Below are 569079 nucleotides of genomic sequence, written 5' to 3'. Positions count from 1 at the left end.
ACCTTGCAAGTTGTTGTGCAATTCTTTGGTAAGCAGGGTAAGGAGGAGGAAGCCAGCTTACTTCATAGCTGGACTTGCTCAAAAGGAGGCTTTGCAGCCTACTGGTAATTCCTATGCTTTTGTGCTACCAAAGATGGGATCCTAAAACTCTGTTTAACCCCCACAGGCAAATGCAACCACATCTGCAGACTGCAAACAGCAGTGGTTAGCAGACTGTGAGGCTGCTTAAGATCCCTACCAACCCCAGCATTTTACCTTCTCTCCAATCCTGATCTTAACCTCATTTTGAGCAATTCCTACATAGCCGTTGATATTTATAGCAAACCTATAAATAAGGAGAAAAGAATTATGTGTTTTATTTTGCTACATTTATATATTGCTTTTTCTTAAAAGCTGTCAATTCCATTCAAAACAAATTTTAAACTTCCCTCCAGTAGCACCTTAGAGACCAACTAAGTTTGTTCTTGGTATGAGCTTTCGTGTGCATGCACACTTCTGCCGTCAAAGAGACTTGATACAAAAGATGGGGGGGGGAATAGGGAGGGGAGGGGAAAACTAGCGAGTTCAATTACCAACGCATTGATGTAATCATTACATAATGGCCAAATGGAACTGTCAGTGAAGGAAACAGTTCTGGGAGGGGAGGAGCCACATGGCAGTTGGCTCCACCCAGGAGGATGGAACAGGCCTCGCTGTGTCCCCTTGGAAGATGGTTCTAGTTCTGCTGAGCTGATCAAGAGAGCTTTGCTGCCAGTTCTCTTTCTGTAATAGATTGATGGTTTCGGGTTTTGTTTTGTTTTAGGTTTCATTCAAAATATGGCACAAGCAAGATACTGGCACGCGTGAAAATGTTCTTGCTGGGTCTACAAACTAGAAACGTATCCCTCACCTGCTGCTTTGCACAGGGAGACCAATGCCGTTGCTCTCCACCAACACATCCAACACAACAGTGCCATTATAGAAGGGCATCGGTGTGAACCAGCACATTTGGCAAACTTCCTCGCTGTCGCAATTTGCTGGAGGCAGAGAAGGCATGGAAAAGTAAAAAGGTAAAGGACCCCTGGATGATTAAGTCCAGTCAAAAGCGACTATGGGGTGTGGTGCTCATCTCACTTCAGGCCAAGGGAGCCAGCATTTGTCCACAGACAGCTTTCTGGGTCATGTGGCCAGCATGACTAAACTACTGGTGCACGGAGGAACATGACGGAAGCCAGAGCACACGGAAACACCGTTTTCCTTCCTGCCACAGCAGCACCTATTTCTCTACTTGCACTGGTATACACTGGTAGGTTGGCAGAAGCTGGGACAGAGCAACAGGAGCTCACCCCGTTGTGTGGATTTGAACTGCCGACCTTCTGATCAGCAAGCCCAAGAGGCTCAGTGGCAGAGCAGGAATCCCCTCCAAAAGCCTAAACAGAGGGAGGACTAGAAGTGGGGAGAGGCTACATCCCAGTAAATGCCTGCTCCACCCAGTGCTAGAGGCAGGATCATACTCATGTTGGCGGAAGAGTGAGACAAAATATTATCCGCTATTTAAATTAGGTGTTTGATGGAGATTCTTGTTCTGACTTCTGCCGACACACACACACACACACACACACACACACACACACTTGGAGGCAGCGGGGAAATGAGCTATTATCATCCAAGGCAGAAAATCCAAATGCTGCCTTCCCTTCTGCCAAATAACCTACAACGCAATCTATGAAGAGGTTCTCCAATGCCAGCTTAGAGAATTTACAAGTGAATTGGGCCAAACTGGGTCCAATCTGTCTGTCTGCTTATTTGTGGCCATTAGTGGCATCCAAAATTTGCTTTCTGAAACCGAAAAATTCCAAAGGGAGCAAAGCTCCTCAAAAGGAAGCTACTCTTTAATGAGGTACTTCCTTAAGTTTTTAATCTGTGATATTTTAATGTATTTTAATATTTGTTGGAAGCCGCCCAGATTGGCTGGGGAGACCCAGCCAGATGGGCGGGGTACAAATAAATTTATTATTATTATTATTATCAGCATCATGTGCTTCCTGCTTCCGCACTTTCTCTTAGGGATGACATACTGAAATACCTTTATCCCTATACGGAGCAGACCTCATTTTGATCTGCAGCTGCTCCTGTTTCTGACGCACAGGGTGGACGGGTTCTGTAAAAGTGACAGTCACAATCGGCCTCAGTCCAGTGTAGTGACCTGTCCGAATTGCCCATTCTGAGTTCTGGAAGGAGGAAGGCAGTTTGTTGACCCAGAGCCCTTATCACAAAATTACTCTAGTGTCACTTTCCTGTGCTGACTCAATCCAAGCAGAGGTCTGTCAACTATTACATTAGTATGGCGACTTACAGGGGAGAGAAGATGGCAGATTTTGTCGGTGTTTGATGATAGGAAATAAAGTAGAAAGGTTGCAAGGACTCAGGCCAGGACGAAATAAACAATTATTTTCTCTATTTGTGTTGTTGAAAGTATAAAACAAATTCCAGTTACAACGATTGTTAACTCCAGTTAACTCCAGGACAAGGCCCTGTTTCGTTTATTCTTCATCAGCTATTGTTTCTTAGTTTTATGGTCAAAGTGTACCGAGTGTTACAATAGCTGATGAAGAATATATTGAAACTGGCAGAGTTAAGGCAGGAAGGGAACCGAGACAGTGAATTTGAGGAGAAAGATGGTCTGCTATACCACAAGGGATCGCTATATGTGCTGGGGGAGGAGTTGTGAGCCAAGATTCTCCAACAACACCATGACAACCCCACCGCAGGGCACTTCGTAAAGAATAAGACCTTGTGTCTAGTGACCAAAGAGTTTTGGTGGTCCAAAATCAAGGAAGATGTGGTGGAATACGTGAGAGGCTGTGGAGTATGCCAGAGGGCGAAAGGGGATAGGGCAGCCCCTGTGGGACTGCTGGAGCCCTTACCTACACCCAGCGGGCCATGGGAAGCAATTTCTGTGGACTTCATCACGGACCTGCCCACATCAAGGGGAGGGACTGTGGTCCTGGTCATTGTGGATATGCTTACTAAGATGGGACTGGGACATTTTGTGGCTTGCCCCAGAGTACCCTCTGCAGAAGAAGCTGCCCAGCTGTTTATCAACATTTTCAAGCTGCATGAGATGCCTTCGAGGGTAGTAAGCGTTCGTGGTAGTCAGCTCACCTCACATTTTTGGAGAAAGCTGATGGAGTTGCTGCAGGTAGAAGTCAACTTCACCTCTGCCAGACACCCGCAGACGAACGGTCAGACCGAGAGAGTGAATGCCATTTTGCAACAGTATCTGAGGTGCTATGTAAGCCACCAACAGAATGACTGGGCCTCAAAGCTGAGTCTAGCAGAATTTGCATACAATAATTCAGTGTACGCCTCCACAGGAATTTCTCTGTTCATGGCAAATTACGGGAGGAACCCGAGAGCTTTCCCAGGAAGGGAGGAAGCACTGTTGGTGCCAGCGGCTGAGGAGTTCGTGGAGGAGATGGAATTTCTGCACCAGATGTTGAAGGAAAACTTGGAGAGAGCCAAAGAAGCATATAAGCAGGCGGCGGACCAGCATTGGCGAGAAGGAGAAAGAATAGGTGTTGGGGATTGAGTGTGGTTGTCCTCGAAAGGTCTGCCCCTCAGGGGGAGGAGCAAAAAGCTGGAGCAACGCAAGTTGGGTCCCTTTAAATTGGTAGGACAAATCAACCCAGTTTCTTTCAAACTCAAACTGCCAGAGAGTATGAGAATACACCCGGTGTTCCATAGGTCCCTGCTGTCACCTCACCGCCCAGCTCACAGGTACCAAGAGGAACACGAGGAAGTTCCTGCACCACCCTTGGTAGCGGAAAGGGAGCAACAAGATGAAATAGAGGAGATCCTAGACTCCAGGTGGTGCAGAAACAAACTACAGTACTTAGTAGCCTGGGAGAACACCCCAGCAGTGGAGAATGCCTGGGTGCCGGCGGAGAGCGTGCGAGAACTGTATTTGACGGAAGAGTTCCATGCATTATTCCCCCATAAGCCCAAACCTTTGCATTGGGATTTCAGAGAGGTGTTTGAGTCCACTGATGAAGAAGAGGACTTCCTGGGGTTTCCATCGTCTCAGGACGGTAGAGACACTCCGAGGGAGGTGTTTGAGTCCACTGATGAAGAAGAGGGCTTCCTGGGTTTCTCACCATTGCGGGACAGTAAGGGCGAACCCACAGGGGAGGGAAAGGTCCTAGAGAGGAGGGTGGATGGACTTCCAGCGGCGACGCCATTGCGGAGCGGTCGTGGGTTGCCTCGGCTACGAGGCGACCCACTCCGTCCCGGGGGTTGGAGCCCCGCTACCGCAAAGCGGGGCTCCGGTGGGGTGCGGGAAGAGCGTCCCGCACCCTGGGCTCCCCGGCTATGCCCACTGTGGCTCCGAACCCTTCCCTCGCTCCCCCTGTAAAGGGGGAGTGGGGGTGAAGGGACAACGGAGCCGGGCTCTAGGGGATATGCCCCAACCGGGATGTGGAGCGGCGGTTGCCCCCGCGATGAGTGTCAATGTTCTACCTGTCAAAATCTGAAGTTTTAGAAACCCGGTGGCCGTGAGTATTGGAATGGACTTGTTTTCGTATCTTTTTAAACGACCCGGGTGAAACTCGGAAAGGAAGCCTGCCTCCCTCCCTTCGGGGGATAGAAAATAACTTGCTTAAGAGACTGCTGTTACAGTGATGGTTACAAAGTATCGGAAGTTTGATAAGTGAGACTTTTTGGATTTCCCTCTGGGGAACAATCTGTGGACAATATCTCTTTTTAAAATTTGTGGATCTTGCACCCTGGATTCAGGGAAAATGGCTGCGAAGGATTGTGACTCAATGGAAAATTACTGGTATTAAGATGGAGAAGTTTGAAAATCGAAACTGTAATCTGACACCTATGCCTGCTTCTGCCATGCTTGGCTTTGTTTTTGATTTGGTTACGAACTGTGAGATGAGTGACGAAGAAAGGATTATTATATTGAGACTGGAATGGCTCAACCGAAAATTGGAGATATTGAATTGTGACATGTCAAAAAAGATTTATCCCACAGAGGAGACTTTACAGGAGATGGCTGCAGTGGAAGAGAACCTTGGCATGGAACTGAAGGGGATGATCGAACAACAGGTTGGAATGATATGGCGACTCCGGAAAAATGAATCGTCCTTTGGGGGTGACAGACCCAGGACGGAGAAAACTGTTATATCTAACTCTCGAGGTGAGAGCTCGGGAGCGAAGGTGAAAAATTTATGTTTATGCTTACAAACAAAAGAAGAATGGGATGATGAACCGGAGAGGCTGGAAGAAGAGGTGCGTACCCTGATGTTCTATGCAAGGACTGTTTTGGACTTAGTCTGGATCTGTGGACTAGTAAAGAAAAAAGACATTTCGAGGAGTGGTGTTGGAGCAAGACGACCAGAGAAAATGGACAGAAGGGGGATAGGGTGAACTGTATTAAGGATAAAAAGGAAAAAAAGACATATTATGGTAACCTGAAACCGGTGTGTTAAGATTTTAAGTTTTTGATAAAGAAAAGAGGTATTCTGACTTTTGTTATTAACAGCAGTTACAGTGAATGAGGATATTTGTTATGATTTATATTTTAACTCTTAGATTTTCGAGTTGTTAAGATTAAGATGGTATATGATGTTATTAAAGTAATATTTGGTTTTAGAACCGAAGGTGAAAAGGTAGGGGAAGTCTGTACCAAGATTCGAACAAGATTTTTTTTTTTTGTATAATATAAGAAGAATTATTATTGGTGTTTATGTATTTGTCTATTTTTGTTAGGTGTTGGGTTAATGTGGGTGTTATATCTGTTTGTTGTTTGTTGTAAAACCAATAAATTCTTATTAAAAAAAAAAAAGAGAGGGGGGGGTGGATGTCATGGGACAGTCAGAAAGGGGTTTGGAGCAGAGGGAGGGGGAGAGAGAGGAGCGACCAAGAGGCTGTGGAAAGCAGTAGGCAGGAACGAGGAGAGGGAAGAAAAAGGATTAAACGGAAACAGTCGGGTGGAGGAGGGAGTCCCTGATGTTGCAGAGGGTCAGCACCGCCAGCTGACCAGCGGCTGAGGAACAGATGGAGAGCCATTCCCTCGGCAGAGGAGCAAAGGGAGAGGAAACGACGTGAGCAGCGTAGGTGTGTCACTTTGCCCCAGACTATTATGTTGGGGGCGGTCCCATAAGCTGGCACTGCTGGCAACTGAGAGTGATGGGTCGGATGCATGAGAAATGAGCTCCGGCTTGTAAATATGTACTTAATAAATATTACCCTAAAGTAGCTAGCCTAGTAAGTGCATTTTCTCGTGGGAGGCTTCCACACGACCCTGACATTAGGTGAGTCAGTTACTTTCTGGGTTTAAAAAGAAAAGACGTGTAAAGTGCTGAATTCAAAACAAAAGCTTGATTTATGATTTGAGATAAGAAAGATTTTAAAGGACAAGAGAGTTTTATGTATTAAGAATTAGTAGATTAATTTTTCTCTCTTTTTGATGAAGGTGCTCCCAAGAAATTGAAAGTAACATTACCAACTGAAATTTCCTCCATAGGAAAAGTTGTCCTTTAAGTAAAGGAACCAAATATTTTGGTGCTCTTGTCATACATAATAAGATATCTAGCTGTGGCAATAGTCTGTTTTGTACATTTTAAGTACACCATTTACTGTTGGCATACTTCAGCAGTTATTTGCTGGACAAATAAAATCTTTCAGATCAAAGATGAATGAAGTGAGGAAAGAAATTACCGGTAAGCCAGAGATGAATGAAATGGAACAAGGGACTGGGAAAATGAAGAAAGAATAGTGGGTTGTTAGTATGGAGGGAATGTTTGAATAATTCTTTTTATGTAACTGACAGACACAGAATAAGAAGCCCCCTTTCTTTTCCTATTTCTTTTTTTTTCCTTCCCTCCCTTCCATATATGCTTGTCTCTCTCACTCTTTTCTTTTTCTGTTTTTGTTTTTATACAGATTAGGTTTTTTTTATCGTTATATCAAAGGAAAGCTTTAATAAAATTTATGCAACCAAAAAAGAAAGAAATTAATGTGGCATGTCTCCAAGTGGTGAGACTCCAGGGGTTCCAGTCACTTACCCAGGGTTTGGTTTCCTTGGAATAAGGGACAGCAGAAACCAGGCATAGGCAAACTCTGGCCCTCCAGATGTTTGGGACTACAATTCCTACCATCCCTCACCACCGGTGCTGTTAGCTAGGGGCGGTGGGAATTGTAGTCCCAAACATCTGGAGGGCCGGAGTTTGCCTATGCCTGGCAGAGACTGTAGTTTCTTTATGACATGTGGTTTATTTACACACACATGCAACCTAAGCCTACAGTGGAGGGGCTCACAGCATTAACACCCCAAGTGGTCTTGTTTCTCCCATAGACACAGCCTTGGATTCCAGCAGAAATCAAGCATGGCTCTGACTCCCTGGCTTATGCCAGCAGCCTGCTTCTAGCCCAGCTCTCTCTCTCACACAACTATCCTGGCTTTTGTCTGCCTTACTGGCAGCCAAATAAGAGAGGGGTGCCCATCCATTTGTCCTCTGGCACAGAGCAGCTTCCTTTGTTATACAAAGGACCATTCTGAGCTGGCAACTATGAGCCTTGCCTGGCTAATTCTAGCAATGGAATCCTCCATTAGATTTTAATCCTTGGTGGAACCAGGACCCCAGGAATGACAAAAGGCTAGGCCATCAGGCAGGCTGACCTCCCCCCCCAAACAACAACAACAACAACAACAACAACAACACACTCATAACATTACCATGCATCTTTCACCAACAGACGAAACAGCAATGCCAGCTTATAGCAGTGGCTTAAAACAAGCTTATGTCCATATTGCAGATCTGTCCATTGCTGAAGCAACAGGGGAGCAAGGGAAAGTGCCTCTTCAATTACAATGTGTGAGTATCCCTTGCCCTCGCAAAGCATGTAGCTCTTCCCTTACCTGAACTACGCAGCTCAGATTAATTTTCAGGTAGTATGGAAATCCCAGGTATTTCTGTAAAAAGAGAGAGTTATTTCAATAGCTCTTTTTACTTGGATAAATTGTTGGCTTCACCTCTGCAGAGCAATAAGCTGAAAGTCCTGGTTGGCTGATATACCAGTACAGCCAACAGCATTGAATAAAACAGTTGATTTAATAAAATAAATCAAAGTAGCTGAGACCGTAAGGGATTCAAGCACTTGTGCCTGTTAGGAATCACCAAGGTTGAAAGTAGAAGCTCCAGATTTATACACTGATGTGGTGAGCTGGTCAGGTCTGCAGTTTGAGAAGGTCTCCCCCTAAGCTCTAGGTTGATGCTACCCACAAAGGCAGCCCATTCATTCCCTCCATGATAAAAGCTTCCAAGTCAGGCTTGGCCTTTGCCTGGGATACAATCAGCCCTGGCCTCTTCTGTTAAGCCTAGGCTTTTGAGGATGTGTGTGACTGCTGTTTGTCTGATTTCCCTTCAGCCCTTGGTTCTAGGGGCTCTCTAAGTGGCCTCTTGCCCACCCTCCTAACAGCTCCAGCTCAAGAGCCATGGAACCCAAGCAGCCCTATGGAAGGAAAGGAAGATCTTCTCTCCCATACCCAGGCATGTTATACTCACTGCATTTCTGTCGTCAGGGTCTATAGCTGAGTCTGTGAGTTCCTTGAAGATCTCAGCCACCCTTCTAATTTCCCGCTGGGCAAAGAAAATCTTTCGGTCGCCCCCAAGGTCATCAAAATTGTTGACTACGGCTACCCATCGGCAATCTGTTGCAAATAGATGTTTCATGCACAGGAAAATGAGGGACAGGGTAGCTGTGAAAAGTTGCCACATCACAGATGCTCCTTGCAAAGGACCTGCCAAAAAAACAACAACAACAATTCCCTACCTTTTTAATTAACCCTTTTATGCAGGTGTTATAAATAAGCAAGCCTCTTCCCAATATTCTATCTAACCTAAGAGGGAGCTTTGCACAGAGGGACTGGCTTGATATTTCATGGTAAGCTTCAAAGGAGTAAAAAAAAAGCATATTAATGTCCTACATGAATCCTGTCCTTTGAATACACACCTTTACTTTCTCCTGTGTTAGTGAATAGCTGCTATTCACCTCAGAGGGAAAAGTAACATACTGGCAAGTGCTGCACAGAAGGCAAAACCAGTCAGTGCTAGGCTGTTGGCCTTCTTCTGTTGTTCAACTCTTCGTAACCCCATGGACCAGAGCACGCCTTCTTCTAGGATTCCACAAAGAAAGAAACTTGGCAGGGGGTTGGACTGGATGCTTGGCAGGGGGTTGAACTGGATGGCCCTTGTGGTCTCTTCCAACTCTATGATTCTATGTCATGTGGCCCTTTTCGCTTGGCTGGTTTTTGCCATAACCTCTTGTGTGTGGTAACAGGCACACTCCTTTGTCTCCTGAGATAGATGGATGCCAAAATTTCCACTCTAGAAACTGTGCTCAGGGCAGCTTCCAAAGACTTAAAAATTGCCAAGTAAATAGAAACAATAAACACCACAACTGGTCTTCTCCTTTTGTGGATAAGGAGCTGATTAACAGGAATCTGAGTATGAATTAATGGACAGTTCTGGCATTGGAAGGATGTAGAATGGAGTCCCCCAAGGATTGGTAGTGGGATCTGTGCTTTTTAACTTGTTCATAAATGATTGAGAATTCAGGTGAACAGTTGGGGGCCAAGTTTGCTGATAATAATAAATTGTTCAGGGCAGTTAAAACAAAAAGTGAAGAGCTCCAAAAGAACCTATATGAACTGTAGGAATGGGTGGCAAAATGGCAAATGCAATTCAGTGTAAACAAGTCTGAAGTGATGCACATTGGAACAAAAAAAAATCTTAATTTCACTTATACATTCACAGGGTCTAAGCTGGCAGTGTCTGACCAAGGGTTGTAGCTGATAGGTTGATAAAGATGGTGACCCTGTGTGCAACAGCTGTGAAAAGGGCAAATTCTAATCTTGGGACCATTAGGAAATAAATTAAAAATGAAACTGACTTTCTAATAATGTTGTTATACAAATCTATGGTGCAATGACATTTGGAATTATTATTATTATTATTATTATTACCCCACCCCAGCCACTCTGGGTGGCTTCCAACAAAGATTAAAAATACATTAAAACACCAGTCATAAAAACTTCCCTAAAGACGGCTGCCTTCAGATGTCTTCTAAAGGTCATGTTCCAAGTTGCCTCACTTCAAAAAGGTTATGGCAGAGTTTGAAAAAAGTTAAGAAAAGAACAACCAAGATGATCAAGGTGGTGGAGGCGGAGCAACTCTACCATGACAGGTTTCAGCATTGGGGGGGGGGGGTGGAGGAATCAAGTAAGAGGCGACGTGATAGAACTGCTTAAAATTATGCACAGTACTATGGAGAAAGTGGGTAGAGAAAAGGGCTCAGGAGCGGCAGACTAAGACGCATGAGGAGAAAAGGATGGTGGGAGATGGAGGCCTGAGACCAGGGAGCAAAGGCGAGGGTAGGCACTTTCCTCTCCCAGAGCTTCTCTGGACAGGGGAAGCAGGACTTTCACCTCCATTCTTCCCTGCTGGGTGGAGAAGTGGAGAAATAGAATCTGGCGAGGGCATCAGCCAACTACTAAGAGTGGAGGAACCAGAGTCAGAAAGGAAAGGCACCGCCGGGTCAGCCAGGTTCCAGAAACACTCAGCACTGGGAGCTGATGCATCCATTCAGATATGGTGAACATCTGCACACTCAGCTTTCACAAGGCATGAGTTTCACGAGACTGGGCAGATTGGGCTTGACTTGCCCAGTCTTTAGAAGCTTGGCAGGTGGGCATGCCACCCCATGAAATTGACACCATTGGTTCCATGTAGTTGTGAACTCATTGCAGATGCTGGACTTCTTAAACTTGAACCGCTGCTTCTAGGTTGGCTAGCCATGCCTTAAGTGTCACCTTAAGAGTCCATTTGTAAGATAGTTTGTATTTTCAGTTAAAAGCTAAAGGCTGCATTTCAGCCGGCTGATCTTTTGCTAAAGCCAAATGTGTTTTTCAAGTTGAAGCTATTCAATCAAAAGTTAGCACTATTTGATTCTTCCAGGAAACTTTGCATAGGACTGTGGCTATGCCATTGTTAATAAATTTGAGTATTCCACTGCTCTTCAGTGTCTATGAATGTATATAAAATAATACACAACACAATCTCTGGATTCTTCATGGGGGTCTGGCAGTGGGGGCTTTAACAATCAGGTCCTGTACTTTGCAATTTACTCTCCTTGGTGCCTTGCTGTAATATCTTGAAAACGAACGTTTGCAGGTAACCCCATGGTTGTCATGGAGCCCTGGAAGTCCTCCCAACAGGGTGACCTTGGCCAGGATATGAAACCGCTCATTACAACCAGTTTGGCAGACCCCCACTACCACATTCTCAATGCCTGTTTCAATTTGTTACATCTGGCATAAACTCTGTTGTGTGTTTAACAACAAATAAAACCTGTATGCTTTCAAATAAACTTCTGCAGCAACTGAGCTAGGTTGCCTGCCCTGTGTCATTGGCCTGCGTTTCCCACGCCTGGCGTCACACGCCTAGTCCCTGGGCTGGTGACGTCACGGGGCTTCACGTAGACGACTCCTCCCTGCTAGTTACGTCACCCTGGTGACGTTGAAAGCCAACAGCTATTTCAAGGCGCTACGCTTCCCAAACGTTCTCCTCAGCCCTCATACCTTCTCCCCCTCACCGCCGCCTCCCCCAAAAAACCGCCTACATCGAGCTCCCCAAATTAGCGCCTCAGCGCCCCCACTTCAAACACCTCCGCTCGCTTGGCTCGTAGCCGTTACTCCGCTTCGCGCATGCGCTCCAAAAACCTTCCAGCCAATCGGGAACGGAGCCGTTGGTGCGTCGCCGAGGCGCGCCGGCCTCGAGGCCAGTTGCCATGGAGACCGCGCGGGCGGCCGCAAAGCGAGGACGGTCGCGCTCGGCTTTTGTGACAGCTGCTACTGCCGCTCCTTCTCCTCCTCGGCCGGGTGCCGATTCATGGCAGCGGGGGTGACTGTGATGGCGGCGGCCGGAGGGCCGGTGCTGAACGGAGCGGACGCGGGCGCCGCGGGACTGAAGGAGGCGGCGGGCATGTACGAGCAGCTGAGGGCCGAGTGGAACCGCAAGAACCTCAGCCTGAGCAAGTGCGGAGACTTGCTGGGCCGGCTCAAGGCAAGGGGGCCGGGGGGGCTTGAAACGGGCAGGGAAACCGACGGGGGGGGAGCCTGGAAACAGCTCCGCTGCGGGCGGCGCGGTGGAAAAGGGGCGATATGGGAGATGCGGGAGGCAAGGAGGGGAAGAGGGACCCTGGGTAGGGGTGGCTGGGGTGCCATCTCGAGGGCTGCAGGGAAAGCGTGGCCGGGGACGGGTGGAGACTGCCATTTACAATGAGATTTTTTTTGAGGGGAGGGGGATTGTTAGTGGAAGCAGGCGCTGGGGAGAGGGGCGAGGAAGGGGGAAGCCTTTGTTCCGCGAGAAGGTAAGGCAGAGAGGGCACAGAATCGTAGAGTTGGAAGGGACCCCGAGGGTCATCCAGTCCAACCCCCTGCAATGCAGGAATCTCCGCTAAAGCGCCCGTGACTGCTGAAAATCCTCCAGGGAAGGAGAGCCCACCAGCTCTGTGGTACAGTTCCTATTGTCAGTTCAGTTCTTCCCGGATCTCCTTGGGCCCCGCATGTCTCCAGGCGGGAGTGGGAAAGACTCTGTGCCTGACCGCTGCCGGTCAGTGTGGGCTGTACTGAGCTAGATGGAGCAGACGACCTCATCCCTGTGCCCCTGTTGGAGGTGGCCCTGTCCCGGCAAGCCGCTGGGTGCCGGGCTCCTTTGCTGCCGGAAGAGGAGGCCAGTGACTCAGCGGAGATGTTTTTGCCCGAGCTGAAAACCTGTTTACCAGCCTGCCTCTCTCTCTCTCTCTTTCCGCTGAGTCAGGTCGCTGAGACTTGCCTTGATTGAGACAGTCCTTAACACCATCCTGTCTCCAGCTGCAGCCAGCCAGCTGCCTCAATGGAGATTTCAAACAAAACAATTTGGCACAACATTCATGCACTACCCCAAAAGCATCATATAACAAAGGGTACACAGCAGGGTTGGGAAAGGCGAGAGCCTGCAGTTGTTGGTGGTGGACTTCAACTCCCATCATATTATTATTATTATTATTATTATTATTATTATTTATTGAATTTGTTAGTCACTTTATTTTGCCCAAGATAACTCTAAAGTAACTTACAGACAGACAAGCAAACATACCATAAAAACCCACATAGTTACATTAAAACCGAGAGAGAGAGAAATACACTAAAAATATCCCACCCACTTCTAGAAAGGCCACAGATAGTTAAATGCCAAAAGGCCTGATTTTAAAGCTTTTTCCTGGTGCCTAATCCTTGCCCATCAGCCCTTGTTTCTGGGGCTGATGAGAACTGGAGTCTAACAACTTTTGAAGGGTTGCAGCTTCTCTGGTACTAGAGTGACTGGGGAAACTCAGCCAGATGGGCAGGGTATAATAATAATAATAATAATAATAATAATAATAATAATTCTAAGGTTGGAATGCGCCCATCCTTCCTTAGCTGATAGCCATTGACAGCTCCCGGCTCCCCGAATTTGTCCAATTCTTCATTTTTTCAAGCCACCAACCATCAATAGTAAGATGTTAAGTCAGACTGCAGTAGCTGTAAACCAGGCTTTGCCAATACTGTGCCCTCCAAGTGTTAGAGCTCTCATCAGCCCCAGCAGTAACCTATCTCTCCCTCTCTGCTCTGTTCCAGTTAGCTCTGCTTGAACTCAACTTTCTGCCCACAACAGGCACAAAACTGACTAAACAGCAGCTTATCTTGGCAAGTGAGTATATTCCGACCAATGCACAAGGTTGATAGGGATCTCCTAACAGAGACAGAAATCTGTGAGGCAAATTCATCCCTCAAAAGTTTGCCGTTTGGCCGCCGACACGGTCTCTGTTCTCAAGAACAACCACTGTCCTTGTTGCTGATGATAATTTAAAGAATGCATCTTCACCTGTCCCTCAGGCTTCAGAGGAAGTGACAAAATCACACTGGGCAAAGGAAAAAAGCAAGAAAGGCCTCTTGATGAGACTTTCCCCTTCTCCTGTACCAATATTTGTTGGTTTGTTGTGTTTTAAGCTCTGCCTCATATTATTTGTTTATTTGGGAGGTTTCTGTACCTCACCCACTAAGTGAAGTTTACAATATGTTTTAAACATGACAAAACAGACAATGATACAGGAGTCACTACAGCAGGGGGGCAAAGGTGTACATTAGTTTTCTCCCCTTGTCGCCTGATGTTCCCACAAATGCCATTCTGTAGCTGAGCCTCCTGCCTTGGAACCAACAACTGAAGCAGCAAAATATTAGTCCCATACAGGCCAGAACTTCCTCACTGCATGGCTGCTGCTGCTGTTTCTCACAGCCCCTGGTCCTGGTGGCCGATGCAGGAGGTGCTGGTGGAGTAGAGATGTTGTAGGCCTCCCTTCCAGTTCTTAGATGAGCCACCTAGAATCATAAGAGTTGGAAGGGACCCAAAGCATCATCCAGTCCAGCTCCCTGCAATGCAGGAATCTCAGCTAAAGCATCAATATCAGATGGCCATCCAACATCTGCTTTAAAACCTCCCAAGGAAGAAGAGTCCACGGCCTCTCGAGGGAATCTGTTGCACTGTCGAACAGATCTTACTGTTAGAAATCTGTTAGTAATCTTCGCCAGGCTTGGAGGCAAGATAGCAGCTTGATCAGCTTGCTCTGCTCTTAACATTGCAACTCCTCTGCTTGTTGTTGCTAATGCTCTGACCCTCATTTCCCTTCTTGCCCCCCAAGGAGATATTCTAGAAATCGGAGCACAGTGGAGTATCCTGAAGAAGGACATCCCGTCTTTCGAGAGGTACATGGCCCAGCTGAAGTGCTACTATTTTGATTACAAGTGAGTATTCCTGCCTTGAACCCTTTCGGATAATTGTTTTACTCATCAGGGTTTTTTGTATTTTTTAAAATAAAAGTATTCAAACCATACATTCAGAAATTAAAATCAATTCACACATACAATAAAAACTGACTTCATATTGCTCTTACATTGACTATCTTGAAATATACAACAATTCTATGCTCCGTCCCTTCTTTCCACATTGTACTCAAATATTCCCTTTCACCCTGAGTGGTCAATTAAAGCAGCTCACCAATTCTGTTAATATTCTTTCTTTTTTAAAATATATCTCCATATACCTCCATTCTTCCTTCAACTTTTGCTTAGATGTATTCCTAATTGCTCCCGTCATTTTCGCATGATTCATAAACTCTACCAATTTAATATGCCAATCCTTAATTTGGGGTGCCTTTTCTCCCTTCCAATTTTGCGCTATGAGTATCCTTGCAGTTGCACAGGCATATAAAAAAATACAGTGGTCCCTCGACTTACGAAATACTCAACATTCTAATTTTTCGACTTGCAAACGAAAAAAGTGGCCGCACGCCAACAAATTTTTCGACACCCGAATGGAAATCCGTTGGCATTTTAGATGCGGTTTCCTCGACTCACACATTTTTCTTTTTAAAACTGCTTCAATGCATTCCTATGGGGAAATCGCTTTTTCGACTTACGAACATTTCAACCTACGAATGTGCTTTCGGAACGGATTAAATTCGTAAGTCGAGGGACCACTGTATTCCTCCTAAAGTGCTACTATTTTGATTACAAGTAAGTGTTCCTGCCTTGAACCCTTTCAGATAATTTGTTTTACTCATCAGGGTTTTTAATCCCCAACCCCAACTTTGATGTTTTTCAGGAATTATTTTTTTTTATAGTTTTTCCTCAACGAAACAAAAACTGCATAATTCCTCTGATGTGCAGAGGGTGGGAGCACCATGGGGTGGGGGCAGCAGAAGAGGCAAAATAATTCCTTTGGCTCAAATGATCTATTTCTTCTGTGGCTTTTTGGGTGTCTCTGGCTAAAGCACTCCGTACCGCAAATCCAGCATCTCTCTCTTCCCCCTTCCCGCCTCAGAGACGAGTTACCGGAGTCAGCCTACAAGCATCAGCTGCTGGGCTTGAACCTCCTCTTCCTGCTGTCTCAGAACCGTGTCGCAGAGTTCCACACTGAGCTTGAAAGGCTGCCAGCCAAGGATATTCAGACCAACGTCTACATCAAGCACCCTGTTTCTTTGGAGCAGGTGACGCCTCTCCTTCTCCTTGCTTTTCTCCTTCCCAGGCCCTGTGAATAAGTGCTTTAACTAGCAAACTGCCCTTAATTGGGTAGAGAGGAGGTATATTTAGTTATTTTCCCTGTTCTGTGCCCCCTACCTCCCCCAGGTAAGCAATGAAATGTAGCAATTTTCTAATGCAGCTATAAAACAATACAAAAGCGCCTTCCAGTTGCATTTGAAAACTCTGCTTGTTTCTGGGAAGGACTTTAACTTAGTAGGAGGAGCACTTTCTTTTCATGCAAAGGGTCCCAAGTTTAATCAACTCGTTATTGGAAGCCCTGTAGACCACTGCCAGTCAGTGTTGGCTGTACTGAGCAAGATGGGGCAATGCTCCAACTTGGAATGAGGCACCTTCCTATATTCCTCTGCTCTGTGAAACAAGGCTAAACTGCAGTCCTCGCAAGAGTCTTATATCTGAGAAGGCTGTGCTGCTTGTGGAAACTAATCTTGGCTTTGCAAAATAGCAAGCTTTGTCCGTGGACCTTAAAAACCCGCTGTGGGAAGCCTTGTATGGGAGGAGAAAGCTTTCCTGAGATAGCGGGGGGCGGGCTAGGTCACCCATTCTAAAGCGGTGTGTATAACTGAAATAATGACATATTCTCCCTAAGCGGTGTGCCAAAGGGTTAATAGAAAAGGTGGGTTGGGTCCTGGAAAGGGAAGAGTTGAAGGTGAGGAGAGGGTTGCTGCTTTGGAGGAGTTCTGCGAGGGAGTTCCAGACATAACACAACAAAAACTAATGCAATACATTAATAATTGGATAAAACCAGCATTGGAAATTCGCCAGGCACATTTTACACCTGGCTATTGGGCCTTTGCGACCAGGTGAAGATGCCCAGGTGCTAGACATCTCCATCATCTGGAGATCCATGCCTGGGGATCCTTGGACTGTGGCTCTTTTCACACACTAACAAGACATCCTGTAGAATTCTATCCATGATATTTTATCTGCACAATCAGAACAAATTTCAGGAACAAAAAAAAAGTCATATTTAAAAATATGACTTTTCAGCCGTCTGGCCCCAAAATGGCAACAAGACAACCTGTTTTGGTGACTGTAACCCTGGTTTAAGGAGCCATTTGGTGGCTATCTGATATATATATATATATATCTGAGTTTACAACATGCTGTTCCAGAATTTTTAGTGACCACACCCTGTTGATTGCTACATTATCAGTCGTACATGGCCTTGGTCAGCTACCTTGAAAAGGTGACTAATAAATTGTATCTCTGTGATACTCTTCCTCTTTCTTCCTGCCTTAGTATCTGATGGAAGGCAGTTACAATAAAGTCTTCCTGGCAAAAGGCAACATCCCAGCAGAGAGTTACGCTTTCTTCATCGACATCCTGTTGGACACTGTCAGGTGGGTCGTGCTCTCTTAGACTCTTTTTATAAACATGGGGTAAGGTCTTCTGCAAGGGCAGGTGATATTTCCTCTTGTGCACACCAGGAGTGAGAGTTGAGAATGAAGTATATCTGCCATTGGTATTCCTCAAAAAAGCAGCCCCTATCAAAATCCTGAGAAACTTGCCTAGTTCCCACCTAGTTGCCTCTGTGACACCATCCCATCCCTTTGTGGAATATGGTAGTTAATACAGACCAACACAGCAGTTGTGAGGATTACTGAGCATATGTGATGTGCTTTAAACCCTATAGACCCTGTAACCTCACAGCCATGAAGAAGTGCCATGGTCAGATCACTTCCTGGTGCAACTGGACTTCTCCGCAAACCTTCCCCTCTGCAGGGAGGTGGGACCAATTCGGATGGTCCGCCCCCGCCACTTAATGGATCCAAATGGTTTCCAGAGAGTGGTAGGGGATGTTTTATCTCATGTTGATGGCCTTTTAGCTGATTCCCTGGTGGCCCACTGGAATGTGGAGTTAACCAGGGCTATTGACTGTTTGGCTCCGAAGCGCCCTCCGATTACATGGAACCCGGACAAGCCCCGTGGTTTTCCATGGATCTGAGGGCAATGAAACAATCGCTGAGACGGCTAGAGCGCCAGTGGCTGATAACTCATTCTGAATCTGACCGGACACGGGTTAGAGCTCAATGTCAAGCCTACCAAGTGGCAATAGCGACAGGGAAGAAGACGTTCTTCACCGCCTCTATTGCATCTGCAGAAAACAGCAGCAGGAGACTTCCAGGTGGTTCGCAATTTAGCAGAACCACCTGCTCCATCGGGGGCCAGTACTGGCCACATGATCTCCTGCAATGATTTTGCAAAGTTTTTTTGCAGATAAAGTCGCTCAGATTCGGGAACAGGTAGACTCCACCGTGGGAGCAGGGCCGGGGCGGGAGAGTGCTAGAGTCCTGTCTAGTCAAGTTGTGTGGGACCAATTCCAGGTTGTTACCTCCGAGGATGTGGACAGGCTGCTTGGATAAGTGATACCAACCACCTGTCTCCTTGATCCTTGCCCATCCTGGCTTATAAAAGCTAGCCGGGAAGGGCTGGGCGATGGGCTCCGCGGGGTGGTGAATGCTTCTCTCTGCGAGGGAGCCTTCCCAGACCCGCTGAAAGAGGCAGTTATCAAACCGCTTCTTAAAAAAAAATCTTTAGATGCGGCCAATATGGCCAACTATCGCCCAGTCTCAAATCTCAAATAAGAAGCGGACCATTTGGATCCCTTCCAGTTGGGATTCAGGCCTCATTATGGGACTGAAACTGCCTTGGTCGCACTGGTCGATGATCTCCGGCGGGCTAGAGACAAAGGTGAGAGCTGTTTCCTAGTTCTGCTGGATTTCTCAGCGGCTTTTGACACCATTGACCATAACATCCTTCTGGACCGTCTAGAGGGATTGGGAGCTGGGGGCACTGTTATACAGTGGTTCCACTCCTTCCTCTTAGGCCGTGTTCAGAATGTGGTGGTGGGGGATGAGTGTTCAGACCCCTGGGCTCTCACTTGTGGGGTGCCTCAGGGTTCTGTCCTCTCCCCCATGCTTTTCAACATCTACATGCAGCCGCTGGGAGAGATCATTGGGGTTTGAGCTGGGTGTTCATCAGTATGCGGATGATACCCAGCTCTACCTCTCTCTCAAATCAGAACCAGTGAAGGTCCTGTGTGAGTGTCTGGAGGCGGTTGGAGGATGTATGGCGGCTAACAGATTGAGGTTGAATCCTGACAAGACCAGAAGTACTGTTTTGGGGGGACAAGAGGTGGGCACGAGTGGAAGACTCCCTGGTCCTGAATGGGGTAACTGTGCCCCTGAAGGACCAGGTGTGCAACCTGGGAGTCATTTTGGACTCGCAGCTGTCCATGGAGGTACAGGTTAATTCTGTGTCCAGGGCAGCTGTTTATCAGCTCCATCTGGTACGCAGGCTGAGACCCTACCTGCCCGTGGACTGTCTCGCCAGAGTGGTGCATGCTCTGGTTATCTCTCGTTTGGATTACTGCAACGCGCTCTATGTGGGGCTACCTTTGAAGGTGACCCGGAAACTACCAACTAATCCAGAATGTGGCAGCTAGACTGGTGACTGGGAGTGGCTGCCAAGACCACACAACACCGGTCTTGAAAGACCTACATTGGCTCCCAGTATGTTTCCGAGCACAATTCAAAGTGTTGGTGCTGACCTTTAAAGCCTTAAATGGCCTCAAAGGCCCAGTGTATCTGAAGGAGCGTCTCCCACCCCCATCATTCAGCCCGGACACTGAGATCCAGCGCCGAGGGCCTTCTGGCAGTTCCCTCACTGCAAGAAGCCAAGTTACAGGGAACCAGGCAGAGGGCCTTCTCGGTAGTGGCACCTGCCCTGTGGAATGCCCTCCCACCAGATGTCAAAGAGAACAACAACCACCAGACTTTTAGAAGACATCTGAAGGCAGCCCCTGTTTAGGGAAGCTTTTAATGTTTGATGAATTATTGTATGTTAATATTTTGTTGGAAGCCGCCCAGAGTGGCTGGGGAAGCCCAGCCAGATGGGTGAGGTATAAAGAATTTATTTATTTATTTATTTATTTATTTATTTATTATTATTATTATTATTATTATTATTTCCTAGCCATATCTTAAGCACCTTGAAATCCCCTATCAGTCTCAGTGGGAGAGAATTCAGTACCTCCTTACGTCTCTTGACATCAGTGGGGCTTAACTCTGCTTAATAGCAGCTGAGTTGTGTGCCAACAATTCTGTCTGGGTGACCTGCTTGTGTTCCGTTTTTTCCCTCCCACCCCAGGGATGAAATTGCCAGCTGCATTGAGAAGGCCTATGAGAAGATCCTGTTCAATGAGGCCACTCGCATGCTCTTCTTCACCCCCAAGAAGATGACAGACTATGCCAAGAAGGTGAGAATTTGAGTACAGACTTACAGAGTTAATGTTAAATACATTACTTCTGGTAAATGAGCCACTGTAGCCGCTGGAGGGCCATGGAAATTTGTGTACCGGGCTTTTTATACTCCTCTACCCATGTACTAGGGACCCAGGTGGCGCTGTGGGTTAAACCACAGTGCCTAGGGCTTGCTGATCAGAAGATTGGTGGTTCGAATCCCTGCAACGGGGTGAGCTCCTGTTGTTCGGTCCCTACTCCTGCCAACCTAGCAGTTCGAAAGCACGTCAAAAGTGCAAGTAGATAAATAGGTACCGGTCCGGCAGGAAGGTAAACGGCGTTTCCGTGTGCTGCTCTGGTTCGCCAGAAGCTGCTTGTCATGCTGGCCACATGACCCGGAAGCTGTACGCCGGCTCCCTCGGCCAGTAAAGCGAGATGAGCGCCACAACCCCAGAGTCGGACACAACTGGACCTAATGGTCAGGGGTCCCTTTACCTTTATACCCATGTACTATCTGAAACCCATGGGTTGGTTGCCAGATGTGAAATATATTGGCACTGTTTTCAGCTCTCCTACAAGGCCAGGATGGGGGAGGGACCTTTGCTGGAGAAACAAGCCTCGGTGTTCATGGGGTGGGTTTTGTAGCATTGTTGTTAAAAAAAAACAAAGAATCTCATATAACACCCTCTTGCCCTTTTACAGCGAGGCTGGGTTCTAGGCCCAAACAGCCACTACTGTTTCACGGGCCAGCAGCAGAAGCCGGAAGATGCCACCATCCCTTCGACAGAGCTAGCCAAACAAGTTATTGAATATGCCCGGCAGCTGGAGATGATCGTCTAGCGGGCCCCCACCATGGGCTGGGACTGTGGGTTACTTCCCCCCCCTTTTAGTATTTGTAATCCAGTTCCCATACAGTGGGCAGTCAATTTGCTTATATAGGAAGGATGGGGGCTCTTTCGTCCCATCTTTTTTTTTCCTGGGATGCCAGAGTAAAAATTGTGCCTATCCCTGTGTCATTAACAGTTACATGGTTCCTTGGTCCTAGGTGGAGATACGTTCTGGATATGAAAGGGAGGGGGGCTGGTGAATCATGGGCTTTTCTGACCTCAGAGGGGTGGAAATAGCCTATATTATTGCCTCCCCCCCCCCCTTTTGCATCATAGACCAGCCTGTCACTTGCTCATTATTCAAAATTAATGCCAGGAACTGGTTGCACTGGAAACAGATACTTTTCTCTGCTTTCTGGTCAGCGCAGGGTTAAACTGGCCTCCCAGAATTACGATCTGACTTTTGGTTTTTATTTGGTAACTTGCTGTCGCCTTTTGGTACAAGCCACTTATAAGGATTGACTGTAGGTTAAATAAACACAGTTTCTTCTACAAATGCAGTTTCCCAACTGTCGTAAGTGCATTTGAAAGCTATTAATTGCGGGAAGCAAAACCATAGTTTAGTAGTGTTTCAGGTACAAGTTTCCACGACCACACAGCCACTTCCGTTTTAAGCTAAGCAGGGGTTTGTCATTTTGTCTGAACAAAATGTTCCAGATTTCCCTGCAGACATTCTGGAGAAGGGAAGAGCAGGCTTCTTGTTTAGCATTACAGTAGAATGATCCCTGTGACTTTTGATACCAACTGCCAGGAAGTTTTAACAGTGAGGCACACATGCACACTTAGGAATCAAGTTACTGAGGTGAGCCTTAACTTGCCCTTATACCTGCTGCTGTCCTGGCTGGTGTGTGGGTGCAGGTTCTCAGTAATCACACATTTCCACAGGCTCTGTAGAGGCAAGAGAGTCTGGATAACACAAAAAAATAGCGAAAGAGAACACCTGTAGGGTTATTCTCACTTTATAACAGTGTTTCCCCAAAGTTGGGTCTCCAGCTGCTTTTGGACTACAACTCCCATCATCCCTAACGAGCAGGACCAGTGGTCAGGAATGATGGGAATTGTAGCCCAAAAGCAGCTGGAGACCCAAGTTTGGGAAACACTGCCTTAGCACGTGTGGCCTGCCTGGACCATCAGAAAAGCTTGTGCTTTCGACCTGCCCTGGGTGCAACCTTACATGTACCAATGAATCCCTGAGCACCCAGCCACCCACACTGTTATCAAAAAGTTAGGACAGCCCACCTTGGGACATCCACAATGACCAGATTGTTGGCATATATGAGGAGTGGGAGACCCTCCAAATTTTGCTGACCTCCGGCTCCTAAAAGCCCCAGCCACCAGGACCAATGGGCAGGGAAGATGGGAGCCGGGAGTCACAACAACACCTGGAAGGCCACCTCTGGTACTTATCATAGTTGGCCCAGAACTCCCTGCAGCTGGTAACAGTTCCAGGAGAACCAATAGAATCCATGGAGTTCCGTATTCTAAAGTGCCCGTTTCCAAACCCATCTGCAGAACTGGAAACCCATATGATTCCAATTTCAGTTCTCAAGGAGAAGTCCCGGCAGACTGCCGGGACCCCCGCCGCACGAAACGAAGCCACAGGCCAAGCTGGTGTGATGTACAGGGTTTATTTTTTTGCAGAAGCCTGGGGAAGGGGGTTCAGTCCTCATTGGCAATGTGCTGCTGTTCGTAAGAGTCCAGGCAGAACTTGGTCCCGGCAACAAGCGAGACAGCCAGCATGGCAGTGGAGACCCAGGGTGGTTCCGTCAGATGGTTGGTGGAAGGATTGAGCCTGTAAAACAGGGCGGGGGGGGGGGGAGAGAGTGCAGAAGTGTAGGTGAGCAGGGGTGGAGCTTTGCAGAGTTAGGCCTTTTACAATGGCTTCATTGAAATGCAACTGCAAAAGGGCAGCTGGTTAAATAATACCCAGGATGAGCCCCAATGGATTAGAGTCGGACATGACTAAACACCAAGAAATTTACATAGGAGAGTAAAAATCCTTAGTACTTGGGATGTTCGGTTCCCATCAGGTGCAGCCAGCACAGCTAGTCTGCCTTTGAGAAACAGTTCTGCAGCCCCTCCTGGCCTGGGTGTGGCATGCTAGTTAGGACCGCACCGGATAATCTGGGTCAGGAGGCAACTGGTCTTTTTAGCACACAGCTTATCGCTCTCGACTCTTGCCATTCCCTAAATGGCTGTTCCCTAAACGGCTTCAGCCCAGTATACCTCAAGGGAGTGTCTCCACCCCCATCATTCAGCCTGGTCCAGCGCTAAGGGCCTTCTGACAGTTCCCCCGCTGTGAGAAGCCAAGTTACAGGGAACCAGGCAGAGGGCCTTCTCAGTAGTGGTACCCACCATGTGGAACGCCCTCCTACCAGATGTCAAAGAGAAAAACAACTACCAGACTTTTAGAAGACATCTGAAGGCAGCCCTGTTTAGGGAAGCTTTTGGTGTTTAATATATTATTGCATTTTAATATTCTGCTGGAAACTGCCCAGAGTGGCTGGGGAAACCCAGCCAGATGAGCGGTGTATAACTAATAAATTATTATTTTATTTTTATTATTATGCTCCAAGCATAGCTACACCACACACTAAAAAGCTGGTTTGGGTCATTCTGACTTCCCAGGGAATCATGGGAACTGTAGTCTTTGGAGGGGCGGGGGAACACCTGTGAGGGAATCTTAACAGTTCTTAGCACCCTCCTCAAACTACAGTTCCCAATATACTTCAGGAGCAGCCATGACAGCTAAGAGCATTTGCAGCATGCATGTGCCTCTTTAAGAATTGGTGCCTGAGTTGGATTTCCACCCACTCTTCTCTCCCTGTCCCTTTCTCCTTGTTTTGTTTATTGTAAGCCTGTGGGGCAGGGACTGTCTTGTTTTAATTGGCTGTATGGAAGCCACTCTGGGAGCCTTTGGGGATAAAGACGTAGGGTGCTAATGCTAATAACAACAACAACAACCTCCCGCCCCGCCCCCAAAGTTCGTTTTGTGACCCAGCTGCTCAGGATTTGCACCCGAGGCTTCAGCCTGCTCACCAAGTTACGACGTTCTGGGGCAGTTTCCTCTGCTCCTGGTGCTTGCAGTAGCACTTCCTGGAACAAGATTCTGCCACCTGGAAAGCTGGCCAGTGGTGGTGTGGGGGGGATCCGTTCGCCTCTCCGCCAGGGTCTGAACCAGTCGGGGCGGAGGCTGCATCCTCATCAGTGCTGGGGGGTTTCTCCAGAGGAGGGGGCGTTTCCTGGACATACAGCGATTTTATTCGCTTAAAACGTTTCCACATCATATTTCCTATGCTCAAAACGGCTTAATGGAAAATCCAGTTTGGATTATTATTTATTATTATTTACATTTGTATGCCACTCTTCATCTGAAGATCACAGGGTGGTTTACAACATAAAAAATACAACATGAAAACAAAAATGCACAAAAAGCAAGCAAACAAATCAATGAACCTCCGCTCCAACAGGCACAGTTAAAAGGCCATAGGGTGTCAATCAGCTCAAGGCCTGGCTGAAAAAGGACGTTTCCGCCTGGCATCTAAAGGTATGTAGCGAAGGTGCCAGGGAGAGCATTCCACACAAGTGGGGAGCCACCACAGAAAAGGCCCTTTCTCATGTTGTCACTCTCCAGACCCCTCATGGAGAAGGGGCTCATGGTGATCTCAGGGTCCAGGTAGTTTCACATAGGGAGAGGTGGTCCTTGAGGTCTTGTGGCCCTGAACTGTTTAAGGCTTTAGAGGTCAAAAACAGCACTTTGAATTGGGAACGGAAACTGATCGGCAGCCAGTGCAGTCGGACCAGGATCGGAGCCTCGGCCTTATCTGGATTGAGCTTCAGTTTGTTGGCTCTCATCCAGGCCATTATCAAGGCAAAACAACAGTCCAGTACATCTATAGTGATACCTCTGGTTACGTACTTAATTCATTCCAGAGGTCCGTTCTTAACCTGAAACTGTTCTTAACCTGAAGCACCACTTTAGCTAATGGGGCCTCCAGCTGCCGCTGCGCCACCAGAGCACGATTTCTGTTCTTATCCTGAAGCAAAGCTCTTAACCTGAAGCATTATTTCTGGGTTAGCGGAGTATGTAACCTGAAGCGTATGTAACCCGAGGTACCACTGTACTGCCAAACCTGCGGATGTAAAGGAAAACTAAAGCTGTGTGCAGGGGCGTTCCTAGCCCCTTGGCTGCCCGGGGCGGGAAGCCAAGAGGCACCCCTGGGGGGCGGGGCATCGCGGCGCGTGCGTGCGTCATGACGCACGCACGCGCGGCGACGGCCCGGCATCCCCGGGGGCGGGGCATCGCTGCGTGTGCGTCATGACACACACACAAGAGGCGACGGCCCGCCCCCGGGGATGCCGGGCCGCCGCTTCGGGAGCCTCGTCCGTGCAGCGCTGCTGCTCCCGGGGTGACGGAGGGAGCGGCAGCGCATGGGAGTGGTGGAAGGGGCCGCCGCTTGTCACCCCACGCGCCGCCGCTCCCTCCGTCACCCCGGGAGCAGCAGCGCCGCACACACCCGCCTAGGGGCGGCACGAGGGGCGGCCCGCCCCCACCCTACGACGCCCCTGGCTGTGTGTTTGGACAACGGACTCCTAACCTCTAGATAACCCCACTCAGTGGTTTCATGTAGGTGTTAAAACAGCATAGGGGATAAAATGGGACCCCGGGGAACCCCACTTTGAAGGCACCATGGGGCCAAAGAGCACTCCCCAAGAAGTATCCTCTGGAAACGACCGTCCAAGCAGGACAAGATCCACCGCAAAGTGGTGCCACCCACCCCCAACTCAGACAGCCACTCCAGGAGACCATGGTCGATGGCATTGAAAGTGCAGGTCAGGAGCATTCCAGACCCCGAGATTTCACAGCCCAAATCTGAGACCTGGTGATGTCATGGGAAAGGCCCCTGGTGATGTCAGGCAGGCCAGCCCTGGAGATGGAGGTTAATTGGGAGAGTGGAGGAGGTCAGACCCCACCACAGAGTGTCTACGCTATAATTTGAAGCTGGGCTGAAGCTTGCAAGCTCCATGCACACAGCCTTCTTAATAATAATTCTTCTTTATTATTAAAGAAACTCTCACCCACGTGGAGATTCAAGCCCTCTGCCTGCCTCCTCCCCGGAGGTGGCCAGGAAAACCTGGAGACTTCAGGTCACACCCGGAGGGCTGGCAACCCTACCTGACATCATTATGAGGTCAGGTGATATCTTCAACAAGGCTCTTCTTAGTGCCCATCAGCTGATCGGTACCAAGAACCAGCTCCTTTGAACATGCACTGGCAGCAGCAATGAACACATTGCTTTCAAAGCAGCTCCTCAGCCCACCGATCAGCGGACTGGCGCTGTGAGGGACCCCCCCCCCGAAGCCTGTCAGGGACTTTGAAGCTGCTCCCTCCCAGTGCCCAACAACAGATCAGCACCTAGAGCCAGCCCCATTCTGCTAAGGGGTTACCGACCTCACCCATCCCTTTACCTGCCCCACACACAATGTCACATGATGTTCAGTGTGGGGCAGGTGAGTGTGGTTTGAGAAAGGACGCCCCACAGACCTAACAAGGAACCCTGCCGGGCCCAGTATACCTGAAGGAACGTCTCCACCCACACTGTTCAGCCCGGACACTGAGGTCCAGCTCCGAAGGCCTTCTGGTGGTTCCCTTGCTGCGAGAAGTGAGGTTACAGGGAGCCAAGCAGAGGGCCTTCTCGGTGGTGGCACCTGCCCTGTGGAACACCCTCCCGTCAGATGTCTAGGATATAAAGAACTACACAACTTTTAGAAGACATCGGAAGGCTTTTAGGGAAGCTTTTAATGTTTGATGTCTTGTTGTGTTTTTATTTTGCGGGGGGGGGGAGCCGCCTAGAGTGGCTGGGGCAACCCAGATATATCACACTCCTGGGCAGGTATCCACAACCTTTTCACACCCAGGACCCATTTCCAACCCAAACATGCCTCTGGAGACACATTTCTTAACCTTTTTACCTTATATATGCATGGCGGTCGTGCTCCCATTGTGACCCGCCTTGGACTAGACCCACCAGTTGAAGACCAATGCCTCAGGATAACCAAGGCCTTGCTTGTTCCACAACCAGGTTGGAAAGGATGTAAACAACCATAACAGATCATTAACAACAAGAAGAAATGAAGAGCGTGGGTAGCAGCCGTCAATGAATCAAACAAAGAGCAGCCAAATCCACAAGACTCACCAAAGGCTCGCCAAAATAAAACGGCCTGGCGACGTTTTCGAAAGGAGGGAAGAGGGGGACACCCTCTAACCTCATGGAGCTCATCCCGTAGCCTCGGGGCCACTGCTTCTGCCCCTTCCCCTTGGGTGCTTTCACTTTCGGCTGCCCTGAAGTTTTGAGTTTCTCTTTGGACTTTGCAGCGGAGGGGCCTTGCTTCCGGATCTTGGGCCTTGCCTGGGCGGCAGCCGGCACCTTCTGGTCAGGGATCAGTCTCACGGGGGCGCACCGGGCAGAGGCGGCTGGACTGGGCGTCTCCAGCACCTCCCCGGGAGAACACGGCCTCGGGCCTAGCAGGGACACCGGGGGCTGGTCTTCCTTTTGGGGGAACGGAGGAACGGCCAGCGGAGAATGGCCGCCCCGGACAGCATTACACGCCGGTGGCTTCGCTGAGCCCGTTTCCTTGGCGACCCCTTCCAGGCCCTGCGGCCTTCTCCGCGACCTCTGGGAAGCCTCGTCATCCTCCCCGGCTGCTTCGTGCTCCGCCAAGAGAGCCACAACGGGCTGGGGGGAGCCCATCACTTCGGCCCCTTTCTCGCCAGGGCTGGGTGGGTCAGCGCAGTCCTTGCCCCCGTCTTCAGCCCCCGCGGCGGCCTCATCCAGAGACACCTGGCCGTCGTCGTGCACAAACCAATCGCACTTGGGGTCGCTCCCCAGGAAGGCAACGACCTGGGACACGGCCGTCCCAAACTTGGGCAGCTTCCGGCCCTGCCCTTTGCGGCGCTGTGGGTACGGAGTGGGCGGCCGGGGCCTTTGCCACTCGGGCCGCTTGGTGTTGCCGGTGGACAGCTCCTCAAAGAAGGTGACCACTTGCTGGCTGGGGGCGTGGGGGGCAGTGGGCTCTTTCGGGGTGACCTTCTTGAAGTGCTCCAGGAATAGCTGGCTGAGCGAGGAGAAGTCCTCAGGGTTGCTCCTCTCCAGCCCTTTGAAGGACGGCAGTTTCTTGCCCGCCGCGGTGAGATGGTGCAGGGCTTTCGGCAGTGCCGGGGCAGCGCCGGCGGGCGCCTTCTTCTGAGGGCACTGCTTGAGGACGTCGGCGTAGGAGATGCCGGAGGAAATCACGCCCGCTTTCTGCTTGACCGCCTTGATGCTGGGCGGCCACTGCCCCGGCTGGATGGTCACTTTGTACAGGAAGTTGAGGCCTTTCTCCAGCAGTTCCTGCATGGTCTCCGAGTTGACCCCTTCCGCTCCCAGGGCCTCGCCCTTTGCCCCGGCCTTGGCGTCGCTCCCTGAGCCTTGGGGCTTCTCCCCGGGGCTGCCCGGTGTCTCTGAACAATCCGCAGGCAACTGGGAGGCCAGGGCCAGGCCCCGGGAGTCTCCGTCGCTCCCAGGGGCGCTGTCCCGCTGTCCGGGACTCTCTTTCTCCTTCTGACCAGACCCCCACGACAGAAGAGCCTTCTTCCCTCCAGGTGGAGCCACACAGCCAGACACAGCTGAACAGCTGGCACTTTTCTCATTCAGAGGCCAAGGCCCTGCCGTGGCCGCCGCCACATCCTCGGCCCCCCTCAGAGGTTCGGCGCCTTGTGACGGGCCCGCTGGCTGCTTCTTGGCCGAGGGCAGCGACTCCAGCACCCGCCCCTGGGTATCAAAATGCTCCTTGGCCCTAGCTTTGATGTGCTGGGTCCAGCAGAACTCCATTTCCGCCTCGGATGCTGGGCCCAGCTCCACCAGCTTCTCGGGCTGCAGCAAGAGGCCTCCCATGCCCCTGGCCTGGGGAACGTTCTCCGGCTTGCCCTTCCCCTTTGCCGGTGCTCGTTTGGCGCCCAAGTCCCTGGGGTCAGAGGGCAGCGCCGGGGGAGGCCTCAGAGGCGCTTTCAGCCCCTTGGGGTCCTCTGGCGGGGCGGGCGCAGAGCTCGGCCTGCTCTGGAGGTCAGCCCTGCTCAGGCAAGCCAGCCCCCGCTTCTCCGCCCCTGGGTCCTTGTCGCAGAGGCTGGCCTCCTTTATCCCGCCACTGGCTGTGTTCTGCGCCCACATGGAGGAGAGCTTTAGCTTGGATTTCTTGGAATGATTCTTCCCCATCTCCGCAGCAGCCCCCGCCGGCCTGTCCCCTCCCCCTGGCTCGGTGCTCAGCAGCTGACTGGTAGCTTTCTGCTCAGGGGCCTGGAGACCCGGGGGGCAGCTCCCCAATTCATGCTTAGCGCCGCTCGGACCCCGGTCTGGCTTGCTCCTGTCCGGGTTGGCTTTCTCCTCCACGTCTTTGGCAGTCTCTGATTCTTGTGTGGCTTCTGATTGGACATTGCCCATTATATACAGTCATCCTAGGAACAGAAGAAAGAAAAGTCCGGTGTGAGGAGGAGGAAGAGGAGGAGGCAGTGGCTAGGGGAGGTGGTGCGAGGAGCGTGATGGGCACAGAGACACATGGGCAGGTTCGCGGAGGGTGCCCCAATTCTCCCTGAGCGCAGAACATGCGGAAAGCCCAGCACCCTGCTCCCGCAGCCGACAATCCGCTGCCACGGACCAGTTTGCCATTGCCACCAACTGGTATTCAGAGGCCTAATACCCCTGACAGTTGGAGGTAGAACGCGGCCATGTGACTAGAAGCCAATGGTAGCATCCTCCTCTGTGCATTGGTCATTTCCTACTTTAAAGCAGCTATGATTACCCAAACTACCTGGGATGAGGTGAACCACTCTCTGGGGGCGGTGGGGGACTCACAGCGACATGTGGCACCCTTAACAAACTGCAGCCGCTAGGGCGATTTGAGGGGCGATTTAAAGTGGCTCAGCGCCGCTCTGGATGCATAGCGCAGGTTCCTGTGCTTTTAACGGGATCTTGCCATGCACTTTTCTCCCTGGAGAAGCTCCCCTTCCTAAGTGTCTGCGCTTCAGACAGATGCTTAAAAGCAGAGGATCGGGGCCAGTTAAAAGGGGCAGCCGTCAGCCTGCCATCTCAGAAGATGAGAATGGCCTCCAGGCAGTTGGCTGAGAACTGCATCTCTTCCTAGAAGGGGGAAGGAACTGAGCTCTCCCAGAGCTACAAGAAAGTTCCAGATTCAGGTCTCAGAAGCATCTCCAGGTGGGGCTGAGAGAGACCCCTTCCCCAAAATGCTGCTGCCTGCCAGTGTTGGCAGTAATAAGCTAGGCAGACCCAATGGCCTGACTTTGACATAAGGCAGCTTCCTAAGTTCCTCTGCAGGGGGAACAGAATAAGACTTAATACTTACAAAGGAGGAAGGGGTGGTTTTTTGGGGGGGGGTTGGGAGCACCTAGAAGCCAAGATACCTGAGTTTTCTGCCTAGAGTGGCAGAGTCTTGGGGGAACTGTTCATATTCAAGCCGCCTCCCGGTTAATTTGTAGTCTTCTCAGGTACCCGCACTGAGCCATCCCGAATAAATCCTCTTCTCAATGAGTTTGTTAAAATGGCCTACTTAAGCGCTGATCCTTCCTACACTAGATCCCATCCTTAGAAGTGGGGAGAAACAGCAGCACAAGTCTTGACTGGACCCTTCCCAACTGGATCCCATTCGCTGAGTAAGAAGACGGCTAACCTTCAAGCTCTGGGTGCTACTCCCTGGGTTAAAAAAACAAAACCATGCACTCTTTTCCATCCGTCCTCCCTAGAACTTGCTTACCGAGTTGTTGTTGTTGTTTTTTTAAATGCCTGTCCCGTTTGGATCACTTCTTAATGGATTTAAAAATTATAAATGCCTCTCCTCCTTGGATTTACGCTCAGTGGATCTGAGATGTTTGTTTGTTTGAAAGCCTCCCCTCTTAGAATCTCTTTCCGTACTGGAACTTGCTCTGTTTTCACTTTGAACCCTCCTCCGTGGGTTTTGCTCAGGCGAATGACCCCTCCAGAAACCCTTCTCACTGTATCCAACAAAAAGGGCACGTTTTGCTCCCCCCCCCCCCGCGGGATGGCTACTCAGTGAGTAAAAACAACAAACAGAAACACATATCGCCCTTCGCTCTGCCCTCAGCTGTGCTCCACGTGCTCGTCTCTCTCCACGCAAACCCTGTTTCCAAGTTTGCCCCACCCGCTCAGGGCTGGCCCCTCCCCCTGCCCCTCAGGCCCCTCCTCCAAATTGCGGCCCCTCCCACTCACCGCCTGGCTTTGTGGCTGCTCCCGGACGGAGCTGGGGAAATGGAACGAGTGGGCGGAGCCGCAACGGATATAACGGACGCTCCGCCCCTTTTTTCCCCCCTGAAAGTGGGAGGGGTTGACAAGAATGCTGCCACGAAGCCCCACCCACCGATCCTACGCGTAGTCGCGCGCGGGTGTTGCAAGCCCGGCTTTGCAAAATGGTACTTTACTCCGTAGCCACGATTGCAAATATAATCGACTCCTTCCTCTGATTAGCTGATTTCAAGAAAGCACCGCACTCCAGCGGCTGGGAACTACAGTTCCCAAAAAACCCCGATCAATACTGATGCTGGACTGGGGATCTGCATAGAATCAGAGAATATAGTAGAGTTGCTGCATGCATGCGATTGTTGCACTCTTGAGTCACAAGGTTAATCCCCAACACGCCCCCCCCCCCAAAAAAAGCATGCTTAAACATCAGGGATTTAAACAAATCGTCGATTAAAATCACCTTAACAAATAACTTAAGGTAAGCTTTGGGTAAGTTGGCTACATTGCAATGCATTTTCCAGGTGACCAAAAGCCGGCTGAGACAGGGAACCCGTGGCACCCCAAATACTCCAGCTCCCATCAGCCCCAGCCCAGCATCAGTATTGATGGGGGGGGGGGGTTGGGAACTGTATTTCACAGCCGCTGGAGTGCAGTGCTTTCTTGAAATCAGCTAACCAGAGGAAGGAGTCGATTATATTTTCAATCGTGGCTAAGGAGTAAAGTACCATTTTTGTTCTGGAAAATAATTCCAAAGCCCCTTGAGTCACCAAAATAAGAGCAGGCGGGATTTTGAGTCCTCCAGAGTCCTCTCTCTTCACTGAGCGAGACGTTAAGCCAAAGAAAAAGCTGGCTTGGCACTGAAGCCATAACGTCTGCATAGAATCAGAGAATATTGTACAGTTGGTCATCTAGTCCAACCCCCTGCAATGCGGGAATCTCGTCTAAAGTTGGTGGCCGTATCACTACCTCCTGCAGCCAAGATGGTCAAGGGGCTGGAGCTACTCCCCTATGAGGAAAATCTCCAGGGTTTGGGACTCTTCAAATCATCGGCGAGGAAGAGGTTGCATGAAGTGCATACAATTCTGCAGGAGCTTAGGCTAGCCAGACCAAAGGAACATTCTTCTTTGTCTAGACCAGGCCATGTTCTGATGAGATGCTCATTTTAACAATTCCCACAACAGTGCAATGTGGCTGGGGAAAGCCACGAGCCATTTTTTAAAAAATGAGATACGTATTCTGACCAACCACATGCTGCTTTATTTCTCCTACCACACTGCAGGGCTGGTTTTCATTCATTAGCCGTGCTCGAATTAACCCTATGTATGATTGCACCTAGCAGTACGAAAGCACGAAGTGCAAATAGATAAATAGGTACCACTCTGGCGGGAAGGTAAAACGGCGTTTCCGTGCGCTGCTCTGGTTCGCCACAAGCGGCTTAGTCATGCTGGCCACATGACCCGGAAGCTGTACGCAGGCTCCCTCGGCCAGTAAAGCAAGATGAGCACCGCAACCCCAGAGTAGGACACAACCGGACCTAATGGTCAGGGGTCCCTTTACCTTTCATGACTGCACTGTGAATCATCATTTTAGGATCAATTGCCTGCATTGATACAATCACGGAGCGGAAATCAAAAGTGGAAATGTGAAAGGGGTGTGTGTGTCCTGTGGTGCAGCTTGGGAGCCAGAGAGGTGGATCTCGGGTCTGGACCACTGGTCTGACTCTGTGTAAGGCAACTTACCTGTGTCCCACCTGCCTTTGGATTTTGCAGGTAACACTCGCTGCTTCTTGGGAGTAAAGCAATGACAAACCTAGACAGCATCTTAAAAAGCAGAGACATCACCTTGCTGACAAAGATCTGTATAGTTAAAGCTATGGTTTTCCCACAAGGAGAAGGGGACGACAGAGGATGAGATGGTTGGACAGTGTTCTCGAAGCTACTAACATGAGTTTGGCCAAACTGCAAGAGGCAGTGAAGGATAGGCGTGCCTGGCGTGCTCTGGTCCATGGGGTCACGAAGAGTCAGACACGACTGAACGACTGAACAACAACAACAACAACAATGGTTTTCCCAGTAGTAATGTATGGAAGTGAGAGCTGGACCATAAAGAAGGCTGATCGCTGAAAAACTGATGCTTTTGAATTATGGTGCTGGAGGAGACTCTTGAGAGTCCCATGGACTGCAAGAAGATCAAACCTATCCATTCTGAAGGAAATCAGCCCTGAGTGCTCACTGGAAGGACAGATCCTGAAGCTGAGGCTCCAATACTTTGGCCACCTCATGAGAAGAGAAGACCCCCTGGAAAAGACCCTGATGTTGTGAAAGATGGAGGGCACAAGGAGAAGGGGATGACAGAGGACAAGATGGTTGGACAGGGTTCTTGAAGCTACCAACATGAGTCTGACCAAACTGCGGGAGGCAGTGGAAGACAGGAGTGCCTGGCGTGCTCTGGTCCAGGGGGTCACGAAGAGTCGGACACGACTAAACGACTAAACAACAACAACGTTCACTGGACCTGAACACACCTGCTCCCAGCTCTGCAGCCCATCCCCTCTCAATGCTGCCTGCCTTATTTTGTGCCTTTGAACCAAATGCCCCAGTCACTTGAAGGGAGAGGCAGAACGGGTCGGGGACAGCAAGGAAATGAAGGAGGAGGAGCAGGGAATTTCAGGATCTGACAGCAGCAGGGACTCGTTTTTTTTTTAGAAGTGGCCCCTGGCAGATGTCCAGTGATAGCAGCCGTTATGCTGTCCCTGAGCTTTGTGGCAAAGATCAGGGCCTCTGACCACTATTTGGAGAGCTGAGTAGAAGGCCCCCCCCATCAATACTGAAGCAGGGTCGCCCACCACCCACAGTTAGAAAGGCACACTGTGTCCTCAGAAGTCACTGCCTGCGGATTAGTTGGTGTGTCTTAAAACACCTGTTTGTACCAAAAAAAAACCAGGTAGGCACTGGTAATGCTATAAGTTGCAAATATCCGATGGAGCCAAATGTTTGAAGATTTGGCGCAGCAGGGGCGCCAACTAATAAAAGATTGAGGGGGGAGGGAGGTACGCCCTGCCCCGCATAATCTATCGCAAGACACACCGTTTGAATGGCAATGCCCATCAATTTTAGGGCCCTGCTGGCTCAAATATGGGGTGAGGAGTGTCTTGGCCCCTAAGAAGAAGAAGAGGAGTTTGGATTTGATATCCCACTTTATCACTACCCGGAGGAGTCTCAAAGCGGCTAACATTCTCCTTTCCCTTCCTTCCCCCACAACAAACCCTCTGTGAGGTGAGTGGGGCTGAGAGACTTCAAAGAAGTGTGACTACATCCGGTACAGGTAAACCTAAAAATGATTTCCAAGGACTCTTTTAGGTGGAGAATGGATGATGCATTGATGAGAGATACCAAGCTAGTAGAAAGAGCGGCGAAAAAGATGAAAGAATATTTTCAAATCAATTGGAACTCAGATGTGGAGAAAAGGACTGCCTGGGATGCAAGTAAGGCGGTAATGAGAGGATTCCTCATTAGTGAAAAGGCAAAAAAGAAGAAACAACAAAGTGCAGAGATGGAGAGATTGTTGAAATTAATCAAAGAAAAGGAAAAAGAACTAAGAGGACATCCTAGATGTGTTAAAATTCAAAAAGAAATCAAATATCTGCAATCCCAATATGCCAATATTATGAATCAAGATATCGAATGGAAAGTGAAAATGATGAAACAAAGAACATTTGAATCTGCAAATAAATGCGGAAAACTACTAGCTTGGCAATTAAAGAAAGACAAAAGGCAAATGTCATCAGCAAATTGGTAGTAAATGGAAAAAATGTAGAGAAACCGGAGGAAATCAGATGGTGTTTTCAGAGATTCTATAAACAACTGTACAAGGAGGAGAAGACAGATGACGCAGAGATAGACCGATTCCTGGAGAAGAATGGATTGCAAAAGGTCCCAGAGGAAAAACTAACAACTCTCAACCACCCAATAACGACACAAGAAATAGAAGATGCAATAAACAACATGCAACTGGGGAAGGCTCCAGGACCGGACGGATTAACAGCAAAATATTACAAGACATTGAAAGATTGGCTATCACAGCCGTTAAGAGAAACTTGCAATAGAATACTAGAAGGAGATAGGGCACCAGAGACGTGGAAAGAAGCCTTTATCACACTGATCTTAAAACCAGATACTGATAAGACTTTAATGAAAAACTATCGTCCCAATATCCCTTTGAATGTGGATTATAAAATCTTTGCAAATGTTTTGGCTACAAGGTTGAAAGAGTGTTGAAAGATTATATACATAGAGACCAAGCAGGTTCTTGCCAGGAAGGCAAATAAGTAATAATACGAGGATTATTGTGGACATTCTAGAAAAACTGGAGAGAGACATAAACACAGATGCAGCACTATTGTTTGTTGATGCAGAGAAAGCTTTTGATAAAGTATCTTGGACATTCATGAAAAGAATTTGGAAAAGATGGGAGTTGGAGAAAAATTTTTAAATGGCATAAAGGCCATTTATACAGAACAAAGAGCTAAAGTTATTGTAAACAGTGTGATATCGGAGGAGATTGAAGTAGAGAAAGGAACAAGACAAGGGTGCCCTATCTCCCCTTTACTTTTTATCACGGTCCTGGAAGTCCTTCTGAATATGATTCGGAAAGATAAACAGACAAAAGGAATTAAAGTGGGAGAGAAGGAATACAAATTACGTGCCTTCGCGGATGATTTGATGCTATCCCTGCAAGAACCAGAAGGCAGTGTCCCCAGAGCCTTGGAATTAATTGAACAATTCGGACTTGTAGCTGGCTTCAAATTAAATAAGCAGAAAACCAAAGTTTTAGGTAAAAATATGAGTGCAGAACAGATCCAAAGAATTCAAGAAGCCACCGGCCTCAATTTTGTTAAATCCGTAAAATATCTAGGTATCAATCTCACAAGTAAGAACTTGAACCTGTATAAGGACAATTATGAAAAACTGTGGATGGAGATAAAAAAGACATGGAGATTTGGACAAGACTCAAACTGTCGTTAATGGGAAGAATAGCAGTGGTTAAAATGAATGTCCTACCAAGGATGCTGTTTTTATTCCAAGCCATACCAATTTTGGATAAATTAGACTGTTTCAAAAAATGGCAAAAGGACCTATCGAAATTTATATGGCAGGGCAAAAAGCCTAGAATAAAATTTAAGATTTTAACAGACTCTAAAGACAGAGGAGGCTTTGCCCTGCCGGACTTAAGGCTTTACTTTGAAGCTGCGGCCTTTTGCTGGTTAAAGGATTGGTTTAAACTAGACAACGTGGATGTGTTGGACTTGGAGGGACACGATAATATGTTTGGATGGCATGCATACCTTTGGTATGACAAGGCTAAAATCCACAGAACTTTTAAGTCTCATATTGTGAGAAAATCCCTATATCAGTATGGACTAGATACAAAGACTTGTTTGAGAGAAAGACCCCTAGATGGATCTCCCCAGTGGAGGCCAAGGCATATAAGAGACCGAATATGTCTGCAAACTGGTTAAGATATATGGACATACTGCAGCAGGAAGGGGACTCTTTAAAGCTAAAAGCTATGATCAAGTAAAAAGTCAGGTCCCCGACTGGCTGCACTATTATCAGGTTTATGAAACATTTAAAATGGATAAAAAAAATCGGTTTTCAAGTAGAAAAATCAAAACTGGAAACAGAACTGATAGAATCGAACTTTAAAAACCTTTCCAAAATGTATAATCTTTTGCTAGAGTGGCATACAAAAGATGAATTGGTTAAATCTTCAATGATAGATTGGGCAAAAGATGTCGGACATAATATCATGATGGATGACTGGGAGAGATTGTGGCAAAAAGGTATTAAATTTACTGCTTGTCATGGTTTAAGAGAAAATATAATGAAAATGGTTTATAGATGGTACTTGACACCAGTTAAGATCGCTAAGATGAATACCAAATGTCAGATGTATGTTGGAAATGTAAACATGCGAAAGGTACCTTTTTCATATGTGGTGGTTGTGCCCAGTGGTAAGTGCCTTCTGGGACAAGATTATAATGAGCTTAAGAAGGTAATGAAAGTTACCTTTGTAAGAAACCAGAGGCATTTCTCCTGAGCATAACCAATGAAGAGATACCCAGTCAGGACAGAGTGTTTTTTATGTATGCCACAACAGCAGCTAGAATTTTATTGGCAAGAACATGGAAAGGTGAAGAGATACCAACGGTGGAGGAATGGCAGATGAAGATGATGGGAATATATGGAACTCGCTGAACTGCCGTCAGAATCCGAGACCAGAGGGAGGGAAGGCGTCGCAGGAGTGGAAAAAATTCAAAGACTATTTGGTTAAATCAGTTAAACTGAATATTGAGCAGAATTAAACAGAATGTCGGCTTTGGTAGATATGTATTAGATATGAATGGTAAGAGGAATTGTTGTTATGTGAAAGATGTATGTGTCAAAATATGCTAAGATAGGTCGTTAAGATAAGATACATAGTTATTGAGATATTTGACCAAAAGAAAGCTAAGTATATTAAAATTTGGGTAAAAGTGAATTGAACAATATATAAAGCTACCTTGAAGAAGTATATGTTTTTGAAGACAGTGGAGGGAACGGGGGAAGTCCCCAAACAGAGAAGTTAGAAACAAGAAATATATAAAGAAAGATAATGGTTAAGGTCTGTATATGTTATTTTTATGTTTTTATTGTTGTTATTGTTCTGAATGTTGATTATGTTTATTGTTGATTATGTTTACTGTTTATTGTGTTTTTATTGATGTTTATGCTAGGTGTTGTTCTTGTATTTGTTCTCCTTTTTTTATTGGAAAATAATAAAATCTTATAAAAAAAAAAACAAAGAAGTGTGACTACTAGCCCAAGGTCACCCAGCAGCTGCATGTGGAAGAGCAGAGACACGAACCCGGTTCACCAGATTACGAGTCTACCGCTGTTAACCACTACACCACACTGGCTCTCTAGGAGTTGGCTCCTATGCAGGGAAGATAATTGAGAGGACTTCTCCATACAGCACAGAGTTAAACTATGGAACTCCCTCCCACAGGAGGCAATGATGGCCAGTTTCATGGAGGAGAGGGCTATTTATGGCTACTGGCCAAGGTGACTGAATCCCAGTTGCTGGAAACCGCAGGAGGAGAGAGAGCTCTTGGGCTCGAAACCTACTTGCAGGTTTCCTGCAGGCATCTGGTTGGCCACTGTGAGAACGGCCTCATCCAACAGGGCTTGTCTTTTCTCTTTCTATCTCTATCTATCTATCATCTATCTATCTATCTATCATCTATCTATCTATCATCTATCTGTCTATCTATCTATCTATCTATCTATCTATCTATCTATCTATCTATCTATACCAGCATTTTCCAACTCCCACACTGTGCTGGCTGAGGCTGGTGGAAGTTGTAGCCTCAAACATCTGGAGGGCACCAGGTTGGTGAATGCCACACACACACACACACACACACACACACACACCCCACTCATTCATGCAGCTCTAGAAACCTACACACAACATTGCATGTCTAAAGCTGTAGCAAGGCTTCTGTCCTGTGTCACCCCAGAAGCAGATGCGCTGTGTTTGCTTTCAGCGTTCTAGACCAGGGGTAGGCAACCTAAGGCCCAGGGGCTGGATGTGGCCCAATCGCCTTCTCAATCCGGTCCGCGGACGGTCCGGGAATCTGCGTGTTTTTACATGAGTAGAATGTGTGCTTTTATTTAAAATGCATCTGGGTTATTTGTGGGGCCTGCCTGGTGTTTTACATGAGTAGAATGTGTGCTTTTATTTAAAATGCATCTCTAGGTTATTTGTGGGGCCTGCCTAGTGTTTTTACATGAGTAGAAGGTGTGCTTTTAATGCATCTCTGGGTTATTTGTGGGGCCTGCCTGGTGTTTTTACATGAGTAGAATGTGTCCTTTTATTTAAAATGCAGCTCTGGGTTATTGTGGGCCTGCTGGTGTTTTTACATGAGTAGAATGTGTGCTTTTATTTAAAATGCAGCTCTGGGTTATTTGGGGGCATAGGAATTCGTTCATATATTTTTTTCAAAATATAGTCCGCCGTCCGCCCCCACAAGTCTGAGGGACAGTGGACTGGCCCCCTGCTGAAAAAGTTTGCTGACCCCTGTTCTAGATTAATATATCAGAAACCAACAACAACCAAGTTTTCTTTTTGCACATAGGTGTGCTTTGACATCCAGCCACCCACAAACCTTTCTCTTACCTCGCCAAAGCACATCTCCCAGAGAGGGCAAAGCGAAGCCCTGCCTTGCCCCCAGGGACAGATGTTTGGGTGAATAACATTTCTTTCACATTTTCCCTTCTCTCTCTCTCTCTCTCTCTCTCTCCTGCCTTTTGATCTCTTCTCAGATTATTCCAGGGCATTAGGACCAGGTGGAAACCGCTGTCTACTTCTTCCTTTCTCATCTTTGGATTCTGTCCCCCCCCTTCCCGCCCCCACCCCCAGCTCCTGGCCTTCACCATCGGTGTAAGAGACACAGTCCTTGCGCCCAGTTTTTGGTTAGTATCAACCTTGGACAGGGAGGAAGGAGGCAAGATGGATTGGGGAGGAGGGTGCGGTGTGTGTGTGGGGGGGCAGTAGGCAGAGGTGGGTCGGGGGAAATGGAGGGGGGCGAAATTGTTAGAAGCGATGCTAATTTGTCTTAGCTGAGGGGGGGGGGAATGGCTGCTAATGTGTCATCCTCTTTATGATGATGAATTGCAACCTGTTCATATATGTGCATATATCTGGGCATGCATATGAAATTCTAATTGATGGGGGAGGGCGTGGGGGGGGAGGAGGAGAAGGAAAAGAGTCAGTCCCATCAACGTGAATATGCGAAGCTAACGTGCTGTAACGGCCATCGATTCACAGTGAGTCATTATTCTGCTATCTATCTATCTATCTATCTTCTATCTATCTCTCCCCCTTTAAATATTTCGCTTTCTTCAAATATATGATTATATGAATATGTGTATTTAGAAATCACAAGGGGGGCATGTCGTGTGTTGCTTTAACAGCCCCCCATCTTTGGAAGAGGTACATAGAAAGGATAAGAAAACATCACCCCCATTCATAAAAAAATCTGCATGTTCTTAAAACCTTTTTGCCAGGGTAGCGGGGGATGATTTTATTAATCTTTTTTATCTCTGCTTTTTTTAAAAAATTAAAACAGCAACAACGGGTGCTTGGTAGCTATAGCTGTATCCCCCCCCCCTTTAAAAAGATGTTCCTCCTCCATCCATACGTGGTGGGTTGGTTGGTGGTGGGTTTTTTTTTCAATGAGTCTTTCGTTTTCTTCAGACGACGAAGGTGGGTCTTTTTTATGAATGGGATTCAATCCCACCGGAAAAAAAGAGGTGGGGGGTCTATTTGTTTGTGAATCGAAGCCATTTGCATCTGGATTCATTCATAAAAAGGCATCTAGAAGATTCATGGCAGGGGGCTTTCTTTTCATCTCTTGCCTGTCAGTTTTGGATGCATGGGGAGGGGGTACAAGGGAGGGGGGGCTGTTTAGCCGGCTGTGTCATAGTGGAAGGATCTGGGATTGCTTCTGGATGTTGTTGGTGGGTTTTTGTTTTTTTTACAGCCCTGGAGGTGTTGTTAGGAGTGGCGTGGGGGGGGGGGGAAGTGAGATCTTCCTTGTCTCTCTGTTATTTGTCCTCCTTACACCCTGAGTTTGATACAAAAAATATATATGCCTGTTATACATGCATTAATTTCCCCCTGTTCACCTGTTGTTTATTCAAGAAACAGGGACAAAGAACCTAGTCTAGGTCATGTGACCCTCCATTCACAAAAATCCAGCCCAGGGTTTCCATTGAGATGGGCTGAAGGAATAGGCGGCTGGGCCATAGAGAGGCGTACCTTCCCCAAGCCCTCCTGTTCCTAGCGCTGGCAGAGGAGGGAGATAGGGGTAGGGGGCTGAGAAACAGGAGAGGTGGTCGGGTTTTCGGGTCTGCAGCTCTCAAGAAAAAAAATTGTTGACAGCCTAGAACATACATCTGGCTTGGGAGGGTTGGGGGTGGGGAGGGCACATTTTTTATTTTATTTTATTTCATTTATTTATTTATTCCTTCAATATATGCACCAACAACAGACTGCAGTTCTGCAATAAGGTTTGAAACTGGAAGTATGTATTTGAAATGTGAACCTTCCTTGCCTGGTGGAGGGAGGGGGTGGTGGTGGTGGAAATCTCTGTATATTTGTCCTAAAAGGAAATTAGCTGTATGCATAATTTTCCTTCAAATATATGATTATAAATGGGGGGGGGATTTGATTCATACAGAGGGGGCTGCAGGATGTTCGTGTTAATTCGTGGCTGCAGGGGAGGGGAGAATAGATTAGGATTTATTTTATACCGCCCCCCCCCACTAGAATAAATGTTTTGCTTACCAAGGCCAGAGAGGTATGTGTTTGCATCAAATTTATTTCATGGCATGCTGTGTGTATTTGTGTTGGGGCGAGAGGGAGCATATAATTTTTTATTCTCCCCCCCCCCCTTTCATAATAATGGTGTCGTTTTTATGTGAATTTGTCCTTATGCCAACTGGACGTGTTTAGGATTTGTTAAAAAACAACAACAACCCCACAAAACTTTGTATGGAATATATCACATTTCCCCCCACCTTCCTTTTGGAAAACAAAAAGGGGGGGCTATTAGAACATTGTGGGAAAGAAGGGGGCATGTGTTGTGCTGGAAAATGGGGAATTGCACTGGTTTTGTGCATTTTTCGTGAAAGGGGGATTGTGTATGTTTCAGTTTTTTTTTTTAAAAGTCAATTAAGAAAAACACACAAATAAATAGACAATTCCTCTGTTTTTCTTCACTTCTTCCCCTTGCCACATAAAAAAAACCGAGGAATACATCTCTCCACTTTGCCTCAACATCTTTGATCTTGTAATACTTAATGTCGTTTTCCATGGCAACGCATTGTGATGTCACCTGTATGTTGAAAACACACTGTGTGTGTGTGTGTGTGTGTGTTTGAGAGAGAGAGAGAGAGAGATGTATATACATTATATTATATGCATGAGGGTCTGATACTCCTGTCTTTGACTGTTGTTGCAATGACACCCCCCCCCCAAAAATTTTTTGATAGAAAATAAATCTTTTCCCTTATCCTGGACAGCTGGGCTGTGCTACAGATTCTTAGTGATAGAAGTGGGGGGGGGGTTTCCTATATGGCACAGTGTTGATCCTGGGTTATTTATTCTCTTCACCTTTCTTATCTCCCCCCCCCAAAAAAAACTTACAATGCAAACCCCTCTTTGTGCCATTAAAGGCGGAAACACAATACGGAGTGTGGAAAGGAAGACTCAAGGTGATGCTTTCTAATTGTCTCTTTTTCTGTGCCCAAATTTCCAGCATTTTTATCCCCCGCAATAAAAAGTTGGTGGGTTTTGCTCCGGCAAAGGATGAAAGAGGCTTTCTCTTGCAGTGTAGCATTTTGCAAAAGCAAAAAAAAAAGGTTTTGTGTTTCTTTTCCCCTGCAAGAAATGTTAAGAGCAGGGTTACCAGGATGGAAGATTTCTCGGAGTCGGTTTTGAACGCAGGGGTGGAATACGGCTTAATGTTCGGAGTCAGGTCGGGAACTGTAGGCGAATTCGGTCTTGAGTGCTGGTGTGTCATTGTCTAGTTTTGGGAAGAGCTTGTGTTGGTGCCTCGGGATTCTTGGAAGAAATCTACACAACTGATTTTAAACTGGATTCCGAGTCGATCCTTTGCCGCGAGGGACATTCTGCCATTCTGTCTGATCGGGCCTAGGGGTGTCTTAGAATTCCCAGAACCTATGCCGACTGATCATTCCCAGATTCCCAAGATTCTTTGCAGGGGAGCCATGATGGTATACAGAACTGGCTCTGTGTTTGCAATGTAGACATGACCTTACCTTTTTGCAATGCTGACTCATTGCGTAACCTTGGCCGGTCCTTCCATCGCCTTTCCTTGGTGCTGTGCAACATTTGGTCGATCCATTGGTTGGAGGGGGAAAAAAACATTATTTGATTCATTTTAAAAAAATGTTCCTGATTTAATTGGGCCTCATAATAGTTTTATTTTTTTTTTAAAAAAAAAAACTGAATACATGCAGCTCGATACAACATGGATGGCACAGGGAAAAACATGGAGGGAACATAAATCCCGTTTTCTCTGACTCACGCAAGAGGGAATGCCTGTTCTAAGATGGTGCCTGCAAAGACATGGAAAGAACATGGCTTATCTAAAAGCAGCACATGCATTACAAACAAACAAACAAACCGATCGTTTTATTTGCCTGCAGGTTCACGCAGCTTCCATTCATCGATTGCACGCATGAGTTTTAATCCATTAATTAGCAAAGGTTTGTTTCTGTCAGGCAGCAATCCCTGCCTTTTCCCCACCTGTGAAATGGGTACGATCGCAGCCCCAGTGACGCAGGATAAAATGAGTTCTAATTTGCAGGGCACGCAAACCCTCCTTTTAAAAGCCTCTCCTCTGTGGGGAGAAAGGTGATTTGAAACCCGGCATTGTCTTTGCTAAAACGCTGCCCTCCTCTCCCCAACCCCTTTCCTTTTAACAAGAGGTGCAGTTCGAGATTTGCACCCGTGGACTTCCTTGCGGGCCTGGTTCTTTGACGACTGAAGCCCACTGGGGACTCGTCTTGTATGTGGTCAAGAAAACACCTCGTAAGCCTGCGAATGTTGTAGTAGGGAGCTATGGGATAAGCTAGAGACTGGAGCATGGGCAGGGAGCCTCCCAATGTGGCTCGGCTTTTAAATTTCCATCGCCTCTGACAATGGAGCTTGCTGCCTGGGGCCGGTGGCAGCTGAAATCCAGCCCCTTCATTGAATCATAGACTTGTAGTAGTCCGACCCCCTGCAATGCAGCCTCAACGTGGGGCTCGAACCCATGACCTATGATTCAGAGTCTCATGCTCTACCAGCTGAGCTGGAGGGCAGCAGGTTCGGGCCCTTGGATTAAAGCAAGAAGCCTGGATGGCCTTAAAAGAGGATTAGGCTACTTGCCACGATCTCTGTGTCCTCCTTCCACCGCCTCTGAATCCCACTTGCTGGAATCATCGAATTACGGGGTTGGAAGGGACCCAAGGGTCATCTAGTCCAACCCCCTGCAATGTAGGAATCTCAGCTAAGGCATCCATGACAGACGGCCATCCAACCTCTTCTTAAAAGGAAGGAGAGTCCACAACCTCTCGTGGGAGTCCGTTCCACCGTCTTAACAGCTCTTACTGTCAGAAAATTGTTCCTGGTGTTTAGTCGGAATCTCCTTTCTTGCAAGTTGAAGCCGTTGTTTTCGGTTCCTACCCTCCAGAGCAGGAGAATACAAGCTTGCTCCATCTTCCGTGTGACAGATTTGAAGATGGGTATCCTATCTCCTCTCAGACTTCTCCTTTCCAGGCTCAACATAACCCAGCTCCTTCAACCGTTCCTCATCAGGCTTGGCTTCTAGACCCTTGATCATCTTGGTCGCCCTCCTCTGCACACGATCGCAAATACTCTCGCACTCTTCCTTTCATGCTTCCTGTTAGGGCATCTGGTTGGCAGGACGCTGGGCTATAAGGGCCACTGGCCTCATCCAGCCAGGCCTCATCCAGCCATCTTAGGTTCTTAAGAGTCTAATCCAGGGGTCAGCAAACTTTTTCAGCAGGGGGCCGGTCCACTGTCCCTCAGATCTTGTGGGGGGCCAGACTATATTGGGGGGGGGAATGAACGAATTCCTATGCCCCACAAATAACCCAGAGATGCATTTTAAATAAAAGCACACATTCTACTCATGTAAAAACACGCTGATTCCCGGACAGTCCGCAGGCCGGATTTAGAGGGCGATTGGGCCAGATCCGGCCCCCGGGCCTTAGTTTGCGTACCCATGGCTCTAATCCAATGGTAGCCAACCTGGTGCCTTTCAGATGTTGGGGGACTACAACTTCCACCACCCCTCTCCGCTGACTACACTGCCTGGGGCCGATGGGAATTGTTGCTGGACAGTATCCAGAGGCTGGTTACCCCTGGCCTGGGAGCTGAGGAAACTGTACTCTGGAGCAGGCCCTTAAAAAGAGACCCTGTGGATCCAGACCACAGGTCTGTCTGCTGCAGTCTTCCATCCTGGTCCCATGAGCTCAGTGCCAGATTTATGTATAAGCTAAACAAGCTACAGTGGTACCTAAGGTTAAGAACATAATTCGTTCTGGAGGTCCGTTCTTAACCTGAAACTGTTCTTAATCTGAGGTACAACTTTAGCTAATGGGGCCTCCTGCTGCAGCACACACGATTTCTGTTCTCGTCCTGAAGCAAAGTTCTTAACCCGAGGTACTATTTCTGGGTTAGCGGAGTCTGTAACCTGAAGCGTCTGTAACTTGAAGCGTCTGTAACCCGAGGTACCATTGTATACCATTTTGGGCCCCCCCAAAAAATTAAAGGGAAAAAAGACCTGGAGGTACGTTTCCAAAATATAAGATAAAAAACAAATAAAATAAAACCTACATACAGCAACAGTGTTTTGTGTTGTGTAGCCTTCTATGATGTAAGTAATGGGCCCCGCCTGCTAGCCTGCTCCTTAAAATATCACTGGTTTTAGATACCTATTAGGTCCATAAATTACCATATATTATACCGTACAGTGGTACCCGGGTTACGTACTTCATCCGTTCCGGGTTACAGTATGTAACCCGAAAAGGACGTAACCCGAACAATTCGTTCTGCGCATGCAAAAACCTCAAAAAACGCTCTGCGCATGTGCATATCATGCGTGTATCGGGTTGCGCTTCCGGGTTAGCGTAGCTCATAACCCGAAAAGTACGCAACCCGGAGCGTACGTAACCCGAGGTACGACTGTATATTCAACACAAAAAACAGCAGCAATTTGTTGTTGACAAAGGACAGCTGGACATATAAAGGGCCCCATTACCTTCAGTAATTTAGGGCCTCATCAAACCTAAATCCAGCCCTGGCCATGAGGTGGACATGATGATGCAGGCCCTGCAATCTGTCTCCAGCATCAGGTCTTAAGAGCTTTGTTGTTGTTCAGGTCGTGTCCGACTCTTTGTGACAACATGGACCAGAGCACGCCAGGCACTCCTGTCTTCCACTGCCTCCCGCAGTTTGGTCAGACTCATTTTGGTAGCTTCGAGAACACCGTCCAACCACCTCGTCCTCTGTCGTCCCCTTCTCCTTGTGCCCTCCATCTTTCCCAGCATCAGGGTCTTTTCCAGGGAGTCTTCTCTTCTCATGAGGTGGCCAAAGTATTGGAGCCTCAGCTTCAGGATCCGTCCTTCCAGTGAGCACTCAGGGCTGATTTCTTTCAGAATGGATAGGTTTGATCTCCTTGCAGTCCATGGGACTCTCGAGTCTCCTCCAGCACCATAATTCTTAAGAGCTACACTGGCTCAAAGCACAAGGAGTCCCACGTGGGCACTTCCGGTATCATCAAAAATATGTGGACCCAGAGCCAATGGCAGGGCAGCGGGGTAGCTCAGTCGGCAAGAGACTCTTAATCTCAGGGTTATGGGTTTGAGCCCCACGGTGGGCAAAGGATTCCTGTACGACGTTTCTGAATGCCCCCAAAATGCAACATGAGACTAGAACCCTGCGGAAGCCATTGCGGCAAGGACATCCCACCCCTTCTCAGCTCTGAGGTCGGGAGAACCTAAGAACGTAGGAGGAGCCCAGCAGGATCAGGCCAGTGGCCTCACCATCCGGGCATCCTGTTCTCACAGTGGCCAACCTATTGCCTGTGGGGAAACCCACAAGTGGGTTTAGAGCGCAAAAACACTCTCCCCTCGCCGCCTGAGGTTTCCAGCCACTGGTATTCGGAAGCCTCGCTGCCTCCGACTCAGTCGGTGGAACTCGGGGTCGTGGGTTTGAGCCCCCACGTTGGGCAAAAGATTCCCGCATTGCAGGGGGTTGGACTAGATGACCCTTGTGCACCCTTCCAACTCTTACAATTTCTGCCGTTCTTAAGCCATTGTGGCTAGTGGCCATCGATAGCCCTGTCTTCCCCAAAATTTGCCTAATTCTCTTTTAGAGGACGGTTGAGCCGAGATGTAATCTCCAGAGGGGGTGTGGGTGAGGCAACAATTTGTGGACTCCCCGAGAAAGGGGCAGTTGACGGCGGCCTGTCACGGAGTCTGCCGGTCCGCAGTTCAACCGGGTAAGCGTTGTACACACACCAACGGAAACAATGGCTTATGAATCCTGGGTTTGCAGCTCAGTGAGGTGTGTGTGTATACACACCCACACCCCTTGCAGGTTTCCTAGTCAAAGGCAGCCATGATGCTCAAAGGCATCTTCTTCAAAGGCAGCCATGATGCTCAAAACTGTGCGGCGTTGCATAGCTAACAACCCAGCCTCTGCACATCGAGGCGGCTAAATCAGAAGGCTGTTGGGTATTGGTTTTTACATCTCAAAACTTTCTCTGGTGTCCAGTTCCTGGAGCGTCCTGTGACCCTTCAGAAATATATAAAGGTTTGAGAAGGAACTATGGATCTGGTCGAAATCGCCTGCCCCCCCCCCAAAAAAAACCAAAACACAACTGCCTTGGCTGCTCAGGTTTCAGGAAAGTTCGGGTTTGGATTCCCTGAACCACAGACCATGGAGCCAATCCCAAAAAAACCTCCGCATAAAATATATTGGGAGTCAGTGTGCAGTGACATCTCTAATCTTGCAGCTGGTTATATTATTATCTGGAACTAGAAGGTCGACGGATTTTTTTGCGGGGGGGGGGGAATTGTGGAGAAATGACAAATATCTGTTGCGGTGGGTCAAATGCGACGAGTGGTTTAGGTTGTGTGTTTGTGGATGGTGCATCCTCCCCCCCTCCCAAAAAAAGTTCTCAAAAGCCTCAGTACTCCTCCCTGTTTACCCTGTGCCGGTAAAAAATATGCAAACCATATGCCTTTCTTGCATTTTGTGCCATTCTTTGACAGAAACTAGCCTCTCGCTTCCTTTCCTTTCCTTTTAGTCTTTGTCAAGAGCTCATGAGGACTAGCGCCTTGTTTCTTGATTTAAACAACAACAACAACAACCCCAACCTCTGAGAACTAGGATGCTCGGCACCCAGCAGTAGCTGCTACGCTTTTTGCTATAGAGGCCTCATCCTGTTCTTCCCAGGGAGAACTTGCGAGCCGGGCAGTTCAGCCTGCTACACCCTCAAGCCTTCCTCCCAGGCCTCCTGCCTCGTCCCTCCTTTGCGTTCTGCTTCTTAATGCATTGTTCCCTGGTATCGCTGCATGCAGCAGGCTTCATGATCTGCGCAAGGGTGTATTTTAAATCTGTTTACCATACATGCAAGCTCCCTCTTCCAGTAAGCTGGGCTGTTCTTTTCATTACAGAGAGAGAGAGAGAAGAGAGAGAGAGAGAGAGAGAGAGAGAGATAGAATGAATATGTGGCACCCCTTTTAAAATGTGGCTATATATACTTTAGCGCACAGAAATTTGTGAGCGGGTGGGGTGGGGTGGAGAGGGAGAATTTCAAATCTGTGCAAGAAAATTGTTTCACTGGTTGTGACGAGCGGTGTGTGTGTGTGTGTGTGCAAAGATGCCAGAAAGAGGAAAGTGCGAGGGGAGACAACTGGGTGTGCCCAGGGGCACCTCACCTTTAAAAAAAATAAAAAATAAAATAAGAGAAATCAAAAATTAATTTAAAAACCTCTAGCGAAAAGAGGAGGGCTTGGGGATGGAGAAGCCCCTGCATGGCACCGGACCAGACGGCCTTTGCTAGAGCGAAGCAGCCCACACTGCAAGATTTGGTAACTACTTTGTGTAGCGAACATGGAGTGTGTGTTTGTGTTAGAAAGGGGCAGCGCCGGCTGATTATTTGAGGGAAGGGATCTGTAAATTGAAAGCCACACATATGTGGCTGTATGTGCATTTGAAAGCATTGCTGTAATGGAAAATGCCGCCGCCGCCGTCCCGCCCCGGCCGCCTTAAGCTGGCCTTTCCTTCTAGCGGCAAGCAGTATTCTTCTGTTTATCAAACTGCACATTTTCTCTCTCTCCCGTTTCCTTCAGCATTTCGAAAAGGGCATTTCTGTCGAGGTTTGGGTGGTACGTGACTGTCTTTGACCGACTAAGATTTGGGTGATTCATCCACGGGCGGCTCTAGGTTTTGATTCGCGTGATGGTGGCAGGTTCGGGCTTTTTAGGGGTGGGTGGTGGAACCTGCCAGCCCCGCTTTGGAACCAATTCGTTGGCTGGTGCAGAATCACTCCAAAACTGCTCTCGAGTAAGGTGCACGGCAATAACACCAGGAATTTGCCATGCTTGCTGTCTGCAGAGGCTGCACAGTCAACCTGCATCGGATCCTTGGGTTCGCAGATGATGCTTTTAAGAGAAATATTTATTCTCGGCCTCCCAAACAGGCGAGGGCCACTTCTGCACAGCGGATGACTTTTCCGACGTGGAATAAATCCGAATGCAGCTGTTTCCTGACTGCGTGCTTTGCTGTCTGCAAGTGGCACGTGTTTTAAGCCCAGGATGGAGGCCGGTTTAGGAACAATGCTGTGCGGTGCCACCCCGCCACATTCCTGAGGACTAGCCTCTTAGGACTGGATCTCGGCTGAATAAAAAAAAAAACCTTCTCGGTGTTGCTTTTTGATCCACGAACATCCCGTTGCAGAAGCCGTACACCAGGCTTAAATCGGTTGAAAGGTTGTTAGAAATGGCCTCGCGGAATCAGACCAAAAAGCCATCAAACCCAGTGTTCTGCTCCCGGCAGTGGTCCGCCAGACGTTCCTGGGTATGCGAGCCATAGATGTTTCACCCCAGTGTGTTGTCTCCAGTGTTTCGTTGTCATCATCCGTGGGCCGAGGAGGATGTCAAAATGGCCCTGGCTTGGTTGCATATCTAATTGGGAAGCAGTTTTTCTCTAGGCTCTGATCCTCATCACTAGCATTCGCATGTGGGCAAGAGACTCAGGTTGTGTTGTGCAGAAGGTGGCCCAAGGGGGGGTGTTAACAAGCAGAGGACCAGGCATTTGGGCTGACAGAGACCCACTTTAATCCTCTTGCTAAGGGACCAGGCCAGAGGCAGCAGCTTTTTAAAGGAAGAAGGAGTTTGGATTTGATATCCCGCTTTATCACTACCCGAAGGAATCTCAAAGCGGCTAACATTCTCCTTTCCCTTCCTCCCCGACAACAAACCCTCTGTGAGGTGTGTGGGGCTGAGAGACTTCAGAGAAGTGTGACTAGCCCAAGGTCACCCAGCAGCTGCATGTGGAGGAGCGGAGACGCGAAGCCGGTTCACCAGATTATGAGTCCACCGCTCTTAACCACTACACCACACTGGCAAGCTGGTGGCTCCTTGTGTCACCCGTTCACTGCAGGCCTGGAAGCTGCAGCGTCCCTGTTCGGCCACCTGCAGGTGTGGCGCTGCAGGGCAGCCGAGATGAAGCCATCACCCCACGGTCCCCGAGGGGCTTGCAGGGTGCCGCAGAGAAAGCAAGTACCAGGCAAGTAGATGCTTTGCAAAACGCCGCCTGCTTCGCCAGCCCTAGATACAAACCAAGCAACATCCTGATCTAGGGCCTGATCCACCACCAGGAAGCCCTTCCGAGCAGGATCCTTTGAGACGAGTGGGAGGTGCATGAGAGCACCGCCACGCCTGAAGTTGGCAACCTGTGCTCCGGCTGGGTTGGACGGGCCTTGGCGTGTGTGCATGTTTGTGTATCTATTTCTAGGGCACACACTTTGGAACTCCCTGCCGATTGACACCAGGCAGGCGTCTTCACTGCAGTCTTTCTTCCTGCCTGCTAAAAACATTTCTGTCTACGCAAGCCTACCCAGACTTGTGGGACGCGGGTGGCGCTGTGGGTTAAACCACAGAGCCTAGGGCTTGCTGATCAGAAGGTCGGTGGTTCGAATCCCCACGACAGGGTGAGCTCCCGTTGCTCAGTCCCTGCTCCTGCCAACCTAGCAGTTCGAAAGCACGTCAAAGTGCAAGTAGATAAATAGGTACCTCTCCAGCGGGAAGGTAAACGGCGTTTCCATGAGCTGCTCTGGTTCACCAGAAGCGGCTTAGTCATGCTGGCCACATGACCCGGAAGCTGTACGCTGGCTCCCTCGGCCAGTAAAGCGAGATGAGCGCCGCAACCCCAGAGTCGTCCATGACTGTACCTAATGGTCAGGGGTCCCTTTACCTTTACCTTTACCCAGACTTGTAGGACTTTTCACCTGGTCTTTAGCTCGCTGCTGATTTTAATTGTTTTCTGGGATATTTTTATTAATAATGTTTTAACTGTTTCAATGGATAATGTGGATGTTCTTCATGCCTGGAATTTGGGGCTGCTGCCTGGGGCTCCCTGGGAGTTGGGATTCCAGCAAGAACTGGAGGTCCACATGTCTCCTTCCCTTGGTTTGCAGAATAAAGGCACAATTTTGGGGGGGGGGCTCTCTCCTTTTTTTGGTAGTGTGACTGTAGGGAGCAGCGCACGTTGAATTTTTCAGTTTTCAAATTCCCAAAGTGGGGGGAAGGGCAGGGCGCTAAAAAGTTGTAACGTGACTTGGGAATTGAAAAGATCGTTTGGTGAAATGAATACAATTTAATTTTGCCTGGTACGTCAAAATGTGTGCAAAGTTGCACAGAGATCGTTAAAACGTGTTTGCCAAGTACTTGCAATTCTGTTATATATGATCATTATTTAGCATTTTTCAGAAGGTAAAGTTAAAATGCTTTGCTTTTCCGAAAGCAGCTTATATGCCTCTTCACCAGATGCAGACTTTCCGACCGAAATGTTGTCCAGTCACAAAAAAGAACGGCGGATTTGAATTCCTCAAATCCCCCCAAAGCATATTTTTAAGACCCTTAAAAATGTTAAGACCCCTCCCCCAAAGGACACACCCTACTGTAGGGAGGCCAAAACCTCAACACTGACTAGATGGTGCTTTTACAAAACTCTGTAATGTTCTCCACATAAGCTGAGGATAGGCAAACAAGATATGAACGGCACTCACGGTTGGATTACTGCAACGCGCTCTCTGTGGGGCTACCCTTGGGGTCTGTCCGGAGGTTTCAGCTGGTGCAGAATGCAATGTTTAGGTTAATTGCGGGGGGTGGGGCAGACTGCCTCTGGCACATAATATCTTGCACATGTTGTTACTAACATGTAGTCTCTGTGCAGCTTGGGACCAAATTACCCTGTATCAACAAGCAGGTATCTGTGGTCTGCAGCATAGTCTCTGCAGCAAGTCCAAAAGAACTCGGAAAATCAGAGCAGGGCCTTTAGTGTGGCAGCCCCTGCCCTGTGGAATACCATCCCTGTTGAGGAGAAACGGCAGACGTCCGTTGCCTGCTCTTCCCGGAAGCAGCCGAAGACATTGGATAAACAGTTCTTGACCCCAAGTATCCGCTTCTTAGGTCTTCAGTCCTGTTGTCAATGTTATTTGTTTGTTTCTGTGTTTCGAACTGTTTTTTAATTATTTTGCCGTGAGAGACGGTGGTTCAGAAAGCGATCAATAAGTCAGCGTTAAAAATAATAATTACCTATCTTTAGGTGCCGGGGGAAAGCGTTTTTTCTTTTTTCCATCAGGACTTTTGCTTTCAATTATCTATGGCCTTTTGCTGCAAGTGGGATGTTTTAATCTGCTTTTTAATAAAGAGAATTCTCTTTTATTATTAAAAATAATAATCCGGGTTTAACGTATGTACCGGTATGTGTTCCTTTAAAACATGGTAAGTCGCTTTGAGTTGCCGTGGCAAAAAAGCGACAATTAAATTTAATAAATCATAATAATGCCACATTTTTAAATACACACACACACACACACACACACCCTTCACCTGTGTTCAAAATGTTGAATGCTGGGCATGAACAGGCATACATTTCAACCGCTGTGCAAGCGTTGTGCAAGCAGATGAGGACGATGCTGAATAAACAGTCGTCTGAAGGTTTGCCTGCCTGCCTACACGAACTCTGCATCTGCCTGCCTCATTTGTTTATGCTCCTGCAAACGTTCAACTGGTTTTCCACCCTCGTATCTCTCCCTTTTTCTATTCTTCTGCTTACTCTCTCATATCAAGGACGCCTCTGGATGTGCCGGCGCGGCGGCAGCAGCAGCTGCACCCAGAGGCCCTTTGCACCAGATCCGAAACCAACACCCTCCGCCTCCTTCCTTCCAGTCAAGGCGAGATCTCCCCCCCCCACACACACCCCTACCTGCCCCACCCACAAGCAATTAATGATTAACTTTGCGAACAAGGTACCGAAAAACATCTGCTTGCTATAAGAATCAGATTAGATCGGAGTTTTGCATAATGCTTGGCAGCGGAGGCTGCTGTTCCAGGGACTGGGGGCAAGGGGCTATCTGCCTTTTGCCAACGTTCGGCCGGGGCACAAGTGCGACACCTGCTTGGCATGCAGAACGTCCCAGGTTCAACCCCTGCCTTCTCCAGATACATTTTTAAAAAATTAAAAAGAGATGATGGTTTAGACCAGTGGTCAGCAAACTTTTTTCAGCAGGGGGCCGGTGCGCCGTCCCTCAGAACTTGTTAGGGGCCGGACTATATTTTTTTTTGGGGGGCGGAAATGAACGAATTCCTATGCCCCACAAATAACCCAGAGATGCATTTTAAACAAAAGGGCACATTCTACTCATGTACAGGTGAAACTCGAAAAATTAGAAGTCCTTTTATGTAAGCAGTTGTTTTCATTCGCTACTGGAGTTTAATATATGAGAGAGACTCACGACATGCAAAGCGAGATATGTCAAGCCTTTGCTTGTTATAATTGTGATGATTATGGCGCACAGCTGATGAAAACCCCCAAAGCTGAAATTGTCAATTTGGGGTTCTCATCAGCTGTACGCCATAATCATCACAATTATAACAAATAAAGGCTTGACATATCTCGCTTTGCATGTCATGAGTCTGTCTCATATATTATTTTCACCATTTAAGTTGAATTACTGAAAGAAATGAACCTTTCCACGATATTCTAATTTTTCAAGTTTCACCTGTAAAAACAAGCTGATTCCCAGACTGTCTGCGGGCCGGATTTAGAAGGCGATTGGGCCGGATCTGGCCCCTGGGCCTTAGTTTGCCTACCCATGGCTTAGACATCTACAGGAGACCCCGGGGAGTTATTAGGCCAGCCTTTGCCAACCTGGCGCCCTCTGAATGTTTTGAACGCCAACTCCCATCAGCCCACAGCAGATGTTTTGTAGTGCAAGCCTGATGAGGAATGGTTGAAGGAGCTGGGTATGTTTAGCCTGGAAAAGAGGAGGCTGAGAGGAAATGCGAGAGCCATCTTCAAATATCTGAAGGGGTGTGGCATGGAAGAGGGAGCAAGCTTGTTTTCTCCCCTCGCTGGGAGGGTAGGACTCGAACCCATGGCTTCAAGTTACAAGAAAGGAGATTCCGACTCAACATCAGGAAGAACTTTCTGACAGTAAGAGTCTCCCTCAGGAGGTTGTGGACTCTCCTTCCTTGGAGGCTTTTAAGCAGACGTTGGGTGGCCACCCATCGTGGATGCTTTAGCTGAGATTCCAGCACTGCAGGGGGTTGGACTAGATGACCCTCGGGGGTCCTTCCAACTCCACAATCCTATGATTCTCCGATCAGGCCGGTACATCCACTGCACTCTTTTCGGTGCCAGCTCAAAAACATTTTCGCCTATCCAGACAAGGTAGAAAGTTGACGTGTGTTTTCATCGGGGTCGCAGCTTATCGCCAGTTTTAATTATTATTTTTAAACGTTTGAAATGGTTGTTTTTACTGGGAATGCCGTTGTTTTGCTCCTTTCGGTAAACCGCTTTGTTTGTTGTTGTGGTTAGAGACCCACGATACAGGTGAAAAGAGTAGCGGAAAGCCTGAAAGGATGCGCAAGAATATATACCTGGGTTGAGGATTTGAGCCGGGCCGTAGAATTTCCCCATCCCTGGTCAGCCAGAGCGGATGACCTGAGAGGTGACACAATGGCTGAGCAGAAGCTGAGCTACGAAGTGACTAGTGCGAATTCTGCCTTTGCCTTCAGCCCACTTGGTGGCCTCATGCAAGCCAAACTCTCAACCTCAGGGCTCCTCCTTACGAAATGGAGCTCGGAGGGGAGATGACTCTGACCTGCCTTACAGGGCCGTTCTCACGGTTGCAACCGTTTACTTCAGGCATTTTGGATCATCTAAAACGGGTCAGCAAACTTTTTCAGCAGGGGGGCCGGGCATTTCTATGCCTCACAAATAACCCAGATGCGTTTTAAATATAAGGACACATTCTACTCCTGTAAAAACACGCTGACCGTCCGCGGGCCGGATTTAGAAGGCGATTGGGCTGGATCTGGGCCCTGGGCCTTAGTTTGCCTACCCATGATCTGAAAAGACGACTCTCTTGAGGCAGGGAAGGGAAGATATTTCAGGGTGAGAGACTGGAAGAAAGGAAATCTACCTGGGGAGTGGAGGGAGGGTCCACCTCTTTCAGTTCGGGAAAAGCCACGTTTGAAAGAGGACTCTCCATTCCCCTTTCTCTTCCTGTTTTTGTCTTATCTAGATTAGTTTCTTTCATTATGCTTAGTGCATTGCATTGTTATGAAAAAGCTTTCATACAATCTTATGAAATCATCTTCATCATCACACCTCTTTCCCCTGGATTTTGGCACTTGGAAGTATATATTTTTCAGACTCAGGTGCTGCAACCTTCTAACATTTTGACTTCACCCCCCCCCCAAAGGTGAAGTCTCCCTCCCGAGACAGATGGATGCCAACAAACCAGCCAACCTTATAGGGTGGATTTGATTTAAATCAAATTGATTGTAATCACGATTTAAATCACTAGTCGGTAAGACTTTATTTAAATCTCTTTTTTTTACAGAAAGACTCATTCTTGCTGGTATAATCTTAATATCTACAATCAGATGAAGGTTTCATTTTCGGGATAATAATTTTTCAGAGTGGTTTTTACAATTATATCAGAAATTACTGATTTGGTTATACGATTATAAATACATAGACAGAGAATTATGAAATTATTGTGAGGTTTAACAAGTTAACTGTTTATACTTGGAATTTTTTCTGCTGCTGTCCTTTATTGGAAGGAGAAAAATGATCATTTCCTTAATAAACAATTTATTTAACTAAAACAATAACATTATAGCATATGTATCCATGTTTGTTAACTGATGTGGTTAATTTTTTTTAATTTTTTTTAAAACCTGGACTGAGTTTTAGCACACATAAAAACTAAATCCTTATTTCCCGATGAATAGCCTTTGGACTATAATGTAACTTAAATAGAAAACTATCTTTAGAAATATTTTTTCCTCCAAAAGCATTTTATTTTTAAAATCCAATTTAAATTTAAAAATCCTATTTAAAAATAATAAGAATCTGATTTTTTATTTTTATTTTTAAAAAATAGGATTTTTTTTTATCCACCCTGCCTTATTTCTGTAATTGCACGTTTTTAAATATTGCATTGCAATGTTGTGTTGCATGCAGTGTTGTGTTGCAGGTAATAGAAGACACCCATCTTTCTCGGGAGACAATGGAGGTGTGCACATTTGGGGGTGAAGTCAAACCGTTGGGAGAGTTACGGCGCCTGCTGTAGTTCTAGAGACAGATGCAGGAGAGACATGTTTTGTTGCAGCAGGCAGAGGAAGGCGTCCGGTTGTGCTGTTGCAGATGCAGCTTGGCGTTCCTTCTCTCTGCACTCCTCCTAGGAGTCCTTAAACAACAACAACAAATAGTAATAAATTGGTTTGTTTGTGTTTGTGAGAGAGAGAGAGAGAGAGAGCAGAGGACTGTTTTCTCTCACGGCACATGATGCTTCTGGGGCTCAGGAGGGTTTCAAGGCAGCTCCTCCCTGATTGCTCCTCCCCTTTGCCCTCTTCCTCCCCCCCTTTTATCTTTTAAAAAATGCTTTATTAATTTACCAATAAAAGATCATCAGTAAACTAAGAAAACCGTTGTAGAAGCAATATGAAGTCATATTTTAAATTTGATGTATAATTTGAAAGAGACTATTGTAAATTTATGTTTATTATTTGTGCGATGTAAGATTTAACGTTGTGTTTTATGTTTGAAATCCTTTTTTAAAAAGAAATATAAATTTAATAAAGACTTATTTTAATAATAATTTAAAAAATCATCAGCAACAATCCATAATCAAAAGAAGTAAAAAAGGAAAAATAAAAACACAGCAAAAAAGACGAATAATAATAATAATAATATAATAATAATAATAATAATAATATATAATAGTATTTTATTTCTACCCCCCCCTTCCCAATCCAAAGACCGGGCTCAGGGCGGAGAAAAAAACAAGTATTTTCTCAACATACAAACTCATTTCAGGACTACAAACCGCATTTTAAACAATCTGTGCGTAAGATTCCTGGGAAGAATTTGCCTTCGTATTTATACTTTTCTACTTTTCACATTCTTTCTGTTCCTCGTTCCTCCGTATCGGTTTGAATCCCTTACTCGTTTTCTTTTGACTTCCCTCTACCTCTTCACAGTTCTCTTACCATTCCGTAATCTGTATTGAGTTATTGAACTGAATGAGCTTCCCCCTTATATCTGCGAATGTAATCAAGTGTGTTGTTGGAGCCATGTTTTGCCAGGTAGTTTTCAAAACAGCCCCGTTCCTTCTATCTTTTTCCCCCCAACCTGGTCAGTGCAGAGTGGTTTCTTCCTAATTCTGCCATCTCTTTGCCCTCGTCCTTCCCCAGTTACATGGTTCGGGTGCGGGCTGTGGTGATGACCCGAGACGACTCAAGCGGGGGTTGGGTGCCCATGGGCGGCGGCGGCCTGAGCCATGTCATGATCTCCAAAGTCCGGCACCCGGAAGAAGGACGGCATCGCCAGTACCTGATCAGCGGGAGCGCCTCCGGACCAGACGGTGAGAGGCGGGCGGGGAATTTATTCGGGCACCGGGGAGAGGGGGGGGGTTGGCGACGTGCAGCTGGCCGGTGGAGAAAGAGAGGTTACAAACAATCGAAATAAACTCAGCCTGAAATCCTTGAGAGACACCGGACGACACTGAGCTAGATGCAGGAACCGCCCTGACACCCGAACCGTGCGTTTAAAGCGCCATGAGGCCGCTTCAGATAGTATCGGTATCAAAACGTTTATTGGCATCACTTGCAAACATTCAAAATAAATAGGCCAGTACGATCTCATCGCCATATCCTCAGCACAGTCGCTTGCCAAAGGGAAGAGGAGGCCAGCAATCCATTTCACCCTCTGGGTCTCCAACAAGGGCAGGGTCCTGTAATGTACTTCGGCGGCAAAAGATCAAATAGAGGAATCCACCATAAGACGCACCGAAATAAGACGCACCTAGTTTTTAGAGGAGGAAAGGGGGGGAAAGCCCTAGTTTTTTGAGGATCAGCTCAAATTTGTGCAGCTTTTTTTGCAAAGGGAAAAGCCCTGGTTTTTTTGAGGATCAGCTCAGATTTGTGCAGCTTTTTTTTTGCAAAGGGAAAAGCCCTGTTTTTTTGAGGATCAGCTCAAATTTGTGCAGCTTTTTTTGCAAAGGGAAAAGCCCTGTTTTTTTGAGGATCAGCTCAGATTTGTGCAGCTTTTTTGCAAAGGGGAAAAGCAAAGCTTTTTTTGCAAAGGGGGGGGGGAAGCAAAGTTTTTGCAAAGGGGGAAAAGCAAGAGGAAAAGCCCATTTTTATGGGGTTCAACACACATTTCTGCAGATTCTTAAGGAGCCCTTTCTACAGTTTGCAGAAAGATAATCTAATCAGCCAGTTACATGTGGCTGGGAAACAAACAGCCTCCCTCTGCAGGCCCATTCAACAATGGAGGCCTGGGCAAGGGGGCGGGGCCCAGAGGGAGCTGGGGAGTCTTATCTCCCGATCTCTTGCTGATCAGCTGCTGAGCGGGGTCCTTTCAACACCCCCTTCTCTCTTTCTTTTTAAAAAAGCAGGATCTGCTTTTGGCCCCTGGGCAATTCGGCTCCAGGGACCACCACTCACTCCATAAGAGGCACAGACATTTCCTTCAAGGGGCGGGGCGGATGCAGACTGGGGGGCGGAGCCAGCCCTTTCTCCCCTCTCTCCCAGCCTTTGACCCCAGGTGGCGGCTGTTTCCCCTCAACCCCCTTCTTTCCCTTACGGCAGACCATCTTAGAGTGTGCTCTCAAGAGGGACCTCCGTCTACAACAAGGTGAACCCCATTTTCCACCACTGGAAAGTCGGAGACAACAAGTTTGGCCTCACTTTCCAGAGCCCTGCAGACGCCGTGGCCTTCGAGAGGGGGTGCAAGCTGCCCTGGAGGAGATTGCTGAAGGTGAGGGGCAGCGCGGTGGTGTTGGGCATGGTGACTTGCAAAGTCAGGGCTGCATGCCAGGTTTTTCGCACTCTGCACTCACCCCATGCTTTTTCAACATCGACATGAAGCTGCTGGGAGAGATCATCAGGGGGTTTGGGCTGGGTGTTCATCAGTATGCGGATGATACCCAGCTCTGCCTCTCTTTCAAATCAGAACCAGGAAGTTCCTGTGTGAGTGCCTGGAGGCGGTTGGAGGATGGATGGCGGCTAACAGATTGAGGTTGAATCCTGACAAGACAGAAGTACTGTTTTGTGGACAGGGGAGGGCAGGTGTGGAGGACTCCCTGGTCCTGAATGGGGTAACTGTGCCCCTGAAGGACCAGTGCGCAGCCTGGGAGTCATTTTGGACTCACAGCTGTCCATAGAGGCGGTCAATTCTGTGTCCAGGGCAGCTGTCTTACCAGCTCCTATCTGGTACGGCAGGCTGAGACCCTACCTGCCCACGGACTGTCTCACCTGAGTGGCGCATGCTCTAGTTATCTCCTGCTTGGACTACTGCCATGCGCTCTACATGGGTCTACCTTTGAAGGTGACCTGGAAACTACAACAGATCCCGAATGCGGCATCTAGACTGGTGACTGAGAGTGGCCTCCAGGACCATATAACACCAGTCCTGAAAGACCTACAGATGGGCTGGGTATAAATAAATTTTATTATTATTATTATTATATTATTATTATTATTATATTACTACCCAAAGTGGTGTGACCCTGTGTGCTGGCAGAGCATTGTAGTTAAGAGAGCAAAGGCTGTGATGAGAAGCCCCCCACCCGACCGTCCCAGATCACCTCTCGCCAGGCAGCCTTAGAGAAGGAGCACCCTCTCGTCAGATGTCAAGGAAATAAAAGACTACCCGACTTTTAGAAGACGTCTCAAGGCAGCCCTGTTGGGCGGGGTATAAATAATAAATCACTACCATTCACCTCTGCTTCCTCCCTGCATCCATACAACACGGGGGTAATGGTGGCTGACCTTACAAGGTGGTTGTAAGGATCACTGTGAGTGTCAATGTATGTAAACAACAATATATAAATGCTAAGTTACGTTATTAGTGTTTCCGGCCCGGCCCGTGCCTGACATATACAGTGGTACCTCGGGTTACGTACTTAATTGGTTCCGGGTCGCCGTTCGTGACCCAAAAAGTACGTAACCCAAAAAATCGCACTTTGCGCATGCACAGACTGCGCAGGACGCTTCTGCGCATGCGCGCCGGAAAACACTTCCGGGTTACCGGAGTACGTAACCCGAAGCGGACGTAACCCAAGGTACGGCTGTATTGTATGCATGCCTAGAACTTAACCCAGAAGCCTTTGCACTCTGGCTTGGAGAATTCAGTGCCACATTTTACTCTCTCTGTCTCTTTATTTAGATTGCAAGGTTTCTGCGCTCAAGAGCAGGGTGGGTTTGATTTAAATCATTTTACGTTTGAGGAGGGACTCTGCATTCTCCTTTTTCTTTCTTTTCCTGTTTTTGTTTGTATTTAGATTTGTTTCTTTCATTATGCTTAGTGGATTGCATTGCATCATGAAAAAGCTTTAATACAATCTTACGAAATCATCATCAGAACTCTATGCCCAGGCTTTTGGCACTTGGAAGTGTATATTTTTCAGACTCAGGTGCTGCAGCCTTCCAACATTTTGACTTCAATCCCCCCCCCCCCAAAAGGTGAAGTCTCCCTCCCGAGACAGATGGACGCCAACCAACCAACCTTATAGGGTGGATTTGTTTTAAATCAAATCGATTTTAATCACGATTTAAATCACTAGTCGGTAAGACTTGATTTAAATCTCTCTCTTTTTTTTACGGAAAGACTCGTTCTTGCTGGTATAATCTTAATATTTACAACCAGATGAAGGTTTCATTTTTGGAATAACAAATTTTCAAGAGTAGTTTTTGCAGTTAAATAAAAAACTGATTTGGTTATACTATTAGAATTACATAGACCAGAGAATTATGAAATTATGGTGAGGTTTAATAAGTTAACTGTTTATATTTGGATTTTTTTCCCTGCTGCTGTCCTTTATTGGAAGGAGAAAAACGATCGTTTCCTTTATAACAATTTAAAAAAATTATTTAACTAAAACAATAACATTATAGCATATGTATCCATGTTTGTTAACTGATCTGGTTAAACAATTTAAAAAACAAACTTAGCACACATAAAAAAAACTTAAAACAAATGATTATTTCTTGATGAATAGCCTTTGGACTATAATGTAACTTAAATAGAAAACTATCTTTCAAAAGATTTTTTTTCCTCCAAAAGCATTTTATTTTAAAAAAAAATTTAAATTATTTTATTTTATTTTATTTTTTAAAAATCATTGATTTTTATCCACCCTGCTCAAGAGTGCATGGTACTATTTCCAGCCTAGCTGAAGCTTTGCTGTTTAAAATGGGGTGGTTTTTTTTTTTTGTATGTTTGATTTGGTGGCGTAACTTTTACTTCTCCGTTTTCATTCTCTCAGGTTCCCTCTCGCCTTCCTCTACCTCCTCTTCTCAGGAGGATGCCGACGGGACAGATGAAGCTCTTGCCGTAAGCAGTTTCCTGACATTTCAGGCGCGGCACTTACTCCCTCGGCAGGAATCATACAATCACAGAATTGTAGAGTTGGAAGGGTCCCTGAGGGTCATCTAGCCCAACCCCGGGCAGTGCAGGGATCTTTCGCCCAACGTGGGCTCGAACCCACGACCCTGAGATTAAGAGTCTCATGCTCTACCAACCGGACTACCCCAGCAGCTCTTCCACCAAAAACACCAAAGGGTTGCGTCCCGACATTCGTCAGGCCCTTTGGAATAAACGGGCAGGACTAGCTTAGCTCCATTAGTTTCACTGGGTCTACTCTGAATCTAATTTAGTTGGGTGCAACCCAAAATCTGCACAGGGGAGTGCTTGCTGCACAAGATGGACCTGATCCTGCACAGCTCTTATAATCTCATGAACATCCCAGAAAATCCCAGAATGCATGTTTCCTGCTTGGCAGGGGGTTGGACTGGATGGCCCTTGTGGTCTCTTCCAACTCTATGATTCTATGTTTTGGTTTGGCTTTCCAAAATCAAGATTCTTTCCCTCATGATTACCAACAAAGGGTTTGCAGGGGCAAGTGGGCTGACTCTTAATGCCAGGTAGGCCAGATGGACAGAAAGCCAGGAAACACATTGGGTGAGCTTGGACCGCTTCTCTCCTTCTCTCTCTCTCTCTCCTCTCTCTCTCTCTCTCTCAGCCATAGCTGTCAAGTTTCGAGATTTGAAAATAAGGGACCAGCAGTCTCACCTATCCTGGGGACAGTCACATGTCAGTGGTGGGCGGAGCCAGAAGCAAAAGTGGGCGGAGCAGCAATGTAAACTCCAAGCGGGCTCGGAGCGGAGCAAAGAGGAGGGCAGCCATGTGCTCTGCGCGATGGAGCCCCATCTTCTTCTTGTCTGATCCCATCAAAACAGGACAGGAAGCAGCAGCTGCTCAAAGGCAGCCAGGCTCCGCCCGCCAGCTAACCCTATTGGCCGGCTGAGGGGCTCGGGGGCAACGGATAGGGGCTGATTCAGGGGGAGGAATACACCCCCCTGTAAGCACGGGAAACGGCTCCCACTTGCTTTGAGGGCTGAGGCTTTTCTCTCCAAGTAGGCGAGGTCTTCCCACCCAGTCCCTGGCCAGCAGGGGAGGAGCTGCTTCCTTTAAAAACGGGAAATTTAAGGGAAATAAAAAATAAGGGAGAGCAGCGGGAAACTGCTTGAAATAAGGGAGAATCCTGGGGAAAACGGGATACTTGACAGCACTGCTCTCAGCCCAGCCCTACCTCACAGGGTTGTCGTGACGATAAAATGGGGAGGAAGAGAACCCACGTACCCCACTTTGAGCGTCACAAACTTGCAGTGTAATGCAACGGATTAAAATAAATAAACACCCTGCGTGCCTCTCGGTGGGGACTGAGCTTTTGGACTTCAGAAACGGGCATCTAACCTGAGTCGCAGTTTGGCTTCAAGCCACCTCCATGCCAGTAGGGGCACTGTGGGCCAGGCAACTGAGAGGAGAAAGCATGCCTGGACCAGGGGTCAGCAAACTTTTACAGCAGGGGGCCGGTCCACCGTCCCTCAGACCTTGTGGGGGGGACGGACTATATTTTGGAAAAAAATAATAATGAACGAATTCCTATGCCCCACAAATAACCCAGAGATGCATTTTAAATAAAAAGGGCACATTCTACTCATGTAAAAACACGCTGATTCCCAGACTAAAATACTTAATAAAAAAAGACACCCCACAAGCATTGCAGCAGCTGCACAGTTAGGAGATGAAATTAATGAAATCCGAGACTATGTGTATGATGGACCCAGATATGGGGGGAGGAATTGGGAGAACAATAAAAATAAAACTGAACAAAATCAAGGAAAATTTACCTCAGACTCCACTAAGGGAAATTACTCCTCAGAGAAGGGGGCCAATGAAAAGACATCCCTACCATCAGGGAGTGCTGAGGGAAAAGTTAATAAACCCAACAAGACAGATCCTCCTGAAATCTTTTGCTGGAAATAAATGCAACAGGACCATCCGTGGACCGGATTTAGAAGGTGATTGGGTCGGATCCGGACCCCGGGCCTTATTTTGCCTACCCATGACCTGGACCAAGAGTTAGTGTGGGACGCCGCCAACTCTTTTCTCTCTCTTTCTAGGTCCACACAGACAGCGAGTCCTCGTCGAACAGCCGCAAGGAAATGCTTCCCAAACCCATCACCATCGTAACCAGTGAGTCCTCCGCCAGCTGCTACTTGCAGCCCCCAGTCTCCGAAGAGTTCTCCTTCGGCACAGTGCAAGGAGCAACGTCAAGCAGGCTGGTACGTGTCCGGGGCTGGGGTTGTCTCCGGGGCTTCTGGGTTATCGGAAGTGGTTGTTTCGAGTAGCCCTCGCGGTTTATTTATGTAATAATTCATTCATTATTATACCCTGCCCATCTAACTGGGCTGGCGTCTTCCGACAAAATTACAGGGAAAACACCATCATTGAAAACTTTCTGATTCAGGGACAATCAAAAGAAACATTTAGACAATATAGAACAGTATCGAAACGATTTTTTAAATTGCAGAATAGGCATAGATAGTCCCAGAGCGTTCCACAGTTCTGCACAGCATATTGCTGTGAGCAGGGCTTTTCAACTCTTGACAGATGTGAAAGATCAGAGAAGAGAAAGGCTTCTTTGTGTTGTCAAGGAGATGGGTCTGTTTACCTCAAGTTAAAGGTAAATGGACCCCTGACCGTTAGGTCCAGTCGCGGACGACTCTGGGGTTGCGGCGCTCATCTCGCTTTACTGGCCGAGGGAGCCAGCGTACAGCTTCCGGGTCCTGTGGCCAGCATGACTAAGCCGCTTCTGGCGAACCAGAGCAGCACACGGAAACGCCGTTTACCTTCCCGCCAGATCGGTACCTATTTATCTACTTGCACTTTGACGTGCTTTCGAACTGCTAGGTTGGCAGGAGCTGGGACCAAGCAACGGCAGCTCACTCTGTCGCGGGGATTCGAACCGCCGACCTGATCGGCAAGCCCTAGGCTCAGTGGTTTAACCCACAGCGTAGAACTAAAATAAATGAGATTGCAAGGAAGCTCACACTTCTCATTGAGTTTGTATACATACTTAAGGTACGTATGCAAGAGGCTTGTTTATAATTATGTTTGGGTATGATTCCTGTTCTGTTTTATACTTTCCGTATGTCCCGTGACCATATTATAGTTTCCTCCGATATTACCTTATGTTACAAAACTCACTCAATATCTGCCCTAAAGCTTTTGTTATCACAGTAACCTCTGAGATATTCTTTGATTACTATCCACTCTTTATTAACATCTTGTATCGAGTTTCTCTCACTAACCCGGTTATCCTTGCTAACTCTAGGTATTCTACCAATTTGGTCTGCCGTTCGATTTTTGAGGGGATGGTTTCGCTTTTCCAATTTTTCGCAATTAGAATCCTGGCAGCAGTTGTGGCATACCTGAATAGTGGTCTAACCTCTTCTTGATTTCTGTTTTCATGATTCCTAATAAGAGAGGCTTATTACAGTTTTTCGCTCCATAAGACATAAGAGGCACCTAGTTTTTAGAGGAGGAAAGGGAGAAAGCCCTGCTTTTTTGAGGATCAGCTGAAAGTGGTGCAGCTTTTTTTGCAAAGGGAAAAGCCCTGCTTTTTTGAGGACCAGCTGAAAGTGGTGCAGCTTTTTTTGCAAAGGGAAAAGTCCTGCTTTTTTGAGGATCAGCTGAAAGTGGTGCAGCTTCTTTTTCAAAAGGAAAAGCCCTGTTTTTATGGGGTTCAACTCACGGTTCTGCAGCTTCTAGTCCTACAGCCATTTCTACAGTTTCCAGACAGATAATCTAATCAGCCAGTCACATGTCACTCGGGAAACAAACAGCCTCCCTCTGTATTCAACAATGGAGGCCTGGGCAAGGGGGCGGGGCTGGAAAGGGAGACTTATCTCTCTCCCATCACTTGCTGCTCAGCTGCTCAGCGGCTTCCTTTCAACACCCCCTTCTCTCTTTGTAAAAAAGAGCACGATCTGCTTTTGGCCCCTAGGCAATTCGGCTCCAGGGACCATGCATTCGCTCCATAAGACGCACAGACATTCCCCCTTACTTTTTAGGAGGAAAAAAGTGTGTCTTATGGAGCAAAAAATATGGGGTGTGTGTGTGTGTGTGTGTGTGTGATGCCCCAGAATTCTTTAATCTTTTTGCATTCCCACCACATATGCAAGTATGTTCCAATTCCTTTTTCTTTTTTCTTTTGGCTTATTTTGTGTTTCCCAATGTAATTCTTAAAAAAAAAATTGGTGTGGCGCTCGCAAATTTTGATCCTGAAAGTGTGGCCTGGAGGATCAAAACTGAGAGCCATATGCTTTTAGGGATTTTGCATTTTAAGTGCTCGTGGTGGTAGCGCTTGCCTGGGTTTCTCCGCCTTGCTTCGGCTGTGTGATGACCACACCTGTCTCCTTTCTGCCCCCTTCCCCGCGGCAGGTGCAGCCCCAGACCTTGCAGCAGCTGATGCTCCCCGACGAAGAGGAGCTCGAGAGCATCACCCCTTGCAAAGACCTCTGGGTAACCAAAGGCTACGAGGACTACCGCCGGGCGGTGGTTCAGAAGCGGCAGATGGACCCGGACAAAATCGACATGTGCGTCCACTTCGAGAAGGGAGGCGGCGGAGGCGGCAAGTCTCCGCGGGAGAAAGAGTACTGCTTGCCCCCCGGGGCCGAAGGGCGCTCAAGGACCCCAAGGCCTCGCCGTCCTGCCACATCCACGGCGCCCCCTCACCCCCACGGCACAAGCCCCTGAAGGAGCAGCAACAGCAGCAGGCGCCCCCCGGGGCGCGGGGGTGGAGGAGGACACGGTGCCCCCGCTGCGTCTACTGCCGGGACGTCTTTAACCACGAGGAGAACGGGCGCGGGCAGTGCCAGGACGCCCCCGACCCCATCGGCCGCTGCGTCTACCAGTTCACCTGCATGTGGTGTGCGGAGAGCATGCTCTACCACTGCATGTCGGACTCCGAAGGAGAGTACTCGGACCCGTGCTCCTGCGACACCGGGCACCCGCACTTCTGCATCCGCTGGATGGCCCTCGTCACCCTCTCCCTCGTCGTCCCCTGCATGTGCTGCTACCTGCCCCTCCACGCCTGCCACACGTGCGGCGAGCACTGCGGCTGCTGCGGCGGCAAGCACAAGGCGGTGCGGTGAGGAAGCCCCGGGAGGGGTTCGACGCGGGGCGCAAGGGTTTTTGGCCGCCGAGGCGGCAGGCGGCAGGGGCCAGGCAGCTTGCCGAGAAATCTGGAGTTTTGCTTTCAAGGGCCTGCTCCTCCCCGCTCCCCGATTCCCTCTCCTTTCCCCTGCCTTCTTACGACACTTTAGGGGGGGGAAGGGTGTGTGTGCATTGTGTCCCGAGGCTGGCTGGCGGAATCCCGTTTCGATTCGTTTGTGCCCTCTCTCTTTTTGGAAACCGGGGGGCCTTTTTTCCGCAGCGTGTGGCGTGGCAAGGAGGGAACGGCTGTGGGGAAATGGATGGCGACATCTCGCCCGCCCGGTGGTTGGGTGCTGTTCTGTGGAAGGTAGCTGGTTGGTGGGACCTCCCTCTGGTGTTCAAAAAACAAACAAACTCATGGGGACTTAAGAAAAGAAAAGGAACTGCTTTAATATGGAAGAGAGAAGTGAATGAAGACACTGTAAGAAATAGGACTGGTGTCTGCCTGCTGACTACCCCGCATTTTCGTAGGTGAGTGGTACCTGTAGCGTCCTTGAAATTGGCCCCGTGTTTGCAGAACTGCTACGGATTTTGAGTTGGGGAGAGGCAGGCCTAGCCAGTTTTGATTCCACCAAGTCAGAGGCAGCCCACCCCTTGCGTATTTGGAGTGGGGGGGGCACTCCCAGCTGCTCAGCAACAACACCCCCTTTACCCATTTTCATGTAGGCTTCCATAAAACTGCAGGTGAGGCTGCATTCACCTTGGAGAGGGACGTGTTCTGAGGGCAGCTTAACTTCCGTCTACTTCTTCACCACTGTCACCCCCAAAGCCCACTCCCAATCACTTAGTATGAGGTAAACACACACACAAACACACACTATGTCCTTATAGGTTGTTCTGACCTATGATGGTTGAGCTGGTTGGGGCTGATGGAAGCTGTCGTCGAAAACATCTGAAAGGCAACAGGTTAGCAAAGGCTGGCCTATGGCATCTATATTCATGATAACCACAATTTATTATTTACAGTATATGCTGCCCATCTGATTGGGTTGCCCCAGCCACTCTGGGCGGCTTCCAACAAAATATTAAAAACGTAATAGACATTAAAAACTTCCCGTTACAGGGCTGCCTTCAGACGTCTTCTAAAAGCCAGGTGTTTATTTCCTTGACATCTGGTGGGAGGGCGTTCCACAGGGAGGGTGCCGCTACCAAGAAGGCCCTCTGCCTGGTTCCCTGTAACACCGCTTCTCGCAGGGAGGGAAATGCCAGAAAACCCTCAGAGCTGGACTTTGTTGTCCGGGCTGAGTGATGGGGTGGAGACGCTCCTTCAGGTATACAGGGTCGAGGCCGTTTAGGGCTTTAAAGGTCAGCACCAACACTTTGAATTGTGCTCGGAAATGTCCTGGGAGATTTCTCTCCTGTGGGAGAGGTTTGCTTTGCTGGGCCCCAGCTTGCAGTGAAACTCTTCTTTCCAGGCAGCAGATTCCAGAGGCAGCCCCAATTTCCTGCCTCAGATCTCTTGTTTCTAAAGGAGCAGATGGAAAACCAGGACCCCATTTCCCATCAGGCTCAGCCAGTGTGGCCAGGAATGATGGGAGTTGTTGTCCAGCAACACCTGGAGCGCTCCGGCCTTTGCCCTTGCCCTAGGCAGCATTTGTCAAACTTCCTGCCGTTTGACCACAACTCCCATCATCCATGACCACTGGTCCTTCTAGCTAGGGATGATGGGAGTTGTAGTCCAACAACAACTGGGGAGCCCACATTTGAGGAAACACGGCTAGTGCGATTCTTCAAAACAACAGCGCGCAACTGAGCCCCAGCCCGGAGCTGGTGAGTTTGGTCTTGACACCCTGGCTTCCTGCTTCAGGCTGTGTTTGATGCCGTTCCCAAAACCCTGGGGAGCCACTGGCAGTCAGTGTAAGTGCTAGAGAGATTGATGGTCTGGTGATAATAAGACAGCTTCCATGGAGCCTGTGGAAACTGGTAGGGCAGAAAGCAGGGAGTTCAACAGTAGGGGGCGCCAGAGCCAAAGACAGGCAGAGCCAGCTAACTCTATAGTTTTTACCTCCCTGTTATGTTCTACAAGGGCAACCCTGAGTCTGAGGGAATGGTTTTAAGTGACAATTGTGGGCAGGTGGAGGGCAGGCCGAAGTTGGGGCAGTGCCCCCATTTGCCCTAATTGACCAACCTCCAACAGGCAGCTAGGGTCCCCCCAAGCTGGACCACTCAAGCCAGGGGGACAATTGAGCTATAGGCAAAACCCCAAGGAGGCGCAGCAGCCATTTGCTGAAAGAGTGGCTGGGGCAACCCGGACAGATGGGCGAAGTATAAAATTAAATTATGGTTATCCTAAGCATGGGCGGAGGTGGTAGCCCTGCCTTATGTTTATCCTTGGCTGCCGTGGTTGCTGAGTGTTGACCCGGCCGAGCGGCCCTGGTGCAACCCAAGGAGCTGCCAGCCTCAATGTACGTAGTCTGGTTGGCACTTCCGGTATCCATACCAGATGGTAGCTATTGCCTAGCGGAGGGCTGGCACAGTTTGAAGGCAGGAGGAAAGAAAGAAAGAAAGAAAGAGGACTCCCGTACCTACATCGCTCCCTTTGTTCTGAAACAAAATAAAAAAATTAACAAAAAATTCCTTCCAGTAGCACCTTAGAGACCAACTGAGTTTGTTCTTCATATGAGCTTTCGTGTGCATGAACACTTCTTCAGATACACTGAAACAGAAGTCACCAGACCCTTTGTTGTTGTTGTTCAGTCGTTCAGTCGTGTCCGACTCTTCGTGACCCCATGGACCAGAGCACGCCAGGCACGCCTATCCTTCACTGCCTCTCGCAGTTTGGCCAAACTCATGTTAGTCGCTTCGAGAACACTGTCCAACCATCTCATCCTCTGTCATCCCCTTCTCCTTGTGCCTTCCATCTTTCCCAACATCAGGGTCTTTTCTAGGGAGTCTTCTCTTCTCATGAGGTGGCCAAAGTACTGGAGCCTCAACTTCAGGATCTGTCCCAGACCCTTATACAGGTGAAACTCGAAAAATTTTAATATGGTGGAAAGGTTCATTTCTTTCAGTAATTCAACTTAAAAGGTGAAACTAATATATGAGATAGACTCATGACATGCAAAGCGAGATAGGTCAAGCCTTTATTTGTTATAATTGTGATGGTTATGGCATACAGCTGATGAGAACCCCAAATTCACAATTTCAGCTTTGGGGTTTTTCATCAGCTGCACGCCATAATCATCACAATTATAACAAGCAAAGGCTTGACATATCTCGCTTTGCATGTCATGAGTCCATCTCATATGTTAAACTCCAGTAGCTAATGAAAACAACTGCTTACATAAATGGACTTTTCCACGATATTCTAATTTTTCGAGTTTCACCTGTGTATAGTGAGAGAGTGGGGAGGGGTCTTGTGACTTCTCTTTCAGTGTGTCTGAAGAAGTGTGCATGCACACGAAAGCTCATACCAAGAACAAGCTTAGTTGGTCTCTAAGGTGCTACTGGAAGGAATTATTATTATTATTATTATTATTATTATTATTATTATTATTATTATTATGTCTATGGCAGACCAACATGGCTACCTACCTGTAATTGGTTCTGAAAATTAGGGATGTTTATCCATTCTCTGCCTGCCCCCTATTCCCCCAAACTCACCAATTTTTCACTGTGCTCTCTGGGCCTTCAGTTCCAGTTTTACAAAGATACGGGGGGTGGGGGGGGGGGACACATGGAGTCATGTGGACCAGATGCATGGCATGCCAGCTGCCAGGATAGAGCTGATCAGGGCTTTTCAGATGTCCAAAGATACCTCTGTGGCATCTCTCAATCTTTCTCCCTCTGTCGCTAGGCTTTTCAGTGTCTCTGCCCAGCCATGCCAGTGCCACCTCCTTGCAAAAATAAAAATTGATTGACCCAAATTTCAAAACGGTAGGGATTATGCCAAATTACCCAGGATATGCAAATGTCAACCATTTGCGTCATTTCTTTTTCAAGGGCAAAATGCGGGTTTCCTTTGTGCAAAACCTGAGTGTGGGTGGTTCCTTCGAGATGTCGGCTCAGAAACTACATTGCCGTGTTAGAAGCCCAGGCAAAACAAGGATCTGCACTCAGATCTTTTCTAGCTTCTCAACAATCAGATCTAGACCTGGTTTGTTTGTTTTTTTAAAGAAAATATTTGGGAAGATCCATGCACACGAAAGCTCCATGCACACGAAAGCTCATACCAAGAACAAACTTGGTTGGTCTCTAAGGTGCTACTGGAAGGAATTTTATTATTTTTAATTTTGTTTTGACTATGGCAGACCAACACGGCAACCTACCTGTAACTAGAATAAAAAACCAGTCGCCGGTTTAGAGATCCCTTAGGACGCAGAGGTGTCTCTGTAACCTGTTAGAAGCTTTAAGGAATGTAAAAAGGAAATGCGAATTTATGTACTTGCTGGTTTGCTTTTGGGTGGTAAATGTCGGGAGCGTTATGGGATGTGCCGTCCATCTTAGGAGTGAATGGAACCGGAACTACACTTCCCAGTATGCACTCGTTTTGGCAAACCACACTACCCTTGACATATAAAGAGTGGCAAAGCTCTCGTTTTTCTCAATGCCGGAAAAGTAATGTCGGATTACTATGGTTTGGTGCAAGATATAGTAATGCTCTTTGAATAGGGATGCTTATGCAGACAGGGTTCGGTTTACAGGGTATGCGGCTGCCTTGCTCCCCATATTTTAACTTATTTTCCTTTAGTCTGTATGTGTGAGAGTTTGTGTGTGCAAACTTTTTCTAAGGCTTTAATTCTGAGACTGAGCTGGAGAAAAGGGGGTGACAGCTTACACAGAAAATAAAATAAAATGGGTGCTATGCCAAACTGGGAGGGGGGAAAAAACAGGCATCAGGATTCTCCCATTTAATTGATTTTATAGATCCTTCCCTAGGTGTAATGGTGGATAAGTGTATGAGGTTTCTAGATGAGAGATATCCCACTTCTGGCACCAATTATGAGAGGTCGGCATGGTTTCATTTCCACTGCATTTTAAAAGCTACTGCAATTATCTTGGGGAAATAATGAATTTTGACAGATGCCAAACAAGCTTTATTAAACAAACTATCCTGACGATAACATCAATATTTATTTCTGGACAGGAAATTTATTGCTACTGTCCCATATTTTCATCTCGGTCATTCTGCTATAGATTACTGCCGTTCCCATTTTACTGACCGAGAAACTGAGGCCGAGCCACAGAGCAGAAAATTAAAAGTGTTGATAAGAAAACAGGTACTGTGTAATATTAAATAGATACAGATGGGAGGGGGGCGGTTAAATCACTTGGCAGGCCACTTTAGCAGAGGTTTCCTATTAAAAATAAGAAATGAAAACCCTCTTTGAGCCTCTCAACCAACCGCCAAGGAAGGAAATGCCACCGTCACACCCCAAAAGACACCGTCACTCAAAGAGGATCCTTAAACCAGAAATCTTGCCGAGGATCTGTTTTGAGAGACCCGTGTGAATGGAAAGCTGCCGAATTTCTTCAAAATGCATGAATTGCAATGCATTTGAGAACTTATCAAATCCATGAATGTTGATGCCACACGTTTGAGTTACAGAAGGTAGAAATCCAAAAGGGTGCTTTGAGTTGTGTGAAAAACACCCTAAAAAGCACGTAATGTGGGCATATAACCTACAAAGGCAATGGGTATTGCCATAGGGTCAGTTTCACTCCCTGTCAAATACAGATTTCTAAGCATTTTAATGCTATTTTATTTTTTAAAAAATGGCTGCTTCTTCCTGTGTGCTCATAAAAGTGTTGCTAAGCAGTTGCACATGAGCAACCCTCACTAAGACAATAGGGTAGGGGGGCCACCAAAGTTTTTGTGCTTTGGGATGGTCCGCGCGGAGGAAGCGTACGCAGCTTCCCATTGGCTGCAGGAGCTTCCTGCAGCCAATGGGAAGCCAGCCAGCATCACAGAAGGCGGTCCCCGCTCTGCTCCGCGCCAGTTTAGCGCGGCGCATGGGAGCCGACCGAGCAGGCGACGGGAGTCCCCTAGCGGGTGGCGGGGGTCCATGGGCCGCTTGTGGCCCATGGGCCTTAGGTTGCCGACCCCTGCAATAGGGTGTCATTTAAGGCTTGTTGCAGATGAGGAATCCTAAACAGCTGCCTCTGGCCCTGGAGGGTGGAAATATTTGCTGGGGCCCAAGTCGCCAGAGCGCTACCAACCTCCGCTTGCACAAAAAACACCCAGAGGCACCTGGAGAGAATTCTTTGCTCTCACTCTCTGTAGCGGGTGCTCCTTTGCAGAGAAACCACAAAGGCCCCCTGCCCCAAAGAGCTTACAGTCCAAACCAGCAACCTTTTTCAGCCGTGGGGCCGGTCCACCGTCTCTCAGACCTTGGGGGGCCGGACTATATTTTGAAAAAATATATATGAACGAATTCCTATGCCCCACAAAATAACCCAGAGCTGCACTTTAAAGAAAAGGACACATTCTACTCATGTAAAAATACGCCGGTTCCCGGACCGTCCACGGGCCAGATTGAGGAGGCCCATGGGCCGCATCCAGCCCATGGGCCTTAGGTTGCCTACCCCTGGTCCAAACTTTAGGACAGGTTTAAGGGGCCCTCACAGGAAAGGACCCGTGTTTGTGGTCTTCCCAAATCCCAGAATTGGTTCTCTCAGTCCCTCCCATTGATGAACCGGCTCCTGGTCATTTGGACGATGTTTGCATGGGATGAATTGTGCCCCGTGGGTTAGATCTCTCTTTTCTCCCGCTCCAGCAAATGAAATCTGCCACTCCAGGGAACAGCCTCTCCTGAATTTCTTGTCCAGGCCGCCTCTTGTTAAGGGTGTCAAGAGCGACTCTTCCCATCCCATTTTTCAAATTTCGCACCCGCGTCCAGGGCCAAATGGGTTAGTGGCTGGAGTCCTTGCATGTGTGCGCCTGGGTTTTGAAAGTTTGCACATGGGATCGGGCTTCACAGCTGGGAACGCAAGACCATGGGCAAAGAGAGAAGTTGCATCAAGGAGTATTATATCGTGTTGCCTGAGGTTGTTTTCATGCTGTTTTATATACTTATTAAAAGGAGGGGGTTAATGGAAACCAAAACAGATGAACGTGGGCTGGGGGTGGGGATTAATATTACAACCATAATCCTATTACAAGCAATTTCTTGTGGTTGCCAATCTGATTCCCCACCCCCACCCCACCGTTTTAAGTATTTTATCACATTTGTATATTCAATATTGTAATTTCTGTGTATTAAAAAAAAAAGATTTTTAAAAGAGCGGTACTGAGGACACTGGAAGAGAGAATGCTCTATTATTAAAAATATGTACGTTGTAAATTAAAAAAACACACACAGAGAGAGACAGAGAAACAGAGACAGAAAACAGCCTTGTGTTCAGTTATTTTCTTGTTCTCGTAGGGTAAGGAGGGTCTGGTTGGTTTTTCTAATTCCTTTTAAAAAAATAAATAAATTGGTGGTCGTTGTGGGGTATTTACAACGCAGTGAAACAAGCAATGCATGTTTGCTAGACACGTGATCGGAGCTGAAGCTCAGAGTTTACCTGTACAGGTGAAACTCGAAAAATTAGAATATCGTGGAAAAGTCCATTTATGTAAGCAATTGTTTTCATCAGCTACCGGAGTTTAATATATGAGATAGACTCGTGACATGCAAAGCGAGATAGGTCAAGCCTTTGTTTGTTATAATTGTGATGATTATGGCGCACAGCTGATGGAAACCCCAAAGTTGAGATTGTTAATTTGGGGTTCTCATCAACTGTACGCCATAACCATCACAATTATAACAAATAAAGGCTTGACCTATCTCGCTCTGCGTGTCATGAGTCGGTCTCATATATTAGTTTCACCTTTTAAGTTGAATTGCTGAAAGAAACGAACCTTTCCACGATATTCTAATTTTTCGAGTTTCACCTGTACGTTTGCCAGAGAGAATACTGAGGTAGGCTCCCACTGTGTACAGTATATCCAACAAATATATCCTCTCATAGCATCTATAAACATCCCTATAATAGAGTGCAGAAGGAAGAGGAAATATAATTTCATCCACTGTGTCGTATGTATCGGGTTGCAGCTTCCTATCCATCTAAGCCGTACTCAAAGAGTAGACCCACTGGAATTAATAGCCCTAAGTCATGTCCATTAATATCAACGAGAATACAGTGGGACCTGGGTTCTCGAACTTAATCCGTTCCGGGAGTCCGTTTGACTCAGTTTGAAAACCGAGGTTCCGCTTCCGATTGGCTGCAGGAGCTTCCTGCACTCAACTCGGAGGCCACATTGGACATTCGGCTTCCAAAAAACGTCGGCAAACCGGAACACTTCTGGGTCATAGCTGTCAAGTTTCGGATTTGAAAATAAGGGATCAGCAGTCTCACCTATCCCGGGGACAGTCACATGTCAGTGGTGGGTGGAGCCAGAAGCAAAAGTGGGCGGAGCAGCAATGTAAACTCCAAGCGGGCTCGGGGTCGGAGCGGAGCAAAGAGGAGGGCAGCCATGTGCTCCGCGCAATGGAGCCCCATCGTCTTCTTGTCTGATCCCATCAAAACAGGACAGGAAGCAGCAGCTGCTCAAAGGCAGCCAGGCCCCAACCACCAGCTAACCCTATTGGCCGGCTGAGGGGCTCGGGGGCAACGGATAGGGGCTGATGCAGGGGGAGGAATACACCCCCTGTAAGCACGGGAAACGGCTCCCACTTGCTTTGAGGGCTGAAGCTTTTCTCTCCAAGTAGGCGAGGTCTTCCCACCCAGTCCCTGGCCAGCAGGGGAGGAGCTGCTTCCATTAAAAACGGGAAATTTAAGGGAAATAAAAAATAAGGGAGAGCAGTGGGAAACTGCTTGAAATAAGGGAGAATCCCAGGGAAAACGGGATACTTGACAGCACTGTTCCAGGTTTGTGGCGTTCAGGAGCCGATTTGTTCAGGAGCCAAGCCTTTCGAGTACCAAGGTACCACTGCACTCTGTGATTAACGTTGGATACAACCCAGTTTCACATATTTGGCACTCTAGAGAGTGAGGCTCCACCCAGACATTTAACCCTGGAAACGGTACTTGACGCCTCACATGGCTACAGTTCCCAGCGCCCTTAACAAACTCCAGTTCCCAGGTTTCTGTTGGGGGTGGAGCAATGTGCTTTAAAAAATATGGTATGTGCACAGCCTATGGCTGCAGTCCTAACTCCACTCACCTGGGATTCAGACCTATGGAATCCGCTAAGTCAGGGGTCAGCAACCTTTTTCAGCCGTGGGCCGGTCCACCATCCCTCAGACCATTTGGTGGGCCAGACTATATTTGGGGTGGGGGGTGGGGAGAACGAATTCCTATGCCCCACAAATAACCCAGAGATGCATTTTAAATAAAAGGACACATTCTACTCATGTAAAAACACGCTGATTCCCGGACCGTCCGCGGGCCAGATTGAGAAGGCGATTGGGCTGGATCCGGCCCATGGGCCATAGGTTGCCTACCCCTGGGCTAAGTCTTTGCCTCAGAAAGAAGGCAAAGACTCGCTTGTCCTTTCTTTATCTTGTAACATTTAAAACTCTTAAACCTTCCTCCTTCGCCACCCCCAAAACCTGGGCAGATGGAGTACAGCTGACATTCCCTTGGTGCGGAGTAGCATAGTGCCACGAAAGACTGCTTAGTGTCATCAGCCAGCCTTGCAAACAAATCCGCACATGTTACTAGTCCACAAGAAAATGGTATTTACAGCACTTAGAAGACTAACAATGTTTACGGTGGCATAAGCTTCCTCTGCATTGGATTCATGGCACACATAATAGTAGGTGGGTTGTAAGCATTGCCGTCAGAGAGAAATGAAATGCAAAGGTACAACAACTGACCGCTCAATTACAGCAGCCTTCTGTCAGTTTTTTGGGGGTGGTGGTGGTGGAGGAGGGTACTACAACTCCCATCAGCCCCAGGTAGCATGGGATCTGTAGTCCCATACAAAAGCTGGAGAGAACACTCTGTTGGTCAAGGTTGAATTGCTTATTATTAAATTAGTATAGTGCCCTTCATCCAAAGAGCACAACATAAAATATAGCAAGAATGAATGCAGCGACAACAGCCAATTTGGTAATTCTCAGCTAATTAACCTCCATAGTGTGTCAGGGAACACTTGCTAGTCCTCCCCGGAGCAGACCCACTGAATGGACATTATTACCGGTAACTTAGGGCAGTGGTTCTCAAATGTTTTTCTCTGGGCCACACATTCAGAATAAAAATTTGCTTGCACCGATTTGAAACACTGATTTTTTTTTTTATAACATCAAACACAATTACTTTATAATATGATCATGGGATACCCAGAAACCATAAAACATTGCAGCTACGTTAAGAACAGGAAGCATTCCCAAAACAATTAAAATCAGCAGCGAGCTAAAGACCAGGTGAAAAGCCCTACAAGTCTGGGTAAAGGTAAAGGTAAAGGGACCCCTGACCGTTAGGTCCAGTCGCGGACGACTCTGGGGTTGCGGCGCTCATCTCGCATTAATGGCCGAGGGAGCCGGCATACAGCTTCCGGGTCATGTGGCCAGCATGACTAAGCCGCTTCTGGTGAACCAGAGCAGCGCACAGAAACGCCGTTTACCTTCCCTCAGGAGCGGCACCTATTTATCTACTTGCACTTTGACGTGCTTTTGAACTGCTAGGTGGGCAGGAGTTGGGACCGAACAATGGGAGCTCACCCCGTTGTGGGGATTCGAACCGCCGACCTTCTGATCAGCAAGCCCTAGGCTCAGTGGTTTAACCCACAGCGCCACCCGCGTCCCATAAGGTCTAATTTGAGATAAACAAACTCTCCTCTCCTCATCAACACAAATAAGCCTTTCTCTTCTGTGATCTTTCATATTTGTCAAGAGTTGAAAAAGCCCTGCTCGCAACAGTATGCCGTGGAGAACTGTGGAAGAATAGCCAATGATCTTGAAGAGGTTTCTGGTTGTATATATAAAAATAAAAATTATTTTGATACTATGCTATACTAGGTAAAGCACTGGAATGTTTAAATGTAACCTTGATTGTCTTTGGGCCTCCCTACCACACCCTTTGAGAACCACTGACTGAGGCCCATGAATTTCAGTGGATCTACTTGTGAGTAGTACCTAGTTAGGTACAGCCCATTGTCTCCATGCAGACCCAGATGAATAGAACTTCTCAATGCTCATCCAGCAGTTTCAGCTTGGGAAGAAAGCCCATTGTCCTAGAAATCCCCCCTTTCCTCATGTGTAACCGCCTGCATACCCTCCAACATTTCTCTGACGGAAATAGGGACGTCCCATTCCATAAGGATAATTTTACTGTTTATACCCCCACGCATCTCATTGGGTTGCCTCAGCTAATCTGGGCAGCTTCCAACATATAAAAACGTAATAAAACATGGAACGTTAAAAAAAAAAAAAACTTCCCTATAAAAGATTGCCTTCAGACAGGTCGGATTACTCCACACCCTCCAACATTTCTCCAATGAAAATAGGGACATCCTAAGGAAAAGCGGGACATTCCAGGATCAAATCAGAAACCGTGACGGCTTCTCTAAATCAGGGATGTCCCTGGAAAATAGGGACACTTGAAGGGCCTGCACTTTCAGAGGAGAGGAGCATTCTGGTACAAAACGGGATACAACGGGGTTTTCCTGCTGCTGCTGCTGTGTGAAATTATACCCACTAAGCCACAGAATCCAACCTAAGCACACTTACATCATAAAGCAAAAGCAAAACTGTTAAAGTAGTGGGTGGACCACAGCAGCGACACAGTGATTCTCCAAGCAGCTCTTGTTTATTCTCAGGCTGGAACAGAAAGTGGATGAGGGCTCAGCAGTCCTGCTTATATAGACTCAGCTACAAGCAACAGTAACAACCTTCTGTAGTTACCCAATCCCTGAACGTACTTTTCAATCCCTCATTTGCATGTGTGGACCTGAGTGAAAACTGCAGCAGAATGAACTATATACACACACACCCTAGTGGCCTAGGGTGAGAACTTCAATACATAACAAAAACTAAGCAGCAATACCGCCCCTCCTCCCCCACACACTAAATCCTATGGAATTCAGCAGCAAGGCCTTATAACCGAGGCAAATCCATCTGCACATGCTCAGGGGCATTTTGACCTTGGCGTGGTTTTTTTTGTGTGTGGAAAACGGGGGTGCGAGATCTCTGCACGTGGTCAGAGGCAACCAGCCCAACAGGGCTGCTGGCTGGATTGCATTAAAAAGAACCCGCACAGAGAGAGCCGGTGGGAAGCCCTCGGATGCAAATCTCAGCGGCGCCCGCGAAGCTCTCCTTGCGAGGACAGGTGGCGGCGGGAGGGAATTCTATTCGCAGGCCACGCCCCCTGCTCCTTCGAAGGCAAATAAGATCGGGCGGCGGAGATGCGCCAGGCTCTGATTGGTCGGCGAGTTAGACTTTGATCTCCACGTGCGTCTGGCGAGTTGCCATAGAGACGGAATGTAACGAGGAGCTTTAACAGGCTGGATACAGAGGCGGCCTCCTGATTGGCCGAGGACCGGGCGTGCGGGGGAAGGCGGGGTGGAGGAGGAAGGGAATGGGTGGGCGCTCGGTTGCTATGAGAGCTGTCAGCAATGTGGTGAGGCGAGCCTTCGACATGGTGGGCGGGGACATGTCCGTGCGTGGCCGAGTGACAACGGAGGTGGGGGCGGTGATAAAAGTCTCCCGCTCCAATGGCGGAACTCACCGGCTGGGCGGCCTAGCCAATGGACGCGAAGCGGAACAGCTTGCCGGGCTTCGGATCTGCGCGTGCGCGAGGTGACAGATTGGTTCCACCGGAGGCATGGAAGGAGACGCGGCCCGGGGGTAAGAGGTTCGGGGCGGAAAGAGGTTCGGGGGCACATGAGGAGGGAATTGGGGAAGGAAAGAAGTTCAGGGGTTTTTTTTTGGGGGGGGAAGGGGTTGGGGGGAGGGGGGAAAACAGGTTCGGGGCACAACCGGAGGGAGCAGAGGCGGCTGGGGTAGGAAAGGGTTTGGGGGCCCCAAACGATGGGGGGGGGGAAAGAGGGACAGTTCCGTCTGTAGATTCTTAATTTTCAGGGTCATTGGTTCGAGCCCCAAGTTGGGCAAAAGACTCCTGCATTGCAGGGTTCTAGATTCAGGTAGGTAGCCGTGTTGATCTGACGCAGTCGAAATATAAATAAAAATAAATAAAAATTGTCCAGTAGCACCTTAGAGGACCAACTAAGTTTGTTTTTGGTATATCTGAAGAAGTGTGCATGCACATGAAAGCTTATATACCAAGAACAAACTTGGTTGGTCTATATGGTGCTATTGGACAATTTTTTAAATATATGTTTTGCATTGCAGGGGGTTGGACTAGATGACACCCGGGGTCCCTCTCTCAACCCTACAATTCTATGTTTCTAGGTTTGAGGGTACACCCAGAGAGAGGGGGGGGTCTCCAGCTCTCTTTATTGGCGCCCCCTGGGGCTCTCCCCTCCTCGGCCACACCCCCTCCCCAGCTTTGCCCCACATCCCGCCTCTGATATTTGCATGGCTGGGGTGGAGCCTGTGGTGTGAAGGAAAGAGTCCCAACTTTTTGCCTCCAGGCCCACCAGTCATTGGCCAGGCCGTTGCTTGGGGTGGCAGCTGAGGGAAGGGGGCGAGGGAGGGGTGAACAGTGACTGCTTTACAGCAAAAGAAGAAAGTTCCCTGCTGCGAGGAGCTTGCAGCCAGAATTTGGCACTGGGAAAGAGCAGAGAGAGGGGAAAGGTAATGCTCTCTGCGTGTCAGCCAGTGAAGCTCAGTATAGTTGGTGAGCCAGGTCTGCAGGGGGTGTGTGTGTCAGAATTGGGTTTGAAGAGGAAGGAGGCAGCATGTTTGTGAGCCTGTTTTCTATGTGATCCGCTGCTGAAGCCTTCCAGAAATGCAAGGAGCAAGGCTCCCTGTGAGCCTGTTTTCCAGAACCTGAAGCTGGTTTTAGTGTCTAGGCATCAAATGTAAGAAGCCAAAACCGTGTCATCTTCCTTCCTTCCTTTTCTCCACCTCTCTCCCCCGCCCAAACCTATTTCCGTTATCGGTTAAGGACAGCAGTTGTGTAAGGGGGTGTGTGACCTGAGGCCTGCCTTCTTTGACGGGCAGCTTTCCACAGACTGTGTGTCAGTCTTGGGCGGGGCAGGAGGCAAAAGCTGTGCAGGTGCATGGGTGCGGCTCTCACCTTTACCCAGGTGGCTACATTCCAGACACACCCAAGCATACCTGTCTTGTCTTCTATGCAGGCAAGTTATCGTAATTCAGAGACCCATTCCAACCAGGAAAAAGCAGTCAAGGAGGATATGGAGCAGGTCTTGTGGGGGGGGGGCAGCCTGAGGGCCGGTTAGAGAGCCCTGGAGGGCCACATTCCACCTGCAAACCAGTGGGTCCCTATCCCAGCACTAAGGAGTTGCAACATTAGCATATTGCCATGCTCAAATACTGCTCAAATCGGCAGTAGAAGCACAGAAGGAGATCATAGAATAATAGAAATGTGGAGTTGGAAAGGGACCCCGAAACTCATCTAGTCCAACCTCCTGCAATGTAGGAATCCTGCCTACAGCCATCCCTGGGTGGGCTCAAACTAGCAAACGCCTGGTTAGCAGCCAGACACACTGACGTTTACTCCAACACAATCACCCCCCCCCCCCACAAACATATGTGTCCAATCTTGCCAAGCCCTGCCCCCTGGCAGCACCCTCAAGCCCCGCCACCATATCCTCCCAGCTCCTCTGTGTCCTTCCATCCCTGCTTTATTCAACTCTATGCTGTGCCTCTTTTCCCCGCCCCCTCCATGACTCCATGCAAATCCAGGGCTGTGACCCGGCGCTACCTATTCTCCAATGGGAAACTGCGTGATGACAGCCTTACATTTATGTATACGGTATAGGAAGATGGGGAAAACAACCAGTCGTGTAAATGAAATCTCCTTTCTCTCATGCACCCAGGTGCCTGTCGATGGATGGCTTTGCTCGGGTAGCTGAAGCCGGCGTCTCCAGCCCCGAGTTCACATCTCTTTGCTCTTGGCTAGTTTCCGAGCTCCGCAGCCTTTGCCCGCTCGAAGAGGACGTGAATCCCACTCGTGGTAGGTAACCTGACTTTGTGGGGAGAGATGAATGCAGCAAATATTTTCTTTCTTGGGCAAGACCTAAAGGAAGCAAGGGGGGTGAGGGGTGTGTGAGTCAGCCTAGGGCCCCACAAGGAACCCCCCACCCCACCGGGCTGATAACACCTGAGAAGCAAATGTAACGTAGCCCAGCATCTGCAGGGTTTCATTAGCTGGCTTCTGGGTGGTTAACCCATGGAACTGCTTGCCGCAAGTTCCTGTTGCTCCAGCCCATCACTTGGATGAAAAGTGCCTAGGTCATCAAGGGAGTTTCTAGCATACTGGAACTGGAGAGGAGGTTGTGTGTGTGTGTGTGTAGAGAATATCTGTGGTGGTGGTCGTATTGGCTAGTACCAAGGACAACCCTTTCATCCACTCTTCGTTGAGCTGATGTTTTAGATTTCTATCCCCAAGTGGCATTGTCTCCTTTCAGGTCCTGAGGATGCCGAGACCTTCCAGATCGAAGTGAGCGGCCTCCTTGGAGAGCTGCATTGTCCCTACTCCTCATTGACTGCGGGGGACGTAACAGCCAGGCTTAGCACGCCGGATAGGTGCCTTCAGCTCCTGTGTAAGTCCAGGCAGGAAGGGGCTTATTTCTTGGCTCATTCTGTGCACGTGGGCTCAGAAAAGTTGTGGCTAAGAACTTCTGCTCCCATCCCTAGAAAGGGTCTGGGAATCAGTGAGTCATGTGGTTGTGTATTAGCTCATTCTTATTTTTTTAAAAAAAACCCAATGGGAGGTCTTGTTGGAACACAAGAATGAGCCTTTTCAGTGGTGGCTTCCAAGGCGCTTCTGGCACCGTTGTTACACATCTTCAGGCGTCAGACAAAAACGTTCATTTGACAGCCACGGACGGGAAGTCCCTACAGAGGGTGGTGAAGACAGCACACGACATCATGGGCTGTCCCCTGAGTCCGCTAGACGTCATCGCAGGAGACCGTTGCCTCAGAAGAGCGAGGAACGTTCTCAGGGATGACTCGCACCCTGGCCAGCACCTTTTTAATCTCCTGCCCTCGGGCAGGAGATATTAGAAGCATGATAAGCCGCACCAACAGGTTAAAGAACAGTTTCTACCCGTGGGCCGTGAGGCTGCTGAATGGAAAACAGCAACATTGCAGCTGACGTTCAGGGTTGGTGGTCCTACGACAGCACATAGAGTGTAACAAGGACTGAGAGATTGTGGGGGGGGGGCTCATTTAATCTCACTGTAAACATGTGGTACAGTGACAATAAAGTATTTCTATTTACACAGGCATTTGGCTTTTAACAATGGCCTTTTAGGGTGGGTGGGGGTGTTTCCGTGTGGGGTTTTGTTGTAAGTTGTTTTTGAGTTGCCATGGCAAAAAAGCGACTAACAATTTTAATAAATAGCAATAATATTTCACTGAATTAACTCCCCCCCCCATTATTATTATTTAAATCACCCTAGAAGCACTTAGGTCCCCAAGGTTTATGAGATGTAAATTTAGGACGGGAACTGAGTCCAGCTCTTTCCTCCTTCCCCGGCAAGATTTTTTGAGCTCGGAGCTCCTTGCCGCCCGGCTGCAGGCTCGGAAGACGCCCCGTTCGCCACCGGAAAAAGAAGACCGAGCCGGCGAAGCGGTGAACGAGCTCCAACTCATCTGCCAAGCCCTGGGAATGACGGACCTCGATCCAGGCTGCCCAGTCCATCAGGCCATGGCTGACATAGAAGCCAAGGTGGGGAGGCTGTTTGACTTGTGCATGCGCCAAAAATGTGGGAGGGCAGTTCAGAGGAATGGAAGCTTCCCCCCACCGCCGCCCCCCCACTTTGTGCTGCTTTGGCTGCACCCCAATATGCAATGGGGCCATTCCATTGTCACGGGTGGGACACTTTGACCATGTTTTTTGGTATTCACACATGTGTAACAATGTAAATTATACATAAAAATTAACAACCAAATTTAAACTATGTTCTTAATAAGATACTGAACATTTTACTAATTTATTATTATTTTTATGGATATTTTTGACAATTTTATTAAATGTTAAAAGTGTTGTCATGGGTGGGACAAAAAAAAAGGACATGGAGCTTGAGATAGGTTTGATTTCTGGAAAAACTCTGTGAGTTGGGAGGTGAATCGATGATAAACTCAGCATATCTGTTTAAATCAATGTTTACTGGTTACAACTATGCAATCAGGAATTAAGTTTAAGAAATTTAACGATACAAAATTAAGGAAAAAATGCTGTCACGGGTGGGACAACCATCAGAAAACGTTTAACTTGAACACTTCTGTGAAGACTACATGGGTGGACTTTTGAAAAGAAGGTCCATAAAATAAACTTCTTTTGTCTTCAGCTTTAAAAAAAAAATGGTTAGACTGCACGTTTGGAATCTTCCTCACCAAAGTCCAGTGCTCATCTAGCATTCTTATCAGGCTCATTTTTCATGGAATGGCCCAATGGTCTGTTTCTTTCTCTCAAGCAACAGCTAAACTTGTGGTCTCCTCCTTAGATTTCGGAGGCGCTTTCTTCACTACCCCCTGAGCACCAGCAGATGGCGCCGCTCCTAAAGGCCACGCTGACCTCCAAGGAATGGGTAGGGGCCGGCCAGTGGCATTGGCAACGAACTCCCCACTGCCCCTTCGGTCGGGACGGGTTGTCCTTCCCCAGACACGTCCCTGGCCAATGCGGGGTTGTCGAGGGTGGGTCTGTGGTGGGTGGATGCATAGCAAACGGCTTATGTCTCCCGCTTCCTCTTGCCCCTCTCCCAAATGACGAAAACACTAGGGGGCGCTGGAGGGCATCCGGGACGTTCTGTGCACAGAGTATCGGTGCCGCCGACGCATGATGGCTACTCGTCTCGACGTCACCGTCGCGTCCTTCCATTGGTCCGAGAGGGCAAAGGTGAGTGAGTGGGGCAAGAGTGGGGCACGTGCTTTTAAAGGGTGTGTGGTTGCTTTTAAGAATAGGGTAGACTTGCTGGTGTTACGATGAGTGCATAAAATCCTAGAATGGTAAGAGTTGGGAGGGACAACCAAGGGTCTTCTAGTCTGACCCCCTGCAATGCAGGAATCTCTTTTTTTAATATCTCTCTTTATTATTTAAAAAAATACAAATACACATATACACAAACACAAGCACACAAAATAAACATATACATTTACATACTACTATCCTTTTCTTTTCTTTTTTACAGACAAATTCTCGTACCTCCAATTATCCTCATTGCATTCAGTGCTATTATATTTGTATCGCGTACAGTTAAATGATTTCATTTACAAATCATATTTTTTCCATCCTTGAATCTCTATTTATTACGTTAAAGGTTCAGTCTACATCTGCCATTAGGATTCCACTTATACCACTATTCCTTAAGTATTCTTTAAATATCCTCCACTCTTTCCATACTTCTTGAGTCATCTGTTTCCTAACTTTACCCATTGTTTTAGCTAGTTGCAGATATTCTATCATTAGGTTTTGCCAGTCCATTATAGTTGGTGCGACTGATAATAATAATAATAATAATAAACTTTATTACGGTCATAGACCAGCAAAAGAGAAAATAAAACGATAGTACATAAAATAAATATTTCTTAAATATTGTCTTTTAACAATACTATTTCAATACTATTTGGTGCGACTGTATTTTCCCAATTCCTGGCCACTAGCATTCTTGCTGCTGTTATACCGTACATACATAGTACTCTTGAGATGCAGGAATCTCAACTCGGACACCTGTGATATATGGCCCTCCAATCCCGAGGGAGTCCGTTCCGCTGCCGGACAGCTTTTGCCGTCAGATAGTCCTTCCCAATGTTTGGTCGGAGTCTTCTTTCTTGTGACTTGCAAGCGCATTATTTCGAGAGCAGGAGGGGGGCGGGGAAGCTCGCTCCATCTTCCGGCCTAACAACTTGGGACCAGTTTATCTGAGAGATTTCCTTACTCCATGTATGCCCACTTGACGGCTTCAACTGACGGAACTGGCCCTGATACAGAAGCCACATAATACCTCTTAATATTTTAGCATGACAGCACGTGGCCTTTGGAACTCTCTGCCGATTGACACCAGGCAGGAGCTTTCACTGTACTCTCCCCCCCCCCCCCGGCGCCTGCTAACAGCCTTTTTGTTCGGATGAGCCTACCCAGACATTTAGAAAGCTGATGCGAGTTGTAATCAGTGTTTAGTCTGGTTATTTCGAATTTTTGAAAGCCTTAAATGATGCTGATGTTTCCTATTGACAATTCTACAGTTTCATCTTTTTGCAAACTGCTTTGAGCTGGTTGTTTCTTTGCAACCAAGCGGTGTGTAAATTTTAATAAATGATATTATTATTATTATTATTTAAATTTATTTTGTGCTTTTTTAGTTGTATTTGTTTTAATTTATGCTGTGGGCCAGGGGTAGGCAACCTAAGGCCTGTGGGCCAGATGCGGCCCAATCGCCTTCTAAATCCGGCCCACGGATGGTCCAGGAATTAGTGCGTTTTTACATGAGTAGAATGTGCCCTTTTATTTAAAATGCATCTCTGGGTTATTTGTGGGGCCTGCCTGGTGTTTTTACACGAGTAGAATGTGTGCTTTAATTTAAAACGCATCTCTGGGTTATTTGTGGGGCCTGCCTGGTGTTTTTACATGAGTAGAATGTGTGCTTTAATTTAAAACGCATCTCTGGGTTATTTGTGGGGCATAGGAATTCATTCATATTCCCCCCCCCCAATATACTCCAGCCCCCCCCCCCCACAAGGTCTGAGGGACAGTGGACCAGCCCACAGCTGAAAAAGGTTGCTGAACCCTGCTGTGGGCCAACCTAGGTCCTGCATGGTGCAGAAAGGCAGGATATAAATAAAAGGGGGGGGGGAACAAATAAATAATAGTTTTAATAATAGTTCAGCAGCATTGACCTGCCCTGAATAGACTTGGGGGGGTGTGTGGCTTGAATGAAAAATTGGCTTCTTCCCTCAAATTTTGCCCCCCACAACTTAGGACCGCAGCGGAGCTATGTCAGAGGCCTTCAAACCCTTGCGGCAGTCTTTGCTGGAGGAGTCTCAGGTCACCTTTCCCCACCTGCTGGCAGCGCGGGAGGACTTCTCCCGCATTGTGAAGACCAGCAGCGGGGCTTCACGGGACAAGACAAGCTGTGCCGTCAACAAGGTACAGGGCTGGAGAGGGGGGCTCTTCCCCAGATGTTGGGATGGGGGTACAGGAAAGCCCTATAGCAGGCCTGTGCAGTGGTGCTCAGCAAGGCTGATTCCAGATGACTTGAATAAATGAACCAAACTACCCATTTCTCCCATCCAGGGGCTCTGGGCAATGGGACCTGAGTTGTGTCTGTGCCGCCTCCCCATTTTTTATCCCTTAAGTGTGCTTGTTGTTGTTGTCTAGTCATTTAGTCATGTCCAACTCTTCGTGACCCCATGGACCAGAGCACACCAGGCACTCCTGTCCTCCACTGCCTCCCGCAGTTTGGTCAGACTCATGTTGGTAGCTTCAAGAACCCTGTCCAACCATCTCGTCCTCTGTCGTCCCCTTCTCCTTGTGCCCTCCATCTTTCCCAACATCAGGGTCTTTTCCAGGGAGTCTTCTTTTGTCGTGAGGTGGCCAAAGTACTGGAGCCTCAGCTTCAGGATCTGTCCTTCCAGTGAGCACTCAGGGCTGCTTTCCTTAGGAATGGATAGGTTTGATCTTCTTGCAGTCCATGGGACTCTCAAGAGTCTCCTCCAGCACCAGAATTAAGTGTGCTGGTTGCCAATTTCTCCACCCCAGAAATAAAATCCCTGAGCACCAGTCATTGATAGAGGACGGAGGGAGCGAACAGGAAGTTCTATGTCCCTTCCTATCGAGATACAACAGGTGCCCACCCTCCTCAGTTGCTGGAAACAATTGAAGGCATTTTTGTTCCGACAGCTTTTTGATAAATGGGTCTTTACCACAAGCATCAGCCAGTGTGGTGTAGTGGTTAAGAGCGGTGGACTCGTAATCTGGTGAACCAGGTTCGCGTCTCCGCTCTTGCACATGCAGCTGCTGGGAGACCTTGGGCTAGTCACACTTCTTTGAAGTCTCTCAGCCCCACACACCTCACAGAGTGTGGGGGAGGAAGGAAAAGGAGAATGTGAGCCGCTTTGAGACTCCTTTGGGTAGTGATAAAGTGGGATATCAAATCCAAACTACTACTACTGCTTCTCCTCCTCCACCTGTTTAGAATGTGCTTCTAGCCTGTGTACTTTTGACTGTGTTTATCTTATGCAGGGGGTCCCCAAACTAAGGCTCGGGGGCCGGATGCGGCCCAATCGCCTTCTAAATCTGGCCCGCGGACGGTCCCAGAATCAGCGTGTTTTTACATGAGTAGAATGTGTCCTTTTATTTAAAATGCATTTTTGGTTTATTTGTGGGGCATAGTTATTTCGTTCATATATTTTTTTTCAAAATATAGTCTGGACCCCCACAAGGTCTGAGGGACAGTGGACCCGCCCCCTGCTAAAAAAGTTTGCTGACCCCTGATTTTATGCGTAAATTGCCTTGTGCCGGTAATTTAGAAGGCAATGAATAAACTGAAGATGGCGATCATTAGTAACAGCACTTCCTGTTCACTCTCGCGTCCATTTCTTCCTGCTTCACAGCAGCCACATCTGAAATGACTCCTCCCTCCCTCCCTCCCTTTCAGGTGCTGATGGCTGGGGACGTCCCGGACCGCGGTGGGCGGCCGAATGAGATTGAACCCCCTATGCCCGCGTGGGAGAAGAGGCGAGAAGGAGGAAGAGGGGGCGGCCAACAGCGATGGGGCAAGCGGAGCAAGAAGAAGAAGAAATAGCAAGGGGGATGGATCCTGACCTCCTCCTCCGGCGTGGGGTATGGTCAAAACTACCCTTAACTTTAGGGCGGGGAAGAGGCTTCAGGAAGTTTGCTGCAGCAAGGATGAGCGGTGGATACAGACCCCAAAGCCCAGCCTTCACCAAAGGTGGTTTCAGTTTTGCTTTTCCCCAGGATGCGGGGAAATGCAGTTTACAAGAAAGGTGCTGATTACGTTGAACTTGAGACAGTGGGCAGGGGCATGTGCGTTAACATCAGACGTCTCGCCCCTGCCTTCACTTGCTTTAAAGTTGTTGAACACAGATGTTTTGTGTTGCCCCCATTATAGCTTGGTACCAGATGAATGACATCTCCCAGCATCCCCAGTTAGTTGGGGGCCAGTGATCAGGTGTGAAGGGAGTTGGGGGCCAATGTCCTGAGGGCCACATGTTCCCCTTCCCCGATCTAGTTAATACACAACTTACAAGGATGAAGGAACAAGAGGCGCTGGCAAAAGTCTGGATTTCTCAAGGTTTCTTTTTTGGGCTTTAGATGCCAGATGTGGGTAGGAAGCAACCTTCCCTTTTGGGCTGGATGGGCAGCACTTATGAGAAATCCAGCTTTAGAAATGTCCCATTAGATTTAATCAGACAATGTAGGAAGAGGGAAGGTACTGTTTTGGGATTTTTAAGCACAAACCCAAACTTCTTTGTATCTTTTCCTGCTGGATTATCCACAGGGTGGCTCAGTTGTAACAGCCAATGAGTATGGGGTTTTGTTTGAATGGTGCCAGTTAATTTTTGTCCTTGTTTTGAAGGGACAGGATTGAAAATTGCCAGGCTGGGTTCAGTATAACACTAAGAGATTAAACATTTTCCTTGTAATTGAAACTCATTGTGCGAGGGAGTATGTGTGTGTTTTTAAAACTCTAATTGTCGTCTTCTACTTCTCTCTCTCCCTCTTTTATTGTGCCAGGAGGGTTAAGAGAGCTGAATACTTTAAAAAATGTCCTTCAAATGGCAAACTGTCCCTGACCTTTAATCTTTTTCTGTTAAGGGGAAATCACATTCCTTCCCCCTACCCAAAAAGGGGGAGTGGTTACACAAAGCTTGTGGGGTGGGGTATAGCTGAAAGTGAATCTTCATGGGGAGAAAGTTAGATTTAAACAATATAATTCCTGTATTCAGTGTGACGCATTGCATCTACAGTCATACCTCGAGTTGCGTACGCTCCATGTTGCGTACGTTCGACTTACAGACCTCCGCGACCCGCGATGCGCAGGTGTGCAGAAGCACAAAAACGCGCAAACCTCCGGGTTTTTTGTTTTTTTGGGGGGGGGTCGTTCGTGTTAAGCTCACCCGTGTTATGTAGCGCGATCTGGAACGGATCGCGTGTGTAACATGGGGTACCACTGTATTCCCAGCAATGAATATATTCCACCCCGCATCGCCCCGAATGAACAGAGGGTTGGGGAAGTGAAGAAAAGATGCAGTGTTTTTTCTTTAAAGCAAGGCCGAAGGGGGTCAGTGGAAGAGGTCGCAGTCACTGGCGCTTCTTCCTCGCCTCTCATCCCCCTTTATCTGCCGCCGAACCCCCAGCTTCCACCTTCTAAGGATTCCTTTCTCCCAGTCTCTACTCTTGACATTGGAAGCCAAACCAGAATCATAGAATCATAGAGTTGGAAGAGACCACAAGGGCCATCTAGTCCAACCCCCTGCCAAGCAGGAAACACCATCAAAGCATTCCTGACAGATGGCTGTGAAGCCTCCGCTTAAAGACCTCCAAAGAAGGAGACTCCACCACACTCCTTGGCAGCAAATTCCACTGTCCAACAGCTGTTACTGTCAGGAAGTTCTTCCTAATGTTTAGGTGGAATCTTCTTTCTTGTAGTTTGAATCCACTGCCCCGTGTCCGCTTCTCTGGAGCAGCAGAAAACAACCTTTCTCCCTCCTCTATATGACATTCTTTTATATATTTGAACATGGCTATCATATCACCCCTCAACCTTCTCTTCTCCAGGCTAAACATACCCAGCTCCCTAAGCCATTCCTCATAAGGCATCGTTTCCAGGCCTTTAACCATTTTTGTTGCCCTCCTCTGGACACGTTCCAGCTTAACGTATCCTTCTTGAACTGTGGTGACCAGAATTGGACACAGTATTCCAGGTGAGGTCTGACCAGAGCGGAATACAGTGGTACTATTACTTCCCTTGATCTAGATGCTATACTTCGCCCACTTCGCCCCAGCTAGCATGGCAGGGTCTCTGTTTACACACTCGCTCACTGGTTAAATATAGCTTGTTGCAGAGAGCTACTTGGCAAACCCACCACATGTACACAAGCCAGGGGGCTTCCTAGGTTCTTGAGCCATCCGGGACTGTTCAGCTAAGAAGAGCTCTGCTGGAGCAGTCCAGTGGCCCTCCTCGTCCAGCACCCTGCTCTCACGGAGGCCAACCATGGGCACCAATGGGAAGCCCCCCGCAGGACCTGAGCGCAACAGCACTCTGCCCATTTCCAATGCCCAAGCAGCTGGCCTTCCGCGGTCTGCTGCTTCTGACAGCGGAGTTTGAACAGGGCCATTGCGGCTAATAGCAGCAGAACCCACAACGTGCACCAAAAAAAAGAAGCTAGCTAGCTGGTGGAGCCTCTGTTCAAGAAATAGTCCTTTTATTAGGAACAAAGGAAGCCCCTTAGCTTGATTCCGGCTGCTTGTCCATCCAGCTCCGTATTATTGGCAAGGAATGGCAGTGGCTTCAGGGCAGCAGCATCCATTTCCAGCCACGGACCAAACCCAAGGCCTTCTGTATGCAGAGCATCCATATTCTCCACCGTTGAGCGCCATGTCCCTTCTCTCTGTTCGTTTCCTTGAGAGGTTCCACGTTTGTGCCTGTAGCCCACCGTTCCCGTGCCCTTGGCTCAGTTGGGCTTGGGAGGCAGGTGCGAGTTGTAGGCGGCCAAGGCCTTCCAGCAGGAGAAGGGTGGCAGGCTCGATGAATCTGCCTTCAGCAGCCAGCTGTTCTCAGCCTCCAGCTGCGAGTTGCAGCTCTGAAGGCTCTGGTTGACCAGCAGCAGCCTGTCCCGTTCCTGCAAAGGAGAGCGAGGAGATGCCAGCTTAAAGTGGGGGTTGCCTGTTCCCCCAGCAACTTTGGTCCTGTCCAGACCAAAGTCATAAGTAGCTTCCCATTATTCTTCCACAGAAGTCCCAGATGTGGAATGCTGCCCTCCTGAAATTACTCACCTTTTCCACCTCCTTCAGCTCTTCCAAAAGTTGCTTTAGGCTCTTGCTGTGTCCCCGTGGCTCCTGTGGACTGTCCGCGTCTGTCTGGGTGCTGGCGTGCTTCATCTGCCGCCTGCCCGCTGGGCTCGACAGCGCCAGGTTGGGGCTTTTGCTGTGCTCTCGTCTCGGTGGAAAGAGGAAAGCTTCCTCCTCCGAGCCTGCCGCGTGGAATAAGGGAAGTGTGGTTAGAAACGTGGCCATCGTATCTAGAGATTTGTTCCTGCAATCAGTGTGGTGGTGTAGTTCTTAGAAATGAAAAGCGTAATGCTGGCGGTCAACAAAAGAGGTTTAAAGACTCTCTGAAGGCAAATCTTTAAAAATGTAGTATAAACACCGACAACTGGGAAGCACTAGACTGCGAGCGCTCCAATTGGAGAACAGCCTTTACCAAAGGCGTCGTGGGCTTTGAAGACACTCGAACTCAGGACACAAGGGAGAAATGTGCTAAGAGGAAGGCATGCTTGGCAAATCCACACCGTGATCAACTCCCGCCTGGAAACCAATGTCCCCACTGTGGAAGGACGTGTGGCTGCAGAATTGGCCGCCACAGTCACTTACAGACTCACTGTTAAGACCGTGTTTATGGAAGACAATCTTACTCGGCTACAAGGGGTCGCCAAAGAAGAAAGAAGGTGTATTTCTAGTGTGCTGGGCTAGCACCTGAGAGACCTGGGTTCAAATCCCCACGCAGCCGTGAAATGCACAGGATGACATTCATGACTTTCTCATGCTAGTTTTGAACTGTTGCCCCAAACCACAGTTTACGGTGTTGAGTGGAATTTGCTCTGCGTTCCTACTCTTCTGTAGAAGCCGTACCACGGGTCGCAAGGCTGGGAAGTGAATAGCCGCCTTGCCGCTGTGCGCCGCTGGAGCGGGTCCCGTTGGCCAGCCCGCACCAGGACCCCCAGTCTGTGCACCCCCTTACCAGAGCTACGGTGATAGGTGATGGCCGGCGTGGCAGTCCGAGACAGGGTGCTCTCAGAGTTGCAGGAATGGAAGCGCCGCTGGCACTCCACCTCCACTTGGTCCTTGCACTGCTTGTGACAGATCATCCCACAGTCTGCAAGGGAAGAGAGAGAGACCACCATCAGCGATGGGAATGTTAATAGGATCCCCTCCTCTCCTTTAGTGCCCACCAGGGGGCGTGCTTACCCCGACATCTGTATCCTTGCTTGGAGACTCCCCAGAGCTAGAACAGGAAACGAAACAAAACAACAACAACAACAGAGGTGTTATGTTGAACTAGACACCACTTCTTTGCAAAGACTGACTGATCCCCTGCCCTAAATTTCAAAGGCAACATAGGTGGATGAGAGGTGGGGGACTTGCTTCTAGCCTGTGCCAGGGGCCGCAGCTTTATTGCCCGCTTCAAAAGTGGTGGCAGAGTTCCAGGATTTTCAATTTTTGGGTTTTGAAACGTAGCGAGCTTCTAGACCTCATGGCTGCAGGAGAGAGGCTGCAAAGCAAGCTGGTTCTTCTGCAGCAGCCTTCTCCGACTTGGCATAGTCAAGAGCTAGTGTTGGGTAGCATTTCGGACTGAGCCTGGGGTTCAAATCCACACTTGGCCATGAAGCTCCCTGAGTGACCTTGGAGGCCAGTCACTGCCTCTCAGGCTAACCTACCTCGCAGGGTTGTTGTGGGGATTAAACGAGGAGGAGGGGGAGAACCATGCATGGCGCTTTGAGCTCCTTGGAGAGGAAGGTGAGATAAATGAATAAAAATAGTCCAAAATATCTGGAAGGCTGTTCTGAAGGGAGCTTATCAACAATCTCCTACTTTTCTAGCCCTTTCATCTTCCATCCCATCGTTTGCAGATTCTCCAGTTTGGCAGCTCAGCTCAGCAGCTACTATTTCTGGCAGTAATAGGGACTGTTGGGGTGGCTGGTGGGTTTTCTTTTTTTGAGGTGACGTGTATCGGTGCTGCCACCACCAGGGGCACATACCTGGGGCAGGGCCTTTTCAGTGGTGCCCCCCCCCAAAGTTGTGGAACGCCTTCCCTAGCGAGTTATGCCTGCTTCCACCATTATTAACTTGCAGGAGAAATTTGATTACATGGCATTTGGCGGCCGAAGGATACTGAATCCCGAGATCCTTGGGTGGAGGAATGTTCTCAGCCGTTGACTGCTTTTAGACTGTTTTCGGTGGCAGCTGCTGTTAGATGTTTTTAATTGCAATTGGCTTTAGAAAACCTTGACCGAAGGTTTTTGGATTTTTTTGCTTTTAGCGTGTCTGCTGCCCTGGGCTAGGTGGGGGAAGGAAGGGTGGGGGTATAAATCCATTTTAAATAAATTAAGCTCACAAAGCCATTGCAGCTGTCACAAAAATGTGGCTTCTTAAAGGTGGCCTCTTGGAAGTTGTGCAGGAACCCGAGGCCCAGTTTGGAGAAGATGGCACAGGCCCTCATTAAATACTCGGACAGCTCTTCCCTGCTCCAGGCGCCTTCCCTGCAGTTGAGAGGAGAGAAAAACAGACGTACAGTGTGAGGTTTCGGCCTTCCTCATTTGGGTCATCAGCGCCTAGTGAATTCCTGCCCCACCTGACACTTAAATCTTAAATTGGGGGTATATATTCTGATGGGGCACTTTTGGTCAGTTCACACACCCCTGAGCCTCAGCTGCCCTTTACCAGGGACTGAGCCTTTAATGTGGCAGCCCTTGCCCTGTGGAACTCCTTGCCAATTGAAGTCACCCTTTCTCACTTTCAGATGCCTCCTGGAAATTCTATTGTTCAGACCAGGCCTTTTGAACCCGAGTTTCTCTGTCAACCAGAGAGGATGGGCCTGGCGTTCCTACTGCTTCTATTACAGTGGTTGCGTTTCTAAGTCGCCAACCACCTTGTGATATTTTCTACAAGCGTGTGGTTTACAAATGTTTTTTTTTTTTTTTAAATCATTTTTATTTGGTTTTACAAGTACAAATTTGTAACAATCCAAATATATATCCATATATAAAGATTTCTCTGAATCTCGAGACTTCCCCCCACACCCCTCCGTGGGTCCTATTGTGAACATTTACAACTGCATATTATTTCATGATATGAGAGCCAGTGTGGTGTAGTGGTTAGGAGCGGTAGACTCGTAATCTGGGGAACTGGGTTTGCTTCCCCGCTCCTCCACATGCAGCTGCTGGGTGACCTTGGGATAGTCACACTTCTTTGAAGTCTCTCAGCTCCACTCACCTCACAGAGTGTTTGTTGTGGGGGAGGAAGGGAAAGGAGAATGTTAGCCGCATTGAGACTCCTTCGGGTAGTGAAAAGCGGGATATCAAATCCAAACTCTTCTTCTTCTTCTAATCTGTATTTTATATCCATCCATATTTTCCATAGTCTTTGTTACAAGTGAAATTAGAATCCTGCTAATGCTTGCAGTGCTCTCTTAAATAATAAATAATTAAATAATGCACTGCTTGCAGTGGTCTCTTAAATAAATTATTGTTTTTTCTCATTCTTGTTTACAGTTTCAAATGTTTAAAATGGGACTCCATAGAGGGGTTGGGGGGGGGAAGTCATGAGATTCAGAGAAATCTCTCCATATGGATATATATTTGGTTTTTTTATAACTTTGTATTGGTAAAATCAAATAAAAATGATTTCAAAAAAATAAAGCTTTTGTCTTCTTGGTTCCTGAGCTTTCCAGTCAGCATAGTCCATCAATTTAGCTTGCCATTCCTCTCTGGTAGTGACTCCCTCTTCTTTCCAGTGTGGTGTAGTGGTTAAGAGCAATGGACTTGTAATCTGGTGAACCGGGTTCGCATCTCCGCTCCTCCACATGCAGCTGCTGGGTGACCTTGGGCTAGTCACATTTCTCTGAAGTCTCTCAGCCCCACTCACCTCACAGAGTGTTTGTTGTGGGGGAGGAAGGGAAAGGAGAATGTTAGCCGCTTTGAGACTCCTTCAGGTAGTGATAAAGCGGGATATCAAATCCAAACTCTTCTTCTTCCATCTCTGGGCTAACAGCATTTGGGCAGCTGTTGTCACATACAGGTGAAACTCGAAAAATTAGAATATTGTGGAAATGTTGGTTTCTTTCAGTAATTCAACTTAAAAGGCGAAACTAATATATGAGATAGACTCATGACATGCAAAGCGAGATATGTCAAGCCTTTATTTGTTATAATTGTGATGAATATGGCGTACAGCTGATGAGAACCCCAAATTAACAATCTCAACTTTGGGGTTTTCATCAACTGTACGCCATAATCATCACAATTATAACAAACAAAGGCTTGACATATCTCGCTTTGCATGTCACGAGTCTATCTCATATATTAAACTCCGGTAGCTGATGAAAACAATTGCTTACATAAATGGACTTTTCCACGATATTCTAATTTTTCGAGTTTCACACTTTGCATGTCATGAGTCTATCTCATATATTAGTTTCGCCTTTTAAGCTGAATTACTGAAAGAAACCAACATTTCCACGATATTCTAATTTTTCAAGTTTCACCTGTACATAAAGAGTCTTCTCCTCCTGAAACCCTGTTCACTTACCGCTCTCTTTCCAGCCCATAGAAGGAGAAGGGGAAACTCGTGGAGATGATCTCGAAATCCTCCTCAGAGATGTAACCCCGTTGCTCAGGATCGTAATTCTTGAACACAGTCTGTTGGGGGAAGGAGTCGTGTCAGAACTCATTGGAAGATGAGAAGGCAGTGAACGTGGGCAATGACCTCCAAACATACACCTACTGTATATTTAACCCCAAAGGACGAGATGACAGGTCCCTGTCCCGAGGGGGTTGAAATCCAGATACCGACACAAGGGAGACAAGGCAGCAAGTGGAGGTGGGGGGGAGGCTGGGGTAAGCAAGAAGAAAGAGTGATTGTAGAAGTCGAACATACTTTGCTCCCAGCTGCACTATGCATTCAGTGCGCTATCATGCCACTTTAAATAGTCATGGCGTCCTCCAGAGGATCCTGGGAACTGTAGTTTGTTCAGGCTGTTGGGAGCCGTTAGGGAACCCCTGTTCTCCCCTCAGAAAAACAATAATTCCCAGAGTTTCTCGGGAACAGGGAGTTGTTAGACCTCTCTAGGAATCATCGCTCTCCTGTCATTGCTATTGGCATCCGTCTGTCTCGGGGAGACCATGGAGGAATGCACCTTTGGGGGTGGAGTCAAACTGTTGGAAAGTTGCAGCACCTGCTGCGGCTGCAGAGACTGATGCAGGAGAAACAAAATAAAAAATAAAATTCCTTCCAGTAGCACCTTAGAGACCAACTAAGTTTGTTCTTGGTATGAGCTTTCATGTGCATGCACACTTCTTCAGATATACTGAAACGGAAGTCACCAGACCCTTAATATATAGTGAGAGAGTGGGGAGGGGTGTTACTCAGAAGGCTGGTGGGAATGGGTGATGGGCTGATGGGTGTGGAAAACCTGTTGACGACTGTTAACGACTGCAATTGGTCTTACAGGGAAAAGCAAGGGGTGAGATGGCTAAAGATAGCTTTGTCATGTACAATGAGATAAGAATCCAATGTCTTTGATCAGACCAGGTCTCTCCATGGTTTTAAGTTTGGTAATTAGTTGCAATTCATCAACTTCTCTTTCCAGTCTATTTCTGAAATATGCAGGAGAGACATGTTTTGTTGCAGCCGAGGCAGAGGAAGGCGTCTGGTTGTGCTGCTGCTTATGCACCATGGCGTTTCTTCTCTCTACCCTACTCCCAGCGGTCCTTCCTCCTCCGGTCACCGCTACGGATGTACAACCTGTCTGTCTCCAGGCACGGTAGTTGTTACAGTCATGGTGGCCACCTTTGTTGTTGTACAGCAGGGATGTCCCAACTCCCAATAGACTGCAATCTACTCATAGTATTAAAAAAAACTGGCCGTGATCTACCCATTGTCGTTGGATGGATCAAAGTTGTTGAGCTCTTTTTTAGGAAGGAAATGAATGAAGGAAACCGAATATATGAATGAATGGAATGGAATGAGCATTGCGAGATACACAGAACCTAATAAAAAACTCAATTATATAAAACACAGTTGAGGGTCCTGAATCCGCAGTCTGATAGTGGAACTTAATCTGATGGTCCACTTTTTTGGCCAGGAAGCAAAAGTTGCTGAACTTTTCTGGGAAAGGCAAACCTGTTGAGCTTTTCTTAGGAAACCAAAGTTGTTGAGCTTTTTTTGGGGGGGAGGGGGTCCCTGAGGGACCAAAGATCTACCAGGAAAACCCCGTGATCTACCAGTAGATTGTGATCTACCTGTTGAAGAAGAGTTTTGATTTGATATCCCGCTTTATCACTACCCGAAGGAGTCTCAAAGCGGCTAACATTCTCCTTTCCCTTCCTCCCCCACAACAAACACTCTGTGAGGTGAGTGGGGCTGAGAGACTTCAAAGAAGTGTGACTAGCCCAAGGTCACCCAGCAGCTGCATGTGGAGGAGCGGAGACGCAAACCCAGTTCACCAGATTACGAGTCTACCGCTCTTAACCACTACACCACACTGTTGGACGTGCCTGCTGTAGAGGGTCACAACGCTGGAGTCGCACATGTCCTGTTTCCTGCACCAAACTACACTTTGCTAATGTGAACGTCACCCTCATTCTAGTTTTTCATCCTGTCTTCTTCCTGCCAGTGTGGTGTAGTGGTTAAGAGCGGTAGACTCGTAATCTGGTGAACCGGGTTCACTCCTCCACCTGCAGCTGCTGGGTGACCTTGGGCTAGTCACACTTCTCTCTGAAGTCTCTCAGCCCCACTCACCTCACAGTGTGTTTGTTGTGGGGGAGGAAGGGAAAGGAGAATGTTAGCCGCTTTGAGACTCCTTTGGGTTGTGATAAAGCGGGATATCAAATCCATTCTCTGCTGCTGCTGCTGCTGAGTTCTGCAAGGGCAGCACTGAAACTTAAGGAAGCTGGGAGGCTGTGCTTTACAACCTGGACTGGTTGTAAGGAAGAGGTCAGGTGTGCCAGGGGGGTGGGGTGGTGAGAGGGCAGCAGAGCTGGCTATGAAAGCAGAATGAGGTTGGTGGTGCAACCTATCAACCAGCCTCTCCACTGCCTGGCACAGGGCAGCGTTGAGCAGTCCACAATTATGTAATAGTGGAAAAGGGGCTTTGGACAGAAATCTTAAGACATTATCAGCCTCTTGACGCGTTCATCTGTCAAATGGGGGAGCGCAGAGTGTCTCTTCCCCCTCCTCCTCCCCACCAAGGCATGCACAGCCTGTTTCAGCAGCAAACTTTTATTTGCAGAAAAGGAAGTGGTTGGAGTGGCCGGATTTGAGCCTCTTCCTTTACCCTGCGTGGAAGGGGGTGGAGTAAAGCGGGAACAGGCACCCTTGAGGGGGCCCTCCTGCACCCGTTGGGGTCGCACAGCAGCAAAACACGACTCCAGATCACAACAGCAGCCACCCAATGTGTCACAAAGGACAAAACAGACAGAGGTGGTAGGCAGGCAGCTTAATTTCAACCCAAAACTGGCCGACAACACGGCACAGAAGAAATCGACAATCGTGGGGCAGGAACTGAAAATGTTGAGAAAATGTCAGTGCTCGGCACAAAGACACGCAATGCAATCTCGGAATTGTTTGGTGACAAATGCGCCCATGAAATGCATGTAGATAACTCTGCAATACCCTCTCTCTCTAATTAGGTCACCCAAAACGTTCCTGCTGTAATCAAGGTAAGCAACCCAAGAAGTCAACAAACTTGACCCAGTACTGCAGAGCTAGAGCAGATAGCTGTGGCAATGTCACACACACACACACACCCAGCCTGGAACTCCCGTAGAAATATAATGTGCAGGTCAAACTGCAGCGTCTCAGAGTACAACAGAGCCTGTAAAATGCAACATGCCCCTTTAAAAAGCACACACCATTTGCAATTTCGATTTGCTATTTATGGCCAGTCGACATCCTTCTAAGCAAATTTTGATCCACACTTATGGGCAGAACGGGTTGAGTCTGTGGCCGCATCCACACGGTACATTTATTGCACTTCTGAGGCACGTTAACAGCACATGGCTTTCTCCAAGGAATTCTGGGAACTGTAGTTTGTTACAAGTTATAGCAGGGATAGGCAAACTCGGCCCTCCAGATGTTTTTGGCCTACAACTCCCATGATCCTTAGCTAACAGGACCAGTGATCAGGGATGATGGAAATTGTAGTCCCAAAACATCTGGAGGGCCGAGTTTGCCTATGCCTGGGTTACAGGAACTATAGCTCTGTGAGGGGGGGAACTAAAGTTCCCAGGATTTTTTGAGGTAGGGGAATCATATGTTTTAAATATGCATTGGATGTGGTTTTTAAATTCATGGGGCAGAGCTGTCCTTAGAAAGGACACTGTGGCTGAAAGGAAAGCGTTCAGGTCCATTTGGTTACATGAGTTTTACTGCCATCCCCCCAAAAATATTTTTATTAGTTTTCACACATAAAAAACCAGTCTTTTAACAGAAAAAAACTTAACATATTAAATGTATACTGAATCACCAAAAATTCCAAAAAATGGGATAGCTTAGATCCCGAAGACTTCACTCTATTCCCACTCCTGGTTCCTTTACAATATTTTATTTATGTATGTCCATGTTAACTCTTTTAACTTCCCATTTTATACTTTCTTCATAAAATTACAAGTGCTCCCTGAAATCCTGCCAACGTATAGACTTATGTACACTGCTTTTATAAATATGCAATAAACACACCTAATTTCTTTTTAAATTTGTTACCTTCTTAATTTCTAAGGTTTCCAATTCGTTTGTCATTTTGGCATAGTCCGTTAGCTCGTACAGCGGTACCTCGGTTTAAGAACAGTCCTGTTTACAAACGATTCGGTTTACGAACTCCGCAAAACCGGAAGTAGTGTTTGCGAACTTTACCTTGGTCTACAAATGGAAACCGAACGGTGGAAGGGCACCAGCAGCGGGAGACCTCATTAGGGAAAGCGCGCCTCGGTTTAAGAACGGATTTAGCTTAAGAACCAACTTCCGGAACGGATTAAGTTCGTAAACCGAGGCACCACTGTATTTCCAATCTTCTTTGGCGGGAGCATTGGAAAAAGAAGCAGCTCCCGCAGTTTTACTGCCATTTAAAGCCAGAAGCAGAAACGGGCGCCTGTTTTGGCCCTGCAATTGGATTATTTTTACCTCAATCATTTGCTGGACGTGCCTCTTGACGGTGATCCGGTCAGGCTTGGGAGTCACCCCCGGTGCCCACTCCACGACCACGGGGGGCTTGAACTGTGTAGGAGGCTGTGAAGAGAGAGAGGGGCAAACAAAGTGTGAGAGATGGGACTCCCCAAAAGTCGCTTGGCTCCCTGCTCCATCTCTGCCCTCTTACCAGTGATTTGGGGCCTCTTGGCTCACGGGCGTACGAGAGAGCGTAGATCTCCTCATCCGTGTAGTAGAGGTCCAGGGAGAGCTGGGAGAGGAGAGGAAAGTTATACAAGGGAATGGCCCCATTAAGTCACACACTTTCGTGGCAGGGAACGGCTGCCCACCAGAAACGGCTGCAACCAAGATTCCCAGGTCAAGAAGTGTTGAATAGGAAGCACATTCAGTCTGTAGGGCTCATCCTCGCTGTGTCGCTTCTTGTGGATAGCCAGCTTCCTGTACCCTCCACTCATTCTCCGGTGTCTGTACGAGGTTGTCCGAAGAATCGCCACACCACCCGTTCTGGCACAACTCTCCATTACGTCCACATGCACAACTGCTTAAGGGTCGCCACGTTTCAAAACGTGAAAATCCGGACACAAAAGTTGTTGAGCTTTTTCTTTGGCCGAGTCGCTGAGCTTCTTTAAGGAAATTTGCAAGCGAAACAACACTTCCGATATGGGCATTTTAAAGCGACAAATGTGCCCGGATGCCGTTTTTGACAGACGGATCTCGGCTATGCCTGGGAAATTCCAGACGTATGACAGCCCTACAACTGCTCCTTGTAGGGCAGTTCCCAAATAAACTATTATCTCGTCTGGGCCCAGGCAACTGGCTAGTTCATCCCTGTTGTCTTTCCAGCGCCGATTGAAATGTCATTTTGTATATTGTCATTTGTAATGTCATTTGTAATTTTACGCTGTGACCTGCCCTGAGATCTATGGTTGAAGGGCGGTATAACAACAACAACAAAACAACAACAACAACAACAACAATTAGTAATACTTAAGCCCTCCCTCTTCCAGCAAGCCTTTTAAAATAGGTATCTTTCCCGGTCTGCATCCATTTTGGATGCTTTCACTGATCCATCGCTTGCTGGCCAGGTCTCCCTCGGAAGGAAGGGCAGGACATAAAATTTAAACAATTTAAGGTGCCAACCCCCCTCCCCCGCCCTGCTCCCTGGTCCGGTTGCTAAGCAGCACAGAAGTTGGTGGTTGCTAGGCGACGCATTGCGTGTGGAGCCAGAGGAGGCTATGCGAGGGCAGCTTGTTTACTAGGCCGCGGAGAGGCCTGCTGCTAGGCCCCAAAGCTGCAACCGGCGTGGCTCAATTTCCCCACAGTCATGGCTGCTAGGCAACCCAGAGGTTGTGGTTACTGAGTCACACGTGAACGTACTCCGAGGGCCACGCACGGCACTGCACAGCGCCGGTGGCAGGGAGGCCGCTAGGCAACCGCACCGTTTCCTGCCTCTGACTGCGGTTGCTAGGCAACTGTTGCCGTCATGGCGTTCTGCCTTCTCGTCCTAACCAGAGCTGTCAACTTCCCCTTTTTTGCGGGAAATTCCCTTATTCCAGCGCCGTTTCCCACTGCAAAAAAAGGGAAGGTTGACAGCTATAGTACTAACTGATGCAACATGGTGGCCCATTCTACCCCAGCGGGATCAAACCCACAACCTTGGCATTATCCGAACGACGCTCTAACCAATAGAGCTAATGAACACCCCCCCCAAAAAAAAGAATATTGGGAGATGTAGTTTAAGGGTGCCAAGCTGTCTATCCTGCCTCACGGAGTTCCCTGGAAATAGGGATTGATTGTGCAACCGCTTTGGGAATTATAGCTCAGGGTGAGGGGAATTAGCAGCGTCTCCTAACAACTCTTGGCACCCTTAAACTACAGCTCCCAGGATTCTCTGGGGGAAGCCATGACTGTTAAAGAGGTACAAGAGTGCTTTAAAAATGAGGCTGAAGTTTAGATTTAGTTTTAAATTGTATTTTAATCTGTATTTTAATGAACTGTTTTATGTTTTTGTTGTGATTTTATTGGTGAGCCCGGTTTGGCGGGGAAGGGCGGGGTATAAATAATTTATTATTATTATTATTATTATTATTAAATGCATAGGGTGGATGCAACCCGATCCGTTCATGTCGGCTGCATTAGCTATGGCGGGGGCATTTTGTCCCATCTTAGGGGTGGCTATACAAGCATCCCTGGATGTCTGGCACACATGTACATATGTACATATGTGCCCAACACCACAGTCTCTATTTCCTCCTCCTCACAACTTAGGTTATCCAAGACCGTTTCTTACCGTGAGTAGGTGCACCAGATCTTTGTTGGCTTCGAGCGGAGGGCTGGCTTGTTGCAGAAGCCGGAGTTCCCTCGCCGGCTCGTACAAACTCTGCAGCTTGCTTAAGTTGAGCCGCCCGCCATCCACGTGGTTGGGCATGGCCTCGTGCAAAGTCACCAGGTCCTTGAGGTGGATGCCGACGATGGGGATCTTGAAGCCATCGCAATCGGCATAAATCCGCCGGTACGTTCTGTAGTTGCCACACGAGGAGAGCAACTCCGTCATCTCGGACAGCGTCTGGGGGCAAGAAGGAAGCAAGGTCTAAGAGGATGTTGTGGTCAGAGGGTAAGGGCAGGGTCAGCCCAATAGGGTTTTCCACCCGAAGCGGATGGCAAAATGGTGCCTTTGACATTCGGTGTACAATAACGAACCAGACCGGCAGGCGAATCTTACTTTAACACTGGCAGTGTGTCTGCCACCACAGCTGAGGTCAACCAGCTATCTTAGCAGGCGCAGGGCAGATCTCATGGCACACACCTCTGTCTGCTCTCTCAGGGCCAGCTCTACCACTGGGCAGCCACGCCAGGCAGAAGATTTCGGGTAACACGAAAGGAAAGCAAATATGCCACAACCACGCCATACCTTTAAAGAGCTTTGATACCACTTTACCTTCTCGTGGCTTCACCCAAAAGAGTCCTGGGAGCAACTCTCAGCACCCTAAACAAACTACAGTTCCCAGGACTCTTTGTGGAGAAGCCGTGACTGTTAAAAGTGGTTTCAGGGTGCTTTAAATGTTTGGTGTGAACATTTTTCAATTATCTAGTGGACGTTTAGTTTGCAATTACAGGAATAGGAATAATTTATTATTGGCCAAGTACATTTTCCAACATACTTGGAATTTGTGACACTGTTCCTCTCACAATACAAAGAAGCAAAGAAACCCCACCCATAATTTACCTCCCCTTCAGCTATACAACTACGAATTTAACAATTTAATGGCACAAGGGAAAAAACTTCTTGTGCCTGGCCGATATTGTATATGAAGTCCTGTAGCGACGTCCAGATGGAAGTAAATCAGGCAGATGATGACCGGGATGTAAAGGATCTGCTACAATTCTCTCTGCTCTCTTCCTAACTCGGGTAGCATAAATTGAAATTTATTTTATTTCACTGTCAGAGAAGGGAAGAAGTGTTTTCTTAATTTCCTGCCGCGTGTGACAAAATGACTGGGCTCGGTGGGGGGGAGGGGGGGAGAACGCATCATTCGCTGCTTCGCCTCGGGCTGCAAAACACCTCAGGCCAGTGCTGCACTCTTCTTCCCTTGTGCTGCCAGAGGTGGACACTTTTCTCTGCTGAGAGAACTGCTCCCATTTCCTACACAAAGCCTCCTGCCTCTTCTGGTAGATTTTGAAAGTGCCGTTCTGGCTGCCGAAACGGAGGGCTTCAGGCAGTTCCACACTTGGAAGGAAACAGCTCCCTCTCCTCTCTGGCATACCTCCCCACCCCTGTCCCCAAAGCTAAACTATTCTCTCTCTCCCCCCAGCAAAGTTCCTACCTTAGTGATCTCAGAAGGCAAGAGCACGTGGGTGTCCCTGAGGCGGGCAATGGCGCTGTGGCAGAGCCCCCCCACAATGGCCATGAGGGTGCTGAAGTTCTGCAGTTGTCTTAACTTCTGCAAGTAGTGGAGGAAAAAACAGAGGGGTGAGAGGAGGTGCAGGAAGAATCACCAGCATGTCATGGGAGCCATCTTTTAAAAATACAAACACACATTTCCTCCCCCCCCCCACCTTAATTTGTCAGGATTTAAAACTCTCCCACTAAGCCACGCAGGATCACTTGGTGCAATGATCGTATAGGGAGGCTGTACTCCGAACATGCTCAGAGGAACTATCTCCTCTAGCCAGCAAGTACATGGGTAGAGGTGGTCCCCTCCGATGCACTGCATAAGGAACGTGAGCTCTGTGCAGGGTTTTGCACACCTTCAGCTCCCCTTTCTGCTGCCACCCCCCTTCTTCCAGCAAAGCAGGCCGCGAACTTGCTTACCAGAGTCACACGAATGAATTTGGTGAATACTTCCGCCCGCTGCTGGGGCGTGGGTCGGTTGAGGACCATGACCTGCACCCACTGGGAGATGCTGTTGCACAAGGCTATGGCGCGCTCCAGGGCTGGACTGCCCCGCACAGACCCCCGCAGCACGTAATTCTGGAAATCCAAGTACTGTCCAACACATAACAGGGAGAAACGTTTTTTTTTTTTTTAAAGTCTTACTAGGTCAGAAGAAAAATTGTCTATCTAAATTAGGAATGGCCAAATCTGTTCTGTCCCCCGATTTCCCAGTCTTCGGTTCTCTGCATTTTCACATCAGTTTGACATTTTTTTAAAAAATGCTGAAAACTCGCTAGCGTTTTAGTGTGAAGATCTAATGTGCAAATGTTTGCATGCAATAGCGCCTAATGTGTGCATTTTTCCAATGTGATTTTCCTAAAATAATTCATTCTTTCAGAGCATTTTTAGGGACGCTTGACCCTAAATGGGAGTCTATGCATTGTTGTGCACGTTACTTGACTGCAGAACTGCACTGCAAAATTCAGAGAAGCACAAATTGCAAAAGGAAGGGACTCCCAAGACTCATCTAGTCCAACCTCTTGCAATGCAGGAATCTCCCCCAAAGCATCCAGGGCAGGTAGCCATCCAGCCTCCAAGGAAGGAAAGTCCACCACCTCCCGAAGGAAACCGTTCCACTTTCAGACCACTCTTACTGCCAGAAAGTTCTTCCTTTAAATGAGAACTCAGGCAAATTCTCCCCATCTCTCATCTAAATGCAGGGATCCCTTTTCATCAGTGGCCGATTGGGGAATTTGGCAAAAAGGGGTGCAAAGGGGAAGGCCACGCCACCCTGTGAGATAGACCGTCTCAGAGGCTTCTGCGAATCTGTCTAATAAGCCATCGCTACATCTTGTGGGTAGCAAATTCTGTTAGCTAATGATACATGATGTACTTCCTTTGGTTTTCCCCGGTAAGCGAAATCAAGTGTGGGAAGGAGATGTCTTCTGAGAAGCACGTTGTTAGTGATCTGTCACAGGGCAGACCCTCTTAGGGGTTTCAAGGGGGACTTACTACCTCCTGCAGCTTCTCTTTCTAACGCACCTGGGTTGGTGCTGCTCTGTACAAGACCCTTGACCAGACAGCTTTCCTAACTGCAGGGACCTGAGAGCTATACCCTCAAGTCCCAGTTTTGGGAACTGATTAGATCTAGAGAGGACCACAATTCCCTCCTTAAAGATATGCAAGATCAATGAGATCCATCTGGGGAAATTATATTTGTGGTATTATTATTATTATTATGCTGTCCATCTGACTGGATTGCCCCAGCCACTCTGGGTGGCTTCCAACTAATTATAAAACCACAGTAAAACATCAAACATTAAAAACTTCCCTGCCTTCTTATGCCTTCTAAAAGTCAGATAGTTGTTTATATCTTTGACATCTGATGGGTGGGCGTTCCACAGGGCGGGCGCCACCACCGAGAAGTCCCTCTGCATGGTTCCCTGTAACCTCACTTCTCGCAGTGAGGGAACCACCAGAAGGCCCTCAGCGCTGGACCTCAGTGTCTGGGCTGGACGATGGGGGTGGAGATGCTCCTTCAGGTATACAGGGCCGAGGCCGCTTAGGGCTTTAAAGGTCAACACCAACACTTTAAAATTGTTCGCGGAAACATGCTGGAAGCCAATGTAGATCTTTTACACAAGCAGGACCTGAGCACAACAGCTCTCTCCCCATTTGCGATTCCCAGCAACTGGTAATTCAGAGAGATGCTGCCTTAACAGTTGAGGTTGACCATCAAGGGAAGTCACCTGGTGTCATGGAAGAAGTACCTGCTTCCTTTGCAGGATAGGACCTGAACTTCTAAATGGCACCAGGAGACCACCTGGTTCTGCAACTGCAACCTTAAAATAACTGTTTAAGAAAATGCTTTAGAATGCTTTTTAAAATGTGGGGTGTGTCCCCCCCCCCCATGCTAGGGATACGTTTGCCACCCTGGGTTCCATTTGCGAGGAGGGATGGGGGCAGAAATGGAACAAATATGTCATTATTTTATCTTCCCCCAGACCAGTGGTGGAATTCAACCCCAAACACCCAAAGAGGTAGAAAGATTAAAGTAAGGCACGCCCCAGCTTCTGGTCTGATAGGGAATCTCGCACAATCTCTTGCTGGAGATCTGCATTTTAGGCACCGTGATATCACTTTAAAGAGGCATGGCTTCTGCCAAAGTATTCTGGGAGTTGTAGTTTCTTAAGGGCGCTTAACGCATGGTGATCTGCACTGATCGTTGTAATGCATCCCTAATTGCCCCGAGGGCCTTCTGGCGGTTCCCTCCCTGCAAGAAGTGAAATTAGTGTTTCGTCTTAGAAGGAGGTGTGGCTGTGTGACTATCTTGAAGGGGGACCCTGCACTTCTGCATCTGCTACTATCCTACTGGTCCCAGGGTTGGGAGGGGGGCGACGGGAGTCACAGTCCACAATATCTGGAGGTCAGCTGCTTGGGGGAAGGCTAAGGCTCTTTTTAAAGGTCTATGCAGCTGCCTGTCAGGCGTCAGGGAATCTGATCCCTCCCACGGTGGCAGCCAGTAAGCAGATAAACAAGAGGAGTTCTTACCAAGTAATTTATTCCATAGATCACAGAGAGAGACAAAGGAAGGCAGCCTCCCTAAAATAACGGCGTTGCTCCAAATAAAGTCCAACCCCCTCCGTCTCTCCTATTGTACGTCACCCTTGCGCCAGCTAATCTGAGCTTTCTGCCTCTGAACTTTCTGTTCTCCTACTCTCAATGCCCACCTGGTCCTGCCGGGGGGGGGGGGAGGTCAGGAATGCTTTCCAAAGACACTGAGTCTGTCAGCTGTCCCTCCCCTGCTGCTGCTTCTTCCTGCGGTTCCTCTCCCAATATTTTTCAGCTTCTCCCCTCTGCAGCCTCTGAACTATGACCTTCTGCAAACCACTGTTCTAACTCTATACTGTCCCTTCTGTTCTCGGGAAGGTCCAGAAGAGGGGGGGGCACCATTCCTCCTCAGTCCAGCCCCTGACATGACCCATCTCTGCAACAGTTTCTAATCTTCCACCGTTACAGAACCTGAGCGTCGGCTGATCCCTACCGAGAGGCGGCAAAATGCCTTGAACTCCAGGTAACTGAGGTGGTTGGCCAACTCCCCTGCGTCGAGGTGATCGAAAAGCAGGGACACTTTCCTCTTCTTGCCGCAGCCGGGGCTGCTTTGGCAGCTGAGGGATCGGGTCCACGTCCGGGTCATCCTGGAGAAGGAAGCAAGACCAGAACGCCAAGTTAGATGCTGAACACTTTGCATGCTTAGAGGTAGTAACAGTAACAGTCAAGGAAAAGGACCCCTGTACAGTTAAAACTAGCCGAATTAGACTACTGGGTGCAGCGGGTTTCAGGACGAGGGAGCCGGCGTTTGTCAACAGGCAGCTTTTCCGGGTCATGTGGCCAGCATGACTAAACTGCTTCCAGCACAACGGAAGACCGTGACGGAAGCCAGAGCGCACGGAAACGCCGTTTACCTTCCTGCCGCAGTGATACCTATTTATCTACTTGCCCTGGTGTGCTTTCGAACAGCCAGGTTGGCAGATGCACTTCCATGACTTTGAGAATCTCTTGAACTCACGTGCCGGAGGTGTTCAGCAGGTGACTGTGTTCCCCCTGGCCCTCTTTCCTCACCACCTCCAAGATCTCCGCAATAGCCTCCTCCAGGTGTGGGTCCAGGTGAAAGGCCTCGGGGTAGTTGAGGAGCCAGTACCTGAAGCCAGAGGAGAGAGGTTCAGTCTGGAGCTAGCTACAAGAGACTCGGGGAGACGGGTACCCAGGCAGGATCTGGGGGCGAAGGGGAGGAACGGGGTGGAAATTTATACCGGATGAAGTGGCAGATCCTTAGCTGGCGCTCTTGCTGTTTCTTCTGAGATGCTTCTTGGTATGTAGCAAACCGAGTTAAGGTTTCACCCCTCTCAAATTGGTGGGCAATGACGCCGGGTGTTATTGGGTCCTGCCTCTAAGCCCAGGTTTTCCAGCTGTTTTGGGACTACAATTCCCATCATCCCTATTAGTCCTGCTAGCTAGGGGGTGATGGGAGTTGTAGTCCAGCAGAAGCTGGAGACGCAAAGTTTGAGCAACCCTGCTCTAGCCTGAAATAGAATCTGCTACTCACTGGCCTAGGAAGGGCGGGGTGTAGGGGGCGGGGCGCCCCGGGCAGCACGATCCCGGTAGGGTTCCATCTTGGCTGCCCCCCATGCTGCGCGCCCCATCCCCACACCATGCGCCACGCCCCTGCGGGCAGTGCGTCACACCCCCAGACCACACGCCCCGCCCCGCCCCCAGAACACGCGCCAGCCCCTCCCCCACCTGCTTTCCACCCCCGGTGCCGGAGCATGAAGTTCCGCCACTGCTGCTCCCTTCTTCCAGAGTTGCTAACCGAAGCCAGACCAGTTTTGGGGGGGGACCCTCAAGGGAGGCACCTCTTAAGCTGGCAGAGGTGGAGGGCAAAGAGTAAGAATTCTCTCCTGCTGTCCCAGAACTTCTTGAGGGTTCTGCAAGAGACTAAGGCAGGTATGGCCAAACTTTGCCCTCCAGATGTTTTGGGACTACAATTCTCACCATCCCTGACCACTGGTCCTGTTAGCTAGGGATGATGGGAGTTGTAGTCCCAAAACATCTGGAGGGCCAAGTTTGGCCATGCCTGGACGAAGGCTATGGACAAATTACTCTGGCTCCAGTGGTGCCCCCACCGCTGATACCAAGCCATAGGTATCCTTTAGCTTCTGGAGAAATATTCCTGTTTGGGTTATTCCCCCTTACACCAGCTTCCACCTGATTAGAAAACAGAAGCTGTAGTTAAACTGAAGTGTGTACATGTCGGGCAGCCGTGGCGCATGCCCAGATGTTGGCTTGGGGGAACTGGAGTTTGATGTGGGGAAATGCATGAGCTATTGAAGAGTCCCCAAGCCCCTCTCTGGTGTGAACAGCAACATTGAAAGTGACCTGAAATCAGTGGCGTAGTGAGGGCGGGGCACCCCGGGTTCCAGCCTGGGGAAGCTGACACTCTGCACCACCACCCCCGCGAGTGTAACTCCCAAGCCGCCGTCCGGTAGCCCTTCCGCGCGAGCAGGCGCTGCACAGCAGGGGTGCCGGGTGGCAGCTTGGGAATCCAGGCGGACTGCGCATGTCTGCAGCAGCCTGCACAGACTGCGCATGTGCAGACATGCGCAATCTGCCCATGCTGCTGCGGACATGTGCAGTCCGCCTGGACTCCCAAGCTGCCACCTGGCACCTCTGTTCTGTCCCTTCCGTGCGGTGGCTACCCGTGCGGAAGGGCTGCCGGGCGGCGGCTTGGGAGTCCGGGCGGACAGCACCTGAATGGAAATAAAAATGGGGGGGGGGAGCCAGGCCTCTCAGAACAGCATTAAACCCCAGTTCTTGATTGCAGCACAGTAGGGCTAGTAAACTAATCCAGAATGCGGCAGCTAGACTGGTGACTAGGAGTGGCCGCCGAGACCATATAACACCGGTCCTGAAAGACCTACATTGGCTCCCAGTATGTTTCTGAGCACAATTCAAAGTGTTGGTGCTGACCTTTAAAGCCCTAAACGGCCTCAGTCCAGTATACCTGAAGGAGCATCTCCACACCTATCGTCCAGCCCGGACACTGAGGTCCAGCGCTAAGGGCCTTCTGGTGGCTCCCTCACTGCAAGAAGTGAAGTTAAAGGGAACCAGGCAGAGGGCCTTCTCAGTGGTGGCCCCCGCCCTGTGGAACACCCTCCCGTCAGATGTCAAAGAAATAAACAACTATTTGAATTTTAGAAGACATCTGAAGGCTGCCCTTTATTAATATAATTCTTAGTAGTAGTAGTAAAGGCAAAGGGACCCCTGACCGTTAAGTCCAGTCGCAGACGACTCTGGGGTTGCGGCACTCATCTCGCTTTACTGGCTGAGGGAGCCGGCGTACAGCTTCCGGGTCATGTGGCCAGCATGACTGAGCCGCTTCTGGTAGCTTACTACTACTAGTAGTAGTAGTAGCAGTAATACTAATATTTTGTTGGGAGCTGCCCAGAGTGGCTGGGGAAACCCAGCTAGATGGATGGGGTATAAATAAATATAAATAACAACAACAACAACAACAACAACAACAACAACAACAACAATAACGACGACAACAACAATTGCTATCTCTTCAATGTGAATCAGAGGGTTTTGTAGGGAGCTCTCATGGGTTAAGAAGTAAATGCAGTGCCACTGGCCTTGCCAGAGGTCGTTGACTCTGGCAGCGGCCAGCATGGGGAATACAGAGAACAGTGCAGAGGACCCCACTCCTGAAACCTTCTCCCTCGTTGCAAGAGATGCTCCCTTTCCTTTGAGCATGAGGAGGGCCTGGAAGCACGGCCAAGGGCACAGTTTCTGCATTGCGGCCGAAGCCTCTCAGCGCTACCTCCGAAAGGATATGAGGCGAGGAGCAGGCGGGCCAGCTCTGCAGACGACACCACCCAGCTGTGAGCCGTCAGTGTCATGTTTACCATGAAGTCGCTGGTGCAGAGGTTTCCATCCAAATCTAGAGGGGGAGAGAAAAGGGTGAGGCTGACGCATTTGAGGGCAGGAGGGGAGAAGAACAAGGACTGGAATTGAAGGGGGTTGATCAATCTGAAGGATGGATGATATGGCCCCAAGATACAGTAACCTCACCCCACTGGGTGGTCTGCCTGGATAATACCCGGCGTGGGTATTATCCAAACGTGTGAGAGTGAGTTTTGGCTGGTGCTAGAGAAACAGAAGCATGTCTTCACCCAAAACGTTTGACGGTGTGGCAAGACCTGTTGGAGTGTTAATTCCGCAAGCCCCTCCATCCTAAGATCAGGTTGCATATATATGTGTGTGTAAATAAAACCACGTATCCTACAAAGATCACAGTATATTTGCAAGGAAACCAAACCCTGGGTAAACACTGGCACCCCTGGAGTCTTTGGCTGTTGGGGTGCGTGCAAAACTATCACAAATGTGTTGTGCATTAGGTTGTTACTGAAAGAGCAGTACGGTCAATCAAACTCTTGTTTGTTTGCTTGCTTGCTTAACAGCACCATTTTTGAAACTTACTCGTCTCTGACAGAGGGAATATTCTGGTTAAAGGAACCAAGGAAACCGGCTTAGAGGCAGAAAAAAGAGAGAGGCTGCCCAGATATTCTTTTGGTGGTCAGACTGGGAATTAAGCCCAAAGCCTTTTCCCCTCTTGGTAGCTGGAACGCTACCAGGTTCCTTCACATCGGGGGACTCCAGAAAAAGTCACAGCAGCCCCAACAAATGCCTGGTCTGGGGGAAGGGCCCCAATCCCTCAACCGCCCCTGCCTTTGCCTCTCTCCAGTTTACCAAAGGAGCGAAGGCATTTTTCGATCAGCTCATCCAGGGTACAGGATCGGTTCAGATCTCCCAAGGTGATGGAGGCCAAGGCCTGATTGATCTCCCGAGGGTTAGGACAGGTCATCCGCCGCCGACTCTTCCGTCGGGAAATCCTGCCGGCACCTGGGAGGGTGCCGCCTTCTGTGATGTTGGGGGCATCGGCTCGGGATTTCCTGCAAAAGAATACAATTCCCAAATTGACCAAAGACACGAGCTTGAGGGACGTCAACGGCGGTTGTTTTTCGCCTCCAAGAGAGACAACGGCAGGTGCTTTGAGGTGTAACGGGACACACACATCCGAGGTCCACTGCACAGCTGGTAAAACGGACAAGCTGTCCAATTCCTGCTACCCCACTCTCAGATGATCCTCTCTGTAGTGCCTCTGCATGAGTCACTGTTCTGTGCCTGTATTTTGCAAGCTGCTGTGTGGTCGCTTTTGCATGGAAAAGTGGGGTGGAGATGCACAAAGAATGCGGACGGAGCATAGCTCAGAAGTATAGCCCGTGCTTTGCTTGCTGGAGGAGACATGGCCAGCTCCATGTCGGGAAAATCTGGTGCCAGGACCGCCTCTCCTGGTATGTCCCGTGTAGGACCTTAAGGTCCTCAAATAATAATATTTTGGAGGTCCCAAGCAATAAAGATGCTAGGTTGGCCTCAACTAGGGCCAGGGCTTTCTCGGTATTGGCACCGGAACAGTCTATCACAAGAGACCAGGGCCCTGCGGGATTTGGCATCTTTCCGCAGGGCCTGCAAGACGGAGCTGTTCCACCTGGCCTTTGGGTTGTTTTCTGTTTGATAGTTATGCTTCATTCTTTTATTGGTGGGCTATTTGGAAATGAGACTGCAGTTTTAATTTTGAATTTTTAAATTTGTATTTTAATCTGTATTTTAAATTGATTGTTTTTATGTTTTTGCTGTGATTTTAATTAGTTAGCCGCCCTGAGCCCGGTTTTTGGCTGGGAAGGGCGGGGTATAAATAAAAATGTTGAATTATTATTATTATTATTATTATTATTATTATTATTATTATTATTATTATCAGTGAGCCACAATGCTCCAGACAGATGAACCATATGTGAAGGGCCCATGATGGCTTTGCGCTGCGTGAACTTTGAAAACAACAACACCAAACCTTTGCAGGGTGTCAAAACCTAGTTAGACTGGTTTTAAAATTGGCCGGGGGCAGCCCTTCCCCAGGTGTGGCATCACCTGCCTGCAAAATTGGCAGACAGAAGAACTCTTGCTGGGAAGAGGTCAGTATTGTTATAAGAAAAAAACTTAACCTTTTTCCTTATGGGTTTACCAAAGAGCCCGTATCGAGTCCTTATGTAGGTTCTCTGTCAGTAGGAGAAAATAACAGAGGCCAACCAGAGAATGTTGAGAAGCAAAGCAGCTAGTAAGACTGATCTTTATTAAAGCTGTTGCAACAGGGTGTTCCCCCCACACGCAGGAGGGAGGAGGAGACCCAGAACATTGGTGTGCAAACTCTTATATAGACATTTAAAACTGCCTCCCCTGTAGCTCAAGACCACCCCCAATACATCATACATACATCACAGAAGGGGCTGTCTACAGCAGAAATCTATCTCTGTGTGTGTTGTTGTTCTACCAGCAAAGGCTTGTTTTGCATTGGGTAAAAGGCAAAAAACTTGGTTCGCCAGAGGCACACCAAAGTAAGTGATCTGTATACTTTTTTTTAGGGGTCTGGCTTTGCAGCTCATTCAGCTCCTCAAAATCAACATTCGGAAATTGCTTTTGAATTCTAAAGAAGCGGGTTCCTGCCGCAAAACGTTGCAGCGTGGGTAACCTCAGCCAGCCAGGCCCTTGTCAACGTGCACGTGAAGTCCTCTTATTCCGACTTCAACAGCTGCAGATAAACTGGCCAGCTAAGAACAACCACCTTCATGTCCAAAGAGGTGGGTTCTTTTGCCTCCTCACCTGTATGGAGGCCAAGAAATCCTAGGATGGAGAGCAACAGGTCGCAGGGCTGTGCGCTCTGTGTGCGAGAGATTTTGGCTGATGCTAGAAGCTGGATACACAGACACCTGTCTTGTTCTGTGCAGGACCCAAAGCTGTGACTTGCAGCCTCCTTGGGAACTTCATGGGCTAAGTATGATCTGTTGGAGTTTTAAGGCTGTGAACCCTTCCCTCCTATGCTCAGGTTGTAAAGGTAAAGGTGAAGGGATCCCTGACCGTTAGGTCCAGTCGTGGACGACTCTGGGGTTGCGGCGCTCATCTCACTCTATAGGTCGAGGGAGCCGGCGTACAGCTTCAAGGTCATGTGGCCAGCATGACTAAACCGCTTCTGGCGAACCAGAGCAGCGCACGGAAACGCCGTTTACCTTCCCGCTGAAGTGGTACCTATTTATCTACTTGCACTTCGTGCTTTCGAACTGCTAGGTTGGCAGGAGCAGGGACAGAGCAACGGGAGCTCACCCCGTCGCGGGGATTCGAACCGCCGACCTTCTGATCAGCAAGCCCTAGGCTCTGTGGTTTAACCCACAGCGCCACCCGCATCCCACCAGGTTGTATACATGTGTAAACAAAACCATCACAGTATCTTCCAAGGAAGGCCACTGACCTAGATGGCTTTAAAAGAAGATGAGACAAATTCATTGGGGACAAGGTTATCGATGGCTAACTCTAGCCATATATAGCTATGCTCTGCCTCCACCAACCAGAGGCAGCACCGCTTCCGAAAAACAGTTGTCGGAAGAAACCACAGGAGGAGAGAATTGCTCTTGTGCTCGAATCCTGCTTGCTGGTTTCCCACAGGCATCTGGTCTGCCACTGTGAGAACAGGATGCTGGACCAAATGGGCCATTGGCCTGATCCAGCAGGGGTCTTCTTATGCTATTAAACCAAAGCCCAAGTAAGCGCTGGCATCTCTGGAGTGTCTCGCTGGTGCAATATTCAAACAAATGCAGTATGCTACAAAAGGGGGGGGGGAGGTATTGCTGCTTCCCAGAACGGGGGTTCAACCTTAAAAGTTTTCAGTCTCTCTCTGCCACCCTCCTGCGTGGTCCTCCTGCCACCGTGGTCCAATCAACTGCTTGCTAAGTATTTATCCTCCTCCCCACCTCGACATTCTTGCAATCCTCACTTCCCCAGTGAGCAAACGCTTGGACTTCCCCATTTCCCACCTAAGAGCATGCTTCCCGCACCCCAGTCTCTTGCATTTGAATGTCAACCAGCCATCCAGCAACTGTACTTAGAAACCCAAATCTACACCAAGGAACTTCCTGCTCTTGCCCAACTTCCTTGTACGCACAGAGCATGTGGGCCCCCCACTCTCAAGGCCGCTCAGTGCTCCTCTCCGACTTTGTCTGCAATATCCCTCGAGTGGGGAAATAGCTCTCTCTCTCTCCTGCTTTGCAATCTCTCCAAACTCCACCTTTGTGCGACCACAGCCTTTCCTTTTCCAACAGCTGAGCTTGCTCGATCAAAGCACCCACACACCTACTGGGCGCATGGAACTGAAACTATGCCATGCAACCCACCCGCTTCCGGATTGCTAGATTCACTCAGCACGGGTCTTTTACGAAAGCTAAACTTCCCCGCAGCAAGTCGAGACGCTGCTAAACCTGAGCTGCGAAAGCAGAGCTATGCAAAACCTCACACCTTCTGCAAGTCAGGCAGACGTTCAGACATCAGGAGCGGAATAAATATGAGCTGGGTGAAAACAGACGTTAAAATGCACGTCCTGGTTTTCCCTCAAGTCAAATGGCAGCGACTACATTGTGGATCCCTCGAACGATCACAAAGGATCAGGGACCGTCAGTTTCTACAACCGTTTAGAGCTTCTGCAATGCTCGTAACAGATTGCGCACAACACCATCGGCACCCCAAGAAACATTGGGGTCCAAGCAGGTGGGCTGGTATCCTTGTGTACTTTGTAACTTTGGAGTATCTTGGTATTGTTTTTAACACTCGACTAGGAGTCGCCCAGAGTGGTTGGGGAAACTCAGCCAGATGGGCGGGGTATAAATAACAAATTACTATTATTATCTATTAAGTTCTATTCTGAACTTAAAAATGGAAAGCGTAATGCCGGTGGTCAACAAAAGAGGTTTGAAGACTCTTTCAAGGCAAATCTAAAAAAATGTAGTATAAACACCGACAACTGGGAAACACTGGCCTGCGAGTGCTCCAAATGGAGAACAGCCGTTACCAAAGCTGTCGTGGGTTTTGAAGATGCTCAAACTCAGCACAAAAGGGAGAAATGTGCTAAGAGGAAGGCACGCTTGGCAAACCCTCACTGTGATCAATTCCTGCCTGGAAACCTATGTCCCCACTGGAAGGATGTGTGGATCCAGAATTGGCCTCCACAGTCACTTACGGACTCATTGTTAAAACCGTGTTCATGGAAGACAATCTTACTCGGCTACGAGTGTTCGCTGAAGAAGAAGAACTTTGTAACACCCCCAATCTCTGTCTCCTATCAGGCCCTAATTAATCGGGTTAACTGTCCACAAGGATGCTCAATCTGGTACCTATCGAGGAAGATGGACATGAAGCTTGCAATCCATTCCACGCACAGTTATTTGTACCTGAATCTCACCTGAAACCAGGTGGGACACGTCTAACATGCACTGCCTCTGGATGCAAATCCTCCTCTTTGGATTTTAAAACTGGATAGCTACATGTGTCCCCATCCAATTTTTTTAGTTTGCTATGTGATGGATCAGGGACGCGGGTGGCGCTGTGGGTTAAACCACAGAGCCTAGGGCTTTCTGATCAGAAGGTCGGCGGTTTGAATCCCCGCGATGGGGTGAGCTCCCGTTGCTTTGTCCCTGCTCCTGCCCACCTAGCAGTTCAAAAGCACGTCAAAGTGCAAGTAGATAAACAGGATCTAAAAAACTCCTTCAACTTATAGAACAAAAAAGATTAAACAGGATCTAAAGTGCAAGTAGATAAATAGGTACCCCTCCGGCGGGAAGGTAAACGGCATTTCTGTGCGCTGCTCTGGTTTGCCAAAAGCGGGTCAGTCATGCCGGCCACATGACCCGGAAGCTGTATGCCGGCTCCCTCGGCCAATAAAGCGAGATGAGCGCCGCAACCCCAGAGTTGGACACAACTGGACCTAATGGTCAGGGGTCCCTTTACCTTTACCTATGTGATGGAATACTGCCCCTTCCCGGAATGGAAGATGGCAGGGTCCCCAGGGACGTGCTCTGCGGGGAGCTGACTTCCGGCACCAGGTCCATGGGCAGACCAACTCCGTGTTACAAATATGTCTGCAAACGTGATATGAAGGCTGGCAACGTTAGCACACCAGATGGGAATCCCTTGCAGATGACCACAGTGCCTAGAGACCGTCAGGTCGTGCATCCATAGCAGTGGCCAAAGGAGGAATGGCCACTGGGAGGAGGGCAGCGAGAAGAAAATCCACGGTGCATTTGCAGCAGCATAAATGGACGCCTTCATCTGCCCCGGCTGCAACAAAACATGTCTCTCCTGCATCGGTGCCTTACAACCACAGCAGGTGCTGTCACTCTCCAACAGTTTGACTTCACCAAGGCACGCTCTTTAGTTGTCTCCCGAGACAGACAGATGCCAATCAATCAATCAATCAATCAATCAAGGGATGGATAAAAAGTCCCCACAAACCCAGGGCCACATGCACAGGCACATGCATCTCACCTCCTGCCTCTTTAGCAGTTGCAACACAGGCAGAAGTTCAACAGGCACAGCACAGCAGCAGCCCCCCACAAAAAGTTGGCAACTTGACAATACCTTGGGAACGGCAGCATTCGCTTGTGTGGAATTTCCAGCAGCGGCGAACAAAATGAGAACGAAACATGCCCCCCCCCAAATATAAAACTGGCTGAAATTTCCCCAGGTCCCCATGACACAAAACAGGGAAATCCCAGTGAGTAAGACGAAGAAGGAGCGGCAGCTCAGTAAAGTTTGGCTTACCTCCTGCTCTCTCGCCGGATCATCTTCTTCTAACAAAGTTACCCTTTTGGTTCTCTGGGGGGCCGGGGGGGGGCTGAGGGCCTGGGGAAGGGGGTCCTTCTTGCTTTCCTAGCTGAAACCTCTCAGCCAGGTGCTTCTGGGTTCAGCCCAGGTTGGGGCAAAGGCAAGCAATACGGCAGAAGGTCTCTTCCAGGCTGCAGCACAGCTGAGTCAAACAGAACTGGTTGATTTTATGCTGATGTGCGGTTAAAAGGAACTGAGTTACACATGTGATTGTGTGTGACTGTGTGTGTGTGTGTGTGTGTGTCTGCCTGAGCATGCATGAGAGCAACAGATAGTACAAACAGGACTGAACGGTGTCAATGTTTGCACTGCCACTCAAAATCTTCCTTAAAAAAATAAAAAGCACATTTGACAGCTGCCCAGCAGGCAGGCATTCAACAGGGCTGAGTTTGGCAGGCAAAAGAAGAAGTTGCCCCACGGCTGCACTTTCATGCTGAGGAAAGCTCCACCTGTTGAATTTCTGCCTGCCATGCAGCAAATGAAATCAGGAAAGCGGGGGGGGGGGGGGAATGGCAACTCCCAGTTCTATGCAGAGGTGGGAGGGAAAGTGTTCCTCCCCACCTCCCCATTATTACCCCAGGAATAGTTGCCAAGAATTCTGTCTTCCATACACACACGTTCCAGATCTGGTTAATGATTCTGGAAGTGTACCAGCTACAGAATAATAATAATAATAATAATAATAATAATAATAATAATAATAATAATAATAATAATAATAATAATTTATTTATACCCCGCCCATCTGGCCGGGTCTCCCCAGCCACTCTGGGCGGCCTCCAACAAATACCAAAATACAATACAAAGTCACAATTTAAAAACTTCCCTAAACAGGGCTGCCTTTAGGTATTTTCTGAATGTCAGGTAGTTGTTTATCTCCTTGACCTGTGATGGGAGGGTGTTCCACAGGGCGGGCGCCACTACCGAGAAGGCCCTCTGCCTGGTTCCCTGTAGTTTTGCTTCTCGCAGTGAGGGAACTGTTAGAAGGCCCTCGGAGCTGGACCTCAGTGTCCGGGCTGAATGATGGGGGTGGAGACGCTCCTTCAGGTATACAGGACCAAGGCCGTTTAGGGCTTTAAAGGTCAACACCAACACTTTGAATTGTGCTCGGAAACGTACTGGGAGCCAATGCAGATCTCTCAGGACCGGTGTAAAAGAAGCGGCTACTTGCTTTTCAGACTGAGGGCCACATTGGCTGCGAAAGTGGACCTGGCATTAATGTCAACACTGACTGGAAGCAGCCGTCTAGGTTTCAGGCAGGTGTCTCCCGCAGCCTAGTCAGATGGGCAGGGTACAAATAATAATTTTTTTTACTACTACTACTACTACTACTACTACTACCTGGAGATGCTGCTGGGGACCACCTGCAGATGCTCCAAGCACTGAGCTATATCCCTTTGCACTGCGCCAGCGCATTCAGACACTCAGAAATGCAAATGGGCCTCTTCCCCCTTTTATTTTTTTAAAAAATATTTTTCAGCCATTAAAAAAAATACAACGCCACGCACCCAACGGAAAACCCAAACCAAGCCACAGCAAGCACGTTCCTCCATCAAAATATCTGGTTATTCCAACTCAAAACATAATCAAATCCAGGAAACGTTACAGTTTATTAAGAGCAGTCAAGAATTATAATTAAAATTATTTAGCAGCAGAGCTTCTCCGTGTTTCCAGCTGGCCCCTGGGCTTTCTGCAGCAGACTGATTTGCAGCCCTGCGCAGGTGAGAATGTTTTCCTCAACTCCGCCAGGAGAGGTTTCAGCTGGCGATCTCTGCAGGTTCGAGGTGCTGAGAAGGGGACACAGGCTGGTGTTGGAGCCCCCATGGAATTAAAAGTATAAATTTCAGTGGTGCGGGCAGCGAAGAGGGGTGTACCGCCTCATGAAAAACACCCTGGTTTCTATCCAGGATGTAATCATCTGCTCCTGTTTCTTTCATTTATTACGCACCTTTGCGGTAAAGGGCCCAGGGCGGATCTAAAAAGATAACACAACACAACAAATAACAACTTTGCCCCCCCCAATACCACACATTATCCCATTCATCCCCCCCCCATAACCCCTGATTCCCGTACCCCATTTTCATCACTGTAACACTCTTGCCCAAGATTTGGGCCGGGGGGAAATCCTCCGTTCTTCCAGTTGTGCTTGAACTCCAGTTCCCATCAGCGCCCGTCAACCTGAGCAACGGTCAGGGATGATGGGAGTTGTAGTCCATCAACACCGTGAGACACACACTGGCAGAAAGTCACTTTCACCGACCCACCTTTCCCCTTAAGGTTTCATCTCTGTCTTTAGGGGAGGTCTATGTCCCTTTAAATATTGCCTGGCCTCCCAGAGGGAATTAATAAATGGGACAATTTGGTTCCCAAGCCCTTTCTTTAACTTTTCCCTCTTTCACCAAAGAGAGGTTGTTGTCTTCATTCCCCCCCCCTCCACTAGAGGTGGGGGAAATAACGTTATTCAGAAGTAAAAGTTTCCATTTGATAACGGAGAGATTTGTTGTCCCTCGGAGAGCAGCGTAGATCAGATCTTGCCATGTGAGTTTAGGCAACGCGTAGATGGAGATTTTAAACTGGGCCTGGAGAGAGAAAAGGGGCTGTTTGATTTAAAAGGGTTGCGGAGTAAAGGTTAGATATCTGGAAGGTCTCCGTTGACAGATTTACAAGCGGAAGAATGAACCCAATATGCGGAGGGGAAACTTGAAAGCGAGGGACGTTCAATTTTGGCTTTTCAAAAGCCCGACCCCTAGCCCCGTTGGGATTCCCAGACGCAACTTGGATGGTCAGTTAACCAGGAAAACATCAGGAAATAATATTTGTTAGTAGCGTTGAAGCATTTTGCTAAGGGTTCCGGCCGTTGGGTGTGGCTCTTGCAAATTGTGACCTGGCTTAATTTGGGTGGGTTCTCCCACACCTTTTTCCCCTTTACCCAGAAAACTGCTTCTCTTCACACACTTTTGCCCCCCCCCAAACCTCCCTGCCCCAGAGGCCTTGCAGACTCTTCAGGCCTGAACATGTGAAATTTCGCGATCTGTGCACGAACCATGCCCAGCCCAGAGCAAGGTGTGCCGTCCCATGCCATCGTTCAGTACCTCACAAGTATCAGGATTCATGTCCAGCCTTGGAAGACCAGTCCTAGCCAGGTGAGTAGGGTGAGGGTCTTAAAATGTGTTAACAGTGGGTGGGGCATTTAAAAATAGATATTCTGGGTCTTGTGCAACCCGTTTGCCTTTTGTCCTAGTTTATGGTGCACCTTAAATGTTGTTGCTATAAAATCAAGGCCGGTTTACAATATAAAACACAAAAATGCACAACATAGTAACATGCAAACAAAAGCAAAAACCTCCTACAGTATTATCAGCAGTGCAAATCACAGATTCTCATGATTAAAATTGTGCAGCAGGTATATTCTTTGTGGGGTGTTTGTGTGAATAGGTTTGTTGTTGTTTTTTAAATAAGAAGCGCACACCAAAAACTACCATAATCTCATGGCTAACAAAGAGAAGTCCACAAAAAAGCTGGGAAAAATATATATAATAAACCTGGAAGGTTTATTATTTTTATATAAATACATAAACCTTTGGTTCTGGTTCTGGTGGTGTGAGGGACTTTTCTGGAAAGACCCAAGAAGCAAATTGAATTGGCCGCTGAGTCTACCTTTGGGCCACATTCATATATTTAAAGCACACTACTTCCCACAAAGAACCATGGGAACTGTAGTTTACCCCTCACAGCGCCCTTAAAGATAAAGGGACCCCTGACCGTTAGGTCCAGTCACGGACCTCTCTGGGGTTGCGGCGCTCATCTCGCTTTACTGGTCGAGGGAGCTGGCGTACAGCTTCCGGGTCATGTGGCCAGCATAACTAAGCCGCTTCTGGGGAACCAGTGCAGCGCACGGAAACACCGTTTACCTTCCCGCCGGAGCGGTACCTATTTATCTACTTGCACTTTGACGTGTTTTCGAACTGCTAGGTGAGCAGGAGCAGGGACCGAACAACGGGAGCTCACCCCGTCGCGGGGATTCGAACCGCCAACCTTCTGATCAGCAAGCCCTAGGCTCTGTGGTTTAGACCACAGCGCCAACCCTGAAAATACAAGGTGCTTCAGTTTCAAGGGAATGGCATGCAAGTTCTGTTATGCATAATGTATACAAATTTAATAAATGATGATAGTAATAACTTCATGGAAACCACATCTTAAGTCGCTCCCAAAGAAAATATCTGAGCACTCCAAATCATTTGCCCGTGCCAACCTCTGCTAAAAGTCCTTTTTCAAATTGCCTATTAGCCAAGAACCCTAGGCTCTGTGGTTTAACCGTCCCTCCACAGCGCCCTTAACAAACTACAGTTCCCAGCATTCTTTTGAGGGGAAGCTGTATTCCCAGCAACCTTTTAATGCTTTCTTGGAATTGTATCTCCGAGCAAGGAATGAAATCATTGCATCTTGGCCCTCGGGCGGGGCTGGCGTCAACACCTGGCATTCCTAATATTTGCCCAGGAGCCCTCTGGAAAACAGCTTCCTGGCTCGCTGCTCGGAGCAGCGTGGGATCCGGACCCGTTTTGATCTCCCACAATGCACTGGAACAAAGCTGTATCGAGGGCATTGGGGGTCTATTGAAATGGCTTGCTATTAAAAGTAATGGGTAAACACAGCAAATGACACAGTGATTCTCCAAGCAGCTCTCTTGATTCTCAGGCTGGAACAGAACTGAACTGAAGGGCTGAGCCAGCCTGCTTATATAGTACTCAGTAACATGCAACAGCAACAACTCTCTCTCTCTCTAGCTACCCAATCCGTGAACGGCACTCTCAATCCTTCATTTGCATGTTGTGGACCTGAGTGAGAACTGCAGCCACGGTGGGCAGAGTGAAACTATATACACAACCCCCCTAGTGGCCTAGGGCGAGAACTTCAATACATAACACCTGCTATGCATGGCAGTGGGGCTGATGGGAGTTGTAGTCGAAACCATCTGGAGGGCACTGGGTTGGGGATTGTCAAAGGGGAGGAGTTAAGGCCCACAGCCAGCCAGAATGGCGGGTAGTAAACCGTGGATTGGAGGAACGACTAGGCCTACCTCGCGAGGTTGTGGAGAAGGCAACACGGGAAGATGATTATCTCAGTTCGGTTCCTTTCTTTTAAGCGAAATATTTATTATTTTTAGTGGGTTATTTTTAATCCGTAAGAAGATTGAAATCCTGTAGGTTGGAGGTGGGAGTACAGTTTATCTTGAGCACGACGTGCAATTATTTTACGCTTGTTTCATATATTTACATACCAAAACAGTGTAATACCAAACCGGTTTACGACGAAGAACACATTCTAAACACGGAACCGAAGAAACTGCAGGCCTTCTCCTTACTGTGGAATTGGAGCAAACTCGGCAATAAAGAGCAGATTTTCGAGGAGGAAATTGCTCGGGCCCAGAGCTCGGAAAGATTCGCCACCTGAAAGAGCTGCTCCCGGTTAGCATAGACTTATTCCGAGCTAGATGGATGGGGGCGGGCAGGCCTGTGATCCTGTGTGACAGCGGTCCGCGGCAGGCCGAAATCCAACAGGCGGAGCAAGCTCTAGGCAAACGCCCGTGTGCAGTGATGATGATGGAGCAACACTCTGCTTTCTCCGGTAGCCTGAGTCAGAAATTCCAGGCAGGGCGAAGCTCCAGGACAACTCGTTTTTGTTGCCGGGACTCGCTTGGAGCATGCCAAGCCCTAATAAAGGGTGGCCTGCCTCTCCACGCGGAAAAGAGCGCCTTAGTTTCCGGGTCTCGCTCTAATCTGACTCTGAGCATGTGCAGAGAGCTTCTGCCTCGGTAGGGAGTGAGGAGTAGCTTCATCCTCTCGTGGAAGCGGGGAGCGTTTCCTGACTTCTAAGGAGAAAGCTGCTGGTCCAGCCCAAAGGCCTACCGAGTCCAGCATCTCAGAGTAGCCACCCAGATGCCCCTGGGAAGACGCAAGGCAGCCTATGAGTGCAATAGTGTGGTGCAATGGTTAGAGTGCCAGACTAGGACCTGGGAGACCAGGGTTCAAATCCCCACTCAGCCGTGAAGCTCGCTGGGTGACCTTGGAGTCAGTCGCCATCTCTTAGGCTAACCTACCTCACAGGGCTGTTGTGAAATGAGGGTCTGAGATCCTTGGAAGATTAAGGTGGTATATAAATATAATTAATTAATTAATTAATTAATAGCAAACAAACAAACAAACAAACAAAGCAGCACTCTCCCACTGCTGCTTCTCAGGATCTGGTATTGAGGTTGAATTCACACTACCAGTTACTCTGCCTGTTGTCTTTGTCCACGGAGTGGCTTGCCGGTTCCTCCTCCAGGTGAGAGATTTCACTTCCTTGGGCTCCATGATCACTGCAGATGGTGACAGCAGTCACGAAATTAAAAGACGCCTGCTTCCTGGGAGGAAAGCAACGACAAACCTAGACAGCATCTTAAAAAGCAGAGACATCACCTTGCCAACAAAGGTCCGTATAGTTAAAGCTACGGTTTTCCCAGTAGTAATGTGTGGAAGTGAGAGCTGGACCATAAAGAAGGCTGATCGCCAAAGAATTGATGCTTTTGAATTATGGTGGTGGAGGAGACTCTTGAGAGTCCCATGGACTGCAAGAAGATCAAGCTTATCCATCCTTAAAGAAGTCAGCCCTGAGTGCTCACTGGAAGGACAGATCCTGAAGCTGAGGCTCCAATACTTTGGCCACCTCATGAGAAGAGAAGACTCCCTGGAAAAGACCCTGATGTTGGGAAAGATGGAGGGCACAAGGAGAAGGGGACGAAAGAGGATGAGATGGTTGGACAGTGTTCTCGAAGTGACTGGCATGAGTTTGGCCAAACTGCGGGAGGCAGTGAAAGATAGGCGTGCCTGGCGTCCTCTGGTCCATGGGGTCACGAAGAGTCGGACACGACTGAACGACTGAACAACAACAGTTACTCTGCACTCTCCGAGTTTCCATTGCTAGGTTTTTAATCTGTGTCTCCACGACATAAAAAAGCGACTGATAAGTTTAGATGATGATGATGATGACGACGACAAGAATCACAACCCAAAATTCATCGCATCTTGCTAGCTTATTAGAAAATACTTCGGTTCGATATGTCGTTTATCAAACCAGCTTCACGCCAATCAGAGCCCCAGAAGCCGGTCCCAATTCCTCTCTAGCCAGTGTGCGGAAACCTCTGCCAGTGCGGCATAGGGGTTAGAGTGCCGGACTACGACCGTGGAGACCAGGGTTCAAATCCCCGCTGGACAAGCTGTAAGAGATCTCTTACAGCCTGCTCTACCTTGCAGGGTCGTCGTGAGGATAAAATGGGAAGCAGGAAGAAAACCATGGGTGCCATCTTGAGCTCATTGGGAGACAGATAAAGACATGTGCCGTCCCCTGTCCACCCCCCCCCCCCGGTGTGAACACAGACAGAAGTGAATTTCCGGGAAAGTGAACACGCCCTCAGAGTCATGCCAACTCTGTTCCTGGAAGCAACGTACAGCCAACTTGATTTTTGCAGGGTTGGGCCTTAAAAATTAAATTCTAGCGAAATGGATTTCGCAAGCAGGTTATTGAAACAAAACGAGACTATCCTTTTTTTTGAGAGTTGCAGACAGGGAGTTTTTTTTTTTGTATGGGGTCTTTGCCTACAAATTCACACACACATTCACGGAGTAAACTGAAACCCCAAAATGTGGCTGGACGGGGGAGCAGGGAACTGCCCTCCTTGAACCCACCACCAATTTGGAGAGCAGGGCAGAAGTGGGGAAAGGAAGGAAGTGTTTTCCTTTTTGCGGGCAGGCTGCTATGTTTTGTCTCCAAGGGGAAGGGCGCTTGATTTCCTACCTCTTAAATATAGCACGTGAAATAAGGAAACGGCTGTCTCTCTAAGACTTTTGCTTAGCTCAAAAGCAAACGCCTTTTCCTTAATGCATACACTGACAGTTCGATCTCCAGGAATTCAGAGCACATCCACTGCAGATCAGACAGCCGAGTAAATACACACACTATGCATTTAAAACATGCCCCCCCCTCTACAAAAGAAAAGACTCCTGGGAGCTGTAGTTTGAGGGTGCTGGGAACTGTAGCTCTGCAAGGGGGGTAAACTGCAGTTCCCAGGATCTTGGGTTGTGGTGCAAGGGATGTGCTGTAAATGCATGCATTTTGCCATGGTATGTGGTGCAAGGCACCTACAGTTTTGGATGCATTTGGCAGTAGAGAAACCTGTCTAAAAAAAATTGTAGCTTGCTAGCAAGCAGTTTCCTAGTGGATGGATGCAGCAGAAGCTCTTGATTCAGAGAGCGGGTGCTGTTTTTGGCTTTCCAGAGCCCAGGAACTCTGCTTTCCTGAGGGAAGATTTAGAACCCGATCCACTTTGGCCAAACTCCAGTGTATTTCTAAAATGGAAAGGTCAGTCCTGTGCCCTCTGCACCTCGGAAGCCCTTTCCACATAACTTCTGATCTGTAGTGGAATGGTTGTACTTACTCAGTGGTGAGGAAATGATGCTCTGCACAAGCTTTAGAGGCACGTTTCACACCCACCACCCACCATGTGTCTGGCATGGAAGACTGATTTCAGAATTAGCCTCCTGTCTGGAAGCACCTAGGGACGCGGGTGGCACTGTAGTCTAAACCACTGAGCCTTGGGCTTGCCGATCAGAAGGTCTGCGGTTTCAATCCCCGCGATGGGGTGAGCTCCCATTGTTCAGTCCCAGCTCCTGCCCACCTTGCAGTTTGAAAGCATGTCAAAGTGCAAGTAGATAAATAGGTACCGCTCTGGCGGGAAGGTAAACGGCATTTCCGTGCGCTGCTCTGGTTCGCCAGAAGCGGCTTAGTCATGTTGGCCACATGACCCGGAAGCTGTATGCCGGCTCCCTCGGCCAGTAAAGCAAGATGAGCGGTGCAACTCCAGAGTCATCCGCGACTGGACCTAATGGTCAGGGGTACCTTTACCTTTACCTGGGAGCACCTACAGTCCCATGTTGCTGTTCCTCCTGCAATGCCATCCGTATGTGACACTTGACAAGGTCAGCTGGTTTCTTAAGAGCTGTGCAACTGAGAGCTAGTGCCTGAGTTTGCTTTATTCCTCCTCCCTCCAAATCCATTTTCCTTTTGTGCTGCGTCTTTTTGATGGGAAGTGAAAGATACTCGGAGTCCAGTGTGATTTTCATGCTCTTTATTCAGCTCATAGTAGTGAGGAATGTAGTTCCCCCAAAACGTTTGCTTTATATACACTATTTACACAATGGGCCCCACGTGATTGGCTAATTCTGGGATACTCCTGTATGCCAATCAGAGTGCGGATTCACTTCCACCTGGAGCTGGATTGGGTGGCTCCTGCAGACCAATCAGACTCCTGCAATCTCAATCCTATTGTTCAGGGACCAGTCAGACTGCTGCAATCTCAATCCTATTGTTCTGAGACCAGTCAGACTGCTGCAATCTCAATCCTATTGTTCTAGGACCAATCAGACTGCTGCAGTTTGGATCCTATTCAACTCAGTACATAACAGGAAGCTTGAGGGTCGGGAAGGCTGTTGCATTACTGATCTCAGTAAGCCGATTGGGGAGACTTTTCTTTGGCTGAAGGAGGGACGTTAAAATGCTTCAGATGAATACGCCTTTCCCCGAGAAGCTTGATTCACGTTTTCTTTCTTTCAGGAGAACAGCACTCTGTCTCCTCCGTCCAGTGGTCTGTTTGGCGTTCCGCTGCATTTGCTGCCCCTTTCGGAGCATGTAGAAGGGGTGCCACAGTGAGTAACGTGCGACACGCACACCCCAGATCACCAGCTCCCTGTTGCAATGAGTGACAACCTTGTTTGAATCGTGTGATTCTTAGCCCAAGAGGAGCCCACACCATCTTTTCCCACAATGCCTCCGTCCGCCATGGAGAAAATGCGGCACTCCTGCCTTATGTCAGAGGAGAGAACCCTGGGTAATTTCCCCATACAGCGGTACCTTGGTTTACGAACTTAATACCTTGGTGTTACAAACACTGAAGCCAGTGTGGTGTAGTGGTTAAGAGCCGTAGACTCGTAATCTGGTGAACCGGGTTCGCGTCTCCGCTCCTCCACATGCAGCTGCTGGGTGACCTTGGGCTAGTCATACTTCTCTGAAGTCTCTCAGCCCCACTCACCTCACAGAGTGTTTGTTGTGGGGGGGGGGAGGGAAAGGAGAATGTTAGCCACTTTGAGACTCCTTAGGGTAGTGATAAGGCGGGATATCAAATCCAAACTCTTCTTCTTCTAATCCGTTCCGGAAGTCCATTCTTAAACCAAAGCGTTCTTAAACCAAGGCGTGCTTTCCCATAGCAGCGGGGGACTCAATTTACAAATGGAAAGCACTCAACAGGAAGCGGAACATGTTCTTCTTCCAAGGCAAAGTTCACAAACCAAAACACGTACCTCTGGGTTTGCAGCATTCTTAATCCAAGTTCTTCATATAAACTAAGATGCTCTTAAACCAAGGTACCACTGTGCAGTCATACCTCAGAAGTCAAACAGAATCCATTCCAGAAGTCCGTTCGACTTCTGAAACATTCGACTTCCAAAACGCGGCTTCTGATTGGCTGCAGCCAAAGTCAGACGTTCGGCTTCCAAAAGAACGTTCAAAAACCAGAACCATCACTTCTGGTTTTCGAACGTTTGGGAGCCAGAACATTCGACTCCCAAGGCATTTGTTGGCTGGACGTGGGAACAGACACTGCCCAGAAGAGCCGTGTTTGAAAGTTCTGGCCGGTGGGGTTCAGCCTGAGAGAGGCCATTAGTGCATCTGAAGTCATCACTTGATGGCTTCGGTCGTCCAGTGGTGGCGACACCGCCTTTGTTTGGGGAACCTAGGCAGCTGCTTCATGTGGAGTCAGAGCATTGGTCCACCCAGCTCAGTACTGCCTGCACACTGGCTTGCAGCGGCTCTCCAGGGTTTCGGACAGGGCTCTCTCTCTCAGCTCTGCCCAGAGATGTAGCCGGGGAATGAATTTGGGTCCTTCTGTTTGCCAGACAGCTGCCCTGCCCACTGGTTTCCTCCTATTATGTGCTCCCCAGTCTCCAAGCAGCGAGAGACTTCAGGGGCACCAGTGTTTACCCAGGGCTCGGTTTTCTTTGGAATGAAGCTCTCTGGAGACTGTGGCATCTTTAGGATATATGGATTTATTTAGACATCTGTACAACCTGAGCATAGGACAGAGGGGCTCAAAGAATTAGCACCCCCCAACAGATCTTTCTTCCCTGTCAGGTCCCTTGGGTCCAGTTACAGGTAGGTAGCCATGTTGGTCTGCCATAGTAAAAATAAAAATAAAAAAAATCCTTCCAGTAGCACCTTAGAGACCAACTAAGTTTGTTCTTGGTATGAGCTTTCGTGTGCATGCATCTGAAGATTTGTGTATCTGAAGAAGTGTGCATGCACACGAAAGCTCATACCAAGAACAAACTTGGTTGGTCTCTTAGGTGCTACTGGAAGGTTCCTTGGGATTATCCCCGAACCATAGATTTGGGTCCCACACAGAGCAAACCTCTGTGTCTCCAGCCCCCCATACCAAGATGATGTGGTGGTGGGGAAGTCCCACCCGTTTGTCTCCATGGCAACAGAGCAGCCTCTTTGGACAGGTAAATGGCCGTACTTAACTGGCTTGCTAAGGATTTGTTAAGGGTTCGGTATGGCTGATTCACAAGGTTTCCTCTTGCGCAGTCTAACCTCACAGGTACAGGATCACAGGGACGTCATCCAGACTGACCTCGCCCCAAACCTGTAACAGAATTTCAGCCCCCGCCTTTATCTGTTGACTCCCTCTCGTTCCATAAGTAGTCGTCCCCCGTTATAATAAACAGCCCCTCTCCAAAGACGCCATGCTGCTTCATTGCGGCCTCTTTGTATTTCAACCCAAGGTTCCTTGTGGACGCCTGCGAGCTGCTGCGACCCCACCTTCATGTGGAAGGCCTCTTCCGGAAATGCGGATCCATGACTCGTATCAAAGCCTTGAAGGTAACATTCAGAGCTGTAGATGTGCAGGAACTAGAGCACGCGTGGGAAAACAAAGGCCCGGGGGCTGGATCCGGCCCAATCGCCTTCTACATACATACATTCTTTAATTCGACCGTCAGTCAGAAAAAAAATACATTTGTACAGAATTTAAAAAACCTCCGAAGGAAAGAAAAAAAGGAAAAACATAACCCACAATGGAATGGAGCTAAACAGATAGCCCCATATCGATACAATCAATTAAAATGTTGCGATGCTTAAAAGCTAAAAAAAAGAAATTTAGCCACCTGGGAGGCTGTATTTCTAGTGACATTGTTTAGTAAGTATAAAACCTGTCTTTCTCTGGATAGAAAGCTAATCGCCTTCTCAATCCGGCCTGCGGACGGTCCGGGAATCAGCGTGTTTTTACATGAGTAGAATGTGTCCTTTTATTTAAAACGCATCTCTGGGTTATTTGTGGGGTCTGCCTGGTGTTTTTACATGAGTAGAATGTGTGCTTTTATTTAAAATGCATCTCTCGGTTATTTGTGGGGCATAGGAATTTGTTCTTTTTCCCTCTCTTTCAAAATATACTCCGGCCCCCCACAAAGTCTGAAGGACAGTGGACTGGCCCCCTGCTGAAAAGCTTTGCTGGCCCCTGAGCTAGAGGTTGTGTGTCCCCCAAAATTTACCTTTCATCATGTTCTCAGCTTCTGGCACCTCCAGAATGCCAGGCCTCTCCTTCCTCCTGATGACACTGGCGGTGAGCAGCAGATTTGCTGACATCCCTATCAGGAGAGATTTGCTCAAGGAGAGGGGAACTTGAGTAATCTCCTTGCCAGTAAAACATTTTCGTTTTATTTATTTTTTTGGTCTTATGAACTTGCTCGCTCTCCTACGTGGGAGGAAAAGGGGAGAGTTTAAAATAATCCTAGAAGGAGTGGATAGGATCTATTATGCGGTTCTTAACCAACAAACCATTTCGGGGTGAGGTGAGGGTGCAAGGTAAAATAGATTTGGGTTTAATGTCCATGGAGGCGCAGGTCAATTCTGTATACAGGGCAGCTGTCTACCAGCTCCATCTGGTACGCAGGCTGAGACCCTACCTGCCTGCGGACTGTCTTGCCAGAGTGGTGCATGCTCTGGTTATCTCCCGCTTGGACTACTGCAATGCGCTCTCTGTGGGGCTACCTTTGAAGGTTACCTGGAAATTACAACTAATCCAGAATGCGGCTGCCAGACTGGTGACTGGGGGCGGCCGCCGAGACCACATAACACCGGTCCTGAAATACCTACATTGGCTCCCAGTACGTTTCCGAGCACAATTCAAAGTGTTGGTGTTGACCTTTAAAGCCCTAAACGGTCTCGGCCCAGTAGACCTGAAGGAGCGTCTCCACCCCCATCGTTCTGCCTGGACACTGAGATCCAGTGCCGAGGGCCTTCTGTCGGTTCCCTCACTACGAGAAGCAAAGCCACAGGGAACCAGGCAGAGGGCCTTCTCGGTAGTGGCACCTGCCCTGTGGAATACCCTCCCTTCAGATGTCAAAGAGATAAACAACTACCTTACATTCAAAAGACATCTGAAGGCAGCCCTGTTCAGGGAAGTTTTTAATGTGCGATATTTTCATGTACAGTGACGTTAATGCGTTCCGAAGGTGCCCTCATAGGTCGAAATTTTCGTAACTCGAAAGATGCTATCTCCGGAGGGGGAAAAATCGTAGGTTGAGAAAACTGCATTAAAAAACTCGTAGGTCAAGGTATCGCGCCGCCGCTTTCCCTTCGTAGGTCGAAAAATTCAGAAGTGGCGGCCATTTTTTCCTCCCGGAAGTGTTTCGGAAGTCGAAAACGGCGTACGTCGAGGAGCTCATAAGTCGAGGTCCCACTGTATTTTAATCTCTGTTGGAAGCCGCCCAGAGTGGCTGGGGAAACCCAGCCAGATGGGTGGGGCACAAATAAATTATTATTATTATTATTATTATTATTTATTTATTTATTTATTTATTAGGAAATACAGTGGTACCTCGGGTTACTGACGCTTCAGGTTACAGACGCTTCAGGTTACAGACTCCACTAACCCAGAAATAGTACCTCAGGTTAAGAACTTTACCTCAGGATGAGAACAGAAAATGTGTGCCAGTGGCGTGGCGGCAGCGGGAGGCCCCATTAGCTAAAGTGGTACCTCAGGTTAAGAACAGTTTCAGGTTAAGAACAGACCTCCAGAATGAATTAAGTTCTTAACCCGAGGTACCACTGTAATGATTTGCTTTTACCGTGTTGCGTGCAATGCTAGTCCTGCTCAGAGTAGAACCATTGGAATAAGGGGACATGAGTGAGCCAGGTGCATTGATCTGCTACTCTCTGGAGAGCGGGACCCAGCTTCAGAAATAATAGTGGGCCTTTGACCCCTTTTGAACCCAGACCATTGCACCACCAGCTCCAGAGTGTTGTGCCTTCCAGATCCTCTTGCTGGGGAAGTAGACCAAGGAAGCTGCTTCCCTGAAGGTTCGCCTCCTCCCCTCCTTCACGTTTTGCATCCTTTCCAGGCCCGGCTGGAGGCTGGCGAGCGCTGCTTGGCGATGGCTCTCCCGTGCGACGTGGCCACCTTGGTGAAGCAGTTCCTGAGGGAGCTGCCTGAGCCCCTGATCCCAGCTGGGATCCAGGGGCCTTTGTGCCAGGTCCAGCAGCAAGAGGACGGCGACCCGGGCCCGCTGACTCTCCTGCTCACCTCCCTGCTGCCCCAAAGGAGCACCCACCTCCTCCGCTATTTCTTCAGGTTCCTGCAGGATGTGGCTTCCAGGTGGGTCAATGGGGAAGGACCAGTTTGTGCCCTTAATTCCTGCCCAAGGTTTGTCCTCGTTCTCAGCCGACAACCAGACCACCTAGGCACTCCAAGCTTTACCCTTTCCTGCTCCCCATTGTCCAGCGCAGTTTGATACATAGCTTTTGCAGGCTTGAGGGCTAGAAGCTTGATCTCAGCTTTGTTTCGTTCTTTTTTTGTCATCGGGAAACTGACCACATTTGATGCTTGTGTGCTGTTGTAAGAAATTTATTTTTTTATTGTTATTTTTTATAGCTTTATTATTTTAAAAAACACTCAGACATCTAACAAACACCACAACATTGAGAATTAAATACAATAAGACATAACAAAAAAGAAGAGAAAAGAAAGAAAGAAAGAAAGAAAGAAAGAAAGAAAGAAAGAAAGAAAGAAAACAAACTAATGATATTTACAATATTACTAAGAAAACAATCCAATACAAAAATCGAAAACAAAATTTGTAACATAATTTCCACAAATTAAAACATTCTAATGTTAATATAAAAAAGACTTCCAATTAAGCTCGCTGTTTCTGTTGTTCTTTATCGATATTTATCGCACAATTATAAGTTTTTCTTTTTATTCCTTTTTATCTCTTTATTAACTCTTACTTAATTTATCATCTGGTTCAGTCTATTTCTGCTATGAGGAATCTTCCTATACCATTATTCTCCATGTATTCCTTAAATAACTTCCATTCATTGTGGACTTTTTGCTTTGACTGCTCTCTTACCCTTCCCGTATTTATTGCTAGCTGTAGATACTCTAACATCAAATTTTGCCAGTCAGTCATATTTGGTAAAGTCTTATTCTTCCAATTCCTGGCTACTAATATTCTAGCCCAGTGTTTTTCCACCACTGTTCCGCGACACACTAGTGTGCCGTGAGATGTTGCCTGGTGTGCCGTGGGAAAATTACTTTATATACAGTGGTACCCCGCTAGACGAATGCCTCGCAAGACGAAAAACTCGCTAGACGAAGGCATTCGTCTAGCGGAAGGCTGCCCCGCAAGACGAAAAAGTCTATGGGGCTGCCTCGCAAGACGAAAAATTTTCGTCTTTTTTTTTTTTCCGTTTTGCGGAGCGCGGCTGTCATTGCCGCTCCGCAAGACGAAAAACCCGCTAGACGAAAATTTTCGCAGAACGAATTATTTTCGTCTAGCGGGGCACCACTGTATAGTCAATATAGGCACAGAGTTAAATTTTTTAACATTTTCTAATGGTGGTGTGCCTCGTGATTTTTTTCATGAAACAAGTGTGCCTTTGCCCAAAAAAGGTTGAAAAACACTGTTCTAGCCGCTGTTATTCCATACAGTACTAATGTTCTTTTTGTTTTTTTTTAACTCATCTGGCACTATACTTAGAAGAAATAATTCTGGTTTTTTCTTGAATGTACACTTCAATAATTTCTTCAATTCTTCATAAACGTTAGTCCAGAATATGTTGTAAGAAATTTAAGGTCTTTCATATATATAATAATTGTTATTAATGTTACACGTGTCTGAAAACAGCACAGGAAGACAGGCCTCGCTCCATTTTGACTCCTAGCTGGCCAAGTGTTCTCATCTGCAGGGAAGAGGTGAGAAGTCTCTGCCTGAGGATGGGCCATTTCCCTCACAAAGGAACAGCCATTAGCCCTACCAGCCAGGGCAGGAAACCTTTTGTTTTGCAGAAATGTGAAGAAGTGTGCATGCACACGAAAGCTCATACCAAGAACAAACTTAGTTGGTCTCTAAGGTGCTACTGGAAGGAATTTTTTATTTTTTATTTTGTTCAGAAATGTCTGTCTGGGAGGGGTCAAGGAGAGATGCCACAGCTGTGGGAAATTCCCAAGTTCCCTCCTCTGACCCTCCCATTTTGTGGTGTAGCTCTGATGTATCTTGGGGGTGTGTGTGTGTCTTGGGTTACACCTCTTCTGTGATTGGATGATGTTTCTGGGGGGTGGGCTAGACTCCAGGAGGGATTTTGAAATGTCTTTATAAGAGCATGCTGGCATTGTTCTGGGTCTTTTTCCATGAAAAACACCGCTGTTGCAACAGCTTCAATAAAGATCGAGCTTACTAACTGCTTTGCTTCTGAAACTTCTCCGGTTGGCCTCTGTTTTTTTACTCCTACCAATGGAGAATCTGCAAAGGACTTTGCAAGGGCTCTTGTGTACCCCATAAGGGAATAAGGGCAGATTTTTGCTTATTACAGTGCAATTACAACAGGTACACACCCACCCACCCTCTTCTGGCAGTGGGGGGAGAAAGAACTTAAGATAGACTTTTCTTTCCTGTATGGTGTTTCAGGGCAGACTGCTCAGAGACCTTTACTGTGTGGCGTGGTTCATAAATCTCAGAGGACTGTTTGTTGGCAACCATCTGTCTCGAGAGACAATGGAGTGCACTTCTGCGGGGTGAAATAAAACCGCTGTGTTAGCAGCATGAAGTGCCAGGGTGCAGGCCTGGGCCATGTGTATGGAAGTCCTGGGCTGTCCGGTCGACAAGACCCCCCTCTCGGCCTCACTGATGTGGTCCAAAGGAAAGCAGAGCAAGACGTTTGGCAACAGTTTGACTGCAGGAGTTGCCGGAAGGAGGCCTTAGGGACCTCATTCTGGATTTGTGTAGGGTTTACCCCTTAGCCTTTTCTCCTCCCAAAGATATCCCACAAGGCAGCAGAGGTTGAGGATCAGAGTTTTCCTTCTCCTAGATGGACTACCTTCCCAGGTTGATGAGACCCACCTGCCCCTCACTTCCCTCTGCAGCACGTGCAGAAGCCGCCATCTTGGATCCACTCTTGGTCTCATCTGCTCAATCTGCCAGAGCCTGTTTTTCATAGAATCCTAGAGTTGGAAGAGGCCACCAGGGCCATCCCGTCCAACCCCCTGCCAAGCAGGAAACACCATCAAAGCATTCCTGACAGATGGCTGTCAAGCCTCCACTTAAAGACCTCCAAAGAAGGAGACACCACCACACTCCTTGGCAGCAAATCCCACTGTCCAACAGCTCTTACTGTCAGAAAGTTCTTCCTAATGTTTAGGTGGAACCTTCTTTCTTGTAGTTTGAATCCATTGCTGAAGGGGAAGCCCCCAACTCTTGAGGGTTTGAGACCCATAGCCTACCCTCAACTGGTTTAACAGGCCAGTCAAACCCAATTGTAGGATATGGCCACTTTTGCATGGTGACAGCTTCTGGGAGCCCCGGGTGAAAACTGAGTGCAGGGTGGGGAGCAAAGGTGGACAAACTACCCTAGAAGGAGCATGATGTGCCCCCCGCCAGAGATGCTACCCTCCCCCTAAAACCCTGTACACCCCAGCCATGAGGACTAGCAGCTTGCGCTATAGCTGGAATTCTCCGTGCCAGGTTACATTTTGATCTTGCTGGTATGTGGACAGAGGTACCATCCCCCAATTCCTGGTTGAGGGGGCTCCCTTTCTCCCTTGCTAATCTCTTGCCTCCTCCCTCGTAATCCCCCAGGTGTGCCCAGAACAAAATGGACTTGGCCAACCTGGCGGTCATCTTTGCCCCCACCCTCTTCCCCAACGAGGTTTGCAGCCAGCTGGATGGCAGAGCTGAGGAGCAGCTGCAGAGGCAGGCAGCCGTGGTCCACGCTTTGATCAGCCACGCGGCGGAGATCGGTAAGTCCGACAGGCTCATCTGCACAGTCTCAAAATTTGCTCCTTTCCCCCGTTTTTAAAGGAACCGCATGATGTTTCTACTGATGGTGCAATAGGTCAGTTGATGCGATGCTAAAAATCAGCTTAACTGATAGTAACATAGGGAGGTTTTCTAAATACTGTGCCGTGTGAGATTTTATTCTTGAGATATATTTTTTTGCAACCCCCGCCCCCCATTGAAGTTTCTGGGCTATTTTAAAGGAAATTCACCCCCCAAAAAATTCAACACTTCTGACATGGGTTGCCATACACCCAGATTTTCCTGGGTGTTAAAGCAATTTCCGCCCAGACACTGCTTCCAACAGCCGAATCCCGGCTATGTCTAGGAAATCCTGGATGTTTGGCAGCCCTAGAATATCGATTTCAGATTGCCAACAAAATGACTACTCCCTGCCAAATTGTACTGCTGAAGTGAAGTGTGTGTGAATGTGTGTGTAGCTCGAAGTGAATGTTTTGTGTGACCCCTAGTGTACGGTGTCTAAAATGACAGGGTTGTTGAAAAAAACGAGCGGTGCTGAGCTTGTGTACTAACTAAAATATGCATGCTGCCCTCTGCTGGATGGAGGTGGGACAGCAGAGCCAACCTGACAACTCCACTAGTGAGAAACTTGCAAGCAAGGGAATGAATTGGGGTGGCGGGGAGCTGATACCCTTGGCCACTGGGCAGGAACAAGCAAATGGAAACCCAGGGGAGAAAAGAAGCAGGTTCCCTCTGGAACTGCTGTTATGCCCTCACATGGAGAACAGGTGGCATGCCTGTTTCCGGCTCCAGTTGGTCCGCCAGTTGTGACCCCTCTTGGATAGTGTGGGAATGTTGTGGATAGTGGGAGAGGATATATGGATTAGATATTATCCTTCCTCACTCAGGCTAGTGAGCTGGTAGCAGAGTGCATTCCCCTGTACATTGCAGGAAGTTAGTTGGCAGATTCGTTTGAATCTCTTGAGTTAAGCAATCCAGTCTGGTATGTCCAGATTGGATTAGTTCCTGGTAAATCCCCTTTGTTCCCTCTCAAAAAGAATAAAGACACAATAGTCTTCTCTTAAAAGTAATAAGACGTTTGCTCACATTCAGTCCACAGTGTGATCCTGAAGGCAGGCTTTAGCTCGTAGTTACAGAAGAGAGTGTGGGTTTATCCCATATGGGGATTGAGCCCATGTGCTGCTGGCTGAGAGCCAGCAGACAGCAAAAACATCAAGATGCTATAAAACGAAGAAGAAGTGAGAGAAGGGGGTGGGGTGACTGGGTGACTAGTCCCTTAGTTTATGGAGTCTGCCAGGGCCAGGCCCATCTACCTGGTCACACGCAGGATGCTCCAGACCAGGTGAGACAGAAAGTCCTCCTGGCTGGACCAACGTCACGCTGGGCAAACAGGAAATGTTGTATTTGACTGCTTATGTTCCATCCCACAGATAGAGATGGCTTGGCCCACAGTACTCCATGCTCTGGTAACTTCCGGATTCGATTATTGCAATGCCCTCTTGATTTCCCCTCTCCATTTTCCCTTGTGTCCAGGCACAATTCCTGAGCTTCTCCTGGAAAAAGTCCAAGCTGCCTGCTCAGATGCAGAAACCAAGAGGCTGTCCCCACCAGGCCCAGAAGACGCTGGAGAAAAGCACGTCGAAGGGAGGAGGAGGAGGAGGAGGAGGCAACGGAGCATGGGCAGTGAGTATACAAGACCAAACCCAGATCTTCTTGGACGATCGTTTGGAATCAGGGGCACTTCCAAATTTCTCTCTGGTTGGTGAAATGCAGAATTCTGTTGGGTGATGTCACGGGCGCTAGCCAGTAGGCTTCCTCCACAGCCCGACTATGCTGCACATTTAACAGAGCCTGCCCACTGTACTTGAAATGCTATGTCTTCCGAGGGACTTTTGTCCATGACACACCTTTTATCAGAATTTCACCTGTATTGGAATTGTTTTTAAGATGTTTTTTATTGCTTTATCACTTGTTTTGAGCCCTTTGGGAGGAATAGTGGGATATAAAATTAATAATAATAATAATAATAATAATAATAATAATAATAATAATAATAATAATCGGCTCTTGTCCCGCCCCCCAGTAGCATGTGGCCCCTGAAAAGTTATCCTGAAATTAATACGTTCTTGAGATTAAAACGTTCTCCGCCCTTGTTGCGAGGGTAGTGACTTTGCTTTTGAAGAATTCTTTGGAGAGGCAGGGGAACATCTTTATACAATTTGTGTTGTATTGTTATTTTACGTACTGTGGCTTGTCATTGTTTTATTGAATTATTATTAGAAATTATTTATTGTAACTGTTGAGAGTGGATTTCTGTTTAACTTTTTTATGTTGATATTATTATTTTATACTATCCTAATGATTGTTGAATGTTACTTTTTTGATGTAGGTTGCTTATTTTAAAGTTCTGTTTTATTATCACATTTTTGTATTGGATCAGATTGTTATAAGATGTACTGTATTTTTCGCTCCATAGGGCGCACCGGACCATAGGGCGCACCTCGTTTTTAGATTTTTTCCCCTGGTTTTCCTCCTCTAAAAGCCCTGTTTTTTTTTTTTTTTTAGGATCAGCTAAAAGTTTTGCAGCTTTTTTTGCAAAGGGAAAACCCCTGTTTTTTTGAGGAACAGCTAAAGGTTTTGCAGCTTTTTTTGCAAAGGGGGAAAAGCAAAGAGGAAAAGCCCCGTTTTTATGGGGTTCAACTCACATTTCTGAAAAATCTTAAGGAAAGGGCGCCGTTTCTACTGTTTCCAGACAGATAATCTAATCAGCCAGTCACATGTCGCTGGGGAAACAACCTCCCTCTGCAGCACGTTCAACAAAGGAGGCCTGGGCAAGGGGGCAGGCCGAAAGGGAGCCGGGACTCTTATCTCTCTCCCCGATCTCTTGCTGATCAGATGCTGAGTGGTGTCCTTTCAACACCCCCTTTTCTCTTTGTAAAATAAAAAGCAGGATCTACTTTTGGCCCCTGGGCAATTCAGCTCCAGGGACCACCATTCGCTCCATAAGACGCACAGATATTTCCCCTTACTTTTTAGGAGGAAAAAGGTGCGTCTTATGAAGTGAAAAATAAGATACATTTTTTGTTTCTTTGGCTTGTAAACTGCCTTGAGTATTGTAAGATAGAAAGATGGTATACAAATTTAAAAATGGAGGGTGGGGGGAGAAGGTGGCTGTGAGGGAGGCTGAGTTTTCTTTTTCTTTTTTCATCTTAAGTTTTTCAGAGGGTACCAAATCAACAAATCTGAAAAATTGTTGGTTTTTTTTTTTTAATTAAAACAGCTTTTGATTATCAAGATGAGATTGGCGCAGTCAAAATTGTATCCTGCTGAAAAAACTAGACCACTTCCATAACCAAGCCAGGCTTTCTCGATGCCTAGGCCTGAGTTCAATTTCTGGGCCTCCTTTGCCCAGGCTTCTTTCTGCTATGGTGTTCCCGCCTCACCACCTTGTCCCGGTTTCCTGAAATGTCCCTGCAACATTTCAGCCCTGTTTCTCTTTCTCTCAAGCTTTTAAACTCTTCTCTGCCTCTCTTTCTTCCCTTCAGACATCGTCACCGAAGCCCTGAGCAAGTTCAAGACGGGCCGAGCCCCTGGCGCTGCTCCTTCCCAGGAGATTCGCGAGGGTGAGTGGACAGCCTCTTCAATTTCAGTTTCTTGGGTTCCTTCTTCTTCTTCTTCTTCTTCTTCTTCCCTTGAGCTCAGTTCTCCACATTTCCAACTTAAGAACACAAGAAGAGTCTGCTGCAGATCAGGCCAATGGCCCGTTTAGTCCAGCATCCTGTTCTCACAGTGGCCAACCAGATGCTTGCGGAAAAGCCAACAAGGTCGACCCAGACACAAGAGCCATTTCTGCTCCTGTGGTTTCCAGCAACTGGCATTCAGAAGCATTTGCTGCCCTCAGTTGTGGAGGCAGAAAAGAAGCCATTGTGGCTACTAGCCGTTGTTATAAACAGAAATCTGCCCTTATAGAGTCCTTTGTAGGTAGGAGAAAATAACAGAGGCCAGCCAAAGAATATTGAGAAGCAAAGCAGCTAGTAAGCCTGATCTTTATTAATGCTGTTGCAACAGGGTGCTGCCCCTACACGCAGGAGGGAGGAGGACCCAGAACAAAGGTGTTGTTGTAACGTGGGGATCGTGATTCAGCAAGTGATTTCAGCTCTGACAGAGCAGGCAGGAGACAGCTTCTTCATGTAACACTCTTTATTCAGACAAACAAGACTGGGGAACTGAGGAGAGGGATGCTACATTTATAGGGACAGTAGAGGATACATTTTGGAGGGAACAATCTCAAGCAATCACAAAGCTGCCTTTTGGTGGGAACCAATAAGACTGAGGATCCAAATGCAGCAACTTGAATGAACCAATAGTAACTGTTCCTTCTGGAACAGGAAGGCAGTTACTTTCCCCTAATGTGAATACAGACAATAGTAATACAGATATGACAACCCTTGAATCAATACACAACAGGTGTGCCTGCCCTTATATAGACATTTTGAAATTCCCTGCCCTGGAGCTCAAGACATACATCATAGAGACATCACAGAAGGGGTGTAGCCCAAGACCACCCCCAGAAACATCATACATACATCGCAGAAGAGGTGGTCTACAGCAGAAATCTGAGTTTATCTCCTGCCTGCCAGGTTATCTGATAATGCCTTATCTGATTGCCTTTCCTGGTAGTCTGGCCATTCCCTTGAGGTGGTAATTTCTTAATTCCTGAGACAATGGGAAGGTTTCTTTCACCGCCTCCCTCCTTGCAGAGAAAAACTTGGTCAGCTTGGGAGTCAAAATGGTTTCAGGGCTGTCCTCCCGCGCTGCCTCAGACACGTGGCCTATGCATTCATGTACGTGTTTGCTTGGTACACTTATGAACATTTATTATATATCTAAGACCTTAAAATTCGTATAACACCGTCAATAGCCTTCCCTACCAGTTTGCAATTTTCTGAACTCCTCATGAAAATTCATCAGGATTCAATGTCGTCTAATATACACATTTCCCCTGAAATAACACATTCATGTGTGTTTTATTTTTGTTAATCTGAACATTTTTATACACATGCTTCGGTACTCTATATGGTTTTTTTTTTACACATTACTCCACGGGAAACTGTAGCACAAAATTCAGAGAAGTGCAAATTTCGAAGTGTTTCAGAACCGGCGTGGCGAGCAAGAGGCCAAAAAGGCCCTGCAGGCCAGGCATTTATCCGTGCCCTGGGCATGATGCCAAGCACAGCTACTGGGCACCATGCCCAGGGGAAAGCCCCCTAAATTCCTGTCGCCATTCGGTGGCAGGAGGACGATCCAGCCTGCAGCAGATCAGTTCACAGAGGAGGCCCAGGTCCTGAGGGAAAACAGTCCTTCAGAAAGTGCAAATTAAGTCAGTTCGCCTTTAAATGAGAACTGAATCAAATTTATTCCCTATCTGTAATGGGGGCTTAGGATTGGGGAGAAGGGAGATGGCCATGAACCAAATTGAAGCAATTAATTTTCTAGAGCGCTCAGCTGATGGAGAGAGCTTTCGAGTCTGCTGGTGGGCAACTAGCTGGCAACAGATTGATTCTTGAAGTTCTCTTGGGTTACTGTGAAGAAGGCAGCTGCTTCTGGAGTGGAGCATTTTTTTTAAACCAACAGCTGCATTTGCTCCCCTCCCCCCTTTGTTCTCCACTGGGGAGATTTAGAGTTGCCTTTCTCAAGCTTGGGTCCCCAGATGTTGTTGGACTATGATTTGTAGTCTAACAACATCTGGGTGACCCAAGTTTGAGAAAGGCTGATTTAGATTCTTATTAGAGTTGAGTGGGTCTCATGGGAGTGTTAGCATTTCACCCCTCCCTTTGTGAGAATCGTATGACTTGTGGTCAGAGAGAAGGGGGGGGGGAACTGAGTCTTTGATCTCCCTATTTAACTTCTCTTGTCTAGTCTATTCTATTCTATCTCTGCTGTAGATAAGATGTGTGGAAGGAACTTAGCCACACAGGCTGTATAATCTGTATATATATATATTGTAGCTTGTAGAAATAAAGAAGAACTGTTTCAAGTTAATGTAGCTACAGCGTTTATTGAACCTCTGGAGTTAGTGCAGGTGTGAGTCCAGTTATCCGGATTGAGCTGAAGGTGTTCCAGCCTTCTAGCCTGGTCCAGTTGGGGCACAAAGAGGGGCACAAGATGTGGATAGATCCTGGCTTAAATCCACAGGGAGATTTGGGGAGGCTACTGTGGTGCTGGATAAATAACTTCATTGATACTGATTTTGAATCAGCCATTGATTGATTCTCACTTAGCTTGACTTGCAGAGTATTTGGTATTACTTTGCGTGGCTTGTAAAGAAGGCTAGTTGCACATTCACAGGTGTGTGTGTGTGTGTGTGTTCTGTGTCCCATTTTGGACAACAGAAATAAACCGAATTGTCCAAATGCTTGTCCTCTTGAAAAGATTCTCCCTTAACCCACAGGCTTCCCTGGTAACAGGACTCTGAAAGCATCTTTCAAGTCCAAGAGGAAGGCCTCCGATGATGTGGCCGGGGCTACTGAACTTTCAGCCAAGAAGAGGTACAATCGGAACATAGGAAACTGCCTTACGCAAAGTGGGACCACTGGTCCATCTGGTTCAGTAGTGTCTACACTGACTGGCAGCTGCTTTCCAGGTGTTTCAGGCAGGGTTCTCCTGGAGATCACCTGGAGACGCCAGGATTGAAACATCATTCAGCAACATCAAAAGAATCACAAAAGGTTTTAAAGTATCATTCTAATAAATAGACAAAAAAAAACCTTTTGTAATTCTTTTGATGTTGCTGAATGATGACCTTTATTAAATTTTATTTAGTGAATGATACTTTAAAACCTTGATTTGAAACCTTGATATAATTCGCTTGATGCTGTCTAATAATGATCTTTGTAAAATCTTAATTACTGAAACTTGATGTACTCCGTACTATCTAATATTATTTGATATTGCCAGCTGAGGAAGGCGTCTACGCCGAAACGGGGCCCTGTCCTGGTCTCCAGTTGTCTCATTATACATCTGAACATGCATCGTAGAAGCCTTTACATCAACTTCTAAAAGACTTTCAAGGGATTTTCCAATGTCAAACTATTTCTTCATTTAAGACTGTAATGCTTAACAGGATTGAGATACTATATTTGTATTTACTCACGAGTAAACGCATCGTTTTGGTTGAAATTTCCGGCCAGAGTTCTTAATTATATTTATTTCAGTGTATTTTGTAATGAGAACTCCAACTTTATTTAGGATTGAAACATCTGCATCCACAGCTAAAGTCTTTCCCCATGTTGGGATTCCCGTAACCTCTGGAACCAGCTGGGCTTGTCTAGCCTTCATAGGGCTTGGACTCCAGCCTCCCTTGGAGCACCGCCCATTTGGATTGGGACCCAGTGCCAGCTCAAAGGGTTGCAGGGAGCTCTTGGGGAAGACCCCTTCCCTTGGTGGTTCAGTATCCTCACTGCTCTTCTTACATCAGACAACCCCTTTTTCATAGCTCAGCGCCCATTTCTGTGCAGGTTCTGGTGATCAGCTGCGCCAGGTGTATTGTGTACGGCAGGTGTGTTTGTGGGGGGGGGGGGCTGGTCAAATGGAAAGGCCAACATGTTTCCCCCACCGCTGCTCCTCTCCCTCCTCGTTTCTACCGCCTGCTTGCTTGCCAGGTGGAGAGTTTCCCCCGCCTCTTTAAAAAGTGGTTTATAAATATATTAAATTAAATTTGAAAACCTGAGAAATCACTCATCCCATCCTTTTTCTGCTGTTCCCCACTGCCCAGGAGGTCATCCTTGGATCCAGCAAACTCGGATCCCTTTGGGGATGCTGTGCCCCTGTTCGATCGACCGGCGGATGTGGGTACCTCGCAAGGTAATGATATCGTGACACACACCTTGCTTAAAGAGGTGCTTGTTGCATGCAGGGCTCAGTTACCTGGAATTCTATGGCTCTGTGCAAATGTAAACTGGTAGTCGGTGGTGTGTGCTTTTACTACAGCTAGCAAAGCTGCCTGCAATTTTTGATTCCTGGTGTTTCAGCTTCCGAGCTTCAAAATTCACTACTGTGCCACAGCTGGCTGCATGCGAATCTAACGTGTGGATTAATTGTTTGAAAGGCTGGCCACGATGGATCAGCCACGGATTTCTGAATCGGCTGTTTCATTAAATCGTTACATCAGCGTTTGTTTTAAGAAGGAAGGCTTGCGTTTAAGAAGCTGGAGCTCGGTTGCCTCGCCTGTCTTCCTTCGTCAAGTTGGCATCCGTCTGTCTCGAGAGGCAATGGAGTGCGCCTCCAGGGGTGAAGTTCAAACAGCTGCGTTTGCGGCACCAAAGTGACTTCCCTGGGGCGCAAAACTGGGCAGTGTGTGTTGAGGTCCTGGGGTGCCCAGATGACACTGATATGGTATGATATGAAAGCAGACCAAGACGTTTGGCAACAGCTGCAGGGATTGCCGGAAGGAGATGTACAAGGCACCACCCAACTGTCTTAGGGACCTCACTCCCGATTTGTGTAGGGTTTGCTCCTGAGCCTTTTCTTCTCAAGGTAGCAGATGGTTAAGTTCAGAGTTTTCCTTTTCCTAGATGGCCTACCTTCTCAGGTTGACGAACCCCACCTGCCCCTCACTTCCCTCTACAGCACGTGCAGAAAGCATAAATATTTGGATACTGAATTCACCCCTTAAAGGTAAAGGGACCCCTGACCTTTACGTCCAGTTGTGTCCAACTCTGGGGTTGCGGCGCTCATCTCGCTTTACTGGCCGAGGGAGCCGGCGTACAGCTTCCGGGTCATGTGGCCAGCATGACTAAGCCGCTTCTGGCGAACCAGAGTAGCGCATGGAAACGCCGTTTACCTTCCCGCCGGAGCGGTACCTATTTATCTACTTGCACTTTTGACATGCTTTCAAACTGCTAGGTGGGCAGGAGCTGGGACCGAGCAACGGGAGCTCACCCCGTCATTGTGGGGATTTGAACCGCCGACCTTCTGATCAGCAAGCCCTAGGCTCTGTGGTTTAACCCACAGCGTCACCCGCATCCCCTTACGTGTACTTATGTGAACTCACCCCTTGTTGTTGTTGTTCAGTCGTTCAGTCGTGTCCGACTCTTCGTGACCCCATGGACCAGAGCACGCCAGGCACGCCTATCTTGAACTGCCTCTCGCAGTTTGGCCAAACTCATGTTAGTAGCTTTGAGAACACTGTCCAACCATCTCATCCTCTGTCGTCCCCTTCTCCTTGTGCCCTCCACCTTTCCCAACACCAGGGTCTTTTCTAGGGAGTCTTCTCTTCTCATGAGGTGGCCAAAGTACTAGAGCCTCAACTTCAGGATCTGTCCTTCTAGTGAGCACTCGCGGCTGATTTCTTTAAGAATGGATAGGTTTGATCTTCTTGCAGTCCATGGGACTCTCAAGAGTCTCCTCCAGCACCATAATTCAAAATTATTCAGCAATCAGCCTTCTTTATGGTCCAGCTCTCACTTCCATACATCACTACTGGGAAAACCATAGCTTTAACTATACGGACCTTTGTCGGCAAGGTGATGTCTTTGCTTTTTAAGATGCTGTCTAGGTTTGTCATTGCTTTTCTCCCAAGAAGCAGGCGTCTTCTAATTTCGTGACTGCTGTCACCATCTGCAGTGATCATGGAACCCAAGAAAGTGAAATCTCTCACTGCCTTGTCGTGGCGAAGGGGCTTGAATTACTCAGGGAAGCTATGGACAGGTCAAGATGGACAGGTCATAGTGGAGAGTTTGGACCAAACGTGATCCACCTGGAGAAGGAACTGGCAAGCCACTCCAGTATCCCTGCCAAGAAAACTCCATGGACAAAGACAACAGGCATATAAAACTCACCCCTTATGTGTACACAAATGGTCACTGCTTTCTTGCGGGAGAGAAGCTCACCATGAAGTCTGCCCCATACGATACAGGATTCACGCCTTTAAGTCTGGTGGCTCCTACCGATTGGAACTCCCTCCCACTGTATTATCAGGCAGACATCGTTTCTAGTCTGTTTTCGGTGTCTGCTCGAGACTTTTCTCTGCCAACAATCCCTGTGACTGGAGGGCTCTAACCCAGTCTATATTAGATTTGAAGTAGTTATTCTTTAAATGTTTTTATTAATTTTATATAACTCTAGGTGGAAATGCCTGGTGCTCCCAGGAAATATTGTGGGGTTTTTTTACAAATGTGATTCATGAGTTTGGACCCACCTCGCCCCAAAACACACACACAAAGTCACCCAGAAGCGATGTTTTGGTCCGCCATCTTGATTAAAAATGGCGCCCAAATGGTTACGAAGACTGTTGCCCCCTACTTTGGGGACCTAGCATGCTTAATCTGCCTGTTGAGTTGCCCAGAACTGTGTTCATGGGAAACAACCCATAAACGGAACGAAATACACTTGTTTTCTCCCAACGCAGCTCCTACAAGCCCTGCTCCCGTTTCTCCCAGAGGAAATTCCAGTCCGTTCTCCGATCTAGGGCGCTTCCCGGGAGACCCATGGACCCCGGCTGTGAAAACTCAGAGGAGAAGGAGCAGCGGCAGAAAACGCCCCCAAAGGTGGGGTTGCAAGTGGGTCTTTCCATGGAGGGCGGGAGGAAGGAGCTATGGTGGGGGTGATGTTGATGATAAGAAGACTTTGTCATATGCAAAGATGCAGAAGCATGTTTTGGTATTCTTATAGTTTGTTGTATGTTTGTAATGTTTTGCTAGTTCAGGATCCGCAAACTTTTTCAGCAGGGGGCTGGTCGACTGTCTGTCCCTCAGACCTTGTGGGGGGCTGGACTATATTTTGAAAAAGAAAATACGAACGAATTCCTATGCCCCACAAATAACCTGGAGATGCATTTTAAATAAAAGCGCATATTCTACTCATGTAAAAACACCAGGCAGGCCCCACAAATAAACCAGAGATGCATTTTAAATAAAAGGACATGTTCTACTCATGTAAAAAACACGCTGATTCCTGGACCGTCCGAGGGCCGGATTGAGAAGGCGATTGGGCCGGATCCGGCCCCCCAGGCCTTAGTTTGCCTACTCATGTGCTAGTTGTACGTACTGGGTTCTCTTTGGATGAAAGGGCAAGGTACAGATGTGAACCAATAAATATCAGATTCAGATATGAGGGTTCTTGCCTGCAAAGTGGGCTGGTGGGAACTCTCACCCACAGGCTAAATGAGCCCCACCAGACCTCCTCATTTTGCCCATGGCGCCATTTCCCCTAGACCACACCTACTTCCCTCATCCATGCCTGATGTCCTGTGCGTGTTTTCAGGTAGGAATGCAGCTGGATCCTGCAGCTGGAAAACAGAGGGCTTAATCCTGCTTGGCTTGTGTGCAGGTTCCCTGCAGGGAACAGGGTGACGCATCCGACCCCTGCCGAAAGCAGGATTTGAACTCCCAGCATATCAACTGTTCAATCCTGCCTGGTCACGTTCTCCCTTCATCTGTGGGGGCCACTTGCCCAACTTGAAGAGGCGGTTGGAAACACATTGAAAGCGCATGGTTTTTCCGCCAAAGAATCCTGGGAACTCTAGAGTATTCCCCCCCTGCAGAGCTACAGTTCCCAGAACTACACTTCCCATGATTCTTTGGGTGAAGTCACGTGCTTTCAATGTACAATTGACCAAAGCGTTCCGACCGCTCCCCTCTCTCCCCTTCCCTTTCAGGAAGCATTCCGCTCTGACTCCCCCCTGCCGCTCCCCGGCGCCTTTTGAGCGGAAGGACGCAGGGCGCAAATCCTTCAGCATCTTCTCCCGCAACAGCAAGGATCAGGTGAGTCCTCCGGAGAGCTAGAGACCCTCGCATGCTCCAGGGCCCACCTACCCTCCTGTTTCTGTGCTTTTGTGCTTCTCGTTCCAGCCAGCAGAGGCAGCGAATGGCTAGCAATTTGTTTGTGATATAACTGGTTGTTCTCGCAGAGCTTTCCCTGACCTGCTTCTCTCCAGATGTTTTGGGATGCAAAGCAATCTGGTTATCGGTCATGCTGGCTAGGGCCAATGGGTGTTGTTGTCCAACAACATCTGTAGGGCACCAGAAAAATGAAATAATTGCAAACTATGGCCACCTGTGCACCATATGTTTAAAACACTATAATGCAGCCATAGGCAAACTCTGGCCCTCCAGATGTTTGGGACTACAATTCCCATCATCCCTAGCTAACAGGACCAATGGTCAGGGACGATGGGAATTGTAGTCTCAAACATCTAAAGGGCCAGAGTTTGCCTATGCCTGCTATAATGCCTCTTTAAACAGTCATGGTTTCCTGGGAACTGTAGTTTAAGGGTGCTAAGAGTTCTTAGGAGGCCCCTTATTCCCCCCCCCCACATAGCTACAACCCCCAGAGTTTCCTGGGAAGTGAGTTTTATTTTATTTTATGGATTTGATTTATTATATTTCTTTTAATAATAACAATATTTTATTCTTTTTTCCATGTAGAAAGTTACACTTGTTACTCAACAATTGTATTCCAGTTCAACAAAACTGCAGACTGCCCAACCTTAACGTTTATAATCCAAATTACATACAATTGCGTTTTAAGATTTGATCTATTACATTTCTGTGCTGCCTTTCATTCACATGAATCGCAAAGCGGCTTTCAACCAGTAAGTAACAACAGTGTAATAGAACATCACAAATACAACACGGGTCAAACAGAATGATCAGCAAATCATGAGTGGAACAATTACAGTCTATAAAACACTATTAACAAAGAAAACTGGGAGGCGGGGGGAACAGGCTAAACAGCACAGTTGCAGATAAGGTCACAAAGTACTACAGGATTTGTAATCTGTAAAACAATATTATTGGCCAAGTATACATTTTCCAACATACAGTGGTGCCTCGCAAGACGAAATTAATTCGTTCTGCGAGTCGTTTCGTATTGCGAAAAATTCGTCTTGCGAAGCACGACCATAGGAATGCATAGGAATGCATAGGAATTTAATTCCCATAGGAATGCATTGAAATTTTCGTCTTGCGAGGCAAGCCCATAGGGAAATTCGTCTTGCGAGTCACCCTTTCGTTAGTGAATGCCTTTCGTCTAGCGAGTTTTTCGTCTAGCGAGGCATTCGTCTAGCGAGGTACCACTGTACTTGGAATTTGTTTCGGCTACATTGCAATGTAAACATACAGACACTGTTCCTCTCACAATACAAAGAAGCAAAGAAACCCCACCCATAATTTACCTCCCCTTCAGCTAAACAACTACGAATTTAACAATTTAATGGCACAAGGGGAAAAACTATTCTTGTGCCTGGCCGATTTTGTATATGAAGTCCTGTAGCGACGTCCAGATGGAAGTAAATTAAGCAGATGGTGACCGGGATGTAAAGGATCTGCTACAATTCTCTCTGCTCTCTTCCTAACTCAGGTAGCGTAAATTGTCTCTATTGAAGGCAAGCTAACACCAATTACCCTTTCTGCAATTCTTACAGCTCGTTGGAGCCTTTTCTTGTCTCTGCCCCAAATCTCTGCCCCAAATCTCTGCCTGGCTCTTAGTGCTCTCCCCAGATAACCAGCCCTGCTTTGCACCTCCTTGGGTCTCTTTGGCTGGTTCGATTGCATCCTGAGTCTCTGGTAATCATTCTTGCTTGCCTGGATATAGGACAGAGAGGGAATCCATGTAGAAACAAGTCTGCTGTATGAGAGTAAAATTTCACATTACAGCCGTACCTGGGACCTTGAACGCCTTGGCTCCCGAACAAATCAGCAACAATTGAAACCCGGAAGTGACTGTTCTGGTTTTTGAACGTTCTTTTGGAAGCCGAACGTCTGACGGAGCTTCCGCAGCTTCCGATTGGCTGCAGAAGCCACGCTTTGGTTTCCGAACGTTTTGGAAGTCGAACAGACTTTCGGAACGGATTCTGTTAGCAGGGGCGTAGCAAGCTAAATTGGTATGCCTAGGCAAAAAAAAAATTGTCACCCCCCCCCCCGAGGCATGGGAAGGTCAGGTGGTACCCGGTGCGGAAAATTTCTTGTCAACCCCCCACATTGATCCCCCCCCCCGCAAAAATGGTTTTACGTTATTTCATATTTTCTTACAAAGGAATAATAACAAGTAATAATAATAAAAAACCTTTTATTTATATCCCACCCTCCCTGGCTAAAGTCGGGCTCAGGGTGGCTAACATCAGATACATAACATTGGTATAAAATCAAATAATAATTAAATTACCTCTTAAAAACATCTCAAAATCAAATTAAAGTCTAATTAGGTGGCTTTCCACAGGGTTAGGGTTGGGAGCAGTAAGTGTTCCCTGAACTGAAATTTCAGCCTTCACGACGTAGGGAAACAGCCAAGTGAACAGCTATTTTGGTGGAAGAGGGTCAAGATATTAACCGATATGCATGAAATTTTATATATAGCTATATAATCCCTAGTATAGTAAGATAAGACCTTCAGAGCAGGCATTTTCAAAAAAAAAAAAATGTTCCTTGATAATTTGTCACCCCCTCCATTATGGAACATGGGGCGGCCCGCCCCCCCTTGCTACGCCCCTGTCTGTTCGACTTCCAAGGTACGACTGCAGTTGTTTCACCCACTTTCGCCTCTGGACCTTCCTGCCTCTGGCATGTGGCCCCTGAAAGGTTGCCTGTAAGGGAATGTGGCCCTGGGGAAGTTTTCCCACCCCGGCCTCTGATTGGATGTTTTGTTTTCTCTCCTAGCAACCGCTTCCTGCCTCCGCCAAAGCAGCACAACCAAACAGCAGTCTTCAGACGAAGAAGATGGCGACCGAGGCCTTGGAAATCCCAACAACCCAGCAGAGATGGGCCTGGCTGCATTCACACAAACTCAGAGAAAGTGAGCTAGGTGGGGTCTTGCTAATCCTTGGCCGGTGGATTTTTTTCAGCACATCCAATACTTAACGGGGCAAAGGAGAGGTTTAGCAAGTATCGGAGGTGAATGCCCATTTCTCCTGACCTAGGAAAGGCGCAGTGTCACCCTTACAAGAGCAAACCTATAGGAAGTGGTCTTATCCTGCGCCAGACCATTGGCCCAACTAATTTAGTGTTGTCTGCACTGGCTGTCCAAGGTTTCAGGCAGGGGAGCCGACTTGGGCCCCAGCTTATGGGGGCCCAGTGTGCGTGACGTCACGTGTGTCCTCGGACTCTGACTTCCAGTACCACCGGAGGTCTGGTTCCGAAACCTTGCTAGACCTAGGAAGTTGCGTGGGGACCCTGCGGTGTGGGTGCCGAGCACCCACAACAATTTTTTTTGTGGGTGCTTGGGCACCCAGAGCCCCCTATAGTTGGTGCCCCTGGTTTCAGGAGAGGGCATAGCAAGACTGTAGCAAAATAGAAAATTCTTTCCAGTAGCACCTTAGAGACCAACTGAGTTTGTTCTTGGTATGAGCTTTCGTGTGCATGCACACTTCTTCAGATACACTGAAATGGAAGTCACCAGACCCTTAAATATAGTGAGGGAGTGGGGAGGGGTATTACTCAGAAGGGTGGTGGGAATGGGTGATCAGCTGATAGGTGTGGAAAACCTGTTGACGACTCTTAGACTCTTAACGGCTGCAATTGGTCTTACAGGGAAAGGCAAGGGGTGAGATGGCTAAAGATAGCTTTGTCATGTATAATGAGATAAGAATCCAATGTCTTTGTTCAGACCAGGTTTCTCCATGGTTTTAAGTTTGGTGATTAGTTGCAATTCAGCCACTTCTCTTTCCAGTCTATTTCTGAAATTTCTTTGTATTAAGACAGCTACTTTGAGATCTTTTATAGAATGTCCTGGGAGATTGAAGTGTTCTCCTACTGGTTTCTCTGTCTTGTGATTCCTGATATCAGATTTATGTCCATTTATCCCTTGGCGTAGGGTTTGGCCTGTTTGTCCAATATAGAGAGCTGAAGGGCACTGTTGGCATTTGATTGCATACACAATGTTGGAAGATGAGCAATTAAATAGTCCTGAGATGGTATGTTTGATGTTGTTGGGGCCAGTAATGGTGTTGTCCGGGTTTATGTGGCATCTGGGTTTATTGCAGGCTCTGGTACCAGTGTCCATGTTGAGTCCTGTTGTTGTATTATTGTGGGTGAGGAGCTGTTTGAGATTGGGTGGCTGTCTGTAGGCGATGAAGACTGTAACTAAGACTGTAGCACTGAGCTATGGGGCTCTCCCTCTTCAAGGTCAGGGATGGTGGTTGTAAGTTTATCAGCATCCAGGTACCAAAAGCCGAGGGCCGTATTCCAGCTGGCAGTGGTGAGGACATCCTGGACTGGCTACCTGATCTGGACCAGAAATAGGTGGGCTAATATTTGGATTGTGTTCGCACCATAATTTTAAAGCACTATAGCGCCACTTTAGACAGTCAGCTGATTCTGGGAACTGTAAATTAAGGGAGCTGGGAGTTAGGACTGCAGAGTTGCAAGGGACCCAGGAGGTCATTCAGTCCAAACCCCTGCAAAGCAGGAATCTCAGTTGAAGCATCCATGACAGATGGATATCCAGCCTCTGCTTAAAAGCCTCCGAGGAAGGAGAGTCCGTCAGAAAGTTCTTCCTGGTGTTGGATTTGCCTTCAAATGAGAACACTCCCCCATCTCTAATCGGAAAATCCAAAGTGATTTCCCCAAGATATTTCATTCTTGCACCTCTTTTTCATTAACTGCTCTTACTGTCAGAAAGTTCTTCCTGATGTTTAGTCCATAGCTGTCAAGTTTCGGATTTGAAAATAAGGGATCAGCAGTCTCACCTATCCCGGGGACAGTCACATGTCAGCAGTGGGCGGAGCCAGAAGCAAAAGTGGGCGGAGCAGCAATGTCAACTCCAAGCGGGCTCGGGCTCGGAGCGGAGCAAAGAGGAGGGCAGCCATGTGCTCCGCGCGATGGAGCCCCATCGTCTTCTTGTCTGATCCCATCAAAACAGGACAGGAAGCAGCAGCTGCTCAAAGGCAGCCAGGCTCCGCCCACCAGCTAACCCTATTGGCCGGCTGAGGGGCTCGGGGGCAACGGGTAGGGGCTGATTCAGGGGGAGGAATACACCCCCCTGTAAGCACGGGAAACGGCCCCCACTTGCTTTGAGGGCTGAAGCTTTTCTCTCCAAGTAGGCGAGGTCTTCCCACCCAGTCCCTGGCCAGCAGGGGAGGAGCTGCTTCCATTAAAAATGGGAAATAAGGGAGAATCCCGGGGAAAACAGGATACTTGACAGCACTGGTTTAGTCGGAAGCCATTGGTTCGAGTCCTACCCCTCCGGAGTAGGAGAAAACAAGCTTGTTCCCTCGTCGATGTGACAGCCCTTGAGATATTTGAAGATGGCTACACAGAACTACAGGGAAGCGGGTGGCGCTGTGGGTTAAACCACAGAGCCTAGGGCTTGCCGATCAGAAGGTCGGTGGTTCGGATCCCCACAACGGATTGAGCTCCCGTTGCTCGGTCCCTGCTCCTGCCCACCTAGCGGTTCAAAAGCACAAAGTGCAAGCAGATAAATAGGTACCACTCTGGCGGGAAGGTAAACGGCGTTTACGTGCACTGCTCTGGTTCGCCAGAAGCGGCTTATTCATGCTGGCCACATGACCCGGAAGCTATACGTCGGCTCCCTCGGCCAATAAAGCGAGATGAGCGCCACAACCCCAGAGTCGTCCACTACTGGACCTAATGGTCAGGGGTCCCTTTACCTTTACCTTTACACAGAACTACACTTCCCAGAGTTCCAGGGAAGAGGGATTGATGGTTCTACCATGGGAACCCCAACCCTAATCTGTCCTTACTAGACAGGCAAAAGAAAACCACCAAGACAGCTATAAGCCTTGTGTGTGTGTGTTGGGGCAATATGGTCCTTAGCTAGTCCTTGGGAGTTGATGGTAGTGATGGTGAGGCTACCTCACCTGGGCCACTGACAACTCCCAGCCTTTGCCAACCCGCTGCTCTCCAGCTTTTGGACTACAACTCCCATCAGCACCAGCCTGGCATGGAATTGTAGTCCAAAACACCCAGAGGGCGCTAGGTTGGCCAAGGTTGCTGAAGCCCAACCAGTGCTTTTTGTCGATGTGAAACAACTGCAAACAACCTCCTTCCTTGGAGGTTTTTAAGCAGAGGTTAAGAGCGGTAGACCCGTAATCTGGTGAACCAGGTTCGCGTCTCCGCTCCTCCACATGCAGTCTCTCAGCCCCACTCACCTCACAGAGTGTTTGTTGTGGGGGAGAAAGGGAAAGGAGAATGTTAGCCGCTTTGAGACTCCTTCGGGTAGTGATAAAGCAGGATATCAAATCCAAACTCCTCCTCCTCCTCCTCCTCCTCCTCTTCCTCCTCCTCCTCCTCCTCTTCTTCTTCTTCTTCTTCTTCTTCTTCTTCTTCTTCTTCTTCTTCTTCTTCTTCTTCTTCTTCTTCTTCTATGCTTTAGCTGAGATTCCTGCATTGCAGGGGGTTAGACTAGATGACTCTTGGTGGTCCCTTCCAACTCTAGCATTCTGTGAAAGTCCCGCAGGTAAAGACAACCAAATTCATTCAGCGTGAGATCTTGGGCACTTGAAGACGTGTTCAGATGAGCGTGCAGAAGCTCATCCCATATTGACCGGGGTTGCCACAGGACTCCGTACGGCTGCATGGCATTAAACATGGCTCCCTCTTCTCTTGGGATGTCTTATTTTTTTAGGATCTACAAGCCAGCCACCCCACGAAAATGCTTGCGGCCCTAGCTACACAAATCCAGAGGCCGGACATGCTGCGGTGAGATGTAAACACGGGGCTGGGCGAAATCCCTGTTTGGATGCTGTCAACTATGCACACCAGGAGCCGGATTCGGGTGCCTTGGTAGCGGAGGCCGAGCTGCCAGATCCTCTACCCAGACACCGCAGAGTTCTACGGCGGTCGGTGAGCTGGCCTGAAGAGCTTTCGGTGAGGGCTGCCACAGAAGACGGCGAAATGGATTTCTCTCCGGACGAGGCTGCTGTCGGCCCAGGAGCACATCAAGCCCAGAGCTTTGGCCTAGCTGAGCAAGAGCAGCCTGGCATGGAAGTATTAGTAGCAGGCATGAGGCAACTGGGCATCCCCGCTGTTTGTGTCACCCTGGCAGACGGCTGCCCAGAGAACGGGCCCGGCGCCCTGCCCCAAAGGATGCTTCCCTCGGATCCTGGCTCCCCCATCACTCTGGCCGACCGCTTCCGCCACCTCCACGAGGCTCCCATAACCGGCCTCAAGCGCCTGACCCTCAGCTTCCAGCGGGCACCGCCCCAGCCTGACAAAGGGCCGGAGGCCGTGAAGCTCAGCGTCCCCAAACGCAAGGCGGGGCGCCGCTTTGGCCGGTCGGTGAGCCACGAGAGCGGCCTGCCCTTGCAGGCCGGACAGGAGGTGCAGGCTGGGCACGGGGCGACAAGGGGAGCCCCCGGGCTGCCCTCCAGGAGCCCCTTGCAGTCCTTCAAGGCCTACGGGCGGCAGATCTGCCTAACCCGGAAAAACATCCTGATGTCCCTGGCCGGGCTGCGTGGCAAAAGGGAGGCGCCGAGGCCTCCGAACTCCGGCCTGCCGAGCCAGGATCCCCCAAGCGCCAACTGGAGCACCTGCTAGAGGGAAAGAGGAGTTGGACCTATGGCTTTGGTGGTGGCAGGATTAGGCAGCTCGTGGCCGACCCAAACTCCCTGGACTTGCGGCAAAACATGGCTGTAGCCCGTGACCCAACGGCAGCTAGTTTTTCAGCCTGGTGGGGTTAATCCTCTCCTGTCTGTTTCTACTGCAAACAATCCCCGAAGGTGGGGCTGTCCCCACCAGAAACTGTTTTCCTTCGCTCAGCATGGGGACCCTGTGGAACCTCCAGATGTCGTCGGACTACGACTCCCATCGTCCCTGCCCCTGCTGGCTGTGGCTGATGGGAGTTGTAGTCCAACAACATCTGGAGGTCAAAGAGGCTTCCTGTTCCTGCCTTTAACAAGATCCTGGTTTTAACACCAATCCCCTGTTCTCACACGGCCCATTCTGATGTCCCAAACTAACTCCCCACCCTACCTTCACTGTCTGTGTGTGTTGTTGTTGACTTTTCAGCGGCTAACCTTGTGCAAAGTTTTGTATAAAACCTATTAGTTGTGAGTGTTGGAAGAGTATCTATTTAGAAACCCCCCTCCCCAAAACCACACCCTGTGCCCCCCCCATCATCTACCAGTAGCATCTCTGACTTTGTATTTTATACCCGTAATTCATATTATTTCTTTCCCCCCACCCCACCCCGCCCGTGGGGAATCTGAATATTCGGAGGAGTGGTCTTGGCACAGCAAACCGGAGCTTCAAAAAAAAAAAATCACCGTTTAGTCGTAGAATTATGCTTGTTAAAATCACCGTTTGAAATCGGAAGGGCTTTTCTCCCGCAGCTTATAAGTGAAGGTGAAAGGGAGAGTTGGGTTTGGTCCGTTTTCGCTTCCCTCAAAATTATTGGTAGCTGGAAAAGGGAACAAGACTAAAGAAAGAAAGAAAGAAAGAAAGAAAATTCCTCAGTCACATATTATATTAGTTCAGTTTGCTCTCGGATGTTTGCGCGTGCAGGTTCTCCAGTCGCCCTCCAGGGGGCAGTCAGGTGCTTCCCTTGTTTCCAAATCTTATTATTTTAAAGAAAATATTTTCGGATGGGTGTGTCCCCAATGCCTTGTGTGCCTTTTTTTCTTTTCTTAATTCTAACAAACACTAAATAATTAAAAGCAAGAAATACCACACGGCGGATGTTTCTCCTAAATGACTTATTCCTCCGTAACATGGTTTTTCGTTTTAGCTTTTAGCTTTTAACTTACTGACTTGCCTTTTTTAATTGTCCTGTGCTTTTCCTTAGTCTTTGTTTAAATATATATTGAGGGTCTAATCCAAGCATTTGGGGAATGGGAACCTGCAAAAAAAAAAAAATGGTAAAAACAACAACAACAACAACAACAACAACAACAGGATACAGAAAATTCTGATTCTGTTAATGGCTGGTTCGGCCCCATCATCATTAGCGAGGGGCTGAGTACCTTGGCTGCTGCAGTCTCTAAATATAGAAAGAAAGAAAGAAAGAAAGAAAGAAAGAAAGAAAGAAAGAAAGAAAGAAAGAAAGAAAGAAAGAACCACTCATTTTTCTTCTTAGCGGTTCCCCCCCCCCGGCATTTCTCTTGGCCCAGTGTCTTAAAATCCAGCCTTCCTGTATGCAACATTAAGATCCAGACTCCCTTTGCTCATCAACTTCACTGTCAGAAATGAAAAAAGAGGTTAATTTCAGGGATGCCCTCTGGTGGTTTTTTTTTGGGGGGGGGGCGACAAGGCGGAAGGAGATGAGAATCAAAATTCAGCAAGTCATAAGCATCTGGCTAAAAAAGCTAAAAAAGCCAATGCAATTCTGGGCTGCATCAATAGGAGTATAGCGTCTAGATCAAGGGAGGTAATAGTACCACTATATTCTGCTCTGGTCAGACCTCACCTGGAATACTGTGTCCAGTTCTGGGCACCACAGTTCAAGAAGGATACTGACAAGCTGGAACGTGTCCAGAGGAGGGCAACCAAAATGGTCAAAGGCCTGGAAATGATGCCTTAGGAGGAACGGCTTAGGGAGCTGGGTATGTTTAGCCTGGAGAAGAGAAGGTTAAGGGGTGATATGATAGCCATGTTCAAATATATAAAAGGATGTCATATAGAGGGAGAAAGGTTGTTTTCTGCTGCTCCAGAGAAGCGGACACGGGGCAATGGATTCAAACTACAAGAAAGAAGATTCCACCTAAACATTAGGAAGAACTTCCTGACAGTAAGAGCTGTTGGACAGTGGAATTTGCTGCCAAGGAGTGTGGTGGAGTCTCCTTCTTTCGAGGTCTTTAAGCGGAGGCATGACAGCCATCTGTCAGGAATTCTTTGATGGTGTTTCCTGCTTAGCAGGGGGTTGGACTGGATGGCCCTTGTGGTCTCTTCCAACTCTATGATTCTATGATTCTATGGAAGCAGAAAGTGCTGGAGGTTAATTTAGGTTGATTTCAGCAGAGATGGGGAATCCGTCGCTTCTCCAAAGAAACCCATTTAACATTCTGGATCTATACAAAACTTGAGTGTGGGACTGCATCTGCACCATACATTTAAAGCAACCCCCCCCCAAAAAATAATGATCATGGGAACTGTAGTTTGTTACAGGTGCAGGGAATTGTAGTTCTCTGGGGGATAAACTACAATTCCCAGGATTTATTAATTTTTTGTGTGATGGGAGGAAGGTGCTTTTAATGTGTGGTGCGTACACAGCTTGGTACTGTGTAACTTTCTCCTGCTTTGATCCAATTTATTTGTTCGGTTTTTTTGCCCTGAGACAAAGGAATGTGTTGTTGTTTTTTAGGTACTTACGTAACTAACGCTCCTGATCCAAGTGCCGAGGATTGAGAGTGTTTTTAATATCAACCAAACAATATTTGGGGAGGATGGGAAATAGCAACCTTGGAAGTTTGGCTTTTCCATGCAAATTCTGCGAGGGTGGCGGAGAAGGTGAAACCGCAGATATTCTCAATGAATAATTTGGTGCCAAAGTGGCAAGGAGAAATCCAGAATAGCTGGCTTCCTTCCTTTTAGGTCTGTGTCTGTTGATGCAAGCTTTGTACTTCCACAGGATGCTTCTGCAGCCATAAAGGAACAAGCTTGTTTTCAGCTGGAAAACTTATTTACAAAACCTTCCTCCTCCCCCCACCGGCCAGTTGACATCAGCTGCAATTTATTTGCTGCTTACAGTATTCGCAAAGCTATTTTTTTTGTTTTGTTAAGCCAAAGAAATAATGCTTCTTCTTTTTAACTAAAAAGGTTATGTGCTTTTTAGTTTGCAGGAGGGCAAAGCAACCCCTGTGGTCGACAGCACAGAGGCGGCAGTTAATTTCTCGACTTCGTAACGCGATTGCCAAGGCTGTTAGCTCTACATTTCTATATGGTGGTGCCTTCTGTGAATTCAGAAGTGGTTTATGTGGAATCACCTCAGAATTCGTAACAGGAGCTATGGGGCTCAGGCTTCAGCCATGAGGATTGAAGCACCTCATTGGGTTGACCACCTTCTGCAGCTCAGCCAGAGATGACAATAATAATAATAATAATAATAATAATAATAATAACAATTTTATTATTTATACCCCGCCCATCTGGCTGGGTTTCCAGAGCCACTCTGGGCAGCTTCCAACAAAAGATTTAAAATACATTAAAACGTCAGACGTTAAAAACTTCCCTAAACAGGGCTGCTTTCAGATGTCTTCTAAAAGTCAGATAGTTGTTTATTTCCTTGACATCTGATGGGAGGGTGTTCCACAGAGGGGGCGCCACCACCAAGAAGGCCCTCTGCCTGGTTCCCTGTAACTTCGCTTCTCGCAGGGAGGGAACCGCCAGAAGGCCCTCGGCGCTGGACCTCAGTGTCTGGGCTGAACGATGGGGGTGGAAGACGCTCCTTCAGGTACACTGGACCGAGGCCGTCGAGGGCTTTAAAGATCAGCACCAACACTTTGAATTGGGCTCGGAAACGTACTGGGAGCCAATGTAGGTCTTTCAGGACCGGTGTTATATTGTCCTGGCGGCCGCTCCCAGTCACCAGTCTAGCTGCCGCAATCTGGATTAATTGTAGTTTCCGGGTCACCTTCAAAGGTAGCCCCACGTAGAGCGCATTGCAGTAGTCCAAGCAGCAGATAACTAGAGCATGCACCATTCTGGTGAGACAGTCCGCGGGCAGGTAGGGTCTCAGCCTGCGTACCAGATGGAGCTGGTAGACAGCCGCCCTGGACACAGAGTTGACCTGCGCCTCCATGGACAGCTGTGAGTCCAAAATGACTCCCAGGCTGTGCACATGGTCCTTCAGGGGCACAGTTACCCCATTCAGGACCAGGGGGTCCCCCACACCCACCTACACCCTGTCCCCCCAAAACAGTACTTCTGTCTTGTCAGGGATTGAACCTGGGGTGTTCTTATTTATTGAACTTATTTACTGATAAGCAAACAGTTAAGCAATTTAAAAGCAAAACTCTCCAAAACCGATTAGCACTACGACAATTAAAAACATTCTTTCATCCAGCGATCTCGAGGTTGCAAGGGACTGTATTCCTCAGCCGCCAAATGTAAACAGGACTGCTTTCAGGTTCCTCCTGAAAGCTGGAATGACGGAGACAGGTGCACCTCGTTGGGGAGGGCATTCCGCAACCAGGGAGCCACCACTGAAAAGGCCCTGCTATGGTGAGCACCAGCTGGGCAGCCCCCGGCGACGGCACCACCACCAAGGCCTTACCTACCAACTGTAGGGTCTGAAATGCTTGGTACTGTGGAAGGCGCTCTTCTAGGTACTTGGGTCCCGAGTATGCTAACTACAATTCCCATCATCCCTGACCACTGGTCCTGTTAGCTAGGGATGATGGGAGTTGTAGTCCCAAAAAACACCTGGAGTGCCGAGTTTGGGGGTGCCTGATCTGGGCAATGTTGGTCCTTTACCAACCCAGCAGCCACATCTTGTGATAGTTGCATGCTAAGCTTATTTACTGTACTCTACCACCCCTCTCCCCCCACCCTAGTTGCTGCTGTGGCTAAATAACTCAGCCGGTAGAACACAAGACTCTTGATCTCAGGGCTGTGGGTTTGAGCCCCACATGGGGCAAAAAAGGCTCCTGCATTGCAGGGGGTTAGACTAGCAGAATCCTACTTTAAACTGATCTCTCGATTGCAGATCGCTTCCCCTAAACAATGCGCTGTTGCTTTGGTCTGTGTATATCTCTCTTTCTGCCACCTGCATGACTGTGCAAAAAAATGGAACATTTTTCTTCTGCTTCTCTTTCTGTCTCATCTGGCTTGGCTAAGCGGTGTTTGTTACTAGTCATTGCAAACATCTCTCTCTCTGCCTCTCTGCTTTTTTCACCTCCAGAACTGGTTTCTCCTTCAGCCTTTTTACCTGCTTCCCCACAAACACCTTCTTCAGAGGTGAGGAATGAAGGACTGCCAGGCTGCTTGGAATTTTAGCAGCCTGTCTGGAATTTTCTCTTCCTGGCACCCAGCCAGGAACCAGGAGCATATATAAAAGCCAGCCAGCTTAGAAAAATGTGTGGTCAGTTTTATCTCCTTACTCTCTGAAAGATGCAGACAAAAAAATAAAATAAAAGTATTGTATGTTTCCCCCCACCCTCTCTACAATGATCAGGGCAGTGTGTCCTTAAGTTAATTATTTGAGGAAGGAGGGGGGTGTCCTATCCTGTTTCCTGGAAAGAAAGCAAGGATGAGGAAATGCATGCCTTTACAGACCACAGAATGAAGAATCACAGAATTGTAGAGTTGGAAGGGACCCCCGAGGGTCATCTAGCCCAACCCCCTGCAAAGCAGGATTCATGGCTAAATAACCCCTGACAGATGGCCAACCCCAACCGCTGTTTAAGGAGTGTGCGCCACCTTCTGAAGTGGTCCATTCTACCGTCAAACAGCTCTCCTCCAGCATCAGATTCCCAGTTTATTTTGCAAATGAGCCACTGAAATGATTAAATCGTTTTACTACCTAGTAATACAGACCCAAGTGTGTCTGTTAATTGTAGTAGAGAGGCTGAGATAGAATTTCACCTCCACAAGCGCAAGAGAGACTCTGTACGCTTTCCAAAGAGGCTGTTTCAGCTTACTTGTAAGAAATACACATACACGCAGTCTTGCTGGCCCCTTCAAAGTACCATATTTTTCCGTGTATAAGACTAGGTCCCCCCCAAAAAAAGATAATGTCAAAAATTAGGGGGCGTCTTATACACGGATAGTGCCAAGGGTGGACTGGCGATTGGTTGTTGCTGAAAAAATACAGGTGAAACTCGAAAAATTAGAATATTGTGGAAAGGTTCGTTTCTTTCAGTAATTCAACTTAAAAGGTGAACCTAATATACGAGATGGACTCATGACATGCAAAGCGAGATATGTCAAGCCTTTATTGTGACGATTTTGGCGTACAGCTGATGAGAACCCCAAATTAACAATTTCAACTTTGGGGTTTTCATTAGCTGTGCGCCGTAATCGTCACAATTATAACAAGCAAAGGCTTGACATATCTCGCTTTGCATGTCGTGAGTCTTATTTCATATATTAAACTCCAGTAGCTAATGAAAACAATTGCTTACATAAATGGACTTTCCCACGATATTCTTAATTTTTCGAGTTCCACCTGTACATAGGGGCATCTTATAGACAGAAAAATACGGCAGTTGCATAAATAGCGACGTATCCTAGCCTCTTTGCTTTCCTGGGGAGTGTCACAGGTGAACCCTCCTCTCCCCTCCCCAAGATGAAGGTGGGACCCTATTTTCCTCCTTAAAAGTATGCATGGGGGCTCACCTTGACCCATGGGAATAATTCAGGCAGGTTACTTTCAAAACCTGCTGCAAGGATTATCCCATGACTGCACGTGAACTATAGCTCTGTATTAAATACCGAAAGGTTATACTGTACTAGTAGTGTAACACTAAGAACATAAAGAAGACCCCTGGCTGCAGGATCAGGCCATTGGCCGATCCAGTCCCTCACCCCCTCCTGATGCTTCAAGCAACTGGTTATAACCTGCCTTGGGGACTTTAGTGCGAAGGGTGTGCAAGAAACCTGATAAATGATGAACAATACCTTGAGAAGCTCAATGGAGTTTCATTTTAGATTCAGGTTTAGGTTATTTTTTAGTTTTTTTTGTAAAAAGCAGGCTGGCTACAGTAAATTTAATTTATCACACATACATACACCCCCCCCAAAAGAAAATACCCAATGATGTTTATTGTTTATTTATAGAAATATTTGCATCCTGCTGTGCCACATCTCAAAGTGGTTTGCATAGAACCGTAATCAGGAAAAAAAAACCCATTCTAGGAAATGATATATAATGAAATGAAAAAAATGTTTTAAAAAACCTTTATTAAAAACAAAAAAACAAAAAAAACAGAAGCTTTATTATTAGGAATTATAGGTACCGACATCCCAAAGGAGCAGAAAAGACTTATTATGTATGGGACAACAACCGCTCAGATGTTACTAGCCCAGAGATGGAAAGAGGACAAAGTTCCTACCAGAGAGGAATGACAGGCTAAGCTGATGGCAAAACTGACCGGAAACCTCAGGAACCAAGAAGACAAAAACTTCAATAAAGAACAGGGAACATTTATAATTTATCTAGGAGACCACTGTAAGCAGATGAAAACATTAGCAGGATTTTTAATAACGCTTGAAATGTAGCAAATATCACGGACAATATGGAGAGATATAAATTATATGGACTATGAAATAATACGCAGTTGAAAAACTTGACAACAGGACCCATGGAGGGGAGGGTGGGAAGTCTGGAGATTCAGATAAATCTTGAAAAAAAAATGGATATGTATTTCGTATTGTTATAATCCCGCACTTGTAAAATCAAAAAATCATCTGGGGGAAAAAAAGACTAATTTATAATTTAAAAAAACACAAAGCAACATTAAACAGTTAATAATGACAGAATATAAGAAGAGCCGATCTGGATCCGGCCAAAGGCCCATCGATTCACACCCGATGCTCCAGGGAAGTTGGCAACAGGTAGAAGCTGCGCCAGGCACCCCACCTAGGAATCCTAGAGTCGGAAGCGTCCTCAAGGGGTCATCTAGTCCAACCCCCCCCCCCACCGGGATGCAGGAATTATCCACTGGAGCACCACTGACACACGATGGCCCTCCACCAAGGAAGGAGAGCCCGCCACCTCTCGTGTGGGTTGAGGGGGAAGCCAGTTCCGCAGCGAACAGGTAGACTGCTCCTGGCCCGTGGAGGTTCCACCGAACCCTGGCGACCGTCCGCAGTGGCGAGAAAAATGCTCCCTGGTGAAGGCGGAGGGGAGCGATCGGGTGGCGGCGAGAGATCCGATGGCTGCTCCCCCCCCCTCCTTCCCATGTCCTTCTCCCCGCCCTCCTCTGCCCCTTCTCTATCCCCTCCTAGGGGCGGTCCGGGGGGCGGGGAGCCGGCCGGCTGGCTGGCTGGCGCTGCTGGAGCCGGGATGCTCCGCTAGTGTCTCCGCGGCTCCCGGCAGCTGCGAACGAGCCAGCCGAGCAGGGCGGGCGCCCCACTCCTTCCAGCTGCCCCCCAGCCCAGCCCTCCAACCCAGCTATGGCAGAAGGAGGCGGAGAAGGAGAGGACGACGTCCAGTTTCTCCGGACCGTGAGTCTTTAATTTTTGGAGGGGGGGTGGAGGAGAAGAAGAAGGAGGAGGAAGATTTTTTTGGGGGGGAGGGAAAAAACACAGAAGGAAAAAGGGAAAGGGGGAGAGGAGGGGTGCAGGCGAATGGGGGTGCGTGAAATTAGGGATGCAGGGGAAAGGCAGTGCAATGCTAGTTAAGGTGGGAAGTTGGGGTGGGGGGCGCGCGCCCTAACCCCACATCCCAGGCAGTGAGCCCCACGGAATTCAAGGAGACTTGCTTTCCTTGGGGAGGCGTTAGGATTGCGCTGTGGGGCAGGTTGGGGTGGAGGACTGAAGGACAAGTTGGGGGTGGAGGCAAGGAGGGCCCTGTATTGGGGGGGAGGGGGGTTGAAGTGCAAAGTTTGGTGTTGAAGATGGGGATGGAGTTTGAAGGGGAGAGCGAGTCTGGGGAAGAGACCCTTTGCTGGGGAGAGTTTGGGGGGTGGGTGGGCTCGGTTGCATCTGGGGGTGACTTCTCGACGCGCCTAAGGAGCTCTGGCTCTTTCCGAAATGTTCCGTGACCTTCCTAAGGACTGATCTTCTGTGCCAGCCTTTGCCAACCTGGTGCCCGCCAGGTGTTTTTTTGGACCACACAACATCTGGATGGCACCAGGTTTGGGGGCACCTTCCTGCTCTGTTGCTTGTGTGTTCAGGCAACTAACCCTCGCGTGGCACTTTACAAAAAGAGAGAATAATACTTATTTTTGGGTGGGGGGGGGGAGAGCTGGGGAATCAGAAAAGTCTTCCGAGTGTTGGTTTTCTTTCCTTAAAAATAAAATAAAACCAGGGGCCTTTTGTCAAACGTGAATTTGGAGCTTGGGAGGGCGTCAGTGCGACTGGCAGGCAGGCGTTCTAAACTGCAGAGATAAATTAATATCGCCGAGCAACATTCAGGCAACATCCTGAGCAATTTGGGTCAGGGGATCCTTTCTCCTCGACCCTCAGCCTCTCAGGGGAGGACCTCACTGAGCAGGTTAGAGGCCTTGATCTCCCTCCCTCCCTCCTCCCGCTCTCCCTCAGCGGGGGCTAAATTTAGAGACAGCCCTGTTGTCCGCCAATCTGCCTCGGAACAGGTGGTATCCACGGTCGGGTTGGATTCGACCCAGTTCCTCAATGCCACCTCCTCTGCCCACTTCCATGTATGAACTCAAGACAGCGCACAAAGAGCCCTGTTGCTCGAAGGTCCATCTGGCCCAACATCTGGCCGATGGGATGTTCGGAAGCGGGGCAGGAAGGCCACAGATCCTGCCAAACCTTCCTTTTCCTTTCTCCCCCCCTCCCTCCCTCCGCCCTGGAGTCGTTCTCCCTTTGGATAGGGATGAAGGATCTACCTGTTGAGCTGTGGATCTGTTTTGCTCAAGCTCAGGCTGTCCGTTCCCCGTCCCTAAGTAATGTAAGCCCAATAGGTTCTGGTCGCTGCCGTTTCCTTGGGGCAGAGCCACCACACATGGAGGACAAGTCTACTGATGGCTGCTTGGCTATGCTCTGCTTCCACTTCTGAATCCCAGCTGGTGGAAGCCACAGGAGGGGAGAGGGATCTTGGGTTCGGGAGGGCTTCCCATAGGCGTCTGGTCGGTCCCTGTGCGAACAGGATTCTGGAGTAGATGAGCTACTGGCCTGATCTGACAGCCAGACTCTCCGCATTTGCTTAATATCTCTCTGTGGCCCTGAGAGCCGATGGCTTTGGGGGGAGGATGCAAGGTTGTGCAAAAGGGGGGATTCCCTGTTGCAGCAGGGAACTGGAGTCTTCCAGTGGGCATCTGTGTCCTGTGTCCGTACGCTCTGGGCGGCATGGGGTTAACTCCGATCCTTTCCTGGCCTCTCCAGTTACTAACCTTTATTTATCCTGGGCTGACAGCTGGGTGCCATTCATCACAGGGTGGCATCTCAGGTTTAGGGAGGCAGGGGTTGGACTCCTCTAGCTGTGGGGGGTCAGGGAAAGGTGCTTGCTCGGGAGGGTTGCTCCCTCAAAGGGTTAAACCGGGTCTGGAATGCAAGATGATCTTTGGTCATAGCACATGGGGTGGGGGGGCCCAGGAGACCTCCTTTCTCTTTGATCCGGCCTGGTAGTTGTTGAAACCACACCGCTTCCCACTCCACCCCCCCCCCCAATGAATCCTGGGAATTGTAGTTTAAGAGTGCTACCGGCTGTAGTTCTCTGAGGGGTCAGCCCCCCCCCCCCCATTCCAAGGATTCCTTGGGAGAAACCGTGTGTTTTAGAAGCACAGTGTGGATGTTTCCTGGGATTCGTTTGTAGGATGGTCAGTCACAACAGGTAGCAGTAGAAACCTGGGCCTGAAGGCAACGTCAGAAACTCAGGTATCTAAACTTGGCACCACATGGATTCTCTAAACCAAGGTTGCAGTCACCAAAATGGAACGCCCATTTGACATTTTGGGGCAAGACGTCTCAAAAGTCTCGTTTTCCAAATGATGGACTGACTCGGATAGATTCTCAGTTAAACATCTGGCTAGTTCAGAGGACTACCTTGAGCTAGGTTCGAGAGTTTTGAGAACTTACAAGAAGGAAAGCCACTCGATCCAAGGACCCTTCCACATATATATCGGCCAATTCCGACCTCTTTTTCTGAACGGCTCCTGCTCCTGCTCAGGCTGCACAGAAGAAAGCATTTTGGTTCCAGAAACTCATTCCGAGGGTGCAGATAAATTAATAACTGCGCTAATTTCGAACGCAGGCTGAAGGCTAGCATAAACTATGGAACTCACTCCCACTTGAGGCAGTGGTGGATGCCGACTCGGATGAACCCTAAAAGAGGATTGGACAAGTTCGTGGAGGGAGACGGCTATCGGTGGCTCCTAGCCAGGACATCAATGTTCTGCCTCCGCAGCTGGAACCAGCTGTGCTTCTGAATCCCAGCAGCTGGAAACTACACGAGAGGAGAGGGCTCTTGGGCTCAGATCCTGCTTGCAGGTTTCCCACAGGCATCTGGTCGGCCACTGGGTACTAGACTGGATGGGCCATTGGCCTGATCCAGCAAGGCTGTTATTATGTTCTTAAGGATGCAGGCATGGATCTGGCCTGGGTATTTGTCTAGGGAGCATGGAAGGAGGAGGAGGTCAAAGGTATTTTTAATATAAGATGCTAAGAAAAGCCCTGTCTCTGGATCAGGCCAAAGGCCCATATAATCCAGCGGCCAACCATTAACAAACTACAGTTTGTACCCTTAACAAACTGCATTTACCAGAATTCTTTGGGAGAAGTCATGCGCTTTAAACGTGCATTTGGTGTTTTTTAAATGTATGTTGTGGGTCTGCCCAAAGTCTTCGAGGCTCTCCAACTTTGCCTGGCCTCCTCCAGTCCAATTCCCCCATGAACTGAGACAAAAATCTTTCATTCTCCCTCCGTACCACCAGCAGAAGACCTGGCAGATTTCTAAAACGACCTTCCAGGAGCACAGCAGCAGAAACTATTTTAAAACAGTATAAGCTATGCGAGAGTCAGTAAGAATCATTCAAAGAAACCTTTGCAGAACCAAAAGATCTCCACAGCCGATCAGACGAAGAATCTGCTGGCTTTCCCCTAGGAGGGCACCCCATAGCTGCGCATCACAAGGCCCGATCCCCTGGGTGCAACCACGGCTACATTCACCCGAGACAGTTAAAGTGTTAGTGTCAGGGTCCCAGTTACAGGTGGGTAGCCGTGTTGGTCTGCCATAGTCAAAACAAAATAAAATAAAAAAATTCTTTCCAGTAGCACCTTAGAGACCAACTAAGTTTGTTCTTGGTATGAGTTTTCGTGTGCATGCACACTTCTTCAGGGTTGCCACTTTAAACAGTCATGGTTTTCCCCTAAGAATTCTGGGATCTGTAGTTTGTTAAGGGAATTGATGGCGGACCCCTTATTCCCCTTGCGGAACTACAACTCCCAGATTTCCCTGGGGAGAGGGATGAGTTGTTAAACCACTCTGGGAACTGTAGCTCTGTAAGGAGAATAGTGTTTGTGTGTGTGTGTGTGTCGGGGGTCTCCTAACAACTCTCAGCACCCTTAACAAACTACAGCTCCCAGAATTATTTGGCGGATTATGTGGTGAATGTGGGGCAGAGAAAGAATGGTCCAAACCCCTGTCGTTTGCACCAGGAAGAAGGGAGTCAAAGAGTCCTTTACTTGACGGGGGGGGGGGGGGGGAGACCTATACTGTGGGAATGAGATGAAGACTCGTGAGCTGTGCCGGGGGCTGGATTGAGCCCTTGTTCCCGAATCTGGGGAGAGAAGCTCCTTCTTAACGCAGCCTGAAAACAGTCACCGTCCTTGATGGGCTTCGCATTGTTGACTCATCCTCAATTTGTTATCCTACGACGGTGGCAGTTCAGATTCTTCATCCAGAAACGGAAACTGCAGATTCTCCTCCCGAGAAATCCAAAGTCAGCACTTGCCGGATTTAATAATGCAAATTAAAAAAAAAAAAAGGGATGGGAAAAGTCCTTTCTCTTTGTCACGTTGCCTCCTTTTGGCTTCGGTTTTCTTTGGCATGGAACTACCTGCTTCCTTCCCAACCTGATACCATAGAGCTCTCTTTTCTTTTTTGCCAGCTGATGGCCACAGCTGGTGTACCAGCCTTCCTAGAGAGGTCTGACCTGCTTCCGAACATCCGGGCTGGACTGCTGTAACGCCTCGTCCGTGGGGCTGCCTTTGACAACAGATGGGAAACTTTATTTATTTACTTTATTTTTAATTTTTTAAAATTCATATACTGTCCTTCATTAGAAGATTCATATACCGCCCTTCATTAGAAGATCTCAGCTGGTTAGAGCGTGGTGCTGATAACGCTAAGGTTGCAGGTTCGATCCCCATATGGGACAGAATAATAATAATAATAATAATAATAATAATAATAATTTATTTATACCCCACCCATCTTGTTCCATCTGCAAATTCCAGCATTGCAGGGGGTTGGACTAGATGATCCCGAGGTTCCCTTCCAACTCCAAGATTCTATGATTCTGTGGCTAGTTTTATTACAAGTTTTCTTTTGTTAACCCATTGTGGTCGTTTATGCACCACACTTTTATTCTATAAATCGTCTTGTAAGGTTTTTGTCCTCGGAGGCAGTCTGCAATCCCTAAATTTGAAAACAGACCAGACCCTGCTTAGGTTTGCAAATGTGCTAGCAGTTTTCTTCAGAGCGGTTTACAAGAAGAATGAAACAATGAAATTATCGGTTAGAAGCCTTCGGAAATAATATCAAAATCATTGACAAGATTTTAAAAGAAAGAACCCAGATTCAGAAAACATGCCAACATCCTATGTGTCCAGACAGGCTTGCCTAAACAAAAATGTTTTCAGCAGACGCCAAAAGGAACACGGCGAAGGCGACTCCCTGTTGTCAGTAGTCTCAGGGAGTTCCAAAGGGTAACTGGTGCCATTTAAAATGCATTTATAACGAAGAAACGATGGCTCTGGAGGACTGGGACTATTGGTAAGGTGGGGAGAGGGTTGAGGGCTAGGATAGATAGAGAAGAACTGTAGCTCAGTCTTAGACCTCAGTGAAGGTCGCGGGTTCGATTGGTGGCATCTCCAGGTAGGGCCTGGAGTCTCACCTGCCTGGAGAGCTGCAGCTAGTGAGGGTTGTTGCCAGTGTTAGTCCTCCTCAGAGTAGACCCACTAAAATTTAAAGGACATGCATCGACCCCACCATGCCCTGCTTAGGTCAATTACTTTCAAAGAGTCTACGTTGTGTAGAAGTGAGCTGGATAGGTCACCGCTGGTCTTCCAAGGACCATTGTGTTGGGAGTGACTACAGGGTCATACCCTGATCGCTGGTGAAAGAGATTTAGGGACTCCATTCTGGATTTGTTATGCCTTTTCTTTGCCCAAAGATGTCCCGCATGGCATTGGGTACGGATTTTTCCTCAGGGCGTACTCCCAAAGCCTTTCTCACGAATTATTGTATTTTTAATATTTTGTTGGAAGGAGCCCAGAGTGGCTGGGGAAACCCAGACAGATGGGCGGGGTATAAATAATAAATTGTTGTTGTTGTTGTTGTTGTTGTTGTTGTTGTTGTTAGCCACAAGGCAGTAGAAGTTTAGGATCAAGACATTTCATAAAGAGGTGGGTGATTAAAATAGTTAAAAAGTAATCAAAACTATTTGTTGTTGTTGTTCAGTCGTGTCCGACTCTTCGTGACCCCATGGACCAGAGCACGCCAGGCACGCCTATCCTTCACTGCCTCCCGCAGTTTGGCCAAACTCATGTTAGTAGCTTCGAGAACACTGTCCAACCATCTCATCCTCTGTCTTCCCCTGCTCCTTGTGCCCTCCATCTTTCCCAACATCAGGGTCTTTTCCAGGGAGTCTTCTCTTCTCATGAGGTGGCCAAAGTACTGGAGCCTCAACTTCAGGATCTGTCCTTCCAGTGAGCACTCAGGGCTGATTTCCTTCAGAATGGATAGGTTTGATCTTCTTGCAGTCCATGGGACTCTCAAGAGTCTCCTCCAGCACCATAATTCAAAAGCATCAATTCTTCGGCGATCAGCCTTCTTTATGGTCCAGCTCTCACTTCCATACATTACTACTGGGAAAACCATAGCTTTAACTATACGGACCTTTGTCGGCAAGGTGATGTCTCTGCTTTTAAAGATGCTGTCTAGGTTTGTCATTGCTTTTCTCCCAAGAAGCAGGCGTCTTCTAATTTCGTGACTGCTGTCACCATCTGCAGTGATCATGGAACCCAAGAAAGTGAAATCTCTCACTGCCTCCATTTCTTCCCCTTCTATTTGCCAGGAGGTGATGGGACCAGTGGCCATGATCTTAGTTTTTTTGATGTTGAGCTTCAGACCATATTTTGCGCTCTCCTCTTTCACCCTCATTAAAAGGTTCTTTAATTCCTCCTCACTTTCTGCCATCAAGGTAGTATCAACAGATACGGCTAACTGGAGTCCATCAATTTCAACAGGCCTACGCTTGAGTAGAACTATAACCTTATCATATCCACTGCAACACCTAACCAGTTCGATCACTTCGTACGGCCAAGGTTCCTGAAGGAACTTACGTACAGAATGTCATGGCTGATAAAAAAAAAACCCTCCAGTCGGACAAAAAGACACAGGCCTCAACAAACGAAATTGACTTGTAAAAATGTTACATGGAAAAAATATGAGAGGGACATTGCGCTACCTTTGTAAATCAAGAAAATCTTTAATAAAAAATACTTTTAAAAAGTAGATAACATGCCAAATGTGATCCGCCACAAAAAAATCACCCGCCGAGCTAAAATAACCACCTCACCAGCAAAAGAATGAATCACCGCCAAAAGCCAGTCGGCGAGTGCTGTTTGCATATTCACCTGGCACCGGAAGAGTCGCAGAGTTGGCACCTGGAAGTTCATTTAAATGGTTCTTTGCCAACCCGGACCAGATGTTTTGGACTGTGGCTCTCATCGCCCTTAGCCATATGCTATGGTGGGCGTCCGAGGAGGTGCAAGAGGAAGTAGCAGCCTCCCCGCAGTTGATAAAAGCATAATCCCCAAATTTCCAGCTTTCGTTAAAAAAAAAAGAGAGAGAGTTTCTAGCATTTGTAGAACCTGAGATGTGAGACAAAAGGCACAGAGGCTATTTTTATTTCCTTTGTTTGAAGTTAGCCTGCCACTCCCTTTCAGTGTTTTACTCCCCACCCCCAAATCCCCCCCCCCCACATATACCATAATAAATCTGTTACTCTTGCTGGGAATCTCAAAGCACTGTTGTGCCACTGTGAGAACAAGATGCTGGACTGCATTTGCCAATAAAGGTTTGAAAATCTGAGAATCTGAAGATGCTGTCCTGATCCAGCGGCCGCACTCTTCTCAAGGTGCCACAAGATTTAATTTGGTTTTGGTTCCATGGGCTGATAACCTCTCTGGAAATGAAATAAAAAATTAAAAAATTAAAAAAAATTCCTTCCAGTAGCACCTTAGAGACCAACTAAGTTTGTTCTTGGTATGAGCTTTCATGTGCATGCACACTTCTTCATGAAAACTCATACCAAGAACAAACTTTTAATTTATTTATTTTTTAAATTTAATTTTGTTTTGACTATGGCAGACCAACACGGCTACCTACCTGTAACTGGATCTCTGAAAATGGTTCATCTAAAGCAGCCTGGGTGCTCTCCAGATGCTAGGACTACAACTCCAGCCACGCTGGCGCTGATGGGAGTTGTATTCCGAAACATCTGGAAGGCACCAGGCTAGCTGGGTGATAGAGGGGGATTTTTAAGCGGCGCAGCTTTTCTCACCCTGATGTGACAAGTTGCGCCGGCCAAAATCCTCTCCTCTGTGCAGCTCTGAAGAGCCCAGTAACTCCGGCACCCTCTACCCCTATATGTGGGTGCTAAGTTTGTGGACAAAGCTTCTTTCCCACTGAGTCCTCCGGGGCGGCGTGTGTGTGTGTGCACCCGCGTTTCGCCTAAAAGGCATTCCCGAAGTGTCCTCGAGGCGTGTGTGTCTGTGTGTCAGCAAGTTTCCCTGTCTCCAAGCTATGTGCCTACCCACAGTTTGCAGGAAAGCTTTGGACAGGTGCAGCCTCCAAAAATACTCATTCCCCCACCCTGCCTAAGCCTGTGGGACTGGTGGTTCGGAGGAGGAGGGTGACATGGGGTAGGGTTGACCAAGGATGGTAGGGAGGCAGAGGAGTGGGGAGGGAAGTCCCTCTGTTTCCAGCACAAAGCCCAGCTGGGAAATCGCCCCCCAATGTTCGTTCGTTCTTCCCCGAGATTGCTTTGCTGCTGTTCCTCAAGGTCACTGCCAAAGGAGGCCTTCCCCCCTCTTCCGAGCCTTCTGCCACTTTTTGTCCTGAAAACCCGTTCTTTTGAGGGTGCTTCCCCTAGGGTGGGGAGCGCTGGAACAAAAAAATAAAATAAAATAAAAAGCCATTGCCTACCTAATTGCTTTTTTAGAACCACGAATAGCTGGGCTATTCCTCCTGGAGAGCAGTTTCCTATTTTAAACCATCTGTGTGCCCTTAGCAAGCAAAGTTGTACAGAGAGACGGAGGCGGGGGGTGTTAGCTTCCCCTCGACCCTCTTAAAGCTCAATAATCCAGAGGGGTGTGTGTGTGGATTTTCTTCATGTATGTGAAACTGGGGGGTTTGGTCCTAGCTGGCTGGCCCTCTTCCAAATCTCCCCCTCTCTCTTTCAGAAACGCCTTTCGACAAAGTTGTAAGGGTTTCGCACCATACACAATCTCCTGTTCTTTTGGCTCCCTGCAAGCCTGTGTGTCAGCAGATGGGGAGAGAGAGCCAGGATTAAGTGGGGCGGCGGGGGGGGGGGGGAGAACCAGAGGAGGGGAAGAACTCGAGAAGACAACTTATGCCACCCCTCATTCCCGACCTGGCAGCATCTAGAGGGCACCAGATTGGGGACGTCTGACTTGTGTGCCAAACTGTTCTCGCCGCGCTGCTTGACACACACACGCATGTTCCGGGCGAAATGCACTGTCACTGGGTTCTGCTTTTTGTTTAAAAATAAATAAAATCCTGTTGCTTTTTTCCAGTGAGTTTGGTTCACACGTTCAACCGCGACTCCAGGGTTGAGAAACCAAGGGGCTCACATGCATGTGAGAACTGGAGCTTAGGGGGTACCATGCAAATGGGTGATAAACTGACCCACAGTGCAGAATCAACCCCATTGACCGGACTCTGATGGATGTGGGGTGCGGAGCCTGTGTACCCCCGGATATCGTTGGACTTCAGTTCCCATCATCCTCACCGACGGCCATGCGAGCTGAGGCTGATGGATGTTGTTGTCCCAACAATCTCTACAGCAGGCATCCCCAAACTCGGCCCTCCAGATGTTTTGGGACTACAATTCCCATCATCCCAGACCACTGGTCCTGTTAGCTAGGGATGATGGGAGTTGTAGTCCCAAAAACATCTGGAGGGCCGAGTTTGGGGGTGCCTGCTCTGGAGGGTTGGAATGGGTTCCCCCATCTCTGTCTTATAGATTCGTCTCTGTGCTAAATTGTCTTTTACTCCTCGGTTGGCCATGCTGCTAATTCCTGCTCTTCTAGGTTCCTCAGCCATGCTTTCCCTAAACCGCAGCTTGGGTAAGCTTCCTTTCTTTCGGAATCGTTGCCAAGAGTCCAGTGCAGAGCGGTGTGTCAAAACCCTCCGATGTCCTCTCTCTTGCAAAAGAAATGAAAAGGCGGCGGGAGGTTGTTGTTGTTTCTGAGCCAGATCTGTGTTCTGATTCTGCAATCGGGTGGAGAGAGCTTTCTGATGTCCTTGAGATTCTGTTTGCACCTGTCTTGGGAAAACGAGTTTTCTGGCTTTTGCCGTGTGCCCACCTGGCGCAGATCGCGTTCTTCATGGCGCCTCCGGATGCGAGTCAAAGACATAATCCTCAAGCCTGGCCTGTAGCATTGGCCAAAGCGGTCTCTTGAGCTAGATGGTCTGGCCTGCTGTGGATCGTCCCAAGTTCTCCTGGCCAAAGAAAAGTTCCAGGAAAGAACGACTAATAAAAAGAGAAATGGCAATGTGCTTCGTTCTGCGCAGAGCCACAATTACATGCACATGTACATTCAATGCCAGTTTAAAGGCACACGACTTCCTCCAAAGAACCCTGGGAACCGTTGTTAGGGAAGGCTGCTACAAATGGCAGCTCCGTGAAGGGGAAAACTATAACTCCCAGGATTCTTTTGTGGGGGAGAGGCGTGTTAAATATGCACTGGATATGAGTAATGTTGATGAAAGATGTATGTTATTAAACGTAGCAATAAGTTATATGAAATGAGTTAGTTATTTGAAATTGTAATAAGAACAATGATGATTGATGGGAAATTAGTTACAAAGTTACTAAAGTAAATTAGAACTGAACGCAGTTGAGAGAACGGGGGAAGTCCCCCATTTAAGATTCAAAATTAGATTTAAACATTAAGCATTTAGTGTTCCAGTGTTCGTGTTTTAGGTATGTATAAGTTTTCTTTCTTTTCAATGTTTTATTTTTAGTTTTTTCTTTTTGTATCTGTTGTGTTTTTATTGTATTTGTGTGATTTATTGTGATTTGTTGTTTAATGTGGAAAATCAATAAATAAAATTTAAAAAATGCACTGGATATGAATAGCGCGGATTCGAAATGGGACTCGGCCCACTTTTATTTCCTCCTTTTTGTCAGCCCCCTTCCTCCCCAGGTCGGGGGCTGTTTTTGGGGAATGCGTCCATCGGTTGCCCGTGTGCTTGTGGGTTAGTGGGACTGGCTGGGTTAGAGAGGCAGCGGAGAGGCTGATCCCATTTGCAAACAGAGCACAGCCCCCGGGCTGATGCTGCACATTCCTTGGGCAGAAATAGGACTGCCGTGAAACGAGATCTCCGGGGAGGAATTCAAGCAGAGCCGGTGGTGAGAGATGGCTTGGCTTGGAGGAGCCCAGTTAGTTGGGATGGAAGCGGCAAGAGTGGGGTTGGGAGAGGCAGAGAGAGAAAGAGAGATTGAGGGGTGGCTGTGGTTGTTGTTGTTGTTGTTGTTGCTACATGTACAGTCGAACCTCGGAAGTCGGATGCCTTGCAAGTCAAATGTTTTGGCTCCCGGATGCCGCAAACCCGGAAGTGAGTGTTCCGGTTTGCGAACGTTCTTTGGAACTTGAACTTCCAACGCCGTTTCCTGCAGCCAATTGGAAGCCACGGCCTTGGTTTCCGAACGTTTTGGAGGAAGTCGAACGGATTCCGTTCGACTTCCGAGGGGTGACTGTATATGTATCCTGTCTTTCTCCCAAGCTGGGATTCGATGTGGCTTGTACAACACGGCGCTGCGGGTTAAACCCCAGAGCCTAGGGCTTGCCGATCTGAAGGTCGGCGGTTCGAATCCCCGCGATGGGGTGAGCTCCCATTGCTCTGTCCCAGCTCCTGCCCACCTAGCAGTTCGAAAGCATGTCAAAGTGCAAGTAGATAAATAGGTACCACTCCGGCGGGAAGGTAAACGGCGTTTCCGTGCGCTGCTCTGGTTTCGCCAGAAGCGGCTTAGTCCTGCTGGCCACATGACCCGGAAGCTGTACGCCGGCTCCCTCGGCCAGTAAAGCGAGATGAGCACCGCAACCCCAGAGTCGTCCGCAACTGGACCTAACGGTCAGGGATCCATTTACCTTTCCCTTTTTCAACTCTGACTTGTTAGAAGATGTTGAGCCAAAGCAAGTACCATGCCGTACTTTCCAGTGCCATTATCCTATCACTTTCCATATCTCAAAAACACAATTGACCCGGGGTGGGGGCTTGGGGTTTGTGTGTAGGTAGGTGGGTGGGGGGAGGACCAGGTTTATTCTGCAAGAGCTTGCAAGCTCAGCCTGCAGTTGCCACGATGTGGCTGAATGCCACCCGCATATTGATTCACATCTAGGCTTAATTTAAGTGGGAATGACATGCGCCAGCTCATTAGCTAAATGAAACGTAAATATTGCATATTACCTTCTTCAGCCATTGGATGCCAGATCTCAGAGGGGCAGACAATGCTCCTGGGATCTTCCCGAATAATTTTACAATTTGTCAGTTTCTTGCTATTTTAGTCTTCTCCCAGACCTTGTTTAATTACTCTCTCTTGAAGGGGGGGTTAATACAGTAATTCTCTAACTGGGGGCTGGAGCATGCTAACGTTGCATGAGAAATAAATTAATTTCAAAGATTACAAAGTTCTCAGGTGACCGAGGGGCCCTGCTGACAAAAGGAGTCTGCTTGTCGTGTCCCTGCATGCTTCCCCCCCTTCAGGCCTGGCATTCTTCCAGCTAGCCTTTACTGCAGAGTGGGCACATCTCTGCCACAGGTAGGATTTGGTCAGAGATGCAGCAGAGTAACCTGCCCACAAAAGAGGTTGCCTGTCTTGTCTCTGCATGAGTTGACTGTGAGGAAGAAGGCAGGCTCTGGGGCTGAGGGTGCTCTCTATCCTACGTTGTTGGGCCGCTGGTCGACATGCGTGTTGGCAGCAGCAGTACTCTGGTGAAGGCTCCAAGTTCAGCCCTCAGCATCTCCAAGTGACGTTCAGAGAGACTCCTGTCTGATGCAATGCAGGAATCTCAGCTGAAGCATCCCTGGCAGATGGCCATCCAACCTCTGCTTAAAAACCTCCAAGGAAGGAGAGTCCACCACCTCCCAAGGGAGTTCGTTCCACTGTCGAATGGCTCTTACTGTCAAAAAATTCCTCCTGATGTTTAGTCAGAATCTCTTTTCTTGTAATTTGAAGCCATGGGTTCGAGTCCTCCCCTCCGGAGCAGGAGAAAACCAGCTTGCTTCGCCTTCCATGTGGCAGGCCTTGAGATATTTGAAGATTGCTTTCATGTCTCCTCTCAGTCTCCTCTTCTCCAGGCTAAACATGCCCAGCTCCTTCAACCATTCCTCATAAGGCTTGGTTTCCAGACCCTTGATCATCTTGGTCGCCCTCCTGTGCACACCTTCCAGCTTGCCAGTATATGGAAGAGAACCAAATGCCCTGGAGAACCATAGCCAGTCAGTGTAGATAACACTAAGCTTGCTGGAACAGTGGGCTGACTCAGTATAAGGCAGGCAGCTTCTTATTTGGCTAGCTGGGCTCTCACTTTGCACGCATTCTGCATCAGGGAAAACACACGGTGAGCTGGGACCTTGCTTTTCCAGTACACATGCAATGTACTTGTCCTCCAGCATGCTAAAGTTAACAGACTGGAATAAACAAGTCTTTAAAACCTTTGTTCCAAAGGCGTAGGGACACCACCGAAAAGGCCCTGCTGCCTTTGGTGGCTGCTATTCTTGCAGGACTTGGGTACTGATCTTAACACTCAGCATAGGTGCCAATTCCCTGGGGCCCTGGGTGCCCGAGCACCCACAAAATTCCCCATGAAAGGACCGGCCACCCACAAAATTTGGTGCCAGGGCCATGCGCACTGAATGGCACCCACGGCCCCGGGCACCTACAGTCACGGGGCCAAGTTGGCACTCCTGACAAAAAAGGAAGCTTGTATGGCTTCAGACAACCTGTTCCCAAATTCCACCCCTACCTTGCTGAATTACACCCACACCAATCCTTTTCCTCCCTGCCTTAAATAACAACAACAACAACAACAACAACAACAACAACAACAATTATTATTATTATTATTATTAGACTGTACCTCTCACTTATATGGGACGTGGGTGGCGCTGTGGGTTGAACGACAGAGCCTAGGGCTTGCCGATCAGAAGGTCAGTGGTTCGAATCCCCGCGACGGGGTGAGCTCCCGTTGCTCGGTCCCTGATCCTGCCCACCTAGCATGTCAAAAGTGCAAGTAGATAAATAGGTACCGCTCCGGCGGGAAGGTAAACGGCGTTTCCGTGCGCTGCTCTGGTTTCGCCAGAAGCAGCTTCGTCATGCTGGCCACATGACCCGGAAAAACTGTCTGCGGACAAACGCCGGCTCCCTCGGCCAGTAAAGCGAGATGAGCGCCGCAACCCCAGAGTCATCCGCGACTGGACCTAATGGTCAGGGGTCCCTTTACCTTTACCTTTACTTCCCCTGACCACCAGCTATGCTGGCTGGGACTGATGGGAACTGGACGGCTGGAATGCTCTGGGTATAAATTAATGCTGCTCCCATCATCTCTGACCATTGGTCCTTCTGACTGAGGAGGATGGGAGTGCAGCAAGGTTGGGGAACGTTGAAACTCTGACTTTCCTGATGATGTTTTAGTTGTGTCCTCCCCGCCCCCCACCCCTTGGTTCAAAGAGCTTGCTTCCGCCCCAGAGATAGCCACATTATCAGCAAAGTATACCCTTGTTCCAAACAGCTGCCTCTTCCCCAGAGCCAGCTGCAATCCTCCACGCGGCAATTGGTCGGGAATGCATGGAATGAGGAGGACGCAGAAACTTATATTTCCGTGCCCCAGCTCAGTCCCATTGCTTCTCGTCCCCTCCCGCCATCATCCCCATAGCGGAGAAGGAAGCTCATTCGCGCACAGAAAGTTCTGGAGGAGAGCAGCTGTTCTTCCGGCAAAGGCCGCCGGTTGGGTTGTGAAGCCCTTGAGGGTGGGGGAAGAAAATCCTTAGAATTTGCTGCTTTCTCCTCCCAAATGGACCAGGAATGGCTTGCGGGGGCAGACTTTGCAATTGCCCTCCCAGCTTTTCCACCTCTTAGTTTATTTTTCCTGCTGCGATCGAAGAAAGGATTAGGTGGGAGGCGAATGCAAGGAGCCTGCCTGCCTAAAGGGCTAAGAGAACGGGTTCATTTCTGTACAAGATTTGAAAAAAGCACCGGAGAGGTGAATATAGTGGGGACAAACCCCCCCCCCCCCCGCCGTAATAGCATTTCTTTTCCATTGGCTTTTAGTGGTTCTCCGAAGCACTTTTGAATCCACGCACACGCTGTAATCCGTTTACAGCTTCAATCCATTAGAGCCGGCCGGCCCATAATAAAAATAAAAATAAAAATAATAATGTCATTACCAGCCCATGTTGCAGATGGAGAGACTGAGGATTAAAAGGCTCCTCCAGGCGGCCTGTTCATTGAGCATTCGTCCCGCTTGCAAAAAGGTTATGCAGTGGTTAGAAGAACTACCGGTAAGTCTTTATTGAGCAATCGTTCCGATTTGTGGTAATATGACAGCGAGGAGCAGGTCCGCACTGTACCTTGAAAGGACGACCAAGGCACACTTAAAGCACATTGCTCCCCCCCCCACGAGCATATTGGGAACTGTAGTTTTCCGAGGGCATTGGTAGCTTGTGGGGGGCAAACTACAGCTCCCTGGGTTCCCTGAGGGGAAGTCGTGTGCTTTAAAGGGTGTGGATCTACCTGATCTTGCGTTCGTCATGATTTGCTTTTGGGGCTGATGGGAGTTGTAGTCCAACATAAATTGAGCGCTGAAGATTCCCCTGAACTAGGTGTTCCGGCGCCCCAGTCTCAGCCATTCTTAAACCACCACGCCCGTTTTAGATTTAATTTGGAAATCCAGGGCCCATCTTGTGGGCTTAGGGATGAGAACAACTAATGGACATAAGCCATGGGTAGGCAAACTAAGGCCCAGGGGCTGGATCCGGCCCAATCGCCTTCTGAATCCGGCCCGTGGACAGTCCGGGAGTCAGCGTGTTTTTACATGAGTAAAATGTGCCCTTTTATTTAAAATGCTTTGTTGTTGTTGTTCAGTCGTTCAGTCGTGTCCGACTCTTCGTGACCCCATGGACCAGAGCACGCCAGGCACCCCTATCCTTCACTGCCTCCCGCAGTTTGGCCAAACTCATGTTAGTAGCTTCGAGAACACTGTCCAACCACCTCGTCCTCTGTCGTCCCCTTCTCCTTGTACCCTCCATCTTTCCCAACATCAGGGTCTTTTCCAGGGAGTCTTCTCTTCTCATGAGGTGGCCAAAGTACTGGAGCCTCAACTTCAGGATCTGTCCTTCTAGTGAGCACTGAGGGCTGATTTCTTTAAGGGTGGATAAGTTTGATCTTCTTGCAGTCCATGGGACTCTCAAGAGTCTCCTCCAGCACCATAATTCAAAAGCATCAATTCTTCGGCGATCAGCCTTCTTGATGGTCCAGCTCTCACTTCCGTACATTACTACTGGGAAAACCATAGCTTTAACTATACGGACCTTTGTCGGCAAGGTGATGTCTTTGCTTTTTAAGATGCTGTCTAGGTTTGTCATTGCTTTTCTCCCAAGAAGCAGGCGTCTTCTAATTTCGTGACAGCTGTCACCATCTGCAGTGATCATGGAACCCAAGAAAGTTCACTGCCTCCATTTCTTCCCCTTCTATTTGCCAGAAGGGGAAGAAATTCTAAAATGCATCTCTGGGTTATTTGTGATGCACAGGAATTTGTTCACCCACAAACACAAAACAATAGAGTCCAACCCCTCACAAGGTCTGAGGGACAGTGGACCGGCCCCCTGCTGGAAAAGTTTGCTGACCCCTGGTCTAAGCATAATGAAGATAAGAGAGAGCTTGTTATTGAAAGGGAGGCAAAAGGGAAAGGCCCAATGCCCTAGCCATTGTCACCCTCTTTCCTCCACCTGTTCCATAGATGGAGCCTAGGTTTCCCGAATCCCCAGGCCCAATTTGTGTCCCGTACTGCCAACGTTGACGCTGCCTTTTGCCAAGAAGCGGCTGACAGGGAGTTCACGGATACCGCTCTCTCTCTTCCCCAGATGATTTCTGACTCGCTTCCCCCACATTTGGCGGCGCTCCAAAGCCCCCCCCCCCCCACCGTTGCTCCTCCCTGTTCTGTGGCCAGTGTGCCCTTTCTTGTGTTGATTTCCGGCACTGGCCCTTCTCCGTCATACTTCCATGCCCTTGATCGATGGCGGCTGCGGGAAATGGCAGCCTTGTGATGATATAATCCCCGCTGGCCTGTGCTTTTCGTGACTCTTTTTATTATCACTCGTTAACTCAGGCTGCCTGGCACCCTAAAAGGTGCCACGGTCCCAGTCTGCACGTCATAATGAACCGTAGTTTAATGCAAGCGGCAAGTTTAATGTGAACGAGCAGCGTACTTGGGCAAGCGGGGCAAAAACTCCCATGCCCCAATTGAAGGAGTAAGAATCAGAATAAGAATGAGAATTTATTATTTCTATATGGCTGGGTTTCCCCAGCCACTCCGGGGACTTCCAACAAAAGATTAAAAATACATTAAAACATCAGTTACAGGTAGGTAGCCGTGTTGGTCTGCCATAGTCAAAACAAAACAAAAAATTAAAAAATCCTTCCAGTAGCATCTTAGAGACCAACTAAGTTTGTTCTTGGTATCTGAAGAAGTGTGCATGCACACGAAAGCTCATACCAAGAACAAACTTAGTTGGTCTCTAAGGTGCTACTGGAAGGAATTTTTTTATTTTTTATTTTGTTATTAAAACATCAGTCATTAAAAAACTACCCTAAACAGGGCTGCCTTCAGATGTCTTCTAAATGCCAGATAATTATTTCTTTGACACCTGATAGGAGGGCGTTCCACAGGGTGGGTGCCACCACCGAGAAGGCCCTCTGTCTGGTTTCCTGTAACTTCGCTTCTCGCAGTGAGGGAACCGCCAGAAGGCCCTCGGCGCTGGATCTCAGTGTCTGGGCTGAACAATGGGGGTGGAGACGCTCCTTCAGGTATACTGGGCTGTGGCCATTTAGGGCTTTAAAGGTCAGCACCAACATTTTGAATTGTGCTTGGAAATGTACTGAAAGAAGCCAGAACATAAACAGGAAGCGATGGAAGATTTTTTACCTGTTATGTTTCTACATGCAAGGCACGGGAATACAGCTGAGTTATAAACACAGTAGACATCGACCTTGCTCTTAGTTGTGTGGAAGTTTTAAGAGAGCGGTGCTTTATCGCAGAGAAGCAGTTTTCGTTTAATTGCATTATCTTTGTGCAATATAAATAAAAGCTTGAGATTTCCCCATTCCAGGAAAATCGCGGTGTGTCAGTCAGTCCTCAAGGTCTGTGTCTCAATGGGCTCCTGGCCAGAGGACAGGGATGTGAGCTAAGGACAAGTGCATGTCGCTGAGGGAACATGGATTTAAGTGAGGCGGTGCATCGGAGCACAGAAATGGATATCGTTTCAGGTCTCAACACGGCAATCCCTGGAGGGACGGTGGATCATAAACTTCAGGTTGCAGGGCCAATCTCTGATATGTTAACCTCTGAGGCAGAAAGTGCAAATCCCGCCCATCGGCAGAAGTATACTGGCAAATTGAATCACTGACAAATTGCAACCGTGGCTAAAATGGCCGCCTCTCTCTTTGCCTTGTTGTGGTGGAGCTGGAGTCAACAACGAGGTCCAGGCTTGAGTAGCTCCAACTGGGGGGGTGGGTTGAGGTGAGCTTGGCTTGCCATATGTCCTCTCTTTCCAGGACATGACCTCTTTTTCATGGGTAGAGTCGTCATAGCGATCCATAGTTAAAAGTAGGAGTCGGCGAATGTGTCCCCCTTTTTTTTACTCTTCAAAATATGGCAACCCTAGGTGAGCAGACCTCCGGTGAGGAGGAGGTGGGCAGGGAAAATGCTGAATAAACATGGGGATTATTATTGCTCAAATGGGCCCTGACCTTTCCCTGTCATTTTAGCGGCTTAGCCCAACCACACAAAGCAGCCTTTTAGGAACTGTGAACAAAAGTCGCTTCCCAAAAACTGTTTCCCTCCACATACAGTATATTTAACTCCCCAAGAAGGAAACTAATCATATCCCCTAAACTTCAAAAGCTTTTTTTTTTGCGGGGCGGGGGCAAAGATGTCGAGCTGACATGGGTTTTCATGCGTCCCAGGCATTTTGCTGATCTCCGCCCGGATACTGCTTCCAACTGCAGTATTCCGGGTGTATCTTGGAAATTCCAGGCCTGGCAACCCTGCTTATATCACTACGGTGCCACTTGGAACAATTATGGCTTTGCCAAAAGAATTCTGTGAATTGTAGTTTGTTAAGGGTGCTGAGCGTTGTTGTTGTTGTTCAGTTGTTCAGTCGTGTTCGACTCTTCGTGACCCCATGGACCAGAGCGCGCCAGGCACTCCTGTCTTCCACTGCCTCCCGCAGTTTGGCCAAACTCATGCTAGTAGCCTCAAGAACACTGTCCAACCATCTCGCCCTCTGTCGTCCCCTTCTCCTTGTGCCCACCATCTTTCCCAACATCAGGGTCTTTTCTAGGGAGTCTTCTCTTCTCATGAGGTGGCCAAAGTATTGGAGCCTCAGGACCTGTCCTTCCAGTGAGCGCTCAGGGCTGATTTCTTTAAGGATGGATGAGTTTGATCTTTTTGCCGTCCATGGGACTCTCAAGAGTCTCCTCCAGCACCTCCAGCTGAGCGTTGTTAGGAGGCGCCAAATCTTCCTCACCGAGCTGCAGTTTTGAGAATTTCCTGTAAAGAGAGGTTGATCGTTAAACTATGTGACCCCCAAGCCAAGGAGATAAATAATTATATACAATCTTTAGAAGACGTCTGAAGGCAGCCATCTATAGGGAATTTGTTTTCTGTTTGATTATGTTTTTATATATGTTGGAAGCTGCCCAGAGCAGCTGGGGCAACCCAGTCAGATCGGCGGGGTACCAATAATAAAATTATTGTTACTAATATAAAAGGCAAAGGTAAAGGTACCCTTGACCGTTCGGTCCAATCATGGACGACTGTGGGGTTACGGCGCTCATCTTGCTTTACTGGCCGAGGCAGCCGACGTTTGTCCACAGACAGTTTTTCCGGGTCATGTGGCCAGCATGACTAAGCCACTTCTGGTGAAACCAGAGCAGCACACAGAAACGCCGTTTACCTTCCCGCCAGACTGGTACCTATTTATCTACTTGCACTTTGACGTGCTTTCGAACTGCTAGGTGGGCAGGAGCAGGGACCGAACAACGGGGGCTCACCTCTTCGCGGGGATTCAAACCGCCGACCTTCTGATAGGCAAGCTCTAGGCTCAGATGCTGCTAATTTCATTGGAGAAATGTTGACGGGTATGCTGCTCTGGGAATTGTATCGCTGCGAAACACACACACTGCTAGGACTGCCATACATCTGGAATTTCACGGACATAACTGGGATTTGGCTGCCGGAAACAGTGTCGGGGTGGAAATTGTTGTAATGTCTGGACGTATAGCAACTCATGTCGGAGGTGTTGCTCTTTTGGCGATTTCCCTTTAAAATAGCTCAAAAACTTTAATATTTTTTAAATAGATTTTGCAAAAGAAGCTCAACAGCTTTGCCCCCAAAAGCTGAATAACTTTGATTGTTTTTTCCAGTTTTTGAAATATGGCAACACATTTTGCATTCTGAATGTCCCAGGTTCAATCTCCAAAAATGCTTGACAACTTTTGTGTCCAGATTATTTTCACTTTTTGTAGTATGGCAACCCTACACACTTCCCCCCCCCCCAGTAAGATGTTTCTCTGTCCCAGTTTCCATGTGAGTCAAACCATCGTTAAGAACATCAAACTATGGTTTAACGTGAACCCGCGAAAATCGCCGAAATGTCCGGGGAAATTCAGACATCAGCCACGAAAGAGAGTTCCAGACTTCTCCGTTAAAAACCTAAGTAGGAAAAATAAAAGGCAGGGGGGAGACCATGCGTAAACAAAAACCCCTCTCTTTCCCTAGAGCAGGGCAGCTGCCGTCTTGTTCCTTGACATCTCTCTGACAGACGAACCATCTTAGGACACCGGGGACTAGGCTGGAGCCGTTTCTGTGTGCTGATGTGTAACTGGAGCGGCAACCCTGCTGTGGGTGCGTCGTTCCAAAATAAGGGCCCTCTTCCTCCGCTCACAACCGATCAGCCTGCTCAGTCTGTCCTCCTCGCTTTCTGTCTCTCTGTCTCTCTCTCTCGCTGAATACCGGCCATGTCCGGGAAATTATGGACGTATGGCAACCCTGTTATAAATGAGTCCCCCACGGCGCGCTGAGGAGGTACAGCCATGGGATAAATTTAAAGCGTCTTCACCCCCCATGGCTGCCCTTCTCCTCCCGACCAGTGCGAGCTGAATTTAAAGGACTATGGGCGATTTACTGGGATTTCTTTTCTCTTCCCTCGAGACGTAAACTGAGCTTAGATTTATGGTATATACACACGGCTTCTTAGCTCCAGAGCATGACTCCGGGAAGATTGACCTGTTTCCCCCTAGTTGGACTGCGTGGTTTTGAAAGAAGCAGCTAATTAGTCGCTAATTAATAGTGGATTCCCGCTTCACCCTTTGCACAAGGGTGGGGAAGGTGCATTATTTTGCCGCGCTGGCGGTCGAGGGAGACGTGGCCACTCGAGGTTGCTAAGGAGTAAAAAAGTGCCGGGGGATCCAAGATTCTAAGGTTTTTGAGTGGCATGGCTACTTACGCCAGTGTGGTGTAGTGGTTAAGAGCAGTAGACTCATAATCTGGGGAACCGGGTTCGCGTCTCCTCTCCTCCACATGCAGCTGCTGGGTGACCTTGGGTTAGTCACACTTCTTTGAAGTCTCTCAGCCCCACTCACCTCACCGAGTGTTTGTTGTGGGGGAGGAAGGGAAAGGAGAATGTTAGCCGCTTTGAGACTCCTTCGGGTAGTGAAAAGCGGGGTATCAAATCCAAACTCTTCTTCTTCTTACGCCACGATAAAATAAAAACACATAAAGGCTTCATGAACCACCTAGTGAAGAAGGCCTTATTCAAAGTTTGGGAGAGGAATAAATCCAAAGTTATAACAAAAACCCCTTGGTGTATATCACCTATAGCAGGGGTTAGCAAACTTACCATGCCTCGGGCCGGTGTCTCCAGGACCGATCGCACGATGGTCCGGAGGGCGGGGGAGCGCGCACCCATACGCGTGCGCACACACTATTTACGGCGCACTTCTGGGTCGGAGGAGCACTGGAAATTGCTTGTGCGCATGTGCACGGGCCTCCTCAGACCCAGATGTGCACCGGAAATAATGCTTGCGCACGCGCACAAACCGGTGCTCCTTTGACCCAGAAGTGGGCAGCTGCAGCGCGCAGCGCTGGTAAGAGCGGGCGGCGGGGGTCACCGTGGGCCGGATAAACAAGTCCCTTGGGCCTTATCCGGCCCGCAGGCCTTAGTTTGGGGACTCCTGACCTATAGAGTCAGCTGCCATTTATAAGAATAACATGAAAAATAACTGGCCAACTTACAGAGGCTTGGTGGATGAGATAAATTATTGTCCCAAACTGGAAAGGTTTGAAGAACTCAAACCAACAAGGGGTAAATTGGCTAGAATATTACCAGGTTAGGGCGACCTTTGAAAAAGATAAGACGTTAAAAGGGTTTGATAATAAAGCATCGATCTTAGAGAAGGGAGGTTTTACAGAACAACCAAAAGACTCTCTCCAAAATGTACAAGCTGTTACAGAGTGCTCAAATAGAAAAAGAGGGAAAGGGAAAGCAGGACTTAGGTTATGTAATTGAATATAAAGTGTGTATCCATGTATGTTCACTGATGTGGTTAAATGTTTTTTTGTTTGTTTCCCCTCTCCCCAAAAAACCTAGACTGAGTTTTAGCACACATGAAAAGCTTAAATAATGTAACTTAAATAGAAGACTATATTTAGAAAGATTTTTCCTCCCAAAGCCACTTTTAAAAAAAATCCGATTTAAATTAAAAACATCTGATTTTTTTGATATATACGGTGGGTTTTTTTTAAAAAAATAATTGAATTGCAAGACAAAACAAAACAAAACACAGAAGATGGCCAAAGCTTAGGAGAAAGAGCTTCCCAGGATATTTACAAAAAAGAAAGGTCACGGGACGCAGGTGGCGCTGTGGGTTAAACCACAGAGCCTAGAGCTTGCCTATCAGAAGGTCGGCGGTTTGAATCCCCGCGAAGAGGTGAGCCCCCGTTGTTCGGTCCCTGCTCCTGCCCACCTAGCAGTTCAAAAACACGTCAAAGTGCAAGTAGATAAATAGGTACCGCTCTGGCAGGAAGGTAAACGGAGTTTCCGTGCGCTGCTCTGGTTCGCCAGAAGCGGCTTAGTCATGCTGGCCACATGGCCCAGAAGCTGTACGCTGGCTCCCTCGGCCAGTAAAGTGAGATGAGCGCCGCAATCCCAGAGTCGTCCACGACTGGACCTAACAGTCAGGGGTCCCTTTACCTTTACCTTTCCTTCTCACTTTCCCTGACCACCAGCTATGCTGGCTGGGACTGATGGGAGCTGGACTGCTGGAATGCTCTGGGTATAAATTAATGCTGCTCCCATCATCTCTGACCATTGGTCCTTCTGACTGAGGAGGATGGGAGTGCAGCAAGGTTGGGGAACGTTGAAACTTTCCTGATGATGTTTTAGTTGTGTCGCTCCAGCTTTTGCCTCTCGTCCACAGGGTTTATTATGATGTTGCTTCCCAAACATGTTTGGTGAGAGGTAACAGCAGGACCAAAGAAATATGTCTTTCCAAAATCACATCCAGCTCTTAAAACCTTGCTTCCTGGCTCCTAGCCCAGGTGTTCTGTAGCTCAGGGGTCCAGGCATCACTAAGCAAACCCTGTAGCTTTGCCCAGCCTTGTCCACATAAATTGCTATCCCACCTGTCCACATGTCTTTGTTTTGGGCATTTGTGCTGTACAACAGGGAGGGTGCAGTGGAAGGATTCAGAAAAGTTCCTAGTGTAGTTTCCTGCAAACAATACTTAACTCGCCGCAGGCAATTCTGCGAACGGCTAATTTATGCTTCAGCCAGAATTGCATGATACATTGCAGGCGGGAAATGCAGGCAGAAAAGGTGCCTGTGTCTCACAATAATACTTGATATATATAAAAAAGTTCATTTAGGTAGGTTCCTTTCTGTGGACACATTTTCTCAGTAGGTGCGCAGTGTGCAGAGGTTGTGAAACTCCGCAAGAAATTGAAACAGGTCACCAGCCGGCTTTTCCTCAGTGGATGTTACTTCTGCGTAGATCTCGATTAAAAAACCACAACATGAGGCAATTTTAAACAATCTGGTTGGGTGTATCCTAGAGAATATAAAAGCGAGGCATGGGGAGTGGTTTTCAGGTGAGTGGGAGATAGATACAAAGCGGAATCAGGAAGATATTCTTAATCGGAAAATCGGGCACAGGGTGAAAATTGGGGAAAGGGACGCAGGTGGTGCTGTGGTCTAAACCACAGAGCCTAGGGCTGGTGTCGGCAAGGTTATCCGGCCGTGGGCCAGATCAAGCCCACGGAGAGTGTCCGTGGGCCGGACATGCGCAGCGCGATGCCGGAAATCACGTCTGTGCATGCCCAGATGCCAAAAATCGTATCGGCGCAGAAGTGATTTTCGGCATCCGGACATGCGCAGACGCAATTTTTGGCATCTGGACATGTGCAGATGCTCGACAAGGTGTTGCGCCGCTCTGGTTTAGCGCAGTGCATGGGGGGCTTGCCGAGCGGACCGCTTGATTGGCAGGCGGCTCGTGGGCCGGTAAAACGGCCTTCATGGGCCGACGTCTCGCCTAGGGCTTGCCGATCAGAAGGTCAGCGGTTCGAATCCCCGCGACGGGGTGAGCTCCCTTTGCTCAGTCCCTGCTCCTGCCAACCTAGCAGTTCGAAAGCACGTCAAAGTGCAAGTAGATAAATAGGTACCGCTCCTGCAGGAAGGCAAATGGGGTTTCCGTGCACTGCTCTGGTTTCACCAGAAGCGGCTTATTCATGCTGGCCACATGACCCAGAAAAACTGTCTGCGGACAAACACCGGCTCCCTCGGCCAGTAAAGCGAGATGAGCGCCGCAACTCCAGAGTCGTCTGCGACTGGACCGAACGGTCAGGGGTACCTTTACCTTTACCTATAATTAGAAAACCACTTTGCTATGCTTGCCCTGGAGAGTCCAGAATCTTCTTTTGAGGTTTCCAATCATGGCTAGGCGTCTTTCAGGAATGCCTTCCACACAGAGAATATTCTGTTGCTGACCAAGGACTTAGACTTGGCACCCCCAGGATCTCAGCCTTCTGTGTGTGCATTTCTGAGACGCATTTCTTCTCTCCCGCAGGATGATGAGGTCGTCCTTCAGTGCTCTGCCACGATCTTGAAGGAACAGCTGAAGTTATGTCTGTCTGCAGAAGGTTTCGGCAACCGGCTGTGTTTTCTAGAACCTACCTCCAACGCTCAGGTACATCCTGAGGAAAGGGGAGCTGGGTAGGAAATATCTATACTAGTTTATCCCATGGTTGGAACAGTCGATACGATGATCTGACCAGAGTTTGGTGGTTGCCGTCAGAGTCAGGGAAATTGTTATGTCAGACCTCATGACACTGGCCTGGTATGATTTGTTTCAATGTCCAAACAAATGGCTTCAGAATACCTCACAGGAAATTATTACAAAATAAAAAATAAAAATTTCCTTCCAGTAGCACCTTAGAGACTATGGCAGACCAACACGGCTACCTACCTGTAGCAGGACGTTATTAGTAAATGAATAAATAACAAATAATTAACCACGGATTGTTTTCCGTCAACAGACCGTGATGTGAAGCCATGGTCTGTTGAAGGCTTATAAACCATGGCTTCTTTCACCGTCCTCTGGAGTCATATCCAAACTCACCAACCTTGCTAGTTTGGTCATTCCAGATGCTTGCAGAGACATTGGAGGAACAAGCTACGACTCGCTTGCTTGCTTTTCTGTTGGATTATTCATGGTTTGTTGACTAAACCATGATCAGAACAAACTATGGGCATACCATTATGTGCAAACGTACCAACTGGCTGGTAATAAATTTCAAGAGACAAGAAAACCTTGGCGCAAAACTCTTGTGCTTTGGAGGCTGCCCCAGAATCTGATGTCCATGGGTTTGTGTAGTTCCAGTTAATCATGGTCACTGGGATATGAGGGTGGGGGGATTATAGGGGAGGAGAGACTGGAAGGGCCTGTGAGAGCTGCTATGAGGGCGAAACCTGCCTAGTAATCTGCCAACCTCATCAAAATCCCTGGTCTCTCTGCAGCTCTCCAACAGCAGCTGTTTACCCCAGCCGTAAAGTACTCTACTTTTGCACTGCCAATGAGGGGGGTGTGCTTTGCTGTCTCTGACGTCCCCCCTCCCAAATCACTAATTTGATATGGGAACCAAGGATCCAGAGATCACGCTAAGGGTGGCCAAATTCTGTGCGTCTGCCACAAAACATAGGGAACAAGCTGTGCTACCACAATGACTAAGGCAGAGGTCGCCAAACTACGGTCCGCGGGCCGGATATGGCCCACCAAGCTCATTAATCCGGCGCGCAAACCTTGCCAACCCTGCCGCCCACTCGGTCAGTCCCCACACTAAACAGTCGCGGCGCAGAGGCCACGCCGCGCAGAGACTGACTTCTGCAACGCGGCACGGCTTCTGATTGACTGCAGGAAGATCCTGCAACCAATCAAAAGTCACGGGTGCCTCTGGGCGGGCGGTGACTCTGGCGCGGCTTCTGATTGACTGCAGGAAGCTCCTGCAGCCAATCAGCAGTCACGAACGCCTCTGGGCGCCACCCCTTCCTTCCTGCTGAGGCGGCTGAGCGGAAAGGAAGCAGCAGCGGCGCGGAGGCTGCCTTCGCCGCCCAGGTCAGCAGCTTGGGCTCTGCACCCCGCCGAGACAGAGGACGCCGACACTGCCGAAGACAAGGCGTCGTCGGTGTGAGTGGCATCGGCGGGGGTGTGTGTGCTTTTGGGAGGGGGTGGGTCCGGCCCCCCACAAATCTGAGGGACAGTGGACTGGCCCCCTCCTGAAAAAGTTTGCCGTCTAAGGCCTTAAATGACCATTTTAGGTTACCGGTATATTTTAGTGATTAAGATTTAACTTACAAATTTTTAACTGCTGTTATATCTGTATTGTCCCTGTTATACCCAATTGCAAATTTAAATGTATCCCTATCGTGTTTTATGGCTTCCCTGATATTGTATGTGAGCTGGAACTGGTCTGTGACTGAAATAATAAATTTATTATTATGATACGGGAACACAACCCGCCCATTTTTTATTTTTTTTTTAAACCAAGCAAACCTGTGTTTTCTACACACACAGAAAGTCCCCCCAGATCTGGCCATATGCTGCTTCAGCCTGGAACAGTCCTTGTCCGTACGAGCTCTTCAGGAAATGCTGGCCAACACCGTGGAGGTGGGTTCTGATGTAAGTACGGCTAACGTTCCTTCTCCCTGAGCACACAAAGACATCATGGCCCCACCACGTCATCAAGCGTTGGGGCAAGGGACTTTTTTCGACCCGAGAGCCACATTGCCTCCTTCCAGGAGAACCTTCCAGGGTCCACCACATGCCAGTGGGTGGGGCCAGAGGCAAAAGGGGAGTGGAGCAACGAAAGTAAAACTCGGCCTCTGTACAGTAAAGGAGCTTCTGAATGTGCTCACATGCCCTCTTCATGCAGGCGAACAAAAGTCACAAGGACACATCCCATCCAGGGAAAGACTGAAAAGCAAGGCTGGCGGTGTGTGTGTGGCTTGGAGAGAGTCCCAGGGGCCAAGTAGAGAGAACTGGAGGGCCACGTATGATTCCCCGGGGGCCTGAGGTTCTTTACCCATGCCATACATATTGGACCTAAGTGTTTCCATGGTGGGGGGGCCCCTTTGTCCTAGAAACCCCGCACGCATTTTAGGATTCCGACTGTCCCGCAGGGTTATGCAGGTGTTCAGCCCCAACTTGCAAAGGGTGGCAGGAGCCCGGCCGCTAGCAATTCAACGGAGGGGCTGTTACGTGGTGGCCTCATTCCCCACATACCCCCTTGCACAAGAGGCCTAAACAGGACTATGGTGCCGCCCGGGTGCCTGGCTTCCCAGTTCACCCCACAACAGCCTCCAACCGGTCTCTAAATATTACCTGGTTATGTGCTCTGTGGCTATGGTTAAGAAGATCCCTGCATGCACGTTTGGGGGGATGTGGTAAGAGCCAGCCTGAGCCCCGTCTGCAATGGGGGACACCTGGAGCAGGTATGTGTGGCTGCAGAGGGTGGGTGGCGTCTCTGCGATGCCAGCCGAGGCGGCCAAGGGCTTCCAGGTGCCGTGCTGTGTGCCCGCCTTGCTTGGCATGTGGTCTGAGTATCAAGCGTGGTTTATCTTTTCTTCCTCTTCTTTCCTTTGGCTTCTCAATTCTGCTGGCTGACCCTCTAGGGTGTTGACTTGGACAAGTGGGTAGGTGCCGACTTCGCTGCCGTGATCCCACACCCACCCGTGACCTTTCCTTTCTAAACCCCTTCTCCCTGACCGTGTTTTGCTGTGTGCGCACGCCCGTCTCCTCTCCTCTTCCCCCCCGGAGGGGGGGGGGTTTCCACCTCCCCATGCTTAGCCAGAAGCAGGTGTGTGTGGCGGGACTTAGGAAAAACCAAGCGATCTTGGTCGCTTGCAAAAACCAAGCAAATCCCACTTCACAGCCCTCTATCGGGCTCCCACGACAAAGACCACAATCTCCCTCATTTTGACCACATGCAATAAACCCCCCAGCTCTCCTTCCCTCTCCCCAAAGTAAATGGGTACCTTTTAAAAAAAGAGAAAGCAAATGGATATGCCCCTATCCATTTCTATCCATGGGACCAATGCCCAGTTACTAGGTTGGGTGATGAGCGAGCTTTTCATCTTCTTCTACCAGCTTCAACCCTGTATCTCTAGCGACAGTCTTGACGTACAGAAATTCAACAGCCGAAGCTTTTTCCCGACATGGCTATCATGTGAAGGGAAAAAAGGATTCGTTGCTCAGTTTCTGTGGGTCAGGCTGCTGCGAAAGGAACAGAAGTGGGATCAGTAAATCCTTTCGTAGAGCATGAAAGGGTTTCTTGCATGAACAATCCACTTCAAGGGGTTTAAAAACCATTAGGCACCTCTTTCCCAAGTCCATGGAATTCTGCTGTATGGTGAAAGGCTGTAGCTCAGCGGCAGAGCTTCGCATGCAGATGGTCCCGAGTTCAATGCCCGGGGTCTCCAGGTAGGGCTGGAGGTCCTTGCCTGAAAGCCCAGAGAGACGCTGCCAGTCAGTGTAGACACCACTGAGCCAGGTTGGACCAACGGTCTGACTCATTGTTCCTACGTTGACACCCTCTCCCATTCGATAGAGCTCAGGTACCGCTGCATTTGAGCAGCAAGCGATGTCTCCTTGCATGAACAAGCTTCTCTTCTCCTCCAAAGGAACTGTATTGTATTTCCGGTCCAAAGAAGGTGGCGTTCCCTAGCTAAACTGTGGAACTTGCTCCCATAGTGGTGGCCACCGTCTCAAGTGGCTTTGAAAGAAGATTCGGCAAAAGTCATGGAGGGGAGGGCTATCAATGGCTACTAGCCATGATGGCTGCGCTATGCCTCCATAACAATGGCGGCAGCAATGCTTCTGAATACCAGTTGCTGGGAACCACAGGAGGGGAGAGGGCTCTTTTGCCTAGGGTCCTTCTTCCAGGTTTCCCCAAAAACGCATCTGGTTGAGAACAGAATGCTGGACTAGGTGGACCATTGATCTGATCTTATTCTGTTCCTGTTAAAGTCTATAGTGTTGTGCAAGGTTGGATAGCTCAGTTTTGGGAATCTCCTTCCAGACGAGAGCTGAATGAGAGGCAAGTAGGGGTCTCTTGTCTTTCTCCCATGATTGAAACCAGGTGGAACCCCCTTTCCCTCTAAATAATTGCCCTCCCCCTCTCTCCTTCGAACTCCTCATCCCTTGATCCATCTCTCCAGCACACTTCCTCTTCCACTAGACTTCTCCATCCTTGGCTGTGGTTACTCCTTCCTCGACCCAAACTCCTCCATCTTTTTTCCTCTTCTCACTTCATTGCATGGTTCCTACATGTGAACAGGGAGAGGCTTGCACACTGGGGCCTATGTTGCAAGCTGGCGATGGAGCACAGTATGTCAAAGCTAGTGTGGTTCACTTCCCGATGACCTCTTCCTTCAAGCACTCATCTTGATTTGTGTGCACGGTGTTTGTGGGAAGGTTGTGGCGGCACCCATTGGTTACTGGGTGTTTCCCCCGAATTGTTTGGAGGGAGGTTAGAGAGCATCATGTCTAGGGGATGGGGCCCAATTCTGTTCTCCCTTGAAGGGGGACCTACTTAATTCACACTTCTCTGAATTTTGCAATGCAGCTCTCTGTTTAGGTCAGGGTGTGTCAACCTGGTCCCTACCGCCCACTAGTAGGTGTTTCAGGATTCTAGGTGGGCGGTAGGGGGTTCTACGGCACAAACTGAATCCTCCTTCCATCGAGCACCGGTGGGCGGTAAGGAAATTTTACCATCGAAAAAGATGCATTAGTGGGCGGTAGGTATAAAAAGGTTGACTACCCCGATTTAGGTGTACAAAAATGCATACTCTATGCTAGAGTGTGCATAAAGCACACATATATTGATGAAAATAGCATGCAAAAAATTCACTGTATACTAGGGGAAGTAGTTTTGCCACAAAAAAGGTGCAAGTTAGGCAAAATTGCGTACAAAATTGTGTGTGTTAAGGCAGTGTTCCCCAACCTTGGGTCCCCAGATGTTTTCGGCCTACAACTCCCATCATCCATGACCACTGGTCCTGCTAGCTATGGATGATGGGAGTTGTAGGCCAAAAACATCTGGGGACCCAAGGTTGAGGAACACTGTGTTAAGGGAAAGCCACACTAAATTATGGTGAATTTTCGTGTGGACATTAAAAACAGTTTCAAAAACTGATGTAGAAATGTGGAGTGGTTGAACTCGGGAAAATGAGAAACCAAGAGGAACGAAAACTGACACATTTGCCAGTTTTCCTAATCACATCAAGCAATGGTTTTCCTACACTTCCCGGTGCGTTTCCCCGTCACTTCCCTTACCAACCAACCCTGATTCCTTATTTATTTGCTTTGTTGCACAGGGGTGCCAAATCCACTTTAACCGTGCAGCCTGAAATTATGCAGGTGTGCGGTTGAATCCCACACACAAAACAGTGACAGTCTGGAAGCGGCTGAGGTGTTTTGCACTGTGAGATGGAGCAAGTTGCTGGGATCTTGTTGTGTTTGATCTTACAAGACAAGATGGAGCCACGATGGGCAGTGGGCCTACTCTCCATCCCACCCTCCTGTGATGCCTTGTATTCTTTGCCCCTCCCCCTTGCTCCGCAAAATGTTGGCCGTGGCCCTCCCTCCCTGGTCCCATGACCTCAGAATGCAGCCTGCCTGACAGTGATCATGTGACCTCCGCAGGGGATTATGGGGAAACACCCATGAGGCATTGGCTGTGCGCCACCTACATGGGTCATGCCAAACCATGGGGCATGCTCCCTGCCTGATATATTGGGCTAAAATGGGATAACACCCAGTATGCTGCATTGAGCGAAATTTAACAGGAAGTTGGGCTCCCTCGCTTCTGGGGTTGGGTATACAGCCCAAACGAAGCACTATAGACGTGTGAACTGCAGTAATTAAAACTGCTCAGTAACCATCACGTGTGCTGTAATCACATGGTTTTTAAGGCCCAGGTCGTTAAAAGTCCATACCACAGCAATACAGACCTGCTGTAATGATTGCACAGCAGTTGTTCCCAAATTGTGCATGATTTCAGATCCCTGCAAAAAGTAAATTGATGAAATAATAAGCGTTTCCTGAAAGGTCCTGGACATGCCTCTCTTTAAATCATTCTATCCGTGTGTGAAGAAATGGTTCAGTCCACGCCCATTGCAGAGACACACCAGCACGGTCCGCCCTCGGAGGCTGACAACTGGTGTGTCCATCTATATATGGGGCGCAGTGAATGAACCTCCTCTGAGAGTTGCCCGTTTTGCTGCATCCTGAGGTTTGTGCTTGGGGAGGCATGACCGGAGCATCGCAGGCCCTCCCCTGGAAAACCAAGCTTTAACTGTATTTGAGTATGACTTTAAAACTGATGGCATTCGCTCTTCTTACAAACCCAAGAGTCAATCTTTTCTTCTGCAAGAGAAAGCGTGCCTCCGATTTTAATTCAGAATGGGAAAACGGTGCGCTGTGGCCACCAGAAACATGGCACACAGTGCCATCCCGAATGTAATGCAGTAACACGGTCCAGTTATTCATGACCATTTGTGCTGCTGCAATATGACCTTTGCCCTGATGGTAGCAAATAAATGCAGTGCTTTTTTCTGGGGAGGTGGGACGCATGTTGGAGATTCTTTCCCCCTGTGCAGTCATGGGTTTGTTGTCTATCACATGACTGGGTATGTGTTTTGATTCCACAGGAATGGGAAGTGACGGAAGACAGGATGTTTGTCTTACTGTGTTCCCTGAAGTGGGACTATTGTCCTTTGTCCTTTCTCTCTTTGCTGTCTGATGCTAGAGAGAGAGGGAGCCACGTTGCAGTGCTCCATGTGTGTTTATATGTAAATAAAGTAGATTAGCCAAAATGCTGAGTTGCTGAATTCTGTTATGCAACTGCGCAAACCTCTGTGGATCCGAGCATGTGCTGATGTCTTCTGGCATCAGTCGCTGTGATGTTTGGGCTGAGGAATGCTTTTGAAGCTCCCAAACGATCGCCCAGGAAGGAGGGAACATGCCAGCCGTATGTGTGTGGGACATCCTGACAATGCATACCCCAAAACATTTTGTGAATCTTTGTACTTTTGTCCATTTACTCTATATATTTTCCCCGTTTTGTACTATAAAATGGTGATTTTCTTGAGTCAAAATGAGAGTACCCCTAAACATTTTTTTTAGAAAAAAGCACTGTATAAATGCATTCTGACAATATTTATTGCAGCAAGGCAAGTCATGCAATAATGACCATATATATATACAGTTTTTTACACACACACACACACACACGTACAATATATGTGCAATAATAATATGACCCATGAACCTAGGGTCATTTATACTGCAGATATATACAATGGCAACTATGGCTATAAATAGCATAGCAAAGGGGTCTATGCGATTATTACCATATTTACAGCAGCCTGTAGAAGGGACTGTATATATTGTTGTGGCATGGCCCATTATATATTGACTATGGGCTGCATCCAACGTTAAGAGCCGACTTGTTGAAGTGGGTGCCCATGCCTAACATAGATTCATTCCTCTCAATGGGTCTGCTCCAAAGAAAACTTGACGGGATACAACCCTATATAGATATATATATAGGTATGAACTGCAGTAAGAATGGCTATTGTTTTTTAATCACGACAAAAACAGATGCCAGTGAAATGCCAGATCCGTTGTAATGCCTCGTAACGGTGGCTATATATATATATATATATATATATATATATATATATAATGAGAAGAGTCTTTGCAAATGGCAGCCACCACCTTTGGGCTTGGCAAGTATGGCTGTACACATGTGCAAGAGAACCAGGAAGCTGTTCCTTGCTGAACGCTTTTTGAGGCCCATAAGCAAATCCTACGGACAGTGGATGCGACTCTGCCTTGTTCCCCGCTGGGTCCTTTTGGAAGAAATGGCTCCGAAGAAATTATTCAGTGCTGGAAATCTCTTCAGGAGATAAAATGGGTTCTTCGTGTGGGGATAGATTGTGGGGGATGAAGCGGTGTTTTACTATGGTGTGGACAGGGCCGTGTGGTAAGCTGATTGTCACACTGCCCTGTTGAGGAGAATTTTACCTCACGTCAAGTGCAGTTGTGAGGTAAAATTCCTGGTTCAAACAGGTCCTTTGTGTCCACCCATTCTCCAGGTCATGCCATAATTTTCTTGGCCTGCTTTTTGCCATCTTCTATGTTTAATAATAATAATAATAATAATAATAATAATAATAATAATAAATTATTATTATTATTATTATTATTATTATTATTATTATTATTATTATTATTATTATTATTATTTTACTGCACAACTGTTGTTGTTGTTGTTGTTGTTGTTGTTGTTGTCGTTGTTGTTGTTGTTGTTGTTGTTGTTGTTGTATTATTGATGCCCCACCCATCTGGGTGTAAAAGCTGAGACATGGAGCATGTTTGCTTGGAGTTGTTTTCACAACTCCGTTTTCAGAAGTTAGGCCTTATGCAAGCCTTCCATTTCTTGGTCTCTGTTTTGCCAAGGTCTGGGATCCAGTGAGCCACTTTTGGAGTGCATTCCAGTAGGCCCTTCAGGAACCTTTGGCCAACCTGGGGCGACAGCTGGGGCTGATGGGAATTGTAGTCCAAAACACCTGGGAAGCCCCAGGTTGGTCAAGGCTGCCTTAAGGAAAGGTGTCAGCCACTTGTATTTGCTGAGGGGTGGGGATGAGGGTGCTCTGGGTGGGATTGTCCAGTTCACAGACTGACTTGGCTTTCTCTTTTGCCCTGTCACCCCCCCCCAGTCCTCTCAAGGTGGCGGACATCGGACACTCCTGTACGGACACGCTATTCTTCTCCGGCATTCCCACAGCGGCATGGTAAGCGGGAGAGGAATCGGGGAAAGTTGTGTGTCTTGAACTCCAAAGGCCGGTGGGGGCAGGGAAGACGCAGCTGCTCCCCAGCCATTTTGTGTTCCGCGTCCCTGTCATCCCTGAGCCAAGCAGATTTATTTTCAAGCATGTGTCATGTGTTCCCCTCCCGGGATGCAGAAATTGCAAGGAATCCCAAAAGGGGTTTTAGGAGGTGGTGGGCACATTTCTCGGCCAAGGCAAAAAGGCTGAGCGGCGTTCTGGAGGACAGATATAAATTCTAAGTCAAGAAGCTGAGGTCACCCGGGGTGCCGTGGTGCCGGTTGCAATTTCCTTCTGTGTCAACATTCCTAGGGTGTGTGTGTGTGTAGAGCTGGTCCTTGAATGGTCACCCTTGAAATCGAGTGTGCATTCGCTTGCCACCGCTGATTTACTGCTGGAATTATTCCTTGAAGTGACCTTACATGCTTGAGGGGAGAGGAAGATCTTCTTGGACTCCAACTCCCATCAACCCCAGCCGGCGCGGGCGATAATGATCGGGGAATGATGGTTGCATTTCCCCATTCCCGCTTTGTTATTGCTGTGGTTGTTATTAATTAATTAATAAATATGCAGTCATCATCTGCCAAAATGACTTCTGAGCTGTTCGCAACCATAGGATCAACCCGCAATTAAAACACACAATGACCTTAGAGCAGCCTTTCTCAACCTTGGGTCCCCAGATGTTTTTGGCCTACAACTCCCATCATCCCTGACCACTGGTCCTGCTACCTAGGGGTGATGGGAATTGTAGGCCAAAAACGCCTGGGGACCCAAGGCCGATAAAGGCTGTCTTAGAGCATCCTTAATTAAAACACACAAGGAGGCCATATTTGCCTTGTGTTGGTCAGCAGCAAGCAGCACCCCATTGTATTGGTGTAGTGGTTAAGAGCAGTGGACTTGTAATCTGGTGAACTGGGTTTGATTCCCCGCTCCTCCACATGCAGCTGCTGGGTGACCTTGGGCTAGTCACACTTCTCTGAAGTCTCTCAGCCCCACTCACCTCACAGAGGGTTTGTTGTGGCGGAGGAAGGGAAAGGAGGTTGTTAGCCGCTTTGAGACTCCTTCGGGTAGTGATAAAGCGGGATATCAAATCCAAACTCTTCTTCTTCTTGACCTCTTGTTTTCAGCAGCCCATGCTCTCTGCACTATAGGCAACTTGCACGGGGGTTGTGTTTCTGGTTGCTATGCATGTGCTGATCTCACACGAGTCGGGAGTTGCCTGTACTTCCTTTGGTAATCGTAAAAGAAGTTGGAGTTCTTATTGCCAGATACACTGTAATGAATCCAAATAAGAACTCTGGCCTAAAGTTTTAACCAAAAAGCATACGTTTACTCGTAATTCCAAATGTAATATCAATTCTGTAAAGAATTACAGTCTTAAACATAAAATAGTTTTATATGGAAATTTTCCTTGAAGTCTTCTGGAGCTAGATGTCAAGGCTTCTCAAATACGTGTCAGATGTAACCAGGGAGACTAGGACAGGGCCCCGTTTCGGCATGGAAGCCTTCTTCAGCTTGTTTTTTATGATAGAAGTATATGAAAAATATATATGGTGTCTGTTTCTTTGATTCGTAGAAGGATATAGTGTCTTAGAAGAAGTTTTGCTGTGTTTTTCTGGCGTTTAAGTTTAAGTTTTTTTGGTTAAAACTTTAGGCCAGAGTTCTTATTTGGATTCATTACAGTGTACTTCCTTTGGCGCAAAAGATTATGGCCACACATCTATCTACGTGCGTTTATAAAGTTACATCTTAAAGCTGCAATTTTAAGGTGCAGAAACCGGGGTGGATGATCTTCTTTCCTTCCCGATTTGCAGTATTTGAGCTGCCTAACCACATCCCGCTCCCTGACGGATAAACTTGCCTTTGACGTGGGCCTTCAGGAGGATGCAACAGGTGTGTGATTTTGCACTCCAGGGAATTGGCACCTTGTGGGTGTTTTTGTTTGCAGCGGGGGGAGAGGAGGAGAATGTTCCTAGCTCATTCTACATTCCAGGCACCGTTCAGTGGCAAAGGGACTACTGTGTCGAGTCTCAGAGGGGTAAAGTCCCACTCCGTGCAAACACAGAACAAAACAAATCTGCACGCAGACAACTGAAATTCTGCGCTGATGGGTGGGGGGGGGGGGATAATTCTGTGACCTGGCTACATGATGCAAATTGAGCAGCCTTTAATGAAATGTTATTGGGCCAATGTGAGACATAAATTATGCAAGCTGATCAATTTGCATAATTTATGTTGCACTTTCACCCGATAAAACCTCATCAATCAAACAAGTACAAATCAGCAAATCAGCTTGATGCATCAAATATAGCTGGATCGCCCCCTCAGGGAAAACGTGAGGAAAGTGGTTCCTAAACTTTTTTCTAGCCACCCCACTATTTTCCCATAAACCCATTCCCTGTGCCCCTTACCCTAGCCTCTAAAAACATTCGGAACAGCAGTTTGCATGACCCACTTAGGTAGATAGTAACACAATAAAATTCAAAGCCGTAACAATTAATTGCAAATTTATTCAAAATCCAGTTAAAACTATTCGGTTTAGTTGATGAACTTGATCCACAGATGCCAGCTTTTCTTAGTAATTTCCCCCTCCAGTGCCTCCCTGCCTCCCCCTTGCCTCTTAGTACCCCCCCCCAGGTAATGCCACCACCTCCCAGGGGGCAGTAACGCCCATTTTGGGAACCACTGACCCAGGTGAACAGATGAATCTGAAGCAGCCCACCTAAATGCCGATACTGTAGGTGCCTGTCTGATGTGACCCCAGAGCAAATAAAGGAACGTAGCTAGTTTCTCGTAGACGTATGCCCACAATCTCTCTCACCACTAGGGGAAGCCTGTTGGTGGACCATCCACCCTGCCTCCAAGCAGCGATCAGAAGGGGAGAAGGTTCGCGTGGGTGATGACCTCATCCTTGTCAGCGTCTCCTCTGAGCGGTACCTGGTGAGTGTGTGTGTGTATCTATCTGTCTGTCTGTGGGAGGACATGCTTCCTCCCCTCTCTAAACCACTGAGCCTCTTGGGCTTGCCAATCAGAAGGTTGGCGGTTTGAATCCCCGCAATGGAGTGAGCTCCCATTGCTCTGTCCTAGTTCCTGCCAACCTAACAGTTCGAAAGCACACCAAATGCAAGTAGATAAATAAGTACCACTGCAGCAGGAAGGTAAACTGCATTCCCATACACTCTGGTTTCCGTCACGGTGTCCTGTTGCACCAGAAGCGGTTTAGTCCTGCTGGCCACATGACCCGGAAAGCTGTCTGCGGACAAATGCTGGCTCCCTTGGCCTGAAAGCAAGATGAGCGCCACAACCCTATAGTTGCATTTGACTGGACTTAACCGTCCAGGGGTCCTTTACCTTTACCTTTACCTGTTATGGGGGTTCTTCTAACCCCCCCCCCTTTTGGGGAGGACATGCAGTGTTGCAGGAGGGAGGAAAGCCCTATTGCTACAATTCCCATCATACCTGACCACTGGTCCTGCTAGCTAGGGATCATGGGAGTTGTAGGCCAAAAACATCTGGAGGGCCGAGGTTGAGGAAGACTGGACTAGAGGACCCTTGGGGTCACTTCCAACTCTACAATTCTATGATTCCATAAATCCGTGGGGACTATTAAGCCCCTGATCTCACTCCTCGCTTGCTTTGTTTCTTCTGCTCTCCTGTGTCTCAACAATGTCCTTGTTCTCCTCCAGCACCTGTCTACAGCCAGTGGAGAGCTCCAGGCAGATGCCTCCTTCATGCAAACACTTTGGAACATGAACCCAATCTGCTCAGGCTGCGAGGAAGGTATTTGATTCCTTAGGGTGTGGTTTGAGGCCACATGACGCAGCCACCTTGCTGAAGCTATGGAGGTCCCGGTCTGGTCAGTGCCTAGATGGCAGACCACTGAGGAACCCCAGGCCTCGTTGCATTTAGATGGAGGTGACAACGCCATTCACACAAACCTACCAAATTCATACCTCTTGGAACAATGCACAGTTGTGCCTTGGAATTCACGCTGCCCCGAATTTTGTGATGCAGTTTTCCAGCCCAGAAAAGGTGCACGTGAGGGGGAAATGTGAATGGAGCTGCATATATTAGAAGAAAACGGCACCCCAAAAGTTATGTTACGTTAGGGAAGATTGCTTACAAAAAGAATGCGTGTTAGTAGAAATTGCATGCTGGAATTCTGATGAATTTTCATGAGGGCTTTTGAAAAATAAATAAATTGTAAACTGATGTGGAAATGCGGAGAACTAAGCACAGCACTGGAAAATTGAGAAATGGAGGGAACAGGATTTATCCAGTCTCTGCCTATGTTACCGGACTATGATAAGGCTTACTCAGGCCGCATTCACACAATAAATGGTTCCCCCCAAAGAATTATGGGAGCTGTATTGTGTTTCTCATCACTGAGAGCTCTTAGGAGAACCCCTATCCCCCCTCATAGAGCTTTAAGTACAGAGTGGCTTAACAATCCCTCTTCCGGGGGAACTCTGGAAATTGTAGCCCTGGCAGAGGAACAGGGGCCTCCTAACAACTCTGGGCGCCCTTAACCAACTACAGCTCCCAGAATTATTTTCAGGAAGCCACAACAGTTTAAAGTGGCACCATAGCTCTTTAAATGTACAGAGGGAATGTGGCTTGAGATGACGCAAGCAAAAGCAATGTACATCATGCATTTGCAATGCGCACCCCGGAGTACTAGCTTCCTCGCTCTGCTTGTGATCCCACACTCTCTAATCCCTATTTTTTGGGTGGTCCACGCAGGGTATGTGACTGGAGGCCATGTTATGCGCCTCTTCCACGGCCATATGGACGAATGCCTCACCATCTCCACCACGGACCAGAATGAAGAGCAACGCAGGTGGGCATACCGTGCGGGGGTTGTCAGCATAAAGGTGTTAGGATTTCCTACACATGAGTAGGACCCTGGCAGAGACACATGCCCAACTGGCATGTTCCCTCCCTCCTGGGCGATCGTTCAGGAGCTTCAAAAGCTTTCTTCAGCCTGAACATCACAGCGACTGATGCCAAGTAGCATTAGCACACTTACGGATCCGCAGAGTTTGCGCAGTTGCGTAACAGAACTCAGCAACTCAGCATTTTGGCTAATCTACTTTATTTACATATAAACACACACGGAGCACTGCGACATGGCTCACTCTCTCTCTGTAGCATCAGACACTTTAAAGAGAAAGGGGGACAAAAGAAAGGGGGGATGAGAGAGAAGCCTCTCCCCCAAATAGTGAACAGAAAGCGGGAGGGGATAACAGAGGGGAAGAACATGCAGACTTCGAGCGCAACTGTTACTTGGGGGGGGGGAGCGTCTCTAACCAAAAGTAAAAGATCACGGCAAAGAAAGTTCATGCTCTCTCTAACTCAGCTTTTAATTCAATGCAAGCATTTTGTTATTCCCCTCCTTCGCCCGCTGAGTATGTAAACATTTTTAAAAGACACTCTGCTAATGGAATGGAGGCCTGTCGTTTGTATTGCTGGAGGGGTAGCGCTTGTGGTTGGGGGAGCCTGAGTAACATCAGCCCTGCAAAGCACCCCAGTGTTGTTAGAGAATTGTGGACTTGGAAGGGACCACGAGGGTCATCTGGCCCAACCCCCCTGCAATGCAGGAGACTTTTAGCCCAACTTGGGGCTCGAACCCACGACCCCGAGATTAAGAATCCCATGCTCTACCAGTTGAGCATATCCAGGTCTTGGCATGGAGGAAGTTGCAAATATTTAAGATTTGATTTGCTAGGGGGTGGGGAGAGACAGAGAGGAGTGAGTGGGCCAACATGTTTGCGGAAGAGGTGGGTTTTCGAGGTGAAGGAGAAGAAAAGGAAAACATTCCCTTTCTTATCCACTCCCCTTTCATGCTTCTACACCCAGAAGTCCCTGTGACCCAAAAGTGCCCTGCTGCAAGGGCTGTGGGGGAGAATGCCCCTCCTATCCACAGAGAACTTTGTTTAGGGTCAGTGCGATAACCGAGTTCTTACTCAGACCCTTTATCCCTGAAAAGATAAAGGCAAGCTGGTGTCCTCTGGACTACAGTTCCCATCAGCCTCAGTGTCCTACAGCTGTACTTGCTGGGGGAAGGTTGGAATTGCAGCTGGAAACATCTGGACAGCATCAGGTTGGCGGAGGCTGCTGTAATAAATAAATAAGAGGCATTATTGCCATGCCTGGTAACTGAACTGGCTGGTTTTGAACCCCGCTTGTGGAAGAGTTACCCAGAACATCTTCCTTTTCCACAGGGTGGTGAACTACGAAGGCGGAGCCGTCTGCTCCCAGGCTCGCTCACTGTGGCGCCTGGAGCCTCTGCGCATCAGGTATGAATAATAATAACAACAACAAATAACAGCAGTGCTGTTGGGGTTGCTTGCCTCCCGGGAGCGCAGGCTCCCTTGTGGATTTGTCTGCCTCAAAAGCCATGAACAACGCAAAGGATTCTGGGTTGTGTTTGAGGGCGCAGAGTCGGTTTTCACTGGCTTTTGAGCCAACGGGGTATAAAATGTTATTTTAGGACTGTTCCTTTTAAACGTGTCCTGACAAACACACACACACACACACACACACACACACAAAATGCTTTTAACCCAAGGACTTGGTTAAAAATCAGGAGCTTACATGATTGTTATGCAGATTGGGATGCCACGAAATGCCACAATAAGAGACATCACCTCATGACCAGTTCTATTTCTTACCTGAAAGTGAAAAATACAATCTGGCTGCCTCTCATATTGGTATACAACCCTTCCACCTCTATTGCTTTATTTTTTTGACCCTACCTGGAATATTGTCTTTGACCCTTTTTCTACCCTTACTGACCTTCTTATCAGACACCTGAGCAGTCCTAGCATCAGTATGCTTACACCCTCAGGCACAACTGCCTTTTATTTTATTTTATTTTATTTTATTTTTTTATTTTTTATTTTTATTTTTTTTATTTTATTTGTATGCCGCCCTTCATCCAAAGATCACAGGGCAGTTCACAACAGGAAAAAAAATGAAAACATAAAATACATAATAAAGCAAAAACAGCTCCCCTCAAAAAAAAATCCAGTACGCCAGCAGACAGCTGGGTTTGGGAGCCGCCATTTTAATTTCCCATGATCCCCTGCCCTCAATGTAGTGTGGAGAATTAACATGGCTGCTCTGATCAGTCCCCCGGTGCTGTTCAGGAAACTGTGACTGCCACCACCCAATCAATTGTTCAAGGCCCAACCATGGGGGACATTGACTGCGGAGGAGCCAACAGAGGAGATTGTGGGAAATTATACCAGGGGAAGAACCTGCCTGTATGGAAGCCAGGATACTACAGAGCAATGTCTCCTAGTGGAGACTCCCTTACAGCTTAAAATATCACTTTACAAAGAGTCCTGTAATCCAGTAGTTGTCGAGGCATGATACTCCTGAAACTACCAAGATTGGTTCGGGGTATTCAGCCGAGATTTTTAAAGCTAAATCTAAAGTTGCCTGGTTTACTCAATGGTGACTATCTAGTCTTTTTATATATTGTATGTGTTTGGATTACTAATGTATTTGGATGACTTTGTATGGTTTTATTGTTTGAATTCATGCCATTAAAGGCCAGCAACAATAAAAACGACTGAGGAAAGGAATTATCTGTGAGGGGAATTGGCCACAACATATCCTTCTTCCATGTATTCGCAGCAGTAAATGGTGGGACTACTTTATAATGTCGCTTATGTATTGAAGAGGCAGCTGCTGGGCTGTTTCCCTGATGTTGTTGGACCACAACTCCTGGCACCCCTACCTATTGGCCTTGCTGGTTGCAGGGGCTGATGGGAGTTGGAGTCCCAACAGCATCCGAAAGGCAGCACATTGGCTACCCCTGATGTGTCCTAGTTGCCTGAGAGGGAACATACAGTATTTCTTCCACCCCAACAGCTGGAGCGGCAGCCACATGAAGTGGGGGCAGCCCTTCCGCGTCCGCCACGTGACCACAGGCCGCTACCTAGCGCAGACCGACGAGAAGGGGCTGGTTGTGGTCGACGCTGAGAAAGCTCATACCAAAGCCACAGCTTTCTGCTTCCGGATCTCTAAGGTGAGAAGAGTCCCCCATTATTGCCCTCATCGGAAACGGGACAGTCTTTATTGTTGTTTAGTCGTTCAGTCGTGCCCGACTCTTCGTGACCCCATGGACCAGAGCACACCAGGCACTCCTGTCTTCCACTGCCTCCCGCAGTTTGGTCAGACTCATGTTGGTAGCTTCGAGAACACTGTCCAACCATCTCATCCTCTGTCGTCCCCTTCTCCTTGTGCCCTCCAACTTTCCCAACATCAGGGTCTTTTCCAGGGAGTCTTCTCTTCTCATGAGATGCCCAAAGTCTTGGAGCCTCAGCTTCAGGATCTGTCCTTCCAGTGAGCACTTAGGGCTGATTGCCTTCAGAATGGATAGGTTTGATCTTCTTGCAGTCCATGGGACTCTCAAGAGTCTCCTCCAGCAAGGTGCTCTGCCTTTGAGAATTTAGGTACCCAAGAAGGGCTGTGCTGGACCAAAGGCCCATCTAGTCCAATACCCTGTTCTCTCACTGGCCAACCAGATGCCCCAATGGGAAGCCTAAGTGCAACAGAGCTCTCCCCACTTGTGACTCCACAACAGCTGGGATTCAGAGGTGTAAGGTCCTCTGTTCGTTGCTCATGAGTAAGCAGGCAAAACTCCGAGTTTCCTTTAAGAGTTTTATTGTGCAAACTATGTACAGTGCAGAGCTAATAAGTTCATGTCTGTATCAAGGATTGTCAGAATCCAGGAATGGCCCCTTCCGGTTCTGACCCCAACAAAAGAGCTTCGGTATACGGAAACCCTGCCTCCCATCCTTTCGTTTCACCCCTCAACGCCTTTGGGGCACCGGAAGCTGTGTGTCGCTTTCCTCGCCCTTTGAGCGAGAGGAGTGTGATGTCTCTCCAGCATCTTCAGAGCCCCTTTCCTCCATACCCTGAAAAGCCTGCCCCTCGCCACTGGAAGCCTCGCTGCTCCCTCTGCTGCCAGAGGAGGTGCTGCTGGTCAGGTGGGGCTGGGGCTCTCTGTAGCATCCCGAGAGCCCTTCCACCACCTTGCGCTGCGCGGGGGACAGTTCCCTGACAAGAGGCAAATGGCCAACAAGGGCGAACAGAGTTATCATGACTATTGTTGTCATGACCGTTGATTTATCCTTCTAAACCACCGGCTCAAGGCGAATTACACATAAGATAGGACTGCCGTGTGTCTGGATTTTCCTGGACATAGCCAAGAAATGGGCTTGAAAATGGCGCCCGTGCAGATTTTCTGTTACTATTTACTACTACTACTACTAATTCATTTTCTTACCTGCCCTTCACTGTAAGGTCCCTGGAAGGGTTACAGCCATTTGAAAATACTAAATGTTGAAAGTGGCATTGAAATGGAGAGAATCTTGTAAGTAGGAGCAGCCAAGCACTTTTAGCAACAGCAAGATATTTTAAAACGGAATAATCAGGCCCAACTGAACAGCAGAACTGAACATTCATTCATTTCAGGCGGATTTTATCAGAATTGGCAAAATGTCTGGGAAAACATGGGTGTATGCCAAATACCGTATTTTCCGGCATATAAGACGACTGGGCATATAAGACGACCCCCAACTTTTCCAGTTAAAATATAGAGTTTGAGATATACTCGACAGCAGATTCTCCACCCAGCGTATAAGACGACCCCCGACTTTTGAGAAGATTTCCCTGGATTAAAAAGTAGTCTTATACGCCAGAATATACAGTTGTGTGTGTGTGTGTGTGTGTGTGTGTGTGTCTTTAAAAGAAAAGCCCAAAAATATATGTCTGAATGTAAAGATTGCTCCTATGGCATACATGTGCTGATGTTTTGTCTTATTGGTTTGCTTTTGAATAAAATAAACATTGTAGGATAGCCCCTTCGCCAGCCTGTGGCCTCCGTGTGCCCCTGCAATCCCTCTGAGTTCATGGCGCCCTCTGTTCTCCCCCTTGCCCTTTTAGGAAAAGCTGGATGTGGCTCCGAAGCGAGACGTGGAGGGGATGGGAGCCCCTGAGATCAAGTACGGAGAGTCCATGTGTTTTGTGCAGCATGTCGACAGCGGCCTCTGGGTGACGTACGCGGCGGCTGATGCCAAGGCTCTCCGCTTGGGCCTGCTCAAGAGAAAGGTGAGGCTTAACTGGCTGGCCTCCCTGGCTTTCTATCAGGGCTGGTGGCCTTGAGCCAAGGAGTCGTGCAGGGGAGGGTGAGCCTATAAGGTGACCATTCAGCATCTAAAGCATGCAAGTTCCGCAAACAGGAGAGCCCGGCCCGAGTCCGCAGCTTTATAGGGCCAGGTGGAAGCTGATTGGCTCCCCGTGTCAGCTGGTCTCTTTTGGATTGGTCGCTGCAGCACCACCCTCTGGCTATCTGTGGCAGTGGCACCACAGCACAGCGCCCTCTGCTGGCCAGCTGTCATAGTGGCGCAGAGAGTAAAGTTTCCTAGGTCCCACTGTCAAGAATCGCTGATTTGAGAATCCTCTGAGCATCCACCATATATACCTGCTTTCTTCGCTCACCCTACAGGCCATCTTGCACCAGGAAGGTCACATGGACGATGCTCTCTCCCTAACCCGCTGCCAGCGCGAGGAGTCACAAGCCGCCCGGATGATCTACAGCACTTCTGGCCTTTACAACCAGTTCATCAAGTAGGTGCTGGGCAGATTCTGCTCCCGTGGAAACCAAGAAATTGACTGCTTGAGTTGTGTTCTGTGCCTGCCTGTCACCTGCCTGCCTGTCATCTTTTTTGTGGTTCCATGCTCCCCTCTGCCATCCCCATTGGCTGACCCATTGTGGCGCCACGGAATGTTAGCAAGCATTCCGATAGATGTGCAAGACTAAGAGTAATTTGTCGCAATGCAAAACGAAACCTAACTGCTCATAGGAGGGGAGAGAGAGGTCAGTTTGGCGAGAAGAGAAGCAGCGCTTCTATCTCGCCATTCCTCCCTTTGATTAAGCAGCCATGAGGTCTAGCAGCTTGCCACGTTTCAAGACCCAAAGCTGAAGAGGTATGGAGCTATGGGGAGCATTCCACAAAGTAAATATTTTAACTTGCGGACATCTTAGGGGTGTGATTCCTCCTCCTCCTCCTCCTCTGTGCCATCCATATCCAATGCTAATCTCACCTCTGGCCGTTCCTTCTCCAGGGGCCTGGACACGCTGAGCGGAAAGGTCAAGTCGGGAACCCCAGTGACTCTTCCCATCGATGGGATGATTCTCAGCTTGCAGGACCTGATCAACTACTTCCAGCATCCTGAGGAAGAGCTGCAGCACGAGGAGAAACAGACCAAGCTGCGTTCCCTCAAAAACAGGCAAAACCTCTTCCAGGAGGAGGTGAGCAATCGGGGGCTCAGCCTAGGAGGGTGGCCTGCTTGAAGCCATCGCCAAACTGGTCCCCCCAATATGTTGGATTCCCAGCTCCCAGCAGCCCCAGCCAGCATGGCTAATAGGAATGGTGGAAGCTGTAGTCTCAACATCAGGGGTCGGCAACCTGTGGCCCATGGGCCACAAGCGGCCCACTGGGGTTGTTTAAACGGCCCATGAGCCGCCCCTGAACTGAGCCGCCCGCTTGGCAAGTCCCTGCGCACTGTGCTAAACCGGAGGGATGATGTGGGGGGGGGGACGCGGGGGGAAATCGCACCTGCGCAGACGCAATCCGACCCAAGGAGCAATCTCCGCAGCCCAGACAAGGTAAACCTTGCCAACCCCTGCCCAACACCATTTGGAGAGGCTCACAGCTTTTCCACCTCTGGTGGAGACAGCAGGGGCTTGTGGGGCTTGCTAAGGTAGGACTCCAGGCGCTGAAGGCACCTCTGCTTCTTTCGCAGGGCATGATCACGCTTGTTCTGAACTGCATTGACCGCCTCAACGTGTACAGCACTGCCGCACACTTTGCTGAATACGCTGGCGAGGATGCCGCTGAGTCCTGGAAGGAGATCGTCAACCTGCTGTACGAGCTGCTCGGTATGAAGACCAAGGGCAGGGCTCTGGGATAAGAGCTACCCGAGTCCAAGTCGACATGATACAGCTCTGGAGCTTGCAGGGTGCTCTTGAATGGCTAGCGAGTTTTGGGAGGGCTTAAAGGGGTCAGCATTGATTTCCAGTTCTGATTCAGTCCGGATTTGGTTGCAGATTTCACAAGCAACCCTTCCCGGCCCCTGGATTTATGAGATCTGCAGCCCCTGAAGGCTTTCTAAGAGCGTGCATCCTTCTGTCCCATCTGCATTTTCAGGGAACTGTCCCCGGCTCAGCGCAGGGTGGTGGAAGGGCTTTCGTGCTACAGAGAGCCTCAGCAACACCTGAGAAGCAGCACTTCCTCTTCCAGCGGGAGCAGCAGCGATGGCTCAAGTGGGGATGGGGAGGCGGTTCAGGGAACTGGCAGCCAAGGCTCTGGGGATTTTAGAGAGACCTCACACCCCGCTGGTGCAGAGGAAGGCACGCCACTTCCGTCTCCCAATTTGCGCAGAGGGGTGCCACGTAGGGAAAGGAGGAGGGGATTTTGTATCCCTAGACTCTTATGCTGGGGCAGAAACCAGAAAGGGGCACTCCCAGATTCTGCTGATGGATGAGACAGACATGATTTGTTAGCTCTGCACTGTAAATAGTTTTGCACAATAAAACCATTAAAAGGAAGCTACGGAGTTCGGCTGGTCACTCATGAGCAATTAACTGAGGACCTTGCATGCATGATACATTTTAATCAGTGTTATACACCTTTAAATAGTCATGCCTTGCTCCCAGAGAATCCTGGGAAGTGTGGTTTGTTAAGGGTGCCGAGAGTTGTTAGGAGACCACCCCACTATTCCCCTCACAGAGCTACTGTTTCCAGAGTTGTTTAATGGTTCATCCCTTTTCTTAAGGAACCAGTCACTTAAGAAACAGGATGGACAATTAAACCACTCTGGAAGCTGTAGCTCTGTAAGGGGAATAGTGGGGTGGTCTCCTAACAGCTCTCGGCACCCTTAACAAACCACACTTCCCAGGATTCTCCGGGGCAAGGTATGACTATTTAAAGGGGTATGACCCCGATTGAAATGTATCATGCAGATGGGGCCTTAGTGGCCAGGTTTGCGTGTCACTTTTAAACCATAATTTAAAGTAAAAGGATCGTGAGCGAGTGAGAGAAGGCTGCTCCAGCCATCATGTCTGCTTGTGGGCTTCTGGTTAGCCATTGTGAGGACACAATGCTGAACGAGATAACAGGCCTTTGGTCTGATCTCGCAGTTGCAAAATCAAATTGCCTGACAATAATGTTGTGGCAGTAACTAGCCAGATAGTAAACATGCACGTCCTTTCCCTTGGTGTCCCTCCATGCAGCTTCACTGATCCGTGGGAACCGGGCCAACTGCGCCCTTTTCTCCAACAACCTGGACTGGCTGGTCAGCAAGTTGGATCGACTGGAGGCCTCCTCTGGTGAGCAGATGGGTTGGTCGGGGGTGTCCTATACCGTGATCTTAAAGTCTTCTTCAAGCCATCTGAGCACTATTGAAGTTTTGGACTACAATACCCATCATCCTCTGGCAGTTGGCAGGGATGATGGGAGTTGTAGTCCAAAACTTTTTAAATCAAAAACTCCAAGATGAGGAAGGCTAGTGTCTGTCTGTCTATCTATCTATCTATCTATCTATCTATCTATCTATCTATCTATCTATGTTAAAACAAAGAAACAGTTGGAGAGGAAACATAACCCAGTGTTGAAAGCATGGAGTCTTGTGTATAGCTATAGTTCCCCTAAAATTCCCCTAAAATTATGGGGAATCAACCATTATCCATTAGCTTGGCCAGTGTGGTGTAATGGTCAGAGTGTTGGACAAGGACCTGGAGACCACGGTTCACATTCCCACTTGGCCATGAAGCTCGCTGGTTTACCTTTGACGAGTCACTCACTCTCAGTCTAGCCTACCTCACAGGGTTGTTGTGAAGATAACATGTATGTGCTCTATCTCTCTCTCTCTCTCTCTCCCCCCTCTCTCCCTCTCTTTCTCCCACCCTGGTCTTGTCTGGCAGGCATCTTGGAGGTTTTATACTGTGTGCTCATTGAAAGCCCTGAAGTTCTAAACATCATCCAGGAGAACCACATCAAGTCCATCATTTCGCTCTTGGACAAACACGGGCGCAACCACAAGGTAAGTCAAGCCACACATGCGCCACTTACTCCTCTTCTCGCAGACGGGCATCAGTCGGCAATAAGCTTTTTTCTCTGCAACATGTTGGGCACAGGCCAGGGGAAGAGCACATGTAGCACACTTGGATCGTGTCCAGTGTTAACTCCTATTCAGAGTAGACCCATTGAAATTGATGAGCCTGGCTCATTAATCTGGTTTTTAACCTTATCATCAATGTTAATTATTATTTTTTGAATGTTTTAAATAGTTGTTTTTAACTGTGGGCTTGGTTTTGTTTTGTTTTTGCTGACAACTCCATTGTTTTATTCTGTTTGTAAACCACTTTGGGGGTTTTGATTTGTTTTTTTTTACTATCAAGCAGTATGTAAGTTTTAGGAAATAAATAAATTTTGGTGCCCCCTTGGCAGGTCCTGGACGTCCTCTGCTCTCTGTGTGTCTGCAACGGTGTGGCCGTCCGCTCTAACCAAAACCTCATCACTGAAAACCTGCTCCCAGGAAGGGACCTACTCCTGCAGACAAAGCTCATCAACTATGTCACCAGGTTGGTGCTCTCCCCGATTTAATGTGGCATCACATACGTCACAATTCTGCTGGGGGGGGGCGGACAGCACAGAATACAAATTTGGAAACATAACTAGACTTTCCTTTACGTTTCTAGTCCTTATGAGTTCCAAAGGTGTGCAGACGATTGCTGAAATATCAGGATGATACCCACTGTTAGCCATATTACAGAGTAGACCCACTGAAATCGGTGCACTTAACGACCAACCATTTCAGGGGATGTTTTGAGTTTTGAGTCAGTTCGACATCACCTTCAGAAACTAGAGGGGCGGTGGAATAAGTTTTCCCCAGACGCGGGGGCAGCAGAGCTTCGGTTCCCTTGCCCTTCTGCATAATCTGACTTGGACACGATAGCAAATGTTTCATTATAAATGGTGCATGTAAGAGAAATTGCGTAACTTTAGCCAGTTTGTTATAGCAGAATCAAGCTTCCCTTGGCAGAGAATCTGCCTTATGCAGCTTTAATTTTTAGTTTAACCTAACCTAGGATCTTGGAATTAAACTGGGATCAAAGAATTTAAACTCGGAGGAAGGCCATCAGAGAGACCGCCCCAAATCACCATCAAGTCCTTTGGTTTCCTCTTCCCTTTGGGTCTGGGCAGTCTTTCCTTTTTCCTCCCTCCTTTCCTCACCCTCCCTCCTCGTACCCCTGCTCTTCCTCCCTCTTAAACAGCATGCGCCCCAACATCTTCCTGGGCACGCACGATGGCTCCACCCAGTACAAGAAGTGGTACTACGAGATGATTGTGGATTACGTGGAACCCTTCGTGACCTCTCAGGCCACCCATTTGCGGGTTGGCTGGGCCATGGCAGAAGGATACAGCCCTTACCCCGGAGGCGGGGAAGGTTGGGGAGGCAACGGCGTCGGGGATGACCTCTACTCCTTTGGCTTCGACGGCCTGCACCTGTGGTCAGGTAGGGCACCTGCGTGGGGTTGTTCACACACCTTGCACACACCATTCAGGCTTCAGATGTCAAGGAAATAAATGACTACCTGGCATTTAGAAGACAAACAGAGGCAGTCCTGTATTTTTTTTATGTTTGATGCTTTTACTGTACAGCCAAACTCTCCACGTGGTTCCCCCGCGTGAAGGTAGTTAGATCTCTGGCCCACTATTTGAGTGATCTGATAAATCCTGCGCTAAGAAGGGCCTTCACACTAGCTCGATTTCATGCCATCCCCACAGCATTCTTACAGGGTGTATTTTCCAATACTCCTCTGGATCTTCGACTCTGCCCATGCAACAAAGGAAAGAGAGAGGACTTTATTCACTTTTCCCTCTACTGCCCAATATATGTCTCAATAAGACCTCCCTCTAATCCCGCCGACTATCACCAGGGACGTTGACCGCATGAAATACTTACTGGCGGATGCCAACCCCTTGATTTCACGTGGAGTGGCCATCTATACATTACAGGCCCTGAAACTCAGGACCACCTTTTCGCCTAACTTGCCTTAGCCTTAGTCCTATGTATCTTCCTGACATGGACACTGTCATCGTGCCCTGCTCTTGTTCTCTATTTTATCTGTATTATCCAGCACGATTTTACACCCAATGTTTTAATTGTATCTGTAGTATTCTTTGTATAATCGCGCCAGGCCACTGCCTGGTCTTTTACTATGTGCTATGGCCATATGGCTAATGCAATAAATAAATTGATTGGGCTTTTACTGTGGTTTTATAATTGTTGGAAGCTGCCCAGTTGTGCTGGGGTAAGTCATGGAAATAAATTGTTGTTGTTGTTGTTGTTGTTGTTGTTGTTGTTGTTGCTTGAGGCCCGAATGGATTCCATTTACAAATGCAGCATCTAAGACAGAGTTTCCCACCAAACTTGGGTCTCCAGCTGTTTTTGATCTACATTTCCCATCTTTCTCGATCACTGGTCCTGCTAGCTAGGGATGCTGGGAGTTGTAGTTCAAAAACAGCTGGAGAGCCAAGTTTGGGAAACCCTGATCTAAGGCAATGGGAGGAAATGTTATTGCTGTTATTTATTAATATTGCCGTTACTATATTTGTCACCTGCCCTTCGCCAGCAGGTCCCACGGCAAATCACAACGATATGAAATTTAAAAGTTAAAATGGAGTACAGTCACAATAATAGGGTTGGTCCTGAGAACAGACGTCTCAGGTGTCAATGGCCAGGATAAAGAGGTTTGTCTTTGGCATTTGCCGAAAGCTGTATAGCAAACATACCAGTTGTACCTCTGCAGGGAGTTCCACAACTTAGGGACCGCCACAGAGAAGGCCCTCTCCCTAGGCCATACCCCCTAAAACTCTGAGGGAGGTGAAACTACGAAACAGGTTCCCTCTGCTCGTCTCAACACCCGGGAGGGTTTATATGGGAAGGAGGTGGTCTTCCAGATGTCATTACTATTGTCAAGATGGGCTTCTTAGTATGGTTTTCAAGTATAAAAGCCCGAGCAATTAAAATATAAACACCCATAATTAAAACACACAGTTATAATTAGCGGCAAAGCAGTCCCATTAAAACGCTGAAATATAAACACCCGTAATTAAAATATGCAAGTAAACAATGCCATTAAAGCAACACAGTAATTGAAAGAGGGAGGCTTGAGTGGGAAGCGGGAAGGAATTAGGTGTGCTTTAAAGAACCAGAAATGGCCTCTTGAATTTCAGGAGGGAGCTTGTGTATCGTCTAGAAAATCTCACAGATATTACCAAACATTACAAACAAACAAAAACCACCCAGATGAGAACACGTATAACGCAGTCACCAAAATAATTGAAAATATGCACACACGTAACACAAAACAAATCTAGGCAGACAACCCCCCACCTATTCCACATCGCCCCATCCGCTCTAGTAACCAATAACAATAATATCAATAATTATATCATTAATCGATAGCATTGAGTAATGCCATTAACAATAATAACGTTTAACTAACCCATAATCCTGGCCAGAAATATAGGTCTACTGGTCTTAGATGTTTTAAAAACAGGTTCCCTACTTGCATGGACTCTGGGGGTTTGCATGCACAGAGGTCTAGTCATCTCTCTCCACGTGGTCCCATTTTTTAAATCCCGGATGGTGCAGTGGTTAGAGTGCCATACTAGGTCCTGAGCGACCGGGGTTCAAATCGCCACTCGGCCATGGAGATCCCTGGATGGCCTTGGTCCACCCGGCACCCTCTCTCGCCCTAACCTACCTCACAAGGTTGTTGTGAGGGTGAAAAATGGGGAGAAGGGCAAAGCGTGCCATCTTGGAGCTCCTTGGAGAGAAGGTGGGCTATATGCACAATAAAGAATCTCTTGCACTGCAGCACTCGTAAGTTGGTGGCGGCACACGAATAGCAAGGGGAGCTTCTCATAGGAGGTGCAGATGGTTGCCAAGGAAGGGGCGAGCTTCTGTGGTTTGTCTTAGGAGCAATGTTACATGGGCAAGAGGTAAAACGTAGCAGGAGGATGCTACGTTAATTCCACCGAATCCATGGGGTTCAACGTGAAGAGGAGTCTTGGGTTGAAGGCCCGCGTGTTATGGATTCATTGTATGTTGTCTCAGGGTCGCCTGCCCTGTATGATCTAGTTGAGATTCCTACCGTTCTGTGATCCCTCTCTCCTCGGCACAGGCCGCGTGGCTCGGGCCGTGACATCCCCCGGCCAGCACACCTTGGGGGCGGACGACGTGGTGAGCTGCTGCCTCGATCTGAGCGTGCCCAGCATCTCTTTCCGCATCAACGGTTTCCCTGTCCAGGGCATGTTTGAGGACTTCAACCTGGACGGCCTCTTCTTCCCTGTGGTCAGCTTCTCTGCTGGCATCAAGTAAGCCCAAAGCACGAAAATGAGGCTCAGGCCCCAGACCTGTGCTAACCTACTAAGGAAGAGGGATAATCCCCAATTGAGTCAACGTTCTGTTAGGAGGAGAATTCATTTTAGGGCCTGTCTGCACCTTGCCTTGATGCAGATCACAAACCCTGCGTGCCTCCCTTTTAATTCCCCCCTCATCCCTGTGGCATTCTTCTCCAACTCCTGTCACCCAACGCTTTCTCCTCCCTAAATCTGAAGGTTTCCTATGCTTTGAAAATCCAAATAGGAGAGCCACATCGCTTTAGATCTAGAGAGGAGAAAATTTGGGGGTAGCAGGAGCAGGAGGAGCAAGTGTTTGGACCGGCTCCTGGTTATCGTAGCAGATTGTAATTAGTACTGTCCATATTGCTACTTCATATTCTGTTTAGAATATAATTTTTGAAGAGAAAAGCCATAAACGCAACAGCAAAGGAAACCGCCAGGAGCAGTAACATCTTCCCCTTGCTCTACCCAGTTGTTGCCTCTGGCCCCCTCCACCACTCGCATGCGGCCCCTGGAAAGTTGCTTTGTCAAAGAGCCCATCACGGCCATTCAGAAAACTGGAGTGAGGCTCTCAGCCAATCAAGGCCTGCGAGAATGGGGGCGGGGCAGCAGGGGCGGGGTTCTGTTGTTCAGCCCGTAGGCGGGACAGTGCTAATATTTCTAGCCTGCTTTTCTACCCAAAGACGTTTAAACAGTAGGTGTTTTTCCTTAAGGGGGACGGTGCCCAACTCTCTCTCTTTTGCCCTCCCTCTGCCAGGGTGAGGTTCCTCCTGGGGGGCCGCCATGGGGACTTCAAGTTCCTGCCCCCACCGGGCTACGCCCCCTGCTACGAGGGCCTCCTGCCACGTGACAAGATGCGTGTGGAGCCCATCAAGGAATATAAACACGACTTCAACGGGTTCCGGAACCTCCTGGGGCCCACGCAGTCCTTGTCCCACACGTCCTTCACGCCATACCCCGTGGATACCATCCAGGTATAGAGGACCAGGGGAGCAAAGTGTGGGGAGGAGGTGGTGGGGTCAGGTTGAAATTGGCCAGCCCAAAAGCCGAGGGATTTCTGGGGCAAGCAGTTGCCAGGTTTGCCAAAGGCTATATAGGTCCATGGGGTCACGAAGTGTCGGACACGACTGAACGACTGAACAACAACAACAAATATAGGTAGTTGAAAGGTAAAGGGTAAAGGGACCCCTGACCTTTACATCCAGTCGCAGACAACTCTGGGGTTGCAGCACTCATCTCCCTTTACTGGCCGAGGGAGCCAGTGTACAGTTTCCGGTTCATGTGGCCAGCATGACGAAGCCGCTTCTGGCGAACCAGAGCAGCGCACGGAAACGCCGTTTACCTTCCCGCCGGAGCGGTACCTATTTATCTACTTGCACTTTGACATGCTTTCGAACTGCTAGGTTGGCAGGATCAGGGTCCGAGCAACGGGAGTTCACCCTGTCGCGGGGATTCAAACCACCGAACTTCTGATCGGCAAGCCCTAGGCTCTGTGGTTTAATCCACAGCGCCACTCGCGTCCCTATAGGTAGTTAGGAATCTTTTATTCCGGTGACACCTGTGCCTCATCTCCCTGCTAACTTTCCTCTTTTCCTTTTCTGCAGATTGTACTGCCCCCCCACCTTGAGCGGATTCGGGAGAAACTGGCAGAGAACATCCATGAACTTTGGGCTTTGACTCGCATCGAGCAAGGGTGGACTTACGGCCCCGTGAGTGTTCGGTGCCCACCGATGGGACTCCTGTTCCCCACCCCACCCCCAATTAATATATATAGGTGGAGAAGGTGCCGTTTCCTAAAACAAGCCTGAGTTGGGCCTCTGAACCTTTAGTTGTGACAAGTGAGGGAGGACTCGGACAGGGGTGCTTGAATCACATTCCGCGCCTCTGCCCCCTTTTCAGATCCGGGATGACAACAAGCGCTTGCACCCATGTTTGCTGGATTTCCACAGCCTGCCCGAGCCAGAACGCAATTACAACCTGCAGATGTCGGGAGAGACACTCAAGTGAGTTGATGGTGGAAAGCCCTAAGTAGAGAAGCAAGCTCAATTTAAGTGGGTCAGCTTTTTAGGTGGGGTGGGGGGTAGGTATCCATTCTACATGTGTAGGTCAGGGGGCAGGATAAGATGGTAGGCCAAACGTTTTCAGCAGGGGGCCGGGGAAAATGAACTAATTCCTATGCCCCACAACTAACCCAGAGATGCATTTTAAATAAAAGGACACATTCTACTCATGTAAAAACACCAGGCAGCCCACAAATAACCCAGAGATGTTGTTGTTCAGTCGTTCAGTCGTGTCCGACTCTTTGTGACCCCATGGACCAGAGCACGCCAGGCACCCCTATCCTCCACTGCCTCCCGCAGATCACTGCCTTGTCGTGGCGAAGGGGCTTGAATAACCCAGGGAAGCTATGAGCTATGCCATGCAGGGCCACCCAAGATGGACAGGTCATAGCGGAGAGTTTAGACTAAATGTGATCCACCTGGAGAAGGAACTGGCAAGCCACTCCAGTATCCCTGCCAAGAAAACTCCATGGACAAAGACAACCCTGAGATGCATTTTAAATAAAAGGGCACATTCTACTCATGTAAAAACATGCTGATTCCCGGACCGTCCACGGGCCGGATTTAGAAGGCTATTGGGCTGGATATGGCCCCCGGGCCTTAGTTTGCCTACCCGTGCAGTTGGCAATGGAATAAGGGTCTTGGCAGTGTCAGGGTCCAGAAAAGGAAACAGAGAGGAACTGAGAAAAACACAAGGGAATGTGTCTTAGAGCAGAGGTGCGAAGCCTGATCTCTGTAGAAGGCTACAGTCCCTTGGGTTACAAAAATGTGTGCATTAGCGCATGCACAAAAACAAAAGGTGTTGGTGAAAATAACATATAAAACTGCATTTCATTACGGGAAAATGGCATATAACAGCATGTTTATTGAGTGAAATTTACACTGGAGTGCTGATGAATTTTCATGACTGTGATTTTTTTAAAAAGAAAAAAAAGAAATGGCAATGTGGGGAATGGAATTTAAGACTGGGAAAATGAGAAACGGAGAGAACAAAAGCTGACAGATCATTCTGTCCCTATCACAAACCCAGCTTTCTTTTACACATACACATACCAGCTTCATATTTGACAGATGGCACTGCCGGTAAATTGAACTCTGATTCAATAGTCTCTTCCCCGTTGAATTCCCCTTGAAACTGAAAATGTGAAACCTTCTCAGCCGTCACGGTTGCTCACTGAGATGAGTGGTGTGGGGGAAAGGAATGTGCTTCGTAAGGACACAGCAGAGTTGATTTAACCCTTGATCTGTCCCCTGCAGGACCTTGCTTGCTCTGGGCTGCCATGTGGGGATGGCAGATGAGAAGGCCGAAGAGAACCTCAAGAAGACAAAGCTTCCCAAAACGTAGGTGGGCTGGTCGCTGCCTCCAGGCAGAGGCCAAAGTATAGCTCTGAATGTGTGTGTTGGTTGCTGACAAGGTTACCTTTGATCGCCCCTCTGACATTTGGGTGGGTCTGTAGCTCAGTGATGAGCACATGCTCTGCTTACATAAGAGAAGAAGAAGAAGAAGAAGAAGAAGAAGAAGAAGAAGAAGAAGAAGAAGAAGAAGAAGAAGAAGAAGAATTTTATCATTTGTACCCCGCCCATCTGACTGGAGAAGACCCCTTCTGGATTGGGCCAGTCACCCATTTAGTTTAGCGGCCTGTTCCCACAGTGGCCAACCAGCTGCCCGTGGGAAAGCCCTCTTGTGATTCCCAGAAACTTGTATTCAGACATTGCTGCCTCCAACAGTAGAAGATAGCCATTGTGCCGAGATGCCACTTACCCTCCGTGAATTTATCCAGTCCTTTCTTAAAGCCACCCAACCTGCTGGCCACTACCCCATCTTTAGAGGGTCAGGTTACGTACAATTTTGATCCCTGGCATCTCCAGTTAAAAACTGCTAAGAGACTTCTTCCCAGTACTGTGTTATTGCCTTTTATTGGCATAAGTTTAAACAATAAATAGTACAAAGTCATCCGGATACATTAATAATCCAAACACTTACAATATATGAAAGACTAGTTCTTGGTGCTACCTGATAACTACAGAGTCTGTTCTGCCTTAAGAGTGTTACAAAATTCAGACTTGCGGCTTTTGCCAGCTGCCCATCACTTTGCTCTGTTTACCACCCAGGCTGATGAGCACAAATGTGCAAAGCTGCATGATTTGCACATTCGTTGGCATTTCAGAACTGGCTTTGGTGGGAGTGCTTGGTGCAGAATTATGAATTGCAGCCCTGGCTATACAATGTTGGCTTACCATTGGAGACGGGACAGTTGACCAAGCAGATACAGAATTGTTTATATGTCCGGATGAGCAAGTGAGCTGGTGAAGGCGAGGGGAATGCTGTTCTCAAGTAGCTCAGTGGCTGCGAACAGGTGGAAAGAAAGGCTTTGGAGGTGGGTAGGCCTTGCTCTAAAGCCCTGCTTTGATCCTCTTGACAGGTACATGATGTCCAATGGCTACAAACCAGCGCCGCTGGATCTCAACCACATCAAGTTAACTCCGGCCCAGAACACCCTGGTGGACAGACTGGCAGAGAATGGGCACAATGTCTGGGCAAGAGATCGGGTCCAGCAGGGCTGGACCTACAGTGTTGTGCAGGTATGGTACAGCACTTGGCATGCTTAGCAAAAGCTACAACCCAGAACCTGGCAGGGTTCTAGGTGACAGGGGAGGAAAGGAAAGCTTAAAGTTAGACCAGAGGTAGCCAGTGTAATGGCCATTCTGGCACAGGAGTCAGATGTTCTGACTTAAGACAGAAAGAGAAGCAGTGAGCCAGGACTCCTGAGTCTTCTCTTCCGCTCCTTCCACCTTTCTAGTCAGGCATACTTTGTTCAACATAAAGGATACCTGTGTTTATGTTGTGTGGCGTATACAAGGGATGGGGAAACTTCTTGGCTCAGTGGGCCAGGTGGTTATCTCCACCCATCCAACTTTCCTGCCTGTCCTCTGATGTCATGATGACGTCAGGTGACTAATAGGTGGCCGATCCAGTCCACCCATCAAAGTTGAGCTGTGGGGTGGGAGAGGGGTCTGCTTTGACAGCACGTTCCTTGCACAGGTGAAGCAGCACCCAGCAGGATTGAGCCCTGCCTTTACCCACCCGTCAGTTGACATCACCTGCGGATACCAGCTGATGGACAGGTGGGTGTGGTTTTGGGAAACGGGCCAGTCTTATGTGTGTGTTTTCTGCTGCGCCCTTTTTAGGACATCAAAAACAAACGCAACCCCCGGCTGGTGCCCTACAGCCTGCTAGATGAGCGGACTAAGAAAACCAACCGGGACAGCCTGCGCGAAGCGGTCCGCACCCTAATCGGCTATGGATACAACATTGAACCACCAGACCAGGAAGCTAGTGAGCGTCCTTCTGCTCCCCCGAGTTTGCTCTTCTGCCAATCTTAGTGGGAGAGCTGATAAGAGCAGGGCAGTACAGCTAGGAGAGTGACACAGGCCTGTCTGGCTAATGAGACAGTTATCAAAAGCTGTGCTGTCGGTGGCTTTGGAGCCTAGGTGGTTGGTGACTGGGGACAGAGCCTTTTGGGTGGTGGTGCCTCATTTACGGAAAACCCTTCCAGAAATATTTGTTTGACGCCACCTCTCCTCTCTTTTCAATGGCAGCTTTAGACGATTTTAGTTGCCTGGGCCTTTGATGAACTAATATGCAGCTGATTCTGTTTATTGGGGGTTGGACTGGATGGCCCTTGTGGTCTCTCCCAACTCTATGATTCTATGATTTATTGCTGCTTTACAGTTGCAGGGCTATTAAAAGCAAGCTTTGGGGGAGGCGCATTTGAGACGGAATGGCAAAGGTTTAGAATGTTTTAAGTTCATATTTCAAATAAATAAATGTAGCAGATTGTGCTACCTGAGACTGCAGAAGGGTGGAATTGCAGGTTTGCTTTTCCTGTATTTCTTTTTAAACCTCCTTATGCACAAACCCTCCAAATTTAAAGAGGAGGGATTCCAACTCAGCTTTCTTCCTGGCCTGCTAGTTTTCTATGTGCATTACCTTTCTGCTTGCAGAAAGCTGGCACGCAAAAAGAGGTTTAAGCTAAAATCTTGTCCCCGACATGCTCGTGTTCCAAATATGAGGAAGTTCTGATGTCAGGGAGATCAACCTGGACTCCCACCTGCAGCCTGGAGTTGTATAATCCCAGATACTCAGGGCTATGTGATCTACCTGAACGTGTGACTGGGCTCTCTGCCTAGAGGAGAGTGAACAGAACAGGGTGCCAGAGCCCGTAGATCTGTAAGTAGGCAACGTTATCATTGCATCTCCTCACTTCTTCCTGGGCCTCCTCAACAGGTCAAGAGCTCACCAAGGGCCGATCAGAGAAGGTCCGCATTTTCCGCGCCGAGCAGTTCTACGCAGTGAAATCAGGCAAATGGTACTTTGAATTTGAGGCTGTCACAACGGGAGAGATGCGAGTAGGGTGGGCACGACCCAACGTGCGGCCTGACGTGGAACTGGGAGCGGATGAGCTTGCCTACGTTTTCAACGGACACCGGGTGAGTCAGAGGGGATGAACTGCGGCCCCATTTGCACCATACGTTTAAAGCTCTGTGGTGACACTTTAGAATAGAGTCGTGGGATTGTAGCGTTGGGAGGGACCCTGAGGGTCCTCTAGTCCCCCCCCCCCGGTGCTTTAAACAGTTGTGACTTCCCGCAAAGAATTTTGGGAGCTGTAGTTTGTTACAGGCGCTGAGAGTTATCAGGAGGCTCCCTGTTCTCTCAGAACTACATTTTCTGGAGTTCCTTGGAAGAGTGATTGATGGTTAAAACGCTCTGGAAATTGTGGCTCTTTGAGGTGAACAGGGTCTCCACACCCTTAGCTCTCAGAATTCTTTGGAGGAAGCCATAACTGTTTAAAGTTGTATCATGTGGTCTTAAATGTGTGTCGGAGGTGGCCAAAGTAAGACTGTTCCTTCATTTAGTTGAGTGTTGTCCACACTGACAGGCAGCAGCTATCCAGGATTTCAAGCAGGGGTCTCTCCCAAGCACTACCGTTCAGGGTCTTAACAAATGGCAGGTCCCAGAATTCCTTGGGGGAAGCCATGATGACTCTTTTAAAGTGTTGCCAGAGCTCTTTAAATGCATGCTGCGCATGTGCCCCCCCCCAATCCTGGGGGGTGGACCCCGCTAGCCGAGTCCTGCTTTGTGTCTCCTCTTCCTGCTACCTGTTACCTGATCCTTCCCCCCCTTTTCCAACCTCCTATCCTTCAGGGCCAGCGTTGGCACGTGGGCAGCGAGCCTTTTGGCCGCCCGTGGCAACCGGGGGACGTGGTGGGCTGCATGATAGACCTCACCGACAACAATATCATGTTCACGCTCAATGGGGAGATGCTGATCAGCGATTCGGGGTCGGAGTTGGCCTTCAAAGATATTGAGATCGGGGATGGTAAGCAGAGGACTCAGGTTTTTTTTTTCTCTCTCTCTCTCTCTTTTGCTCATGGGCCACATGAGGAACTTGTAGGGAGAATAAAACACTCTAGCTACAAGGAGAATAAAACACTCTAGTGGGTGGAATCCAGGATCAAGGAACTAAGGCCAGGCAAAGGCAAACAGGGAGCCCCAGGTGTTTTGGGACTACAACTCCCATCATCCCTGACCACTGGTCCTGTTAGCTAGGGATGATGGGAGTTGTAGTCCCAAAACATCTGGAGGGCCGAGTTTGCCTATGCCTGAACTAAGGCTTCTGGGATGTCTCTCTAGCTGTTAGAATCTGCTCTAGATTTAAAATAAAAATAAAGGGGGGGGGGTTTGAATGTCAGCATTTACCTGTGCACCTGAGTCATCTCAATTTATTTTATTTTTTAATTAGCAAGATTTGCCTGGAATGGGTAGCACTCCCATGTGCTGAATTTCACCATTCACTGTTTAAAGGAGAGGACTGTTACTAACTGTTTTATTATTTGTCTGTCAGTATGCTTTTTGTTATTTTTATTGTTATTGATGTTCTGTAATGTGTTTTTAATGTTGTATACCGCCGCCCTGGGATCTTTTGATAAAGGGTGGTATTTAAATTGAATAAATGAAAATAAATAAAATATTAGGGGCCCAGGAATATCTAGTGGGCTAATGTCAGAGGTGGAAGGCGGCTGTTGTCTCTTCCTGGGGTCTTGCACCTTCAGGTGATTAATATCTCACAGCCTTTTAAATGTGTCTGTGGGGAGGGGAGATTTTGTTTTGTTCTTTCGGTTGAATAATTTACTTGTGTTTTATTCTGTGAACTGCCCTGGGATTTTTAGACGAGGGGCAGCAATATAAATTTAATAAATAATTTGTAAATAATAATGCTGAAATGTCTTTCCTTCCTTTCGTTTCAAACGACAACATCCCACTTTCTGACAAAATAATCAGGCAGTCATAACAATTTAAACTGGCGTGTGTCGTTGCCATTTGGATCGTATAAGTGGCCCACGTTTTCTTACTGCTATGATTCTTGTTATAGTCTTGTTCGTTTGCTATCTGAAATTCTGATAAGCTTTAAAAAAATAAAATAAAAATCACCAGGCCTTCCTCAATCCCGAGAACTAGAAACTTGATTTTTTAAAAAAAAAAGAAAAGAAAAGAAAAGAAACCTCAGATCCTTAGGATGCAGAACTCGGCACCCAGCCCGGTACCAAAATCTGTGCTTGTGTCTTTCCTTGAGCCGTGCGATATAATCAACATTAATCCAAAGCAGCTCTGGACAGACCGATGGGCTCTAGTGATGGGTACCAAGAAAACTGGGTTTTTAATTCCCTCCACCTGTGTGGCTTTGCAGGTTTCATCCCGGTGTGCAGCTTGGGCTTGTCCCAGGTCGGGCGCCTCAACCTGGGCCAGGATGTCAGCACCCTCCGCTACTTCACCATCTGCGGCCTGCAAGAAGGCTTTGAGCCGTTCGCCATCAACATGAAGCGAGACATCACCATGTGGTTCAGCAAGAGCCTGCCCCAGTTCTCCACGGTGCCCACGGAGCACCCTCATTATGAGGTGAGCTTTTCTTTTTTTGGAGGATGGATGGCGGCTAACAGAATGAGGTTGAATCCTGACGAGACAGAAGTACTGTTTTGGGGGGGGGGAAGGAGGCGGGCAGGTGTGGAGGACTCCCTGGTCCTGAATGGGGCATCTGTGCCCCTGAAGGACCTGGTGTGCAGCCTGGGAGTCATTTTGGACTCGCAGCTGTCCATGGAGGCGAAGGTCAATTCTGTGTCCAGGGCGGCTGTCTACCAGCTCCATCTGGTATGCAGGCTGAGACTCTACCTGCCCACGGGCCAGAGTGGTGCATGCTCTGGTTATCTCTCATTTGGATTACTGCAACACACTCTACATGGGGCTACATTTGAAGGTGACCAAGAAACTACGATTAATCCAGATTGCGGCAGCTAGACTGGTGACTGGGAGCGGCTGCCAGGACCATATAACACTGGTCCTGAAAGACCTACATTGGCTCCCAGTACGTTTCTGAGCACAAGTGTTGGTGCTGACCTTTAAAGCCCTAAACGGCCTCAGTCCAGTATACCTGAAGGAGCGTCTCCACCCCCATCATTCAGCCCGGACACTGAGGTCCAGCGCCGAGGGCCTTCTGGCGGTTCCCTGACTGCGAGAAGCCAAGCTACAGGGAACCAGGCAGAGGGCCTTCTCGGTAGTGGCACCCGCCCTGTGGAACGCCCTCCCATCAGAGGTCAAGGGAATAAACAACTACCTGACATTCAGAAAATATCTGAAGGCAGCACTGTTTAGGGAAGCTTTTAATGTTTGATTGATTATTGTATAAATAAATTATTATTATTATTATTATTATTATTATTATTATTATTATTGCCACGCTTGCGTGAACTGAGGCCTGGGGGAAAGGGACACCCAGTGGCTGTCCAGAGGGCACTCCGGAGAGACTGGATTTGTAGAGCGATGCCTGTAGAGAACATTCTAGAAGCCAAGTTTGTGAGGTAAAGAGCAAAAACCTCCTTCGCCTCACTTCAGAGGGCATACTTTGGCAGAATGAAAGCTTGGAGGGTGGGAACGTGAGGGAACTTCAGGAATGATTGTTTTAAATATTAATTTTTAATTGATTTATCATCAACCTATGTACCAAACACATAACCATACAAAGCAATAGCAGAACCACACACAGAGAATATTCAGTTAAAAAACAAAAACAAATTGCAGAGATGTGGTAACATAGAACCAAAATTATACGGGGAGCCTATATAGCCCAGCCATGACAAAGAGTGAGTTCATGGGATGGCGAAACTTACCGGAAAAAATAAGAAATCAAGATTACAAACTTTTTATAAAAGAATGGAAATGGTTCATTGAATATTTACAAACAAACTGCAAACAGATAAGAGCACTGGCAGGATTATTGTAATAACCTGCAGTTTTATAAGAGTATATATTTAAAGTAGATGAATAAATGAAACAAATTAATTTGGATATGCAGAAGGTATTAAAAATAAATTTAAGGAACTGCAGAAAGGGGGAAGGAAGTCAGGTTTTAAAATGTTAAAGTGACTGTGAAATCATTGAAATGTATAAAACTGAAAATCATAAATAAAATAAAATTATAAAAAAGAGGGAGTCACGGGAGGAGTGCTTATATGGCTGTCCCTATATATATATATATATATATATATATATATATATATATATATATATATATAATTTTAAAAATGGAGGCCAGCTCGCTTCAAAATTTGAGCCCTGTGAGGAAGATAGGAGGGAGGGAGGTTTCTGGGGTAAATGTAAGGAGAGGCAGAGGAGGATCCCAGGCCTGTGGCCTTGCCATGGAGAGACAACGTGAGGGAGAAGGCCCTTAAGGTATATGACAAAGCCATGTTGGTGAAAAGGGATCAGGACATTGGAGAATAAAGGAATTGGCGTTGTTATGGAGCTCCAGAGAGACAAATAGTGGCATGGACAGAGTGGGCAGCGGTGAGGAGGCAGGGGAGAGAGGGAAGCCTTGGCTGTGTCTGAGGGCAGCAGCCATGGCTGCTTGACAAGATGGAGACACACTGGGCCAGAGCTCCTGAGGGGATGAAGAGACCCACGTCTGAGGGCTCATCTATCTATCTTGTCTATCTATCTATATATCTATCTATAATTTTATTGCTATTAAGTGACATCCAAGGATATCATACACACTCTTAAATACATGTACAAAGAAAAGGTAAAACTAATAATAATAATAACAGTTACAGGGAGGTAGCCGTGTTGATCTGCCATAGTCAAAACAAAATAAGAAATAAAAAAAATATTTCCAGTAGCACCTTAGAGTTGGTCTAATAATTATACCGTTAAATATTGATTTAAACTTGTACTTATACGTGCTCTTTTCTTATACTTTCTAACTAAACAAAAACAAACCAAAGTAAAAATCCAATAAACTAAATTATGTCAAAATTGACTTCCTGTCATTTCCCGACGTGAGTTACATTTACAACACTGAATGTACTTATACTTCTTACCTTACTCTTACTATATTTTCTAATACTTTCTTATAACATATCGTACCATTTTTCCTTTTCTAATAATATTTAATTTAGACAAGGGTCATTCAAACGCTGCCATAGATGTTATGTCGTTATTATATTTTTGTAGGTATTTCTTAAACATATCCCATTTTTGTGTAAATGATTGTTTTGTATTTCCCCCTTAATCTATTTGTCAATTGAGCCATTGCTGCATAGTCTTAATCACTTATTCTGCCATTCCCTTACTGTTGGTACTTTCTGAGGGCTCATCTAGGCTTCCTTTTGTGCCGCGTTTCTCGGCACAGGACCAGGTAAGGATGTGGATTTGGTTGCAGGTGGCTTGTGCAAAAGAGAAACCGTAAGGTGAACCCGTGCTGCCCTGTGCTCCATTTCCAGGTGTCCCGGATTGACGGCACCGTGGACAACCCTCCGTGCTTGAAGATGACGCACCGGACGTTCGGCTCACAGAACGCCGTGGTGGAGCTCCTCTTCCTTCGGCTCAGCATGCCCGTGGAGTTTGACGAGAAGTTCAAGGTCACGGCGGGCACCACTCCCCTCACGCACGCCCTCACCATCCCCGAGGACGAGGTCAAAGACGTCGACCTCGACTCGGAATACGAGCAGCTGAAGAAAACCGCCAGCCCCAAGGAGGCCGAAGAGGCCGAGAAGGAGAAGCAAGGCCCTGCTCCCCCAGCTGCTGCTAAGGAGACCCCCAAGGAGGCCTCCAAGGCCGAGAACGAAAAGGATGCTTCGACGGAAAAGGGCAAGACCAAGCGAGGGTGAGGGCTGGGTTGGGGCATGGGGAGCCCGTTGCAGGTGCTCCCCACCAGGGAAGGCTGCCCCATTCAGTCATGTCAGACTCCATGGACCAGAGCACGCCAGGCACGCCTATCTTTCACTGCCTCCCGCAGTTTGGCCAAACTCATGCTAGTCGCTTCGAGAACACTGTTCGAGAACACTGTCCTGCCTATGTTATTACATTTATATCCCAACTTTGCTCCAAAGAGCATGCAGCAGCGTGCATGGCTTCCAATGAGATTGCCGCCTCTTCCCTCCCTCCCCCATTTAATTCAGATTTACCCTTTATGTGGCACGTTTGTTTGTTTTATTTATCGGGTTTTCTGCAGAAATGGCAAATCTCTATCAAATGGGAATATAGGATGGCCTTCCAAACCAACTACTTAAGGCGATTTTAAAAACAGTTAAAAGCACAAAACCATAGGTCGTTGTTTCTGCAAGTAAATCTGTGCTCAAAGCAGTTCAGAAACTAAATGCAGTGATGCAACAATTATACACCGTGAGCCGTATAATGTCGCTGCAACACAACGCTAGAAAATTAATAATCATTAATTAACGGTTCATTTGACATATAAAAACATGTAACTAAACAGTACAGCTCACTAATAGATCAAGTCAACATTTTCATGAAGCAGCTTTGTTCTTCGGGCAGCAGCTCCTTTCTGAAGGCTCCTAGGGCTGGAGGGTGGGGCAAGCCGGGGGAGAAAGCCACCCCCTGGTGTCCAGCACAGAGTTCCTGACCCCCTCACCGCATTTAAAAGAGGACTAAAACCCGCTGTGGTCTAAACCACTGAGCCTAGGGCTTGCCGATCAGAAGGTTGGCGGTTCGAATCCCCACAACGGGGTGAGCTCCCATTGCTCGGTCCCTGCTCCTGCCCACCTAGCAGTTTGAAAGCATGTCAAAGTGCAAGTAGATAAATAGGTACTGCTCCGGCGGGAAGGTGAACGGCGTTTCCGTGCGCTGCTGTGGTTCGCCAGAAACAGCTTAGTCATGCCAGCCACATGACCCAGAAGCTGTACGCCAGCTCCCTCGGCCAATAAAGCGAGATGAGTGCTGCAACCCCAGAGTCATCCACGACTGGACCTAATGGTCAGGGGTCCCTTTACCTTTACCTGGACATTGGTGTTTACCCATTTGTCCTACTAGGAAATCCTTTTTGAACCAGCATGTCTTCAGCTGTTTCCGGAAAGTGCAGTTAGTGAGCGCTTGTCGCGTCTGAACAGGAATGCTATTCCATAGAACAGGGGGCAGCCATGCTAAAAGCCTTGTTCTGAGTTATGGTGGAGTTCAGTTTATTTATTAAAGTTAGGAACTTTTAGGAGGAACTACTGGACGTTATGAGCATGACGGCATGTGGCCGGTACTGTGCAAAACATTCATGCGTAAGCAGTGACAAGGCCCCAGTGCACTGCTGTGTGAAAGCCCCCCCCCTGCGTGTTTAAACAATGTGGTGCAATGCAGACTGATTCAGAAGTAAGTCCCGTTCAGTTCAGTAATGCATTTTAATCCAAGAAAAGCACGCCGAAGGTGGCAGCCTTGGAGAGAATGAGGCCTGATTATTTGGATGCAGTTTCTGACCATGCTCCCTCTCTCCCACTTCTCCAGTTTCCTGTTCAAAGCCAAGAAAGCCACCACCTTCATCAGCCCTCCTCCGGTCGTCCCCACCGTACCTCGGCTGGAAGAGGAGGTGGTTCCAGATAATCGAGATGACCCCGAGATCATCATGAACACCACAACGGTAACAAGGACATGGCTCTTTGTGGGGCTTGGCATGCAATCTCTTGATGGAAGCGGGGATTCCTCCTTTACTTTGGGGTCCTCGGATGTGCTTTGCTACATGTCGAGGGCATCTTTTTTTCTGGGTGGAGCTAAAGCATGATTCACGAACCAGTTTCAGAGCATGTGGCCTTTTCCCAGAGATGGGATGCTTGGGGAAATGTTTTGAGTTTAAAAATCCTGCGCATAGCTCCTCTCTTCCTTCAACTTGCACCAAAAGAGTTATTACTTCCTAGCTTAAGCTACCCACAGTTCGTCATCATCCCTTTCTTCTTACAGTATTACTACTCAGTTCGGATCTTTGCCGGCCAGGAGCCTACCTGTGTCTGGGTAGGCTGGGTCACACCTGACTACCACCAGCACGACATGAACTTTGACCTCACCAAGGTGCGCAACGTCACTGTCACCATGGGTGACGACAAGGGAAACATCCATGACAGGTGAGAGCTAGCCGGGTTCCCTTAGCCTTGCGGGTCTGTCATAAACATTTCCTCAGACCCGTGTCTTAGTTGATTGGGGCTGAAGGTTGGAAGGAGGCCCAGCAAAGATAAAACAAGGACCTCAAATGAGCACAAAAGGATGAGCACAAAAAGAGGCTACAGACAAGAGGGGTGATGGGAATTGTAGTTCAGGAACATGTGGAGGGCACCAGGTTGGGGAAGCCTTGCTTTTCAGGGCTTAGTGGTACCTCAAGAAGGTCTTGGGCAGAAGGACTCTTCAACTGTTTCTCCCTTTCGTAGCATCAAGCGAAGCAGTTGCTACATGGTGTGGGGAGGGGATTTCGTCTCCAGTACCCAGCAGACTCGGGTCAGCACCGTGGACCTGGTGATTGGCTGCCTCGTTGACCTGGCGACAGGCCTCATGACCTTTACAGCCAACGGGAAAGAGGTCAACACTTTCTTCCAGGTGAGTGGGGCACCTTCTGGGTGGAAGGGCAGAACACTTTTTCCAGGACACTGTGGAGTACAGAGAGGTGGTCGTCATACAGTGCATATTTAATTTAAGGAATTTGCCACCACAAGGTGTGGGGATGGATGCTGGCTTTAGATAGTCTTTAAATGGGATTTTAAAATAGATGCGGAACTGTCGGTAAGCGATAGCTTAATGCAACCTCCATTTTCAACCTCCAACCACCGACATTGGAGACACACAGGAGGGGAATTGCTGGCTGGAGCTTCTATATTCTCCTGTGAGGCTTTCAGAAAACAGTCCTCTTTCTAGAGCTTGGTCAAGGATGCCTGTTATATGCACCTGCCATGTTCTGGACCGATGCAAGCTTCAGCCAGGTTGAAAGTTGCCAACCCCTCCAGCAAAGGTTGTGAGTGGACAATATAATCCTCTGTCTCCAGACTACATCCTCCAGGCTTGTGGAGAACTACAAAGCCTTTAAGGGCCAACCCTCTGCTCTAAAGGCAGGCAAGTCTCCTCTGCCCTATATGCTGCTTCCTGGTGTGTTCCTTGCACCACCAGACTGGTGATGTGCAGTGGGAAGCATCTGGTTCTTCATGGGAACGTGCCCATAAGGATCAGGCTCTGGCCCAATAGACTGTCTTAGAGATTTCTCTGGGGGCTCCTATCCCTCAGCCTGAGGCACAATGGGCTCCCCTTCTTCCACAGTCAGCTCTGAGCCCTAAACCTGATCTGGTTCCCTAACTCCCTTCCAGGTTTCCACCTTGTGTCTGGATCGCTGCTAGATTCAGGGGTCGTGAAACCACCCATGTAAAGGCTCTGATTTAGCGTAGTGGCCAAAAATGTCAGGTGTATGTGCGTGTCAGAGACTGCAGGACCAATACTCTCTGATTTGCTTGAATGTATTTACAAATAAAATAAAATAAAATAAACTGCCCTGAAATAATTGATAAAAGCCGGTATATATCATTGTTTTAAATATATTAAAAATAGACAAAATATTGACCTCACTCAGCATCCTGACAAAAATGGTACTGGGCATCCTTGCAATGCTACAATTCCCAGCATTCATTGGGAGAAAAAGTTGAAACCTTTTTCCTATGTGTCTTACTGCGTCATCTTACACACCTGTCACGCTGCAGGTGGAGCCAAACACAAAGCTGTTTCCTGCTGTCGTTGTCCTCCCAACAAGCCAGAACGTAATCCAGTTTGAACTGGGCAAGCTGAAGGTAAGGACCAAACTGCCAAATAGTAGTGTTTTTGCACACATCCCAATCGCCAAGCCATGAGGGACTCTAGGGCTCCAGCCTTTATCCAGGTTTCGGTTTCCTTGAAATGAAGGTGAATGCAGACTGTGGTGTCTTCAGGATATATGGTTACATTTGCATATAAATACAACCTTAGCATACCGGTAGACTGGAGGTCCTCACAGCATTAACACCCCAAGAGATCTTGCCTCCACATTAAGTTCCCAGACTATAGCTCTGGGTACAGCACAGAGTAAGGCAAGCCTTTGTGTCTCCAGCTTCCAGCATCAGCCTAAACCTTCTCACAAACAGCCTCCCCTTAACCTCCTATTCTCCATCCTAGGATCACATGGCATCCAGCCAGATGAGGTGGGAGAAGGCCCATCCTTTTGTCTCTTTAGCAACAGGACAACTTACTTGGACATATAAATGGAAGTACTTAGCTGGCCAGCTGAGGGCATTACCTTAACAAAGAAACGTGTCTGACTGGTTCAGTTGCTTCTTCTGCTAGATTCTAAACTGCACTGCATACTGGATCACAGGCTTGGAAGGGACACACAGATATCCAGACTGAACTCCCCTCAAAACTATAACAGTATTTTAGAACAGAGGGAAGCTTGCAGTTGTGACATTCAGAGTGACTACATTCTTCTGTCTCCCTTCTCCTCCCCTGGCAGAACATCATGCCCATCTCAGCTGCCATGTTCCGCAGTGAGCGGAAGAACCCAGAACCCCAGTGCCCACCACGGCTTGCCATTCAGATGCTGACAGCGATGACCTGGAGCCGTATGCCCAATGAGTTCCTGCGGGTGGACGTTGCCCGTTTCAGCGACCGGCATGGGTGGATGGTTGAGTGTACAGAGCCTAACATCATGATGGCCCTCCACATTCCAGAGGAAAGCCGGTGAGTCTCCTATAAGCCCCCGTAGGAGTTACAGCTGAGCTCTACCAAGTTCTAAGGCAGATTAGCCATTTCAGCACTGCGGAGAGCTCCTAATGAGCCACTTGCTCCCTCAAAGGGCTGGAAGAAAACGGAGGCCTTTTGAGCATCTCTCCTCCAGCTTACCTCTCAGAGGTCTCATGCACACCATTCATTTGAAGCAGGGGGCTCTCTTGATAGTTCCACCACCTTCAGAAGTTTGGGGTAGTGATGACCCTGTAGAGGACATTCTCTGTGGCAGCCCTAAGTTGCAGAATTCATTCCCTACAAAAGTGTGTCTAGCATCTTAGAGCTTACACTGGCATTGGCCATCTGAAGTGTGAGTTTTCAGGACCTACCTATTCCTGTTACTGTAATTTATTTTAATACTTTTTTTTAATACTGACTTTTAAGTGGTTGCAACCTACTTTCGGTTCTGCTGTTGAAAAGCAGGAAACAACAACAGTGATATAAAATGATGATAATGTGTACACTAAACTACAAGCACTCTTGAGTTATTTCCTCATCCGAAAAGCCCGTGAATTGACGCCCTGTTAAGAAAATGTAAAGAGGAAAGAAAGTGTTAAGATTATCAACATGCGTAGTTACAGACCTGTGTTAAGCCTATTATATTAATAATTCACCCTTTGCATCTGTTTTGCTCTATTTTGTTTTTAACTTGTACTTCCCCCCAAAAAATTGTAGGGAGGTATTTAATGATGATGATGATGATGATGATAGTGCTGGGAATTGTAGCTCCATGAGGGGTAAACTACATTTCCAATGACTCTTTGGGCCAGTGTGGTGTAGTGGTTAAGAGCGGTAGACTCGTAATCTGGTGAACCAGGTTCACGTCTCCGCTCCTCCACATACAGTTGCTGGGTGACCTTGGTCTAGGCACACTTCTCTGAAGTCTCTCAGCCCCACTCACCTCACAGAGTGTTTGTTGTGGGGGAGGAAGGGAAAGGAGAATGTTAGCCGCTTTGAGACTCCTTCGGGTAGTGATAAAGCAGGATATCAAATCCAAACTCTTCTTCTCTTCTTCTTCTTTGGGAGAAGCCGTGAGCTTTAAATGTAAGGTATTTATGCAGCCCTAGGCTCAGCTTCCTTGTGGAGAACTAGAGCTTTTACAAAAAGACGATGCCCACGCCTGGAGTACAGGGTACTTCCTGCCACACAGTGCCCTCATGTCCCCCTCTTCTGACTCCCCTTCACAGGTGCATAGACATCCTGGAGCTTTCAGAGCGCCTGGACCTGCTGAAATTCCACTCGCATACCCTGAAGTTGTACTGCGCCGTCTGCGCTTTGGGCAACAACCGGGTTGCGCATGCCCTGTGCAGCCACGTGGACGAGTCTCAGCTGCTGCACACCATCGAGAGCAACCACCTGCCTGGCCTTCTGCGCAGCGGCTACTACGACCTGCTCATCGGCATGCACCTGGAGTCCGCCAAGCGCTCCCGCCTCATGATGAACAGCGAGTTCATCGTCCCCATGACGGACGAGACCAAGAGCATCACGCTCTTCCCGGCCGGCACCAAGAAGCCTGGCCTGCCCGGGGTGGGCATGAGCACCTGCCTGCGCCCGCCGTTGCACTTTGTGGACACCTGCTTCGTCAGCAACAGCAAAGAGCTGTACCAGCTGAGCCCGTCCATCCCCTTGGACGTGCTGAAGGTGAAGGCTATCAACATGCTGACTGAGGCTGTCCAGGATGGTGGGCAGCACACCCGCGACCCCGTCGGGGGCAGCGTGGAGTTCCAGTTTGTGCCGGTCCTCAAGCTGATCTGCACCCTCCTCATCATGGGTGTCTTCGAGGACGAGGACGTGCGCCACATCCTCAAGATGATCGAGCCGAACGTCTTCGTGGAGCCCAAGGAGGAAGAGGAGGCGCCGGCGGATGCTGAGGAGGGAGGGGAAGAGCAAGTGCCCGCGGAGGAAGAGGAGGAGATGGCGGCGGCGGAAGAAGACGAAGAGGGGGCGGAGAAAGAGGCCGGAGGGGGGAAGAAGGAAGAAGTGGAGGGAGGCGAGAAGAGGGAGCTGAAAGCCATCGAGGCCGGGGAAGCGGAAGCCAAGGAGGATGAGGAGGGGTTGGAGGAAGGCCTGCTGCAGATGAAGCTTCCTGAATCGGTCAAGCTGCAGGTAAAGGGTGTGGCTTTGGGGTTTCCTCCTCTCCCCCCACAACCTCCAGATCACCCAGCCTCTGTGATCCTTCAGCAGTGTCTTCCCAGCCATCTTATTCCCACCGTCAGAGTCCGTTAGCTCCGTTCCCTGCCCAAACAATGGACCACACACTTTTAACGGGATCGAGGGCGTCTTGTTCTTGGCATCTTGGCTGGCCACTTTAAGAACTGGATGCTGGACTAGATGGGCCATTGGCCTGATTCATAAGGGCTCTTCTTATGTTCTAGGAAAGCACGAAAGGAGCATGAGGGGAACGCTTGTGTGTGGATGGGTGTGAGGTCTGCATGTGTGAGATTGAATGGATGGTGGCTGTAGCGGTTGTGCTTCTGTGACCATGTGAGAAAGCAAGAGTGTGTTTTGGGTTGTACCCAAGTGAGTTTCAACTCGGAGCGGATGCGCTGAAATTAATGTACATGTTATTTCATTCCGTTGGGTCTAAGCTCAGTTGGAGCCAACCCTTGGTGGTTTGGCTCTGGCCCCACCCACTTTTAATGGAAGAAGGGACGTATTGTCCGCTTGGCCACTGAGAACAGGATGCTGGACCTGATGGCCGTTGACCTGATCCAGGGCTCTTGTTATGTAACATCCCGAGCCAGCTCTGTGAGCACCATTCAGCTACCGGGTCACCTGAAAGACCCGTCTCTGTGTAGTCCTCCTTTGAGCCCATTCCATGTCCCATCTCCAGTTGGTATGTACATTTGTTGTTGATTAGTCATGTCCAACTCTTCGTGACCCCATGGACCAGAGCACGCCTGGCACTCCTGTCTTCTACTGCCTCCTGCAGTTTGGTCAGACTCATGTTAGTAGCTTCGAGAACACTGTCCAACCATCCCGTCCTCTGTCGTCCCCTTCTCCTTGTGCCCTCCATCTTTCCCAACACCAGGGTCTTTTCCAGGGAGTCTTCTCATCTCATGAGGTGGCCAAAATATTGGAGCCTCAGCTTCAGGATCTGTCCTTCCAGTGAGCACTCAGGGCTGATTTCCTTCAGAATTGATAGGTTTGGTCTTCCTACAGTCCATTGGACTCTCAAGGGTCTCCTCCAGCACCATAATTCAAAAGCATCAATTCTTCGGCGATCAGCCTTCTTTATGGTCCAGCTCTCACTTCCATACATCACTACTGGGAAAACCATAGCTTTAACTATACGGACCTTTGTCAGCAAGGTGATGCCTCTGCTTTTTAAGATGCTAAGCCCCAAAATTCCTCCTCTCTCCTTCTCAGTCCTTTCCACCCAGCCCTGGTGACTGTGGCTCCTCTCCCCATTGTGCCGACTCCTCTCTCCCCTCCACCCCTCTTCCCACAGATGTGCAACCTGCTGCAGTTCTTCTGTGACCGCGAGCTGCAGCACCGTGTGGAAGCCATCATCGCTTTCTCGGAGCGCTATGTGGACAACCTGCAGACCAACCAGCGCCAGCGCTACAGCACCCTCATGCAGGCCTTCACCATGTCCGCCGCAGAGACGGCCCGGCGCACCCGAGAGTTCCGCTCCCCTCCTCAGGAGCAGGTACTGGGGAGGGGGCAATGGGGGGGGCAATGGGGAGAGGTAAAGGGGGTGGCTAGGCAGGGCTTCAGCCAGTGAAGAGGTACAGCTTCCTGTAATGCCCCTATGTCAAAAGCCGATAATATTCTCACATAGCACTCCAGAAAATTATGATTATTCATTATTTATTGTATAGTACTATTACTGACCACCTTGCTGAGGAAATCCCAGGTAAGTTTGAAAGCCCTGGTGCTAGCCTCTGATTGATATAGCAGAAGCAAATTGATATAGCAGAAGCAAATTAAGTTTCATTTTGGGATTCAGAACATAAGCTGGGAGCCTGAAGGGCCCTGCCCTGCTTCTCTCCACCTGGATTGGGACGGGGCCTGACAGGCTCCATAAAGGAGTGCTGCTGCTGCTGCTGCTGGGCAGAGAGGGCTCCCTTTTTGTTTTTGCTTTTTGTTTTTAAATTGCTTTTATTTTTTATCTATGCCATTTTAAATTGTGATTGATACTAATGCTATATTAGATTTTGTTGTTGTTCAGTCGTTCAGTCGTGTCCGACTCTTCGTGACCCCATGGACCAGAGCATGCCAGGCACGCCTATCCTTCACTGCCTCTCGCAGTTTGGCCAAACTCATGTTAGTAGCTTCGAGAACACTGTCCAACCATCTCATCCTCTGTCGTCCCCTTCTCCTTGTGCCCTCCATCTTTCCCAACATCAGGGTCTTTTCTAGGGAGTCTTCTCTTCTCATGAGAAGATTTAGATTTTATGATTTTTGTGCAAATTGTTTTCCATTTGGCTGGTACTTTTTTATTTGTTTTATTTACTGTTTATGGCTTTTGTTATGTTGGTAATTATGTAAATCTTGTCGTGCTGTAAGCCGCCTTGAGCGTTGTTTTTACTGTGGAAAGGCGGCTTACAAATAAAACGATGAATGATGAATGAATGACGTTCAGCACTTGATGTTTTGCTGTTCTGCTAAATTTGTATCCTGAGCAACTATTGGTTTCCTGAGAGCAAAGGAAAGACTCTTCTAATGCACAGCCTTTCCCAACCTGGTGCCCTCCAGATGTGACGAGCTGTAACTCCTATCAGCCCCAGGCAGTTTGTAGTGCAAAACATCTGGAGGGCACCAGGTTGGGGAAGACTGGCATAGTACATTCAACAGGAAAGGCCCAGGTTCTCTGCTTAGCAGCATTCATCACTTAACTCCAGTATGATGCTAGGTGCTGTACGGGACAAAAGCTGCGCAAGCTTGCAACCCACATCCAGTGCAACCTGTGCCTTCTCTCCTCTGCAGATCAACATGCTGCTACACTTCAAGAATGGGGCTGATGAGGAGGAGTGCCCAGTACCGGAAGACATCCGGGACGAACTGCTGGAATTCCACGCTGATTTGCTGTCTCACTGTGGTAAGGAGCACCTCTTCATTGCCCCTACCAGCTCTTAAGCACACTGAAAGCCACTCTGCTTGATGCAGAGGAGTGCTGGGAAGCATCAGCTGAGGAACCTCCCAGGGAACCCTGGTCTCACAGAACCAGATGAGGTGTGAAGAGGGCAGAGCAAAAACAGACAAGGCATCAGAGTCTCAGGTTGCTTGGGAAGGACCCGGGCGAGGAGGAGACTTAGGGAGCTGTGGGAAGACGTGGACCTTCAGTCCTCACAGCTGCCATTGGGGCAAGGTCTACTGGAAAGAGTTGCTGTGCTCACTAGGCCTCAGCTGTTTTGTTTCTTGGAAAAAGGAGTTGACTTCACTGACAGTTTCTGAGTTATTGCTGACCTGCTCCCGACACCTGCCTTAACATCAGGACACATTCGCACCACATATTTAAAGCGCTGTGATACCACTTTAAACAGCCATGGCTTCCCCCAAGGAATCCTGGGAGTCGTCGTTTTTTAAGGGTGCTGAGAGTTCCATTTCGTAGATGCAAGGCACATCTTCCCCAGCTTATCCCTGTGGTGAATGACAGCTAGAAGCTTGCACTGAAAATCCAAACGGCAAGTGTGGGTTGTGAAGATGCTGCAGATGCCAAGGTCCACACTTGCACAGTGTGTTCTTGTCCACACACCCTGGCTGGCTTGGGCACCAGACTGGTTTCCCCCATTTTTTGACGCGTGCGCTCATTGGCTCTGCACGTTCCCCAACAGGTATCCAATCAGAGGGTGAAGAAGAGGAGGAGGAGGAAGACACATCCTTTTACCGGCGGCTGATGGGCTTAGTGGATAAGGTAGCGAGCTTCCGCAAAAAGGAGGAGAAAACGGAGGAAGAGCAGCCTGCAGAAGAGGAGCCAAAACCCAGTAGGTGCAAGAGTGGAGTTGGGGAAGGAAGGGGGGTGATTAAGGGGCTACTCTGCTGAGTGTTGAGGAGCATGGCCATGAGTCAGGAGGAGGCAGATTTCTTTAATGTCCTTAAGAAGTGTCCTTTGCCCACTTGGTGACCTCCAGATGTTTTGCACTACAACTCAGTATCTCTTGTAGGCTGTCTAGCAGATCTCAATTCTCCCTCTCCCCAACCATGCAGGCACCCTGCAGGAGCTGATCTCGCACACCATGGTTCACTGGGCCCAAGAGTCTTTCATTCAGAGCCCGGAGCTGGTGCGGGTCATGTTCAGCCTTCTCCATCGGCAGTACGATGGCCTTGGGGAGCTAATCCGTTCCCTCCCCAAGGCCTACACCATCAACGCCAACTCTGTGGAAGACACTATGAGCCTGCTGGAGTGCCTGGGCCAGATCCGTTCACTGCTCATCGTCCAGATGGGGCCCGAGGAGGAGAACTTGATGATACAGAGTATTGGGTATGTGCCTCCATCCCTTCCTGTAGCTTCCTCCTTTATCCCACCCTGAAGCAGTCCCTCCATGCTCCCTGGGTTCCCGGCACCTGCTCAAATGGAACTGTTACCTCCAATGAGCTGCCTATGTCTAGTACAAAAATACATTTCCATATTACTCAGCCATCTTGGTGTCAGGATGTCCTACACACGAGTAGAACCTTGGCAGAGACACATGCCCGACTGGCATGTTACCTCACTCCTGGGTGATTGTTCAGGAGCTTCAAAAGCATTCCTCAGCCTGAACATCACAGCGACTGATGCCAGAAGACATCAGCACACTTAGGGTTCCTCAGAGGTTTGTGCAGTTGCGTAACAGAACTCAGCAACTCAGCATTTAGGATAATCTACTTTATTTACATATAAACACACACAGAGCTCTGCAACGTGGCTCCCACTCTCTCTGGCATCAGACAGCAAAGAGAGAAAGAACAAAGGACAATAGTCCCACTTCAGGGAACACAGTAAGACAAACATCCTGTCTACATCACATCCCATTCCCGTGGAATCAAAACATACACCCAGTCATGTGATAGAGAACAAACCCATGACTGCACACAGAGAATGAATCTCCAACGCTTGGTTCATCTTACCCAGTTCTGAGCTCTACGAGGTCTGAGGCAAGGATCATTCCCTGCTGCCTGAGGCCCCTTCTTGCTTGAGACGCATGCGTAACATCCACTCTGTCCATGAGCTATGACCCCACCCCACTGACTTTAGACTCCTTCCCATTTGCGGGGACAGCATCCCTCTCTGAGGCTAAGTCCGCTCCATACATTTAAAGCACTGCGATACCACCTTAAACAGTCATGGCTTCCAAAGAATCCTGGGAGCTGTAGATTGTTAAGCATGCCGAGAGTTGTCCTCCTCACAGAGCTGCAATTCCCAGAATTCCCTGTGCAGAGAGATTCATTGATTAAGCTGCTCTGGGAATTGTAGCTCTGTGAGGGAGAATAGGGATCTGCTAACAACTCTCAGAACACTTAGCAAACTACAGCCCCCAGAAATCTTTGGGAGAAGCCATAATTGTTAAAGCAGAATCAAATTTGCTTTAAACGTATAATGCTGTTGTGACTTGAGATGGTGAATGCCTAAGTCTTGGCAGCCCTCTGAATTTTGCTTTGTTTTAGTCCAGGCATAGGGAAACTCGGCCCTCAAGATGTTTTGGGACTACAACTCCCATCATCCCTGACCACTAGTCCTGCTAGCTAGGGATGATGGGAGTTGTAGCCCCAAAACATCTGGAGGGCCAAGTTTGCCTATGCCTGTTTTAGTCCTTCAACCCTGGAGTTGTGTGAACTACCACAGCACCATTGACAATGCATTTGCTGTACTGTCTCTTCGGGGAGATCAGTCAGGTGGTACAACGGCTGGCTTTGAGCTGGGTGTCGTCTTCTCCGTCATATCCTTCAAAATTAGCTTCCAAAGTGCAACAACTCCAGCCCACCTCCTTAAGAGTATAAGCAGAGCCCTGGTGGATCGGGTCAAGGGCTCACCTAGTCCAGCATCCTGTTCTCACAATGGCCGGTCAGATTCCTGTTGGAACCCAGCAAGCAGAATCCAAACCCTCTCTCCTCCTGTGGTTTCCGGCAACCGGTGCAGTGGTACCTTGGTTTGCAAACTTAATCCGTTCCGGACGTCCGTTCTTAAACCAAAGCCGTTCTTAAACCAAGGCGCGCTTTACCTAATGAGGCCTCCTGCCGCCGGTGCCCTTCCACCATTCGGCTTCCGTTCGTAAACCGAGGTAAAGTTCGCTAACCGAAACACTACTTCTGGTTTTGTGGAGCTCGTATACCGAATAGTTCATAAACAGGGCTGTTCTTAAACCGAGGTACCACTGTATTCAGAAGCATAGCATAGAGGCATAGCATCACTATCATGGCTACTAGCCATTGATAGTCTTACCCTCCCCCACGTATTTGTCCTGCCCTCTTTTAATGCCTTCCAGGGTGGTGGCCATTCTCTCAGTCTGAAGCTCTTCCCCTTAAACGCTCACGACTCCCCTCTACTCCCACTTGCTCTGTCTCTTGCATCTTGGCTTTGCATTCTCCGGTACTCAGCATCTTCCACCCTCGTGTCTTCCCCCTGGCAGAAACATTATGAACAACAAGGTCTTCTACCAGCACCCCAACCTGATGAGGGCTCTGGGCATGCATGAGACCGTCATGGAGGTGATGGTGAATGTGCTCGGAGGAGGAGATTCGAAGGTAAGGAAGCTTGCTTTTGGCTAGCACAGGCCCACAGTTTTCAAGGCTGCTCATGGCTACGCACACACCCAACAAATTGATGGAGCAGGAGGGGGGGGGAGGAGGTGCGGTCTTCAGTGCAGGAGAGCGAGGGAGGTCCATAACTGGATCAAATGCTTTCTGCCACTCTGCAAGGAGGGAGGGAGGCATGGAGCTTTTTAACATGTGGAGAGACCGCCTCCATCATGGCTGCTCTTGGCACCCATTTTGATCTTATAAAATCAATGTGATTATATATATATATTTAAAAATCTTTAAAAAATAGAGTGAAAAGAACTCACTGCTTCAATACTTTTCCAACGCTGGAGCTTTTGAGGAACTCAGAGCTCTTATTTGATCAGTTCCCACGGAAAGGAGAAGCACCGATAGCAGTTTGAAGTGATGCATCTCTCCTCCTTCAGGCCATACAGTGGGACTATGAACTGCTTCGTTATTGACAGGAAGGCACCCAATTTTTTCAAAAGCTCCCTCCAAGTGAACACACACACGCACGCACACTCAGGGTGCTTCCATGCAAGAGTTTATTGTGGACTTGGCGCACTGCAAGTGCGTGCAACAGCCATGCAATGCCATTACCCCCATATTTCAGGAGAGGGGGTGGGGTGGGTGAGATGGTAAAGCGGGTGTTTAGCAAAGCTGTTAAAAGGAAGCCGCCTTGTCCCTTGCTGAGCAGGAGATCCGCTTCCCCAAGATGGTGACCAATTGCTGCCGTTTCCTGTGCTACTTCTGCCGCATCAGCCGCCAGAACCAGCGCTCCATGTTCGACCACCTCAGCTACCTGCTGGAGAACAGTGGCATTGGGCTAGGTGAGCAAGGGCGCTTTGGAGCAGGGTTGGGGGAGTGCAATGGGGTGCTGGGGTGTGGAGGACCACAGCAGATATCAGCTGTCCAAAGATGGTGGGAATGGGCTTTTTCTGCGGTGGCTCCCCATTTGTGGAATGCTTTCCCCAAGGAGTCTCGCCTGGCCCCTTCATTATATATTATATATAGCAGAAATGTTTCTCTTTGGTGTTTGGCTGATGAACATAAATGTAGAAATATTCTCACACAGGTGAAATTTGCTCCTCCATTTCCATGTGTGTCTGGTGTCAAAATTGAAGGGCAAACCTTTTTTTTTTTGTCTGCTTCCACTAGTCTGTGAAATTCTGATTTAATGCGGGTGGCGGTGGGATGCGGGTGGCGCTGTGGGTTAAACCACAGAGCCTAGGGCTGGCTGATCAGAAGGTCGGCGGTTCGAACCCCCACGACGGGGTGAGCTCCCGTTGCTCGGTCCCAGCTCCTTCCCACCTAGCAGTTCGAAAGCACGTCAAAGTACAAGTAGATAAATAGGTACCGCTCCGGCGGGAAGGTAAACGGGGTTTCCGTGCGCTGCTGTGGTTCGCCAGAAGCGGCTTAGTCATGCTGGCCACATGACCCGGAAGCTGTACGCCGGCTCCCTTGGCCAGTAACGTGAGATGAGCACTGCAACCCGAGTCATGAGCACTGCAACCCCAGAGTTGGACACGACTGGACCTAATGGTCAGGAGTCCCTTTACCTTTACCTTTAAAACAAATTAAGAAAGCATAAGATGTTGCCCCGCAAATCTATCCATTTCTCTTTAGCAGGGGAGGATTAAACCCCATTTTGAAAAATTAAGCAGTTGAATTTTTTCAAAGTTGATTTTTTTTTCTTTTTGCCTCTAACACAGACCTACCCAAGTTGTGTCATTCCAGCTACAACTTCTGAGGACAGTGACCCCTCTATCCCCTTTTGTCAGGCCATGCTCTGCCCCTTTGGCCTTGAGTTCTGCCTGTTCTTACTTTTTGCTTTGCTCCTCTAGGCATGCGCGGATCCACACCCTTGGACGTGGCAGCTGCTTCTGTCATCGACAACAACGAGCTGGCTCTGGCCTTGCAAGAGCAAGACCTGGAGAAGGTAACAGGCATGGCCAGAAAGTACCAAACAGGAGTTGGATGTAAAGTGTGGCTAAGGACCAGCTTTGGGTATTAACAGCATACTGGCTACAAGAAGGCTCCTCCCTTTCCACAAGTCCGCCCCTCTCCTTTCTCCCTCCCCAAAACCATGACATTGCTGCCCTCCTGCCCATGTCCCTTAGCTCAGGGATCACCAGCATCCTTGAGGTCTTCCTCTTCTGCCCACAAAGGCTTTCATCCCTGCCCCCATGAGGTGGTGAGGGTGGTTGCCTTTTCTCCTGTGACAATATCATAGAGATGAAATGGCAAGAGTGGCACTCTTTACCACTTCCTCTTTCCCCTCTATGTGCTTTTCAGGGTGCATGTGAATTCTTTTTACCCAGACCACGTGGGAAAGGGAAGTGTGTGTGTTCTTTCTTTCTGTCTCTCAGGGGGATAGGGGAGAGAAGAGATGAGAGGTGGTGGCACCCATGGCAGTGATGCAGAAATCCAAATGGGGCCTAAAACATCACTGACTTCCCCCTTATTATTTATTATTATTATCATCATTTATTAAATTTCTATACTGCTCTTCATCCGAGAATGACAGGGTGATTTGCAATATAAAAACACAAAAATGCATGCCATAATAACAAGCAAAAACATTACCCCTCTCCAGTTTAAAAGGACATGGGTTGTTTAATTAATCTTTTTGCCTGGTGCCTAAAGATATTGCAATGAAGGCACCTGGCGAGCCTCCTTGGGGAGAACATTCCACAAGTGGGGAGCCACTGCAGAAAAGGCCCGTTCTTGTGTTGCTGCCCTTTGGACCTTTTGCAGAGGAAGCCCACAAAGAAGGGTGTGAGATTATGATTGTAGGGTCCAGGTCAGTTCATATGGGGAGTGGCAGTTCCCTTAGCTGTTCCTTGCCTTCACAGCAGCAGCCTAGGCAGCCTTTTTGTCCAGTTGTGAGGGAGTAAACTCCTTTGCAATTGCTTAGCAACCGCATCCCGCCTCTCTTCCTTTCCTGAGCAGCGATGCTGAAGCTAGCTATCTAAAGGTCATAAATGACGCCAGGATCAATACACATCCTGCCCACCGTCGAACGCAGTATGCCTCTGAATGCCGATTGCCAGAAATTGCAGAAATATGGAGTGCTTATATGAGCTTCTGGTTTGCCACTGTGAGAATAGGGTGCTGGACGGGATGGGATCCAGCTAAAGGACTCCTCTTCCATTCTTCTTGCCTATTGGATTTCATGAATGCAGACCTGTCGCTCATGTGCAGTCAGTTACTCTGTGGTTTGTGACTCTTGTCAGTTAGTTACGAGCGTAGCCTTTTTTTAAGTCCAGGGAAATGAGGGTGAATTATCCCAGTCATGAATCTGGTCCTCCACTATTTTACTCTGTTGGGGTGCATATCCTATGGCAGTGGTGTCCAAACTTTTTCCAAAGAGGGCCAGATTTGATGAAGTGAAGGGCCGTGAGGGCTGACCAAAGTTGCTCACCTTTTTTTTTAGGATTGAAGTTGTTGACCTTTTTTAGTTGTTGAGCCTCTTTCAGGATTGAAGTTGTTGAGTGGTTTTTTTACCCCGGGAAATGAACTGCCGGATTAAGCTGAACGGTTAGGCCCCCGAAATGGACTTTGGACATGCCTGCCCTATGGATAAAGGCATATAAGGACTGGAGCGTTGCTATCAAGTCTTCCACTCTCCCTTGCTTCCCCAGGTGGTGACGTACCTAGCCGGGGCCGGCCTCCAGAGCTGCCCCATGCTGCTCTCCAAGGGATACCCCGACATTGGCTGGAACCCCTGTGGAGGCGAGCGTTACCTCGACTTCCTGCGCTTCACTGTCTTTGTCAACGGTGAGCTTGGCAGTGGGTGGGCTCTTAACACTGGCGGTTACACAGATAATTCAGGGTCCAGAAGGGCAAGTCCACTCTTCGTCACTCGCCGACCCAGAGAACACAGCTGGCTGTATTCTTTTGCTCACTCTGGGTGGTGGGGGGGTCCCGCCTTCCTCTGGCATCAGTGTCTTCAAAATGGCGGGTTCCCAAAATGGAGGAGTCACTGCTAAATTTGGATATAGGTATCGTTGTGTTGGTGTTGCAATGGAGCAGCATCTGGCAACCTGGGGTCCCCCCTCCCCCCAATGTTTTAAACTGATGACAGTTGTCCTCCAAAACTTCTGGAAGGCACCAGGTTGGCAAAACCTGCACAGGACGTAGGTTGCTGCAGAATTCATTAGGTGGACCCGGAGTTAATTTTGGGGGGGAAACAAGTGATTGACAAAAGAGATGAGGCATGTTTAGAACCCTGGCTAGCCAGTGGGCCACATCAGCCCCAACAAATGTCACACACCAGCCTTTCTTTCCCCTTCTAATATCCCTTCCAAGACTTCAACTGGATTCTGAGCTGGCACTGGGGACAACCCACACGTGTCTAAACCTTGTGCCACAACCATAAGAAATATAATCCTTACTTTGTGGAAGCAAGTCAAAGCTGAAATAATGAAGACAGCAGAGTTTCCACCAGGTGCTTCTGTGGCAAAAAATATGCGTATCTAGGGTCTGATGTCTGCTTGCTTCGCTTACCGAGCCTACCTGTGCACCAACCCCTTTGCCAACCCCCCTTCCCTTATGACTGACCAACCCCACCCCCATCCCTTTACACCAGGGGTGAGCAACCTTTTTCAACCATGGGCCAGTCCATCATCCCTCAGACCATGTGGTGGGCCAGATTATATTTTTTGGGGGGGGGAATGAACGAATTCCTTTGCCCCACAAATAACCCAGAGATGCATTTTAAATAAAAGGACACATTCTATTCATGTAAAAACACGCTGATTCCCGGACCATCTGCGTGCCGGATTTAAAACGCAATTTGGGCACATCCGGCCCATGGGCCTTAGGTTGCCTACCCCTGCTTTACACCTCCCTTCCAGTTCGTCCAAACCTCCCCTCTCAGCTCTCCCCAACTCCCTCCCCTTCATCTCACCTCTCTAGGTGGCAATGCGAATTGCAACATGACAACAGCCTTACAATTTTATGTGTATATGCAGAAACCTTCCTCCCACCCCCATGATTCCTGTCCCCAGTCATACAACGTTCCCCCTTATTCCCTGTAGGTGAGAGTGTGGAAGAGAATGCCAATGTGGTGGTTCGCTTGTTGATCCGGCGCCCTGAGTGTTTTGGCCCCGCCCTACGGGGTGAAGGTGGCAATGGGCTGTTGGCTGCCATTGAAGAGGCCATTCAGATCTCGCAGGATCCTGCCCGCGACGGGCCGACAGTCAAGAAAGATCGCCGCCGGGAGCTGTGCGTGAAGGGAGGGGCGAGGGTGCTGTGCATGCTGACGGGGAGGGCAGGCTCATTGAGTAATTTGGGTGGGCAGGACATAGAGTTAACAGACACATTCCAGGGACGTAGACTCCATCCTTGAACCAGAGGGTATGCAACCCAGTTCACAGGAACATAGAAGCAGGCCCTATATTGAATCAGACCATTTTTTGCATCTAGCTCAGTATTGCCTACGCTGACTGGCAGTGGCTTTTTGGCCTGGGAACATTCCTAGCCTGGAGACGCTGGAGATTGAGCATGGGACCTTATACATGCATAGTACATGCGCAGCCACTGAACTAAAGTTCTTAGCCTGGAGGTATATATGAAGCAGCCTTATGCTAAGTCAGACGCCTGGTCCATCTGGCTCTGTGTTGTCTACACTGACTGGCAGTGATTCTCCAGGACATTCGCAGGGATTGAAGATGCCAGGGACGTTCTGCCTGCAAACAGGTGGCAGCACCACTGAGCTGCACCCCTTTCCAATTTAACAGCTCCTGGAAAGGATGGCGAAGGTGGAGGCAAGATTGTTCTGTTTCTCCAGGAACAGCAAGAGGAGCAGAGGCTCCCTTGTTGCTCAGCGCATTGAGCAGAGGAGCAGCATATGACCTGCTCCAGCTTATCTCTCTTGTTGAAAAGGTGCCTTGCTAGCTTTATAGATCAGCTTGTAGTGCACAAGTCAAACACTTGCCTGACAAATATCCGCCTTGGTAGCTCAGTCAGTAGAGCATGAGGCTCTTAATCTCAGAGTCGTGGGTTCGAGTCCCACGCTGGGCAAAAGATTCCTGTATTGTAGGGGGTTGGACTAGATGGGCCTTGTGGTCCCTCCCAACTCTACAATTCTATGAGTCTGTGCAACGCTTTCCCAGGTTCCCTCACTACAGGCCTGAGTCCCTGCAGAGAGTCGTTCTAAACAACCTTCCCACCATTCTGCACATGCTCAGTATCATTTTCTTTTTACTGTTGCCTCGCATGCTCCAAGCATTACCAAAATGGGACTAGTCTCAAGAGTCAGACCCCCTGATTTCTTAGCTCAAATCAAAAATTCCCTTCTCTGTTTCCCTCTCCACTTCACTTCCCCTCCACCTTCAGGAGGACTGGAGCCTTGATCTGTTTGTGTGTGTGTGTGTGTGTGTTTCAATGTAAAAGCTAAGAATCCGGGTTTTTGGCGGTGCCACAATATTCTAAGCCAGGGGTAGGCAACCTAAGGCCCGTGGGCCACAAGCGGCCCACGGGGGTCGTTTATCCGGCCCCCTGGCTGAACCCAAACCGAGCCGCTCAATTGGTGAGTCCCCGCGCACTGCACTAAACTGGCGCAGTGCGGCACGGGGACTCGCTTCCGCGGCGCCGGAAATCACGTCTGCGCAGATGCCGATGCTGGAAATCACGCACGTGTGCGCAATCCGGCTCACAGAGGGATCTCCGCTGGAGTGAACTGGCCCAGGCGAGGTAAATCTTGCCGGCCCCTTTTCTAAGCTGATGGCCGTATTCTGCACTCTGCTGACATGGTGACCAGTTGTCCGAACTCTCTGGCTGCAACTTCATTTTCACACACACTTCGTGACAAGTATTCATTCCTTTGCCCTACTCTCGCCTTTGTTTGTTTGTTTGGTTGGTTAGGGGTAGGGCTTCATTATTTTGCCCCTCCCCCCATGCTCCCCACCTTCATTGCATGAATGGCTGATACTCCCTCTCTCCTTTTCCTACTCTCTCTTTCTCTCTTTCTCTCCCTACCAGATTTGGGGGAGAGGAATCCCACGAGGAGAACCGGGTGCATTTGGGCAACGCAATCATGTCCTTCTATGCCGCCCTCATCGATTTGCTGGGGCGCTGTGCCCCTGAGATGCATGTAAGCAGCACCGCTCCACTCCCTTCACTGTCTGCAATGCCATAGATAGCCCACTTCACACACACACCCCAAATAAACCCCCACAACATTTCACCTTGCACTGATCCCACCCACCCTCCAGCACAGTCCTTTGCTGGCTCTCAACCCACCCCACCCCCAGCATCCTTTCTTCCAAAGTGGGCATTGGATCAGGTCCCTAACCAACTGGCTCCTCTTCACGCCTTTCCTCCCTCTATCCGAACAGCTCATCCAGGCCGGAAAAGGCGAAGCCCTCAGAATCAGGGCCATCTTGCGCTCCTTGGTGCCCCTCGAGGATCTTGTCGGGGTCATCAGTCTACCTCTGCAGATCCCATCATTTGGCAAAGGTACGGTGGGCGGGCGGGACCTCTCCTGGTCCCGAGAACCTTCCGGGCCCTTCCAGAACCTTCCATGTGCACTTGCTGCTCCTTCCTCTGCCTCCCCCAAGCCAGGCTTTCTCTCTCTCCTCCACCTGCTAATGTTCTTCTCTTGCCCGTGCTTAGATGGCAGCGTTATCGAGCCCAAGATGTCTGCGAGCTTTGTGCCCGATCACAAGGCACCCATGGTGTTGTTCCTGGACCGGGTCTATGGCATCGACAACCAGGACTTCCTTCTCAGCGTTCTGGAGGTGGGCTTCTTGCCTGACATGAGAGCCGCCGCCTCATTGGACACGGTGAGTGCGGGGAAAGGAAGGGATGAATACTATTGGCTGGAAGCCACATGAGGGGGAGACTGCTGCTTGGGGGCTTCCCATTGGGGCATCTGGCCGGCCACTATGAAATCAGGATGCTGGACTTTGTTTATAAATTAATATACCACTTGGTTGTCCAAAAGCAACAACCTCAAAGAGGCTTACGAAAAGAATGAAACAATGGAATTATCAGTAAAGAAAAACTTAAAAACAACCATGGGAGGAGGGTTATGGGTTGGCTGGTTGGTTTTGTTATTGCTTTTATTGTATATTTTGTGTTTTTATTTTGTATTTTCATGCTGTGGACCTCCCTGAAGGGCGGTGGTATACAAACTTAACAAATAAACCAAATGGAACAAAAGGAATTTAAAACATTCAAAAAATAATAATTGCCACCCATGACAAGATAAAAACCAGGTTTAAAACATATTCCACATGTCTGGGTTGGCTTCCCTAAAGAAAAATGTTTTTAGCAGATTTTATCAAATCCACCACAGATTAAAACAAATTTACTACAATTTTTCCAAAATTTGGCTTTCCGCACTCCGTTTTCGGTGTGCCCATAATTCCCTTTTGCTTCTGCATTGTTTCCCCAATCATTTCTAATTCACATTCCATTCCCTATATCACAATCATTTCTTTGTTAATTTTAACATTATCCTTTAACATCAGCTATCCACTTGCCAAATCCTGCACGTAAAATATTCTAACATTTCCGATATCTACAAGTGAGGTGATCAAGTCGCCAGTCTGCAACAAAACAACAATGGTTGTTCCTAAAGTAAATTTCCTTTCCTTCTTTCTGTGTGTATGAAACATTAATAGTTCACTTTTGCTGCGTGTTTTCCCTTTACTTCTTTAAATGCAGAGTCCACTTTGTCCCAATATCTTCCCCAGCAGGGTTCTTCTCATGTTCTTTGGCCTTCCCTTCTGATGGCCCTGTCATTGAAATTCTACTCAATATTGATCCAGAGTAGAACTCCCATGTATAGTTAGCAGAGTAAAAACATGTTGCAGGATTCCCAAACAATAGAGCAGAGGCAATTATATTTCATCCAGCTCCCAGAACCCTCCTGAATTAATTAGAATATGAAAGATCTCTACGCATCAGATCAATACTTTCTGCACTAAGAAATGCAAACTGACAGTCCCTTCTCTTCTCCCACGCTTCTGACCATTTCCTTTCTCCCACCGCAGGCTGCCTTCAGCACCACGGAGATGGCACTGGCCATGAATCGCTACCTGTGCCTGGCAGTGCTACCGCTCATCACCAAGTGTGCCCCCCTTTTCGCCGGCACTGAGCACCGGGCCATCATGGTAGACTCCATGTTGCACACCATCTACCGGCTGTCACGGGGGCGCTCCCTCACCAAAGCGCAGCGTGACGTCATTGAAGAGTGCCTCATGGCGCTATGCAGGTATTGAGGAGGGGCCCTAATTTCAGGGTAGACCTTTGATGCCCTGGGTTATTGGAAGCACTGCCTTCACATCCTTGGGGGTCCTTCTTGAATGCCCGCCCTTAAGATCAGTTAGGTAGGTGAGTGCAAATGACGACGGGGACTTCTCGGGGTGGCCCCAAAACTATGGAAAACCATTCCAACAGTGTGAACAACTTGCCTCTTCGACTCTGGAATTTGGGCAGGCCTTGAATTCTTTCTTCGTCATGGCTGCTTCCCGTGTTAATCTGCACACATCTGTTCTGTTCTTGCACGACCCTGGGGTTAGACTCCCCTTCTTTGGGGAATGAGGCCAGGGGTTCAGACTAGGGGGGGGGGAGGAATTCAGAGGGGGAAGCACTTGCACAAGAGGAGCTCACAGAGCCAGTACCCCTCCGGCCTGTTGTATTGCGCCAATGCAACCGGAGTCTTCCTTGTTGCACTGGAGTAAACGACGGCTGGAGAAAGCTGTGAACCCTTTTTAAAAAAAGAGGCACCTCTCAGTGGAGGCAGAGCTAGCAATTGAGACAGAGCTGATGTATAAATCTTGGTCTAAGAGTGACTGTTGCTGAAACAACATCTAAGCCCAGGGGTCAGCAAACTTTTTCAGCAGGTGGCCGGTCAACTATCCCTCAGACCTTGTGAGGGGCCGGACTATATTTTGAAGGGAAAAAATGAACAAATTCATATGCCCCACAAATAACCCAGAAATTCATTTTAAATAAAAGGGCACATTCTCCTCATGTAAAAACACGCTGATTCCCAGACCATCCGTGGACTGGATTTAGAAGGCGATTGGGCCAGATCCGGCCCCTGGGCCTTAGTTTGCCTACCCATGAGCTAAGCTTCACTCTCACTCATTTTTCAAGGTGAGCCCTGTATGGAGCTGTCCAGGGTACTTTTGTCCTGATTTGCCTCTGCTGAGAGTCAACGCTCACATCAGGACCTGTTGTGACTATTTCTCTCTCTCCTTTGCATGCTATAGTTCTGTCTCTACATATGCTCTAACTGCATCTGGATCTATATGGCCTTTGTATCTATCTGGCTAGCCACAGCCAATGTTCCTTCTGAGGAAGCTTGGTCCCTCCGTACAAATACACTTAAGAGGTTGACCAGGTGTCAGAACCATCATTCCTATAAGCCTCCCAACCCCTGCTCCTTAATATTTTTGGTCCCCCAAACACGGAATTTCATTGCGGGCTATTTTTCCAGGTATATTAGGCCCTCCATGCTGCAGCACCTCCTGCGCCGGCTGGTATTTGATGTGCCCATCCTCAATGAGTTTGCAAAGATGTCTCTGAAGGTGAGCAGTGCATGTGGGGGGGGGGAGGATGTTTTCATATGGAACACACCAGGCTGTCTGCAGCAGCTTTTGCCAACCTGGTGCCCTCCAGGTGTTTTGGACTACAACTCCCATCAGCCCCAGCTAGCATGACTGCACTGGTTTGAACCAATGGGTTGTTGTTGTTGTTGTTCAGTCATTCAGTCGTGTCCAACTCTTCGTGACCCCATGGACCAGAGCACGACAGGCACTCCTGTCTTCCACTGCCTACCGCAGTTTGGTCAGACTCATGTTGGTAGCCTCGAGAACACCATCCAACCATCTCATCCTCTGTTATCTCCTTCTCCTTGTGCCCTCAATCTTTCAAGCATCAGGGTCTTTTCCAGGGAGTCTTCTCTTCTCATGAGGTGGCCAAAGTATTGGAGCCTCAGCTTCAGGATCCGTCCTTCCAGTGAGCACTCAGGGCTGATTTCCTTCAGAATGGATAGGTTTGATCTTCTTGCAGTCCATGGGACTCTCAAGAGTCTCCTCCAGCACCATAATTCAAAAGCATCAATTCTTCGGCGATCAGCCTTCTTTATGGTCCAGCTCTCACTTCCATACATCACTACTGGGGAAACCAATGGGACTTGTAGTCTAAAACTTTGGGAGGGCACCAGGTTGGCAAAGCCTGGTCTGTGGGATAAAGAAAATTGTGTTCTTGACGGGAAGTCCCTCTCCCTGCTGACTCCTTTTCTCCACCCTGCCCAGCTCCTGACCAATCATTACGAGCGTTGCTGGAAGTACTACTGCCTTCCCACTGGCTGGGCCAACTTTGGGGTCACCTCTGAGGAGGAGCTTCACCTGACCCGGAAGCTTTTCTGGGGCATTTTTGAGTCTCTGTCCCACAAGGTAAGCAGTTTTCCCTACCTTTGATCTCAAGTAGGATCCATTGGGTCAGCCTGGCTGGGAATAGGGTGATGTGTGAAGTGTTTTGCAGTAAAATAAGACACAATATAAAATTACAGAAAATTACACACCACACCAAACAAAGCCATTTTTGTGATGGTACGATGATTATTAAAGGCAATGCGGGTGGTGCTGTGGTCTAAACCACTGAGCCTTTTGATCAGAAGGCCGGCGGTTCGAATCCACACAACAGGGTGAGCTCCTGTTGCTCTGTCCCAGCTCCTGCCTACCTAGCAGTTCGAAATTACGCCAGTGCAAGTAGATAAATAGGTACCGCTGCAGTGGGAAGGTAAACGGCGTTTCCGTGCACTCTGGTTTCCGTCATTGTGTTCCGTTGCACCAGAAGCGGTTTAGATCTGCTGGCCACATGACCTGGAAAGCTGTCTGCAGACAAATGCCGACTCCCTTGACCTGAAAGCCAGATGAGCGCTGCAACCCGATAGTCGCCTTTGACTGGACTTAACTGTCCAGGGGTCCTTTACCTTTTTTGCCTTTTGGATGCCTTTTTTGCCTTATGATGATTATTCCATAAAATGACAGAGGGAGCCTGGTCTCAAGCTGTATAAAGCCTTATATACCAATAATAGAATATTTAAAGTGTATTCCCGTGTCCTACTATGTGACCAGCCTTCGGGCTGACTTGCTCAAGCATTCAGCCTGCTTGAGTTAGCCTCTGACCTTTGGCTTCCAGCTGCTCTGTCTCCCTCTTTCCTGGCTGCCCTTGGCTATGAGTGTCTGTCAGCAGGGGTTACTGCCAAGAGCAACTCAGTTGAGGGTGGGAAATGGCCAGGAATGTGGGTCTTCTTCTTTTCTGTCTGCCACTTCACACTACCGCTGCTTCTCTCCTTTGCGGTGCCCAGAAATTTGACCCTGACCTGTACAAGCTTGCCATGCCCTGCCTGTGTGCCATTGCGGGGGCCCTCCCCCCTGACTACGTGGATGCCAGCTACTCATCCAAGACAGAGAAGAAGGCGTCCGTGGATGCTGAGGGCAACTTCGACCCCAAGCCTGTGGAGACCCTCAAGTGAGTCATGTTTAAGAGCCTCTCCTTCTCAGTGCAGAAGGACGCACGTGGCGTAGTGGTCAGGATGCCGATTCAAATCCCCGTTTGGCCGCGAAGCTCAAGCTAGTCATCATCTCTCAGGCCTGACCTACCTCACAGGGCTGTTGGCAGCAAATTCCACTGTCGAACAAGGAGTGTGGTGGAGTCTCCTTCTTTGGAGGTCTTTAAGCGGAGGCTTGACAGCCATCTGTCAGGAATGCTTTGATGGTGTTTCCTGCTTGGCAGGGGGTTGGACTGGATGCCACTGGATCTGTGGCATGATAAAGATAAACGTAAACGTTAGCAGGCCTGCTGCTGTACTGCCAGTGCGGGGACAGGCGAGGCACTATTAGGGAAAGATTGAAGGAAGAAAAGAGGGATTTAGCCTTTCCGCTCCCTGCTAAAAACACCCTCCAACTCCTTCAGTATTTCCTTCCTCCCCTGGATTCATTCCAGGCTGCAGAATCCAGCGCTGAGAGTGGGCAGGAATGATTCAACATTGCAGGGCCGGGTATGGGCACTGCTCCTGCCAGTCACTTCTCCCCTGTAACTGCCCAGCCTTGCATCTGATGAAAACGTTCTTTCTTGTAGCGTCATCATTCCTGAGAGGCTGGACTCTTTCATCAACAAGTATGCTGAGTATACCCATGAGAAGTGGGCCTTTGACAAGGTAAGGAGCCTCCAAGTGACCCCCAGCCCCTCCCCCCCCCACACCTTCAGCTCCAGGAAGATGAGGCTCTCTGCTTCCCTCTGCTTGGAAAGAAATGGACATGACACCAGTAATAGTAACTTATTAAGGTCAAAGACCAGCTCGCAGGATATGACACCATTTGATCTCCCACTTGCAGATTCAGAATAACTGGTCGTTTGGGGAGGTGGTCGACGAAGAGGCCAAGACCAACCCCATGCTGCGCCCTTACAAAACCTTCTCGGAAAAGGTAAATATTGCACCCTGTAGAAGCCGGGAAGATCCATTTGACTCCTGAGTCCAGTTGCAAGCTAAAGGCAAATGTCGCAGGATTCTGACGCTTGGCAGACCATCTGAATCTGAAATTTAGAATTTCTGACCGAAAGAAAATGCATCTTTAGAATAGGATTTTGGCTCTGTCCATCAGACGAAACCTTCTTGGGTGAAGGGGGGGAGAGAAAGCAATTTAAAGCAGAAATAATTATTCAGGTAGCAGATGAATATTTTGTATCATTAAAATGTCAGGAATCCAGCTGGTTACAAGATTAGGAATGTTACAACACTTTAATATGAAGAGGTGAAAATTGGATTTCTTGCTTGCAGTGTGGTGTAGCGGTTAAGAGCGGTAGACTTGTAATCTGGTGAACTGGGTTCGTGTCTCCGCTCCTCCACGTGCAGCTGCCGGGTGACCTTGGGCTAGTCACACTTCTCTGAAGTCTCTCAGCCCCACTCGCCTCACAGAGGGTTTGTTGTGGGGGAGGAAGGGAAAGGAGAATGTTAGCCGCTTTGAGACTCCTTCGGGTAGTGATAAAGCGGGATATCAAATCCAAACACTACTTCTTCTCTTCTTTTAATGTGTTTTTATTAAAGATTTTCTTGGTTTACAAAAGTATGTGCAATGGCTCCTTTTTTAAGTTACATTTTTTACAGATCAGTTTCATTTGTTGAGACATTATTGTTACATTAGGACAGTGTTTTTCAACCTTTTTTAGGCAAAGGCACACTTGTTTCATGAAAAAAATCACGAGGCACACCACCATTAGAAAATGTTAAAAAATTTAACTCTGTGCCTATATTGACTATATATAAAGTAATTTTCCCACGGCACACCAGGCAACATCTCACGGCACACTAGTGTGCCGTGGAACAGTGGTTGAAAAACACTGCATTAGGAAGAAAGGGGGGGAAGAGGTGGAGTGGGGGTGGAGATTTGACTTAGAAATATTCAGTTGGCTATCAATCACCTTGTTAGAGAGCTCTCCCCTTATGTGGCCAGATTGGACCATAATAGTCTTCTCAGGATATAACGGGGCACCACAGCTTACCGTATTTACTCGAGTCTAATACACCATTGAGGGACGCGGGTGGCGCTGTTGGTTAAACCATGGAGCCTAGGGCTTGCCGATCAGAAGGTCAGCGGTTCAAATCCCCGCAACAGGGTGAGCTCCCGTTGCTCGGTCCCAGCTCCTGCCAACCTAGCAGTCTGAAAGCACGTCAAAGTGCAAGTAGATAAATAGGTACCGCTCTGGCGGGAAGGTAAACAGCGTTTCCGTGCTCTGCTCTGGTTCGCCAGAAGCGGCTTAGCCATGCTGCCCACATGACCCGGAACCTGTACGCCGGCTCCCTCGGCCAGTAAAGCGAGATGAGTGCCGCAACCCCAGAGTCGTCCGCGACTTGACCTAACGGTCAGGGGTCCCTTTACCTTTAATACGCCATCGAATCTAACGTGGACCTTAATTTTCACAACATAATTTGGATTAAAAAAAGGTGAGCATTAGATTTGAGTAAATACGGTAATTCTTCGCCATAGTCCTTTCTTTCCTTCTCTGTCCAAAATTTAACATCACATTTCCTTTCTGTAGGATAAGGAAATTTACCGCTGGCCCATCAAGGAGTCTCTGAAGGCCATGATCGCTTGGGAGTGGACTGTTGAGAAGGCCCGGGAGGGCGAAGAGGAGAAGACCGAGAAGAAAAAGTCCCGCAAGATCTCACAAACAACCCAGGTTTGTTCCGATGTGTCGTAGGAGGGGAAAGAACACCTGGGGGTTGGAACTAAGGGAAAATATTACATGTTTCTTGCTCTGAATACTTTAAAAAATAGTAATAATGAAAAGTCCCTTGGGAGGCCACAATTTTGAGAGGGTTCTGTGGGTTCTTAACCCCCTTTCCTTTTTCCCTAGTCAAAATCTCCTTCCCTACTATTTTTGATCCTGAGAGGTTCACAAGGAGGTTTCTTGTCCTTTTGCTACTTACTGCAAAAGCAGCTGGTGGGGAGAACGATACTGAGTGAAAAACAGCCAACAGAGGCTTGAGTAAAAAAAAAAAAACCCAGCTAACAGGGATTTGTTATGTGCCTTTGTGTATGATGTGTGGTCAGGGAGGGGCTGGAAGTGGGAGCTTGTGGGTTCTTCCTTTCTCTGCCCCATTTCCCCACACGGAGAGCTTTCCGTGGTAGAGCAGAGCAAAGGGAAGCTTGAAGCCAATAAACTTGGTATTTTCATCCAGCTCTAGGAAGGGATTTCAGGCTTGTGCATTAAAAGCAGGAAGATTGGTAATAGCTTCTCCTGGGCCCTGTTCCCCGCCACTTGCTTTGCATGCAGAAGATCCCAGATTCAATCCCCAGCAACATCTCCACGTAAGGCGAGGAAGGATCTCTGGCTGAAGCCCTGGAGAGCTGCTTTAAGTCCATGTTGACAATGCTGAGCTAGATGGACCAGTCGTCTAAGGCAGCTTCCAGCATTCATGCGGGAGAGGGGCATCCGGAAAATTTGACCTAGCGCAAGAGAAAGGAGTCGGGGATGGAAGCGATGGTGGTGTGGGGAAAGCAGTGGCGTCCAGTGAATGTCAGCGGTCATTGTTCTTATGTGTCCCCCCCTTAGACCTATGACCCCAGCCATGGCTACAACCCCCAGCCCGTTGAGCTGTCTGGAGTGACCCTTTCCAGGGAACTGCAGGTGAGTAAGCACAAAGCAGAGTAGGAAAATTCCTCAGTCATCATAACTAACCCAAATATATAATTTCTGTCGCTTTTGACCCCTTCTTCTCCTCTCCCCACCACTGGTCTCTCTCCACAGGCCATGGCAGAGCAGCTGGCTGAGAACTACCACAACACCTGGGGGCGCAAGAAGAAGCTGGAACTGGAAGCCAAAGGTGAGCCTCTGCATCTTCTCCTCTTTTTTTGCCTTTCATTTTATTGGGTGCCGTTGTTCTCTCTCCTTTCCCCCCCCTCCCAGCAGGCTTCATGCTACCTCTTTCTCTCCCCCCCCCAGGGGGTGGCACCCATCCCTTGCTGGTGCCTTATGATACGCTGACGGCCAAGGAGAAGGCCCGAGACAGAGAAAAGGCCCAGGAGTTGCTCAAATTCCTCCAGCTTAATGGCTATGCAGTGACAAGGTGAGCCTGGAAGGGGGTGGGGTGAGGTGGGGTGGGGTGGGTGGGTGTGCGAGCTCGTGCACACACACATGCGCACACACACACACACTGATCACATGTTCTGTATAAAAAAGGAAAGAGATGAGGGAACATACGCTACGTGCTCTAGGGCAGGCATCCCCAAACTCGTCCCTCCAGCTGTTTTTGGGACTACAACTCCCATCATCCCTGACCACTGGTCCTGTTAGCTAGGGATGGTGGGAGTTGTAGTCCCAAAACAGCTGGAGGGACGAGTTTGGGGATGCCTGCTCTAGGGATAACCACCCTGCTTGTGGGATTTGCGCTAGCTGCCAGTCTGCTACTGGGTCAAGTTCAAGGTATCGGTGGTAACATTTAAATCCCTATACTTACTAATGTATGATCTGGTTGAAATTATTAAATAACAACAATAATAAAAACCAGTTTAGGATTTCACTGCAGACAGTCCCTTTTTGCAACTCATTATAGGGGAGGAGGGTCAGGAAGGATTTCACAGCACCCCTAGCAATTATCTGCTTTATTTATTTTATTTACCAAAATTTATATGCTGCTTTGTAATTTTAATTTTTTTAAAATCCCTTAAGTAGTTTACATAAAATGGTCTAAAATATCCATTAAGAAAATAGTGATGGAACAGACTTTAATAGCTCCAACATTTAAAAAAGAAAGAAAGCAGAAATATATGCACCCACGCACACACAAACACATTCTGCTTTGCGTCTTTTGAAAACCTGGCATCTCTAGGGTCCCCGGATGTTGTTGTGCTACAACTCCTATCATCTGTAGTGAGAAGGGCCAGCAGTCAGGGATGATGGGAGTAGTAGTCCAACAACATCTGGGGACCCACGGTGGAGAGAGGCTGCTCGAGAGTACCAGCAAAAACCTGTCTCACTATCTCCGCATTCTGTTTATTTCTCACAGGGGGTTGAAGGACATGGAACTGGACACATCGTCCATTGAGAAGCGGTTTGCCTATGGGTTCTTGCAACAGCTGCTGAAGTGGATGGACATCTCTCAGGAGTTTGTCGCCCACCTGGGTAAAGGAGCTGTGAATATGCCCCCCCCCCAGTAGCTTCCTCCGGAACCTGTGAGGAGCTGCACACTGACCCCTGTAGCGCTCCAGACCTCCAGAGACCCTGTGGGTGGGGAAGAAGGGAGCTTTAGAATGAGCCGTTTCAACTCACTTAGGATGGGAATTGACTCTCCAGGTATTGCAGCATAGCCAGTTGAGCCAGAACTCCAGGGTTCTATTCTCAGTTCTGGGAAGCGGACAGCGGTTGTAAGGACGTTCAGTGGTTGCTCATGAGAAATCAGCCGAACGCAGAACTTCTAAAAACTAAGTTCTTTATTGTGCAGATATTTACAGTGGAGCAAAAGTTCAAACGTCCATCTCATCCCTCCGCAGAGTCCGGGAATGAACCCTTCCGGTTCTTTGTCCAGCAAAAGAGGCGCGGGATTCTGAACCCCCGCCTCCCCCTTCCACGTCTTTCTTGTCTGCGAACTCGGGGCGCGGGAACCTGTCCCTGTTCCCCGCTTCCCCCTTGGTGCTCAGGCTCTGCGATCCCTTCACAGCCCCTGCGCCGACTTCCTGCCTCCAACTCCCCCTCCCCACTGGAGGAATGGTTGGTTCCTCCTGAGGAGGGGGATGACGAACTGGTGAACAAAGGGGGTGGTTCTCTATACTGCAAACGATCCCGGGATGCTACCTGCCGTGGGGAGGGGGGTTTCCTGACAGCGGTTAAAGCAAGTTAGTGTATAGGAGTAAGGACACCTGGATTCGCTTTGTCAAATGCGGTTGGGAAGTGTGAGTCTGCTTTGCATTCTGTTTTGAAGCTTTGGGCTCATCCACACTTACCTCTTGCCCTGTGCTTTCTAGGCAAAGGTCTATGTCCACGTGGTTCCCCTGCCTCCACTGCTTTCCCTAGAAAAACACACACTCTTTAATTGCAACAAATGGCAAATCAGGTCTTCTACGGATTGCCAGCTCCTTTCTCAATTGCTCAGGGGCAGGGACATGTGTGTGTATTTGTTGCATGTGAGTGTGCCTTATCCCTCCCACTTCTCACACCTTGGTGGAACTCACTGGGATTCTTCCTGCTTCAGATGCCGTGGTAAGCAGTGGCCGGGTAGAGAAATCCCCCCATGAACAAGAGATCAAGTTCTTTGCCAAAGTAAGTCGACCTTTCTCTCTTCCTCTTTGCCTTGGTGCTGGTTAGGATGGGAGGCGCATGTGCGATATCGCCGCTTGGACTTTTCGGGGTGCGAATGGCACCCCGGAATGGATTGGGTCTGTAAACCGAGGTACCACTGTATTATTTTATGATATCCTTCCTAACTTGCGTTAGCAAGTTCTATAACTTAGCAGAGTTGTTAAACAATCCCCCTTTTAAATTACACAGTGGTTAGCTAGTTGCAGGCTCGTCTGAGCCTCACTATTTAGGATTCCTGGTACGATCCATTTTTATAACCCTCCTAAAAGAATAGACACGGCCATCTGATTAAAGTTAGCATAAAACTAGTTTACTTACAATCATCCAGTTCACAATAAGATCCCTGAGGGCAGACCTAATTTACAGAACCACATCTAACTATGTGAAGTATCCCATAAGGGAAATAGTCTCAAGTGACTGCGACTCAACAGTCACTTCTCCTAACTCAGGAACACAAAATGGAGGAGAAGAAGAGCAGAACATGGAGGCCGTGTGCTCCTCTGTCCAAGAACAGGCCACACCCACACTAAGTCATATGCAAAGGAAGTGTGTCCCAGCTCAGGAGGAACTAGCACGTTTTCTCCTGAGTGATACAAAACATTCCCCAGCATGTGGATTGTAGGAATGTTGTATTTGACTGCAATAGGTTTTTACATCCCACACGCCAGAGGTCGGGAACGGAAAGCACAAAAGCGAATACAAATTGTGTCCGCTATTGTTTCAATTTAAACCTGCAAACGTCACATAAACAATCGCATTTATTCACTACCTCGTTTTTGACGTTTCCCTCTTCATATCGTGGCAGTGAATGGCATAAAAACCAACAACGAAATGACCTTTGAAAAGCAAGTACAGTCGTACCTTGCTGCGTGTTGCGTTCGTCACAGGTTACGAATGCGCCGAACCCGGAAGTACCGGAATGGGTTACTTCCAGGTTCGGCGGTTCACGCATGCGCAGACGCGCAAAATGACGTCACGTGCATGCGCAGAAGCACCGCTTCAGGGTGTGGACCTTTCAGGTTACGAATGGGGCTTCAGAACGGATCTCGTTCATAACCAGAGGTACCACTGTACATGGGGAGGAATCTGATGTAATGCTAAGGAGGTGGACTCATCAGCACAAGCGTTTCTGCTTGCCCGATGGAACGATTCCCCTCTCTCCCTCTGCCCTGTGCTGTTCTGGGGGTAATTCCAACCACCGCCACCCCAAACCAGTGGGGAGGAGAGAGGTGAACGCCTCTTTGTCCTAGCAGACGTTCTTGAGTTTAAACCTGGCCCAAAATACATCACAAACCTGCACGTCATCTTATTTAATATTTATGCTCCCCTTTCAGATCCTGCTGCCCCTCATCAACCAGTACTTCACCAATCACTGCCTCTACTTCTTGTCCACACCGGCCAAAGTCCTAGGCAGCGGGGGCCATGCCTCCAACAAGGAGAAGGAGATGATAACCAGGTGAGTACCTAGGAAACGCCAGAAAGGACTGGGTGCTTGTCTGTGTGTGTGAGTGTGTACAAAGGGTTACACCAGGCTTCCTCAACCTCGGCCCTCCAGATGTTTTTGGCCTACAACTCCCATGATCCCTAGCTAGCAGGACCCGTGGTCAGGGATGATGGGAATTGTAGTCTCAAAACATCTGGAGGGCCGAGGTTGAGGAAGCCTGGGTTACACTTCCAAGTTGGATGTCTTAGGTGGGACCCTGAAGAAGCGCAAGGTGCAAACGACAAGTGGGGACAAACTTGTGTTTGCAAATATGCTTGTTATGCAGATATGCAGTGGTTCTCTGTGAGAAGATGTTCAAACCAACGTTTGCTAGCCAGTAATGTGTGAAAAATGGCTCTTGTTAGAGCTGAGATGAAACTTTTTGCAAATGCAAAGTTTGCCAGAATTAGACTCCTTTTGAAATTTCAAATATTTGCAGATTTCTGCTTTGAAATATAACACTTTGGAGGTGTTTTGGTTTGTTGTTGTTTTTTAGGAGAGAGGAAGCCTTGTGTATTAACTATAAGGCAATAATAATTTACAAATAGAATTTCTAAATTTGAACATTGTATTTACCCATTAACCCTCTCAACAGCCTGGATCCAACGGCATCCATGACTGGGAATTTTGTTGAGGGAAAGGGAGAGGAACCATCAAGCAGAGAGGATATGAAGTCAATTTTTTTGCAAATCAAATGTTTCTGCTTGGAAACTCCTAAGCCCATCCCTCCCAAAATTAATTTCAGGCCACATGTCTTTGTGCACATGTATGTAATATTTTTTTCTTGAGACTTGGGAACACCTGTTTTTTTTGGGGGGGGGGGAGTTGTGTGTCAAGCTCCTCGGAGAACTCGTCTGCACTTGTCCCATGCCTAGGAAGCAGGAGTGCAAGCAGTTTTCCATTTGCTCCGTCACTTTCCCAGGGAAAACCAACTCTTTGCAATGTGCAACAAATGGTTATGGTTTTGTGAACAGATCCTTAGCTCTGAATTCTGCCTCTTGCATTCTTCTGCTGGCCGGGCGTATGGGTTTTGTGTGCATGAATGTAGGAAGGTAGAGGCATGTACACCTTCCTCTCCAAGCTGCCTCACCGAGGCTCCAAGGCCCACGTCCGCCCACCCCTCTTCCCCATCGATGTGCACTCCTCTTCCCAACAATCTCTTTCATTCTCTCCTTCTACCTCTCTCTCTTTTCCGCCTTCCAGCCTTTTCTGCAAACTGGCAGCCCTAGTCAGGCACCGGGTCTCTCTCTTTGGTAAGCTGCATCCTTCTTCTGCTCCTGTCCTGGGGTGGGCAGGTGGTCTCGGCCTCCTCTCCTCTTCACTTCTCCCCCCTCTTGTCGGCTCAGTGGGGGTTCTTTTTTGCACCCACGAGTCTTCTCTCCCTCCTGCACCCTGACTTCCCTCACCCTGTGCTACCTCAGCCGTGAACAAAGCTGCTGCCTTTCTGCTCCTCCCACCACCCGTGATGCTGTATTTCTCTTGCCTGTGCTTCTAGCCCATTTTCCTGAACCCAGGCCCTAAATCTGGGTCTTCTGTCTCCATCCAGGGACGGATGCTGCTGCTGTGGTTAACTGCCTGCACATACTTGCTCGCTCTTTGGATGCCAGGTGAGTAATAATCCCAAATAACCCCTCAGATGTGCACACCTGCGGAGAAGACCATAAAGATGCATGGCTCACAGAAGATTGCCTCCCCTCTCTGTTTTGTGTGAATGGATGACTTTAAATACTGTGTATCTGCATTCACCAAAATGTGTTCTGCAGAGTTTGCCTCTTGTTATTTTTGTTTCCAATGACGTTCAGTTGTTTATGGTCTAGATTTTGTGATATTCTTTCCTCTCCTGTTAAATGTTTGATTGGTTATGTTTCTTATGTAATATATATATATATATATATATATATATATATATATATATATATATATATATATATAATGTGTGTGTGTGTGTGTGTGTGTATATATATGTTTCTTATGTAACACACACACACACACACACATATATAAATATAAAGATTTTTCAAACTGCAACTGCTTTAGATGTTTTTAACTATACCTGTTTTTAGAATGTGTTGAATGGGTTTTTTTTTAGAATGCTTTTAAAAATTGCTTGTGATGGATGTGTTTGCTGCCCTGGGCTTCCTTGGGAGGGAAGGCAGGACAAACCATAATGATAATAAATGTAAAAAGTAATAATTGTGGCAAACAGTGTTGATGGAGAAACTGAGGACAGAGACTGATGGCTTTATTGGCGTTTGGTCTTGCTTTGATACATATGTCACACAAAGAGAGCATCATGCAGGCCACCCGGTGAACATGGGCATCTCTGGGAGGACGTACTGGGTTGAGGGGCAAATGATTCTCTTAACGTACGATCTAACTATACATTTTTGTGTGCCGGTAAGTTCAAGTGCTTCTTCCTGCGTTTGTCTGGGAGTTGAGAAGTGTTTACTACACTGCCTGATTACAGCTGGGGACACATTTGTGTGGGTTGTTTTTTGTTATTTATTTATCATATTATTACTGAATAATAAACCCAACTGAACGTTGCTACTCTTAATGAGGCAGTATGTAGGGCCTCCTCGCTCGTAACCCTGTGCAAATCTGATCCAGGCACCTTCTCCCTGCAGGACAGTGATGAAATCGGGGCCTGAGATTGTGAAGGCCGGCCTGCGCTCTTTCTTTGAAGGGGCCTCAGACGACATTGAGAAGATGGTGGAGAACCTCAAGCTGGGCAAGGTGTCGCAGTCCCGCACCCAGGTCAAGGGCGTGGGCCAGAACATCACTTACACCACCGTGGTCCTGCTGCCGGTGCTCACCTCCATCTTCGAGCACATCGCCCAGCACCAGTTTGGGGATGACGTCATCTGTGAGCAAACGTTTGAGGCAGCGGGGGGGGGGGGATGAGTGGGTGGAGCTGGGCTTCCAGTCATGGATAGGCTTGGATAGGTTGGATGCTGTTAGCAATGCAACCAGGCCTTGAATGAGCTGCGTAGGCTACACTGATCACACCAGGGCAAGGATGGTGAATTAGGGGTGAGGAAGAAATCTAGTTCACTCTGCAGTTTGACGGAAACCTAGCTGTTTCGCGCTCCTCAAAACAACACCCGAAACCGAAACGTGGCTACCCTTTGAAATTCGCACAGCTTCAAATTTTGCGAAGCGGCTTCTCAAACAATTATCGTGTGCCCAAATATGTATATGAGGGGAAAGAACGCACAAAGATCCATGTATCAGTGAAAATGACATACAAAAGAAGACGCAGCATTTTATTAACGGGGAAGTTTTAGAAAAAAAAGAATACACGAAGCCTAATGGCATAGAAAACTGCATGTATTAGGAGAAACCAACACTAATAAATACTTGGAGAAATAATAATAATTGCAAACTGTTGGGGAAATCCATAGTTCTAGTTACAGGTAGGTAGCCGTGTTGGTCTGCCGTAGTCGAAACAAAATAAATTTTTTTCCTTCCATTAGTACCTTAGAGACCAACTAAGTTTGTTATTGGTATGAGCTTTCGTGTGCATGCACACTTCTTCAGATACACTGAAACAGAAGTCACCAGACCCTTATATATAGTGAGAGAGTGGGGAGGGGTCTGGTGACTTCTGTTTCAGTGTATCTGAAGAAGTGTGCATGCACACGAAAGCTCATAACAAGAACAAACTTAGTTGGTCTCTAAGGTGCTACTGGAAGGGGAAAAAATTATTTTGTTGGGGAAATGTGCTTCATTGAAAACTGAGAAATTGAAAAGGACAGGTTTGACCATCCCTAGTGCAAATGGAGCCTATTTGTGTTTTTATTTTAAAAATATTAATCCTTTATTGAATTGCAGTAACAAAAACCAAACAATATCACAAGCAAAAAAAGAAAAAAATAACAAATTACACAAAAGGAAAAAAATAAAATAAAAAGAACACACCAGAAAATACATAAAAACACAGACTTCCCTCCACCCAGTTTTTTGGGGTGTAGCAGAAGTGGTGTTGAGGGGCCTGGTGGTCTTGGCCGAACCCCAGGATACATCCGAGGCGATGATGTTGGGGAAACAAGAGCTTCGTATCTCTGACAACAGAGAACTGTATGGAGGAGAAGCCGTATGAATCTGGTCCTGAAGCCAACACCCATTTTTCTGTGTGTCCCACCAGTGGATGACGTGCAGGTGTCCTGCTACCGAACTCTATGCAGCATCTATTCCTTGGGCACTACCAAAAACCCTTATGTGGAGAGGTGAGTGCATTGCCATGAGAATCTTGGAGCAAGGGGTTTGTGCGCAATTGGGGGAGGGGGGGGCGCTACTTTTGCCAAGAGGAGGTAGAGCCCACCACCGAAGTTCACACAATCGGGGGGGGGGGCATAATTCGGAACCCGAATCACCCATTGTGGGATGAGCAGGGCTATGCAGTGGAAACAAAGAGCACCTTCCACTTTCAGTGCCTCTCACTTCTCCTTGTCTGTCTCCTCCAACTCTGCAGGCAACGCCCGCAACTTGGTGAATGCTTGGCACGGCTGGCAGCAGCAATGCCCGTGGCCTTCCTGGAGCCTCACCTCAACGAATACAACCCCTTCTCCGTTTACACTACCAAATCACCCAGGGAGCGAGCAAGTGAGTGCCCCTTTCCACCTGCCTTTCCTTGAATGTGTGGGTCATTTTGCACCTCCTCTGTTCCCAGTCCATGGGTTTCATGCCCTCCCCCTTTGCATCCCCAGTCCTAGGCCTTCCAAACCGCGTGGAGGAGATGTGCCCAGACATCCCTGTCCTGGACAAGCTGATGAAGGATATCAGCGGGCTGGCGGAATCAGGGGCCCGCTACACTGAGATGCCCCATGTGATCGAGGTCACCCTGCCGATGCTCTGCAACTACTTGCCCCGCTGGTGGGAGCGGGGCCCTGAAACCAACCCCCAGGGGCCCTGGTGCACGGATGTGACCTCCGACCAACTCAACACCTTGCTGGGCAACATCCTGAAGATCATCGTCAACAACCTGGGCATCGATGAAGCTTCCTGGATGAAGCGGTTGGCAGGTACGGAGGGTCAGAGAACAGGGAGGGTGTGGGATTTGAGGCACTTTTTCTCACCCGAAGCCCCCTCTTCTTAATTTCTTTCCCACGTAGTCTTCGCTCAGCCCATCGTCAGCAAGGCCAAGCCGGAACTGCTCCGCTCCCATTTCATTCCAACCATGGAGAAGCTGAAGAAGCGCTCCGGGAAAGTGGTGGCCGAGGAGGACCAGCTGCGGCTGGAGGCGAAGACCGAGTCAGAAGACGCCGAGCTGCTGATCAGGGACGAGTTCTCTGTGCTCTGCCGCGATCTCTACGCCCTATACCCGCTGCTCATCCGCTACGTTGACAACAGCAGGTACTTTGGATTTTGCACAGGGTGTTAATGCTTGCATGCAACACAGGTTTGCAACAGAGGTGGGGAACCTTGGGCCCATGGGCCAAATGTGGCCTCCAGGTCGGTCTCTCTCTCTCTCTCTGGCCCTCTCCCCAGGCCACACCCCCTCTTCCCAGGCTTCACCCCTCACCACCCTGCTCCACACATCCCTGGGTCCTTGAACTTTACTGCTGTGTTGCTTGAACATCAGTCTAGTCCTCACATAAATTCCGCTAGGAATAATAATAATAATAATAATAATAATAATAATAATAATAATACCTTTATTGTCAATGTACAACCTGTGTACAATGAAATTAACCAAGCCTCCCTCCCCCACCAAACACTCAATCTCATTGCACTCTGTGTGCTTGTCACACAACACACCAACCCCGAAAGTCAGTTGCAGTATATTATTTTCCGTTCAGCAGCCTAACAGCCCACAGATAGAAACTGTTTTTTAGCCTGTTGGTGCGACTGATTATACTTCTATATCTCCTGCCCGAGGGCAGAAGATTAAAGAGGTGCTGGCCAGGGTGTGAATCGTCCCTGAGAATTTTTCTTGCTCTCCTAAGGCAACGATCCCTTGCGATGTCATCTAGCGGGCTCAGGGGACAGCCCATGATAATCATGTGCTGTGTTCACCATCCTCTGTAAAGACTTTCTGTCCGTGGCTGTCAAGCCAGCGTACCACACTGTGATACAATACGAGAGGACACTTTCTATTGTGGACTGGTAGAAGGAGGTCATCAATTGTCACTCCAACGGTCAGGTACCAGGTTGGGTAAATGAGAACCACGAGTTCAGAGGCAGGAACGTAGCCAAAGATGGGCTCCAGGGCAAGCAGCCTGCGCTGTTGCTCCATATCACAGTTACTCAGACTGAACAGCACGGCTTGGAGCAAGCGAGTTGGCGAGGCTCCTTTGGTTCCTCCAATCACAGAGTTCCAGCTCTGGCCACCACAGGGGGTGGCACTGCAGCACAGCAGAGATTGAGCTAATAATGTCTCGGTCTGTCTGAGAAGCGCTCCAGCAGTGCAACGAGTAAGGTGCCTGGTGTTTCTGCCTCTTTCAAATACCACACACGCAAGCTGCAGGCAGACTTTCCCTTCCAAATGCTTATCTCTAGATAACTGCACCATCCAGTGATGACTTGCCTTGCAGATTGTCCAATTACAGGGATGGGAGAAAAAGGGGAGATAATCTAATACCATACCTTAAATTAGTTGGGTTGTGTGTAGTTGTTTTTTTTAATGTACCCTGAATATGCCCCATTAGCTATGGAAGTGGGAAGGTGGTATCTACTGACAGCTCTTTTTTAATCTACAGGGCCAACTGGTTGACGGAACCGAACTCAGATGCCGAGGAGCTGTTCCGGATGGTCGGGGAGGTGTTCATTTACTGGTCCAAGTCACACGTGAGTCGCCTTTTCGGCAGAGGGGCGTGTGTGGTTGCATGGGTGCTGATGGAGACGCGCGAGAGCATCTCCCACGAAATGTGGCTCATCTGTTCTTCCTTCCCATGCCCCAGAACTTCAAACGGGAAGAGCAGAACTTCGTAGTGCAGAACGAAATCAACAACATGTCCTTCCTGACAGCCGACAGCAAGAGCAAAATGTCCAAGGTGAGAGGAGGGCTGGGGTGTGGAAGAGGGGTGCTTGCCACCAGTGATGGAGGGTCTCCCCCTGCCTGGAGCCAGGCTATCACCCCCGAAAGGGGAGCCCAGACAAACCTTTGAAGCGGCAACCTCTGGGTTCTGTTTCAACCGAAAGTCCCTGATTGGCTGCCCTAGTGCAGCCGGCAAGGGTTGACTTCCTGTGGAACAGGGAGTCCCCAGCACAGCCATGAGATTATTAGATGCCCTTAGGCAAACCCTTATTGCTCAGTCCCAGTCCCACCTCCCCCTAACGTGCCAGTAATCATTCCTGCCTGCCTTGCAGGGCTGTTGTGTGGATTGGTGGGGTGATCTGTGTGAGGCGCTTAGGACGAGAAAGACCTGCGCAAATGATTTTTATGTTGTGAACCGCCCTGTGATCTTCGGATGATGGGCAGTGTACAGATTTAATAAATAATGGTGATAATAGTTGAACAACATTATTAAAACTGTCTTTTCCTTTCCTTTGTGGGGTACCTACTGTATGTTGAAGTGGACCACCACCCCCCCACACCTCAGCCAAATGCATCCCATCACCATCACCACCCCATCTCCAGCTGCACCACAATCTGCCACAGGCTGCCTCTGAGAGGGCCTGCCACCCCCACCCTTTAAACCTGGCTGCCACCTAAGATCCTGCTCTTTGAACCATCAGTCGTGCGCTTCCTCGCCCACCCCACGCTTGCACAATTCAGTTCTTATCTCTTTGTAGCATGCAGGAAGCCTGGGCCCAAAGAGCAGCTTTTGTGTTGGGAGATCTAGGAGGGTGGGGTAGGCTGGGGTGAGGTGGGGAGGGAGGACACCATGGGTTGACGGTATTGGGGGGGGCACCAGAGAGCCCCTCCACTTAACCATCCGGATGTCCTGCTCAAGGATCCCTCAACAGACCTGCCTGCATGCTTTCCTTCCTCTTGTGAACAGGGAGAACTAGAAACCTGGTTCTCTTCTTTTGGAAAAACAGAAACACAGAAGAGTGGGAAGATTCCATGACAGCCAAATTCTGCCCAAGGCTCGGGCCTGGGCCTCTTACTGTACACAGCAGCTTTCTCGCTCTTTGGATTGCTCGGTTTGGGCAGGGCAGTGGGGAGAAGAAAGATGCTGGTGGACAGCTTTGCACCTTCTTGGACCTTCCCTGAATTCTTTGCCGGTTGTTTGTGTGAGAGGGAGGGGAGTTTGCCACTTCGTCTAACCTTCTCTTTCTCCTCTTCTGTCTTGTCTCCCTCTTCTCCCCTCTCCTGTGTTGAGTTTAGTCTGGAGAAGGCCAGGTTAGCGAAATAACGGATGTTCCGCCACCCCTTTTGTTGTTGTTGTCGGGGTTTCTTTTTTGGGGAGGGGTGGGATCCTGTGGAGACAGCATGGTGCAGTGCGCATCTCTGCCGCAACCCTCCCCTCCCTCCTCCTGGGAGAGAACCATCTCAATATAAACAGGGATGCCGGGAGAGAAGGAAGGGTTCGCGGCTGCATGGAGGATGGCAAGAACGCAGTGGCTTTCTGTGGCTGTGGCAGCAACGCATCATGCATCCGATGGGTTGGCACTGACGAGCCACCAAGTGCCCTCCGTTGGCGGGACCAAGCTCCCATCATGTTATTGGACAAGATGCCATATTTCGGGGGGGGGGGTGCCCCTGCTTCCAGAGTCACATCATTCATCTCCCAGGCCAGACTGTCCTAAAGCCTTTGACCTCAAGTGGCCCCTTCCTATAAAAAAAAACCCAACAACTTCCATTTGCTCATTTCGGGAAGCCTTCTTCCTCTCCCAGCATGCATTGGGCCATACGCAGATCTCTGTCCCCTAACCTGGACCCATGTCATAGCTGTCAACCTTTCCCCTTTTTGTGGGAAATTCCCTTATTATAGCATTGGGAAACAGCAGGGAGGGTTGACAGCTATGACCCATGTACTCCGGGGTTTCCCCTATTTGCCATCTCTCTTCCCCTCCCGTACCTTCTGGATCCCGGATCCCATAATCCAGTTGTTGTGACACCCTTTGCCACCACCTGCTGCCCTGCCACCACGTGGGAGGGGGTGCCCGCGACGCCACACGTGGCAGGTTATGTGTCTTGGCTGCCAACGGTGCTGTGTGTCTCTGTGTGCGGTTATGTGTAGAGGTTAGAAAGGCTCTTTTGCACAGCGGAATGTCGTAGGGCAAAGGCATGGCGAGGAAGGAGACAAGGGTGTCTCGGTTCACTTTACCTTTCCAGGGGTGGGGATGGCGGCTGCTCCATTTCATGCAAGTTCCACCCTTCTCCCCACTCTTCTCCAGCCCTGCCTGTCTTCATCAGTGAGATTCCAAAATCTGTCTCCTGCTTACTACGCCATCTTTGCCTTATACACCTGAGACCAGCCTTCCCCAGCCTTTTTGGAGTGCAACTCCCATCATCCCTGTTCTGGGGCTGATGGGAGTTGTAATCCAAAACATCCGAAGGGCACGAGGTTTGGGAAAGCTGTGTGCGACCCAGTCGCTTGCACTGTTCTCTTCTGGTACTGCCTGGATCCATTCGAAGCCCTCCCACTGAACCCCTTCTCCCTCCTGTGCCTCTAATTACACATTGCTGGATCTCTTACACACAACACAACCCTCAGCCGTCCTCCCAGTCTACACTGCCATGCGCTGGATCCCAGACTCACCACCACCACCACCACTTCGTATCCCAGTGCCTCCTTCTCATCCCCATAAGGCTGATTCGTACAAGGCGTTTTCCGTACATGAGGATGGCTCTCATGCAGTGTGAAAACCACGTGCATTGCTGCTTCTGAAGTCACCCGGTGTGAGCATTTTCTTTTATTTCGTCTCCAGTTTATGGATCAAGAAGCTGGTGCATGCTTGCGGGTTTTTGATCCATGCACTCCTGGCAGAACACCTCAGAAGTAACAATGGACGTATTTTTGCTCCAACACCCCCCCCCCCGACCCCATCCCCGTTTAAAGATTCCATGTAAAAAAGAACTTCCTACATTTGGAGCACAGGGACCCAGGTGGCGCTGTGGGTTAAACCACAGAGCCTGGGGCTTGCTAATCAGAAGGTCGGCAGTTCGAATCCCCGCGACGGGGTGAGCTCCCGTTGCTCGGTCCCTGCTCCTGCCCACCTAACAGTTCGAAAGCACGTCAAAGTGCAAGTAGATAAAAATAGGTACCACTCCGGTGGGAAGGTAAATGGCGTTTCCATGCGCTGCTCTGTTTCGCCAGAAGCGGCTTAGTCATGCTGGCCACATGACCCGGAAGCTGGCTGCGGACAAGCGCCGGCTCCCTCGGCCTATAGAGCGAGATGAGCTCACAACCCCAGAGTCGGACATGACTGGACCTGATGGTCAGGGGTCCCTTTACCTTTACATTTGGAGCAGACCTCAAAGGACGTCTACCCCCATGGAGTGCCTTTGTGTGAGGAACAACGTTGGCCGTTGCTGAGGGCTCTTCTTCCTCTTCTCTTCTTGCGAAGGAAAACACTCGCCCGTCATTGGAGCCTTTAGCCTGCCATCCACGAAAAGACCCCACCCTCCCAAACCTCACTGAACCTCCTCAGAGCGGCGCTTGGCCGTAAAGCAAAGCTTTTGCCCAGCTGATCTCTTGGCATGCCGTAGGATAGCCCGAGTGGCCAGTTCCCCCCTGCCACAACTCCCTGCACAGTGTTAACTCCCCTTGTCTCCCTCTCCTAACCTTCCTCCCAGTCGGGTGGCTCGGACCAGGAGCGGACCAAGAAGAAGAGGCGGGGGGACCGCTATTCCGTGCAGACGTCTCTCATCGTGGCCACACTCAAGAAGATGCTCCCCATCGGCCTGAACATGTGCTCCCCCACAGACCAGGAGCTGATAAACTTGGCCAAGATACGCTATGCCCTGGTGAGAAGGTTGGGGGGGGGGTAGGGCATGGGAGCTGCTGCAGGGAATAATTTATGTGGTATACAAAAAAAAAGTATTAGGTGTTATAACGATTATAATGCAACAAAACCAAAACACCAAACCGGCTTGCAAATACAAAGAACAATTTTACTCAGTTAAACACACTAAAGTGCGGCGTGCATGTCATGGCCTGGAGATACTTATAAACAAATAGTCAACTAGTGGCACAACTCTGCCAATAATATATATAATAATGGTGTCGTGTTGTTGTTCAGTCGTTCAGTCGTGTCCGACTCTTCGTGACCCCATGGACCAGAGCACGCCAGGCACGCCTATCTTCCACTGCCTCCCGCATTTGGCCAAACTCATGCTAATCGCTTCGAGAACACTGTCCAACCATCTCGTCCTCTGTCGTCCCCTTCTCCTTGTGCCCTCCATATTTCCCAACACCAGGGTCTTTTCTAGGGAGCCTGATGGTGTCATAGCGCAGTGCAAATAAAACGTGCTGCAGACAGTTCTCAACTGGACGTGCAAAGTCATATAAGAGGGAACGGTCGCAAGAAAGGATTCGTCACAAAGCCATATGTAGAGGCAGGGGTCATACGTGAGGGTGGTCGCAGACAGGCACCTCCTCACCGTCCCTCGGCGAAAATGGTACAATAGATCAGAAGACCTGTATTCCAGATGTTAAGCGGGTTTCGCTACAGCTTCTTCAGTTCATAATTCTATATACTCAACACGATGCATCAAGAATATAAGTTCTTCACAAGCACAGCAAGTATGAAGTGGGTGTTCCAAGTCTCCCAACGCTAATGGGGCCAATGGTCACCTTTCTTGCCACTGCTGGAGGAAGGGGAGTTAGAATACTTTAAAAAGGGGGGGGGAGAAATATGTGAGAACCCCAAATTAACAATTTCAACTTTGGGGTTTTCATCAGCTGCATGCAATAATCATCACAATTATAACAAGCAAAGGCTTGAAATATCTCGCTTTGCATGTCATGAGTCTATCTCATATATTAAACTCCAGTAGCTAATGAAAACAATTGCTTACAAAAATGGACTTTTCCACGATTTTCTAATTTTTTGAGTTTCACCTGTATATGTATTAGTTTCCAAACTGCATCCCGCCCTTAATCCCAATGGAGCCCAGGGTAGCAAACAGCAAAAATATTTTTTAAAGTACAATTTAAAATTGAATAAAAACATACAGTGGTACCTCTGGTTAGGAACGTTTCTGGTTATGAGCTCCGCTAACACGGAAGTAGCTGGTCCTGGTTGAGAACTTTGCCCCAGGATGCGAACGGAAATCGTGCGCCAGAGGCATGCTCACAGCGGGAGACCCCATTAGTGAAAGGGCGCCTCAGGATAAGAACAGTTTCAGCTTAAGAACGGACTTCCGGAACGAATTAAGTTCATAACCAGAGGTACCACTGTACTTGAAAACATCAAAAAAAATTAAGACACATTTAGAACATCAGGGAACATTTAAAAACAATCACATTACCCTCACAGTTATTAATTTCATGGTTGCCGTGGCCAGTATCTCTCAGCCATTAAATGCCTGGGTAAGTAGGAATGTTTTTAACTTTCTTCTGTACTGAGGGAGGCAGGTGCACTTCACCTGGGGCAGCATTCCGCAGACAGGGAGCCACCACCGAGAAGGCTCTGTCTCGGGTCAGTGCCAACCGGGCAGCAGGCAAGAATAACCCTCTTATTTGGACGAAAGGTTGGATATAAATGTAGTCATTAATAAATAATAATAAAAATAAAAATAAAAATAGTAAAATAGTATAGTACAATAAGCTTGTGTGCACAGTACAGATCACAGGTACTTGTTGCCAAATAATATCAGGCGTGACTGTTGCCACTCTCGTTTGCTCATGTGAAGGCCTCCTCTCTCTTTCAATCTCTCTACAGAAAGACACGGATGAGGAGGTACGTGAATTCCTCAACAACAACCTGCACCTCCAGGGCAAGGTGAGTGTCACAAGGATGCGTGAGGAATGAGATCTTTGCAAGTTCAAAATAACACCTCCCAGACTAGTGAGGGAGCAAGTCAGGCCTCCTTACCCTGAATGAGGGGCACCCGTCTTTCTCAACTGCAGTGACTCCCATTTCCTCCCCCCCCCTTGCAGTGTGAGAACTCCTCCTCCATGCGCTGGCAGATGGCCCTTTACAAGGAGATGTCTGGCAAAGCCGAGGACTGCAACAATCCGGAGAAGATTGTCAAACGGGTTCAGGAGGTTTCGGCTGTGCTCTACCACCTGGAGCAGGTACAGGCAGATGAAGCTGGCAAGCTGGGTTTAGCAGGCAGAAGAATATGGCCAGTTTTAACCAGCAGGTGATCTAGGCAACTGTTAAGGAGGCTCACCTTGGTAAGGGCCTTCAGCTTTTAACGGGTTGCCATCACTTCTGCTGTTCTGTTAAACGGAGGGCTCCCTACAGAGCAGTTCATTAAAACATCTACAGCTTGAAAGGATAGCTGCAGAAGACAGTTCAGTTCCCTTTGGGGCTCTCTAGTTAACACTAGTGCACTTGGAATTGCCTCCTCAGATCTGACATGGGTGGAACAGGAGTATAGAAAGCTGCCTCACTGTGAATCTATTCAGCTCGGTGACATCTACACTGGCCTGCAGTTGCTGTCCCAGGTTTCAGGCATGGGACCTCCCCAGCCCTACCTGGAGATGCCCAGAGATTGAAGCTGGGGCCTTCTGCAGGCAGCGCAGGTGTGCCCTAGTAGACACCTGCAAACGATTTTCTGCCCTGAAGCCTCCAGCCACGTTCATGAGATCCCTCGCAGACAAGGGGTCAGAGGGAGGAAGCACGCTGGAAAAGGGGGAGGATGCCAGGTCAGGAAAAGTAGGTGGGAAATGATTGGAGGAGTCTCCCGGCCCTCCAACCCCAGTGAGATTTGTACACACCCCGCAGACGGAGCATCCTTACAAGTCAAAGAAGGCCGTGTGGCACAAGCTGCTCTCCAAGCAACGGCGGCGAGCCGTGGTGGCCTGCTTCCGCATGACGCCCCTCTACAACCTGCCCAGGTGAGTTGAGGTGATCAGGGGAGGTTTTGAGCTCCAGCTTGTTTGAGTTGTATTTGGCTCGATCCACGCAAACCCTCCGGCATCCCAGCTGTGGGTCCGGGAGGTCTCTGTGACCCCACAGGCACTTAATTGCTGGGACCGCTAGCTAGCTCTGCCATGGGGTGGGGAGGGAATTATTTATCCATTCCATAAGATTCATATGCCGCTGCATTGCAATAAAAACCCCCAAAGCGGTTTACGGAAAGAGGAGGGCGATGACGTCACCAGTAAAAAAAAAAGGAAAACATCCCTCTGAAACATTTTTTAAAAATAATTAAAATCAACGATAAGCTGAAAACCCACATAGAATCATAGAAAAGATCACAAGGGTCATCTCTTTGCCCAACGTGGGGCTCGAACCCATGGCCCTGAGGTTGAGAGTCTCATTCTCTATTGACTGAGCTATCCCATGTCAGCATTCTACATGCCTGGATAGCCTTGCCTAAACAAAAAATGTTTTTAGCGGGCACGGAAAGGAGTACAGTGAAAGTACCTGCCTGACGTCAATAGGCAGGGAGTTCCGAAGTGCGGGGACTGCCACATCAGAAGATCGATTTCTTACAAGTGTGGAAGGGGTGTTACGTGGCACCTGTAGCAGCGCCTCTTCCCCAGATTAAAGTAGTCAAGGGGGCATATATGGGGTAAAGTGATCTCGCAAGCATGGTAAGGCAGAGCTGGGCTAATGGCTGACCTGCCCCGCCCCATCTGCTTTCCAGGCACCGGGCTTGCAACATGTACTTGGAGAGCTACAAGCTGTCCTGGATCCTTACCGAAGAGCACCCCTTTGAAGACAGGATGATTGACGATCTGTCTGTGAGTCCTGGGGAAATATTGGGAACCAAATGCTGTGTACAGCCTGAAGTTGTAGCATTAAATGGAAAGCTGGATGCCGTGTGTGAGTGCGTGCGCGTGCGCATGCACTCACGCACGCACACATGCAGGGGGGGGGCATGTACCACTTTGCAGCTCTGTGGTGGGAGTCCTCTATACGCCTGACTCATTGGCAGCAAAGAGCAGTGTTCTGGCTTCGGTTTAATAGCAGGAATGACAAGAAGAGACATCATTGGGTCTAGAATCCCCTTCCTAGGAGGGAGAACAAGAGAGGTGCTGAGCTGGGTGTGGAATGAGCCACTAAGTTTTCTAGTCTTCCCATGTTTCCAACCGATATATATATATATATATATATATATATATATATATATATATAAATGCACACCAGGTGCTATGCCCTGGGGGCTTCCCTTTTCTGTTGTCTCCCAGGAAGAGGCTTTTCTATGGTTTTCTCCCCACCCACCCACCTCCCTGTCATAGCATCAGGAATCCCGTACACTCCAGGGGACAGCTGCCCCTGTGCCCCATGCTAACCTCTAACACTGTTTTCCTTTCGTTCTTGCCGGTGGATGGGATGTAGAAACCAGGGGAGGAGGAAGAGGAAGAAGAGGAGGAGGCAGAAAAGAAGCCGGATCCTTTGCATCAGCTCATCCTGCATTTCAGCAGGACAGCACTGACCGAGAAGAGGTGAGTTGCAGGCAAGGTGCCATGTGTGGGATCGGAGCCAGGTTGGAGTTTTTAGCTGGGCACGGGATAAAGAGGCTAGGGACAAAGGAAGCTGCCTTATATTGAGTCAGAGCATTAAGAACATCAGAAGAGCCTGCTGGATCAGGCCAATGGCCCATCTAGTCCAGCATCCTGTTCTCAACCAGATGCCCGTCAGCAGCTGGCAAACGGGACCCAAGACAGGAACACTCTCCCTTTCTGTGGCTTCCAGCAACATATTCAGAAGCATTGCTGCCCCCATCCGTGGGGGCAGAGCATAGCTATCGTAGCTAGGAGACATTGATACCTGCCTCCACAAAAAAAAAGGATCTCTCTCCACCACGCCCAGCCAGAATGGTTCTTTAGAATTTGGAATCACAGAAATAATGCCTGTGTCCGAACAAGAGCAAATCTGTTGCATGGAAACAAGTTTGTCAAAAGGTCGACAGTCTAGTTATGCTGTGGGGGCCATGTTCATTATTCTCCTTAGTTCATAATGTGAGTCACATCTTTGCATTATGATTTTGGATTAGTAACTGTGAGGTGCTCTTCTCTGTCTGCAGTATTATTATTATTATTATTATTTAAAAGCACAATAAAATAAATAAAAATACTGGGAGCAAGCGTTATGGAGAGGCCGGTTTCAGCACGTAGAACCTGAGCCTCCTCTGTTTCGTTTCAGCAAACTGGACGAAGATTATCTGTACATGGCGTATGCTGACATCATGGCAAAGGTGAGAGACAGGCCACTATGCCCTGGGTCACCATTTTCAGCCATTTTAATCTGTCTTTTCTCTGAAAGAAAGAAAGAGAAAGATGTAATGCGTGATCGTTCCCAGACCACAGCCACACCATTCAGTTAAAGCGCTATTACACCACTTTAAACAGCCAAAATTCCTGGAAGAATTCTGGGAGCTGTGGTTTGCTGAGGGTCCTGAGAGGAGGCCCCCTATTTCCCTCACAGAACTGCAATTCCCATAGTTCCCTGGGAAGAGGGGTTGATGGTTAAATCTGCCTGGGAATTGTACCTCTGTAAGGCGAATAGCAGTTTCCAACACCCTTAAGAAACTACAATTCCCAGGATTCTTTGGGTGGAAGCCATGACTGTCGGAAATGGTATGCTTTAATTGTATGGCACATTAGTGGCCTCAGAAGGAGGACTGAAGATCGTTGTGCTGTCTGCCACTCCTTTTTATTGATACTACTCCTGTGCCTTTAACATGTAATCTGGCATGCAGAAAATATGGGAGAAAATGTAAGAGCACTTGCTGGCTGGGACTGATGTGTGTTGTGGCCCAAAACATTTAGAGGGCACCAGGTTGAGGAAGGTTGCTGTGCTAGTATCAGAAAAGCCGACGTGTTGCTCAGAGATTACTTTTGCCAAGTCCCCCTGTGGACAAATGCAGGTTAGTGAGCCATGTTTGCCTCTCAAAGAGGCCCACAGCAGCTGGTTAGGGGGGCAACAGGTTTATTGAATCAAGAGCTGACTCTAGAGTAAGCCGCAAAGAGCTCTGAGGTTCTGTGACAGAGCCTGTCGCTAGTTCCGATGCGGGATGGGGCTCTGTATTCATGTGCTCATCCCTCTTATCCTTTGGTCCCCTGGACTCCAGAGTTGCCACATCAACGAAGGAGAAGAAGGTGAAGAAAATGGCGAAGAAGGGGAAGAGGCTGAGGTTCCCTTCGAGGTAAAGGACCCTCCTGCGCCCAGCCGCTCCGAGAGGTTTCTGAACTTTCAGCAAACATTTGCCTGCTCATTCTCAAACCTCCAGAAACTTGGGTGTATGTTTGCAAAGTCTTGGGCAGCTTCCAGGCAACCTGTTGATTGACCATCATTCACCCCGATTTGTTTGCACGAAAAGCTTGTGCAGAGGTTATGCAATGCCTGCTCTTCCTTGAGCACCCTCCACGATTTGTTTGCGGGGAGGTTATACAACTTCCCATCTGTCAACCATTATCCTATGACCTATTGGCCTTTAAAAGATTGCTTCATTTGCAAAATCGCAATGTGCTTTGTTATTTCGGCCTAATTGCAATGTGGGAGGAGGTGGGAGAAGGAGAGACGAGGAGGAGACGCTGCAGATACCAAGGGAGATGTGAGTGGGCAAACGTACACTTGCAGTTGCCATCTTGGGTTAGTGGGACAATTGTATGTTCGCTGTTCCAACGTATACCTTCCTGGTCCACCTGGAGTGGGTGAGGTACCTTGAGAAAGAATGCAGAGAAACAGTGCTAAAATTGAAGGCCAAGCTGTTAATCTGGGGATCAACTCAGCGGTTTTGCATACTATTCCAAAAACCGGTCAATGCACCAACGCTCATTGGATTCCAAACAAGGCTGGGTGTGATGGGCATTTAGGCCTAGGAGGGCCCAGGTGAACACCAGTGACCTTGCTCAGGGAAGGAAAGCAGCCACTTTGAGAGCTTTATATCAGCTGGTGGCACCAGATCGGGTCACCTGACCTCCCGGGCCTGGAGCTGTGACATGGATTCTCTGGCTGGAGCCATGTGGCCGGCCCTCCAGCCTGCCCTCCCTTGCACAGCAGCCCTGGTGGTGCAAGAAGCGTCTGTCCTAAGAGAGAGAAGTGTAGGCAGCCCTCAAGGAAATGATGATTGACACTGACCTCCAGCCCTCCGTTCAGTGCCATCTTAGCCATAGGCACTAGGAGTGCGGGGCACCCAGGCGGCGGGCTCTCAGGGGCGCCAGGCCAAGAGTCCGGGGCCCAAGAGTTGAGTTCAGGGAAGAGCCCACCCATTGGTTGCAGCACCGCAGCAGACTCTTCTGCTGTGGGTGGCTCTGCGCCACGGGTTCGGGGGCGACTGAGCCAGCAAGATGCTGAGGTGGCCAGACAGCTCCGCCCTCCTGTGAGCCTGGGACTGGGCAACCTGGGGGGGGGGCAGATCTTTGCACCCCAGCGCCGCATATGCTTAAGACAGCCCTGCCTCAGTTCACACTGTCTTGCCTCCTTGCAGGAAAAGGAGATGGAGAAGCAGAAGCTCCTTTATCAGCAGTCCCGCCTGCACAACCGCGGGGCAGCCGAGATGGTTCTGCAGATGATTAGCGCCTGCAAAGGTCAGAAGCGGCCCTTCTTTCTCTCCACCCTCCCACTGGATCCCCTGGCAGGGTTCAGCTTTCCCATGCTGGGAAGCCTTGGATGAGGTTGGTGGGGGGTGAGGAAGCTTTCCTCCCATTCTTCAGCTACAAGGCCCAGCTAGAAACCTGCTGTGGATCCTAGGATCCTGGTCCGATTCCAGGCTGGCAATCCCGTGGACACAGACAGTACAGAGCCCCTGCATGGGGCTAGGGAAACATTTGGAGTTCCTAGGCTGCCGTTATCAAATACTGTACTTTTCCGTCTGTAAGATGCCTCCATGTATTAGACGGCCCCTATTTTGGGGGGCCTCAAAATTTAGAAAATGAGCTTTTGGAGGGGGGATTATTTTTTGGGGGGGGGATCGCTCACCTGCCGGAACGAAGCGCAAGCCCGAGATTGTAAGCAGCGATTGGCCGGTTGATTGCTGGGGTGTGTGTGGGTGGGTGGGTGGGTGAAAATCGCTCACCCGCCAGAACGCAGCACACAACCGCTTGTGTTTCAGAAACCACCTATCAGCTGGCCGTTCGCCGCCATTATCCGCCAGTCCTCCTCCCGATTGCCGCTGTGTCAGCCAGTAGACAGCTGCCCTTGTCGCAGCAATCGGGGGTGCGGTTGGCAGCTGCTGGCGACAATTGGGCAGCTGATAGGTGGTTTCTACAATCTGTTTTTTCTGCGCAGCATCTTCGCGCGGCTCCATTTGTGTGCAGGCGGCACAACGTTACACAGGAGGAGCGCAAGACGCGATGTTTCGCTGATGTGAAAGGCGCAGAGGGGGGATATTACTTTGATCGCCGCATTCCTCCTGTGTAACGTCACGCCGCCCGCGCACAAATGGAGCCGCGCGAAGACACCGCATGGCAAAAAACGGACCGCCTACAGATTCCCTCCCAGCTGTAGGGTGGGCTGAGTGGGAGGAGGCAAGCAGACTGTGGAGGCCCCGTGGCTCGCCACTGCCAGGAGTTGCGACTGCTAGAGCAAGTACCGTATTTGTTTATATACTTAATTGCTATATTCCGTGGATAAGACTACCCACGTTTTTAAAGCTGAAAAATTGGGTAAATGCCTCGTCTTATACACGGAAAAATACAGTAGCTCAGAACATAGATCTTAGAGCATGGGCTGGCACAGAGAAGAAGAGGGGCTGCTCCTTCATGCACCTGAGCCCCAAGCTACATAGCAGGGATGGGGAACCTCCAGATGTTGCCAGACTCCAACTCCCATCAGCCCCAGGCAGCGTGGCCAGTAGCCGGGGAGGAGGATGGGAGTTGCAGCCCCTCCAGAAGGCACTGGAGTTCCCTATCCCTGCTGCGCAGATGCCAGTGTAATAAATCATTTCCTTGCCTCTGCAGGGGAGCCTGGTGCCATGGTATCTTCTACCCTGAAGCTGGGCATCTCCATCCTGAATGGCGGCAACGAGGAAGTACAGCAGGTAGGGGGACCAGGGGAGGGAGACGCAAGGTTTCTTGGCAAGTGATTCATTCCCTGCCTATGAACTTTACCGCTGATTTGAGTTTGAGTTGCTGCATATTGGTGTGTTGTGCTAAGTTGTATATTTAACCGCTACCACGTGGCTTTTGTAATTAAAGGTAGATCTCTTTTATGAAACTGCTTTTTTAGCCATTTTTATTGTTTAAGTTGATATTAACTTATTGTAAGGCTTACTCATTACTTACACCTCCTTTACTCATCTCCCATTTCTTACTCCATATAAAAACATGCTTTGAACTGAGGGCCCATCCACACTTCCACTTGCCCCACCACTTTCCCTCCCTGGCAAACTCACCCTTTGCCGCTGAATCGGGGCAAATGTCAATCGGGTTTTTCTACGGGTTGTTGTTTGTTCTGAATTTGCACTAAATACAGTAGACCCTCAGGTTGCGTTACTCTCGAGTAACATAAACTTCGGGTTGCGAAACCGGCAAACCCAGAAGTATACTTCCAGGTTTCACCGCTTGCGCATGCGCAGTAGCACTCTGCGCCTTGCGCACATGCACAGAAGCACTCTATCACACCGTGCGCATGCGCAGAAGTGGCACCTCTGGGTGCAAATTTTTTGGGGTGTGCATGGACCCCTGGAACGAATTAAATTCATATACAGAGGGTCCACTGTAGTGAGGCGGGAGAACTGAAAACATTGCCAATGCATTTCACATCTGGAAACCAAAGCGTCCCTTCGGTTTCAGATAGTTCATAGGTCGACGAGTCTAAAAAGCCTGGGACACAAATTTTCACAGCCCTCCAGCGGCTACAGTGGCTCATTTACCAGAAATAATAATAATAATAATAATAATAATAATAATAATAATAATAATAATAATAAATTTATTATTATTTGTACACCGCCCATCTGGTAGTTGCTTATCTCTTTGACGTCTAGTGGGAGGGCGTTCCACAGGTTGGGTGCCACTACCGAGAAGGCCCTCTGCCTGGTTCCCTGTAGCTTGGCTTCTCACAGTGAGGGAACCGCCAGAAGGCCCTCGGAGCTGGATCTCAGTGTCCGGGTAGAACGATGGGGGTGGAGACGCTCCTTCAGGTATACAGGACCGAGGCCGTTTAGGGCTTTAAAGGTCAGCACCAACACTTTGAGTTTGTATTTAGTATTAACTCTGAAAGTACATACTCAATTTTGGCCAAACTGAAGCCTCCAAGAGCACAATATACATCTGGAGGTTTCTTAGGTGCCAACTCCCTGGGTGCCCGGGCACCCACAAAATTCCCCATGAAGGGGCCGGGAACCCACAAATTTCAATGCCAGGGCCATGCATGCACCATGACACCCACAGCCTTAGTTTGGTAAGAATTGAGTTGCTCCCATTTTGGGAAAGGGTTTTGTTGTTGTTGTTGTTGTTGGGATCGTGGTGCGAATGGAAAGGGTTCCTGGTCTGGATTTGGCTCTCTTTATGGCTGCCATTAAAAACACACACCTGCTGTGAATACACATCTAATGCAACGTCTTTAACATGCTGACTTTCTCCCTGTCCTCAGAAAATGCTGGATTACCTGAAGGAGAAACACGAAGTGGGATTCTTCCTGAGCCTCCAGGCCCTGATGCAGACATGCAGGTGTGTAGAAGCATTTTGTTCTTCTTTTTTACCTTTTTTATGCTTCTGCTTATTTAATTTATTTGAGTGCTTCCAAACCGTAAAACCCTGTAAGAAAATACCACGGCCCTGTAAAGGTAAAGGGACCCTGACCATTAAGTCCAGTCACGGACAGCTCTGAGGTTGTGGCGCTCATCTCACTTTACTGGCCGAGGGAGCCAGCATACAGCTTCCGGGTCATGGCCAGCATGACTAAGCCGCTTCTGGCTGGAGGCAGAGGAAGTAGGAGGCACCAGCTGGGGAACCCCGAAGGGAAGAAGGCTCAGAGCCCAGGGAGTGGTGGTGGGATGACATTGAGTAGTCAGAGGGAGAAGACCAGGAGGAGGATACGTAATGGGGTTTAGTCTCCCAGGACCAGAAGAGGGATGAAGAGGGCGGAGCAAAGACAGGCAAGACAATGAAGCCTCAGATTGTTTCGGAAGGAATCGGAGGAGGCGGCTTAGGGAGTTGCGGGAAGGCAGGGACCTTCAGTCCCCACAACTGCCTCATAGGGACAGGTTCTGCCAGGAAGGCTTGCTGTGCTCTCTAGGTCTTGCCTCCTGGGCTGCCTCGTTTCTTTTGAATAAAGAGTTCGCTTTGCTGAAGCCATGTGAGTTATTGCTGACCTGCTTCCTGACATCTCCCGTTGGCTGACTCCGCTCACCTTCTCCTTCTCTCCTCTTTTTCCACAGTGTGCTGGACCTCAACGCCTTTGAGAGGCAAAACAAAGCTGAAGGCTTGGGAATGGTGACGGAGGACGGAACGAGTAAGTCTCCTCCTGCCCCCCTCTTGGAGGCTCTGCAGCAAGAGGGACTAGGCCATCCTATTCCTATCGGTTCTCCTGCCCCACAGGGCGGTTTGGCAGGGCAAACTCCTTCTGCCCCCTCCAAAAGGCAGCCCCCTGTCAGTGTTTGCTGCTCATAATGTTGCTGACACCCTGGTGCCACCAAACTTTTTTTTTTACAATGGCCAGAAAATGCTCCTTTTCGGAAACCTGCCTCCAGCTTCTGGTTCATTTGCTGGGAAACCCTTTCCCTCCTCTTGGCCCCTGAAGCAGAGTGGCCTACGGGTTACTGTGGGGAGGCGGAGAGGGAGCCTGGGGGCTGATTCAAAAGCCTGGCCTCCTGAGCATGGCTAATTCATGCCTCTGCACGAGGGGGGGGGGCCTTTCTAGCTGGGCTGGCCAACTATGCACTCTGGGTTCTCTCCCACATCCCTTAAAGGTTTCAGTCCCACAGGAATGCTGGGTGCCAGGATTTGACTGGGCACGATCCTGGCCCAGGGTTGGTTCCCTCTCCCCCACCCCCACCCCGGTAGCCTCCTTCTTCCCAGTGCTCTGCGCATCTTCTCTTTGTGTTCACAGCTTCCTCCTGGTGAGACGTGGATTAATTGAGATTTCACAAATCAATAATGGACTCTCACCTCCCTGACAACCCACCCGACTCCCTTCACCTCGGGTTCTCTGGTCTCATTCCACATTAATGTCGTTTTAATACACGCTGGGTTGTTTTTGATTTACTTTTTCACTTTTTTTAATCATCTCCTTTTCCTTCTTTGCTGTGACGTGTCGCACTCACCTCCTCTCTCCCCCTCCCTCCTTCTCTTCCCTCCCCCTCCCCTCTCCTGGTGTCACTGATGCCCCTCCCTCAGTCATCATTCGTGAAAATGGTAAATAATCCTTTTGCTTTGGGTTAAGTTTTAACTCACCCCCCCTTCCCTTTTAATGGTCAGTTTCTTGGCCTGGTTTATTTATTTAGTTTTGCCAGTTTCTCTTTCTAACCTGATGGGTTCGAGGCTGAAAACTGATCAGAACCCCCATCCTTTGCTGCCATGGCTTAGTGTCCGGTGCTCCGCTGGGTCCTGGGGATCTGGAAGGTGTTGGCTATGCCGTGCCTCCACGTTCAGAGGCACTAATATTCCTGAAAGGCCTGTTGATGGAAACCGCAGTAGGGGAGGAGAGGGCTCTTGTGCTCAGGTCCTCCTTGAGAGCTTCTCCACAAGGATCTGGGTGGCCACTGCAATATCAACATGCTAGACTAGCTAGGTCACTGGCCTGATCCCGCAGCAAGGCTCTTCTTTCATTCTTAAGGGGTGTCCAACACATTCTTTGCTGCAAGGCCCAGGGAGGTTTGAAGCGTAGCAAGCAGGAGGTACGTTGACTAAGCAAGAGCGGAATGCCTGGATATATAGCCAGTTTAGCTCAGCTGGGTAGAGCGTGGTGCTGATAACACCAAGGTTCCAGGTTCAATTCCGGTATGAGACAGCTGCACATTCCTGCATTGCAAGGGATTGGACCGGCTGATCGTCAGGATCCTTTCCAGCTCCACAATTCTGTGAGTTGATATCTCTAGGATTGGGCAGGCTGGCATTGTTTGGGCCTAGGGTGACACGTCAGACACGGAGGCCTGAGAGGTTAGACGACTTCAGGGCTGTCTCCTTCGGAGAGTGGTGGCGCCAGAGAAACTTTTGCTTTCAAGTCACAAGGTGGCTAAGGAGAGGAAGGACGGGGCAGTATCCAACTCCCTCGTCCTGTCAGTGCAGGGAGGGCAGGCTGTGCAACGTGTCTCCTTCCTCTCTCCCACCTGCGGGCTCCATGCCCTCTTCAGAGGGTTGGGGGAACCCCAAGGGCAGATCTAGGGGGGCTTACGGGGGACAAGGCCATCCTGCGGCACATGCAGGAACGCTTGCACTGACGGGACACGTTAAATCAGCGCTACGTCGAAAACAAGCTGTGTTTTTTGTTTCTCTTCTCCTCCCGTTGTGGGAGGGTGGGGAAATCTCCAATACCTTGGAGAGTTCCCTGGCCTTCTTCTGACCAGAGTAAGCATAAAAAGGTAAAGGTAAAGGGACCCCTAACCATTAGGTCCAGTCACGGACGACTCTGGGATTGCACGCTCATGTCGCTTTACTGGTCGAGGGAGCCGGCGTACAGCTTCTGGGTCATGTGGCCAGCATGACTAAGCCGCTTCTGGCGAACCAGAGCAGCGCACGGAAACGCCGTTGACCTTCCCGCTGGAGCGGTACCTATTTATCTACTTGCACTTTGACGTGCTTTCGAACTGCTAGGTTGGCAGGAGCTGGGACCGAGCAACGGGAGCTCACCCCGTCATTGCGGGGATTCCCCTCATTGCCTGGCTGGCTGGAGGGGGTTCTGATCAGTCTCGGGTGGGGTGGGGCCAGCCACAGAAAGTCTCTGTCTCTCTGTCTCTCTCTCTCTCAGCTCTTATCTGGCGCATGCCCTCCAACTGCAAAAGAAACCCCAACCCTTCCCAAGGCCACCCGTTTCTTCCACACACGCACCATTGGTGCTGAGCACACACTAACTGCACACCCTTCCCCCACCCAAACGCTTTCATCGTGGTCTCCAGGCCTGTGCTCTTATAAATACCAACACTCCCCTCCCACCCACCCACCCCCCAAAAAAGAAAAGTATTTGACCTTGTAAAGGTCACCCGGAAGCGACCCTGCTCGGCTTCTGTCAATCTGGAGTAGCCAATAAGATGTTGGTCAGAATCCACCATCTCCGCCCCTGAAAACATTGCCCTCCCAGGCAGCTTTCAGTGGGGTCAAGTGCAGACACACCATTTCTGACCCTTCTCCTGGGCTCCACTCTGCTTGTAGCAAGACCCTAGTTCAGGGTTTCCCAAACTTGGGTCTCCAACTGTCTCTTGGACTGCAATTCCCATCATCGCTAGTCCTGCTAACCCAAGGATGATGGCAGTTGTAGTCCAACAATAGCTGGATACCCAAGTTTAGGAAACCCTGGCCTAGTTATTCAGCAAATGTGACCACAGTATGTGTTACTTGTGCAGTAAACTAAGTGGAATAGTAACAATTCAAGGTGTGAGCATAACTGTCTGGTTGTGTTGTTGCAACAAGTTCTTCAGTAAGGAATGTGGCGTCTTTGTAATAATTTGCTGCAGAAACATGGTTTTTCTTAGTATCTACGTAGGCATGTCCTGTAGTTTCATAGATTGAAAAGGGTCGTGTGCACCATGCTTTATATCTGTGGGGTATGTGCGAGTGTCATAAAGAAATAATAACCGAACAGTAGTCTGGTGGTGTGGAAATGTTGCCAAGTTGAAGTGTGATATACTTACAGGTAGGTAGCCGTGTTGGTCTGCCATAGTCAAAACAAAATAAAATAAAATAAAATAAAATAAAATAAAATAAAATAAAATAAATCCTTCCAGTAGCACCTTAGAGACCAACTAAGTTTGTTATTGGTATGAGCTTTCATGTGCATGCACACTTCTTCAGATACTCTTCAGTATCCCAGTATTCATGTGCATGCACACTTCTTCAGATACTCTTCAGTATCCCAGTATTCATGTGCATGCACACTTCTTCAGATACTCTTCAGGTATCTGAAGAAGTCAGCATGCACACGAAAGCTCATCCCAATAACAAACTTAGTTGGTCTCTAAGGTGCTACTGGAAGGATTTTTATTTTATTTTTTATTTTGTGATATACTCGTTGTGGTGCCTTCTTTGGTAACAACGTTGTAACATCTTCATTATCCCAGTATACACATGTTAAATTAAAATGAGCATCCTGAGGTCTACAACAATGACAAGGTGCTAATGATACTTTAAAAAAATTAAACCTGTAGCATTTGTGATGGCTACACATCATCTTTATAGTTTGGGGAGTGTAAACTTTTTAAAAATTATCTTATATGTAGATCACCTTGAGACAGTGGTTTAGAAGGTGATTAATGAATACGGCCGTACCTCGGTTGACGAACACCTTGCGACTCGAACGTTTTGGCTCCCGGGCGCCACCAACCCGGAAGTGAGTGTTCCGGTTTACGAATGTTCTTTGGAACCCGAACATCCAACACAGCTTCCACGGCTTCTGATTGGCTGCAGGAGCTTCCTGCAGCCAATTGGAAGCCACGCCTTGGTTTCTCCGAATGTTTTGGAAGTCAAACGGACTTTCGGAACGGATTCCGTTTGACTTCCGAGGTACGACTGCAACGCTAATAATAATAATAATAATAATAATAATAATAATAAATGTAACCAAGCTATATTGTAATGGTTGAGCATCTTCAGAGTCATATACTTCAAAGTGCACTATAGAATAACCAGCTGGTAGCACCATAGTAACATCAACCTCTTTATTAGCAGTGTGGCAATTTTGCAATGACTGCTTTGGTGATTTTTGCTCATAAGATGCTGCAGAATACGTGTGCGATAAAATCATAAAATATTTGTAGGGATGTACTTTACTCCCAATAACCACATGCTGCCTTTTGGTATGCTAAGATGGAGCTGGATTGTCCTTTTAGTAACTCTGGCCTTGTCCACATGTCCGCTTGTCCCTTGCCTAGAAAGCATGGGTCCAAGCCGTTTTCTCTGCCCCACTCCTTTCCAAGGGAAAACCCACTATTTAGTACAAGATGGGGAGCAAATGTCAAATTGGTGTGGGGTGGGGTGGGAACCAGGATTGCCATTTGCTCCGATTGAATGCTAAAGAGCGGTTTTCCTCCCAGTGGGGAAGCAGCGGGACGAGAGGAAGTGTGGCTAAGCCCCCTGTTTATACAGTATATTAAACTCTTGCTTGGTGTTGTAAGGTCTGTCTTGACCGTTTTTCTTGGGTGAAAGTGCTGTCCTAGTAGTAGTCTCCTAATGACTATATTGTTCTTTTCATTCTTCCGTAAGTCATCCTTGTAGTAACTCATTTCGCTCTTTCAAAAAAAACAAAAAACAATGCTCTAGGGCAGGCATCCCCAACCTTCAGCCCTCCAGATGTTTTGGACTACAATTCCCATAATCCCTGACCACTGGTCCTGTTAGCTAGGGATCATGGGAGTTGTAGGCCAAAACATCTGGGGGTACCTGCTCTAGGGTCTGCCATGGCATGTCCTCCACAGTAAACCCTTTCTCTTTATAGGGCTTATCCACACTTACCTTTTGCTCCCCTCTTTCCAGGTATAGGTCCGTGCTTAAAAGCAGGGCCGTCTTTAGCACATGCACCGCCGGGGTGCAAAGTTCCGCCCAGCGCCCCCAAATTTAGTTTAGCCCCCCCAAATTAACATTTATTATGCTTATGTCACTGTTATCATTTGATACATAGCGCTCACGCCTGTGCGGCTCCAAAAGGAGTTTTTGTGTGTGTGTGTGTGTTTTGTTTAAAACCAACTTTTCTAAAGAAGACATAGAGCACATGGGGAGTCAGTGTAAAGACTCCACGCATGTGCCTACGGTTGTAGGAAGGCGTCTGAAAGATGAGATGGGCGAGCATTGTGCGCATGCGTGGGAGAGCCATCTCGGGCAGCCTTTCATTGTGGGAGCAACCTTTTTTTTCTAAATTACTGCTACAAAGCACACGGTCTTGTTAAAATCTATTTTGGAATGCATTATTAATTACTCCAAAATGTGTTTCTCGCTTAGCATCCACCATAAAATGAAGGGGAAAACGCAGCTCGCGGAATTCATAGTGCGTGCTGTAGGCGCATTTTTGCGGAAATGGAAAACTAAAACCACGGGCTGAAACGTATGCGTAGTAGAGCCCTGAGTACTAAGTAGTTAGCCAAAGAAAATGTTGACAATTAGCGAAAACAAATTTAAAAAAAACACAATTTCTCTAAATGAATTTGAACTGTAAGGGGTGAAATTAAAATGCAATTTGCAATGTTTCACTCGGGGTCAGCGGCACCTTTGACATGAGTGATCTCACACCGCCTGCCTGCCTGCCGCCGGCAAGCAGGCAGCGCAAGATTAGTTGCCACTGACCTTGCTGCTGCATAGCAGCTCAATACAATACGCTTAGGTGGCTTCAGCAGCGGGTGCCTGGTGCCCCGCACCCCTTGCACCCCGGGTAAAGACGGCCTTGCTTAAAAGCTCCATGTCTGAGAGTTGTTTGTTTGTTCCCCCCCCCTGCTTTCCCTGAAAAAAACCCACTTTTGAGTGCTCAATCAGAGCAAACGTCAACATGAGTCTTCAGCAGATCGCCATTTGCTCCGATTGAGCTTTAAAGAGCGGGTTTTCACAGAGAAAGCTCTGGAGGGGGGGAGGGGGTGCTTGGACACGGAGCTTTAACACACAGACCGTGCCTGGAAAGAGCAGAGGAAAGGTATGTGTGGATAAGCCCGTGGTAGTGGTATCCTTGTAGCAGTTGTGGTCACATCAACGCCATACATTTGAAGCACAGCACTTTAACAGCCATGGAGAATCCTGGGAACTGTAGTTTGCAGAGGGTGCTGACCTCACAAACCTACAATTACCAGCACTCTTAACAGACTATGGTTCCCATGATTTTCTATGGTGGTTAAAGTGGAATAAGAATCATTTAATTGTATGATGTGGACGTAACCTGTTTCTTTTTTTCTTTTTTTTTTTGTAACATTTCTGTTCCTTTCTCACTTAACACTTTGTGATCTCCCATAACAGTTCCTCTGTGTTATACATGCTGCTGTTTGTAAGCCTCCCTATGGTAACTTAGGGCTCAGCCACACTTCCTTTTGTGCCGCATTCCTAGGCACAGGTATGAGGTCTACAGGTTTTCTTTTTTGCCCCACCGCTTTTCCCAGGAAAGCACGCAGCTTACTACCAAATTGGAGCAGACAGCAGCACAAAAGGAAGTGTAGACAAGCCCTTACTGTAGTAGTACATTTGGTTTACTCTTGTTCTGTGCTCTAGAGTCGCGGTGTGTCTGCTGTCCTTGTAGCTTCCTCGTAGTAACTATGTTGTCCTGTTTGTCTCCTTTTAGTTCTCTAGTGCACTCTGACCTGGTGCCTTCCAGATGTTTTGGATTGAAACTCCCACCAGCCCATGCCAGCTGGTGTGAATTGTTCTCCAAAACGTCGAGAGGGCGCCAGCTTTGGGGAAAGGGTGCCTTGGAGCCTTTTTGATTCTCATTGTGAGCCTCAGATAAAACAAGCCTTATCGGGATGACTTTGGGCGACATCTTTTCCTGTCCTTCCAATACCCCCCCCCATGCCCAACCCCAGCCCGTCCCAAGCGCCATGATTGCCCCATCACAAAGGGAAGACAATGCCAGAGGGGGAAGATATCAGGTGATTTACTTGGCTTCATCCATGAAGTGGAGGAGGCAACTTCATGAAGGAGGAAAAAAAATGGAAAAGGGGCTGGTCATTAATGCCAGGTGGGCTAATATGAATCCACCAGGAGGAATGGAAGGGGAAGGGGGAGTTTCTTGTGAATGGGAGACCCATCCACCATTCATGCCCTCCCCATGCCGTTGGATTCATATCTTCATTAATGACCAATGCCACAGAACGGGTGGTGTGAACTGGTCGCTGACCCCCTGCAACTAATTCTATTAACCCACAGGGATGGGGGCCACATCCTGGGTCTCTTACACTCACTTCCCTCCAACTTTTATTCTTAATTCTTTGTCATCGCAGTTCCATGTCTGTCCACTGCTCTCACATTATTCTGGTCCATTGGAATTTATTTCACCTTTGCACCATGCCAAGTCTTTATTGTTTTACTCGGGTTGTATTTTCCGCAAAAATGGCTTGTCCCAAAACTACACTTCAAAATTTGGCCCTGGGTGCACAGGTTTTTTAAACAATAAACAAACAAACAAACCCGGATAGAATAAACTGGTCATTGATGCTAATTGCGTTGAACTCTTCTCATCTGCCTGCATACACTCTGGCACTCCCAGCCTCAACAACCCTGCTCCCCACTAAAATATGTAACCTCCAGCAATAGGCATGCAGGGATTTTGCAAAGGACTTTATCTGTTGACATTGAGCCTTTGCTGGAATGTCACAGATGGCCTCAATAACCCTTTCCCCCCGGAAGCAATATCCCAAACACAAACTCTACCCTCCCTACACAATGGAGCCACGAGATCCCCTAACCAAATGCATGGCACTTGTGATCCTACTAACTTTTGGCCGGCCGCTGCAGTCCTCACTCTGGTCCAGCTCCCCACCAATAACGGGGAACCTTTAAAAAAAAAAACCACCACCCTCTTCCAACCCATGTGGAACATTAAGCCGAGAATTATATACCTTTGGGCGCTAGGCAGAAATGTTCCTCTTTAACCAGGCCTTTGGCTGATTGACATTGAATGCCCTTTTTAAAATGTGTTGGGGGTACTTGGGGGGGGGAGTTATTGGGTTGCTTTTTCGTTTTTAATTTTGATTATGTATTTTGTGTTTTTATATTGTGATTTTTTTTTAATCCTGCGAATCGCCCTGAGTCCTACAGGTCTATAGAGCGGTGTACAAATGCAATTAATTAATAAGTTACAATAGAATTCTGCTGCCTCCGTTCATTCCACATCCTGGGTAGATCAGCTCTCTTGTGCTTATTCGTTTATTTCATAGAATGTATACCCCCTCTGGATGGTAATTAAAACGACAACAACAATAAAATAAAGCAAAATTTAAAACGTACAGAAGTTTAAATGCTAAGGTTAAAATTACCTCAGTTTCTAAGCATCCAGGTTTGGCTTGTCTAAACAGGAATGTTTTTTGCATGCGCCAGAAATAGTACCGGGAAAGCTCCTGCTTGATCTCAATAGGCAAGGAGTTCCAAAGGCCACACAAAACCTACCAAGTTCTTGCAGATGTGGAACTGGCATTACGTGGCACCTGTAGCAGAGCCGATCCCACCGATTGAAGTGGTCGATTGGGCCCATACGGGATAAGACAATCTCATGGGTAAACTGGACCCGAGTTGCTAAGGGTTTTCATACGCTGGTGGCAACACACTGAACTTGGCCCCGTAGCAAATCGGGAACCGGTGCAGACCTTTGGCACGGGTGTTCTATGCCGACAAGGCCTCGTTCCTGTCAGCGATCATGCTGCAGCATTCCGCACTAACTGCAGCTTCCAGGAAAAGCACGAGGGAAGCCCCACATAGAGTGTGTTGCAGCAATCCAGCCTTGAAGTACCCAATGCATGAACAGCTGTGGCAAGGCTTTCCTGGTCCGGGAGCAGCCGTAGCCGTCGAACAAATTGCAGTTGGTAAAAGCCACTTCTAGCTACGGAGGCTGCCTGCACCTCCATGGACAGAGCTGGATCCAGAAGCAGTCCCGAACTGTGAACCTGCTCCTTCGGGGGGAGTGCAGACATCCAGGGTAGGCAACAAGTAGGTTTTTTTTTTTAATTATTATTCCAACAAGCATCCCTTGAAACAAGGAATCAGTGCCCCAACGTCCTTAATTCAGGCTCAGCCGCTCCTTACTGACCATCCTCAGTGAGGGCCTAGTCCCTAACTAGCTATTAATAAATAGCTATTATGATGACTATTTTATTACAATGACTACAGTCGCAACTTGGTTTTCGAACAGCTTTAGTTCTCGAACGTTTTGGCTCCCGAATGCCGCAAACTCAGAAGCGACTGCTCCGGTTTGTGAGATATTTTTGGAAGCCGAACGTCCGGCGGGGCTTCCGATTGGCTGCAGGAGCTTCCTGCAGCCAATCAGAAGCCGCGCTTTGGTTTCCAAACGTTTTGGAAGTCGAACGGACTTCCGGAACGGATTCAGTTTGACTTCCAAGGTACGGCTGTATTTTATTATTACGCTGCCTGCCTGTCTTTTTTTTTAAATTATGTTTTTATCATTGGCATTCTGTAATGCGTTCTTAATGTTGTGCTGTGCCCTGGGAGCTCCTGATGGAGGACAGTTAATAATAACAACAACAACAACAACAACAACAACAACAACAACAACAACAACAACAACAACAAAAAACATCCAGAGTGAGGCCTGCAGGGCTGCCCCTTGATCTGTGTGCAGCATCCTTTTTTTGCCGTGTGGATTGCCTTGCCCGAAAACCATCCCCCTTGATCAAGCCCAGCGTTGGAGAACCCCCGTTTTGTACTAACCGCACACTTCTCCCTTGCCCCGTTCACCCCAACCCCCCCCCTCACCCCGCCGCCATTCCCAACTCCATTGTTTTCCTCCTCTCTCCGTGTTGCTCCTGCTAACGTTGGCCAGTTCTCTCTCTTCCCTGCTCTAGGAGAGAAGGTGATGGCGGACGATCTGTTTACACAGGACCTCTTCCGGTTCCTGCAGCTCCTCTGCGAAGGACACAACAACGGTAGGTCCCGCGTGTCGGAGGATGCAACCAGCTAGAGTGCTTCCGAAACTGGAGCTGATGGAGTCGATTGAGGGAGGGGAATGGGAGAATACACAGGGCAGGGGAGGGCAGGATGGTTGGGGCCTAATGGAAAGGGTGCATGGAGTGTCAGGGGCAGGGAACTTTTTTCCATATTGACACCATATTGACTGATCAACAGGTGGGCTCTCCCACTCACCTGTCAAAGTTGATCCTTGGAGGTTGAGAAGAGGTACTTCCCAAGCAGGATGAAACTCCTTGCGCATCTGCAGGGTTCGGGCACGCCAGCCAGTTCTTCCCATCCCAATAGCACGCCTGAACCAAGCAGGATTGAACTCCCAGCACACCAGTTGAAATGCAGGGGGCTCAATCCTGCTTTCTGCAAGGTTCCAGTGCACCAGCCAGTTCCACCCCCCACCCACCCAAAAAAAGAACCTTCTAACAAGTCTTAACTGGGCAGGACTGAACTCCCCATGCGTCATCTAAAGCATGGGAAGTTAAATCCTGCTTTCTGCTGCTGTGTCACTACCTGTCCAGCACTTGACATCACATACGATGCATTAGCTCACCGCCAAGAGTTGTTGCAAATATAAAGGTGGGGTTTTTGAGGGGATGGGGGTTGGAAGAACCAAGATATTATCAGCGGAAGGAAGTGTCCCATTCTCACCATAGCTGTCAACTTTTCCTATTCGGAATAAGGGAATTTCCCTTAAAAAGGGGGAAAGTTGACAGCTATGATTCTCACCCTGTTCCCTTTTTACTCCAGACTTCCAGAACTACCTGCGGACACAGACAGGGAACACGACCACCATCAACATTATCATCTGCACTGTTGACTACCTTCTGCGTCTGCAGGTGGGTGTTTTCATCCCAGGCCAAATCTGGCTCAGGAAGTGACAGTTCTATCAAAGCGTAAGACCCAGATACAGATGGACTTCAGCTCTTGAGCTGACCAGAATTTCATCCTGCTTTTGCAAACCTAACAAGCCTGAGAATCTGGTTCATCTCCTACAAGGCCCTTACCTTTTTTATTATTTCAAAATAATCAAAATAATTTCCCATCGTCGGGGCAAGGGGGGAGGTCTTCTTGCGCCCAGAGGCACTTTGCCCTTGGCACCAGAATACGTTATGACCTCAACTTATGCGCATTTGACTTGTGGGTTTTCAGCTACACGTGGTTGAAGGCTGCTGGTTGAAATCCCACAAGTTTAAATGGCAAGCGAGGTGGAGAGAGAGCTTAAAAGTTCTACCAGCTCCATCTGGTACGCAGGCTGAGACCCTACCTGCCCGCAGACTGTCTTGTCAGAGTGGTGCATGCTCTGGTTATCTCCCGCTTGGACTACTGCAATGCGCTCTACGTGGGGCTACCTTTGAAGGTGACCCGGAAACTGCAATTAATCCAGAATGCGGCAGCTAGACTGATGACTGTTAGGAGCTGCTGAGACCATATAACACCGGTCCTGAGAGATCTGCATTGGCTCCCAGTACGTTTCCGAGCACAATTCAAAGTGTTGGTGTTGACCTTTAAAGCCCTAAACGGCCTCGGTCCTGTATACCTGAAGGAGCGTCTCCACCCCCATCATTCAGCCCGGACACTGAGATCCAGCGCCGAGGGCCTTCTGGCGGTTCCCTCACTGCGAGAAGCAAAACTACAGGGAACCAGGCAGAGGGCCTTCTCGGTAGTGGCGCCCGCCCTGTGGAACGCCCTCCCGTCAGAAGTCAAGGGAATAAACAACTACCTGACATTCAGAAAACACCTAAAGGCAGCCCTGTTTAGGGAAGTTTTTAATTTGTGACTCTGTATTGTATTTTGATATTTGTTGGAGGCCGCCCAGAGTGGCTGGGGAGACCCGGCCAGATGGGCGGGGTATAAATAATAAATTATTATTATTATTATTATTATTATTATTATTATTATTATTATTATTATTATTATTATTATTATTTCTGTGCTGGCAAAACTCAGTGCAAAAAGAGCTCTCTTGTGTGCCAGGTCTGGGGTGCTTCACACAAGATCTCGCAGGAACTCGGACGGCCCGGTGACATCTCACGAGAGCGTCCTGTGACCTTTGTGCACCGGCTGCGAGATGCTCTTGTGGGGGCTGTTCCAAGGTTTTGAGTATACATGTTTTTGCATATACACAGAGCCCTTAGCACTGAACCCCACGTGAGATGTGATCGTACTGTACTAGAAACCAGCACAGCTTGTAACGAGTGAGGCATGCTCAGTGAGGCCTAAACAAAAAACCCTCCACTAAAGGGCAGCCCTTGAGAGTTGGAAGTCCCAAGTGGAGCTGGTGGGAGTTGCAGTCCAAAACATCTGGAGGGCACCAGGTTGGGGGAAGCTGGATCAGGTCATAAAATAGGAAAGTATTGACAATCAAGTCTGCCAGTAGGACCACACACTTCATCTTGGACTTAGCATCTTTGTATTCTGGTGAGAGGCAGTGTTCCTTGGACCCAGCGGGATTGTGGAAAATGGGGCAGGCAAAGTAACCTTTCGATTTCTTCCCCACCCACGGATATCGCCAGGAGTCTATTAGTGATTTCTACTGGTATTACTCGGGCAAGGACGTCATTGATGAACAGGGCAAGCGGAACTTCTCTAAAGCCATGGCTGTAGCCAAGCAGGTCTTCAACAGCCTCACTGAGTACATCCAGGTATTATTATTGCCATTGTTGTTGTTGTTGTTGTTGTTGTTTGAAAATCAGTTTTAAATATTGCAACCAGAAGAAGAGAGTGGGAAGTGTTTTGGAGGTATGGGGTGTTAAGGGAAGAGTTAGTACCCTTTGCCCACCTTTGGTCCCCTCCCTGCACTCAGCTCACACCTGTGGCTCCTAGAAGCTGTCAGCAGGTGACAGTGGCCACATCCCAGGAAACAGCTATGACTGGCCAGCTACATCAGGTGAGGGCAGCCCATGGGTCTCAGGTCCACAATGAGTCAAGGATTTCCCCTGCATGCGAAGACAGGCTCCAGTGGACAAGACTGATAGTACAACAGTCATGAAGGTGGTTCCTGCACATGCTGTAGAAGGAAGTGAGAGGCAAATAAGACTCATCTACCTGGGAAGGTAGCCCATCTAAGAGAAGGAAATCTCTGACCCTACACAAATCCGGAGTGGAGTCCCTAAGATGGTTGGAGGCGCCTCGTACGCCTCCTTCCAGCAACTCCTGCAGCCAAGCTGGTGCCAAACGTCTTGCTCTGCTTTCCTTTGGACCACATATTTGAGGCTACTTGTTGTCTGGGCAGCCCAGGACCTCCATCCAGACTGCCCAGGCTTGTGTCCCGGGGAGGTCAATTTGGTGCTGCTAATGCAGCAGTTTGACTTCACCCCGGGAGGCACACTCCATTGTCTCTTGAGACAGATGGATGCCAACAGAGGGAGATCCTGTATCCCAGGTGGTGCCCTGCATCTATCCAGCTCCCTCACCTCTCCATCCTTTTCTGGAGTGCACAGTGTTGTGATATTATTACAAGCCGAGCTGCGAAAAGCCTCAGCAGCGAGGTCACCTGACTATGAGTCATGTTTCATCCTGTGGGAAAACCACTGGTCATACCAGCCTTCCCACACATGTGATGTTATTGTAATGTACTGTTGTATCTTTACTTTCTGTTCTGGCTCGAGAGATGCTGGACGTATTATGCACAGCTCTGAATATCTGAGCTGGATACGCAGATACATACTCTGCACTTTATCTACAATAAAGTAGGTTTTAGCCTTAAAGGCTTGTGTGTGTTGTACTTCAAGCTGGGGAACAATCACATATTACTAATGTGCCCTGGACTCGAGTAGCCAGGAAGGCACAGAGGCTTTGTTCCTGCCTGGGGGTCAGTCTAACAACTTGCCCCCCCGGGAAGTCTCATAACACACAGCCCCTCCTATCTTTAGGCTCCCATGTGACGATTTACCCCACGCTGAGCTGTGTATAAGCTGAGCAGGACGAATGCCCCACGCACAGATCATCTTCAGCAGCCCTATGTTCAGACTGCTAGGTATAAATTGGATATCTTCACTCCATTATTTTCCCCTTCCTCGCCAGGGACCGTGCACTGGGAACCAGCAGAGCTTGGCACACAGCAGGCTGTGGGACGCTGTCATTGGCTTCCTCCATGTCTTTGCTCACATGATGATGAAGTTGGCTCAGGTAAAAGCGAAAACGAGCAAATGCAAGGTTTTGTCTGAACCCTGGCAAGGGGCAGAGGGTAGGGAATATCTTGGGGGTTGTTCAGGAGCAGCGGTTGAGGAAGAGTGTCCAGCGCAGACAGAGCAAGCAGGGTCTTAGCGCATGGAAGATATGCCAAAGCCATGTGGCCCGCTCCGCAGCCAAGCCCCAAGGCCCCAGACATCAATGGCTAAGCAGGGAAAACTTAAGATTCTGCACATTGTCTTGCCAAACTGTTGACTTTGGAAGCCACGCAACGGCAGCAGAGGAGCCCGGCATTTGGATTTCGGTGCCAAACTCTCAAATCGGTAGCCAACTCTTGAATCAAGGAACCAGACTTTTGCATCCCATCTTTCCTAACCGGCAGCAAAGGTTTGCCAGCTCGATCCTACCCCAAGCTCAAGCTTAGGTGCACAACTCCTGCACTCTTTCTACATTTTATAACCAGGCTTGGGGAAATGGAAGTCAAACTGCGAATGCAAAGTGGCTGCGTTTGGGTCGCTGCCTGGTGCATTTCCTTAGAAAGGCAGTTTCCTCTCCCCATCTGCTATTGCCTTTGTGGTAAAACTCCTTTAAAGAAAAACAAATTCTAGCTAGACTCTGCTTACTTCATAGAATCATAGAGTTGGAGGAGACCACAAAGGCCATCCAGTCCAACCCCCTGCCAAGCAGGAAACACCATCCAAGCATTCCTGACAGATGGCTGTCAGATGGGACTACCAGTGCCTCTGCTAATTTTTTACTGGAGGGTTGGCTCCCTGCCAAATTAGGGTCTGGACGAGCCCCCATCTTTTGGCAACATACCTTTGAGGTGGATGGAAAGATGGAGCAGGAGGGAAAAGCCTTGTCGGGAAGTCCGAGTATAGGGTGAGATGGTGGGGGTGGGGGTGGGGGAGGTGAGGTTGTGTGTGGTGCGGTCTCCCGTTTAATCTCTGCACTAACCCCAGGCTCCCCTGCTCTGTGCCTCCCCCCCCCACCCCTTCCACTCCTGATCTCTCAGCAACAGCTTTGGGCATTCCTCCTCCTGAAAAGGACCATTTTTGTATTTCACCATCTGGCCTTCCTTTATACCAACTTTGCACCTTTTGCAGACAGATGCACACATTTTCCTGCCCTGTGTTGTGAATGCCTCTCCCTGCCACTGAACTGGAATCCACCTAGGACTTTTGAAGAGAGAGGGGGGGGGGGAGAGACAGACAGACATTGAGAGAGAGAGAGAGAGAGAGAGAGAGAGAGAGTTGTCCAGATCTATTTCCAGCAGCCAGTCCCATTTAGGGATGGGGGGAGCAATTCAATTTAAGTTTGCATTTAGAAGGCGATTCTATCAAATCCTCACTTCCTGGAACGATGTGGAAACAGGTGCAAGCCATGCTGAAGGCGGGGCTGCATACAACCACCCTTAAAACCACCAAGAGCAGAAATAATAGTGAATGCACAATAGAAAGGGCATCTGGTACGACCCAGAGCCTGGAGCTGCGGAGGTGGTGAAATCTAGTGGTTGAAGCCCAGGCTCAGTGTCCTTCCCCACTGCAGATTCCGCCCCCCCACACACACACACTGGGAGAATGAAGTTATGCGCAGGTGTCCCTGTTCCTTCCTGCCCTTGCCCCTCTCCTCCACCCCACACACCCACCTTTCCCCAGAGAAGGGAGGGCAAGGCTGTTCTGACCCCCCAAGCAACAAAGGAACGTGCTGGATGGTAAACCTGGCAAAATACAAAAATGTTCTTAAAAATGTTTCTGAATAACATTTTTATTCTGATGTGTGACAGATGACCCAAACCCCGGGACTTCGAAATGGCGTAAGAACCTTTTATGTAGTAGTATGTGGCCATCTCATGCCCTGCTCACTCTGCCTGCTCCTTCCTTCCCTCCCACCCATCCTTCTTGGTTCCTTCCTTTCCTTCTTTCTGTCCTCTTTCGCTTCTTTCTCTTTTTTTCTCTCCTTTCCCATCCACTTCTCTCTTTCCCCTAGGCTCCTTTTCTCTATTCCCTTCTTTCGACAGGCCAGACCAATTTCACACACACACACACACACACACACACACAAAAGTATCCTGAGGCCTTTAGGTTATGTCCTCATCTGCTCCTTCCAGCTACTGTCAAGGTCAAGCCAGACCTTCTCAGACTTTCCTCCCTTTGCACACATGACAAAGGAGGTGTGAACAATGGTCTGGATAAGACTCTGCGACCACTGCGCTAAAGGGATATTAAGATTCTGCAGCCAGGCAATCCATACCCTGCCATAGATATTTCAGCCCGTGAGAATTAATTCCGTCCAACAGATTTTAATACTTTTACCTCTTACATTTATGCAAGTTTCTGTAATTTGTTTTTCACTTCTTTTATTTCTGGTTCTGCTTTATTTATTTATTAAATTTATATGCTTCCCCCTATACCCGCAGGTCTCAGGGCGGTTCACAGGATAAAATCAGACTATAAAACCGCAAAATACATAATCTAAACAAAAACAACCCAACAACCCCCTCCCCAAAAACACATTTTTAAAGGGCATATGGTTTTGCTACACAGTGAAACGGAACTCTGCTGCCTCCCATGCTCCCACCGCTGAAAAATCTCATCTCCGCATATGTACATGCATGCAGACACTCCTGTGGTTTCAGAGAAGACACTTTAGCAAGGTGTCGCGATGGGTGCGCTGCAAGGCAGCTGGTATCGTTGCCAGAACCCTGGCACCTTACCATTGCACTAACTTGCGAGGCCCAACGGGCACACCCAGAGCAGCAGGGGAAGTGCCTGACAGAAGCCTTTTTTGAAAATAAAATAATACTTCAGAATCCCACCCCCAGTTCACCCTATACCTGCCCACTTCTCTGCCTCTGCCTGGGAAACCTCACTTCCCCCATTCCGTACATACACACACACTTTAAGAAAACCCTCAGCCCTTGCTGGTAGAGCCATGCAGGAGGGCCAGAAACATGTCCATTGCTCTTTCCTAGCATGCCTCAGTTCAGGGGAATGTGGTGGTCTGGCCTCGTCCTGCTTTCCTCTCTCTGTCTGCAGCGGCTGGCCCTTGCTCTTCCCCCCAGCCCTCCTTTCTCTCCTCCTGTCTTTTCTGCTTCTCCATGCTTCTCCAGACCCCACCCCCCTCCAGCCACCATCATTAAACGGGGTCGTCAGAAGCTCCATGGTTGGCCACCGCTTTGGCTTGCGCCCCATCCTAGCTCATGTTGTCATGCCGCGGGCGTTGAGGGCGAAGGGGAGGCTTTGCGTTGGCGTTGACTGAAGCTGGCAGCCAGCCCTCTTCTCTCGGTTTGACACCGGCTGGGAGTTGCGGGAGAAGAGGCGGAAGCGCCTGTAGAGCGCTGTGGCCTCTGAACTGAAACCAGCGTACTCAGCTCCCTGATTCTAGATTCACAGCCCTTCCCTCTCCCAGGGAACTGCAGTTCTGCCAGAGAGGCTGCAGATACCAAACATAATCCTGAGAGGCCTCGTCGCCAGGACTCCTTAGGAAAAGCCTCTGCTTTTATGTTTGTGGTGTAGATATGCCCGTGATGCCAGTCGCTGGAGGGAGTGGCATGGAAGACGTTCACGAGGGGTGTTTTCCTCCCAGCGTCCTCTTCCCAAGGGGGCGAGGCTAGGAAATGGGGGTTCAGCTGGGTTGGGCGGGGAGAGAGCACTGGGGGATATTTCCGCCCCTCACCAAAACTATCTCTTTGTTGCGCTGCCCATGAGGACCAATTTCGGAGCGAATCCTACCCTGAGGTAAGAAGGGCGTCCCTGCCTCTCCAGAGGCACAGCTCTTGGGTGGTCCTTCAGTCAGAGGAGGAGGAGGAGGAGAGGCTGGGGCCTCCTCAGCATGCTCACGTTAGAGTAAGGCGTTCCCCTCACATGTCACAGTGTGACGGCAGTGCCCTGTGGCCAGCTGTGTACCTAAGCTGACTTCCGATATCTGAGTCTCTCCTCTAAGGCTCTGTTCCCATGTGCCGTAGAACCTCAGGGGGCCATCCTTGGGAGGCACTGTCTGAGGGGCCTGAAGAATGGGCCACAATGCTCAAGGCCCAAGTTGAGACCTGCTCCTTGGTCTCTGTGGGCTACCACCAGCTCTCCCTCCTTCCTGTCCCACACCTAGTTTTGGCTGGGTTTGCATTGCCCGGTTAGAAGCCAGCAGGTGTGACAGGGCCAGGGAAGGTTGGGCCATAAGAATATGCATGGAACGTGGGGCATGGGGTGAAGGGGATCTGCGTCTGGAGCCTCCAAGACATGGGAAGAGATGTCTCTGGTTCCGTAGCACTTAATAGCTCCCATTTCTCCCTCCCACCCAGGATTCAAGCCAAATTGGGCTTCTGAAGGAGCTGCTAGATCTGCAGAAAGACATGGTGGTGATGTTACTGTCCCTTCTGGAAGGTAAGACCCCTTAGTCAGGGCGGGGACAGCCAGTCAGGGCTCCATGACAGCTTCCCTGAGCAGACAGGAGTATTTCCTGGCTCTACCTGGAGATGCCAGTGGTTGAACCTGGGACCCTGTGTGTGTGCAAAACACATTGAGATAAGTTGCACATATCTCAATCACCCTGAATCCACCCGACAGTGCTTACATGAATGCAACACCCACCCACTGATCACTTGTGTATCTACCCCCAACACACTTCTCATTCCCACGACTAACCTTACTTTTTGTGTGCCTACCCAGGGAACGTGGTGAATGGCACCATCGCTCGGCAGATGGTGGACATGTTGGTGGAGTCATCCAGTAACGTGGAGATGATTCTCAAGTTCTTCGATATGTTCTTGAAGCTGAAGGACATTGTAGCATCGGACGCCTTCCGAGACTACATCACAGATCCGCGGGGTCTCATCTCCAAGAAGGATTTCCAGAAGGCCATGGATAGCCAAAAGCAGTACACGCCGTCCGAGATCCAGTTCCTTCTCTCTTGCTCAGAGGCCGATGAGAACGAGATGATCGACTACGAGGAGTTTGCCGATCGATTCCAAGAGCCAGCCAAAGATATCGGCTTCAACATCGCCGTGCTGCTGACCAACCTCTCAGAGCACATGCCGCATGACCACCGCCTGAAGACCTTCCTGGAGTTGGCGGAATGCATCCTCAACTACTTCAGCCCCTACTTGGGCCGCATCGAGATCATGGGCGCCAGCAAGCGCATCGAGCGGATCTACTTTGAGATCAGTGAGACCAACAAGGCCCAGTGGGAGATGCCCCAGGTCAAGGAGTCCAAGCGGCAGTTCATCTTTGACGTGGTCAACGAGGGGGGCGAGTCGGAGAAGATGGAGCTCTTCATCAACTTCTGCGAGGACACCATCTTTGAGATGCAGATCGCGGCACAGATTTCAGAGGAGGAGGGCCAGGAGGCGGAAGAGGAGGAGGAGGAAGAAGGGGCAGAAGGTGGGGAAGCTGAGAAGGTGTCGGCACCATCGGAGTCGTCCTCGGTCTTCGGGGAGTTTTTGGACAGCGTGTTGAACTTCTTCCGCATGTTCACCTACCGCAACATCCGCAGGAAGCTCCGCAAGATCAAGCAGATGACGGTCAAGGAGATGGCCGTGGCTGTGGCCACCTTCATCTACACCATTCTGATGAGCATTCTCCTCTTCTTCTACAACATCTCCAGGGGCATCTTCCTGCTCATCTGGAACACGCTCTTTGGGGGCGGCCTGGTGGAGGAAGCCAAGAAGATCACGGTGACGGAGCTGTTGGCCAGCATGCCCGACCCAACGCAGGACGAGGTGCATGGAGATGTGGCCCCTTCAGAGGAAGTCGAACAGGAGGCTGAGGAAGGGGAGGAAGCAGAGATAGTGGAGCCCGGCAAGGAGGACGCGCCTGCCGAAGGCGGGGAGGGTTTCGACATGAAGAAAGAGCATTTCCGATCCACAGCTCCTGATGCACCTGGCGGACTTGGCGATATGGGGGACACGACCCCAGTGGAGCCCCCTACACCCGAAGGATCGCCCATCCTCAAGAGGAAACTGGGAGTACGTATAGGGCTTCAGGCGGTGCCTGAATAGTGGTGGGCATTCCTAGGGTCTCTCTAGGAGGAAATGAGGCTCAGGGGGTGGGTAGGGCACAGAGAGTGGGGAGGGACGATGCCTGGAGAAATTGGATCTGTGAGTGATGGGATTTGGAGTCTAACACCACCGCCATGTTGCCTACCCCTGAACTAAAGTGAACCGAGATGGTAATGTCAGCAATTAAGTATAGGAGAAGCACTGCAGGATGATCATTATTTTTAAAATTTGTATACCGCTTTTCATCTGTAACCTCAGGGTGGTTTAAAACAAAGATTCAAAATGAAAACACAAAATACATTACAAAAACAAAACAAGCCAATCACACACACACACACTGGTTTCCCCCTTGCTTCACTCCCTTTCAAGAGAAAACCCGCTCTTTAGTGACAAATCAGAACAACTGAATTGCCGTTTCCTTCGACTGAGCACTAAAGAGCAGTTTTCCCTGGGAGAAAGCAGTGGGGCAAGTGAAAGTGTGGTTAAGCCCCATGTTTGGAGGAGAAATCCTAACAAGTTTGCATCTGAGAACTGAAACTCAGCCATCCTTCGAAATTTGGACGTGCCTGAATTTTGAGATGCAGTTCTCCAACCAACTCGCAATACCATGTGGGGATTTTAGCTCCGCAGTTCAGAGTTATTTTGTTCTTTCTCTGGGTCTGGAGGGGATGGCAGAGCAGGTTGGGATTCAGGACTCCTGAGTTCCACCCACATTTCTTTGTTTAAACAAAAGGGGGTGTTTGGATCACCTTGTATTGCAGGTATTTGTGTTTGGTATTGCTGTGCCTAAGATGCTAGATGCTCTTAGTAGTAACATTTTAAAGAAAAGATAAAAATCCAACCCTGCTCACAAACTTGTGCATCTTCGTCTAGGTTGCATTGCAGGTTATTCTGCTTTAATAATAATAATAATAATAATAATAATAATAATAATAATTTTTGTATCCCGCCCTCCCCTGCCAGAGCTGGGCTCAGAGTGGCTAACATAATATAAAACACAATATACAGGTGAAACTCGAAAAATTAGAATATCGTGGAAAAGTCCATTTATGTAAGCAATTGTTTTCATTAGCTACTGGAGTTTAATATATGAGATAGACTCATGACATGCAAAGCGAGATATGTCAAGCCTTTGCTTGTTATAATTGTGATGATTATGGCGTACAGCTGATGAAAACCCCAAAGTTGAGATTGATAATTTGGGGTTCTCATCAGCTGTACGCCATAATCATCACAATTATAACAAATAAAGGCTTGACATATCTCGCTTTGCATGTCATGAGTCTATCTCATATATTAGTTTCACCTTTTAAGTTGAATTACTGAAAGAAATGAACCTTTCCACGATATTCTAATTTTTCGAGTTTCACCTGTACATAAAAACAAACAAACTCCCTTCTCTGCATTTCAGGTGCAGAATTCTTTTCCAATGCCAAATGTGGCATTCCATCCAAAGTTAGTGTTACTTGGAGTTGAGCTCAGTTGACACCCATCTGTCCTGGGAGGCAATGGAGGACTGCACCTTTGTGGGGGGAAGTCAAACTGTTGAAGCGTTCCAGCGCCACTGCAATTAATGGACCTGTGGCGCTGTGGGTTAAACCACAGAGCCTAGGGCTTGCCGATCAGAAGATCGGTGATTCAAATCCCCTTGACGGAGTGAGCTCCTGTTGCTCGGTCCCTGCTCCTGCCAATCTAGCAGTTCGAAAGCACCTCAAAGTGCAAGTAGATAAATAGGTACCGCTCCAGTGGGAAGGTAAACGGCGTTTCCGTGCACTGCTCTGGTTCACCAGAAGCGGCTTAGTCATGCTGGCCACATGACCCGGAAGCTGTACGCCGGCTTCCTCGGCCAGTAGTGCAAGATGAGCGCCACAACCCCAGAGTCGTCTGCGACTGGACCTAACTGTCAGGGGTACCTTTGCCTTTACCTTAACTTAGGTCCATTACTTTCAATGGGTTTTCTCCAAGTAAGACTTAGTTGGAAAGAGCCCTTGGTCCCTGCTGCTCACTGGTATGCAATAACACCCCCCCCCCCCGGTAGCAGCCATGATGCCCACAAACTCGTTTTGCTCCCAGCCATCTTGTGACACCAACTCGCTCATCAACCCATCTTCTTGTGGCTTTCCAGGTGGAAGGAGAGGAAGGGGAGACAGAGTCGGAGAAGATCGAGGAGCCTCCCGTGGAACCAGAGAAAGCAGAGTGAGTGCCGTGCTTGGTGGAAGTGGACTGCACACTCAGGATTAAGCTGGGACTTGCAGGGGGGGAACCAGAGGGGTGGTACTGGGGGCAGGATGCTCCTGAGAGCCTTAGCCTTTTATGTTTACTTTTAAAAGCAGCCAGTTGCTATCCCTCAAGGTCTCAAAAATACAGGAACCAGCACGGTGCACTCCAGATGTTGCTGGATTCCAGCTCCCATCATTCTTTGCTGCTGGCCATGTGGGTGGGGCTGATGGGAGCTGAAGTCCAACAACAATTGGGGGGGGGGACACACATTGGCTTCCCATGGTGTGTGGGCCATTTCAGCTGGACAGGGGGTCGAATACAGTGTTTGGTTGCCTGGGTGGGGCAAAGCTTCAGTATCCTTGTGCTCCCATGGCTAGCAAAATCTAGATGATGATGATGATGATAATTAATAATAATAATAGATTATTTATACCCCGCCCATCTGGCTGGGTTTCCCCAGCCACTCTGGGCGGACAAAAGATTAAAAATACATTGAAAAATCAGCCATTAAAAACTTTCCTAAACAAGATGCAGTATGCAAAATAAAAGGGGGTTCTGCAATTTTAGCTTCTTTCTTAGTGGGTGGAATTCACAGAGTTGGCTCCTCCCTTCACCTTAAGTAGGGTTGCCACCTTTGTTCTGGCAGAATACAGGACTGGGTGGTATTAAAATACCAAAGCAATAAAACCACAATTTTTTTTTAAGTCGTGCAGAATAGAACAGAATGCCCAAAACGGGGGTGGGAAACTTGTGGCCCTTCAAAGGCTGTTGGACTCCATCCTTCATCAGCCCCCAAACTATGGCTGCCTTCTCTACCAATCAGCTTTGCTTTAGATTTAATACCCTGATTGACTGACAAACACCCATCACCCATCAGCCCCAGAGAGCATGACCGATGGTTGGGGCTGATGGGAGTTGTAGTCCAACAGCCTGTGGAGTTCTCCACCCCCCTTGCTTAAACTGTTTTTCAAAAAATGAAGAACCCCGGGAGAATAAGAAAAGTTTTCACCTGGACCCTAATGGAAACGAGGTGCCTGGGGACCCTGCCCCACCCTGCTCTCAGGAGGGAAGAGAGAAATGTTCTCTGCCGATTATCCCAGGGTGGCAAGGGTGGTGTGTCCTTCAAGTTTTCTCTCCACCTCCCCCCTTGTCCCTCCCAGTGCTGAAAATGGGGAGAAGGCAGCAAAGGAGGAGGAAGAAGAGAAGAAGGAGGAGGAGAAGGAAGAGGAGGAGGAGAAGCCCAAGGAGGAGAAAGAGCCGCCAGCCAAGCAGAAGAAGAAGGTGGCCCAGAGGGAGAAGAAGCAGGCGGAGGAAGGATGCTCGGAGTTTTGGAACGAGCTGGAGATCCAGAGGATAAAGTTCTTGGTAAGGCAGATGATCGGAGACATTTTGGGCTTCACATTTTCGAATTATGCATCGTGGAGAGAAAGCGGGGAGGGGGAAGCATTTTTCTCCCTGTGTTATAATGCTAGAACCCGGTGGGACCATCCATTGGAGCTGAACTATGGGAGACAGACAAAAGGAGGCACTTTTTCACCCTCCGCAGAGTTGAGCTATGGAATCTCCTCCCACAACCATATGGCAATGGCCATCAACTTGAATGTCTCTAAAGGGGGGTTGGACCAATTAATGGAGACTGCCCATGGGTGCTAGGCACAGCAACTTCCTTCTGCATCCGCAGTCAGAGGCAGTCTGCCTTTGAATACCAGCTGCTGGGGGAAGGGTCTTTGCAGCCCTTTGGCCTGGTCCTGCAGGGCTTTCCCGATGTTCCTGAGGACATGCACCCCCACATTGTTCTCCTCCTCTTATCCACCCTCTTTGCAGAATTACCTGTCCAGGAATTTCTACAATCTCCGCTTCCTCGCCCTCTTCTTGGCCTTTGCTATCAACTTCATTTTGCTCTTCTATAAGGTAAGTAGGTCTGGAGATCTGCCGAGGGAGAGATGGGGCACCCTGGAGTAGGGATGGGGGGGGGAGGAAAGATTCAAGAAGAGAATCAAGGAACAAAGTCTGACAAGTTAATGCAGGCCAGAAGATGAGATCCATGCTGTAGTTTGGGGTGTGCACAAATGGGAGAAAGCAGGTTGTGCGCAATGACATATTTGTTTCCACTGTAAGTCGGCACATTCCCCATTCCCACACCCCTCTCTGGTCCTGCTTTGCACACACACCCCTGCCTGGAACATGTCCTTGGACTCAGCTCATGCCTCTTGCTTGCCTGGGTGCCAGAGAGGGGCATTTGACAATGTGCGCAGAAACTAGCCTGTTGCATGAAGGCAAAGCTCGCATCCCTTGCTCCACCCACTTTTGCCTCTGACTCCCCCCCCCCCCCGCCACTGGAAGGTGGACCCAGAAGGGAACGTGACCCTCAGGCTGAAGAAAGGTTTCCCAGCCCTGACCGGGTGGCTCAGTCGTAAGACCGAGACGCAGATCTTCCCGGCTCAAGGGTTGCAGCTTTCCATCCCAACCTCCTCCTCCTCCTCCTCTCTTGCCATTCCCAGGTGTCCGACACCCCTCCCGGCGAGGAGGAGTTTGAGGGCTCCGGATTCGAAGGGGAGCTGGAGGCTGGCTCTGGAGGCGGCTCTGGCTTTGGTGGTGGGGACGATGACGGCGGGGATGGCAACGGGAACGGAAATGGTGATGAGGACGACGAAGACAGCGTGGTCTACTTCTTCCTGGAGGAGAGCACGGGCTACATGCAGCCAGCCTTGCAGTTCCTGGCCATCTTCCACACGCTGGTGGCCTTCCTCTGCATCATCGGCTACAACTGTCTGAAGGTGCCGCTGGTCATCTTCAAGCGTGAGAAGGAGCTGGCGCGTAAGCTGGAGTTTGACGGTCTCTACATCACGGAGCAGCCGGAGGACGACGACATCAAGGGACAGTGGGACCGCCTGGTGCTCAATGCTCCGTGAGTCCATCTGTGGGGAGGGGAGGAGCTAAGTGGTGGCTCCTCCCCCTCTGGGCAACAGCCCCACCTCCTAAAGGTTCAGAAAGAGGGGAGAGGGCTTCCCAGAGTGCAGCTGGGCTAAACCCTCCTCGGGGCAGTATGGCAAAACCAACTGGCAAGGAGGTTCAGGACAGGCCAGCACCCCTTGGCACGGTGCTGCTGTCATTCAGCCTGGACACAGAGGTCTGAGGGCCTTCTGGCAGTTCCCTCCCTGCAAGAAGTGAGGTGATAGGGAACCAGGCAGAGGGCCTTCTCGGTGGTGGTGCCCGCCCTGTGGAACGCCCTCCCGTCAGACGTCAAGGAAATAAACACCTATCTGGCTTTTAGAAGACATCTGAAGGCAGCCCTGTTTAGGGAAGTTTTTAATGTTTGATGTTTTATTGTGCTTTTAATATTCTGTTGGGAGACGCCCAGAGTGGCTGAGGAAACCCAGCCAGATGGGCGGGGTATAAATAATAAATTATTTTGTTAGTTAGTTAGTTAGTTAGTTAGTTAGTTAGTTAGTTTGCCATCACAAGATGCAACGGTGGCCAAACAAGTTTGCAGAGGAGAGAAGGGGCCAGGCAAACTCATGGAGGGATATTGCCTGTTGTTGGCTCTTATGCCATTATAGCTAAAAGGAAGCCTCCGTGTTTGGAGAGGCCATGCCCAGGGCTCTGTGGATAAGTGCAGGGGAAGGCCAGCCCTTGCACCCATGCTTGAGAGCTTCCTACATAAGCTGGCCACTCACAGAAACAGAAGGCTGGGCTGAGTGGGCCTTTGACCGGATCCAGCAGGTTGGAAGGCTGAGAGTCTATACCAAACAGACGTGATGCTGATGAGTGAGGAAGGGTTGCCAGTTAAACAGTGGGGAGGGGGAGAAGATTGGCTGAGTGAAGAGGATCAGGTGGAAGGGCTTTTGGGGAGAAGTGGGTTTTGCAGAGGGATGGAGGGAGAGAAACAGCCCTGGCAGGCCGGGGAGCCTTCATCGGACCAGGAGGAACAAATGGCATTCTTAATGGGTTTTGTCCCCCTCTTCTCTCCCCTTGCCAGGTCATTCCCAAGCAACTACTGGGACAAATTCATCAAGAGAAAGGTGAGATCTTCCACCTTTGTCTAGGCTAGGGAAACAAAGGCCTGGGACTCTCCTGATCTAAGGCTGGGGTGGTTAGCAAGATGGAGAGCCGTCTTTTCTTAACCACATTCCCTCCCACCCCCCTCCTCCAGGTGCTAAACAAATACGGGGACATCTACGGGCGGGAGAGAATTGCAGAACTGCTGGGAATAGATCTGGCCAGTCTGGAAATCACAGCGCAGAACGAGAAAAGATCTGAGCCAGACACGTCTTTCATAACATGGTGAGGAGGATGGGCAGAGCTGGCAGTGAGAGGGGGGAGTGGGGATTGGGGCAAAGGCGAAACCGCTTGGGCCTATGCTTCCTAAGCATGGGACAAGGGGAAGTGTGGACGGGCCCTTTGGGGTGCACAGAACAAAAGAGAACGTATGAATTTACATGCGCATTTGCACAGAGCTTCCTCCTTATCCTCCTCCTCCCTTTCTCTACTGTTAGGGTTACCTCTATTGACATCAAGTACAAGGTCTGGAAATTCGGAGTGATCTTCACTGATAACGTGAGTGAGAAGATGCAGTTAGAGGGCTGGGGGCAGGAGGTTCAACCACTGAACCAACCCATATTTATGCCAATTGGTGCCACAGCCTGGCAAACACTCGCTAAAGCGGGGGGAGGCCATTTAGACCACTGTAAGCTGGGGGAGATGGGAGGGCTTCGTCTGCTAGGGGAATTCCCTATCTCTACATGTTTTCTAAGAAAAGTTCAACATAATTCAGTGCCCAGAGAATCCTAGTTATCCCCTAAAAAGACAGAAGCAGAGATTCTAAACCTCATACTTGCAATGAAAAGGCTGCATACGCCTCTCTATCCTGCACTCATCTCCTCAGCAGTGGAGCAAGCTGATTGGGTGCCTGGGGTGGTGGGCGTGGCCAGCCACCTGCAGGGGCGGGGCGAGCTGGGGCAGGGTGCCCCGCAGGGCCTCCGAGGAGTTTGGCTGCCTCTTCCCACTCGGCCGACCTACAGCTGAGGGGGAGGAGGCGGGCAGACCATTTGGGGTAGCGCGGAGCCTGATGGTGCCCAAGCCACTGTATCACACCCAGGAGAGATGCGTGGCTCGGGCGCACTGCAGGCCCCGAGATGTGTGCTGCCTGCCATTTTTTCACTCCCCTCAGTGGTGACACCCGGGGCGACTCGCCCCCAACGCATCTCCCCCAATGCATCCCCCCTTCCTCTGCCCCTGCATCTACTGCCCATTTCTTTCTGCAGAAACGAAAAGTGCCCGGATGTCTAAATTGCTTGAAAACCAGAATAACTGAATCAGAATAAACTGTGCAAAGCTAATGAATTATCTAGTTGACTCAGATACTGATGCTGTAGAGTTCTGCATGTGTATTTGGTGGGCAGGATCGACTGTTTGTTTGTTTGTTTATGACCCTTCATCCGAAGATCACAGCGCAGTTTACAATATAAAAACACAAAAATGCATACCATTGTAATGAACAAAAACAATACCCCCCACCCCACCAAATAAAGTCCTGGTCAACGGTAGGTTTTCAGGTAGGAGATTAGCAAGTGGGGAGAACACAGGCCAAATCCCACCCCACCCTCAGTGGGGCATCCTTCCAAGCCCTATGCTTAGTGGATTGTACTCACCTGTGCTCCTCTTTTGCCTTGTGAACTGGCAGTAGAATAGGAGCAGCCAGTGGGGTGGCCCATGGGCTAGGAGGCATCTGATGCTGCAGCCCTGCATCTGCTAAGCTGAGAGGATGGCATCAAAACCTTCCATCCCTTTCCCCCAACGAGGGCGTCCTGCTGTGCCCTCTCCATCCTGCCTCTGTCACAACCCATCCGTGTCTCTCCCCCCTGCAGTCCTTCCTGTACCTCTTCTGGTACATGGTGATGTCCGTTCTCGGCCACTACAACAACTTCTTCTTCGCCTCCCACCTCCTGGACATCGCCATGGGCGTCAAGACCCTAAGGACCATCCTCTCATCCGTCACCCACAATGGCAAACAGGTAGCGGGGCTGTGGGGCGCTCTGATCAAATGGGGGGCACCTGGGCTCATGGTATGCACCCCTCCCACACCTTCACCTTCCTCACTGTTACTTATTTATATACTGCATAATGCCAAAATTAGGGTTTCACATCTGGAAAAGCCAATTACACAACCATTAAGACTGAAAGTCCCCACCCTCCCCACAGCTGCCTAAGTTTTCTCCTCACCTGAGTCCTTCCCAAGCAATCTGAGACTGTGCCTGTGTGCCTGCCTTTGCTCCTCGCACTTCATGCCTCTCCTGTTTTCTGGGAGACTAGGGGGCGGGGAGAGCTGATCACAGCAGGAGGGGGAGACTCCCTGGCTTCTTCACCAGCCTGACTCACCTCTGCATCTTGCCCCTCCCTCCTCTCCAGCCTCCTCTTCTGCCTCTAATTCTGGACTGCTCTCTGCCACCACCTCTCCCTGCTCACTAAGCCCTGTTACCTCTTCTGCTTCCGACACCTCATCCTCCCAGCCTGCTCCCTCTTCTCCCTCTGACCACTCATCCTTGCCCCACCACCACTCCCCGGGCTCTGGGCTTCTTCCCTTGGGGGTTCCCCAGCTGGTTCCTCCCACCACTCCTCTGTGTCCAAGCAGTATGATAATGGACCTCCTCTTGCACGTGTGACCTCTTTCTCCCCCAGCTGCTAATGACGGTGGGGCTCCTGGCGGTCGTCGTCTACCTCTACACCGTGGTCGCCTTCAACTTTTTCCGCAAGTTCTACAACAAGAGCGAGGATGAAGATGAGCCTGACATGAAATGTGACGACATGATGACGGTAAGACAAGGACAGAGGCTCCCCGTGCTTTTTTGGCTTAGTTCCCCCCCCCCCCCGGGCTTAAATCTGTTTGAAAGCGGCTTTGCTTCCTACGGCGACCGCCCACGTTCCCTAGGCTCTGCCATCACTTCTGGTCAAGAAGATGCAGCAGGCTGCTGATACAACAGGAGAACCATTTTGGACTACAGCTCCCAACAGACGCCGCTGACTTTTCCCTAAAGCCGGCGAAATTTGGGAGGGCAGGAATGTGCAGGGAAGCTCAAGCGGAGGGTGCAAAGAATGTCTTGGTGTCCACGCATCTCTTGTTCCAAGAGCGGGGTGAACGTCAGACTGCCACTGTGCCCAAGTGGGGAGGGGCCAGTTCTTAATGCTTAAGAAACAGATCCTGGGGGTTCCAGTCTTTCTGGAAATGCCATGCACGGATCGGGAGGGGGGGGGGAGATTCATATGAGACGACTCCTCCATTAGTACTCAGCAGAGAGGAAAATGTAAGATAGTTTTCCAAGTTGCCAGAGTGGTCTGCCCAGCTTCCACCTTGCCAAGATGACACGGTCAGAAATGAAGTCTCTTAGGGAATGTTCTTTCATATGTGGTGGACTTGTAAAAGGGTAAAAGAATATTGGGAAATGATCCATAATGAATTTGGGGGGGTGTTTAAAAGTACTTTCTCAAAAAAAAAAAAAAAAAACCAACCCAGTCCTTTCTGTTGGGGATAATTCAGACTGAAATCCCCAGGTGTCAAAAAAAGGTTATTTATGTATGCCACTACTGCGGCCCATTTTCTGTTAGCCCCAGAATGGAAAACGAGCGAGGTCCCAACCAAAGAAGTGTGGCAACTTAAGTTGACAGAATATGACAAGAAGAACATAGGTTTAGAGAAGATTGGAAAACGTTTATGAAATATATGGGAAATAACAGTGTACGACTGAAAACGCTGGCAGCATTGAGATAAATTTAACAGTGTGAGTAAGTTATGATGGATGTAATAATGGAGTGCTGAATGGTACAGTTTCTGTAAAATATGCAGGGATTTATGATATGTAAAATGAACCATGGAAAGAGAAGAAGGGTATTTTAAGGATGTTTAAATGAGTACTTTAAATTGTAAAACAGAAAATTTAATACAGTGGTACCTCTGGTTACGTACTTAATTCATTCCGGAGGTCCGTTCTTAACCTGAAACTGTTCTTAATCTGAGGCACCACTTTAGCTAATGGAGCCTCCCGCTGCCGCTGCGCCACCAGAGCACATTTCTGTTCTTATTCTGAAGCAAAGTTCTTAACCTGAAGCGTTATTTCTGGGTTAGCGGAGTATGTAACCTGAAGCGTATGTAACCCGAGGAACCACTGTAAAATATTATATGTGAAAGAAATGATACCGAAGAAGCCTTGTGTGTGCAACACCCCCATAGCCTCTCCCTCCCTCTTTCCTCCTCTCCTGCACAGTGTTACCTGTTTCACATGTACGTCGGGGTGCGTGCTGGAGGGGGCATCGGTGACGAGATCGAGGACCCGGCAGGTGACGAGTATGAGCTTTACCGCGTCATCTTCGACATCACCTTCTTCTTCTTTGTCATTGTCATCCTGCTGGCCATCATCCAAGGTAGGTCCTGTGCTGGTTATTCTGTCCCATGGGGTGGAGTCTGCGCCAGGGCTCCTTAACTCTGTCTTCCTACCTTTCTGACCTCCTGTCCACCAGGTTTAATCATTGATGCCTTTGGGGAGCTGAGAGACCAGCAGGAGCAGGTGAAAGAGGACATGGAGGTAAGCTGGCTCAGGCCTCCTTCTTCCTCTCCTCCATTCCCAGCCATGGGGGGGGGGGGGGAGCCAGCGGCTTCAATCAGAAAGTTATCACAGATTAGGTTGTCTATCGGGGAGGCTCCCTGGCCCATTACCAGGTATTTTGTGGGGTGGGACTGGGGAATCCACGCAAAACAGCCATTACATAAATATACTTTATATAAGCATATAAACTGTGTATATCTCCAAAAGTAAAATGCTTTTTCTTGTTAGCAAAAGGTGAAAAGGAGGAGCATGAGGCAAGGCATCCCTGGGAGGGAACACAGACATAGTCAACTGTGGGGACTCCTGATAATCTCCACACTGCAGGAGGGAGGGATTTGATGCATGGAAACATAGAAGCAGGGCCATCTTTAGCATATGCGCCGCTGGTGGTGCAACAATCCACCCAGCGCCCCCAAATTTAGTTTAGCCCCCAAATTAACTTTTATTATGCTTACATCAGACACCACGCTTACGCCATATCTCTTGTTTATGAAAGAAGGGAGCGAAAAGAAACACACATTTTAATTTGCTCATTTATTTACAATTTATTTACAATACACTTATACTTCAGTATACAACGTGCTCTGTGGCGGCCGCTAAGAGGAGGATGTCATGAGAAACCCGAAGCCGCTGCTGCTTCCCCCTCTTTCCCGCCGGCCACCATCTCCCACGCGCACAGGCAGCCGGGCCTAGCACTCTCTCCGCAGCCATGTCGAGTTGTTGCTATGGCTATGACCACCATTCTGGCACCAAGTGGGCGCCATGTGATGCGCCCAGCGATGGCTGCTTGGCGGGGAGCAGGGTGGCGGCTGGTGGCGGCGGCAGCAACCCCACGGCACCTGTGCACACTTCCCTGCACCGCCATCTCAGGCGCACGAATAGTTAAGAGCTTAGGTGGCTTCAGCAGTGGGCACCTGGCGCCCCCCCATAATTCAGCGCCTGGGTGCCCCGCACCCCTTGCACCCCCGGTTAAAGACGGCCCTGCACAGAAGGACAGCTCAGCTGGTTAGAGCATGGTGCTGATAGCACCAAGGTCACAGGTTTGATCCCTGTAAGAGACAGTTGCACATTTCCTGGATTGCAGGGTGTTGGGCTAGAAAGATGATCCATAAGATCCCTTCCAACTCTAGGATTCTGTGATTCTATGGCTGCAGTTGGGGTTGGGGTTGGGTTGACCCATTGTGGAGAGACAGGACCTGAGCTCCCTCTTCGCCTTCCCTGTCTTCTCACACTGTTGCTTCCATCCTGGCAGACCAAATGTTTCATCTGTGGAATCGGCAGTGACTATTTTGACACGACGCCGCACGGCTTTGAGACCCACACGCTGGAGGAGCACAACTTGGCAAATTACATGTGAGCAGCTGGCTGGGGAAGCGGGGATGTTCAGGGGATTCCAACCAAACTGGAAGCAGGAGGGGAAATTCTCTTCAATGTTCACTGATTCATCCCACGTCCAGAACAGACATCGAGCTAGTTGTTGTTGCCTTCGATCCACAAACATTGTAGAATCGCTTGCATTTCCCATGCCGTCTTTGCGTTGAGTATCCTACGCATTGTAATTAATGGGGTGGAAAAACTGTGGAGATAATATAAATCCCTGTGGACCCAAGTGTGTGTGAACAGCTAAAAGAAATAGCTGGGGGCCTGGATTCAAAATGCAGGGAGCCCCAGGAGCAGAGTATAAAACTCACAAATATAAGCAGTACAGAGAAGTGGTAGGAATATAAGTTGTTAGACCTTTCTTATCCCGTTTGCAACACTCCCCTCTTTCTATCCCTTTCACATGGAACAGACCACATACTGCTAAGTAAGTTTTAAATGCTTTACTTACAGATTCATAGGTCTGATACATGCATTGTTCCATGCAGCTGCAAGGAGAAACACAGGCAGAATATTCTTGTGTAGCATGCTCACATACATCCTTTTCAGTGGGTTACATAATGCAGAGAGAGAGAGAGAAAGGAAGTAGAAAGGCTTCACTCTTTCCCTCTCTGGAAGTGAAGGGGCATGACCTAGTTGATTCTATCTAGCGATACAGTTCTATGGTCCTTTACCCCTTTATGCACAAACTAGCAGTGATGCAAAGTTATCTTCCACAATTACAACACAATTTATTATTTCCTTTACACAAGTTACCTGATTTCGCCACAGCGGACCAAAAGATAAATAACATAATTTTTGGCAGAAGATAAACTGCGGTGGATGTTTTGCTACAGCTGACAAGCACAGGGTGCAATGGAGAATGAAGGCTTCTTGCCTCCCTAGTCAGAGACAGAGGCCCCTCCAAGCTCAGCAGCTGCAGTTCTGGTTCTCCTTGACAGGCATAATGTGATAAGCATGGGGGGCTGGGGGCTGTTTTAAAGGGCGAATTCACACATGCAGCTCTGTCTCATGGAATGCCCCGACCACACACACACACACACACACACACACACACAGAGAGAGAGAGAGAGAGAGAGAGAGAGAGAGAGAGAAGAGTTGTGTTTGAGATGATACAGAAGCCACCTGCCACAGGCATTTCGTATGTGCAAGACATCCCTTGACGTTGCAGCCATCAAGTGATGGCTACGCCTGCGTGAACTTGCACAAAGTGCATGGGAAGAACCAGGACCGTCTGTTTGGCAAGCAGAATGGGGATGGGTGTCACGCCACCCAGGAGCTTCCCATGCAAGGGGTGAGGGAAGCTGCAACTGGGAGCACAGGAAGCATACCGACAAATTATATCTCCCCCCCCCCCAACATCCCCTTCTCTGTGCTGGTCAAGAAAAGTTTTGCATGTAGACAGCAACTCTTATCAGCCATAAAGGAGCCTCTCTGAAAACGCTTCCCATTCCCCAGGCGCTGCAGCTGTAAGTGTGGTGAAGGGGCTGCCGATCTCTTAGCTGGGAGCCAAGATTTCCTCAACCTGCATTCCTGGCACGGAAGGACAGAGAGACAGCCTTTCTCCAAACTTGATCCTCAACTACTGTTGTACTACAACTCCCACCATCCCTGGCCACTGGTCCTGGCAGCTAGGGATGGGGGGATTTGTAGTCCAACTACATCTGGGGACCCAAGGTTGATAAAGGCTGAATGAAGACCTCTGTAGCTCAGCCTCTGACCTCATTGCTTTCTGCCTCTCTTCCCTCTACAGGTTCTTCCTCATGTATCTCATCAACAAGGATGAAACGGAGCACACTGGCCAGGTGAGGAGATTGCCCTGATCTTACAAGAAGTGGAGGTAGAGGAGAAGTGCCAGGTGTATGAGAGGCAAAGTTTTACATTCGTCCCTCTGCCCATGTTTGCCCCTGACCCCATCCACGGTTGGCATGTGGCCTTTAGAAAGTTGCCCAGAAGGGAATGCGGCCCTCTCTGCAGTCCTGGGCCAGTGTGTGCTACACCCAAACACCTCCTGATTCATTCCTTAAGGCAGCTCAGTTGCCTGTTGCAGAGGCAAAAGGTTTGGGATGGAGAGCTGGTCATTGGAGGCAAGATGGGGAAGAGGGCCCAGCCTAGGCACAGGTCAGGGGCGGCACCAGGGAAATGTAATGGCAGCTGCAGTCGGGCGTGTTGAATTTTTTAGCTTTTCACATTCCAAAAACGAGGGCTGCTAAAAAGCTGTGACGTGGCTTGGAAATTCAAAAGATAAGTTTGGTTAAATTAATATAATTTCCTTTTGCATGGTAGCTTAAATGTGTGCGAAATTGCACAGAAATCACTAAAATGATTGCCAAGTACTTGCATATTATTATTACAGTGGTACCTCAGGTTACATATGCTTCAGGTTACATACTCCGCTAACCCAGAAATAGCGCTTCAGGTTAGGAAACTTTGCTTCAGGATAAGAACAGAAATTGTGCTCTGGCGGCGGCAGTGGGAGGTCCCATTAGCTAAAGTGGTGCTTCAGGTTAAGAACGGACCTCCAGAACGAATTAAGTTCTTAACCTGAGGTACCACTGTATTTGTATTCTTCTTCTTATTATTATTATTATTATTATTATTATTATTATTATTATTATTATTATTATTATTCAGCATTACCTGAAGGTAAAATTTAAATTCTTTGGTTTTTCCGAAACCAGTTTATGTGCTGCTTTTCAAACATAGACTTTCCAAGCCAAAAATGGTCCAGTCGCAAAAATAACAGCAGGTTTGAATTCCTCACACCCAGAAACATATTTTTAAGACCTGAATAAATTTGCAAAAAAATGAAGTTTCATCACACCCTAAACCGCCCTACCGCTGCAGGCCACATGCATCTGAAGACGTCTTTCAAAACAGGAGCGGGAGGCGGGCAAGAGCCCTTCCTCCTCGTTGGTTTTTGTCCATTTCCCCAGCAGGGATGCTGCCCTTTCTCTTAGTCCATCTCAGCAGCCTCTTCCTCTCCTCCCACAGGAGTCCTACGTCTGGAAGATGTACCAGGAGCGAAGCTGGGACTTCTTCCCGGCTGGCGACTGTTTCCGCAAGCAGTATGAAGACCAGCTTGGCTAAAGGCCCCCTTCCATGCCCCGGAGGAGGCACCCGCTCTGTGCCCACCCGCCTTCCCTCGCCCTCTTCCCCCTTGCCTGCGACGAGGGGGAGGGAGGCAGCAGCGATGGTGCCGCAGAGTGGGGGGGGGGCAGTGGCACACCTGATCTGACCTTTTTCCTTTCCCAAAAGTATTGTGCAAAAGCAAGGGTGGTGTGGGGGCTGCCTTGCCCGCCCTGCCACCGCCTTTATATCCCCCTCCCACCAACCCCCACCTTCCGCAGCCAGGCCTGGCTCTCTCAAGACCCGGGCCGAGTATTCCTGGCCTTTGGAGAAAGAAAGCGATCTGCTGGCTCAGGGCTGCGCGATGTGCCGGCTTGCACCCGGGGCTGCAAAGAGTTTCGCACCTGGCCAGTAACTCTTCCCACCCATTTCCCGTCCCGTGGGGGTGTCCATGCAATACTTCCCTTCTAGGGTCAAAGGGCTCCTCCACTTTCAAGTGCCTTTTATGGACTCTTTCCCCAAGCAAGAGGGGAGGGCCTTTTGGCGGGGAGGGGGGTGTGGAGAGCCAAATGCTATTTTAGATTCACAAGGAGGAGGAGGAGGAGAGTTGTTTTGCTGCTGTCCGTCAGTTGTCTAGCAATCAGGCAGGGGAGCTGCAAGCTTGCGAGTGCAGGAGGAAGGGAGGGAGGTGTCGGCACCCTGGTCCAGGTTCCCCAACATGGGGGGTGGGGGTGGCTGGGGTTGCCAGCAACGCAGCCCCCTCCTGCTTCAGTGCCCCTTGCTGTGTTGCCCTCCCCTTAAATCTGTGTCTCATTTGTGGGGCTCGTGCTATTTATGGTTTGTGTGGGGCAGTGGGGCTCCTCTGTGCCAATGGAGCTGGGGGAGGCACCCATAGAAACTCTACCCCGGTCGGTGTGTGTGTGTTGTGTGTGAGTGGGCATGGGAGGGGGAGCCGGGAGGGGCACCAGTGTTTGATTGTACATCACACTGCTCTCCTGGAAGCAGTGGCCCCTTTCCCCTCCTGCCTGGATCCATCCTGTTACCCTCCATGTCTACTGCCAGTGCCAAAACAAGCCAGGCCTGTTTCGGGGGCGGGGCGGGGGGGCCTAGGAGTACAGGCCACTCTGTCCCCTCCCCCACCCCTCACCAGGCCAGCTTGGTTCCCTGCCAATAAAACCATAGATTGCTGCAACTGGCCGATGAGAGTGTGTCTTCCTTGCGTGCAGCCAACGAAATGCCTTTCTAACAACACCCATATACACACAAGGTTTTCCAGGTCAGGAGCATCCCAGACCCCGAGATCTGGGGAGTAGCCCCTGATGATGCCATGGAGTGGGGAGGCCCTGGAGATAGAGGTGAATTCGGAGAGGGAAGCGGAGGAGGAAAGACCCCCCACCCCCACCCCGAGTGCTATAATTTGCAGCCAGCTCCTGCCGGTCCGACTCTGGCAAGCTGCATGCACATTCTTCTTTATTATTATTGTTATAAAAAAAGGTAAAGGTACCCCTGACCGTTAGGTCCAGTCACAGATGACTCTGGGGTTGCGCGCTCACCTCGCTCTATAGGCCGAGGGAGCCAGCGTTTGTCCGCAGACAGCTTCTGGGTCATGACTAAGCCGCTTCTGGTGAACCAGAGCAGCGCACGTTTACCTTCCCGCTGGAGGGGTACCTAGTTATCTACTTGCACTTTGACATGCTTTCAAATTGCTAGGTGGGCAGGAGCTGGGACCAAACAACAGGAGCTCACCCCGTAGCCGGGATTCGAACCACCGACCTTCTGATCGGCAAGCCCTAGGCTCAGTGGTTTAGACCACAGCACCACCCGCATCCCTCAATTATTATTATTATTACATTGTTGTTATTGGCACTCTCACCAACCTAGAGAGTCAAGTCCTCTGCCTGGAGAGGGTTAGGCAAACCTGGAGACTTTAGGTCAGACCTGGAGGTCTGGCAACCCCAGGACAGACAGCCACAAACACATGTAACCTCTCCCTGTCTTTACTATCTGCACAAGGCTGATGTCAGTTCCTGCTTCTCACTTCCCAGTTGGCATTCCCCGTTCCTGATTTGTTTCAGAGGTGCAGCCTGAATCAGGAGCTGGCCCTTCACCGATCAGCCCGAATCACAGCCCACTCCCTCCCAGTCCCCTCGCCCACCCTCAAACAAAGGGCCTCCCAACATGGTTGGCTCATATTTCATGATACTCAGCTGCTTCCCAGTTGTTTTCCTTGCACTGCGCCCACACCCGAAGAAAGCAAAAAACAAACGCTTTTTAAAAATTTTACTTTTTTAATGGCGTGGCGTGATACGTAAAAGGAAGACCCATGAAACCAGGAAGGAGGCTGGTGTGTTGCTCTGTGCCTGTTGGGAAGGGGGCCACAAGGCAGGCCCAGTGGCCCTGAATGACACAATGCTAAGTGGCCCTTGAGGACCAGTGCTGAGGCAGGCAGGCTCCTCTCACCCACTCACCCCCCATCTCCTCCTTTAAGGCTCTCCATGCTTGTGAGGGTCGGAGACAGGGAGAGGGTGGCAGGGGGCGTTTTGGCACACATGCTCCACTTGTAGGCAGGAGGGGGGGCGAGTGTCATTCTGGCACGTAGAGGTTGCTGGCAGAGTTCGGATCGTCCACAGGCCGCGTCTCTAACACGACGGTGCTGGCAGAGGATGGAAAAAGAAATCATTAGCAGGGCACAGGTGAGCGGCTGCTTGGGGTGGTGGTCTTTTTGAGGGGGCAGGAGGCTTCTGCCGTCACACGGGGCTGCAGACTGAGACTCCTAGTGTGAACCTGCCCAAGATCGTAGGGTACACCCTCCCAGGTGGGCTGGCGCAGCTGCTCAGGGAGCCCAGTAAGTCTTGAAACAGCCCTGAAGGTTTTCTGAATCGGGGCAGACCTGGATAAAGAGTCCAGAATACCTATGGCACAGAATAAAAACTGGTGATGCTCAGATCCAATGGACTCCCTACCCCACCCCGCAACACAAATAAAGCACGGATGAAAAAATGTGGCAGTCCCAACAAGGAGGGGCAATACTCCCAACCACAAAACCAGCCATATTTTTTTCAATAAAAAATTAAATAGAACTGGAAGGAGCTTTGATGGGTGCCAAGCAGGGTATCAAAAAGTGCCAAGATGCCCAAAGGCACATTGGGGCCCCAAACCGAGGTGGTTGTTGTCATTGCATCTCTGCTGTATACAGATAAAATTGGATCCTTCTGAAACCTACCTGGAGGTTCCTATTGAACGGAAAGTCCACCGCTGATCCTGCACTTCCTGTTGTAACTGAGAAGTAGTGGGGTGGTTATTATTATTATTATTATTATTATTATTTGATGTATTTGTTTCCCACCTTTCTCCCAAGCTGGGATTCAAGGCGACTTGTACCATTCAAAAACATCATTGCAAAATTTAAAATGTAACAAAAGAAAAAAAACAGTATAAAAATAATTAAAATTCATCAGAACCCATTTAGAACCAGCAATTAAAATCTAGTGTGCACTGATGGCAGCCAAGTGATTGGCACTATCTGCTCCTTTTGTTTTCCAAAGGCCTGTCTGAGCAGAAAGGTCTCAGCCTGCCAGCAGAAGGATAACCAGCCCCCAACCCCTTTAGCCTCGTGCCAAGCATCTTATACAGGGGTCAGCAAACTTTTACAGCAGGGTGCCGGTCCACTGTCCGTCAGACCTTGTGGAGGGCCGGACTATATTTTGAAAAAAATAATAATGAACGGATTCCTATGCCCCACAAATAACCCAGAGATGCATTTTAAATAAAAGCACACATTCTACTCATGTAAAAACACCAGGTAGGCCCCACAAATAAGCCAGAGATGCATTTTAAATAAAAGGGCACCTTCTCATGTAAAAACACGCTGATTCCCGGGCCGGATTTAGAAGGCGATTGGGCCGCATCCAGCCCACAGGCCTTAGGTTGCCTACCCCTGAACTTATACCTCTGGGATCAAGTGTAGGGAAACTGGGGTAGACCCTGGATGCAGATAGGAGGACTATTCTGCTGCAACAAGCAGGGTAAAGGTGCTGGGAGAAAGAGGAAGAGCGGCTACTGAGCTGGAAACTGTTCTGCAAGCACACCCTGCAAGGTTGGCGGTTGCTTGATTTACTCTCATTTCTGCAAAAAAAAAAAAAAAATGTAGAGGGAGGGACAAAAGGGGAGGGCGGAAGATGGAGGATTCCAGAAAGAGGAAATAAGAACCCACTTAGCACCCTGGCCTGACAGAACGTCCACAAGAAAACAGGGGAAGAAGGTGTTTTGAGACTGAGAAGTGAGAAATTCCCCTCCCTCTATGGTCTTTGGCACGGTCTCCCAAGAAGCCCAGCTCTGACACAATGCTGGAAGGATGGCTCCCTCTGTACCTGTCCTGATCCAAGAGGCCACGTCTGCACGCCATGGCACCAAAAGGCGTGCACACAGTTCCGCACCACCGCTGTGAAGAGAAAGACGCAAAAGGGAATTCAGAGTCTGCCGCAGTCGCCTGCCCAATTGCCTCGCACTGGGCTTGGAGATGCAGCTTTCTCTGGGGTTGGGAGGAAATCCTGGCAAAGCGGCACTAACACCCTCAAGCTAAAAGGGGCCCCCAAACCTTAACCTGGCGCAATGCCATGCGCCAGCGATCAAGCCCAGAGCACACACCACCCCAAACGGAGAGCGGGAACGAAGGGGCAGCAGTTTGGGAGGAAATAAATCGTTCAGCCCTCCAGTTAACAGCTGCCACCAAAACGCTCTGGGGAACCAAAGCTGTTGGTATCAGGACCCTGAAACGCAACTTTCTCTGGGACCCACTCAGAAACAACTTGGAAGAGAAGGAGAGGAGAGCACAGGCTCCAGGTGTAGCGGAACAAGCGGGGGCTGGGGGGCTGGAGAGGGCAGGCGGAAGGGACCCACCGACTGACTCCACTGCCACATCAAAGGAGAGTTCTGGGGGGCACGGAAGCAGCGCGCCTCCGAGGCTGACAAACCGGACGCTCCCTGGGGAAACAAAGCAGATCATTTTGGTGCCTGCAAGAAAGCACAAAGGGGACGCTCTGCCGACCCACCAACTGCCTCCTCTCTCTGTACTTACTGTCCATCAGAACCATCACCGTCTTGCTGTCCAGCTGCGTCACCTGGACCGGGCCAGTACACAAAGGCTCTGTTGAAAAAACGTGTTCATAACAAAAAATATATAGGGCGTTTTGAGTTTGGTGCTCATTTCTAACCTCCTCTAAATCGTCAGGTGCTAAGATTTCCCCGTTTCAAGGCAGCCAGACCTGCTCTTGCTTGGTCAGCAAAGCACACACCCAGCTCCCAGTTCTCGTTCTCTGGGCATGGGCATAGCCAGAGGGGGGCAGATCCACAAATATTATTGAAAAGCATCAAAAATACTCAATTATCTGGGGTTCTGCCACTCCGCCCAGCAAAAGCCTGCCTCCTGCAATATCCTACTTACGGGGTATTTTTCCCCAAGGAAAGCTCCACAACTTTGGCTGCCCCCCCCAATAAAAACCCTGGCTACACCCATGCTGGATTAGAATACAGCCCCTCCAGCTCTGCTCTGGATCTCCCCACAGCCTGGTGCTTTTGCAAACACACACACACACACACACTTCCAAGTGCTCTTACCGCTGGCGTCATCGATGAACCAGGAAGTGAGGGAATTAAGGTTGATGATCTGGAACTGGACTGCCTGTCCTGGGGGGCCCTTGGTCACTCCGATACAGACCACTGGGTACTCCTCATTGGGGGACGTCAGCATCTCAAAGACCGGAAGCGGCGAGGGCAGCGGGAAGTCGAAATACTGGCAAAGGAAAGGAAGGGTACTTGGACAAGCCTGCAGAAGTAGCTGTTATAAACAAAATCTGCCCTTTGCAGGTTCTCCATCGGTAGGAGAGAATAACAGAGGCCAACCAGAGAATATTGAGAGGCAAAGCTGTTGCAACAGGGTGCTCCCCTCTCACACAGGAGAGCTGGGAAGGACCCAGAACAAAGGTGTGTGCCTGCCCTTATATAGACATTTTGAAATTCCCTGCCCTGGAGCTCAAGACCACCCCTCCATACACCATACATACATCACAGAAGAGATGGTCTACAGCAGAAATCTGAGTGCATTGTTTATCTCCTGCCTGCCAGGTTACATGATAATGCCTTATCTGATTGCCTTTCCTGGTAGTCTGGCAATTCCTTTGAGGTGGTAATTACTTAATTCCTGAGACAATGGGAAGGTTCCCTCACCCCCTCCCTCCCTCCTTGCAGAGAAACATTTGGTCAGTTTTAGGAGTCAAAATGGTTTCAGGACTGCCCTCTCAGACATGTGGCCTGTACATTCATGTACAGTCGTACCTCGTGTTGCAGGTTGCAAACGGCGTGTTTACTTCCGGGTTTCACTGCGTGTGCATGCGCAGACACGGTCTAAGGTCACGCATGTGCAGAAGCGCAATATCGCCGCTTGGGTTACAGACTTTTCAGGGTGCGAACGACACCCCGGAACAGATCAGGTACGTAACCCGAGGTAACAATGTACGTGTTTGCTTGGTACACTTATGAACATTTACTATATATCTGAGACCTTAAAATTCCTATAACAGTAGCCCTGCACAAAGAGTGGCTGCCATCGTAGAAGCCACCATAACATGCCCTCCAACATTCTGCTGATCATAATCAGGATGCTTGGTTTTTGGTCCCAAGCTCTCGTAAGAGGCAGCTGATTTGCATGAGAGCTCAAGACCAAAAAAACAGGACATTCCGGGATCCAGTCAGAAGCTGGCATGGCTTCTGCCGGTGCCATAAAGCATTCGCTGTGCCTTCTCTTCCCTCTCGTAGAGGCAAAGGCCCTTACCTTGACCAGCATGAACTTCTGCATGGGCTCATACCATTGCAACAGCACCACACCTGCCTCCAGTGCCCCACAGAGGTAGTAGCAGCCAGTCTGTGCGTTCCTGGCTGCAAGAAAAGAGGAACAGGCTGTCTGGGATTGGTGGGATGCAGAGCAACAGTGGGAGGAACCAGCTGGGGAACCCCCAAGGGAAGAAGGCTCGGAGCCAGGGGGTGACAAGGAGTGGTTGGAGGGAGAAGACTGGGAGGTGGAAGCGTTGGAAGCTGAAGAAGGGCTTAGTGGGCAGGGAGAGTCTGTGGCAGAGAGAAGTCCAGAATCAGACGCAGAAGAGGAAGCGGGGAGGAGGGAGGCCGAGAAGCAGAGATGAGTCAGGCTGGTGAAGAGTCACGGGTGTCTCTCCCTGTCCTGCTATGACAAGCTCCCCTCCCTGCCTGTCTCCCAGAACCAGGAGAGGCACTGTCTCCAATTGCTTGGGGAAAGCCCTGGAGAGGAGGGGACCTAGACAGCTGTGGAGAGGCAGGGACTTTCAGTTTCGGCAACTGATTTCCATGGAGTAAGACCATCGGCAGTGAGCTGCTCTGCTCATTAGGCCTGACACTCAAACAATTCTGTGGAGATCATGTTTTTGCTAATAAAGAGTTAGCTCCAACTTTGAACTCTGTGATTACTGATCAGCATACTCAACAACTTGGACACACACACCCCCCCAAAAAAACAGCTCTCAGTAACTTTTGTGTCTTGATTTTTTCACGCTCTGAAAATGGCAGCCCTACCTCCACGCTTATTCAGAATTCGGTCGAAATTCCCATATGTGTGATTTTGTGAGCACAGGCAATGAACCTAACCATGAAGGGTTGGGATGTGAGAATGGGAGTGCTGCTTCCCCCTGCAGGTCAGGGCTGGAATGGCACTCACCTGTGCAACATTTTTGGCAACCCTTTGTATCCGGGATCTTGGTGGTGACGATGTTTTTCCTGAGGAGGGAGGAAAGAAGGATTGATGATCGGCTGTCCATGATCGGCAGATGTGGAAAGTGCCTGTAGCGCAGCCAGTGTTAGACCATAAGCTTCACAAGGGCAAGCAACCATCTATGCTGCTTATGACCTTCTCTAACACTGCCACATTACAATTGCCATGCAATTGGTATTACCAAGCCACCGTTAAAGACACAGTTGCAGGGGCTGGCCGAAAATCTGGCAACCACCGCCTGAGAGCTCACACTACACAGAAAGTGTGGGGGAATCCACTGCTAATGCGCAAATTAATGCATGGAGAACATGCTGCAGAATACACCTGAATTCTCTGTTGAGCATAAGCAACCTTGTAAGCCTCCAGCCAGCAGAGGGCAGCGTTGAGATGAACAGATAGGGGGAAAGCACTTTGTGGTTTCTCACTAAACCCCTCCAAGCTCTGCCCATTCCCCTCTCTCTCATTCTCTCTTTCTCTCCTGCATGGCACAACCATGCACCCACCATGTAGGTTTACAATCCATGTAATTTATTATTATTATTATTATTATTATTATTATTATTATTATTATTATTATTAATGTATACCCCGCCCATCTGGCTGGGTTTCCCCAGCCACTCTGAGCAGCTCCCAATCGAATATTAAAAACACAATACAGCATCACACATTAAAAACTTCCCTAAACAGGGCTGCCTTCAAATGTCTTCTAAAAGTCAGATAGTTGTTTATTTTCTTGACATCTGATGGGAGAGCGTTCCACAGGGTGGGCACCACCACCGAGAAGGCCCTCTCTGCCTGGTTCCCTGTAACCTCACTTCTCGCAATGAGGGAACCGCCAGAAGGCCCTCGGAGCTGGATCTCAGTGTCCGGGCAGAACGATGGGGGTGGAGATGCAGTGCTCCTTCAGGTATACTGGACTGAGGCCGTTTAGGGCTTTCAAGGTCAGCACCAACACTTTGAATTGTGCTCAGAAACGTACTAGGAGCCAATGCAGGTTCCAATGTTATATGGTCTCGGCGGCTGCTCCCAGTTACTAGTCTAGCTGCCACATTCTGGATTAGTCATAGTTTCCAAGTCACCTTCAAAGGTAGTCCCACGTAGAGCACGTTGCAGTAGTCCATACGGGAGATAACCAGAGCATGCACCATTCTGGTGAGACAACCTGCAGGCAGGTAGGATCTCAGCCTGCGTACCAGATGGAGTTGGTAGACAGCCGCCCTGGACACAGAATTGACCTGCGCCTCCATGAACAGCTGTGAGTCCAAAATGACTCCCAGGCTGTGCACATGGTCCTTGTAAATATGTAAATATGAAGAAACCGTAAATAAAGACCTCCCCACCCCCTTTACCAATGGAACATCGGTGTGTTTCATTTTACTATTTTAAGCAATGCTCGTGATGGGAGAAAACGGGTGGGGTGGGGTGGTGGAACCAATCCAGCTTTTAACTCTATTAAAGGGGTAAAGGGACCCCTGACCATTAGGTCCAGTCGCGGACGACTCTGGGGTTGCGGCACTCATTTCACTTTACTGCCCGAGGGAGCCGCTGTACAGCTTCCAGGTCATGTGGCCAGCATGACTAAGCAGCTTCTGGCGAACCAGAGCAGCACACGGAAATGCCGTTTACCCTCCCGCCGGAACGGTACCTATTTATCTACTTGCACTTCGTGCTTTCGAACTGCTAGGTGGGCAGGAGCTGGGACCGAGCAACGGGAGCTCACCCCGTCATGGGGATTTGAACCGCCGACCTTCTGATCAGCAAGCCCAAGAGGCTCAGTGGCATAGCTGCAGGTATTTCGTTTTTAAAAAGGGGAAAGTTGACAGCTATGCTCAGTGGTTTAACCCACATGCCTCTTTAACTCTATTATATATACCCAAATTAATTATTATTTTTTAACCTGCTGGGACTCTGTTGAGATGAAGAGGAACACTGCCAGAAAAAGAACTTGGCACCCCCCTACTGCGCTGAAGGAGCCGGAGCAAAAGGAGAACCGTTCTCACATGCACTCGCACTCCTACTTGCCCTTGTCCCACAGTTCTTGGCATGGGTTACCTGGGGAGTAGCCGGTGGGGGGAAATGTAGATCCCGGGGCGCTGGTCTCGGCGGCTCTGCTCATACAGGCCCGGCAAGTTGTGGGAGAAGAGTTGGGGGGCCTTGCCTGGTTAGAGGGGGGAGGAGGAGGGCAAGGAAAGAAAAAAGAATCAGTGTCGCTGCTGCTTCAAGCGGGAATAATCCGCCAAGGGTGTGGATAGTTACTCCATTCAGGCCCCACAGATGGTATTCCCAAGAGCAAACTAACTAGGGGTGGCCCGTCTGCAGCTTTCAGTCAAGGTGGCCCAACAGAGCCTCCAAGCTCAGAGGCAGTGTATCTGAGCAGGAAAGCATTGGAAATCAGGTAGGTGCCCTGCAACCGACTGGTGATTTATTTAATTTTATTATTTTAAGACTGCATCCACAGAGGCATCAGTTAGCCATTTGTGAATGAAATGTTTAACTGTGCATCTGCAAGGTTGACTTTGTTGTCCTTTGAATTCTTATTTTGTGGGTGCTTAATTTTTATGCTGTGCGCACTGCGTTGGTGGCGACTTGGGTTGTAATGCAGTTTTTGCATTTGCAAAATAAGCAAATAAATGACAAATGGTTATTTGCTCCTCCCATGCCTTGATGGCGGGGCTTCCTATCGGGGCATCTGGGTAGCCACTATGAGAAAAATAGAAAGGTCTCTTTTGGTCTGACCCAGCAAAGTTCTTCAGTTATTGATGGTGCTGAGGATGTTTCACCAGAATTCAGCCAGGCATGGGCCACACTGTTCCCTAGCCCCACCTCAGTTTTATCCTAGCCACACTTGCAGGCATCCAAACTAGTCATGCCCATCCAGTCCGCTGCCCTGCAAAGCCTTCTTTCAACTCACCTGAAAGCGACATGAGAACGTTCCCAATGCAGTAAACCCAAGTTGTGCGGCTGTGATAGAGCTGTGGCAGGGATGGGAGAGGGAGAGAAGAAACAGGAGTCAGGATATGGGAAATGGAACATGAAAACTATTTAGCGGGACCTTTTCGGTGGTGGCTCCTCCCAGCTGGTTCCCTCTCCCAAGGGAAGTTTTCCAGGCTCATTTGCTGGTGGTTTTTAGATCTCTGGTTCAGGCATTTTCAAGACTGCAGAGTGCCCTTGGGTGGGTTTGGGCAGCTGTGCAATTTTTATCCCACACTGCCAAGTCAATAACTGCATGGCTGATTTTTAAGTGTAGTTTATTCTTAGTGTCTGTTTCAGCGATCGTCTTAAAGAGGTTATAGTTGTATTATAATTTATTCCGAATGCATTTCTATGGTTTTATGGAGATAAAAGTACAAGGCCGTTTTAATGAAATGCGCATCCAGCACTTCAAACGGTCAGAAAGCCCCATCTAAGTGCTGAGAGTGAAGCTGGCAGGAAGATTCTCCGAGTTCTCACTGTTTTGTTATTCTGTGAGTGTGCCTCAACCCACACTTATTCTTAAATTCCAAGGCTTTCACTTGATCCATTCAACCAACCTCATGACAACTGACTTCCTATTGTGTCCATTTTACAGATGGAGCAAACTGAGGCCAATCACTGCTTCTGAAGGCCGACAGAGCAGGTCTATGCTTGCCTCAACTGAGATATGCGAATCCACAATTTTTAATACCTGTATTATTATAATTTTTAATTGTTATTTTTTATTACTGATCTATTAATTGCCTTCTAAACCACCACTTCAAGGTGATTTACACATGAAATAGTTTTAAAAAGTTAAAAACAGAAAAACAACAGATACATTTTTTAAAAAAAATCTAAAAGCCCTAGGAATAACTCAGTGCATCTGGCTGTTAACCAGAAGGTTGGTGGTTCGAACCAACCCAAGGATGGCTGTGGGCAAAATTCTTGCATTGTAGCGGGTTAGACTAGATGGCCCTTGGGGTCCCTTCCAATTCCAGAATTCTATGAAATGACAGCTCATGGTAAAGACCCATTTATCCAGCTGGAAGACTCTGTCGGAACAAAAGCATCTTCATCGTGTGCCTGCTCCTCGAGAGGTCCAGAGGGTGGCAACATGAGAACGAGGCCTTCTCTGCAGTGGCTCCCCATCTGTGGAATGCTCTCCCCAGGGAAGTTCGCCTGGCGCCTTCATTATACACCTTTAGGCACCAGGCAAAAATGTTCCTTTTTAACCAGGCCTTTGGTTGATCTGATTTACATCCTATGCCCTTTTAAAATGTAGGTTTTGGGGGGTGGGGTGGGGTGCTATTGGGTTGTTGTTGTTTTTTTTTATTATGTATTTTGTGGTTTTGTATCTTGCTTATATTCTGTGAACTGCCCTGAGACCCCGGATATAGGGCGGTATAACAACAACAACAACAACAACAACAACAACAACAACAACAACAACAACAACAACAACAACTGGGGGATAACTGATCCATGCTAAGGGATATTGGCTCAGAATTTGGCTTCCATGCTATCAAAGCTCAGTGGTCCTCCCCCCCCCTTTCATTTTGCATCCCTCCACACAAACAAACTTCCTGTCCTTCAGACCCCACCCCCCACAGCACCTCCTCTGTCTTACCAGTTCGAGGGTGGGCTCTGCCTCGCTCCGGTTCAAGGCAAATATCCCTTCTTCAGCCCCCAGAATTAAGTGCAGCTCTGCAAAAATGGGGAAGGAAATGCAGCCGGGAGTTAAATGGGGGGTGAGCCTCTTGGGCTTGCCAATCAGAAGGTCGGCAGTTTGAATCCCCGCAACGGGGTGAGCTCCCGTTGCTCTGTCCCAGCTCCTGCCAACCTAGCAGTTCGAAAGCACGTCAAAGTGCAAGTATATAAATAGGTACCACTGCGGCGGGAAGGTAAACGGCGTTTCCGTGTGCTTTGGTTTCCTGAAAGCGAGATGAGCGCCACACTACTTGCACTGACATGCTTTTGAACTGCTAGGTTGGCAGGAGCTGGGACGGAGCAACGGGAGCTCACTCCGTCGCGGGGATTCGAACCACCAACCTTCTGATTGGCAAGCCCAAGTGATTCAGTGGTTTAGACCACAGCGCCTCTGTAATATATTGCTAGTAGCAATGTTTTTAACTTTTGTTATAAGAATTCTAAGGTCCCAAATATAAAATAAATGTTCATAAATGTGCAAGGCAAACACATACGTAAGTATATAAACCACGTGCCTGAAATAGTACAATCCTAAAGCCATTTTGACTCTTCCAAATTGACTTCAAATATTTCTCTGCAAGGAGGAAGGAAATGGGAAAAGCCTCTCCATTGTCTTTTGCTTACCTGTCTTAAGGGCGTATTTGTGTATGAATAGGGTGAGCCTGTGATCTGGATTCAGGAATTAAAGTATTTGCCATCACAGAAGAATAGCCAGGCTGCCCAGGTAAAGCAATCAGTGACCATTAACAGATATCCTGGCAAACAGGATTTCTGCTGTAGACCGCCTCCTTCTGTGATGTATGTATGAAGTTTTTTGGGGGTGGTCTTGGGCTCCAGGGTGGGCAATTTCAAAAGTCTATATAAGAGCTTGCACACCAATGTTCTGGCTTCCTCCTCCCTCCTGCATGTGGTGAGTGAGGACCCTGTTGCAACAGTTTAATAAAGACCAGGCTTACTAGCTGTTTTGCTTCTCAATATTCTCTGGCCACTGTTATTTTCTCCTACCAATAGGGAACCCACTTAAGGACTCTATACGGGCTCTTGGGTCCCCATAAGGGGAAAGGAGCAGGGTTTTTTTTTCCTTATAACACTTTCAACAAAATAATAATAATAATAATAATAATAATAATAATAATAATACATATTGCTCCCTCACTTGCCACATGAAAGTATTGGAGCTCACATTCACAAGTGTGCACAGAACTATTCATTAAACTGTCTAGCACAGGGGTCAGCACACTTTTTCAGCAGGGGGCTGGTCGACTGTCCCTCAGACCTTGTGGGGGGCCGGACTATATTTTTTTTTGGGGGGGAGAACGAATTCCTATGCCCCACAATTAACCCAGAGATGCATTTTAAATAAAAGGACACATTCTACTCATGTGAAAACACGCTGATTCCCAGACCGTCCACGAGCTGGATTTAGAAGGCGATGGGTTCGGATACGGCCCCCAGGCCTTAGTTTGGTTACCCATGGTCTAGCATGTACATACGGACTCTCCTTATGGGCTGTGGGGTGTTAACGCTTGCCCTCCCAGACTCCTTCTCCAAGCCAGCATCCTTTTAGTTCAGCCACAAGAGAAGAGATTTGTACAGCATGTAGCTAGTTTTAAGATGCTTCTCTGTTGTGAGTCTCTGCTAATCTCTCAGCTGACTAGATTCACCAGGTGCCTCAGTTCTGAGTCCAAGGCACTAGAACAGCCTTCCCCCCAACCTTGTGTTTTCAGACTACAACTCCCACCAACCCCAGCCCACATGACTCTGCTGGACATTTTCAGACTACAACTCCCACCAACCCCAGCCCGCATGACTCTGCTGGACATTTTGCAAAAATAAATAAATAAAAAATAAATCCGCCCGGACAGCAATTTTAATCTTGGGGAAAAAAGAGGACGTGTCCTGGGGAAAGAGGACATATGACAACCCTACCTAAAGGGGGAGTTTGTCAGTGAGCGGATTGGCGCAAGCACAAAAGGAAGTGTGAGAGGGCAGGTGGGGTGATGGTACAGTGCACAACAGTGAGGACTAGAAACTTGGAGCCAAGGTGGAGCACCGGTGAGCAGACCGGCGTAAAGTCACTCTACGAGACGGGCGTGATCGTTTGAGCTTGGTTCAGCTTTCCCGGTTCCCCCCACCTGTTGTGTATTGATTCAAGGGTTATAATATCTGTATCACTATTGTCTGTATTCACATTAGGGGAAAGTAACTGCCTTCCCTGTTCCAGAAGGAACAGCTACTATTGGTTCATTCAAGTTGCTGCATTTGGTTCAAACCAAAAGGCAGCTTTGTGATTGCTTGAGATTGTTCCCTCCAAAATGTATCCTTTCTAGCCAGTCTTTCTGTCCCTATAAATGTAGCATCCCTCTCATCAGTTCCCTAGTCTTGTTGGTCTGAATAAAGAAGCTGTCTCCTTCCTGCTATGTCAGAGAGCTGAAATCACTTGCTGAATCACGATCCCCACGTTACAACACCACCCACCCAGTAAATGGCCCCAACAAAGACCTCACCCCTCCATGCCCTACCGTTGCTATTTGGGTGCGTCCACGCAGTAGCCGAGGTGACGTGTAAGGGGCACTCATTGAAAACCTTCTTGAAGAGCACCCTCTGCTGGGGAGAGAGGGGGGCAACAGTTATCCATAGTGGGAGGCCACCCAGTATGAGAACTCAAGCCTAGCCTAGCCCTATGCACTGTCCCCCACCCCTAGTACCAGGGGCATAACTGCCCCCAACCCCTTTTGTCTCACTCTTTGCAGCAGCCTCTGCTAACCTAGTGCCCTTACAGACAGTGGCGGATCTACATTTGGGGGGGCCCTGAAGCTTGAACTGCCATGGGGGCCCCCGCTTTGGAGCCAGCTGCTGAGGTCTCGGTAACCACTGTTATCTTCTTCAAGGGGGTTGTTCCGCGGGAGATCGCCACATCTTTCCGCCTGCTCTACTGACTCTCAAACTTTGGGATTGTTGAAATATGGTGCGACAAAATTTAATCAGTTGGAGTCACGCGATTCAGATTGGGTCTACTAGACCTAAAAAATGTAAGCGATGCTTCTTTCTGGGGCCCCTCCGGGATCAGAGGCAAGGAAACTTAAGTTTTGCTAGTTTCAGATCCGCCCTTGCCTCCAGATGTCGTGGATTGTAACTCCTGTCAGCCCCAGGCTGGGATCTGTGGTCCAAAGCGCTGGGAAGACAGGTATTTGGGGAATACAGGTGTCGATGATCAAGGCACTCACGGGTTTCTGCTTCTTCTCTGGCTTGCGGGGAAGGATGGGAGGTCCGTCGGTCTGGGGAGTCAGCCACAGTTCAGGAACTGCAAGAGAGCAAGGTGAGGACTGTTGTGATATGTCCCGGGGGGGGGGGGCAAGTTGTTAGACTGACCCCCAGGTAGGGACGAAGCCTGCGTGCCTTCCTGGCTACTCGAGTCCAGGGGCACATTTGGAATATGTGATTGTTCCCCAGCTTGAAGAACAACACACACAAGCCAGTGAAGGCTAAAACTACTTTATTGCAGATAAAATGCAGAGTATGTCTCTGCTAGCCAGTTCATGATTTCAGAGCTGTCCATAAAAGCGCCTGGCATCTCTCGAGCCAGAACTGAAAGTAAAGTACAACAGTAAAGTAAAAAACATCACGTGTGTGAGAAAGCTGATAGGACTGGTAGCTTTCCCACAGGATAAAAACAGACACATTCATGCTGGCCTCGCTGCTGCAGCGTTCGCAGCTCGGCATGTAATAATATCACAACAAGGACCAGCCCCGACTCCACTGGTTCCGAAAGCAGCGGCGGCCAACTGTTCCACTGCGTGACCCCAAGGTGGTTGCTTCCGGCAACGTTTGGCCGGGAAGAGGGAGCCCTCCTAACTTGTCACAGGATGGGAGGGGCAGAATGTCTTAGGCTGCGATCTGAACCGTGCCTGCTCAGAAGTAAGACCCGCTGAATTCAGCAGGGCTTCTTCCCAGGTACGTAGGGTTCAGTATGCAGCCTTACTTTATAGTCAGGGCTGTGAGTATGCAATAATAACAATAACAATAATTTTATTATTTATATTCTGCCAATTGGGATAGGGTTCCCCCCCAAGTTGCTGCACCTTCTCTTTCCAGCAAGACAACCAGCTTGCACTAAGCCGCTTCTGGCAAAACAGAGCAGCACACGGAAACGCCATTTACCTTCCTGCCGGAGCGGTACCTAATTATCTACTTGCACTTTGATGTGCTTTCGAACTGCTAGGTTGGCAGGAGCTGGGACAGAGCAACGGGAACTCACCCTGTCGCGGGGATTTGAACCGACGATCTTCTGATCGGCAAGCCCTAGGCTCTGTGGTTTAGACCACAGCGCCACCCACGTCCCTTCAGTGACATACTTAAGCTAAATTAGGGTTTGGGGCTGCTTTGTGGACACGTATACCAAAGGCTTCATGGGGAAATAAAACAATTCCTGTAGCTCTTTTGAGGGCTCAGGTTACTGCACATCCATCGCCTTTGTGTAACTCTAGCCTCGAATATGTGTTCTACCAGTACACTTTGATTTCCTTCAATAGAATCAAACTCGCCCCCGTGGAACGACAACTATCAAATATGTGAACACGAACCAGTGGATGGCTTGATGAAAAAAATATAAATGCTCAGATTTCAGCTAATGGAATGTTTCTGTACTGCAAAGCAGGTAGTGAAATTATGCCAAGTCATTTGTGGTTTTGCGTCTGTGGAAGATGGCTCAATTGAGGATTCATTGCCTCGTTTGATTGGGCTGTCTCTTGATCTATCAGGGGATACATCTGTTTTGATGCTTGATGTATTTAAATCATAGGTGCGGTCAGATCTCCGAAACAGGACAAGCTGCTCTGTAATTATTATTTTGCCTCACGTTTTAGGTTCGGGGACCTGTCCACACTTCCTTTGGGTCCTGCACTTTCTTAGAATTTGCATCGGGTCAGAAGCACTGGTCCAAAAGCTTTTCATTTATGTCTCAAACGAAAATCCGCTTTTTACCATTGTATCAGAAGAAACAAAACCTGAACAGAAATTTGTTCCCCTTCTGATCCAGTCTTTTTTTGGGGGGGTGGGGGGTGGGGGGATTTCCTCCTGAATGAAAAAACACACACTTTCCCTCATGGTACATTGTGTGAGCCCATTGTCTTTGGAGTCCATTGCTGTGCTGTTCTGGTTCTCAGCTCCAAGGTATTTTTTTATTATTTAAAAAAATGTGTTCCCCTTTTGTGCTCTTACAGGCATTGTGATTCCCGTTTGAGGAATACTCTCCCCAGGGAGGCTCGCCTGGCGCCTTCATTATACACCTTTAGAAAAAAATGTAGTATCAACACCGACAACTGGGAAACACTGGCCTGCGAGTGCTCCAATTGGAGAACAGCCTTTACCAGAGGTGTCGTGGACTTTGAAGACGCTCAAACTCAGGACGAAAGGGAGAAACATGCTAAGAGGAAGGCACAGATTGGCAAACCCCTCACCGTGATCAACTCCTATGCCTCCACTGTGGAAGGACTTGTGGATCCAGAATTGGCCTCCACAGTCACTTACGGACTCACTGTCAAGACCGTGTTTATGGAGGACAATCTTACTCGGATACAAGGGATCGCCAGAGAAGAATAAACCTTTAGGTGCCAGGCAAAAACATTCCTCTTCGACCAGGACTTCGGCTGATTAACAAAAATGTGTTTGTGGGAGTGGGGATGATTGGTTTGTTTTTGTTCTTATTTGTATTATAAATTTTGTGGGGTTTTTTTAAAAATCTGGTATCTTTACTTGTGAACTGCCCTGAGAGCTATGGATGAAGGGCACTATACAAACAACAACAACAACAACAACAACAACAACAACAACAACAACAACAACAGTGGTTTGTGTGCCCAAATGTCAGGGCTCCTGTTTCTTTGCATATCTATTCCTGCACTTCCTTGAGGAACTCATACCTGATCTGGCGCTGAGGTGGCAGGCCTGGGCCCCCACTGGAATAGCCTGGTGAGGCGCCCGTCCCGTCACAGGCCCACTGGAGCACCGTCCTTGGAGTATGGGCTTGAGGGGGCACCTCGGTATGGATCGTTCCACCGCCGTCTCGTCTGGCGAGACCCGGAGCTTGGGCTGCCGAGGTGGGGGGGGGGAAGAGGGCAGAGTTCAGCTAATCTCCATGATGCGCCTTCCTTCTTTCCCCACATAAACCATGCCTCTCTCAGCCAGCCAAGCCACTGCTCGCCCCAAGAGGGAGAAGAGGAGCTTTTGAGGGGAAGGATCTCTCCGGATGCCAATAGCCTCAAGGGCCTACCCTTTGTTTGCAAAGGACTTTGCTCTCCCAGTTGCTGGAAAGCACGGGAATGGAGGCTCCTCTTGCATTCAGGTCCTGCTTGCAGGTTTCCCCACTGGCACCTGGTTGGCCACGGCGAGAGCAAGATGCTGGACCAGGTGGGCCATTGGCCTAATCCAGCATCCTCCTCTTATATCCTCTGGACCTCAGCAGAGGCAGCCTTGGAAAGCTAGGATGATGTTTGCGCAGAGCCATCTTTCCTATTGGGCTTACTGGCGCGTTGTGCCAGGGCACTGGCCTCTCAGGGGCGCCCCAGCGAGTGGGGGAGCTGTGAGGTTTTGCCGGCAGCCTCCCCTTTCCCTGCACACCCACCAGCTGTGCCCCGTCAACCATATGGCTGGCGGGCGTTCGGCTTGCCTCCCAGGCCTCCCAGGTGATATGATAGCCATGTTCAAATATATAAAAGGATGTCATATAGAGGAGGGTGAAAGGTTGTTTTCTGCTGCTCCAGAGAAGCGGACGCGGGGCAATGGATTCAAACTACAAGAAAGAAGATTCCACCTAAACATTAGGAAGAACTTCCTGACAGTAAGAGCTGTTGGACAGTGGAATTTGCTGCCAAGGAGTGTGGTGGAGTCTCCTTCTTTGGAGGTCTTTAAGCGGAGGCTTGACAGCCATCTGTCAGGAATGCTTTGATGGTGTTTCCTGCTTGGCAGGGGGTTGGACTGGATGGCCCTTGGGGTCTCTTCCAACTCTATGATTCTATGATCCCTGCAGAGGCTTAGGATGGAAGCTGCGCCCCGCCAACTATACGCCTGGTGGGCGTGCAGCTTCCTTCCCAAGCCTCCGCGGGAGGAGAGCGATCCCCGCAGAGGTTTGGGGAAAGGTCGACAACTCAGGGAAATGGGGGGGGGCGTCGGAGGGATGTTTGCCCCACGGCGCCGGATATGCTTAAGACGGCCCTGTGTTTGCGTATGTCAACTGGGCATTTGGTTTTCTTCCAAGGAGTGGCAATGGGTAGAAGCAATTTTGGGGGGGGGGGGGCACATGGTCTTGATCTGACACTGCCCACTTCCTCCTCAGAATAGAGCTCCATGCTGGGTTTTGCTTAACACGTGCAAGAAAGGAGAAAGGATCGCTCCTTTGGCTTACTGCTGTGACTTACCTTGGGGGGCAGTGGAGGTGGGAGATTGACAGCTGAGATGTCACTGAAAGGAAAAAGGAAATAATAATTTATAATGAATTGGGGGGGGGGGTTAAAGTACTTTTCCAAAAAAAAAAAAAACAGAGTCCTTTTTGTTGGGGATAATCCAGGTGGAAATTCCCAGGTGTCAAAAAAGGCTATTTATGTATGCCTCTGCAGTGGTACCTCAGGTTACAAACACCTCGGGTTACAAACACTTTGGGTTACAGACTCCGCTAACCCGGAAGTAGTACCTCGGGTTAAGAACTTTACCTCAGGATGAGAGCAGAAATCGCGTGCCAGTGGCGTGGCGGCAGCAAAAAGCCCCATTAACTGAAGTGGTACCTCAGGTTAAGAATGATTTCAGGTTAAGAACGGACCTCCAGAATGAATTAAGTTCATAACCAGAGGTACCACTGTACCGCGGCCCGTGTTTTGTTAGCCCCCAATTGAAAAACGAGCGAGGTCCCAACTAAAAAAGTATGGCAACTTAAAACTGATGGAATATGCACAGCTTGCGGATCTAACTTCTAGAATAAGAGAACAAGAAGAACATACGTTTGAATAAGATTGGAAAACGTTTCTTGAATATATGGGAAATAACTGTGTACGCTTGAAAAATGTTGGCAGCATTAAGATAAATTCAACAGTGTAAAAAAGTTTTGATGGATGTATTAATGGAATACTGAATGGCTTAGTTTATGTGAAATATGCAGGGATTTATGAGATGCAAATTGAACCATGGGAAGAGAAGAAGGGAAGTCGTTGACATTTCAAGGTTGTTTAAATGAATACAGTGGCACCTCTAACTTACGTTCGTTCACCTCCGGTTACATATCCTTCGGGATACATGCGCGGCAAACCCGGAAGTATTTTCCCGGGTTTCGCCCCGCCCGCATGCACAGAAGTGGCACCTCTGGATACGCACACCTCGGGATCCGACCGGAGCTCCGGAATGGATCCCGTGCGCAACCGGAGGTACCACAGTATTTTAAATTGGAATACAGAAAACTTAGTAAAAATTATACACACAAAAAAAGAAGGAAGGGTCCGTTTCGAGGGCGGGGTTTTGAGATTCCGCCACCTGCTTCTATTCCCCTCCAACCCAGCCAAAGTTCTGCTAGCAAGGTCCATCACTGCTGTGAAATGTGGGAAGCCAAGGCAGGCTGCCACCTCCAAGAAGAAAGCGGCCAAACAGCTAACAGCTGGAGGTAGTTTCCTTTTTTCCTCCAAACTGTAAGTCACAAATATTTTATGGCATCGTAGCAATCCAGCCAATGCGCAGCCTGCCATTATATAGTATTTTAAAACGCATGGGGGGGAGGAAGGAATGAGTTACCTGCTTGCATCGTATCTGCTGGGTCTGGAAGACCAACATTAAGAGGTGCCCCCGAAAGGAAGGAAAACAGAGAGAAGAGTTAGAGGACGGGATTGGGAGAGCAACAGTCACAAAGGGGGACTTTGTTAACTGTAGGTTAAGGCGTGGGTAGGCGCTGTGGGTTAAACCACAGAGCCTAGGGCTACTTGATCAGAAGGTCGGTGGTTCGAATCCCCGCAATGGGGTGAGCTCCCGTTGCTCGGTCCCTGCTCCTGCTGAGCAGTTTGAAAGCACATCATAGATAAATAGGTACCGCTCTGGTGGGAAAGTAAACGGTGTTTCCGTGCGCTGCTCTGGTTCGCCAGAAGTGGCTTTGTCATGCTGGCCACATGACCCGGAAGCAGTACGCTGGCTCCCTTGGTCAGTAACACGAAATGAGCACTGCAACCCCAGAGTTGGACACGACTGGACCTAATGGTTAGGGGTCCCTTTACCTTTACTTTAGGCAAAGCCCCGGGGCCGGATCAAGCCCAATCGCCTTCTAAATCTGGCCCATGGATGGACTGGGAATCAGCGTGTTTTTACATGAGTAGAATGTGTCCTTTTATTTAAAATGCATCTCTGGGTTATTTGTGGGGCCTGCCTGCTGTTTTTACATGAGTAGAATGTGTCCTTTTATTTAAAATGCATCTCTGGGTTATTTGTGTGGCGTAGGAATTCGTTCATTCCCCCCCCCAAAAAAAAAATATTGTCCTGCCCCCCACAAGGTCAGAGGGACAGTGGACCGGCCCCCTGCTGAAAATGTTTGCTGACCCCTGGGTTAAGGGTTTTGCTACTGGTAGGTTAAAGCAATGCTTGGAGCTCATCTATCCAACTCTTTTGGGAAGCATTTGCCTCAAACCCCTGGTTCCTAAACCCTGCTGGAACTTTTGCCAACCTGACAAGCTCCTAATGCTTTGTAGTACAACTCCAATCAGCCCCCAGCCAGTGCAGAGTGATGCCTGGGGGGTGGGGGGAGAGAGGTGTGTTCTGGCTGCTACTGGTTGTGCCCTCAAAAGAAGACATAGAGACTCTGTCACTTACACATCCACGTCATCGTAATCGTGGTCTGAGTCTGCTGAATCCTCCCTGTAAAGGAAAGGGAAACAAGATTTAAGGCTGTGAAATGTGACTGAGCTAGAGCGTGGTGGTGGTGAGGCCTAGTGATTAGTGAGGAACAAACCGGCAAACGGTTGCAGTCCATAACTGGGTGCAATTTATGAGCCCAGCAGAATAAAAACTTGAAAGGGGGAGAAAAAGAAACCAGGAAGACAATTTTTTTTTAAATAAGGAATGGGGAAAATATACAATTTACCTTAAAAACCACTGTAAACAATTAAAATTATTAGCAGGATTGGAATAACACTTCAATGTTGAATTTTGGGTATAATGGAGATTTAATAGATTCGGATTAATAGACAAGATGCAGGAGGAAAAGGTTAATAACGCAAGGACCTACAAAGGGATGGAGATTCTTCGGAATTATCTTTCCGTGTTGGTTGCTTGATGAATGTTTGTGAATTTTTAAAATCTGAAAAACTAAATAGAATGTAAAGAGAGAGAGAGAGAGAGAATGTGAAACTGGGAAAAAAATGAAAACTTGGGCAAAACCTCTCCCCAACTCCAAGCTTAGGAAATGGATGGGGGCCTTTTGGCCCTCCAGATGTTGTTGGAATACAATTCCCTCAGCCTGCATCCAGCCTAAGCACTGGCCAGGAAGGGTAATGGGAGCTGCTGTCCCACAATATCTGTAATTGTTGGCATTTGTGGATTCCAACACAGATTTCACAAACACCAAAGAAGAAAGACAGCAACTTCTAACCTTTTGAAGATTACAGATACGTTTATTACAACCTTGGCCAACCTGGTTCCTTCCTTCAAGATGTTTTTGGGCTATAGCTCCCATCCCCCACAACCAGCAGGTGATGGGAGTTATAGCCCAAAACACCTGGAGGGAACCAGGTTGTCAAAAGCCGTTTTATAATTTCAGGGTGTCACAGTCAAGGCTTCGTACACACACATGGGAATTATGAGCATGTTGGGTTCAGCGAAACTCATGAGGCGTGCTGGGGCTCTCAGCAGCATCTGCAAGCCCTTGTCTCTCCTGGCTGCTTCCAGCTTGCCCCTCCCCGCTGGAGGAGGTGCCGCGAATTAATAATGTTGCCGGTAGCATCACCTTCTGCCTGACCCATCAGGGGCCGGTACCTGTCCAGGTGAGCTGCCCCAGCCAAGCCTCCTTCTAGCTTGACCACAGTTGTCCATGCATTCCTAACCTCACGGCTGCATTACTGCAATGCACTGTATGCGGGGCCCGTGGGGTCTGGTCCGGATGCTGGTGCAGAATGCGGGCGCTGGGTTGGTCGTGGGGGCAAACTGCCTCCAGCATTTAGTACCCTGCTTGTGGGTTTTTCCACAGGCTGCCAATCTGCTAGTTGGCCAAGTTCATGGTGCTGGTTCCTATACAGTTACCAACACATAAGCCCCAACACAGCTCTGGACCAGTTTACTTGTGATACCCCTCTGTCCTTTATACAGGACCGGTGCTAGGGCTTCTTGCGCCCTAGGCGAACCACCTTCTGGCCCCCCCGCCCCCCGCCAAAGCCTGCTTTAGCGGGAGGTGGGGGATGGTGGAGAGGCAAGCAGCAGTTTCTCCACTGTAGCAGAGAAGCTGCTGCTCGCCCGCCCCGCCCCCCGCCAAAGCCTGCTTTAGCAGGAGCCGGGGGGTGGTGTAGGGGGCAAGCAGCACCTCTCCGCTACAGCGGAGAAGCTGCTGCTAGCCCGTCCTGCCCAAGCCTGGCCAGCGCCCCCTCCATTTTGGCGCCCTAGGCAATTGCCTAATTCGTCTAAATGGACGCACCGGCCCTGCCTTTATACATTTATCAGATCACCGCAATCTGCACAAGAGTCTCTTTTGCATGTTCCAAAGATCTTAGAAGCCCCCTCTGCAGTCATTTGGAGCGGGACTTTTAGTGTGGCTGCCTGTGCCCTGTTGGAATAGCATCCCCGCTGAGATACAACAGGCTGTCTGTGCTTTCTGGAGAACGGCCAAAGACATTTTTGTCCCAGCAGGCAATCCCAGCTGGATAAAAGGGTCTAGATCACGAGTGCCTACTTGTCAGGGTTTCAGCCTCGTTTTGTAAAAGTATTGTTTTCCCCCGCATTTTTAGCTCCTCTAAATGAACTTAAGGTGGAAATCACGTTGAGACGGTGGTTTAGAAGGCGATTCATAAAGCAATGGTAATAATAATGATTGCAGAAGTAGCACCCTTACCTGCTGGCAAATGCAGCGCCATAGAGGTGGCTGCCAGTACCAAAGCCAGTATCCGCAGAGATTTCCTGCAAACAGAAAGCAAAGACTAGAGGAACCGGTCTTCAAAGGAGGGCCCATGATGGTGGCAGGGGTTGCAGCAGTGGTGGTGTTCCAATATTTTGTTGGAAGCTACCCACAGTGACTGGAGCAACTGGGCAGCATATAAATAACATTTTATTATTATTATTATTATTATTATTATTATTATTATTATTATGTGGGCTAGGAGCATGGCATTTCTCCAGAGCAGTCACGCAGACGCAGTTGAAGCCCACCTGCTCCCACACCTGACTTCCTATTTACAGCAACAGGTGAAGGCAGGTGAAAACCCGGCTCATCTGAAAGGGGCCTATAGTAAAGGTAAAAGGTCCCTTAGATGGTTAAGTCCAGTCAAAGGCAACTATGGGGTTGTGGCACTAATCTCGCTTTCAGGCCGAGGGAACCGGCGTTTGTCCGCAAACAGTTTTCCGGGTCATGTGGCCAGCATGACTAAACCGCTTCTGGCGCAACGGGACACCGTGACGGAAACCAGAGCATGCAGAAACGCCGTTTACCTTCCTGCCAGAGTGGTACCTATTTATCTGCTTGCACTGGCGTGCTTTCGAACTGCTAGGTTGGCAGGAGCTGGGACAGAGCAACGGGAGCTCACCCCGTCGCAGGGATTTGAACCGCCGACCTTCTGATCGGCAAGCCCAAGGGGCTCCGTGGTTTAGACCACAGCGCTTCCCGCAAGACAGCACTTATTTCGAGAGGCGGTTCGCAAAGCTCAACCACTGCCGTTTTTGTCAGGAGTTCAGAAGCTCCTTTTCAAAGCGCTCTCCCAAAGAGTGCTTGGAAGGTGTTTGCAGAAAGACTCACCGCTGGGTCATGGGAAGCCGCTTTCAAAGCGCATGGCCGAACAGCACTTTGAAGGGGGCTTTCACAGATCAAACCTAATAAACGTGGCCAGCCATGGGCATTGAGTTCCCCAGTGTAAGCCCAGCCCCAGAAATCCAGCGACCCTCTGGTACCAGTGTTAGGGGTAAAATACGAAGCAGTTAAATAAACTAACTGTTTCTTTCTTTTGGAGTGTCAAAGGGGACAATAGCTGCGTCTCAACTGGAACAGGAAGGGATGGGAGGGAGGGGTGAGGAGGTACCGTGAAGTTCGGGGACCCCGGACTCTCCCTGTTCCTGAGCGTGGGGCTGCAATCATGGGCTGCAATGAGATGAGAAGAAGGGAGTTATTTAGAAGAGTCACTCCATGGAGAGCCAGTGTGGTGTAGTGGTTAAGAGCGGTAGACTTGTAATCTGGGGAACCGGGTTCGTGTCTCCACTCCTCCACATGCAGCTGCTGGGTGACCTTGGGCTAGAGTCACACTTCTCTGAAGTCTCTCAGCCCCACTCACCTCACAGAGTGTTTGTTGTGGGGGAGGAAGGGAAAGGAGAATGTTAGCCGCTTTGAGACTCCTTCGGGTAGTGAAAAGCGGGATATCAAATCCAAACTCCTCTTCTTCTTCTTCTTCATGGTGGGTGGAGACAGAAAGTGGGGCGGAGCTTGCAGGAGGGCCCTCCGGAGAGGAGGGGGGTGCGAACCCAGCATGCAAAGGGGTGAGAGGGGCAAGGAGAGAAGCAAGCCCCCCCCCCGTGCAGGAGCGCAATGGGGCAGACATACCCCTGGAGTCGGTGCATCCCGGTGAGGTCACGCCCTGCCGTTGGCTGGAGTGAATTCTTCGGGGCACCGGAGGTGGGGGTGTCTGTAGTCGGAAAAACAGATTTTAATGGGCGGGGGGTAGTTAGTGTGTGTTTTCTGCTTTATAACCCCAAGAGCGGGGGTCATCACCTGGTGCCATTTTTGGCCTTGGGAGACGTTGCCCTTTGACAGCCCATCTCTGTTCCCAGTCTCAATGCTGGCTGGGTTTGCTATTGCACAACAGACTATTGCACCCAGTTCAACCTTCCTGCATTAAGTGGCTTAACAGCGCAACATATTGTTCAGAAAACCAGTTTGCTTTTAGCACACTTTTCCGCAGCTGCAAATGCAGATGTTTCGCTTCAGAACTAAAACCCTCAGCTGTTGGTATTATAGGTACAGACATTAAAAAACAGGATGTTAAACTTTTCCAATACGCAGTGACTGCAGCTAGGATTTTGCTAGCACAAAGGTGGAAACAAGAAGAAATACCGACAAAAGAAGATTGGACAGTGAAATTGATGGAATATGCAGAACTGGACAAAATGACGGGAAGAATCCGGGAACAGCGGGACCAGAAATTCATCAAAGACTGGTTAAAGTTTACGAACTATTTGACAAACAATTTGCAGTTGAATACGCTAATACAGTGTTTTTCAACCTTTTTTGGGCAAAGGCACACTTGTTTCATGAAAAAAATCACGAGGCACACCACCATTAGAAAATGTTAAAAAATTTAACTCTGTACCTATATTGACTATATATAAAGTAATTCTCTTGAATTTTTCAATTTTTCCCATGGCACACCAGGCAACATCTCGTGGCACACTAGTGTGCCGTGGAACAGTGGTTGAAAAACACTGTGCTAATAGGACTTCAAGAAGCTTTGTAGTTAATGTGTAGAAATATTATTGCAATTATGGTAGTTAGAGTGAGTAAGAGATTTATGATAATGTAAGCAATGGTAGATTAAAGAAGTATAATATTAAGATATAATTCTGAATGCCATGTGGAAGGTCTGAGGGAAGTCACGGCTATGTTAGCCAAAACTGAAAAATGTATGTGAATGTATATTTTATTTTTTGTAGTTGTTGTTGTTCAGTCGTTCAGTCGTGTCCGACTCTTCGTGACCCCATGGACCAGAGCACGCCAGGCACACCTATCCTTCACTGCCTCTCGCAGTTTGGCCAACTGCGAGAGGCAGTGAAGGATAAGTAATTTAGTATAAAACAATAAAAATAAAATAAAATAAAAACCCTCAGCTGTTCGTCGCATCCATAATGCAGACTGGTGTCAATTTGCTTTATAGTGAAACTGGGGGAAAGAGGGGTCTTGTCATGGGCACAGACTGGGCAAGAACAAACTTAGTTGGTCTCTAAGGTGCTACAGGAAGGAATTTTTTATTTTTTTATTTTGTTTGAGCAATAGAAGAGGCTTTTGGCACCACAAAAAAGGACAGCAAAGGAGTAAGTGCAACCCCACAATGTTCATTTCTTTGCCCTTCTCCAACCTCATCCCATCCACTCTCACCTCTTGTTCCTCTTCATCCGGCTCACCTCTGCAGCTGGAAAGTTTGTCAGGGTTGCGCAGTTTCTCCAGGAGCTCAAGGGTCAGGCTGCGGCTGAGCCTTTCCTGGCAAACTAGCTGGTGCTGGTGAAAGGAAGGGGTCAGTTGGAGATAGCTGGAATCCATCCCTAGGGACAGAGCCACGGCAGGTGGAGAGGGAGATAGCCATATTTACAGCTTCCGACATTATGCCGAAGAGGCAAGCCGCTTAGGTTTCGCAAAGTACTGCTTGTCTCTTCCGCAGTGCAAGAGAAACTTGAAATGAAGACTGTTATGTATTGAAGTTCTCAACCTAGGCCACTAGGGGCGTGTGTGTATAGTTCATTCTGCTGCAGTTCTCACTCAGGCCCACACATGCAAATGAGGGATTGAAAGTGACGTTCAGGGATTGGGTAACTACAGAAAGTTGTTACTGTTGCTTGTAGCTGAGTTCTATATAAGCAGGCTGCTGAGCCCTTCAGCTCTGTTTATTCTCAGGCTGGAACAGAACTGATCTGAAGGGCTCAGCAGCCTGGTACGTATATAGAACTCAGCTACAAGCAACAGTAACAACAACTTTCTGTAGTTACCCAATCCCCGAACGTCACTTTCAAGCCCTCATTTGCATGTGCAGACCTGAGTGAGAACTGCAGCAGAATGAACTAGATACACACACCCCTAGTGGCCTAGGGTGAGAACTTCAATACATAACAAAGACTGTACCTGGTGTGGTTATATGGCGGCACACCCACCCCACCCCACCCCTCATGCACATTTGGAAGGCTTTTAAGACACCTCGGATGTGTTGTTTTAGCGGAAAACTGATTACAAAAACATGCTCCTCCCTGGGACTCGTGAGCAGAGAAGGGAGGGGAGGGGATCAGGATACTTACGGTCAGCATCTTGGAGGCAGTGGGCCGCTTCTTCGGATTCTTGGTTAGCGTCACCTTGACAAAGTGGTGAAAGGCCTGGCTCCTGTGGGGACAGGAGCACCCATGGACAAGGGAAGTTTATGGCTGTAAACTCCAACTTGGGTCCCCCATTTGGACTATGCATTTAAAGCAGGGGTCAGCAAACTTTTTCAGCAGGGGGCCAGTTCACTGTCCCTCAGACCTTGTGGGGGGCCGGACTATATTTTGGAAAAAAATATATGAACAATTCCTATGCCCCACAAATAACCCAGGGATGCATTTTAAATAAAAGGACACATTCTACTCATGTAAAAACACGCTGGTTCCCGGACCGTCCGCAGACCAGATTGAGAAGGCGGTTGGGCCGCATCTGGCCCCCGGGCCTTAGTTTGGGGACCCCTGATTTAAAGCAATGTCATACCACTTCCTGCAAAGAATCCTGGGAAGTGTAGTTTGTTAAGAGCGCTGAGAGTTGTTATGGAATCCCTATTCCCCTCAAGAGAGCTACAGTTCCCAGAACGGTTTGATAATCAATCCCTTTCTTCAGGGAACACTGGGAATTGTAGCTCTCTGAACAGAAGGTCTGTCTCTGCTGAGGGTCTGCCTAACACCTTCCTTGCTTTCTTTTCAGTGCCATGTAAAGGCTGGTCTGTTTTTCCCAGACTTCTGACAGACTAAGAAGGTGGTGGTGGTGTTTTTCACTAGTCTGCTGCCAAAGTTTCCTGTGACTGTTATGGTATAATATATTGTTAAGGGCCTCTGGGTGCCAGATTTGTGGGTGCAAGCCACCCGTAATTCTTGGGAGCATAGCTGTCAACTTTTCCCTTTTTTAAAAAAAAAGGGAAATTCCCTTATTCTGAATAGGATTCCTCGCAAGAAAAGGGAAAAGTTGACAGCTATGCTTGGGAGTCAGGAAAAAGTTAGAACTGACTAAACTCTAAACTGACTAAACATGGAAATCCCTGGGCTCTGCTTATGCTAACGAACCGTGGGTCATTAGGAGGACAAAAGAAGATGATGCCTTGCCATTAACCCATCAGTGAAAGTCTTGATAGGGGGGGGGGGAGACCCCACGCTGAGCTCTGGGTAATTAGCAAAAGTGAATACCAGAAGTGGGGGTGGGGGGAGCTTCCAGAATTGCACTGGGTGGTGAGGTAAGCAAACAGGAAAAAGGTGTCCCTTTTGCAAGCTGGAAAGTGAGGGGGGCAAAGTACAAGAAGGGCAGTCGGTTTTATGCTGCAGAGCGGGTCCAATGTGATGTTTGAGGTCTCTTAGAATCTGAGCCTGCAGTGATGGGAGATACTGGACCCTCTTGGGATGTGAATGCTCTGCAGTCCCTCCATCTTAGACCAAGGTTTTATATATGTGTAAATATATATATATATGGCGCTGTGGGTTAGACCACAGAGCCTAGGGCTTGCTGATCAGAAAGTCGGCGGTTCGAATCCCCGCGACGGGGTGAGCTTCCATTGCTCGGTCCCTGCTCCTGCCAACCTAGCAGTTCAAAAGCACGTCAAAGTACAAGTAGATAAACAGGTACTGCTCCGGTGGGAAGGTAAACGGTGTTTCTGTGCGCTGCTCCGGTTTGCCAGAAGCGGCTTAGTCATGCTGGCCACATGACCCAGAAAAACTGTCTGCGGACAAACGCCGGCTCCCTCGGCCAATAAAGCGAGATGAGCGCCGCAACCCCAGAGTCGTCCACGACTGGACCTAACGGTCAGGGGTCCCTTTACCTTTACCTTTAAATAAAACCATATATCATAAGGAGACCACAGTCTCTGCTGTGCCTCCTTTCCAGAGGAAACACAGGCCCCTCGTGAGCACCTGAAATCTCACACTACTGTGGAGATTGGGGGTGGTGTGGAATATTTATATTTATGCGTTCATTGTGCTATAAGTCACTTGGGAGACCTTTGAGTGACAAGCAGCTGATAAACAATCTTAATCATAACGTAAAATGTTCTGCACTGCTCAGGTCGTTCGCCCTCACAACCCTGCGATTGTTGAGCACGTAATTGGACTTACCACCGGGCTTTCTCCTTGAGCTTTGGGGGCTGGTAGCCACTCTTCGTCATCAGCACCAGGACCCTGCGAGGTGGGACAAGGAGGTAAGCCAGTGCGGTGCAGTGGTTAAGAGCGGTAATCTGGTGAACCGGATTCGCTTCCCTGCTCCTCCACATGCAGCTGCTGGGTGACCTTGGGCTAGTCACACTTCTCTGAAGTCTCTCAGCCCCACTCACCTCACAGAGGGTTTGTTGTGGGGGAGGAAGGGAAAGGAGAATGTCAGCCGCTTTGAGACTCCTTCGGGTAGTGATAAAACAGGATATCAAATCCAAACTCCTCTTCCTTTTCTTCTTCTTCTTCTTCTTCTTCTTCTTCTTCTTCTTCTTCTTCTTCTTCTTCTCCTTCTTCTTCTTCTCTGCACCCAGGCTTTGGAGATCTCACTTCATGTTCAGACGACCCCCAATTAAATAATTGGCAACAAGGCCTTCTCTCCACCTTGCCTCGTGCTTCCTTTCTTGAATTCTGCACCCAGAAAAGCTGGGTTCTGTTGCTGGCATGAATTCCGCACAACGGCCCTTTATTTGCATAATTTATTCTGCTAGTCACAGGCAGAGGCAAGGACCTAGATTGAAGCCCTGCCCGTCCAACATTGTCAGCCACCAATTCTGATTCAGCAGCGCGCACACACACATACCCAGGTTTCGGAGATCTCACTTCATGTTCAAGCGACCCCCAATTAAATCATTGGCAGCAAGGCCTTCTGCCACCTCCCACAGCCCAGAGAGAGAAGGGAGGGGATGTGCAACTCACCGCAAAGGGTGTACGTCGAAAAGGGGGGGCTGAAGCTCCGCCAGCTCGATAGCGGTGATCCCCACTGACCAAACGTCGCACAGTTCGTTGTACCCGCCCTTGAGTTCCACTGCCGCCACCTCTGGGGCCATCCTGGAACAGAGACACATGTGCAAGGCAGGACTCGTCACAACTTCGATTAAAGGCAGCACCTTCCGTCGCATGCCGCCCCTCAGCCTCCCTGACTTGGTGCCCTCTAGGTGCTTTTTGGACTACAACTCCATCGTCCCTTTAAGAAGGAAATCGACAAGCTGGAAGGTGTGCAGAGGAGGGCGACCAAGATGATCAAGGGTCTAGAAACCAATCCTGATGAGGAACGGTTGAAGGAGCTGGGTATGTTTAGTCTGGAGAAGAGGAGACTGAGAGGAGATAGGATAGCCATCTTCAAATATCTCAAGACCTGCCACATGGAAGGCGAAGCAAGCTAGTTTTCTCCTGCTCCGGAGGGAAGGACTCAATCCCATGGCTTCAAATTAGAAGAAAAGAGATTCTGACTAAACATCAGGAGGAATTTTCTGACAGTAAGAGCCGTTCGACACTGGAAAGAACTCCCTCGGGGAGGTTGTGGACTCTGCTTCCTTGGAGGTTTTTAAGCAGAGCTTGGATGGCCATCATGTCAAAGGTGCTGTGGTTGAGATTCTGGCATTGCAGGGAGGGGGTGCCTTCCAACTCTACGATTCTATGATTGACCAGGACGTCTGGGATTGATGGAGGCTGTAGCCCAGGTTTAGAAATACTGATGTATCAACAGAGGGAAGCGCTGGTGGGCTGGCTGAGTAATGCTCCCCTCTCCCGGCATCCCATCTACAGACACCACCCACCTCGAAAAGCCAATTGGTGACACTAACGCCCCCGACACCCACCACCACCACCAAACAGCTGGTCCTTTTTACCAGTAGGGGGTCCCTATGAAGGACATTCTCCGGGCAAAGGTGGCGCTGAGCTGAGCTGAGATTCCGAAATCCGCTGGAAGAAACAGAAATGGGGAAGAATGTGGAACAGCATGTGCCAACTAATGTGGGCAGCGCTCAAATTCTGGGTAAAGGTACGTGCGTTTTAATAAAACCCACAAGCCCCACCTCCCAATCTCCTTCTGGTCGTAAATAGCTTTAACTGATTTTAATACGTTAGGAGCCTGTCCCACTAAATTTTACTCAGAGTAAACCCACTGCAATGTCTGGACCTAAGTGAGTCGTGCCAATTAATTTCAGTGGGTCTACTCTGAGTTAGTGTTGGAGATGCAACCCCTTTATTTTCATATTGTTATAGTACATTTAAAGCACCCCAGGAATCTTGGGAACTATAGTTTACCCCCTTGCGGACCTACAATTCCCACCCCCTTTAACACACTACACCCTGGGAAACCTAGAGGCTTCACGTTGACCCTGGGGCGGATCTGGTAATCCTAAAACACATGGTGAGACATACCCAGCTTGACTTCCCCGTGGTCGTTGAGGAGAACGTTGGCTCCCTGAAATGTGAAGCGACAGGGTGAAAAATAATTTAGTGATCTCCCACCTTTCTCATCCAAGGAGCTTAAGGTGGGGGGTAAATGGTTCTCTTCCCCCTCCTCATTTCACCCCCCACAAGAACCCTGTGAGGTAGGTTAAGCTGAGAGCGAGTGACGCAGCCCAAGGTCACCCACTGAGCCTCATAGCCGAGTGGGGTGATTTGAGCCCAGGTCTCTCCCAGGTCCTAGCCTGACACTAACCACTGCACCACACCACCTTTAGAGGAAGTCAGTTGAAGTGGGGTTCCACGCAGTGCTCTTCCCCACACTTTAAGGGTAGGCATTCCCCACATGTTAAGTTTTGTTAAAATTTCCCTGACAACCACCAGGTGAACTTGCATGCACATTTTATGACCTGGTTTTCCTTCCTATATATACTGTATATGTTTTTCCTCATTGTTCCTCTGAGCTGCTTCATCTCCAGGTCACTCTGTTCTACTTGTCAAATCCCCTCACTTCCTGGCTGCCTCTCCCTTCTTTCCCTAGATCCTGCCCCCTTGTTTCCTTAGGGCAATGCATGGCCAAAGATGGCCCTCCAGATGTTTTGGGACTACAATTCCCATCATCCCTGACCACTGGTCCTGCTAGATAGGGATGGTGGGAGTTGTAGTCCCAAAACATCTGAAGGGCCTGCCTTAAGACCTTCCGACTGCACCGCCCCCTCTGCAGCGTCACAGCAGCCCAGCCAATGGCAGGCCAGGGGACTTTCTGCCTCTCTCTCTCGAGCCTCTCTGACATCACTGCCAGAGACCTGCCACGCCACGGCTACCTTCCAACTGCTGCTGCTTTTAAAAATCTGACTTTATCCATGTTCCGTCACGGTGTGGGGTTCTTTTTGCAGTTAATGTTACATGCTTTGAGAATGCAAATGGGAAGGTGGAGGTTCAGTAAACACAGCTGTGATGACTTAAAGCATGAACAAGTGTGGGCATCCACAGTCCGTATCACTTTCAGGAGGGAAACGGCACCCTTTCTGTGTTCAAAGCAGCCTTCGCTGTCTCACGTATTTCCCGGCAAGGAGTTAAAAAAAAAAAGCAAAAAGCTGCAGAAGCTAAGAATCTTACCCCATGAGCATTGCACAAATAAGTGTTTTACTTGGTCTCGGCCCTGCCCCAAGTTTTAATTTGTTATTACCTTGATGTCTCTATGGATCTTCCCCTGGTTGTGAAGATAAGACAGACCCTAGAGGGTGAAATTAAAGACCCACATTATGGTTACAGCCACCCTTATTGCAGGGGCAATAAAACTTTGACCCATGAACCAGGAGACTCCCAGGGGGCCCTTCCAAGCTGTCCATAGTTTTTGAAGCACACAGTACACCATGGTTTGCAAACCTTTTCGGGCCAGTCGACACTCCTGGATTTTTGAGAAAAGGCCCTATGTGCACCATACATTCAAAGCAGCACCATAGCACTCTTAAACACTGGTTGAAACAGTTACAGGTAGGCAGCCGTGTTGGTCTGCCATAGTCAAAACAAAATAAAAAATAAAAAATTCCTTCCAGTAGCACCTTAGAGACCAACTAAGTTTGTTCTTGGTATGAGCTTTCGTGTGCATGCACACTTCTTCAGATAACACTGAAGCTCATACCAAGAACAAACTTAGTTGGTCTTTAAGGTGCTACTGGAAGGAATTTTTTATTTTTTTATTTTGTTTTGACTGGTGAAACAGCTAAGAATGGTTAGGAGACTCTTATTCTCCCTATGGAGGCGCACTCCCAAGCATTCCCTTAGGAGCGGGAGCTGACTGTTGAACCACTCAGGAGTCATTGAGGGAAGACATTGAGGCATTTTAAAGTGGTGTGATACTGCTTAAATGCAAGTGGGGGGGGGGCAAGTGCCGTGGGCACCAGCCACAATATGGCTGCCAAGGGGGTGTGGCTAAGACAAAATGGATGTGCCACTGTTCTTTTATAGCAGGAAAAGAGACAGGACCACAAAATGCTGCAGGCATGGCCCCCTCCATCAGCAACCCCACCCCCCACCAAATATAAATATAGTGGAGAGGACCTATGTTGAAACAGGTCATGTTCTCCCCTTATATACTCCAACTTGAATGAATAAACAAAAGCATGTACATATCCCAGACCCTACAAGTGTCCCTATTTTCCAGGGATGTCCCTGATTTAGAGAAGCCGTCCTGGTTTCTGATTTCATCCCAGAATGTCCCACTTTTCCCTTAGGATGCCCCTACTTTCAATGCAGAAATGTTGGAGGGTATGGAGTTATCCGGCCCCCCCCAGGCGTCTGAAGGCAATCCTGTATGGGGAAGGTTTTTATTTTTTTAAGTTAAAGTTCTATAGTGTTTTTAGATATGTTGGAAAGTTGCCCAGTGTGTCTGGGGCAAACCAGTAACATTTGTGGGGTTATAAAATTGTAATGTTATCATATGGACTGGGACGTCCCTATTTTCATCGGAGAAATGTTGGAGGTATGATGTCCTCTACAAATGGCAGTCACCTGGAAAGGCAACTGCGCCCTTAACCACCATTGTGGTTGGTAAGGAGAGAGAAGCTCTTTTCCTGGTTCAACTCCCAGCATCTCCAGGGAGAACAGTCTTTACCAAAGGTGTCATGGGCTTTGAAGACACGCGAACTCAGGACGCAAGTGAGAAACGTTGCTAAGAGGAAGGCACGCTTGGCAAATCTACACCGTGATCAACTCCCGCCTGGAAACCAATGCCCCCACTGTGGAAGGACGTGTGGATCCAGAATTGGCCTCCACAGTCACTTACGGACTCACTGTAAAACCGTGTTTATGGAAGACACAGTGCTGTCAAGTATCCCGTTTCCCCGGGATTCTCCCTTATTTCAAGCAGTTTCCCGCTGCTCTCCCTTATGTTTTATTTCCCTTAAATTTCCCGTTTTTAATGGAAGCAGCTCCTCCCCTGCTGGCCAGGGACTGGTGGGAAGACCTCGCCTACTTGGAAAGAAAGCCCAAGCCCTCAAAGCAAGTGGGAGCCGTTTCCTGTGCTTACAGGGGGGGTGTATTCCTCCCCCTGCATCAGCCCCTATCCTTGCCGCCGAGCCCCTCAGCCGGCCAATAGGGTTAGCTGGCGGGCAGAGCCTGGCTGCCTTTGAGCAGCTGCTGCTCTCCTCTTTGCTGCCCTCCTCTTTGCTCTGCTCCAAGCCGAGCCCGCTTGGAGTTACATTGCTGCTCCGCCCACTCTTCTTCTGGCTCCACCCACCACTGACATGTGCCTGTCCCCGGGATAGGTAAGACTGCTGATCCCTTATTTTCAAATCTAAACTTGACAGCTCTGGGAAGACAATCTTACTCGGCTGCGAGGATCGCAAAGAAGAAAGAAGATCACAGACCTCCGTCTGAGACTTTGCAGCGCACCCAGATTTAGACAATACTCGGGTCTGGCCTCAGTGTAAGACTCATCCATACGTTCATACTCACTTGCAGTGTTTCTCGGCACAATAGGCAATCTGCGCGTCTGTCAGGGGCCCGGTGACTGCAAAGGGAAAGGGGAGGTGGTGGAGCGCCATCTTTTAATCCCAAAGTGGAGGGCTGAAGTCATAGAGCTGGTTGACATTCTGAAAGACCCGAGGAGGCTCCGCGGTCATCGAGATTGCTTTGCCAATCCCTGGCATGTTGTCCTCAGGCATTTCCCCTGCCTTCAAAGTTGAGGGCGGGAGAAGATCAGAGCAATGCGCAAATGATTCTCACTCCAGCTGGGGTCGTTCCTGTTGTGAGCATCACACAGGCGGCATTGAAGTGGAACGGGGCGGGCCCCCTCGTTGCTAGACCCCTGTGGTTACTCGAAGGGAAAGCCGTTTTCTTCACGCAAAAAAAAATTACAATTGAATCATGAACTAGGAAATGCTTGGCTGAAAGTCAGAATCAAACTAATATGAGAAAATACAGGAATGCTGGGAACTGTGTTATACAGGTGCAATTAGCTCAGTTGTCTTTTTATCTGTAAGCCGCCTTGAGTCCTGTCAGGGGGGAAAGGTGGGGTATAAATAAATATACAATTATAATTGTGTCTACATTTGACCTGCAGTGGATCTCCGTGATCTTACACAGGGAGTCACTTCCAGCCTTACCTCTGGAGATGTTGCCAAGGATTAGACCTGGGACGTTCTGTATGTAGTGCACCCGCCCTGTGGAACGCCCTCACACCAGATGTCAAGGAAATAAGCAACTAACTGACTTTTAAAAGGCATCTGAAGGCAGCCCTGTTTAGGGAAGTTTTTTAATGTTTAATGCTGTACTGTGTTTTTAATATCGGTTGGGAGCCGCCCAGAGTGACTGGGGAAACACAGCCAAATGGGCGGTTATAAATAAATTATATTATTATTATTATTATTATTATTATTATTATTATTATTCAGAGCAGCAGATGATCTACCATTGAGCTATGACTCTTCCAGATGAATTTATGCTGAGAACATTAATGCTATCTATAACATTATTTAGGACACGGGTGGCGCTGTGGGTTAAACCACAGAGCCTAGGGCTTGCTTATCAGAAGATGGGCGGTTTGAATCCCCGCGACGGGGTGAGCTCCCGTTGCTCGGTCCCAGCTCCTGCCCACCTAGCAGTTCGAAAGCATGTCAAAAGTGCAAGTAGATAAATAGGTACCGCTCCAGCGGGAAGGTAAACGGCGTTTCCTGTGCGCTGCTCTGGTTTTGCCAGAAGCGGCTTAGTCATGCTGGCCATATGACTGGAAGCTGTACGCCGGCTCCCTCGTCCAGTAAAGCGAGATGAGCACTACAACCCCAGAGTCGTCCGCGACTGGACCTAATGGTCAGAGGTCCCTTTACCTTTCCATTATTTAGCTATCAGACATTTAACATGTGGGGGGGGGGGAACACCCCCTCTGCAAAATTCACCTTTGCCTGTTCTGTAGCCCAACCCTTTTGTTTGTTTGTTTCAGGTGCCACCAGCGTGCAGAAGAACCCAATTTTTTATTTCTTCAGATCCCCGCACCACCTTTTGCTGCAAAGCCTGGCCCAGTCAGAGAGGTTGCACAAAGCAACTGCCCAGGGTGCCGAAATCTGAACGCCTTGGGGTCAGGGCTGCTTGCCTGCCCCCTTTGCAGAAGATGCACAGAGCTGGCTTATCTGCTCATGGGCGGAGCCGAGAGCCCCGCAGTGCGGAGCCTCAGTCAACATAATCTTTTGATCTCTCTCTCTCTGCCAGCAACCCAGGAGGACACTTGCGAGGGGGAGAGGAAGTCAAGAGGTGAAGCTGTTGAAAACAAGAGAGAGAATTGGAAGCGCTGTGGTTGGCTTTTGATTGTCTAATGTGCCCGCTATGATTGTGCTGTGCCTACTGGGGCTAAAACGCAAAAGGGGGGGGGAGAGGCAAACATCTCAACATTGCCAAGGACCAAACCCACCCCACCACAACACATATTAGGGAGGGAAAACAAGAAACGCCTAAGAGTTAAACAGGGGTTCCCAAAGTGGTGGTATTGCCCCCCTGGGGGGCGCTAAGAGCCAGGAGGGCAATAGAGAAGTAAAGGACTATCTGGTATCGCTGAAGGAAGTTCTTTAATTTGTTGGATTAATTAAACTGAATGCTTCTAATTGGATTCCGAATAAACGTGCAATTAACTGTCACTGTTTCAAATTTTATTGTGTTATTATCTTCCTTAGTGAGTTGTGAGGACTTTCAGCCTCAGCCTTCCTTTTTAAAACAAGACATTTAAGTTTCTAGTCCTTAAGGCAATTCCTGGGTAACGTATCAGAAGCTGCATTTGAGAGAGGGGCAGGGAGAGCAGGTGAGCAACGAGTATCAGGTTTTGTGTACATAACCTTACATTTAAGTGCATTCCCACCAACCCCAAAAATCAAAAAAGGAATCCGGGGGTCTGTGTTTACCCCCTCCCATAACTCCAGTTCCCAGCGCCCTTAACAGACGATTCCCAATATTATTGTGTGTTTGGGTGCTTTAAGTGTGTGGTTTGCGCACGGCCCATAGCTATGTCTTGCCCCTCCTCGTGAGTAACGGAAGCAGACTCAAGGATGCAAAGCAATATACGCGGAATGGGAGGGTGGGGGTGGAAGGGTGCCCATTCTTCCTTTGAGGCAGGTAAAGAGAGTAAATTGGCCACATTCAGTTTCACTTCTGCAGTTCAGGACAGAGGCTGCTTGGTATCAAGTCTTACTCCCTGCCTCCCCATCCCCGCCCCAAAGAGTGCATTCATGCAAGAATGCAGAAATGGGAGGGCAGCGGGTGGGTGGCGGGGGCAGTACTTAACCTAACAGGGTCACTGTTTTTGTCCTGGCAGTATTGTCCACAGGGTCAAAAAAGAGACGAGATGTTTGTGATCTGTGACTGGACCTCTCCCCCGCCCCCCTCAGCTACCTCCTGCAGCTGCTTTCGAATGCAAATGTTTGGTATCCGCTCAAGAAAATGGGAAGCTGCCTTGTGCGAATGCAATCTCCTGCACGCTGACTTGCAATGGCTGTCAAGAGCAGGGAGTTTAAAAGTTTGCATTTGAAGGGAGGATCTATTCCTTATTCATACTTTCGGAATCAATATGTGAACCGAACTGCAACCATACTCTGAAATTCGCACTTGCCTGAATTTTGCAGCGTAGCTCCCCAGCTAGCCCAAATGCATATATTGGAGGAAGGTGTACATAAAAATCAACACCTCCGTGAAGATAACACACACAAAAAATGCATTATATGAGGGGGAAATGCTTGGGGAAAACGTGTAAAGTCAAAACTGCGTACATAGGAGCTGTTTGCACCCAAACGCTGACGAATTTCATGAGGATTAAAATAATAATTCGCCAACTGCGACGGGAATCTGGAGAACTGAACCTAAGAAAATGGGAAACTAAGAAAGCCTAAATGGACAGATCCTTCCATCCCTACTCCAGGGGTTAAAGACACAGATATTTCCCAGCCCTACCTGGGTCCTTCTGCTTGTCACTCGTGTCAGGGTGGGTCTCAGGAGCACGTAAGCGATAACTCACAAGGTGTCAGTGAAGTTAACACTTCATTCAAAGATACAAACAGCTCAGGCCTAGTGAGCAAAGCAGCTCTTCCCACAAGATCGTGCCCTGATGAGGCAGTTATGGGGAATGAAGGCCGCACCTTCCACAGTTCAGTAAGTCTCCTCCTCCCTTGGTTCCTTCCCAAGCAACTTGAGGCGCCTTTGTCTTGCCAGCCTTTGCTCCACCCTTCTTCATGCCTCTGCTGGTCCTGAGAGACCAGGGAGCTGGTTGCAGAAGGAAGGGGAGACTCCCTGGCTTCCTCACCAGCCTGCCTCATCTCTGCTTCTTGGCCCCGCTCCTCTCTAGCCTCCTCTCCTGCCTCTGATTCTGGACTGCTCTCTGCCACAGACTCTCCCAGCTCACTAAACCCTGTTGCCTCTTCCGCCTGCAGACACCTCCTCCTCCACTCTTCTCCCTCTTCACCCTCATCGTTGCCCCCCACACAGTCCCCTGGCCCTCAGCCTTCTTCCCATGGGGCCTTCCCAGCTGGTACCACTCCTCTGCCTCCAGCCAGTCCATGACACTAGGGATAAGGCAGTTTCAATTTCTTTCTGTTTCTCCTTTTTTCCCCCCAACCTTAAATTCAGTCTTCACATTTCCACATCAGTTTGCAATTTTCTTTGCAAGTCTTTGCGATAATTCACCAGCATTTTAGCGCAAATTTCTCCTATGATGCACATGCTTCTTTGCAAAGTGGTTTCCCCTAATATATTGCATTTTTATGTGTTATTTCCAGCAGCAAATGCATTTTGTGCACATTTTACCCTCTGTGTTCTTGTACACATCTATGGTTGGAGAGCTGCCCTGCAAATTTCGGAAAAGCGCAAATTTTGAAGGATGGCTGTGTTTCTATTTGCCTATTTCCCCCCAGAAAGTATAGCCATATAAAGTGCAGCCATTGAGAGGACACAACTTAAACCAGTTGAAGAACAACCTATAGCAAGGAAGGGGAAACCTGTGGCCCTTCTGGTGTTGTTGGACTACAGCTCCCATCATCCCTGCCCATTGGCCATGCTGTTTGAAGCTGATGGGAGTCGGAGTCCAACAATTGTACAGAGAGCCTCAGGTCCCCCATACCTGGCCTAGAGGAAATGCTTGTTCCCCCCTGCTCTTGAGGGTAGGAGTTGAGGCAATGGCTTCAATTTGCAACAAAGGAGATTCCGACTAAACCTTTGGGGAAACTTTCTGACAGCAAGAGCCGTTCGGCGGTGGAAGAGACTGCCATGAGAGGTGATGAACTCTCCTTCCTTGGAGGTTTTTAAGCAGAGGTTGGACGGCCATCTGTCATGGATGCCTTAGCTGAGATTCCTTGCATTGCAGGGGGTTGGACTAGATGACCCCTGGGACCCCCTTCTAAGATTCTGTGGTTCTATGAAATATCTGCTCTCACATCCATAACAATATATTTGTTAATATGGGTGCGGGTAGGAAGGCCTAAACACCCAATTCCCCTGGGTGGGCAGGGAATCAGTGTCACCTTGGTAGACATCCTGAAGGAGAGCCTCCTCCACAGAACTCCATGCAGATCCACAACTTGTTGAACCTAGTGAGGAAAGCAGAGATGGAAAGGTTCGTCGTTGAGTGTGAAATGAGGTGACTGGGGAGGACTGGGATGGGGATCAAGGCCATCTCAACTGCACCTCCACAGTCTAGAAGCTGTCCCCCCCCACACACACACACAAGCTTTCAACCAACCAGGGACCATCGATCAGGCTAAAGAACTATCTACCCCAGCATCCTGTTCTCCTAGTGGCCGACCAGATGACTCTATGGGATGTCCACAAGGTAAAAGGTAAAAAGGTAAAGGACCCCTGACAGTTTGCGTCCAGTCAAAGGCCACTGTAAGGTTCCTTAGCGGCTGCTCATGAGTAACCAGACTGACGCAGAGCTTCTAAAACTAACTTCTTTAATGGTGCAAATATTTACAGTGCAGTTGCAGAAAGTACGTCCAGTTCATCCTTCGGGCATAGTCCGGGAATGACCCCTTCCAGTTCCTTGCCCACATAAAAGGCGTGGAATACGGAACCCCTGCCTCCCCCCTCTACGTCTTTCCCCCCTGTGCAAAAGGGGAGACGGAAGGGGTGCTTCACCTCCCGTTCTGCTTGGCGCGAAGGCTCTCTTCCCCTGTCACAGCCCCGGCTCCCACTTCCTGTCTCCATCTCCCCCCTCCCCACTGGAGGAATTTACTGCTCCTCCCACTGGATGAAGATGAAGAACCTCCGCATCGGAGACGGGGGTTTCGCAATACTGATAAAGCCCTGGCACCACCTTGGCTTCGGCGAGGGCGGTCTCCTGACAGCAACTATGGGGTGTGGCGCTCATCTCACTTTCAGGCCAAGGGAGCTGGCGGTTGTCCACAGACAGCTTTCCGGGTCACGTGGCCAGCAGGAACTAAACCGCTTCTGGCGCAACGGGACACCCGTGACGGAAACCAGAGCGCTCGGAAACGCTGTTTACTTTCCCGCCGCAGCAGTACCTATTTATCTACTTGCACTGGTGAGCTTTTGAACTGCTAGGTTGGCAGGAGCTGGGACTGAGCAACGGGAGCTCACCCCAGTCGCGGGGATGCGAACCGCCGCCTTCAGATAGGCAAGCCCAAGAGGCTCAGTGGTTTTAGGACCACAGCGCCACCCGCGTCCCTTGTCCACAAGGATGACCTGAGGGCAACAGCACACTCCCCACTTGTGACTGCTGTCAAAAGGTTTTCAAAGGTTGGTCACCTCTGATCCTGGTGGCAGTGGAGGTAAAGGACCTCTGGACTGTTAATCCAGTCAAAGGCAACTATGGGATGGCGGTGCTATCAGGGCAGTAGCCATTGACAGCCCCCTCCTCCAAGAAGGTTACGCTGAGAGCAGGCTTCCTCAACTTCAGCCCTCCAGAGGTTCTTGGCCTACAACTCCCATGATCCCTAGCTAGCAGGACCAGTGGTCAGGGATGATGGGAATTGTAGTCTCAAAACATCTGGTGGGCCGAGGTTGAGGAAGCCTGGCTTAGAGCAACGAAAGGCGTGGGCTGGGCCTAGCTGGGGCTCAAGGGCGGACCTTTCCCAACCATAAGGGCAGGGGGCTTTCTCACCGTATGTAGCTCCCATAATAGGCTACGATGTTGTGATGGCTGGCAGGTTTTCACCATCAGAATCTCTTGCTGGATAGTGGCACAGTCATCATCTGGAAAGAAGGGCATTTAAAATGTTTAGTAAAATTCAAGAGCTGCTTTTAGGGTCCAAACTAGGCTTCTGTAAAAGGTAACCTACAGTTGCAAAAAAAAATAAAAAAATATATAAAAAATGGAGGGCTCTCTCTTTTTTGCCTTTTATTTATTTCTCTTTCAATAGTCTTTATTGAAAGAGGCATGATGGAGAACAGTAACAACAGGAAAAGATAGACATAGCATTTTACAAGGACAGGAAGAAACACCACGGAGAGAATTGCCACACACAGGAAGAACGAGGATATCGTTTGAGTGCCTCACTCCTAGTTCTATAAGTCATTAGATGTCTCGACACGTATAGAAGTTACTCATATTGCCGTTGTTGTATAAGGGATTATTATTGTGACCGGAATGTAATTCAAATTACCGGTAATAGATTTTGGAACGCAGGAATAAAGAAAATCATCCAACCAGCAATTCTAGCACGCAGGGGCCCACCTAAATTATACAATTTGGTATTTGAACGACGGGTATTATAATTTGCTGTGTTAAAAACGAGGCTATCGTTGGATTGTAATTGAAAATTAATAAAAATTATTATTAAGAAAGTGTTTGTTGTTGTTGTTGTTCAGTCGTTCAGTCGTGTCCGACTCTTCGTGACCCCATGGACCAGAGCACGCCAGGCACGCCAGATTAAGAAAGTAGTCTTTATTATTGTTTTTCAGCTTGTCAAAACGAATTGCCCTGTGAGATACATCATCTAAAATACACCAACAGAAGCTGTTTAACCTTAACAAACTCCCCTGACCTTATTTCCCAGAGACACCCTGACTTTTTGCATATCATCAATTATCCCCTCAGAAAAGGAGCATCATACGATATACCAACTATTAACTAAAAATGACCTCTTGTTATACAAGAGCTATAATTGTTATACAAGAGCTATAAACCTTTCGGACTGGCCCTTTGGTGTATTGGCGTAAGTCAGTGATGGCCAAATTTGGCCCTCCAGCTGTTTTGGGACTACAACTCCCATCATCCCTGACCACTGGTCCTGTTAGCTAGGGATGATGGGAGTTGTAGTCCCAAAACAGCTGGCGGGCCGAGTTTGGCCATCTCTGGCCTAAGTAATAACGATCGCCTATTCTCCTGCTTTAAACGTCCTTCAGCGTCCTGAACAGGGACAGTGGAACCGACTCCCTCGGAAAGCGACGGACTTTTCGATCAGAAGTCGGGGGGGGCTGTCTGCCAGGGGTTCTTTAGCAGCGATTCCTGCATTGCAGGGGGTTGGACTAGATGAGCCTTGGGGGGCCCCTTCCAACTTTACAGTTCCATGATTCTATGAAACGCATGGTGCACATGCAGCTTAATTGAATGAATGCATGTGACAGGCAGGGCCGTTGTTGTTGTTTTACGGTAAATAGAAGCCACAGCTGCCCACCTCCGCCCCCAGGAAACACGACTGCTGTGGGCGATTGTCACAGCTTGGGGGGGATTTTCGTTGGGTCCGCAACCGAGAGAGAAAGGTTACATTCTTCCCCCTCGCATTGCGCTCCTCTCGTGGCTGCTGGGCTTTTTTTTTTTTTCCATTTCGTCATGTCGATTTCAGCCACACAATTAATGTCATGGCCAGAGCCGGATTTAAGTTTGATGAGGCCCTAAGAAGCTACTGAAGTTAATGGGGCCCTGTATATGTCCAGCTGTCCTTTGTCAACAACAAATTGTCACTGTTTTTTGTGTTGAATATACAGGTGAAACTTGGGGGAAAAAATAGAATCAGAGCTGTCAACCTTCCTTTTTTGCATTGGGAAACGGCCATAGCTGTCAACTTTCATATTTTTTGCAATGGGAAACAGCGCTGGAATAAGGGAATTTCTCGCAAAAAAAAGGAAAGTTGACAGCTATGATTAGAATATCGTGGAAAGGCTCGTTTCTTTCAGTAAATCAACTTAAAAGGTGAAACTAATATATGAGATAGACTCAAGACATGCAAAGTGAGGTATATCAAGCCTTTATTTGTTATAATTGTGATGATTATGCGTACAGCTGATGAGAACCCCAAATTAACAATTTCAGCTTTGGGGTTTTCATCAGCTGTGCACCATAATCACCACAATTATAACAAATAAAGGCTTGACATATCTCGCTTTGCATGTCATGAGTCTATCTCATATATTAAACTCCAGTAGCTAACGAAACAATTGCTTACATAAATGGACTTTTCCACGATATTCTAATTTTTCGAGTTTCACCTGTATGCTATATGGTAATTGATGGACCTAACAGGTATCTAAAGCCATTTGCGCATGTTGCCATGCAGAATGTAGGCACCCTATATATAGAATGAGCAAACCCATGATATTTAGGGAGCAGGCGGGGCCTATGACTTACATCATAGGAGCCGACACAACTCAAAACACTGTTACTGTATGTAGGTTTTATTTTATTTGTTTTTTATCTTATATTTTGGAAATGTACATCCAGAGATTTTTTCCCTTTAATTTTTTTGGGGCCCCCAAGAGAGTAGGGTTCTAGTCTATAGCTTCTTTAGCTTATGTGTAAATCCGGCACTAGCACGGCGGCTGCGACAAAATAAATTCGCTCTTTTGCAGCGTTTCCCAAAGAAATGTGGGTGTGAGCTGCCAACAGCAACAAAAAGAAGTCGGCAACTGGCAGCCTCTAGCCTTAATCTGCCCCCTCCTCTCTTCTGCTGCCACGTGGCTTCCAAATTTCCAATAAAATCAAACCTCAGCAATGAAGGAAGTGGGAAAGTGCCAGGAAAGCACTTATTTACAGAAGTGATCCAATTTGCCTCACACTTCTGGAGTGTTCTCTCCAAAGGAAGGATGTTCTTGTGATTATTTATTTAAAGAAATATAGAATGAAAAAGAGGAAATCGTTGCAAAGCGTGCATGCCCAGAGGGGTGAGGACACACAAAAACAAAAACAGAAATAGAAATTTCCATCACAGGAAAAGAAAAGAAAAAAAAAGAAAGAATACATAAAGGCGGACATGACCTTGCAAATTCTTATTCCAAAATATATTGTTCTTTCTATCCGGCCTTTAATCCAATGAGCTTCTGATAGCATACATGGTGGGGATTTTTAAAAAAGCTGTTTCCCTCTTTTACAGGTGTTACAGAACAAGAAAGGAACATAAGCGTTCCCCAACAACAACAGATACAGAGGCTATTCAAAAGAAATGCATATTCCACCCTAAATATAGGATACATTAGGGGTCCCCAAACTAAGGCCCGGGGGCCGGATGCGGCCCAATCGCCTTCTCAATCCGGCCTGTGGACGGTCTGGGAATCGGCGTGTTTTTACATGAGTAGAATGTGTCCTTTTATTTAAAATGCATCTCTGGGTTATTTGTGGGGCATAGGAATTAATTCATATATTTTTTTCAAAATATAGTCCGGCCCCCCACAAGGTCTGAGGGACAGTGGACCGGCTCCCTGCTGAAAAAGTTTGCTGACCCCTGGGCTACATAAAAGGAACATGGTTCGTCTTGACGCGGGGAAATTAACAAGAATTTTCCCTCAAGGAGGGTTAGGATTACAGAGAGGGACGAAAGGGTTTAGCTTCTCCCCACAATTATTATTATAGAATAATATTAAGAATTAAGAATCAAAGATGCAACATCATGCAAAGTGTTTAGCACAAGGAAGGCCTGGGGTGGCCTGCTCCTTGGTGAGCCATTTTGCAGAATACAGTCTGCTTGCTTCTCCTCAAGTAACAGGACTAGAGACTTATTTAATCGTTTTTATAAATTTTTAAAAAAGGAAGCGGAACATTCCAGAAAGGAGATTCGAATCTCCCCTGAGGGAGCCGGTCAGGCTTCTCAACACAATCTCCTCAGGAAGCCTCACCTGATGGAGTTGGGCCAAAAACCTTCATACGAACCGGAATTCATCAAATTTGATGTTTCCCCCTCCCCTCGATAATTAAAAATATTTGGTTTCTGAGCATATATACACAGTGAATGAAAGAGCACCCATGCTTCTGAGATGAGCCGGTCAGCTTTTCCAGTCAGACTGTGTGTTTTTTTCCAAGCCAACTTTATTTAAGAGACTAACTTCCACCCGTCAACCACACTATACATTTAAAGCGTCTTTTTTTTTAAAAAAAAAAAACACTTAATGTTGGATGTTTTATTGTGTTTTTAATATTCTGGTGGGAGCCACCCAGAGTGGTGTGGTAACCCAGTCAGATGGGCGACATTTTAAAAACAAATTTTTTTTTAATAATTTTATTTTCTAAATTAAAGATACACAAAAAATACAAATACAAATAAAAATAAAATTAATAAAGAGTATAAATCACAAAGAATACAAATAAAAATACAGAAATAACAAAGAAAAATAATAATTCACAGATCACACCAACCGTTCCCCCCCTTTCTAACCCACCACCTTGCCATATGCTTATAACATATTTTAACATATACTGTAGCCTATAAAACTAAAATACGACTTCCTTCCAAACATGCATATTATTATTATTATTATTATTATTGGCACCCGACTTCTCCCACAGAGCCCTGGGAACTGCAGTTTCTTAAGGGTGCTGGGAATTGTAGCTCTGTGCGGGGGCAGAACTACGGTTCCCAGGATTATTTGTAGGGGAACAATGTGCTTCAGACGTTGCGCTGAATGTGCTTTAAATAGCCGGTCTTCAGCTGTGGGGTTGCCATGTAAATGAATAATTATTGTGATGGGTCGTAGCCGGAGCATGACCTCCATGCAAAATATATGGCAAAAGAATTGTACACAGCTGAAAACGCTGGCCGTGTTAAGGTAAATTCAACAGTGTAACCTATTTAAAAGGAATGTAAAATGGGGGTGGGGGTGATTGATTCGGATGGATATATAAGAATATGGAGGAATTATGGGTAAATTAAAAGAACCTTGGAAGGGCAAGGAGGGAAGTTGTTGAATGTATGGGTGTGATGAAAGATGTTAAGGTGGAAATGTAAAATCTGAAAACTTTTAATAAAAATTATTGTGGGTTTTTTTTTTTTTTTAAAGGCAAATGATTAAGAAATGCGTGTTTGGGTTAAAAATGCATCTCCTGGGTCTGGAAAAGTTGGAGACTACTGCTTTAAATGCATAGAGAGGCTCTTCCCCTTAGTTCTGGCACTCCTCAGTGAGAAAGGATTTCAGGGTATATTCTGGCGTATAAGACTACTTTTTAATCCAGGAAAAAATTCTCAAAAGTCAGGGGCCGTCTTATACGCCGGGTGGAGAATCTGCTGTCGTCAAGTATATCTCAAACTCTATATTTTAACTGGAAAAGTTGGGGGTCGTCTTATACGCCCAGTCATCTTATACGCCGGAAAATATGGTAGCTGGTCATTTTCCTCACTCACCTGCTTCCATCTTTACGATTTTGATAGCAGCCAGTTTCCCTGTCTCCTTGTTCCTTGCCTGAGGAGATACAGAAAGGAGAATGTGTTTAAAAGATGGGCAAAGGACTAAACGTGGCTGGAGACCGGGGTCTCAGCTATACAGTTGCAAACAAAACGTTCTTAATGTGTTGCAAAGTGCAATATGCAAATGTGGCACCAGATGGCGAAAGTGAGCTATGCCAAATTTGATGTATATTTCAAAACTTTTTTAAAAAGCATTTTCACAGTGTTTTTTACATGCAACAAGTGGGAAACACTGGCCTGAGAGAGCTCCAAATGGAGAACAGCCTTTACCAAAGGTGTCACGGGTTCTGAAGATGCTCGAACTCAGGACGCAAGGGAGAAACGCACTAAGAGGAAGGCACGCTTGGCAAATCCTCTGTATGATCAGCTCCCGTCCAGAGACCTATGTCCCCACTGTGGAAAGACATGTGGATCCAGAATTGGCCTCCACAGTCACTTACAGACTCACTGTTGAAACCGTGTTGTTGTAAGCCAATTTTGGACAAAAAAGGCAAAAAGGGGCCCGGTTTTCCCAAGGAGGAGTTCCGGAAATTTAGCCCTGAGAAGCCCACACCTTTTCTGAGCTCCCCACTTACGCTGGAAAAAACAGAGGCGACACCGGAGCTGGTAGAAGGGAAAGCAAGGCACAGCCCTCCCGTTTATTTGGATCTGTTGCAACAGAGGTTCCCCTACGTCGTGTAGAATCACGAAGAGAGAGAACCATGAGTATAGTCACAGGGAGGGTTTTATACATTTTTGTTCTCATACAGGTGAATGGAAGGAAAAGAGCGGGAAGGAGGGATTTACATAAGGTAAGTACAAGGAGATGGCTTATACAATAGTGACGGAGTGGTCTTCCTGCCGGTTCTTTGGACTTGCTAATACTCCTGTTGTCTTCTGTCCTGCAGGGTGGAGTTGGTGATCGGAACTTCCTGGAGGGTGAACGTCCGTGTTGTTTTGTATATGAATAAAGGTGATTCTCTTTGAATGGCAGATGTTTCCATTGTCTTTTATCCTGCTGCTTTGGTGGTAGACCCAGTAGATGGCGCTGTGGTATAGGGGAAGCAATTTGACAGTTCATAGAATGTTGAGGACGGGAATCTGACAGCTCCCGGATGAGTGGCAGTTGGTCTTTATGAAGGGCGGCAGCTAGAGGAAGCCCTTTGCAACGTAATTTTGATACAGTCAGAGTACAGATAACCTTATAACCTTATAGTTGTTACAGAGAAAAATACATGGAGTGCAGGGATACATTTAAGGTACATAGCTGGAGAATCAAGAGTTACATTTTGGATACAATGTCAGAGACCCACACACAACGTAACGATACATGACATTTTGGAGGTGAAAAGGGCACATTAAAATCAGCGATTACAGAGGGGAGACATCTGCTTAGCAATTAGGGAAAAGGCACGCCTTTACGGTGTTTTTGCAGGTTCGGGTGGGGTGCGCTGAGGAAGGGCAGCCCCAGCAATAAGGATGTTTATTTCGATCAGGACCTGAGGCAATGTTTGTCTATTGTTTTTACTCACTGGGTTTTGGCTGATGCATTTAGATATGCAAACGGTGGAGGGGCTGGGTGGGGAAGCTAATCTGGCTGCAGGTGATGGGTGGGTGCGGAGATGTGGGTGATTGGATGATAATGAGCGGTCAGATTTGCATCTGAACATCCGAATTGTTATCGTCCGCCTCCCCCTCCCCTCTCTGGCCAACTTGTCCTTCTGCTTCTGGAAAGAAGTGGATCTAAAATGGCGTTGCAGTGGATTTCAGGTCCCCTCTCTGTGCGTAGGGGTGGTGGTGGGGCGAAGATGTAGGTGACATGGGTATACTCCTATTACATTTCCCCTCTCTGCGGCTTAATTTTGGCACAAAATTATGGCCGCACATCCTTAGTGGAGTAGACGCCGCCCCCTAAGTGGTACATAGGAATTGGTACCGGGTTTCCATGGAGCTGCACCAAGGGGGCTTGGACAGGAAGGGGGGGAGGGTCAAGCTGAACGCAGTGCAATGGGGAAACATTGGAAACAGCAGCAGAAGAAGGCAGCTATTGCAATCACAGAGGCAGTTATAAAACGTATTCCTTTCACTGTTTCACGTATCCACGATGTATTAGGGAGCCATGACCATGGGTCCCAGTCGGATATACCCTCATGTTGGATGCCTTTAAGGTTACCGGTGAGGGAGGCAATGGCGTTTAGGTGGGCTGAGATGTTGAAGGTTTGGTCCGTGACATAAGAACAGCACTCTGCCCCGATGAGCTTACACGCCCTGCCCTTGGATGGAAGAGGCGGAGGCGGAGTCACTGCAGTAAAACCCATAGGTCCAATGTTCGGTGTAAAAAGAATCCGTGTGGCCCTCCCAAAGTCCATGTCCTTGGTCCTGGGGGAAGTATGGGTGCGTGAATTCCCCCCCAACGACCTTGCAAGGTAGTCCCATTGTGGCAAGTCAAACGGTTCCACTGCTGTTCGAGGGTGAAGAAAGCTCTACCAAAGATTTCAAAGGAGCTTGACCTGACGAGAAGTTCCCAGACCTGTAAGCCTTGGAGACGGGGTCGGAACGCGTGACGGAGCCATGTCCTGGTTCCCGGCAGGCAGAATGGGAAGTCACCGAAGGAGTTGTAGTTGGGCTGGCCTGGGGTTCCAAGGGCGGTCTGGTCTAGGAAGAAGTGTTCCGACGGGTTTCTTCCACAGTTGTAGGGCTGGGTGGTGCTCTCGAGGGTATAGCCTGGCAGGACGGCGGCTACGATGATCCTGGTGAGCTTCCGGCTTCTTACATCCATGGCGAGGTCTACCTGTGAGGAAAGAGAGCAGATTGACAGACAAGGGGGAATGAGACAGAAGGGAAGGAGGGGGGTGGTGTTTTAAAGGGAAGAGGGGAGGGTAAGGCTCGTCACGGGCGAGCCTCTTTCCGAAACTGCATTCTGATGGGAGGATGGTCTGGATCTTCTGGGCTAGGATCGATAAGTATCCTCGAGAGCCACTTTTCTTCAGGGTTCTTCCAGGACCCCTCTCCAGCTGCTAGGGGACTACGATTACCCCCGCTGTCATCTGGATGAACTGGCAGGCGGGATGGGAAGATATCGGGGTTGTTTCTGCGACGTCCGGCACATCTGCGGCGCTGTGGGGAGAGTGGACTGGTGCTGCCGTGGTGTCATCTGGATCTGGAAGTGGTTGCTCTAGGTCGTCGCCTGTCGCCGCGCCGTCGTCAGGAGGAGGTGCATGCTTGCAACGGGTATAATGTATCCAAGCGGAACGCTCAACCACCTTAAGGGCGGTTGGAGTCATAAGGAGAACCTGGAAGGGTCCTTCCCACTGTGGCTCAAGGGTGGATTTCTTGTGGGTCTTCACCCTGACCCAGTCCCCTGATTTGAACTGGTGAGCGTCAATGTCAAGGGGGATATTTTGACAATTTGCGGCATAGTGATGCAGTTTCTTAAGGTGCCGCTGCAATTCTGACACATAAGTGGCTAGTTCAGCTTCCCCAGCCTTGAGCTCAAAGACGGGGAGTTGGGAAGTGTGGGTAGGGGAAGGTCTCCCAAATAAAAGTTCATACGGGGAGAGCTTTGTGGGTCCCCTAGGTTGACTTCTGATGTTATGTAGAACTATGGGTAAAGCGTTAATCCATTTGAGGTTGGTGGCCTTACACAGTTTCCCCAACTGAGTTTTTATGAGTCCATTCATGCGCTCAGTCTGGCCGGAAGACTGAGGATGATACGGGTTATGTAATTCCCATTTTATCCCAAAAGCTTTGGTAACTGCTTGGACGACTTCTGCAGAGAAGTGGGTTCCGCGGTCGCTGTCAAGTCGTCGTGGAACCCCATATCTAGGAATGATCTCTTGCATAAGGATTCTGGCCCCAGTTTGCGCATTAGCTTGTCTTACAGGAAAAGCTTCAGGCCAGCCTGATAACTTATCCGTGATAATGAGAATGTACCGATAGTTTTGACATTTGGGGAGCTCGGCAAAATCTAATTGAAGACTCTTGAAGGGGATATATGCCCAAGGTCGGGAACCGGGGGGACCTCGGGGTTCTCTCTTGGGATTGAAGTCTGCGCATATGGGGCAGTTCTTTGACACGGATTTGGCAAATTGATGTGCACCAGGGGCATACCAATTCCTAAGAAGGCTGTCTGCTAGGCGATTGGCTCCCCAATGGGTGAAATTATGTAACACGCGCAAATGTCTAGGGACCCAGGCTCGGGACATAATCATGCGACCATCAATCTTAAGTGTACAGATGGGATCTTGCGAGGACAACAGGAAAGTCGGGCAAACTAGGGCTGGCTCTTCGGGATTCCCTGCTAATTGTCAATAATTATAGGGTTGTGGCGGCTGTGAGGCTTGGGTGCGTTGTTGCGTAAACTGGTTATGAAAGGGATTTCCTCCAGTTGGGCCAGCGTTCGGTGTGGGGTTCTGGGGTGGTGGTAGGGTCTGGGTTACCATCCCTTGCGGATTCGCCGACACCATATCTTTATAGAAAATCGGACAATTTCGGCGGAAATGGCCCTCCTGATTGCAGTAATAGCATAGGTAGGGGCCGGGCTGGCGGCTGAACCCCGGTTTCCCGTAGGGGGCTGGGCCTCGGTTAAAGCCGTTTCCCCTGCCTTGGGGTTGCCCTCGTAGGTTTCCAGCGGACGGTTGGAAGCTGGGGTTCCCGGGCGGACCTCTGTGGAAGGGAACATTATTCCCTGTCGGGGCAATCTGTGGAACGCCTAGGGCTAGGGCCAACACACGGGCATCTTCCTCCTTTTCCTTCCTAGCCTCCTTTTTCCTTCGTTCATCTCTTCCGTCAAACACAGTCTTTGCTATGGCCAGGATTTCACTGATAGGTTTCCCCTCATAGCCAAGCTGTAGGGAGAGGACCTTCCTAATATCTGCATTACATTGGTCCTTGAAAAAGCTTTTCACAATTATTTGGTTCTCCGCTAGATCGGGGTCGATGCCTCCCCACGTCCTGAATGCATTTATGAGACGTGTGTAAAAGGAGGATGGGGTCTCATCAGCTCCCTGTGTTATGGCTTGTATTTTTGTCCAATTTATCCCTTTCTTCTTGGCTGCCTTCACTCCCTCGATAATCGCTTTTCTGAAAATCTTCAGGTGCCATTGGTCCTTTGCTGAGTTATAGTCCCAGTCTGGCTCGTTCCTAAGGTGGTGTGCGGTGACTAATAAGGCATCGGCGGGTTTATTTTGGCCATCCTGAAATTGTGGCAATATGAGGGCTTCACCTGCTTTCGATAATATTTCTTCCCTGTCGGGGTCATCAAAAAGGGCCTCTAGCAGCATGTGGACATCTGCCCAGGAGGGATTATGCGTCTTGAAGATAGAGTTGATAAATCGGAAACATTGCCCGGGTTCATCTTTAAGGGTGGCCATCTTATCAGCCCAATTCATTAGATCTGACGAGGTGAAAGGGACGTGGGAGTACACGAATGTGGCAGCTCCCTGATCTGAGGCAGGTGCTATGGGTACATGTCTGAGGGGATATTGTCCCTTTTGGGTATCCATCTCTGTAATTTTAGCCGAAGTGGAGCCGGAACCCTCTCCGCTGTTATGGCTTGGGTCCGTAGTCACTTCTTTCAGGGCAACCACGAGCTGCCTTATTAAGGAATTACTGCGGGTCCGACTGGCAACTGGACTCAGGGTTGGAGGGGTAGTACACTCACTCTGGGATCTGCTGGGAGACTGCGGTGCAGGGCTGAGGACGGGCGGAGAGATCTCATGGTCGTCGTCTGGCTCGTTGGGGATGGATGGGGCTCGCCCTACCTCCCCGGGTCTACAGGCTCGGAGGGGGTAGCTGTCTTGTAGTTCATCCTCAGTAGCTTCCCGGTAGGGAGGTGGCTTAGTTTCTTTCTTTCTCAACACCGACATCTGATGGAAAGCTTCAGGAGACTTGTTACTCTGCAGGACGTCCCTCGCCGCTATAAAGAGGTCGAGGTACTGGATCTGTAGCGGGTACTGATCTTCTAGGACGGTCCGCAGCAAGGCAAGGCGTTTGATATTAAAAGAGCCTCCTGATAGCCAGAGTTGATCTATGGGGTGGTGGGCAGTAGCCTTCACCCAACATGTTTTGCACAGTTTCTTTAGCTTTCTTTTGTCAAGATCATGTGTCCCTGGCAGCTTCGCCCAGTTCAGAAGGACGAACTGGAGCGGGCTGTCAGACTCAGAGTCCCGTCCCGGGCCAAGTCGCAGTTGCGCTTTGCCCTGCTCGGGAGTCTGGTATTGGAATTCCTTGGACTGAGGTGCACCCATCTTAACTATAGGGTCGGCCTTTTATACTGCAGTTCGGGCTGGGGAAACCCTGAATTATCGGACACTCACTAACACTAACCCTGGGACTGCACAGTCCCTTCTTCCTGCCTACCGTTCGTCTGCGCTAACTACTAGGCGGCCAGCCGTTGGCTCCTTCGCTACTAGGCTGTGGTGCGATCAAGTACCTTCGAGACCCCCCTTACTAGTGTCAATTCAATTGCTGAGGGTCCGACAGCAACGTTCCTGCCTCTTACACGCTAAGGAAGGGGCTACCTGCCTTCGAACGCTTGCGTGTGCAATGCCGAAGCGGTAAGCCCAGGATAGATTTTTGAAAGGAAAAGGTAACCTTGCGTTCTGACAGCAGTCCGTCACGTCTTTTCAGATCAGAACTGCGCAGGGGCGGCTTTACCTTCAAAGATTAAAAGAGGAAAGGAGTAAGATTTCGACAAGAGAGTCAGGGTAGATTTTGGGTCAGCTGTCGCGTTTAGGACGGAAGCGCTGTACCCAGGACTTTGGTTCTGCTTTATCACTTTGCCCTGCAGCTGTGCTGCTAACCAAAGTCCGAGCCAAGAGAAAGAAAAGGGATAGAACAGAGTTTTTCGTTGCTGCGGTCACTTATCCACCCGTTATCCCGTGTCCCCTATACTCACTTAGCGCTCTTTCGATGGCTTTCCCGGGTTCCTTTAGCCTTCAACCAATGAACGAAATGACAAAAAAAACAAATTTCCTTCCCGGTTGCGTTGCTTTCCTCCGGTGCGTCCCGCTGGAACTCCAAATTACTGCCGGAGATCCTGGTCCCCGGGGCGGGGGAATGCTCTCCCTGCAAAAGGCTGGGTGCGCGCTGAGCTCCCTCGTCCCCAGACCCCTCAGATCACCGGGAAACTTGGGTCCCTTCGTGGTTGCCAAATGTTGTAAGCCAATTTTGGACAAAAAAGGCAAAAAGGGGCCCGGTTTTCCCAAGGAGGAGTTCCGGAAATTTAGCCCTGAGAAGCCCACACCTTTTCTGAGCTCCCCACTTACGCTGGAAAAAACAGAGGCGACACCGGAGCTGGTAGAAGGGAAAGCAAGGCACAGCCCTCCCGTTTAGTTGGATCTGTTGCAACAGAGGTTCCCCTACGTCGTGTAGAATCACGAAGAGAGAGAACCATGAGTATAGTCACAGGGAGGGTTTTATACATTTTTGTTCCCATACAGGTGAATGGAAGGAAAAGAGCGGGAAGGAGGGATTTACATAAGGTAAGTACAAGGAGATGACTTATACAATAGTGACGGAGTGGTCTTCCTGCCGGTTCTTTGGACTTGCTAATACTCCTGTTGTCTTCTGTCCTGCAGGGTGGAGTTGGTGATCGGAACTTCCTGGAGGGTGAACGTCCGTGTTGTTTTGTATATGAATAAAGGTGATTCTCTTTGAATGGCAGATGTTTCCATTGTCTTTTATCCTGCTGCTTTGGTGGTAGACCCAGTAGATGGCGCTGTGGTATAGGGGAAGCAATTTGACAGTTCATAGAATGTTGAGGACGGGAATCTGACAGCTCCCGGATGAGTGGCAGTTGGTCTTTATGAAGGGCGGCAGCTAGAGGAAGCCCTTTGCAACGTAATTTTGATACAGTCAGAGTACAGATAACCTTATAACCTTATAGTTGTTACAGAGAAAAATACATGGAGTGCAGGGATACATTTAAGGTACATAGCTGGAGAATCAAGAGTTACATTTTGGATACAATGTCAGAGACCCACACACAACGTAACGATACATGACATTTTGGAGGTGAAAAGGGCACATTAAAATCAGCGATTACAGAGGGGAGACATCTGCTTAGCAATTAGGGAAAAAGGCACGCCTTTACGGTGTTTTTGCAGGTTCGGGTGGGGTGCGCTGAGGAAGGGCAGCCCCAGCAATAAGGATGTTTATTTCGATCAGGACCTGAGGCAATGTTTGTCTATTGTTTTTACTCACTGGGTTTTGGCTGATGCATTTAGATATGCAAACGGTGGAGGGGCTGGGTGGGGAAGCTAATCTGGCTGCAGGTGATGGGTGGGTGCGGAGATGTGGGTGATTGGATGATAATGAGCGGTCAGATTTGCATCTGAACATCCGAATTGTTATCGTCCGCCTCCCCCTCCCCTCTCTGGCCAACTTGTCCTTCTGCTTCTGGAAAGAAGTGGATCTAAAATGGCGTTGCAGTGGATTTCAGGTCCCCTCTCTGTGCGTAGGGGTGGTGGTGGGGCGAAGATGTAGGTGACATGGGTATACTCCTATTACAGTGTTTATGGAAGACAATCTTAATGGGCTACGAGGGATCGCCAAAGAAGAAGAAGAAATATTTCCTCATTTTGAAGAATGAAGGATTGGTTTTCTATGGAGTGTGTGCACCTTAAAACTTGTGTAACAGCAGCAAACACACAAGCTGGGCTTTTTCCTGTCACCTCTCTTTGGGGGAGAGGCAATTTGCAAAAAGAATGGCACAAAATTATCAATGACAAGTACAAAACGGCTATTTGAAGGTTTAAAAAACCGATTAAAATCAACAATACGCTGAAACCACATATCAACATGCTACATATTTGGGTAGGCCTGCCTAAACAAAATATTTTTTAGCAGGAGCTGAAAAGGGTGCAATGAAGACACTTGCCTGATGTCAATATGCAGGGAGTTCCTGAGTCCTGGTGCTGCAACACTAAAATATTTATTTCTTACAAATGTAGAATGCCCATTATGTGGCACCTGGTTAGTATTATTATTATTAGTAGTAGTATTAGTATTAAAAATCAGTTTTGAGTCTTCCTAGATATTTGGTGGACCTATTATCTCCTGTATTTGTTATAGTGTCTGCTGAATTTTATTGTGGGGTTTTTTATTTCACGCCATTCTGATCTATATCAGAGGAAGATATAAATGGTTTGTTTTTTTAAAGAAAGATAAAAAGAAAATTTCTACAACCAAGTAGCAGTTGTGAAATTATCAGGACAAGAACTGATTTGTATCATGTCAGGAGGGGAAATGGCTGCCAGGAACGAAGTCAAGCCTATATAGGCTCTCCAACAAGCAAATAGTAAGAACTCTATTTTTGGGGGGCAGACCCCAGCAGCGTTGATTACAAGTTTCCTCCTTGAAAAGTTCCAGCTGCTTTTATTGCTTCCTGTTCAGCGTGGCTGGAGGGTGAATTGCCCCTTGATTGCCCCTTCAATTAGTCAGCTTCTGTTGACATCTATTGACATGCTGTTTTCCTTTCCTTCTTCTTCTTCTTCTTCTTCTTCTTCTTCTTCTGCTACCAAAATTGTTGCCACAAATCAGGTCTGGAAAAACACAGGAAGGGTGGCCAGGTGGGCATATTTGGAATACGACGCTTCGGCAATGATACCATCCAGATGCACAATCAAAAGTAGGCAAACAAAGCATAGCAATTACAGACAAGGGAACAACTACGGCAGCCTCCAGGGTATATGCACCAACTCGGGGAGGGGGGCCTGGGTGCCGAGTGTTATGGAAAAGCACACATAACAGGATCCAGACATGTGCGGGCTAATCCACCGGTACCCGCGATGATCACAAATCCACCACAACCCTGCAAGGTAGGACTCCATTCTGCCAGAGGCAGAGCTCTGTAGTAAGGCAGGGCTTGGGGACCCCGTTAGTCCTGATGACGGGTGGCCCACAGCAATAGTCCATGCCAAGGAGAGGTTTGAGACAGTCTGAGATCCTGTTGTGCTAGTGATAGTCACTTGTCCCGTCTCATGGATCTCAAGGTTGATGTCACAGGTGCTGGTTCCTACGGTGGGCCCTTGCCCGGTAAAGAGGCGGCAAAGGGGTCCTTTGGTTGGACCTGTAAGATACAGGTATTGCTGAGTGAGGTTCAAAGCTGTCAAATTCCAGGAGGTGACATCTCCAGAACGGAATTGTTCCAGGGTGACAGCCACAGGACCTGTTGACCTAACGTGGAGTGTGCACGACATCACATTGGAGAGAGGCATGCATGCCACCACAAGCTCTTTGGAGGAGCAGTGCAATGTAAACACAGTTATAAACAGGATGGAGATTCGATTATGAATTCCTGTTTGCTTGGCCCCTGCATCCCGCCGCTCAAAGCGGGAGACTGGTTAGAGGAAGGAGAACGCAAGCTGGAAAATGTTGGCAGAGGATGAAGCTGCAGCACTCGGGCTCCTTTGATAGTATCAAGCAGGATGTGTGAGCCGTTACGCTAAGTGGGTGGGTGGGCTTACAACACAGGCTGCCCTTCCTCCAAGAGGCCTGGGAGAGAGAAACTGGCAAACCAGAGGGGAAAGGGTTGCTTCCATGCCTTGAAACAAGCCAAGGCATGTTGTAGGGAAACTTAAAGCTGTGTACACATGTGCCACATTCGCCCATTCCCCTCCCCAAAGAAACCTGGGAACTGCAGTATGTAACTGTAATAAATAAATACATAAATGATTGGTTTGGTAAGGCAAAAGTAAGTACAAAGTGATTTCTGTCCATTTCATTTCCCCCCCCCCCCGTTTCTAATCCCCACCCCACCCCGATCTTACATTCATCTCATTCTGCATCAGTTTACAAATTTTAATCAAGGGCCCTCGTGAAAAATCCACCAGCTTTTTAGTACCAAGTTAGCCGCTCTGAGCCCGGCTCTGGTCGGGGAACAAATAAAAGTTATTTGTTTATTTATTTATTATTGCCACCAGGTCCACACACACCCCCAACCCAATGTCTTTTCCTGTGTTCTTTTCACTAATGTCTTCAATTCTTGGCACACTTTCCCCTGGTGCGTGCACGTTTTTGTGAAATGCAAATTTTGAAGGATAGCCGAGTTTCAGTTTGCATATTGTTTCGGGAACTGAACCAGGAAATGTGATCCGAAACCAATTTCTCCCCTGCCCCCGTACAATTTGCAGAAGTCGCTGCCATTCTGAGCATTCCCTGGGAATACCTCCCAGGAATAACAGCTTTTGTAGATGCTACAGAAAAGCTATGGTGTTCGTCCACATGCGAAGACACTCCAGTTATTCACTCCCCTTTATAATTCTTCTCGGACCAGTAGTATCAGAAGGCAGGCAAGCTCCTTTTAAGAAGGAGTGGACGGTGGGGCTTAGATAGGGATCGGGCCCAGGCTACCTGGAATATCGTATCTTCCTATACAAACCTGCCCGCATGCTAAGATCCTGGGGTGAGCACCTTCTTTCGGTCCCACCAACACCAAAAGCGTGGTTTGTGGTGACACGAGAGAGATCCTTTTCTGTGGTGGCTCCCATATTGTGAAATTCCCTCCCAAGGGAGGTTAGATTGGCTCCATCTTTGTTATCCTTCAACAGGCTCAGGCAGGCATTTGGAAACTAAGGTGCAGGTGGTGGTGATCACTGGGTCAAATTGGATTTTAATTGCTGGTACTAAATGCGTTCTGAAGAATCTCAATTATTTTTTTAACTAGTACTTTGTATTTTATGATGTAGCCTTTAAGAGCTCTAAGCCTCCTTGAATCCCAACTTGGGACAAATATATGAATGCAGATATTTTTTAAAACAACAACAATAATAACCCACTAAAACCAGATGTGCAGGGGAAACCTATGTCGGGACAGGGTAGGGAAAGTCTGTGTTCTGAAGCATTCTCTTCAACAGCAATACTTTGTTCTTCCGCTAACGCTGTTAATTTTAACATTTTGTGCCTGTGCGCATGATGCTTACAAGGAGATAAGTTGCAAGGTATCTTGAACAGTCTATTGCGGTCAAAGCCAACCAAAATTCGATTTCCATTTGCCAGCAATAGAAATAGATAAATAAATATACAAGCGCCCCAGGTGCTTATTCTGCATTGATACCTGTCATGGTGTCTTATTGCCCAAGAAATAAATGCACACATTATGTTTTCCAACCGCTGAAAAGAGCTTCTAAGGCTGAGCCTTGAAATGGAAATGGTGAGGGAAAGGTGAGTAGGAGAGGTCAGGAACTAGAGTCCCCAAGAGCCAAATCTGGCCTCTTGAGAGGACCAGGTGGCCCTTCATTTGGAGCCTGCCAAATTGCAATGGCCCATCTTCTCCAGCATCCTGTTATCACAGTGGCCGACCAGATGCCAACAAGCCGGACCCAAGCCCAGGAGCATGCTGCCTCCGGCCACAGAAGCACAGCCATCGTGGCAATTAGCCACCGTTAGACTTTTCCTCCTCCGGGAATTTGCCTAACCCTCTTTCGACGCCACCCAAGTAGTTGGTGGCCATCGCTGCTTCCAGTAGGAGGGAGTTCCATAGCTTAGCTATGCGCTGTGCGAAGAAGAATTTTCTCCTGTCGTGTCCCGAATCTTATGACATTCAGCTTCACTGAACACCCACGAATTCTAGTGTGACAACAGGAGAGAGGAAAGGTACCTATGTCCACTTTCTCCATGCTGCAGAGTTTTATACACTCCTATCACATCGCAGCCTCTTTTTTTCAACACTAAAAAGTCCCAAATGCTGCAGCCTTGCCTGCTCTACCCCCTTGAACATTTTGCCTGCCCTTTTCTGATTTCACATTGTCAGGGGAGAGGGTGCCTGTTTCATGAGCCTCCGTCTCTTACTTAAAGCGGCCATCCCATAAACGCCCTCGCGTTTACCTCTCTTACGTTCCATGGAGAGAATTACCAAGGCAGACAGAAGGACGGTTGCCACGCGCTTTCTCTCCCAATAAGGGTTCCTGTGCCTTTAAGCAGAACACGGCAGGTGGAAACGCGGCGGGTGCAGCTTTTCCCAACATAGTGGGGTGAGGCAGAAAGCTGAACCCGTTGAAATGCGGCCTGCCTTGCAGCTTTAAAAAGCAGGTGGTGCCTTGGGCACAGAGACCAGCAATGTGCGGTGGATGAAGCGCTCAACAGAGCAACAAATTCATACTCAGCTATGACACATACTAGTACAGCAATGGTATACATACTGGGAGGAACGCATAAGAGAATTGAGCAGTTGTCGTTACTTCTAAAGATTCACAGGACTGCGCTAACCTACACCACAGGGTTGCTGTGGAGATAAAAAGAGTGATCAATGTTTTCCCAAGGTCTTTAGCTTTTCCGATATCATGTAGCTATGAGTTCCACAGGCGAACCCTACTTGATATTCGGTTTTGTCCTCAAACCCAGTTCAATTGGCATGCAGCTGTACTGCCGAACATGCTTTTTGAAAGATTGGCAATGCAGGATGTTTCAAAGAGTGGCAGAGAGATATTACAAAATATACCCGGCAGGGGAAGAAACCAAGAATAAAATATAGCATTTTAACTGATGCAAAAGGAAGAGGTGGGTTTTCCCTGCCAGATCTAAGATTATATTATGAGGAATCCTGCTTGTGCTGGTCAATGGGTGTGCAGCTTTGCAAGTCGCAGCCCCCCAAAGTGTGATGCCCTCAGCCACTCGCTCTCTCCAGGAAGGAGCAGCGGTTTGGTTGCTTACCTTATAGACTTCTCCATAGGTCCCTCCACCAACTCTCAGCAGAAGTTCAAAGTCGTCTTGGGGGTTTCGGGTGGAAATATCTAGGGCAGCTCTTTCCTGGGCATCCATTGTTCAGTGCTTCCTCACCCCACCCCACCCCCTGCCACCCCAAGGCGGAGGTTTGCAAAGTCTGCGACTCTCTCACTGCGCGTGGGCGTCAGTCAGAACAGCAATGTGGTCAGGGCACTTTATAAATTTCTCAGGGTTCTGCTTCCTGATTTGAAGCATGATTGGTTTGTGCGAGCTCCACCGTGGCCTTAAAAGCCCTGTGGCGGGTATACAGAGATCACATCGGTTCCTCTACCTCCTCCTCTTCGCTGGCCCTTTTGCAGGATTGGTTTCCCTTGGGGAAGGGGCTGGGGCTGGAGCACCGGCGGGAAACCTCCGCCCCAGGGGCCAAAATGCGGCCCTTGGGACTCTCACTGGTCACACCCTACACTGGCCTGGCTGAAAATCTCCCTTGAGTGCTCTTGCATCATGCCCACAATGTGTCTAGAACTCTGATAACGCTTCTTGGTGATGAAGGAGAGAGAAGGCTCTGTGAGTGTTTGCAGGAATTGGCCTACTGCACGAAGGTAAAATTTACATTCATTGCTCCGCCCACTCACGCCCCTGGCCCCATACACCACTGACATGTGGCCCTCAGATGGCTACCCAGAAAGGAATGTGGCCCCTGTGCTAGAAACCTGCCCACCCCTGTGCTAGAGACTTGTAAGACGAGACTGCCATTGGCCCATCTAAGTCCAGCATCCTGTTCTCAGTGCGTCAATGGAAAACCCACAAGCAAGGCCCAAAGCACAACAGCACTCTCCAGCCAATTAAATTCAAAAGCATGCTGCCTCCTACCTTTGAGCCTTCACAATAATAATAATATTTATTTATTTATTTATACCCCACTCATCTGGCTGGGTTTCCCCAGCCACTCTGGGCAGCTCCCAACAGAATATTAAAAGCACAATACAGCCTTAAACATTAAAAACTTCCCTAAACAGAGCTGCCTTCAGATGTCTTCTAAAAGTCGGATACCGTATATACTCGAGTATAAGTCGACCCAAATATAAGCCGAGGCACTTAATTTCCCTACAAAAATGTGGGAAAGCTTATTGACTCAAGTATAAGCCAGTTCACCTTTGCCACTGTGGTAGAGGAGGAATGAGCAGCCCAAAGCAGCCCTTTGCGCTGCTCCTTCCTCTTCCTCCTTTGCTGCTGTGGAGCTCACCCCGTCGCAGGGTTTCGAACCGCCATTCTTCTGATCGGCAAGCCATAGGGCTCTGTGGTTTAACCCACAGCGCAATGTTCCCTTGTGTTATACAGAGAAGGCTGGGATCCTGTCCTGTTTAAGCAGGAGCCAGGGAAAGTGAGCACCTGTGGGGTTTTAATACTTCCTTAACTGATAGGCTTTCTGCCTTCTGGGGTCTAAAGTTTGCATTTATGTGAGCAGTTCAGGAATGGAACAAGCTGCCTGGGGAGAGTAAAGAACCACCGTTCTTGTACACTTCTTAAGGAATGGTTGACTTGAGTATAAGCCGAGGGCAGCTTTTAAAGCACAAAAAGTGTGCTGAAAAACTAGGCTTATACTCAAGTATATATGGTAGATGCTTAATTCCTTGACATCCGATGGGAGGGCGTTCCACAGGGCAGGCGCCACTACCGAGGAGGCCCCTCTGCCTGGTTCCCTGTAACCTCACTTCTCGCAGTGAGGGAACCGCTGAACCTCAGTGTCTGGGCACAACGATGGGGGTGGAGACACTCCTTCAGGTATACTGTGCCAAGGACATTGAGGGCTTGAAAGGTCAGCACCAACACTTTGAATTGTGCTCGGAAATGTACTGGGAGCCAATGCAGGTCTCTCAGGACCGGTGTTATATGGTCCCGGAGGCCACTCCCAGTCAACAGTCTAGCTGCCGCATTCTGGATTAATTGCAGTTTCTGGGTCACCTTCAAAGGTAGCCCCACGGAGAGCGCATGGCAGTAGTCCAAGCGGGAGATAACCAGAGCATGCACCACTCTGGTAAGACAGTCTGTGGGAAGGTAGGGTCTCAGCCTGTATACCACATGGAGCTGGTAGACAGCTGCCCTGGACACAGAATTGACCTGCGCCTCCATGGACAGCTCACAGCCACGGAGAGCTGTCAATGAATATGTCCAATCTGCTTTTTAAACCGTCCAAGTAGGCGGACAAAAGCTTGTTGTGGAAGTGAGTTCCATTGTTTAACTATGTGCTTATGATGCCTGCAGGAGTGCAAAGGTCAAAGGAAGCTCCCTCGTCAGTGGTATAGTCCGGGGTCACTGGAAGTCAAAGATCCCTTACTATTTCTACAGCTGGGTCTCAGTCTCCAGCATCCTAGAGCCGCCCGACCAGCATGAAAGGGGAGCTTCTGTCCATTGTATGCTCCAAAACTAAGCATTCAGAAATACAGTCATACATCTAGTTACGATATCTGCGGGTTGCATCTGTCATGGGATACGAACGTGCCGAACCCAGAAGTACCGAAATGGGTTACTTCCGGGTTTGGTGGTTCGCACATGTGCAAAGCGCCGAATCGCGCCACGCAGACGCAGCTCTTGTTACATTCTGCTCATGTTGCGAACAGGGCTCCAGAACAGATCCCGTTCGCAACCAGAGGTACCACTGTACTGAAAACGCAAGGTGCCTCTGTTTCAATAGAAGGGTGTGCAAGTTTTGTTAAGTATGATAGAACTTCAAGGAAAGCACAGCTTGAGTCACTGTGAAACAATGCTCTCTTCCCCCCCCCCGCCCCGCCCCCAAGAAAAACAGGTGCCGGTACTCACCATGAAATTGTTACACTAAGTGCCACACTTTTTAACAACAAAAAAGAGGTGCTGGTACTTCGTTATCTTTGAGTACCTCCTGGGTGGGGAGCACCGCTCCAAAAAATGATATTGGAGCACTCCAAATAATTTGCTTATGTATGTGCACAGAACATAGTAGATCGAGCAGAAAGGCAACAGCTGGAGATTTGCACCGACTGCTGCAGTACATCCATAATTACAAAACATTGTGTACTTGTGCAGTTTTAGAAGGGGGCATGGCCGTGACCATCACTTATTCGCTTCTGATTTTGCCACTACGCTACTGTTCCTTGTTACCACCAGGTCAGACTATATGCCCACGTCTGCCTGACGTCGGCTCTCCAGGGTCTCAGCCAGAGACCTGTTTCCCCCTTTCCCCACTCCTTTTAACTGGAGATGGTGCAAAGTGAACCAGGTGCCTTCCCGCAGCTGCTCTGCCACCGAGTTAAGGTTCCCTCCCTGAAGAAACCAGAGCTCAGCGAACTGGTATATCCTATCGCAGGGGTGTCCAACCAGTAGATCCCCGGGTGATCCTTGTAGATCGCGGGATCCTTATCGCGTACAAAAAGTTACGGTTGGGGGGAGGGGGAGAGCTCAAAATGGCCCAGCTGCATCCTAAAGGAGATTGGGAGGGGTGGCCAGAATCATGCACCACGTAAACCCACTGGCACCGCCATTTGAACTGCATGCATGGCTGTCGCACAGGCGCTGGTCCCAGTCAGCAGGATCTGTGCTTGGTGCAATTTAAGTCCGGTACAGTTTAAATCTCCGCTCCAGAGATGTTCCGATTTCAAAAACCAAGCATAAGTTTCTAGTCCTCGCGCAAAAGATCTGCATAGAATCTTCCAAGGGAGAAGGGAGGGGGAGGAGCCTCGGGCCTTTTTTCCGCGACGCATGCGCGTTCCGCACCTCTAGCCTGCGACGCTCTCTCTCCAGTGTGCCTCGACGGAAGCGGAAGTCGGAGCCTGCCCGGCCGGAAGTGCCTTCAGTTCCTGCTCCTTCCGCTTCCTGTGCTGAGACCGCGGTCCTTTCCCTTCCTCTTCCGCCGCCGCCGCCTCCTTCTCCGCTCCCGGTTCCGCGTGCCATGGCGCTCTTCGAGCAGATGCGGGCGAACGTGGGGAAGCTGCTGAAGGGCATCGACAGGTGCTGACCCGGAGGGGGGAGTGATTGACAGGGGGGTGGGGTGAGAGGGACCTACCTGGTCGCGGTTACCAAGGCAACCACCACCACCCTCCTTCCCATCCTTCGGGGGCGACTTCAGAAACCAAGCGAGGCCGGTTGGGGGCTTCCCTTGTTTCCTTGAGGGGCACTCTGCACGTGCTCAGGGACACGCCGCCTTTCCTGCCTGTGTTACGTCATTTGCAGCCTTTAGCTACGGACTAAGCTTTTACTAGCCGATTTTGCCACCCAAATGGTCCCCGAGCGGCTTTGCCTTGAGATGTACACCTTCCTAGGCAATGTGTTGAAACTATAGGAAAGTTGTTGGGAGGCTTCCCTTGTCTCTCCTGCTTCCCGGAGCGATGATTCCCAGAGGTTCGCCTGTGAAGGATACATTGGCTGTCAAACCACTCTGGGAATTGTAGTTCTGTGAAATGGTGGGAGGAGATCTCCCAACAACTCCCAGCGCCCTGAACAAACTGCAACTCCCAATATTGTTTGGGGGTGGGGGGTAAGCCACGAGTGCTGAATGTAGCACCGCAGTGCTGCCCGCGTATGGTGTGGATGCGGCCTTAGCCTGGCCGTCCTCACCCCAACCTTTTCTGCGTTTCAGGTATAACCCGGAGAATCTGGCCACGCTAGAGCGCTATGTGGAGACGCAAGCCAAGGAGAATGCCTATGACCTGGAGGCCAACCTGGCTGTGCTCAAACTGTGAGTGGCTCCTTGCCCTTTTTGGGGGGGGAGGGGGGTTGAGTCTGCTATTGAAAACAGTTCCAAGAAGTGAGGGCAAACTAGGTGTGCTTGGGGGCCAGTGCCCAGCTTAGGGTTGCCAGGTGTCCACTATTTGAGTCGACAGTCCACTTTTTTCACATTATGTTCACTCCCCCCCCACAAAATAGTGGACATTTTTTTATTCAAAAGCTTTATGATGAAATGGTATTTTAATACGTGTTAAAATGTTTGTAAGAAATTATATAATTTAATTTAATTTAAACCCCCCCCCCCCGGCGCTTGTCCGCTATTTTTTGGAAGCAGACCTGGCAACCCTAGCCCAGCTTGACCTAGGCACTGATTTGGTGAAGAGCCATGGGGCTAAATCTGTAAATGGGTATGTGAACCAAGTGCCTCTCAAGGTTGGTGCATGTTTTTGGAGGACAGTGAAGCACTTGGACCTATAGGGTTGCATTCAACTACTTTTACACACACCGGGTAGACCTAATTCAGTCTTGACCATTAATTTCTAGTACCGATATCTGCTTTCTGTCTGAGGTCCCAATATATTCTTTCTTTTTATCTCATATCCAGGTATCAGTTTAACCCTGCCTTCTTCCAAACCACAGTCACTGCCCAGATCCTCCTGAAAGCTCTGACCAACCTTCCCCACACAGACTTCACACTCTGCAAGTGTATGATTGACCAGGCTCATGTATCCTTTATCTGAGGGGAAGAAAGTGCTGCACAGGAGCAAAGACTAGAGCTATGAACCAATAGGTCCCAGATTCAACTTCCATTCCATTCCAGTTCACATGCCCTTAGGCAAGTCTTGCTCCACCACCTGCAACATGGGGGCAACACTATTTTCTTAACAAAGTTCTTGAGTTCCTGAGAGAATGTGTGTGAGTTGCAATGGGTGCTCTAAAACTGATACGAAAATGTGAAATATTACCATCCTAAGGCAGTAAAACTTCAGGTTTTTTTGGACCTCAGTGCCACCTGTAGCCCCAAGCTGCATTGCAACCCCTTCCAGCTTGGGTAAAGTTGTGTTTCTTTCCCACTGAAATCGTCAGGACATAAAAGATACTTTAAATATCAGTTGCAAGAGCCATGCTGGTCCATTTCTTTTTTTAAAAAATCCAAAAATTAACAGCCACTAAGATGCCACAAAGTAGTGGGCAGGTTTTCAGGTTCCTTGAAGCTCTTCTTGGGTCTGAGCGTTAAGTGAGAAAGAATGGAAGGAAGGACCAGGGATTGAGGGAGGGGGGGGGAGATGTTTCCCTGCTGTCTGCACTTCGTAAGGAGGAGGTACCACAAAAACAAAATAGGAGCCTGCTGGATTAGGCTGGTGGCCCAGCTAGTCCAGCATCCTGTTCTCACAGGAGCCAACCAGATGCCTGTGGGAAACCTCAAGCAGGACTGGAGCGCAGGAGTCTTCCTGCAGTTTCCAGCAAGTGGCATGATGTAGAATGCATAACTGGCAGAATGGAGGAGGTGTTATGATTGTGCTGGCTGCATAAAAAGATCCTGGGTTTCAGCAAAGAATACTGGGGAGAGAGTCTGCAACGGCTCTCCCTTTTAAATAAAAAACTAAACGGTTACAGTGGTACCTTGGTTTGCTAACAGTCTGGTTTGCATACGTTTTGGATTACGAAGAAATTTTTTTGGGAGGCCCCATTGGCGAAAGCACGCCTTGGGTTACAACCTGTTTTGGTTTACGAACCGACCACCTCCGGAACGGATTATGGTTGTAAACCAAGGTACCATTGTATTAAATTCTCTCCAGCAAGAAATAAAGTTGGTGCTAGTAGTGGGAGGGGTGAACTAATTTGTGGAATTACCGACCCTGCAACAGTGTTTAAGAAAAGATGCTGTTGCTTATGTTAATGGGTAACAGTGTCTTTCCTGTAGCTGTGGAATGACATCTGTTCTGGCTATACAGTGGGCTGTTAAAATTTCCTAGCCTGCCCCATCCCTAAGACTTGGGGCCAGAAACCTCACACCTTTCCCCCCCCCCCCCCGCTGTGCCATTTGCCGCCTTAATGCCATTTCTCCCAGCAAGAGGAGAGACCCATCCGTCAGATCTTATACCTGGGTGAGCTGCTGGAGACCTGCCACTTCCAGGCTTTCTGGGTAAGCCAAGCTCATCTCTTACTCAACAATCCTTTGTGAATGACATACGAGCCCGAGAGATGATCGCCTGGCTCAAACTTGTCTCGTCTTCACTTTTCTTTTTAAAGTGCTGTTTGTTTCTAAAACAATCAGAACAGTGACATGCCAACAGGGGCATAGATTAGATGCAAAACACCTGAGTGTTTTCAGGGTCACCTTGAGAGTGAGGCTGGTGTTTGTGTCGGCTACCAGAGTTGGTTTATTCTTTATCAGATGTTGAGGCTGTGTAGCATGTACCGTATTACTTACTAAAAAGTAAGGGGAAATACCTGTGTGTCTTATGGAGCGAATGGTGGTCCCTGGAGCTAAATTGCCCAGGGGCCAAAAGCAGATTGTGCTTTTTATTTTACAAAGAGAAAAGGGGGTGTTGAAAGGACCCCGCTCAGCAGCTGATCAGCAAGAGATCGGGAGAGAAATAAGAGTCCCGGCTCCCTTTCAGCCCTCCTTTGTTGAATGTACTGCAGAGGGAGGTTGTTTGTTTCCCCAGGACATGTGACTGGCTGATTAGATTATCTGTCTGCAAACAGTAGAAACTGCTCCCTTTCCTTGATTTTTCAGAAATGTGAGTTGAACCCCATAAAAATGGGGCTTTTCCTCTTTGCTTTTCCCCCTTTGCAAAAAAAGCTGCAAAACTTTTAGCTGATCCTCAAAAAAACCCAGGGCTTTACCTTTTGCAAAAAAAGCTGCAAAACTTTTAGCTGATCCTCAAAAAAACCAGGGCTTTTCCCTTTGCAAAAAAAAAGCTGCAAAACTTTTAGCTGATCCTCAAAAAACCAGGGCTTTTCCCTTTGCAAAAAAAGCTGCAAAACTTTTAGCTGATCCTCAAAAAAACCAGGGCTTTTAGAGGAGGAAAACCAGAAAAATATTTTTTCCCTTGTTTCCTCCTCTAAAAATGAGGTGCATCCTATGGTCCAGCGAAAAATACGGTAAGCTATGATTCTGTCGTTTGGAGTGAGTGGATGGAACAAGTTAAATACTCTCCAGGACGAGAGCCTTCCCTAGTATAGATCTGGGCCCCTGTCCGGTGAGAGATGGAAGAGGAGTATTAGATAGTCCAGTGGGGCTCAGGCATCTTTGTATGCTTGGCAGTGACCCTTTGCATATGGGTGGTAACACTGGTGAATTTGAGTGGTTTATTTATGAGTGGCTGATCAAGGTAATGCTTGCGCCTAGGGAATAGTTATAGTGATTGTGTGAAATGGATGGTGAGTGAGATTGGATGAGTAAGTGCATGCATGTTGTTTTGTTTGAAATATTCCATTATCAATTATCCCGCCTCTTTGATTTTATTTCGTTTGTATAAAATTTATGGATATAGATAATGTTTGTGTATTTGTTGCGCAAGTAATTTGAAGTGTTTTTCCTTTAACTTATCGTGTATGTAAATAGCTGTGAGATCTTTTAGATAGGAATTGAGATTAAAAAGAAACAGGAAAAAACATAAGTATATCCATTAGTATTGCAGAACATACACAGAGCTTTTTAAAGTGTGCTGCATTTGATAAGTGTACTGATGTGGCTGCCTTAATTTTTTTTATTTCTGATGTTCTGCAATTCCTTTTTCTTCTTCTTTGCAGCTCTTTAAATGTACTTTTGTCATGTTTGGGTGTATTTTTTAGCTTCATTAAAATTCAAAAGCAAGTTTAGCTTCTCCTTGCTAATATCGGGGTGGGTTGTCAGGGCGTATGGCTCAGCTGCTTTGATTCAAAGCAATATCTCTGTGTGTTTCCTTCCTAGCAAGCTTTAGATGAGAACATGGAACTCCTGGATGGGATCACTGGCTTTGAGGACTCTGTTAGGAAATGTAAGTGTGCTTCTAGTGGTTAAGAGTGGTGGACTCGTAATCTGGTGAACCGGGTTTGATTCCCTGCTCCTCCACATGCAGATGCTGGGTGACCTTGGGCTAGTCACACTTCTCTGGAGTCTCTCAGCCCCACTCACCTCACAGAGTGTTTGTTATGGGGGAGGAAGGGAAAGGAGAATGTTAGCCGCTTTGAGACTCCTTCGGGTAGTGATAAAGTGGGATATCAAATCCAAACTCTTCTTGTTCCTCCTGCACTCTCCTTCCTTGCCCCTTCAGACCCTAAAATCCAGTCTACTATATATCTTTTAGGACTGTGTTCAGTGTTGCACCTCTGTCTCCTGCACACAGTCAAAATTGGCGTTGGGGGGTCCCCCCCCCCCCGAGCAGATTCTGGGGGCAGTGAAGATTGGAAAAGGAAGGCCTGTTACGCCAGCAGGATTCTGCCATTGCAGCATTGAATACAGCCCTTAAAGATACGTAACTCCTTTTGGTTAAACTGAAAAGTTGTTGGTTGTGCGGAAAGTCTGCACTTCAAATAAATGATGCCAGAATGATTAAAGGAAGAAGTGTGCTTGCCTTGCCTACCATCTTGCTCATTCTTCCCTTTCCCTGAGGAGCTGAGCACTCTTTTTCTGAGCCTCCTTAAGACGAGCGGTCGTTACAAGACTATGATTTTACCAATGGTACTTTCTGTTCTTCCACAGCCCCTTCCCAGAGCAAACCCCGCCCTAACTTAAAGTACAGGGATGCACTTTGATATTTAGTTCCTTGGTTAAAGAATACCTTGGCTAGCATTAACCCTGGTTTCCCTTAACTGAGAAACGACAACCTGTGTTCATTCAGAACCCATGTTGAACCACAATTCTAAGCCTCTTGTCCTGTCTCTCTGCAGTTATCTGTCACGTGGTGGGGATCACGTACCAGCACATTGACCGCTGGCTTCTGGCCAAGATGCTGGGCGACCTCACAGGTGAGTAACTGTTTGGGTGTGTATCCTGCACACATTCATCAACCGGGGTTTGCCGTGCACAAGAGCGTATGCTTCGCTCTTCCTCACTTTCATGTTGAGGAAATGTATTGCGATCCCTGGTTTGCTGTTGCATACAAACCAGGGGTATAGGCTCTCCGCTTCCCACTCCAAACAAGCTGGCAAACAAACAATGGTCCTTGTTTTGGGTGTAATGGTGAGCCAGGGTACATGGTTTATTCTAGCTGTACACTAGCAGGGGGGAGCAAAGCAGACAGGATTTGCTTTTGTGCAGCAAGACATGGTTTGCAGGGATGTGTGAAGATGGCCAGGGTCTTGCTATCCCCTTTTTGATGACTAGCAGATGTTGTAGATATGTGGCCTTGATTTCAGCCATGAATTGGCTCTGCTTTATTAAGCCTCTGTGTTTAGTGATAGCTCCGTTGCATCAGTAGGAGTCCTCTGACCATCCCTGTGGTCCAAGATGAGCCAGGAAAAATAATTCCGTTTCGTTAGAAATCTTCCTCCTATACATTTATCTCTTTTTAAAGCCAGGAACTAGAGAAATATTTTTATATGTGGCAGAAAGGGAACACTGGCTTTTGGGGTGGATGTAAGGAAAGAAATGGGTCGCTGGGAAGCCGCATGTGTATGTTCTTCAGTAGTGGAGAGGTAGGATTCTGTCCATTTTGCGCCAACTGAGGCCAAGTGAAACCTTGGAAGCTGTTTTTGATCTTGCTATGGTATATCGCCTTAAGGGTGGGAATGGGGTTTCCTGATGATGTCACCTGCACTGGCATTTTGATACCAGACAGACCATTTTGTCCCCGTCCCCCCTGACTTTTTAATTTAATCTGTTTTCTCTCCTTCATGGTTCTGGGCTGTTGTTTAGAATTTTGCTGCTTTTAGCATTTAGTGTCATGTCTGCTCGCCCATTGGGATTTGTTTGAGGTGCAGGATGAAACTTTTTTTACAGCATGTCCACCCTCTACCCAGCCCCTTGACGCTTCTCTTGCTTATTGCAGACAACCAGCTCAAGTCTTGGATGAGCAAATACGGCTGGACAGAGACGGAGCCCGGGACGATCTTCATCTGCAACCAGGAGGAGAGCATCAAGCCCAAGAACATTGTGGAGAAGATAGACTTTGACAGTGAGCATCTTCTCAGCTTCTCTAGCCAGTGCAGCTCTTGTCCTCCTGTTTCTTGAAGCATCTCCTAAGCTAGACAGGGGCTGTGTTGCAAGCAGGGCTGGTGAGCTCTCTGCAGTTTGCTAGCATGAAGCAAAGCTACATTCAGTGGCCTGTCGATAAATTGAACAGGTTTGCCTACTCATCTTACTTAAGGCACGAGAGATCCTGCTCCCAATGAAGTTCCCTGCTGGCATTGCCCTGCGCCCCATATTCAGGCACATATTTGTAGCAGTGGTTGGGGACCTTTTCCAGCCTGAGAGTCAGTCCCCTCGTGGGTCATCTCCCAGGGACTAGATATGAGTGGAAGGTGTGTCCAGTCACACACTCTCCATCCTCTGTCTGGATAAGCAAGAGTCCCAGTGCAAAAACACAACCCAGCCATGTAAAATCACCAGAGGAGGACACAGCACAGGGCCAGTGGGGGATGGGGCTGGACAGAGTCTTAAGGGCCAGAGAAAGAGTTTACCCATTCCTGCATGATAGCTATGGGGGGCCAAAAATACATGTTCTTAAAAGGAAATCTGAAATTCTCTTGAATTTCCGTCTTTGTGCAGAATTACAGTGTCTGTACAACCTCTGCAAGTATCCCATTTAAGTGTTTCAACCTTCTTCTTTACAATATAACAGGGGTTTGGGGGGGGGGGGGCTGTGGTTGACATATCTGTGAGTACTGTACCCCCTGCTGTAGAAGGGAGAACTCTGTTGTAGATCATTGCTGTGCATTAAGAAAACCCCAAGTTTAATCCTCAGTGAAGCCACTGCTGGTTGGATAGTCCTGGCCTTGATGGGTCGCTGGTCTGGCTTGCTCAAAGGCAGCTCCACCTTTTAAATCTTCCTCCTTCTGCTTCCCTTTCAGGTGTCTCCAGCATCATGGCTTCTTCACAATGAGGGAGGCCTCTTCCGGCAGCTCTCCCGTTTCCTTTAATTTTAACATCCCGTTGTAAAAAAGACCGTGGCCAATAAATGATTCTGTCCAACCTCTGCCTCTTGTGTCGATGCAGCCTCTACCTCAGTCTCTGGGGGCAGAAAGGGGAGCAGCGAAAGCATTTGCCCCATGGGAAGATCTGAAGGACTTGGTGCATTCCTGGACTGGGCTGTTTTCTAAAGGTGTCAAATATCTGGAGAGAAGGTGGATGGAGACAAAGGAGGGGTTAAATTCAGTTGCAGGACATTGTTGTTTCTCTCTTCAGTGGTCAGCCACTAACTTCCTGGAAAGGAGCAATAGCTCAGTTGGTAGAGCATGAGTTTCTTAATTTCAGGGTCATGGGTTCGAGCCCCATGTTGGGCAAAAGATTTCTGCAGTGCACGGGGTTGGACTAGATGACCTGTGTGGTCCCTTCCAACTCTACAAGTTTTATGATTCTTATTTAAGGGGGTGAGCCAGGTCCCCCTGTTGGCATATTAAGCTGAGCAGAGCAGCTGCACAACAAGAAGGTTGAGGAGACTGTAGAGCAAAACTAGGAGTGGTTTAATGAAAAGCAAAAATAACAGAAATTACATCAGCTAACATTACATTACAGAACCGTGACCCACCACCTAGGGCCCTGAGGAAGGTACGCAGACCTCCTCATATACCGTACCCGATTACTGGCACGCCCAAATCAAGACAAACTCAGCATCACCTGCTGCACTGTCCCACAGCTGGAAAACTAGGTCAATTTACTTCTTTCATTCTCTTAAAGAGATATCCCTGTGGAACAATAATGAACCTTGAATTAACATCCAACATATCCCCTGCGGTTCATTAGTGTGAAACACAAACATTCAATATATTTCGTACATGTCTTTCATGCGTGACCTTCGGGAGTGCCTTAGTAAAAATGTCCGCAATTTGATGGTCACCTGGAACATACTGAAACTCAATTGTTTTATCAGCAATCAAATCTTTTACAAACTGTAAACGTAATCTTAAGACTCTAGTACGTTGTGTATTAGTTTCTGAACACAGGATAGCAAGTCCACTCTGGGAATCAATGAAAACTTTTACTGGGAGTGTGACTTGCATTTGCAAATCTGCAAATATTTGTAGATACCATTCTACATCACGAATGGCCTGAGTGCATGCGCACAACTCACTCTCTGTTGTGGAGAGACAAACAATTGTTTGGTTCTGTGACTTCCATTCAAAAGGGCATCCATTATAACACATAATTATACCAGATACACCTCTGTAACTGTTTTGTTCTACTGCATGAGATGCATCACAATATATTTCTAAACCTTTTTCAATAGATGGTGTAATCTCCAACCTATAATGTCTGGTGTGTTTAAGGTACATCACCACTCTTTTGAGAGCAGCAAAGCATTGGGTAGTAGGCTCTTCTACAAATCTTGCCAGAAAATGAAAAGCGTACGTTACATCTGGTCTTGAAATTCTTTGAATGAAATTAAGCTTGCCTATGGCAGAACGATACAAGGTTTTGTTAAGGAATGGTTTATCCTTGTCTGTAAAAGTGAAACCACACACCATAGGTGTTTCTTTCCCATTTGCATTTTGTAAGCATAACATTTCAATAAGATCATCAATTTTCACAGTTTGATGAATCAGAAAAGAACCATTTTTGCCTTCTTCAATTTGCATGGATAGGTAATTTTTAGCTTTGCCTAATTCTACCACATCAAACTTTTTCTGTAGGTATGACACTATTTGGTTATATTCACGTTTAGTTTTTGTAGAAATTAATATATCATCTACAAACACACATATTTTTGTTACAGAATTTACATTTTCTTTTATAAACACACAGTTATCTGCCTTTCCTTGTGAAAAACCAAAATTCAACAATTCTTTCGCCAAAGTCTGATGCCAGTTTCTACCGCTTTGCCGCAAACCGTAAAGGGACTTATTCAGTTTGCATACTAATCCTTCAGTAGCCAATACACCATCAGGAACACGCATAAAAATCTGTTCCTTTAAATCTGCAAACAAATAGGCAGTTTTTATATCTAAATGATAAACAGAATGTCCACGTTGGGATGCATCTTTCAACAAAAGCTTAACAGTTTCATACTTTACACTTGGTGAATAACACAAATCATAATCTTCACCTGGAACTTGCTGAAAACCTCTGGCTACTAATCTAGCCTTGTATCTTACAACTTCATTCTTGTCATTCATTTTCACTTTATAAACCCATTTAGAATCAATGACTCATCTCTGGGGTTTGTGATACAAGAGACCAAGTGTTATGCTCTTTTAAAGAAGCTATCTCAGAATCCATAGCTTTGTACCAATTTGCAGCTTCATGCTTAGGTAACTTCTGAACATCATTGTAGCTTTTAGGCTCAAAAATTGCCTTATTGGCATACACAGTGTTAAACTGTTCTTTTGAAAACCGTTTTGGCTCTTGTCTCTTTCTATGGGAACGTCTCAGTCCTGAAGAAGAGCTAGACCCTTCAGAATCAGTGGAACTAATTGGGCTTCTAGCTTCTGACTTTAAATTATTATTGTCAGACTGAAAAAGCTCCTGTGGACTTTGCTTACTATCAGGGAATTCAAAAGAACTTAGCCTTTCCTCAGGTGTCTGTGACTTTAAATTTTCAAATAAATCACTTGACCCAGTAGGCTTTACATCTTCAGGTTCACCACTATCCCCTGCTGCAGGTTCTATTTCTTCATCTGCTTCTTCCACCTCAGTATCATCTCTACCATCATTATCTTGAAAAACAGCAACTCTATTCCATTTTACAGTTTGTATCATGCTTCTGGTTATATGAAACTTGCCAGTTGCTGGGATATAAACTCTGTACGCCCCCTGCTGGTAGCCCATTAATTTTCCTTGAACACTTCGCTCATCCAGTTTGTGCTTAGCAGGATAGTGCATAATTACATCTGAACCCCAAATTCGTAGATATTTTAGATTAGGGCGCTTTTTAAACAACATTTCATAGGGAGTGACATTTAGACCAGAATGATAAGAGCGATTTCTGACATAAGTATATGCATGGAGTGCTTCAGCCCAAAATTCTTTAGGCAAATTAGCATCATGCAGGTAAGTTTTAACACCTGCCTGCAAATCACGCTGTGCTACTTCAACAAGCCCATTTTGCCAGGGACTTCGGGGACAGGATAACTCGTGAGTAGTCCCCTGCGCTTCCAGGAAATTCTCAAAATCCTCAGAAATAAATTCCCCTCCTCGGTCAGAAAATAGGTTTTTTATAGGTTTGTTAAAGTGGGTTTTTACCCAGTTGCAAAAAACTTTGTACTTCTCAAATGCTTGGGATTTGTCAGCAATTGTAAAAATCCAAACATATTTACTAAATTGGTCAATCAAAGTGAGCCAGTATCGTGAAGATCCCAATGATTTAGGGAGTGGCCCGACCAAATCAGCATGCAAACGCTCAAAAACGTCCGTTACTTTTCTGTCTGAGTATTTACCCTTGCGTGCAACTTTTATCTTGTTCTTACAGCAGGATATACATTGCATATAGTATTTACATGGCTTCAAATTTAGTCCATCAACAATATCTTTTGTCTTAAGCACATCAGTAAAGTTCAAATGTCCTAGAAGTCTGTGCGCTTCATGAATACACCCAGAATGTGGTTTTACATTTTTCAACCCCTGTTTTGGCTGTATTACCTTGCAATTTACAGGTGGTTGTGAATACTTTTGGAAATACAGTCTATATAAACCCCCAGACTCCCGGGCATATAACACACGTTCATTTCCTTTGAAAAACTCACATATTTTCTTAGTGAAACGCACAGTTATGCCTTGTCGAGCAAAGCAACTTACTGATAATAAATTGTCCACTGAAGGGCAGTAAGTGCAATTTGCTATGGTAATGTTTAGAGAGTCAAGTTTCACAGTACCTCTGCCAAACGACTGCATAACGTCAGAGTTAGCTAAATGTATCTTGCCAATCTCCTCTTCAAAAGACACAAACAAGCTCCGGTCATTACAGAGATGGGTCGTCGCTCCCGAGTCGACAACAAAAGAGCTCCATGTGGCCCCTTTAACTCTTTTATGACCTGTAGTCCGAGCATGAAAGGCTTGGGGCTCGTGTCCATCTTTACAATACGCTGCTGACTGCTGGGGCGTTGCCTGTGAATTACGACCTGAAACAGTCCTGGGAGCATTTTGCTGCCTTTTAGATCTGCAGTCCTTGGCAACATGTCCATGCTTATTGCAGAGCCAGCAACGCTTGCCAGCTTTAAACGCAGCTGAATCTCCACAAACTTGCTTACGGCGTTCCTCATTATCTCCAGAAATAGGAGTGCTTATCTCACAAGCCTCCCTTCTGTCCAGCTCGCCCATTAATCTTGCCGTCACCCCTTCCACAGTTAGTTGTGCCGGTGGAACGGCAGATATCTGGCTAGCTATAGCATCAAAGTCTTTGTTAAGCGAACAGAGAATAATAAACACATATTGAATGTCAGGTATTACCATGTCTCTTTGGATTAATTCGCCACGTATCGCCTCCAGACGCCTCAAGTGTGCTGCCAAATCACCACCAGGCTGCAACTTTGTCTGGTACAGCTGCTTAAAGAATGTTAAGGCAGACGCTGACTCCTTTCTGACATGAACTGCTGCAAGGCTGTTCCACATCTCCTTAGCAGTTTTCTTGTTTCTTATATAGACTACCTGCTGGTCACTCACAGCCAAGTTAATTAATGCTCTGGCTTTTGCATCTCCTTTCGACCAGGCATCAGTCATAGGGTCAGGAGGGCTTTCAGTTACATACTTCCAAACATCTCGTGAAGTCAGGAGTGCCTCCACCCGAAATGACCACAAACTATAATTTTCATCAGTAAGTTGTGGAAACGTCAAAGCCTTCTCAACTTCAGAAACCCGGTCCACCATTCTGCTTCTCGAACGCACAGGACCGCAACAGCAGCAGCAAAAAGAAAAAAACCTTTCTTAAGCTATTCTCCAACTCCAAAACTATACAGTCATCAACTCAATGGCTGGGCCCATAACCAGATGTTGGCATATTAAGCTGAGCAGAGCAGCTGCACAACAAGAAGGTTGAGGAGACTGTAGAGCAAAACTAGGAGTGGTTTAATGAAAAGCAAAAATAACAGAAATTACATCAGCTAACATTACATTACAGAAACATGACCCATACAGTGACCCACCACCTAGGGCCCTGAGGAAGGTACGCAGACCTCCTCATATACCGTACCCGATTACTGGCACACCCAAATCAAGACAAACTCAGCATCACCTGCTGCACTGTCCCACAGCTGGAAAACTAGGTCAATTTACTTCTTTCATTCTCTTAAAGAGATATCCCTGTGGAACAATAATGAACCTTGAATTAACATCCAACACCCCCATGCCATCCTCCCAGATTCCTTGCTTTCAAGTCTGCCTCAGCTGCTGTCCACAATGCAGCACAACAGGCACCCTTCCGTCCTGCCGCCACTTTCCATCCTTGGCAACATGGTTGTAGTAGTAGAGTCCTTTAAGTTCCTGGGCTCTATAATATCTCAAAACTTAAATTGGTCAGGCAACATCAATAGTATTATTAAAAAGGTCCACCAGAGGCTGTATTTCCTGCGTCAACTAAGGAAATTTGAATTGCCCCAGGAAGTGTTGATCAAATTTTACAGAGGCATCCTTGAAACTGTTCTCTGTAATTCTATTACTGCTTGGTATGGCACAGCCTCCAAGATAGACAATAAAAGGCTCCAACGAGCAGTCAGAATTGCAGAAAGGGTAATTGGTGCTAGCTTGCCTTCAATAGAGACACACTATGCTACCCAAGTTAGGAAGAGAGCAGAGGGAATTGTCACAGATCCTTTGCATCCCGGTCATCATCTGTTTGACTTACTTCCATCTGAATGTCGCTACAGGACTCTATACACAAAAACGGCTATGCACAGGAACAGTTTTTTCCCTTGTGCCATTAAATTGTTAAACTCGTAGTTGTGTAGCGGAAGGGGAGACCAGTTATGGGTGGGGTTCCTTTGCTGTGTCATTGTATTGTGAGTGGAACAGTGTTTGTATAAGGTATGTTAACATTGCAATGCAGCCGAAGCAAAATTCCAAGTATGTTGGAAAATGTACTTGGCCAGTAAATTATTCCTATTCCTATTCTGCCTTTGAGATCAGAATAAAGGATAGAAAGCAGCAGCTTGGGTTTGGTGCAAGGGCTGACAACTTCTTCTAGGCCAGAGGCGGGGAATCTCTGGGCCACTGGCTGAACTCAACCTTCGAGGCAGTTTTTCTCCACCTGCCACTCCACACCTGATGTCATACGTGACATGGCAGGTAGAGTTGGGGCTTCCAGCACATAATTGGGATCCTTAATATGTGCTTCCAGCATGTTTCCAGCGGAGCAATGGCAAGGAGAAGCTGATGGCCAATGAAACCGAAGCCTGCTGGGTCAGCAGCACACGGTGCTTTGCAGGCCCAACTTTGGGACTTCAAAGCGCCAAATCAAAGTGTCCAGGTGATGGGCAAGTGGTCAATCCTGTCCACCTGTCAAACATGGCCCATGAGGCTAGATCCTGACAAAGATCTGGCCTGCGTGGGCAAAAAAAGCTTCCTCATCCCCAATCACCACCATAAATAGTGGAAATAAATAAATCTGGGGCATAGCTGGTTCTTAATGCTATGCTTGGAGTACTTGGGCGAGCTCTTCAAGCTGGCAAGTGTACAAATTTAGCTGCCTTGTTGCACATAGGCACAGGAGCGTACCTGATTCAGGAGCCGACCTGATTCATCATGCCAAATCCTCTCTCCCTCGAGGTGCTGAAAATACAGAGCAAAACCCCTCACTTGGATCACTGCCCAAACTGAACGGAGCATTGTGGCCTCGTCTTCCCTGCCAAGCAATGTCAGAGTCCTGTGTGTGTGTGTGTGTGTGTGTGTTTGTGTTTGTGTTTGTTTGTTCGGGGCTTAGTCAAATCTTCTGGAACTTGCTTCCATCTTCTGTTGACCTGCTGTTTGCATTATTGCCATCAGATGGTGCTGGAAACCCAAAATAGAGAAAGGAGTCTTGGGTGCTGTGATCTTTCTGCAGCTAATGGAAGCAAAAAGCTGTTGTGGTGTTTCATCTGTCCTGACCTTTCAGAAATTCTGCTTATCCTTTTGTTTGGAGAGTGGCCGGATGTTGCCCACACCTTTCGAAACCCACTGCTGCAATCTTCAGGACTAGAAGCTTATGTTCGTCTTGGAACGGCGCTGCAGCTTCCTGGATTCTCCGAAACAAATTTCTGCCTTTGTGTGTTGTGGTTGCAGAACCCCCATGCAGCACTTCCAGCAGTGTGGCAGGCCACAGGAACAAGTGGTGGTCTTTGCGTGGGCTTATAATCCGTTAACCCAACAACTGAAAAAACGGGAGCAGCAGAAAAGGAGTGTTTAAGAGACTGGGACTGTTGGGAGTCCCAGTCCCATCATCCTCAACCGTTGGCCATTCTAGCTGGGTTTTGGAGTCCAACAGTGTCTTGAGGACCCCATCATTGGCTGCCTGTGGTCCAGAGATTTCTTGTGAGTAGGGGCAGCCTGGGCCAGAGATATTATTGGTGATGCAGTCACAGGTGGGGCTAACTTGGTTCTCGAACACTGGAGCAAGTGTGCTTCGTAGAGAGATAGGTGCATAGACAAGATAAGAATTGACCTGCCTGGCTTTCTTTAATCCGAAATCTTTCAGCATTCAATTTCATTGGATGCTCATGAGTTCTAGTGTTAGGAAAGAGGGAGGGGGAAAAAAACTTTCTCTATCTGCTGTCTCCATGCCAGGCGTAATTTACAAACAATGGTGTGGCCTCTTAAATTTTATCTAAAAAGTCTCAAGTGCTGCAAGAGAAGTGCTCCATGTAAAGCTGCGATTCCCCCAAAAATTATGGGATGCCCCCCTTAAGCAGCTTCAAGTCCTTCCCCAGAGGGTGAATGTCGGAATACGTTTCACGGATCCGCCATGGATCCACATTTATTTAGTTATTTAATGAGGTTTTCGAGATCTACTTTTGGTATAACTACGCGCAAAAGCGAAAGTGAAAGTATGAATGAATAGTGTGGTTCACTTATGAGATTAATCCGCCTTTATTTTATAGTTCCGGTCATGTTCAAAGTTGTTAATGAGCGTTAAACTTGCTTCCCGCCTTTTTGGAGGGCAGCAACAGTGATTTTATTGGTTGAGACATTGATGATGATGTCACGTTTGTTCCCTAATAAAAGGCAGAGGCACCCCCGCTTAGGCACGTTTTTCCTTGGTTTCTTTGGTTTAGTCAGTCGACGTTCCTTTAAGTTCAGGGTTTAGTTTAAGGGTATTGGGAGCGGGCTGGACGGGTTGGATGGGTTTTTCTTTAGTTAGAGTTAGATCGCGGAAGATCATTCGGTTTAGTTTTAGATAGGTTCCCTTTAGGTTTAGCCTAGGGTTAGGCCCGCGGAAGATATTTCGGTTTTAGTCTTATTTAGCTAGCCTCGCGGAAGATTGGGCGCGCAGGGACTTTAAGCTTAGGAGAACTTAGCTTAGGGGACGAGCCTATGCGGGTTCTGCCGAAGCCACTAAAGATACAACCGGTGTCTGTCTTCCTTTGGGGTTAAAAGGGGGGAGTAAAAGGTTTAAAGTAAAAATTTTAATTTCTTTAAGTTGGTCCATCTATTCAGAGTCAGGGTATATTTTATTTCACGAGGCAACTTTTCATTAAGAAGGCAATTAGGAACTCATACACCTTCGGAGTCATCAATTGGCTTACTCAGCTTCCTTCGGATTGTGAGACTTGGCCGGCGACCGTGCTCAAAAGCATGCGGAACGCTGGCCGCTTTCCCCGCAACTGGTACCTCGTGCATGACCAGTCCAAGTTTGTGCACGAGGAGCTCCAGCACCCAAACCCCGACAGGTGAAGTTCCGGGGAGGGGCAGAAAGTGTCCAGGAATCTCTGGGTGAGGCTGCGCAGAAGAGAGGCTGCATGATGGGTGGTAGGCAGGAGACAAAAATATTCCTAGCGCATTTAATGGGAAATGTTCCTATCTCGTTTAATGTCAGCAACAGCTAAAAGAGGATCACGAGTTTAACACGAGTCAACAGTGTGATGCAGCAGCGAAACAAAAACCAAAAACCCAGTGTGGTGTAGTGGTTAAGAGCGGTAGACTCGTAATCTGGGGAACCGGGTTCGCGTCTCCACTCCTCCACATGCAGCTGCTGGGTGACCTTGGGCTAGTCACACTTCTCGGAAGTCTCTCAGCCCCACTCACCTCACAGAGTGTTTGTTGTGGGGGAGGAAGGGAAAGGAGAATGTTAGCCGCTTTGAGACTCCTTCGGGTAGCGATAAAGAAGGATATCAAATCCAAACTCCTCCTCCTCCTCCTCTTCTTCTTAACGCAATTCTAGGCTGCATCAGCATAAATATAGTGTCTAGATGAAGGGAAGTAAGAGTTAAATTTTATTCTGCCTTCCATCACAAGCTCACCTGGAGTCCTATGTCCAGTTCTGGTCTCCACAGTTTAAGAAGGAGATTCACAAGCAAGCGTGTGTAGAGGAGGGCAACCCAGGTGATCAAGGGTCTGGAATCGAAGCCTTATGAGGGAGTTGGGCATGTTTAGCCTGGAGAAGAGGAGACTGAGAGGAGATATGAGAGCCATCTTCAAATATCTGAAGGGGTGTCATGTGGAAGATGGAGCAAGCTTGTTTTCTCCTGCTTCAGAGGGTAGGACCCGAAACGATGGATTTAAATGACAAGAAAGGATATTCCGACTAAACTAAACGAAAGGAGATTCTGACTAAACATTGGGAAGAACTTTCTGGCAGTAAGGTAAAGGTAAAGGACCCCTGGACGGTTAAGTCCAGTCAAAGGCGACTATGGGGTGCGGTGCTCATCTCGCTTTTCAGGCCAAGGGAGCTGCCGTTTGTCCGCAGACAGCTTTCCAGGTCACGTGGCCAGCAGGACTAAACCGCTTCTGGCGCAAAGGAACACCGTGACGGAAGCCAGAGCGCACGGAAATGCCATTTACTTTCCCGCCACAGCGGTACCTATTTATCTGCTTGCACAGGTATGCTTTCAAACTGCTAGGTTGGCAGGAGCTGGGACAGAGTGACGGGAGCTCACCCCGTAGCGGGGATTCGAACCACCCGACCTTGGCAAGCCCAAGAGGTTCGGTGGTTTAGACCACAGTGCCACGCGCATCCCTGTTCCATTTGACAGTGGAACAGATTCAGAATGTGGTGGACTCTCCTTCATGGGAAGTTTCCTAGCAGAGGTTGGATGGCCACCTGTCAAGGATTCTTTAGCTGCGATTCTTGCATTGCAAGGGGCTGTTCTAGATGGCTCTTTGGGCTCCTTCCAACCCTATAAGTCTGTGATTCCTCAAACTGGGCTGAATCCCTGAACTGTCCTCACTCAGCTGACTGTTTCAGGTTCTTCCAAGGTGTGACTCACGGGGTGCAGCAGGTAATTGGCACTGCTATTCTGCTAGTCTGTCAGTGTGCTGGTTGTTGCATTCCATTTATTTATATACTGCATTTTCCAGAAATGCATCCGTGCTAAAAGTGGTTCTCTCATATATATATATACCAACCCAGTCTAAACACAATTATGTAGTATAATAATGATACATAATGAGGTTCACGATCACTGGGACACCACCCTGACGACAGCCGAAAATTAACGGCTCACTAAATATTGCATCAGAATTTTAAGTGAGCCTAAAGTTCACTAGTGGGTCAAACTGAAAATATCCAATAACCTCACCTACAAAAGCAACCCTCAAGCTAGATAGCAGATTTGCTAGGTACATTATGTTAAGTTGTGGGTGGACACAACAGACAACACAGCGATTTCCAAAACAGCTCTTATTTATTTGCAGGCTGGAACAGAACTGAGCTGGAGGCCTCAGCCACCAGCTTATATAGAGCTCAGCTACAATGTAACAGTAACAACATTCTGCAGCTAACCAATCCCTGAGTGTCAGTTTCTAATCCTTCATTTGCATAAGCTGACCTGAGTGAAAACCGCAGCAGAATAAACTATATACACACACCCCTGGTGGCCAAGGTGAGAACTTCAATACATAACACCCCTCCCCACCGAGATAAGGCATTAGGTTACAAGCATAGTGGTTCCATTATATACAGCAATATTCATTTAAAACACATAGCATAACAGTTCAATTTACGATGCAGCATTATGTGTGCAAATTGTGTGTAACATAGTCTTTTAGATATGCTGGGCGTTTGGGAACCCTACCTGACCGCCGTGGGCCAGTATCAGAGCCTGGTTGGCTGCCCGAGTCCCGTTGCGACTGCTGTGCTACCACTGGTGTCGTTGGGCCTGAGGTCTCCGGCTCCGCTGCTGTTGGAAGGCCTGTCACGATCGGACTTGGTGGACACTCAGGCAAGGCGGTGGTCGGCGTCTCAAGGGAGTCAGGCAAAACCCCTGCAGTGGCTCGGCTTGGCCCCATGTCCGCAGTTTGTGAATGGGGTGTAGATGGAGCCTCGCCTTCCAATGGTGTCGGTTCTAGAGCTGAGGCTGCCGTTGAGGGTACTGCGGTATCGTCCAAAGTTCCAACCCTGCGCCTCAGTTGGTCTATGTGCCGGCGCCACAACCGCCCGTCCTCAAGTGCCACCTGATATGAGCGGGGCCCAGTGACTCCCACTATCGTGGCCGGCACCCAAGGAATGTCCCCCACGTAGTTTCTGGCAAAAACCCTATCCCCGGGAATAAAAGACCTTGGTGCGTTAGCACCGCCCGGGGGCTCGGCTACCCCGAAGTCTGGATGCAACCGGTCGAGCGGAGATCTGAGGCGACGGCCCATAAGCAGTTCAGCTGGACTCCGCCCTGTGGCTGCATGCGGGGTAATGTGTTGCACGAGCAAGTATTCCGTAACTCGCTCATGCCAGTCCTTCTGGTCCATGCGTGCCAGTGCCTCTTTCGCTGAGCGCACCATTCGTTCTGCCTGTCCGTTGCTGGCCGGGTGGAATGGAGCTGTTAGGGCGTGGCGGATGCCCAGCCCCAAGAGGTACCTTTCAAAAGCGCCTGATGTGAACTGTGGCCCGTTGTCGGAGACGAGGACATCAGGACATCCATGCGTTGCGAATAGGCCCCGCAGCACCCGGACTATGGCTTCAGTAGTGGTGGAGGGCATCAGAGCCACCTCCAGCCATTTCGAATAAGCGTCCACCACTACCATAAAGGTCCGGCCGTGAAAAGGGCCAGCAAGGTCAATGTGCACCCTCGACCAGGGTGCCTTTGGCGTCTCCCAGGTGTTGCCCTTAGCTGCCGGTGGTGCAGGTCTCGATTCTTGACACGCTTGACAGGAGGCAACCCAGGAGGTGATGGCCTCGTCCATGTTAGGCCACCAGACGTAACACCGAGCCAACGCCTTCATTTTAACGATCCCTGGGTGGCCGATGTGCAGAGCCTCAAGGACGCGTTGGCGGAGTCTTTGGGGAACCACGACTCGGTCTCCCCACAGTAGGCAGCCGCGATGAGCCGAGAGCTCATGCTGTCTGGTCGCAAATGGCTGGAACTCAGATGTGAATGGCCCTTCTGGCCACCCCCTCCACACCCAGTTGAGCACACGTCTGATGGTGCGGTCCTGGGAAGATGCGGAGGCCACATCGGTAGCCGACACTGGTGCAGCTGGAAGGTCCTCAAGCAGGAGTACCGATGAAGCAGGAGCTGGATCTTCCACCAACGCCGGAAGGGGGCAACGACTGAGGGCATCAGCATGGCCCAGCGACTTTCCCGGGCGATGAATGAGCCGATAGCTGTATGCTGCCAGAAAAACAGTCCATCGCAGCATGCGTGGCGAGAGGATCGGCGGAGTTGGTCTGTCCCCTGCAAGGAGGCCCAGGAGCGGCTTGTGGTCAGTGATGAGGTCAAAGGTTCTCCCGTAGAGATATTCGTGGAACCTCTTCACTCCAGCCACAAGCGCCAGTGCCTCCTTGTCGAGCTGGCTGTAATTCCGTTCCGCCGGAGACAGCGTCCGAGAGAAGTAAGCAAGTGGTGCTTCCCTCCCATCCGGGAACCGGTGACTGAGGACTGCACCGATGCCAAAGGGCGAGGCGTCACAGGCGAGGACCAGTGGCCTGGCTTCACTGTACTGTACCAGCACACTGTCTGAGGAGAGAAGGGACTTGACCGCGTTGAAGGCCGCTGTCTCCCGATGACCCCAGGACCATGGCGCCTTCGTGCTGAGCAGGCGGTGGAGAGGCTCAGCTAGCGTTGCCTTGTGGGGCAGGAACATATTGTAGAAGTTCAGCAGCCCTAGGAACGCCTGCAACTCAGTCTTGTTCTTTGGAATCGGGGCCTCCTGGATGGCCCGGATTTTGGATGCCGTTGGGTGAAGGCCAGAGGCGTTGATGAGGTAGCCCAGGAACTCCACCTGTGGAACGGCAATCAGACACTTTTCTTTCTTTACCTTGAGTCCGGCCTCCTGGAACCTGGTCAGCACAGCGCGGAGGCGCTCGAACAGCTGCTGATTTGAGTCTGCGGATACCAGTACATCATCGAAGTATGGTACCACGCCTGGCAGTCCCTGCAGGAGGCGCTCCATGAGGCTTTGAAAGATGCCAGGAGCCACGCTCACCCCGAACTGTAGTCGGCGGCATCGGAACGCTCCTCGGTGGGTGACGATCGTCTGAGCTTCAGCGGTGGCGTCGTCAACAGGCAGTTGTTGATAGGCTTGGGCAAGGTCCAGCTTAGCAAAGACCTTGCCTTCGCCCAAAGAATGCAGCAGGTGTTGGACGACGGGAACGGGATACGCGTGCTGCTGAAGCGCCTTGTTGATCGTGCACTTGTAGTCTGCGCATATCCTCACCGACCCATCCGGCTTGACAGGTGTGACGATAGGCGTTTCCCACTTGGCATGGTCGACCGGCTCCAAAACCCCTTGCGCGATTAATTTGTCCAGTTGTTCGTCCACCTTAGCCTTGAGGGCGAACGGAACCCGGCGTGGCTTTAGCTTGATTGGAGCTACTTGTGGATCAAGGCTAAAGGAGATGGGTGTGCCTGTATATTGGCCCAAGGTGCCATCGAAAACCTCGGCAAATTCTTTAGTTAACTTTTCCACTTCCGCGTTGGAGATGCAGTTGATGCCGGTGACTTCCAGACCGAGGGCGCCAAACCATTCTAGCCCTAGGAGGCTGGGCCGCGGGTCTTCAACTACCACGAGTCGGAGTGGGCCCGAGAAGTTTTTGAACTTGACCTGGAACTGGCCGACGCCCGTCACGGGAATGTCGTTCCCCTGGTAGTCCCTCAGGTGTACACGATGTCGGTCAAGCTGCCTCTTAGACAGCTTGGGCACAAGTCTTTTGATAGTGCTCCAGGACACAACGGACAGGGCAGACCCGGTGTCGATCTCCATGTCACACGGAGCTCCTTCGATGAGCACCGTGATGTGTAGTTTGCGTCGCGTAGGCGAGTCGGTTTGTCCAATCGTGGTTCCGGATGAGCAGCAACAGTTGGTGAGAGCGAAACAGTTACTGTTTGCGGACCGGGTTGACGACTTGGACTCGCGAGGTGGTGAAGAGGCTGTGCTTGATGGCGTAGATCGGCAGACCTTGGCGATGTGACCCCTTCTGGAGCACTGCCGGCAGATGGCGTCTCTGAATCGGCATTTGACGCGGGGGTGGTCGCTTCCACAGCCGGCGCATTCTGATTGGCCCTTGGACTTCTGTTTGAACTTCCCGCGTTCCCGCTTCGTCTGGTGCACGTCATCGTCTTCGCTGGTTGATGCCTCGTCGCTGCTAGCCTCTTCATGGTGTACGGCGATTGGCTTTTTTGTAGGTCGTGGGCTGCTGGCCTTGCGGATCTCCTGGGCGGAGAGTTCAGCCGCTTCTGAGGCCGCAGCCTCCTCGATGGCCTTCTGCAGCGTGAGGTCTGGCTTGGCAAGGAGGCGCCGTTGCAGACGGTTGTCCCAGACCCCGCAGACGATCCGATCCATCATGGCATCGTCTAAGTCTCGGAACTCGCAGGTTAATGCGGCCTTTCGGAGAGCGGCGACGTAGTCGTTGATCGACTCCCCCTCTGCCTGGTTCCGGTGGTAAAAGGCGTGGCGGGCCGCAATTTTGGACGGCTTGGGCGCGTAGTGGCCGCGTAGCTTTTCTTGTAGCGCGTCCCACGGTGCTCTGTGAACTGCGAGTGGAGCGACTAAAACTCTGGCCGTCTCAAACACTTCGGGCCCGCAGAGGCTGAGGAAAAGGCCTCGCTTCCGCTCCTCTGATACCTCTGTTAGCTCGTTTGCTTGAAGGTAGCATTCGAACCGAGCGAGATATGAGTCCCATGATTCAGAGGCCGGGGCAAACGGCGGTAGAGGCACTAGTGTAGCCATGACTCCGATGCCGACGTGGTGGGCGATGGATGGAACACAGTGCTCTAGCCAGAACGGGCAGCTCTGAGTTGGTTCTGTTCAGTGATTTCGCTCAGCGTTTCAGCTCAGTGATTCAGCTCAGTGATTCAGCTCAGTGATTTGCCCTTGCGCTGACTGGCTGTGTGCTGTCTGTGTTCTGATGTCCATGATCCCACCTTCGTCGCCAGTGTTAAGTTGTGGGTGGACACAACAGACAACACAGCGATTTCCAAAACAGCTCTTATTTATTTGCAGGCTGGAACAGAACTGAGCTGGAGGCCTCAGCCACCAGCTTATATAGAGCTCAGCTACAATGTAACAGTAACAACATTCTGCAGCTAACCAATCCCTGAGTGTCAGTTTCTAATCCTTCATTTGCATAAGCTGACCTGAGTGAAAACCGCAGCAGAATAAACTATATACACACACCCCTGGTGGCCAAGGTGAGAACTTCAATACATAACACATTAAAAGTCCAGAAAGCCGTATTGGAGTTCTTCTGGAAGCAGCTGCATGATAAAGCTTCTCTAGGTTGGGGGGGGGGGGACAAGGCAGGTGAGGCCCAGTCATACCCTGATGGCAACTACAGAGTCATTCCTGACCTCTGGATCCAACTTTTCTCTCTCCTTCCATTCTCCCTTCCTTTCCCCCCAGAAGGAAATCAGAGGTGCTTATCCTGTTTGCTTTTATTTAGATTATTTGTGCCCTTCTTTTCAACCCAAAAGGCTCCCAGAGTGGCTTACGTACAATCAGAACAAAGCAATCCCTGCCTGCAGACTTGGAATCTAAAATACGCAGCATGAAAGGAAAGGGGGACAGGGCAGGAAGAGGTGGAGGGGAAGGTAAAGGTAAAGGGACCCCTGACCATAAGGTCCGGTCGCAGACGACTCTGGGGTTGCGCACTCATCTCGCTCTATAGGCCGAGGGAGCTGGCGTTTGTCCACAGACAGCTTCTGGGACATGTGGCCAGCATAACTAAGCTGCTCCTGGCGAACCAGAGCAGTGCACAGAAACGCTGTTTACTTTCCCACCAGAGCGGTACCTATTTATCTACTTGCACTTTGACGTGCTTTAGAACTGCTAGGTTGGCAGGAGCAGGAACCGAACAACAGGAGCTCACTCCGTCGCGGGGATTCGAACCGCCGACCTTCCGATCAGCAAGCCCTAGGCCCTGTGGTTTAGAGCCACATACCAATTCTTAAATGATGACTCTATAATGACCAGCTGGAATGAAAATAATTCCGGGAAAGGAAGCCTCTGCTTGTCAAGGTGGGGGTTGGGAACAGGTCAGCAACAACTCACAGTGAACTCTTTATTCAAAGAAAGAAATCAGCTCAGGCCTAGTGAACACAGCAACTCTTCCCAGTAGCTCTTGCCCCAATGAGACAGTTGTGAGGACTGAAGGTCCCCAACTTCGCACAGCTCTCTAAGTCTCCTCCTCCCCCAAGTCCTTCCCAAGCAATCTGAGACTCTGTTGTCTTTTCTCTCTTGCCTCCACCCTCTTCATACCTCTTCTGGTTCTGGGAGACCGGGGGGAATGGAGCTGGTTACAGGAGGAGGAGAGGACCTCCTGGCTTCCTCACCAGCCTGCCTCATCTCTGCCTCTTGTTCTCCCTTCTCTCCAGCCTCTGCTTCTGCCTCCAATTCTGAACTGCTCTCTGCCACAGACTCTCCCAGCTCACTAAACCCTGTTACTTCTTCCACTTCCAACACATCCTCCTCCCAGTCTGCTCCCTCTCCTCCTTCTGACCACTCATCGTCCCCTGGTGCCAATCCCCTGGCTCTGAGCCCTCTTCCCTTGGGGGTCCCCCAGCTGTTACCTCCCACCACTCCTTTGCATCTAGCCGGTCAGTGACACTGATGCAGCTAGACTTTTGGCAGGGCTGATGGAACAAGGTCTCCTTCCCAACTCTCTGGCTGCGGCAGCCTGCTGCAATGGCTGCTGCCAGGTGAGAGACCATGGGAAGGGGAGTCTCAGTGGTGCTCGCCTTTCTCATGCCCCTTTTGCCTGGCAGATTTTCCACCTTGCTTGGGGAGGAGACGTGGGTGCCAAGGGCTGCCGGAGCTACAGTGAGTTTCGAAGGGCGTCTCAGCTCAAATGTTTGAGCAATGCCGATGGAAAGGAAGGAGAATGAACACAGAGAGGATCTGGAAGATGCTCCAAGCCTTTTGACTAGTTGAACTGATGTCCCATCTATCAATCTCTCCCCCCACCCCCGGTCCATTTGGATAGCTGTAATTTTTATTTATTGATTGTATCTTTATTGGATTAAAATACAAATATATATATACATACATAAAGATAAAAAATGAAAAGATTGAGACAAGAAAAGAAAAAGGGGGAAAGAAAACATACAAAACAAGAATTTGCATTACAATCATTCATTGAATTTCTAAATAAAAGACTTCCAATTCTTCTCATTGTACTTGTATTGGTATTTACGTTTAATGCACAGCCTTCTATGACCCTAATCTGTTTTCGTGTACTCTAATAAATTAACATTTGCACATTGTATTTTACAAGGATTGTTATTTGGACAATATGTTTTTAGATAGTCTTTGAATATTTTTCATTCTTTGTATACTTTCTGGTTTTGAGAGTCCTCTTACTTTCCCCGTCATCTTTGCCAGTTCGATATATTCAATCATATTATCGTGGGTGGTGTTTCATTTTTTCCAATTTCTTGCCACTAATATTCTGGCTGCTGTTGTTCCGTACACAAACGATGGTTTTATATCTTTTCTGATTCCTGCTGACATGATTCCTAGGAGGAAGGCTTCTGGTCTTTTTCTGAGTGTAATAGCTGTAAACGTTTAACACACACACCCCTTAATATTTTTTGTTTTAAAAAACCAACGTCATTTGAATGTTGTAATCTGTCTTGATTCCCGTCTGGGAACTCGACCGAATAAAGCTTCTCTCTGGCCGGCCGCGCTACTGGGAACTGGGCCCAGAACTTCAGGAATCCCTCCAGGAATAGGGAAGAAAGACCTCACTGTTCCTTGTAAGCTGACTCTACCTGAGTTGACGCTGGAGAGAAAATGAAGGCCCCCACCCTTCTCCACCTCCCCAGGCAAGACTTGCTGAGAATTGCCCGTGCTGGTTTTATGAGTGCGGCCCAGAACCTGCCCAGGCCATCTTCACCCCACGGAAAGTCATCTGGCATTAAACAAGTTGTCACCTTCCTGCCCTGGTTGCTGCTATTGATATTTCAGTAATGCGGTTGTCAGGAGGGAGAGACTGCGGATTTCTCTATTCTCTTTCAATCTGGCATTGACCTTAATATTCTTATTACATTGTCATCATTCTTCCTTTGAAACTTTTTTTGGGGCGGATTACTCCTGATGCTTGTGCTGGAGGAGACTCTTGAGAGTCCCATGGACTGCAAGAAGATCAAACCTATCCATTCTCAAAGAAATCAGCCCTGAGTGCTCACTAGAAGGACAGATCCTGAAGTTGAGGCTCCAGTACTTTGGCCACCTCATGAGAAGAGAAGACTCCCTGGAAAAGACCCTGATGTTGGGAAAGATGGAGGGCACAAGGAGAAGGGGGCGACAGAGGATGAGATGGTTGGACAGTGTTCTCAAAGCTACTAACATGAGTTTGGCCAAACTGCGAGAGGCAGTGAAGGATAGGCGTGCCTGGCGTGCTCTGGTCCATGGGGTCACGAAGAGTCGGACACGACTGAATGACTGAACAACAACAACAACAACAACACACCTGATAAAGGGGTACTAGAGAATGGAATCAGGGGTGCCAACTTGAATAAACTGTTGGGGGGAGGGCAGGGAAGCCCAGCCCCGCATAATCAATCGCAAGTCACTGTGGCAAAGCTCGTCAACTTTGGGGTTGGGCAATTGGGCATTGATAAAGGGTAAAGGGACCCCTGACTGTTAGGTCCAGTCGCGGATGACTTGGGTTGCGGCGCTCATCTTGCTTTACTGGCCAAGGGAGCTGGCGTACAGCTTCTGGGTCATGTGGCCAGCATGACTAAGCCGCTTCTGGCGAATCAGAGCAGCGCATGGAAACGCCGTTTACCTTCCCGCCGGAGTGGTACCTATTTATCTACTTGCACTTTGATGTGCTTTCAAACTGCTAGGTTGGCAGGAACTGGGACCGAACAACGGGAGCTCACCCCATCGCGGGGATTCGAACCGCCGACCTTCTGATCGGCAAGCCCTAGGCTCTGGGGTTTAACCCACAGCACCACCCGCGTACCTTAATTGGGCATGGAGAAGAGGTCGAATCTCCACTCATACTTGAAAGTCAGTCAGCAAGTGGGTACCTTTTATCATATGTGGTGGACATGTAAAGTAACAAAAAAATTCTGGGAGATGATATATAATGAAATGAAAAAAATGTTTAAAATAATTTTTGCTAAAGACACCACAAGCATTTTTATTAGGAATTATAGGTACTGAGATACCAAAGGAGCAGAAAAGTTTGTTTATGTATGCGACAACAGCTGCACGGATGCTATTAGCCCAGAGATGGAAGGAAGAGACAACCCTGACCAGAGAAGAATGGCAAACCAAGGTGATGGATTATGCCGAAATGGCAAAATTAACTGGGAAGCTCAGAAATCAAGAAGACAAGAACTTTAAGAAAGAATGGGGAAAGTTCATAGTTTATTTACGAGACCACTGTAAGCAGGTTAAAACATTAGCAGGATTCTAACCGCACTTGTAAAGTAACGGAAAGTACTTGGAAGGATAAAAAATTGGATAAGTGTTGATATGCAGTCATAAATACTATCATTAGGACCCATGGAAAGGATGGGGGGGGAGCCAGGAGATTCAGAGTACAGAGTCATACCTTGGGTTACAGATGCTTCAGGTTGTGCGTTTTCGGGTTCTGCACTGCGCTGAACCCGGAAGTACCGGAACGGGTTATTTCCAGGTTTCAGCGCTTGTGCTGCAGGTTGCAAATGTGCCTCCCGCACGGATCACGTTTGCAACCCGAGCATCCACTGTAATCTCGATATTTGGATTCGGAATTGTTTTCTGTTACATGTTTATACTTTTAAAAAATCAAATAAAACAATTATCAAAAAAGAAAGAAAAGAAAGAAAGTCAGCAGGTGACTTTTGGCAAGTAACTCTCTGTCAGGATGACCTTCCTCGCAGGGTTGTTGTTGTTCAGCTAAAACTGAAGCACCCCTGATATTCTGCTCTATTCCTTTGGGTATGGTTATGGGACGTGGGTGGCGCTGTGGTCTAAACCACAGAGCCTAGGGCTTGCCGATCAGAGGGTCGGTGGTTTGAATCCCCATGACGGGGTGAGCTCCCGTTGCTCGGTCCCAGCTTCTGCCATCCTAGCAGTTCAAAAGCACGTCAAAGTGCAAGTAGATAAGTAGGTACCGCTCTGGCGGGAAGGCAAACAGTGTTTCCGTGCGCTGCTCTGGTTCGCCAGAAGCGGCTTAGTCATGCTGGCCACATGACCCGGAAGCTGTCTGCGGACAAACATCGGCTCCCTCGGCCAGTAAAGCGAGATGAGCGCCGCAACCCCAGAGTCGTTCGCGACTAGACTTAACTGTCAGGGGTCCTTTACCTTTACCTTTAGGGGTTCGCAAAAAAAAAGTTCCACTGGTGAGGACTGATGGGGTAAAGACAGGTGAGAGATCCACTAGCCTACTTTCGTGGGATCCCCTTGTACGCAGGATCTAGCGCTCTGATTGGAGGCCGTTGCACCCAAAGCTCAGGTGGTCCCACCTGCATCTGCGTGAGCGCAGGCTGTCTGGAAAGGCTCTCGCTGCCGACAGCCATATGGCTGCAGATCACACGTAGCTGTATCCCCCAACCCCAATGTCGCCGCACAGCCTGTTTTACGCAGGCCAAGACTGTCTGGCGTGTCGGCGCTGCTGCTGCGGCTGCGATTTTCTGCAGATTGCAGAAAGGGGGGGGAAGGCGGCTTCCAGAAGGCGGCCATATAAAGGCCGTCTCCAGATGTGGAGATTCTCCAGGAGGGACTGGGGATTTGGCCGCTGACCAAATGAACACATTTTGGTCCGTTTCAAACTTGGCTGAGGATCCCCTCCCTCCCCACCCCCACCCCCAGCGGCCAATCCTTGCTGTTTGCAATTCCACCATTTCCCCCTTTGCTATTCTTCTCCCCCTCCCTCCCCGTTTTGTTTTCCACTTAGTGGTCCAGCCAGGGTCAGGCCCTCTCCTTTCCTGTCCGCCAAGATGCTGTACATTCCAGAGATGTGTGTGTGTGTGTTTGTGTTTAGATTCGGCTGCGATTTCTCCATCCATGGATGCAGGGGTTTCTCAGACTTCTTATTTCTCCCACTGGGAGCAAGAGCCAGCTTCTACAGAAGTGGGGTTCAGTGGTTTGGAGCAGCGGCTTTCGAATGCTCTAGCTTTCAGTGTTTCCCAGACTTGGGTCTCCAGCTGTTTTTGGACTACAACTCCCATCATCCCTAGCTAGCAGGACCAGTGGCCAGGGATGGTGGGAGTTGTAGTCCAACAACAGCTGGAGACCCAAGTTTGAGAAATACTGATTTGCTTGCCCCTTCCACATCTTCTTATCTGCAGAGTGGCCCCTGAGGCTGATAAGAGGATTATACTCTAGAGTGCAGGTCACTTAGGTTTATTTTATTTTATTATTATCTAAAAAAACCATTCCTGTTGCAGACCCTCCAAGTGTCCCTATTTTCCAGGGACAGTCCCGGATTTACAGAAGCCGTCCCGGTTTCTGATTTGATCCCGGAATGTCCCGCTTTTCCTTAGGATGTCCCAATTTCCATCAGAGAAATGTTGGAGGAGTTATGCGACCTCCGAGCCAAGGAGATAGGTAACTAAACAACCTTTAGATGACATCTGAAGGCAGCTATGTATAGGGAAGTTTTAAAATGTTTTATTATGTTTATAAATGTATTGGAAGCTGGCCAGAGTGGCTCAGGCAACCCAGTCAGATGGGCGGGGTATAAACAATAAAATAATAATAATAATAATAATAATAATAATAATAATAATAATAATAATAATAGAACAGGACACCCATATTTTCACTGGAGAAATGTTGGCGGGTATGTTGTTTGCTGATTTGTTTGTTTAAATTCACAAAGCAAAGGTGCATCCTCCAGAAATCTCAAATGTTAAGGGACAACTCGTCTCTGTGAAGTGATTCTGAATCTGTGCCCTTGCTTAAGAAATGCCTTCTTAGACCAAGCAACATTGATGTAGTTCAGGGGTCACTGGAAGTATCCCAGCAGCTACTGGGTGGAACAGGCAAAAGTAGCTAGCGGTCCACAGCTGCAGCATGGGCAACCTTTCTGCCTACCCTGTTCTAGAGTTTTGTTCTCTTCACCGAAGGTGTGAAATAGGCATCGGCCCTGCCAACCCTTACCTTTGCCCAGGGATGTAGCAAGGGGGGCGGGGGCGGGCCACCCCGTGTTCCATAATGGAGGAGGTGACAAATTATCAAGGAACAATTTTTTTTTTTTGGAAAATGCCTGCTCCGAAGGTCTTATCTTACTATACTAGGGTTTATATAGCTATATATGAAATTTAATGCATATCGGTTAATATCTTGACCCTCCTCCACGAAAATAAGCTGTTTACTTGGCTGTTTTCCTATGTCGTGAAGGCTGAAATTTCAGTTCAGTGGAGCACTTACTGTTCCCAACCCTAACCCTGTGGAAAGCCATCTAATTAGACTTTAATTTGATTTTGAGATGTTTTCAGGAGGTCATTTAATTATTGTTAGATTTTATACCAATGTTATGTATCTGATGTTAGCCACCCTGAGCCCAACTTCGGCCGCGGAGGGCGGGATATAAATAAAAGTTTCTCATTATTATTACTTGTTATTATTCCTTTGTAAGAAAATATGAAATAACGTAAAACCATTTTTGCAGGGGAGAAATCAATGGGGGAGGGGTGGCAAGAAATTTTCCGCACCGGGTACCACCTGACCTTCCTATGCCTCTGGGGGGGTGTGTGTGACAAAAATTTTTTTGGCCCCCGGGTTCTGGCAGGTGGGGAACCTTTGGCCTGGCAGATGCTGCTGAACTACAACTCCCATCAGCCCTGGCAATCAGTGGTTGGGGGGGTGATGGGAGTTGTAGTGCAGCTACACCTGGAGGGCCAAAGGATTCCCCACACCAGCTCTTCAGCAAAGGAGCAACTCTAGGACCGACTGCCCCAAGCTTGACCTTCCTGGGAGGAGAGCAGCTTCTTGTTTGAGAAGGGCTGATTCTGAGTTTCGTGGTATCCTGATTCCTAACGCTCAACACCCATCCAGAGGGAGGGAGGGTGAAGGGTTGGCCAAAACGATTGATCATATCTTTTTTTTTTTTTAAAGTATATTTATTGAAAATTTTTAACACAAAAAACCATACACGCATAGACACATACCAACAAAAACAAAGATAAAAACATACAAATACGGTATATCTTATACCTAATATTTATTCCTCACATTTTAAATAGACTTCCTCCTATCTCCTCTTCCCACGTTCCTTGTCTATCATCTTTAGTAATTTCTAAACATCTTACCAAATCATATTTACTATAAAACTTACCTAAATATTCAATCTTAACTATTTTTCTTAACTTATATTCATCTGTCTTAAGCACTTAAGCACTAAGTCTACAGTCTAGCCTTCCTTCCTAGTTATATCTAATTCTCAATCATACAATATATATTTTTTAAATACAAACGATTGCTCATATCAAGCAGGCTGTGGCCTAACTCTCTTCCTTCATCGGCTGCTCATCTCCCGCATCCGTCACGAAGGCGAAACTCTGAACGGGATGCTTGTGACCTGTGCTGTATTGTCTGGGGTCGAAACAACCCAACCTGGTTATGTCGTCTCTTGCCTTTGGCGCTAACTTGGGGTGGAAAGCTGGAATGAAGGCGGGTAATGTAAACGAAACAAAGGACGCCGGGCTGGGGGTTGTTACCTACGATGGTGTGTCATTGGGCTGGCATTTCGTACCATCTTAACCTCTCTTTTGAAAAGGGAGGCTCCTGGGTCGATCAGTCAGCAGACAGAATGGGTGGGTCTTCCCCGGAGAGTGATGAAGCTCAGGGGAACGGCACTGTGGAATGCAGGCGATCAAAACCAGCCACCCAAACCAAGATGGTGCTCTGTCCACACAGGGACGGAACCAGACTAAACCAAACCATTAAGATGCCAACATCTCATCTTCAGTAGACATTCAAACAGAGGGCGGGCAGAGAGGCGGCCCCCCACCGAAACACCCCCAGGACTTGAAAAATCATTCAGGTCACAGAACCCAGCGTATTATTTATGGGAAGCATCAAAGCTCAGTTCAGGCCTGCCTAGATAGCTTCGTTTCTGTAAGGAAGCCCTTCCGTCTAGTCTAGTGGGAGCCTAGGTCATGCCACTCATCGGACCCAGCTGGCATAGCCAATGCCCATGGATGTGAGCACCTTGTCTAACTTGAACTAGCCCAACCCAGTTGGAATTAGGAATTAGTTGCGGTTACTCAGAACACGGGTGGTTACTCAGGGACACGGGTGGCGCTGTGGGTTAAACCACAGGGCATAGGACTTGCCGATCAGAAGGTCGGCGGTTCGAATCCCCGCGACGGGGTGAGCTCTCGTTGCTTGGTCCCAGCTCCTGCCAACCTAGCAGTTCGAAAGCACGTCAAAGTGCAAGTAGATAAATAGGTACTGCTCTGATGGGAAGGTAAACGGCGTTTCCGTGTGCTGCTCTGGTTTGCCAGAAGCGGCTTAGTCTTGCTGGCCACATGACCCGGAAGCTGTACGCCGGCTCCCTCGGCCAGTAATGCGAGATGAGCACCGCAACCCCAGAGTCGGACACGACTGGACCTAATGGTCAGGGGTCCCTTTACCTTTACTCAGAACCCTGAAAATCTCAGCTTTCATGCCCTAAAGAGAGCAAGTTTCTATCCTCAAGGTGGTGGTTGATACAGTACTTGGTGGAGCTTCAAAAGCTGGGGCTGGAACGAAGAACTGAGCAGGATTTTCAGATTGTCACGGGAAAGGAGTTTGACGCCCTGCAGAGCTCCTTGCTCCCTGCAGCTTGCCGAATTCATCATGCAAAACCTGGGGGTTTATTTGCATGCTTGTACACACATTGCGTAACACACCTTAACTTTGGCACACAATCTGCATTACTCTGAAGCAGTGTTTTGAGATGATGTCCTTTTAATGAAGAGGCTGCTCCAACACCCCCCCCCCAACCTGACCTGGGAACGCTGCAAAGAAGATTTCTAATGCAGGTTTAATTTGCCCAGGTCTGAGCTGTTTGCTGCTCCTTGCAGATGTGAACATGACCGCTAGACGCTAGGGTCGACTCCCTGGGCAGCTATCCCTGTGCTCCCTTGCGGGCCTGTCCTTTGCAAGGGATTGTGTGACTACGCAAAATGGAATGCACGGCGAAGGAATGTGCTGCTGAAGGCCTGAACATCTGTGCAGGTGGACGGAACTAATTGGTTCCTATTGCGGGACTTTCTGCACCGGCTTCCTATTTTGGAATGTCTCCCTGGGGCACTCGGCTTACTGCTGGATGTGTCAGTGGTAGTTTAGAATAGTTTTCGCACAGATTTAGAACAGAACGTGTGCAAACGTTCTCTGGATAAAGCTATTTGGCTTTTCCAGAAAGCAGGCAGAGAAATGCTTTGTGTATGTTTTATAAAACTGGAACTTGGGACCATCCGATGAAGCTGTGCCAGGGTTCGGTGCTGGAGCTCCCTGTGCGTGAGTCTAAGCTACCCACGCACGAGGTACCAGTTGCCGGGGAAAAGCGGCCAGCGTTCCGCGTGCGTATGGGCACGGGCGCCGGCCAAGTCTCACTATCTGAAGGTTGCTGAGTAAGACGGAAAATGGCTCCAAAGGTGCGTGAGTAAGTGGATGCCTCAAAACTAAATAAATGCCTCGAAAACTAATGGTTGCCTCGAATCTGAACTGGAACTACATGTAACCTCCTGCACTATCATTTAGTAAAAAAGGAAACCAAACCAAGGATATTGTCTAAAAAACCCTTGACGTGTTTTACTAACAGAAATTTAAAAAAATCCTGAAACCTTTACCCTTTTTCCCCAAATGACGACAGATACCGAATCTTTCTTTTATGGCTTTGGCCAAACCCGCATAGGCTCGTTTTCTAGCCCTAAGCTAAGTTTCCCTAAGCTCTCAGTCCCTGCGCGCCAATTCTTCCACGATACTAAACTAAATAAAACTACACCGATAAATCTTCCGCAAATCTAGCCCTAAGCTAAACCTAAAAGCCTAACTAAAACCTCACCGAAAGATCTTCCGCAAACTAAACCTAACTAAAAGAAACCCATCCAGCCCGCTCCCAAAACCCTTAAACTAAACTTGACTGAAGTAAGCTTCAACTGAACAAACGTAAAAGAACGTGCCCAAGCGGGGAGCCTCAGCCTTTTATTTAGGAACAGGTATGACATCACGATCAATATTCTAACCAATAAAACCACTGTTGCTGCCATTGATAATTTTGAAAAACCACTGGAACTACAAATTAAAGGCGGAGTAATCCTAATGGCAAAATGCCTCTTCATTCTTACTTCCACTTTCACTTTTAAGTGGAAGGACACGAAAAGTAGTTCTTAATAACCATTAAAATAAACAAATAACCGCGGATCTTTAACGGATCCACGAAGTGTATTCCAACATAGGTGAATGTTGAAGGATTCAGTGCCAACGAAATAAAGCGAACATTTTTCAGAAGCTGAACATCTAGCGTGGGATGTATACAAATAACACAACCGTGAAAGTATTCAATCATACACACACACACACACACACACAACCGGAGGGGATATAATCCATAACACGTACAAATGTCTCAAAAGAGGCAATTAAGATTCCAAAAGTGCAATGTTCAATGTGCAAAAAGTTCAATGCGATAAGTTGCTCAAGTCTCTTAGGCGTCCACGTCTGTCTTCCGACGGGCGGCTAGCTTGCATTATCCCCGTTTCACTGTTATCGTTTCTTCAAGGGACGGACTTCTTCTTAAACAACAGTAATAAAAATTGCAGTGTACACAGTGAGCATTTGCATTTTTTTGAAATCAATAAACATATTAATGTCTAAAAATTACTCACCGAATATTCGTACATAGAAACTTAACAAGGCTGAAATGCTGAACATCTAGCATGGCTTCTGCTTGAGTGCAGGAAGCTTCTGCAGCCAACCGGAAGCTGCGCCTTGGTTTTCGAACCGTTTCGGGAGTCAATCAGACTCCTGGAACGGATTAAGTTCAAGAACCAAGGTACCACTGTATATTAATGTATGGTAATGTAACTGTATTCCCTCCCCCCCCCCATATTCTCACTCACTATTGTTTTCCTTTCGCCCCCTTACTCTATCTTTTTATAAGTTAAATTCTTCTAATAGAATATTTATAATAATATAGGTAAAAGAGCGGTGTCAGAAGAAAAAGCTGTCCATGGCTATCTTCGGGTAGTGAAAAGCGGGATATCAAATCCAAACTCTTCTTCTTCTTCTTCTTCTTCTTCTTCCTGGATTGTGATGATCAGTCATGCTGGCGGATGGAGGACTCGACCACTTCCTTTCATGGCGCAAAACTGAGGTTACAGTTTAGGGAACCTACTATAGACACAGATAGTGAGGTTACAGTTTAGGGAACCTGTGGTTAGAAACAACCTGCTTTTTTTCTGCTGGTGACCTGTTGCTTCTTCTTCTGCTGTTGCCTAGAACTTGTTGAGACGAGACACTTTTCTTGTGCAAAGGGCAGCTAATTTCTCTTTCCAATCCCAGGACCACAGGATCCACTCGGGTGGTTGGAAGACAAGAACGGCATTGATGCAAGAAAGGTTTGCCTTTTTATTTCAAGAAACGAAGGCCCTGCGTATTGGACAAATCAGACTGTTGTCTTAACTATTCCAAGGGTGGCGAACCTTTTCCTGACTGGGGACTGCATTTCCTTCTAGGGAAGCTTCTGGGAGCCACATTCCCATTTGCTGGGTGAAGTCAAAAGTGGGCAGAGCAACAAACATTATTTTTACTTTTGCACTGTAGGCTTTGTCGTTTAGTCGTTTAGTTGTGTCCAACTCTTTGTGACCCTATGGACCAGAGCACGCCAGGCACTCCTGTCTTCCACTGCCTCCCGCAGTTTGGTCAGACTCATGTTAGTAGCTTCGAGAACACTATCCAACCATCTCATCCTCTGTCGTCCCCTTCTCCTTGTGCCCTCCATCTTTCCCAACATCAGGATCTTTTCCAGGGAGTCTTCTCTTCTCATGAGCTGGCTGAAAGATACTCGGAGTCGAGTGTGAATTTCATGCTCTTTATTCAGCTCATAGTAGTGAGGACTGTAGTTCCCCCAAAACGTTTGCTTTATATACACTATTTACACAATGGGCCCCACGTGATTGGCTAATTCCGGGATACTCCTGTATGCCAATCAGAGTGCAGATTCACTTCCACCTGGAGCTGGATTGGGTGGCTCCTGCGGACCAATCAGACTGCTGCAATCTCAATCCTATTGTTCTGGGACCAATCAGACTGCTGCAATCTCAATCCTATTGTTCTGGGACCAGTCAGACTGCTGCAATCTCAATCCTATTGTTCTGGGACCAGTCAGACTGCTGCAATCTCAATCCTATTGTTCTAGGACCAATCAGCCTGCTGCAGTTTGGATCCTATTCAACTCAGTACATAACACCCCTCCCCTCTAAGTTCCAGTCCTGCCTGGGAGGTTGCATCCATAGTCCTCAAGGTACGCTGGTCGCCTACGTGTGCGTTGCGGCCTAGGCTGTTCCCTGGTCAGGGGTTCTGGTTCTGGCTCGTGTTCCGAGGCTGCTGGTTGTGATGGGGCTGTTTGGTCTGGCGCAACCAGCTCGCTCTGACGTGGCTCTGGTTCCGGTGCCCTTTCGGCCTCTCGGGTCCTCTCAGTATTTACTGATTCTGCCTCCCCTGCCGGCCCCTCCTGCTCTACGGGTCTCAATGCCCCACTGTTCCCTTGGGACTCCTCTGACCTGTCCTCCTCCTGGTTTTCTCCTGGGAATCGTCGCCGTAGCTGGTCGCAGTGGCGGCGCCAGCATTGCCCCCCCTCTGTTAGCACCTCGTATGACACAGGGCCCGTCACCCTGGTGACTGTGGCGGGTACCCATGCTGGGCCTGCTCCAAAATTCTTTGCGTACACTGGATCCTGGGCCACAAAGGTCCGGGGGTTCCTGCCTTCACCCACCACTACCTCATCCTGAGCTCTGTCGGGGTGGAGGCGGTCCAGTCTGATTGCAAGGCGCCGGCCCATTAGTAGTTCAGCGGGGCTCCGGCCAGTCGTTGAGCTGGGGGTGCTGTGCTGTGCTAGAAGGAATGTGGCAAGGCGGTACTCCCAGTCCCCTTGCGTCATGCGGCGTAGGGTGTCCTTGGTGGTCCGCACCATGCGCTCTGCTTGGCCATTGGTGGCAGGGTGGAATGGTGCTGAGCGGATGTGGCGGATGGCATTCTGCGTTGTGAAGGTCAGGAATTCTTCTGACGTAAATGCGGTTCCGTTGTCTGAGACGAGAGTGTCAGGGAGTCCATGGGTTGCAAACAGCCTGCGTAGTACCTTGATGGCTGCGGACGTAGAAGTGGATGGTACCAGTGCGACTTCCAGCCATTTGGTGTAGGAGTCCACCACTATGAAGAATGTTTTCCCCTGGAAGGGGCCCGCGAAGTCCATGTGCAGCCGTGACCATGGTGCTCGGGCGGACTCCCAGGACTGCACTGGGGACCTTGGGGGATCTGGGCGGGATTCTTGGCAGGCCTGGCAGTGTTTGACCCAGGTCTCTATCTCTCCGTCAATCCCTGGCCACCATACATAACTCCTGGCGAGGGCCTTCATTCTCACTACCCCTGGGTGTGTCCTCGTGAAGGGCTGCAAGGACCCTTTTGCGAAGGGGCTCAGGAACGACGACCCTGCTTCCCCATAACAGGCACCCCTTGTGGGCCGACAGTTCATGTTTACGGGTTGTGTAGCCAGCGAATTCTGGCCCGGGGCTGCTGCTGGGCCATCCCCTCCACACCCAGTCCAGGACCCGGGAGATGACCCTATCTTTCTTGGAATGGTGTGCAACTTCTTGTGCCTGAATAGGGCGGTCGGGAAGCAGCTCCAGGCTCATAACCTCTTGTGCGGGTGCTGGGTCGGGGCCTGTTTCTGGTAGTGGTAGCCTGCTGAGAGCATCTGCGTGGCCCATCGCTTTCCCAGGGCGGTGAATCAGTACATACTGGTAGCCGGCAAGGAAAATTGACCACCTGAGGACACGAGGAGACAGCACTTGGGGGGTCTGCTTTTCGGGGGCAAACAAACCAAGCAACGGCTTGTGATCAGTCACCACGGTAAAGGGCCGCCCGTACAAGAAATCATGGAATTTTTTTACGCCCTTCACGATTGCCAGACCTTCCTTGTCGATTTGCGAGTAGTTCCGCTCGGCTGCGGTGAGTGTCTGGGAAAAGTATGCCACTGGCACCTCTCTTCCATCTGGGAGTTGGTGTCCAAGGACAGCGCCAATGCCGTAGGGTGAGGCGTCGCATGCTAGCACCACCGGCAGCCTCTCGTCGAAGTGTGCCAAGACCGAGTTTGAGACGAGCAAGTCCTTGACTGCCTGGAATGCGGCCTCCTGGCGCTGGCCCCACACCCAAGGGGCCCGCTTGTCCAGGAGTCTGTGTAGGGGCTCTGCTACTGCTGCCTTATGGGGAAGGAAGGCATGGTAAAAGTTCAATAGCCCCAAGAAGGCCTGAAGTTCAGTCTTGCCCTTGGGCGCTGGGGCATCACAAATGGCCCGTACCTTGTCCCCAGTCGGGTGGACCCCTTCTGCATCCACCATAAATCCCAGAAAGTCCACCTGAGGCACTCCTAGTAGACACTTTTCCCGCTTCACCTTGAGACCCGCCATCTGGAAACGGTGCAGAACGGTGCGAAGGCGGTCCTCAAACTCCTCTGCCGTGGGCCCGGCAATCAACACATCATCGAAGAAGGGGGTGACGCCAGGAATCCCTTTAAGCAGCGAGTCCATTAGATTCTGGAATATGCCTGGTGCCACGCTGACACCGAATTGCAGCCGCTTTACCTTGAACGCTCCCCTGTGCGTCACAATCGTCTGTGCCTCTGCTGTGGCTTCATCTACTGGCAGCTGTTGATAGGCTTGGGCCAAGTCCAGCTTGCCAAAAATTTTTGACCCAGCCAGGGTGGCGAGGACATGGCTGACCACTGGCACTGGGTATGCGTGGGCCATGAGGGCCTTGTTTATGGTACATTTGTAGTCTGCGCAGATGCGGACTGAACCATTAGGCTTGACGGGTGTGACGATCGGGGTTTCCCAGGTGGCATTAGGTACAGGCTCCATCACTCCTTGCTCCACGAGCCGGTCCAATTCCTCGTCTATACGGGGTTTCAGGGCGAACGGGACCCGGCGGGCCTTGAGCCTGACAGGTCGTACTGTGGGGTCCAGCTGTAGGGCAACAGGGGGGCCCGTATACTGTCCCAATTTCCCATCGAAAACCACCGGAAACTCCTTGCATATGGCGTCCACATCCATTTGTAAGCTAGTGCGGTTCACCCCGGTGACGGCTAGCCCCAGTGGTCCAAACCATGCCAATCCCAGTAAGCTAACATAGGAGCCCTTGACCACGAGCAAGTCCAGTTGCCGCGTCCGCCCTCGATATTGCACCCTGAAGGTCCCCACCCCCATTGTGGGGACCTTACGTTTCTGGAAGTCCCGGAGGGTGAATGGGGCCGGCCTGAGTTTGGGACCCCCACTAGGGCACAGTTTCCTTAAAGTCCGTGCCGAGATTATGGATAGGGTTGAACCTGTGTCCAGCTCCATGCGGCACGGGGCCCCCTCTATCTGTACCTCTACATAAATTTTCTCTATGTTGGGGTGGGGCAACTGGTATACCTGGTAGTCCGTGGTCTCCGTCGAGTTGCCTTGGTGCGTTGGGCCCCGGGACCTGGGGCTCTTGGGGCGGTCATCTGATGCCTGGCGTCGGGTGGGCTGAGCCCGACACACCCGGGCGATGTGGCCTGATTTTCTGCACTGCCTGCATTCGGCATTGCGGAAACGGCAGGTCCTCCTCTCGTGATTCTCCCCGCAGCTTGCGCAGTTCCCTCCTTCTGGTCGAGGCAGCTGTGGTGTGTGCACGGCTTGAGTGCGCTGCTGTACTCTGTGCACCTCCTCCCTGTCTGATCCTGAATCGTCGATGAGGTCCTCCTGGTGGACCCTTGGTTGGGACGGCACGCTCGGCCGTGCCTCTTGCATCGACCTCTCGGCGGCTTCTGTTGCCAGGGCCTCCTCCAGAACGACCTGGAACGTTAGGTCCTTCTTGGCATAGAGGCGTCGTTGCAGCTTCTCGTCCCTCAGGCCACCGACGAGGCGGTCACGCAGCATGTTCTCCAACTCTGAGAAGTTGCAGAACCGAGCGGCTTGGCGGAGGGAGGTCACAAACCCCGTTATGGTTTCCCCAGGGGCTTGCCGCTTTGCATAGAAGGCATTTCGACGAGCCACCACCGAGGGCTGTGGCGAGAAGTGCCCCTTCAGCCGTTCCACTATTGTTTTGTAAGGAACGGTAGCGACATCATCAGGCGCAAGGAGAGCCCGGGCGATTTCGAATGTCTCCTCTCCGCAGACGCTGAAGAATATCGCCCTCTTCTTGGCATCGTTGGTGACCCCTTTAGCTTCTAGAAGAAAGGTGAAACGGGTGGCATATCCTTCCCAGTCTCCTGATGCTGGGTTGAACGGCGAGAAGCTGCTGTCTGTTGCCATCTTGAGTTCCTTGGGACCCGGAGCTGAAGCCTGGATACACGGTGCGAGGCAGCTGTGCGGCAGGTGGCGTTGCTGCGGTGCTGTGTGTTGCAGTCAGCTCAGCGGGATCCCATCCTCGTCGCCAGTGAAAGATACTCGGAGTCGAGTGTGAATTTCATGCTCTTTATTCAGCTCATAGTAGTGAGGACTGTAGTTCCCCCAAAACGTTTGCTTTATATACACTATTTACACAATGGGCCCCACGTGATTGGCTAATTCCGGGATACTCCTGTATGCCAATCAGAGTGCAGATTCACTTCCACCTGGAGCTGGATTGGGTGGCTCCTGCGGACCAATCAGACTGCTGCAATCTCAATCCTATTGTTCTGGGACCAATCAGACTGCTGCAATCTCAATCCTATTGTTCTGGGACCAGTCAGACTGCTGCAATCTCAATCCTATTGTTCTGGGACCAGTCAGACTGCTGCAATCTCAATCCTATTGTTCTAGGACCAATCAGCCTGCTGCAGTTTGGATCCTATTCAACTCAGTACATAACACTGGCCAAAGTATTGGAGCCACAGCTTCAGGATCTGTCCTTCCAGTGAGCACTCAGGGCTGATTTCCTTCAGAATTGGATAGGTTTGATCTTCTTGCAGTCCATGGGACTCTCAAGAGTCTCCTCCAGCGCCATAATTCAAAAGTATCAATTCTTCGGCGATCAGCCTTCTTTATGGTCCAGCTCTCACTTCCATACATCACTACTGGGAAAACCATAGCTTTAACTATACGGACCTTTGTCGGCAAGGTGATGTCTCTGCTTTTTAAGATGCTGTCTAGGTTTGTCATTGCTTTTCTCCCAAGAAGCAGGCGTCTTTTAATTTCGTGACTGCTGTCCCCATCTGCAGTGATCATGGAGCCCAAGAAAGTAAAATCTCTCACTGCCTCCATTTCTTCCCCTTCTATTTGCCAGGAGGTGATGGAACCAGTGGCCATGATCTTAGTTTTTTTGATGTTGAACTTCAGACCATATTGTGAGCAACAAACATAAATTTTACTTTTGCACTGTAGGTTAGTTTCTGCAAATGCTCACATGCCCCTGTCTCTTCTACGTCCAGACAAGCAGGAGGCATGATCCGGGTTCAAGGGCACATTCCAGCCAGACGAAAAACACTTGGGGTGCAAAGCAGGTCCTTAAGGAGGAGTTCCAAGGGTCACATAAAGCAATATGGGGGCCACATTAAGTCCCCAGGCCTGAGGCTCCCTGACCCTTACCTATTCTCCCTGGCAGTGGCTTTCCAGGGTCTCCAGGTCTTTCCTATCACTTTCATAGAATTGTAGAGTTGGGAGGGATCCCAAGGGTCATCTAGTTCAACCCCAGTCCAACTTTGTACCTGATTGTTTTTAAACTGGGGATCCAGTTGGATTAAATGTTGGACCTTCCGTCATGCAAAGCACGGGCTCTGCCCCAGTTATGCTTCCTTCGGAGGCCATCATCCACACCATTCATTTAAAGTGCTATGATACCACTTGAAAAAGCCATGGCTTCCCTCAAAAAATGATGGGAGATGTAGCTCATTACGGGTGCCAAGGACTGTCAGGAGACTCCCTCATTCCCCTTCACAGAACTATAATTCCCAGAGCAGTTTAACCATCAGTCCCTCTTTGCAGGGACCGCTGGGAATTGTAGCTTTTTGAGGGGAATAGAGGGCCTCCTAACAGCTCCAAGCGCCCTCCACAAACTACAGCTCCCAGAATTCTTTTGGTGAAGACAGCTTAAAAGTGTTTTCATAGAGGTTTCCATTTATGTTGTGTACGTATATTATTTTCAATGTGCATTGGCATTACTGAGATGCAGGAAAACAGTCTCCAAACAACTTATCTGCAGGAAAAGACGGTGCCCTCCTGCCTCCTCAAGAGCCCAAATAAATCACTATTGAGATTATTTGTGCAGGGTGCGGCTGTTTGCAGGGAAAACACATTTAAAATTTGATTATATTGATATTGGAGTGCAGGAAACCGTTTTCCACCACATGCGGCGTGGATATTATAGATGTACTGATAACATGTTATCTAGTTGGTATGTTGGACAACACTTATTCATAGGTACTAATTTAATACCCACGCCACGGGATATTAATTAAGCTTACTTCATGAATATTAACAATCCCGTGGTGATTAAACGTTATCTGTTTATAATTAACGTCTTTAATTTAGAATGCTTTTATTGAGGCGCTGCCGCTATTGCGAAAAAAAAGTAATATTAATCATACAGAACAACACGTATGATATAATAAAACCGCCCATGAACGTAAGAGGCTGATTTGGGCGCGATTTCCCCGAGGTGAGGGAGGGTGGTGCTGGGCGCACTCGCGCATGCGCACCGAGATAAAAACCCAACCCGCGGCTCCTCTGAGCGACAGAAGCGCGAGGGACGAGCAGAGGCGGAGCGTAGAAGAGCCAATCGGGCGGCTGGGTGTATGTGTGGCCATCCCCGCGCGTGCGCAAAGCCCTCCAGTTCGCATTCCCGAGCGGCCGCTCTTTTAAATAAGAAAGGACTGGGCGGGTCCCGCTTTTGTTTTTGTTGTTATTGTGGGCGGGTCCTTGCTGGGTTTGCCGCCCCACCTTCTCCCTCCCTTCGCTAATCCCTCTAGGGATGCGCATGCGCTCCGTGGTACCGCCGCTCCGCGAGCCGGCGGAGAGGGGGGCGTGCCCGAGAGGGCGGTCGTGCGCAGGCGCAGCGGCTCCTCTGGGCAGCGGCGGTGCCCGCGCGTCGTCAGTTGGGTCAGTGCCGCCGCCTCGCACGGAGCTGGGCGCTCCTTCTCCCTCACACGGAAGCCTCTCGCTCCGCGCCGAAGCTCCCGCGCCATAGAGAATAGTATGGTGGATTACCACGCTGCCGGGCAACCTTCTTATCAGTACGGCGGCAACGGACCGGGCATCGGCGACTACATGGCTCAAGAGGACGACTGGGACCGGGACCTCCTGCTCGACCCAGCCTGGGAGAAGCAGCAGCGCAAGGTGAGCCAGGAGGCGCCTCCCCGCTTCCCTCCTCAGCCCGTTTCCCTCAGCTGCGGCGCCCGCGGGGAAGAGGGTTCGGTGGGGGGAGAAACAAGCTTAAAAACAAAAAGAGACGAGGGTTCCTCTGGGCATGTGCAGAGTGCTGCTCCTTGGCTCCCTTCTCTCTCTCTCTTACCTCAGGGCTGGGATTATTATAATATGTATATATATATATATATATATGAGATATAGTCTCATGCAATCCCTCGTCGTCCACGGGGGCTTGTGTGTGCGCGCGCGCGTGCGTGCGCGTGTCTGTGTGAATCCGTGCAAGTTGTAATATTTTTAAAGGGAAGAAAACTAAAGCGCTAGAAAAGGACCGAAGGAGGTGGAGGGAATCTTGCAAGTCTTGAGTTAGGAGAACGTGGCGCGATCCTGAGTCGGGTTTTTTTCCGTAGGTGGTTCTTACCCGTGTTGGGGAGCTGCCTTGCGCGAGCAAAATAATAATAAAAAAAAAACACGTTTCCGAGGGTGGGGTAGGAATGGGGATCGGTAAAGAGGCTTCCACGGCCTGGCCTGGAGCATCGGTCTTCAGCCTTTGCAGACCCAGGAGACCCGCCTTTAACCCAAGCTGTGCGTTTTGGGGAGCCATTTCTTAACCTTCCTTGACATACAGTACTTTTGCATGGTGGCAGTGCTCCTGTTGTGACCACTTTGAAGACCAGTGGCTTAGAGAAGGTAGAAGTGTAAAAGGTTTGTGGGGGGAGTCCAAGGTAAGAGATTGGGGGGGGGACCAGTGGGTTTTGATGGGGTGTGTTGGGATCAGTGGTGGAGGCGGCAGCAGCAGCAGCAGCAAGATTACACACTGGAGGGCATCTATATAATAACAATGCCAATAGTAATTATTATTTGTGGCTTAGCACTTTGCTCTGGCCTTGAGGAACTTACCTTTCTCCACCTTTCCCTTCTATTCCTCCCCTGCCTGTCTTCCTTTTTAGTTTGTGTAGCCCTGGTGGTAGGGCCTGTCTCATTTGAGTGTGTGTTTTAATTGCCCTGAGGTGCTTTGGGAGACAATGGCTTGTCTGCGTGTTATTTATTGTAATCTCGCTTTCCAAAGTGCACCAGGTGTTGTACAGATAATAAAAAAAATGCACTTAGCTCTGAGTCCTGTGTGAGCTTTTGGCTGCTTGTGCCCTTAAGGGAGAGGCGTTCCTTTGCGAGTGGGATAATTTGGTGGGGGAGAGGGGTTTTCAGTGCCTGGATCTTGGCTCTCAAGGGTGTGTGATAAGGTTGTGAGGGTTGGAGGAGGCAGAGAGACAGGGCATGTGGGGTTTTTCCAATGAGGGGGTACATTTGGGGTGCAGGGGTTCCTTGCTAGTGCGGTGATGGTGGACAAAGGGCAGCCCTGGCTGGGGATAGGAGCCCCAACATAGACTGTGATAGGGGTACAGAGAGCCCATGCTTGCTCTGGTCTGCCAAATAGAGGTTCTGAATCTGGATTCACTGTGTGGGGGTGTTCAGTGGATCCTGGGGGGTGGAAGTGAAATTTCATGATCTAGGAGTGTGACAGAGCACACCAAAAGTAAAATGGAAGGGGATGCTAGATTATCAGAGGGCTTGTTTTGCCCTGGGCAGTCTTAGATGTGTAGTTCTATGCAGGTCTACTCTGAAGCAATCCCATTGAGACTTTCCCCCTAGATAGGTGCTGTTGCGGGACTGCAGTTGCCTTGTATCGTTCAGCATGTGGAGGATTGTGGGTGGCAGATAGGTGTTATGGGACTGAGACTTCTGGGTGTGGGGTTTGTTGGCTTAGGGGGCTGGCAGTGTGGGCTCTGGACAGGAGAAACCCAGGGGCTGCATTTTGGGGGCAAAGAGTTGGCTAGGGAGTGGAAATGAATAGGGCAAGGAGGGAAATAGCACGTGCTGATCCTGGTTCTGCTGACGTGGTGGAGGATGTTATTTCGCGCTGATACCTTTCTATTTCATGTTGGGGTGGCAGTGGCAGAGTTCTTGGGAGGAGAGAAGGGAGCAAAATGTTGGCTGGGGTGGTGGTGAGGTCTGGGGTGTGTGTGCTGTTTTCTAGGTGCTGCTGCCTGCAATGGAGAGTTGGGAGGGCAGGTGTGGGCCTAGAGAAGAGGGCACCGGATGCAGCTTAGTCACAGTTCAAGGTGGCTGGAGTTTGCTTATGGAAATGTTGCTGGAGGTGGGGGGGTTGAGAAGGGAGTGGTAGGAAGAGGAGGAGGAGGAGAGGCAGTGCTGGGTGGGGCAGCTTAACTTGCCTGGTGAAGAGCATGTGTTGCCAGCCACCCCTCTCCCAGCAGTCTCCCTTGATTGATTCATCCTGCAGGAGGGAGGTGGGGAAGAGCTGCTGGAAGGAATGACTGCTGCTTCTCTCTCTCTCCCCCCCCCCATCCCTCTTCCCTCCTCAGCTGCTGGGGAAGCGTTTTTTAATTACAAACTGGCTCACCACAGAAAACCCCCCTGGGAGATCTGGGTTGCTCAGTTAGCGTCTTCATACATCACGCACCATTTTTATGGGTGATGTGTATGTTCTCTTCCCTTGGAGCAGTTCTCTCCCCACACCCCAGACTGGGGTGGCTTGGCCAGTAAATGCTGCAAAAGAAAGGGAAGTTCTACCTTGTATACGGGGTTTTTCCACCCACTGCCCCCTTTCTCTCGCCGCCCCACCACTCCCCCCCCTCCACCCTAATGTGTCTGGACTCTATTAGATTGAGAGCCTGCGGCCAAGGACTGTTCTTTTCCAAAAAACGTGCAGCATTTAGACATTTTAGGACCTTCATAAATTAATGACAATAGTGCAAACATTTTCTGCCTCGGGCATTGCTTATAGATGATTGGTAAATTTAATTCCCCTGCTCCCCTGTAGTTAAAAGCCACTTCATTGCGTGTTTTGATTGGACAAGTCCAACAAGTCCAGCCCTTGAAATCCAGGCCTTCAGTTTCCCCTGCTGTTGTTAGCCACCTCCCTGAGGTCAGCTGTCATGTCCAGTAACACTGACTTGCATTGATTGTGCCTGCGCCCGCCCCCCCCCCCCCAAATACTGGGCTGCCAGGTTTTCTGCTCTCATATCTGCGGGAAATAGTCGTAGGGGCAGACTGAATTCCCGAGCTGCCTGCTCTGTTTAACTGTAGCAAATCCCTCTGCAGTTTGCTCAGTGTTAAAGCCATGTGCTTTGTGTGTGGCAAAGGCTTACATTAACAGACAGCCTCGTTTATTGCTTTGGGTATCCTCCTCACCACCACCACCTTGTGCCTCTCAGATCTGAGCAGCGTGTGTGTGTATGTACAATATCTACAACCTCTGTCAATTGCATAGTACTGTATGTGTGTTTCAAGCAAGAGTAGCTAACACGTGTCCTCCCATTGTCCCAGACCACTGGCCATGCTGGCTGGGGTTGAAAGAATTCTGTTGTCTTTCAGCGTAGTTGCTCCTGTTTTAGAGGTAAACGTCTGCTGCATCTGGGAGACAAGAGTTGGGAACTTGGGTGTATTTGGTTCTTCTGTTTCCACCATCTCCTTGCCCCGGCACCCCCTCCTTTTACAATAATACTAACCTACCTTACAGGGTTGTTGTAAGCGTTGCCAGAACGAATGTGTGCTAATACTCCAGAAGCACTTCATATAATACCATTTAGTATTATTGGGAGGGAATACACAAGTGTGCTTTCTAAAAAGCCATATCTTTATACTGATCAATAGCAGCTGTGTGGCGATTTCATTTTCCAATAACCTATTTTTTTACTGGACTTAACCCTCAAGCTTCTGGTCCAGCCTTCATCCTTCCAAGCTGCAGTGGGCAGCATTCCTCAATTTTGTCTTCAACCTCAAACCATGTAGAATCTCGTGTTATAAAATCCATTCCCTTGTTGGGTGCTAGAAGGGGGAAATCTGCCCCTCTTTCCCTGCCAGTCCCCAGCGCCTGCGAAATTACTCCAAGACTTTGGAAGAATATACTGGCTGTTGAGTTTGTATCGTCCAGCAGAGCATTTGTGCTCTGGATTTGTACGGCAAGCGGTGGTGGGCCATCTGCTATTTAGTTTAATTATCTTAATTGCACGCTGTCTTAAGGCTCAGCTAAGAACAGCGGAGCCAAATTCAAGGAGGCATGGGTCTCTGTAGTTGGCAGGAGGAAAGTCCTTGCGGGAATATATATTTTTCTGAATAGAATGACCATGTGTTGCTCAAATACATGTAACAAGCCTTGAGCTTCCAAGACGCTCCCTGCGTGCTTCGCTCTTCAGCCTCCCCTTCCCCCCCAAAAAAATATCTGGGCTGAAATCAAGATACCAGAGAGTAGTAGCCACTAGACTTAATGGCACGGCTTGCTGTGTGAGAGCCAAGCTCAGCGCTGCTAATGACTTTCCCATGTTCTCTGGCATAGTTGCGGCCTGTAGGGAATGTATACCGGTATGTGTCTTTCCAAAAGCCTGTTCACGTAACAGTTGCTGGGGAAGGAAAAGGTGCGGCCTCTTAAACGCTGAACGGTAGCATCGTGCTCCTCCCACCACACCTGGCGACACAGGCTTTGAATCAACCTTGTCACTGTGACGTTGCACCTGAGCTATTTTTACGGGGCAAGCGCAGCCAAGAGCGGAGCATGCCAAGCGGCATATGGCTTCCACGCCAGAGGAAGGGCTTTCAAGGTGTCGTTGCACAGACGATCTATTCCTTTCTCCACCTTCTTTCCCCCCCAGAATGGAAAACTTAGGTTGAAACTTGCACACATTCAGCTGTACACACTTGGCAAATGAAAAAGAAAGTTGGGAAATAAAATAAAATGGAGGCAGAAAGGGGGTAGGAGTCTGGGAATTTTTTTTTTCCACAATCCCACCTGCCATTGAACCGAATGTGTTGTGATCATAAAGGATTTGGGCTTTAGGTGCAATCCCCGGAACGTAACCCCCACGTCAGTTGCAGGTTTATTGTAATTTCTTCCTCTGTAGTACCATTTCAGGCTGAAAATTGGATGGGTTGAGTTTAATGTTGGAATGTTGGGAATGCTTGTTCGCAGAAAATTCCCCCTTGCACATTAAAAAAAAAGGAATGTAGGGAATGTTGTGCAGAGGCTTGGCTATGAAAACTTCCCTTGATATGTTAGTTTGCTTCATGCAAGGCCTTTCAGACATGTGTCCCCACCCTTTACTCACCTGCACCCTTTACTCACCTGCACTGCAGCATTCTGATAGTTGTATAAATGAGCTCGCTCTCCCCCCTCCTCCAATAAGCTGGTGCCCTGAACTACAACTCCCATCAGCTGTGATGCCTGGTGCTATTGGTAGCAGTTGTTGTCCGAAACACCAGGACACCAGGTATGAACCGGGGGAAACTGATATAAACTGCTCCTCTCTTTGTTTTTGCAAGGAAATTCTTAACAAGAAACTGAGCAATAATAGCCTTCTCCCTCCCATCCTTGGTCTGGGACAGATTAAAGAAAAAAGGGGTGTGTGGAGTCTGTTGCCACATTTAGGCCATGCTCAGAGCTTGGAATGTCAGTGAGGAGCCCATGCCATAACTTGGCATTTGCCTAGGAGTTTAGAGCAGGGGTCAGCAAACTTTTTCAGCAGGGGGCGGTTCCACTGTCCCTAGACCTTGTGGGGGGGGGGCAGATTATATTTTTTGGGGAAAATATGAATGAATTCCTATGCCCCACAAATAACCCAGAGATGCATTTTAAATAAAAGGACACATTCTACTCATGTAAAAACACTCTGATTCCGTGGGCCAGATTTAGAAGGTGATTGGGCCGGATCCTGCCTCTGGGCCTTAGTTTGCCTACCCATGGTTTAGAGCATCCGAAGTACCTCTCATGTGCTCCGTCATCCATGCCACAGTCCTCAAAGGAGGGCTGTATTTATTATCCTCATATTGCAAGTTGGAGGAGTAGGGTGGTTTGTCTAAGGTCCTGCAGTGATGTACAAGCTGGGATGGGCTTTGAACTGGAGGGATCCTGATTCGTAGTCCCTCTGCGGCTTTCCGTTTGCCACTCCTAGCCTTTCCGCCCTGCACTTGGAGAGCCGAGGCTCCTCGGCGACTTCCTGAATTGCCCTGACGTGAACAAACCGAGCCTCCCCTTTGTGAACCGGATGCGCAGTTAGGTAGCCATCTGGAATCGATTGTCCATAGCCATTTCAGTCCTGCTGGGCTGTAGCTCTGCACCATGTTGCTCCGGGGCCCCGAACTCTTGTTCAAACATTGTTATGGCAAAAAGTGTTTGGCCAGAGAGACTCCTACTGCTTCTGTGCTGATCACACTTTGATAAACATCCTTTAAGTCACATTCTCAACCAAAGCTCAGATTTCGTCTATTAAAAACAACAACAACAACCAAAACTGCTCTGGTTGTGTGCTTGGAAGTGGAAAATCTGACCTTCTTTCCTCATGTGGCTGAAAGATGGGGAACGTCAAACTTGTAGTGTTCACTTTTACCCCAAATGCTGAGGAAACTGGTTATCTCCCCCCCCCCCCAGATGACAATTTTCCTTTTTTTTTTTTTACACAGGTCCCAAACTTAGAGGTTTAGCAATATTTACTCTTGAGATTTGGAGCTTATTTTGGAGGCAAAAGGTATCTGATGCATTCTGCTGCAAATTCTGGGTTATGTTGCTTTTTTAAGTGTCAAATGGGCACCTTTCTTAGGGCAGCATGAAAGAGCGATTTGGGAATGCCGAGTCCACGAAGGTCAAGGAAGGGTGTGAGCTGCCACCCTATCAATTTCTGTACGTCAAACACCAGTGCCAATATTTGAACAGCGGGTGACATTCCTGTGTCGTGTGGCTTCCTGTTGCTTGTGGTTAGGCACGCAATATCTTCAAGTGTATAGGAGTCATTCGTTTAAGGTGTGCTGGATTTGGACAATTCAGCCCTGTTTCTGTGTGTTGATTGCTTCATATTTAACAATTGTAGCTACTGTCTGAAAGGGTTGGACAAGGCCTGCAGCCCTTTTACATGATCCAGAAACAATCTTAATGTGGAAACAAAATAAAGTTTGTTCTTGGTATGAGCTTCCGTGTCACACGAAAGCTCATACCAAGAACAAACTTTATTGGTCTCTAAGGTGCTACTGGAAGGATTTTTTTCATTTTTATTTTGTTTCGACTACGGCAGACCAACACGGCTACCTACCTGTAACTGGATCTTAATGTGGTTTGCAGATTTATTCCATACTAAAGGTAAAGGGACCCCTGACCATTAGGTCCAGTCGTGTCCGACTCTGGGGTTGCGGCGCTCATCTCGCATTACTGGCCGAGGGAGCCGGTGTACAGCTTCCGGGTCATGTGGCCAGCAGGACTAAGCCGCTTCTGGCGAACCAGAGCAGCGCACGGAAACGCCATTTACCTTCCCACCGGAGCGGTACCTATTTATCTACTTGCACTTTTGACGTGCTTTCGAACTGCTAGGTGGGTAGGAGCTGGGACCGAGCAACGGGAGCTCACCCCGTCGCGGGGATTCGAACCGCCGACCTTCTGATCAGCAAGCCCTAGACCCTGTGGTTTAACCCACAACGCCACCCGCGTCCCTGTTCCGTACTAAAGAACTGTGCAAAGTTTCTTGTCCTCAAAAGGTAAGGCTGAAGAAGGTTCAGAAACATTTGTTTAAAAACCGTCGCTGATTTCAAAACTTGTAAGTCTATTTGAAGGGCCGATTGGTGGTTTTTCCTTGCAAATATCCCTCCCAAGGTTACTAGGCTGCTAGTGGCTGGTAGAGGAGAGATGGAGGAGATATGCATTGCTATGCTGGGTGTGTGAAGGAGGGTTTTGTCTGTCTCTCTAGCAGCCTGCTTGGTTTCTGTGTTGAGCCAAGAGGAGGGATGGAGTGTTTCATCTCAACCATGCCAGCCCACTCGCCCAAGTGCATGCCTGTGGCTGCCAGGCAGGTGCTTAGATACTTCTGATTGTTGTGTTTAATTTCTGAAGAGGTTCTTAGTTCTTGAGAACGGAGGATTCCTTCTCCCCTCTGCCTTGGACACTGCGGAACACAGCAGGCAGACATTGTAACACTTCCCAACACTGAATTATAGTATTGCCGAGTTGATATGAAACGTTTCTGGTGCAGTTTAGGGGCAAGCGTCATGCCACTTTGTAGAGAGGAGAAATGCAAGTTTGTATCTCCTTTGGCACACAACGTGGGGAAGTCTGCTGCAGTTTACTTGGCAAAATAAAGGGCGTTAATTCCAGGGTGGATTTGATTTAAATCAAACTGATTTAAATGACGATTTAAAACACTATTTAAATCACTAGTCAGTAAGGCTCAGGGTGGATTTAAATAAAAAAAATCTGATTTTTTAATTTTAAATCTGATTTTTTAAAAATTTAAATCCACCCTAAACCTTACTGACTAGTGATTTAAATCGAATCCACCCTGGTTAATTCTGTTTGGAAATCTGACAAACGTGCGATCAGGTTGTGCCTTGTGAGCAATCCGGGATGGTGGTGTTTTCCTACCCTTCTGCTCCATTTGCTTGAGCTTTTCAAGGCCACGGGAAGGCAGAGCTTGTGCTGCCAATGCCAGTGTTCAAAATCGGCGTTTTGCTGCTGGCGTGGGTCCAGTTGCGACTACATGGAGATTTACGTGTGGTAGGTTGGCAGCCGCGATTTACAAACCCTCTGCCTTACTCCATCGTTAATACCATTTCCATTTCCACTGTGTGTGCCTCCCTTTCCTGCACTGGGACAAATGAATTGTTGTAAAATCAATCTACAGTTGAGAACGTGGTTGAGATATTAGAATCATAGAACTGTAGCATTGGAAGGGAGGCCAAGGATCCTTTAGTCCAACCCCCTGGCGAATAGATATTCCATTGTGGCGACCGACCGCAACCTAGATTCAAGGTGCCATTTGACACCTAGCTTAACCCTGCCCGATGCTATTCCTGGCTTCCATGTTGCCATCCCAGGTTTCAATTCAGAAGAAGAAGAAGAAGAGTTTGGATTTGATATCCCGCTTTATCACTACCCGAAGGAGTCTCAAAGCGGCTAACATTCTCCTTTTCCCTTCCTCCCCCACAAGAAACACTCTGTGAGGTGAGTGGGGCTGAGAGACTTCAGAGAAGTGTGACTAGCCCAAGGTCACCCAGCAGCTGCATGTGGAGGAGCGGAGACACGAACCCAGTTCCCCAGATTACAAGTCTACCGCTCTTAACCACTACACCACGCTGGCTCTTCAGGGGGTGAAGTCCTCCGGATGTTGGACTCCACCTCCCATCATCCAGCATGAAATTATCGGAGACCACGAATACAGGTTCCCCATCATTCCTGATTTGAATTCAGTGGGCCAGGCACTCTGGGGTTGTCCTGGTGCAAACAGACTGGTTGGGGGGCAGTTGCCGTTCACCCATGAGGCAGAGGTGGGTAGCAAATGGTACATCTGTGTATGACGTTGCCTCTTGTAGGTAGGCTGAAAGACTAGTTACGTGCATGAAAGAGGCAGACAGGAGGTGTCGCAACCAGCTTCCAGCGACCCTTTCAAATTGTTCAGTCCTCTCCTGAAACATAAAAGGGTGCGATGTCTTGAAGGATCCCCCCCAGGTGATGGTTTAAACTTGCTCATGGTATCTTCCGGAGTGAGGGGCGCCAGTGAGGTGCTGCAGTTCTGCAAAAACGGCCCTGTAAAGTCACTTTGGCAAGCTGTGTGTCCACTTGTGAGGTTTGCAAGTTGTGTGTGGCTGTTACTGTCCGGTTCTCAGGGAAAGTGCAAGGCGGGGGGGGGGGGAGTGGGTCTGTGTTGGAATGTGAGCTATGCACGGTTTCAATAGCATTGTGCGACTGTTTGCATCTGCTGTGTTGTCCTACCCAGGCTGTTGCAAATAAACAAAAGCCGGTCTGCATTCCAGCTTTGTGTTTTCACGGAACTTCCCAATCTTGGGAGCTTTCCTGAAAGGAAAGTGGACAAAATGAGTGACTGCTGGCTGGTTGTACCTAGCTAGGAAAAGCGCTGGCTTCTCAAGCGTACTAACCTTTCTCCTTCCCTCCCACCCTTCCCATTGCAAGGCAACGGCCGTAAATTGTCCTTGTACGTCGGAGGATCTGCTTCCAAGTTTCTGGTGGTTTGGAAGCCATAGCCAAGCGCTGCATGAAAAGCTTTTCTTTTTCTCTGAGCTGGTTGGACGGGCAGGCAGATGAATCATCTCTTATTAGCTTGCCTATGTAACAAATCCTTATTTAAATTTCACTCGATTGGAGCACATCCAGAAAGCCAAGTTGTCCCCACTGAGGCGAGTTGCATATGAGCGTCCCTTGTGCTGCCAAGTTACAACAGGGCCCACTCGGCCCTAGAGCGCCCGGTCGAAGAGGTCTGTGGTTAAATAGCTGCTCTCTGTCGCTTACCCCTTTGCCGCATGCTGACAAGCCACATTAAAGCATTTTGCCAGATGAAAATGAGAGTGCGTGCAGGATTCCTGCGAGAATAGATTAAAGGGATGCAAACAATTGGTTCCAAGGAAGCTGAAACCTGCACAAAGAGAAGACTTATTGGAGCTATGAGTTTATGGCCTTGTTGACAGTAAAAAAATCACTATAGCCTTTTTCTGATCACTTGTTACTTAGGTGCAGTGTTAGAAATTAGCCGGGTGCCAGGTGCGTTTTGCGACTGGATCGGGTTCCATTGCGACCTCTGAAGATCTTTGGATGCCAGGTCGGCAATAGACATCTCCACCTGACTGGCCCTTCGAGCTTTCTTCAGCGGGTCAGCAGAAGAGCTTATTTATTACATTTATACCCCACCTTTTTCTCCAAGAAGTTCACCCCCCCTCAGTTAATCCCTACAACAGCCCTGCAGGGTAGGTGAGGAGGCTGTGACTGGCTCTGAGGTCGGCCAGTGAGCTTTGTGACCGAGTGGAGATTCGAACCCTGATCTACCCCAGGTCCTATTCCGGCACTCTAACCATCACACCACACTGGCTTCCTAGAGCCCTTCTGCTATGGGGCAGCCCTATAAATCAAGCAGTTAAATAAATATGGGGGACACAAAATGTCACCTAGAGAAGGAACTGAAATATTTTCCCTTTTATTTATTCTGGATTGTTTTTATTTGATGTTTTAATATGCAGTGAACTGCTTTGCCCATCACAGGCTTGCTTTCCGGAGAGCCTGCTTCTCCTTGGCGACATCTCATTGTGCACATGCAATGTTGGAAGGTCTGGAAACCTGTGGGTGGGGCATGCACTGTGGGTCTCTCCCCCCCCCCCGAATTGGCACCATTATGATTGGTTTCACCCATGTTCCTTTGAGGGCCTTTTTACATTACAGCCATACCGTGGGACGAACCCACGGAAAACAACAAGCGCTGTCGCATGGAAAAAGGGTGGCTAAATTGTGGTGGGACCCAGTTGCAACACATCAAGTTTTGCCTGATCTTCTGTGGGTAGTTTTAATTCCACACCGGCCAGGGGTTGTTCACAAGCCAGGACAACAAATTCAGCAGGCGCAGGAGAGAAAGCAATTAATCCAAATGGCCTAATAGAAATGCCATTGCATTTGGAGTAATTAGGCCTTCATTGGCGAAATCTGTTGCAATTTCTTAAATGACTGGTTCCAGCAACCTCCTGACTTTAATAATGGTAACTGTCCTTTATGGTCCTGCACCCCAGTCCATGGGGAGGGGGAGGCAACACTTGCATACCAGTGGGTGTTACACATATTCTCCATCCCCGAAGTTATACGACATGGGTAGGAAAACTAAGGCCCGGGGGCCGGATCCGGCCCAATCGCCTTCTAAATCCGGCCTGCGGATGGTCCGGGAATCAACATGTTTTTACATGAGTAGAATGTGTGCTTTTATTTAAAATGCATCTCTGGGTTATTTGTGGGGCCTGCCTGGTGTTTTTACATGAGTAGAATGTGTGCTTTTATTTAAAATGCATCTCTGGGTTATTTGTGGGGCATAGGGATTTGTTCTCCCCCCCCAAAAAAATATAGTCCAGCCCCCCACAAGTCTGAGGGACAGTGGACCGGCCCCCTGCTGAAAAGTTAGCTGACCCCTGTTATACGAGATCCAGTGCAGTCCAGGGTTCAAATCCCCACACGGCCATGAAGCTCCCTGGGTGACCTACCTCACAGGGTTGCTGTGGGGGATTAAATGTGGAGGAGGAGAAGCGGGGAAACCCCGTGTTGCATTTTGAGGTCCTTGGAGAAGAAGGTGAGCTATAAATACAACAGATAAATAAAAGCAGAGGTTGGGTGGCCATCTGTCATGGATGCTTTAGCTGAGATTCCTGCATTGCAGGGGGTTTGGACTACATGACTCCTGAGTCCCTGGTCCAACTCCACGGTTGTATGTGCCTATGAAAATCAGGATTGTTTTAGGATTGTTGCAGAGAAGTCTAGCTACTCTTCCTCTCATTCCTTGTGACATGCCAAACTCCTGGAAGTTGCAAACTGGGATATCCATGGCGCGGCTAGACCAATATTTCAGGTAAGTCTGCAGAATTGACTAGCCTGTTTTCTTGAAGATCCTCCTTTTAAAGGAATTTCTGGCCTGAAACCAGAGCCAGCTTGTTTCCCTCTTTTGACAAAAGGGCTTCCTTCCCTGAGATGATTAACCCACCGCAGGCGAGTGGGTTACTCCCAAGGCTACTTGTGACCAGGGCTCACCCTTGGAGAAAGTAGTAGAAATTGTTTAAGGATTACACAAGTTTTCCATCCTGCCTCTCCCCCCCCCCCCCCGGCCGCTGTGAGTGGGCTGTCCTAGTGCAGCCACCCTCTTTAGTCATCTCCTTAATTTCAATGGCATTCCGCATTTTCCATCGTGACTTCAAAAGGGCCCTTCTCTCCGAGATTCTCCCTAGCTCCTTGCTGTATACTGGTGCGCTGCTTCGCTGTTGTAATTCGAGAGGTGCCAAAAGATATACAGCTGCCACATACATTGGGAGTGGAAAGTGCCCCCCCCCTTTGCTCAACTTCTTTATTTCCTTTCCTTTTCTTTTCTTTGGCTCTTTCAGTTGGATGTCTGCTTCCTCTCCATATAAGGAGAGGGCTGCAAACATGAAAAGCCACATTCGCTCACAAGACAGGTAGAGCAAGTTCTTACACAAAGATCAGATATTTCGCTTTTTGAATACTCCCTCTGTTCCGAGAGCCTTTTTTTTTTTTTTTTTGAAAGTTCTCATCTCCTGCTCCTTTGCCTCATATTCAGATATCTTGTTGCAGCGGGGAAGAAAGCCAAAACCCAAAAGTTGAAGTGTGTGTGTGTGTGTGAATTGGACAAATGCCAACAAACCAGAGTGACCCAATCAGTCTGCTTCTCTTCCCACATCCCCACAATTAGGAACTTGGTTCTCTAGGCTTGACGGTTCAGTTTCGCAGCCCTAAGAATATAGGAAGACCCTTCTGGATGAGGCCAATGGCCCATCTGGGCCAGCACCCTCTTCTCCCAGTGGCCAACCAGATGCCTGTGGGAAACCGGCAAGCAGGATTCAAGCGCAAGAGTTTCCAGCAACTGGTACTCAGATAAACATTGGTGCCTCCCATCTGTGGAGGCAGATCATAGCCATCCTGGCTAATAGCCATTGATAGTGAGATGGCTAAAAATAGCTTTATCGTGTATAATGAGATAAGAATCCAATATCTCTATTCAGACCAGGTCTCTCCATGGTTTTAAGTTTGGTAATAAGTTGCAATTCAGCAACTTCTCTTTCCAGTCTATTTCTGAAATTCCTTTGTAATAAGACAGCTACTTTGAGATCTTGTATAGAATGCCCTGGGAGATTGAAGTGTTCTCCTACAGTTTTCTTTGTCTTGTGATTCCTGATGTCAGATTTATGTCCATTTATCCTTTGGCGTAGGGTTTGGCCTGCTTGTCCAATATAGCCATCCACGTCTCCCGTTTGAAGGAAGCAGCGATCAGAAATAAAATAATTTGTGAAGCAGACTTTGACCCCGTTGTTTGCGCCAAGGGTGCAACCTGGAAGTGTGCAAAGAATCAGGAAGTACAAGATCTGCCGGATCCGGGACCAGCGAGACTCGGACTTTAGGCTTTATTTGGTTAGATGGAAGGATACTGCTTTCTGAAAGAGTTGTGGGAAGTGAATCGCTGGCTCAAGTATACCCTTGCTCTGTTCTTCCATCTGTTTAGGTGGGATGCTTCAGTCATCTGTATCCCAGATACCCCTGAAGCCAATTAATTTTGGGGTGAACAATGGGGGGTGGGGCCATCCCAGCCGCAGATGAACATGATAATCATAGCTTGGCCCTCACCTGGCGGGCAAAGTCATCTGTGAGCCTAAGATTGCAGCTACCCATTACCCCAACCCATGAAAATGGCACCTGTTTGCCTCGTTCTCCCCCCCCCCCCCGCACAACATTTATTGCAATGTGTCCTAATGATGTGCATCTCCCCTCCCACATTATCCAGTGATGTGGGGCAGCTGAGATAGCGTTGTGATGTCATGACACAAGGCGAGCTCTCTTAAGTGCACGCGCTTGCCATTTTGGTGTCAGCTGCCTCGTTCCAACCTCGGACTTGCCTCCTTTCATCCCAGGCTCATATCCCAGGTTCAGATGAACCTGTATTTGGCCCCATGTCCAGATGGGTGTCCCTGCAGCATCTCGGCAACCTTCCCTTTGTCCCTCGGGTGGCTCCAGAGATGAGGGCTGTGGGGCAACAACACAGACGGCAGGTGATCAGGCTGGGGAAATAACCAGCCAGCAGAGGCTCGCCGTGTTATTGCATTTTTTTATCTTGATCTTCCCCTGGGGAGTATATCGTTCTCTCCTCCCATGTTATCCTCACTTAACACCTTGTGAGGGAGATTAACCCCTTTCCCCAGGATGATTAAACAGGTTATCCTTGCATTTTCCCTATCTAGATGTGAAGGGACTCGTGTTCAGTTTTTAATGGTTTGTGTGCTCCTTGCAGGCTAAGCCAGGATCCAGAGTCTTGCCTACTATCCCATCCATGCAGCCCTTTGCGCCCCCTGAAAGCTGCTCCTGAGACCCCAGGAGATCTTCAAGAGGGGGTTACCTCCAGCAGAACACCTGAAGGCAGCCTTCACCAGCCCTGGTCTGTGCCCTCCAAGTGCTTCAGACTACAACTCCCATCAGCCCCGGCCAGGACAGCTAAATAAGTGACAATGACAATTTATTGATTGCATTAGCCATATGGCCATAGCACATTGTGAGAGACCAGGCAGTGACCTGTCGCGATTATACATAGAATACTACGAATACAGTTAGAACATTAAGTGTAAAATCATGCTGAGTGATACAGATGAGGTAAAGAGCAGTAACAGGGCATGTCGACTGTGTCTATGTCAGGAAGTTACATAGGGCTAGGGCTGAGGCAAGTTAGCCAAAAAGGTGGCCCTGAGTGTTCTTGAAGCTACTAACATGAGTTTGGCCAAACTGCGAGAGGCAGTGAAGGATAGGCGTGCATGGGGTCACGAAGAGTCGGACACGACTGAACGACTGAACAACAACAATATGTAGATGGCCACTCCACGTGATATCAGTGGGTTGGCATCCGCCAGTAAGTATTTCATGCGGTCATAGTCCCGGGCGATGATCGGTGGGATTAAAAGGAAAAGCCTGGGTCTTGCTGAGACATAACGTATTTTCCGGCGTATAAGACGACTGGGCGTATAAGACGACCCCCAACTTTTCCAGTTAAAATATAGAGTTTGAGATATACTCGACCGCAGATTCTCCACCCGGCGTATAAGATGACCTCCAACTTTTGAGAAGATTTTCCTGGATTAAAAAGTAGTCTTATACGCTAGAATATACAGTATATTGTGCAGTAGAAGAAAAAATGAATGAGGTCCTCTATCTTTCCCTTGTTGCATGGGCAGAGTCGAAGATCCAGAGGAGTATTGGCAAATACACCCTGTAAGAATGCTGTGGGGATGGCATGAAATCTGGCTGGTGTGAAGGCCCTTCTTAGCATAGGATTTATCAGGTCACTCAAATAGTGGGCCAGAGATCTAACTACCTTAAATCAGTAGTTGCGGTTGGCGACTCCTGTATTTTATCCTGTGGACCGTCCTGAGATCTAACGATGAAGGGCGGTGTAGAAATCTTAACCAATTAAATAAATGAAATAAAATGAAATAAAATCTAAAAGCTTCATTCTGTATGTCATTAAATCAGCGGTGGGCTCATGCAGGTGCCTGAGATAAGGTTTCTGCCTCATATAACTCAGCGGCAGAGCAGTCCCACAGCAACTTTGCAGGCTCTTTGTTGTGTGCGGCCCACTCGTAGCGAAAGAGGGATTCTGACCATGAATCCCTATGATGGGGGAAAGAGTGGGTTCTTGGAGCAGAAGCTCTCTTGGGCTTGCAACACGTGGCTTTTCTTCAGCGTGGGGCTTAGAAGGCTGATGTGGTCATGGAAGAAGATGGCGAAAGAGTGTCTAGGGCAGGCACTCCCAAACTCGGCCCTCCAGATGTTTTGGGACTGCAACTCCCATGATCCCTACTTAACAGGACCAGTGGTCAGGGATGATGGGAGTTGTAGTCCCAAAACATTTGGAGGGCCGAGTTTGGGGATGCCTGGTCTAGGGCATAGGTGGGCAACTTGCGACTCCTGTCTGCTAATATAATAATTAATAATTCACATGGCCCCCAATGCCTCCTGAAGCTGCCCAAGTCTTCTATCACTTTGGAGTTCATTCCTGTTTGTTTCTTCTTTATTTTTCTTGGCTTTTCAAGTTGTATTCCATTTATTTGATAAAATTATATACACACAAACACATGGTTCCCCCCCTCCCGCCCCGCCACCTAGCGGGGGGGGGAGCTTTTTTTTTTACTACCTGTCTGAGAACTAATTGGGTTTCTGCCATATGTGCATACATAGCATCGAAAGTCAGAAAGGAATTGCTTCCACTTGATTTCCAAAACAAGTAGCTGTCTTGGTCTGTTGCACTAAAACACTCCCCCCTTGTGAGTAGACCTGCATCGGATTGGGTGCTCTAATCCAGGGGTCAGCAAGCTTTTTCAGCAGGGGGCCGGTCCACTGTCCCTCGGACCTTGTGGGGGGGGGGCATTTTCAAGGGGAAAAAATGAACGAATTCCTATACCCTACAAATAACCCAGAGGTGCATTTTAAATAAAAACATGCATTCTACTCATGTAAAAACACCAGGCAGGCCCCACAAATAACCCAGATATTCGTTTTAAAGAAAAGGACACATTCTACTCATATAAAAACGGCGATTGGGCCGCATCCGGCCCACGGGCCTTAGGTTGCCTACCCCTGTTATTGAACTTGCTGACGCAGCGTCGTTTGTGTTCTAGGTTAGTTTTGGAAATGGTTGGGCTCTGCCCACTGCCGGCATGCAGCCCCTCGAGGGAATAGCATCCTCAACAGGAAAAAAGAAAAAGCTTGCCCAATCCTGACCCAAAGAGTTGATCTCCTCTTACATACAGCGCTGAAACGGGAGAGGTCTGCCCAAGCGCCTGCATGAATCTGGCCCACTGCACCCCAGGGCCAGTGCACAGTTTGTGCAGTGCCGTATGATCACTGTAGGAAACTTAAGGAATTGCTTCCTGTTGTGCATTGGGGCTGCAGCGGAATAGAAAAGAGAGTGAAATAGCATTTTGAGTGTGTCATATGTCTGTTCTGCTCATGCATGGATAGCATTGAATGCAACCCCTAACTTACCATGGTAGCCGAATTCAGTTTATAGAATTTGGGTTACTGTGGCAAAGCGTTTCGACGATATTTTAAGCACAGAGCATTAGTGGCTCTGTCTGCGCTGACTCCCCTGCTTAGGCGGCTCATCCTCACTTATATCCTGAGTCAGACCGTTTGCCAATCTAGCTCAGTATTCCCTGTGCCGACTGGCAGCAGCTCTCCAGGCCTTCAGCACAGCTTCCCCTTCAGATGCCGGGCCCGGAGCCTGGGAATTTCTGCATGCAAAATGGTTCTTTCCAGATTTCGGATCGTGGTGGAACGGGTGCCATTCCTGGAAGGCTTGCAACACGCGGTTATCCCGACTTGCGTTCCCTAGTGGGAATTTCACCCCTTCTCTTTGACCTGGCTGCTGATACTCCCTCAAATGTCCTTCATAAAAGAGGGTCAGGTACAGATGAAGTGATGGAACAGTAAGCGGTGGAATTTCCTTCTTGTCTACTCTTCCCCACCCCACCACCATTCCGAGTTGCAAATTCCGCTGGGATTTAATTTTCCTCCGGCAGGACAATGCGCCTGTGGAAATAAGGTCACTTAACTCTAGTCTGCTGGCCTTTCCTGTTTGGGCTTCAGATGGTTTCATGTGCTTGTCAAATACTGCAAGGCAGCGCCAGAGTACATGCACACAGAGAGAATGGCAGCTGCCCCACTTTCCTTGCCTAGCCGCAAACCAACAGAGATCCCTCTCCTTTCTTCTTCCTGCTACAGGGCTTCATCTCTTCTTAACGCCAGGCACCGCTTGACGAGTAAATGGCTCATGGCAAGGCAGTTTCTGCCGAATACGACATTTTGTGTGTGTTGTGTTTTGATTTTCCCCGAGTCCTCCTGGCTGCTGCTCTTCCTTTTCGTTTCAGAAGAACATGCCAGTAGAGGATGAACTGTTATCTACTAAAACTTTCATAGCCGGATGTATAATTCAAAGCGTTGCTTCTGTACGGGGCTCTGTAACCTAAATCCAGTTGTGTGTTCATTCCCTTCCACGTCACTCTCTGCTCCTTTTTTTTTAAACTCTTGTTTCGCTTCCACTCTTCCCTCCCTCCCCCCCCCCCGCCACAATCCCCTGGCAAGTGGAGAGAATTGCCGCTTGATTTCCCATGATGTTACTCTGCAAATATCGTTAAATTATATTTAGATCTGGAAATCTGCAGCTTGGGAAGAAAAGGAAAGATCCTGTTCTGCTGGGGTGGTGGAGGAGGAATCCTGAGAATGTTGAAAGTGCAAACTGGGGGGGGGGGGGAAGAAAAAACGAAAAATCCCAACGGTCTCAAACCAGCTGTGACTGTTGCCTTTCTTGAAATGCAACCGGCAGTTAAGGCATCAAAGCGCAGAGCAAAATATAACCCCGGCTGAAAAGAGGGCAATTAGCTCTGCTGGTGGTTCTTCCTTAATTGAACATATTGCGTATCACAGACCTCCCCCCACTGACATGCCAGCAGGAATGCCACCTACATGGCTCCCCCGGCTTTGTATACAAGGCAAGCTAAACACGAGAGATTTGGGTGTTGCACAGGATGCCACAATGGGGCGGGGCGGGGGCTGTGCTGAGACAACCCCAGATTTGGATTGCTTGATGAGAAAGATGCTTCACTGCAGCCTAATGTCCCCTCTCTTGCCTTTTTGCACTTGCAGGAAGGGTTTCCGTAGAGGCGGGGGCAGGGGAAGGGTTTTTAATCCCTCCCCATTGCAATTCCTACATCTATCTTCAGCAAGGAGGCTCATCTGTACAATATAGTTAAATCCAGTAGCTGTGCATGAGGTTTATTGGTGAGCTTTTTGGGGGGTGGGGGTGGGGCATGTGTGTGATTATATTGAGCCCGATGGGCAGAGTGGATCATGTCTCAAAATACACATGCGCAGGGGAAATGGCATGCACAACCTCCTACAAGCGTGTCTACAAAAAATACGACTAGCTCGCCAAACATCGTACGAGCCCCACCTGCCGCTGCACAAACATCGGTGGTCAGCGGCTGCAGGTGAAAATGTGCACAAAATCCCTTTCCCCCGTTCACGGAAACTGTGTGCCGAAATTACTCTCTACTGATGAGTAGCCAAGTGACTTAGAATAGTAGTGGCAGAGATTTGTGGCCTTCTGTGCAGCGGACGGCAGCCGTGGGGAGTGGCAGGGCCTTCCAGAGACACCGAAATTGCCTCCTGGGCTGTCCCCCATGAGGGCTGGAAACATAAATTGAATCCAGCAGGAAGCTCAGAGCTGTGCTCCGCATCCTGGGTAAACTGAAACAGCTTGGATTGTACAGTGGCACTCAATACGCACTTAGGCTTTTTAGTCTCCTGCAACAATTTCTGTGGTCCCTTCCTTTATGTGGGACTGATAGGTGTATGCAGGTGAACACACCCACACCTGACAGGACCATCCACAAGGCTGGTCAAAACCAGCAGGATGGACCAACCCATTTCAGGCTGTACCACAACGGGAGTGGTAGCAATGGATAAAAATGGGGACCGGTGCCCGAATGGCTCTTCAAGACTTTTTGAAGCATTGGCCCTGGCTGTGAGGGTGGGGTGCCATTTGGGCTCCATAGCAAACAGCAAAATTTCCTGGGCCAGCGGCGCTGAGCTTGATGGATTTGCCAGAGCAGTAATGACATGTCTGGAGGGAGGAGTTGGCTTCCTTGCAACGGGCACCAGGGACTGCCAGAGAGGCAGAGGTTGATGGAAACAATATCAGAAGTAGAGGAGAGGTGCAGGATGAGGTTGGGCTAGAGAGCACGGTCTTGCTACTAGCACAAAGGAAGCTTTGACCGCAGGCATGCCACTCTGGAAAAATATCGCCCTGTGTGGACATGCCTCTAGTGTGCATTGTGGGGTTCCTCCCTTTTACAGCGGTGCCTCGGGTTACATACGCTTCAGGTTACATACTCCGCTAACCCAGAAATAACGCTTCAGGTTAAGAACATTGCTTCAGAGGATAAGAACAGAAATCGTGTCCTGGCGACGCAGCGGGAGGCCCCATTAGCTAAAGTGGTGCTTCACGTTAAGAACAGTTTCAGGTTAAGAATGGACCTCCGGAACGAATTAAGTACGTAACCAGAGGTACCACTGTACTTCAAAAGCAAGCCGGCTTCAGGAGCTACTCAGGTGTAACCTGGCTGCCGTGTTGCCACGGCTGCCATGCTGCTGGTCTTGGCCTAAGGGGCCACAGCTGAGCCGGCCCTGGCATGAGGTGCGGTGGTTTGCCTCAGACGGCAGGTGTTGTCCACCAGCAGATTAAAAGGCTCACGGGTCTGAGAGCTGCGGGAGGCCCAGCCCACTGGGAGGTTCTCCTGCACAGGCCCCATTGAGATGGACGGGAAATCCTGCCCAGCTCAATGAGGCTTGTGCAGGAGAGAACCTCCCAGTGGGTTGGGCCTCCTGGTGATCCGCAAGTGCAGATGCAATGTGGATTTTCTGCTTCCTCCTGCACCCCCCCCCCCAAAAAAAAGATTAAACTGGATACCTTTAAGCCTTTAAAGAAATAGGAAGAAAAGTGCTAAGTAAAAACCCTGCTTGGCAATGAATGTTGAGCATTACAGGCCTCCTCCTGTTTCCTACGCAGATGCTTGGCACCCCTAAAAGCCTTTCCTGGCAGAAGTGCCAGCCTGTTCAACTGGGCTCCTTCTGCGCTTCCAGATCTCCCCTTTCCCCCCTCTTCCATGACGAAAAGGCAGAGGAGGCAGCCTCCTGACAAGTGGCACTTCACATGAGCCTGACGCTGAAGTGCCTGGCCGCTGCTGCTAAGTGCCTACTGTGTGGGAGGCTTCAAGCTTGCAGTTTGAATTTGTCCGAGGCCAAAGGCCGGGCGACTGGCCATCTTGTGGCAGGGAGGTGGCACGGGGAGCAAATACGCTTTGCCAGTGAAATGGTGGCTAGCAGTAACCTTTAGCACCCGCAGCGCGTTTTGAGGGTCCGGAGCCCTTTGCGGGAGTTCTCGCCGCGATTTTGAAATATTCCGGAGCCGAATCTCGGTGCGTTCTATAAGGTAGCTGCTTCCCCTGCACGTTCTCTGTGCTCGTTTTGCACTTGAGCGGCGAGGTAGGTTTGCTTTCATTGGGAAGGGTGCGCCCAACCTCAGAAAGCCGGAGCCTCCCTTCGGAGATTCGTGCGCTCTTAAAAAGGGAATGGCGAGCACACCTGTTGCAAAACTCTCTGGCTCTGCAGCACAGTGGCGGAGATGGGGCTGGGAAATGATTCACCCCAGCGCAGCTTCTGTTTCAGCGCTTTCTGCCTCTCCCTCCGCTACCCTTTGTCTCCCACAAAAGCAGTTTCCTGCCGCCGTCCCTCGGCTAAATGTCACAAAATTATACCCAGGCTACAGCCTAATAAGGCAAAAGAATGATGGGAATCCTCTGTGTCTCGCTTCCCCCTTGAGCTCTTCTCTGTGGCTTCAAATGTGGGGAGGTGGGGGCATATTTTTATTTATTTAAAGGGAACAGAGGTATGCCGATGAAATTTCTGCGGTGAAACTCCCCAGGATAATCCCTCAGGCAGCTGTTGCGTTTATTTTCTGCTGGGGTGCACTATATATATATATATATATATATATATATATATATATATATATATAGAGGTGTTAATAGGAAGTTTCGGAAGCTACCTGCAATCCACGTACTAAAGAGGTACCATTTGCCCGCCAGCCCAAAGCGGGCTGGTGAGCTACCACCATGCCACAGGAAGTGCCCTTTTCGTGAGGCGCTTCCTGTTTCCTGTCCTGTCCCCCACAGAGCAATGCGCGTAACATGCCTTGATCCCTGGATAAGGGCCTGGGTCTGTATGTGGAGCAGAATGAGGGGGTAGAACGGGCTGTACCACTCCAGAGCTTGGGCAGGGGGTGCCCCCTCGAAGCTTCCTCGCCAACAAAAGCACAGGGAGCTTTTATTGAAGGACAGTGTAGGAGTGCAAATAAATAACAGTAACAAGGGAAACTCCTTGGAAATGGAAAGCTACCTGAATTTTGACTTCTATATACATTCAGAAGTATGTGGAACTTCTGTGCACCTGGCCGCCTTCCACGCCAGTGTGTTGCTGTGGTTGGAGTGTTGGATGAGAACCTGGGAGACCAGAGGTCAGATTTTCACCTGTCCATGAAGCTCACTGGGCCAGTAACTGCCTCTCGGCCTAACCTACTCCACAGCTGTGTAGCGGTGGGGGGACGGGGATGAAAAAGGAGACATTTATTATTATTATTATTATTATTATTATTATTATTATTATTTTGTTTGTTTTATTGAATTTATATACTGCCCTATACCTGTGGGTCTCAGGGCAGTTCACAGAATAAAATCAAGAGATGAAACCACAAAATACATAATAAAAATAAAAACAACAACCCAATAGCCCCCCCCCCAAAAAAAACATTTTAAAAGGATGTAAATCAGATCAACCAAAGGCCTGGTTAAAAAGGAACGTTTTTGCCTGGCGTCTAAAGGTGTATAATGAAGGCGCCTGGCAAGCTTCCCAGGGGAGAGCATTGCACAAACAGGGAGCCACTGCAGAGAAGGCCCCGTTCTCGTGTTGCCACCCTCTGGTCCTCTTGAGGAGGAGGCACACAAAGGATGGCCTCAGAAGGTGATCTCAGGGTCCTGGTAGCTTCGTATGGGAAGAGGCGGTCCTTGAGGTATTGCGGTCCTGAGATATAAATGCATTAAGTATGTAATAAGTAAGCAGTCTGTTCTGCCACCACATTCTGCTGCATGTCTCGGTGGAACCGACTCCCCTGTGAGGCGGCGGACTCTCCTTCCTTGGCGGTTTGTAAGCAGATGTTGAATGGCCACCTGTCACCTGTGATCTAGTTGGGATTCCTGCATTGCAGGGGGTTGGACTTGATGACCCCTGGGGTTCCCGCCCAACTCAACAAATCTATGTCTCTGTGTCAGCTTCTCTTTCCGGCAGCATAGGGCAAGCAGCTATTTGGACTGTGTTTCGTAGAGGACTGCTGTGAAAAGCTTGCCTACTCCTATTTCCCCCCCCCCCCACAATGTTCAATATAAAACATAAGTTGACCTTCTATGTATTATTCCAAACCGGCAGCGTGTTTTCTCACGGGGGTATTAACTCTCGTTTCTGTGGTGACATGGCTCTGCTGGCTTGGATGCAGTGGGGTGGCTGATTGCAAAGGTCCTGCATGAAATGAACTGCAGACCCGAACATCTCACTGCTGTTCCCCACCCAGCTCTATCTGCAAATGCCGCTCATCAAAGCACATCCAGAGGTCTGGCTGCCTCTTTTCCAAGGGAGCTCATTAAGGCTCCTCAGAGATGGAGATGGAGCCTGGGCAACCTGTCACAGACTAGGATCTCCGGCCTCTGTTTGCATCCAGTCAAGCTGCCGTAATAACTTTGCCCTTTCCGAGCACTTCCGCCTCTTTCCAAATGAGCTGCAAACGTAACAGCTTTGCGAAGCACCTTCTGGGCAGTGGAGCTTGTTGTTGTTCAGTCGTTCAGTCGTGTCCGACTCTTCGTGACCCCATGGACCAGACCATGCCAGGCATGCCTATCTTTCACTGCCTACCGCAGTTTGGCCAAACACATGCCAGTCGCTTTGAGAACACAGTCCAACCATCTTGTCCTCTGTCGTCCCCTTCTCCTTGTGCCCTCCATCTTTCCCAACATCAGGGTATTTTCCAGGAAGTCTTCTCTTCTCATGAGGTGGCCAAAGTACTGGAGCCTCAGCTTCAGGATCTGTCCTTCCAGTGAGCCCTCAGGGCTGTTTTCCTTCAGAATGGATAGGTTTGATCTTCTTGCAGTCCATGAGACTCTCAAGAGTCTCCTCCAGCACCATAATTCAAAAGCATCAATTCTTCGGTGATCAGCCTTCTTTATGGTCCAGCTCTCACTTCCATACATCACTACTGGGAAAACCATAGCTTTAACTATACGGACCTTTGTCAGCAAGGTGATGTCTCTGCTTTTTAAGCTGCTGTCTAGGTTTGTCATTGCTTTCTTCCCAAGAAGCAGGCGTCTTTTAATTTCGTGACTGCTGTCCCCATCTGCAGTGATCATGGAGCCCAAGAAAGTAAAACCTCTCACTGCCTCCATTTCTTCCCCTTCTATTTGCCAGTGGAGCAGTTGCTTAGAATTGAAGAGTTGGAAGGGGCTCTGAGAGTCCAGCCCCCTGCAATGCAGAGATCTCAACTTAAAGCATCTAAAGCTTAACTGTGGCGTGGCAATTTGGGAGTCTGCTGTGAGCTCAGCTAAATAGAGCCTCCAGCTACAAATGCACTATATCTCCGACTACCAGATTACAAAAGTAAATGAAAGAAAGCAATTGATTTCACTTCCTGCTTGTGAACTTCCCAGTGTCGAAACTCTTGGCTTTTGGAAACATTAGGTGGACTTTTGGGACGAATGAGGACATCGCAGTCACCCATGATTTGTTGTGATGGGAACGGAGAGCCTTAGCATGCTTCTCCCCTTCTCTGGAATAATCTGAAGTTTCCAGCGTCACTCCTGATTGACTGCAGTTCAGCATGTTGTCCGAACCCTAAGCTGTGGCTGGCCTTAACTATGGTTTGCTTAAAACAAGTCTGCTTCATAACCCACGGTTTTGGAGTTGGCTTGTTTCAAACAAGATTTAGTTAAGGTTAACCACAATCTGTTAGGTTCGGACAAACTGGCAGCCTGCTGTTAATCAAAATCGGAAGCCAAAGCTTCTGATCTCTTTGTGGCTGCGCTGGAGGAAGCTGAGCTTGGTAGTGCAGAAGCCCAAGACTTACTGTGGCTTCTTCCTGTCACAGTGAGCCACATAGGCTGTTATCAGGGATAAAGTTCCTAGATCAGATCACCCATGTCCTCTTAGGAGTATCGTGGCATGGTTGTGTTAGGCTTTTTGGAGGCCTTCAGAGGAAGTTCCCCAAAAGACAACTTAATGGTCTTGTAAAACGGGAAGTAAGGGAAGAAGAGCAGAGGTGGACTTTTTGTTATCTGAGGCAGAAAAACCAAATCTGTTGATTGAATGACCGCCTCTGAGCATGTGCCAGAAGAGGTTCACCGTGTTTTAATGGCAACAACGAAACCTTTCCCCGCTTTTCAGTTCGTGCCAATCTTTTTTGCTGCTAATCACCAATTTAGGTAAAGGTAAAGGGACCCCTGACCATTAGGTCCAGTCGTGTCCGACTCTGGGGTTGCGACGCTCATCTCGCATTACTGGCTGAGGGAGCCGGCATACAGCTTCCGGGTCGTGTGGCCCACATGACTAAGCCGTTTCTGGCGAACCAGAGTAGCGCACGGAAACGCCGTTTACCTTCCTGCAGGAGCGGTACCTATTTATCTAGTTGCACTTTTGACGTGCTTTCGAACTGCTAGGTGGGCAGGAGCTGGGACTGAGCAACGGGAGCTCACCCCGTCGTGGGGATTTGAACCGCCGACCTTCTGATCAGCAAGCCCTAGGCTCTGTGGTTTAACCCACAGTGCCACCCGCGTCCCTAAATCACCGATTTAAAGCCTCCTTATTCTAAACCTTTGCACTCACTTTCTTTTCACAAATCTGTAACGGTATCCAGCCTTGACCCCACACCCTTTTTTGCCTTTGCCGTCTCCATTTGAGCACCATGCAACTTAACCTTTGCAGAAACCATGCCTGCCCGGCCCTCTGTTCAGTAGTATGATTTACTGTGCATCAAATCTTCTGCAGCCCCCCCCCTTTCCCCCTTGTTAACTTCACCATTGGGCTGCCTTTCAGAAATGCAGAAGTCAGAGCCCCCACCTGCACTGAGATTGAGTGGCAGGTTCCAATGTCTTTGTTGAATCGGGGAAATATCCGGCGTTTGTGGTCAAATGAGTCTTAGTCATGAATTTTCCGGGGGCGCAGAATCCCTCTCATCCAGCAGCTATGTTTAAAAATAACAGTAAATAACTCGTGCCATGAGGTCAGCTGCTTCTCGGCTGCATAACTGTGTGGATAACTGCATAATGAGTCAAAACTTTCCTTAACCTCCCCGTTCCGCAGGGTGCTGGTGTGGGATGGGTCAGTTTGACGAACCGCCACCTACGGAGCAGGCCTGAAACAGCGGCCTCTCCTAATATTCAGGGATATAATTTCTCTGGCAGTAGAGCCTTTGTGCCTACTGGCCTGGGATAGCTCAGTTGGCAAAGCAGGAGACTCATAATCTCAGGGTTGTGGGTTCGAGCCTGTGTTGGACAAAAGATTCCTGCATTGCAGGGGGTTGGACTAGATGACCCTGGTGGTTCCCTTCCAACTTTACAATTCTAGGATTCTAAAGCCATTGTAGGGCTAGTGGGGGACCAGTTCACATTCCCGAACTTTCATGCCGACGCTTCCTTTCATGCTGGAGCCACCCAGGGTGGCTGGAGCAACCCAGTCCGATGGTTGGCATATAAATAATAAAATTATAGCAATAATAATAATAAATAACCTGGTAGAATGGCTATTGCTGGATAAGGTTCCTGGAGGGTGGGAGCCAAATGCCAGTTGGTCGGTTTCTAAAACTGATTTCACTCAACCTTTTCATTCCCATTTCAAAAGCAGTTTGCAAAATGAACCCCCACAAAAGAGCTCCCAAAGGCGCAAAAACAAACAGCACAGCAAGAAAATAAGTTAACGGGTGGGAAGCTGTAAGGTCTCTGGTTTATGGAGTTTCACAAGACTGAGACCATCACAGAGGAGGCCTTACTTGTAGCGCAGACTTGCCACTTTGACCTGACCAAGAAATGTGACCCAAGATGGAACAGCTTGGATAGGAGCGAAGAGCGTTCCATAGCGGCTGGTGTCATTAACGTCACCAAAATGTCCCCAACCGCACCCATATTTACTTTCCCCCATATAAAAGTAGCCTTGAAGTCACTTTGGCAAGTATGTTGTACAGTGGTACCTCAGGTTACGAACTTAATTCATTCCGGGAGTCCGTTCTTAACCCGAAGCGTTCTTAACCCCAGGTGCGCATTCCCTACATAGGCCTCCCGCGGCCCCGGAAGCGGATTGCGTTCGTATCCCGGGGCAAAGTTTGCAACCCGGGACACCTACTTCCGGGTTTGTGGAGTTTTTAACCCGAAGCTTTCGTATGCAGACTGTTCACAACCCAAGGCACCACTGTATATACATTAACTAATAATTGATCAGCCATTCTTCCACCTTTGCTATGGGGGTAGGTGATAATTTGCCAATAATAATAATAATAATAATAGGAATAATGTTTGTGTGTAATATATCCACATGCATAAAAAGCAATACTGTACAGTGGTACCTCCATTTACAAACTTAATTCGTTCTGGAGGTCTGTTCTTAACCCGAAACCGTTCTCAACCGGAGGCGTGCTTTTGCTAATGGGGCGTCCTGCTGCCGTGGCGCGACTTCCGCTCACATCCCAGGACAAAGTTCGCTACCTGGAACACCTACTTCCGAGTTAGCAGAGCTCGTAACCCAAAGCATTTGTAAGGAGGACGGCACGTAACCCGAGGTTCCACTGTATACGCTTGCTTTCCTGTTATAATACCAACAACATGCATTTTTGCTCATCAGGTACATATGAAACACTACATTATAAGACCAGTGGTAACATTTGGCCCTGGAGAATATTAACCACTCTCAATTTTACCTGTGGACTGCCATCTGTCCAGATTTTAATTTGTTCTGAATTAATTTTAAGATGTATTTTAATTAATTGATTGCCTGTTCTTACGTTCTTTGTATACTGTTGTTAGTTTTATGATCTTAGCTGCCCTGAGCCAGGCTCCGGCCAGGGAGGGTGGGGTACAAATAAAATTTTATTATTATTATCCCTGCATTATGTCGCTGTCTAGGAGCGCACCAAGAAATGATGCTCTGGATGGAGAGAGCTCCCAGCTGCTGTCTGCAGTTTTTTTTTCGTGCTCATCTGTGGGATTTGCCCAAAGAAGCACAACATGCTTGTGGTTTTCCTGACAGTCAGAAAGAGCAGAAAATACACACTTTGTCATCTCAGGAGTTTGGCAGGTTGTGGTTGTAGGTGGGTTGTTTTTTTTTGGGGGGGGGGTTGTTTTTGGCTTCCAGTTTCAAAAAAAAAAAGTTTACTTAGAATCCTGTGCTGCCCCGGCAGAGCTTGTCCAACCAGCCTTGAAGTCCAGTTTGTCCTGCCTTTCCCTTGGTAACTGTTCCCTGAGGACCTAAAGCCCAGGGGTTGCAAAAGGGCATATTTCACAGGCAAGGATGGTGGAGCAAAAAAAACCAACCCAAACGAGCCCGCTCTGGAAAGATTCCCTTGTGACGGCATTTACTTGAGTCTCTTATCTTCCACTGTCTATCTTTTGCTCTGATCGTAGCATTGCAAATCATTATCATCATCATCATCATTTTATTTGTATGCCTCCTTTCCATAGCTGAAACTATGCTCAAGATGACAAGATTTGCATAATTACAAACATAGCAGAAGTCATAGACAATAAATAAAACACATCAAAACGTACACAACCACGTAAATCATAAGATCCAAGACTAAAGATACAAAAATAACATCAATTACAGCAGCAAGCTCTCTCAGCCCCCCGTAAACACTACTCCAGCCCCAGAATCTGCTCAACAGCCTCAGCTTTTGTAGCTGGAGTCAGTCCGCACTCCACTCTCCCAGGCCAGATGGGAAGGGGCCAGGAAGGCAGGGTGCAGGTCTTCCAAGGGTCACAGCCAAGATGGTCTCATTTAAAACAACACAGATAAGAATTAAAAACAATTTAAAAGCAGCTGCAGTCCTTGTGAAGCCTGTCAAGCCAAGTGGAAAGAGGCAAGGGCAGGGTCCTTCAGGCCTCTTGTCCATAGCTGCGTCAAAATCAGGAATGCTATCAGAGGGGAGCCAGTTCTCCCTATGTAGCCAAACTGTAGCAAGATGCCCTATGAGTGGCAGTGTTTAACACGGGAGCCGGCCACCGGAGGCTGAAAGCAGCCCTTTGGAGAGTGCCAGCTAACCCACCCAGCTGCCGACTCAGAAGCAAGAGAAGTTGAGGTTAGCTGAGATTCCTGCATTGCAGGGGGTTGGACTAGATGACCCTTGGGTCCCCCCCAGCTCTGAGATTCTAAGTGGCAGGTTGGCAGGCAGGTGGACTGCTCTGGGGAAGGTGAGGTGGGGCTGGCCCCGCAAAAGCCAGTTGCCAACCAGTGATTTGGTATTTGGGGTGAAGTGAAAGATTGTGCAGGAATGTGACACTCCTATTCTGGCTACAGCAGTACGTGGTTTTCTAAGGTGTTCTACGAAAGCCCTTCATTTCAAAATCTCTGCATGCTTCCTGGTTGCAGCCACGGCAGAAGGTGCATTATTTCGGCTTTGTGTGGAGGGGAGGAGGAAGAAGCAGGTGGCGTGGATTTGCCAGCGGAAGATCTCAGTTCATCTTGACCTCCCAAGCAGGTGGCAACGCCCAGCTTGATCTAGACAAACGTTAGCTCCCTGCTAAGAATTCACCGCTAGAGCAAAGGGGTTAAGCTGAGCCTAGCCTGATAGAGTACTAACTGAGCCTTTCAAAAAAAAGGTCAGAAAAGTTGCTCGCCAGCCTGTCCACGCGTAAATTTCCATGGTTTTATAGAGGCTGCTGGTGGGTTTTCCCCTCTGTAAATTCTTGCAGATCTTCACATCCTGGTTGTCTGGAATTACCTGAACAAGTGGCTGTTCCCAACAATTGCTTGAGAGTCTTGTCCATCCACACACAATCCTGTGAGATACGTCATCATCCCCAAGGTCGGTCCGGATCCCTGTATTACAGATCAAAGAACTGTGTTTGAGAATGGGCTTTGAGCCAAGCTCCATGGATAAGATTGCTCTGGTAGTGGCGACGAAGGTCTTGGCAGGATGGCTATGTGGCCCCAATATCACAGAGAGCATGGGCCAGACAGGAGGGCCACTATCCGCCCTTTGCTGAGACACTCTAGGAAAGGAAACTGGACCTAAGGAAAGGAAGGATAGAGACAGGATAGCCAGCATGGTGCGCTCTCCAGCTCCCATCATCCAGCATGGGTGGGGATGATGGGAGTTGGAGTCTGAAAGACATCCCATTGGCTGCCTCAGTAATAGACAGTGTTAGAAACTCAGAACTATAAGCTAGGTGCCAAATGGCTCCTTAAATCAGGGTTACAGTCGCAAAACGGAATGCCTAGTTGCCAGTTTGTGATCTCATTATTTCCAGCACACGCCTGTACACCAGTCCAAATTAAGCTCTAATTAACAGGACAACCTCTGCTTCTTAATGTCGGTGTAGGAGGGTAAAAGTCGTCTTTTTTCAATATGACTTTTTGGTTCCTGAAATTCATTCTGGTTGTACAGATGAAAAATCATGAATAGAATTCTAAAGGATGTGTTGTTGTTGTTGTTGTTGTTGTTGTTGTTGTTGTTGTTGTTGTTGTTGTTGTTATGTAAACAGGCAAGAAACAAGAATTCTTAGGCATGCACTTCCAGGATTCGTCGACCGCCATCCTGGCACCCTGAGCATCTTTACTCGGTTGCAAGTGGCCAATACCTAGGTGCAAAATGTGCCTGGTGAATTTTGAACGCTGATAGTAGAGGAAGCAGAGGCCTAGGCAAGGAGGAAGAAGGGATAGTGGTTCTGTGACTGAAGGGAGCAAGGTTGGAAGTTGGAGAAACTAGGAAATAAATGGTCAGATGAGAGGCAACCATGGCCAGGACTCAGATTGAAGACTGGAGAGGTGCCTGGCGACCCTAAATTAACCAGCCAATTTTTTTTGGCCGCAGGCCTTTAGCTAATATTGGAAGGTGAAGGGAAATGCCCCCGTTTTAACCCATCAATAAAAACCCGTCGTTCTTTCTGCATGTTTATTTTTATGGAGTAATCTAAATTTCCATGGAGCTGAATTAAAGCGAAGCATCTTTTTTATATATTTAGAATATTCCAATAAGGGTTGGGGATGGGGAAGAACAATTCTCTCTCCTCTCCATTCCCCACCCCATGTCCGCCCAGGGCCATCTGTCCCTGTTTATGGAATCCTCCAGACTGGAGTTTAAAACTTGGCAACTGTGACTGCACTGTGGTGTCTGACCATCTTGATAATTGATGCTTGTAGCAAAACAGTCAGAGAGCTGGCCAAAAAAAGGAGAGGTCCCCATTCCTTGCTTTGGGAATATGGGGGGGGGGGTAGCTACCTTTGGGGGGGGTTAGTCTTTATCTGCTAGTATCTGAAGAAGTGTGCATGCACACGAAAGCTCATACCAAGAACAAACTTAGTTGGTCTCTAAGGTGCTCCTGGAAGGATTTTTTTATTTTTTATTTTGTTTTGCTAGTTTAGCAGTTTGCAGTAGACTTAAGTAATGTCAACCACCCTTGCAAAAAAGTATAGGGGGTGTGAAAATTGTGATGCAATTCACTATTCAGACAGGTAGCTTGTCATGTGCATATAAGAGAAATCTAACCAAGTTTGAGTTCTTGGCGAGATGCTGATTCGAGCCCACCTCTGCTGGAGATTAATTTCAACTCCAAGCAAGTGTCTTCATGCCTCCCAAATGGAAAGGGGTGCTGACCTTCAAGGAAGCTCATTGGGAACCATGGTGGGGCTGCTAAGGCTGTTTTGGCAAATTGTTAGGAGCCTGCCTTCTCCACCCATGCTAAGGTGAGTCACTTGTGGATTAAAAGGGGACAAAGACTTCACTTTGGTCCCCTCAAAGAGATCTTGATTGTCCATAGGCAGCAAGGGGGGGGGGGGGTGAGCTGTTTACACACCTGCAGTTAAGGGTGCAGCTTCCCTGGATTTTGCCCAGCGCCTCTCCGGAGAACTAGATCAAACTGGAGGAGCAACTGTCACTAGTCCCGTTCTGCACACGCGGCAGCCTTTATTGCACCTGCCACCTCTCTTTTCTCCCCGTCTCTCTCCTCTTCCCAAAACATTCCTCCTTGCCAAGGAAATGTTGCCATGCAAAGGCATCGGATGTAAAGGTTTGGTGCAGCTTTTACCTTATTTTTGTATAGAAGAATTAAGTTTCCTTGGCACAGAAACCCCCCAGTATAGACTACAGTACAACTCTAGGTAGAAACTGTGAAGGTCACTGTAGTTGTGCTACTGAATTGCTCTACAATCATCCAGAGGTGGAGAAAAATCCAAAACTGCTCCCTTGACTGCCATAAGAACTTAAGAAGTGCCTTGTTGGATCAGAGCAACGAAGTCCCATGAATAGGGGTGAGTGAGGGGCGCTCCATTGGCACTATAGAAGGCAAGAGAACTCCCCAGAGGACTGTGCCCATGGACCAGATCCTGTCTCTGTTATTGATACCCAGAGATCCATCCTCTGATTCAGGTGCCTCACCAGTACAGCTACTTGGGCCCAGTTCTCAGTGTGTATTTATGGATTAAATTGGGCATTGCAGGGGCCTCCTACATTATCTTCCAGGAAAGCGGTTAATTGTTGAATGTTGTTGTTGTTTAGTTGTTCAGTTGTGTCCGACTCTTTGTGACCCCATGGACCAGAGTACGCCAGGCACTCCTGTCTTCCACTGCCTCCCGCAGTTTGGTCAGACTCATGCCAGTCACTTCGAGAACACTGTCCAACCATCTCGTCCTCTGTCGCCCCCTTCTCCTTCTGCCCTCCATCTTTCCCAACATCAGGGTCTTTTCCAGGGAGTCTTCTCTTCTCATGAGGTGCCCAAAGTCTTGGAGCCTCAGCTTCAGGATCTGTCCTTCCAGTGAGCACTCAGGGCTGATTTCCTTGAGAATGGATAGGGTTTGATCTTCTTGCAGTCCATGATCAAATTGTTGAATAGGCAAGGCTTATTTCTAGCTCCTTTACCAGTTAAATGCCCCACCTCTGCTTCTCTTCTCTCTCTTTTTGGCTTAAAATAACATCTAAACATTTTGAACGGGGAATTCAAGAGAATAAAATTACTCGGCCTTTGACTGACTTCACGAAGACTGTCATAAGGGCTGGAGACTAAAAGAAAGTAAGTAAAAATTCTCAGGAAGCTGAACCGCATCAAGTGCCCCGTTCTTTGCTTCTGTGCTGTTTCAGAGCATGCCAGTAAACAGTGCTGGAAATCTGAGAGCTGAATGGCTAACAGTGGATTTTTTAGTAACCTTTCTAAAGTTGCAAATCATTCTGAAATCTAGAAGAGCAGGACATTGGGTCACACGGTGGCCCAAGAAAAGCGTCGCTAGTATATTGTCAGCATTCTCTATTTTAAGGCAGTACAAAATGGCCTTTTCTCTGCGGGGTTTGGAATAGCCTGCTCACTGAACGGGTCTGCTAAATGACTGGGGGCTCCTAGCCACCGGATGCACCCCATAAGCTGCAGCAAGGGGTAGAGCATTTAGCTCAGGGGTCAGCAACCTTTTTCAGCCGTGGGCCGGTCCACCGTCCCTCAGACCATGTGGTGGGCTGGACTATTTTTTGAAAAAAACAAAAAAACGAATTCCTTTGCCTCGCAAATAACCCAGAGATGCATTTTAAATAAAAGCACACATTCTACTCATGTGAAAACATGCTGATTCCCAGACTGTCCACGGGTCGCATTGAGAAGGCGATTGGGCCGCATCCGGCCCATGGGCCTTAGGTTGCCTACCTCTGATTTAGCTGTCCAAACCTAACCAGTAAAGTGAGAAACAAGTCTTTTGAATTAGATTATTTTTTTGTCTGTGAAACAAAAACGTGTCTGAAAAGTGCACACAGGTTTGTTGTGTCTGTTCCTTTTGTGGGGTGCTGGCTGGCCCCCACCCCAGGTTTGCTTGGGGCCTGATTTGAATCCCAGTGCTGTTCTCCACCCACCCACCCCTTTGATCTGGACTGGAATGGGGCATCTGTTCAGAGGTAGTTTGCCTCAGAATCCCAGTTGTGGGGATGCACACTGGGTAGATGGGAGAGATACCGCTCTCATTTCCTGTTTGCAGACCTCCTGTGAGGCACCTGGTTGGCCAAAATGGATATTTGGGTCTGATTCAGCAGTGCTGGGCTGCTCTGGCGGCAGCGGCTTCTTGCCAGCAGGCGTATTGAACTTCTGAAAGAGTCCTTTTTCTCGCTGCTCATTCCTCCACATAAGAATCTTTCTTAATTCAGGATTATAGTGGTATGAAACTTATATAGCCTTGCTGCTGCTTTAATTTTTTTTTTAAAAAAACCGAATCCTGTTTGCAGCTGTGATCAGACCTTTGTGCAGCCCAGAATGTCTAAACCAGATTAGCCGGAAATGGCTTTAAACTGGTTTGGCAAAGATGAGGTGAATCTCATCCTTTGCAGAAAAATAAAGGATCTCGCTTCTCCATATAGTCGGCTGTTAGCCAGAATGGCCGGTCTTTCATTCTAAAATTCAGCTCTGGGGTTTCAATCTCCACATTGTCATGACTCAGCAGACGACGTACACTCATTAAGGTGTGTGGGAGAAGCGCCTTCTGAACCTGCGATGTTAATTGAGCAGGCTTATGGGTAATGTATACACCCCTCGCCCTAAATCCAAATTCCTTTGCTTCTAAGCCTACATTCTGTACTTGGAATAGCGCCAATCTTGCTCAGGGAGCAGCACAGTGCAGGACTTTGAACTTGGAGATTGCTCCAAACACCGTGTTCTTCCTGTCGCTTATGAGGCTTCATACATTCCAGAGGTGGCGGCCACACCTCTCAGCGAGCCTACATTTCGGAGGGCCAGATTTCAGTGTTTACAGTATTCGTAGGGTGAAGCGCTGCTGTTGCAGCTCCTTTTACGACATGGTCCCAACCGACCATTTGAAGACCAGCTTTGGAGCTCTCCCCCTGTCTCCTTCCTGCTCACCCTGCCCTAAATCTGTTCCAGGGGTTCCCCCAAATCCTTGGAGCGCACTTGTGGAGCAAAGAGGGGGAAATCCCCCATTGCACTTGTGGGAATCCCTTGCACTGATTTGATGGGACGTGTTAGTTGAATGACACCCCGGTGTTTTGATCAGCCGTCACAACATCCCCACAATCCCCAAACACTGGCCATTCTGAGTCCAACGGCATTTGGCATGCAGCAGGCTGAGCAGTGCTGCTCCAGATGGCCTGCCTGCAGTCTTCGGTTCTCCTGTCTGTAAAATGGGAGCAGTAGCCTTTGGGCAGATTGTGAGCATAGATAAAATCGTCCAGACAAGTAGGTCATGCCGTATGCTTCAGGGACCAACGATTGTTGCCAACGCTCAAACACAACCCCAGTTTGGACGAGAGGAGAAGGCCTTCTCAGCTTCATGTATATCTCTTAAGGCCTAGCTTTTTAAAAGGGGGCGGGGAGCAGAGCTGCTTGAGCAACCGTACCCCCAGCTTCAGGCTCCCAGAGATCCCATTTATTCCAGTGGCTCATTCGGCACTTGGCAGCTGCGAGAGGAAGTTCTCTGACTTCCGGTTAGTCACTCCGGCAGGCCTGCCGTTTCTGCAGGTAGACAGGCGTATGGTTTCAAAGCTTTCGGAGGAAGCCGCAAGGTCACGGCAGCCTCCTCACCACACCCCCCCCACCTCCAAAAGATGAAAGAGGCTGCTGCGAACGCAGGGCTTCCGGTCTCTGTTTTGGCCGAAGAAGGCTTGTTTTATCTTTGTACATCCTGCTGTACAAACCGCGGGGAGTCCAAAGTACTTTTGCAAGGACACGTTATCTGCCCACCCGTAGGAAGCTTCATGGCCCTGGGTTTGACCAGGAGAAACGCCTCTGACCATATTGCAGAGGTGGCTGGGTTGCCAAAGGCCATCTAATGAAGTTCAGGGCAGAGGCAACATTTATAGTTGGTCTAAAGTAGGTGCTAGGTGCCTGAGCAGCAAGGGGGGAACAACAACAACAACAACAACAACAACAACAACAACAACATAAATTATTATTTATACTCCGCCCATCTGGCTGGGTTTCCCCAGCCACTCTGAGCAGCTTCCAACAATGATTAAAAATACATTAAAACAGGGGTGCCCAAACTAAGGCCCGGGGGCCGGATGCAGCCCAATCGCCTTCTCAATCCGGCCCACAGGCGGTCTGGGAATCAGCGTGTTTTTACATGAGTAGAATGTGTCCTTTTATTTAAAATGCATCTCTGGGTTATTTGTGGGGCATAGGAATTTGTTCATTTCCCCCCCCTTCAAAATATACCCCCCACAAGGTCTGAGGGACAGTGGACCGGCCCCCTGCTGAAAAAGTTTGCTGACCCCTGCATTAAAACATCAGTCATTAAAACTTCCCTAAACTGGGCTGCCTTCAGAATGTCTTCTAAACATCAGATAGTTGTTTTTCTCTTTGACATCTGGTGGGAGGCGTTTCACAGGGTGGGTGCCACTACCGAGAAGGCCCTCTGCCTGGTTCCCTGTAACCTCACTTCTCGCAGTGAGGGAACCGCCAGAAGGCCCTTGGAGCTGGACCTCCGTGTCCGGGCAGAACGATGTGGGTGGAGACGCTCCTTCAGGTATACTGGGCCTTTGAGGCCGTTTAGGGCTTTGGAGGTCAGCGCCTTGACACCTCTGCTTGCTTCCTTGGTTATTGTATTTATATATCCCACCAGCACATCCCAGGGTGGGGTGCAAGGATTTCAAACTCAGAAATTAAAAGCTGGTAAGGCAAATTACAGAAGAAAGGTGGATCGTGAAAACGAGTGTCAAAAGCCAGGGCAAATAAGGGGCATTTGCTGAAAGCTGTATTGCCGTTTTTCTCAACCTTGGGTCTCCAGCTGTTTTTGTACTACAACTCCCATCATCCCTGACCGCCGGTCCTGCTAGCTAGGGATGATGGGAGTTGCTGCCCCAAAACAGCTGGAGACCCACGTTTGGGAAACGCTGCGTATTGTGAACGTGCCAGATGCATCTCTGTAGGAAGGGGATTCCAGAACATAGGCGCTGCCGCAGAAAATGCCCTTTCCTGGGCCACTCCCCAAAAACTTATTAGGGTGGCAGAACTACCTAGGGCCCCCTTTGCACAGTACTCCCCCTCTCATTTTTTCACAGCAACCCTTTGAGGTCGGTTCCAGTTCCCCCCAGCCTCCGGCTGTCTTGGACTACAGCTCCCATCAGCCCCAGCCGGCTTGGCCAGGGATCAGGGATGATGGAAATCATAGTCCCCAAATATCAGGAGGGCCCCCGGTTGGGGAAAGCTTGAGAGAGCACCCAGCCCAAGTCGATCAAGTTATCTTCCTGGCCCAGCATGCATTCGAAGTAGAGTTGCCAGACACTAAGCCTTAGGAGCAGGGAACCACTGCTGGTCTGCATCGCCCATCGTCCCTGACCATTTATTGGCCATGCTGGCTGTCACTGATGGGAGTTAGACTTTGAGACTCCAGGAACATTTGGAGGCTCACAAGTTCCCCACCCTTGCCTTGGGCAAATATCTTTCTTTCTCTCCCCCCACACCCTTTCTGTGTTGAATTCTGTCCCACATGGTGGGCATCGTACTGTGAAACGCTGTGAAATGCTTTGCACACTCTCAAAAGTGCTGTGTGAATATATCTGTGATGGTGCTGATTGACTTCTGTATCACGTCTCGAATAGCGGCAGATTTCGGGAGGCAGCATCTGACAAGGGGGTTTGGCCTTGACGTAAATAAAGTTATCTCCTCCCCAGCCAGTGTGGTGTAATAATAATCATAATAATTTTTTATTTCTACCCTGCCCTTCCCAATCCGAAGACCAAGCTCAGGGCGGCTAACAACAAATATAAGACAATGATTAAAACAACTTAAAGAAAACAGCATAAAAACAAATATCAGTGGGATCCCCAGGGCTAACTGGCCAGGTTAGTCATGCTAGGCCAATAGGGAGACCCGGGAGGAATTTTAATATAGGGACCCAGAAGGGTTTCTTCAGAAAAAAGGGAAGGGGAAAAGGAATAGGGGATCAGGATAGATTAAAGAGCAGGCGGAATAACTCTGTCTTATAGGCCCTGCGGAAGGAGGTCAGGTCCCGCAGGTGTAGTGATTAGGAGCGGTAGACATGTAATCTGGTGAACCGGGTTCGCGTCTCCGCTCCTCCACCTGCAGCTGCTGGGTGACCTTGGGCTAGTCACACTTCTCTGAAGTCTCTCAGCCCCACTCACCTCACAGAGTGTTTGTTGTGGGTGAGGAAGGGAAAGGAGAATGTTAGCCGCTTTGAGACTCCTTCGGGTAGTGATAAAGCGGGGTATCAAATCCAAACTCTTCTCCAAGATACGGTTTGGGCTAGAGGTAGGTTTGTGTTGTGTGTGCATTTGTGTGTGTGTGTGTGGGGGGGGGTTATTTTTTGCCAACGCTCACTAGATGGAACAGACTGCAGGCTTACTCCCCCCCCCCTTCCCCATCACTCACGCTCCTTATCTCTTTTCCCGTCACCATCCATTATCAAGGTAACTGCTTCACCGGCTTTCTCTGCTTTTTAATCTGGCTGATCCAGGCCAGGGAACCTGTCACAAGATGGTGTGTGTGGCATTTGTCACTCTCCTGCTAGCTGGCTGGGACTCCAGGCCCTTCGCCACATGCCCCTGGCAGCCTGCCCTCTCCTCCAGAATTCAGAGATTTCGTCTGTCAGCTCCTTCTCCTTCCACAGTGGAGGGATCTCTACACGGCATCTTGGCAGGTTCCTGAGCCCAAAAGGGACTGGCACCCTCGCCAATGGAAGCTTGGCCTTTGGGTTGGGGAACGACATGCACTGGGGAAGGAGCTATTCTCTATGCAGGTAGTGCCAAATGTCTCCACCTTGGCCCCCCCCCCCCCACGTATGGCCGGGAAGTTCTGTAAATTTCCACCAAGCTATCCCATACGAGCAACTTCAAAATTTAAAATTCTGCATTTTGAATCCTTTAGATTTCCATGTTTGTTCTCCCGCAGCTGGTCAAGCCAGCTTTGCCTTGGCTCTTTTCCATTCATTGTGTGCTCGGAGATGGCGGCAGTTACTGAACAAAATTTCCAGTAACTGGAGGAGGGGCAGCCTTTGTTCTCCTTCCCTGTCGATTTGCAGAGTAAATTTTGGAAAATGAAATCACGTGAGCTTGCTTGGTTTACGATTTCTGCCCCCACTGTTATTCCACCCTTCCACCCAGAAGCTCAGAACAAGTGGCATACAGATTTCTTGCATTATCATTTTTTTAAAAAACAAGCACCTCAACAGCCCTGCGAGGTAGGTTAGACTCAGAGTGAACGGCCTACGCTTGTCAAATGAGTTTTTTGCTAAGTGGGGCTGTGAAACTCGGAGCTCCCTGGCTCTAGTCCAGTGTTTCCCAAACTTGGGTCTCCAGTTCATTTTGGACTACAACTCCCACCATCCCAGTGGTCAGGGATGATGGGAATTGTAGTCGAAAAACAGCCAGAGACCTAAGTTCGGGAAAGCTTGCTCTAGTCCACTACATAATGCTGGTCTACAGAATTCACGGGGGAGAGTTCAAGATCCCTCTTTTCTTTTTGCAGAATATGCAGTTCTCTTAAGAGTGGGGTAGATGGAGAGAATAATGCGGCAGGGACAGCGTTCAAAATGCGCCATGTGCCAGGTTGCAACTAGACTTTCCGGTTTGGCGACCGTTAACCCTGGTTTAAGGAGCCATTTGGCGCCTAGCTTATATATCGTGAGTTTCTAACACTGGGCCGCGGGGTGAACTTGCTGCAAAGGAATGCAAGAAGGCCGCCCGGAGTGACGGGGATGAAGATTTACGCAGCACTCTGCGAGTGTCCAGAAAGCTTCGCACGTGATCTTGGCAGGCTGAGAGAACCGCGACTTGCCTGAAGCCGCATAAAAAAAGGGAAGAAGCCAGGAACTTGTGGTTCAGATCCGTAGCCTTGCACCCCACCAGCTCTCCGAAGACCTGTTCGGGATAATGCCAAGTGTGCTTTGCATGGGTGAATCCAGAGCACAGCAGTTGACCCTTTGCCATGGCAATGAAGATTATGCGTGCTCACGAAGTTCAGCTGGCAGTTTCCATGGCTGTTCTGTAGCGAGGCCTGGGTGAGGCGTGTCAGGCAGGGTGTGGGTGGGGGCCTTTGCTGCTCTTGGGGAAAGGGCAGCCCCCCGCCCCGGTGGAAGAGCAATTCAAACAGTGCCCCAGAGGTGCGGACAGGCAAGGAGTCGGCCTTTCCCCCCACCCCACAGCAACTGAGCCTCACTGTTCCTTGGAACCGGGAGCTAGCCTTAACATAAAACAGCCTGTAGGGCAGCCAGCCGTCTCTCATGGAAGGAGTCTCCCGGATGATGCAGTTGGTAGATCTCCACAGAGCGGGGTTTCTGGATTTGCAAGCACAAGCTGTCCTGCAAGCCGGAGGGAGGGAGGGGGGGTGTTGGACTGGCTGGTAAGTTAAACCTAAAAAGCTTTGTCCTCCCAAATGTGTTTGACAGATCTTCCCGTCTCTCTCAAGTTAGGTATGATTCATCCCTCGCCTCTCCTTTTTCCAGGCAGCGGGGCAAGTACAGGCAGGTTGTCTCTTAGAAGTCGAAATTGAGGTGTGTGGACCATTCTTCCCCCCACCACGCCACTGCCCGGCTCCACAAACTGCCTTTGCAGCTTCTCTCTGGTGTGGTAGTGCCATTCATTTAGCTCAGGCACCCCCAAACTCGGCCCTCCATATGTTTTGGGACTACATCTCCCATCATCCCTAGCTAACAGGACCAGTGGCCAGGGATGATGGGAATTGTAGTCCCAAAACAGCTGGAGGGCTGAGTTTGGGGGTGCCTGATTTAGCTGAAGGCTGGCATGCCCAAGTTTCTTCTGGCCATATGACCAGAAAGCTGACTGCTTTGAGGGACCCAGGGCGCTTATCCCAGCCTTCTGAATAAGCCCAGAAATGTTTCATGCGCGTGGGCAGGCTGGTAAGTCATTTGTGCCATGTCAGCGATCTAAGAAGTGTGGGTTGGGAGTCACACATACAGCGCCTTGACTGGATGCCCAGGTAGAATTCTTGCTTATCACAGTGTTTAGAAGCCTGCCCTGTCTTGAATTGCATTCTAGGCTGTACACATCACTGCTCCTTGAAACGCATTTGCGTGCCCTTATTTGTGCCCAGAGAGTGCGTAATCCACTCATGCGCTTGCACAACTACAGTGTGGAGGTAGTAATGAAAAAATTAGCAACCGGCTGTGTTCCGAGTGCTTTCTGCCGCTCCACACGCCTTAGCTCTGATCGTGGTGTGTGCGTTTTGTGCTTTCTAGGCAGGACTGTGAGCGTTTTTGCCTTTGCAAAGTGGAAGTGTGGATGAGGAGAGAGAGAGATATATATATATGCATGAGTTTCCAAACACAGGCCTGACCCCATAATTCACAAAAGCAGGAGTCCTCCTGCTGCAAGGAAAAGCAGTGTGAGAACTGACCCTCCGGTCTCCCAGATCGACCCACTGAATTCCACCCAGCGGAGCTGAGAATATGAACGGCTGTGTGCTTCCCAACCTCGGGCCTGATCCTGATCTCCCCTTCTCATGCTGTATTCTTCACCTGCCTCCTTGGCTATTTTAGATCTGCTTGTGAGGAACTGTTTGCCGCCTCCTGAAATAGTAGTGGGCCCTCGAAACAGTCCCCCCCCCCCCCCGCAGCCTCTCAAAATGCCGGGCGAGGAGGCTGCTTGGGTGTAGTTTGCTTCCTAGCCTGATTCGAAAGTAGGAGCTAATCACAGGGCTTAGCGGTGTTGGGTTTCAGCATGTTCAAATGAGCACCTACTGGTTAGTCCTCCGCCCTCCCTCGGGGGCTTTGCATGTGATCCTACAGGGAGGTCTCCCGGTGCCTCCAGTTGCAGAATCCTTCTGTCAGAGCGAAAAGATTTGGGTGGGATACAAGGGTAGGGGCCTGGGGTGGGGGGAGCCCTAATTAGGATGGGAGAGGCTGACACTGATACAGCGCCACACCCCTAACGTTACATTACCCAGAGGGGGTTCCACCCAGATCTCATAGAATCATAGAGTTGGAAGAGACCACAAGGGCCATCCAGTCCAACCCCCTGCCAAGCAGGAAACACCATCAAAGCATTCCTGACAGATGGCTGTCAAGCCTCCGCTTAAAGACCTCCAAAGAAGGAGACTCCACCACACTCCTTGGTAACAAATTCCACTGCCGAACAGCTCTCACTGTCAGGAAGTTCTTCCTAATGTTTAGGTGGAATCTTCTTTCTTGTAGTTTGAATCCATTGCCCCGTGTCCACTTCTCTGGAGCAGCAGAAAACAACCTTTCACCCTCCTCTATATGGCATCCTTTTATATGTTTGAACATGGCTATCATATCACCCCTTAACCTTCTCTTCTCCATTGTCACATCAGGGCAATTTTGGGGAAGTTCTCCCCCTTCACTTTCTGGGTTTTCCGTGGCTAAGCAAGCCAATCTCTGACTCCAGTGTCCTGCGGAGGACCTGGTGAGCTGGTGCCCAGGGGACGTAATAATCCTGGAAACAAGCCTTTGAGTTGGATGGGGCTCTATTCTGAAGGGACTTAGTACATCTTGTGGTGGTTGTTTTTTTTTTAGCCATAGGCCGTACGCAATGACAAATAAAACACTGAAGTGTAAAAACAGTGTAAGCAGAGGGGGGCGGAAAGGCAGCTTACAAAAGGTTTGTGCTTTGTGCAGTGGAGACCCTGGGCTGGCAGCTTTCAGCAGGTCCATTGGGAGGGGGCAATGACTTTGGCTCCACTTGTTGGACCTCCCTGAGCTGCAGCCAAGCGGGCTCTTTGGACATTGGCCCTTGAACAGCAACGGAGGCTATGGCAGACTCTTGACTCCTTCCCCTTTAAGGCAGATCAGCTGCTTATTCTGAGATGCAGGTACATCGGTGGCCGGTTGAGGTGCCCCGTGCCAAGGGGTCCCTTGCTTTGTTGGCGGGGAGATGGCACAAGGGGCCTTTGTCCGGCTGAGCACAGTTGCAGAATAAGGGACGTCCTTGGGATGAGGACTAGTGCTGGGGCCCACATCATAGCTGTCAACTTTTCCCTTTTCTTGCGAGGAATCCTATTCGGAATAAGGGAATTTCCCTTTAAAATAGGGAAAGGTTGACAGCTATGGCCCACATGCAAAAATGCAGGGGCTAAATTTAGTTGCAGGTCTGCCAGTGGCCTCCCCAGATGTGCCGCACTTTCTAAACGGGAAGCTGTTTGCTTTCCCCCCCAGCGACTATTTCCAATGTAGGTCCTTCCTGCTTCCCCTTTGGCTTCTGCGAGGTTCCTCCGCTTTCCATTTTGGGCCCTTCCTGATGGGCGACTTCGGCGTTGCTGCCCACACGGAGCTCTGAAGCCAAGCCCCGTAGCTGAGCATTTCTGGGTATTTCTGGCTGTAGCATGGAAGCAAATTAAGCTGCCCTCCCCCCCTAACGCCAACCCACGCTTGCTGTGCGCTTGTGACCCAGGTCACACCCGTCAAACCGGCCCTTAAAATGCAACAAGATCCGCCACCTCTTTGCACGCCCCCGTTCCTGCTGAACCTCTTTCCTAAAATACCAGGGTTCTTGGTCAAAACCCTCACTTGGCAGGAAGCTGGGTTAAAAGAGGGAAGGCTTGCAAAGCCAATTCCACCCTCCCAGTGCTAAGATAGTTCTGCAATCTGGCATGGAAAGCTGGGGCAGAGGCTCCAGCCCCTTTCCCTCAGGTTCCTGTTTTGCTCCCTGGGTTTTTTGGAGCCCAGATCCCAGAACTGGGCTCTGCAGCCGCCGCCTCGGGGACTCTGTGTCCTGGAAGTGTCAGAAGTTGCCGGGCAACGCGAGCAGATTATCTGCAGGTCCTTTCACTGACCTTTCCGGGTTAATGGCACAGCCATGCTTGCGCAAAGCTGCCTTCTGCAGAGTACGCGGGGATTTGTGAACTTTTTTTGCTCCACCTCTCCTCTCATGCCCCACCCTTAAAGGGCTGCCGCCAAGACCCTGCTCATTCCTCTTGGTCCAGATTGGAGGCGGATAACTCAATTTGACCAAGCAAAGCTCCCAGGAAGCTGGTTTATAGCACATCAGACCATTTGGCCCATCTAATTCAGTTTTGTCTACACTAGTGTTTCCGAAACTTGGCTCTCCAGCTGTTGTTGGACTACAACTCCCATCATTCCTAGCTAGCAGGACCAGTGGTCGGGGGTGATGGGAGTTGTAGTCCCAACAACAGGTGGAGACCCACGTTTGGGAAACACTCACTGACTTTCCAGAGGCTTCCTGGGATTTCAGACGGGACATTCCCAGCTCTTCCTGTAGATTCCTGTAGGGATTGAACCTGGGATTGTCTGCATGCAAAGCAGATATTCCTTCCCCTGGACTGTGGCCATTCCTTAATCTCCCTCTGTTCAGTAGGTGACACAGTTTGGGGGCCTGCCATCTGTAGGGCTGCATAAGCCTACTGCAGTTTAGTAAACCATCTTTTTAATCCCAGGTGTGAGAAGACAGTATATGCTGGGCTCTCGTGACAAGGAGGCCCTGGGTTCAGATCTCCCCAGCCATGAGGCTCACTGGAAAGTCTTTGGCTTTCGTTGACGTGGAAAGCTGCCTCATTGTAGCTCAGGCTGTTTGTCCATATAGCCTGGTATTGTCTCCTCCTCCTCTGCCCAGACTGCCTGCAACTCTGGGGGGTCTCCGGCAGCAAGAAGTCTCTCCCATCACCTGTCAGTTGAAATCCTCCTAGCTGGAGCTGCCGCTGTTTGAACTTGAGACCTGCATGCATGCAAAGCACGTGCTCTACTATTATTATTATTATTATTATTATTATTATTATTATTATCATCATCATCATCATTATTGTTGTTGAATTTATTATTTTATTTATTAAATACAAATCCCACCCTTCCTCCCGAAGGAGCCCAGACTGGCAAGCAACAAAGAAGCAAGGAACAGAATTAAAAAATGAATTCGAGAACACCTGCAATATCTTAGCTGCTGCTAATTTCAGGGTTTCCAGGAAGAGCCAGTGTGGTACAGTGGTTAGATTCTCTACAGTGTTGGATTTGAAATGAGGGTTCAAATCCCCACTTGGCCATAATTCAGCTCAGTCAGCCTCTTGGCCTGACCTAACTCACAAGGTTGTTGTGGGGGGGTGAAATGTGGAGGGGAGGACCACGTAGGCCATCCTTGGAGGAGAAAGTGGGAAGTCAATGCAGTAGACCAAACAAACTGATCTTTCAGCCATCACCTGAGAACGCATTGCACGAATGGGGGGGGGGGCTGCCACTGAGCAGGCCCCGTCATTTTCATTTCATGTCACTTTTAATTTGTGTACCGCCGTTCTGTGTTACTGTACGGATCCTGCCGAGCTTTACCATGTAACTGTGGGGATGTAACAGGACACCCCTGGTGTAAACTGACGGGAAGCACCTTGCGGGAAGGGCGGGGGTACAGGCATGGCAAGATAACATCGGAGCTGGCTTGGTGAGTTTGAGCAAGGGAGGGGCCCCTTAAGACTTTCAGCTTGTGGTTTCCTTATCAGCTCCTTTTATTTCTTCAGCCCGTCCAATAGATGAAAAATTCCAGGGAGCAGGAAATGCCGGGGGGGGGGGGAGGGAGGGCACAGACTGATGGTTTTCCTACCTTCCTCCCCCCCCCCCACCCTGAATAGTTCCAGGTCTGAAATGGAGAATTGTAACTCGGCGGAGAAATCTGCTAGGAAATATTTTCTTCCAGAGCAGTCAGCGAAGCACGGCTAAAAATTTAATAGCAGCGCAGGCAAGTTGCACAGCTACAAATCAAAGGTCCAAGATTCAAAGGTCGGAATGTAGCCGATAAAAAAGTGGCACTGCTGCTGTGTTTGGATTATGAAACAAGTTGCACCCCTAGGCACTTGGGTGTGGGTGGGTTCTGGGTGATCCATCCGAAGGTCACGGAACATCTTCCGGTATGTGGCCAAGAAGTGCAATCTGGGAGCCTTGCCAGCCTCTACACTCCTGATTTATGCGGCTCTGCAGCCTCCAAATCTTCCGGCCCCTCGATTGTCTAAGATACACCCACCTTCCACGCCGGGAGAATAAAACGGATTAATGTTTGACAAAGCACACATACAAATGACATTGCAAAGGTTTTTTTTTTTTTAAACCCTTTAACATTCATGCAGACCTTCCATTTTCTGAAGCCCACGAAACATCATCGGAAGCTTGCAAAGTTTTAACTACTTAGCTAAACATATTGCCGCTCTTTTCCTACATTATTTTGTTGTTGTTAGTCATTTAGTCGTGTCCGACTCTTTGTGACCCCATGGACCAGAGCACGCCAGGCACTCCTGTCTTCCACTGCCTCCCGCAGTTTGGTCAGACCCATGTTGGTAGCTTTGAGAACACTGTCCAACCATCTCGTCCTCTGACTGTCGCCCCCTTCTCCTTGTGCCCTCCATCTTTCCCAACATCAGGGTCTTTTCCAGGGAGTCTTCTCTTCTCATGAGGTGGCCAAAATATTGGAGCCTCCACTTCAGGATCTGTCCTTCCAGTGAGCACTCAGGGCTGATTTCCTTCAGAATGGATAGGTTTGATCTTCTTGCAGTCCATGGGACTCTCAAGAGTCTCCTCCAGCACCATAATTCAAAAGCATCCATTATCAGCCTTCTTTGTGGTCCAGTTCTCACTTCCATGCATTACTACTGGGAAAACCATAGCTTTAACTATATGGACCTTTGTCGGCAAGGTGATGTCTTTGCTTTTTAAGATGCTGTCTAGGTTTGTCATTGCTTTCCTCCCAAGAAGCAGGCATCATTATACATTATAGGTCCTACATTATAGGTCTATTTATTTTATGATGGTTTTTTATGTGAAAGTTGCAGTTTCTTCTTTTTCTGAATGATGAAAGTGGAGCTCTGCTGACTGTTTCTAAGCCCAGGTAATGAAAACTTTACCTCTCCCCATTTTATTTTATTTTACCGTTCGATCATTTCAGTTTTTAGCTTTTGGAACCCCCCCCCCCCTGTTTTTTTCCAACTCGCAGAAAGAATCCTCTGTCTACATTTCCCTGGATGCTAAAAAGCAAAAATACAACATTAAATCACGTGTAATGTTTATGGAAATAATTATTATTGTAACAAAGGTATTTATACTTTAAAATTTCGGAAGTGTGTGAAACAGTATGGCTGTGTGTTCCAAGACAGACATTATACATGAACTCTGCCACCAAAAACCCTTACAGGACGTGTAATTCAGATCTGCCCCCTCTGACCCTCACAACTGATGATGATAATAATAATAATAATAATAATAATAATAATACCCCACCCATTCGCTAGGCTGTCCCTGATAAGCGTCCTGGAGTAATTCAGATTATTCAGTGCAAATTTTGGTGAATTAATTTATCAACGGCCTTGGTCCTGTATACCTGAAGGAGTGTCTCCACCCCCATCATTCAGCCCAGACACTGAGATCCAGCGCCAAGTGCCTTCTGGCCGGTTCCCTCACTGCAAGAAGCAAAGCTACAGGGAACCAGGCAGAGGGCCTTCTTGGTAGTGGCTCCCTTCAGATGTCAAAGAGATAGACAACTACCAGATATTTAGAGGACATCTGAAGGCAGCCCTGTTTAGTGAAGTTTTAATGTGTGATATTTTTGTATTTGATTTTTGTTGGAAGCCGCCCAGAGTGGCTGGGGAAATCCAGCCAGATGGGCGGGGTACAAATAATAATAATAATAATAATAATAATAATAATAATAATAATAATAATTAAGTCCACAATGATAAGTTACTAGCGTTCCAGTTATTTGTACCTTAGTCTGCCCTCCCTTCCCCAAACTTTAGTAACACTTCCCTATAAATTACCTGGAGCCAGTGATTGCTCAGAAGCTTGGATCAAAATATAAAGGACCAGGCTGTTTGGTTATTAAAGCTTGACTCCATGGCCAAACCCTTAATTTGCAGCTATCAGATTCCCAATAGCCGCAGCTTCCTTCAGGGGATGCTCACCCAATTTGCAGATGACACCAAACTGGGAGGGGTGGGCAGTGCCGCGGAAAACTGGATTGAGATTCAAGATGACCTTCACAGATTGGAGAACAGGGGCGCCAAAACTACCAAATGAATTTCAGGAGTAGAGACAAATGCCAAGTTCTGCACTTTGGCAGGAAGAAGCAGATGCACAAATATAGGATGGGGGACACCTGACTTACTAGCAGTCCATGTGAAAAGGATCTAGGGGGTCTTGGTGGACCACAAGCTTCACATGAGTCAACCGTGTGACGCAGCAGCAAAAATAGCTAACGGTATTCTAGGCTGCATCAACAAATATAGTGTTCAAATCAAGGGAAGTAATAGTCCCACTCTATTCTGCCTTGTTCAGACCGCACCTGGAGTGCTGTGTCCAGTCCTGGGCACCACAATTTAAGAAGGATATTGACAAGCTGGAATGTGTGCGGAGGAGGGCAACCAAGATGATCAAGAGTCTGGAAATCAAGCCTGATGAGGAATGGTTGAGGGAGCTGAGTATGTTTAGCCTGGAGAAGGAGGAGGAGGAGGAGTTTGGATTTGATATGATATCCCACTATATCACTACCTGAAGGAGTCTCAAAGTGGCTAACATTCTCCTTTCCCTTCCTCCCCCACAACAAACACTCTGTGAGGTGAGTGGGGCTGAGAGACTTCAAAGAAGTGTGACTAGCCCAAGGTCACCCAGCAGCTGCCTGTGGAGGAGTGGAGACGCGAACCCGGTTCACCAGATTACGAGTCTACCACTCTTAACCACTACACCACACTTGTTTTCAGGAGACTGAATGGAGATATGTCAGACATCTTCAAATATCTTAGGGGCTGTCCCATGGAAGATGAAGCTTGTTATCTCCTGCTCCGGAGGGTAGGACTCGGAACCAATGGCTTCAAGTTACAATGAAAGGAGATTCCGACTCAACATCAGGAAAAAACTTTGACAGTAATGGCCGTTTAGCAGTGGAACAGACTCCCTTGGGAGGTGGTGGACTCTCCTTCCTTGGAGGTTTTTAAGCAGAGGTCGTACAGCCATCTGGATGCTTTAGTTGAAATTCCTGCATTGAAGGGGGGTTGAGCTAGATGACCCTTGGGATCCCTTCCAACTCCAATGAATCTGTGAATGTGAAAGCACAATGTGCTGGGTGAGAAGTTGAGCACTTTTAGTGGAGAAGGACTTCCTCATTCTGCATAGCCTTTGTACGTTGTTTCAACACAGAAGCCTCCACAGTCCTGTCAGCAGCCAGTTTTCCTGAAAAACCGCTTTGGGTAGCGAGTGAGATATGGGACGCCGGTATCTTTACTCACATCTGATAAAAGAAGTGACCTGCAGCAAGCTCAAAGTCATCCCTGCAATCTTTTCCAGATTGGCAATGGAGGCCCAACTAGCATTCTCTGGGCAAAGGTGGTTTGTGTGTTTGTGTGGACTGGTTTTGGCCCAGGGGCCCCCAGTCATTCACCCACCTCACCCTGCAGCAAAACAAAATAAAAATTTCTTTCCAATAGCACCTAATTTCCAGTAGAAATTTTTATTTTGTTTTGACTATGGCAGACCAACACGGCTACCCACCTGTACCTGCAGCAAAGTAATTCTTGCATTGTGAACAGAATATGAAGCTGGCACATTGATGGTGGTGGCTGTTTCGGACACATTTCTGCAGACACCCTGAGGTCCCACCTCGCAAAGAAGTTGTGTAAGGCTCAGGAGTTGAGTTTTCCAGCTCCGGACTGTGGACAGGGTTTGTACGTGAGAGTGGGACTTGCCAGATCTGGGCCCAGCCGACACCAGGCTTGCTTAAGCAGCTCCTTCATTCCCCTGCCGATGCCATGCCACACCTAGTTTCAAAATAGCATGTTTAAATTCTTAGTCATTTTGGAACATTCCAGCGCCACCTGCAGTTTGACCTTAAGGCTGGCGTGAGAGAGAGAGAGTGTGTGCAGAAGAACTGCTGCAAAGGGATTTTTAAAAAATATTTTTTTGCACTTAGGACTTGTGTCCAAACAGCAGTTCTTAACTAGGTAATGTTTAATCTGGCCCTTCCCCAGTCACGAGCCACAAATCGTCACCTGTACGGTTCAGATGGCAAGCAATGCATGCTGGGTAATGGACATAGCTTTGCCTATACCGCAGTAAGGTATTCCCAGGGTTGGACTGTGACTCCTGTCATCCCTAACTGTTGGCGAGTGAGAGTTGTTAACTACACCTGGAGGAGCATGCATTAGCTCTACAGTTTCCACATGTGTTGCGCATGTCCTTTGTGGTGGTATTATTATTATTATTAGTTATGTAGTAAAAAGGTAAAGGTAAAGGGACCCCTGACCGTTAGGTCCAGTCGTGTCCGACTCTGGGGTTGCGGCGCTCATCTTGCGTTACTGGCCACAGAGCCTAGGGCTTGCTGATCAGAAGGTCGGCTGTTTGAATCCCTGCGACAGGATGAGCTCCCGTTGCTCGGTCCCAGCTCCTGCCCACCTAGCGGTTCCTATTTATCTACTTGCACTTTGATGTGCTTTCGAACTGCTAGGTGGGCAGGAGCAGGGACCGAGCAACTGGAGCTCATCCTGTCACAGGGATTCAAACCGCCAACCTTCTGATCAGCAAGCCCTAGGCTCTGTGGTTTAACCCACAGCGCCACCCGCGTCCCTAATTTAGTACCCTTTACCAAAAGATCTCAGGCCTGTGTACAACATTAGGAATACATTACGAAACATTAGTGCTAAAAACATAGTAAAAACTTAGTAAAAAGCATATTGACAGGCTAATAGTAAAATAATCATCATAATAACAGTTCTCTCCCCCGCACTTTCACAGGCCATAGATTATATAATAGCCATAGGCCTTGTTTTTTGCCTGGTAGCTAAAGACATGCAATGATGGTGCCAGGCGAGCCTCTCTGGGGAGGGCATTCCACAGTCGGGGAGCCACCACAGAAAAGACCCGTTCTCTTGTTGACACCCTCTCTTGGAAGGCAGGTCATAGAGAAGGGGCTCAGATGACAAGTGCAGGGTCCGGGGTGGTTTGTATGGGGAGGGGCGGTCCTTAAGGCACTGAGGTCCTGAGCTGTGTTAAGACTTCATAGGTCAACACTAGCAGTTTGAATTGGACCCAGATTCTAATCGGGAGGCAGCGCAGTTGTGCCAAGATTGGTGTTATATGCTCAAACTGTTTCAATAATCACGGGATCTAGAAAACTTGTAGCTAAGAATCCAGTCTGACTTTGGCCACAGACGTGTTAGGTGGCCTTGGGGCCTGCCCCCTTTATTTGCAGTGTTTGATGTGCCAAACAGATGCTCTGCCACTGAGGAAGAAGAAGAGTTTGGATTTGATATCCCGCTTTATCACTACCCGAAGGAGTCTCAAAGCGGCTAACATTCTCCTTTCCCTTCCTCCCCCACAACAAACCCTCTGTGAGGTGAGTGGGGCTGAGAGACTTCAGAGAAGTGTGACTAGCCCAAGGTCACCCAGCAGCTGCATGTGGAGGAGTGGAGACGCGAACCTGGTTCACCAGATTACAAGTCTACCGCTCTTTTTTTTTTTTTTAACAGAATTTATTAGCTTTTTCACACACACACACACAAAAAAAAACACATACCCGACCCCACACCTACAAATATAAAAACAAATACAAATACATAAAATGTCAGGATTATTCTTCTTAGCAGTATACCTTACAAAAAAAAAAAAAATTCTAGTTTCAAATCTTGACGCTTGACTTCCCCCGCCTTTTCACCTTCGGTTTTAAATCAATATACTTAATTCCTTAACCATTTCACTCTATAAAAGTTTAGTTTTACTCAAAAATAACACAAATATCTTGATCTTACTATTATAACTTAAACCATAATCAAATATTCTTATAACTAAACTTATTTCTTCTATCCTTTAACATGCTGCTTTTAACTTAAAATTCAATATCTCCTTTCTTACTTAAAATAAACTTAAAATTAACAGACTTCGCACACCGATTTCGGATACCATGACAGACCTTTTAAATTATAGATTTAATACTTCAACCCACTCCCCTTCTGTCCATTGCCTTTTCCTGTCTTGCGCCAGAGCTGGCTCTCCAAAGATCTTCTTCCAAACGACCATAGATCCAGGCTGCATTCGCAACAAACCTTGCATCGAGCCCCAGGGTGTTCAACTTTTTCCTTCTGTGCTCCTCCGTTCCTTCTTGCCATTCTTGTTCTTGTAAAAATCTAAATTCCATGTCCCTCGACACCAAGCTGCCACCTCGGCGTCTGGATATTATAAATTTCCCCGATTTGGGGCTGCCACCCCCAGAAATCGGTTCCTGTTTCCGGAGTTGCACAAGCTCTTCAAAGAATTTTCCAATCACCCCTTCCAGCCCTTTGCACAGGCTTGATTCCATTCCATCAATCTTTTTCCACAAGTCTACCGCTCTTAACCACTACACCACACTGGCTCTCACTGAGCTGCAGCCCTTCCCAAAAAGGTTTTAGCAGGGATCGCTGAGAGAGTGTGGGAAATTTCTTTGAACATTTGAAATGCTATGCAAATGCTGAGTTCTGGGTTTCATGCCAGAGGTGTTGTTTACCACTCACCTGGAATGAGCAGTAAGTGTGCTCTAAGCGAGCACCCAAGCTGAAAACAAACCCTGTTCCTCCTTCTGTCTCGGCCTGGAAAATGAGTCCACAAAAGTTACTAAGTCGTAGAGCTTGCCTGCCTATTCTTACCCGAATTAGTTGTTTTATTTGCACATGCTCAACTTGCAAGGCAGAAATTGGGGGTGGGGGTGGGGTGTTCTTATTGTTTTTCGGTTTCCAAAAACATCACTGCCTGGTCGCCCTGGGGTGGTGATTACTCACCAAAGGCGACCATGCAAGCAACTATTTACAGACCTGCTCCACCTCTGTTGCCCCCTGTGTCATGAATTGGAAGTTTGAAGCTGAGATAATATACAGTAGTGCATCTGTGGCTGAGGTGAAATTTGACCTGGGGATTTCCTCCCTTACCTCTCCATCCACCTGCAGTGCTGTGGACGGTTTTAAGGCTCCTGCATCTTTTGATTGATGCATTCCTGAGCAGAACAAACAGCTATGGATTACATATGCTAATTCATGTCTTCAGTTCTTAAGTGGTTATCAGGATCGCTTGGTTCTGCAGTAAGCATGCAGCTCTGTGAGCTGGTTCACACACACACAACACCATGGTTTGGCACTATGCTTTTGCCCTTTCTGCCTTCCCTCCCCTCACACCCCCCTCTTCATTTATTGCCTCCTGCTTGACCATGGTTTGCCATTAACACCCAAACCATCAAATATGCTTTAACAATGCCTTGCAAAACAGCTCCGAACTGTGGTTTGCAGTCTGCTTTGGAGAGCAAGCAGGACCCGTTAGTTTGTTGAATATACTTGAGAAGGCACGGGGAGATTTCGTGCAAGCACAGAGCTCCTTCCTGCAATGCCGAGCCAACAGCTCGGTGCTACCTCTGCATGAGAAACAACGGGAGCTTTCAAAATGTGCACCAAGAACTCTGGCCAGTAAAGTTTCAATAGTGGGAATAGTCCCTACTCGCAAATCAATAGTAAATTATGACAAAAACCAATCCATTCAAATACATATATTCAAACAGAGATTACAAACTCAAACAGAGATTACAAAACTCAAACTCACAGGGATATGTACAACACAATCCGTTGCAGTATTGGAAATTAGAATCTTTGAATAGAGGCAAGTTCATGTTAGTCCATAGTCAGGTTTGATATGAAGATCTTAGTTTCAATCATGGAGCAGGAGTCAGAAGTCAGTTATGGATCAGAAACCAGGACAGGGCCCTGTTTCAATGTATTCACCCTTATCAGCTAAGTTTTAAGGGGTCGTATATATTTCAAGAAATCATATAAGTTTACCCTGTTATTTTCTACTTCTTAGAGATAACAACTAAGTGTGTGAAGATCGACGTGTTTCTTGAGCTTTTCTGTGCGGTTTTTCCCCCCCTTGGTGCATTTAATAACAAGAACTCCAATTTATTTAACGTTAGCTTTCAGAATGTGGCACCGTCTCTCCTTACGTTGTTCAGAAGGGGTTTTGCTCTTGCCTGTTTGCCCACAGAGCAGAGGCTTGTCCTACAACAAGGAGGAATAATTAAAGGCGGTGTTAGCTCTCGATTGCGAGAAGTTGGGCTCATTCGGTGCAAAGAGCACAATTGTGCAAATCGGAGCAAGGCAGCAGCCGGGTTTCTGGTTGGAAGAGCCAGCGCTGGGGCCTCTGGAGTCTGCATAGATCTATCATTAACTCTGGAAACTGTAGCAAGGCTTTCATTGACGGAGGGAAATGCCTGCATTCCAGGAATGGGAGCGGGGTGGGAAAGGGGGGGGGGGTTTAATGGCTTTAAAATGTGTGCAGGGACTCAGACAGAAAACCATTTCCCCTGCTGCTGACGGGCCTGTGCTGTTCGGAATAGCCGCCCGGCACCAGTACTTGCGTGAAATGGGGCAAGCAGGTGTTGGTTTTCATCATTGCCGAATCACAAGCCTCCTGACCGCAGCATCTTTGCACCTCGTGCTCCTGGTTGGGGCCTGTAAATAGCCCCTTGCCGGCGACATGTAGGATTTGGCTCCAAGCCACCGCAGAAGGACACCTCCAGCGAGAAGACAGTTTGCTCTTTGTGTTCCTTCTAGGCGTTGCATCATGCCACTTACCAGGTCGGCATCTTTGCCTCTGTGCCGCCCCTCATACTTCAAGGGATGCGGGTGGCGCTGTGGTCTAAACCACTGAGCCTCGTGGGCTTGCCGATCAGAAGGTTGGCGGTTTGAATCCCCGCGATGGGGTGAGCTCCTGTTGCTCTGTCCCAGCTCCTGCCAACCTAGCAGTTCGAAAGCACACCAGCGCAAGTAGATAAATAGGTACCGCTGCGGCGGGAAGGTAAACGGCATTTCCGTGCGCTGCTCTGGTTTCCGTCACGGTGTTCCGTTGCACCAGAAGCAGTTTAGTCATGCTGGCCACATGACCTGGAAAGCTGTCTGCGGGCAAACGCCGGCTCCCCATGAGCCCCGCAACCCCATAGTTGCCTTTGACTGGACTTAACTATCCAGGGGTCCTTTACCTTTTTACCTTGACTTCAAGGGTATGGGAGGAGGAGTCACAGTGAGCCCCGAATCCTTGCCTTGTCTCCTGCTACTCCCAGGCTGGATTCTGCTAGGTTGTATTTCAACCTAGCCCACTGTGTGTCGAGAATGCTCTAAGCATCGAATTGGGTCCTGAAGCAAGTGCAGAGATACATTTTGAGAGCCTGCCCCAGAATAGGAACTTCCTCCCTGCAAGCCTTGCCAAATTTTCATCCTGTATGTCTTTGGAAGCAGTGCAAGATAATTTTTATTGAAATTGGCTTCTTATGATTGGAGGTGGGGTAGGATAATCGCTGCCTGTGGTCTAAAGAACTAGGCAATGAGTTCCATTTAACCAGCGGGGCTTTGGACTTTGAACAACCCCCAGTGTGGCAAATCAAGGCCACACTGGGAATACCTGAGTGAAGTAGCACTTCGCTTGGCGCCCCAAACAGGATGTGTTGGCCACGCCCAACCTAGTGCCCACTGGCTGGGGCTGATGGGCGTTGTAGTCCAAAAAACATCTGGAGGGCACCATGTTGGCCGAAACTGGCACATATGTTAACCTACCCTGAGTCAGTGGGACAGGGAGTGAGCTTTTCTTACAGAAACCCACATTTTTTCGTTTGACTTGCCTAAAACCCAGGATTTCATTAGAGGTTGCATGGTCATCTGTCTGAGGATTCTTGAACTGTGATTCCTGCATCGCAGGGCTTGGACTAGATGGCCCTTGGGGTACCTTTCTGCGTGCTGTTTCCTGTATGGGTCTTAATATTTTGGGATTGGGCGGCTGCGTCTGTAGCTATGGAGCCTAAGAAAGCTTTGTTCACTCCAATCCGTAAAGACAAAAATGCTCTTTCCCACAACGAGCATTGATTTGATTTGCTGAGAGATCCTCCCGTTGTAGGTGCAGAAGATGAATTGTAGCCTTGTGAAAGGAAAGTGGGGGTGATGCCTCCTTTTTTAGGGGGGGCAACATGTCGGTGCTCTGTTGATCTTGCTCCTCCTTACCGATTATATTTGAGTGAGCTGAATTTGCAAGGGGAAGGCGATGTCGAGAGGTAAAAGGAGGCAGAAGTTCTGCAAGGAGCAACAGACACTCTGTGCTCTTTGCTTCTGTTGCGGTGGTGTTGGGGTGTGTGTGTGTTTCTCCTTTACATCTGGTGCAGATCACTAAAGCACCTTCTTTTCAAATTTTCCAAACATGCAGCTCCAGTCCCTTTCTGAGCAAAATATTTACCCAGAGTTAGCTCAACGCGTAGAGACAAAGTGTCCCAAACTTGGGCCCTTTTAAGAATGCAGCTAAAAGGCCCCCCCCCTTTTTTTTGCTTTCTCCTCTGGACGAAAAGCTTTATTCATTCCTTGTGCAAGGGTAACTTTTCTTCCTGTCGAGGTGGAATCTAAGCTTCCTGACAATAAGGCCGCTTTTCAACACGCCCGTCACGGCAAGGGGAGGTCATGAGCAGGCAATGCACACTTCTTCCGAAAATTGTCTGAAGTTTTGACGCCAGCCCAAGCGGGAAGATCTCTGAGGTTACTTTAGGAGCTCTTAAAAGAAAAGAGGCAGCTTCAGATCCCCTTGTTCTTGTTTTTCAGAGCCTTTCCCCGCCGCCACCCCTCCTTGTCAGATGAATGGTTCATTAGAAGCTGTCAAAAGCGACATTCCTGGTTGCTTAGCTCACCGGAGCCTGCCCAGATTGGCCGATTCGTTTGGGGGGGGGGTGTTGGAAGTGAGACAACACAGAATACGGCCTGTTCATTCACCCAGCTGGGCTTCCTGGTGCCCCCCAGCAGAGGGAGAAGGGGGCTCTTGCAGTGTGACGTGGGCCGTTTTTTTGGTTCCCAGTCCCTTTCAGGCCACCAGGGTGGGGTCTCCTCGGAGCGTGGGAATGAACGCGCCCGCAGTGGTAAAGGGGTGAGGCTGCAAGGCCCAGCCCTCCTGCCCTGGGCCAACTCCTCTTTCCTACCTGTGCTCCTGGGAATTAAAAAGAAAAAGAAGTTCTCTTTGATGGATGTAATTATTTTTAATTCTGCAATTTATTTGCCATCTGAAAGAGCTGGGCGCCGTTTGCAACAATGCCGCCTCTTACGCTTGTGCAATACTATAATAACACATGGCGTTTATAGCGCCTCTCAAGGGTTCAAAGCGCTTCACGCATCCTCACAGCGGCCCTGCGGGGTAGGCTAGTGCCGTCCTACACACTGCTGGCCGGGGGACCGGCGAAGACTTGCTCGAGGTCGTCTAGGAGGTTTGGGGCAGAGAAGTGACTTGAACTTTGTTCTTTTGCAAATACGTTAAGCAGGACGACGCTGAGCTGCATGCATCCTTTTCAGCAGACAGCATGGCCTCTGTCACATTCCCAGAAAACCAACCAAAGCAACAGAGCCCTTTGCAAGAGTCTGGGTGGCTGACTTGCAGTGGTGCCCCCTCCTGGGAGGGCATCCAGTTGTGCATGGTGGGGGGCTTGCCTTGGCTCCGGGGACTGCCCCAGTAGCACCTTGTGGGGGGGGGAGAGCATCACCCCTGTCTTTTAGGCCAGGTATTGTCAACCTTTTCAGACCCAAGGCCCACTTCTAACTCAAACCTGCTTTCGGGGAGCTGCTCTTAAACTCTTGCCATAGGTTTGCCTGGTGGTAGCACTTTTGCTGCAACCCACCCCGAATCAGGCTGCCCACCCATCCCACCACTCGAAGGCCATTAGACGGCACCTCTGCCGCTAGTGAGAGCTGGCGTGGCGTAATGGTTAGAATGTCGGACTAGGACCTGGGAGACCAGGGTTCGAATCCCCCACTCGGCCATGAAGCTCACTGGGTGACTTTGTGCCCACCACCGTCTCTCAGCCTCCGTCGCAGGGTTGTTGCAAGGATGCGGAGAGGGGGGGGGAGGAGAGCCATGCAGGCCGTCTTGAGATCCTTGGAAGATAAGGGTGGCACGACACCAACGAAACAAACAAACAACTGGAGCAGCAGGTGAGGCCTTGCTGCCTTTGAATCTGCAGCGCCACGCCAGCTAGCAGTGCCACGTCAGCCAAACCCTTGCGGTGCTACAGAAAGAGCCAGCCCAACACGACTCATGGGGAGCTGCCCTTACACCGAGCCAGTCCATTGGCTCCATCTAGTTCAGCGTTCCTTGCACTGGCTGGCAGCAGCTGCCCAGGGTTTTCAAGCAAGGTTCTCTCCTACCTGGAGATGCCAAGGATTGGAACCTGGGACCTTCTGCATGCAAAGCAGATGCTCTGCCAGCTTCTGGCTCCTCTGCCCTGTATTTATTGGGTCTGCTGCTGTCCTTGAGAAGAGCAGAGGAGCGTTTCCTCCACCGCCACCCAGCTGCCCCTTCCAGATTCTTTCCAATGCCCATCCCTTTCCGCTGCAGCTGAGCTTTCACCTGAGCCTCCTCCTCGCAGAGTAGAGAGAGACCTTCTGCCAGGCTACTGGTCTCTCCTTTGCCAGAGAGCACTTGAGTCAGTTTCCACTTCAAGTGGGATACATCTGTCAGATGGCGAGGGGGGGTGGGTAGTGGCGCAACATCTCCAGGAGCTCTCAAAGCCAGCGTGCCCAGCTCCTTGTCTGGATTAGCCCAGCCATATTGGCGCTCCCTCCGATAGCTTGTGTGTGGCGTTGCTGCTCAGTTATTCAGCCGCTGCCTCTTGAGTTTCTGAATGAATGGGGTTAGTAACAGTTGTCAAAACAAGCTTTGCGTTGCCGGAAGCTCTCCGGCTCATCAGGCAGCGTCAATGCCCCCCCGGCAGGATATGTATAGGGTGGGGGTGGGGGGCATGTTTGGAGCCGGGGTGTTGCAGATGCTGCAGAGTGACAGGCCCTATTCATGGCTCCAAGCTCCCTGCTTCTGAGTAACAGGAATGCAATGTTGCTCGTTAAAAAAAGGAAAGTATTAATAGTAGCAGCCGCACCTGCGGTCTATACGGGTGTGGATTTCTTCGCAATTTGAAAGGGCAGGTGGGGCTGGGGGTGGTTTTAACCGTATTGCAGCATCTTCAGGTGAGGCTTGGATCTAGTAATTGTAGACAGCACCGAGCTGTGCGGAGCAGCATTCTGCCTTGCTTTGGTAGTGAGGGGCCAGTTGTTTGGGTGGCAGTGGGGGCGGGGAGGCTGAGCATTGCAGTGGAGGGAGATCATAGGTCTGCCCTGTCGTGTTTTATTGCGAAGGGCGGGGGTTTGCTTAAGGTAAGGCTTGCAAACAGCTGCAGTCACCTGTGGCAAGCCAAAATTTACTGCAGGCTAGTGGTTCCCAGACTCGTCCCCCCCACCCCCAAAGGGGCTACTTGAAAATTGCCGTGGGTCATGGTGGACCACTTAAGGCAGTGTTTCTCAAACCTGGATCGCTGCCTGTTGTCGGGCTACAACTCCCATCATCCCTTGCTAGCAGGACCAGTGGTCAGGGGTGATGGGAGTTGTAGTCCAGGAACAGCTAGAGACCCAAACTTTGGGGTAAAATCTTAAAAAATAAAAAAAGCTCAACAACGTTGATGGCCACGCATGTTCACTTCATCAAATCTGGCCCTGTTTGAAAAAGGTTTGGGCACCCCTTCTGTATGGTGTTTTTTTTAAATTATTTTTATTGCTGGTTTTATTTCTTTTGCTTTGTATTAAAATTTAAATTCCATAGAATCCATATTCTCGGACTAGAGCGTTTGTCGTAAGAACTTCAGTCCTATTGGATGAGATCTCAGGTCCATCTAGCCCCGCAGCCTTTTCCCACAAGTAGCCAATCATATGCCTCAAGACAGCAACGACTGTGAAACGCAAAAACCATCACTGGCAACCCATATTCACTGGTGTGTGTGTGTGTGTGTGTGTGTGTGTGTGTGTGTGTACACTGTCTAACCATCTTGGGTAGTAGCTATTGCTGGACCTCTCCTGTGACTCATTCAAAACCCCTTTTAGTGTCCTCCCAGCCGTGGCATTTGCCACATCTCAGTTGGTGGCAATTTCCACAGATTCTGTGGTGTGAAGAAGTCCTTCCTTTTGGTCTTTCCGAAATCTATAGCCCGTAAGTTTCCTTGGATAGAGCATGTGAGAGAGAAACTTCTGCTTTCCTCCTGCTTTCCCCACATGGTGCATAATTTGAGACATGCCCCTTAGTCATCTCCCACAACCCCAAACTATTGCTGGGTGTCTCCTTCCGGGAGACGAGCTTGGCGACACAGGCGGCCCCTGTGCAAGCCTGCGTGTGCAATTTCGGAATCGCCCAGAGCCCCACTGACTTGCTTCCCTTTCGCAAAGGAACCTCGGGAAGCTCGCGTGGGGCCACGACTGGCAGCCGCCACCCCCCCCTTCGCGGCTTCCTTGTTAACCACACCGGTGTCGCCATGTGCGGAACCCAGCCTCCCCCACGCATGCATGTACAGGAAGCCTTGTAAATCCCATGCTCTTGTCCCCTGGACTAAGCGGGGCTGAGCAGCGAGGGGTCCGTGGTAACAAAACCTCTGGGCCGTGTTCCTGCGGTCAGTGTGCTCTCCTTGAATCGACACGGGCGCAGGCATTTCAAAAACACCCGGCCTCTGCTTCGAAGCTTTGCATATGCACATGCATGCACACCAGCCCCTCCGTGACCCAGAAATTGCTTCTCCTACCTGCCACCCTCCTCTCAGCTGTGTGCAAACAGGATTTCCTCCCCCCCCGCCTGCTGATGCCAGCAAGGAGAGCACCTGCTCTCCGAATGATTGCCGCGGCGTTCAGAGGCGGGCGTGTGTCATTCTGAGTCAACCAATGTGTGTCCCCCCTGCCACACTCTACTGGCAGAGTCCAGAAGAAGGCTAGCAACGTCCAGAAGAGGCGATCATTCACAGCTTTGTTCCCGATACCTTTGCATTGTGATATCGGGAAGAGGGGGGCTGGTTGACATATCTGGTTGGAGCATGCATGATTTGTGCAGGCGTTGGAAGGAGAGAGTTCATTTGCACCAGATTATTTTGGGGGGGGGGGATTCCTCTTGCATTTAGTGGTGAGCTGCAATTCCTCGCTGATGCCTTCCACCCTCGGAGATTCCCTTTCCTATATGACGCATCCAAGCTGGATTTTTTTTTAGAAAGCAGGGCCGAGTAGCAAGGTAGCAAGTGCTTTGGGGTCGCTTTTCTCTGCACGGTGTCGAGGGATCGCTTTGGCCCAGCAGCTCCCCGCAGTTGATAATGCTGGTTCAGCTTCCCCTTATCCCACAAATCATTTGCTCCCTCTTGGTCCATAAAGTTGCACACATCTAAAGTGTGTGAGAGAGGAAGTGGGAGAGGTGGCGATGAGGGAAAGATTCCTAAGGGCAGAGATAATTTGCTTCCCGGGTTTGTTATGGACTGGAATGTGTGTGACTCCAGAGCAGCATATAGTGTAGTTGTACATACAGGATTATGTGACCTTCCAACGTATCTCTGTTTTCTTTTGAAAAACAAGCTTCTAGTCCACATGGCAGCAAAGATTTATGGGCAATACCTCCTGGAACCTGAAGAGATGGCTGCATAAATACTTCCCTTGGCTTTTCGGTGTCTTCTGCCTCTCCCCGCCCCCCTCCTTCTCAGAACCAGAATAAATAATTTGCCGTAGCTAAAAATGGCAGATTGGGTCATACAAAATAGTTCAGCTTCCATACTTCATACTAATCGCAGAATCTAGCTTTTCTGGGTGAAGTATTTGGTTTGCCTGGGTGCAAACATCCACCTGCTTAGTGTGCGTGTTTGAAATCCATATTGTGACTTCGTTTTCATGATTTTTCGACCTGGCAATATATCACAAATCATGATGGGGGGGGACGACCGCGAAGCCAGCCAATGCCTCTCCGTAGCTCCATCCTTATTTCAGAAATTGTGATATATTACTATATTGTGATGTTTAGCTGGTGATATATTGCGGTGTTGAAAACCAGATATCGACCAGCCCTATCTCCCTCCCCATCAGAATTTTCACCTTCAAGTTTTGGTCCTTTTGCGGCTCAGTTGCTTCTTGCCGCTGCAACCAAGGGCCCACATCCAAAGCCAGACATTATCAGTTTGTAGAAACAGGTCTCCTTACTCAAAACTACTCTTTTTGGGAGTGCAATAATAGACTACCGGTATGTGCGGTGGAGGGTGGGAATCGGCTCTCCTTCTGGGGGGGGCAGTCCACACATGACCCTTTTCTTGAGGGAGGGTCTGATACTGTGAGGGTCATTTGACTGAAGCCCACCAGATGTAAGATGGGGGCAAGAATTGCCATATTTTTCGCTCCACACTTTTTTCCTTCTAAAAAGTAAGGGGAAATATCTGTGCGTCTTATGGAGCGAATGGTGGTCCCTGGAGCTGAATTGCCCAGGGGCCAAAAGAGGATCATGCTTTTTATTTTACAAAGAGAAAAGGGGGTGTTGAAAGGACCCCGCTCAGCAGCTGATCAGCAAGAGATAGGGAGAGAGATCAGAGTCCCCAGCTCCCATTCAGCCCCGCCCTCTTGCCGAGGCCTCCATTGTTGAATGTGCTGCAGAGGGAGGTTGTTTGTTTCCCCAGCAACATGTGACTGACTGATTAGATTATCTGTCTGGAAACTGTAGAAAAGGCTCCCTTTCCTTTAGAAGCTGCAGAAATGTGAGTTGAACCCCATAAAAACAGGGCTTTTCCTCTTTGCTTTTCCCCCTTTGCAAAAAAAGCTGCAAAACTTTTAGCTGATCCTCAAAAAAACCAGGGCTTTTCCCTTTGCAAAAAAAGCTGCAAAACTTTTAGCTGATCCTCAAAAAAACAGGGCTTTTCCCTTTGCAAAAAAGCTGCAAAACTTTTAGCTGATCCTCAAAAAAACAGGGCTTTTAGAGGAGGAAAACCAGAAAAATATTTTTTTTTTCTTGTTTCCTCCTCTAAAAACGGGGTGCGCCCTATGGTCCGGTGTGCCCTATGGGGCGAAAAATACGGTATGTTTGCCAGACCCTGTGCACCCTTCCCACTCAGGACCAGCAAGATTTAGGATTCTGTTCTAAAATGGAAGTTCAACTTCCAAATGTAACCGGAATAAACAGGAAAGAGAAGTTCCTCACTTTGCACCCATGTAACCTTTTATTTCAAAAGTTTCCAAAAGGACGGGAGCAGGAACTAGGAAAGTAAAGTTTCTTCTTAAATATCTGAAGGCACTGCTTTGTGCTGTGTTTAAAGAGGCAGAAAGCTTCCAGGCTGCTTCTGAACCTGAGGACTAGAAACCTGCTGCTTTTCAAAGCGGAGCAGAGTGTCGCAGTAGCAACCAGGCTCCACGGCTTTAGGCCAGATTCTGTGCCTTGTGTGATGAGCATTCGTGGAAGGCCAGGCTGCAGCCCCGCTCAATTTTGGAACGAAGTCGTAGCTATTTGAAACCAGAACCCGGGTGGGCGGAGGACAGAGAGCTGAACCTCCCTGCGTGTCTCCCTCCCGAGCCAAAAAAACAAGTTAGCCTGTGTTGGTCTTGGATCTCATATTGCCTTGGAGAAGCCAGAGGGGCTGTCACAGTACCAGTCTGCAGTGCTATTGAGTCTGTAAGGGTTTGCAGAGCCTTACCTTTCCTACTTTTTCTCCCACCCAGACTTTCACAGCATGGTGCAACTCTCACCTGCGGAAAGCCGGCACGCAGATTGAGAACATCGACGAAGATTTCCGTGATGGCCTGAAGCTCATGTTGCTACTGGAGGTCATTTCAGGTGAGGTTCAGAAGGACCTGCCGGAGCTGTTATTGGCACTTTTCAGGACCGCCTTTTAGCTCTGCGGCAAGTTTGAGTTTTGAGCGGTCATCCTGAGACGGGGTCAGCAAACTTTTTCTGCCGTGGGCCATTCCACCGTCCCTCAGACCATGTGGTGGGCCGGACTCTATGGGGGGGGGGGAATGAATGAATTCCTATGCCCCACAAATAACCCAGAGGTGCCTTTTAAATAAAAGGGCACATTCTACTCTTGTAAAAACACGCTGATTCCTGGACTGTCCGTGGGCCGGATTGAGAAGGCGATTGGGCCGCATCCGGCCCCGGGCCTTAGTTTGCCTGCCCATGTCCTAAGATGACGAGAGGTGACGCATCTGCCCTGGGATCATATCAATGGCCCCACGGCCTGTTTGTTGTTTCCATCCGTCTGTGTTGGGAGACAAGGGGCAGGCGCACCTTTGTGGGTGAAGTCAAACCACTGGAGAATAACAGTGCCTGCTGGCAGTGCAGAGACCGATGCGGGAGAGACATGTTTTGTTGCAGCTGGGGCAGAGGAAGGCATCCTGTTGTACTGCTGCAGACGCACCACCTCGTTTCTTTTCTCTGCGCTCATTCTGGTTATTCCTCCTCTGGTCACCGCTGTGGATACACAACCTATATCGCCTGTCTCCAGGCACTGCGGTCGTCTGCAAGGGATTCCCACAGGGCGAGGCTGATGTTGCCTGCCGTCATGTCACGTTTGCAGACATCTTTGTAACGCAGAGCTGGTCCGCCAATGGGCCTGGTGCCTGAAGGTGGCTCCCTGTAGAGCAGGCATAGGCAAACTCGGCCCTCCAGATGTTTTGGGACTACAACTCCCATCATCCCCAGCTAACAGCACCAGTGGTCAGAGATGATGGGAGTTGTAGTCCCAAGACATCTGGAGGGCCGAGTTTGCCTATGCCTGCCGTAGAGCATGTCCTTGGGGGGCTTGCAATCCTTGCAATTCACGTCAGTTGCTTTTCCAGGGGGCTGGTTGGAAGAACATGGCTTTGGACTGGTGTCTGTGATACCACAAAGAAATGGGGAGCAGGAGGTGGGGAGAACAAATAGACAAGGCATGGTGTACTCTTTCTACACCCTACCCCCCAACTGTCCAGTTCTTAACTCTGAATTAGCCATGCAAACCTTGTTAATCTGAATCTGAATAATTTCACAGTTTGGGTTTAAACTGATTTTTGGGGGGTGGCTGAAGGCTGATGGGCCACCTGGTGCCTTGTTAACCCTGTTTTGACCCATTCACACCGGCTCCCTCTCGACCCCCCCACCCCCCTGGGTTGGTTCAAGATTTTTTGCCTCACTCTGGTGCTTGAATAGGCTTGCAACACGCTGGGAAATTTGACCCAAATGTCAGCTGCTTCTCCATTTGGAGAGATGGATGACTGCTAAAGTGAATTCAACCTGGAGTAACTTAGGAAACAGAAACAATATATATATATATATATTTGTTCCTCTTTGGACAAGAAAGGTGTTTGTCCTGCAGGAGCCACAGACTTCCTTTGTGTCTTGCTGAGCTTGGATCTGATGCTAAAAGGAAGCTAACTTTTTGTGCTCTTTCAATCCGATCTCCTCCTTCAACCAACCAACCAACCAACCAACCCCTCTCTTCTTTCTGCTCCCCCAGGGGAGCGGTTACCGAAACCGGAGAGAGGAAAGATGAGGGTACACAAGATCAACAACGTGAACAAAGCTCTCGATTTCATCGCAAGCAAAGGAGTCAAGCTGGTTTCCATAGGAGCTGAAGGTGAGATTGTGTGGGTTGGGGGTACTGTTCTTTCAAGCCTCTCCCGGCGATAATGCTGTGCCCATTTTACAAAACGCCACAAGCTGCTTATTGTGAGTGTCTGTGATTGGAGGCCTCTTGGGGCAGGGACCCCCTCCCTTGTACATTCTAAAAACACCTTGCGCCTTGACAGCACTCTATAAAACAATGACATGGTGAGTCTTGCTTTCGCTCCCCCTCGCCGCCCTTCCTAGCGCAGTGCCATTGATTCGAACTGGCAGTGGCTCTCAGAGGGCCTTTTGCAGCCTTGCTACCTGATCTCTAGCCAGGGAGGCCCAGGATTCATCCTAGAAACTGCAGTTACTCTTCCGCCCCTCTAGGGGTCAGCGGCTGCTTCTGGCCCTTCCCTATCTGCCCTTGGGACAAGGAAAAGACCCGCAGTCCTAGGGGAAGGAACAATGTACTGCCCAAGTGCAACAGCAGGTGTCAGAAGTGGGCGGAAGGAGCCCCAGAGTTGTATTCACCTGTTTTGTGGAAAGGCACCTTGGGGGTCTTCCTGGGTCAAAATTTAATCAGTCTGGGTAAATCTGCTGAGTACCATGCCCCTCCTGTACCGAGTGTGAGAGACCCAAGAAGAAGCCAAATTCTGCACAGAGGAAATGTAAATTCTCCTGTTGAGAACTGTGCGGCTTATTGCATCAGTAGCCGCACCTACAAGGAAACAAACAAACAAATTATTATTATTAACAACAACAACAACAACAACAACAACAATTTATTTGTACCCTGCCCATCTGGCTGAGTTTCCCCAGCCACTCTGGGTGGCTCCCAATAAAGTGTTAAAAACAATATAGCATTAAATATTAAAAACTTCCTTAAACAGGGCTGCCTTCAGATGTCTTTTAAAAATAGGATAGCTGCTTATTTCCTTGACCTCCGATAGAAGGGCGTTCCACAGGGCGGGCGCCACTACCGAGAAGGCCCTTTATTTGGTTCCCTGTAACTGCCAGAAGGCCCTCAGCGCTGGATCTCAATGTCTGGGCAGAACGATGGGGGTGGCGACACTCCTTCAGGTATACTGGGCCGAGGTCGTTTAGGGCTTTAAAGGTCAGCACCAACACTTAGAGCACATAGAGCGCATTGCAGTAGTCCAAGCGGGAGATAACCAGAGCATGCACCACTCTGGTGAGACAGTCCGCGGGAAGGTAGGGTCTCAGCCTGCGTACCAGATGGAGCTGGTAGACAGCCGCCCTGGACACACACACACACACAATCACAATCACAGTCTTTCCCAACACTTCACACGGTGGTTGTGAAGAATAAAATGCAAAGGAAGAGAATGGCAAAACCAGTCGAAAGGCCGGCACATGCATTTGACAAGATCAGGGGGCGAGAAACCTGCAGCCCTTCAGATGCTGATGGATTGCAACTCCTGCCTCCTCCATCCTGCGGAATCAGGGATGATGAAGGGAGTTGGAGAGTCACAGGTTCCCCAGCTCTGGGGCAGCTGGATCTCCTGCTAAAGAGATTTCCATATGCTAGAATACAGGTGGAGGTGGGTTGCAGGTTGGGAGAGGACTGTTGCGCTCAGATCCTGCTTGCAGACATCCCATAGGCACCTGGTTGACCATATGTGGGAATAGGAGGCTGGACCATGCGGGGCCTGAGTCTTCTTATTTTTCGAAATGCTTATAAATTTGCAGGCCACGCCTGCTGGAATCTCGGAAGTCGAGAGGGGCTGCTGAGTAATGTTTCCAGTGCCCTGTGCCCTCCTCGCCCTTCCCCGTGGCTCGTGAAACCGGAATGCATTATGCAAACTAAGAGATGCTGGACAAAGTCCCAATTTATACAGATCACAGAGTAGAATTCTGTGCCCACAGAGCCCGTGGTGCGTTTCCTTAGTGTGTGTAACCCTAAACAGAGTCGCTTTAGTGTAATCTTCCGCGGCGCATGTAAGTCTGATTGTCTGCAGCTGCAGGTCCTGGACAAGCCCTCTGGAAAGGCAACAATATCCTCTGGTCTCCCTGCTCTCTGTGTCTGCAGATATGGTCAAGGCAATTTGAAAAGTAGTTTGGGAGCTGGAAAGAGCAATGCACACACACACACACACACACACAGAGAGAGAGAGAGAGAGAGAGAGAGAGAGGGAGAGAGAGAGAGAGAGAGAGGGAGCGCCATCAGGGCAGCCATGGAGCCATTTGCCCAGGGCAAGATTCATTTTCCTGCAGCTGGTCAGCTGGGAGCATACGGCTGGCTTTTCTGAACTTAATTGCATCCAGCGATGCAAACCCCCCCCCCCATCCAAATACTTGCCGTTATTGTTCTGAGCTTCTGTGACTGATATTCCTTTGAACCTTGCCAGATTTATACGCTGGCAATAAATACGTTACACGCTTTGAAACAAGCAAACAAAAATCCCCCAAATTCTTTGCCTCTGGATTTCCACACCCCCACCCTGCAGTTCCTTATTCCGGACGGGCTCCCTGCCCTGGATGTGGCTTTTACTAGGAAAAAGACCCCTCCTCAAACAGTGCCGGGGTGTCTTGCAGATCGTACACACAAGCACAAGGCCCTAGTGGATTTTCACACCCTGCATGCGCCCCAGTCAAGATTTAGACAAAAGAGGGAGCGTTCTTTTGCTCGGATCCTGCTTGTGGGCTTCCCATTGAGGCATCTGGCTGGCCCCTGTGAGAACAGGATGCTGGACTATAGATGGGCCATTGGCCTGATCCAGCAAGCTCTTGTTGTGTTTTTTTGTTAAAAACGGATGAGAGACATCAAACCTATCAGCAGCTCTTACAACTAAATCAGGGGTGGGGACTCTCGAGCGTGGGGTCTGAGTGCAGCCCTCGACACCCCTCTGCCTCTGGCCCATGGGGCTCTCCCAAGGCCACACCCCTCCTTGGCCACACCCCTCTGTGCCCCTCCTTTGCACCCTGTTTGTGTAGAGCAGAGTTTCCCAAACTTGGACTACAGTTCCCATCATCCCTGACCACTGGGCTTGCTAGCTAGGGATGATGGGAGTTGTAGTCCAGAAAACAGCTGGAGACCCAGGTTTGGGAAATACTGGTGAAGAGGAGAAGACTTGTCGATGGCTACTAGCCGGGATGGCTATATTCTGCCTGTAATGCTTCTGAATCCCAGTTGCTGGAATCGGGAGGGGAAGGGGGGATCTTGTGCTTGAATCCTGCTTGATGCAGGTTTCCCGCAGTCGGCCACTGTTGAGATCAGGATGCTGGACTAGATGGGCTCATTGGCCTCATCCAGCAGGCTCTTCCGACGTTTTGAAACTAAATGCAAGCTCCTTGTTCAGAGACAGAGTTTTGGTAGCTGGAGATTAGTTGGAAAGGCCATCCATCCTTGTGATCCTTTTTGAACTTTCCGAAGGCACCTAGCTGGCTTCAGTCTGAATGCTGGATTGGACCAGATTACCCCAATCCTATTGTGGAATTGTAGAGTTGCAAGGGACCCCGAGGGTCATCCAGTCCAACCCCCTGCAACGCAGGGATCTCAGCTGAAGCGTCCATGAGAGGTGGCCCTCCAACCTCTGCTTAAAAACCTCCAAGGAAGGAGAGGCCACAACCTCCTGGGGGAGACCCACTGTCAAACATCTCTTAAGAAACGGTTGAGCACTGCAACATACCCATTTTACAGAAGAAAGACTGGTGATGGTGAGGCAGAAAATTTCCCCAAAACAGGCAACCCTCTTTCAACCAAAATATTCAGCTCCCCGGAGCAAAAACCCTTGATATTTTTTTTTTAATGGCCCCTTTGGCACCCAGCTTCTCCTAAATGAGGGTGCTGCGGTCAATGAGCACCATGTTAGAGACCCCTGATCTGATCCAGCAAGCTTGTGCCCTCAGGCTCTTCTTTGCCAGCTGCAGATGCAAGCCCCCCCCCGCCCCCCAGTTATTTATCTGAGGGGGCGGTTGATTCAGGGTTTGAACCCGTGGCCAATCTCTCTTCGGTGCCATCTTGTCCTTTCTGGAAGCACTAGACCAGGCGAGCTGAATCCAGCTCTCCGGAGCTTCCCCAGGGCTCCGGCATCGCCTCCCCTACCTTCGGGAACCTAACCTGGGAAAGGGAGCTGTCCTTGAAACCAGCGCATGTTCTGACAAGTGCCCTCTTGGCGCATCGGGCGTGGCATCTCCGGTTACAGAAAAGGAGGCTCATCCAGCCCGTCGCCCTCTTTGCTCCTGCACACACACACACACCCTTCCCAGATCAACACCCTTGGGCGTCTCTGCTCAGCACCTTCTTTGCTGTTTCCACTTCTGAGCCTTCATGCTTCTGAGCACTTGAAAATCCTGCGCTTGGGCTGCAGGTTTTCCACCTGCAGCAACTGCTGGAGGGAGATGGCTCTGTCTCGCCAGGGAGATCCAGAACGTTGCTCATCTTTTGCGCAATTTTAGCATGTTAAGATAAGCACAATACAGTCAAAAGCAGATATATAGGCCATTATGAGCTTAGCCATGATTTGATTTGTGCTGGTTAAGAGAGCAAAGGAATTAGCTCTTGCTTCCGGGCAACCTGATGGCAAATAAAGGAATCCGGATCGGGAATTCTGCACTCTGCTTCTCCCGGAGACCGCAAGCAACTCCTGCCGGCCACTTGGCTTGCATCATCTCTTGTTAATCTTCTCAGTGGCTGTGGGGAGGGGGGGAGATCCAGTCTCCCCCTTCATTGTGTCTGCCGGCGGAAGGCAAAAAAAGGCACAGATCGCAATGGAGGACCAGCCAGAAAGGCTTCCTGGGTGGCTCAAGAGTACAAAGCCAGTCTGTAGCCTGTTCTCCAGCAACGCGACGCGAAACAATTCTGTGTCCTGGCAAACGTGCACCTAGCCTAAATCATGCAAACTGAGCAGATTTTGCACAGTTGTTCTCCGTTTGCATAATCCTGCAGTTTCTGCTCTTTTGCATAATTTATGCTGCTGTTTCTCCCCTTTGGGAGCAGCCAGGACCTACACAGTCCTGCCAACCTAGCAGTTCGAAAGCATGTCAAAGTGCAAGTAGATAAATAGGTACCGCTCCGGCGGGAACGTAAACGGCGTTTCCGTGCGCTGCTCTGGTTCGCCAGAAGCAGCTTAGTCATGCTGGCCACATGACCCGGTAGCTGTATGGCGGCTCCCTCAGCCAATAAAGCAAGATGAGTGTCGCAACCCCAGAGTCGTCCGCGATTTGACCTAATGGTCAGGGGTCCCTTTACCTTTAGGACCTACACAGAGCACCGAGGTCATGCCTGCAGCCGCCAGAAACGTTAACCAGCCCACCACCTGATTTTGGAGAACTCAGGCTACATTGCCCCTGTGGTACCAAATGTATATTTTGCACCATAAGGCCTAGAAACTTGCTTCTGAGAAGCAAACCAGTACAGTGGAACCTCGGTTTTCGAACGTAATCCCTTCCGGAAGACTGTTCGACTTCCGAAACTTTCAAAAACCGAAGCATGCATTTCCGGAAGCACTTACGTCCAGAAAACTCAATACAGAAGCCGCGTGGCACGGTTGGCTTCCGAAAAGCGTTCGAAAACTGAAGCAGCTACTTCCAGGTTTTCTGCATTTGAAAGCCGAAACGTTCGACTTCCAAGATGCTCAAAAACCGAGGTACCGCTGAACTAAGATCCGCAGGACAGGGAGGAACTTGGGGAGCTGCCTTTGTCAGAGTTGAACAATGAGCCCGTCCAGATCAGTGTTGTCTATGTCAGGGGTTCCCAGACTTTTCCTCTTCAAAGCCCCCCTTGGTTCCACGAACTCGTCCCCAGTGCCCCCCTGTGAAAAGCATTATTCAGAATAGCAGTTTGCACAATAAAATTCAAAATGGTAACAATTAATTGCGCGTTCGTTCAAAATCCAATAAATGCTATTTAGTTTAATTCAAAAAATTTTATGAAATGGACCCAGTGATGCCAGCTTTTCAAAGTCTGATAGTCATTTATACTTCCCTATATGTTGTTGGGCTCCGACCCCTACCCCTGAGGCTGATGGGAGCTGGGCTACTATAACATCAGAGGACTCTCTAGGGATTCAGGCAGCAGTCTTTGCAAGAGATTGGGACCTGGGAAATGCAATGCAGATGCACCACTGAGCTACAGCCCTTCTGAATGCTGATCTCTATGCCCATATGTATGACGTTAGATGCTTTTTCTTCCTTTCCTCCACACCCCTGCTAACTTATGTCCTTACATTTATGCGCACTTCTGAGAAGGGATAGCTCAGCCAATAGAGTGAGAGGCTCTTAATCTCAGGGTTGTGGGTTTGAGCCCCGCGCTGGGCAGGAAGAACCTTGCATCGCAGGGGGTTGGACTGGGTGACCCTCGTGGTCCCTTCCAACCCGTGTGTCCGAACTTTCAGCACAAATCATAGAATTGTAGAGTCGGGGGTCAAACCTGCCACCTTGGCATGATCAGCTCTGACCAACTGAGCTGTGCAAGTTGCCCGCTTTCTGGCCGAAGCGTGAGCTGTTCCAGAGCAGAACCGGCCTCCCTCCCTTAACACCCTCCCCGTCTGCTTCCAGAAATCGTTGACGGCAATGCAAAGATGACCCTCGGCATGATCTGGACCATCATCCTCAGATTCGCCATCCAGGACATCTCCGTAGAAGGTGAGCGCCCAAGTTTCCGCCTGCCCTCTCTGCGCCTTCCTCCCGGCGTGTTGGCACCAGCTGTACGTCTGGCACGTTTAAATAGATGGGAGAGGAAGCTGGCGAAGCCCGTGCAGCAAAGCACCGCGGACTTGCGGTGATCCACGACGCTGCCCATGCCTTCAACCGCTTCCTCTTTCCCGCTAGACCAGCGGCAATTAATCATGCACCGTGCAGTTGCTCAAGTCGGTTGCAATAACCCTCACTGACTTCATGGAGCGTGTGGCTCAGGCTCCTTGGCAAATGCCTGCCTTGGGAATGCCTGCCAAGTAGCCTTTAGGCACCCGGAGACCTTTTTTGAGGGGGGGAGACCAAAGCTTCCCCCCATGGCTTTTTACCTGGACCCCAGTGCAGCCCCAGAACCTAAAAATGCAAATTCGCACCCACCTGATCTTATGCACCTCAGCTGTTTTATTCCCAGCTCAGGCACAAGCGAAAGGGCTTTTTTATTTTATTTATTTTTACAAAACATGCCTTAGTTGGGGGTGGGGGTGAGCTCACTTTCCTATCCTTCTTGCCACTTCTTCTCCCCTGCAGATGCCTCACCCACAACAGCCACACCCCCCCTTCACACGGGTTAAGGATTCGGGGCACCTGGCAGCGTTTTTCTTAGCAAAAACTTAAATGGGCCTGTAACTTTTCAGGGTACTAGTTTTGCAAGGGCTTTGTTGCAGACTTCCCCAAGCTGGTGCCCTCTGGATGTTTTGGACTGTGCCTCCCATCATCCAAAAGACTCAGAGGGCGCCAGCTTGGGGGAGGCTGCTGCTTTATAGGAAAGGGTCATTTCCCCCAAGACCTTTCCCTAGTTGTATCTGTCCCTGGGCAGATCACAACAGCAGGCAGCTCCCCACTTAACACGGGGGTTACGTTCTGGGCCCCCACGCGCATAAGTGACATTGTATAAAGTGGGGAGCGCCCTCTATAAACACCCTTTAAATACCCTCTCTGCCACTGTCTCTTCAACCCATACAAGAAATACTGTATCCAGAAACATCCACAACTAGAACTGAAGCTCTGGGGCTGGCAGGAGGCTGGAGGGCGCATGAAAGACTGGTGCTGCGCTACTTTGCGCACCAGCTGCCAGGCAGGGAGACTGAGCAGCGTAAACAAAGCCCCGCTGCACCTCCAGTCTCTTTGGGGCTTCCTCTGCCCTTGCAGACATCCTCTTTGGGCTCCTCTGTCGGCACCCAGAGGGAGTCGGGAGGCCAGCTGGCTAGCCCCCAGCTGGATCCCGTCCTTCCAGCCAACCAGCTGGATGATCGACCCTCGATCTCTGGTGCGACATTAAATCAGCGACCCAGGCTTATCTGAAGACCTAGCCACGCTATATTAGCAGAACCCACTGCGCAACAGAAGTGGCACGAGAGAGTCTTGTGCAAGCAGATTTATTAAGCATAAAACAGGACAGAGGAAAACATGGCGCTCTCCTTTGTCTCCTCACAGAGTCTCGCAAAAGCTATACACAAAACGGAAGTTCCCAGCAATCTGTGCTGGTTGTAAACAGACGCGCGGCACACAACAATTCCATGTCTGCAACTTAAGGTGGAATGGAATTTCCTAACCGTCTCCTTGCGAGCCACAGGGACTCCCCAGCTCTCTCCTGCCATTTCCCAGTTTGAATGGAATTGTTGGGTTGCTTCCCAGCACCGTGCACGAACGGGAGGATGCCTGTGTAAAAATGCAAATGTTGCATTTTGTTTATGACAGTTACCACTGTTTTGGGGAGCCCATGGGCACAAAGTGCCTGAAATGCATCTCTTGGGGCATTCTGCGCACCTTTTCTTTCCATGGAAGAGCCCAAGTGCCCTTCGACCCCTAGGTTTGGAGATGTTGTCTTGGCTCCGTCCCATTCCTGTTGCTGTCTTAGCTTCAGCCCCCCCCCCCCATGCCAGGGACCCATCCTGCCAAGGACAGAGCCATCACCTCCTCTCTCTTCTTTCTCCCCTTCGTCCTGCAGAGACTTCGGCCAAGGAAGGCCTCTTGCTCTGGTGCCAGAGGAAGACTGCACCCTACAAGAACGTCAACGTACAGAACTTCCACATAAGGTAACCTTGAGGTGCTGTGGGGGGGGGGGGCCTGGAAACCAACCTTTAGGAGGGACAGTTGAGGAAGCTGCGCATGTTTAGGCTGGAGAGGAGGAGATTGAGAGGAGATAGGATAGCCACCTTCCAACATCTAAAAGGTTGTCCCATGGAAGGGGGAGCAAAGCTTGTTTTCTGCTGCTCTGGAGGGTAAGATGCGAACCGTGAAAGAATCTTCGAGTTGGGAGGGACCACGAGGGGCATCTAGTCCAGCCCCCTGCAATGCAGGAATATTTTGCCCAATGCGGGGCTCGAACCCATGACCCTGTGATTCAGAGTCCCGTGCTCTACCAGCTGAGATATCCCAGCTAAGAACCAATGGATTCCAAGTACGATACAGGAGATTCCAACCAAACAATGGAAAACACTCCTTTGAAAAGTGGAGATTCTTCAGCTGCTATCCCTGTATTTCAGGGGGTTGGACTGGATGACCCCGGGGGGCCCTTTCAACTCTACGATTCTGAGCAGTCGAGGCACAGCCACTCTGCGAGGCACCGGGCCTTGCCTTTCCCAAACAAAGAGGCAGCATTTTCACTCTCCGGCCAGAAAGCTTTGCTGCATCTCGAAGGCTGCGAGAAATGGCTACATGAGGACGGCTCCCCATTAAAAATCCAGCAGACCAGCCCATCAAATAGCAGAGGCCTTTGTGCTTCCTGCTCGAGCCAGAGACCTGGGATGTGTGGACTCCGGAGTAGCTCACTGGGAATCATAAAGAGGCCGGCAGGTTATTTTGTGTGGACGAGAGGCTGCAGCTAGGTGGACATTTTAGGAATAATGGGTCTTGGGGAAGAGAGTGGTGGGCAGAGGCAGATGGAATGATATGTGCTGGGTGAAAAGTGAATCACCCACTGAAATAAATGGGCAGTAGATTCTGGGCAGGGGAGAAGGCAAGTCTGCCACCCAGGGCATGGAACTGACTCAGGAGAGTTCTCTGGCGAAAGGGTGGCATCCAAGCAATGCCTCTCGTCAGTGCAAGGATTTCCGCTTGTGAAATGGGGACACCCTCTCCCCCACTCCATGCATGCCCGATAAGGATGCAGGTGGCGCTGTGGTCTAAACCACTGAGCCTCTTGGGCTTGCCGATCAGAAGGTTGGTAGTTCAAATCCCCGCGATGGGGTGCACTCCTGTTGCTCTGTCCTAGCTCCTGCCAACCTAGCAGTTCGAAAGCACGCCAGCGCAAGTTGATAAACCGGTACGGCTGTGGCAGGAAGATAAATGGCATTTCTGCGCACTCTGGTTTCCGTCATGGTGTTCCATTGCGCCAGAAGCGGTTTAGTCCTGCTGGCCACATTACCCAGAAAGCTGTCTCCCTCGGCCTGAAAGCAAGATGAGCGCCACAACCCCATAGTCGCCTTTGACTGGAGTTAACCGTCCAGGGATCCTTTACCTTTACCTTGCATGCCCTATGCTGTCCCCAAAATCTGCTCCAGAGGGCTGGGGGAATCCTTAGAACAGATTTAGCACCCGGGGGGGGGGGGGAGTCCATGTGCTGGCGGGAGGCGTCACTTGGGATGCAACCTCCATAATGTTGTGGTGGCTTACAGGTGAAACTCGAAAAATTAGAATATCGTGGAAAGGTTCATTTCTTTCAGTAATTCAACTTAAAAGGTGAAACTAATATATGAGATAGACTCATGACATGCAAAGCGAGATATGTCAAGCCTTTATTTGTTATAATTGTGATGATTATGGCGTACAGCTGATGAGAACCCCAAATTAACAATTTCAACTTGCGGGTTTTCATCAGCTGTACGCCATAATCATCACAATTATAACAAGCAAAGGCTTGACATATCTTGCTTTGCACGTCATGAGTCCATCTCATATATTAAACTCCAGTAGCTAATGAAAACAATTGCTTACATAAATGGACTTTTCCACGTTGTTCTAATTTTTTGAGTTTCACCTGTAGATGCCTTTGAGAAGGGGAACAGGCAAATCCTTGGAGGAGGTTGCGGGGGCTATCTGTGGTTGCGATGGCTGTGTGGCACCCCCACCTTGAAGGGAATTAGGCAGGAACAGGCTATGGGCTTCAGACCCTGCTTGGCCACTGGACTGAACGAACCCTGAGTGCTCTCACATTCTTACTTTTTAGTGACTCTCTTGACGTTTGTGTGGTTCTGCGCTTCCTTTGCTAACTTTTTGTGAAAAGCACCCTCCTGTCCGAAAGGGGGGGCGGCGGGGCACCTCGCAATTTTGAGGATTGCTGCCCTGAAGCCGCAGTTTCCCCTCTTTTGACAGCCAAGCAATCTAACTGTATCCTTGGGCTTCTTTTTACAGCTGGAAAGACGGCCTTGCATTTAATGCCTTGATCCACAGACACAGACCAGAACTCATTGAGTATGACAAGCTCAGAAAGGTATGTTGGAGACAGCAGCTCCTTCCTTCCTTCCTTCCTTCCTCATTTTGGACTCTTGGAAAATGAGTCTTAGTAGCAGCAGCATTGCTCTTTGTGATATTAGCTGTGTCCTACATGATCTCCCCCAGAATCCAGTCCACAAATGATCATGAGTCACTGGGTTGAGTGAGATCACAGGATTGGAAGGGACCCAGGGGGGCCATTTAGTCCGACCCCCTGCAGTGCAGGAGTTCTCCCCGCAGCTATCCCTGAGTGGGCTTGAACCATATCTGTCAACTTTTCCCTTTTCTTGCGAGGAATCCTATTCGGAATAAGGGAATTTCCCTTAAAAAAAGGGAAAGGTTCACAGCTATGGCTTGAGCCACCAGCCTCCTGCTTCACAGCCGGATGCACTGAGCCATTGCACCACCTGAGGTCTCGGGTTCAAATCCCACTTCAGCCAGGATCTTCCTGGGCAATCTGGGGCGAGTCCTACGATCTCCTCGTCCATAACGTGACCAGGGTTAAAGGTGGCAAAGCATTTTTTCCCCCTGAGCTAAAATGCCAAGGAGGTAAAGGCAAGGTGGTAGTCGGGAGGGTGTGTGAAATGCCCTAACACTCATATTAGGCTGCAGGGGTCTTTTGTGGAATTAAAGGCCACATTTGCACCATCCATTTAAAAGCACCCTGTACCATGACTTTTGCGCAGTCCTGGCTTCCCCCAAAGAATTCTGGGAACTGTAGTTTGTGATGGGTGCTGAGTGTTGCTAGGAAATCTCCTCTCCCCACCCCTGCCCCCCAGCTACAGTTCCAAGAGTTTCATGTAAAGAGGAATTGATAAAGCACTGCAGGAGCTGTAACTCTGGGAGGGGAATAGGAGCCTCCTAAATTCTCCCATCACCCTTGAACTGCACCTTCCAGGATTCCAAGACCTACATTGGCTCCCGGTATGTTTCCGAGCACAATTCAAAGTGTTGGTGCTGACCTGTTAAAGCCCTAAACGGCCTCAAAGGCCCATTATACCCGAAGGAGCGTCTCCACCCCCCATCGTTCCGCCTGGACACAGAGATCCAGCGCCGAGGGCCTTCTGGCGGTTCCCTCACTGCGAGAAGTGAAGTTGCAGGGAACCAGGCAGAGGGCCTTCTCGGTGGTGGCGCCCGCCCAGATGTCAAAGAAATAAATAACTATCTGACTTTTAGAACAGTTACAGGTGGGTAGCCGTGTTGGTCTGCCATAGTCAAAACAAAATAAAAAATTCTTTCCAGTAGTACCTTAGAGACCAACTAAGTTTGTTCTTGGTATGAGCTTTCGTGTGCATGCACACTTCTTCATACCAAGAACAAACTTAGTTGGTCTCTAAGGTGCTACTGGAAAGAATTTTTTATTTTGTTTTGACTTTTAGAAGACATCTGAAGGCAGCCCTGTTTAGGGAAGTTTTAATGACTGATGTTTTAATGTATTTTTAATCTTTGTTGGAAGTTGCTCAGAGTGGCTGGGGAAACCCAGCCAGATGGGCAGGGTATTAATAATAATAATAATAATAATAATAATAATAATAATAATAATAATAATAATAATAATAATAAACCACAGCTGTTTAAAGTCAAACCATAGTGCTCTAAATATATGGTGTGCATGTAGCAAAAAAAATTCAACTCCTGCAAGTTGTTAAAGAATCTTTAGCTCATGGGAACCGAGGCCTGATACACCTCTTCCATTTGTGACGTGGTATATTGGGTTAAACCACTGAGCCTAGGGCTTGCCGATCAGAAGGTCGGCAGTTCGAATCCCTGCCACGGGGTGAGCTCCCGTTGCTTGGTCCCAGCTCCTGCCCACCTAGCAGTTCGAAAGCATGTCAAAGTGCAAGTAGATAAATAGGGACCGCTCCAGCGGGAAGGTAAACGGCGTTTCCGTGCGCTGCCCTGGTTCGCTAGAAGCAGCTTTGTCATGCTGGCCACATGACCCGGAAACTGTCTAAGGACAAACGCCGGCTCCCTCGGCCTATAGAGCGAGATGAGCGCCGCAACCCCAGAGTCGGACACGACTGGACCTGATGGTCAGGGGTCCCTTTACCTTTTTTATATTTAAATGCACTGTCTGTGCGGATCTGCTGGCTCATGCGGCGGTGTGGGAAGCTGGTGCCACGATAGTGAGCCTCATCGAGGAAGGTCCTTCCCCTTACCCACACAAGAAAAACTTAAAAGCCTTCCCACAGCTGTGCATTTAAGCCAGACCGTTGTGGCCACACGAGAAGCAGAACGTTTTGAACCAAATCACCAGAAGCTGCTTGGGGGGGGGGAGGCAGAGAAACACTTTTCTCCTTTAGATGTTCCTTCTCAGCTGGCAGGGCAGGGTTGCGATTCGGCTTTGGGCCGGCACCAGTTCTAACAACTGTGCCTCTCTGGCGACCCCCTCCCCTTTCTCCCCAGGATGATCCAGTCACGAATCTGAACAACGCTTTTGAGGTCGCTGAGAAGTACCTTGACATTCCCAAGATGTTGGATGCAGAAGGTAAGCTGGAGGCTGCTCTCGGGAGCGTGGGCTCGGGTGTTCGGTTCCAAGAAGCAAATTTCGTAACAGCATCTGGGATCTGCAATGCGACCAGTTCCCAGAGGAAGGGGTTCTTGGCGCTGAAGTACACACACACACACACACACACACACACACGGTCCTGCAGTTCCCTTAGTAGCCTGGGCTGCGGAAGCCCAAGAGAGCTGTTGAGCCCTGCCTTAGTCAAAGTCACGGACGCTCCTTCCGTCAGGCTGACTTGCACTTCCGCACACACCCGAATCGCAAAGCCCAAATCCCTCTGGGGTCAAAGTAACTTGCCCGATCAGATCTGCCGCACTCCCGGCGCAGAAAGCGTAGGCGGCGGAGTCCCGAGGCAGAATGGACTGTACCGCTTCAGGCTTCGAGCGGTGAAGCCGCATTCCAAACATTCCCCTTCTTCGCGACTTCCTGAAAGTCGAAAACTTGGGGAGAGGTTTTATCCAGCTGCCTTCGTCCCTGGTGTACTGTGGAGGGTCGGTGCGTGGAGAGTTTTGCTTTTACACAGAGTATTAAAAGAACGAGTCTACTCCACACAAAGTGGTACAGTCTCTTTGCTCGGGACCTTACTGTGCAGTGTGTCCGATTGCTACCTGCAGACAGATTTTCCAGGTCCAGGGAGGCGGGGAGTCTGGCTCACGACTCAGCCTGACCGATCTTGCTGAGGTTCTAGATCGTGGGGGTGGGGACACCTTCTGCCCTCCGGATGTTGCTGAACTATGACTCCCATCAGTTCAAGTAACTGTGGTCAATGGCAAGGCATGATGGGAGTTGAAGTTTAGCAAACTCTGGAAGGCCAAAGTTCCCCCACCGCTGCTCTGGATGGCAAATCCCATGCCTGGTTTCCGAAGCGAGCCATGGGCCTCCTTAAGGAGCCATGGGAGAAGTTCTGCCGAGCTGCTCCAAGCTCGAACTTTGGTTGTGATTTGATGGAGCCGAGGATCAGCCTGCTCCTGGCCAATCAGACGCTGGTGTGGCCTTCGGTTCACGGTACTGACAGATAGTGGAGCGAACCCCTGTTGTTGCTGTTTCGTTCTGCTTCCTTGGCATTCCTTTCTAAGTGACTTTGGACATATAATGTAGGCCTTTCTCCCTGATGCCCTGGGATGGGGGCGGAAAAAGCCCGACGGCGAGGGAGCCGCACCCCGAAACAAACCAGGAGCGCTCAGATTCCAGTGGGTGTCCGCAGAGTTTTATTAGACATGCCTGGCACAATCTCTGCATTTAAAGTTCTTCTTTGGAGGAAAGGGCAAGGAAGCGGAGCCACTGCAAAGTCGTTAAAAACTCTGCAACCTTTAATAGGCCTTCACATCAGTTGTGTGTGCAGCCTTGAGCTCTGGCAGACAGTGCAGTATATAAATCTCAGATCCTTGGCTTAAGTTCCATGTTGGACAAGTTTAACTTCCAGTTCTGGCTCGCTTGGTAACTTGTAACATTGACTTCTTGGCGTTAACTTTCCCCGGGCTAAATCTTTGCCTACAGGTGGACATCAGAGCTGTGGCAGATTTTGCTAGAACTGGCAGATCATCAAGGAACGGGGGACGGGGGAGATTTTTGCCCCCTGGTATCGTTAATGCTTCTTGTTCGCTTTTCAGACATTGTCAACACGGCCCGGCCCGATGAGAAGGCCATTATGACCTATGTCTCCAGCTTCTACCATGCCTTCTCTGGCGCTCAGAAGGTACCAGACGTGGCTGAGACTCTCCTGTTAACAGCTGCTCTTCCTTCCAGCGCCCTGTTGCTCTCCTGACTTCTCATGCCGAGGGCAGCTACTGGCAGAACGTTGGGAACCCAAACCTCAGCTAGTTCAGGGTGTGCTTAAGGCAGTCTGACATCCAGGGTTCAACACGAGCCAGAAATCTCTTTACTTTCAAATATTATTTGGAAGACTCCCAACGAATTGGAGTCGAAGCCACTTGGTCTGCTGAGTTTCAGGGAGGACTGCCGTGGCAATCAGCATTTTCATGGATTAATCACCCACCTTCTTACCAGTGGGTGTGCAAATTATATTCAGATATATTTGTTTTCCTGTACAGTCATACCTCGGGTTACGGCCGCTTCAGGTTGTGCATTTTTGGGTTGCGCACCGCACCAAACCTGGTAGTACAGGAACAGGTTACTTCCGGGTTTCGGGGCTCGCACATGCTCAGAAGCGCCGAATCGCGACCCGCGCATGCACAGACGCGGCGCTGCGACCACACAGGTCACGTTCGCAACCCGAGCGTCCGTTGTACTTCTGGAATATATTTGCAAAGCCTCACTTCAGATGCCCTTTTGAGAGGCTGAAGGAAGTGCAAGAACTTGTGATTTAATCAAAGGAAGCTGCCTTGCGAGTAGGAGAGGCGGCCGTCGGCTCTTCCTTTCGTTATTACAGTAACACGCCGGAACCGAAATAGCTTCTCAGAATAAACAAGGGGACCCATGAACTCTTAAGCTGAACCAGTTAAAATTGGGCAGCCCCACCGATGCATCGACTGAGGCTTTGGTTGATCGTAAATACACTCCCTCGGGTGCAAGCCCCGTCAAACACACCAGCATTTCCTTTTGAGTAAAGAGGCACAGAATTGCACAGCGAACCTGTTGTCTTGCAGTCCTAAGGGCTCTTGGGAGCAGAACAGAGAGAGAGTCCTTTGGAGAGGTATCTTGGAGAGTTTGCAGGGCTGACCGAATCAAGGGCAGCATTCATTTCCGCAGAGCCCTGTCCCAGCTGAGGTTTGGGTCCCTGTCCGGAGCAGAGGCTTGCCTCCACCCCTCCTCTGCTGCATGCCAGAGGGGGTGCCGGGAGGATCTTGCATTGTGCCCTTGACTCTGCTTCCCTTTTTTTTTCTCTCTTTCCTCCTGCGCAGATATTGTAGGCACGCTCAGGCCCGATGAGAAGGCTATCATGACCTACGTCTCCTGCTTCTATCACGCTTTCTCTGGGGCTCAGAAGGTGAGCTTTGCCTGGGCGGGGCTGTCTTCTGCTGCTGCTGCTGCTGCTGCTGCTGCTTTTAATGGTACCTGGCTAGTCTAAGCTGCCCCTAACATGTTCCTCATCCACTTCCCGGAGCACGGGGTTTATATGTGCATGAAAGGGCATGCCTGCGGAGGGTCAACTAGGCCAGAAGGCAGACTGGCTTTGAATCCCCCCCCCCCTTAAAAATCCAGGCGATAAGCTAGGCATGCATCAATCCCCCTGCGAGACTGAAACCCTTCTGGCTCCCCACAAAAATTCTCCAGGCGAGGAGCAACTTCTAGATTTGCTTTAAATGTCACCTCTACCAGAATACTGTGCAGCTCTGTTCGTAGCTGTATACATGAAGTATACATGGAGTTTCCAGGGTGTGGCATTGGCTTTCTGGAGAGACCTCCAGGACCGTAGCCGGCAAGTCTTCCTTGAAATAATCACCTTCTGGTTGGGAAAAAAAAGGCCGTACAGGCTTGGCCGATAGGTCTCCTCCCTGCGCAGGGCTTGTTCTGTAGCTGGGAGCAAAACCTGGTTGATACCCTCAGTCATCAGTACCCTTTGCCAACCTGCTGCCCTGTTGGGCCACAATTCCCACCAGTGCCAGGCAGCAGTTTGGCAAAGGCTGCTCCAAAGTTTCTGGTTTAGCCGCAGGTGTTCTTGCATGAGTTCGCATATTCTGGGGCTGATCTGGGAACGAACGGTCTCTGAGCTGAGTTCTCAACGAGGTAGGTAGCTCCTCCGAATGTGTTGTGTGCCCCACTTTTCCCAGCCTGATGCTTTCCTGATGTTTTGGACTACAACTCCCATCTGCCCCAGCTGGCGGGGGCTACGGATGATGGGAGTTGTAGTCAAAAACATCCGAAGGTCACTGGCTGTTCTGCAGCAATGAACGACATTCCTCTGCAGTGATACTCAAGAGTTGTTCAGTGCTTTTCCTGATTTCTCCATCCTAATACGAAAGGGCAGGATAGGGGAACTGAATGTGAACTGTAACACCCCGAGAGCTTTAGCTCTTTTTAAAAAATCCTAACAGAAGCAAGCTCCTAGTCCTTATTGTTCTGAAGGCTTGGCTCTGTTTGGGGAATCCCCGGCCAAAAAAAAAACAAAAAAACCTTGCCATCCTCTGACTTCTGGGTGGATTTGCAAGTCCACATTGCCTGCAGTCCTGCGCTTCTCCTGACTGACAGAAGCCGAGTAAATGGTGAAAAATATACCACATTTTTTCCGTATATAACACGCCCCTGTGTATAACACGACCCCTATTTTGGGGGGGCTCCAAATACAGAAATTATGCACTATCCATGTATAAGACGACCCCCAATTTTAAACTGATATAGTCTTATATGCGGAAAAATACGGTACTTAGGAATGTCAGCTTGCCTGCTTTGCATATTTGATGCAGGTTGAAGAAGTTCCAATTTTTGGGTGCAGAATTCTGATCTAGCTTTTCCCCCTTTTGTGCAGTGAGTGCGTGCCCCTCTTCTGCATCCCAACCCAATCCCGTCTCTCCTCCCTCCCCTCTGCTCTGGATTATAAACAAGCCTGTTGCCACCATTGCACAGAGCTGGGAAGATGGCAGATCTGTCTTCCAAGCCAGTGTCTGCAGGGGTCTCCCTGCCTCTCAGTCTACGCAGAACTCCTCGCCTTAGGCACCACCATCGACAAGTTCTCCCTGCCCTCCCCACCTACGCTTCTGGCTTTTAGCTTCCTTCATTCCTGTCTCCCTGGCCAGATTCCTGGGCTTCTCAGTTGACGTTTTGCTTCTGGGAAGAATAAATTAAAATAATTCTTTTTTTAAAAAAAAAAGATAGTTAAAAAGACTCTTCTTAAAAACCTAAAAACTCCTTTAAGAGAATCAAGTCTTCAAAAAGGTTAAAAGATCTAAGAAAGCCTTTAAAAGAATCCTTCCAAAAGAATTTAAAAATTATAATATAGCACCTTAGAGACCAACAGAGTAGTTTGATGGGAAGGTTAACCTCCGTTCTTCCGTATCAAATGCCTTCTTGCATTTCTGCAAGCTGCATCACCTCTGGCTCGTGTGTCAGGCTGCCAATGTTTAATTTCCTGAAAGCATTCCCGGTCTTCGGCGGTGGCTCCCTCCCTTTAAAAAATAAATAAATAAATCCTCTCGGCAACCCTAAGATGTAGGCCAGGTTAAGAGGTGGCGGCTGCCAGTTATTTTCAAAGCTTAAAGGTGAAGGTAAAGGTACCCGTGACCGTTAGGTCCAGTCGTGTCTGACTCTGGGGTTGTGGCGCTCATCTCACTTTACTGGCCGAGGGAGCCGGCGTACAGCTTCTGGGTCATGTGACCAGCCTGACTAAGCCGCTTCTGGCGAACCAGAGCAGCGCACGGAAACGCCGTTTACCTTCCTGCCGGAGCGGTACCTATTGATCTACTTGCACTTTGACGTGCTTTCGAACTGCTAGGTTGGCAGGAGCAGGGACCGAGCAACGGGAGCTCACCCCACCACGGGGATTCGAACCGCCGACCTTCTGATCGGCACGCCCTAGGCTCTGTGGTTTAACCCACAGCGCCACCTGCGTCATAGCTTAGCAGGGACATAAACCTGGGTCTCCCTGGTCTAAGTCCAGTACTCTAACCCAGGCCTGGGGAATCTGTGGTGCTAGACAACAACCCCTATCACCCCTAACCAACGGATGGACTGTCTGGGGCTGATGGGAGTTGGAGCTCCCACACCCCTGCTCTAGCCACTATATTACTCTGCTCCTTGTCCCCCCCCCCTCTTTAAAAGCCATCGTTCTTGCTTTTGCTTCACCCTGCCCTCTAAAAGGTGTCCTACTCAGAGCTTTCATAAAAGCAAAATTCCCAAGGGGTGAAATATCCTGCTCCCATCTTCTGAGTGTCACAATTGACCGCAGATCCGAACGGGCAAATATCGTGTTGTGACCTTCATCCATGAAACTTCCTTTCAGTGCCTCAGTCAGGATCCTGCCCTCATAGTCCATAATAGTTCACCTGGAATAACCCGAAGACCCCCTGCGGCCTTGTTCTCACAAACCACAGATGCTTTCTACTTTCTCCCCACATTCGTTGAAACAAATTGGGGGGGGGGGGAGGAAAGTTCAGACTTCAACGAACATGATTGCCTGACTGATTTGAAGGCATTTAGGGCTAATTCACCCACAGTAAGTGAATTTCCCCATCAGTGTGTGGAATTGGCAAACTAACCCAATCCTGTAATTACCGTATTTTTCCATGTATAATTTAAAGGTAAAGGTAAAGGGACCCCTGACCATTAGGTCCAATCGCGGACGATTCTGGGGTTGTGGCGCTCATCTGGCTTTACTGGCCGAGGGAGCCGGCGTACAGCTTCCAGGTCATGTGGCCAGCATGACTAAGCCGCTTCTGGCAAACCAGAGCAGCGCACGGAAACGCCGTTTACCTTCCCGCCAGAGCGGTACCTATTTATCTACTTGCACTTTGACGTGCTTTCAAACTGCTAGGTGGGCAACGGGAGCTCACCCTGTCGTGGGGATTCGAACCGCCGACCTTCTGATCAGCAAGCCTTAGGGACTCCAAATTAAGAAAACACCCCTCAGCACTTCCCGTGTATAATAGGAGCCCCAATTTTAAACCTAATTTTTTGGTAAAAAAAAAAAAAAACCCTAGTCTTATACACGGAAAAATACGGTAATCCATTTCCCCCAAATCAGTGACAGGCCAGCAAAGCCCCTGGTTTGTAAGGCTGGAAGGAAGGAAAGCTCAAGCCTGCACTCAGAGGAGTCTGGCGGTCTCTGATGGCTGCAGACCCCAGCAAACATCCTTTTGTATTTGTTATTAATGCAGTTTGTAGGCTGCCCTATCGCTAATGTTCTCTGGGTAGCTCCCTGGGATTTTTTTTTTTTAATCCTCAAAAAAGGATGCAACCAGTAACACAATATTAAAATCGCAAATCACTTTGAAACAGAGAAAAGGAAATGTTGCCGCGGCAAATCTATTTAAAAGAAAGGGCAGAGGAATAAAAACCCACAGAGCCGGAACGCTAGAAATCCGTGGATGTTGTCAGATGAGCGTCTTTGGTGGGTGGGGAGACGCCTGAAAACGGCTGGATCCTTCTGGCCATTTCCAACGACCGGCCGGCAAAAAAAAGTAATCGGGCTTTACCGGCGGCTCTGGACAGACTCTCAGGTTGCACGAGGGAGCTAGCTTGCAGGAAACGTCTCTACGGTTAAAAAAAGAAGGAGAAGTTTTCCCTGCCTGCATCTGGCTGCCAGCGAGACCTGGAAGCTTCGCTCAGCATGGAAGGCAAAAGAGCCATGCCTAACACGGGGAGAGAAATGACCTCACCCAGACACCCCCGATGGATGCTTTTAAAAAGGCATTCTTGTCTTATGTGTGGGTTTTTCTGTAGCTGGCTTCTCCCCCCCCCCCAAACCTCAAGCATGTTAGATCTGCCACCGAGCTTCAGCCAAGTGTTTTCCATTAAAGGCTGGCGTTAATTTATTGGCTCCGAACGTGTAAATCCTTTATAGGCAGGGAGCGGAGCCCCCTTTCGCTGGCCGGCAAACCGTCCTGCGTATTCCAGCCGGAGAGGAGGGGGTCATTCTCTTCCCTCCCCTATAAAAGCCTGGACTTGATTGCACCCGTGGTGCTGCGTTTGCAAGTGGGCCCTCCCCCTTGGGATGTGTGTTTGCGGGGAGTTGGACTGTGTGAATTTATAGCCTTGCCAATCTCTTTTTTTTATGATTGTCCTTTGTGTCTGATCCCAGGCTTTGGAGCTCAGCTGGCATGTTCTCCATCAGCTGGGATTGATTATCCGCCTTGTAACTGCTTTCTCTTCGGCATGCCTGTGTGTGTGTGTGTGTGTGTGTGTGTGTGTGTGTGTGTGTGTGTTTCCACGGACTCAAAGTTTGGGAAGCCTGTCTGGGCGCATGCTGAATTAGTGGACCGAGGAGCCCAGGCTGAGCCGCTGGGCCCCATATATATATATATATATTTTTAAACAAACCAACGAACAACCTCCTGCACTTTCCTAAATCAGACTGTGGGGTCATAGAATCATAGAGTTGGAAGAGACCACAAGGGCCATCCAGTCCAACCCCCTGCCAAGCAGGAAACGCCATCAAAGCAATCCTGACAGATGGCTGTCAACCCTGCTGCAGAAGCCTCCTCAAATCACTTCTGTGCAGCCTTTTCACCGCCCCGACCCAGCATTTTTGGAAGAGCTATACAGTTCCCGTTGCCTTAAAAAAGCAAACGATATTTTACAGGATCCATCTCATCCGGGATACAGTCTTTTTGCGCCACTGCCTTCGGGCAAGAGATACAGAACAATTAGATCAAGAACAAATAGATCGAAGTATAGTTTCTACCCCAGAGCTATAACCATCTTAAATGCTGTAACCAGATAATATGACCTTGGAGAGTTGTGATGGGTGTGTACGTATGTGCATGTGTGGCTGACAATGTGTTTTCTTTTTTGTTTTTTTGTGCTGTTTTTTGTTTTGTTTTTATGGGTTGGCATCCAATTTCGTTGCACCTGTACAACCTTGTACTTGTACTTGTACAATGACAATAAAGTAACCTTATCTTAACATCTCCCGTCGGCACCACCTTTGGGGAACGCCGGTTTGCAGTGGGGGTTGGGGGACAAGGTAGGACAGGATTGCCAGACGATCTGCCGCAGATCACCAATCAGCAAAAGTTTCTGACTCCCAATAGCAAAAGGGGAAAAAAGCATTGCATCTCCACCCTCCCCCAACTGAATTAGACTGCTAGAATTCCTGATGTGTAGTAACTCACATTTTTAAAATTGTGCTTATTTACTTATTTGTTGCGTTTGTACCCCACCTTTCCCCCTCTCCGATCTCACAACAACCCTGCGAGGTAGCTTAGACAGTGACTGGCCCACTTTTCACCCAGTGAGCCTGATGGCCGAGTGGGGGGTTGAACCCTCGTCTCCCAAGTCTCTCCACTCTGGCGCCATTGTGCCACAGGTTGTGCCGGCATCTGGTTCCATCGGTACGAAACGGTCTCTGTGCCCCCGTTTTTTAATCTTGTCTCCAGCTGGTCAGCATCAGGGCTCTGGTGAAAAGGCCAAGTGAATCTTCTTCCAAGCCTGAAGTTTGCGCCTTGCTTGTAATACACTGGCAAAGCTGCACAGGGAAGTGGTGACCTCCAGCCCTTGATTCCTAAGAGACAACATTCCCTCCCCCCCAATTCCCCGTCACCTGCGATCATTTGTCATGCAGGCTGAGGCTGGTGGCGGCAGTGTGGTCCAAAACAGCTGGAGCTCGGCAAGGCTTCTGTACAATATTACAGACCCTGGATGCATTAAATTTACAGGGAACCAGAGTAAAGTTACAGGGAACCAGGCAGAGGGCCTTCTCGGCAGTGGCGCCCTCCCTGTGGAACGCCCTCCCATCCGATGTGAGGGAGATAAAGAATTGCACAACTTTTAGAAGACACCTGAAGGCAGCCCTGTTCAGGGAAGTTTTTAATGTCTGACATTTTATTATTTTTTAATATTTTGCTGGAAGCTGCCCAGAGTGGCTGGGGTATAAACAATAAAATTATTATTATTATTATTATTATTATTATTATTATTATTATTATTACTACTACTACTACTACTACTACTACTACTACTTGTGCTGTTCCCCCCCACACACACACTGCATCTCAAAACCACCTAGAAAAGTGCCTTTACAACAGCACCAGTGGGTAGCACCACCTCTTAACTGTTGTGTGGTTAAATAAGAGAATTCTCCCCTATACAGAGTGTTTCACCTTCTGCCACTTCCTTTGACGGATCTCACGGACCTATTGCCATTTTGGTTCAAACTTCCATTTAAAAATAGAATACATTGCAGTGGAATTGTAGTTAAGCAATATCCGGAGGGCCAAAGGTTCCCCACACTTGCCATCGAATGTGCAGCTTATCCTCTTTCTTTCTTTCTTTCTTTCTCTTTCTCCTAGTAGAGCAAATATATATATATATTTTTATTTTCCTCTGAATATCCTATTCTGTTGGCAACTCATTTCTTCCATGGCTCTCTCCCTCTGCCCGTCCTTCTGTAGACCCTCTCCACCCTTTCTGTTGATGTCTGGCTTCCATCTCCTCCCCTTGGACTCTCTCTGCTCCTTGCAAGGTACTCGATCTCTTGACTTTCCCCCCCATTCCCATGGCTTCTGTGTTACCTCCCCCCCCCCTTTCTAATAAGATAGGGCCACCCCTGCTTGTTCCAGAAGCTTTGTGTGTGTGTGTGTGTGTGTGTGTGACTGATTTTCTAAAAATATTTTGCCACTGCTATTATGCTTTTTTTTTCCTTTAAAGAAAAATATTTCTGTAACTGTCACTTCTCTCTGTTGTTGTTTTTTAACCTGGTTGCGGTTTTTTTGGGTTGATGAAAGCTGGTCTGAGCGCTCTCTTTTATCAGAAAGGCCAGTTAGAAAACATGAAATAGTACTGATAAGGGCCCAGTATTGATTGAAACGAAATGTTGATGGTGTTCGGGGAGATAAGAGCTCCCCCCCAAAAAAACAAGCCGCTGAAAATCTGTAGAGCACATCGTAAAGAAATGAAAGACAGGAAAACCACGACTAAACGTGATAGACATAACTTTACTGAAACCTGTACTGCAGTAAAGACAAGCAGTAGATCTAAACCTCTTCCGTAGATGCCAAATCCTAGATAAGAACATGGCGATCTGGTTCAGACGTACCTCTCTTGGCTTATTAAGCCGAGGTACGTGTGTCCCTTGCACCCATGTGCTCCGTCCTTTCTCCTCTCCTTCCCTCCCTCCCTCCCTCCACTGCAATTTGGTGCTTCCCGGGTTAATTTAACCATGGTTTCCCCATTCATCCTGAACCAGGAAACCATGGTTACCCGGATTGGAACCAAGTTCAAACCATCCCCTCCGTATTCCAATCATTATTTTTTATTATTTTTTCCGGCTCAGACTTAATGGGAAACCGTGGCTACTTAGCTGAGGGTGTGCTGTCATTGCTACGCACAGTGAACGGAGAAGGGAAGGAGACAGTCTTGCCTTGGCTTGGCACGCTGAGATGCGTGCATCCAAACTGGGCTACCATCATTTGCAGAATATGGAACGCAACGGAAGAGCCAACTTGTGCTTAGCTCTGAGGGAGGTTGGCTAGGTCACCCCTTTCCATAGGAACTTCAGCCGTACTCAACAGCACAGAAGTCTATGACAGATCTGCGAACCTCAGGCCTAACTTGTAACTTGCACCAGTAACTGCAGGGCTAGAGTGTTAGCTGCCTTGTCCATAAATAAGTTGTTATCCTGGGGGTTACGGAAGGGTGGGTTATGACTGGGGGAAAGACCTGCGCAGGCAATGCTTGGGTACGCCACAAGAATCTATCGACCCCCCCCCCCCCCCGGCTTTTCTTCGAAACCATGCTCTGCCTGCCTGCGGCTGCACCTGGTGGGCTCTGCAGGGCTGTTCTGTCTCGCCACCTCCTTTCCACGCTGTGCCTCGACTCCAGGCCGTTCTGTTGCCGTTGTTGTTTTCATGTGTTTATTTGCCTGCTCGTTTCTCGTACCACCATTTCCTCCCTGTTGGTTTTCCCTCCTCTCCCCCCCCCCAAAAAAAACCCCCTGCAGGCTGAGACGGCTGCAAACCGGATTTGCAAAGTGTTGGCCGTGAACCAGGAGAATGAGCACCTGATGGAAGACTACGAGAAGCTGGCTTCCGACGTGAGTGCGGGCAGGCCCCCTTCCCTGTGCGTGTGGCCGTGGGGGTCCCATGGGGCGAGCACCGAGGCTGCCAGACCTCCCTAAAGATTGTGGCATCCGGATGGGGGCAGGGATAAGGCTGTCGACGGCTGCTAGCTGTGATGGCTGTGCTCTGCCTCCAGGATCAGAGGCAGCCATGCTTCCGAACACCAGTTGCTGGAAGCCACTGGCTGGAGAGACCGGTCATGCTCTGTCCAGTGTGGTGTAGTGGTTAAAGGCGGTAGACTTGTAATCTGGTGAACCGGGTTCGCGTCTCCACTCCTCTCCATGCAGCTGCTGGGTGACCTTGCGCTAGTCACACTTCTTTGAAGTCTCTCAGCCCCACTCACCTCACAGAGTGTTTGTTGTGGGGGAGGAAGGGGAAGGAGAATGTTAGCCGCTTTGAGACTCCTTCGGGTAGTGATAAAGCGGGATATCAAATCCAAACTCCTCCTCTTCTTCTGGCCCTGCTTCTGGGTTTCCTGCAAGCATATGGCTGGTCACTGCAAGAACAGGATGCTGGACTGCAATTTGCCACTCAGCTGTCCTTAAGGTTCTTATGTGAGAGCTGTTCCGTGGAGCAGTCTTGTCCCACTCTGGCCACCGTAGATGGAATTCTGGTTGCCGTAACTGGCCGAGCAGAGTGCCGGAACTGGCCCTGTAGCAGGTGGTGCCTGGGCTTTTGAGAAGGGCGGTGGGGAAGAAGAGCCACTATATCCCTGGGGCTGTTGTCCTCGCTGTCGTTGACCCCGTCTCTCTCCTCCACCCCGCCAATCCGATCCTCAGCTGCTGGAGTGGATTCAGCGCACCATCCCCTGGCTGGAGAACCGCGTCCCGCAGAAGACCATCCAGGAGATGCAGCAGAAGCTGGAGGATTTCCGCGACTACCGGCGGGTTCACAAGCCCCCCAAGGTGCAGGAGAAGTGCCAGCTGGAGATCAACTTCAACACCTTGCAGACCAAGCTGCGGCTAAGCAACCGGCCGGCCTTCATGCCCTCCGAGGGGAAGATGGTCTCGGTGAGTGTGCCTGCTTAAAAAAGCGGAAGGGGACCGATAGAGTCGCGGATCGGAGCTCCAGGTGGTGTTGGTGGGTGCCCAGCGCCTCCAGAATCAGAATTGGTTCAGCTTTGGACCAACAGAGCAATTGGGCTGGAGCGAATGTCAAATCTCACTTTGGCTGCAAATGCCACCAGAGAGCCAGAATCAAACCAGGTGTTTCCCCCATCCTTTCTTCCCTTTAATCTGCAATATGCGGACGCTGACCTATCTTCCAAGTCGTTAAGGTTGCTGTGACGATGTAGTACTGAATCAACAAGAACTCAATGGCATGTTCAGCCATGTTCCTCTTCCAGAGCAGCCTTTTTCCCTAACCTGCCGCCCTCCAGCTCTTTCAGGCTCCATCGGGCCCAGCCGGCTTGGAGTCCAAAGCAGCGGGAAGGCACCAGGTTGTCGGGAGCAGGGGGTGGTCGTCCAGTAGCTACCTACAGCCCCTTTCTCTGTGTTTACGAGCGTGTGTGCCTGCAAGATTAAGCGAGGGCCCAGTGGACCCCCAGATAAGACAGGCAGAAGTCCTAGGAGGATTTGTTATGCTCAGCCTCCATCTCTTCCCCAACTCACCTGCCTTCCCAATCGGCGTGCAAGCAAGGCAATTAGAACAATTTCAGAAATGCTATTAGAAGCTATTAAGCGGAACTGGTGTTTTTGTGTTGCTGTGTTTCACTTCTTGTTTGCTTAGGGTGGTTTATATATACAGTCGTACCTTGGTTTTCGAACGGAATCCGTTCCGGAAGTCCGTTGGGCTTCCGAAAACATTCGAAAACCAGGGCACAGCCTCTGATTGGCTGCAGGAGCTCCCTGCAGCCAATCGGAAGCCCCGTCGGACGTTTGGGTTCCAAATAAAGTTCGCAAACCCGGAACGCTCACTTCCGGGTTTGTGGCGTTCGGGAGCCAAAACGTTCGAGTCCCAAGGCGTTTGAGAACCAAGGCACGGCTGTATATATAAAAGAAACACATTATGGAACGTAAGTTCTGCAATGTCATCTTTTTTTAAAAAAGTAGGTGCTTCAGAACAGATAACAGAAAATAATTCTTTGTGCTGTGCATATTTAAAGGAGGCAGTGATGACCACCAGTTGGATGGATTTAAAAGAGGATTACACAAATTCATGGAGGAGAGGGCTGTCGGCAGGTACCAGCCATGACGGCTGTGCTCTGCATCCACACTTGGAAGCAGCGATGCTTCTCGAGATTGGTTGCTGGGAGCCACAGGAGGGGAGTGGTCTCCCACAGGCATCTGGTTGTCCACTGTTGAGAAGAGGATGCTGAACTAGGTGGGCCATTGGCCTGATCCAGACGATTCTTCCTATGTTCTTAAGTTCTTAGATGTGTCCACAGCCACCTTGGGGGGGGGGCAGGTAGCCTGAGTTGAGACAACCGTGTTACGATGCTGAACGTTTCCCTCTCCCCCCCCCCCAAAAAAAACACACCTCCCCAGGACATTAATAATGGCTGGCAGCACTTGGAGCAGGCCGAGAAAGGCTACGAGGAGTGGCTGCTGAACGAGATCCGGAGGATGGAGAGGCTGGACCACTTGGCCGAGAAGTTCAGGCAGAAGGCGTCGATCCATGAAAGCTGGACTGAAGGTGAGCTTAAGGATGCAGGGCGCTCTCTTCTACACTGACTGGCAGGGTTCTCTCTCCCAGCCCTACCCAGAGATGGCAGAACTTGAACCCGAGGCCTTCTCTGCATGCAAAACACAGCTTTTCCCATGCACGTAGGACACACAGATGACACACCCCAGCTGCCTTTTACAACATCTGCGACTAGCGACAGCCAGCCTTTCCCGCTGCTGCTGTCCAGGTACAGCAATGGGGCCCGCCTAATGTCAATAGGCAGGGAGTTCCAAAGGGAATGACTCTTTAAAAAAAAACACACACACACACAGGACAGATACTGCATGAAGTTCAAATCCTGCAGGTCAAAGGCATGGAGTGAACCAGTGGAGTCCCACGATGCTCCCTTCTGCTACGTTCTACCCAAGTCCCCCCGTGACGGTGCTGGTGGCCGTGTGTTTTTGGAGGTAGCCCAGACACGCCTCCCCTCTTCCAGGAGAGAGGTCGGCTTCCCTGGGGGGGGGGGGCACCGCTGCCTTGTTATTAAACGCCTAGCCTCCGGCCTCTTCCAGTCTGGCCAGATGTCGAGGCGCGAGGGCCGGACCTTCCAACATGGCAGCTGCGGGTCTCGCCCCGTAGAAAAATGCCATAATCCCCCCCTTCTGGAAGGAATGTGCTGGGTGGAATGTTGTTCTCATAGGGTTGGGGAAAAGAACATTGCCGGGGGGTCGGGGTTGGGGGGTGGAAACATAGTTTAGCTTGCGCAAGTGTGTGGAGCCGGGGGGGCACGGGCGTTTACAGCTGCGCAGAAGCGATCTGTTTCTGCTTTTCCATAGGTTTTGGGAGCGACGGAAATAATTGAAAGAAGAAAAGGGGGTTTAGTGGCCTTCTGGTTTTTCCTTGGTTGGGGGGGGGGGGAGGCCAATGAACCAATGAAACTTGCCTTATCCAGAGCCAGAACATTTAGTCCCCCCTAGCCTGGTGGTGTTTTCTGAGTGCCAGCCACTTGGCAACACAGCCTGGGTGTCTGGGCTCTCCCACTGCGTATGTACCCACCCCCACCCCCTTAACCCAAGCTGCTGAATGGGATCACATTTGCACCTAGCTCCCAGGGTTGCAAAATAGCTTGAGGGACTTCCCGGGAGTGACTGCGCCCTTCTCCACGCATGACCTTGTTGCATAGTCTGAACATGAAATGCACTAGCAGCTCAGATACCGGGCAGAGAGCGTCTTCTTCTAACCTGGTGCCTGTGAAGCCCAAAGAACTCATTGCCACAGGGGTGGCAGCCGCCTGCAAGGACAGCTTTTATTAGAAAAAAGGGGAAACGAGTGGAGGGAGATGGAGACTCTTCCTCCGCCTCGTCCTCCTCATGAGATTCCCCAGGGAACGCTTGGCTAACTGCTGCAGGAGACAGAGCGCTGGGTTAGGCCAACGTTGACTCAGATCCAACGTGACATGTCCTATTTTATTTTTCATGCCTGGAGGGAATTCAGGGGGAGTAGCTGCTGTTAAATAGCTGCTCTTAGAGCATTGGGGTATGCATATGCTGAGATAGATATATATATAGAGAGAGAGATATATATATATATAGAGAGAGAGCACTAGCTCACTGGTGCAAGATGGTCTGGGCACATGATACCAATCCTGGCCTGACTTCACAGGCTACCAATTAGTTTCCAGGCTCAGTTCAAAATGCAGGTTTTGGAACTATAAAGCCTTAAACTGCTTAGGACCCGTACAAACCAACCCGGACCCTGCCATCATCATCTGAGGCCCTTCTTCATGTGCGTCCTCCATGGGAAGTCTGGAGGGCAGCAAGAAGCTCCCATCCATCTTGGACTCCTCTCGGAGCATTTCTGACCTTAGGACTTTCACCCAGTACAGTAGTTCCTTTGGGCTTTTTGAAACCGACCTCCTTAAAGTCCAGGGTATGTTTTCTGACTACACTCAGCTTTCCCTTCTTGCCTGTGTATGATGAGACCTAAGAGGACCTGGTCGCTTCCTCCCAAGGTTCCCTGTACTTCCAGGGTCCCTTCCAGCTCTGCAGTCCTGCGATTCTGTGACATAATGGCAGGCGGGGAACCACATGACTGTTGGTCTTCCTGAGAATCTTAATTCTTGTTTGGGGACTTGGCCAATGTCTACCCCTTGCCCCTCATCCTGCCTCTCTGCTTGATAACTTGCAAAGGCATGGCTGGCCATATCAAACCCATTGTTGTTGTTGTTCAGTCGTTCAGTCGTGTCCGACTCTTCGTGACCCCATGGACCAGAGCACGCCAGGCACGCCTATCCTTCACTGCCTCTCGCAGTTTGGCCAAACTCATGTTAGTAGCTTTGAGAACACTGTCCAACCACCTCATCCTCTGTCGCCCCCTTCTCCTTGTGCCCTCCATCTTTCCCAACATCAGGGTCTTTTCCAGGGAGTCTTCTCTTCTCATGAGGTGGCCAAAGTACTGGAGCCTCAACTTCAGGATCTGTCCTTCTAGTGAGCACTCAGGGCTGATTTCTTTGAGAAATCCATACCCCCCCTCCAACATTTCTCGTTGGAAAAGAGGGACTTCCTAAGGAAAAGCGGGACATTCCAGGATCAAATCAGAAGCTGGAACGGCTTCTGTAAACCCGGGACTGTCCCTGGAAAACAGGGGCACTTGGGAGGGTCTGCAAACCATACCAGACTGGACTTAGCATCATACCTAACACTTTTCCGTGCCAGCCTGACTGCAGTAAGAGTTGCCCACCCTTTTTGCGTGTGTTTTTTGTTTAAGGAGCTACCCTTTCAATGAACAGCAGTCTGCAGGCCCGGAGAGCTCTGCTGCTTCTCCCGAAAGCCCAAGATCAGTTGTTTATCTCCTTGGGTTCTGGCTGCAGTCCTTTTGTTTCCAGCCCTATTCTTGGCAGAGCCTGGGAAGGGTGGAAGTGTTATCGGCCTCCATGCAGCTTCCTGTTGGGCTTGGTCAGGCACATGGCAAATTCCTTTCTCCTTGCAGCAAAGGGGAGGAGCCGCGCCGACACCCCCCCCCCCATCCAACCTCCCCCCCCCTAGCAACTTGGCTTCATCCATCAAAGTGGGCAGTCGGTTGCTCTAGGACGCCCAGTGTGGCCCCAGACTGCTCCTTGGGGGTGATGTGGGGAGGGGGGAAACTGGAAGAAGGAACTCGTTTGGTGCTAACAGACGCCAAAGAGTCCCACTTAGGCAGGAGCAGGAAGGTAACCAAAACTCTGTTTCTCAGCCAGTTGACTTGCAACCCCCCTGAGGCAGTTCTAGCTGTGCTTGGTTCCTTTTTGCAGTTATGAATTATCTACAGGTGAAACTCGAAAAATCAGAATATCGTGGAAAGGTTCATTTCTTTCAGTAATTCAGCTTAAAAGGTGAAACTAATATATGAGATAGACTCATGACATGCAAAGCGAGCTATGTCAAGCTTTTATTTGTTATAATTGTGATGATTATGGCGTACAGCTGATGAGAACCCCAAATTGACAATTTCAACTTTGGGGTTTTCCTCAGCTGCACGCCATAATCATCACAATTATAACAAGCAGAGGCTTGACGTATCTCGCTTTGCATGTCATGAGTCTATCTCATATATTAAACTCCAGTAGCTAATGAAAACAATTGCTTACATGAATGGACTTTCCCACGATATTCTAATTTTTCGAGTTTCACCTGTATGTTATAACGTTTCCATCCCGCCGTTTCTCCCAAGGAGCTCAAGGTGGCGTGTGTTGTTCTCCTTGCGCCCCCCTCCCCGGTTTTATCCGTAAAACAACCCTGTGAGGCAGGGCCTAGGAGCCTTGTGCTCCTCCTACTGAGCTGTCCCGAGAGATGAGAGTTCGAATCTCCACTCGGCTGCAAAACTCACTCTGGGTGACCTCAGGCTAGTCACAGCCTCTCAGCCTAGCTTACCTTCCAGGGTTGTTTTGAGGATGAAATGGAAAAGGGAGGAGAACCACCACATACGCCACCTTGAGCTCCTTGGAGGAAAAGGGATGTATTATTATTATTATTATTATTATTACTTTATTGGTTTTAAAACTGAGTAACATAAGTAATCGATAGAAATAGAAACTTTCATTCCATAGTTGATGCACATTGTAAGAAACGATTTGTAGTTAAATTCAACATGGCCTCCAATATAAATATGTTAAGAGAGAAAGAACAGGAGGGCAGACATTTCTAAATAAACTGTTCAGCTGCACTCGCGAAATGCAGCCCCCAGGCCTCGGTTTGTGTGTGTGTGTGTGCCTCTACCTCCTTAGCTCAGACCCCTGGTGGAGGCCTTGCTTTCAACTCAAAAGGCATCCAGTTTTTAAAGGCACCAGGACCACTGACCCACATTCTCATTGATGCCACCAAGGCAGAATCCGAGGCTCCCTTGCCCACAGCACCCTGAAACTGCCGCCTGCTCCTCACACCCTCTCAAAGAGGGTCCCAGACACAGGAAGCTGGCTCTGGGCTTCATCCGGCTGCACAGGAAACAAGAGAACTGCGTGCCGCTGACATTCCTGAGCTTCAGAGCCCTTTCCTCGGGCTCCGGATTCCTCTCGGCTCATCCCTCTGGTTTGGGCTTCCAGTTGCCGCCACCTTCTCCGTCCCCCTTTTTCCCAGCCCCGGCCTGGGGGCCGAGGCGAGCCGCCTTTGCTCTCAACCTGGCAACGTTAGCCGGAGCTCTCTCTGCGCTAATTCGAAAGTTATTTGAGTCGGGAGCGGAAAAGCGGCTTGCAGTTTTTGAAATGCGCTCTTCTGTTCCAGTCAGCTGTTCCCCGGGACATGCTTAGCTTTGAAAATTGTCCCTTGGCTGCCGGCCAGACAGAAATCCAGACAATCTGGGAGTTGTGGTGGTGGAGAGATGATGGGGGGGGGAGAGAGAGAACCGTCTCTGAGCTGGCTGAGTGCAAGCAGCCGAGGCAGAGTGACTTTGCTTTCGAACGGAGATCTTCCCCTCCATCTTTCCCCCCTAAACTTATAATAATAATAATAATAAACTTTATTACGGTCATAGACCAGCAAAAGAGAAAATAAAACGATAGTACATAATATAAATATTTCTTAAATATCGTCTTTTAACAATACTATTTCAGATCCCATGTTAGATTAAAATTAAGCTAAAATTTAATGGGAGATAATTCCATTTAAGTATTATCTGCTATGGCTTGGTGGACGGCTTTATCGCTGTTGTCAGTTGATGTCATGACGCGTCTCAGTCTTGCCGCATGATAGCAAAATTTAGCTACAGTCATAGTTCGCTCTGGGTTGGTGTCCTCAATTAAGTATCTAGTCAGCATTTCAATTGAACGGCCTGGTAGATTTTTTTAACAGGGGTTTGATTAACTCCTTCCTCAAATCTCGATACAGAGTGCAGTATAGGAGAACGTGGCTAATAGATTCGATTTCCTTGAGATCGCAAGGACATAGCCTCTGTTCTATTGGGATCCGAAGATATCTACCAGTTAGTAAACCACCTGTGCCCCCCTCAAGGTGTGGAGACCCTGGGCAGCGTTGCATTCCCTTCAGCCAATGAGGGATCGGTGATGTCATCCCTAGGAAGAGGATACCTTGGGGATTCCGTGAGCTGGCCTGTGCCGCTGACAGGTGTGGGGGAATCCTTGAAGCCCCCCAGCCTTGTCCGGAAAGCAAGACCCTCCCACCCCAGACACACGCCCCCTGCCCTGCCCAGTGAGACAAACAGGACAGTAGGGGGCGCTATTTATCTCGTGTGATCCTCTGACCCTTGACCTCCGCTGCCATGTGTAATAAATATAATCAGGAGAGGAAAAGGAGTAAACTCTACACAAATCCAGAGCGGAGTCCCTAAGGCGGTTGGGTGGCGATTGCACGCCTCCTTCCGGCAACTCCAGCTGCCAAGCTGGTACCACACGTCTTGCCCTACTTTCCTTTGGACCACATCAGCGTGGCCGAGAGAGGGGTTTTGCCTTCTGGGCTGCCCAGGATCTCCACACACACTGCCCAGGCTTGCGCCCCAGGGAGGTCACTTGGAAAGCTGCTAACGGCAGTGGTTTGGCTTCACCCCCCGGAGGCGCACTCCATTGTCTCTCGAGACAGATGCCAACGTCTGTAGTGGCAGGGAGGGCAAGTTACTGTTTTGGGGACCTTACACCTTTCAGGGTAGCCTTCTTCTTGGCCTGATGCCCTTCAGCTGCCTTGGGCTACAACTCCCATGAGGCTGCTGGGAGTTGTAGTCAAAAGCACTGCCCCCCCCTCCTACTGAGTTGCCTGTCTGTTGCGGCTGGAGCAGCAAAGTTGGGCGTGTCTTTGCATCCAGCCAAGTTCAGCCGGAAGGCTCTGGTGCGAGGTAAAACAACCCTGTTAGGTAGTCCAGCGGATGAGGAAGAGGGGGGAACGGGGGGGGGGAATGGTGCCTGTCTCAAGACCACAGGGATTGCCTGTAGGTGGGGCTGAGGTGAGACTTGAACCGCGAAGGGTTTCCTGTGCTGCAGCTGTCCTAGTGATGGGCTCCATAGGAGACCGGTGACATTCCTCTGCTCTCTCGCTCTCGCTCTCCCCCCCCCCCCCAATATCATATATATAATTTTTTATTGATTTTTTTCTAATTTACATTTCAAAATATTCATTTAAACAACCTTAAATCAGTGACTTCTCTTCTTCTCTTTCTGCGGAACGTACCCTGTATGGTATGTTCATTTTACATACCACACACCCCTGCATATTATACATGAACTAAACCAGGGGTAGGCAACCTAAGGCCCATGGGCCACAAGCAGCCCACAGGGGTCGTTTAACTGGCCCACGAGCCGCCCCCGAACCGAGCAGCCCGCTCGGCGAGTCCCCGCTCGCTGCGCAAAACCGGCGCAGCAAGGTGCGGCGACTCACTTCCGCGGTGCCAGAAATCGCATCTGCGCATGCTCGATCTGGCCCACGGAGGGATCCCTGCTGGAGTGAACCGGCCCAGGCGAGGAAAACCTTTGCCGACCCCTGAACTAAACCGTTCAGCAATCCATTGTTGCATCCATCAAAACGTATTTACACTGTTGAATTTATCTTCGTGCTTTTTTATAGTATTGCGACGGGGGGGGGGGGCTGGCTCTTCGATAGCTTTTGACCATCCCCTGCCACCTTCTCTCCCAACAACCCCAGGTAAAGAGACCATGCTGCGGCAGAAGGACTATGAGACGGCCACCCTGTCGGATATCAAGGCCCTGATCCGGAAGCACGAGGCTTTTGAGAGCGATCTGGCGGCTCACCAGGACCGCGTGGAGCAGATAGCGGCCATCGCGCAGGAGCTCAAGTACGCTCTTCCTCGGGCCTCCTCTCCCCCCACCCCCCCGCAAAAGCAGCTCTCCTTCTGGGAGAATCTCCACCCAGGCTTTGCTCATGAACACACATAATATTGTGACTGGGGGTGCCATTGCATCCATGACCGGCTTGTGGGCTTCTTCCCGTTGGGGCATCTGTTCGGCCACTGTGAGAACAGAAATACTGGGCTGGGTGGACCCTTGGCCTGGTCCACCCGCCAGGCTCTTCTGTTCTGAACTTGGTCTTGAATTCCAGCCAATTCTAGGGCAGGTGTTCTTCAAACTCAGGCTCCGGGTCAGGAACAACTTCCTGGCGCTGTTTGGCAGTGGGACGGACCACTTTGGAAGTTGGCACCGTCCTTCCTTGGAGGTTTATTACTCAAGAGTTTGGACGGACATCTGCCAGGGATTCTTTAGCATCGCAGGGGGTTGGGCTAGACGGCGCATGGTGTCCCTTCCAGCTCTGTGGTTCTGCATCGGTGGGCTACAACTCCCACCGTCCACATCCATCTTAGATCAGAGACCAAGGATGATGGGCTTTGCCGTCCACCCACATCTGGGAACTTAAAGTCGGGTTGGGAGTGGCCGCCGAGACCATATAACACCGGTCCTGAAAGATCTTCATTGGCTCCCAATACGTTTCCGAGCACAATTCAAAGTGTCGGTGCTGACCTTTAAAGCCCTAAACGGCCTCGGCACTGTATACCTGAAGGAGCGTCCGGCCCAGACACTGAGGTCCAGCTCCGAGGGCGTTCTGGCAGTCCCCTCGCTGCAAGAAGTGAGGTTACAGGGAACCAGGCAGAGGGCCTTCTCGGTAGTGGCGCCTGCCCTGTGGAACGCCCTCCCAGCAGATGTCAAGGCAATAAGCAACTATTTTACTTTTAAAAGACAACTGAAGGCGGCCCTGTTTAGGAAAGTTTTTAATGTTTGACGATGTATTGTGTTTTTAATATTTGATTGAAAGCTGCCCAGAGTGGCTGGGGAATCCCAGCCAGATAGGCGGGGTATAAATAATAAATTATTATTATTACTATTGAATGAAACCATGATGCTTGGAGCACCCTCCTTGCTGAAACTATCAGACTGCCGCTCTAAAGCCGGCACACTTGTCTCTTCCTCCTGAGCCAGTCCTCTTGCCCCCTGGAGCCCAGACAGTAAAAATCCCAACTTCAGTCACTCTGGGCTGTGCGTGTGTGTGTGTGCACATGCGTTTATGCCGTAAGATTTTCCTGCATCCTGTGTAAAGGAAACAGCAGCAGCCTCCGGGCCCTTTAGGAAGCTTCCCGGCCGCCATTCCCTTGCACCGCCCAGGCTCACTTTTGTGTGTGTGTGTGTGTGTGTGTGTGTGTGTGTGACTCGAACCGTCTTGCAGCAAGACACAAAGAGACACTGTGTGATATTTTTGGCAGGTCCAAAATAGCAACTGCCCCACCCCCCCCACCTCTCCTTTTTCTTTCCGTTTGTCACCACGAATCCCTTTCCAATGCGTCTTTGGCTCCTGCACAGAAACGGCTGGGATCACCTCTCCTTTTGGAAAGAGTTCCTAAAAGAGTGTTCTCTTCCACTCGCACACACACACACACACACACACGAGATACACAGTGCCCCTATTGTTCTCCTTTCCTCCTCCCTTTGCGCGACACCAGAATGTGCTTATTGTAAGAGTTTGCTGCAAACTTCTTCGCCTACCCCCCGTCCACCCCTTCTCCCTGCCCCCCCTCCAAAAAACTCTGATAAACTCGCGCACAATTAGTACACACACAGGCGAGAGCCCATGAATGGCAGCTCTTATTCCCGTGGCTGGGAATGGCAGGGAACTTGGAAACATGGATGTGTGTGGCCTGCAGCATGACTTCGTGGGGGGGAGAGAAACACACGAACACACCTCTCTTGCAAAAAAAAAAAAGGGAGCAAAAATAAGCCTTGGAATAGCGAAAGCGCCATTTGACGGCCGCGGAAGCCTTTTCACCCTGCATCTGTTGATTCGGGAGTCGCTAGGCAATAAATACCCTTCTCTCCCACCCGCTAGTCATGAGTTAGACACAGATCCTAGGTTAGGGGTGTTCTGCCTGAAACCAGGCACCCTGCTTCCCCGCATGTCTTGTTGCCGTGGCTCCGCTGGCCCCCTCCCAAGGTATTTCGCTTGGCAAACCTCCCGGCTTTTCTTTCTGCAACTCTTGCTCCATCCCAAACATGTAGCGACATGCAGCCTTCCGGAGGAGCTCTGCTGAAAACTTTGCATTCGGGGCGGGGGGGGAGGTGTTGTCTGGGAACGTGCCACTTTTGGGGCTGGGCGCTAGGCCGGCCGGGCTGGGCCACCCCACCCCCCAGACACTTTGGGGGAGTGCTCCCAACCCGTCCATCCGGTGGGCAGAGAGCCTTGAAAGGGGGAAACAGCACCCTCTGGTGCCCGAGAGCTGCCACTGCGTTGGTCGCGCAGCAGCCGGGGCTCAAGGAGAAAACAGATGCATGGCGTCTCTCGCACCCGGTTGCTGCTTTCCTGCATATCCGCCTCCCCAGCCGGGCCCACGGCAGTACTCAATAACTCTGTGCACGTGGGACTTTACAAAGTGTAAGAGGGCAAGTCTCTGCCCCAAGGAGCTCACAGTCATACCGTATTGGCCCTAATATAAGCCGCACCTTTTTTTCACCCAAATTCCGATCGTGAAAAGTTAAAGTACGGCTAATATTCGTGACCTTATGCCGCCGGGAAAGCGGTGTAGCTCCCCCCCCCCCCAGAAGCAGCCTGGGAGTGCTGGGCAACGGTTCCCGTCCCATTCGCGGCTCCCAACCCTCCCCCAACCCGCTGAATTTTAAAGGTGTGGCTAATTTGCGGGTGCGGCTTATATTCGGGCCAATACGGTAAGTCAACACTGCAGAGACACCAGAGCTCTGCCTTTTGGGATGCTCCCATCTCCTAACTTAGGCCTAGTTCCCCTTACATGTCTGGTTGGAAGAAGGGAGCCAATCTGTGTGGGCTCCTTTCTGCTCTCTTCCTTGGACTCCCTGGGAGACGGAGCTTAGCTACCAACCATGGTTTTTCTCCAGCTTATGGGCCCCCGTCTTGCCCAGAAGCGGGGAGGAGGATAGCTCAGTTGGTAGGTTTGAATCCCTCCTTGCGCAGAAAGATTCCTGCATTGCAGGGGGGTGGACCAGATTTATCCTTGTGGTCCCTTCCAGCTCTACAATTCTCTGATTCTGTGAATCCCCCCCAGCCTTTTTTTTTTTAAAGCATTGTTTGGAAATCTGAATACTTCGCACGAATGTGTGTGAGTGGGCTTGGCTTAAAGTTGAGATAGCTGGCCAACCACAGCTGCAGCTATGATTCTAGCCCTCACTGTTGCATGCAGAAGAACGTGCAGAAGTCAGATCTGCAGGAGGGAGTGATCTCAGCACCGCAGAACTCCTTGGACCAGGTGGTTATCACCCAGCTTCCTGCCCTCTGACAGGAATCTCTCTAGGCCAGTGATGGCCAGACTTGCCCTTCCTTTTTTTTTTTTTTTTGCAAGTATTTTTTTTATTTTCCATCAGCAAACAAAATACATATACATTCATCAAATAAAGTTTCACCATTGTTACACAAACTCCGCCGAGCTTTCCTGACTTCCCTCCTTCTCTTCTCTGGTTTTTTTATTGTTCTAGCTATTCCCTCGCTTTCTCTTCATTCCCACATGTTTTGTTGTCATATTGTTATCATTTTTTGTTATACATTTCTGTCCTGTTACAAGAAGTTCGTCAATCCTGTAAGTGTTTACATATCTTTACAATCTTTTACATAATCCAGAAATTTACCCCATTCCAATTGAAACCTTTGGTCACTTTGCTCTCTTATTTTCCCAGTCAATTTCGCCAATTCAGAATATTCCATTAATTTCCTTTTCCATTCATTTACCGTTGGTACCTCTTTTAATTTCCAATTTTGCGCTATTAATATCCTCGCTGCTGTGGTGGCATATAAGAAGAATCTTTGATCTTTTTTTCAATTTCTTCTCCAACTAAACCAATCAGGAAGGCTTCTGGTTTTTTCGTAAACGTATATTTAAAATTTTTTTTTAATTCATTATAAATTGCTTCCCAATAAGGTTTTATTTTTTCACATGTCCACCACATATGGAAAAACTCACCATCTTTCACTTCGCATCTCCAACATTTCTTATCATATTTCTTATATATTTTTGCTAATTTTACTGGGGTTAAGTACCATCGGTACATCATTTTCATAATGTTTTCCTTTAAGATTATACAGGCAGTAAATTTCATATGATCTTTCCATAGTTTTTCCCACATTTCGATTTGGATATTGTGCCCGACATCTATCGCCCATTTTATCATAACATCTTTAATCTCTTCGTCTTTTGTATGCCATTCTAATAAATAATTATACATCTTGGATAATATTTTCTCATCACTTTCTAAAATTTCCACTTGAAATTTCGATTTCTTATTATCAAAATTACGTTTTCTTTTGTCTTCATTAAATAGACCACACACCTGGTGATATTGGATCCACCCAGTCAATTTATCTGCCACCTGATCATAAGTTTTAATTTTCCAATCTTTCTCTGATTCAATCAACAAATCCTCATATGTTAGCCAATTTTCTTCCTCTGTATTAATTTTCTTTATTGTTAATATCTCCGTGGGTGATAACCACCTAGGTGTCCTTCTTTCTACCAGTTCTTTATGTCTTTGCCACACCTCGTACAGGGGCTTTCTAAATACATGTGTCAAAAATTCCCTATGTACTTTCACCTTGTCCTGCCAAAGGTATGCATGCCATCCGTACCTGTTGTTAAAGCCTTCCAAGTCCAATATCTCTCTATCCTTTAAAGTTATCCACTCTTTCAACCAGGTCATACATGCTGCTTCGTAATAAATTTTTAAATCTGGCAATCCAAATCCTCCTCTCTCTTTTTTGTCTATTAATAATTTATGTTTGATTCTTGGACGTTTGCCTTGCCAGATGAATTTTGACAGATTTCTCTGCCATTCCTTTAGCTGACTTGTACCTTTTATCACAGGTAACATTTGAAAAAGAAATAGGACTTTCGGCAGGACACTCATTTTCACACTTGCAATCCTTCCCCACAGAGATAAATTTAGTTTATTCCAAATTTCTAAATCTTTTTTGATTTCTTTCCATGTCGGATCATAATTATCACTAAACAGATTAATATTTTTAGGTGACAGCCAAATTCCTAAATATTTAACCTTTTTTACCACCATAATGCCATACTTTTCCTGTAATTCCTCAATTTCGTTCTTATTTAGATTTTTGACCAGTATTTTTGTTTTTTCTTTGTTTAGCCTAAAACCTGCTAGTTTCCCAAACTCCTCTATTACTTTCAACATTTCTCCCAGACTCTGCATCGGTTCCTCCAACGTCATAACTAAATCATCCGCGAAGGCCTTTATTTTGAATTCTCTTTTGCCAATCTTAATTCCTTTAATGTCTTTTGTGTCTCTTAGTTTATTTGCTAAGACTTCTAGCACAACAATAAAAAGAAGCGGCGATATTGGGCATCCCTGCCTTGTTCCTTTTGTAATTGTAAATTCATCTGTTAATGTAGTATTGACCACTAATTTTGCCACTTGTTCCTTGTAAATAGCCATAATCCCATTTAAGAATTTTGTTCCCACCTCCAACTTTTCTAGAACCTTCATCATAAATTGCCACGATACATTGTCGAAAGACTTGCCCTTCCAGCTGTTTTGGGACTACAATTCCCATCATCCCTGGCCACTGGTCCTGTTAGCTAGAGATGATGGGAGTTGTAGTCCAAAAACAGCTGGAGGGGCAAGTTTGGCCAACACTGCTCTAGGCCAGCCTTCACTAACCCTCCTCTGGGTGTTTTTGACTACAACACCCATCATCCTCAGACAGCACAATGCTGTTATCTAAAACATCTAGAGGGCACCCAATTAGCAAAGACTGCTCTAGGCATTAGCCTACTATAATCCTAAAATTGTAGCATTGGAAGGGACCCTGAGGGTCATCTAGTCCAACCCAATGTGGGGCTCGAACCTTGAGATTGAGAGTCTTATGCTCTACGAATGGAGCTATTTGTTCCAATAATTAAAAGACCACAGGTGTGCTCTAAGCAGAGATCGTGACCTCTGCAACAACAGAGAGCCTTAAGAATATCATTCCTCCTTCCTCTTTTCTCCCCTGAGCCCAAGGTGTTTGGCCCATTGTGGTTTTATGAAGGCCGTAGGGGGAAGAGAGCTTAGCCCCACTGGCCTGGCCCCAAGTAATGCCCCCTTTCTCTCTGCCCCGCAGTGAGTTGGACTACTACGACTCTCCCAGTGTCAACACCCGGTGCCAGAAGATCTGTGACCAGTGGGACTCGCTAGGATCCTTGACCCACACACGGAGGGAAGCCTTGGAGGTGAGCCAGGAGGCTCCTGCAGCTTCCCCTGACCTTTGACCGGGGGTGCAGGGGAGATTCGGCGCTGCATCACGGGACCCGATCACCTGACCCATTTCTCTCCTGCACAGAAAACAGAGAAGCAGCTGGAGACCATTGACCAGCTCCACCTGGAATATGCCAAGCGGGCAGCGCCCTTCAACAACTGGATGGAGAGTGCCATGGAGGACCTGCAGGACATGTTCATCGTCCACACCATCGAGGAAATCGAGGTAGGAGGAGGGGGTGGAAGGTCACCAGGCACAATTCAGTTGCCCCAGGAACGTGCCGGTCAGTAATCAAAGAGGGAGCTAACACCTTGTTAGCAAAACACGGTCCCCACAGGCTTTGTTGACTGCAGAGCAACTCATTCTTCCTCCGTGAGAATCAGTTGCCGAGACTGAAAGGCCCTGCCTCTCACCAGGGCTTTCCCCCAAGCAATTAGAGACTGTGCCTACATGCAGCCAACCTCTGCTCCACCCTTTTCACACCTCTCCTGGTTCTAGGAGTCAGGGGAGAAGGGGAGCTTGTCGCAGCAGGAGGAGGACACACCAGCCAGACTCATCTCGGCCTCCCTGCTCTCCAGCCTCTTGATTCTGAACTTCTTTCTGCCACAGACTCTCCCTGCTCACTAAGCCCTGTCACCTATTTGGCCTCTGGCACCTCCTCTTCCCGGTCTTCTCCCTCTGACCACTCGCCGTCGTCCCACTACCCCTCCCCAGGCTCTGAACCTCCTCCTGCCGGGGTTTCCCAACTGGTTCCTCTCACCGCTCCTCAGAGTCCAACTGCTCCATGACACCAGTTCAGAGAATCTAGGGTGCCCAGGACTGGGGAAGATCACCTGAGGCTTGGGGGACCCATCACCTTAAAGCAGCTTCCTGCATCCTGACTTGGTATAAGACAGGTTCATATGCCTGTACATGAAGCTGCTTTCACGTGGCTTTAAAAGCCAAACAGAACTTTGCAGGCGGTCACAGCATCATAGCATTGTAGAGGGACCAAAGATTTTAATCTAGTCTAACGCCCTGCAAGGCAGGAATCTCAGCTAACGAATCCCCTTTTCTCCCAGGGCTTGATTGCAGCCCATGACCAGTTCAAGTCCACCCTGCCCGACGCGGACAAGGAGCGTGAGGCTATCCTGGGCATCCAGAGCGAAGCGCAGAAGATTGCAGACTACAATAACATTAAACTCTCCGGGAACAACCCGTACACTACGGTCACTCCGCAGATCATCAACTCCAAGTGGGAAAGGGTGCGTGGAGATGTCCGGACCGTGTCACACGAATCCAGGAGGGAGATTGGGGAGGGAGAGAAGGCACCCAGCTGAAGTGGCCCACGGGAGACGCTGGGGGCTGACGGTCCAACTCTTTTTTGTTCTCGTTTTCGTCGGGGCAGGTCCAGCAGCTGGTGCCAAAGAGGGACCACGCCCTGCAAGACGAACAGAGCAAGCAGCAGTCCAATGAACATCTGCGCCGGCAATTTGCTAGCCAGGCCAACATTGTGGGGCCTTGGATCCAGACCAAAATGGAGGTGAGGGGGCTCTGCCCGCAGCTCCCTGCTTGCCCCGCAGAAGAATTTGGAGAGGTGTAGGGAGGAGAGATTTCCGTTCCGTTTCATTTTCACTATCAATTCGTATACAGTGTTAACCCGGGTTATGCACGCGATCAGTTCCGGGTCGCGGTGCGTAACACGGGCGGGCGTATCACAAACGCACGAAACAAAAAACCTGGAAGTAGCGCAATTTTAGCGCTTCTGCACATGCGCGAAGTGCGCAGAACACTTCTGTGCATCCAGGGGTCATGCGCGCGGTCCAGAAACACTTTCGGGTTGCAGGCGTTCGCAACTCAAACATCCGCAACATGGGGTGTGCGTAACCCGGGGTACTGCTGTACCGTCTTTCTTGTAAACACAAGGCAGTTTACAAGCTTGCAAGATATACAGCAAAGATCACACGCCTAATAGCAATCTCATCCGGTTCTTTAAAAAGTCGTAATAAAAGCATAAGTTCAAAAACAAACAGCTTAAATAAAGCAATATTCATTAGTCCGTTAGAATAGAACAGCAAACAGCTAATTTAAATACCGGCAAATAATAATTGAACAGTTTACACTTATCGGTCAGAATAAAGAATTGCTAAGCTGTAATCAGTAAAAATAACGGCAGGACACAATGCATGAAATGACCACAAAACCAGGATCAAATTGAGAAACGAGGGCGCAGAGATGATGAAATAATTGTTTTTGGAAAATCTCCCTGAACTCCTCTCTTCCCAGCTGCTCCTGCTGTTCTCAATAGTGGAAAGGCTCTCAGGTTCTGGAGGGTGGGGCAAGGCATGTGGGGAAAGCTGGAGATCTGGAGCATCGGTGCAGCATAAGAGCCAACAGTGAGACCTGTGAGCCAGGAATCGCCCGGTCTCTCACCATGGGCTCTGCTGCTCCGAGAGCCTTTTGGGCTGTTGTAGCGGACTTAACAATATAATACTAGCCATTCCTCCTGCAGGCGGTCAAGCTTGTTCTGTGCGGGATCTCTGCCTGCCCGGCCTGTTTGCCCTGACACGGCTCCACTTTCTTCTCTCTCCCCCTCCGCCAGGAGATCGGGCGCATCTCCATTGAGATGAACGGGACCCTGGAGGACCAGCTGGACCACCTGAAGTTGTATGAGCAGAGCATCGTGGATTACAAGCCCAACATCGACCTCTTGGAGCAGCAGCACCAGCTCATCCAAGAGGCCCTCATCTTCGACAACAAGCACACCAACTTCACCATGGAGGTGAGGGCAGCGTGGGGACACTCTTGGCCAGCTAGCTAGGGGTTGTTGTTTTTTTCTGGCAGTTTGCATGCTGGGGAAATGGGAGTTGTGGGACAGGCCTTGCAAAACTGATACAGTGGTACCTCGGTTCTCGGGACGTCTCCGTCGACGAACGTTTTGGAACCCGGGCGCAACGAAAACCCGGAAGTAAATACTTCCGTTTTCGAACGTGCCTTGGAAGTCGAAACAGCTCCCACCACGTGTTTTTCAGTTTTCTCAACTGAATTTGCAGACAGCCCTTCTTTGTGCCTCGGGTTTTTGAACGTTTCAGGACTTGGAACGGTCTTCCAGGACAAATTTACATTCGAGAATCGAGGTAACCACTGTAGCTGCTTTCTTCAAAGAAGCATTGTTCAAAGAATAAACATCGCAAACAACAACAATAAAGTACCGTATTTTTCACTCCATAATACACACTTTTTTCCTCCTAAAAAGTAAGGGGAGATATCTGTGCGTCTTATGGAGCGAATGGGTGTCCCTGGAGCTGAATTGCCCAGGGGCCAAAAGAGGATCATGCTTTTTATTTTACAAAGAGAACAGGGAGTGTTGAAAGGACCCCGCTCAGCAGCTGATCAGCAAGAGATCGGGAGAGAGATAAGAGTCCCGGCTTCCTTTCAGCCCCGCCCTCCTTTGTTGAATGTGCTGCAGAGGGAGGTTGTTTGTTTCCCCAGCGACATGTGACTGGCTGATTAGATTATCTGTCTGGAAACTATAGAAATAGCTCCCTTTCCTTTAGAAGCTGCAGAAATGTGAGTTGAACCCCATAAAAATGGGGCTTTTCCCCCTTTGCAAAAAAGCTGCAAAACTTTTAGCTGATCCTCAAAAAAGCAAGGTTTTTCCCTTTGCAAAAGGAGCTTTGCTTTTCCCCCTTTGCAAAAAAGCTGCAAAACTTTTAGCTGATCTTCAAAAACAAACAAACAGGGCTTTTAGAAGAGGAAAACCAGAAAAAGAAATTTCTTGTTTCCTCCTCTAAAAACGAGGTGCGCCCTATGGTCCGATGCACCCTATGGAGCGAAAAATACGGTGCTTTCAAAGCCATTTGGAAATGGAAAGGAAGGCAGCCGTACGAGCGTTTTAAGCCCAGGGAGAGTTTCCAGGGCTGGCTACCGGTTTTAGGGTTTCAGGCATGCACCAGCCGGGCTCGTCTTCCTAGGCCCTTTCGCCGAGTGGGGAAGGCTTTGATTCGGGGGCTTCTGCGTAGTTCTTTACAAAGCAACTCTTGTTGGGCTGGGGGAGCCCTCTGCTCTCTACCAGATCTTAGCCCCTGATAGATCCCAGGCGCAGATTCAGTCTTCAAGAAGGCAGTACACCGAAGCGAGTGAGTTACTCAGCCTTGCCTCTTCCCCTCTCGCCCCGAACTCTTCGTCCGCAGCATATCCGTGTCGGGTGGGAACAACTACTCACCACCACAGCCCGGACCAGCAACGAAGTGGAGAACCAAATCTTGACCCGGGACGCCAAGGGGATCAGTCAGGAGCAGATGCAGGAGTTCCGGGCCTCCTTCAACCACTTCGATAAGGTAACCTGAGTTTGGCGCAGGGTTGGGGCCTCGCCGTGGAGCAGCCGAAAGTCATTTTTGGATGTAGAAGAGTCTGCCCTCTGTGTGTTTGTTTGTTTGTGTGTGTGTGTGACTTTACTGCCTCTGGTCACCATTAATAAAAAGAATGAAAGAGAGGAAACTCCTGTCAGGAAACGGCCTACTCACAAGTAGGACCCTGGCAGAGACACATGCCCGACTGGCATGTTCCCTCCTTCCTGGATGATCATTCGGGAGCTTCTTAAGCTTCTTCAGCCCGAACATCACAGCGACTGATGCCAGAAGACGTCAGCACGCTCTTAGCATCCGCAGAGTTTGCCCAGCTTGCGCGACAGACCACAGCAACTCAGCATGTTGGCTAACCTACTTTATTTACATATAATACACACGGAGCTCTTCAGCATGGCTCCCTCCCTCTCTAGCATCAGGCAGCAAAGAAAAAGGACGAAGGACAAAATTCCCACTTCAGGGAACACAGTAAGACAAACATCCTGCCTTCCGTCACTTCCCACTCTGTGGAATGAAAACACCGCCATGGGATAGACAACATTCCCATGACTGCACACGGGGAATGAATCTCAACAACTCCTGCCCACAGGAAAGGGTTCGAGCCCTCAGATTGAAAAACCACAAAGAGGCTGGCACCAGATGGAGGGTCCCCTGAGCTCAGCCTTGTAGTGCTGCCATGAGTGCTCTTGCTTAACTTTAATTTCCAGGCCATGCTCGTTCTTCATGATTTATATTTTTATTCAACCCCTTCTTTTAAAGGGCTCGGGGGAGTTGAAGTGTCCCCCCCCCTGCATTTTATTCCCTCTCTCCAACCCTGTGAGGTAGGCCCGGCTGAGACAGTAGCTGCCCGCTCTCGGGGTGACCCCGCTTTCTCACTCTTGGCAGACTTTTTTTAAAAAAAGGATTGAACAGTTTGGGGCTCAAGCTTCCAGCCGCTTTTCTGCCGCCCAAATCAGTCCTGTTCCGTTTTTCATCCAGGGGAAACTGGCCAGGCCATGTCGTTGGCACCTGTCTGTCTTGAGAGACAATGGAGTGCGCCTCTAGGGGTGAAGTCAGACCGCTGCCTTAGCAGCACTGAAGTGGCCTCCCCGGGGCGCAAGCCTAGGCGGTGTGTCTCGAGGTCCTGGGCTCCTGGACGACAAGACCCCTCCCCCCCCCTTGGCCTCACTGATGAGGTCCCAAGGAAAGCACAGCAAGGCGTTTGGCACCAGCTTGGCTGCAGGAGTTGCCGGAAGGAGGCGTACAGGGCGCCACCCAACTGCCTTAGGGACTCCGCTCCGGATTTGTGCAGGGTTTAATCCCGAGCCTGTTCTTCTCCCAAAGATGTCCTGCAAAGGTTTAAGATCAGAGTTTTCCTTCTCCTAGATGGGCTCCCTTCCCAGGTTGACAAGCCCCATAGAAGCCAGTGCTCTTTATCACAACTTGTTGCCGTACGTCTGGTCAGAACAGGTGGTGGTGTGAAAGTCCTGTCTCTTTTGAGCGCCCCAGCCGGGTCCTTGAAGCAGGGAGTCCAAGGGGCTCCTCTTCTTCTCCTCCTCCCTCCTCCTCTGCCCACTTGCTGGGCCTGCTGGCTGGAGCTCCCCCCGAGAGCATCCACGAGAGTGTTGGTACTAACGCCGTGTCTTTTCCCCTCCCCCTCCCTTGTCGTGTGCACGTGGGCTCTCCCACCCTCCTCCCCCCCCTCAAATGTGCATGCCCTCCGCCCCTCCCTGCGCGTGGCCCGGCGGCAGGACCACGGCGGCTCCCTGGGACCCGAAGAGTTCAAAGCCTGCCTCATCAGCTTGGGATACGATGTGGAGAATGACAGACAGGTACCCGATGCCCGTTAAACCGCGCAGCCGCTCGGCGATATTGCAATTAACCTGATCTCCTTTCTCTCTTCCTTCACCACGTTCGTTTCTCCCCCGCCACCATCAAACACCCACCTTTCTTCTTCTTCTTCTTCCTCCTCCCGCCACCTTGTCGTCGTCGTCGTGTTCCGTGTATCCGATTTGTGCGCCTGTGCCTCCCCCCCACCTCCCCTGACGTCTGTTTACGTGGCATCTCGATGGCTTCTCCTGACTGATGTTCTCTCTTTCTGTGTCTCTTCCCTCCATGGGGCTCTGTGGCCCTCTCCTCCCTTTCCATCTTTGCATGCCTTCTCCATCTGCGTTCTGTGCCTCCTCCCTCTCCCTCCCTTCGCCTGTCGGCCTCTGGGAATAGAAGCGCACGGGCAGCATGGACACAGACGACTACCGAGCCCTGCTTATCTCCACGGGATACAGCCTGGTACGCTCTGCTCTCTGCTTCCCCCCGCCCCCTCAACTTCTCTTCCTCGCTCTGTCCTCGATGCCGACGGCAGCAGCCGAAATGCTGCATCTTTCCGTTGCGTGGCCGGCCCTCGCCTTGGGCCGTGTCCTCCCGCCTTGGGTACCCAGGCCTTGCTGAACTCCAGCTCCCATCATCCCCTGCCAGCTTAGCCGGGAATGATGGGAGTTGTGGTCCAGGCTGAAGAACACAGGCCTAGGGCGTGAGTCGATATCAAGTCGGGACAAGGGTCAGGGCTGTGCTTACGGCCAAGTGGTTTGCAAGGAAAGGCGGGTGAGAGTGGGAAATTCAGGGTTACTGGTGGGTGGGCATTTGCTAGGGCTGCGGGGAGTCACAGGTGGGGAGAGGGTGCTGTTGCTTGTGGGCTTCCCATTGGGGGTGTTTGTTTGGCTGCTATGGGGCAGGTTGATAGATTAGATGAATCCCCGGCTTGACCTTGCAGACTCTTCCTACCATGAATCGGCAGGTTGGGGGAGTTGCCTTTGGTTGACTGGGGGTGGCTGTGGAGGGACGACTTTGTGTAAAATAAACATGGTGGAGGGGGGATCATAAATCAACCAGGCACCACCCCTACTAAGTTTCAGGCGCCTGGTTAAGATGGCTTTATTCCAGGAGGCCATCACAAATGCTGTCCTGGTGTTTTATTCTCGGACATTTTAAATTTTGGCCACACCTGTGCCGTACAATTGAAGCCTGTGGCTTCCACCAAAGGGTGCTGGGAGCTGTAGTTTGCCCTCCGCAGACCCACGCTCCCAAGTAGCTTTAACAAACTACAGTTCCCACAATTCTTTGGGGGAAAGCAGTGTGCTTTGAATGTGCTTCAGGTAAACATAACAGCGTCGGTATACGGTACGTTTTTATTCTCCGGTGGCCACTTTGAGACCCATGTACTGTATAGATTTCTAACAAGTAGTGTAGAGGAAGCTGCTTTCATGCCAGGTTCGACTTGTTTACCCATCTAGCTCTGCCTTCTCCAGTGCGGTGCCCTCCTTCATCGCTGGACTTCTGGAGGGTGCTATATTGGGGTCGGCTGATTACCATATTTTTTGCTCCATAAGACGCACTTTTTTCCTCGTAAAACGTAAGGGGAAATATCTGTGCGTCTTATGGAGTGAATGGTGGTCCCTGGAGCTGAATTGCTCAGGGGCCAAAAGAGGATCATGCTTTTTATTTTACAAAGAGAAAAGGGAGTGTTGAAAGGACCCGGCTCAGCAGCTGATCAGCAAGAGATCAGGAGAGAGATAAGAGTCCCGGCTCCCTTTCAGCCCCGCCCTCCATTGTTGAATGTGCTGCAGAGGGAGGTTGTTTCCCCAGCAACATGTGACTGGCTGATTAGATTATCTGTCTGGAAACTGTAGAAAAGGCTCCCTTTCCTTTAGAAGCTGCAGAAATATGAATTGAACCCCATAAAAACAGGGCTTTTCCTCTTTGCTTTTCCCCCTTTGCAAAAGGAGCTTTGCTTTTCCCCCTTTGCCAAAAAAAGCTGCAAAACTTTTAGCTGACCCTTAAAAAAAACAGGGTTTTTCCCTTTGCAAAAAAAGCTGCAAAACTTTTAGCTGATCCTCAAAAAAACCAGGGCTTTTCCCTTTGCAAAAAAGCTGCAAAACTTTTAGCTGATCCTCAAAAAAACCAGGGCTTTTAGAGGAGGAAAACCAGAAAAATATTTTTTTTTTCTTGTTTCCTCCTCTAAAAATGAGGTGCGCCCTATGCTCCGGTGTGCCCTATGGAGCGAAAAATACGGTAAGCCCAGCATTGCTTGCTGAGGCTGCCAGCCGTTCTCCCAAGATCTAAGGCAGAGAGAAGCTCTTCCCCACTTCCTGCTATCTGGTCCTTTTTTCTTTATAACCGGAGATGGGAGGGACCGGAGACCTTCTGCATGCCAAGCGGGTGACCTGCCACCCTGCTACGGCTCCTCCCTAGTATAACGCTGCAATCACAGGTGATTCAAACGGAAATTAAGCCTAGGAAAGAGGAGGCGGGAGCAAGGAAGGTTTGGGCCAAGTTCATCCGGGTGTCGTTCCGAACTCTGCAGAATTCCCGCCAGTCCAAATTCGGACAGCCACTTTGACATGGGGGGGGGCTCCTTTAAATCCAGGCCTTGGGGGCCGCAACTGAGTTTTCCAGCAAATGTGTCAGAGCCATCAAACGGACTCGGCTGCTTTGCTGCGTTTTTGCCAGGAGACTCAAATGACTTTCTCTCTCTCTCTCTCTCTCTCTCTCTCTCTCTCTCTCTCTCTCTCTCCCCCCCCCCCCCCGCCTCACCAGGGAGATGCAGAATTCAACCGGATCATGAGTGTCGTGGACCCCAACAACAGCGGAGTCGTGACTTTCCAAGCCTTCATCGATTTCATGTCCCGGGAGACCACAGACACAGATACAGCCGACCAGGTGATTGCCTCCTTCAAGGTCCTGGCTGGAGACAAGGTGAGTTCCACAAGTGAGGGGGCTGGGGAAAGGCTTTTAAGCAGGGGTCAGCAAACTTTTTCAGCAGGGGGCCGGTCCACTGTCCCTCAGACCCTGTGGGGGGCCGGGCTATATTTTGAAAAAAAAATATGAACGAATTTCTATGCCCCACAACTAACCCAGAGATGCATTTTAAATAAAAGCACACATTCTACTCTTGTAAAAACACGCAGATTCCTGGACCATCCGCGGGCCGGATTTAGAAGGTGATTGGGCCGCATCCAGCCCCTGGGCCTTAGTTTGGGGACCCCTGCTTTAAAGAAACGAGCAAAAAAAAACCAAAACATTTCTAGCTGTTGTGGCTGAAAAGACATTGCTGAGAGTGCTCAAATCTCAGAAGCCAGAGGAAGAACTGAGTCAGTTTTCTAGCATTTGGGGCTGGGGGCTTCAGGAACTCCTTAGCCCCCCCGCCCCCGGTTATCAAGTGCCAAGTAAGGGAGATCATGCAGATTTGTGCAAGCTTTCACCTGATTTCAGGAAAGAATATGGCTTCTCTCGGTGCAGAATTTAGAAAACGTTTTGAGAGTTCAGAGAGTAGTGTTCCAAGACTTTTTTTGCCTTGAGATGAGTTTGGGGGCAGATCTGCTCGTACGTTTCAAACACATTTCAAGCACACGACCTTCCCCCGCACCGCCCAAGAATCTGGGGACTCACAGCCAAAATAAGGGATCAGAAAGACAAAATATCTGTGGAAGAACGGAGACCCTTTTTTAAGTTTATATAAGAACACAATACAGCGAAATAAAATTTCATACAGGTTTTGCCTTATGAGCAATGGAAAGAAAATAGAAAAGATTGCAATATAGGATTTAGGTGAATGGATAAGGTTAATAGGTTGGACAGGCAGCAGGGAAGAGAGGGAATCAGACCATCACAGATTAAGGATGGGAAGTCGCCAGGATAAATAGGTTTTGATTAAATTGTATGTTATATTATCTTAATTACATGTTGGTCTGCCATAGTCAAAACAAAACAAAATCCTTCCAGTAGCACCTTAGAGACCAACTAAGTTTGTTCTTGGTATGAGCTTTCGTGTGCATGCACACTTCTTTAGTTGGTCTTTAAGGTGCTACTGGAAGGAATTTTTATTATCATTTTATTTGTTTTGAATATGATCTTAATGTAAATCAATGTAAAATAATAACCTTTTAAAAAAAAGAATCCTGGGAGCTGTAGCTTCCCCCTCCCAGAGCTACAACTCCCAGCACCCTTAAACTACAGTTCCCAGGATTCTGCAGGGGAGGGGGAGCCATGTGCTTTAAAACTGCACTGAATGCGCTGCAGATCTATGGAGCTTGCTGCGAAATTGGCTCGGGACCCCCCCCCCAAAAAAACCTTTTTGTGTTATCCCAGTGTTCGTGATCTGCTACCCGTTGGGCGCAACCTCACAAAGGCGTCTCCTCTCTCTCTCTCCCCCCCCCAATCCCTGACCCAGAACTACATCACGGCAGAGGAGCTGCGGCGAGAGCTCCCCCCAGACCAGGCCGAGTACTGCATCGCCCGCATGGCACCTTACCAGGGCCCCGACGCCATCCCCGGCGCCCTCGACTACAAGTCCTTCTCCACGGCGCTTTACGGCGAGAGCGACCTGTGAGCGTAGAGATGGAGGCAGCGGCGGCAACAGCAAGCGCTGGCGCTTTTTGGGGGGAGGGGGGGCGACGCTCTGGTTCCCCCCCATTCACACACACACACACACACACAAACACACACACAGCAATGGGAACGTTGTCTTTCTCTTTCCTTCTCTCTCTTTCTCTTTCTCTTTCTTTTTCTTTCTCTCCGAGGACAGAAAGCTGCCTCCATGCTGGGCGACCCTGGGAGCTGGCCTGTGCCACCCCCTTCTCCCCCACCCCCCCATTGCGCACTCGATGGACACTATGCAACAGTTCCAAGACTTTTCCTTTCCCCAAAAAACTGAGCAGCGGAGGAGCTGGGTGTGGCTCCTTGCTTCCCCGGGGAGGAAGGGAGAGCTCAGCCCCGAGGCCTTTCCAGCAAAGGGGAAAGAGTCCAAAAAGCATCCCAGCCGCTGCCGCGGTTCAGATGGCTATTTTCGTTAGGTATAGATGCCATTCCAGTTTCCCTCCCTCTACTAATCTTAACTGGGCCCGGGGTGGGCTGGAGAGTTCTACTGCTGACTGGCATATTTGGGGCCCTCCCTCCCTCCCATCTCTTCTCGGGCGCTGTCTTTTAATTTATGTGTCTGGGGTGCCCCCAAGCCGCCCTCGGTCCGCGTCGCGTCGAAACCCGGCGCCTTCGGGATCCGGAGGGGCTGCCGAGACCCGCTTCCTCGCTTTCTTCTCTCTCTCTCTGACACAGAACCTAGATACCTCATTCCGGACCTTTCCGCTCGCTGTGCTAGGCAGTTTTTGGGCCTAGCCTGTGCCTCTCGCCCCCCCAGCCCCAGCTTCGCACCTCCGACTGGCTCTCCACCCCCCCCCCCGTTAGGGGCGAGAGGAGGATGGGAACCCTCTTCAGGCGTCTAGGTCCAAACTCGCGGTTTCTGCCCAGGCTGTCAGCTTTGACTGGGAAGGAGGGTTGCGCCCGTGTACAGCCATTCCTAGGCAGCTCCTTTAAGCGGTGCCCCATGGTTTGTCCTTCACCTGCTTGAAGAAATAGGTTGCCTTCCCACCCGGGGCTAGTTGGAGGGCTTGCGTCTGGCAAGGAAGTATTGGCCTTTTCCCATTCTGCAGACCGAGCACGCAATTAAAGAGGCAGTGCCTCTCTCCTCGAATCCATCGCAGCTTCTTCCCCGACGCTCGCAGGAGAAGCAAAAAAAAAACCTTTGCGGAACGGATCCCACCCACTCCCCCCGTCAGGCCCTTTCTCCTTTTTTCTCCCGTTTCCAGTTTTATAAATCCACCCGTCCTTCTCTGCCCCGTGCCATCAGGTTGCGGCAGCCGCTTTTGTAACAGAGTTTTGAAATAACACAATCTCAGCAATACCGACGCCATCTTTGAGGCCGAAACGCGGGGGGGAAAACCGGTTCGTTTGCTCGCGCGAAGTGCGCCCAGAGGTGTCGCGAGGAGGGGCTTCAACTTTCTCCGGGAGGGGGGAGAGGTGCTAGGAGCCCGAGCATCAGTCTTAAAAGCAGGCCGATCCGGAACGGATTTGTCTGGTTTCCCCCTTCTCGACACCCCTTGTTTCACACCCGAGGGTGTTTTTTGGGGGTGAGGGAGAGAAAAGCGAAATTGTGGGTAGATAACCCCCAAGGCGGGGGCAATCGCAAATAACTTACAGGTGCTTTCAGAGGGAACTTTTGAGGGGTGTCTGAAAAGGGGGGGGGAGCCCCAAGACCGTGCTTCCCAGCTCCCTCTAGCCTGGGGGTGATCCTTGCAAAGTTGCGTGTCCGCTGCAGGGAAAACAGTTCTCTGGCCACCTCGCAAACTGTTTGGCTTCTCCCTTTTCCTCCCCCCGCAGGGCAGGAGCGACTCGCTCACTCAAGTCTTCCTCTCTCTTTCTCGCCTCGCTCTGAACAACCCATTAAAAAAAACAATAAAAATCCATTGCTTCACGCTTATATATATATATATATATATTATATATATATCTATTTTTTTGTAATTTCTTCATCATGGTGCAGGGTTTTCTGAGGACCAAATCTTAAAATGAAAGAGAACCATGCAGAGATCTTTTTTTAAAAAAAAAGAAAGAGAGAAATTAAAAACACAGCAAACTGTTGCAATTTAATAACGTCCAGATTTATTATTATTAAATATATATATATATACATCTAGCATCGTATATTGCCGAAGGGCGTGTTTGGGTTTGTTTGTTTGTTTTTTTTGTCTTCGTCTCTTTCCTTCATCATGTAATTAAAAGTTATGGCTGACCGTAGCACTGGGGGTGGGGTTGGGGGAACCGGTAAACATTCCTACACCTTTTTATTTTTGGTCACCCATCTTTTTCGTTTCGGTTCTCTTCTTCTCTTTCTTTTTGCCGCCGGAGAAGGTTTAGCTTGTTTCATTGTGTTTGCTCCTGAATGCCTGCCCTTTGCATGGGGCGGTCAGTTCAGCCAATAGGGAGTAGCTGGCTTCTTGTCTGCCTCTGTGCTACAAAATTCCAAGCTTTCCGGGGGGGAAACCTGCCCTCCTCCCACTTGGGAACAAGACAATAAAATGTAATATTTTTAAGGATGATTTCTCTGTCGTCGTTCTTTCCCACCGCCTCCCTCCTTTACTCATTTGCCTCCCCTCCCCTGCGAATTCACACAAACCTGCCTGATGCAGTTGGAAAACGTGGCTCATTACGGAGGTGCCAGCCCAGCCGTTAGCATTTATATGCTGTCCTCTCACAAAAGATCGGGGTAAGGTAAAGGTAAAGGGGCCCCTGACCGTTGGGTCCAGTCGCGGATGACTCTGGGGTTGCGGCGCTCATCTCGCTTTACTGGCCAAGGGAGCCGGCGTACAGCTTCCGGGTCATGTGGCCAGCATGACTAAACCGCTTCTGGCGAACCAGAGCAGCGCACGGAAACGCCGTTTACCTTCCCGCCGGAGTGGTACCTATTTATCTGCTTGAAATTTGATTTTAAAAAAAATTAAACAAATTTTTTATTCAATTTCAACAAATAAAAAAAAGGATTACAACATACATTAACAAAGTTAACATACCTCATCACAATTTATGATATCTGCTTGCACTTTGAAATGCTTTCAAACTGCTAGGTTGGCAGGAGCTGGGACCAAGCAACGGGAGCTCACCCCGTCACAGGGGTTCGAACCGCCGACCTTCCGATCAGCAAGCCCTAGGCTCTGTGGTTTAACCCACAGCGCCACCCGCGTCCCAGAAAAGATCGGGGTAGAGTCACACCAGTCTTTTAAAAGCATCGCAGGAGAGCCGTTAAAATGGCTCTGGGAAAATTTCCAGCACAGCCCTGAAAACATCTTCGAGAAAATCGGGTTGCGAGGGTGACTGGCAGATCCACGCTAGAAGGGTTCGCTGGATTCAGAAGATTACCCTTCCTTGAGGGAGGTTTTTTTTCTTTTTCTTTTTTAAGATTACCTCGCAGGCCACAAGTTGATCGTTCCAACACTAGAACCCAGTTCGCTTTGTGTAACAACACAGCGGCATTCTGTTTCACCAAAGCAGAATGAAATCCATTATTTTGAGCAACACTGAATGAGAGACACAGGGGAGGGCTGCTCCCTTCGCGCTGGGATGAGTTCTTTTCTTACCAATACCATATTGGCCCGAATATAAGCCGCACCTGCAAATAAGCCACACCTTTAAAATTCGGGGGGGGGGGGAGGCGGGGAAAACACAATACCTGAATATAAGCCGCTTCCTTAAAATTGGGTTACAGGCGGAAAATCGCTGCAGTTGGTAGAATTGTAACTCCGAGCCAATTTAAGCCTTAGATCTTGCAAGCCCGCAAAAGATACTGTACAATCGCTATTCAGTTGCTACAATTCCACAGGCACTCACACATGTAAATGGCAAATGAACAGTCTCGAGCTCGCAAATCGGCAGTAAGACATTTTTTTGTTCTGTATGTCAGTTTTAGCAGTGATACCGTAACAGCCCATTTTTGTAAGGTCGTGAATTTAAGCTGCACTTTTAACTTTTCACGGTCGGAATCTGGAAAAAAAGAAGTGTGGCTTATATTCAGGCCTATATATATATATCCTTTCCCCTCCCTAGTTCATATATAGCAGTGTTGCCCAACCTGGTGCCTTTGAGACACTTTGGACCGCAGCTGCCATCATCCATTGTCCCTGCAAATGTGGTCAAAAACATCTGGGAGGCAGCAAATTTGGGAAGGCTGGTTTGTGGACTGGGTTGGGAATTGTTTCCGAAAACTTTCCTGATCAGTCCACGTGTGTGGGTAGGGGAGGAAATGATCACTTTACGCTGTCTCTGCCACATGATCATCATCCACAAATAAGGACTTCGGAGACAAAATCCAGTTTTAGCCTCAACTTAAGGCATTTGGAGGTCAGTGACTGGAAAAGAAATTTTGCGGCTAGTATAAACTGTTATCAAGGAGGCAGTTATTGGCCTTTGTGTATGTCACAAACCATTTCACCTTCTGCTGATAAGCATTGGATCTGTTAAGCTTTCTCTCCAGCCCAACGCTTTCTCTGAAACACTAAAAAGGCAAGCATTAGTAGGTGTGTGTGTGTGTGTGTGTGTGTGTGTGTGTGTGTGTGTGTGTGTACGCGCTTTGCAGCCTAGAAGAATGATAAATCTTGCTGTTTATTAATGTTTGTGTGGTTCATCTCTGGCCGGGAGCCATTTCTAACCCCTTCCTGGCAGAGAGGCAGACGAGGTACAGTGGGGATTTTGTGAAGTTTAAATGTAATCTTAACATTTCGGTTTTTCAAATGTGTATTTCGGCTTTTCAAATGTGTGTTTTGCAGGTTTCTGTTACTGAACCAATAGCCAGCTCACAGGGCAGGAGAGCAATGGGAATGTGGGTTGTGGAGAATTGCAGACCCACATATTGGTGAAGAAGTCAGACGGGATTAGGACTTGACCTAAAATGGTTTACTTTTTTGGGTGGAGGGACTTGAGGCAAGGAAAAAAATCCAAACACTACCCATTCCTGCAATGTGGAAATCAAAGATGTAGCAGAGAATTGGCTGTACAACAAACGTACAAAAAGAGCATCTTTGACAGACCACAAAGACAAAATAGTTTTGTGGCAGCTTTTTCTTTTTCTTTTTTTGCTGCTGTCAGGATCTGGCACCTCCCAGGCAATCCCACCTTATCTCCCTCGCGGTAAGGACATCTCTGGACATTAGGAAGACATGGATATCATGGCACAAGATCTCATGGGTTCTGTTTCCCGTAGTCAACAAAGCTTCACACAAACTCCATTCTGTTCTCTGTATCAGAGAGAAGAGACAATTTCGTCTCCCTCTCGCATAATACAACTCTGGGGACGTGCAACGGAGCTGAAAGTTGGAAGATTTGGGACAGACAAAAGAAAGTTAAACGGTGGACTTTTGCTCCCTCAAGAGGCAGCAATGGCCACCAGAGCAGATTGTTTTAATCTGAAGACGTGGGCATGCACACGAAAGCTCATACCAAGAACAAACTTAGTTGGTCTCTAAGGTGCTACTGGAAGGATTTATTTTTTTATTTTTTATTTTGTTTTTACTTTAAACGAGGATGAGAAATTAATGGAGGACAACAGCTATGGTTCTCACTTGCAGTTGCAGGCTTCCAATAGTATAAAGGTTGGCCACGCTCAGAACACAATACTGGACTAGATGGGCCTTTGGCTACTCTTCCGTTCTCCGTTTCCTCCATTCCTTGCTCAAGTAATTTCATTATTTTTTTTTGCACCTGCAGAAAAAGCAAACTCTGCAAAACACAACAGAAGCCCTGCTTGGTTTGCATAATTTATTCTCGTCCCGGGATATCACATCAAGGTGTGCCCCTTTATTTTTGGAGGAGGGTTCAGCGCTCCCCCTTTCGCTCGGCGCCCTCCTAACGTGTGTAGCGGCCCATGCCCAATGCTGGCAGGATGCGGCCCCTTGGCGCCCTGTTGCCCTCCCAGCTTACGGCCACGTTCTGGAGCTTGACTTCCCCGTTGACCTCCAGGAAGCGGATGCTGTTTGCCGGGAGGCGGTGGCGGAACTCACAAAGGGAAATGTCTTTCTCCAGGATCTGGCAAAGAAACGGAAAAGGGCACGTCAAGAAGGGTTGGAAGATAAACCTCCCAAATCTGACGGGCATGAGAATCCCGTACGGTTTGATGAGTGGCGGCTCTCCTGCTTAGGCATTTGGGAACCTCAGTACTCTGCTAGCTACGCAGGCTTCTCCACAAGATTCCACCGTTCACTCCTAGGAACCGGTAGTTAAAGGTAGACTGCACCCACCCCAGGAGGCTCCATTGAGCTCAGTTGTAGGGAACCTGTGGCCCTCCAGATATTGTGGGACTCTTAATACCCCAGTTGGCTGTGCTGCCTGTGGCTGATGCGATTCAAAGACCCAACAACCTGAGTAGAGCCAGAGATTCCCCACCCATGTCTTCTAAACGTGCCTTTGATTGACAAACCCACTAATTTTTCTAAACACTTTTTAAAGGAACTTAAGTTCCACGAGTTTCTCACACTTGGCTTGGAGAAATATTGGCGCTTTTTTTTTTCACCTTCCCTAAATGTACAGGCTGCTCAAGCTTAACTGTCTAGTAACTCTGAAAGAGGAAGAGTGCCATGTTCTCTCTGCTATGTCCAGATTGATTGATTGATTGAAACTCTTAGGTTTGGAGCTTTTTATTTAGTGGGACACCTTTATCAGTTAAAAGTGGAAGGAGTGAGTTTCAAGTCAGTCGGCGAGCAAAGCAATCGGTTTGCGGAGAGCGATGAGGAAAGCGGAGAGCAAACTAAGAGCAACAACTAGGGAGTAAAATGAGGGGACACGGGACATTATTTTTGACATTTGGTGTGAAGAAAGCTGCTCACGTCAGGCTTGCGGGAGGGATTGGACACACTTAATACATCCTGCCCTCTTACCAAGTGCAGCTGGCTGGGAATATCGGCTGTCTAGCGATAACAATATCGAATAATAGAATTTCCAGTCCTTTAGCCCTGTTTACTTGGAAGCAATTGCCAATGAATTCAACAGGACTCCTGGGCAGATCTTGCTGTTCTCTTCCTATACCTGCCCCCCGCTGTCCTATACTATAGGGAGGGCCTTCTCGGTAGTGGCGCCCACCCTGTGGAACGCCCTCCCTTCAGATCTCAAAGAGATAAACAACTACCTGACATTCAGAAGACATCTGAAGGCAGCCCTGTTTAGGGAAGTTTTTAATGTGTGACATTTTTATGTATTTTTAATCTTTGTTGGAAGCCACCCAGAGTGGCTGGGGAAACCCAGCCAGGTGGGCAGGGTACAAATAAATTATTATTATTATTATTATTATTATTATTATTATTATTATTATTATTATTATTATTCCTACTTTTGGGCTCCTAGCAGCCTTCTGCCCTCCACTTCCCGATGCATCCACCATCGCCCCTAACCCAGCCCCCGTGTTTTGGGGGATGGTGTGTGTGTGTGTGTCCCGATTCCCCTTCCCGGCCGAGGACCCCTCAGTTGCTACCCTGACCTTGTAGCCCATCCGGGTGACGATGATTTGAATCCTGAACACCTGGCCTCGCTGGAAAGGGGCCGTCACCGTCAGACCCTCCCCCCACTGCTGGTCCGCGAAGCTGTTGAGGGTCACCCGGCCAGGGGAAGACGGGGGTCCCTCGAAGCTGACGGTGAGCCTCAGAGGCTTGTTTCCCTCCTCGACTTGTCTGGAAGCAAAGTCCACATAGAACCTGAGAAAAGAGATGAGAGAGATCAGGTTCCCTGGGTCACATATCCTGCCGTATATTCCACCCACCCCCCAGGTGAAAATTAGCTTAACAATGACTGCCCTGGTGCCATCTCCTGCCGACTTCTTTGTTGTATCCCTGTTCCTGTGCTATCCTTTGTTCATTTATATCTATTATATTTATGGGACACGGGTGGCGCTTGGAGTTAAACCGCAGAGCCTAGGGCTTGCCGATCAGAAGGTTGTTGGTTCGAATCCCCGATAGACATAAAAGAAAGAGGAGGTTTTGCCTTGTCAGGCCTGCAAATCTATTATGAGGCAGCCTGCTTGTGCTGGTTAAAATAATGGTCATGATTTAAAATTTGGATGGTGTGCATGTCTCTGGTATGGGAAGGCGAAAATTTATAAAAGTTGTATGAACCATACTCTAAGGAAGAATTTGTATAGAGTTTGGAAGAAATATAAAAATCTGCTGGAAAGGGAAACATCTCCTATTGAGGCTATTACAATTAAGAGAGTTAATATGGATAGACAGTGGGCAGTTTACAGGGAATTGCTGCACTTTACAAAGGGGGAACCTAAACTCCTCATGAGAAGAGAAGAATCCCTAGAAAAGACCCTGATGTTGGGAAAGATGGAGGGCACAAGGAGAAGGGGACGACAGAGGATGAGATGGTTGGACAGTGTTCTTGAAGCTACTAACATGAGTTTGGCCAAACTGCGAGAGGCAGTGAAGGATAGGCGTGCCTGGCGTACTCTGGTCCATGGGGTCACGAAGAGTCGGACACGACTGAACGACTGAACAACAACAAACTCTTTTAAAAGTTTCTTCTCCCTTGGTCTAGTCCTCATAGGAATAAGGGGAGCCACAGTTGGTCCATTTAGCTCAGTATGGTCTACACTGGCTGGCAGCAGTGCTTCTCCAAGGGTTCAGATGGGACATTCCCAGGCTTACCTGGAAAGGCTGCCAAGACTCGAACCTGGGACCTTCTGCATGCAAAGCAGATGCTCTACCAACCGAGCTATGGGTGTTCCTTGTAACATAAGAGATTCCTTTATATCTTCACCTAACTTGCGCAGTTAAATCACTAAAAAGCTGGGACCGGGTGGCTCAGATCTCCCCTGGTGTCAGTTATGGGAGGTTTGGCTGCCGTGCCTCAGAGCACTCTGCATATGCCTAGGCCCAGTCTCTGTAATATTCCACAAGTCCTGGCCAGGAATTTCAACTTGCCGCCTCTGCCTGCATCACGCCAAATTCTGGACGCCAAATCCATTCTTGGGAAGATAATATCAGTACTGAGTTACCTTTTGCCCTGTGGTGGAATGATACCTTCCAGCAACACCCATGACTCTGGTTCCAGGCCTCGCGGGATAGCCCGGAAAAATGGTATATTCTGCAAAGGAGGAAAGAAGAAGATGAGGCACGCACAGTCTTGAATCTCTGAATACTGTATGCCTCTAGTCCTCTTCATGGTGGGGCAGGAAACGTGGGTCTCTTCACGCCCCCCCCCCAACAATTTGCCTTCCAGTCTGTGAGATGATTGGCTTGGTTTCCTCTTTTAAAAAGGTTTTATTAAAGCTTTTTCCGAATACAATAAGATAAAAGAAATGAAATAAAAACAAAAACGGAGAGAAAGAAAAACGAAGGTAGCACTTAACCCTTGTCTCACACAGAAAGTGGTGCACCCTCCAAACTCACCTGAGAGCTTTCTTTAAAAAAAAAACAAACAAATTATTTTCCGATCTTATAATCGCAATAATTTATAAATTCAATACTTTCCCAAGGATACAGTATAGACTACCCCCTGCCCTGGATTCCAACCCCCCCCCCAATTTCTTACATCTTATTTTATTTCTCCAAAATTTGTTTTCCCTCTTATTTATCCTAGTTTCCAATTATAATAATTGAGAGCTTTCGACTTGTTCTCAAATAGTCTCTCATCTTTCTACAACCACGCAACAGCCCAACGGGCAGGGAAGAGAGAGCAGGGAAGAGAAAAGGTCTGGGCCAAGGTCACCCACAAATCGTGACTGTGGGAGAATCTGAACCCAGGACTCCTCAGTCTGAACAAAATGCTGCTTTGAAAATTCCCTCTTCATTTGGAAGAACAGTCGTCGTCGTCGTCTTCTCACTCGTAGGCCAATGTCCCATCTTGTCCAGCATCCTAATCTCACAGCGGCCAACCAGTTCCTCCTTTGCTACTTAAGCCCATTTCCTCAGATAACCGACTTCCTTCTTTCTTAAAACTGCTTGTCACCCTGTGAGCTTCCTGCCCCTTGTTCAACCTCTTCTGTCAGGCAGATATAATCAGTATTTCCCGAGGCTTTAATCCATAGCTCTTCCCACCAGAGTTTGAGCCTCGACTGAAAAAGTCGGAGGTTTGGTACCTGGGAAAGTGAGTCACAGGATGGGAAACCAATTTCAGGCAATGCAGAATTGACACATACACCTGTCCCTTTCGACAGTTTGCGGTTGCAGAAAGGTGCGGCCTACAAAGGATACTATCACGGCGCCGATGAGTTTTGTTTTGCTTTTAAAAATTCCTGTGAATTATTGAGACACCCTAAGCTGGTTTCGGTTCCTCCTTCCTACAGTGGGGAAATCGAGGAATTGTCCCAGTGATCGGAGGAAGAAAGGAGACAACTTGAGAAAGCACCTGCTTTGATGTTGGAAAATTACTACCTGTACGCACAACTTTTTTTACAATAAACCCCTGTGTTGCAACATGTGACAATCTACAAAAATACAAACGCAACACGCTGGCTAATAACTGTTAGTAAATATATAATCTGTATGATGTCATTCAAAATATGCAAATAAGCGACTTCAAAATAATATATATATATCATACAACACATCTCACAAAATATGCAAGTAACTGCAAGTTGTTATATGTATCAGAGTCAAACTTAGTCTCTAAGGTGCTACTGGAAGGAATGTTTTTTAATTTTTTATTTTGTTTAAACAAAGAAGAAGAGGAGGAGTTTGGATTTGATATCCTGCTTTATCACTACCCAAAGGAGTCTCATAGAATCCTAGAGTTGGAAGAGACCACCAGGGCCATCCAGTCCAACCCCCTGCCAAGCAGGAAACACCATCAAAGCATTCCTGACAGATGGCTGTCAAGCCTCCGCTTAAAGACCTCCAAAGAAGGAGACTCCACCACACTCCTTGGCAGCAAATTCCATTGTCGAACAGCTCTTATTTTCAGGAAGTTCTTCCTAATGTTTAGGTGGAATCTTCTTTCCTGTAGTTTGAATCCATTGCTCCGTGTCCGCTTCTCTGGAGCAGCAGAAAACAACCTTTCTCCCTCCTCCATATGACATCCTTCTATATATTTGAACATGGCTATCATATCACCCCTTAAGCTTCTCTTCTCCAGGCTAAACATACCCAGCTCCCTAAGCCGTTCCTCATAAGGCATCGTTTCCAGGCCTTGGACCATTTTGGTTGCCCTCCTCTGGACACCTTCCAGCTTGTCAGTCACTATCCTTCTTGAACTGTGGTGCCCAGAACTGGACACAGTATTCCAGGTGAGGTCTGACCAGAGCGGAATACAGTGGTACTATTACTTCCCTTGATCTAGATGCTATACTCCTATTGATGCAGCCCAGAATTGCATTGGCTTTTTTAGCTGCTGCATCACACTGTTGACTCATGTCAAGTTTATGGTCTACCAAGACTACTAGATCCTTTTCACATGTACTGCTCTCATGACAGGTGTCACCCATCCTGTATTTGTGCCTTTCAATTTTTTTGCCCAAGTGTAGTACTTTACATTTCTCCCTGTTAAAATTCATCTTGTTTGCTTTGGCCCAGTTCTCTAATCTGTTCGGGTCATTTTGAAGTGTGATCCTGTCCTCTGGGGTATTAGCCACCCCTCCCAATTTGGTGTCATCTGCAAACTAACATTCTCAAAGCGGCTCACATTCTCCTTTCCCTTCCTCCCCCACAACAAACCCTCTGTGAGGTGAGTGGGGCTGAGAGACTTCCGAGAAGTGTGACTAGCCCAAGGTCACCCAGCAGCTGCAGATGGAGGAGCGGGGAAGCGAACCTGGTTCACCAGATTAGAGCGTCTACCGCTCTTAATCACTACACCACACTGGCGTTCAATGCCAAAGGTTCAAACAACCAATGAATAGCGAAGAACGCCAAACCATCTCTCAAAGGAAGACATCTCTCCAAAGTTTCAAAGGAAGACGTCTCTCTGAAGTCTCAAAAGGACAGTGAATCCCGAATAGTTCAACTGTATCAGAATAAAGTCTTCAGCTAGAAGTGGAATTGCAAGCAATGAATGAGAACAAAACAGCAACCTGTAGCTACATTATCCAGTAAGCACTGACTCACTAGCATGATCTTCACTAGTATTTCATTGATAATTATTCGGTATGTACCTCTTTATACATTTTGTTCTGCTGTATATCTTACATACAGGTTGCTTAGTTTTGTCATTCATTGATTGCAACATCATACCGATTATATATTTAATAACAGTTACAGTATTAGCCAGTTACAGGTAGGTAGCCGTGTTGGTCTGCCATAGTCAAAACAAAATAATAATAATAAAAAATTCCTCCCAGTAGCACCTTAGAGACCAACTAAGTTTGTTCTTGGTATGAGCTTTCGTTTGCGAGCCTAGGGCTTGCTGATCAGAAGGTCAGCAGTTCAAATCCCCGCGACGGGGTGAGCTCCTGTTGCTCGGTCCCAGCTCCTGCCCACCTAGCAGTCCGAAAGCATGTCAAAGTGCAAGTAGATAAATAGGTACCACTCTGGTGGGAAGGTAAACGGCGTTTCCGTGCGCTGCTCTGGTTCGCCAGAAGCGGCTTTGTCATGCTGGCCACATGACCCGGAACCTGTACGCCGGCTCCCTCTGCCAGTAAAGCGAGATGAGCGCCGCAACCCCAGAGTCGGACACGACCGGACCTAATGGTCAGGGGTCGCTTTACCTTTAAGGTGCTACTGGAAGTTATTAGCCAGTGTGTTGCTCAGAAAAGCACCTGCTGGATCCGTCCATGGTCCCATCTACACCAGCATCCCATTCTCCCAGCGGCCAACCGGATGCCTGTGCGAAACCCGCAAGCAGGATCTCAGCATAAGAGCAGTTCTCCCCTCCTGTGGTATCCAGCAACTGGGATTCAGAAACTTTGCTGCCTCCAAGTTGTGGAGGGCAGAGCTGGTAGCCCTTGCTAGCCCTCTCGTCTGTGAATTTGTTCGATTCTCTTTTAAATCCATCCAAAGTTGGTAGCCATCACTCCCTCCTGTGGGAGGGAGTTCCACGGATTAACCGAGCATCGTGTGAAAGAGCTTAATCACCGAAATAATTAAGGGTCTGGAAGCTCAGCCTTAGGAGGAGCGCTTGAAGGAGCCATCTTCAAATATCTTAAGGGCTGTCACGTGCAAGAGGGAACAGGCTTGTTTTCTCCTGCTCCGGAGGCCAGGACTTGAACCCATGGCTTCAAGTTACAAGAAAGGAGGTTCCGGTTAAACAGGAGGAGGAACTTCCTGACAGCAAGAGCTGTTCGGCAGGGGAACAGACCGCCATGAGAGGTGGTGGGCTCTCCTTCCTTGGAGGTTTTTAAGCAGATGTCGGGTGGCCATCTGTTATGGATGCTTTAGCTGAGATTCCTGCCTTGCAGGTGGTTGGACTGGATGACCCCCCGGGGTCCCTTCCAACTCTTAAGTTTCTTTTCTCTGTCCCTGACATTCAGCTTCCTGGGATGCCCACAAACTCCAGTGTTAGGAGAGAGGGAGAAAAATGTTTCTCGGTCCACTTTCTCCATGCCAAGCATTATTTAATAAACTATTGTGTTGCCTCTTGCTTTTCCCTAAGAAGTCCTCAAAACTTTCATGGAATTGTAGAGTTGGAAGGGACCCCCGAGGGTCATCTAGTCCAGTGTTTTTCAACCACTGTTCCGTGGCACACTAGTGTGCCGCGAGATGTTGCCTGGTGTGCCGTGGGAAAAATTGAAAAATTACTTTATATATAGTCAATATAGGCACAGAGTTAATTTTTTTAACATTTTCTAATGGTGGTGGTGGTGTGCCTCGTGCTTTTTTTCATGAAACAAGTGTGCCTTTGCCCAAAAAAGGTTGAAAAACACTGATCTAGTCCAACACCCTGCTGTGCAGGAATCTTTTTGCCCAAAGTGGATCTCGAACCCCCCAACCCCAAGATTAAGATTCTCAAGCTTTACCAACTGAGCTCTCCATCGGAGCGGAGTCGGGCTACCCGCTTGATCATTTCGGTTTCCCTTTTTCTGGACCTTGAAGTTTTACTCAAAGTAGACCCATTTAAATTAATGGACCTAAGTCAGCCATGTCCACAAATTCCAATATGTCTCGTGCATGCAGGATTTGCCCTGCCTCTGACTCCTTCTTGTTTTTTAGCCACACGTTTCTAACAGGGAGTATATTTCAATACAGAAAATTGTTCCAAATGCCCACTCCAAGATAACACCCGACGATTCCATTTTCTTCACTCCTCATTAGTTTGAGTTTTCTTTTTCACACAAAAAGTCTGCACGGCAGCGATGGATTTCAAAGCCACGTGTGCCTTGCTGACAAAGGAACTCTGGGAAATGTAGTTCTGGGAGGCAAGTGGGGATTGGCTCCGCATCCTCTCCCAAAATGCAGACTTCCTTGCCGAGGGCGCATGGACAAACTGGTTCCCAAACTGGTTTATCGTTGCAGCACAGGTGTAAAACAAGTGCTCAGCATAAGGGCGCAGGCAGGGTGGGGAGGTTGGAAAGGAGAAGGTGGCAGGCTCAGCTGACGTAAGGAGGGGAAACCCAGGCCGACTAATGACATTTAAACTCTGCCTTCAAGCACCCGCTCTGGCCAAGGATCTGTGGCTCACTTGGAGTAAGGTAGGGATAGCTCAGTCGGTAGAGCATGAGATCTCAGGGCCGTGGGTTCGAAACCCATGTTGGGCGAAAGATTCCTGCACGGCAGGGGGTCGAACCAGATGATCGTCAGGTCTGCAGTTCTAAGATTCAAGAAGCCTGCTGGATCAGGCCAATCTAGTCCAGCATCCTGTTCTCACAGGGACCAACCAGATGCCTCAATGGGAAGCCCACAAGCAGGACCTGAACATGAGAGCCCTCTCCCCTCCTGCTGTTCCAAACAGCCAGTATTCAGAAGCATCGCTGCCTCTGTCCATGAAAGCAGAGAATAGCCATCATAGCTAGCAGTCATCAATAGCCTTACCCTCCATTAATTTGTCTAATCTTTTAAAGCAATCAACACCTGTGATCATCACAGCCTCCTGTGGCAGTGAGTTCCAAAGTTTAACTGTGCTATTGAAGGAAGCCGCTTCCATACAGGGGCGCAGCAAGGTGGGGGCGTTGCGCCCCAGGTGCCACCCTGGAGGGGGGTGGCACTCTGTGGCCCCCCACGACTCCCAGGCTGAGCCCCGGCGCTGGTAAAAAAAACCTCGCTCGGCGGCTTGTAAGGTTGCCGCATGCAAGCAGCAGCACAACTATCTAATTATTATTTTTTAAAATACTTGTGGAGTAGCTCAGTCGGTAGAGCATGAGACTTTTAATCTCAGGGTTGTGGGTTCGAGCCCCACCTTGGGTGAAAAAATTGCCGCATTGCACGGGGTTGGGCTAGGTGACCCTTGGGGTCCCTTCCAACTCTACGATTCTATGCTTCTAATGGAGCTGAACGTTGGAAGATTCGTTCCGGACAAAAGAAAGCATTTCTGCACATGGCGCATAGCTGAAGTGCAGAAAGTAAATCTATGGGACTTTGCGATGGCTGCTGAGTTGAATGGCTTTCAAAAATGTTGCACTAATTCGGGGAGGAGAATGCTCCGCCAGCAGCTACTAGCCATGAGTGTTCTGCCCCTGCTCTGGGAGCCAGTACGACTCTGGAGAGCAGCTGCTGGGTATCATGAACAGGGAGAATTGCACTTGAACTCAGCTCCCGCTTGCTGGCATCTGACTGGTAAAAAAAAATGGTAAAGGTGTGGGCTTCTGGTGTGGTGCGCTCTGTAACGGGTCGAAGGAGGTGATCCGATAAGAATGGAGCATGCCCGGTCGCTGTAAAAGGGGCAAGGGGAGAACGAGGGTGATGTAGACTCCTCTGGGAAAAAGCTAGAGAAGAGGTCTCTGGCCAAAAAAGCACCAAGCAGCACCAGAAGAGACTCTCCGTGCCCTGGCACAAAAAAAGGTAAACGACCCCCTCGATGGTTAAGTCCAGTTGGGGTTGCGGTGCTCGTCTCACTTTCAGGCCGAGGGAGCCGGTGTTTGTCCAGCTTTCCGGGTCATGTAGCCAGCATGACTAAACCGCTTCTGGCGCAACGGGACACCGTGACGGAAACCAGAGCGCACGGAAACGCCATTTGCCTTCCCGCCGCAGCGGCACCTATTTATCTACTTGCACTGGCATGCTTTCGAACTGCTAGGTTGGCAGGAGCTGGGACAGAGCAACAGGAGCTCACCCCGTCGCGCGGATTCGAACCGCCGACCTTGCGATCGGCGAGCCCGAGAGGCTCGGTGGTTTAGACCACAGCGCCACCCGCGTCCAGTGTGGGAAGAGAAGGCTGGACTGGATGGGCCTTATGTTTTGGTCTGTTTTAAAAGAAAATAAGATGGGGAGAAAAGGAGACAGGCAGACGTAAACACTGTCAAAACATGGCACCCCATCAAAAGTGGCTTCCAGGTCTGGAAAGGTTAAAGACAACACCCAGGGGTGCCAACTTGAATTTTTAAAAATGGGGGTGGTGGTCCCAAATAAGCCCCGCCTCAGATAACCAGTCACATGGCATGCACACACCATTTAAATGGCAATGCCCATTAACAGGTGGGTAGCCGTGTTGGTCTGCCATAGTCAAAACAAAATCGAAAATTCTTTCTAGTAGCACCTTAGAGACCAACTGAGTTTGTTCCTGGTATGAGCTTTCGTGTGCATGCACACGAAAGCTCATACCAGGAACAAACTCAGTTGGTCTCTAAGGTGCTACTAGAAAGAATGCCCATTAACTTTGTGGGGAGGAACCCTCAATTATTTTATTAAGGAGGCCAAAGTGACCTCAGTCCCTAAGAGTTGGCTCCTGTGACAACAGCTATCGGGTGCCCAGCAGCAAGGCTCCCCCAGTTTACCGAGTTGTGCAGAAGAGGGGATTTGGGCAAATGTACCTTCTCAGGTGAGCACCTTCCGCGATACCTGTTCAGTGGTACGAGGGCCCCGTCCTTTGCAGCTGATTATCCTACGGTTCTTCGCGGCACCTCAGCCCGTTTCTCCTCCTGGGGAACAGTTTCCACGGCATCACTGAGCCCACCACCTTGCTGGCGCGAATAACGATGCCCACTCCTTGCTGGTTTTTGTTCCAGGGCCATAGCAAAATGTGCCGGGTTCAATCGCCAGCAGCACCCGCAGGTAGGAACCGGGAGGAAGTCCCCGCCCGAAAGTGCAGACAACCCTCCTCGACGTTCTCGCCGCCACCACCACAAACCAGAAAAAGGAAACGCTCTTTGTTGTTTTTACTCACAAAGTTATCAGGCACTATTGCCATCTCTGCCAGAGACAAAACGTGCGCAGGCCAAAAGGACCGGCTTCCAACCAGCAGGCAACTCTTCTTAACAGTGGCAATCTCATCTCCTTCAGGGCAGATTTTGAAGAGGCGCCTCCTCCCACAGCTGATGATTTTGTGCTTAGTCACACTTCCCCATGAGGGCGAAGTCACAGCTTGATCTATGAGCTGGAGCCCTGGGTGCTCTAGGCTCCATCCTGACACCTGCGGCTGCTCCTTTGTGAGGAGGGGAAGGAGCCATCCCTGAAGTTTGCAAAAGAGAAAACCTGGATTCCAGAAGCAGAAAGTAGTATGGAGGGGGCTTTTTGGGGGGGGGGAGGGATCTCTCTGTGTTATATATATATATATAAAGTAAATGTTCATAAGTGTACCAAGCGAGAATATACATAAATGTATAGACCACATGTCTGAGACCCGCAGAAAAAATCCTGAAACCATTTTG

At 48.8% G+C, this 569079-nt stretch overlaps 11 protein-coding genes, 1 non-coding gene and 1 pseudogene across 24 annotated transcripts; 8 read left to right on the top strand and 5 right to left on the bottom strand.

The window, feature by feature from the left end:
- Positions 1-8765, bottom strand: part of LOC117052066 — a 53582-nt pseudogene extending 44817 nt beyond the window's left edge.
- A 3144-nt stretch (positions 8766-11909) lies between these two features.
- PSMD8 (proteasome 26S subunit, non-ATPase 8) lies at positions 11910-21792 on the top strand. The gene is made up of 7 exons (XM_033158485.1): positions 11910-12110; positions 13706-13778; positions 14767-14869; positions 15948-16113; positions 17408-17508; positions 20318-20426; positions 21112-21792. Exons 1-7 carry the CDS (start codon positions 11937-11939, stop codon positions 21247-21249), a joined length of 864 nt encoding a protein of 287 aa, XP_033014376.1. The 5' UTR covers positions 11910-11936; the 3' UTR covers positions 21250-21792.
- A 1113-nt stretch (positions 21793-22905) lies between these two features.
- GGN (gametogenetin) lies at positions 22906-31644 on the bottom strand. 2 transcript variants are annotated; one of them, XM_033158484.1, is made up of 4 exons: positions 31574-31644; positions 27494-29787; positions 24336-24538; positions 22906-23088 (listed from the first exon to the last, which is right to left on the bottom strand). In XM_033158484.1, the coding sequence occupies exons 2-4, from the start codon at positions 29771-29773 to the stop codon at positions 22956-22958; spliced, it is 2616 nt and encodes an 871-aa protein (XP_033014375.1). In that variant the 5' UTR covers positions 29774-29787; positions 31574-31644; the 3' UTR covers positions 22906-22955. The 2 variants fall into 2 exon arrangements, with proteins under 2 accessions (XP_033014375.1, XP_033014374.1); XM_033158483.1 differs by lacking the exon at positions 31574-31644 and adding an exon at positions 30751-30955.
- An 8744-nt stretch (positions 31645-40388) lies between these two features.
- Positions 40389-67580, top strand: SPRED3 (sprouty related EVH1 domain containing 3). The gene is given in 10 exon segments (XM_033159416.1): positions 40389-40473; positions 58246-58397; positions 59252-59271; positions 59644-59676; positions 59678-59774; positions 59777-59812; positions 62322-62389; positions 64522-64683; positions 66845-67085; positions 67088-67580. Coding segments are annotated over 9 exon segments (1275 nt in total). The 5' UTR covers positions 40389-40473; positions 58246-58249; the 3' UTR covers positions 67558-67580.
- Positions 67581-80311: 12731 nt separating this feature from the next.
- Positions 80312-90302, top strand: FAM98C (family with sequence similarity 98 member C). The gene is made up of 8 exons (XM_033158482.1): positions 80312-80391; positions 82509-82645; positions 83100-83234; positions 84177-84364; positions 85143-85226; positions 85418-85534; positions 87614-87781; positions 89292-90302. The coding sequence occupies exons 1-8, from the start codon at positions 80369-80371 to the stop codon at positions 89436-89438; spliced, it is 999 nt and encodes a 332-aa protein (XP_033014373.1). The 5' UTR covers positions 80312-80368; the 3' UTR covers positions 89439-90302.
- A 1758-nt stretch (positions 90303-92060) lies between these two features.
- RASGRP4 (RAS guanyl releasing protein 4) lies at positions 92061-119486 on the bottom strand. The gene is made up of 17 exons (XM_033158481.1): positions 119430-119486; positions 113481-113683; positions 112566-112671; positions 109985-110047; positions 109741-109872; positions 109216-109369; positions 106110-106283; positions 105622-105738; positions 104088-104363; positions 101967-102047; positions 101774-101878; positions 97184-97293; positions 94992-95136; positions 93845-93881; positions 93618-93752; positions 92654-92850; positions 92061-92499 (listed from the first exon to the last, which is right to left on the bottom strand). Exons 1-17 carry the CDS (start codon positions 119450-119452, stop codon positions 92332-92334), a joined length of 2226 nt encoding a protein of 741 aa, XP_033014372.1. The 5' UTR covers positions 119453-119486; the 3' UTR covers positions 92061-92331.
- A 2818-nt stretch (positions 119487-122304) lies between these two features.
- Positions 122305-157666, top strand: LOC117051803. Its single transcript, XM_033158480.1, has 13 exons — positions 122305-122635; positions 129141-129232; positions 131363-131459; positions 133979-134232; positions 137711-137871; positions 139424-139573; positions 141436-141513; positions 144342-144438; positions 145665-145753; positions 148299-148437; positions 149547-149652; positions 152545-152689; positions 156470-157666. The coding sequence occupies exons 1-13, from the start codon at positions 122537-122539 to the stop codon at positions 157378-157380; spliced, it is 2418 nt and encodes an 805-aa protein (XP_033014371.1). The 5' UTR covers positions 122305-122536; the 3' UTR covers positions 157381-157666.
- An 8076-nt stretch (positions 157667-165742) lies between these two features.
- Positions 165743-324569, top strand: RYR1 (ryanodine receptor 1). Of its 7 annotated transcripts, XM_033158472.1 has the most exons (106): positions 165743-165945; positions 191283-191402; positions 193287-193391; positions 194384-194404; positions 200495-200569; positions 202417-202495; positions 203430-203542; positions 204289-204382; positions 205346-205442; positions 206827-206901; positions 208484-208640; positions 210563-210727; positions 211125-211246; positions 211745-211931; positions 212426-212561; positions 213915-214010; positions 214605-214723; positions 215131-215264; positions 215958-216199; positions 218877-219069; positions 219854-220070; positions 220701-220805; positions 220996-221099; positions 222414-222497; positions 223580-223739; positions 224346-224493; positions 225445-225647; positions 226363-226537; positions 227906-228114; positions 230991-231373; positions 232999-233131; positions 233449-233609; positions 233910-234075; positions 235221-235307; positions 236003-236229; positions 237462-238380; positions 239726-239926; positions 241207-241318; positions 242055-242204; positions 242428-242701; positions 244827-244941; positions 245654-245786; positions 246801-246895; positions 248601-248736; positions 249999-250185; positions 251944-252055; positions 252300-252420; positions 252577-252746; positions 253962-254182; positions 255413-255503; positions 256233-256373; positions 257291-257454; positions 258064-258142; positions 258321-258410; positions 260023-260163; positions 261040-261114; positions 261235-261310; positions 261430-261553; positions 262493-262608; positions 263675-263742; positions 265116-265237; positions 266468-266517; positions 266811-266871; positions 267892-268130; positions 269412-269493; positions 269739-269869; positions 269974-270288; positions 270379-270619; positions 271966-272053; positions 272167-272259; positions 273540-273554; positions 275955-276125; positions 278045-278104; positions 278263-278400; positions 279056-279168; positions 279924-280020; positions 280619-280725; positions 281426-281477; positions 282354-282428; positions 283713-283812; positions 285184-285263; positions 286820-286896; positions 287607-287680; positions 288565-288582; positions 297864-297944; positions 298729-298817; positions 300495-300623; positions 302005-302109; positions 303899-303928; positions 305823-305852; positions 306413-306494; positions 306780-308074; positions 310233-310303; positions 311488-311692; positions 312152-312238; positions 312829-313235; positions 314307-314349; positions 314481-314611; positions 314824-314884; positions 316195-316341; positions 317006-317140; positions 318586-318742; positions 318839-318903; positions 320177-320277; positions 322058-322109; positions 323299-324569. In XM_033158472.1, exons 1-106 carry the CDS (start codon positions 165895-165897, stop codon positions 323392-323394), a joined length of 15252 nt encoding a protein of 5083 aa, XP_033014363.1. In that variant the 5' UTR covers positions 165743-165894; the 3' UTR covers positions 323395-324569. The 7 variants fall into 7 exon arrangements, with proteins under 7 accessions (XP_033014363.1, XP_033014364.1, XP_033014367.1 ...); XM_033158473.1 differs by lacking the exons at positions 303899-303928; positions 305823-305852; XM_033158476.1 differs by lacking the exons at positions 194384-194404; positions 303899-303928; positions 305823-305852.
- Positions 324570-325674: 1105 nt separating this feature from the next.
- MAP4K1 (mitogen-activated protein kinase kinase kinase kinase 1) lies at positions 325675-385728 on the bottom strand. The gene is given in 35 exon segments (XM_033158471.1): positions 325675-326026; positions 326597-326652; positions 327744-327814; positions 328273-328356; positions 328451-328519; positions 328990-329164; positions 330203-330306; positions 331115-331173; positions 333221-333326; positions 334080-334140; positions 335751-335827; positions 338353-338437; positions 339058-339134; positions 341752-341920; positions 343246-343288; positions 344603-344626; positions 345665-345709; positions 347892-347956; positions 349069-349127; positions 349584-349665; positions 351132-351251; positions 352040-352121; positions 354083-354145; positions 354872-355003; positions 355804-355876; positions 356339-356381; positions 357555-357602; positions 359825-359844; positions 359847-359879; positions 364861-364879; positions 364881-364926; positions 366459-366496; positions 366498-366550; positions 371905-371962; positions 385600-385728. Coding segments are annotated over 35 exon segments (2517 nt in total). The 5' UTR covers positions 385708-385728; the 3' UTR covers positions 325675-325956.
- Positions 385729-389448: 3720 nt separating this feature from the next.
- EIF3K (eukaryotic translation initiation factor 3 subunit K) lies at positions 389449-397439 on the top strand. The gene is made up of 8 exons (XM_033158470.1): positions 389449-389595; positions 390224-390322; positions 390917-391037; positions 392384-392458; positions 394235-394301; positions 395194-395271; positions 396294-396419; positions 397315-397439. The coding sequence occupies exons 1-8, from the start codon at positions 389537-389539 to the stop codon at positions 397344-397346; spliced, it is 657 nt and encodes a 218-aa protein (XP_033014361.1). The 5' UTR covers positions 389449-389536; the 3' UTR covers positions 397347-397439.
- Positions 397440-433165: 35726 nt separating this feature from the next.
- ACTN4 (actinin alpha 4) lies at positions 433166-551504 on the top strand. 6 transcript variants are annotated; one of them, XM_033158465.1, is made up of 22 exons: positions 433166-433428; positions 497293-497407; positions 499068-499187; positions 505679-505765; positions 507762-507849; positions 510167-510245; positions 512654-512735; positions 514367-514452; positions 524308-524400; positions 525205-525435; positions 526912-527059; positions 534148-534298; positions 540586-540694; positions 540805-540945; positions 541782-541964; positions 542108-542242; positions 543302-543481; positions 544893-545039; positions 546797-546877; positions 547269-547334; positions 549639-549797; positions 551272-551504. In XM_033158465.1, the coding sequence occupies exons 1-22, from the start codon at positions 433288-433290 to the stop codon at positions 551428-551430; spliced, it is 2781 nt and encodes a 926-aa protein (XP_033014356.1). In that variant the 5' UTR covers positions 433166-433287; the 3' UTR covers positions 551431-551504. The 6 variants fall into 6 exon arrangements, with proteins under 6 accessions (XP_033014356.1, XP_033014359.1, XP_033014360.1 ...); XM_033158464.1 differs by lacking the exon at positions 514367-514452 and adding an exon at positions 515618-515703 and having other exon boundaries at positions 433167-433428; XM_033158468.1 differs by lacking the exons at positions 514367-514452; positions 546797-546877 and adding an exon at positions 515618-515703.
- A 5763-nt stretch (positions 551505-557267) lies between these two features.
- LOC117052065 (galectin-7-like) lies at positions 557268-568645 on the bottom strand. The gene is made up of 4 exons (XM_033158792.1): positions 568596-568645; positions 560407-560495; positions 558892-559105; positions 557268-557447 (listed from the first exon to the last, which is right to left on the bottom strand). Exons 1-4 carry the CDS (start codon positions 568617-568619, stop codon positions 557268-557270), a joined length of 507 nt encoding a protein of 168 aa, XP_033014683.1. The 5' UTR covers positions 568620-568645.
- On the top strand, positions 566608-566680 carry TRNAK-UUU. The gene has a single exon. It is a non-coding gene; the product is annotated as a tRNA-Lys (tRNA).
- Positions 568646-569079: the final 434 nt, after the last annotated feature.

The sequence above is a fragment of the Lacerta agilis genome, chromosome 8 (assembly GCF_009819535.1).
Source record: "Lacerta agilis isolate rLacAgi1 chromosome 8, rLacAgi1.pri, whole genome shotgun sequence".
Classification (NCBI taxonomy): Eukaryota; Metazoa; Chordata; class Lepidosauria; order Squamata; family Lacertidae; genus Lacerta; species Lacerta agilis.
This window is presented reverse-complemented; position numbering and strand designations above follow the sequence as displayed.

What these genes read in the sequence shown, in the direction of transcription:
- EIF3K (XM_033158470.1), top strand. Translation starts at nt 389,537, where the DNA reads ATGGCGCTCTTCGAGCAGATGCGGGCGAACGTGGGGAAGCTGCTGAAG. An exon ending in AACCTGGCTGTGCTCAAACT is followed by an intron (nt 390,323 to 390,916) that starts GTGAGTGGCTCC and finishes TCTCATATCCAG; the next exon opens with GTATCAGTTTAACCCTGCCT. An exon ending in GGAGAAGATAGACTTTGACA is followed by an intron (nt 396,420 to 397,314) that starts GTGAGCATCTTC and finishes CTTCCCTTTCAG; the next exon opens with GTGTCTCCAGCATCATGGCT.
- RASGRP4 (XM_033158481.1), bottom strand. Translation starts at nt 119,452, where the DNA reads ATGATCCGGCGAGAGAGCAGGAG. An exon ending in CTGCTGAACACCTCCGGCAC is followed by an intron (nt 109,370 to 109,740) that starts GTGAGTTCAAGA and finishes TTCCTTCTCCAG; the next exon opens with GATGACCCGGACGTGGACCC. An exon ending in AATTCATTCGTGTGACTCTG is followed by an intron (nt 105,739 to 106,109) that starts GTAAGCAAGTTC and finishes CACTACTTGCAG; the next exon opens with AAGTTAAGACAACTGCAGAA.
- LOC117051803 (XM_033158480.1), top strand. Translation starts at nt 122,537, where the DNA reads ATGCCCAGCCCAGAGCAAGGTGTGCCGTCCCATGCCATCGTTCAGTAC. An exon ending in CAGCCACGCGGCGGAGATCG is followed by an intron (nt 137,872 to 139,423) that starts GTAAGTCCGACA and finishes CCTTGTGTCCAG; the next exon opens with GCACAATTCCTGAGCTTCTC. An exon ending in TTCCCAGGAGATTCGCGAGG is followed by an intron (nt 141,514 to 144,341) that starts GTGAGTGGACAG and finishes CTTAACCCACAG; the next exon opens with GCTTCCCTGGTAACAGGACT.
- LOC117052065 (XM_033158792.1), bottom strand. Translation starts at nt 568,619, where the DNA reads ATGGCAATAGTGCCTGATAACTTT. An exon ending in CAATAGTGCCTGATAACTTT is followed by an intron (nt 560,496 to 568,595) that starts GTGAGTAAAAAC and finishes CCTCCTTTGCAG; the next exon opens with AATATACCATTTTTCCGGGC. An exon ending in TCACCCGGATGGGCTACAAG is followed by an intron (nt 557,448 to 558,891) that starts GTCAGGGTAGCA and finishes TTTCTTTGCCAG; the next exon opens with ATCCTGGAGAAAGACATTTC.
- ACTN4 (XM_033158465.1), top strand. Translation starts at nt 433,288, where the DNA reads ATGGTGGATTACCACGCTGCCGGGCAACCTTCTTATCAGTACGGCGGC. An exon ending in CCATGAAAGCTGGACTGAAG is followed by an intron (nt 527,060 to 534,147) that starts GTGAGCTTAAGG and finishes CAACAACCCCAG; the next exon opens with GTAAAGAGACCATGCTGCGG. An exon ending in TCAACTCCAAGTGGGAAAGG is followed by an intron (nt 541,965 to 542,107) that starts GTGCGTGGAGAT and finishes TCGTCGGGGCAG; the next exon opens with GTCCAGCAGCTGGTGCCAAA.
- RYR1 (XM_033158472.1), top strand. Translation starts at nt 165,895, where the DNA reads ATGGCAGAAGGAGGCGGAGAAGGAGAGGACGACGTCCAGTTTCTCCGG. An exon ending in CTGAATCGGTCAAGCTGCAG is followed by an intron (nt 238,381 to 239,725) that starts GTAAAGGGTGTG and finishes CTCTTCCCACAG; the next exon opens with ATGTGCAACCTGCTGCAGTT. An exon ending in GCACCGGGTCTCTCTCTTTG is followed by an intron (nt 266,518 to 266,810) that starts GTAAGCTGCATC and finishes GTCTCCATCCAG; the next exon opens with GGACGGATGCTGCTGCTGTG.
- GGN (XM_033158484.1), bottom strand. Translation starts at nt 29,773, where the DNA reads ATGGGCAATGTCCAATCAGAAGCCACACAAGAATCAGAGACTGCCAAA. An exon ending in TTTATTTTGGCGAGCCTTTG is followed by an intron (nt 24,539 to 27,493) that starts GTGAGTCTTGTG and finishes CTGTATGTCCAG; the next exon opens with GAAACGCCCCCTCCTCTGGA. An exon ending in CCCCAGAACGTCGTAACTTG is followed by an intron (nt 23,089 to 24,335) that starts GTGAGCAGGCTG and finishes CCTGTTTTACAG; the next exon opens with GCTCAATCCTTCCACCAACC.
- FAM98C (XM_033158482.1), top strand. Translation starts at nt 80,369, where the DNA reads ATGGAAGGAGACGCGGCCCGGGG. An exon ending in TGGCTGACATAGAAGCCAAG is followed by an intron (nt 84,365 to 85,142) that starts GTGGGGAGGCTG and finishes TCTCCTCCTTAG; the next exon opens with ATTTCGGAGGCGCTTTCTTC. An exon ending in CGCTGACCTCCAAGGAATGG is followed by an intron (nt 85,227 to 85,417) that starts GTAGGGGCCGGC and finishes CGAAAACACTAG; the next exon opens with GGGGCGCTGGAGGGCATCCG.
- PSMD8 (XM_033158485.1), top strand. Translation starts at nt 11,937, where the DNA reads ATGGCAGCGGGGGTGACTGTGATGGCGGCGGCCGGAGGGCCGGTGCTG. An exon ending in ACTTGCTGGGCCGGCTCAAG is followed by an intron (nt 12,111 to 13,705) that starts GCAAGGGGGCCG and finishes GCTCTGTTCCAG; the next exon opens with TTAGCTCTGCTTGAACTCAA. An exon ending in TGACAGACTATGCCAAGAAG is followed by an intron (nt 20,427 to 21,111) that starts GTGAGAATTTGA and finishes GCCCTTTTACAG; the next exon opens with CGAGGCTGGGTTCTAGGCCC.